Genomic DNA, 576716 nt, shown 5'->3' with positions numbered 1-576716 from the left:
CGGGTCCCTACACACTGGGCTGCTACTCTATCTTGCGCTGGAGAAAAATGTTCCCCTGAACAGATCAGTTCCTCTCTTTGGGGTTTATTTATTTATTTTATAACCATGCAGGCGCCTCTGTCAAGAGACTCCATCAGGTGACCAGTGTACCTACTAGGTGATTTCATTGCTACAATATTTATATTCCAATTGATTTTATTAATTTTATAATACTAATTATTTATTGCTACAGTGATCTGCCCAGAGTTCAGACTTGAAAGAATGGTTTGCCCTGAGCAGCAGCCATCTGTCATTTAGATGGACGGTCAAAGTTTAATTACTGTTAGGCTTTTGTCTTGGAATTTCAATCCAACATGGAGGCAACAGCACAAGAGACATGACAACTAGCCCCACATTCAAAATCGAGTTTGCAGCTTGGTAAAGATACAAAGAAAGCCAATCTCAGACAGAGTTAATAAATTGTAGAGATTCCTCAAATAGTCACAGGAGAAATATGCAGACATTTCCCTGCAGATCCCAGAAGCAAGTACAACTGTCAGTCGGAGGCAAGTGAATGGTGCAGAACTCACCCTTAACCTCTTGACCTTCTACAGCTAAAATTTTTGGCATCTTGACACAGTAACTATTTATATATGCTAGGCCCAAGAAATAGGGCTTATATTTGTATTTCTTTTTTGTCCAAATCAAAGACCAGAAAGTGGTTAGGTAAGAAACACAAAAATAGATGTGGAAATAAGACAGGAGGGTAAAACTGAACTAAAAGGAATAAAGCAGAACAATTAAGGGAGAAGGCAAGTTAAAAAGAGTTACTGTAGGGCAGATCTTCCTGCCAAAGATGGCAATGGCTTAATTTATAATGGCTAATTAACTTGTAACTTGGCCATTTTAGATATTTATTCTCATGCTATAAATGATTTCTAAGCTCTGGGTGTAGTAGATCTGGAAGAACTTGTGCTGATGTCCTCTTGCATTGGTATCATGCAGACTCTTCCAGCTGTAGTTCACCCACAGATGTGGGCATGTTCTATTCTCATTTATATGGGTGTAAACTAAACATGACTCCTTTGAAGCCAATTATTTACACAAGTATTAAATTAGAGCAAAATTTGACCTAGGGTCTGTGTGCATGCCTTCTTTGAATCTGTGGGGGGGGGGCGAAGGAGAATAGGGCACAGATTTCTGAACTGCCCAGATGTCTTAATGTATATTACGAGTGCTTAGTTTATTTCCAGAGAGTGTCTGGAGTGTCTTTTTTCTGTGTCCAGATAGAGAGCAGAAAGACGGAAGATCTCTACACTGAGTTCTACAGTAAACTGCATTGCTCCTCAGGATGAATTCTTCTATTGCCTTCCGTATTAAAAAATGCAATATGGTGATTCTGTAAATAAGCAACATGAAACTCTTGGCCCGCATTATAACCCTTTATCCTCTGCCACTACTATGAAATATTTTTTCAAGATTTGTACCCAAGATTGGTAGTTTCTGAATTCTGTAAATCACTTGTCTGTTTCTAAATTTGTGAACAGTGATGAGAATACTACAGATTAGATAGGACAGAATAAAATAGGGTTGGGCATTTGATTTACCCAAAAATAATTGTGGGACTGACCAGTCAAATATTGGTGAAATGTCAAATATTTTGAAACACTAATTTATTAGCTCAGTAACAAAAAAGAGGAAGACTTTACGATCTTCAATAGGCTCAGCTTTAGATACTTATGCCTAATTACAAAAAACAAGTTAACAAGTTGTTTTAACTTTGAAAAATGTAGCACATAATGAAATGAAATTCCTAAAAAAAAAAAACTTTTTAGCAATTTAAGTTAGCATTAAAATGTGAATGTTATTCGAGACTGAACGGTTGGTTACAAATGAAAAATGAAATTAATCAGAAATAGAACAAACAGTAGCTATAAAAAAAATTAATTGTAAATGCACTTATGCTAGTAGGTAGCAGGCCAGCTTTTCAAACTGCTCAATATCCGTGCACCTTGTGTGTGTATTTGGGGCAGAAGTTTAATGACTGAACCCTCCTCTCTCCCCCGCACTCCCTTCTGAGTTAATTTCTGTACGTTTGTCTAGTCAGTTTAGACTGTAAGCTTTTAAGGCAGGAAACGCATCTTTAAATCCGTTGAACATAGTTTGTATACCGCCATGTACAATGATGGCCTGGTTTACAAGTAAAGACATACACAGAGTGTTTGTTCTAGAAGATTCCTGCAAGTTAAGATGCTCAACTTTCGATTAAGTTCACCTTCTTCCTAACATGTGGCATTACCATGTAGTAAAGAGAGTGTTCAAGACATTTAAGCAGGTTTGCTAACAGATGGCGCCACAATGCAACAAAAAAGGTAGATCACTACCTACAATAGGACATTCTTGCAGGAATAGTTGTCCATGGTCAAACAGGCAGTCAAACTGACTGCCTTGCCAAACCTAGATTAGAAGCACCTTCCTTTCATAAAAAGAAAAGGAGTACTTGTGGCACCTTAGAGACTAACAAATTGATCTGTGTTCTATGTCTGCTTTAAAAGAGGTTCCTGCTTCTTTGCTTTAAGATTTCTTGTTGGTTATACTGCAAGGCTGCTCCAGACCCATGGTAACTCATCAGATAATTCTTGGAGGGAGTCTGAGCATCTGTGTTGGATTTTACTGAACTTAAAACCAGACAGGCCCTCCTTCTCCTGAGATCTGTCTTAAGGGTATGAAGATCTGACATGTTTATGCAGCTTAGACTTCTGTTTTCTAGACTTGTATTTTGTCTTCATGGAATTCTTTGGCCCCAGAGATAAACGAACTAGCTATCAATAAAAAACAGAAGTTCTAAAACTGCTATGAATAATTCCTAAAAAGGCAGGAACTTTTGACCAGAAATTTATGCAATAGGTTCTAAGAGAGTCACTATTCTTGAGAACTGTAACTTTAAATGCTGGGAAAGATACTAACCCTCAGAGTCCGCAGACACAGCTACTCATGAGAGAACTTAAACACTCAGTGGGGAGTTAACAGAGATATTAGGACATTGAAAATGTAGGAAAGAAGAACGTGGGAATCCGGGAAAAAAAAAAAAAGGAGATAAAGGTAATGCATGTAACTATATTTCGTACTTCAGTGTTTCCTCCACAATCCAAACCACTGCTCCCAACTTCATTTTTATTTGTTTGGCTACATGTCTAGCTATCTGAGCTTTTTGGGTCTGAAACCCACCAATATGAATTGGACCCAGGCTGCTACTTCCCGAAAGTACTCCTGGGAAAATTCTGCACCACTGCGCACATGCAGAATTCATATGCCCCACAGATTATTTTTTCTCCGCAGAAAATACATTCTCCTGGGGAGGCACTGCAGTTGCACCTTTCATCCACCAGGGGCTGCTGTTGTGCCAGAACAGAAGGCAGCCAGCTCATCTGCCGAAGCAGCCAGCCATAGAAAGGGAGAGGAGAGACTGCATTCCTCACAGAGCCCTGCCCATGGGATCAGATGAGGAGACATGGGGTATGGGGGGGACAGAGCGGCACACAGGGTTGCTAGGGGGTCACAGACTGGGGTTCAGAAGGGCTGGGGATAGACTGGGGCAGGGGCACAGGAGCTAGTGGGGTGACAGCATTGATCCAGGGGCTGAATGGAACTGCTGGTGCAGGGAAACATGGGGACAAGGAGATGGGGTGGCTGAGTGGGGTGTTCAGGGACACAGAGGGAGAGGGGCAGATGTGCCTGACTGAATGGGAGAGGCTAGAGATCAGCCGAAGTCTGCATGAGGAACAACGCCACCCCCCCTCACAAATTTTTTTTCCCATATTTTTCCTACCCCCACTCAACAACCCTTCAGGTTCACTCCCGGGCTCCTTCCCAGCAATTACTTCCTTCTCTCTGAGCTCCTCCATTACACTTTGCACAGCTTTGAGGAGTACACGAAACACATTTCTGTATTGTAATTTAAATGAATCATTACTCAAAATTCTATATTAATATACCTAGTAAGGGATTTATTTGTCAAAAAACATTTCCTGAACCTTTTGTTGTCTGTACTGTTATAAACATACTTGCTGACATGTATTTTAAAATAAAATCATCAAACTAATTGAAAACGGCATGATTATATTGTGTTATTTTGACATATATGCAGAATTTTGCAGAATTCTAAAATATTGTTCACAGAATTTAATTTTTTGGTGCAGAATTCCCCCAAAGTACTGAAAGGTAGTCAGACTCATAAGAGGAGTTTCTGAGGACCTGTAAAATTAGCTGGTTCTCACTCCAGGCCCTGGGGGGACATCGCTCTGCATTGAAAATGTCACCATCATAACTGACAATCTTGACAGAAGCCAACGATTAAATATGCAAGATGACTACATTACCCTTTCATCCTTGGAGCTAAGTGAGACTAAGTATATTTGGAGCAGTAACTTTCCCCTCTATTTCTCATGCTGTACAGGACCTTTAAGCAGGCCAAAACATTTAGCTACAGAGCCAGAAAATAAGACCCAAATCCCATGAGCTTCCAAAAACAGAGAAATGAAGACAAAGAAGAAAAGCCAGAAATCACAGCAGCAAAATGCAAATGGAAAAATCACATATTATTGCTCTCACTTTCTCATGTACTCCTGCTCCACATCCTTGCCATGTGTTTTTACTTAAAATGAGAAGTGAATGCTAGTATTGGAAAAGCCAACTCCAGATGCTTGTGCTCCCTCTCTATGTGCTTTCATTGCACTATCTGAATTAAAGCACACCACACAGGGAAGTTGTGAAGTTATCCATGTTTCCTCCACTGTGAGACATCTGACGTGGTATGGTCTGTAGGCTTTAATTTGACCAGTTCCGATGTCCTGCTTTCTGCAGATAAACAGGACTTCAGTCTGAAGGACGGAGTCTGGTACCTTTCAAGAGTTTTAAATTCAATTTAAGTCAATATATTGAAGGCAGCCAAAGCAATTTGGCCAAATAAAGTGTTCTACGATGTGACAGTTACAAAAGTTTATTTATAAAACCATATATTTTCATGATACAGTGTAAAAAGCTACTCAAGTTATAATTCTGTCATTCAAGTTTCATTAAAAAGTCAACCTAATTTTCTCAGTCTATAAAATTATATTTATATAGTGAAAATGGCCTCAGCATTATGGATTAGATGGACATTATGACCTCAATTACTGCAATGCATAAAGATGGGGAATCAGTGTCTCAGGAGAGCACCCCACTGGTGCAGTGTACAAGGAAAATCACTTTGTACATGATATATGTACAACTATATGTAGATCGGGCCCTTCATTTTCACTTTTTTTTTTATTTAATTTTTCCTGGGAACGTATCAGTGTTTCTTACCACAACAAAAAAAAACAGGTGAAAATCGGTATAAAAAACTATTTTTCTGAGTAAATATTGGGGTTATTTTGGTGACTGGAAAGACGGGGATTAATTAAAGTAGATTAATGTTTTGAATTCCATTCATCAATGTTGTTTGCTGCAGAACTAAAACCGAACTCAAAACACGCCACCTATGAGTTCAAGAAAACAACATCTCTCTAATACCCAAATAAAACTTTTCATTTGAATAAACAGCTTACTGTTGTAGTTTAGAACTATTAGTCTATAAATATTTATATTTAATAAATTGGGCCACACCATTTGCAGCATGTACATTCAACTTCAAAAGTTGAAAAAAAAAACCAGGAGAAAAGGATGAATACTTCCTTGTGCTCTGAAATGTATTCTGATTCAGATTTTTGTTTTCTTCCCATTTTAGTGCATCCAATTTTTAAATAGTTATCTGTTAACAGCTTGAAATGTGTATATGATGGGTGTGAGATTCATCAGTATGTTCAGATGCGCACGCACTTCAGATTCGACGTGCATGCCTGTTTGTTTATTGTGTATCTTCTCGACTAATACATAGCCTTACTTCAACAGGCAGCATTGCATATACACAGACTAATGTATTATCGTAATACATACATCTCATGCAATGTATTGTATTTTCCTAAAAGAGAATTATTTATATATTTGAATGATACAAAAGGAGGGTGAAAAATTGGGGGGGAAAAAAAGTAATACTTTTTTTTACAACCCCAGAATGTTTGGGTAAAAATCAGTTTAAAATGAAAATGAAGAGGCTTATATGTACACTTTATCGCAGGGAAACAACTGAAAAATATTTAGCCATTTAGCAGTGAGAACAGGATTCCCTCCACCTCCAACTCTTACATTGCCCTATAAGCACTCAGAATCAAAATCCTGGTTCCAAGTGTTTTGGTCCAATAATGGTTTTTGTTCATGACAAATGAGTTTAACAGAAGAGGTCATTTTTAATTTAAATAAAATATAGCAGACCAAAATAATTTATTCAGTAAAATACGTACCCATGAATACTGGTGGTTGGTATTTTTTCTTGACAAAGAAAGGTTGCAATGAAGTCTGCTTTTTTCTTTGTTTCCACAAACACCATAGTTCGTTCATCTCCTGCAACAGATTAAAGACACAATCTGGTAAAGGGGGAACATTACAAGCTTCCTACATCTCAAAAGCACAAATGTGTTTTTATCATTTCTACCATAAACATATTGCCATAATTTAAATAGATTCAGGGTTTAAGACCACAAGGAACCAGTCTGATCATCTTGTTTCATCTCCTACACAAAAGGCTACAGAATTTCACCCACTAGTTTCTGCATCAAGCCAATATCTTTGGGGTAAAACATTCTTTATAGCATTCACCAATTCCCTAAGCCTCATGATCCAACATCTGCAGCTTCTTTCCTAACACCCTAAACTTTGCTCACTAATAGCAAGAGAAATAATTAGGGCTGTCGATTAATCGCAATTAACTCACTCGATTAACTCAAATTAATTGCGATTCATTGAGGTTTTAATCACACTGTTAAAAGAATACCAACTGAAATTTATTAAATATTTTGGATGTTTTTCAACATTTTCATATATATTGTATTCTGTGCTGTAATTGAAATCGAAGTGTATATTATTTATTACAAATATCTGCACTGTAAAAATGATAAAAGAAATAGTATTTTTCAGTTCACCTCATACAAGTACTTTATGGCAATCTCTTTGTGAAAGTGCAATTTACAAATGTAGTTTGCACTCAAAAACAAAACAATGTAAAACTTGAGCACCTACAAGTCCACTCAGTGCTGTCTGCTACTTGTTCAGCCAATCGCTAAGACAAACAAGTTTGTTCACATTTACAGGAGATAATGCTGCCCTCTTATTTACAATATCACCAGAAAGTGAGAACAAACATTTGCCTGGCACTTTTGTAGACAGCACTGCAAGGTATTTACGTGCCAGATATGCTAAACATTCGTATGTCCCTTCATGCTTCAGCCACCATTCCAGAGGACATGCTTTCATGATGATGACGCATGTTAAAAAAATAACGTGTTAATTAAATATGTGACTGAACGCAAAGAAGGTACCAATGTGAGATTTCTAAAGACAGCTACAGCACTCGACCCAAGGTTTAAGAATCTGAAGTGCCTTCCAGAATCTGAGAGGGACGAGGTGTGGAGCATGCTTTCAGAAGTCTTAAAAGAGCAACACTGCAACGCAGAAACTACAGAACCCGAACCACCAAGAAAAGAAAGTCAACCTTCTGCTGGTTTTAGAGTAGCAGCTGTGTTAGTCTATCTGCAAAAAGAAAAGGAGGACTTGTGGCACCTTAGGGTATGTCTAGACTACGAAATTAGGTCGAATTTATAGAAGTCGGTTTTGTAGAAAGAATTTTTATACAGTTGAGTGTGTGTGTCCCCACACAAATGCTCTAAGTGCATGTAGTCAGCAGAGTGTGTCCACAGCACTGAGGCAACCATCGACTTCCGGAGCTTTGCACTGTAGGTAGCTATCCCACAGTTCCTGCAGTCTCCACCGCCCATTTGAATTCTGGGTAGAAATCCCAGTGCCTGATGGGGCTAAAACATTGTCGCGGGTGGTTCTGGGTACATATCATCAGGCCCCGCTTCCCTCCCTCCCTCCGTAAAAGCAAGGGCACACAATTGTTTTGCCCCTTTTTTGGGGAGTTACCTGTGCAGATGCCATACCACGACAAGCATGGAGCCCGCTCAGCTAACCGTCACCGTACGTCTCCTAGGTGTTGGCAGACATGGTACTGCATTGCTACACAGCAGCAGTTTATTGCCTTTTGGCAGCAGACAGTGCAGTATGACTGGTAGTCGACGTAGTCCTGGGTACTCTTTTAACCGGGCACCTGGGCAAACATGGGAGTGACTCAGCTAGGTCATTTCCCTTGTTTCATCTCATGGTGATTGAGTCCCACAGGCAGCGCATTGTCTTTTAATCTGCAGCCAGCAGAAGATGATGACCAGCAGTCATACTGCACCATCTTCTGCCGAGCACCCAGGAGGTGACGATGGCTAGCGGTCATACTGCACAGTCTGCTGCCAGCAAGATGTATAAAGATAGATGAAGTGGCTCAAAACAAGAAATAGACCAGATTTGTTTTGTATTCATTTTCTTCTCCCTCCCTCTGTGAAATCAACAGCCTGCTAAACCCAGTTTTGAGTTCTATCCTTGAGGCAGCCATTCAGTTTCTCACAAAGCCACCCCCTTTGTTGACTTTAATTCCCTGTAAGCCAACCCTGTAAGCCATGTCGTCAGTCACCCCTCCCTCCATCAGGGCAACAGCAGAGAATCGTTCAGCGCCTTTTTTCTGTGAAGACGCCATACCATGGCAAGCATGGAGCCCGCTCAGATCACTTTGGCAATTAGGAGCACATTAAACACCACACGCATTGTATATGCAGCACCAGAACCTTGCAAAGTGAAACCAGGCGAGTAGGCGACATCAGCTCGGTTACAAGAGTGATGAGGACATGGATACAGACTTCTCTCAAAGCACGTGCCCTGGCAATGTGGGCATTATGGTGCTAATAGGGCAGGCTCATGCGGTGGAACACCGATTCTGGGCTCAGGAAACAAGCACAGAATAGTGGGACCGCATAGTGTTGTGCGTCTGGGATGATTCCCAATGGCTGCAAAACTTTCGCATGCGTAAGGGCACTTTCATGGAACTTTGTGACTTGCTTTCCCCTGCCTTGAGGCGCAAGAATACCAAGATGAGAGCAGCCTTCACAGTTGAGAAGCGAGTGGCAATAGACCTGTGGAAGCTTGCAACGCCAGACAGCTACCGGTCAGTCGGGAATCAATTTGGAGTGGGCAAATCTACTTTGGGGGCTGCTGTGATGCAAGTAGCCAACGCAATCAAAGATCTGCTGATATCAAGGGTAGTGACCCTGGGAAATTTGCAGGTCATAGATGGCTTTGCTGCAATGGGATTCCCTAACTGTGGTGGGGCCATAGACAGAACCCATATCCCTATCTTGGCACTGGAGCATCAAGCCAGCAAGTACATAAACCAAAAGGGGTACTTTTCAATAGTGCTGCAAGCACTGGTGGATCACAAGGGACGTTTCACCAACATCAACGTGGGATGGCTGGGAAAGGTACATGACGCTTGCATCTTCAGGAACTCTGGTCTGTTTCAAAAGCTGCAGGAAGGGACTTTCTTCCCAGACCAAAAAATAACCATTGGGGATGTTGAAATGCCTATAGTTATCCTTGGGAACCCAGCCTACCCCTTAACGCCATGGCTCATGAAGCCATACATAGGCAGCCTAGAGAGTAGTCAGGAGCTGTTCAACTACAGGCTGAGCAAGTGCAGAATGGTGGTAGAATGTGCATTTGGACGTTTAAAAGCGCAATGGCGCAGTTTACTGACTCGGTTAGACCTCAGCGAAACCAATATTCCCACTGTTATTAGTGCTTGCTGTGTGCTCCACAGTATCTGTGAAAGTAAGGGAGATGTTTATGGTGGGGTGGGAGGTTGAGACAAATCGCCTGGCTGCTGGTTACGCACAACCAGACACCAGGACAGTTAGAAGAGCATAGGAGGGTACGGTGCGCATCAGAGAAGCTTTGAAAACCAGTTTCATGACTGGCCAGGCTATGGTGTGAAAGTTCTGTTTGTTTGTCCTTGATGAAACCCCCTGCCCCTTGATTCACTCTACTTCCCTGTAGGCTAACCACCCTCCCCACCTCCCTCGATCACCACTTGCAGAGGCAATAACGTCATTGTTGCTTCACATTCATGTATTCTTTATTAATTCATCACACAAATAGGGGGATAATTACCAGGGTAGCCCAGGAAGGGTGGTGGAGGAGGAAAGGACAAGGTCACACAGCACTTTAAAAGTTTAAAACTTTAAAACTTATTGAATGCCAACCTTCTGTTTCTTGGCCAATTCTCTGGGGTGGAGTGGCTGGGTGGCCAGAGGCTCCCCCACTGCGTTCTTGGGCGTCTGGGTGAGGAGGCTATGAAACTTGGGGAGGAGGGTGGTTGGTTACACAGGGGCCGTAGCGGTGGTCTGTGCTCCTGCTACCTTTCTTGCAGCTCAATCATACACTGGAATGTATTAGTTTGATCCTCCAGCAGCCTCAGCATTGAATCCTGCCTCCTCTCATCACGCTGCCGCCACCTTTCAACTTCGGCCCTCTCTTCAGCCCACCACCTCTCCTCCCGGTCATTTTGTGCTTTCCTACACTCTGACATTGTCTGCCTCCATGCATTTGTCTGTGCTCTGTCAGTGTGGGAGGACAGCATGAGCTCAGAGAACATTTCATCGCGAGTGTGTTTTTTTCGCCTTCTAATCTTCGCTAGCCTCTGGGAAGGAGAAGATCCTGTGATCCCTGAAACACATGCAGCTGGTGGAGGAAAAAAAAGGGACAGTGGTATTTAAAAAGAAAAATTTTATAGAACAATGGGTACTCTTTCATGGTAAACCTTGCTGTTAACGTTACATACATAGCACATGTGCTTTCGTTACAAGGTCACATTTTGCCTCCCCCCACCGCGTGGCTAACAGCGGGGAACATTTCTGTTCAGCCATAGGCGAACAGCCCAGCAGGAACGGGCACCTCTGAATGTCCCCTTAAGAAAAGCACCCTTTTTCAACCAGGTGACCATGAATGATATCACTCTCCTGAGGATAATACAGAGAGATAAAGAACGGATGTTGCTTGAATGCCAGCAAACATGCACTGCAATGCTTTGTTCTACAATGATTCCCGAGTACGTGCTACTGTCTTCGAGTGGTAAAGTGTCCTATCATGGTGGATGGAATAAGGCTGCCCTCCCAGACACCTTTTGCAAAAGCTTTGCGAGTATATCCAGGAGAGCCACGAATGCCAGGGCAAATCAATCATTAAACATGATGGCTTTTAAACTTTGTATAGTATTTTAAAAGGTACACTCACCAGAGGTCCCTTCTCCGCCTGGCGGGTCCGGGAGGCAGCCTTGGGTGGGTTCGGGGGGTACTGGCTCCAGGTCCAGGGTGAGAAACAGTTCCTGGCTGTCAGGAAAACCGCTTGTTTGCTGTGAGCTGCTATCTTCCTCATCCCCAAAACCTGCTTCTGTGTTGCCTCCCTCTCCATTGAAGGAGTCAAACAACACGGCTGGGGTAGTGGTGGCTGAAGCCCCTAGAATTGCATGCAGCTCATCATAGAAACGGCATGTTTGGGGCTCTGACCCGGAGCAGCCATTCACCGCTCTGATTTTTGAGTAGGCTTGCCTCTGTTCCGCAAGTTTCATGCAGCACTGCTTCGGGTCCCTGTTATGGCCTCTGTCCTTCATGCCCTGGGAGATTTTCACAAATGTTTTGGCATTTCAAAAACTGGAACTTAGTTCTGATAGCATGGATTCCTCTCCCCATACAGCGATCAGATCCCGTACCTCCCGTTCGGTCCATGCTGGAGCTCTGTTGCGATTCTGGGACTCCAACATGGTCACCTCTGCTGATGAGCTCTGCATGGTCACCTGCAGCTTGCCACATTGGCCAAACAGGAAAATGAAGTTCAAAAGTTCGCGGGCCTTTTCCTGTCTACCTGGTCAGTGCATCTGAGTTGAGAGTGCTGTCCAGAGTGGTCAAAATGGAGCACTATGGGATAGCTCCCAGAGGCCAATACCATCTAATTGCATCCACAGTACCCCAAATTCGACCCAGCAAAACAGATTTCAGCACTAATCCCCTTGTTGGGGGTAGAGTAAGGAAATCTATTTTAAGAGCCCTTTAAGTCGAAAAAAGGGCTTCGTCATGTAGACAGGTGCAGGGTTAAATCGATTTAACACAGCTAAATTCAACCTCAACCCCTAGTGTAGACCAGGGCACAGAGAGTAACAAATTTATTTGAGCATAAGCTTTCGTGAGCTACAGCTCACTTCATCGGATGCATTCAGTGGAAAATACAGTGGGGAGATTTATATACATAGAGAACATGAAACAATGGATGTTACCATACACACTCTAACAAGAGTGATCAGATAAGGTGAGCTATTACCAGCAGGAGAGCGGGAAGGGAAAAACCTTTTGTAGTGATAATCAAGGTGGGCCATTTCCAGCAGTTGACAAGAACGTCTGAGGAACAATGTGGGGGGGGATAAACATGGGGAAATAGTTTTAAATTTGTATAATGACCCATCCACTCCCAGTCTTTATCCAAACCTAAGTTAATTGTATCCAATTTTCAAATTAATTCCAATTCAGCAGTCTCTCGGAGCCTGTTTTTCAATTTTTTTTTGTTGAAGAATTGCCATTTTTAGGTCTGTAATCGAGTGACCAAAGAGATTGAAGTGTTCTTGACTGTTATTTGAGAGCTATAATTCTTGACGTCTGATTTGTGTCCATTTGTGTCCTTTACATAGAGACTGTCAAGTTTGGCCAATGTACATGGTTGTACAATGTACCTTCTCCTGGTGGCATGTGACTCAGATAATGAAAATGAACATGAGTTGGCCCGCACTGCTTTCGATCATTATCAAGCAGAACCCATCATCAGCATGGAAGCATGTCCTCTGGAATGGTGGTTGAAGCACAAGGGAAATATGAATCTTTAGCACATCTGGCACGTAAATATCTTGCGACGCTGGCTACAACAGTGCCATGAGAACACATGCCCTCACTTTCAGGTGACATTGTAAACAAGAAGCAGGTTGCATTATCTCCTGTAAATGTAAATAAACTTGTTTGTTTGAGTGACTGGCTGAACAAGGAGGACCACCAAGTGGAGTTGCAGGATCTAAAATTTTACATGGTTTTATTTTTGAACACAGTTACTTTTGTACATAATACTGCATTTGTAAGTTCAATTTTCCTGATAAAGAGATTGTACTACAGTACTTGTATTAGGTGAATTGAAAAATACTATTTGTTTTTTTTTTTTTTTACAGTGCCAATACTTATAATCAAAAATAAATATAAAGTGCGCATTGTACACTTTATATTCTATGTTGTAATTGAAATCAATATATTTGAAAACGTAAAAACCATCCAAAAATAGTTAAATAAATGAGATTCTATTATTGTTTAATTGCGCGATAAATCATGATTCATTTTTTTAACCGCTTGACAGCCCTAGTAATAATGGAGGTATGCTATTCTCTGGCACTAGAAGCACAACGCACCTAGTTTTTGAAACCTTTCTGAAGGCTTATTACTGAGCTTATTTTAAAATAAAGTACATGCAAAAAGATATTCTCAAAGCAAGATCAGGATTATTAAAAAAAACCCAACACATTCAAATACTATTCTGGTCGGTGGAGGTGAGTTCTGTGGAGTACCAAAACGGTCAAAGTAACTGAAGCTGATTTTGTCTGTCCAGCCAGCCATGAGGGCCTTCACAGATGGACAAAAAAATATCATACATATAGTCAAAGGTAGTCAGAGCTTAATACTAGAACATGTCATTAGTTAGCACACTTGACACCAGCAGGACAACAGTACCTCCCCACTTCTCAAAAAAGATTTAATAGGATGTGTGTTGAGGTCTAACATTAGTAAGAATTTATTACATTTACAAGATACAGAACACATTTAATAACGTGGTATGAAGTATCACATAACTTAACACCACCTATCAATTCTATAAAATCAATTTTGTGATAGAGGTATTGGATTATACCTGTACTTTGCATTTCTGCGAGTGGACCAATGAGCTGTAAACTGGGGTGTTCTTGCTTCAGATAGCTTTCCCAACCAATTGGCAGAAACCTTCGGTGCCTTTTTCCCCAACTAACAACTCGCCCTCACTAACTAGTGGTAAATATTTCCCCACAGAATTCCAGTTTCAAATAATAAACTAAAATTGGACCAGGGTACAAAGTAAGACTCGCAGGTGGAATTGTAGATTGTATAATTCCTTCACAGAAATGACCACAAATCCTTATTTTTGCTCTGCAGGGTGCCAGCAACCTGGGAAAATATTTTTCTTCTAGCAGTACCCAAAACTAGTAGATTATATATAGAACACCTATATACAACAAACATGTTTAAAACAAAAATTAATTAAGAAAGGCAGTGAAATTTGCTAAAGAAAGAAAATATTTTACTATATAAAACACTACAATGCCTAGAAAAGTGGGGCCCTGGACCTGGCTGAGTAGCAGAATCAAGTGCTAAAATAAATTCCTATTAACTTGATTTTCTCTCTCATTGGAAAAGGCAACTAAAAAGATAACAAAGAAAGTTACTTATGCTTTGTAGAATTTCAACCAGTTTTTCTCTCTTGGAATATTGGGAAACTTGAAGAATGGTCTGCTGAACATCACTGCAGGCTCCACCCACTTGTCCAACAGCAACAAATAAATATTCAGGTTTCAAAAATTCTCCAGCCAGCCTTCAAAAAGAACAAGGTTTACATTATTGTAGTGGTACTTAAACTACTTATTAGCACAATACAAATCAGGTAAGTTGCATAAAGCTTATTATATATAAACCCAATCACCACAACACAGCAAAAGAATATACATTTTGACTTAAAAATTAGACCTTTCAGGCCAAATTATATCCTGGGATATACAGTACTCCCATTAATGTTACAGGAATCCTGCATACATATTCCAGGGCAGAATTTTTGCCTTAAGTTTTTAAAATAATCAACACAATCTAATAAGAAAAATTTGAGAATGCAAAGCACTAACTGCTAATTGTAGGATTAGACGTCAGGATTCCTGAATCTCAGCAAGCTCAGCAGTTTAACAGTCCACCAGACCACACTGCTTCTAGCATAAGCCAGCATCTCCTCTGCTTACATGCCAAGGAGATACTGACTCATGCCGCAATAATTGAAGTTAACTCTTTTACATAGTGAACACAAACCACAGAAAATGACATGTTTCAGAGTAGCAGCCATGTTAGTCTGTATTCGCAAAAAGAAAAGGAGTACTTGTGGCACCTTAGAGACTAAAATTTATTTAAGCATAAGCTTTCGTGAGCTACAGCTCACTTCATCGGATGCATTTGATGGAATATACAATGGGGAGATTTATATACACACACAGATAACATGAAACAATGGGTTTTATCATACATACTATAAGGAGAGTGATCACTTAAGATGAGCCATCACCAGCAGTGGGGGGGGGGGAAGGAATTGGAATTAATTTGCAAACTGGATACAATTAATTTAGGCTTGAATAGAGACTGGGAATGGATGAATCATTACACAAAGTAAAACTATTTCCCCATGTTATTTCTCCACCCCACCCCAAACCCCACTGTTCCTCAGATGTTCTTGTTAACTGCTGGAAATGACCTACCTTGCTTGTCACCATGAAAGGTTTTCCTCCTTCCCCCTCCCCCGCTGCTGGTGATGGCTCATCTTAAGTGATCACTCTCCTTATAGTGTGTATGATAAAACCCATTGTTTCATGTACTCTGTGTGTATATATAAATCTCCCCACTATATTTTCCACCAAATGCATCCGATGAAGTGAGCTGCAGCTCACAAAAGCTTATGCTCAAATAAATTTGTTAGTCTCTAAGGTGCCACAAGTACTCCTTTTCTTTTCACAGAAAATGAGTTCAACTTGGGGTCTTTTCAATAATAAACTTAATATCCTATCAAGTTCGTTAAATATTAGTGCTCAATTTTTAAAAACAGTACTAAGTAGCAACTTCAAGCATTTTTATTTGATTGTTCAAATAAGCAAAGTCTGATCACAGATCTTAAAAACACATTTTTCTGCAACTACATTTCCAGCTTCACACAAATCACCACGCACCTTTGAATTTCTTCTGGGAAAGTGGCACTAAACATTAGTGTTTGACGCCTGTCTTTTGATGGCATGCCTGGGCAAGAGATTAATTTCTTCATCTCTGGACCAAAACCCATATCAAGCATACGGTCGGCTTCATCTAACACCAAATATCTCACTTCACGCAGTCCAATCTTTAGCGGATTTTTAAATAAATACAAGAATGAAAACAGCTTTAAAATATTTCAGTAAAGATACATTCAAAACAGAACAGGCTAAAAACAAACTTTTCTGCCAATGCCATTTTCTGTGACTATCTGTGATAATGGTAAGGTATTCCTCTTCTCAGAAAGCAGGTCAGTCGCATTTAAAATGCTTCCTGTTTTCCCCAGAATCCCCTTGTACCTGTTCATTTCTATCCAGTACACAACTTAAAGATCTTAACTTACTTTACCTCTGCACTAGCTATCTACTCTACAAAGTGTCAGGGAATTTCAGTACAAAAAAATAATTTCTGATATAGTTCAACATAGTTAAAAAAAATTTAGTCTAGTTGGAACGCATCCATTTTGTCGTAACCAGACCTCTGACGTTTATTAGTGACAGGCGCCCAACACACCCTTTGTTCCCTGACATGACCCCTTGGTGTCACTAATGCAGACCTCCATCAAGTCACAAAACAAATTAGTAGCTATAGACAAAAGTTTATTTTGTGACTATTGTCACCAATTAGGAGTGAGATTCTGACTAGCTGTCCTAGGAAAACGGATGGAAAACCAACACCAGATGCTTCCTTGGTAGCAAGAAACAATTCTGCAGGAAGCACTGAGGTATTTTCACCGGCCCAGGGCCTCATTTACTGAGCATTACTTTAACACTACACCATAGGTTTTGTGTTTTTCTGTCAACTTTCACCTAAGTGCAAATAATAGAATCACAAACTTACAAACTGATTAATGGGAAAAATAAGTTGTTTTCAAATATGTTAATTTAATTCATTTCAAATTAAGAAAATAGTTCACACAGACAATAAAAGCTGCTAATCCTAATACTAAAGATTTTACTACCAACGGAAGACTAAGACAGGGTAAATCAAATGGCGATTCGCCCTGAAGAGAGAGACCACTAGGGAGACCTGAATTCATGTCCCTGCGCCAAAGTTGTAATTTTCTAAAAATCAAAACAACAAAGACAACTGAGCCCATAAGTAAACAAGACTGTCAATATCTTTCACTTCTGTAATCCTTTTCTTGCCATGTAATCTTCCAAACACTTACCTGCCTCCCTGGCTGGTATTATGTCAGACTCCAGTTCCTCAGGGCAAGAATACTGTCACAACTAGAGGTCTTAAAGTGCTATGTATATTTATGGTGTTACAAGAGTACAAATATAAATCCTGCTAAGTGCTCTAGATATGCATCTATTTACAAACATATTTTACAGTGGCTAGTTATGCTACTGCAACAAGTTGAGCATTTTTTCAAAAAATGCTACCTAGTTAGGTCATGCAAATGGAATCACTGCAACCTCATTTGATTGCCAAATTCATCCATTCTAATCAATGGTGACAAGTTCGCAAATTTGCCTTTGCTTGCGTCAAGTTAGACTGACTAGCACTGATCTGTAATAAATCTGGTGCAATCTGTTTTCAAGGAATTCAAGGTAAATTACACTCTTAAATGTAATTGAAACTTTAGGTAAGATCTTACCTTTTCTTTTCCTATGATGTCCATAAGCCTTCCTGGGGTAGCACATAATATATTACAGCCTTGCATTATCTGACGAATTGAATGACCTGTTTGCGTACCTCCATATATCACAACTGGCCTTATGCAAGTTCTATTAAATTGGCAAGAAATTGTTATTACGTAATCAGAAGTCAATTCTTAGTTACACACCTTCATTTATAAACTCTCCTCCCCCTCATCCCAGGAATTACTGCACTGGTTCATAGTTACAGCATTTAAAGCTCTTCCTGCTTTTAAAACTGCTCAAATCAGGAACTTAAATAATGGGTGACTGTGGTTGATATTGAAAGAGGCAAGATTTTGTTTGAAGATGTAGTAGGACTAGCACTACCATTTAGTAATTCGGCATTCTCTCAGTTATTTGTTAATTAATCCTCCATACAATTTCTATAGAGCTAAGACTAACAGCTACTATTTTTAGAATCCTGATGCCAGTCCTCTGTATTTTGTTTGAGGCTTTTGTAAATTTCATATACTACAGAATTAAAACATGACAGCTAAAAAGTCACATTCAAAGTCAGAAAATGCCAATGTTAATTTTTCTTGCACAACTTATCTTTCCCCTTTGTGCATAAATATCATGACGACTGTCATGCATAGTTACATTACACCTTTTCCCACAGGATCTCTATCTCATGCAGTGGTTAAATCAGCAGTTCAATATCCATTTGCTACATTTTGGGCACTCGGTTCACCATGGGCTTGCACTTGTTTTCACTTACACCAGTGAGAACTGGGACTGAATCTGTTGACAGATTTACTCCAGGCCTATGCTATAATAATTGCAAGTGGAATTTACCCACAAAAACAGATACCATTCATTATGTCCTTGCTTTATTTAATAGGCACCATCATCCCACAAGTTGAATGAGTTAGGCCCTCTCCAAAATTTTACCCAGGACTCCTAAGTAACCTTGGAGCTAAAGTCCCACTGAATAAGTCACACATGCTTGAAAAATTGTACTCCCTTTGAACAACATCCAATATACAATCATTACAACTACACACAAAAGGACAAATTTAATGCTGTGCAAGCAACCTTAACTGAGGCACTGAGTGTCCATTTTAAGTGGTTTCCTTAAAAAGGACACAATAGAAACAAATTCTATAGTGTGGAACTTAAAAGCTACTGTACTTGATGAGCTGTTTTGTACAAGATGTATCTTTAATGAAGCAAAGGTAATAAGTACATCAAATGAGAGATTTGTTTAAAAAAAGGCATTTAAAACTCTATTTAACTGTTATGCACTCACACATTAGTGCCAACAGAACTCTGGAAGATTACAAAGTTAGAGTGGTTATGTGAAACATTTTTCCAGCTATTCCATTTGCCAAGGGATGGGCACAGATTTTTACGAAATGAAAAACAAACAAAGACGCTTATCCAACCTCAGGGCTCAGTGCTGAATTTCTATCCCTCTCCTTTGAGCCAACAGAACTGCTGTTAAGAAAAGACTGAAAACTTTTTTTAAAAATAGCAGCAAGAATGTTTTGCCTGAAAGGATTCAAACAAAAAACAACCCCCCCAAAAACTTACTATTTTTGCTCAGACTTTCAATAAGAACTCTTTGAACCTTAATTTAATTTAGAGTCTATTAGAAATACTGAACCGTAGCTACTTTATTTTTATTGTCAAGATGAGTGAATGCCAAAAAAATCTTACCATAAATTATGAAAGCAAACTAGATTAAATTAATTACTTCATTTTACTAACAAATTGGAACTCATTTCATAGGAAAACTCTTTGTGCTTCTATAAACATTTGTCACAAATCACCTTACAAACTCTTTTTGCCCATTCTAACTTCTTATCCATATATTAAATGTCAACTAGACTACAAAAACAGTCTTTTGTGGCCTAAATTCAATACCTTGTTGAAGTGAATGTAGACAAATTGAATTGGATGAAAGAAAGTGTGGTTTTTTTGTTTTTTTAAGGCAATGCCCTAGTAGCAATTCTTTCATTTTTACAGTCATTAAATTAAGCCTCATACTTTTGCAATGTAGACTGGTATTTTTTTAAAAGCTTACCCATATGAAAACTTTCTTGCTTCCAGAAAGATCTGGTTTATCAGTTCTCTAGTTGGGGCTACAATAATACATTCTGGTTCTTGCTGCTCTCTGAAGTGACTGGCAGTTACCCCATCTTTCATCATGTGAGCCAAAATTGGCAAAAGAAAAGCTGCCTGGAAAGCAAACATGAATGCTTTATTAGCATTGGGTTTAAAATGTTTGTTTCAGGAGCATGAGCAATTTGTGAAGCAATGAAGTTAAAGAAAATAACTATTTGAAGATTGAAAAGTTATAATAAACCTAGCAAGTTCTACAGAAATTCAGAGACGGGAGGGCTGCAGGTAATCAGGAGTGCTATCTGGGGGGAGGGGGCAAGCACAGATGGGAATAGCCTGGAGCACACACTGGTGCTGGGAGTTGGCGGGGCTGGCAGGCTCCCTACCCGGCTTCTCGGAAACGGCGACATGTCCCTCCCTAAGCTCCTAATTCCATGTGCTGCCAGCTCCACAGCTCCCATTGGCTGGGAACTGCGGGGTCAGTGCCTGCAGCTAGGAGTGAGAGGGACATATTGCCGCTTGCAGGGAGCCACCTTCAAGGTAAGCAGCATCCAGAGCCCTCATCCCTTCCCACGCCTGAAGCCCCAGATCTGAGCCTCCTCCCACACCCCAAACTCCTCCTGCTGCTGCTGGAAGGGATGTGGCCTGAGACTGGCACAGCAGTGGCCGGTGTGACTGACCCAGGGGCTGCCTGAGCTGCTTGGGCAGCTCCAGAGCCCACCGTTGCAGAAGTCACTGCGGTCACGGAAAGTCACAGAATGCAGGACCTCCATGACAAACTCTCAGCCTTACTTGTGTGGTATCTGTTGAAAACTAAACTCACTGATCAATAATATTCTTGAAAGATGTATGCATGCAGTGGGTTTTAAGAGTTATGGGACATATGCTGGAATGATAACTAAAACGTGTTGAAGCCAGGCATGTCGGGGAGTTAGTAAACAGGCCTGCTGAGACAAAGGAATTCGTATTTGAGTCTCTGACCAGCCCAATCTTCAGCCAAAGACACAGAAAATCCATATTTACATACAAGCAGAAACAGGACCATCAATACAGCATGGGAAGGAACCTAAACAATTTGCATTTCAGTGAACACAAATGGGGGAAGAAAGAGTACGGAGCTTCCTTCACTACCAGATTTCATGTCGCCTTCCTCACAGCTTAAAGTTCTTTGAGCAGTAGTAGTCAGAAAAATCCATTTTAAAGGTTTACTGGTCTATAAAGACAGTGGGTATGAATCTCAACTGAGTCAACTTATTGTATACAATATTACTATATTAATCAGTGTACAGAGTGAGGTCTTTTCTTAAAGCTAATGACGCTGATTTGTATCATTGTTAAATATATGTATTAACACTATGTAAGGAATTATGGATACTCATTGATATTAGGCTGTATAGTCTGCTCTGACAGGAAGGAATGTCACACCTATCTACCTGTCTCCTGTGTAAATTAAGCATGGGAGAAATCAGAAACAATGAAGCCCCCTTTATACAGAACTTACCGTTTTTCCAGATCCTGTCTGGGCACATGCCATTAAATCTCTCCCTGCAAGTATAATAGGAATACTATACTTCTGCACTGGCGTAAGTTTCAAATATCCAGCTTTAGCAATGTTCTTGTTTAATGTCTGACAAAGATTAGCTTCTTCAAAAGTCTAGAAAAAAAAGAAAAAAAAAGTCTATACTGTTGTATATCACCATATTAAAATGATCCAAATTCAGAAGTTGAGAAATGCTGGTAGTAAGTGGTATAGAAGCTTGAAACACCAGAACTACTCCACTGCTCCTCAGGATTCAGAACTTTTCATGTCTACGGGTACTTGAATGTGTCCCATTACCTATTTAATTCCCCTCAACAATATCCTGCAACTGCTGCTGTGACCTTTCCTTTATACGCGTGCCATTCAGAAAAAGTTAAAAGGATTGCCAGAGTAACATGGAGAGCTTCAATGGCTGAACAGTTAGGGATTTCAGGACAAGATTCAGATGCCATTTTGGTTCTCTGAATAGGTGGAAGCTCAACTGCTGTATCTGGCTTCAGAAATCTACAGACAGATCTGAAAGCAATTTCTTCGGGTTGCAGCACTGTACTGAACTGACAAATTTCCCACAATGCAAGTTTCACTGCCCCAAGTCCAAGTAAATTTATGCTGATTCTGCCTTTGAAATCTCATCAACATTCCCCAGACTGATAAGTTGCCCAGGTGCTCCAGAGATTGGCTTCCCTGAGATTGGCTTCTGTAGTGTAATATCAAAGTAGTTTCTAGGACAACATATAGGAGAATAGAAATTTCCATACTAGATCAGGCCAGGGGTCCTCAAGTCCAATATCCTATCATCAACTGTAGGTAGTAAAAATATTTTAGAAGAGGTGCAAGAAACTCTGAAGTAAGCAGTTATGGGATAACCTGGCTTCAGGAAAAGTTTCCTCCTATCTCATCCACACCAATAGTCAGAAGACAGGTTTCAGAGTAGCAGCCGTGTTAGTCTGTATTCGCAAAAAGAAAAGGAGTACTTGTGGCACCTTAAAGACTAACAAATTTATTAGAGCATAAGCTTTCGTGAGCTACAGCTCACTTCATCGGATGCATTTCATCCGATGAAGTGAGCTGTAGCTCACGAAAGCTTATGCTCTAAGGTGCCACAAGTACTCCTTTTCTTTTTGCGAATAGTCAGAAGCAGGCTTTAAACCTGAAGCATGAGGGTTTATATTTCTTCCGAACCTTATTTAATATTTATAACAATTCTGGATTATTCTGGTTATCCCCATCAATGTCTAATCCCTTTCTGAACCCTGCTAAACTTCTGAAGCTCTTGGCCTCTATATTATCTTGTGGAAACAGTAGACCTGGTGTCTTAGCTGGTCTAGAACCTTGTCTGTTCTAGACTTAAACAGCCCTTTACCATCAAGTGGAGTCTTACCTGCATTCTTGTTTCGAGAGGAAGTCCTGACAAACATAGCCACAAGTGGTACTTCAAATTAAATCACAGCTGCTACAATTCTAGAAGCCTCATCAGAAGCACCGAATGATGTTCTAAAGGCATCTTTAGCAACTGACTGACTGACCTTCAGAAATGAAAGGTTTGGCTAGTCTTGAATTGTCTTTCAGCAGTGACTGGAGCACACACTGGTGCTAGGAGTTGGCGGGGCTGGCAGGCTCCCTACCCGGCTTCTCGGAAACGGCGACATGTCCCTCCCTAAGCTCCTAACTCCATGTGCTGCCAGCTCCACAGCTCCCATTGGCTGGGAACTGCGGGGTCAGTGCCTGCAGCTAGGAGCTGAGAGAGAGACATATTGCTGCATCCAGGGAGCCCCCCACAAGGTAAGCAGCACCCAGAGTCCTCATCTCCTCCCATGCCCGAACCCCCAGACCTGAGCCTCCTCCCACAGCCCAAACTCCTCCTGCTGCTGCTGGAGGGGTGGTGACCTCTTTTTCCTCCCAGAAGTGGCCTCTTTTTCTCCCATTTGCATATAAATCATCTTACAGTTTATCATTCTAATGCCCAGACTGAGAGGAGAACATATTTCTGCCTAAGTTTCTTATCTTCTCTATCGAAGTATCAGAGTGGATTTGGTCTGGCTTTAGCACTTGGAACTGCAGTCATATCATTACCAATGAGGCAAGAAGCAGCCAATATAATGGTAGGTTTCATAGTAGCAGCCATGTTAGTCTGTATTCGCAAAAAGAAAAGGTGCACTTGTGGCACCTTAGAGACTAACAAATTTATTAGAGCATAAGCTTTCGTGAGCATCTGATGAAGTGAGCTGTAGCTCACGAAAGCTTATGCTCTAATAAATTTGTTAGTCTCTAAGGTGCCACAAGTACTCCTTTTCTTTTTGCGAATATAATGGTAGTAATGAATGACTAACTACCTTGACATCTATTAGAAAAGTAGTACAGCAAAACACAAAATTTCCAACCACCATTCCAAAAGACGTGTGTCCATGCTGATGATGGGTTTTGCTCGATAACTATCTAAAAAGGAGCAGACCGACACCTGTTCATTTTCATCATCTGAGTCAGGTGCCACCTGAAGGTTGATTTTCTTTTTTGGTGGTTCGGGTTCTGTAGTTTCGCATCAGAGTGTTGCTGTTAAGACATCTGAAAGCATTCTCCACACCTTGTCCCTCTCAGATTTTGGAAGGCACTTCAGATTCTTAAACCTTGGGTCGAATACTGTATCTATCTTTAGAAATCTCACATTGGTACCTTCTTTGAGTTTTGTCAAATCTGCCGTGAAAGCGTTCGCTAAAACTAACATGTGCTGGGTCATTATCCAAGACTGCCATACCATGAAATATGGCAGAAAGTTGGTAAAACATAACTGGAGATATACAAATCTCCCCCAAAGAGTTCAGTCACAAATTTAATTAATGCATCATTTTTTTTTTTTTTTTAACAAGCATCAACATGGAAGCATGTCCTCTGGAATGGTGGCCAAAGAATGAGAGAGCATATGAATGTTTAGCATATCTGGAACGTAAATACCTTGCAATGCCGGCTCCAAAAGTGCCATGCGAATGTCTGTCTCACTTTCAGGTGACAATGTAAATAAGAAGCAGTCAACAGTATGTCCCGTAAATGTAAACAAACTTGTTTGTCTTAGCAATTGGCTGAACAAGAAGTAGGATTGAGTGAACTTGTAGACTCTAAAGTTTTACATTGTTTTGCTTTTGAGTGCAGTTATGTAACAAAAAGCTACATTTGTAAGTGACACTTTCACGATAAATAGATTGCACTACAGTACTTTATGGGGTGAACTGAAAAATACAATTTTTGTTTATCATTTTTAAAGTGCAAATATTTGTAATAAAAAATATAAAGTTAGCACTGTACATGTTGTATTCTGTGTTATAATAGAAATCAATGGGTATTCTATTGTTTAACAATGCAATTAATTACAATTAATTTTTTTAATAGCAGTTAATTTTTGAGTTAATCACGTGAGTTAACTGTGATTGATCAACAGCCCTATTAGAAATGTATAACTTAAAAGGGGAGATCTAATGGAATGCTAAACTGTATTATACTGTTCAGTCACTAGGTGGTGTTGAGTGTAAAATACCTTTTAAAGCTAAACTCAGCCATACATGGGAGACCGCTAAAGGATCTTATGAACACATCTGGTGCGTATAAGAAAACTCTGAAGCCACTCCATATCTGGTAAAGTAGTACATGACTGGAAAGTTACTATTGTATGTCCATGAAAAATTAGGAAGAGCATTGGAAAAGTTCCATGAGATGCTCTCTCTTTTGGAGGCTTTCTTTCAGCAGATGCATCCTTGTAAAGGGAGAGGTTTCCTTGTTGGAATTGACTCTGAACTATCTAATAACTGCAGGGGAGAAAACTGGATGATATTGCTTAAGAAGAACACAGGATAAACCTGTCACAATGAAAACAATTTGGTGTTTAAATAAATTTGGCATCTGACCCTTCTGCTGGCATAGCTACCTTTAACGAGTTTCATTTCTGACATGTTTGTATGGGAGCCCTATTTAAGGCTAAGCTGTTGTCCAACCTGCTTAAACAGTTGAAGAGTTTCTTGCAGAGGGCGCTCACACTGCTAGTTTGTTAACTGAGGCAACTTCTCAGCAATATCGTCAAATCCAACTACAGACTAAAATGCCAGTTTTAATTTTAGAAGTGTGTTTAAACATTTATTAATAGTGAGGACTGTAACCTAGAACTCTCTTGTGGCTAGCCTGAGCAAAATGGGTTCAATCTTTTTTCTTAACCTAGTGAAAAGTTGCTCAGAGGAGTAGTTTACTAAATATATTTATCCAAAACATCTTCACATTTTTTTCAGCTCTTTTCAAGCTTCCCAGCACAGTTCATAATTTGGGTTATAAGAATATCTTCCAAGGACACCTGGGCCTTAAAGTAGAAATTTTTTTTCTTTAAGCTATTTTAAAATCAAATTCTTTATGCAATTATGAACTGCATGCAACATTAAAACCAGAAGAGAACAAGACTGCAATAAATACCAAAACAAATTGTTATGTAAGTGTTGCCACATTTATTGACCGAAATATGAATTTTCAAAAAGTCAAGAGTTCCAGTGGTGTCACTTGGAGCTGTGCTGACTTATTTTAAAATAAACAATGTAAAATAAAATAAGGTATATTAATTGGTTCCACTACAGGGAGCGGGGGAAAAAACCCCAAAAACACAACAACGAATAGCCGTAAAGTTTTTGGCTAAAATGTTGTGAGCTGTACTACACTAGCAAGGTCTGGACCTGGCTCTCAGTTCTGTCTTTGGTATTCTACATCATCCTCAAGTTTTATAGTTTTCTTTCTTTCAATTTAAACATACACCTGTGACATAGCCAGATTATACCAGTCTTGAGTATCAGCCATCAGTAACCAATTACAAACACCTATTTCATTAACTTCTTACCTAACAACATGTATTTACACATTTAGTTTGCATATTATTTCAAGCTCAGCAGAGAAAAAACGGACTCCAAGGAGAAACTGCTAAGCTTCAATTAATATGTAAACTATTTACCATTAACTTGGGTTTGAATAGAGACTGGGAGTGGCTGGGTCATTACACACTGAATCTATTTCCCCATGTTAAGAATCTTCACATCTTCTTGTTAACTGTCTAAATGGGCCATCTTGATTATCACTACAAAAGTTTTTTTCTCCTGCTGATAATAGCTCATCTTAATTAATTAGCCTCTTACAGTTTGTATGGCAACTTCCACCTTCTCTGTATGTGTACATATATCTTATTACACATTCTGTTCTATGCATCTGATGAAGTGGGCTGTAGCCCACGAAAGCTTATGCTCAAATAAATGTGTTAGTCTCTAAGGTGCCACAAGTACTCCTGTTCTTTTTGCAGATACAGACTAACATGGCTGCTACTCTGAAACCAGTTTAATTATTTACTGTTTCCAATTTTCTGTAAAAAACTCTCTTTTCTGAACACAAATAACTGTTATGCTGACTATTTCCATTCCTCAGTGTTGCAGCTTTTTATATATGGTATCGATGGGAAAAAAAAGCAGATCTCCTCAGGCAGCATATTGCAAGTATTTGATTTAGAGAGAAATCAGAGTGTGTATTTCTGCAGAGCAAAAAAAATAAAACAAATTTTAAATTTGTATAATCTGGAACATTAAAATCATTTTAGATTTCTAATACTGACAACTGTACATCTTTACTTTCTCAAAACATGCCATTTTAGTTTTTGTGTTCCTCTCATTACGGACAACGGAAACAGACTATCAAAGGTGGAAAAATACAAAGTTTACTCTAATTAAGGATTCTCATTTGCTTTAAAATGAACAGATTTCAAAATACGCTTTTACTAAAATGTTCCTAATGATTTTCTAGGTTAGTATTTTATTTTATTTTTTAAGAAAAAAATTATTGCTGAGGGGAAAAAATGGGTGTGTACCTTTTGCTTCTTTGTAGTGTCTAAAGAAGGCACCAAAAGTTGCTTTGTTTTTTTATTTTAAAAATTTTAGTCCTATTAAACCTGGAAGAATATTATGGAGGAGGTTGTGAAACTTCACTCAGACACAAAGCAGAGCAATTGAGAGGTGAAAGGATTTTTTTTTAGTCAGGCTTTGATGCGTTTCACACCTATTTAATTTCAACAGTAATTTGGAAAAAAATTAAGATTCCACACTTACATTTCTGCCACCCTTCAAAGTTGTGAGAGCTAACAAAATAAGTCCCTGAAACTGTCCCTCAAAAGAGATCTTCCAACAAAAAATTCAGAGTTCTGTTTTGCCATGCATTTATTCATTATATTTTTATCAAAAGAAAAAACTTTTTTTATACATCAAAGCAGCAGAAAAGGGCACAAACTCATTTTTAAAATACCCTTTGCCAGTAACTAAGTAATAGAGGACAAGAGATCACTAACCAGTATTGCTGGTGGAGGATCAAGTCCTGATACTTCCACAAGAATTGTGTCATATTTGTCAAAATTAATTCCTGTCTGGTAGTGTGCAAAAATGGCTTCTTCATTGTCAGGTGGAGGTGGCGGCACATAGGTCACCTTTGGACCTTCAGAATACAAAAGAAAACCAATAGTTCAGATACATGATCAATAATTTGAGGGAAAATTTTATTTGAAGTAATTTGTTCCTTGTGGAGCAGCCAACAATTCAGTAGAATTTCATTAACCTGCACTTGATAATTCATGTAGGAAAAAATCCCTTCCCATTTCTCAAAGATTCAGTAGTGTGCTGCACTGAGGTTACTGAATACTACAACTTACAAAATATACTAGTGTACCTTTATAGCACATCAAACATTTCAATGTTTAAAAAGCTTACCTGCAGTTGTCAAAGTCAAAGTTTTTGTGAAACATTCTACTTGCTTAGCATTTGTTCACTTTTTCACAAATGGCTCTTCCAGTCAATAGAGAGAATTAGTGAAGTTTTACTGGGTAACTAAAAAACCAGAAGCTGAATTTTACACCTTTAAAGTCTGGTTTACTCTACAAAGTTTACATTCTGCTGAAATAGAGTCTAGCTCAAACTTTATTTGGTACATGAGTAAGCCATATGGAGCACTTACATGTGGATGCGAGGTGTTCTACAAGTGAATTAGGAAGACTGAACTGTTCAGAAAAGTACATTTTAGAATTAAAAAGTTCTTGAAAATACTGAACAAATTTGGAGCCTGGAAGAATTTTTTGAAGACTCATTTGAAAGCTGTCTGGTACACTGGTAAGAGAAGTAGCTGTTGAGGGACTTTCAATATTGACCATGAACAAATTTTATTCACAAAGTATGCCAAACAATAATTTTAACTGTTGATTATAATTTTGAAATTCTAAATAAAGAGAAAATGCAAAATAATGCATGCATTACTGTCTTTTTTAAAAAATAAAGACATTGTTCAGTAAAACATAATAGATTTTAAGGCCAAAAAGGATCATCTAGTCTGAACTCCTATATGTCATAAGTACTTAAATTTCACCCATTATCCCTGTATTAGGCACAATAACTTGTGCTTCTCTAAAGCGTATCTTCCAGAAGAGCTCCAGTCTTGAAGACTTCATGGAATGGAGAATCCATCATTTTGCTTTGGTAGGCTATGCCAATCATTAGTCACCCTTTCAATAACGTGTCTTATTTGCAATATGAAGTTGTCTGGCTTCAGCTTCCACCCACTGGGTTCTTGTTATCCGCTAGATTAAATCACCCTTAATTACCCAGTATTTTCTCCCTATGAAGGTAATTATACACCATAATCAAGTCTGCTTTTTATCTTTTTGATAAGCTTGCATCATTTGCGGCTCTCTCCAATTTCTCAATATCATTTTTAAAATATAGACACTAAAACTATCTGAAGTATGCCAGTATGTATCTCATCAATGGCATACACCTCCCTACGCCCTGTGTATTACATCAAAAGGCTGCCCTTTTTGCCACAATCGCACTGGGAGTTCATGTTGAGATGTTTGTCCACTCAAGTCTTTTTCAGAGTCATGGCTTTCCAGGATACAGTCCCCATTCTGTAGAACAGACTCCTCTTCCATGATAGAAGGAAGGCATCCCCCTGAAGAGGTGACCTAAAACCCACCCTGGAACAGAAGAGAGGACACTTCCTATTCTTGGAGGTGGTGAAAAGATTAAATCTCTGGCTGTCCCCATCTCTGGAATAGGTCTTGGAAGACCCAAGCATTCAACTTCCATTTGTAGTAATGGAAAAAGTGTCTGGGTGGAAGAAGAGAACACCTACATATATGGAATTGCTCCTTTCACAAGTTTAAGGAGTTCTTTACATACAAAAGGACCATATCTGCCTGTCCAAGGCATCCTTATTTGGAGGACAAATTCCAGCCTTGGAAGGAGCAAAGGCACCGCCTTGCATGACTGGTCACAAACATTCACACTACCATATGGCCAAGGAGTTGAAGACAATTCCTTACTGATGTCGGAGAGCATCCTTGAATCATCCCTACTACACCAGACAATCACAAATCTGTGTAACAGGAGGAATGCTCTGGCTATCACTGAGTCCAAGTATGCCCCTATAAACTATCCTTTGTACCAGTACTAATGTGGATTTCTTTGCATTCAGGGGTAGGCCCAACTCCCAGAACAAAGCAAAGGCCTTCTGGATGGATGACAACACTGCCTGGAAAGATCGGCGTTTGAGAAGCCTGTTGCTGGAGTACTGGAAGACTAAAATTACTTCCTGCCAAAGGTAAGCCACCACTACCACTTTCAAAAAGACTCTTGGGACCGAATGGAAGCACTCTGTACTGGAAGTGATCTTGAACCACAGTGAATCATAATTATGTCCTGTGCAATGGAGGTATAGTTATATGGAAGTAGGCATCTTGTAGGTTGAGGGATGAAAACCAATTGCGTAGAATAAACATAAAATTTAAGTTATTTTAAGTTGGCTAAGGAAATGTACATATATATTGAAAAGAAATGCACTGACTAGCAAGTAGAAGTAAGGCCTAGAAAATAAAAAGTGATGTGGCCAGAAGGAATAAAGTAGGAAGGATGTCTGGTTCAAAGAATAACCATGAGATAAGAGAAAGTTTCTAAAAAAAGGCCTCTGACAGGTGCGACAGCAGATGGTTTTAAATCAAACAGAGACTATCTTAAAATGAGCCAACACAGCTCTTCCCACCCCACAGTCCAATATTAAAGCCTATGTGAACCCAGGGGTAATGGGAAAACTGTTGGACAGCAAGGAGATGGGAAGAAAAGGCCTGGGGGGGGGGAGGGAAAAGGAGATTGTAAATCTTATCTGGACTAACACTGGAAATAAGGGTGAACTGTCTCCAATTGGTTTTTAGCTAAAGTCAGTAATTGGCAGTGACATCACTTGTTTGTTAAAGGATATAAAAAGCAAACTCTTAAAAAGGGAAGGAGTACTTGTGGCACCTTAGAGACTAACAAATTTATTAGAGCATAAGCTTTCGTGAGCTACAGCTCACGAAAGCTTATGCTCTAATAAATTTGTTAGTCTCTAAGGTGCCACAAGTACTCCTTTTTGCAAATACAGACTAACACGGCTGCTACTCTGAAACCTCTTAAAAAGGGTTCATTGCTGATACCTGCCTGACCATGTTTGAGCTGACCAATATGGGTCTAAGCACCCCTGCGTTTAGCTCATTTGTAAGTATACTGATCAAATACTTATAAATGTTTTACTACTATTTCAATGTAGTAAATTGCTTATTATTTAGAGTTTTTAAGCATGTTTAGAGCAATTGTACAAGTATCATTTGGCCTTTGCATTTAATAAAGGAATTTAGGGTTAAATCTATCAACTTCATGAAAAAACTCATACAGATACAGACAGACATCTTCCTTTCCAAATGCAAACAGATGGACATCATACCAAAAGGACTCAAGGTAAAAAATCCGTTACAATCTACATACCACACAGACTATGCTGACAGCTTGTGCCACACACTGTCAAAGAAACTGCGGAACCACCTGATCAACATCCTCTACAGCAAACAGGGAAAGATTAAGAATGAGCTCTCAAAACTAGATACTCTCATAAAGAACCAACCTTCCACACAAACTTCCTCGTGGCTGGACTTTACAAAAACTAGACAAACCATCTACAACACATACTTGGCTTCTCTACAAAAGAAAAAGGACACTAAACTATCTAAATTACTACATGCCACAAGGGGCCACAACAGTGGTTCCCTTAACCCACCCAGCGATATTGTTGATCTATCCAACTATACTCTTAGTCCAGCAGAAGAATCTGTCCTATCTCGGGGCCTCTCCTTTTGCCCCTGCACCCCCACAAACATGATACAGTTCTGTGGTGACCTAGAATTCTATTTTCGACATCTCCAACTCAAGGAATATTTCCAACACACCTCTGACCAGCATATTAACCCACAGAGACCTTCCTACCAACACTAGAAAAAGGATTCTGGGTGGACTCCTCCTGAAGGTCGAAACAGCAGAGTGGACTTCTACATAGAGTGCTTCCGCCGACGTGCATGGGCTGAAATTGTGGAAAAGCAGCATCACTTGCCCCATAACCTCAGCCGTGCAGAACACAATGCCATCCACAGCCTCAGAAACAACTCTGACATCATAATCAAAAAGGCTGACAAAGGAGATGCTGTCATCATGAATAGGTCGGAATACGAACAAGAGGCTACTAGGCAGCTCTCCAACACCACTTTCTACAAGCCATTACCCTCTGATCCCACTGAGAGTTACCAAAAGAAACTACACCATTTGCTCAAGAAACTCCCTGAAGAAGCACAAGAACAAATCCATACAGACACACCTCTAGAACCCCGACCTGGAGTATTCTATCTGCTACCCAAGATCCATAAACCTGGAAATCCTGGATGCCCCATCATCTCAGGCATTGGCACCCTGACAGCAGGATTGTCTGGCTATGTAGACTCCCTCCTCAGGCCCTTCGTTACCAGCACTCATAGCTATCTTCGAGACACCACTGACTTCCTGAGGAAACTACAATCCATTGGTGATCTTCCTAAAAACACCATCCTAACCACTATGGATATAGAAGCCCTCTACACCAACATTCCACACAAAGATGGACTACAAGCCGTCAGGAACACTATCCCCGATAATGTCACGGCTAACCTGGTGGCTGAACTTTGTGACTTTGTCCTCCCCCATAACTATTTCACATTTGGGGACAATGTATACCTTCAAGTCAGCAGCACTGAGATGGGTACCCGCATGGCCCCACAGTATGCCAACGTTTTTATGGCTGACTTAGAACAATGCTTCCTCAGCTCTCATCCCCTGATGCCCCTACTCTACTTGCGCTACATTGATATCTTCATCATCTGGACCCATGGAAAAGAAGCCCTTGAGGAATTCCACCAGGATTTCAACAATTTCCATCCCACCATCAACCTCAGCCTGGACCAGTCCACATAAGAGATCCACTTCCTGGACACTACAGTGCTAATAAGCGATGGTCACATAAACACCACCCTGTATCGGAAACCTACTGACCGCTATTCCTACCTACATGCCTCTAGCTTTCATCCAGATCATACCACACAATCCATAGTCTACAGCCAAGCTCTACAATATAACCACATTTGCTCCAACCCCTCAGACAGAGACAAACACCTACAAGAGCTCTATCATGCATTCTTACAAATACAATACCCACCTGCTGAAGTGAAGACACAGATTGACAGAGCCAGAAGAGTACCCAGAAGTCACCTACTACAGGACAGGCCCAACAAAGAAAATAACAGAATGCCACTAGCCATCACCTTCAGCCCCCAACTGAAACCTCTCCAACGCATCAAGGATCTACAACCTATCCTGAAGGACGACCCATCACTCTCACAGATCTTGGGAGACAAGCCAGTCCTTGCTTACAGACAGCCCCCCAACCTGAAGCAAATACTCACCAGCAACCACACACCACACAACAGAACCACTAACCCTATCCTTGCAACAAAACCCGTTGTCAAGTCTGTCCACATATCTATTCAGGGGACACCATCAGAGGGCCTAATCACATCAGCCACTCTATCAGAGGCTCGTTCACCTGCGCATCTACCAATGTGATATATGCCATCATGTGCCAGCAATGCCCCTCTGCCATGTACATTAGTCAAACTGGACAGTCTCTACGTAAAAGAATAAATGGACACAAATCAGACCTCAAGAATTATAACATTCAAAAACCAGTCGGAGAACACTTCAATCTCTCCGGTCACTTGATTATAGACCCGAGGGTGGCCATCCTTCAACAAAAAACCTTCAAAAACAGACTCCAGCGAGAGACTGCTGAATTGGAATTAATTTGCAAACTGGGTACAATTCACTTAGGCTTGAATAGAGACTGGGAATGGATGAGTCATTACACAAAGTAAAACCATTTCCCCATGGTATTTCTCCCCCCCACCCCACCGCCCACTGTTCCTCTGATATTCTTGTTAACTGCTGGAATTAGCCTACCTTGCTTGTCACCATGAAAGGTTTTCCTCCTTCCCCCCCCCCCCGCTGCTGGTGATGGCTTATCTTAAGTGATCACTCTCCTTACAGTGTGTATGATAAACCCATTGTTTCATGTTCTCTCTGTGTGTATATAAATTTCCCCACTGTATTTTCCACCAAATGCATCCGATGAAGTGAGCTGTAGCTCACGAAAGCTTATGCTCAAGTAAATTTGTTAGTCTCTAAGGTGCCACAAGTACTCCTTTTCTTTTTTTAATTTACCTTGATTATCACCACTTGCTGTTTCGCCATGCAATTTCCAAGAACCTTAAGTAGAAAAGAAATTGATTAAGAAAGAAAGAAAGAAAAGTCAGGCAATAAAAGAAAAAAAAAACTGAATTCTTGACAAGTTACCTTATAGCAAATCTACTTACTTCTTCCCGAACCTGCAATTACTTCTTCATTGTAACCTCTGTATCCTCCTGTTAAAATGTGTCAAGTTTTATTTTGATTTCCAAAATAAAACAGTTCTCTCAGGCTCTACTGCTTTTCAAAAATTAAAAGTACAGTCACACAGATAAACATGCATGAGGGACAGAATGGAAGGTGCTTAGGTCCTTGTAGAAGTAAATAAATGGGTGACAGAGCTGGACAGTTGGCAAAGTAAATGGGATGGGATCACTGCACAGTGACCTAAGATATTGAAGACAAGGACCAAAAGTTTGTATTTAACACAGTGAATAAGGGAGAGTGACCTGACCAAAGCAGTGAGCTGAGAAAAAGGATTCTGGCAGCAGCATTCTGACTGGACCGGAAGGAGCAATGTTGAAGTGATGATTACCAGAGAAGAGATGGATGCAGTAATCAGGAAGCAACATGAGGGCATGAATGATAGCTTGGCAGTATGGTCAGAAAAGAGACCAGATGTTGATCCTCTGACCAGAGGATCCTTTGACCCACGTAGTCCAGAATAGGGAGTCAAACCAGAGAAAGCAAAATTCTATCTTAGGATACCTCAAGGCAACTATTACCTATATTCTTAGAAATATTAGTTTAATTATCTGCTTTTTTCTTATGGTCTCCAAGGCGAGGAGCTCAAAAACTTACCTGCCAGAACACTTACGTTGCTTACAGTAAAACTCGGGACTCCTCCCAAGAAACTATCACAATCCAAGTGAACTTTGAGATTTAAAAAAATAGAACACACTGACCTACAAGTCCATATTTTTTCAACTGAACATTTTAAAAAAGGGAAACTATGATGTCCAGTTTGGCACAAATTTAGAATTTGTAGAAAAAGCTTTTATTTGTACAAGCCATAAAAAATTGTTAGTAATCTTTCCTAACTGTTGTTCTTTGAGATGTGTTGCTCATGTCCATTCCAATTTAGGTGAGAGTGCACGCATCACGTTCACCATCGCTGGAAGACTTTTTCCCCCTACTGGTATCCGTCAGGTCGGCTCTGGTGCCCCCTGGAGAGGCAACTCCCGGCACAGTATATAGGCACGTACCAGCCCACCACATTTTCAGTTCTTTCTTGCTGGCAACTCCGACTGAGGCAGGAGGACAGGTTGTAGAATGGACATGAGGAAACATCTCGACAAAACAGTTACAGAAAGGTTAGTAAGCGTTTGAGCGCTTTGAACGCTTGCTCACGTCCATTCCAATAGAGGTGACTCCCAAGCAAACACTCACGTGGCGGGATCAGCGTTCCTACGAGACATGGATTGGAGGATCACAGCGCCGAAGGCTGCATCATTTCTTGCCTGCTGAGTTAGGATGTAATGCCTGTAAACGTATGGATAGACGACGAGGTGACCGCCCTGCAGACGTCTACAATTGGAACATGGACCATGAATGCCGCTGATGAGGCTTGTGACCACGTGGAGTGCGCCATTAAATGTGGGGGAGGCACTTTTGCCAGGTCATAGCACATGCTGATGCAGGACTTTATCCAGAAAGAAAGCCTTTGAGCCAAGACTGGGCTGGCCTTCATCCTTTCTGCAACGGCCACAAACAATAATAATATTGGATTTTTGAAAGGGTTTGGTCCTTTCTATGTTAAAAGCCAAAGCACCTCTAACATCCAAAGAGTGCAGCCTCTGTTCGTTTTTAGCTATATGGGCCTTAGGATACAAGACAGGGAGAAAGATGTCCTGACTGTTGTGGAAATGGGAGACCACGTTCAGAAGGAATGAGGAACACAGCCGCAACTGCGCTTTGTCCTCAAGGACCGTGTAGGGCGGCTCAGAGGTGAGGGCTCGGATCTCCGACACCCTTCTGAGGTAATGACCACCAGAAAGGTGATCTTCCAGGACAAATAAATCAAGGGACATGTTGCAAGCAACATGAACAGTGGCCTTGTCAGTTGTGATACAACCAAGTTGAGATCCCAGAGGGGGGCAGAGGTTGGCATAGCTGTGGATACAGGCACTCCAAGCCCTGTAAGAACTGAGAGCTGATTAGATTGGAGAAAAAGTGATCTGCCATTCACCGGAGGGTGGCATGCTGATATTGCTGCCAAGTGGACCCTAACAGCAGACACGGCTAGACCTTGCCCTTTCAGATGGAGCAGATAGACCAAGATAAACGAAGAGAGTTGCTTCCAGAGGAAAGAACCCCTTCTGAAGTGACCAGAGCGAGAACTCTTCCATTTCATTAGGCAGACCATTCTAGTTGACTGCTTTCTGCTGCCCATAAGTACCTCTTGGACCAATGCCCAACAGGCTAGTTCCATTTCGTTCAAGCACAAAGGTGGTAAGTCATCAAAAGCAGAGATTCCAAGTTCGGGTGAAGCACGTGGCTGTGGCTCTGAGAGATCAAGTCTGGCCACACTGGGATGTCTATGGAGAGGTTCCACAGGATTGTGAACCAGTGTTGGCGCAGCCATGCCAGCACTACGAGAATTATGTGTACCTTGTCTCTTTTGATGTGGAGGAGTACTCTGTGGATGAGAAGTGGGGCAGAAGGCAGGGAGAAAGGAAGTATACAGGCATCTGCGCCCCCCTCCCTGCCCCCACAGCAGTTGGAAGGCATCTGAGAGAGAACCCAGACTGTACCCCAGGTATGAGCAAAACTGGAGACATTTCCTGTTGCTCGTGATTGCAAACAGGTCCACCTGGAGAAACCCCCACCTCCCAAAAATAGCCTCCAGGATGTCTGGTCGAAGAGACCACTCACCATGACTGATGAAGGACCTGCTCAGGTGATTCGCTAGTTTGTTCTGCAAACGCGGTAGATAAGCAGCCTCCAGATGAATGGAGTGGGCTAAGCAGTAGTCCCAAAGTTTCAATGCCTTGAGGCATAGGGGAGATGATTGGGCTCCCCCACCTTGCTTGTTTATACAGAACATTGCTGTGGTATTGTCTGTGAGGACCGATACAGACTTGCCCCGGAGCTTGCGGCAGAACACCTGGCAGGCAAGGCGCACTGCCCTTAGTTCCCTGACATTGATATGCAGATTAACCTCCTCTGGTGCCCACAGACCTTGTGTCCTGAGGGGTCCAAAGTGGGCTCCCCACCCCATAGCCAAGGTATCCATGACCAACTCTACTGACAGCACAGGCCTTGTAGACGGAACACCTGCACATACTATATCTTCATTTAGCCACCACTGCAGGGCGTTGAGCATCCCTTGGGGAACAGTAACCACTCTGTCTAGCAGGTGACGCCCCAGTATGTACACCGAGGGTGGAATCTGAGGCATGCATGCTGCACTACATAGGTGCAAGAGCCCATATGACCAAGGAGTTTTAGGCAGTTTCTTGCCGTGATGGTGGGCATGCTAGCAGGTCTCGAATGAGAATTGAGATGACCCTGAAGCGCCCTTCTGTCAAGGAGGCTCTTGCCTGGTTCGCATCCAGGATAGCCTCTGGATGGGCATGAGCGTGGACTTCTGCTCGTTGATCAGGAGGCCCAGGTTCTCGAAAGTGGACTGTACGATCTGCACATGCTGTTCCACTAACTCCCTGGATCCACCAACCAGTCATTGAATTAGGGGTAGACCTACACCCCTCTCCTTCTGATGAAGGCCGCTATCACCGGCACACATTTTGTTAAGGCTCTCCGGCCACCAACAGGCGAAAGGGCAGAACCGTGAACTGCATGGTCCTGATTTACTACAAACCGAAAGTATCTTCTGTGCCACTGGAAGATGGCTATATAAAAATACGCGTCTTTCAAGTCAAGTGTGGCATACCAGTCCCCTGGATCTAGGGAAGGAATAATCAAGGCCAGAGAGACCAAGGGGAACTTCAGCTTCTTCAGAACTTGTTGAGGTTCCTGAGGTTTAGGATAGGTCTGAGATCCCTACTGGATTTTGGGATCAGGAAATAGCAGGAATAAAACCCCTTGCCTCTTAGCACTGTGGGAACCTCCTCTACTGCTCCCGCCCTTAGGAGTAACTGCACCTCCTGAGCCAGGAGATTTTCTGTGAGAAGGGTCCCTGAAAAGGGATGAGGAGGGGGAGTGGGAAGGAGGGAAGAAAAAACTAAGGTGTATCCCAGTTCTACCATGAGGACCACCCATCAGCAGGGGCAGCAGGTTTGTATAATTTTTGGTGGTGCCCAGAACCCACCCCTGCCCAAACTCCACCCCCCCCCCCACCTGCCCACGGCTCTGGAAAGGAGTTTGGGTGATGGAGGAGGTCTGGGGTGCAGGCCGTAGGCTGGGGCAGGGGATTGGGGTGCAGACTCTGGGAGGGAGTTTGGGGATGGGAGGGGGTGCAGGTGTGAGGGCTATGTGGTGTGGGCTGAGGGTTGTGGCTCCAGATGAGGAGTTTGGGGTATAGGAGGGGCTCAAGGCGAGAGTAGGAGTGTAGGGGGTGAGGGTTTTGTCTAGGGCTGGGAAGATGGGTTTGGGGTGTGGGAGGGGCTCAGGGTGAGAGTAGGAGTGTGGGGGGTAAGGGCTCTGGCTGGGGGGTTTGGGGTGTTAGAGAGGCTCAGGGCTGGGGCAGCGGGTTGGAGTGCAGGTGGATGAGGGCTCTGGATGGGACTGGAGATGAGGGGTTTGTGGTGTTAGAGGAGGCTCAAGGCTCAGGCAGAGGGTTGGGGTGCGGGGGGGATGAAGGCTCTGGCTGGGACTAGGGATAAGGTGTTTGGGATGCTGAAGGAGCTCAGGGATGGGGTAGAGGGTGTGTGGGGGGTGAAAGCTCTAGCTGGGGGTGTGGGCTCTAGGGTGGGGCAGGGCTGGGGATGACTTTGGGGTCAAGGCAGGCTGTTCCGGGACAGGGGCCAGAGAGAACTCCCCCCCCAGCCCTTTCCCTGCCAGCAGCAGCGAGCTCTGGGGGAAGAGCCCCCCCTTTCCTGCCCCCCCATCAGCACACTCACCCCCACTGTCACGGCATGTGCTCCTAGGGCCTCTCTCAGGTCCAGGAATCTCCCTCACCTCCCCCATGGTGGGTGTTGGGGGGTGCTGTGTGTGCCTCCTCCCCTGCTGTTGCCTCACTGGGGGTGAGGGATGGGGCTGCCTCCTTGTCCAGCGTGGGGCAGGAGCAGTGACTGCGGGGACGGGGGCTCCCCCTGTGCTGCTGGAGGGTCCCACCGGAAAAGAGAAAGGTCTGAGGGGGAAGGGCAGGCTCAGAGTCAGTCTGCCCTGGCAGTCGAGATGGGGGCACTAGGACCTTGCAGCAGCAGTTGCTGCAGGAAGGTAGCATGGAGCTGTGCAGCAGAGGCAGGGATGCTCTGCTCTGTGTGCGTGGGGGAGCAGCAGGTGGGGCCGGGGAGGACACCCGGCCCCAAATATTGGTGGAGCTGGGCCCCAGGGCTCTGAATATTGCTGGTACCGAGGCACCACATGGAGATATAACTCGCCGCCTATACCCATCAGTCAGACGTGATGTCGGCCCACGGCCAGTTAAAAAGGAACTAACAGACTAAAAACATATGGGTAAGATCTAGATTGTGGACTGGTGCATCATCCTCGGGCGCATCCTCAAAAGTTTTGTGTTGCGCGATGATTGTCTTGTAGGCACAGATGTCGAGTCTTTGAGGAGTCTGTCTCTTTCTGAAACCCCTATTCCTCCTTCGCCCAAAATCCTGCCTCTGGTAGGGCTGGTAGAAACAGCCCATAGGCTGTGGCTTAAAATGTTTCCGGGATAGGTTGGGGAGGCCCAATGACTTCTAAGTTGCCCTTGAATCCTTGAGGCTGTGGAGCTGGCCATTGGTTGTTCCAAAAACAAGGACTGCCCTTCAAATGGGAGGTCCTGAACCATTTGTTGGACCTCATGGGGGAGGCTCAACAATTACAGCCAGAAGCTCCTCCTCATTACCATGCCCATGCCCCTCGCCCAGGCCGCCGCATCCGTGGCATCTAGAGCCACCTAAAGGGATGCCTTGGTTATTGCTCTGCCTTCTTCAACCAAGGCCCCAAATTCGTCCTTATAGTAAGCTGGCAGGAGCTCTTTGAACTTCTGGATTGCTGACCAGAAATTAAAATCATAAAGGCTAAACAGGGCCTGGTGGTTAGCAATTCTAAGATGAAGGCCGCCTGTGGAGTAGACTTTTCTCCCCAGGGACTGATCCTCTTTCAGAAGGGGACAGAAGGGGCGCCCTCACCTCCACGGGTGCTGAAAGAGAACATCCCCCCGTGGGAGCCCGGGACCACTTGCCTCCCCAGTGGTCAGTGTGGATCCCTTCACTGCATCTGCCGTTGGCCAGAACCCCACCCTGTTGGGACAAGCCTCTGGGTCTTGCCCTCAGGACACCTGTGATCCACTCTGGATACAGTTCCTCACAAGGCATATGACTGCCTGCAATTCTGAGCCAGAAGACCCACTCTTAGGCGACCAAAGCGGTGCCGTGCTCAGTGGTGCTGAGCAGCTTTACCTAGGTGGGGAGCGGCATTTTCAAGGAGAGCGGTACTGCAACGAATAACGTTGCCACCCTGGGGAGTGTTGCAGTGATGGAGAGCCACGTCTCAAAGACGAGCGATGCAGAGATTGCAAGCAGTGCCATGGCAGGGAGCAGCATGGAGACTGATCAGTGCCAGGAGTACAACCAGCATCTAGGTGGGGTGTCATGTCACTGCAGTGACTGTGGTCTCTGTGCCGGGTCTCGCGACGACGAGCGGGATGGACAGTGGTGCCTTGCCATCATTGCAGGCTTGCTCAGGGCTGGTGCCTGCCCTTTTGTGGCTGGAACCTGTGGTGACTGGTTTATTTCCTGCAGGCCTCAGCTTGGGGACAGTGGTGCCGAGCAAGTGAACAGGTTCTGTTCCTTCTCAAATGCCTCTGGCATCGAAGGTGCTGCCAGGTCGTGTCCCCTTCTTGGCTCACCCAATGTGGGGAGCCTCTCAGTGCCATACTCAACCGTGCCGGTTGAGCTATCTCCAAATAGAGAGTGGTCTGCCACAGATCGCACTCTCTCAAGAGTCTCTCTCAAGGGGGAACGTCCCGATCAGATTTTTTTGACCTCTTCTTCAGAACTGGTGATGGGGATTGGTGCCAAGTCATCGGCACCAAAAAGCATGCCAGTGCCGGAAGGATAGTGCTGGGGAGCCCAAGTCATGCTGGTGTTCTGAACATACAACGGCACACTCCTGGTAGAGGAGGTGTTTGGTATCGGGTCAAGTTGCTGCTCTGAAATGGGACGTAGTGCCGCCTCCATAAGTAGGAACTTCAGACCAAGGACCAAAAAAAGAGAGAGATGATCAACTGAAGTTCCTACAGATCTGGCACTTAAATACGACCCTCTCCCAAGCACTTTAAACAGCTCTTGTGAGGGTCACTGACTGGCACCACCGCACGCTGTTTGAAGCCCTGGAACCAAGGCACGCCCCGGGCCCGGACGGGAGAGCCCCGCAGGGTGGGTGCTTACCAACTAACTATCACTCTACTTATGCTAACAAACTATTTACACTTATCTACTATCTATTTACAGGAAGACCACCACTACAGGAATCAGTTGCTGAGCAAGAGATAGGAGAGTTCCAGTGACTGTCACGAACGGAAAAAGAACTGAGGAGGGGGCAACCTGGCAGGTGCCTATATACTGCACCATGGAGGCATCACTCCAGGGGGCACCAGAGCTGACCCGACAGATACCACTCGCAGAAAAAAAAGTCTTCTGGCGACAGTGTACGCAACGTGCACACATCAATATTGGAATGGACATGATCAAACACTCAAAGAAAAGCCATTAGAAACCTCTTTTCTTAAAATGTAAATAAAGGTATTCCAGCAAGTTCTAAAAACAAAAGACAAAACAGTGCTCCATAGTTGCTAGTGACAAAATGAACTGGCATGCTTGGGATACTAAAACTATCCTACGCCTGTCCGGAAAGTGGTCTATATTTCTTTGTCAATGGGATTAGTGACTGTCTAAAAAGTTGAATTGTGAAGGAATCTTTATGGACAGAACTAAACAACATTGGAGAACTAAGAATCATACCTTTCTTTCTTAATGGCATACAGCAGCTAATCCTAATGGTTTGATGGAAGGAAAAAGATGAATGACAGCCAGGACTAGAGATTAAGCATATGCACAGTACTCTGTACTTTTAGTGTGGCATCTTAATATAACAAACAGCTAGTTTGCCCTGCCTGCAGCCACATTGCGAACACTGGTCTAGTGTTTGAAAACCTAAAACAGAAATGCACTGAACGGATTAGAAATCAAACTGGCTACTATAATTTCATCATCCAAGATGAGAGAAATGCAATAGTAAATAAGTACGTTTCAGTTTTAACAAAGTTATTGGGTACATAGTGGACAAGGAAATTTAAGACGCCAGTGAAATTTAACCTGACAATGTCACTTTCAGATGCTTCTGCTAAATTCTAGCAAATGAAACTTAATATTTTTGTTTTTCTGCATTTAAGGCAGTCACAAGCACTTTCCAAAAATTAATAAAATCAATCTCAGTCTCTCAAGGTAGGTATTATCCCATTTATAAACAGGGAAAATGAGGCATGGAGTGACATAGGATTTGCCCAAGTTGTCAAAGAAAAGAAAATAAGAAAATACAAGACCCAAACCTCCTGACTCCCTCCCTTCCTTTCAATCATTATTAAACATACACAATCTTTGTATAACCCTAATACATAAGAACCCGACCTTTGCTTCCAAATCCTCGGTTTCTGTTACTATCATTATCACCTAAAAAAAAAAAAAGGCAGAATTTACATGTAATTGCATATAATAGTGCTTCACAAATCTTAATACAATATCTTAAAGCTGTTATGACTACAGATAGCAGAAAGCAGGATTCCTTCCCAGTAAAAAAAATGTGGCAGTGGTTTTGTCAGCCCTTCATTATCCATCCACCCAGTAATTCTTTATGTAAGAACATTAACTCCTCCTTTCAAGCAGCAAAAGATTTAAATCAAATCAATCAATCAGTAACAGCCAGTTCATAAACTCATTCCTTGCCTTCTCTATTGTAGAGACTTAAGTCATATACAGTTATGGGACAACAGGATTTAGGGCTTGTCTACACTAGGAAGCCCTTCACAACAGTTATTCCAGCAGAGCTCTGTAGAAGACTGGAGTTGTTCTTCTGCTGGCATAGCTACACCATGTGCCAGACTAACACCAGCTAAGCCAAAAGAAGCACACTGTCGATGCTGTGGTGTCTACACTGATGTTTTTGCCAACATAGCTATGTAATTTTTTCCACACTACTAGCAGACATAGCTGTGCTGGCAAAACTTTGTAGACTAAGTCTGAGTGGAAAGGAAGGACAATAATAAAGGTACTTGCAATTCTTTGTCTCCAGTTATCCCATCCTATAAGGAATACCTCAGCTCATGTGATAAAACAGCAACTCCCACCCAAAAAGCCACCCTGCATTTAATTATGGCACATTTTTTCATTTTGTTCACTAACATTTTTCATCCCAAAATGTCACTGAAGAGAACCAAAGGCCCATGCAATGTTAAACGTCTGGCAAATACCATGAGGGTCTCTTACTGAGAATGGAAGATACAATATAACAATCATTAACCTGAACACCTACTAGAATAGACCTCTCACCATTCTGTATCTACTACATTAAAAACTACTTTGATTATCCAAAGCATTTCAGATTACTGAATGTCAAACTCCCCCAAGACATATGAACAAACAACTCTGACCTGGGCAGTGGGTATTTTAAGCTGCCAGACTCCCGACTGCAGGGTTCTGGAGGGAAGTTTGTGTTTTATTATGCCCCATGCAGGTTCCTGGGCAGCTGAGGAGGGCTTATGTGCTATTCAGCTTCCCCAGTTTTTATTTTTCTTTCCTTTTCTCTTCCTGTTTCCATCCTAGGATGCTGATGTTTTGTGTGTCATGGTACACCAAGTCATCTTCTTGAAATGTGAACTAATCACTTCAGATGTGGTAGAAACCCCCCTAACCTACTAGGCTATCCAGCCTCACAATTGCAAAGTCTCTGCTGCTTCTACAGCAGCTACAGTTTTGTTGCTGTTGCAGTCTATGACTCGCCCCTTGAAGACACAAAGGAATGCCTCTTTATTTTAATTATATGTATAGACATAGGGGTGATACTGAAAGAGGGTGGGAGGGGAGAAGAGCAGATCAGGGCTAACCATAAACACTCATATTTGAAACCACTTGCTCATAATGCTGTGAGCTTAAAAAGCCTTACTGAAGTAGCACACTTGTACCACAAAATGATATATTCTCCTCCCTTAATGGCGGGACTGATATGCTGCAGTGTTTTCTCCTAGAACATAGGTTTCCTACAAGCTTCTGTCCTCCAAAACTCTTCTCCTTACTGGTTAGGCACCATGAAGAGGGATAAAAATTAAAAGTGCAATGGAAAAAAAAGGAGAGGACCAGAGGAACCTCATTGCTTCAAGTGGAGGCAAGATACCAGGGGGTTAGTGAGGCAGTCAGATCTCTGAACAGCTCCATCAGCTGGCAGCAAATTGAGACACTAAAGGGATATTTAAAAAAGGAAGAGAGGAGATTGAGGAGTAACCCAGTTTCAATGGCTCAGAGGAGCACTAAAAAAGAAATCACAGGCCTAAAAAAAACAAGTCTCACCCAAACTGTGTTGGCTTGCGTATTTTTAAATTATTAGAATCTCGCAGCACAGTGACCTTTTCCTTGGCAAATTGTTCTATGATGCTCTTCAGCTCCAATTTTGCTGTTTCATCTTTCTTGGTTGCAAGGAAAGCAAGGTCACTCAGTTGTGTCTGACAGTGCTGAATGCATGTAGTTTGACACATCAATGTACTTACTGGTAAGAGTCAACACAACATTTCCGGAAAAGCATCAAGAGAACTTGACACTATGAAATTCAAGTAGCTCTGGACTCCAAATGACAAACTGAACACCTACATGACCTTTGCAAAGTAAGACATCTTGAAAGACTCGTGAACCAAGTCTAAAGAAAAATATGAGTGTTTTCCCAGGAGTTTAAGAATTTCCTCCTTTGACTCTTCTAAAGCTGTATTTTGACGTTGCCCGGGATGGAGGAACCAAATAGCGTAGCTACCTGTTGAAATCCCTCAGACTGAAACATTAGTTCCCAGATCATATTGCCAAAACCTTGAAAATATTTCCTTTGATGGTTATACTTGACTTAACACACAATCATGTAAAAAATCTGTCATCCGTGAAGCATACGTCTATTCCTGTGGCTTAGATAGACTGCATTTTCAAAACCGATAGCTTCCCATCTGTTCTGACATTCTTTAACAATTTCCTTATAATTTTCTTCAGATCTGAGTTTGCTGAACTCATTCACCATGTTCTCAAATATCTTTAAGACGTGGAAAAGGTAAATTTTCTTTGAAGTATTCCATCGACTGCAGTCCTGATAACTAAGCAATCCCCCCATGACCATAACACTAGCCATCACATCCCTGGCCAGACATGTATTTGGTGTTTAATCCACACTTGCCAAATAAAACAGTTAACTGATCATACAAGGATTCAGCATCTGCCTCACTTACTGCTATAAAGCTTACAAAATGTTTTTATATCCACTTTTCCTTTGATTCAATCAATATTAATAAAGTTAAGCAAAATGGCCATTTGATCAACATGGCTAATATCCATGATTGCATCTGCAATGACAGTAACCCCCCCCCCAAAAAAACCCACCACTTAGCTTCTTTGCAAATAATAAGTATGTCTCCTAGTATCTGATGTTAAGACACTTAATTCACCATTAACTGTCTTGTTCAAGTACTTGATTCTCTTGGCATCACTGATACGATGGGCAAAAGTTTTATTAGGTCTAGCAAGTAGCTTAAGGATGCTCAAGTAAACATCACAATTGCTCTCCAGCACTTCACGGTGTCTGCAGAAGAACTAAAATTTTGATGGTATCAAGCAATATTTTAAGTATTTCTTGCTATTTCCTAATATTTTCAGATTTGTTTATCAAAACATGCATTGAACAATATACTAAGCCACTGGATATGCAAATCTTCAAGCAGTACATTTTTCATTCTGACAGGTTTCAGACTAGCAGCAGTGTTAGTCTGTATTTGCAAAAAGAAAAGGAGTACTTGTGGCACCTTAGAGACTATCAAATTTATTTGAGCATAAGCTTTTGTGAGCTACAGCTCACTTTCATTCTGTAAATGAAAATGAAAAATGGCAGTTTGTTCATTTGGGCTGGCAAGGACCAATCATACAAGGATACACAATTGTTTAGGTTATAAAGCTGAATCTTGAAAGTAACTATCAGATGGGGACTTGAAACCTATTTCAGCACAAGACTGGTTTGTCCTGTTTCATTGTTGACTTGCTCATCTACAAGGCCTTTGGTTTTGTTCTCTTCAAGTTGGTCTACAGGTTTTAAACAATTAGCCTGTCAATCAGCTTTCAAATCTCACACATGAGGCTTCAAATTCTGTAACAGGAATGTACAAAGACACAGGGAAATACGACACTTCCTTGAGAATCAACTCCAACATCGGAAAATTACCAAAAATTGCCAATTCAAGATGAGAATGGGGGAGAAAACTTTTTAGAAAAAGAATGTAGGGACTGAAAGAAAAAAGAAAAAAAACAAGTTTGTAGGCTCCAGACATCAAACCTGTGAAGTTCAGCCTTGGAACAGTAGCTAAAGAGTAGGGCTGCCAATTAATCACAGTTAACTCAAAACAAATTAACTTGATTAAAACATTCATCGCAATTAAATTGCAGTTTTAATCACACAGTTGAACAGTAATAGAATACCAACTGAAATTTATTATAAAGTATTTTTGGATGTTTTTCTACATTTTCAAATATATTGATTTCTATTACAACAGAGAATACAAAGCATACAGTGCTCACTTTATATTATTTTTTATTACCAATATCTATACTATAAAAAAGATAAACAAAAGAAATAGTATTTTTCAATTCAACTCATACAAAGTACTGTAGTGCAATCCCTCTTATGCAAATGCAATTTACAAATATAGATATTTTTTGTTACACAACTGCACTCAAAAATAAAACAATGTAAAACTTTAGAGCCTGCAAGTCCCCTCAGTCCTACTACTTCTTCAGCCAACCGCTAAGACAAAGAAGTTTGTTTACATTTATGGGAGATAATGCTGCCCGCTTCTTATTTATAATGTCATCTGAAAGCGAGAACAGGAGTTCACATGGTACTTTTGTAGCCAGCATTCCAAGGTATTTACATGCCAGATATGCTTCACATTTGTATGCCCTTTCATGTTTTGACTTTTTAATCTTGTTACAGTGCAAATATTTGTAATAAAAAAAATAAAGTGACCACTGTATACTTTGTATTCTGTGCTACAATTTAAATCAATATATTTGAATATGTAGAAAACACCCAAAAATATTTAAATAAATGGTATCTATTCTTGTTTAACAGGGCGAATATAACTGCAATTAGTCGTGATTTTTTTAATCATTTGACAGCCCTACTCAACAGCCATGCTAGTAATAGTTCTATTGCCTCATAATAAAGAATCAGACCACCAGCTCAGATAGCCACCACAACCAACTGCATCGCACTGCTGGACAAACATTCTGAAAAACTGACTAAGCTAGCTGCCACCTACAATTTAAAGACCTGAAACACTGATTCTCGGAGGACCCATAAATTTAAAGTACTAATTCTAAACCAGTGATCAGGAAGGAGATGTTTCAATCCTTAGAAAATGTTGAATAGTTAAAGGAATCCACCCTGTTTTTTTGAGAGGGTAGACGTAAAGGACATCATTCCAATGAGTGATTTATGTATGCTAATAAATAGAAACCAGGAGGGCCAGGAGTATACATATAGTTGTGCCAACGTATTCAATGTCAGTATACATAAAATAATTCTATAATCTGGCTCCTGCATGTGATACCCCAGTTACAGACACCCTGCTTTTCTCTTTAAAGAGAGGCAAGACTAAAAGCTTTGCAGACCCCTCCCATGTCTTAATTTATTTCTACACTCAAAACACAGAAGAAACCCAAGTTAATACGGTGCTTAGGGTTAGTGAAGAGGAAGAGAATGAGCCCAGGAGCAAGCAGCTCCAAATAAATCACAAAAAAAAAAAAAAAAAAAAAAAAAAAAAAAAAAAAAAAAAAGATTTAAATAACTTTACAGAAAGTATCATACCTGTAGGACCTCCAAACTCTCCTCTTCTAGAGATAAAGGCGCTACCAGACTGCTGTCCTTGTTGCTCATTTTCATTATCTGTAGTAATTCATATCCAAAGTAATCAGAAAGTAATTATAAAAAGCGTAAGTGTTCAAGCCTGAATTAGCAATTTCAACTCAATGAGTTTAAAAGAAGTGGCAATCCCATCAGTTTATCAAACTATATTATTTCTAAAAAACTCCCACTCTGCAATACCGGAAGTGAACCTGTTCATGTACATTTTAAGTTTCCATATATTTCTGAAGCACAAAGACCATTTCATAACTTGTACCTTCATGTATTTCTAAAACCAGGAAAGCCTTCTGTCTACTCAAGTAGTAATTGAATTGAATTTTTGCTCCATGATGAACACAACATGGAGCATGCAGCCCACCGCACCCACAGCTTCAGCCGATCGCAGCTCCCACTGACCGCAGTATTGGCTACTCCAAGCCAATAAGGGCTGCGGGAAGAGATGCGGGCCTAGGAATGGGCTGGCCGCCCTTCCCTCAGCCCCCATTGGCCTGGGATGGGGGACCGCAGCCAATGGGAGCTACGATCGGCCAAACCTGCAGATGCTGCAGGTAAACAAACCAGCCCGGCCCACCAACTGCTTACCCTAATGGGCCGCATGCCAAAGGCTGCCAATCTCTGCCATACAACTTACTTTGACTTTGTCCAAATCCTCCACGGCCACCTCTGAAACCCCCTGCAACACCTCTTCGTGTGCCAAGATTTTCTGAATAGCTTCCTTCTTGAAAACCTGCAATATAGAACAACAGCAATTTAGCACCTTAGTTTACACTATTATTTTGCATCTGCAGAATTCAAAGCACTTTTTAGAAAGGAAAATAAACATCATGATCCCAAATTTACAAGTGGGAAACCTTAGGTGCAGTGATTTTAAGTGACTTACTCACAGTCTCAAAGAATCAGGTCCTTTTCAGTATGCTACTCTTTACCTCCAAGTAAATTTACATAAAAGGTATTCTGAAGCAATTATTACAGTTCGCAAGACAACAAAAGTGAAAAGCTACCCTTTCTGTTGGTATTCCTTCTCGGTACTACACAGTGACAGATAATACAAGTGGAAGGAATTAAGGCCTTGGAGTATTCTTCCACAATGCACTTCTACATTTGTGGATTAAGAAACACAAAACTCCGCACCCTCCAAACTTCCATTTTGGTACAGATTCTCGAATAGTTAAACCAGAAGACTGAGTCAGATCAGGATGTTATACAGATCGCCATCACAGTAAATGACACTTCTAATGAATCACTTGTCTCAGTGCACCAATGAGGTAATGAAGTTCTCATTTTATTAGTGGCAAAGAGTCCTGTGACACCTTGTAGACTAACGGACGTATTGGAGCATAAGGTTTCGTGGGTGAATACCCACTTCGTCAGATGCATGTAGTGGAAATTCCCAGAGGCAGGTATAAATATGCAAGCAAGAATCAGGCTAGGGATAACGAGGTTAGTTCAATCAGGGAGGATGAGCAGTTTCGGTATTAATTGTCTAATCCTGTGTACCTGTACTTTTATTTGTAAAAACAGCTAAGAATATGCAAGAAAGTACAGCAGATAGTTTCAGATTTCTGAAACTTCTTGCCAAGTTAGGGTTTTGGATGACACCACCAAGCAAACCTTGCTCCACTTTGCAAGGTAAGTGTGTCTGTCTGGTAGTCCTTTCTGCTGTTCACTAGAAAATTCCAGATAGGTGAAGAGCAAAACTGCTCTGCATTCAACATTTATCCAGCAGATGAGCTATGGGAGGAAGGAATTTGAGATCCCTTCACTCTGTGACAGTATATATAAGAACACAGGCAAGGTCTTTGGCTAGTTCAAAACATCTGGGAATCAAAATGTCTGGATTACACAGAAGCTATCAATATCAGCTTGGTAGAGTCCTGTATAATCTTGCGGAGCACTCTAGAAATCAGAGGACCAGTGAGTAAGCATACATCAGAGAGGATCACATGATTAAGAAAGCATAAGACAAGAATTCTGGACTCAGACCTCTCCCTCAAGTCAAAAGCCTGACATTTGCTTTGCATTGCAAACTGGTCCACTCAAGAGTAGCCCACTCAAAGATGATGTCCTGGAGGATGGAGTCTGATCTCACACCTGTGACTGGAAACGAAGAGCCTGCTCAATTCGCCTGCTATACTGTCCTGCAGGCCAGTATGCATATCATCAAAAGGGAGATGTGGTATCTGATGCACTAGCTCCATAGTCTGATTGCTTCTTAACTTAGGGGGAAGATCTCACCCAGTGCTGCAGGTTGGCATAGACCATGGTACGCATATTGTCCATTGTTATCAGTATAGAACATCCTCTGATGTGATGGAAAAAAACTGAAAGCTTTGCACGCTGCTCTGAATTCCCACAGATTGATATGCGTCTGCATCTCTCATGCAGTTCGAAGGCCATGGACTTGATATTGAGGTAGGGAATTAACAGGGACGGTCTGCAAGGCATGATCACTAGATTCTTGGATGGAAGGGAGAGGTGCAAAGGAAACTCTTGGCAGACTTTTTGGGGTCTTTCTGCCATTTAAAGGAGAACTGTATTATTGGAGAACAGAGAGGGGCATATCGACATGATGCTTGGTGGGGGCATACATTGACCTCAGCCAGAGCTGCATGCATTCAAAGGTATAGTCTAGCACAGTGCTACTCAAAGTGGTGGTCTGCGGACCGGTGCCAGTCTGCGAGCCATCGGCTGCCAGTCTGCATGCACATTGGGGAAAAAAAATTGCCGGTCCCCTACATCAGATAGCTTGAGAAGCACTGGTCTAGCATATAGCACAACAAAGGGCACAAAGCCATGTGCCTAAGTAGCATGAGAAATCCTCACTGTCGATTCCGGGTTATATATCCCAGTTGTGCTAAGATGGTCAGGTTCTTGAACACATCTATAGGCAGGAAGGCTGTGGACTTGTTGAAATCCAGCACTGGAATCTTTGAGCAGTAGTTAGGTTGGACTTCTGCATGCTAACTTTCAAGGCCAGATGCACCATAATTGCTAACACCTTGGTGAATGCTGTCAATAGTCCAAAGGTAGCAACTCAATATTGAAAACGTTCATGACCTGCCACCAACCCTTAGGTACTTCCTGTATGATGGAACGAATATATGGAAGCATGCATTTTGGAGGTCAAGAGATGCAAGTCACTCCCCTGGATCCAGGGAGAGAATCAAAGCAAACAATCATCCTGAACTTCATTTTCAATCTATGAACATGTTAAGCGTCAAGTCCAAGATGGGATTGTCATCCCCTTTTCTTTTTTGTGATGAGAAAGGATTTGCTGTAGAATCCCCTCCTTCGGTATTGAGGTAGGATCCTTTCTTTCACTCTAAAAGTAGTAAGAGGACCTCTTGATGTAGCAGATCTTCATAAAACAGATCCCTGAAGAGGGTTGGGAGTAGGCTCAATATGAATCTGGACAGAGTATTCTGTTGTAATCATATCCATAACTCACTGATCTGAGGCAACACGGGAATGTGTGCCTGAGAAGGAGTAGATGGTCCCCAAAAGAATCTCAGTGGCTCTGGACCAATGGGAGTAAGTTTGAACCTTCTGACAGTCCCAGCAAAACAAATATAGATGTATAACATTGTGGGTTCTTGTCATAAATATACACAGGGCAGCTGTACTGAATTGCGTTACTTGTAACAAGTTCATCAGTTCAATTAACCTAGTTGGCATCTGATCAGAAGGACCAATGGGGAAAGAAAACTTTCAAATCTGGAGTGGAGGAGGTTTTGTTTGTGCTCTCTTTGTTTGTTGCCTCACTGGACGGAGAGGGACCAGGCAGGAAAAACATCTCCTAAAAACCTACCTGAAATGAGCATCTAAGATTACAAAAATGGTAAGTAAGGCACGGAAATACATTAGATTATGTTTTGGTTTAGCTTGTGAATTTTCCCTATGCTAAGAGGTCATTTCATTCCTGCTTTGTAACTGGAAAGCAGAGTCAGAGGGAAATCCTCTCTGTTTTAAATCTTTTTATTTACCCTGTAAAGTTACCTTCCATCCTGATTCTGCAGATGTTTTTTTGTTTTTTAATAAAATTCTTCTTTTAAGACCCTGATAAATTTTCAGTGTCTTAAAAATCCAGGGGGATGGTCTATGCTCACATTGTAACCAATTGGTTTGTACATTATTCTCAAGCCTCCCCAGGAAAGGGGGTGAAAAAACAGACTCCAAGTGGCCCTTTTTCCTGAATTTTTGGCTAAATCACTTGGTGGTGGCGGCAATACCGTCCAAGGACAAGGAAAGGATTTGTGCCTTGGGGACGTTTTAATCTAAACTGGTAGATATAATCTTAGGGAGTCTTTCACGTGGGTCCCCACATCTGTACCCCAGAGGTCAGAGTGGGGAAGGAACCCTGACAGTTCTATATTATGTTTTGCTGGGATGGAGACTGCAATGAGTGAGCTGTAAAGGTTGCCTGTGTCCTCTGGAAAGCTGCCTGTTTCTGGAAAGCTCAGCCAGTCTTCAGTGACAGGAAGAAGATGGAACTGATCTTTATGAGACATATAACTGTGGTCTGATGTGCTCTCTTTTAGGGACTACCATGAAGACCCTGAGGGATCTAAGTTGCCTTGGAGTGCTTCAGTGCGAAGGGTTTTATCAGTTTTAGAGCTGAACAACTGTGATCCTTCAAAGGGCAAGTCCTCCACTGTAAGTTGCACCTGCAGGTTAAGCCCCATCGTTGCAGCCACAAACCCACTTCCCAACTACACCTCTCATCACCGAGTAAGATACTGTATGCAACACACCCAGCACAGCTGAGAAGCTGGTCTTGGCAATTAGATAGCCTTGCTGACCACAGTAGCAAACGCCTCCCTTTGCATCTGCTAGTAGCTTGTTCATAAAAACACATGAATTTTTCAGTTCAATTCAGGAAGTCATACTTGCCCATCAGGCCTGGTAATTTTTAATACAGCATTGCAAACTAGTGTCCAAATAAACCATCTTTTAGGATCACAGTCTTTTGTTCTGATGTGTATGATGGGTTGATATATTGATCAATCAATCTTAGACTGCAGTGGTCAATAAAGGTAAACAATCCCACAAACAACAAAATACCCCAAGTATCAGTCATTACCTTCCTCATTGTCACATTCATTAGTCATCGTTACCATCTTCACCAGTTTTTGTCATGATAGCATCTCCGCAGGTGTTTCCCCACAGCAGAGAGGCCGGGCAACACATTTAATCCTGAGTTACTCTTACGCCTACCCTCTTTTTCTTATCTATACTTCCACATACCACTTGTTTAGGAGTGCCCCATTTTCATATGCTACCTTATGAGTTCCTTCTTTGCTCATTAACATTTACATCAAATAGTTATCATTCCAACTTGTGGTCAAGCTAAAATTCTCTAACATGTTACTACTGGTCATATTGGGATATTAACTAATACACATTCTCCAGTCTATTGTTGCACAGCTTCCAGAACTTCATCTTTCACTGTAATCTTATTTTATACGGGTACAGGGTTCTCTCTCGGTCAACTAGTCATGCCAACCTGTTTCAGCCATGAGGCCCTTCTATGGCCAAGCTACATATCTTACAGACCTAAAACCTGTAGACCTTGTGTTACAGCCTTGTATTACTTACAAACTTATTGGTCCTATACCCCTGTAGTGAAAGTCAAATCTAATCCATTACTCATACACTGCAGCTAAATATAATATGTAATCAGAGATGACTTTTCATTAGCAGCTATCACTACTACTAAGGACAGTGCTGCATAATTATAAAATAACTCAGCCCCTTCCTCTCAACATTTGATATTTTGTCTGCTTTGTTGGCAGCAGGGTCACTTTAAATGGTGTCAGCCAGATCACTTGTGCAGGGTCCATAATGGCCTCATTCATCAGAAAGGCTATCCTTCCCTAAAAAAACCAGACTGCTGAATATCTATTAGTTTATGAGTAGGTTCCTGGATCTCCTCCACTGGGATTTGTACGAAATCAGACTGAGTCCTGAGAACCCACAAAGTCATCCCACTGAGACATATTGGGGATGAAAAGGAGATCATAGTGATTCCCAATAGATCCACCAAGGAAGAAACTGTGTTTGGTACATCCTAACACTGGGAATAAGGCTGAGCAGGTGGAAGTTCAGAGGCAGACTGCATAGCCAGGGCCTTAGAAGGAATATTAGAAAAGACAGTTACCTTTTCCGTAACTGGTGTTCTTCGAGATGTGCTGCTCACGTCTATTCCACAATAGGTGTGCGTGCTCGCCACAGGCACCAGTGCTGGAAGCCTTTCCCCTAGAAGTACCCGTAGGGGGGCGCGCACTCCCGCGACCCCTGGAACGGCACCTGCCTGGCGCAGTATAATGGGGACTGCGCTCCCCCCATCCTCCGTTCCTTCTTGCTGGACAACCCAGATGGAGGGAAAGGAGGACGGGATATGGAATAGACATCAGCAACACATCTTGAACAGCAGCAGTTACGGAAAAGGTAACTGTCTTTTCTTCTTCGAGTTATTGCTCATGTATATTCCACAATAGGTGATTCCAAGCTATAGCTGTTGGAGGTGGGTAGGAGTTCACAAGTTCTCGGGACGGAGTGCCACCCTGCCGAACCCGGCATCATCCATGGCCTGGGAGACTATCGCATTGTGCAAGGTGAACGTGTAACCTGAAGACCACGTGGCGGCCCTACAAATGTCCTGGATGGGGACATGGGCCACAAAGGCAGCCAACAAGACCTGCGCCCGAGTCGAGCGTGCCCTCACAATGGGTGGCATGGAATCCCTGCCAGCTCATAACAGGAATGGATGCACGAAATGATCTGCTTAGAAAGCCGCTGAGCGGAAATCAGCTGACCCTTTGCATGCTCAGCCGAGGCGACGAACAGTTGAAGACTTTCTAAACGGCCTGGTCCACTCAAGGTAGAAAACCAGAGCTCACCTCACGTCGAGCGTGTGGAGACGGCATTCCTCACTAGTTGCGTGAGGCTTGGGGCAGAGGACTGGCAGAAAAATGTCCTGACCCAGGTGGTAGGCAGAGACCACCTTCTGAAGGAATGTGGGGTGTGGGCGGAGCTGGACCTTGTCCTTATGAAAAACCGTATACGGCAGTTCGGAGGTTAGGGCCCTGAGCTCTGAGACCCGCCTGGCCGACATGATAGCTACCAGGAAGGCCACCTTCCACAAGAGGTGAAACCAGGAACATGTAGCCAGTGGTTCAAACAGGGCCCCCGTGAGACGAGCCAGCACCAGGTTTAGGTCCCACTGTGGAACCAGGGGCTTGAAATATGGGTAGAGACGGTCCAAACTCTTAAGGAACTGGCCAGTCATAGCATGGGAAGACACGGGAGGATGAAAGGGCAATATGGCCACCAAGTGTACCCTGACTGACGGAGGCACCGATCCCTGGGCCCTCAGGTGGAAGAGGTAATCAAGGATAAACTGGATCGAGACGGCCGCCGGGGAAACACCCAGGCCTGCTGCCCACCTTGAAAACTGAGGTCACTTCACCACATAAGAGCAGTGAGCGGAGGGCCATCTACTTTTGAGGAGGACGTGCTGAACCTGTTCCGAGCATGTCCTTTCCTCACTACCTAGCCATTGAGCAGCCATGCCATGAGGTGAAGCGTTGCTAAGTTGGGACGGAGGAGGCGGCCCTGGTCCTGAGAGAGAGCAGGTCCAGGTGGAGCAGCAACTGCCATAGCCGAACTACCGCCAGCTCCGAGAGGGTCCCATACCAGTGCTGCCTGGGCCATGCTGGGGCAACGAGGACCCTGGCTTTGTCCATCTTTATTTTTTCCAGGGCCCTGCTGATCAGAAGGAACGGGGGAAAGGCATAGAGGAGCTGGCCTGACCAGGACAGGGTAAAGGCATTGGAGATAGCGCCCCTCCATAGAGCATCGTCAGTTCTGCCAGATCGCAAATAGGTCCACCTGGGGAGTACCCCACCTTCGGAAGAGCTCGTGAGCCACTTCCGGGTGTAGAGACCACTCATGCTGAGAGGAAAAATCCCTGCTCAAGCGATCCGCCCTCACATTCCAGGCACCCAGCAGATGGAAGGCTGTTCGGTAGATGTCATGGGCTATACAGAAGTCCCACAGACTGAGGGCTTTGTGGCAGAGGGCAGAGGATTGGGCCCTGCCTTGCTTGTTGATATAGAACATCGAGGCCGTGTTGTCCATAAGGACCCTGACTACCTGGCCCTCCAGGAGCAAGTGGAAGGCCATACACACCAGTCACATCGCCCTGAGATCCTTGACATTTATATGAAGGGGTAGGTCTTGTAGCGACCAGACCATGGGTCTGAAAATTCCCCAAATGGGCCCCCTAACCCTGGTCTGACGCATCAGACACCAGCTCCAGCGACGGAGCCCTGTCCCTGAATGGGACCCCATGGAGCATGTTTGGGGCAGACCACCACCGCAGGGAGGTGATCACCAAGTTGGGCACAGTGAGGACTTTGTCCACGGCCTGGGAGAACTGCGAGGCCAGCCAGAGCTGGAGGGGTCTCATTCTGAGTCTGTGCACGCAGACATGTGACCCAGCAGTTGCAGGCAAGCCCTGGTTGTCGTCACTGGGAACCTTGTGACTGAGTTGATGAGTCCTTTCAGGGTCTCAAACCTGTCTGGTGGGAGAGAGGCCCTGGCTGATGTTGCATCCAGTAGCACCCCGACAAACTATGCGTTGGACCGGGACTAACATGGACTTGGCGTTGTTTATCAACAGGCCCAGGGCAGTACATGTGGACAGGAGTGCCACATGATCCCTCGCCTGCGACCAGGAGGTGCCTTTGACTAGCAAGTCGTCCAGATATGGGAATATTTGGACCCCCTGGCACCTGGGCCTCTACCACCACCATACACTTTGTAAAGACCCTGGGGGCAGTGGACAGACCAAACGGTAGGACCGTGAATTGGTAATGACTCTGTCCCACCACAAAACGGAGAAAGTGTCCTTGCCCCTCGAATATATGGATGTGGAAGTATGCATCCTGTAGATTGAGGGCAGCGTACCAGGCCCCGGGATCCAGGGAGGGGACGATGGAGGCCAGGGAAACCATGCAGAACTTCAGCTTTACCATGTAGTGGTTCAGACCTCACAGGTCCAGGATGGGCCTGAGCCCCCCTTTGGCCTTCGGGATAAGGAAATACCGAGAGTAATACCCCTTGCCCAGGAACTCCTTGGGCACCGCCTCTATAGCTCCTAGGTCCAAGAGCCACCCCACCTCCTGCTCGAGCTGAACCTCGTGAGAGGGGTCCCCCAGGAGGGACGGGGACAAAGGGCAGTTGGGCAGGGAGGAAGTAAACTGAAGGGTGTAACCTCGGGAGATGGTGTTGAGGATCCATCGGTCCAAGACGAGCTGCAACCATTCCAGGAGGAAAGCGCACAACCGATCGGAAAAAGGGAGCTGTATTGGGGGTAGGTCCCTGCTGAGAACTGGTAGGGTACCCCCGAGCATCCAGTCAAAAACGCCTTTTGCCCACCTGCTTGACCTTAGAAGACCCAGGCTAGGGGCAGGCTGGGACTGCCGTTGTGGGCACTTTCTATAGTCCGGCTGCTTTTTGTGGGCAGCCTTGTACTTCAGGAGGGTGGCATGGGCGGGTGCCTACTGCGGCTTGAACTTGGGTTTTGCTGGAAGAGGGACAGAGGCCCAAGGTCTGGAAGGTTATGCAGGAGTCTTTCATGCCATGCAGCCTTGTGTCTCTTTCCTCATCAAACAGAGCCTTCCCATTGAAAGGGAGATCCTGCACTGATGACTGCTTCGCTGGAGAGCCCAGAGAGCAGAAACCATGATGCCCGACTCATGGACACTGATGAAGCCATGGACCATGCAGCCGTATCCGCTGCATCCAAAGCGGCCTGCAGGGATACCCTTGCGGCCACTGCCCCTTCCTCCATGAGCGTCTTAAACTCTTATCGCACTCCCGGAAGGAATCCTTAAACTTGAGGAGGGATTCCCAGAGGTTAAACTCAGCGACCCAGGAGAGCCTGATGGTTTGCTACTCGTAGCTGAAAGCTTAACAACAAATAAACTTTTCTCCCAAAAGTATCCAACCTCTGAGAGTCTTTGTTTTTGGGGGGCCGGGCTGGTTGCCCCTGCCGCTCCCTGTGGTTGACCGACTCGACCATCAAGGAGTTGGGAGCCGGGTGGGTATACAGAGACTTGTATCCCTTCATGGGTACAAAGTACTTGCGCTCCGCCTTTTTCGAGATGGGAGCCAACAAGGCTGTTTGCCACAGGGCATTTGAAATTCTTGCCACCCCTTCATGGAGCGGCAAGGCCACCCTGACCGGTACTGAAGGGGAAAGCACATTGAACACGAGTCTGAGGGCTCTTCCATCTCCTCAGCCTGGAGGTGGAGGCTCGCTGCCACCCTTTTTAGGAGGTCTTGGTGGGCGTGGTAGTCCTCCTGTGGGATAGAGGGGGGCGGGGCCACAATCAGCTCCTCCAGATGGGGCGAGGCTGGTGCGCTGCTTTGGGCGTCGTCCGGCACTGGAGGATCCAGCACCTGGTCGGACTCCGGGCACAGTACCAAGGACAGGTCCCACTGACCTTTTTTCTGGCCGTCTAAAGACAGATGCCAACGGTGCTTCCGATGCCCCGGCCACTGAGCAAGCCCCCACCGGGGACTGCGCCGGAGGCCACGGTGCCCACTGGGCCAGCCACAATGCTTGGTGCCATTGCACTTGCTGAGGCACCGGCGGGGCCGGCTGTTCAGGCTGGCTAGCTTGGCCTGTAGACCGGTAGCTATGAGGGGAGGCTGGGCTGGCGTATGATCCGCTGCTGCCTCTGGACCAGGAGTTGGTGCCAGGATCTATGTTGACCAAGGGACCACGATCTCAACACGGATGAGCGGCACCAACAGTAGTAGCTGCTCCGTGAACGGCCTCGACGGGCAGACCCGCGTCGGCGAGATGCCAGCAAGCAATGACCGGGGCTACAGTGCCTTGGCACAGGAGTCCGAGAGGGATTGTGCCACAACAGATTGCGGTATCTCCTGCAAGACGAGGACCGTTGGCAATGTCCGCCACGGTCCTGTTGATATTAGCTTCACGAAGATGAGCGGTGCCGGGAGTCCTGGTCAGAAGGCACCCATCTGGACAGTCTGGCCGACATCGAGGGCGATCTACATGGACTGAGCCCTGAACGGTCGCTGCACACTGAGCGGTGTTGGGAACATTCCCTCAACCAAGACTGGTACCGAGCCAGTGGCGACTGCGGTGATCCCAGTGGCGGCTTGCCTCTGGAACATAGGGCCGACATCGGCGGAGCTCCAGGCACCGGCATGGACATGACATCCCTGGCTGCCTGGAGGGCTTCGGGCACAGATGGCGTCCGGACATCCGGAGGGGCCTGCTCCGAAGGGGCCGGGCTACCAAGTTCAACGTAAGTCAGAGGCCTAGGGCCCCGATGAGGATTGAGGACTACCCGACATGGGCCTAGCCTCTGTCCCAGACTTCCCTCGGTGCCATTGTGAAGAGGGAGTCTTTCTGGTCCTCTTGGACGGGGAGCGGTGCCAACTGGACAATGGTACTGGAGGGTCTCCACGTACTGACGCTGCTGTGCTAGGTGCCGGTTCGGAGCGGCGTGCCCGAGTCGGGGCCAGTGCCGACTCCATCAGGATAGCCCAGAGCCTAATGTCCCTTTCTTTTTTATTCCGAGGCTTGAAAGACTTTTAGATCTTGCACCTTTCGCTGATATGGGTTTCTACCAAGCAGCACAGACAACCTGCGTGCTGTTCATTCCTTGGCATAGAGTGCCTACAAGAGCCACACGACTTAAAGCCTGGGGCGCGGGGCATGCCCCGGCCCGGGCTCAATGACTAACTAAACTAACTGAATTAGTTTCAGAGTAGCAGCCGTGTTAGTCTGTATTCGCAAAAAGAAAAGGAGTACTTGTGGCACCTTAGAGACTAACAAATTTATTAGAGCATAAGCTTTCGTGAGCTACAGCTCACTTCATGCATCCGATGAAGTGAGCTGTAGCTCACGAAAGCTTATGCTCTAATAAATTTGTTAGTCTCTAAGGTGCCACAAGTACTCCTTTTCTTTTAACTGAATTCGCTGACTACAGGTACTACTGAACAAATGAAGAGTTCTGGGGATGAGCTGCAGCAAAGCTGGAGCTGAGCAGTTCCAACACACCTTCACTGACGGCAAGAAGGAACTGAGGGGGGTGGGGCGCAGCCCCCCTTATACTGTGTCAGGCAGACACCGCTCCAGGGGTCGCGGCAGGGCACTCCCCCCCTACAGGTACTGCTAGTGGAAAAACTTCCGGCACCAGTGCACATGGCGAGCACGCACACCTATTGTGGAATACACATGAGCAATCACTCGAAGGAGAACTATCCAGACCAGCCTTTTGTTACCCTTTCTGCCAGAAAAAGATCAAGGCCTCCCAATATGGCATACTGACAGATGAATAAGGGCCTGGTGGATACAGTGTTAAACTACAGCCCACGTCCAGGACCTACCTGGTGCACAAGAGTATGTCTCTCACAATGAGTACTTAGATCCCTTACTCAAAACCAAATAAAGGTGGAGGAGAACTACTAGAAGAATACTTATGGGAGTTTTCCATTCCCTGCCTATTGTCTGACACCAGAGAGGAAGCCAACAAGAAGGAACATATCCACTCTAAGTAGGTACCACTGAAACGGGCACTGATGGCAGCACCATCAAGGCACTCTGGGCCACAGGTTGTGAAGTCTAAGAAAATAGTTCTGGCAGCAATGTAGATTCCGGCTCTTGCAGGACACCAAGGTCCATCTGCCATAAATGTCAGTGGTGCCCCATGGCACTGAGGCAGAGACAATGCCATGGTGTCCCCCTATGCCAGTATAGATGCTGAAGTCTGTGGCGCTGGAAGCAGTGGCATCAAAATAGCCTTTGGCCTCCAAACAGCCTCTATCAGAGCTGTTATTGAAGAGAAGAAGGTTGAAGGAGCCAAGCTCTTAGATGAAGCAGCTTTCAGCAGTGGCACTCAACAACTCATCCAAGTAGTCTGCTTGTGCCAAGGACTCCACACGGTCAAGCTTCAGTATAACTACGTAAGGCCATGAAGTCTCAGAATTGGAGGAAGAGGGTAAAGCTCTTCAAGCTCTGTTTGGAATCTACTCCTGGGACTCCTTGTGACCTATTCAATTTCTGAAAGTGTCGTCTTCTCAGATTTGGTTGATCTTGGAGCCGGGACTGAAGATGAAGCACAGAGTCAGCACCCACACTCTTCAGAGCCAAGAGATCATCGTTTCAGGGGTTGGAGGAGTTTTTTGTGGGGGAGGGGAGAGAAGGGGCCTCTTGTGACCTGGGGTTCGATGACAGTCTCATGGACTTGCCCATTAAGTGGATTTGTAGCTGGGTTGTAATGATTTTCCTTGTATCAGCTAGTCATCAAGATACAGGAACACTATTATTCCTTATTTTCTGAGATAAACCGCCACCACTACTAGGTATTTGTTGAAAACCCTTGTGAATGCAGACAAACTCAAGAGTCAGATCCTAAACTGATAGTGGTTTTATCCTTCTTGAAATCTTAAGTACTTTATACACAGGGTGTATGGTGATATGAAAGCAAACATGCAGGTCAAGGGGGGGCAGATGGCTCCACACACTGCCCCTCTCTACAAGCACCATCCCTGCAGCTCCCAGTGGCCACAACTCCTCATTCTTGGCCAATGGGAGCTGCAGGGGAGGTGCTTGCAGGCAGGAGCAGCGTGCAGAGGGAGACCCCTGCCCCCAGGGCCATGCTGGCCACTTCCAAGAGCAGCATGGGGCTGGGGCAGGCAGGGAGCCTGCCTTAGTAGCAGCCCCATTGCAACAACAAAGATAGCGATCAACTGGGAGATTCTCTAGGATTGATCAGTCGATTACAATCGACCAGTTGGTGACCACTATTGTAGAGCGCCTCTAGAGCAATCCGTCAAAGTGATCGCTTCAAAGTGGCTGCAGAACAGGATGTGGATGTTGAGGCCAAAGGACTCCTCTTTTGAAAGCACAATCTCCTTCCATGGAGGGTCAGCAGATAAAAGATACCAGGTAATAGCCTCTATGTGATGCATGGCAGCTTTCCCTGCTTCCCTCTAGGAGTTAGTGTATATATTCCAAGAGAACAAAATGCAGCCCAGGAGTCCTTGAACAAATTCAAGAGTCTCATTTTTTTTTCTCACTGAAAAGAGCAGGACTCAAAGAGAATAATGTTCCACCACTGATTATATCTCCCTTGTGATGCTGGAAAATACAAGTAGAGCTTCCCGGCTCCAAACAATTGAAATTTTCATGGAATGGAATGTGAAGTCAGAGGCATCCAGAGCTTCCTGAAGAAGTGTCCTGGTTATCCATGGTCTCTTGGAAATCAAAAATGTAAAGTCTGCCATGCCTCTTGCAGTAGTTTGTCAACAAAATCAGGAATTTATAATACCAGATTATGATTATATGAGCTAAAAACACTTGGCAGTTGGTGATCCTAAATATAGGCTTGCTAATGATTAACTCCTAACAAATAAAGCTGTTTTGGTTTTCTATCCCAGTGGTTCTCAACCTTTCCCAACTACTGTACCCCTTTCAGGAATCTGATTTGTTTTGTGTACACCAAGTTTCACCTCACTTAAGAGCTACTTGTTTACAAAATCAGATAGAAAAATACAAGTGTCACAGCACATCATTACTGAAAAATTGCTTATTTTCTTATTTTTACCATATAATTATAAAACAAAACTGGAATATAAATATTGTACTTACATTTCAGTGTACAGTATATAGAGTAGTATAAATGTCATTTTCTGTATGAAATTTTAGTTTGTACTGACTTTGCTAGTGATTTTTATGTAGCTTGTAAAATTAGGCATACATCTTAGAGGAGTTCAGGTACCCCCTGGAAGACCTCTGCAGACCCCAGGGGTATGTGTACCCAGAGTTGAAAACTACTGCCCTATCCCATCATTAAAAGGGATAGCCACCTTTAGGAGCGAGAGTTTTTAAATCCCAGGGATTTAGGATCAGACAGGGCTAAATCCTCAGGAAAAAAAAGTCTTCCTGTTAAAATAAAACCAAAAAGAGCTGAACTATAAAAAAAAAAAAATATTTAACAACTCATAAGCTATCCTAACTATGTTAAACCTAACCACACTATTATATACACATCTACCTACACTAAGATTAGAAAAAAGTACGTTGCGACATGGACACTGGAGTTCCATCTCACAGGCCTGGGTAGTAAGAAGGAACTGAGGGACGACTGGGCCCAGACTGCTCTACATGCCCTCAGTAGGAGAGCTTTCAGAGAACATGCGTGGCCTCAGACTCCAATAGTTGAAAGGCTGCAATCTCTAGCACATGGGAGCATGTGCACCAACAGTAGAATTTATAGGGACAGTCACTCGAAAAATGTTAGACTCCCTTGGAGATCGCAGATCCATTTGTTCTATCAGTGTCACTTCATCTTTGTTGCCTTACCTCCTCTCCTTGAAAGCATTCTTGATTGGCCATCTTCAGTAGATTCTTCAAGACAAATGCATTAAAATTAAAATTTTAACAAACTTGTCAGGTCTCTGTGCTGTGCTTAATTGTACACATCACTAAGGATTTTGGATCTTCAAAGTATTAAACTGGGCTGAAAGCTACACATTAACAGCTAGCATAATTGTATCAGACAAACAAATAGTACGTTATTTGCAACACACACATCACTTGCCACAGCACAGAAACCAACTTCCTACAGCCTTCCTGCATTAAGGTCCCACTATCAGAGGATGCAAGCAGCATTTATACAAGTGTTCCTGCAAAAACCTGACCGTTAAATTTAATTGTGCATGTTACAAGTTTGCAGAGTAGATGGGATGGACTGGAAATTAAGCCTGAAGGGGGTATAACCACTCCACCACTACAGTCAACCAGAACAACATAATTAGTGAAATCATTCTAAGAGACTCTCTTTTAAAGCTGGCTTTTAGTAAGTGAACCTTTATATCCTGCCTTTAAACACTAAGGAATATGCTTGATTCCTTCTTCCAATTAATAATTTAATTAAAAATAACTACCCACTTTTACAACGTTACTCTTTGGTTTAAACTGTTGTAGAATACATGCTTATGGTCGAAATAAGACTTGCCAAGTACATAAAAAAAAATTAAGCTCCCCATGTTAGTTTTTTCCCTTAATTTGAAATGGAAAATTAGTTACCTAATTTTTTTTTTTTAAATAGGACTGAGCTCTTACCTCAATATGAGAAATTGGGGCTGTACTTGTCTTCCTGAAAATCCTAAAGGCAGTTCAGACTCATCCATGAGGTTCTGTATCACATTCCTTTTGTTCTCACAGAGTATAATAGAATAATTTAGTAGAGATACCTACAGGACTTAGCTGGGATGGACGGTGGAAAGATCAGCCCCCAGAAAGAATAGGTAACACTTTCTTCTTTCTGGATCTTGAACTCTTCCCACTTCCAGGTGTCTGACTAACAAAATGCATAAGGCAGGAGAAAGAAACCCACACTCCCTCCTTTTCCCCCTAAAATCAGTAGTATTAAATCTGTACCTTATTCCCTGATAACCAGAAACTTCTATGCCTAAACTCTGTACAGTTTTCTTTTTACTTCAACATTATCTTAATGAAATTATTAATTCTATTTTGGGACCATCCTTTGAAGTGCCTTCCAGCTAAAGGATGCTTTCGCAAAGCAGTGATGACCAAGCCTGATGATCAGTTGAGAATGTTAGAGATTTCAACTCTGATGGCTGACAACTTTTCTACAGAGAATGCTAATGTGAAATATACTGAATGGGTTCTAATAGCTTCTGGAATTGGTTAATTAGGGGCTGCATATACTTGAGTGACAGCATTTAATTCTCTTAGTTTTGGAGGACTTGGATGCAGGCACTGATATTTAAGGTGGATGGAAACAAATAGAGGTGATGTTCTTGTGAATTGACTGGCTCTAATAAGGCACATTTCAACTTTTTACATAAAAGATGCTTTTTCTTTCAGGTATTGAAATTGTGGGTAACAATGAAAAGTAAAATGAATGAGATCAGAAGACCTAGGAACTTCAAATGAAAATGGATGGATACTCTCTTCCACAACACTTAAGTGATCAGTGATAGGATTTGGCAAATTTTACTTCTCAGGAAGATTGGCTCTTGCATCAACTCAGAAACAAGGTGCAATTATTTTTATTTATTTACAGTAGGGATAATTAGCCACTGGAATACCTTACCAAGGGATATGGTGGATTCTCCTTCCCTTTAATCTTTAAAGCAGGACTGGATGTTTTTAACTAAAAGATAAAAGCCTTTGATTCAAACAAGTTACTGGGTTTGATCCAGGAATTACTGCAAGAAATTATAGGACTTCTTTTTTGCATGATGTCACACTAGTCAGTGGTTCTCAACCAATTTACCATTGTGAGCCACATATGCAGTTCTCTGTGTGTAATGTGGGCTGCATCCACACAATATCATCATCACATACATACAGACACAGACACACTATATGGCCCTGAGGATGTCACATTGGCAGCAGCTGTGTGTTGATTGGGCCACAAGTGGCCTGAAGGTTGAGAACCACTGCACTAGATGATCACAATGGTCCCTTTTGGCCTTAAAATCTATTCTCCTAGGAATCAAGATACGTTGATAATCTTGAGAGGGGATCACAGAGCTATTTTAAATTAATCAACAAGCATGCATGCTCAAGTAAAGGTCACTTTCTGCAAGGTCCCTGGGGACAATGCCTCTGACTAATAAGTTGAAGAATATGTATAGATGATTCCCTAAAGTCCTAAGAATATCTTGTTTAAGATCCTGGGATTTGACAGGATCTTTTTCCTGTGAATAGTGGCAATTTTCACAAGTAAACTAGGCATAAGCAAACGATTTGAAAATTCCACATTAAATCTAAACTTCTACCAGATCCACCAATACCAGACAACCTCCCTGAGAAAGTGCAGAGAGAATGAAAGCTGGGGTCTCCATTGATCTATTTCACTTATTTTGGTCATAGGCAGCCAAAGGCATATCCTTTCCTTAAGGCCTATTTCTAGAGGGAGACAGACACAAATGGAGTTATATTGTTGGCAGGGTTTGAAAGTAGTATTGGATCCATTCTCTGATCTAAGTTTTCCCATACAGGTTTTATCCCAGACCTGATAGCTCTCTTGTGGGTATCTATTTAAGATACATATAAGGCCATTACTATGCCATTCAACTGCCACTATCTTTTTAACATATTTATCCTCAGCAATCTGTGAGATAGGGAAGAACTGTTGTTATGCCCATTTTTCAGATGGGGAACTGAAGGGCAAAGACAAAGTGATTTGCCCATGGTGGCATCAGAAGTCTGTGGCGGAACAAAGAATTGAACCTAGACCTGTGGTGTCCCAAGTTTGCACCTTAACCACTGGTCTATTCCCCTCTCGGAACAAAAAAGCAGCTTTAGCCCATATGAGCAATCCTAATCCTTGGATTTCATCAGAGGTGACAAAATGCTTGGGTCCTTGGTGGTGGTAGCTACCACCTTTAAGAAGCTTCTCTCAAGAGGATTTAACCTGAGAATTTTGAAGCAGAGGATTTGATGCGAACAATTATGTACTGTCCAGAGCGGCTATGGTCTTTGCTGCCAACCTCGAGTCTATGAACTCAGCAACTAGGCATATTTTCTCTAGTACTGACTTACATTTGTCTTGGTTCAGTAAATACAGGTTCTTGTCCAGGACAATGTGGTTCTAGTCCATCAGATGGTTGCCAATGAATCCCTGACGAAGCTCTGAAGTCCCTCAAAGGATGTCTATTTTTCTGTCTGCAAGGCTTTTTGCTGAGGGTGATATCTTCGCATGAAAAAGATTTTGCTTGCTGCTGCCTCAAAACCAGATTTAATAGCTAGACCAGCAATAGGTAAGCTGGAAGTGCTAAACAGTCACCGGCAGAATCTGGCATAAAGGTTGAAAGAACGGCTGTCTGAGCTACACTGTTATTTGCAGGAAAAGAGGTACTACCCGCACATCTGGAGGAGAGTCCAGGACCCATAAAAATGACTGGACAAATCCTGAAAATAATGGCATATTTAGGGAATCAATTAACTCTGCTAATTCAGTTACAGAAGGAAGCTACAACCATTTTGTGTTTGATTCAAAACAGGACAGACAAGACTATACTGGACTATCACAAGGAACTTCCTCTGAACCACAACCTCCAGAGTTCACTTTTAAAAGTTAGGAATATTCTTCTTTCTGATAAGCATTAGCTTAATTTTATGCTTTTCTCCAACCAACAATTAAGACATGTTTTTGTTAAAAGGTTACATTTTATTGCAGTGCGGAACAAGGAGTTCTCTAAGTTTACTGCTAAACTGCACCCTTAGCTCTGACCATATTAACCTTTTTTGTCCAGATTAAGAATAAAATTTTACATTTAAGATTGGTACTATGAAAAACTGCATTTTTAGCATGTCTAAAAATGTCCCAGTCTTTCAGTTTAAAGATTTCATAGACATGAAAACACTATCAAAGAAGTCTCAACATGAATGCTTTAAGAGGGAACACTGACGTACTTTCAATAGGAATTACAAAATACACTGTATAAAACAGCTCAACAATTGCCCTGCAAAATATTTAACATGTGATCATATCTACACACCAAAATAACGTCAGGCACAACCATATCAAACCACACTGGAAAGAGACTGACTGAAAGCTATTATAGTTCAACATGACATCTCTACAATATGTAGACATGTACTGATGGTGAATTATGCTACAAAAAACAGACTGGAAGAATCAAGCTCACCTCTCTCAAATCCAGAGCTGCTTCTTTCTTCAAATTTATTTCCTAGTGAAGCTATAGGGAATAAGACAAATAAGCTATAGCAGAAAAATCAACACAGGTATTCCCATAGATTCATACTCATAGTATTTTAAAAAGTCAGAAGGAACCATTATGAACTAGTCTGACTACACAGATAGTCCAGACCACAGAACCTCAACCAATAACCAGAATGGAATATTAGGATGAGAGTAACCTGAACTTGGAGGCCTTTTTCAAACCTTTCTACATCAGAGATACTGAAGGCAAATCAAACAGAATTTTGGCCTGGCAATCAAGATTACAGTCATCCCAACATCTTGTGAAAAAGTGATGAACATTTTCTTTTCTTTTTGGGGGTGATGGGTAGGGGCGGGTGGGAATAGACAAGTCTATGGCATGTCAACTCCATTTTTGGAGATAAACTCTAAAATCTTTGTCCTTCAGAGACCACTCCCGCAGCTACTACCTCAATTTACATACTCTAGCTCAGGGATCATCAAACTTTTTGGTCCGAGGGCCACATCTGGGTGGGGAAATTGCTTGCAGGGCCGGAACAGGGGGTTGGTGTGCGGAGGTGGAGTGCGGGGTGTGCAGGAAGGGACTCGGGGCAAGGAGGCAGAGGAGGAATGCGGGGCGTATGAGTGAGTTCAGGTCAGGGGGTTGAGATGCAAGAGGGGGCTCAGGGCAGAGAGGTGGGATGTATGGGAGGGTTCAGGGCAAGGAATTGGGGTGCAGGAGAGGGTTCAGGCTCCAGCCTGGCACCGCTTACCTAGAACGGCTCCGGGGTAGCAGCGGCACACACCAGGGCCAGGGCAGGCTCCCTGCATGCTGGCCCCGTGCCACTCCAGGAAAAGGCCAGCACCACATTCCTGCGTGGCCCCTGGGGGAGGGGGAGGGGGGGCTCACAGGACTCTGCGTGTTTCCCTCACCTGTGGGTACCTCCACCAAAGCTCCCGTTGGCTGCGGTAACCCATTCCTGGCCAACGGGAGCTTTGGAGAAGGTACCCACAGGCAAGAGCAGCATGTGGAGCTCTCTGCTGCCCCACCCCCACCAGCTGCAGGGATGTGGTGTGACCGCTTCCCAGAGCGGTGGGGAGCCTGCAGTGGTGGCAATCCTGTGGGCTGGATCCAAGGCTCTGAGGGGCTGGGCATAGTTTGCTCACCCCGGCTCTAACGTTATCCATGAAAACAGCAATAGTCTCCCTTAAGGCTTTTGCATCTAGTAACTTCCTGGCAATTGATGTATGCCATTACTGTTGTATTGGCCATTCTTAAGAATACATAACCTTTTTGCATGGGTGTTTCAGGGTAATCAGGGCTAATGACTGCTTAAATTATTTACCACAAGTTTCAGAGAGCGCGCTAAGGGGACCTAATTTCACAAATGAAACTAATATTTGTTTATTTCAATACCTCTCAGTTCAGCAGCAGTTGTGAAATTTAAAATTGTTAATTTCACACTGTTGCTTACAGCTTTGCCAAGACACAGCAATAGATGCAGCCACTGGATTTAAAGAACTGTTTATTCTTAAGATTTCAAAATATTATGAAAAAAGATAAAGGAGTATTTGTGGCACCTTAGAGACTAATGAATTTATTAGAGCATAAGCTTTCATGAGTTACAGCTCATTTCATCAGATGCATACAGTGGATAATATGGTGGGGAGATTTTATATACACAGAGAACATGAAACAATGGGTGTTACCATGCAGACTGTAACAAAAGTGATCATGAAAGGTGAGCTATTACAAGCAGGAGAGCAGGGGAAGGGAATCTTTTGTAATCAAGGTGGGTCAATTCCAGACTATTTCACATTTGGGGACAATGATATGCCTTCAAATCAACATGGTCCCACAATATGCCAACTTTTTTATGGCTGACTTAGAACAACGCTTCCTCAGCTCTCGTCCCCTAACGCCCCTACTCTACTTGCGCTACACTGATGACATCTTCATCTGGATCCATGGAAAAGAAGCCCTTGAGGAATTCCACCAGGATTTCAGTAATTTCCATTCCACCATCAACCTTAGCCTGGACCAGACCACACAAGAGATCCACTTCCTGGACACTACAGTGCTAATAAGCGATGGTCACAAACACCATACTATACCGGAAACCTACTGATCGCTATACTTACCTACATGCCTCCAGCTTTCATCCAGACCACATCACACAATCCATTGTCTACAGCCAAGCTCTAAGATACAACCGCATTTGCTCCAACTCCTCAGACAGAGACACGCCTACACCTACAAGATCTCTATCAAGCATTTTTACAACTACAATACCCACCTGCTGAGGTGAAGAAACAGATTGACAGAGCCAGAAGAGTACCCAGAAGTCACCTACTACAGGACAGGCCCAACAAAGAAAATAACAGAACGCCACTAGCCATCACCTTCAGCCCCCAACTAAAACCTCTCCAGCGCATCATCAAGGATCTACAACCTATCCTGAAGGACAGGTTTCAGAGTAGCAGCCGTGTTAGTCTGTATTCACAAAAAGAAAAGGTGTACTTGTGGCACCTTAGAGAGATCCCCACTGTATTTTCCACCAAATGTATCCGATGAAGTGAGCTGTAGCTCACAAAAGCTTATGCTCAAATAAATTTGTTAGTCTCTAAGGTGCCACAAGTACTCCTTTTCTTTATCCTGAAGGACGAACCCTCAGTCTCACAGATCTTGGGAGACAGGCCAGTCCTTGCTTACAGACAGCCCCCCAACCTGAAGCAAATACTCACTAGCCACCACACACCACACAACAAAAACACTAAGCCAGGAACCTATCCTTGCAACAAAACCTGTTGCCAACTCTGTCCATATATCTATTAAGAGGACACCATCATAGGGCCTAATCACATCAGCCACACTATCAGAGGCTCATTCACGTGCACATCTACCAATGTGATACATGCCATCATGTGCCAACAATGCCCCTCTGCCATGTACATTGGTCAAACTGGACAGTCTCCACATAAAAGAATGAATGGACACAAATCAGATATCAAGAATTATAACATTCAAAAACCAGTCGGAGAACACTTCAATCTCTTCGGTCACTCGATTACAGACCTAAAAGTTTCAATTCTTCAACAAAAAAACTTCAAAAACAGACTCCAACGAGAGACTGCTGAATTGGAATTAATTTTCAAGCTGGATACAATTAACTTAAGCTTGAATAAAGACAGGGAGTGGATGTGTCATTACACAAAGTAAAACTATTTCCCCTTGTTTATTTCCCCTCCTACTGTTCTTGTAAAGTGCTGGAAATGGCCCACCTTGATCATCACTACAAAAGGTTCCCCCCCACCCCACCTCTGCTCTCCTGCTGGAAATAGCTTACCTTTCCTGATCACTCTTGTTACAGTCTGTATGCTAACACCCATTGTTTCATGTTCTCTGTGTATATAACATCTCCCTACTATATTTTCCACTGCTTGCATCCGATGAAGTAAGCTGTAGCTCATGAAAGCTTAGGCTCTAATAAATTTGTTAGTCTCTTCGGTGCCACAAGTACTCCTTTTCTTTTTACGGATACAGACTAACATGGCTACTACTCTGAAATCTGTCAAAATATTATGAGGAATTCAAGTTGCAGTAAAATTGCAGCCACCATTAAAAGCCATAAATGTTGAATGAAAAGCATTCTAGAAAGCTCTCTTCACCCCCACTTTATATTTTACAAATTTCCATTAAGACCAAAGTTTCTTACTTAGTCTCAGTCCTAAAAGTCTTCGGAATAATTTCAACAAAAAGTCAGTCAAGCCATTTTGGTATTAGAGTGTGAGGGGAAAAAGCAGCATTTAAAAAAAAACAAAAAACAAAAAAAAAAAAAAACCACCTCATCCCCAATAGGGCTCCATCCTTGGTTCTCTTCTCTATCTAAACCATATACATCTTATCAACATAACTTGTTCTCTTTATACTGATCACTCAAATCTACCTCTACCCTGGAATCATCCTCCCTTTGGCCAAATTCACATCTTGGCCTGTCTTTCTGACATCTCCTTATGAGTCTTTCAACTCAGCCTCTACGTCACTATCACCCTCAATCCAGTCATCCAGGCCCACATTATGAGTGTCAACTTAATGTTGCATCCTCTCACCATACCTACACACCCAGGTGTTGTAAAAACCTTGTAACTCTCTCTTACAAAAGATCCAAGACTCTACATATAGCATTTAACACAGTTAGAACTCAATTGATGCTCATACACCTAATAAAAAGGAAACGCATCGAAGTACTTTCCTCTCTCCATACCACCAAAACTCTTGCCCATGTCTTCATCTTATGCCTTGACTCCTAATCTGTCCCCGAGTACTGCAACCTTGTCTCCACATTTTAAAAATTGCCATTAATCTCTTCCTGGCTATGCCACCCTCTTCTGAATCCTTCCACAGACTTCCCATCTCCTCCGCAGACACCAGTTTCCCTTCTTTCACCACTTAGTCCTATCCTAGCTAGCTATTCTGTTAGTTTATTGCTACTTCAAGCACATTTCTTCCACACTTAGATTCCCAGCTTTCACTAGACACCAGTTAGCACAAAAGCATTTGAGGGAGGAACTCTCTCCCATGTAGCCCCAATGCCTAGGTGATGCTCTGTACCTCGAAGTAGAACCCAGAACCCCCGTATTCACCACTATCATATAATTATGATCACTTTTGTATTAAGTATGCCATGTGAGGCATCATTTTAAAAGTTTTGATCTGTTGAACATTAGTATCTTGTTGGATTGCACGTGTCTTCATTATACATTAAGTTATAATGTCAAATTGCCATGTGTGTTACTGAAATATGTTGTCAGGTTGGGAGATGCCCACAGCCAACCAACCTTTAAATTGAAAAAAAAAAAAAAAAAAAAAAAAAAAAGCCAAAAAAATATGCTGATAGCCCATTAAAGGGAATCTACTCTCCCAACAGCCATTCCTGAGACTTCTCAGGGCTAATCTACACTGGCAGCGCTTTAACATGGCTTGTGTGGTCACGGCAGAGTGCTGGGAGATCTCCCAGTGCTCAATTTAAAAAAAACAAACAAAAAAAAACCCGACCACCTCAACGAGAGGCGTAGTTACCAGCGCTGGTGCACTGTCTACACTGGTGCTTTATAGCGCTGAAGCTTGCTAAGCTCAGGGTTTTTTTTTCACACCCACACGGAGGAGGGGAAGGGGAAATCAATCTAAGTTACGCAACTTCAGCTACGTGAATAATGTAGCGGAAGTCGACGTACTTAGATTAATTTACCGTGGTATCTTCACTGCGGTGAGTTGACTGCTGCCCTTCCCCGTCGACTCTGCCTGCGCATCTCGTGGCGCTGGAGTACAGGAGTCAAAGGGAGAGCACTCAGGGATAAATGTATCACTCCTAGACTAGACACGATAAATCGATCCCTGCTGGATCGATCGCTGCCCACCAATCCGGCAGGTAGGGAAGACATACCCCGAGACTCTATGCTGGTGCACAATTTACTTATTTCACTGAAACCTCATCCTCTTCCTTCACCCCACCACTTGTTTTGACCACCTGTTGCTTTATATTTTGTCATAAACCAAGACTGTAAGCTCTTTGAGGCAGGGACTGTCTAAATCTTGCCTGTACAGCACCAAGTACAACAGAGCTCTTATTCCCAACTAGGGCCTCTACGAACTACTATAATACAAATAACTAATTTTAGTTTTCCTGCATTAAATATTACAAATTTGATGTTTGTCCACTCTCCCAATCTTCCCCCTTCCCACCAGTAATTTGTTTCTACTGCAGCAAAGATAAGTTCATGAAAAAACGCTACACGGGAAAGGAAAACTCATACAACAGGAAGAAGCCACTTACATACTTCCCTGCATATGCATAATAGCACTTTTCCAGCAGTGCGATACTACAAACTATTACGCATTCATGATTTTTTGAGATGACAAAACTACTATTGTGAAGGGTGCAAATGTGATCACATTGATTAAAATGGACTCATTTATTTTGAGTCATACAGCACCTTTTAAAGGTACAGAGGAAATAAAGACACATTAGCTCCTAAAGTAATAAAACATACTGTTAGCAGTACCTTTCCATACAAAGTACAGTGAATGCCCGACATTGAAACCAACCAATTTTTAATAGCTACGAGTGTAAATGAAGTATCTGAGAGCTGTTACACTGACAGAAAAAAATATTAAATTAACCTAATTGAAAACAGAAGCAAACGAAGGAAGCAGATACCTTCATTTTGTCATAAGACAAAATGTAATTAAAGTTCTCAAATTGTTTTCACATTAAGCTACAACTATTCCACACAGACATCTGCAGCAACATTCAATGATAGATAGTACCAATAAGTTATCAGAGTTTACAAAATAAATTAAATTTCTTCTGCCCTCAGTAAACAAGGACCAATATATCTAAACAAGTATAAAATTAATTTGTAAAAGCAAAAGTTCTGGGGCACCAGTAAAAGGCCTTTGTTTTTCATTACAAATTAAAAATTTACATGAATACAGCAGGACTATAAATAAACATTAGATAATACATAGCTACCTCTGTTCCCAAAACTCCTTCCAGTACCAAACCCACCCCGCACGGGTTGACTTCTGTTAGGTCTCACACCAGCATCTGGGGAAAAAAACAAAGAATTATTGATTCAGATATCAATACATTAAGTTTTTCTATTCCAAAATATCCAAGTTAGGACTAGGCTATACCTACAGCCATTAGAGAGAAATCAACCCTCAACTCAAGAAATAATCTAGTTACTAGCTATGCTAAGAGGAAACTTTTCCCTTTGCTTGTGTCACAATATAGTAACGTATAATGGGCTAGGTGTCAGATTTTGGTTTTGTCAGGCATCAAACAGATCACTTTTGATAGAGAAAACCAGACTAGATGGACTCTCAGTCTGTTCTAATAAATGATTTTTTTTTCTGAACTACCAAACTCAAAGTTGTTTAATTAAAGTGGTCACTAGAGACATTTATTTTAAATTGCCATGTGTACGTTCCCAGGCAAGATATACGAGCAAATATGACTTCTGGGTAGAGTCATTTGTGCATGAAAGAGTGAAAGAAAATTTATCTTAATTTAGACAGATGCAAAATGCGCATAATCAAAAAACTGCATTCTGTTATGTGTTAAGCTGCCCTATCAACAGGTGTTTTGGTGCTTTTACTAATTACCTGAACACTGCTCCTATTATATATTGCCTTAGAGTTGGGATAAGGTGGATAATTTATGATAAAGTATAATGTTATTGGTGTAATTATTACAAAATATTTTCTAAAGAAATCTTGTATGGATCTGTACATAATTATTCAAAAGAAAAAAAATAAAGCAGAACTTGTTACTTCATTAATAGAATGGAGACTCACTGCATGCTTTAAACCGCAAGCAAGCTTAAAAAAAAAGCTAATGATTGCATTATAAAATATACTGTAAACCTAAACTACTACTGGAAAAAGTAAAGGCGTACATATGCAAAAAAAGAATCACTACATGCTGTGGAAGTAATGAAATCTTGGAATCTTCACTACAGATGCCACTATGGCAGCTGTTAGATTTTGTTTTGTCCAGGTTTCTCACTTCACTATTCTGAATTATAACATGGTTCTACTTATTAAATGGAATGCAACTTGAAAAATTGTTTTAGCTACATCTATTCCAATCTCTCTGAAGATGTTTTGGATAAGTTTCTATTCCCTGTGCTGTTTGAAAGAGACTCTGAAAACTGACTTAACTGCCATAAGAACAAGAACTTAAGAACGGCCATACCGGATCAGACCGAAGGTCCATCTAGCCAAGTAGCCTGTCTTCTGACAGTGGCCAATGCCAGGTGCCCCAGAGGGAACGAACAGAACAGGTAATCAAGTGATCTATTCCCTGTCACTCATTCCCAGCTTCTGGGAAACAGAAGCTAGGGACACCATCCCTGCCCATCCTGGCTAATAGCCATTGACGGACCTATCCTCCAAAAATGTATCTGTTTCTTTTTTAAACCCTGTTATAGTCTTGGCCTCCACAACATCCCCTGGCACAGAGTTCCACAAGTTGAGATAACAGCAAGGTGTACCCTGATGGATGACCCTGCCAGGCCCTGTTTCAGATGTAGGAAGTACTCCAGGACCAGTGGTATAGATGCCTGGAGTGGAGGTGCACAATGCTGAGCATAGCAGCAAGTGAACCTCTTCCACTTAGCTGGTAAGTGGCCCTGGTGGATGGCTTTCTGCTTCCAAGCAGAACCTCCCTTCCTGGTTCCAAGCACAGGAGCCCCAATGGGTTTAACCATGAAGCTTCCAAGCCACGAAATGGAGGGACTGGAGGTCTTCGTGGTGAAGGTGACCATGGCCCTGGGTGTTGAGATCTAGGCAAAGCGGTAGCAGGGGTGTCCACGGACATCTCCAGAAGCGTGCTGCACCAACTTTGGCGTGGTCATGCTAGGGCCAACGAGATTATCTCTGGTTTCAGAGTAGCAACCGTGTTAGTCTGTATTCGTAAAAAGAAAAGGAGTACTTGTGGCACCTTAGAGACTAATAAATTTATTCGAGCATAAGCTTTCGTGAGCTATAGCTCACTTCATCGGATGCATCCATATGAAAGCTTATGCTCAAATAAATTTGTTAGTCTCTAAGGTGCCACAAGTACTCCTTTTCTTTTTGGGATTATCTCTGCAGATCTTGAGCAGTACCTTGTGTACGAGTGGGACCAATGGAAAGACATACATGAGGCAGTCCCCCCAAGATAGCATGAACATGTTTGAGAACAAGCCTGGGTTTCCCCCACACCACCCAAAGGAGCAGAACATTGGACACTTTCTGTTGCAAAAAGATCTACCTGGGGAAATCCCCACCTTTGGAAGATGGAATGTATGACATCTGCTGAGGTGATCCGCTAGTTCATTCTGCACTCCCGGGAGATAAGATGCCTCCAGATGAATTGAGTGGGCTATGCAGAACTCCCATCGCTGACGGCTTCTTAACACAGGAGAGAAGAATGGGCTTCACCATGTTTATTGATGTAGAACATGGCAGTAGGGTTGTCGGTCATGATTACAAGGCTAGTGCGTGGCAGTCGTGACAGGAAGGTCTGGCAAGCTAGTCGCACCACTCAGAGTTCCTTGATATTGATATGGAGCGAGAGCTCGTCCTGCGACCATAGGCCTTGTGTTTGGAGATCTCCCAGGTGAGTCCCCCCAAACCAGAGCTGACACGTCCGTTACTGTGAACGGAGAGGGTTGGGGCTGTTGGAGAACTCCTTCGCAGACTATCCGAGGGTCGAGCCAACAGAGGGACTTGGGTATGTGCTCTGGCACTGACACCGAGTCCAGGCTGTCGCACCCTGGGCGATAAGTCAAAGTGAGCCACGTTTGGAGTGGTCTGGGTCTCAGTCTGACATGTCGGACCACGCAAGTGCATGCTTCCATATGGCCGAGGAGACTCATGCATGGGGAGTATCTTGCCTAAGGCTTTGGATCACGTCTGTTATTGCTTGGAATCGGGTCTCTGGCAGGATTGCCCTTGCTTGTGCTAAGTCCAACACCACCCTGATGAATTCTATTCTTTGGGTCGGTGACAAGGTCGACTTGTTCACACTGAGGAGGAGGAGTCCCAGTCTCTCGAAAGTAGCTCTCACTAGTCCAACTTGAGACTCCACCTGCTCCCTGTAGCGCCCTCGTAACAGCCAGTTGTCAAGACAGGAATAAACCTGTACCTGCCTCATGCGAAGAAAGGCTGCAACCACCGACATGCGCTTGGTGAACTCCTGCGGGCCCGTTGATAAACTGAATGGGAAGACCGTGAACTGATATTGTTTGTGGTCAACCACAAACCACAGGAATCATCTGTGTGCAGGCCGAATGGCTATGTGAAAATATGCATCCTTCATGTTGAGAGCAGTGTGCCAGTCTCCTGGATCCAAGTAGGGAATGATTGTGCTCAGGTAAACCATGTGGAACATCAGCTTGACCAAGAACTGGTTGAGTCCTCACAGATTTAAAATCGGTCTGAGACTCCCCTTTTGCTGTGGGGATTAGGAAATAATGGGAGTAGAATCCCCTGTTCCTTAGCTCCCGAGGAACCTCCTCCACTGCCCCTATAGTGAGAAGCAACCGACTGCACCTCCCAGATAAGGAGTTGCTTGTGAGAAGGGTACCTGAAGAGGAATAGGGAAGGGGGGTGGGAGGGAGAGGAGGAGCAGAATTGGAGAGAATATCCCACCTCTACTATGTGAAGGACTCAATGGTCCCATGTTATTTGGGACCAAGCACGAAAGAAGTGGGATAGCCAATTCATGAAGCCAAGGGAAGGATCTGGTGTAGTGACAGGTATGCTGTCCTTGAGTGCACCTTCAAAAGACCTACTTTGAGCCCGACAAAAGTTTGGTAGGGCCCTGGCCCTGACCTGACTGGGGGTGTGCCTGCCATTCCTACTTCTCCTTCTATAGAAGTCCTGTCTGGGTCGAGGAGGGTAGGAACTGCTGTTGAGGTTGCGGTTTGAAGTGTTTATGCTTGGTTGCAGGGGTGTGCATACCTAGCGACTTCATGGTCTCCCAGGAGTCCTTCAGGATGTGCAGCTTGGAGTTCGTCTGCTCTGAGAATAACCCTGTGCCCTCAAACAGCAGGTCCTGAAGGGTTTGCTGCACTTCCAGGGGCAGCCCATACACCTCCAGCCATGAACCCCTTCTCATGGGTAACCCTGATGAGAAGGTGTGGGCGACAGAGTCCATCGCATCAAGGGAGGCTTGAAGAGCAGTTCATCCCACAGCAGTTCATCCCTTCATCAATAATGGCCGTGAATTCAGCCCTGGAGTCTGATGGAATTAGCTCCTCCTTGAACTTCAACATGGAGGCCCACGATCTGAAGTTGTATCTGCGGAGGACAGCTTGTTGGGTAGCAATCCTCAGCTGCAGGTACCTCGTTGAGTAGACCTTTCTATCAAAAAGGGCTAATCTTTCAGACTCCTTGGATTTCGGAGTCGGTCCTTGTTGGCCCTGCCTCACCTTCTCATTGACCGTGGGTCACTACTTGGAAGCAGGGCTGCGGATGCGAGAACATGTCCCTTACATGGGACAAAGTACTTGCACGTCACGGCCCCTCAACGTAGGCAGGATCGATGCTGGGGTCTGCCACAGCACTTGGATATTATTCTGTATAGTTTTTAATTGGGGCAGAGCTACCCTGGAGGAACCTTCCAGCATTAGGATATCGACCATGGGGTCCTCTGGCTCAATAACCTGTTCCGCCTGCAATCCCATGTTGCAGGCAATTCTGTGCAAGAGGTCCTGGTGTGCGTGGTGGTCTATCAGGGGATGTCCCAAGGCCGAAGTCCCTGCAACCACCTTGTCCAGGGACAAAGATGAGCTCTCTAGCGTCCTCCTGGTCAGTGCCTATGGGCTCTGTGCTGACCGTTGTCATGGCAGTGGTAGTTTGGCCGGCTGTCAGGGATGTTGCCACGGTTGCTTCAACCGTGTCCTAGACAGGTTGTGGGGCCTGTGCTGGCATCGATTCCTATCCCTGAGGTGCCGGGCGATTTTTGTGTGGCTGGAGTGCTTGAGCTTCGAAGATTACTGACCAAGAGCCCCGGAAAGTGAGCCCTGGGCCTGGTGATAAGCCCAGGGAATCCAAAAGAGCCATCGAGGCTGTGGCTACCAATGTGGAGACATGCCATCGGTGCCTCATTTCTGTTCCAATCCAACCTGCACCTGCTGCAGCATGAATAAAATGAATTCCCGTCTGAGTCAGACGACACTGATCTAGTTTGTGATGATCATGGCGGTGCCAAGTGGTACTGAGCTAGGACCAGTGCCGCTCTGCCGGGACTGAGCACGAGGTCCTGAGCTGGAGAACGGTGCCTCCGTGATGGTGAACCTTAGCAGTGCCGAGGTGAACGGTGCCGTGTCAGAGAAGATGATCGCTGCATCATGGCCGGCTTGCCTCTAGATGGCACCACAAGCGACAGAACCAGAGGCTCATCCCCGATAGACAGAGGTTGAGGGGCCACCACTGTTATTCGGTCCCTGGTGGCTTCAAAAGTGTCTGGGATAGAAGAGGACTCCAACTTCTCCACCTGGCACTGTCTGTCCGGGAAGTTGCTAGGCGTCAGGCTCAACAGTCCCCCCGGGGGGAACCGAAGTCAACAGTGCCGGCTCCTGGTCCTTGGGCGCTGAGTGCTCCTTCATGGGACGTATTGCTGTTGCACCTGGCACTGCCTTCGGCACCCAGGAACAAGCCCTGTTCTTTTTCTTGTGCCGTTTGTATGGCACTGGTGAGTGCAAGCGGTGCCTGGTTATCTGTGCCGTTTGCAGTGCCAGTGCCGAGGGTCTCTTGAATCAGAGTCTTTCGTTGACGCCATGTTGCGCACCGAGGCCAGAGCGCTCTGCACTGACACACTCAGTGCCAGATCCCAGCGCTATGTGGCAGGCTATGGATGGAGAGCGGACTTCATCAGAAGTTGTTTCAGACAGAAATCCCTCTTTCTTCGTCCTAGGGTGGAAAGACCAGCAGATTTTGCACCTGTCTGTTTGGTGCTCTTCCCCCAGACGCTTCAGGCACATGTCGTGGGAGTCACCCATTGGCATGGGCTTACCATGGGTCCTTCAAGGTTTAAACCCTTGGCCCCGAGGCATGCCCCGGCGTCGAGGAGAGGTAAGGGATAGGGGAGGACCCTGTACCCTAACCTGAACTACTCTATAAACCATGTACACAAAACTAAAACTAACTACTAACTGAAACACAGACTAAGACTACAGACTAAAGAAGAAAGCTAAGGGATGCACTTGCTAAGCAAGCAAATGCAGTTCCATCGACCATCACAGAGAGTAAGAAGGAACCCAAGGGGGTCAAGTCGGCAGGGTCATATATCGAGTACCATGAAGGCGTGACTCCGGGAGGCTCCACAGCCAACCTGACGGGAGCTGGTAAGGGAAAAATTTCCCACGACCGTGCACGTGGCACGCACACACTTGATTGGAATGGACATGAACAAGCACTAGAAGTAGCAGCAGCTTTTCTCACTGATCCATCCCATCTTCCATTCCTTAGAGGCTTTCTGCTTTCTCTTAATCACCTGTTTGAGCTGCTTGCTTGTCTGCAGCCTTCCCTACAAATTTTTCCCCCTGCTTGAGATTAAGGCTTCAGATAATTTCTGCAACTTCGACTTCCAAGCCTCCTCCACATTCAGTTCTTTGAGTTCTTCAGTCCAGTCTCCTTCCCTAATGAAGTCCCTTAATTTTTTTTTTTTTTCCCAAGTTTGCCCTTTTGAAATCAAGGACCCTAGTTGCAGATCTATTGCCGTTTATCCTTCCATTTAGGACGTTGCCACCCCTCCAAGGGAATGCACTATAAGTCACTGTCTCCAGCTTTTAAATGAGGTCACAGCAGGACTGGATGCACACACAGCTTGAGGCTTTAGAAACTACAAATAACCTTTTTTAGATATCTGTTCAGTTTGTAGAGATTGAAAATAATGTGCAAGACTTTTATTCTTCAGAATAAGAAAAATACCAGGAACAAAACTTCATCCCCTTTGTATGGTTCTGGCACCACTGCTCTATCTCCTATATTTTAGCAGGACCATTTCCCATAAATCTCAAGAGAAGACACTAAAAAGAAAAGGATTTGGAAGATAACTGGGATCTGACACAACCTTGCCCTGAGGGGCATATCTTGTTCATTTCCTAACAGCCAGCAGCCAAAAGAAATAACCAAGAATGCTGTTGAAAACAGGGGAAGAGAACTTAACTGTCAATGAAAGTAGTGCCAGGCCTGGAGCGTATCTTTAGATATGCTGCCATGACAGCCCTGCTCTCCTTAAAAAACTTTCCTTTGCCATGATGCCTACAAAAATGTTAAGCCATTAGTGCACTGATGCCACTGCCTGCAATGCTGACTAATACCGTCTGATTATACTCCCCATTCTTTTACCATACTCCCATTAGCCTGTCTGTATCCATCTTTTGTTTTAGACTGTAAGTTCTACGGGGCAAGGACCATCTCCATTCTGTGGTTATCCACAGTAGAGTCTTGGTCTACAATTAGAACTTCTAGGTACTATGGTAATACAAATAATACAACCTCTGACCCCTTTAATGAGATCTGAACTAGAGCTGGGCAAATAATGGATTTTTCAGTTTGCTAACCATTTTGCAAAATTGAAAACATTTTGGGTTAAAACATGTTTTGAAATTTTTGGCAAATCAAGAAATGTAAAACATGTTGAGTCAAAAGGTTTAGTTTCTACTTTCAGGCATTTTGAAGAGGCAAGTGTTTACAAAATGAAGACAGAGGGGAGGTGATGGCTTTATAAGCTTTAGCCCTGTGGTTAGGACACTCACCATCATGGTGGGTCACTGAACTAGGGAAAGAATGAGAATGATTCTTACCGCCTAGTAATTAGTATGCTCACCCAGGATGTAGGAGACCTGGATTCAAATCCCTGCTCCGATGACTAAGTATTAGAAAAAAAAGAAGAACAGCTTCGAGATGAGAGACTGAGAAAGATCCATACTCAAATATTCCATAGCCCAGTGGCTAGGGCGCAATCCTACAATGGGGAAGACAAGTTCTAATCCCCTTTCCACATAATTAAGAGGAATTGAACCTGGATTTCCCTCATCCCAGGTGAGTGCCCTAATCACTGGGCTAAAGATTATAAAGGCAGTACCACCACTTGCTCCTGGTTTATGAATCCTTTGCTTTTGTTAAAACGACATTTTTCAGGTGAAAAAGTTTCATTTTGACATTACCTAAATGTTTTGACTTTTAGTTTGCTCAAAACATTTTGACAAACTACATGAAAACAAATTGTTCCACTTGACATGAAACAGCATTTTTTGGCAAATGAACTATTAAACTATTAATAGCAACAGTTCATTCATCTCTAGACTGGACTACTTCCCAGAGAAATTGAATCCTTTCTCCTTCCCCTCCAAAAGGTTACAGAGATCTGGACAAAACTGAAGGACAATTTCTTAGAAACTAAAGACTTACTCGGAGCTATGGTCCATCTAGATCAGGATACTTTTTTTTTTTTTTGCAATATTTACTATAACACGATCTTGTAATTTATTCAAAGAGGAAGTGGACCTTTGTATCCTACTATGTTCTTGGCTTCAATGACATCCTGTGACAATGAGTTCAATAGTCTACATGTATTATTAGTATTGTGTTTTATCTTTTTTGCCAGTTTCATCGAGTATCCCCTGTGCTCATACTGTACTATGAGACAAAGAAAAAGTGCCTGATCAGCCTTGTCAAAAATATTCATTACTTTGTACTCTTATCAAGCCCCTCTTATGTGTCTCTCTAAAGTAAACAAACTATCTTCTTAGTCTCTTTATAGGAGAGTTTTTCCACGGCCACAGATTGCCAACTCTGTTTGACTTACAACAGTCCCATACCTGCAAGGTAATCTTGAGTGCCTTCACATTCTTAGGATCTCAGCTCATCTTCACGTTGAATAGTTCAGATTCCTCCAACAAAGTTAAGCAGCTTTGCTTGAACTTCCTGAGACAAGCCACAAGTATGAAGCCCAACAGAGCTTTTCAGAATCATTGCAAAAATCAAACAATTGGGTTGCTTTGTCAAAAAATAGCAAAGATGCTCTCAAGGAATGCTCGAAAAGCTGCTGTCCCTCAGGACAGAGGTTAAGGAACTCCCTGTCATCTAACATGTGATTAGCTGACATGGATACCCTAGTACACAAGAATTTGTAGTGAGCCATGACAGCCTACTAGCTGGAAGCTATAGAAGCTGCTAATTAGCAAACCTTTCTGCACAAATCATTCAGCTATCAGAACTCCTTTCTATGTGTAGCAAAGATTATCAATGGTCAAGGAAATCATCAGTGAACCAACTGCTGAGTGTTAACATCAAACCTTTCTCTTGGAACCTAATGAATAAAGTTTCTGAGCAGTCCACAGAAGTAGGGTGCCTCCAAATATCCTTGCCCAGGTCCAGTAAGCCCTTCATGGGAAGGGCTGCTCTACCCTTTTCCTAAAATTTTAGGATGTCAGAGAGTTTATGGGCCTTCCTCCTTCAGTGATGTCAAAGGAATTTTCCAGAGTACCTGCCATCATGCACACCATTGCATGAGGGTGAAAAGGAAGCAATAATGACTTCATCTGGGAAACATTTAAGAGGCTGGCCTCAAAAGATTCTCCTCCCAATTCTAATCCCCTCCCAAAGAGTTATGGTGAGGAAGCATGGGTGATTCTGATGAATCATGTGGCTAGGTACTGCCGCAAAATCCTTCCAGAATTTGAAGAATTTGTCCTAATCCCAAACTTGCTGATTTGAAAGAAAAAATGTGGGATAAGCCCAAACAGTAGAGAGCAAGAGCCCAAGGAGTCTGGGCCTTCTAAGAATGGACAGCAAAAGAAACATCAAGACCTAATAGATATGTGCAAGGCTGACACTGAGACTCAGATAGATCTTTCCCACAAACAGCTCCCAGAAGTCACTGGTAACTGAGCAGAATTCCCTAGCTCTAAAGGAGATTAGATTTCAGGCCTCCAGCATTTTTTAAGAGGACTCTTTTCAGGGCATTTCCCCCCCTACAAGAATGACTTCTCGTTCCATACTGAAGAAAGCAGGCAAATCCCATTTGATTCTGAAGCAGTGCCCTTGTGCCTAGAGAATATTCTTTTCAAGATGTTCTCTCTGAAGCTATACTTCATAGTCACCCTCACGAGGAGAGTTTGGACATCTTTTTGCACCCTCCAAGGAGAGGCCATGCTTTTCCCTGCAGTTTGCTCTACTAGACAAAGAAGAAAGTGTTCATGGGCAAATAAAAAAAATTGGTTACCACAAGAGGCACGCTTCTTAAACCCCTTTCCTCAATACCAGGTTCTCCACAAGGTAGGAATTTAAAAAAAAAAAAACCTACTCAACTAATACCAATTTAATTAAAAAAAACCACTAACTATTCAAACTATTTAAAATGGAAAAGTGTTTGGCAACCTTGGATTATAGGTGTCAGCACTGCATAAAAGTTTTTAAGTAGTATAGGGTATTTCTAAACTGCTTCGTTTGAAAGAAAGGAACTACTAGTGGCCAACTGCAAACCCCTCTTTATATACTTAGCCCATGGTGGGTAAGAGCCTGCGGGTTACAACCACACCATGCACTCATTTCTCAAAGTTTCACAGCCATCTCCCTAAGCATGTAAATCCTAATGTAGCTCTGTGGAGGACAATGTACATAGTTAATTTTTTGGCACTTTATGTTAACTAGTGCAATCTGATTTAATGTTTCAGGCAAGTATTCTTATCCATACCACACACAAAAAAAGGAGAAAGAACAAGCATCCATATCTGCTGCGTTATATTTGCTTTTTTCATATCCAGATTTATGAACATTTACCATCTGTCACCCAGAATTCTAGATGCCTTAAGATTTTAAAAAACGAAAGTTATGATATACTACCACCAACCAGCAAATGCACTGTGCATGAACTACTTACCAGATACCAAAAATAACCTCAGAATGCCATCTGAGCAGTTCTCTAAGTAGCACTTTACAGCACTACGTATTGGGTCTTGCAGTCATCTGTTTTAAGATATGCTGGTACAACACAACCAATCTTCAAAGGTTTTTCTCTTGAAGAGGGCAACACCATTTTTGTAGCCACATTCACAAATAATTTGGTCTTATCCAACAACTATCTCAACATGTAAAATCACGTTAGTTTTAAGCAATTTTTAAACTCTGCTTAAATTTGCTTTTATAACTATTAAAATAAATGTTACAAAAAAAGATGTAGAGTGGTACAGGTGAAATTTTACTCCAGCACCAACTAGAAATGATCTTTCAAAATTCTGTCTTTTTAAAAATCTATTCTGCTACCAATGACAGGAAAAGAAGAAACTGACAACTAAGCACTACTCAGTACCTTATACCAAGAGAATAACCAGCAATTACATATCAGTATGGAATGAAGAGGACTGCTACAACAGAAGCAAGAAAGTTAAATTCACTTTAGAATTGTTTGCATGAATATTAAGTTCAAAGTCATGTCTTGCTTCAGTAAGATATAAGCCATACAAGCATAACTAGCATTATAGACCGCAGCACATTTCATAATGAAACAGAGTATTTTTCAAATGATGCATACAACAGCCACTTAAATCACTTTAATGCAACCAGCTTTTGTGATGAGCTAACAACTGGTACACGACATACTGTACAACTAGGTGAGAGGAAGTTGATCCAGCGAAGTTGTAACATGGGAAAATCTGGCCAGTTGAAAGCTGCAGAGAAGACAACTGCTGGAGGAAGCATGCCTCAATTTATATGGGAGTTTTTCTTTTTCATATGAAGTGTCTCATTCCCATACTTTGCGAGTTATCTACATCAAGTCATTCCGTTGTTAAAATGGCATAAGTAGACACCCTCAGGCCATGTCTACACTATGGGGACTAAATCAGCATAGCTACAGCACTGGAGCAATGCCGAACAACCCCATAATGTAGAAGTAGCAGATATAGATAAAGGGATTTTTCCCCATTGGCTTAGTGGCACCACTTCCCTGACCAACAGTAGCTAGGCTGACAGAATCATTCTTCTATCAGCCTAGCTGCATCTACACTTTATGCATAGATTGGCATAGCTACATCGTTCAGAAGTGTGGGTTTTTCAGCACTTTGTGCATAGCTAGTTTCTCTTTGAGGATATTTCACACATCAGCAAGAGAGAAACCACAATTACCATTAAAGACATTTTTTAAAAGGAACACTAATGTATTAAATGTCTAACAGCTCGCCTAAATATGGTTCCACTCAGATTCACCTCCACTAAAGTTTCACAGAAATATAAAAATCGTCACACCAGCTCTCAATCTAACTTTTTATCTTTTCTCTTTTTATGTCCAGTATCAGAAGCTTCAAAGGAGGATACAAAAAAATCATAATACCTGTCAACACTCGGACCTTATGGGCAAGAGTTTTCAAAAGCACCTAAAGATTAGGAGAATAAGTCACACTGACTATTTTAGGGATAGATTTTTCCATAATCTGGTTTCTCAGGGTATATCTACAATGCAATTGAAAACCCACTGCTGGCTTGTGCCAGCTGACTCTGGCTCAGGCTCACTGGGCTCAGGCTGCAGGGCTGTTTAATTGCAGTGTAGCTTTCCAGGCTCGGGCCGCAGCCCAGGCTCTGGGACTCTTATCTTACAGAGACTGGACCTGGGCTCCGAGGCCAAGTCCAGAAGTCTACACTGCAATTAAACAGCCCCACAACCTGAGCCTTGTGAGCCTGACTCAGCTGACATGGACCAGCCACAGGCATCTAATTGCAGTATAGATATACTCTAACGAGTCCTGACCTACATGTTACCCTCTGATATTCATTCTCTATACCTATTGCAATGCCTTGTCTGTTCAGTATTGTTGCATGCTAGTAAAATTTTCAGAAGTTTTTAAATCCTGTTGACTTTCAATGAGAACATTGGGATCCTAAGTTAGTCAAGTGCTTCTGAAAATTCCACATGTTAGGCACAAATTGACACAAGGCACAAACTGACACAATACTGAAAAATGGTTGAGACCTGTACAAGACCATACTAGCTTTTACTATCCAATTTTCAAAAAAAAATATACCATCAACTCTTCTTGTAGGGTTCAAATGAGATTTCTTGAATAATGATATAAAGTTTTTTAGGAAGTCAGGCAAGCACAATTAATGCTTAAGAAATGTTACTTCTGTTAAAGCATTTTAAGCTACTATGTACAGTGCCTTACAGACTTATGCACTTCAGACTAAGTTTATCTCTGAGCATACTTTTGCTATATGCTGTAGCTGATTAGGTGCTTAGTTGTTGCTTTGGGGAAAATTCTAAAATGGGAACTATGCATAAACTGAAAAAATAAATATTTTTCTCTACTCTTTCATTTAAAGATCTTAGACATTACTTGTTTTTATTGTCTAGTGTAACAGAGTGAAGAGCAATTTTTAAGTTGGTTTCTCTTTGCAATAGTGTTAAATATGTAAGTCCAAAAATGGAAAACTATGAATTTATGCTGGTTAATCCCAATATGTTACAACATTTACAAGCAGTTCTTTAAACTTCCAGAGTCATCCCCTATTTTATGTATTATAAAACAAACACTGACAAATATTGATTTTCCTTTAATTTCAGCCCTTAACAATATGAATCAAACCAACCTCACTGCATCTGTTTATATTCTTTAGAAAACGGATCATAATTTTGCAAAATTACAGAAAAATGGCTGGTTTATACTGAATGTTCTTTTATTATATTATCATGTATTGAAATACCCACATAGGATTGTATGACTGAAAACCTCCTGCATCTCTTAAGCCACTCAAGTGATCCAAAACACAAATGCTTACAATTAGAAATTCCGTAACACTTACCTGCTGAATTTATGCTCTGATTGCACCTAAATGAGGGGTCATTTGCTCGTCCAGAAAAATTATCCTAAAACAGCCAACAAGACACACAAGACCTATTATAATAGTTCCGGACCAAGTAAAGAAAAAACACTTCAGTTGCAAATGCACCTATCAATGTGGAAGTTGAACTTCTGATACACGAAGAATAAATATTATAAATGCTCTTTTAACAAAATCATGTTTCAAGTCTAAATATTCAAGTCTAAATATGTTTTGCATTAATGTTTTGCTAAATATATTAACATCTCTTTCAAAATCTTTATCGTCTACAGTTGCTAAATGATTAACTGAGCAACATTTTACTTTTCACACGCTTCCAGGACACTATGTGTAACACTTGAATTTTAGGGGCTCCCAAAATGCACATTTATTTTTAATATGTCCCTTTAAAACAGGAATACTGTCAATTCCCTGGAACAAGTACTAATTTTTTTTTTAAATGGGCCTTTAAATCTGTTTTTTGGATGCACAAGTTCTGAAAGTTGTTTGGGTTTTCTTTTTTTTAAAATGAACTGGAAGGAAGTTCCTACTTTTACTCTTTAGACAGATTAGGAAGGTTATGCATGATCTACTCTGGTTCTGCTGGTGGACATCATGGAGTATGTTTATTGTGAGCTTTAATAATTTAATTGAAACAGCAGAGCTGTTGAACATAACACATTTTTTAAATCCAAACTAAGTTAAATGTTTGCGAAAACAAACCAGTGTAAAAAGTCTAACCAAAAATCCAATTAATCCTTTAACATTCATTCTTGATTTCTGTGATGTCATCACTGGCTGCACCTCCACTAAGAATTCTCTAATTATACCACCTCTTATCAAGTACTGATGCAATTCCAACAACATTAATAGTGGCAGTGATCTGTAGCTCACGAAAGCTTATGCTCAAATAAATTTGTTAGTCTCTAAGGTGCCACAAGTACTCCTTTTCTTTTTTGTGAATACAGACTAACACGGCTGCTACTCTGAAACCAGTGATAGAATAGACTATTTGCAGAGTTGGGGTTTGTTTTTACAAGGTGTATTGATTTAAAATCAAAGCAATCTAAATTACAGATTTTAATGATTTATATCAGCAAGCAGGAAAACTTGATTTAAATCATCAATATTAATCTTGTTTCACCTCTGTATTTTTAGTTATTTTTCTAAAGAAAAGAACTGATTGGTCAATAACCATTTTAAACGTGTTGACTGTCAACTACATATAGCCTTTACACAAAATTTGTTATTTTTTGCTCACCAGAACAATACGTTAATATCTATACACATTTAATCACCTATATAGCTTAACATACATTTATTCAGAATCTTAGTTTTTATATCATGTTAAAAAATGGTGAATGATGCATTTCTTGTTTACATGATTAATTTTTCTATTTATGATTTGTGCTAAGCTGTATTTGGATGGAAACTGGAACCCAAACGGACAAACACAGCATTTTAATTTTTGTATTAAATAAAACTACCTTAAGTGTGCTGGATACCTAAGAGAAATTATCAAAATATACTTTGCATTTAAAGTTAACTAATTTATGAAAACAAGGAAGTATTAGCTGTAGTTAGTGAACTCAACTGTTTCTGTTCATCAAGTCCTTCAAGATTTTAGAGCTAGTAGATCTCATCCTCACACCTTGTTTTTAATCCATAGACTGAAAAAGGAAAACAAGCTTTTGTCCTTTTTTTTCCCCTTCAACTCCCAGTTTCTCAATGAATTCGTATTTGAACTGAACTAGTTGCATAAACTGAAATGAAGAAAATATCTCTGCACTTGCAGAAGAGACTACTGCTGTCAAAAGCTAGTTTAACACTTCACCAGCTTAGCGGCTTGGCCCTCTTTAAAACTTCAGCAGCAAATATGTTCTGCTTAATATATTTTTATTTCATTCAAATTATTTTGGGATTATAGTAAATTTAGGCCTTAACCCACATTACCATAATTTCAATTAAATTTTAAAATAATTTTTAAAAACAAAATTTAGTTTTAAAAATTTGACTATTTTCAACCACCATTTTATCCTCCCTGCTTTTCTACCATATCATCTAACCCTTCTCAAAGCAGACATACTGCTGACCACTAAAGCAAAACAAACTTGAGGTGTAACTGCTACTTTGAATGTCAAACTACTCCTTGGGGAAATCTGCACCACTGCACAATGCAGTTTTACAGAAATTAAAGTTGTGAGTGCAGAATTTCCTCCCCCGCCCCCAGAAATGGGTAGCAGAGCTGTTGGCCACCACGAGGTGGACCCGAAAGAGCCCAGCTTGCAAACAGAAAACAAGGCCAGGGGGAGTAGGAGGGGGAGGCATCTGGAGGGTTCCCAGCAGCTGCAGTTCCCAGCACACTCTGAAGGAAGGAGGCAGTGGTGGCACACAGGAAATTCCATGCAAGCCTGGGACCCACCATTAGGCTGTTTCTCCCTCTAGATCCCTGGGGAGGGGCATGTGCAAACTGGGCGCTGGGGGGAAGGAAGCATGTGTCTGGGCCTGGGGGTCCTGCAGCTAGCCCCCAGGGGATAGGAGACATGACAGTCTGGGCTGCGGGGTCCATGTCTGGGGAATAGGTGGTGTGAGTGTCTCGACCCCCAGCTGGGCTCTGGGGGAAGGGGGAAGGAGGAGGAGGTGGGGCAGAGAAACAGGAACTGGGGTGTCATAGGGTTTCTTTAACTCTCTATTTCTGGGGAAATTTGTGTATGTGTCTATATTGTTAGAGACAGAGTACTTGCTAACTGTTATTTTGAAATAAATTACCAAAATAATTAAGACTGGGGTGATTATATAGTGCTATTTTGACAAATAAAATTTGCAGAATTTTAAAATATTGTGCACAAAATTTTTAATGTTTTGGTGCAGAATTCCCCCAGGAGTAGAATGTGTATATAGAAATCAGTTTCTTTGCTAATCTTTGCTTTACCACACTTAAATGTATGAATTAATATTTTTCATGTAATCCTGATTAAAGAGAAGGCTGAATTTTTCAAATTTGCACATACTGCTGTTGCAGAGCCAGTATATGGTAAATTTTGTGCAATATTTTTTTTTGCTGAATACAGCAAGTGTTGAACAACACTTCTTATCTGCTGCCTTTAGCGGTTTATATTTTCACCTGTACAATGATTTACAGATCTAGAGAGAAAATACTGAAGTAAAATATTGAACAGATCAGTTAAGTGTTTCACTGCAAGCACAAATTTAAGCAAGTTAGAACAGCAAGGATATTGCATTTTGAGATCTGGGACCTTACTGAACGTAAAAGGAGATGTGCAAAGAGCCAGGCGAGTTGCTCCTAAACCTCTGAGATCCTTCCTTTCATAGTTTTAAAACATTCAACTTTCTGGCTAAAGTTATGCTCCCAGTGTCCTCTGGTAAAACCACATAAAACCATCACACTGTGCCAAGTCAAATGAGGAGAACCATGCTTTGATACCACATCCTTGAACACTCACAGCTCTAAGCTGGAGAAGGTTGATGTGCATCTTTCTTTCGGGTCTGGACCATTTCCCATGAAATAGGAGTTGTTCCTTCACCACAAAAATCCCCAATATTGTTCACATTGGAGTTCTTACAATGGCACACTTTTCAATAAATTCTCTGGAAGTTCTCACCAGAGGTACTGCCTGACCACAGAACTGAAATAAATTAACACTTATAGCCCCTCTAACTGGAAGCTGTACAGGCAGGGGACATGTTTAACCCAAAGCACTAATTTTATGAAGTGAGAAGAGGTGCATTTGTGTAATTCATGAGGTCTGTCTTGCCCTGAGCATCATTCACTAGATTGCAAAAAGAAAAGGAGTGATGCATCTGATGAAGTAAGTTGTAGCTCATGAAAGCTTATGCTCAAATAAATTTGTTAGTCTCTAAGGTGCCACAAGTACTCCTTTTCTTTTTGTGGACATAGACTAACACAGCTAATACTCTGAAACCATTCACTAGATTGATGACTTTTTCCTCTGTCTCCTGAAAAGGGAAAACTGCTCTAATGGCAATGTCAAAGATCAATTCTAGAAAAACCATCTGTCAATTTGGAATTAACTCACTTGTCCTGATTGAAAGTTTAGGTGAGATAAGAGAGATACTACTCCTTAAACTGCTCAAAAGGCAGATTGTCAGTTTAGAGATTTTATGAGCGGCTCATTCAGGTAAAAAAATATATATATAATTTGTTTTTATTTTTTGTAACCAAGAGCGGCAGTCATACCCACCAGGATCTCGTGAGCAGTTAAGAGGTTCACATTACATTGCAGGGCAAAACATATTCTTGAACAAAAAGCCAAGTTTGTATACAAGTCAAGGTCCATGTCAGAAAAGTCTCCTTCTCCCTCTAAGCTGAAGATTTGGAGTCAGCAAGGTAGGGCCTTGGACAAGCCCCAGTGTATGGCACAGACAACTCCATGGAGGGTGAGACAAGTGGGGTTCACAACAGATGCGACCTCGAACCATGACATGGGAGATTTCTGCCTTCCAGCTCTCTGTCTCGAGGAGATATGAGACAAGGTAGCCACGATCACTCAAAAGACACACATCTCTCATCAGAGTGCATGAGAGCCTACCTACAGAGCCTCAAATGCCTCAAGTAAATGCAGATGGAGAAAAGAGATAGATACCTTCTGCTTTGACCTCTTAGAAGTTGAGCTGATAAGCCACACTATGTCAGGGCCCTGGGTCCTCCTGTGGTGCCCTACTCAGGGACAGGGGTATGGCCCTCAGGTTTCAGAGGGGTTCCAGGGAGAAGAGTAAAAGGGCCTACTACATCAGTACCATGACCACTCCACATGAGGACTCATAAGACAATCCTTTAGAGTCATTGCCACCTTGAGTCAGCAAGAAATGAACTGAAGAGTTTGATTCTGGGACCAGAGGCAGTGTTGCCAACTCTGATTTTGTCCCGAGTCTCATGATAATTATTGTTTTCCTTAAAACCCCAGTTCCTCCGGGGTCAAGTGGATGTGTGATTATTTCAGCCTTCTTTCTTAGAGAAGAAGTAAGTTTCTATCCCTTATGGATGTGGAGAAAGCTTCAAAAATGTGACCACAGTGCACCCAAAAGGCTCAAAAAGCAGAAGGCAAATAAACCCCAAATCTATTTTTACATAGTCCCATCATTTGAAAGCCAAACTCATGATTTTTGAGCATTTGGGGTTGACAATACTGAAGAGGACAGCCAAGCCCAAGGAGACTGTAGAGCATGCATGTCCATATTTTGAACATTGGCACCAACTACTGTGGGTGGCATCTTTGTGGGTGCAGTTTCATTTGTGGGCAGAAGCTGGAAGGGTACAAAGGTATTTCCCACTTATTCAACCCTGCTTATAAATAAAAGAGCTTTGTGAAGTAAGAAGTGCACATGTGCCCATTCGGCCTAAAATTCTAAATAAAACCTTCCCTGTGACAGACAGTATAAAGTTTCTCTAGCTCAGATCATGAGCCTCAACATGACCCATCCAAAGCCCAGTCAAGTCAAAACTAGGAGAATTGTAATCAAGGTCCTTCAGCTATTATCAAGCCATAGCAAAGGCTGAAGTTACTGAGCAATCAGGGCACAGCTCACACATCAGAATCATTTGGTAATTCCTGAGAAGTTCCTTCAATAACCAAAGTCCAAATGGAACAATCAGGGAAGAGCCCTCAAGATGCCTACAGGTGCTTCAGAGGGTCAAAAATAATAAGAGCTAAAAGATTTTCCTCAAAGACAACTGCTGGAGGCACAAAACTCTAAGGTAAATATCCTGCATACATTATCTTTAAAGAAAAATGCTCATTTGATATTTCTCCACTTCTGTAAAAATAACGTGCCCTGAAACAAAAACTTTTGATTACTTATAATCTGTTTATAAAACACCATAGGCAGAAATTATGCTTTACTGTCAAAAAAAATTCAAGTCCCTCCCTAAAATGTCGTATGTAAATAAAGCTTTATAGACCAACACATTTCCCTGTCTCAAATGTGAGACTTTACCCTACCAAATTCATGGACCATGAAATACGCGTCACGGACCATGAAATCTGGTCTTGTGTGCGCTTTTACCCTATACTATACAGATTTCACCAGGGAGACCAGCATTTCTCAAACTGGGGGTCCTGACCCAAAAAGGGAGTTGCAAGGTTATTGGGGGGGAGGTCATGATATTGGCACCCTTACTTCTGTGCTACCTTCGGAACTAGGCAGCTGGAGTGGCTGTTGGTCAGGTGCCCAGTTCTTAAGGCAACGCCCTGCCAGCAGCACCGCAGAAGTAAGGGTGGCAATACTATACCATGCCACCCATAATCCTGCGCTGCTTCCTTCAGAGCTGGGCAGCTGAAGAGTGGTGGCTGCTGACTAAGGACCCCTGTCTGCAGGCAGCAGTGCAAAAGTAAGGCAATACCATAGTCGCCAACTCCATAGGTGCTCCGGGGCTGGAGCACCCACAGGGAAAAATTAGTGGGTCCTCTGCACTCACCAGCAGCCAAGCTCCCCTCCTCACCCCACCTCACCTCTGCCTCCTCCCATAAGCGCACCACGTCCCCGCTTCTCCGCCTACCTCCCAGCGCTTGCTGCCACAATACAGCTGTTTCATGGCATAACAAGCTCCAGGAGAGAGGAGCAGGAACGCAACATGCTCAGTGGAAGAGGTGGGGCCGGGGCGCAGATTTGCAGAAGGGGTTGGAATGGGGACAGGGCTAGGCCAGGCCAGGGCAGAGGGCGGTTAAGCACCCACTGGCATCAGCAGAAGTCAGTGCCTATGGGCAATACCATACCATAGAATATCAGGGTTGGAAGGAAAAATTTTCTGAGAAAAATGGGTTTAAGACAAAGAAAGAAGACACTTGTTGTGGATGGATCTAGACTGTTCTCAGTGGAAGCAGATGACAGAATAATGAGTAATGGTCTCAAGTTGCAGTGGGAGAGGTTTAGGTTGGATAGTAGGAAAAAACCTTTTCACTAGGAGAGTGGTGAAACACTAGAATGCGTTACCTAGGGAGGTGGTGGAATCTCCTTCCTTAGAAGTTTTTAAGGTCAGGCTTGACAAAGCCCTGGCTGGGATGATTTAATTGGGGATTGGTCCTGCTTTGAGCAGGGGGTTGGACTAGATGACCTCCTCAGGTCCCTTCCAACCCTGATATTGTATGATTCTATGATAAAGAAACTGTTCCAAGTATGGAAGTAAATATCCCTAGAGAAAAAGCTGAAAATCAGAAATGAAGGGAACAGTAAACTGGTATTATTGGGAAGGACATAGAAAGAAAGAACAGAGGCATTAAAACAAAAGATTGAGGGAGCAGGATTGGGTAGGTACCCTTCTTATAGGTGAAATCAAGTTGTTAAAGAGACAGGACTCCAACAGAGATCATGGGGAAGGAACTTGACCTGCTCAGCAGGAACATTTTCTGATAGACTGGAAGGATAAGAGTATTTTATTTACAGAAGTCATGGCAAACAGTAAAGATTAGAAACAGTCTCTCCCTATTATCGAACACTTAGGAAATCTAGATAAATACTACTTTGTCGTTCCATAAAACCTTCGCCTCTAAAAACATAGTCGTCTACCAACAGTCTATCACTCCAATGCAAGGCAAGAGAGGCATATGGGATCCTGCTCGTCTTCCCCCCGGCCAGAGTCTAGGTTAAAAAGAGGTTGTGCAGGGCATGCTGAAGTGTAACCGGGCCCCAGCCTCCCTTTGCCCCAATTTCACAGTCTCATAGAATCATAGAATCATAGAATATCAGGGTTGGAAGGGACCCCAGAAGGTCATCTAGTCCAACCCCCTGCTCAAAGCAGGACCAAGTCCCAGTTAAATCATCCCAGCTAGGGCTTTGTCAAGCCTGACCTTAAAAACCTCTAAGGAAGGAGATTCTACCACCTCCCTAGGTAACGCATTCCAGTGTTTCACCACCCTCTTAGTGAAAAAGTTTTTCCTAATATCCAATCTAAACCTCCCCCATTGCAACTTGAGACCATTACTCCTCGTTCTGTCATCTGCTACCATTGAGAACAGTCTAGAGCCATCCTCTTTGAAACCCCCTTTCAGGTAGTAAAGTCTCGTACCAGCTGCTGGAAGTCTGGTACGAAGGATGCCACGCGGTCCTGGATCTCGGTGTCCCAGTCCTCATCTCCCATGGTGCAGGCTCTCAACCTGTGCGGAGAGGGCAAGACCTTGTTACATGTGGCCACGGGAAGCTGCCGCGGCCCGGCAAAGCCGACAGACAAGGCGGCCGCGAGGTCCCTGATCCGAATCAGGACTGGAGGAGCTTGTAAAGCCCAGACCCACCAGCACCCGCAGCACCAAACGAGTCCCGCACCTTCTCCAACCCGGAGCTGCCCTTCCCGGCCGCCCAAGCGCCCCCAACAAGCTCTTCCCCGCGGTGCCCCACGCTTTCCACGCTCTCCCTCCTGACTTCCCACTGGTTGCTGGCCCAGGCGGGCCGCCGCCCAGCTCCCTTCCGCGGGGCTTCCCACCCAAACGCCGCCCGCTCCCTTAGGCCAGCGCTGCCTAGGGAAGCCATCGACCCCACCCCGGCGTGGCGGGAGAGCAGGCGGCAACCGCCCCACTCCCTCTCACCACCTCCGCACCAGCCGCCACGCGCCCCAAAGGCTGCGCGCGCCCCTACAACGAGGAGCCGTCCACTCAGCAGGCGCAGCACGTGCCGCTACCTACCAACCGCCGCGCAGCGCCCCGTCTTTGTGTCACGTGCCACCCACCAATGGGGACGCCGCAGCCGTAGCGCTCTGGGCGCGGAGCGCTGCTAGAGGGTGTGAGTCATGCTCAGCCGTGAGTTTGAGCTTGTGCACGTGGTGCTGGCTCTGCGCGCGCGCGCGCGTGTGTGTGTGTGTGTGTGTGTGTGTGTGTGAGAGAGGCTGAGCCGCTGGCTGCGCGGGCTCCAGGGGCTCTGGGGCTGTGTGACGCTAGGCACAACGCTAGGTGTGACGCTAGTGCTTGGCGAGGCGTTCGGGGGCGGTGGACAAGCAGAGCTGTGTATGTTTCTGTGTAATGGGCTGCGGGTCGCCGTATAGTCTTATTTGTATTACCATCGAGCCTAATAGCCCCAGTCAGGGACCAGGACCTCCACTGTGCTAGGTGCTCTTCAAAGCAAAGAGAAAGCCCCTGGCCTGTGTGTCACTGTACTGGTGGTCTGGAGAAGGTCATTATACAGTTTGCTTTGTGAGAGAAAGGGAGAGACTGTGCAAATACAGTGCTTCTGGATGTATGTGTCAGGGTACAAGAGGTTTCTCCCACTAAAAGTAGGAAAGTCACTGCAAATAGCTGTGAATGGATTACTGTACATACGTTGTGGGGGGCGGGAATCATTGTCCAAGGAGGATGCATTATGTGTGACAGTGTCAGTGCACAAGTGATGCAGGGGATCACTGGTCAGCTCTGTATATGTGTGTGGTGCAGAGCATGTACAACATACTGGAAAGATTACTGCAACTATACACTTTCGAAGCTCTGTCACTGTGCAAGGGGCTGTTACTGTGCAAGGAGTCCTCTGTATCACTGTGCAAGAAGTGGTAGGGAGCTCACTATTTAAGGAACTGTAGCCCTGATTCACAGAGATGCCTAAACCTCAGACTTAGGCATCTGAACCCCAGTTTTAGGCTCCCCTGCCATCCACAAAACCCCCACCAAACCTTCTAAACATCTAAACTCTCTCAGTGCCTACATTTTCAGGGTGAATTTCCCACAGCACCCGTGCTTTTGCCTCTAGGTATGCATTGTAGGCCCTCGGATGCCTAGCTCCTGCCTAAGCCCCAGAGATATCCACAAATTGGGGGAATGTTGGCAGACTAACCCCTGTCTCGCATATGGGGTTGATCTAGTGGAAGTTGTCTCAGAGGCCACCTACCAAATTAGGTCCCATTCAATATCTGGGGTGAGGTAGCAGAGCTTATGAGGTAATTGTTAGCTCAATGGTTAGAGCACTCACCTTGGATGTGCAAGATGGAGATTCAGTTCCCTCCTCTGCATAAGATAGAGAAAGAATTTACACCAGGGTTTCCCACATCTCTGAAGAGACGTGTACTAACCACTGAACTATTGGATGTTCTAACGTGAGGTTACCTCAGTCTCTCCCTAACCAGCAAGCTTCACAGTCATTGCCCTTTCGCTCTTTCTAACCCCATACCTATTTAAGTATCCACAATGGAACAGTCATTGGGCAAGAGAAAGGGGGAATGATTCTTTAGCCTGCTGGTTAGGACATCCACCTAGATGGTAGAAGACTCAGGATTCCTCCCCCCTGTTCTAATCACTTTTTTGTTAGTTATCCACAGTGGAATAGCTTCAACAAAATATCCAAAACCTGGATGGTTAGCATATGCTCCTGAGAGATAGGAGAACTCTATTTAAATCCTTTTTCCCCATCAGGCAGGAGAAGAATTGAACCTGGGTCTCTGACATCCCATGTAAGTGCCCTAACTACTGGGCTAAAGTTTACAAGATGGGTGCTTCATTCTCCAGCCATTTTGCATCAAGTAAAGCAGGTGCCTAATTCATTCCCACAAGAAATGATTTAGACACCTGACTCCAGGAGATGGATTCTTGTTTGTGACTCAGTAAACAGAGCTAGTCGCCTCCCTGAATCCTGGGTTTAGGCACCAATCTCCCATAGACTAATTTAGGCAGCTCCCTGTCTAGCATGCTAGCTGTTGTGGATTCCATTCTAAGGTGCATATCTGTCCCCATTCATTGTATTAGGAGCCGGTTTCAGAGTAGCAGCCGTGTTAGTCTGTATTCGCAAAAAAGAAAAGGAGTACTTGTGGCACCTTGGAGACTAACAAATTTATTTGAGCATAAGCTTTTGTGAGCTACAGCTCACTTCATAGGATGCATTTGGTGGAAAAAACAGCGGAGATTGATATACACACACACAGAGAACATGAAACAATGGGTTTATCATACACACTGTAAGGAGAGTGATCACTTAAGATAAGCCATCACCAGCAGCAGGGGGGGGGGAAAGGAGGAAAACCTTTCATGGTGACAAGTAAGGTAGGCTATTTCCAGCAGTTAACAAGAATATCTGAGGAACAGTGCGGGGTGGGGTGGGGTAGGGGGGAGAAATAACATGGGGAAATAGTTTTACTTTGTGTAATGACTCATCCATTCCTAGTCTCTATTCAAGCCTAAGTGAATTGTATCCAGTTTGCAAATTAATTCCAATTCAGCAGTCTTTCGTTGGAGTCTGTTTTTGAAGGTTTTTTGTTGAAGGATAGCCACTCTCAGGTCTGTAATCTAGTGACCGGAGAGATTGAAGTGTTCTCCGACTGGTTTTTGAATGTTATAATTCTTGACGTCTGATTTGGGTCCATTTATTCTTTTACGTAGAGACTGTCCAGTTTGACCAATGTACATGGCAGAGGGGAATTGCTGGCACATGATGGCATATATCACATTGGTAGATGCACAGGTGAACGAGCCTCTGATGTGATTAGCGCTCTGATGGTGTCACCTGAATAGATATGTGGACAGAGTTGGCAACGGGCTTTGTTGCAAGGATAGGTTCCTGGGTTAGTGGTTCTGTTGTGTGGTGTGTGGTTGCTGTGAGTATTTGCTTCAGGTTGGGGAGCTGTCTGTAAGCAAGGACTGGCCTGTCTCCCAAGATCTGTGAGAGTGAGGGATCATCCTTCAGGATAGATTGTAGATCCCTGATGATGCATTGGAGAGGTTTTAGTTGAGGGCTGAAGGTGATGGCTAGTGGCGTTCTGTTATTTTCTTTGTTGGGCCTGTCCTGTAGTAGGTGACTTCTGGGTACTCTTCTGGCTCTGTCAATCTGTTTCTTCACTTCAGCAGGTGGGTATTGTAGTTCTAAGAATGCATGATAGAGATCTTGTAGGTGTTTGTCTCTGTCTGAGGGGTTGGAGCAAATGCGTTTATATCGTAGAGCTTGGCTGTAGACAATGGATCGTGTGGTGTGATCTGGATGAAAGCTAGAGGCATGTAAGTAGGAATAGCGGTCAGTAGGTTTCCGGTATAGGGTGGTGTTTATGTGACCATCGCTTATTAGCACCGTAGTGTCCAGGAAGTGGATCTCTTGTGTGGACTGGTCCAGGCTGAGGTTGATGGTGGGATGGAAATTGTTGAAATCATGGTGGAATTCCTCAAGGGCTTCTTTTCCATGGGTCCAGATGATGAAGATACCATCAATGTAGCGCAAGTAGAGTAGGGGCATTAGGGGACGAGAGCTGAGGAAGCGTTGTTCTAAGTCAGCCATAAAAATGTTGGTATACTGTGGGGCCATGCGGGTACCCATCACAGTGCCGCTGATTTGAAGGTATATATTGTCCCCAAATGTGAAATAGTTATGGGTGAGGACAAAGTCACAAAGTTCAGCCACCAGGTTAGCTGTGACATTATCGGGGATAGTGTTCCTGACGGCTTGTAGCCCATCTTTGTGTGGAATGTTGGTGTAGAGGGCTTCTACATCCATAGTGGCTAGGATGGTGTTTTTAGGAAGATCACCAATGGATTGTAGTTTCCTCAGGAAGTCAGTGGTGTCTTGAATATAGCTAGGAGTGCTGGTAACGTAGGGCCTGAGGAGGGAGTCTACATAACCAGACAATCCTGCTGTCAGGGTGCCAATGCCTGAGATGATGGGGCGTCCAGGATTTCCAGGTTTATGGATCTTGGGTAGCAGATAGAATACCCCAGGTCGGGGTTCTAGGGGTGTGTCTGTGCGGATTTGTTCTTGTGCTTTTTCAGGGAGTTTCTTGAGCAAATGGTGTAGTTTCTTTTGGTAACTCTCAATGGGATCAGAGGGTAATGGCTTGTAGAAAGTGGTGTTGGAGAGCTGCCTAGTAGCCTCTTGTTCATATTCCGACCTATTCATGATGACGACAGCACCTCATATAATGTCACGGCTAACCTGGTGGCTGAATTTTGTGACTTTGGAACTTTGTGACTTCCATTGGTGATCTTCCTAAAAACACCATCCAATGAGAGACTGCTGAATTGGAATTAATTTGCAAACTGGATACAATTAACTTAGGCTTGAATAGAGACTGGGAGTGGATGGGTCATTACACAAAGTAAAACTATTTCCACATGTTATTTCTCCCCCCCCACCCCACACCCCACTGTTCCTCAGACGTTCTTGTTAACTGCTGGAAATGGCCCACCTTGATTATCACCATAAAAGGTTTTCCTCCTTCCCCCCCACTTCCTGCTGGTAATAGCTCATCTTAAGAGATCACTCTCCTTATAGTGTGTATGATAAAACCCATTGTTTCATGTTCTGTGTGTGTGTATATAAATCTCCCCACTGTATTTTCCACCAAATGCATCCGATGAAGTGAGCTGTAGCTCACGAAAGCTTATGCTCTAATAAATTTGTTAGTCTCTAAGGTGCCACAAGTACTCCTTTTCTTTTTGCGAATACAGACTAACACGGCTGCTACTCTGAAATCTGTCAAATTATTAACTACAACTTGCCTTGTCTACAGTAGGATTTTACAACATTACCTGTCTCCTTTTAGAAAGAAAAAATACTTTAAAACTCTAGTGTAGTTATAGCATCTGAGTGTAGTGATGTGGAGGAGTATGGGTTTGTCAGAAGAAATTCCCTTCTTCCCAACCCCGCCACCAGCCTTCTGTTGTGAGACACTGCTGTGATTAATGGAGATGGAGTTTATATTGAATTCTGTTGCAATTTCCCCCTTTTTATTTATTCTGTTTTCTGACTTGTACAAATAAATATATTATATGTATTGCATATGTCTTTAGTTTCATGTGTAAAATATAGTATATTACAATGCGCTACTTAATTCTAGCTGCCACTTCAAGTCTTTAGTATGGGTTTCTATCTCTTCCATTCATAGGAATTTTACAAATATACAAGATATTTAAAATATACATACATGTGTGTCTTCTGTCTGTTATTAGCGCAATCAAGTCTTCTCCTCAGTGATTTATTTGTAGGAAAGTAAGTCAGCAAAATCTTTCACATACCTCAAAATATCTTTTCCCTATACCTATAATGTTAAATAACATACCCAAGGAATGTATTTCCTCCCCCATATTCTGTGCATTCATTTGCATTTGAATTTTATGAATACATTAGAACATAATGTTTATCTCGGCACATAGTTTCAAAAGCTTTGTATGCCTACCATGATAAAGAAATGTATAAAATAAATCAGAGTTAAGTCATGTTTCTCATTCCCTTTTGACATAATAAATATATTTACACTTTATATTCAGAAGGTTTTTTCTGTGCTCCTTAATTTGATTTATATCTGACTGTAAAAAGAAAAGGAGTACTTGTGGCACCTTGGAGACTAACAAATTTATTTGAGCATAAGCTTTTGTTAGCTACAGCTCACTTCATCGGATGCATTTGGTGGAAAAAACAGAGCAGAGATTGATATACACACACAGAGAACATGAAACAATGGGTTTATCATACACACTGTAAGGAGAGTGATCACTTAAGATAAGCCATCACCAGCAGCAGGGGGGGAAAGGAGGAAAACCTTTCATGGTGACAAGGAAGGTAGGCTATTTCCAGCAGTTAACAGGAATATCTGAGGAACAGTGGGGGGTGGGGTAGGGGGGAGAAATAACATGGGGAAATAGTTTTACTTTGTGTAATGACTCATCCATTCCCAGTCTCTATTCAAGCCTAAGTGAATTGTATCCAGTTTGCAAATTAATTCCAATTCAGCAGTCTCTCATTGGAGTCTGTTTTTGAAGCTTTTTTGTTGAAGTATAGCCACTCTTAGGTCTGTGATCGAGTGACCGGAGAGATTGAAGTGTTCTCTGACTGGTTTTTGAATGTTATAATTCTTGACATCTGATTTGTGTCCATTCATTCTTTTACATAGAGATTGTCCAGTTTGACCAATGTACATGGCAGAGGGGCATTGCTGGCACATGATGGCATATATCACATTGGTAGATGTGCAGGTGAACGAGCCTCTGAGAGTGTGGCTGATGTGATTAGGCCCTATGATGGTGTCCCCTGAATAGATATGTGGACAGAGTTGGCAACGGGCTTTATTGCAAGGATAGGTTCCTGGGTTGGTGGTTCTGTTGTGTGGTGTGTGGTTGCTGGTGAGTATTTGCTTCAGGTTGGGGGGCTGTCTGTAAGCAAGGACTGGCCTGTCTCCCAAGGTCTGTGAGAGTGATGGGTCGTCCTTCAGGATAGGTTGTAGATCCCTGATGATGTGTTGGAGAGGTTTTAGTTGAGGGCTGAAGGTGATGGCTAGTGGCGTTCTGTTATTTTCTTTGTTGGGCCTGTCCTGTAGTAGGTGACTTCTGGGTACTCTTCTGGCTCTGTCAATCTGTTTCTTCACTTCAGCAGGTGGGTATTGTAGTTCTAAGAATGCATGATAGAGATCTTGCAGGTGTTTGTCTCTGTCTGAGGGGTTGGAGCAAATGCGGTTATACCGTAGAGCTTGGCTGTAGACAATGGATCGTGTAGTATGATCTGGATGAAAGCTAGAGGCATGTAGATAGGAATAGTAGTCAGTAGGTTTCCGATTTAGGGTGGTGTTTGTGACCATCGCTTATTAGCACCGTAGTGTCCAGGAAGTGGATCTCTTGTGTGGACTGGTCCAGGCTGAGGTTGATGGTGGGAAGGAAATTGTTGAAATCATGATGGAATTCCTCAAGGGCTTCTTTTCCATGGGTCCAGATGATGAAGATGTCATCAATGTAGCGCAAGTAGAGTAGGGGCATTAGGAGTCGAGAGCTGAGGAAGCGATGTTCTAAGTCAGCCATAAAAATGTTGGCATACTGTGGGGCCATGCGGGTACCCATAGCAGTGCCGCTGACTTGAAGGTATACATTGTCCCCAAATGTGAAATAGTTATGGGTGAGGACAAAGTCACAAAGTTCAGCCACCAGGTTAGCCGTGACATTATCGGGGATACTGTTCCTGATGGCTTGTAGTCCATCTTTGTGTGGAATGTTGGTGTAGAGGGCTTCTACATCCATAGTGGCTAGGATGGTGTTTTTAGGAAGATCACCAATGGATTGTAGTTTCCTCAGGAAGTCAGTGGTGTCTCGAATATAGCTAGGAGTGCTGGTAACGTAGGGCCTGAGGAGGGAGTCTACATAGCCAGACAATCCTGCTGTCAGGGTGCCAATGCCTGAGATGATGGGGCGTCCATATTTCCAGGTTTATGGATCTTGGGTAGCAGATAGAATACCCCAGGTCGGGGTTCTAGGGGTGTGTCTGTGCGGATTTGTTCTTGTGCTTTTTCAGGGAGTTTCTTGAGCAAATGGTGTAGTTTCTTTTGGTAACTCTCAGTGGGATCAGAGGGTAATGGCTTGTAGAAAGTGGTGTTGGAGAGCTGCCTAGTAGCCTCTTGTTCATACTCCGACCTATTCATGATGACGACAGCACCTCCTTTGTCAGCCTTTTTTGATTATGATGTCAGAGTTGTTTCTGAGGCTGTGGATGGCATTGTGTTCTGCATGGCTGAGGTTATGGGGCAAGCGATGCTGCTTTTCCACAATTTCAGCTCGTGCACGTTGGCGGAAGCACTCTATGTAGAAGTCCAGGCTGTTGTTTCGACCTTCAGGAGGAGTCCACCCAGAATCCTTCTTTTCGTAGTGTTGGTAGGACTAGTCTGTGGGTTAATACGTTGGTCAGAGGTGTGTTGGAAATATTCCTTGAGTCGGAGACGTCGAAAATAGGATTCTAGGTCACCACAGAAGTGTATCATGTTCGTGGGGGTGGAGGGGCAAAAGGAGAGGCCCCGAAATAGGACAGATTCTTCTGCTGTTCTAAGAGTACATTTGGATAGATTAACAATATTGCTGGGTGGGTTACGGGAACCACTGTTGTGGCCCTTGTGGCATGTAGTAGTTTAGATAGCTTAGTGTCCTTTTTCTTTTGTAGAGAAGCAAAGTGTGTGTTGTAAATGGCTTGTCTAGTTTTTGTAAAGTCCAGCCACGAGGAAGTTTGTGTGGAAGGTTGGTTCTTTATGAGATTATCCAGTTTTGAGAGCTCATTCTTAATCTTTCCCTGTTTGCTGTAGAGGATGTTGATCAGGTGGTTCTGCAGTTTCTTTGAGAGTGTGTGGCACAAGCTGTCAGCATAGTCTGTGTGGTATGTCCGATGAAGTGAGCTGTAGCTCACGAAAGCTTATGCTCTAATAAATTTGTTAGTCTCTAAGGTGCCACAAGTACTCCTTTTCTTTTTGCGGATACAGACTAACACGGCTGCTACTCTGAAACATATCTTACTGTGAATAACTTTTGTAAAACAAGACCTTTATATAAATGTAAGAAAATATGCATGTGCTTCTTGTGCACGTAAGAGCAATGAATGGGCAGTATGCTGGAATCCTAAGCAGTTTACTTTACTCCCCCCTATGAAATGCACCATTACAGGAGCTTACAGCATGAGGTTCTAAGACCCTGCATCAGAATGCAAGAGTATTAATATTATTTATTTACTCACTCTAATGTCAGGATTTATAATAGAGACACATATTTAGTGTTATTGACTCACCCTGATGTCAGGTTTGGTGGGTCTTGTTACCTCCAATCCAAGTTGGAGTAACTTCCTCAACTAAGTGTGGGTGGAAGGGAACATCAGAAGACCAGCACTTCATCCTAGGGACAGCTAAGCTCTGAAGAGAAGTTTTGTTCTGTTTTTTATGTTAACAGTAAAGGCAAGCCCTAGAAAGGGAGCAACTTTGGACCATATTCACTGGGTTTATACTTGATTTGGAAGTGGGTGGGAGGGAGCTACCGCTGCTTATAATCACTTGTACTGACTGAAAAAAACCTTGGCTTTGTGTTCTTTTTATAGCTGTATGATGTATAAAAACATTTTGAAATGTTTTCTTAAACTTTAATACTTTTGATGTTAACCTTACACATGTGAGGAATATCAAGTCTGGTCTTCCTTTGCTGGAAGATTTCTTGGGACATCAGAAATGATTATTCTAATCTTAAAAGAAAGGGTGAGGCCTGGTCTACACTAGAAAATTAGGTCAGTTTAACTATGTTGATCAAGGATGTGAAAAATCCACACCCCTGAGCAGTGTACTTAAGCCAACCTAAGTCCCTTTCTTCCGCTGAATTCTTCCATTGACCTAGCTACTGCCTCTCAGGGAAGTAGATTACCTACACTGAAGAACGCCAAAGTAGAGGGGAGGAGGGTGGGTTGTGGAGCACCCATAGTGACACACATCTCGAAGAACCATTGTTACTGCACAAGGTGAGTAACTTCCTCTTCTTCTTTGAGTAGTGTCCCTATGTGTGTTCCACTTTAGGTGACTCCAGAGCAATACCCACTACTGGAGGCTGGGACTTCGGAGTGGAGTATTTTACTACAGAGAGTACTTTGGAGTCGAAGATGGTGTCAGCGGCCAAATCTTCAGTGATCGCATAATGATCTGTGAAAGTATGGACAGAGGCCCCAATCATTGCTCTATGGATTGGGGAGATAGGGGTATCCCTATGGAATGTGATTGAGGTAGAAACTGATCTCATGGAGTGCCTATGGACGGAAGCAAGTTGCGCCCTTGCTAAGTGATTGATGCAACTATAGACCCATTTGGATAGTCTTCGAGAGATACCACACAGCTTTTGGATCTTTCTGTGGACAAAAGGAAGAGTTTAGGGGATTTCCTGAAGTCCTTAGTCCTGTCCAAGTAGAATGCTAATGTCGTTCTAATATCTAGCATATGCACAATTGTCTCCCAGTTGTCCCAATGTGGTTTTGGGGAAAAACAGGGAGATGGATCTGTTGATTCATATAGAAAATGCAGAAAAAGTAGGGAGAAACTTGGGATATGGCCTTAGTTACTATTTTTTTTTTTTTTTTAAGACAAAGGCCGTGAATGATGGGTGTGCCATCAGGGTTGCTATTTCTCCTATGTGCCTAGCTGAGGTGATGGCAATTAGAAATGCTGTCGACATGGACAGGTGTAAGAGAGAACAAGTTGCCCTGGACTCGGAGGGAGGTCTAGTCCAAGCCCTGAGAACTAGATTAAAGTCACAGGCTGGAGCGGGTGGTGTCACATGGGGGAAGAGAGTCCCAATGCCCTTAAAGAATCTACGCATTAGTGGTTGAGCAAACTCCAAGTGGGAAGCCATTTTCGCCATGAAATGTACCTTAAGGAAGCTGAGTGAGAATTTAAAATGTAGTGCAAAATCAGAGGGAGGAAAGATGGGGTTGGGTCTGTCCATTTAGAATGGTACAAACTTGGAGTCGTTTCCATTTTGTAGATAGATATGTGGAGTGGTCAACTTGTGATTGTGTTGCAACATGTGTTTCAGCTTGTCAGAGCATTCTTCTTCTAAGCCTTGGAACAAAGAAAGATCCAAGCCTGGAGGCGGAGGACCCATGGGTTGGGGTGAAGGGTCAGCCCATTGTTTTGAGAGAGCAGGTGAGGAATGGGCTGATGTCAGAAGAACAGGAGGGCATATTGCCATCTGCGTCAGGTAAGGGAGCCAGACTTGTCATAGTCAAGAGGGGCAATCACAGTAACTCTCGCTTTGTTTTGCTGAATTTTCAACAGAATCTTGGATAGAATGGGAAACTGGGAAAAGACATACAAGTGGGCCCTGTCCGCTGGGAAGATGCGGGCAACTGCCAGTGAATGTTTCCCCAAGCCGGCCCTGGAGCAGTAACAAGGACCTTTCTTGTTCCGATAAGTAGCGAAGAGATCCATACGCCAGGGGTTCCCCAAAGGGTGGCTATATCTTGAAGCACCTCTGAATTGAGTATACATTCATTGTCGTGAGAAAATTCCAACTGAGACTGTTGGTTGTCCCGTTCTGTATCCCTTGTAGACAGACGGCTGAGATGAGCACATTGTGATGGGTGCATCAATTCCAAAATTTGAATGCTGTCTTTCAGAGGGAGGGAGATCTGGCAGCTCCTTGGCAGTTTATAATAAACATACAGGTCAGATTAAGTCCATCATAACCTTTGTGTGTTGTTTTTGATGAAAGGCAAAGTTTGTGCACAGGCACTCCTGACAGCCCTTAGCCCCAAAAGAGTGATATGGAAGGTCATTTCTATGGAAGGCCATTTGTCCTGAATCTTGTTGTTATATAGGTGAGCTCCCCAGTATATTAGGGAGACATATGTCCCAGGGTGGTGAATGTGGGTAGCGAGAGGAACGCTCTCACTCATACTGCATCAGGTTTGTGCTGATAAAGTCCAGTCACTGTACTGGGGTTAGTATGCCACTACAATGAAGTGAACCTTGGAGAATACCTGTGTGGAGCAGTCTGTACCTATAGTGATCCTGCCCCAAAGGTAAGCAGTAGGAAATCTCCTGTACGATGGTTGTATTGAGATATGGAAGTAGGCACCCTGTAGGTTCAGGGCTAGAAATCAATCTCTTTTCTCTAGAGCTGGTCCTAACTGCTATGAATCATAGAGGAATCATAGAATATCAGGGTTGGAAGGGACCTCTGGAGATCATCTAGTCCAACCCCCTGCTCAAAGCAGGACCAATCCCCAATTTTTGCCCCAAATGGCCCCCCTGGGTTTAGCAAGCTAATGCTCAAATGATGAAATAAGGTAAGGTGATTTCTGAGTGGCGTGACAGGTGTATAGATGGCAACTGATGCTGTAAGGTATAATTGTTCAGGCCCCCGACCAACTCATCAAAGTGCTTATAAGAGGCAGTTTGAGAGGTCATGGACTGGGGTGCAGACTGTTCTCACTTTTGAGCCCTGGGCCTCTTACGCTGTGGCTCATAACAGCACAGGTGAGTATTGAGAAGACTGTGATCTGTGGTGTGGTTGAGAGGTATATCTTCTCTTCTGTTCCACAGTGTAGATTCCTGTCATAAATATAAAGGGAAGGGTAAACACCTTTAAATCCCTCCTGGCCAGAGGGAAAACCCTTTCATCTGTAAAGGGTTAAGAAGCTAGGATAACCTCACCGACCAATGAGGGACAAGATACTTGACCAATGAGGGACAAGATACTTTCAAAGATGGAGGGAGGGAGAAACAAAGGTTCTCTCGTTCTGTGTGGCGTTTGCCGGGACCAGAGAAGGAATGCAGATCAGAACGCCTGTAAAGGGCTAATAAGCAATCTAGTTAGATATGCGTTAGATTCTGTTTTGTTTAAATGGTGGATAAAATAAGTTGTGCTGAATGGAATGTATATTCCTGGTTTTGTGTCTTTTTGTAACTTAAGGTTTTGCCTACAGGGATTCTCTATGTTTTAAATCTGATTACCCTATAAGGTATTTACCATCCTGATTTTACACAGGTGATTCTTTTACTTTTTTCTTTAATTAAAATTCTTCTTTTAAGAACCTGATTGCTTTTTCATTGTTCTTAAGATCCAAGGGTTTGGGTCTGTGTTCACCTATGCAAATTGGTGAGGATTTTTATCGAGCCTTCCCCAGGAAAGGGGGTGTAGGGTTTGGGAGGATTTTGGGGGGGAAAGATGTTTCCAAGCGGGCTCTTTCCCTGTTATATATTTGTTACACACTTGGTGGTGGCAGCAATAAAGTCCAGGGCCAAAAGGTAAAATAGTTTGTACCTTGGGGAAATTTTAACCTAAGCTGGTAAAAATAAGCTTAAGGGATTTTTCATGCAGGTCCCCATATCTGTACCCTAGAGTTCAGAGTGGGGAAAGAACCTTGACAATTCCTAAGGAGTGTAGTGTGGTCTGAGAATCCTTCAGGATGTGGAGAGAAAATCTGTCTTCTCCACAAAGAGTCTGGCCCTTCAAATTGGAAGTCTGTAGCTCTTTGGACAATCTAGAGAGGTGTAGGGAACAAAAAAAACCCCACAAACCACCTCAGTACCACTGTCATGGAGACTGGGTAGGCAGCTGTAACAGCTACATCCAGTGGTGTCTCTAGGACCGGTCTGGCTATTAACTGACCTTCTCTAAGAATGGTCTGAATCTGTTCTTTTTGTGTTTCCAGTAATGTTTCGGAAACATCTGGATTTCCCAAGATTAACAAAATTGTTTTGGCCATGACAGTTTGGTAATTTGTGACTGTAAACAGTAATGTTATCAATGAATAAGCCATCTTGTGAAGCTTAATCATATGTAGTTGACTTGGCATTATCTTGCTTGCTTCATACATTCACCACATCCATTATGAGGGAGTTGGGTTGGGGATGTTGAAAACAAAGTCTGCCTCTTTGGGTAGAGATGTGGGGTTGTTTTTGTTTACACTCTCTTGCTGGTTGGTGAGATGGAGGCTGGTGCTGCCAGATGATTTTGGCAGGATCTAGAATCCTCTCATTAATTGGGAGGACAGTTCTAGATGAAAAGATAATGTGCAGAATTTCCACCAGCTTGTGATGTGTATCTGCCACCTCCTATGAGGCAATCTGCAGCTCATCTGCCATCCTATTGGTAAGATCCAGAAAGTTCTTAAATCTTCACCTAGTGATGAGGGGTGGGCAGCACAGTCTTATCTGGGAGATATGAGGAGAAGTGTGCTGAAGAGGTAGCTTCCTCTTCAGGTGTTTCCCCCCCCCCCCCTTTCCTTTCTGAAAAAGTTTTCTCCTGTCCTGGCTCAGGTGATCTCCTGCCCTGGCTCAGGTGCCAGGCTGTAGCAAACCATCTGGTGGACTCTCCCTGAGAGACACCAGAGACGGTAGCACCGTGTGTGTGTATATGCCCAAAGACTTACAACATGGTCTTGGGAGAGAGACAGGAAGGCAGGCACAGGCGGTTGGCGTGATGGAATTGGGGATGACCCTTGTAGTGTGGTGGTGGGCCACCTTGAGGGGCCAAGGAATGAACTCCTCCTGGCCAGTGTCAGATTCGTCAGTGGGTAAGGGTGCTGCTGACTGGGGTATTGGCAGTATACGGCCCAGTGCTAAGAGCGATTCTGGGTGCTGAGATATGCTCGATACTGGGGTCCTGGTACCAAGTAATGGGGATTGTTGTTCTACCCCAGTCATCAGGTCTCCAGGGTACCAGAGCTCATACAGTACCATGGGTTCATTTGGTACCACAGAGGAGGGTCCGTGGAACGTTGTCAGTACCGATAGTTGGGCAAAGCACTCCCTAAATGAGAGTTTTGCCCAGTACAAAAAGTTTGTTGGTGCCACTTTTTTAGAGACGGTATGATAATTGTCTCTTCCTGGGTACTGAGGCCACAGGTCTCCGGAATATCAGAGCACCTGTGTTACCATGGGCTCATTCAGAACCCCAGAGGAGTGTCTGTAGTTGGTATCGATGTTTGGGAAGGTGCAGAACACTTCCTAGATGGGAGTTTTGTTGCATCTGGTACCAAAAGGTTTCTCTATGCTGCTCTTTTAGAGATGGTACACAAAAAAGAAAAGGAGTACTTATGGCACCTTAGAGACTAACAAATTTATTTTTCTTTACTTTTCTTTTTTGCGAATACAAACTAACACGGCTGCTACTCTGAAACCTGTTATTATGCAAGAGATGGTACGGTAACTGTCCCCTTTCCTTAGGGGACAGTACAGTTGCCTCGGAGCATGAGGATGGAAGCCTCTGGTGTCTCGGTGCAGAAGCAGAGCTGACAGCAGGGCTGCTCTTTGCCACTCTTTTAGGGATGGTACGGTAACTGTCCCCTCTCGGTGCAGTAGTTGCCCAGAGTAGAGCTCAGAGCAGCACAGGGGCTTACAGAAGCCACTTGTCCATGTGGAGAGCAGAGCTCGGAGCAGGGCAGAGCTCACAGCAGGAAGCCCCTTCTCAGGTTTCAGCTCCCAACCGTGTGGCAGCTGAGCTCACAGCAGGAGGTTCTTGACGGAGGTGGCCGTTCTGGGGAGTCCCACTGGCTGGCCAGCTCCCCGATTGGTGCAGAGAAGGCTGCACTGGGGAACACCTCTAGCTGGCCAGTTGCTCGGAGGAGCCTTTCCAGGGGGAGTCTGCTGGTGGCTGCTTCTTTTTTTTCTTCTCCCCCCCCGCCCTTCTCTTCACCACTCAACCCCTTTTGAAGTGAAGGCTCCGGGGATGATCCGGGGTCAGCACCCACCAGAGTGCCTTGCAGACTGAAGAGTTTTCTCCATAGGGAAGAATTTTTACTTCAGCTCATAGCTCCTGTGAGGCTGAAGTTTTAGCTATGGCAGGTAAAGCACTTCTGTGATGGTCTCCCAGGCACAGTGAGTGTCTGGCCATTACATAATGCACCTGCCAGGAGTCAGTTCCTGAAATTATTGGGGGCCTTTGTAAGCAATATGTCCAAACTGTCTTGGTGCTATACAAGCTATAGCACTGATAGTCCCATTTTGTGCCTACCCAAGGAAGTAAGTATAATATGTCAACCAAAAAGGCTGCTAGGCCCGCAGCATCAGTTATGCTATTTCCTGGGCATTTATAAAAGCTAGCCAAGTAAAGTACATGTCATATGCATTTTCAAAGAAGCTGTTTCCAGTCTACCTGCATATCTATTTTTGTCCTCATTACATTAACAGAGACAAGTCTCACACTTTAACTACTGCTTCAGCAGAAGCCAGATGGTGACTGAATGTCATTAATACCAAAACACTCAAGTGTAGACATCGCTAGAGAGTTCAGCCACCAGACAGGGGACAGGATTTTTCTAAGGGTATGTGTAAACTATGGAGACTATAGCTATTTCTGCAAAGCATAATTATGCTGGCATAGCCCCATAGTGTATACACAGCCTACTCCAACAGAGGGAGTTTTTCCATCACTATAGGAACACCACCTCCCTCAACGACATTAGCTATGTTGATGGAAGCAATCTTCTGGCAACATAGCTTCATTTACACTGGAGGGTTATGTCTGCATAACTAAGTTGTTCGGGGGGGGGTGTTTTTGTCACATCCCTGACCGACATAGCTCTGCCAATATAACTTTCATGTGTAGACAAAACCTAATACCACTCACCTAATATAAGCAGTGGAATCAGAGCACAGGTTCCAGGAGATGTTTTCTGGGAGTGAAGCTTCCTGAAGCTCCGAAATAAGATCTATTCTTGGGTAAAGATTTATACTAAATTGTGATTTTTAAAATAAAAATATGAGGCTAAACTATCTTTTATAATCAGCAGTGCTCAAGTCCTAAAAAAAAAAAGAGTGCCAGAACTCCGCAGACCCATCTCCTTGCTCCTGAAGGAAAGATGGGTCCAAACTCTGAGGGGCACCCCCTGGACATAGCTACCTGCTCAGGAAGGAGAGATTGTTACTGAGCGACAATCTCTTCTTCTGGAGCAGACCTGGAAGTAGAAGAGGTGGAGGAAGAAGTGTGATGAAATGCTGCTCTTGCCTCTTCCACTTTTCTCCTTCAGGAACAGGGAGGCAGGTCAGAAGTACAAGAATGCCATGTTGCCACTCAAAAAAGTGCTGGAATGCCATTCCAATGTTCTGGCATGACTCGGTCACTGATGATCAGGTTAAATAGCACCAATCAAGCAGTGCAGAGGAGACAAAATCTGTAACTGTCCAGCTGGGATGTCCACCAGCTGCCCTTAGGCTACTTTAATTCATGCCAGTGGTTTGAACAGCTGTGAACTAAGAAGCATGGTCCCCTTTACCTCCTAACAATTGCACCAAGTGGATCTTGGTCCATAAGAAAATGTGACCCATGAAAAGCAGCTTTTCCCTAAATAATGTATTACAAAAATATGGAAAATTAGCATGCTTTAGGAAAAAAAATATAGATATTGTAACACTGAAAAGGCACTGCAAGTTTTGTATGTACTGGAATACAAATTCAAACTGACTTATTTCATAATAATTGAGATAGTGAGATACAATTTATATGTGATCAAAAGTGAACTTCGTTCTCAGTTTTCTTTTTTGCATGTCAGTCTTTTTTTTTTTTTTTTGGCATCTGCAAACATCCTTGATCCTTTCACAGGCTCTAGTCTAGAATAACTCCTACAGCCTCTATCCCACATCTCTCTTCCGACCACAGCACTGAGTATACAAGAATTGATTATTCAGTCCAACTTCTCTTTTTCTTTTGTACCACCAAAAGTTAAAGTAGTAACAGTCACTGAAAAAAAATGGGGTCAGTTATTACATTTCCTTGGGGGCACTAGATTCAGCCCAGGTTTGAAGTGAACTGGATCAACCTGGAACTTCTTTCTAACACTTTTCTGGTAGTACCTGGAGTTTCAGTTTCTCTTATTGTTGCAAAGAAAAATCTTCTTAGTGCTCTAATGTAATGTTGAAACATCCAAGGCACTAGCCTCATTACAATAAGATGGTTAAGTCCTGTCCACACTAAAAAAGTTAATCATGTTGTAAATGAGACCTGATTTCATTATATTTGTAGCGTAGCCTAGGCCTTCTTCAGTCTGCAGAGAAATACCCAAAAATAATAGCTCTATAAAAGGTTTATTATTATTTATTATTTGTCCAACCTACTCCTTTCCCTCCCTGTTACATGTAGAATGTGTGAAGGGGCAGAGTGTAAGGGGCCAAGACATAGGTGGTCTGACCTAGTCACAGCTGGGTGGAGGTTTGCCCACCAGAGACAGTAGTCATCAGGCAGGAGTTGGAGGAATTGCAAGAGCCAGGTTCTCTAAGCAAGAGTCAGGCCAGGGTTGGAGACCGGAGATACTACCAGGTTGGAATCAGGATGCAAGGATCAGAGTCAGTCTGGAGTTAGAGGTCAGAGTCAGAGACTAGAAACCAGGAGATCAAGTAAAGTCTGACATGGCAGCAGATCAAAATCAGTGTGGTTGCCCAGACAACTTCCTGGGCCAACCCCTGAAGTTAAATAGGGCACATAGCCAATCAGAGAGCTGCAGAGCACCATCACTCTGGCTCTCTTGAGTGGTGCTTACTCTCCATAGTGCTCTCTGGGTATGCCTCCTGGTGGCACCATGGGAGATCGGCAGTCTCACGAAAGCTTGTGCTCAAATAAATCTGTTAGTCTCTAAAGTGCCACAAGTACTCCTTTTCTTTTTCGGATACAGACTAACATGGCTGCTACTCTGAAACTGGCATTCTCAACCTCTTGCAGTCCTGAGTTTTAGTCCCAGGGTCCTTACACAGAGTACACTCAGCACACATAAAAAGAAAAGGAGGACTTGTGGCACCTTAGAGACTAACAAAGGTGCCACAAGTCCTCCTTTTCTTTTTGTGGATACAGACTAACACGGCTGCTGCTCTGAAATCAGCGCACACAGAGGCCTACACTACAGATCCTTTGCCAATATTGCTATAATGGTATAGCTTTACCGACAGGACCCCCTCCCCAGTGGAGATGCATCTTATGCCAGCAGAAGGAGTTTTTCTGTCAGTATGGTAAACCGCCCCCCCCCAAAGAAAAAACAATATTATCTATGCTGCTAGAAGCACTCTGTCAGCACATCTGCATCTAGGCTGGTGGTGGGGGAGGAATATTTGTTTCAAACCCTGAGCAACATATCTGTGCTAACAAAATTGTGTAGTGTAGACCTGGATGGAATCACTGGATATTTTAGGTGCTAAACTAGAAGTCTCTACTGAGCATGTGAAACTGAGACTTTTTTCAAAGGTTTATAGCTTGTTCAAATCTGGGTGGATTTTCGAAAGAACAGCAAAAGATGCTTCTCTGACAAAAAGGCCAAATTTTGAGTCTTTGTTTCAAAGCATAGGAATGCTGGAGTATCTCAAATAAAAGTTTACCAGAATTTTTATATGGAAAAACAACATATTATTCCCTAAACTCATTTTCAGAAATGGCTGAACTGTTTTGGCTGAAACATTAAAAAATGTTAGCCTGAGGCAGACAACTGTCATGGAAAACTTCAGCCCAAACAGTTGAAGTTTGGCAAAGTTATAAGAAACTGAAAACAGGTTCTTATCATGGGAAATACAAGGCAATACTCATAATAGATGGTGATAACAGCTTCTCCTATAACATTAATAAGATTTTTAAATACCTCATTGGAACACACACAGAATTTGTTTTTAACCTAAAGAAGAATTAGACACTACTTTAAAGTTAATTTATAATGAGGGAGTATTTACACACACTCATCCAAGACAATGATATTTGGTAGCAGGTCTGCCTGCATCCTCAAGGAACAATAATTAGGCAGGACTGAAGACTTTGGCAGTATGTCTCCAGCTCACAGTGGACATATCACAGTTTGTAACACAGAGACCTTTATTGGTCTTCTCATAAGTGGACTTTGATGGATTAGATTTTTATCAGTAGAATGATGGGGTTAGAAAAGACTGCAAGGGTTATCTAGTCTAAACCCCTGCCAAGATGCAGGATTTGTTGCATCTAAACCAGTAGTTCCCAAACTGAGGTTTGCGAAATGTTACAGGGGGTTCTCGGAAAAAAATTCCCTAATGGCGGCCAGAGCTGTTCCTAGGAACCCCGGGCAGCACAGGGCCAGCAGCCTGGCGCCCCTGGACTTCTAAGCAGATCAAAGCAAGCATATCTCACATTGAGGAGATTTAAAGTTCAAGAGTCCTTACACGAAATGGAAAGGGAGATGGATATTTTTTGCTGTTTTTAAAATTAAATAGGCAGCTAGTATTGCTTTTAAAATTATTATGAAGAATAAGTTTAAGCTTTGTTGTAATGTGCGTTGTTTGCCTGGACTGCTCAAGACCTGAATGCTTGTGTAGGAGGAACTGTTTGAGTTGGCTTCTTAAATACCTTCATGCTGTTTCACATCTGATACTCCTTGATGAAACATAGGAGCCTTGTCTTTTATAACTGGCTTATTCAAAGTGATACAGACTATGAAAGTGAGATCTTGGAAGAGTGTTGCTGTTTTCATAATGTAATAAAAATACTGTAATGATAAATAATAATAAATAGTGTGTAATAAGCATGTCATAAAAATAAATTTTATATTTCCAAGATCACTGCTTTTATAATTTATACTCAGGTAAAGGAGAAAATCCCTGGAAATATTCATTTTTAGGAGAGGGTTCGTGAGACTTGATATTTTACTGAAAGGGGTTCACAGGTGGTTAAAGTTTGGGAACCACTGGTCTAAACCATGCAAGACAGATAGCTATCTAGCCTCCTTTTGAAAACCACTAGTGACGGAACCCCCCATAGCAGTCTGTTCCATTGGCCTACTGTTCTTATAGTTAGGAAGTTTTTCCTGATCTAAATCTGCTATGCTGTATTTTGAACCCATTGCCTCTTGTTCTGCCCTCTGTAGCAAAAGAGAATAACTTTTCTCCATCTTTTTTATGGCACCCTTTCAAGTATTTGAAGACCACTATCGTGCCCCCTTAATCTCCTCTTTTCCCAATTAAACATACCCAGTTCCTTCAGCCTTTGCTCAAATGGCTTACATTCCATCCCTTTGATCTTCTTTGTTGCTCACCTCTGGATACTTTCCAGTTTCTCCACATCCTTTCCTTTCTATACATTGGTGACCAAAATTGGACACAATACTCCAGCTGAGGCCTAACTAGCACTGACTAGTGTGACACTGTTACCTTCTGTGACTTTCATGCTATGCCTCTGTTAATGCAATCTTAAATGCATTTGCTTTTTAAATTTTTTTAAATTGCATTTGCCCATTCTGTATTTGTGCATTTATTTATTCTTCCCTAAGTGTAGCACCTTATATTTGTCTTTGTTGAATTTCATTTTGTTGTCTATAGCCCAGTTCTCCAATTTATCAAGATCCCTCTGAAGTTTAGCTCTATCCTCCAAAGTATTCACAATCCTCCTCCAGCTTTGTGTCATCTGCAAATGTAGTCAATGTCAGTAAACATCAATTCACCTTACCCACACAAACCAAGGAAAAAATATTGCCATTGCTAATAACAGAAATTTACAGATCGACTTAGTAAGGAAATGTTTCTTGCGAACCTTAATTAGAGTTTGATTTAAGGATATTTATTTAATATATTTTGACATGTGATGTTGACAATTTGTGTTTTAACAGTTATAAAGCTTTAACTTTTTAAATCTCAGCATCTATTGTCATTAAGTAATTAATGGCTGATCCACCCATGATTTCCCATAGCTGTGCAAATTTAAATCAATAAAAATTAAAAAATGCTTCAAATCCAGACTTTTGTAAAACTGTAAAAATTTAAATAGATAATTTTAAAATGCTTAAAAATAAACATTGATATAATCTGTTGAAATTATTTAAAAAATTAATTTCTGCCAAACCTACTCATGAGAAAGACCCAGCCTGCACAGACATAGTTATTAACATCCCCTTCTTTCAGCCTCCAGCCTATTATACACTAGAATATGTTGTACCTGTTTTCCAACCACAATGCATCTGAACTAGTGCTAGCAATAGTCTTTGGCATTTTTATTACTCTATCTTGAAAACCTGCAGATACTCCCTCATGGTTGAGGCACATTTGTGAATGTGGAGAATCTTGCACCCACTGACTATGCCATGGATGCTCTTCTATGGATAGGTAAAAGTAACTTCACTTCCACAGCTATGCATTGAGCACATCTCACTGTCTCTAAAGTCACATGAAAACATTAAAAAAAAGTTTCTAAGTGGCCCTTTCCCCACTAATCCACTCAAAGATTATCTTCTCTGCATGAAAATGCCAGTCACAAGGGGAATTATTGAGTTTTCCATCATGTGTTGTTTTTACTATTATTGCTGCTGCCACCCGACCATGGGACTCAACAACTGCCCCACACGCTTACTAATTAGATTTGCCAACCCTCCAGGATTGTCAGCTTAATTTTGAATGAAAGATTATGTCAAGTGATGTCAGGAATAGGTCCAACTAAAATTGGCAACCCTATTGCTAATACTATAATTAATGGCCTCTAGAGGTATATCTTGGCTAGGGCCTTGTCTTCACTATGAAATAAGGAATGTTCTAACGTGCCTTATCTAACAGCTTTTTTTGTCATGGTGAAAACAATGCCTAGGATAAAAAACTGGGCTTTTGTGTGTTAACTAGTTCATCCTAACGTATTCTAGAACTCTAGTGTAACCAAGGAAAGTTTTACTTTAGCATAGAGTGAGCCGAGGCTTCCTGGGCTGATCTTAGAGGGGGGCAGGCTGGGCCCCCGCCGAGGGTATGATATTCAAGGGGGCACTGCCCATGTTGGTACCTCCCACCCACCTGACCTGCCAACAGTCAATGGGACTTAGAAGCAACCAGGCAGGTGCAGCAGCATCTGAAGAGGGCGGATGGACCAGTCAGGTGACTCCTCCGACGCAAGGGTGCCCCTCCTCCCCTGCTCTATTGCCATCTGTATCTGCTGCTGCTCCTGTCCCCCTCCCCCTGCCCATGGAGCCATCCCTGGTCAATCTGCTCAGGAGCGGGAACCTGGTTCCTGTCTGCTGCAGAGAGAGAGAGAGAGAGTGAGTGAGTGTGTGTGTGGGGGGGGGGGGAGTGTCTCCCTCCCTTCACCTGTATACCCAATTTCCGCTGAGCTGGGGTGGGGGATAGGGAGAGTGTGTTTGTGTTGGTGTCTCTGGATCCGAAGTGGAAGAGGCCGGCATTGCTGTTCAGGCTCCCTGATCATGCTGACGTGATCACTCAGGCACACACTCTCTTCCCCCCCCCAACACACACACAGTCACACACATTCTCTCTCTCATGCACATTCCCCCCAACACATATATTCTTTCTCTCTCACACACACATTCCCCCAAAACTCAGTGCTGGGCACCCAGCCACTGCAAATTAAGCAGGGGGGGAGGGGAACAGCAGGGCTTAGAGGTGATGGGGGGAGCTGTATGGGTTGGGGCAATGGAGGGAGGAGCCATGGAGGTTGGGGCAATGGGGGAGTGGGGTGCCGGCAGGGGCCAGGGGCATAGTTGCTAGAACCAGGGGTGCTGCCACACACCCGTGGCTTGGTTTCCATTGTATATGAGGTTTATGGTTTGGTTAGATGGCTTTTAGCACCCCCACTATAAACATTTTTCTAGCACCCTGGCCAGGGGCACCAAAATACATGTTTGCCCAGGGTACCCTTTTCACTAGGGCCAACCCGGTTCAGCTCTACCAGCTACCTTGTGCTTAAGTATACTTTACCTGTAGGTTTAAAAAAAAAGAAGACAGGGCATAAAGTATGTGTGTAGGAAGGAGATCAAGGAACCTTTAAGAATCAAGCTGGGCTATGGAGCAGCACACTTTATATACTGTTTCAAAACGACTGCTAACAGAATAAGACAGATCTTCCCCCCTTTTTTTCCAGACCATTAAGCAAAAGCTGCTTTTTTTCAGGCAAGTTAGCTCATTTCCGCTAATTTATCTTGTTGAAAACACCATGGTAGAGAGTTTAATGCCTTCAGCTTGACTTTAGCCCAGCTAAAATTCAACCTTTATACAATCGAGCTATGGGTGTCAAACTGCATCTACACTGGCCGTAAGCATGGAGTGGGGTCCATCAAATTAAACAGTGGCTTGAGCTAACCCGATCGAAATAAAACACCCTTCTCCCTAGTCTGCAGGATGCAACAGAAAACAGGCGTTACGGTAGACACAACCCGTGTGCGAGCCTGGACGTAGCCTGGGGACGCTGGGATTGGTAAAAGGTCTCCCCGCGGATGGGGGAGAAGAGGGTTTACTGCGCAAGTCACTCTGGGAGATACAGGCAGCCTCTCTATGCTGCTATTTACCCTCCCCGGGGAAGAACCTGACGCAAGGCTCTCTGGGAGTTGTAGTCCGCAGCAGGCAAACGTTCCCTTCGCTCGCCTGAGACTCCCCTGCTTCGGAAAACTTCCGAGCCCATGAGCCCTATAGGCTCTAGCCCCGCTCCCCAGCAGCCGTCCCGCCCTTCCTGTTTGTGGCGGCGAAGCACGGGGTTCAGGCGGCCTGCCGGGCGCGAGGGAGCTGCGGCGGAGGCTAGGTCCCGGCTGCTGAAGGTACAGCTCTGTGCTGGGCCGGGCGCTGCCGGTCACGGGGAGGTCAGCCAGCCCTGGATCTGGGGCTCCCGCCGTTGGGGTGAGAAGAGCGCTGTAGACACGAACATCCTGTTAATGCTGCCCCCGGCCCTCCCCATGGCTGCAATGTTGTGTTACAATCCGATCTCGGGGGCCAGGGGAGATAGCTTTAAGGAGCATACCAGGTAGCTGTTTCCATATGCAGAGGAAAGGCAGAGATTTCCGTAAAACACGAGGGGTGAATTCCGAGCCCCACTAATGTTAATGGGAGTTTTGCTATTGCGTTCAGTGGGGCCACGCTTTCATCCTAGCTCTTTATTTCTCTGTCTTGGCTGCTGCGATCCAAGTGACAGCCACCTTTAATATTCAGAGTGAATATCTTACCCTTATAGGTAAGAGATTATATCTTGTTTCAAATAGAAATGACAGCTGTGGCATAAAGCCTGGAAACTTAAGTATTTATAAAAGTAGTACTCCACCTGAAGCCTTTTTAATCTGGAATGAACTAGGATATAGCCACAAAGTTGTGGAGAGTTATATTTTTTATTATTGTATGGTTTATAACTGACCAATTGTAGAAAATGATAGGTCTATCTGCATTGATGATCAGTACAGCATATATTGGGATTGTTATAAAGTGTTGCACTGCTTTGTCCTGACTGATTTACACCATCTGAAACATCTGTTACAGAACTGCCGCATTTTTCACATAGCCCTTTTTTGTGACAGCGTTGTAGAAATCATGTGCTGTTGTAAAGAAAATGAATGTAATTGTCCTCTTTATCACATCATAATAAAACTAATTCTAAATATAACTGGTACAGCCAGCTTAAAGTGATTGATAACATCCTCTACTTCTTGTGCAAGAACTAGATTGGAAAGTTTAAAGGAAGTGTGCTGTTCCGGAGCCCCCAGCTTGTGGCTAGCGTATGACTCTGTCTCACCTCAGACCCTAAAACAGAACACACATTGATGAGTTTAAGTCAACCTTAGAATCCAGCTGTTCCCCGTTCTAGTATTCCCCTTCATCCTAATAAAGAAGTTGGTACAACTTTGAGTTAGTCCCTGGACAAGATAATTGTTTTTAATTGAGTATAATTTGCAAAAAATATTTGAAGATACTGTCCAGTAATATTTGGAAAAGCTTGAACTGTTCTTTGTAAATATTAAGTCATTTCCACATTCAAATTTTATTTTAGGTTAAGATATATTGGTTGACAACTACCATGTCTACTCATTTGTTTCAGATACACTTACTTGGAGTCTGCACTGCCTTCATGTACTATTGTCTTTCCCCAATCCAGTATATTTTAGCAAGATAGTCAGTTTCTGTTTTGTGGTCAGTGAGATGACATGAAGTGGTTTAGTTAAGAGTAGGAAAGATTCATCATTTTGTTGTTAGTTCAGTTTCCTTTGAGTAGATTGTGCTAATTTCAAATAAATATGGTCATTAACATTTAAAAACTACAGTTTTTCATTATAAAAAGTTTAAATAAGTTTTATTTATGCAGGCTAGACAGTCTATGGTTTGCAGTCAAATGAAAATACTGGTTAAAGAACTGAGTTTAGTGTGCTTAAACTGGTTTCCTAGCTAAATTGTTAAAATCCAACCAAACAAACATTCTAGGGCCAAAGTATCAAGTCACGCTTGCACTGTGTTAAAAAGACATGCCTTAAATAGGTTTTTAAAATGTAGTTCTGATATTTTAGCTTTGTTCATAATGGCTGGACAAACCATAGTGAGCCTTTTTACATTAGGGAGTGTTACAAAACTGTTGCTAACAAACACAGTTGCAAGAGCTTTTGTAACAGTGGAAACGCTAATGAAGACACCTCTCTGGCTCCAGCAGCTGTTTTTCAACACCAGTTACTCCTGGGGGAATTCTGTGCCAAATTTTTTTTAAAAAGAACAAGAGTACTTGTGGCACCTTTATGCCACAAGTACTCCTGTTCTTTTTGTGGCTACAGACTAACAGCTGCTACTCTGAAAAAAAAAATTAAAACTCTGTAAATTTTATTTGTCAAAACACTACATAATCACACCAGTTTCAATTATTTTGGTAATTTATTTCAAAATAGCTGTCAGCAAGTATGTTGGTAACAATACAGACACACAAAAATTCCCCACAGGAATAGAAAGTTAAAGAAATCCCTACAACAGTCCAGTTCCCACTTCTTCCCCTGCCCCCCTCTAGCCCAGACACTAACCTCCCCCACAATCCATAAGAACGGCCATACTGGGTCAGACTGAAGGTCCATCTAGCCCAGTATCCCGTCTTCTGACAGTGACCAATGCTAGGTGCTCCAGAGGGAATGGACAGAACAGATAATCATCAAGTGATCCATCCCCTGTCGCTCATTCCCAGCTTCTGGCAAACAGGCTAGGGACACCATCCCTGACCATCCTGGCTAATAGCCATTGATGGACCTATCCTCCATGAATTAATCTGGTTCTTTTTTGAACCCTGTTATAGTCTTGGCCTCTACAACATCATCTGACACAGAGTTCCAAAAGTTGACTGTGTTTTGTGAAAAAATACTTCCTTTTGTTTGTTTTAAACCTGATTAATTTCGTTTAGTGACTAGTAGTTCTTGTGTTATGAGAAGTAGCACTTCCTTATTTACTTTCTCTACACCAATCATGATATTGTAGACCTCTGTCAAGGTTCCTTCCCCACTCTGAACTCTAGGGTACAGATGTGGGGACCTGCATGAAAGACCCCCTAAGCTTACTCTTACCAGCTTAGGTTAAAAACTTCCCCAAGGTACAAACTTTGCCTTGTCCTTGAACAGTATGCTGCCACCACCAAGCGTTTTAAACAAAGAACAGGGAAAGAGACCACTTGGAGATGTCTTCCCTCAAAACATCCCTCCAAGCCCTACACCCCCTTTCCTGGGGAAGGCTTGATAAGAATCCTCACCAATTGGTACAGGTGAACACAGAACCAAACCCTTGGATCTTAAGAACAATGAAAAATCAATCAGGTTCTTAAAAGAAGAATTTTAATTAAAATAATAGAATCACCTCTGTAAAATCAGGATGGTAAATACCTTACAGGGTAAACAGATTCAAAAACAGAGAATCCCTCTAGGCAAAACCTTAAGTTACAAAAAGGCACAAAAACAGGAATATACATTCCCTCCAGCACAGTTTATTTTACCAGCCGTTAAAAGGAAATCTAACGCATTTCTAGCTAGATTACTTGCAGATCAGGAATGCAGCCTTACAACTCCTGTAAAGCTGCATTCCTGATCTGTTCCCCCGCAAAAGCATCACACAGGCAATCAAACCCTTTGTTTTGTTTGTGCATTACTTTGCATTTATCAACATTAAATTTCATCTGCCATTTATTGCCCAGTCACCCAGACGCTCACATCCCCTTCCCAGCCCAGACTTTCACATGCTCCCCTCCAGAGATCAGCCCAGACTTTCACAGACCCTACTCTCCTAGAGCCCAGGGATCCAAAGGGAAAAAGCCTAATGCCGAGTCCTGGGCTTGCACGGAGGTTCCTGCACGCTGCCTCTGTCCTTCAGGGCATGCTGGGAACTGCAGCTGCTGGGAACCTTCCAGTTCCCTCCCCCAACCTTGTCTTCTATATGCAAGCTGGGCTCTGCTAGGCCCAGAGGCCCCTAGTGGTGGGCAACAGTTCTGCAGACCATTTCTGGGGCAGGCAGCAGGGAGGAAATTCTGCAGGCCCAATAGTAATTTTTGCAAAATTGTGCAGAATTCCCTCAGGAGTAACCCAGTATTAATGTAATTTTGCTGTTAGAATTCTCCAGGGAAGACAGGGCCTTTAAGTCTAATGTTCCAATGTGTGGTTGTATGACAGGTTGGATGTCTATGTTCTAACAGTTGTGTCTGCTGTGGATAACATCTTAGGGAACAATATTACATGGTGTAGAGCAAGGCTGTAACTCTAGAAACCTGTAATCCTAGAAACAGTTCTTTAAAATGGTTGTCCCAGCCCTGCTACAAATAAAAAATTAGAACACAGACCTCTAACTGTGTCCCATGGCTGATATGGCTAAACTCATAATATAGATAGACAAATCTCATGGTTCTGCCATTCATTGTGGAGAAGGCCAAACCATGTTAGAACTGTGTTCACATACAGAATTCAAGGGTTTAGGGGTTTTTTTTTGTTTTTTTTTTAAAGCAGCTAGGTTTTTAAAAAGACACCAATATATGATCACTATTCTAGCATGACTTGGGTATTTCTAACAGTCTGGTCGTGTCCACATTGTTAGAAACCAGTTTAGCTGGAACTGTATTTAAAATTTATTTGAAGACATAGGCCCATCCACCCCACCCATGTTGTGTGAGTGAAAAAGCTTGACTTCCTACACCTCAAGGAAATAAAGCACAATTGTATGACGAATATAGGACAACTAGCAACTTCACCCCATGTTATATTCATGGTAGAGAGTTATACATTTGCATTACATTGTATGATTCTTTACATGAATCTCACTGGAGACCTTTTACCTGGTCAAGTGCTCCTTATTCATATATTCTAAGGCTTGAAAGGACCATTTTGATTATCTAATCTCAATTCCTATATAGCACAGGTATAAAATTTCCCCAAAATAATTCCCCGAGCAGATCTTTAAGAAGATCTAATCAGTGACTGAGAATACACCACAACCCTTGGGAAATTGTTCAAATGGTAAATTACCCTCGCTGTCAAAAATTGATGCCTTATTTTCAGTTTGAATTTGTCTAACAAACTTCCAGCTGTTGGATTGTGTTGTACCTTTCTCTGCTAAATTGAAGAGTCCATTATTAAATATTTGTTTCCCCAAGTAGATACTTACAGACTGTCATCAAGTTACCTCTTAATCTTCTCTTTGTTAAGATAAATAGATTGAGCTGCTTGAGTGTCATGTTTTCTAATCCTTTAATACTTCTCTGAGCTCTTCTCTGAAACTTCTTATTTATCAACATCCTTTTTGAACGGAACACCAGACCTAGACACTGTATTTTGGCAGCAGTTTCTCAAGTGCCAAATACAGAGGTAAAATAACCTCTCTCCTCCTGCTCGAGATTCCCCTGTTCATGCATCCCAGGACAGTATTAGCTTATTTGCCACAGCATCACACTGGAAAATCATGTTCAGCTGAATGACTGTCTACCACAACCTGTAAATCTTTTTCAGAGTCAGTGCTTCCCAGGATAGAGTCCCCTGTCCTGTAAGCAGGGCCTATATTCTTTGTTCCTAGATGTATATATTTACATTTAGCTCCTTATTGGATATGGACCAGAGAATTTCAGGGTGGGATTTTTCAACAGCAGTCAGTGTTCGCCTAACTTTATTGTAAAACTCTGACTTCAATGGGAGTAGACTTCATTGGAAGAAGTTAGGCAGGTGTGATTACTTTTCAAAATCCCAACCTTAAGTATCAAGTAAAGGGACATCCGTTAACTATAGTACTGGAATTACCCTCTGGGGAGACCAACATTTCCATCCAAATATTAACTTCATATTAGAGGGAAAGTTCAACCTGTGGGTGAGGGAGCTTTAGCCAGCCACTCCACCAACACTGCCTGCTGCAGGGAAGATAGAAAGCAATGAACTGAACCCAGGTGCAGTGCTTCTTCCCTCAGCCCTCCAAGTAACATTGTAGGCTAAGGAGAATGCTTATTGCAGCCTTCCTCTCCCAGCCCCTTTCCTCTCCCAGTTCCTACCAGTGGCTGCAGTGACATGCCAGAAGAGAGAAGGGATGGCAGAAAACAAATCCCTGGGGATAAGAGGATAGAGAATAGAAGACCTAGAAAGAAGGGCAGAATATGGATGGTGGGCAAATAGAGGACCTGGGGAGTAGAGTGATTTTTGAAGGAGGGGAAGAACTCAAGATACCAGGGCTGGGGGAGAAGATAGATACAGTGATTATAATTAAGTGTTCAGATTATGGACATAAACACACACCCCCCCTTTGTTAAAAGATTAAGGTACTTAAAAGCACTTAAAAGTTAGAAGTCTCTCCCTTTCCCCCAGCCAACCCCCTCTGCTCACAGTCCCCATGTTCAATGGCTCCTAGGCTCCCTCCTTGGTCTTCTTGTTGAATCTCACTGTGGCTCCCTGCAAGCTCCTTGTCCCAATGTATTCTCCCTGCTTCCACCCCTTTAGTCCAACTCTTAACCTGACTGCATTTGAATCAGGCACCCTCCTCCAGACTGCCTGTGCCCTGCAATGGGAGGAGGGAAGACATCAAAAGCACAGAAGACACGAGCTCCCTGCTCTCGGTGCCAGAGCCTGGCCTCAACATGGCCCATAGCAGCATGGATCTGCAGTTACATGGGAAGTCCTGCTCAGCCTCAGGCTGGACCATGCCCACTACAGGCAGACCCTTCAGGGAATTTACTTGTGAAGCTTTAACAAGTCTCTGCTCATGAGATTTTTTTTTTCCCCTAAGGCTTGTAACTTGGCTAAACTTGTATGAATTTTCACAGGGATGGCAAGAGGTACATCTCTGAAATACAGACCATTCTCCTCCCCTCCCCTGCCAAATGTCAAGTCCCTGCTCTAAAGCATGGGGTGTAGAGCTTGTATAAAAAGTAACACATTTTCCCTTAGCTTCATTTTTGAAAACAGCTGAACTGTTTGTGAATTTCAGTCAAAAACCTTCAGTCTGAGAAGGCAGACACTCCACATGGGAAATTTCAGTCTGAACAATTAAAGTCTGGATGTTATAAGCAACTGAAAATAGGGTCTTATAAGAGGAAGAGTGGGGCAACCTTAATAGATGGTGCTACCAGCCCATCTATTATATAGTGATTATAAAGGACCCAGCAGAGGTGGGGATGGCATTGGAGGGGGTGACTAGCAAGGACCTAGGGGGAGCAGTAGATCTTGATGGGGAAACAATCAAGGACCTTGGCAAGGAAGATACAGAGGGATAACCAGGAACCCAGAGCATACTGCTGGCAGCAGAGGAGTGAGGAAGTGGGAGGGGGGATCCAGAGGAACATGACCAAAGACCTGGGTGGGGGGGGGGGCAGTTTTTGATGGGCACCAAATATTCAGAAAATGAGAGGAGAGATTGTAAATATGAGGCTGTGGGAAATAAGACTAGAGAGAAATGGTTGAAGGTGAGAGAGACAGACAAAATAGAGGAGAGAAAATAGGGACATGGAAAGGTGTTTTTATTTATAGAAACTTTGCTTTTAAGTGTTAGGATAAACTTATCCTTCAAACGGCCTGGATAACTCCACCTCTTCCTGCTTATCTGTCTCTTAGCATATCATTCCTGTCCACTTTACCAATTACAGTAGTTTTGATGCTGTTTGTCCCACTTGTCCCTTAAGTGCATTCAAGCCATACTGTCTCCTGAAGACCAGATGTGTGGAATGCCTACATGAAGCTTGCCAGTTAGATCTTCTAATTTACTTGATTTATTTTTCCAATAAAAAAAAGCTAGCTTTGTGTAAGTTCACTGATATTCCCCAGTCTTTCCTCCTCTTTGTTACTGCTTGTTTGCAGTCATAGCACCTTGTCTGTGAACTTACTGGGGTAGGGAAACAGGTCTTCTCTGTACTGGCAGGTGCCGAGCATGCTTGTGAGTGCTATTAAAATAAGTTTCTTTATCAAATGTAAAGGTGGCTTGGCTGTTTTCAGCAGCTTTCAAGATTCTGGTCTTTCGTCCATTGTTTGCTCTGATGGATGGTAAATGTATCAACTTCTCCTTATTATGGCAAGAGGGAACAGATTTTATGCTTGTATTGAGATTTTCTTGACAATTTTGCTTTACCAGTTTCCCAGCCTTAGGCCTGATTTGTTGGGGGGCAGGAGACAACTTCACACCTTCTGTGGGCACTACATATCACCTTCATTTAGTTATCAAGTGTTAATACATACTGTTTCTAGTCTTTGTTCTTAGCCCAGTGCAGATGTGACCTACAGAAAACTAACAGTAGTTAGCTAGAGAAATTGCAGACAACCCATTTCACCTTGGTTAGCTATTAACCTGAAAGCTGTGGGAGAATGGCTTTTGTGCCTTCTCAGCTGGTTTAGGATGCCTCAAGATGGCCTAAAAGGGTTGTGTTTTCTGTATGTTTTGTTTTCATTACAAATATAATGTTGAAAAGTCACAAGTCAGGTCCTTGAATTATGGGTTGGAGAGGATGTTGAGTTCAATCCCCACCTCTGTTCACCGTACCTAATCTAAGCCTGGGAAGCTATGTGGTCTGAGACTTTGGCTTGGCTAGGAAAAGTGGTCAAGTTTAGGTTCTTAGCCAACACATACTACCAAACCCCAAACTTTTTCTTACTGTAGATGGAGGGTAATACCTTTGTAGCACAGTTGAACTGGTTAATGCTTTTGGAGCTCATCCTTGGCATTGTGAGATTTAGGAAATTAACTTCAAATATTTAAGATTACTCCTCCATTTTGAAAGGCAGTCCTTGGATACTTTAGATTGTAAACTTTCTCAGTAGTTCTGTGGCGTATAATTCTCACAGCCATTATAAGCACAACAATTAGAGATTTTACTGTATCCTGAGACAATCCAACAGGTTTTATCATTTGCAACATCCACCTCCAACCATAAGTTCACACATCGTACACTTTTGCCATGTACCCTTCCTGAAGTGAGATTTTCACAATATAGCAAGTTTTCTATAAATTGCTAGCTTCTCGACAGCTAAACTTGGGTTATCTACACTAGCACTTTTGTTGGTAAAACATAAGTTGCTCAGCGGTGTGAAAAAACTACACCTCTGACTGACATAAGTTACACTGAAAGAAGTGCCAGTGTGGACAGCACTATGTCAGTGACAGACGCTCTCCTGCCAACATAGCTACTGCCACTTGTTGGGGATGGTTTAATTATGCTGATGGAAGAGCTCTCTCCTGTTAGCATAGAGCAACTACATGGGAGATCTTACATGCTGCAAGGTCTCTAGTGTAGATTTAGCCTTAGATTAGATTGAAGGTCAGGGAGGAGACAAATACTGGACACTCAGAGAATGACTAATGTTTTTTTTTAAGTGCCTTGCCTGTTCATGGGAACTAAAAAAAACAAAAAAGGATTTGCAACATGCTTTGAGATTCCTGGCTGGAAGGCCCTAAATAGAGGGCTGTGCTGCACCAGGATTTCTGATCTTTATTTTGGGAAATATACAAAAAAAATCTTTGTGCAACCTTTAAGATGTATTTTCTGGAAAGTTTGCAATAGAGGAATGAAAAAAAAGCATTTAGTCCACTGCATGGGATAAACTGTTCTCAATTTCACAGTTGCAAACTGGAAGTAATTTCATTGAAATCAGTGAATTTACTTCAGTTACACCAGTGTAAGCTTGAGAACAGAAGTTAGTCCCATGTTATGAAGGTTTAAACATGACAAAAGCTTAGAAGGAAGTCATCCTTTAACATTAATTTGAATGCTGTGGGCCCGATTTTCATTTGTGATCAGCATAGCCTGGGAAAGATGAGGAACGGTGGCTGTGGCCCCTGGATTCTGAGGCCAGCTAGGGAGGGACCTGTCTAGTCCTCCACAAGGGTGCTTTAATTTATGCATGGCTGTTCCAGCAGCTGGAGAATAAAGGTATTCTGGCTGCATCCCTACACTGGAAGCAGTAGCATGCTGTAGAGACACTATGCCCGCTATCCACCACCAACCAAGTTCCTTTTATGAAAGGGGAATTTCCAGGTAGCTTGTTAAGTTGGCTTTCTGGCTGCCTTGTACCACCTGGACTCTATATGCATGTAAGCTTCTGCCCATGCCAAAGTTGTAACAGGATCAGGACATTAATTACTAATTACAATTGTCTTGTTTCACTTGTTTAGGTCAGAATAATTTACAGGATCTAGAAGAAATGCATTCTTCAAATATGGAAGAGGATACCAAACCTCTCCTGATCCCTGTTGGAGGTGATGAAAAAGATTATGGAATCATGAACATTCAGTTTGATCCAGCAGACTTAAAATGCAAGAGGTATGGGGCACTCTAATCTTTTAGAGGGATCATGATAATGACTTATCTTTAAAAGAATTCAATAAAGATAGGTTTCAGAGTAGCAGCCGTGTTAGTGTGTATTCGCAAAAAGAAAAGGAGTACTTGTGGCACCTTAGAGACTAACAAATTTATTTGAGCATAAGCTTTCATGAGCTACAGCTCACTTCATCGGATGCATTGAGCTGTAGCTCACGAAAGCTTATGCTCTAATAAATTTGTTAGTCTCTAAGGTGCCACAAGTACTCCTGTTCTTTTTTCAATAAAGATAGAAGCCAAACCTTTTTGGTCTGGTTATTTTAATAACTAAAAATCCTACTGTGTGTCATTGGTGTTATTTTTAAATACCTCCTGAGTTAAGTTATAACTATATCCTTTTCTATTCTATTCTTTTCTAGGAAGAGACATCTATTAAGTTGGCTGAAAAACTTGACAATTCAGGGAGGGTAGTGCAGGATTCCTGTCTTTTTATATGTGAGAACTTGTTAGAAAGGATATTGGTAGCTTTCCAAATCTATCTTAAACTGAATAGATCTAGTGAGTACATACTGATTCCCATGTCTATTAAGATTTTTAACCTTATAAAATTTAAGACCTCAGACTTAAATGGTGGAAGTATGCAAGAGATTGCATGGCTGTGTGCATACAGGTATATAAATAAATGCTGTGTGTATATATTAATTCATAGGCACATAAGAGTTTAAAAATGCATGAGTGCGCCTATAGGAAGGGAAACCCACTGACAGGCTGCTTGGAGGGCCTCCAAAAATCATTATGCTTCAGAAACAGGCAATCCTGCAGCATTCTTAGGGAAGTGATGGCAGCATGTCAGCTATATTTAGTACAATTATAGGTGGAGTTTGTAACATTAAGGCTGTCTGACATGTCCCCATTTTAAGATTTTTCAGTTGTTTATAATTTTGCCAAACAAGTCAGGCTGAAATTTTCCATGCTGGGTGTCCAATTGCCTCTGGCTGAATTTTTTGGAAAATAAAAATGTTGACACTTGAGTTGGAGATGTGGGGGGAAAGAGACGTCTGACAAAGAGCTGGAGTGTAGAGGGAGAACAGACTGGCTGGGCAAGTGGACTGGAACTAAGCTGTGGGGACAATTGTCATGACTGGAGCTTGGGTGGTCATATCCATTGGTCAGAACAATAGCAGTCAGAGGGTGGGAACCACATCAAAGGTTGGAGCCAAGGGTCAGGGACCAGGAGTTTGCTCTTGGACTCCTGACCCCAGCTCTATCCAAGAGGCAGGTCCATCACTATGGCTGGCAGGGGAGTCCACATTATTGTGCACACACTTCCTGGAATTCCTCCTGGGCTAAAATAAGGCACCTGGACCCATCAGAAGCCACAAGGGAAGCCTTCCAAGGTGTTTATCACCATAGGGTCTAAGTGATGATGCATACTTCCCTATCATGGCTGCCAGGTAGTGGCATAGAGGTGTTGGCAATCCTGCAGACACCAGCATCTAGCCCCTATAGAACCTAACAATGCCACTGGAGTTTGGAGAAGCAGCCCAGGAAGAGACATTGGGACTAGTTATCTGTGTGGACAAGGAATATGGGTAGAGGGGGTATGTGATGTGAGGTCAGGGGGAAGATGGGATGTCAGTGGGGGGGCAAGAGACATCAGATGGGAACTAAGGGCAGGGAGAACTGGAACTGGCTGGTCAAGGAGATTGGGACTGGAAATGTGTGGAGTCGGACTTTGACAGGGAGCCTGAAGGGGTGAGATTAGTACAATCAAGGAGACCAGGATGAGAAGCCTGGGGCAGGGATCCTATGGAGGGAGTCAGGGGGGAGTATGTGATCATGTAATTAAAAACCATCATAATCCATACACACAAGTGGGGCTGAATTAAGGATGCACAGACAGCATTAATTCTGGCATTTCCTAACTTTTGAATGCTTAACTTTGCAATCTTAGTAATGTTCTTTTAGCATAGTTTGTGTATAATTTCTTATGTCCTTAAAAGTGCAAGCTAAAAACAAATTGCATTATATGGCATCATATTCACACTCACATGGTCAGCAGCAGGGTCAGAATCTTTAGATCCACCACACAGACCTCTGCCACTTGGGCTAACAGAGTAACTGATAGCAGTAATAGGTTGTCATCCTCTAATGGAGCAGCATTAGAGGATGGAACACTACCAGTTTTACAGATATTTGCTGACAGCAGAGGGATGGTGAGACTCAAGAATCTTGGGTTCCGTTCCAGGCTATGGAGAGGAGCATGTTCTAGTTGGCTCAGACTCTTCTGCCAACTTCCTCCCCAGCCTTGATCCCTTTTGCCTATTCCCCTCCAACCTCTCCTTGTCTCAGTCCTATCACTTCTTTACCCTAGGCTTATTCCAGTTTCAGTCTCCTCACTTAGAAATTCCTGGTCTTTATTCCTCAGGTTTCACATCCTAGTCTCCTTGTACAGGAAGTTCTCATCTCCCACTCCAGACATCAAGTTCCAGTCCCACCCTCACACCCAGTCTACACCTGCTCCCAGTTTCCTTGTCCAGCCATTCCTAGTTCCCTTCCAACCCTCCCCACCTCCTTGCCCCAGTCTTTGTCCAGCCAGGCCCAGTTCCTCCCTCCCAACTCATCATCTAAGCCAGTGGTTTTCAAACTGCAGGTCATGACACAGTAGTGGGTCACACTAGGTGGCAGCAGCCCCAGTCAGCACTGCCAACCAGAACATTAAAAGTCCCATTGACAGTGCTGCCCGGCTAAGGCAGGCTAGTCCTATTCTGACACCACGCTGTGCCCTGGAAGCGGCCAGTAGCAAGTCTGGCTCCTAGGCCAGGTGGGGCCACAGGGCTCCACATGCAGTCCCCATCCCAAGTACCAGCTCTGCACTCCCATTGTTCGGTTTGGGCAGTGCCAGGAGAGAGCTGTGGAGAGCCACTTGTGTACCTCCACCTAGGAGGTAGACCTTCTACTGGTCATTTCTGGGGCACAGCATGGTCTGTGGTGCCAGGACAGGCAGGAAGCCTGCCTCTGCACCTCAGCTACACCACTGGCAGGGAGCCATCACAGGTAAGCCTGTGCCCCACACCTCCCAAACCCAGACCACCCTCCTGCACCCCAAAGCAATCATCCTTAGCCCCACCCCAGAGCCTGCACCCACAGCCCACAGACCTGATCCCCTCATGTACTCAAACCCCCTGCCCTAGCCCAGAACCCCTCCCAGACCCTGAACCCCTCATTCCAAGCCCCACCCTGCAGCCCTCACCCTCCGCCCCAAGCTCCTCCCACACTCCAAACCCCTCAACCCCAGCTCTTGGGTTGCAGAGATCAACAATTTTCTTCAACTGGGTCACCAGAAAAAAAAAGTTTGAAAACCCCTGATCTAAGCTGTCTCTCTCCTTCCCTACTGGCCTCCATTTTTCTCCCCCTACCCCCATATTCCCTATCCTCCCTGGTTCCCAGTGCCAGTCTGCCTTCCTCATCCAGACTCCTGCCCCAGGCTCCTTGTCCAGCCTGTTTCAGTTCTACAGCCACCCACACTGTCTCCTCAGCAAGTATTTCTCCCCTTCTCTACCTCCACCTCACCAATTCCTAGTCCCAGTCCTTGCCCACCAAGTCCTAATCACCCCCCTCTTCCTTATTTTAGCTAAGTCTGCTCCCCCAGCCACCAGTTCATACCTGCCTGTTTCCATCCCCATTTCCCAGTCTCATTCTCTATCTTCATCACAACTCCCATTTCAAATTTCTGTCATCCCTGGCAGCCTCCAGGATCTCACTCACTTGCCCTGTTCTCCCTTCTACCTCACCCACCCCAATTCTGGTACTTTGCCCTGTGCACTCAGTTAAAACTTTTTTCTCTGCTGCTCGGGCCCAGCAGGGGGTTGGTGGGGTGTCATTGAGGGCACAGGAGAGACAGGCTCCCATTCTCAGCTATGGTGCCTGGCCCACAGCAGCCCAGAGCTGTGATGGCAAGGGAAATCTTGCTCATCCCCAAGCATACATTTCAAGTTCATGCTCCAATGCATGGGGCAGTAGAGGGTCTCAAAGTAAAGGTCACCAGAATTTAGTATGGTCAAAACAGCATGCTTTTCTTTGGCCTCATTCTTGGAAATGGCTTAACCACTTTGCCTCAAACTGAACTTTTTTTGGAAAATTTCAGCCAGACACCCAACATGAAAACAGAGCCCAAACTGCTGGCAACATTATAATCAACTGACAACAATGTCTTATGAGAGGTCCTGGGAAACCTTAATGTTAGATGGTACTGCTAGCCCCACCTATAACTTATGTTCTTAAAACTCAAAATTATCCTGCAGTTGAAAATAGAGTAATAGAATACAACATGTCAGGTATCACTGCATTCTTTTAATAAATACTAATTGTAAGACAGCAATATTTAGTAAGTGGGAGGGAAAAGCCTGTCTCACCATTAATGGAGCATCTAACCTACTTTTCAGGTAGAGGGAACAGCACCATGCTTCCTCTTGGACATTACTCATTGATCTATTTGGCTCTGCTACTTTGTCTTTTCACCAAGCACTGCATCTCTGGGATGCTGTATGCACAAAAGAGATGTAGATAGCAAGGTCTTCTCCAAAAAGCCTCACTTCTCTGGCAGGGAAACAAGATCTGCATAAAAGAGCCCCCCCAACATGGGCATGGGCTAGGGTGACCAGATGTCCTGATTTTATAGGGTAGCCCCAAATATTTGGGTCTTTTTCTTATATAGGCACCTATTACACCCCCGCCCCTCCATCCTTCACACTTTAACTGGTCATCCTACCATGGACACTAATGCAGGAGCACATCCCTGTGGGCTGATTTCCTGCCATCCACTTTTGCTGAGTCTCTAATGACTGAAAGTCTTCAAGCTTACATGCAAGTCAAGGGCAGTGAGCCTCCAAGACATGGGTCTCTGCATTCCTGTTTTGTTTCCTTCTCATTGTCTGTGCAGACCTGCTATTTTCTGCTTCGTGCTTGGCCTCTTGGAGCAGCATTTTTTTCCCCATACAGCTGGGCCTATAGTAATGGCAGGCTTGCTCCCTCCTTAACTTGTGAGCAGACCCATGACTAGCCAACTGGCTGGGAGGTGAGATGCTCAGGACAGGTAGACAAACTCACACTAGCTCAGCTTGAGCTAGTATGCAAAAAAAATAGCAATGTGGATGTTATTGCATGAGTTGCAGCTGAGGCTAGCTGCTGGATTCTAAGGCCACCTGACTGCTGGTCCAAGCTTAGGTGGCTAGCCTGAACCACTGCCCGAGCTGCAATGTCCATGCTGCCATTTTTAACTAGTCAGTCTACCTGTGCCATGAATCACACTTACCAGCTGCAGCAGAGACATATCCTGTATGTCATTGTCGTTAGGGCTGTCCCCAATCTTCCTAGCTGGCCTCAGCCCAGGGGTGCTGGAACAACTTTTATTGTGGGGATGCTGAAAGCAGAAATCATGCATTTGGGTTATTACTACAAGCCGGGGGTGTAGCAGGATCCCCAGCACCTATACCTAAGCTGGTTCTCTTGATTACTTGTCCTTCCTTGAGTCTAATCTGTAAGCAGCAGCTGCAGCAAAGAAAAGGATTTTGGTTAGAGAGTTACAGAAAAGTGCTAGGAGCAGACACTCAGCATCTCTCAGAACTAGCTGCTTTCACCTTGAAGTAGATCAGGGTGGCCAACCTGAGCAGGAGCCAGAATTTACTAGTGTACATTGCCGAAGAGCCACAGTAATACATCAGCAGCCCCATTCCCCCTTCTCCCCAATACCCCTTCCCCATACCTCCCACCCACCAGCAGCCCCACCGATCAGCACCTCCCCCTCTCCCTGCACCTGTTTTGTGGTGTGCAGGAGGGTCTGGACAAGAGGAACAAGGACATAGCAGGCTCAGGGGAGGGGCAGGGCCTGGGCCTGTGGAAGAGCCTGGGGTTGAGCAGTGAGCACCCCCTGGCACATTGGAAAGTTGGCACCTGTAGCACCAGCGTTGGTGCCTATACAAGGAGCAGCTCTTTAGAAGTTAATATGCAGCATGTGGCTCCAGAGCCACAGGTTGGCCATCTCTGAAACAGATGGGGCTCTTACAGGTAGCCTAATCTAGTGATATCTGCTTCCATTACAAGGCTCACTTTTTCTTGCCTTCATCTGCAGCAGTGGCCAGTGTTGCTAGAGCAGAAGGGAAGAGCGAGGCCAGCTGCTCTGATGTGCCTCAGCTAAAAGCAATTTTGAGAGAAGTGGAGTCAGTGCCCCTGCTGCCTCTCAATCACCCAGATCTAGCTTCTCAGCTCTGCTGCCTTTCTGAGTACCAAGCTGTCTGTGAGGTGCAGTTTGCATAAGAGACCCAAAGATGGCACTGTTATCTTTGGAAAGACTTTCCTCTCCACCATAAACTTAAGATTGCTGAATAGCAGCATAGCCACCAGTAGGGATGCACACCTCGCATAGTCTTCTTTGTCCGAGTCTCCAGTCCCTGGAAAGGGTTTGCGATGGGGTGCTCCACTCACCACTAGCATGGCACCTCCTCCTAGTCACTTTGGCAATTAGCTCTCAAAGTCAATGCTCCTTCCTGTGGTTGCACACCATCACCCTCTCTCTCAGGTCTCTAGGGTTGCCAACTTTCTACTTGCACAAAACCAAATGCCCTTACCCCATCCCCACTCCCTCCATCTGTTGCTCACTTGCCTGTCCCACCCTCACTCACATGCTCATTGTCACCAGGCTGGAGCAAGGGGAGGTGTGAGGATTCTGGCTGGGGGCAGGGATGAAGGAAGGTGCCCCAGGCTGGGAGCAAGAGGTTCAGAGAGCAGGAGGGGGCTGCAGGTTAGGACTAAGGGGGTTAGAGTGCAGGGGGTGTGAGGGCTCTGGCTGCAGGCTCTAGGGTACAGTTTAGGATAAAGGGTTTGGAGTGCATGCCAGACTGGAATTGAGGGGTTCAGAGGGCAGGAGGGGGAATCAGGGGCAGGGGAGACAAGGGTGCATGCTCTAGGCAGTGATTACCTCAGGCCACTCCCAGAAACAGTGGCATATTCCCCCTCTGGCACCAACACAGAGGCATAGCCAGGCAACTACACAATGCCCTATCCACTGCCCACAGTTCCCGGCCAATGGGACCCACAGAGCTAGTGCTTGGGGTGGGGCAGCATGCGGAGACCCCCCCTGGCTGCCCCTATGCGTAGGGGCCAGAGGGCTATGCTGCTGCTTCCCAGAGCCTCAGCAGGCAAGGAGCCTGCCTTAGCCTTGCCAGCAACCAGTCCTGTAACAGCCAGTCAGCAGTGCTGACCAGAGCCACCAGGGTCCCTTTTTGACTAAGCATTCTGGTTGAAATTTCAACACCTGGCAACCCCACCTGAGTGAGGTCTAGAGGGCCTCATCCTAGGGAGCACAGTGTCCTCTTCATGACCTAGCCACACAGACATGTCACTTACCATTTCCCCCACTTCCAGGGCATATCAAAGTCCTTTCTTCATTAGTTGTAAGCAGTCTTCCTATTCTTTGCCTGAAGTACTACATCCTTGGTATCTGGCAGGAAACCCCAGGCCTACCCTCTACTCCAGGTTCCAGTTCAGAGACCCTTGACCCATCAGTTCTGCCTCTTCCATAGGCTGCTTCCTACAACTTCTAGTGTCCCTCCTTGTTCTGGGCTGGCTGTAAGCCCCCTTGCCAGGGAGCAGTTATAGCTTTTCTTCGGACCTCTTGTCTACTGCCAGTTTCCTGGCTTTATAGGCTCCACCTATTCTTGCCCAGCTGAGCCTGCTTTCAGGCTTCCCTGCTTCTTGGCTCCCCCTCCAGGTGCAGCCTGTGGAGTTAATTGGCCTGCCTGGCCAAGTTAACCTCTTCTAGTTGTGTGTGGGTGGTGTATTGACTCGCACAAAGTGGGCTGTCTGGTTTTAGGAGCTATAGGTAGGAGAGGAAAGATTTGCCTTATGCTAAGAGTAGAAGATGAGAGAGAGCAGCGCAGGTGTACTAACAGAAGGCTTTTTTTTTTAATCCTGTTCTGTGGCTACCATGATCAGAAACAGGTTTGTGGTGTTTATCCGCTGTTGGTTGGTTCTAGAATATTCTTTCCTTTTTGTGTGTATGTCTTCCTGTGATTAGTTTAATGTTGTTGTATTTTTAAAGGTTTTTATGTTTAGTATTTGTCTATTGTTGTATGTTATGAGATGTTATTGTTTGTTTTCATAGTTGACTCTTTGCCCAGTTAATAGGTCTTGTTAATTATTCTGAGTAGTCTTAGATAATTTTTTAAAAACTGTAAGGTGGTCAATTGGATTTATTGGTTTAAAATGTGTTGTTGAATTGTACAAAAAGTAGTTTTTTACTGGTATATAACTATGTCTCTTAAAGAAAAAATCATTTACAATTCTAGTATTTTTTTTGTTAATCCAGTACAGATTTTTTTAAATAACAATACAAATGTATTAAAGTTGACACTGTTGCTTTTTTATTTCTTTAGTATTTCTAATTATTCCATATGAATGATTTGCTAACTATGTAATTCTCAGGTTGCTGGTATATCTTAGTATAGTAAGTTTGTAGAGACCTTAATTTTGGGATGTCACCATACAGCTGCAGCAGCAGTACCTATTGAGTTAAAGTTAGGGTGAGGTTTTTGCCTTTCAAACTCTTTGATTATAACATACTTATGTAAATAAATTCTGTAACTGTCTTAAGGAGTGTTTGGAGTTGTGAGGATGATACTTGAAGGCAATTGTGTTAGAAGTAATCCTCCAACATAAAAGTGCTTGAAAACCACTGTAGTGGATGTTTCTGGCCTTCTGCTACACGGGAAACTAATGGGAGAAAAAGGCAGGGGGTTTAAAAAGAATGAAAGGGTGGAAGTTAAGATGAAAGAAGATGCAGGAGCAGTCAGTATGAAAAATAAACCTGTCTAAATTTCACTGGTGAAAAGCGTATTAGCATGGGGGGAGGGAGTCAAGGAGTTTCTTTTCTTCAGAAGTGGTTCTCTTTTCCCTTTTTAAAGTTTTCTTGTATATAGAGATAGACATATTTGAAGACTAAAATCTTCTGACCACAGAAGAGGTGTAGCTAAGTGCATAGTGTAAAGAAATAATAGACTATGTAATTGAGCAAAAAGGTTCTTCTCTGTGTTTTTTCTTTTTGCAGGAAGGGATTTGTTATTTCCACAGCTGAGTTAATATCCAGAGTATTTAATGATGAAATTATTACAAAACTCAAATGTTGGTGCAAGGGGATTCCTAGCATTCTGGTCACTTTTTGACTGCTACTGTATATTGTGGATAGTTCTCTGAAAACATCCACTCAGTTACTCCAAGATCTTTCTTGAGTGGTAACAGCTAATTTAGACCCCATCATTTTATCTGTATAGTTGGAATTATGTTTTCCAATGTGCATTACTTTGCATTTATCAACATTAAATTTCATCTGCCATTTTGTTGCCCAGTCACCCAGTTTTGAGAGATCCTTTTGTAGTTCTTCACAGTCTGCCTGGGTCTTAAATATCTTCAGTAATTTTGTATCATTTGCAAATTTTGCCACATGCCCAGGTTTGCTCTGGACTCTATCTTCAGATTGGGTTTGGATGTAGAGAACACAAAAATCACTTTCCTGTCCTGAACAGATTGGGGACTTCTCCGCTTGGAGAAAGTGGCACTGTAGGTCTGCCCACGTAAGCTCATGGATCCAGTTGGTGTCCTCAGAGAATCCCACCCAACCAACAGGCCAATGATTGCTAGCCACAACCACATGTTGAGCAAGACCATAGACCAGGGGTGGGCAAACTTTTTGGCCCGAGGGCCACATCTGGGAATAGAAATTGTGGGGTGGCCCATGGATGCTCACAAAATTGGGATTAGGGTATGGGAGGGGATGAGGGCTATGGTTGGGGGTATGGGCTCCAGGGTAGTGCCAGAAATGAGTTCAGGGTGCGGGAGGGGGCTCCGGGCTGGGGCAAGGTTCCGGCTGGGGGTGTGGGCTCGGGGTGGGGCTGGAGATGAGGATTTTGGGGTGTAGGAGGGTTCTCTGAGCTGGGATCAAGGGATTTGGAGGGCAGGAGGGGGCTCTGAGCTGGGGCAGGGGATGGGGTGTGGGAAGGGGTGCAGGCTCTGCCTGGGGGTGTGGGCTCTGGGGTGGGGCTGGGGTTGAGGGGGTTGGGGTGCAGGAGGTTGCGCCAGGCTGGGATCGAGGGGTTTGGAGGGTGGGAGGGGGATCAGGGCTGGGGCTTGGGGCACAGGGAGAGGCTTAGGGGTGCAGGCTCCAGGCAGCGCTTTCCTCTGGTAGGTCCCAGCCAATGGGAGTTTCTGGGGTGGTGCTTGGGGCAGAGTGCAGCGTGGAGCCTCCTGGCTGCCCCTAGGCATAGGAGCCAGAGGGGGGCCATGCCACTGCTTCTGGGAACTGCATGGAGTGGCCCCTGACCCTGCTCCCTGGCTGGAGCGCCAGAGCGTGGCAAGCCCGAGACCCCGCTCCCTAGCAGGAGCCCAAGGGCCAGATTTGGCCTGCGGGCTGTAGTTTGCCCACCCCTGCCATAGACACACTGGTGACTAAACCAATGTCCTGCGCTCATTTCTCTCTTCTTTCCAATTGCTCCCTGAGATCATCATGATTCCTTGATGTGACAGAATGGAGTGGGAGTGAAGGAATCCCGAATACATTGACACAAAACAAGAGGAAGAAAAAGCAGACCTCAAGAAATTCCTGAAATACTCCTCTACAACCATAGTTTTTTTCTCAACTGCTACTAAATCACTGGACTATCTCTTCATCAATCCAGGCTACTTTCATACTCATTGTGAAAAACTTTTTGCTTATAATAGTTATGAAGATTGCTCACACCCCTCTCTTGGTGACATGAACTATACGGTGGTCACTATCAAAAGCACATTTCCCTGATGCCCTGCTCTCTGTAGAATACTTGTTCAAATTAATGATCTCTGGTCTCCATCTGTAAGGTGCTCTACGGTATGGGCCCACGCTGCTGAAAAGAATGTCTCAGAACCTGATCTCCCTCAACAGCTTAGTGCTACATAACAAAGGGGAGAGCTTTCATGGCAGCTGGTCCAAGATTATTGAGCGCCACTCCAGAAGAGGCAATAACTGCCACAGCTCTTACCCACATGGAAGTGGGGTATAAGCCTCACCTCTTTAGTGTAGCTGTCCCACAGGAACAACAGAGGCAATGTGCCAACAATATTAATTCCAGGTGGGGAAGAAGAAGCTAGACCTCACTGGATCTTTATACTGTGTATTCAGTCTGAGTAAGGTATAAATAGATGTACACCTCTCATGCTACCATGTCCCATATATGGAAAGTAGCATGTGACCAAAAACCCAAATAAGAAAGAAAGACAAATTATTCATGCAGATCATTTAAAAAATACTGTGGGTTTCATCCCTTTACTATGAATAACTTTAACCTTAGTTTCATAAATCTTGCTTTTGTTGTTGAAAGTTATTGACATTAGAATTGGCAGGGGGGGGAGACCAAATGTAGAGACTATCAATAAGGTCTCAACTAAAATGAGTGCGCCTTGAAATGAGATCTGTGCATAGATGTGTCCTTTCTGTACCTATGTTGAACTAGTTAACCCTTCATTTTCCACACTTAACTAAATTCAGCAACAGTTTTACTTTGTGATTGTGTTCTAATATATTTAGTTAGGACTTATTTTTTCTTAATCAATAGAGGTTCACCTCCATGTCTCAGGTCTAGATAAAAATAAAACCAGTATTTTCCCCCTTCATATCTTTACAGTCCAAAAAAAAATCTTGATTGGGAATACTTAAAAATGGGGGGGGGGGAATTAAGAAGTGATAAGATGTGGGAAAGGATCTAGTGTATTAAACAATTTTTTCAAGAGGGAGGGAGTATGAACAAAATATAACATAAAGTATAGACTATAGAAGTTCATCTAGAAATAATGTCTTACTTTCCATTTAATACTTCCAGATGGACAAACTATTTGCGACTTTTACAAAGTACCATGCTTTTCCTATCTGCTTACATCAGCTCAGATAAAAACATGCATTTCTGTCTTGTGCTGTTAAGAGTGGGGAGCATTACTGAAATGATTCTCTCAGCATTCAGGGCTTGGGCAGCAAGTTCCATCTCTCTCAGGCATCTCCTAGCAGCCAGTCACAGAGATGCATTGTAGTTCCAGATCAGGCTTTATTTACCTCCTGATGCAAGTTTGTGCTGTGATATAGATGCTTAATTTTGTAGCTGGGAGGAAGTTGGGAACTTGGTCAGGGAAAATGGTGTGAGGCGGAGTTGAAAACCATGCAGCCCTTTAGAGATCATCCTATTATTGGGAGCTGCTGTAAAAGGGAACTGGCCACCATCTTTTTATGTGTCTTGGCTCAGACTCTACACGTTCAAATAGACCTGGTTCCTACTGCAGGAAAAATATTTTCTTCCTGACTCAGTTTTTACTGCTGCTGTTATCTGTAATAGCTGTGGGTTTGGTTGTTAGCTGTAATTTGCTGCGGTTTACTTTTTTTTTTTCCTTTGAGTGTGTGTAAGGTGAATGAACAAGTCTGCATGTTGTTGTGTTTGTAAATCTTAGTGAATTTAGCCAATAAAAGCGCAGGTGAAGGGAAGCAATACAAGTTTAGAAAGATTTGCAAGCAAGTAATACAACTTTTATTTATATTATCTTGAGGAATAAACCTCATGTGACTTTGGCTAATATCTTACTAAGCCACTAGAGTCCTATACCTACGTAGAAATAAAGGGTTCTTGACAAAGCATTCAGACTCTGTCTATATATTGCTTTGGTTCAGAAGTGGTAAAGAAAAATGATACTTTCCATAATTGGGGTAAGATTCTGTCTGTCTCTGGTCAATCTAGCCCTGTATTAAGGACAGTGCAGAAGCAGTCCAGGGAAGGAACTGAGCCCACTACCTACCCCTCTCCACCCACTCCCTACATGCCTGTGTTTGAGGAACTACTGGGTATGGAACCTCTACATCCGATGCTAGAAGGAGAGGTGGAGATATTATTCTGTGTTGTGTATGCTGCCGCACGACTGCTTAGGGATAGGCCATAATTTGTCCCTTGAGATTTTTTTTGTTCCTGAGAATCATGATTCTAGTGATTAATCAAATGCCATTCAAAGGGAAACAGTGAGGTAAATGAGGATTAAAAATCGACTTTTTAAAAATATACTGGGCCAAATTCTGGTATAAAGCTAGAATAACTATTAACTTAATTGAGTTTTGGATTTATGCTAATGTAACACAATGCAATTTGGCCCATTATTTTTTTAATTAGATACTGGTCACCATTCCGCTCTCAATTAGGTGCAACCCAACACATCAGAATGTGGCCCAATTCCCTTTTAATATGGATTATATAAGGAGATAAATATTGCATTCGTGGTATGCTCCTTCTCTTCTTTCAGCTGGAAGGCAGTGCATTAGGCAGTTGCAATGTGTTAATGGATGGCAGTCTATTCCTGAGTGATACAAAATCATTTTCTGAATATCTGATGTATTTCTCTTCTGTTAACAATTTCATAAAGATTGTTTGTTATGCCTTTTCCCTTTAGGCCATTCCACGTAGAGCCTTCAAATATTGTCAGTGTGAATGATGACACACAAAGAGTTACAGATGAAGCCTCAGCAATGAATAAGCGGATTCATTACTATAGCAAGCTCACTTCACCTTCAGATAGGGCACTGGTAAGGAAAAGATGGGTTAAAGGTGCCATTAATTAACGGGCATGACATGCAGGGTATAGCGGGTATTGTAAGTGCCTGACTTCTGCAATTTACAGCTGAAAAATAAAAAGGAAAAACCCCAGTTAAAACAAACCTTGAGGATTGCTTTTAAATGAGGTCTTATTGGCTGAGCATGCTTGAGTTTACATAGAACCACAAGTCACAACTGCCTGCTTAGGTGGAGAAAAATATGACTAAGAGATGCAAACAATCCTGAGTCTTACAATATTTGCCTAGTCTTAATACTTTGTCACTAGAACTTTAATAAATACATATTAAAGTTGTCAACATAGAAATCTAGGCACCTAAATTTAGGTATCCAAACCTGATTAGGGCATTTTCTGTGTATAGCCTGTCACAGAAAAAATATTTTCATAAAGTAACTGGTGGATTATGATGTGGATGGGAGCAATTGCTGTATTCTTCTACAGAAGAATAATTCAGCCATTAATTTTTCTTTAAAAATAGAACGGATTTGCTTGAAAATATACTTTTCATTAAAAGTTTCATGTTTTGCTTATAGTAAGTAGTCGACTTAGTATAATTGAAGCATCAGAAATTCTTTGTTACTAATGCATCTTGTTTTATCCATCTATTAGATTGCTCCTGATCATGTACTTCCAGCTCCAGAAGAAATGTATGTGTACAGTCCATTAGGAACTGCTTTCAAAATCGATGGTTGCACGGATGGTTATGGCAAAAACTCCAGCATAGTGACAATGTATGTTAAGTACTTTCTTGTATGGTAGCCCAAAATTGCATTATATTGGAAGTTGTCTATTGTAAATTTAACAACTTTTACATTGTTATTAAAAAGGTGGCATGAAATAACAATGCTCCTTAATTCTCTGTGTTCTTCAGATTTATGATCTGGAATACAATGATGGGCACATCTATACTAAGTATGCCCTGGGGTATAAAACAGGTAAGATCAATGTGTATTCAAAAAAATATTTGCATGGAAAAAATTTGCAGTGTTCTTTTGTTCTATTTGCATCAACATTTATTGTTAACGCACAAAAATATAAATGTATTTCTCCTCTTAAACAGGCGGGATTTACCACTGGAATCTGTTTGATCTTGTTAATGGGCAGCTTGACACTTTATTGCTGTTACAGAGTTGTGAAATCACGGACAATGATACGTAAGACTCTGTTACGTTACACAAAGTCGTTTTATGTGAGATCTCGAGATCCTGAATGATGATGATTTTTATTATTACTGTTGTTTTTGTTTGTGCTTCTGCCAATGTTTGTCTGAATATATCGTTGATTTACTGTTAATTAGATATGGGACCCAAACAAAAATGCCTCATTTGTCTGCCCCTGAACTTTGGGGAAGTTTTGGGTTCTGGATTGAGACTTTGTGGCTTGGGGCCCATCTCCACCTGTCATATTACTGCTTTAATTTATAAGGACCTGTTTCTTCTTAAGCAAATTTAACCACATCTGAACTCCTTCAGTCAAACTTCACCAACCATCTGATGTAATAGAAATCAAATTATGGAACAAAATGTTGTCCCCTGACAAGTGTTTGTATTTTAAGTTGGTGGCATTTATCTAGCAATAAAAGGAGACTTATTTTACTTTGAGTCAGAATTCTTTGTAAACAGCACAATCTCTCTTAGTCAGAGAATTCTCATGTTTTATCACCTGTTTCATTTTTGTGTGTGTATTTTTGTCTTTATTCAGCTTTAATAGATACCTCAAACTGGGAATTCCCAGATGTTTGCAAGTACTATTTTGGATCCTTTGGTCAATGGTCCAGTCTTTTATTTTCAATGGTGTCTCTTGTTGGAGCCATGGTTATTTACTGGGTACTTATGTCCAACTTCCTGTTCAACACAGGAAAATTTATATACAGTAAGTACCAGTGTTTAAGTCTTCAGTTTGGTTTGAATCAAAATTCTAGGGACTGAAAAATGGGGACAAATTATCAAAGTCAGCTTTTTTGTAGCACTGGAGAAATTTAATTTGGGCACCAATTTATAACCTCTCTAAAAGTTCTACAATTCTCCAGATGCATGCTTTTCTTTGAGTGATTTTCAGTTAGACTTTCTTTAAAGAGCATCACAAAGCAAGGATGACTTTTGTTACATCTTCTGCTTGCTGTAGTGTGTGTGTGTGTGTGTGTGTGTGTGTGTGTGTGTGTGTTACTTTTCCATGCTGATGGACCTGTGTGTGTTTAGTGTATTGATATACATACACACAACAGATTTGGTCCTACAGACTTCTTTAATTCAGTGAATGAGTGAATTTTTCACAGAAGTAAAGCAAGGTGTCTTATACAAAGAAGATAATGATATGTTTATCATGGATTGTAATGCCCTGAATCACTGAAGAGTCTCTCATAGCTATGAGAGAAATTCAATGGATACATGGGAACTGACACCAGGAAATGACCCATGTAATCTAAAACTGCTTTTAGTATTGTGGAGATAAAGACAATCAAGCTGTAAGTGAAATAATCGGGTGTCTTTTAGATACGATTGAGACTATTCATTTGGGAGTTAGTGAGAAACTGCAGAACTCTATTCTGCCTCTCTCATTTCAGTCCTAAAAATTTACAGAAAGAAGGAACAGGATAACAGCAGGAGTAGAGCAATCATAGTAAAATTCTTTTTCTTATTTTCAGATTATGTGCATGACATTAACGTAACAGATCTTGTTCCTGGTACTAACGGGAGTAATAGAGGTAAGAAAAGCAAAATAATACTGTGTTCCACAATAAAATAACTCTAAAGGATATTACATGCAGTGATGTAGCCATGTCGGTCCAAAAATATTAGAGAGACTAGGTGGGTGAGGTACAGTAGAACCTCAGAATTACGAACACTTCGGGAATGAAGGTTCTTCGTAACTCTAAACAGAATGTTATGGTTGCTCCTTTCAAAAGTTTACAACTGAACATTGACTTAATACAGCTTTGAAACTTTACTATGCAGGAGAAAAAATGCTGCTTTCTCTTTAGTTATGTTTTTTTTTATTATTTTTTTTAGTAGTTTACCTTTAACACAGTGCTGTATTGTATTTACTTTTTTCCATCTCTGCTGCTGCCCAGTTGTGAACTTGTGCTTCCAAATGAGGTGTGCAGTTGACTGGTGTGTTTGTAACTCGGCTGTTCATAACTCTTAAGTTCTAGTGCAGTGGTTCTCAACCCAAGGGCCACTTGCGGCCCAATCAGCACCCAGCTGCTGCCCATGTGACATCCTCAGGGCCACACACGTAGTATTGAATGCGGCCCACAATGATAACCGTAATATCTTTTATTGGACCAACTTTTGTTGGTGAGAGAGACAAGCTTTTGAGCTTACATAAAGCTCTTCTTCAGACCTGAAGGGTGAAAATTCCGACCTGAAGAATTCTCTATAAGCTTGAAGGCGTAGCTCTCTCACTATCAGTTAAGGAGGGAAATCCTTAAGGACCGGAGAGGCTGAGGGAACACTCAGCCCAGCTCTGGGAGCCTTGCATCATAAAACCCAAACTTATCTTGAATTTGAATGGGTTTTTGTACTTTGCAATATTTTATACAACCCTACACTAAAAAGCCACATTAATTCTGGCTATGTCTACACTGGCAGAGTTGCATCCCTGGCAGTTACAGTACTGCTCAGAGTGCTGAAGGGAAACCGCTGTTGTGTGTTCACACTGTCAGCTGCCCGCACAATTGTGTGTTCACACTTGCAGCACTTGCAGCGCAGAGCATCTCTTCCTCTTCTGCCACTAAGAGTTGTGGGAAGGCAGAGGGGATTGCAGGGCATTCTGGGTCCTGTCCCAATGCCCCATGATGCATTGCTTTGCATCCTAGCAATCCCTGTGCTGCCATTTGCATTTGGCGCCATCTTTCAACAGTTTGTGTACTACGCACTCTGCCTCTCTGGTCTGCAGGAATGGATCCCGAACTGCTGACCAATATGCTGCTCGCTCTCACTAACATATCACAAGTGGCAGTGGAGTTATTCCTTAAATTACAAAGGCAAGAGGAGTGCAACTTTGATCTTGCCATGCGTAGTAACTACGACCCAAGATTGCTTGTGGCGTTCATGGAGGTGCTGACCACAATGGAACACCTTTTGGCTCAGGAAACAAGCACTGAGTGGTGGGATCACATCATAATGCATTCTGGGATGATGAGCAGTGGCTGCAGAATTTTCAGATGAGGAAAGCCACATTCATAGGACTGTGTGATGAGCTCGCCTCAGCCCTGCGGTGCAAGGACACGAGAATGAGAGCTACCCTGTTGGAGCAGTACGTGGTGATTGCACTGTGGAAGCTGGCTACTCCAGACTGCTACCATTCGCTAACCAGTTTGGAATGGGAAAGTTGACCGTTGGACTCTTGTTGACAGAAGTGCACAGGGCCATTAATCACATCCTGCTCCGAAAGACCAAGACTCTGGGCAACATGAGTGACATTGTGGATGGCTTTGCACAAATGGGGTTCCCTAACAGCGGAGGGGCAATAGATGGCACGCATATTCCAGTCCTTGCACTAGACCACCTAGCCATCAAATACATTAATCGGAAGGCGTATTTCTCAATGATTCTCCAGACACTTGTGGATCACCATGGGCGTTTCACGGACATTAATGCAGGCTGGTCCAGAAAGGTGCATGATGCACACATCTTTCAGAACACTGCAAGCAGGGACTTTCTTCCCGGACCAGAAGATCACCATAAGGGAAGTCGAAATGCCCATTGTGATCCTGGGAGACCCCGCCTGCCCCTTAAAGCCGTGGCTTATGAAGCCATACATGGGGCAACTTAACAGCAGCAAGGAGCAGTTCAACAACAGGCTGAGCAAGTGCAGAATGACTGAGTGTTCTTTTGGCTGTTTAAAGGCCCTCTAGCCCTGCCTATATGGGAGGCTGGACCCAACCGATGACATTAGACTTATGCTTATAGCCGTGTACTGCATGCTCCATAATATTTGTGAAGGGAAGGGTGAAAGCTTCACTCAGGGCTGGACCGCTGAGGCTGAGCACCTGGAGACTGAATTTGAACAGCCAGAGACTAGAGCTATTAGAGGGGCACAGCGTGGGGTCATAAGGATCAGGGATACCTTGAGGCAGCAATTTGAAGCTGAAAGCCGGTAATATTTGTTGCTATGCTCAGGAGTGCAGTGCTTGTAATGCTAGGAGGTGATTTGTGATTGGTGCAGACAACTCACCAATGAACACTATGAACATGTAAGAAAATTTCCTGTTGCTTTTCAGGGCTCTGTTTGCTTTCAATTAATGGAATAAAGATTGCTTTCAATTCAAAACAATTCTTTCATTAAAAAACAACATCCAGAGGAGAGAGACCAATCTTTAACCGTCCTGGTATCCCACCTCCTCCTGGGACCCTCCTTTTCCCCCAACCCTTTCAGTGCTTGTGTGTGTGTGTGTGTGTGTGTGTGTGTGTGTGTGTGTGTGTTTGTTTGTGTATGTCCAGATATCATATGCAACCTTGTCCTTTGGAGTACAGTGCAGTGGGTACTTCAGAAGGGCTAAACTGCAGAGGGAGGGGTGTTGAGTGCAATGGGTACTGGGAGTCCGCAGGGCTGGACTGTGACACAGCAGGAGTGGAATGCAGTGGGTAGAGACTGGAGCCAGGAGGTTTATAAGAGTGTGTTGGCCGTGTCTGGGGGAGGTGCCCAGGAAAGAGTTTTGTGACAGTGGCTGCAGGGGAGGGCAGGCACGGAGCTATTCTGTTTGCAATGCTAGTAGCCCCTGGAGTGTGTCTGCTTGGAGCTCCATAACATTTAAGAGCCACTCTGTGGCTTCGTTCTGGCATACCGCATTCTCCTTTTGGTCCCTTTTCTCACTATCCCACCACTCCTTCAGTTCTTACTTTTTGGCCGCGGAGTGCATCATGATCTCACGCAGAAATTCCTCTTTAGTTCTTCATGGCAGCTTTCTAATTCTGCACGGCCGTTCTGCCAGTGATAACAAAGAGGGAGGCTGGGTTCCCAAGGTCATATCTGTGAAGCCAAAATGCAACATTTTACAGAAGCAGTATTGTTTGCAACACACAGACGACTGATTTAAAACACAGCCACTATTCACATACCTGTCGCTAACTGGCTGACACCAAGCAAGCATACATGAGCCACAAGACCCCCAAAATGGTGATTAACCGCAGGGAAAATCAGTGTTCCCGGACCGTACTGTACACTGGGCACGTGGCTCTTGGGGAGAGCCAGCACTGTATGGGGGGCCTTATAATCATTCCTGTCCCCACATTTTCCACAGGCTGTGTTCATTTATGGAAGATATCTCACTCCTGAGGATGAGCAGGGAATGAAGGGAGGGTCTTCTTCAAGACTGAGGCTTCTGCCCTGGCCCTTATGCAACTCGTCTGTGTGCAGCAATGGTTTTCCCCCCTTCTCCCCTCCCCGCCCCAGTGATGGCAGAGTGGCGCAGGAAAGTTACCCTTAATGGGGCAAGAAATGAAGCAGCTCTGCCAAAGAACCTGCAGCAGCAGATTGCCCAGTATCTCCATGAGAGTTTCCTGGAGATCTTTGAGGCAGATTCCTGTGAAGTGAGGGAGTCAATCAACACCCTGTTCTGCCATTCAGATTAGGCATGTAGTGGTATGCGCATCATACAGACACAAGCCTGCCTCCTGCTCCCAACAACTCGCTTCAGTGATTCCCAAAATCAAATCCACTCACCAGGGGCTTCCTCTCCTGTTTGTGCTTCACCAAGCTCTGACAGCTGTGACTGGCTAGCCTCCTCCGGGATAGAGAAGAGCTCTGGGCTGCATGCATCTCTGAGTCATCCTCTCCTTCTGGGTCCCCCTCCACATCCAAGATTTCCTCCTCCTGGCTTGGTCCACTCTCGATTGACATGCGAGCCACTGAAGTATCCACAGTGGCCTTCGCAGTGGAGGTGGGGCCACCACCAAGTATCACATCCAGCTCTTTGTAGAACCGGCAGCTCGTGGGCGCAGCACCGGAGCAGTAGTTTGACTCCCGTGCCTTGTGGTAGGCGTTCCACAGCTCCTTCACTTTGACCCTGCACTGCAGTGTGTCCCAGTCATGGCCCCTTTCTGTCATGCATTGTGAAATCTGTCTGTAGGTATCATAATTCCTACGGCTGGAGTGCAGCTGGGACTGGACAGCCTCCTCTTCCCCAAATGCTGATGAGATCCAGCAGCTCTGCATTTCTCCAAGCAGGGGATCAGCTGGTGTGTGGAGCAGGCATGGTCACCTGGAAAGATGCATTGAGACCACTGCATGCGTCACTAAGTAAACAGGAAGGGGACTTTCAAAATTCCCAAGGAATTTAAGGGGTGGGGATGACAGTTGATCACCTGAGGGCAGGGCAATAGAGTTTAAACCAATGACCAGAGGGGTGAGAACAGGCATTGTGGGACACCTCTCGGAGGCTAATCGCAGCACTGTAATTGACCAGGGTGTCTACACTGGCACTGTGGCGACGTACCCCCTTGTTGGGGTGGGGTTTTTTTGCTTTGGTTGGTATTTTTACAGTGCTGCAATGGCGCAGTTTCTGCGCACGAAGTGGCTTGGCCATGTGTACACCTTGGGAGTTACAACGCAGAAAGTTCTTTACTGCGCAGAAACTTGCCAGTGTAGACAAGGTCTTCAACTCTTCGCTAAACAAGGGGCAAAAATTCTCAGAGCTACCAAGTTTTGCATAGTTCCATGTGTGATGTGTTGTGCACATTACTTAATGAGCTAATTTGCATTTTTTAAAATAATTTGTGTATAATATAATCATAAACTTCCTCTTTTATGGTCAATATACCGTTCCCCAACAAGTGTCAGGAAGAGGCGATGGAGCTGCATAGAACTTGTGGGGAGAATGGGCAATGGATGTCTTGTGGTGCTGGGGAGGGTGAGGGTCTGGTTAAGCTGGTGGGTTCTGAATGTGGAGGTAAACCCATCCCTCGGCAGTTTAGCCCTGCTGAAGTACAGTACCCACTGCACTGTACTCCAAAGAACAAGGTTGTACCTGATACCTGGACATACACAAATCTTTAACTGTCCTGGGACCCCCACCTCCTCCTGGTACCCTCCTTTCCCCCAATCCCCTCAGCGCTGATGTGTTGTTTTTTTTTTTGTGGTCTACGGGTTTCTGGGATAAGTGGGTGGAATGATGCATGTTGTTGGGGTTGAGTGGGTACTGGGATGTTTGGGAATGCTGGGGTGGGTGGCAAGGGAACTGGGGTCTCTCTCTGGGGGATTGGTGACTGGAGTGTCTCTGGAGAAGAGGGTCTTGGGGAGTCAATCTGGGAAGTGGCTGAGGCACTCAGAGGCTCTGTCACCTACTGTTTCCACCAGCCAGGTTACTCACTGCTACTGTTGCCACCCCTCGTGCTCCTGCACTCTTCTCTCACTATTGCTGCACCTTCCCCCATTCAGATCCCGCAGGAGGTGCAGCCAGAGGAGAGGCAGACATTTTATCAGGCTGCCTGAAGCCATGTGCCACAGTCTTCTCCAGTGACCAAAAGGTGCAATGCAGCTTCTGCAGGCAGGCAGGACAGGGCTGTCAGATGCTTGAATGTCACTTGGCAGCCCTGGATATTTCTCTGCTAAACAGAAAGGGATCAAATCAGTAGGGACAAAAGCATTTTTTTTTTCAAGGGTTTGTGAAACAATGGAGAGAAAACCAATTAGAAAATAGTAATTACTCTGTCGCTTTAAATTTCAGCAAAGTCAAAATACTATCTAGAGTTTTGTCTTTAGGTTATTGTAACCTGGCAGGCATGCTGCCAGTGTGGGAGGAAGAGATTAACAGGGTACAAAGAATTATGAAGTACAAAGGTATAAATGAAGACTAGGAGAACATTAGGACAGGTTCATATTTCAACATACAAGACAGGAATTGCTGTTTACATTTTTCCACAAGAAGCCAAGTACACTCCATAAGTTAAACTGTAAACATTTTACGGGTCTCCTATTCTAGGTGTCTCATCTTCCATAATGTTTGGTGGCTGTGGTTGGTATACCAGCAATATGACACTGTAACTTGTGTTAATTCAAGAGTTTTAGAACAGCCACTGATTGTATTTGCTCTTTTGAGATGTGCACAAAACCATGTGTCCGCTACTGTTAATGCAGGCACTCAGCTTACACGCACAGCCAGATATGTTCACTTACACACTCAGACATGCATTCAGCCATGTATTTGCTTATATGCACAGAGGCAGCTTTGCAGACACTGCTATGTGTGCATCCACTGCAGCACAGGCAAGCTGCTCAGACATACACACACTCACACACAGGCACACATAGCAGTGTACACACCGCTACACGCACACATGTCTGCAGTCATGCATGCATGCCCCTGGATGTTGATCCTGTGCAGCAGTCAGCTCAGACTGCAGGCCTAGTTGGTATTGCTTGTCCTCACATTCAGCTGTTAAGTTGTGATAACTCAGTGCTGAGGTGAAGAAGCTACCAGCTGAGAGTGCAGGGAGAACAGGGTATTGCCCAGCAGTGAAAACGTAGGCTATGTCTGCGCTTGGAGCTGGGGGAGTGATTCCCAGCTCACACACATGCTCACGCTAGTTCTCATCAAGCTAGTATGCTAAAAATAGTAGTGTAGCCATAATACCATGGGCAGTGGCGGCACAGGCCAGCTGCTCCAAGTACACCCCTACAAAGTCTAGCGGGTTTAGGCTCAGGGCAGTTAGCCTGTGCCACTGCTTGCCTCTGCACGTGCTGTAGGGGCTACACTACTGTTTTTAGTGCCCTAGCACAAATATGTTCTGTTCAAGCTGGGAATCACACCTCCAGCTCCAAGCATAGATGTAGCCTTAGTGGTGGGCCCTAATGGATGGAGGCAAGCAGAGGAGCAGCAGCTGTGCTGCCAGAGTACTGCTTCTGAGTGCTCCTAGGCTCCCAGTGGTAGAACTGTTTCAGAGTAGCAGCCGTGTTAGTCTGTATTCGCAAAAAGAAAAGGAGTACTTGTGGCACCTTAGAGACTAACAAATCTCCCTTGGAGATTCAGGTACTGAATTTGTTGACTCGTATATCTTTTGTGTAAACAAAGTCCTGTTCTTTGTTTTGTTCTTTCAGTCATCTGTCCAGGTACTGCCAATAAGGACCAACCGGGCAACAAAAGTGGGATGTTTGCTTCTGTCAACAACACAAGCTTTGAGCTGTTTGAGGAGTGGTGGAGCAAATCACGAACTGTACCATTTTATCTGATTGTTGTTGTTCTGCCCCTTCTAAATCTTAAGTCTCCCTCTTTCTTTGCGAAGTTTAACATTCTTGGTAGGTAATAACATTCCTGGATTGTTGGTTTATTATTGGTAAAATACATAGCAAATACAGTGAAACCTGTAATAATGACCACCTCCAGTGGCCAGCTCCTTGTCTTTCAAAGTCTTTGAAATATCTCCAAGGTTTCCAGCACTGTTTTGTTTGACCTTTAGTGAATGATCAGCCTCTGCAAGGGAGTTGGGTACTGCTGCTCCCGTGGGTAACCCTTTAAATAGGTTTCATTGTATTTAGAGTAAATATTAAGTGATTAAATATACACTGTTCTTATTAGCTTTTTACATATAAAATAATATCAGCACAACAGCATTCAGCAGAATCTCTACCCTCCTTTGTGTTCATGCTTGGAAATAGTCTCCCATTGTCTCATTGTTAATTATTTAACAATTCAAAACTAATACAATCTAGAATACTAAAAACTGAAATTGCTTATAAAACATTACATATAATAATTCACGGTGCAGTGCATCTGCCTTTCAGTGTTGGCTTTTTTTTTTTTTTTAAGCCCCAAGGAGAGCTAAAAGTTAAGATTTGAAGAAAATTGTTACTGTGGATTTAAATTTTTGAAGATTTAAGTCAGCAAATTGACATTTTTTTTTTATTAATTTGTCTTTAGACCTACAGAAACCTAGTCCAGGTTAGAACATTAGGAGATTGTGCAGTATGTGAGCTTTAAAGTGATCTTCATGTTCAGAACTTTTTCTTATTTCATTCCTTAACTTGTTCTTTATATTCAGTGAATGAGTAATTCCCTTAATTTATTTTGTTACCTTGAAGATAGTTCTCAACTGAAATCCTGTCTTCCCCCCAGCCTGTTTTCCGAACTGTATAAATCCTGCACTTTCCCCCACCACATATATTTATAAGCTTTTCTCTGATGCTCATCACTGTAGCATGAGGGTACATCCCAATTTTATAGCATTAAAATAAATGGACAGATTATCTTTCAGTCTCTGAATAATTATTATTGCTCTTCTTTATAATTTTCTGCATTTCCTTCTCTCTGTTCTTAAAATGTGGGGGCCAGAACTGCCCACTTTCATGCAGTTCTAGTCACACTAAGGCTGTAGACTTGGTATTGTTGCCCATCTCTGTTTTTATATGTGATCCTCTATGTGTCCATGGGAGAATAATTGTGGGTGTTTTATGACTCACGGGAATGATATAATAAAATGTGGCTACTGTCATGTCTAGGTTGCTAGATCAGATAAGGTGTAAGTCCGAAGTGACCAAAGGTCACTGCAGCTAGTGTCAGTCCTGGTCTTACTGGAGAGTTGACAGTTGCAGTTTGCACTAATTGGCATCTTGGTGAATTATTTCACCCAAAAGGCCAACAAGTAAATGGGTATAGAGAAAGCTACTTTGCACTACTATTGAGAGTCCCTGCAGGTACACTTGAGGAGGTTGGTTGGGAATCTCATTCTGCTGCTGCCCATGCTCAACCAGTGCTATGGATAATTGGGGACATTAATTTCCTGGGTTATTAATCCAGCACCTATCAAAGGCACTAGACTCACTTAAAATTTAAATAAATGGATGTAAAGCAGGAGCTATCTCTCTCTCTTTACAGGGGTGGGGAGGGAGGGAATCTGGGATCACAGAATTAGTGTTTAAAAATTGGGATTGTCCTGCAGTTCAGGATGACTAGCACCCCAATTTCTTTGGGCTGGTGGCAACTAACTAGATGGAGGGCCAATATAGAATGGAGCATAAATAATTTTCTATCATGATTTATCCTGATGATGTTGATGATTGTCTCTCTTTTTTCTTTGTGTGTGTGTGTGTGTGTGTGTGTGTGTGTGTAGGTACCGTTTCAGTTGTCTACTTAGTTTTTCTTGTTACTCTGAAGGCTGCACATCTGGGATTCCATTTAGAATTCAACTGGTTTACAGCTAATGAATTTTTTGTACCAGGTAAAATAGCTAAAATTATACACAATTAATTTTAAGCACGTCTATTGTGCTTAAAATCTTTAAAGCACTTTTATAAACCTTCATTATTATCCTCACAACATCCCTGTGAGCTACAATAGGTAAGTAAATGTTGTTGTCTGCTAATGCCTCCAGAGGATTTAGGGAAGACTGTGCTTATTAGTGCCTCCTGAAGGTTGAGTGACAAAGGTACAGGGAACCACTTTCTTCCTCCTTCCCAGTTCTCCTGCACAGGAGATAGTAATAACATTGCTCTCGGGGGTCCAGAAACACAGGGGTTGAAGGCTAGTCATTGCCTAGTACCTCCATTATGCACTAGCTCAGAGAAAACTTGTCCATGGATAGGCAAGGTGAGGCCATCATTCCATCCCTCCTATGTGCTGGCACCTTTTTCCAGGTTTCATTATTAAAGTAGTGCTCATAATAGACAAACCTAAACGAGATTGATTGATAAAGTATAGCAAGTACTCCACTAAGTTCTTATATGTTACCCATCACCATGTGTCCAAGTGCACCTCACACCAACTCCCCACTTCTCATGGTCCTCAACCCATAATTTAGCCCTGTATTTTTAAATGCCCATTAACTGTCCTATATCTTTCTCTGTCTCTTCCTGGCAGCATTGGTTACCAATTGTTTAAGGGATATTAAAGCTCAATATATGAGGTGTCATAAACACAAGAACTTATCACCACTGCATGAATGGAGTAGGAGGCTAATCATAAAAGAGAAGATTCTAGTGGAGAAAAACAACTTCTGTTTCTTTTCTTTCTTGTGGAAGGCTTGGGAAGAGACACTAAGGTCATCCCCCTCTTTACAAGAGGCAGCATTACATTGGTGCTCTGTATGCCTATAGTATCTAATTGGATCATTCTACTGGGAATGGGGGAGTAATTTTACTCTTCATTAATATTTAATTATTGATTCAAGCATAATGTGAAGCTTGGAGACGTTCATCCATCTGGTACATTTGGTTTCCCTTGTGGGTTTCCATCTTCCTTCCATGTACTGCTTTTCAAAAGAGAAGACGAATATGTACATTTCCCAGTCATGATACAAGTTACAACAACAACTTAACAAATGCAACACTGGCTGTTGTTACAACTAAGAACAATGACCTGAAGAGGACAACTAGGATAATCAAATATATGAAGAAATTTTAATTGGATATAGTAAAATAAAAGAGGATTAGAAGGTGGATGGTTCCACAAATGATGGGCAGTGGTGGAATCTGTCTAATCAGTGAAATTAAATGGCCACCACTGCCACAGTGTCACTCACTTCCTCCGTTAGGACATTGATTAGGATCAGTTTGTGGCTTTTTGACTGATCACTATCAAAGAAGAAGACCATATTTGGTTTAAAAAGAACACACCTGGTTTAGAGGGGAAGTGAGGGCAGCTACCAAAGTATAGAACAAATGGAAGAAAGGGAAAGCTGATAGTAATGAATATAAACTAGAAGCTAGGAATTGTAGAAAATTGATAAGGGAAACCAAGAGACACAAGGAGAAATCTATGGCCAGCAGAGTTATGGACAATAAGAAGTGTTTTTTTTTTTTTTAAATATGTTAGGAACAAAAAGAATTTTAACAATGTTATTGGTCCATTACTAGATGGAAATTACAATATCAATAATATTTCAGAAAAGGCAGAAGTGTTCAATAAATATTTCTGTTCTGTATTTGGAAAATCAACAGATGATGTAGACATGTCATATATGATGATTATACTCTTTTCATTCCACTAGTTTCTCAGGAGAATGTTAAACAGCAGCTATTGAAGTTAGACATTTTTAAATCAGCAGGTCCAGAGAATTTGTGTCCAAAGGTTTTAAAAAAGCTGCTGAAGATCTCTGGACCATTAATGTTGATAGTCAATAAGTCTTGGGACATTGGGGAGTTCCAGAAGTCTGTTAGAAAGCTAATATTCAAAAAGCATAAATGGGATGACCTGATTAGTTATAGGCCTGACAGTCTTGCATAGATCCATGGCAAGATAATAGAACGGTTGATAAAGGACTCGATTAATAAATTAAAGTAGGGTAATGTAATTGATGCCAATTACCATGACTTTGTGGAAAACGGATCAAGTTAGTTTGACAGGATCTCTTTTTTTTGATGAGATTACAAGTTTCACTGATAAAGCTAACAGTGTTGATGTAATATACTTAGACTTCTACAAGGCGTATGACTTGGTAACACATGACATTTTGATTTAAAAAAAAAAAGAGAGAGAGAGAACAGTATAAAACTAGCCTGGCATATATTAAATGGATTAAAAGTTGGCTGATAGGTCTCAAAATGTAATTGCAACTGGGGAATCATCCTCCAACAGGTGTGTTTCTAGTAGTGTCCCACAGGGGTATGTTCTTATCCCTATGCTATTTAACATTTTTATCAATGACCTGGAACAAAACATGAAAATATCACTGATAAAGTTTTCACTTGACACATAAATTGGGGAAGTGGTAAATAATGAAGAGGACAGGTCACTAATACAGAGCGATCTGGATCGCTTCATAAGCTGAGCGCAAGTAAACATGTATACATTTAGCTATCTTAAATGCATAATCTGGAGGAAAAAAAAATGTAGGCCATATTTACAGAATGGGGGACTCTCTCCTGGAAAGCAGTGACATTGAACAAGATTTTGAGGTTGTGGTGGATAGTCAGCTGAACATGAGCTCCCACTGCAATGCTGTGGCCAAAAGGGCTAATGCAATCAGGGCTGCATAAAACAGGGGAATCCCAGGTAGCAGTAGTTAGAGGTTATTTTTTCTCTGTATTTAGCATTGAGACTGTTTAGCATTGTATTCAGCATTGAGACTGCTGCTGAAATACTGTGTCCTGTTCAGGTGTCCTCTGAAACCTCTCCAATTTAACAACCTTCTTCTTGATTTTAAGAAGAGCCACGAGAATAATTAAAGGATTAGAAAACATTTCTTATAGTGAAAGACTCCAGGTGCTCAATCTCTTTAATTTAACAAAGAGAAGGTGTGACTTGATTACAGTTTATAAGTACCTACAATGGGAACAAATATTTGCTACTGAGGCTTTCAGACTAGCAGAGAAAGGTATAATATGATCCAATTGCTGGAAGTTGAAACATGACAGTTCAAACTGGAAATAAGGTATACGTTTTTAACAGTGAGTAATTTAATCCATTGGAACAATTTACCAGCAGTTGTGGTTGATTCTCCATCATTGTCAGTTTTTAAATCATGATAGAATATTTTTTACTAAAAGATTCTCTAGAAGTTATTTGGGGCAAGTATGGCCTGTGCAATTTGTATGTGTGTAGGCTAGGCCTATCTGTGGTGGGTGGGGTGAGATTTCCTGGGCAGCTACAGGTGGAAATGGGAGTCTTTCGTAGCTCTAAATTATTGAGCATGTAGCACCCAACAGGCCCTGAGCCAGTGAACCAATTTATCAATCTGTGGAGAGAAACTCTGCATAGATGGGGATTAATGAATAGGCAAATGCTTCTAAAAATCCATATGTGTCAGTAAAAGCCAAATAAAATCACTGCATTAATTTTATTGTAACATAAGGAAATAAATGTTTGACATTACGCTGAAGGACAGCTTGACGCCACAGGCTGTATTTCCATGAAATCTGCTACAAACTCCTCTGGAATGTTTGTACAGCTACGTTAGCTGATTCATTGCAAGACTCCTCACCTCCAGCAAAGAAAGCTGAAATAAGATAGAGACATTATCTAAATATACTTCTCTACCACAGCACAGTATTATGCAAGTATTACACAGCTACAGTTGTGTGGTGGTGTTTTGGGGTTGGGGAGGACAGAGGGTTGTATGTGGATTTAGTTAAACTCAAATTGAACTCGTTTCAGAGTAGCAGCCGTGTTAGTCTGTATTCGCAAAAAGAAAAGGAGTACTTGTGGCACCTTAGAGACTAACAAATTTATTAGAGCATAAGCTTTCGTGAGCTACAGCTCACTTCATCGGAATCCGATGAAGTGAGCTGTAGCTCACGAAAGCTTATGCTCTAATAAATTTGTTAGTCTCTAAGGTGCCACAAGTACTCCTTTTCAAATTGAACTGTTGTAGAAGGTGAGAAACTAGACAGCCTGGCTAATGTGTTCTGTGTATTCCTGGCTAAGAATACTGTTTGAAAATCATTTTTCTAGCTAGTACCTAGCCTCTGATATTTATTCTTTAATGTTTTCATGCATGGAGGCCAATGGTGCCTATTCTTGGAAAGAGGACCTCAGTACTAGGCAACAAGGGGGAACATGGATAAAGTAGTTCCTTTATCTCAGCCAAAATAATTTTCCTTTCTGATTGCAACACTGCTCTCAGAGCCAGTAAATTCTTGCTGGGTACAGCTGTACCCAGCACCAGAACATATCCCTTTAGGGCAGGGGTGGGCAAACTTTTTTTTTTTTTTGGCCTGAGGGCCACAGCAGGGTTGCAAAACTGTATGGAGGGCCTGGTAGGGAAGGCTGTGCCTCCCCAAACAGCATGTTCCCCGCCCTCTTTCTGACCCCTTCCACTTCCTGCCCCCTGACTGCTCCCCTCAGAACTCCTGACCCATCCAACCCCCCCTGCTCTTTGTCCCCTGACCACCTCCCCCGGGACCCCACCCCCTATCTAACTCCCCCTGACAGGCCCCCAGGGACTCCCATGCTTATCCAAGGTTCCCTGTCCCCTGATTGCTCCCCCATCACCACCAGAATCTCCGCCCCATCCAACCGCTCCCTGTCACCTGACTGCCCTCCAGGACCCTTGGCTCCGGCCCCCTTATCATGCCACTCAGAGCAGCATGTCCGGCAGCCGCGCCACCCGGCAGGAGCCAGACACGCTGCCAGGCTGCCCTGCAGGAGCGCGCAGCCCCGCTGCCCAGAGTGCTGGTGGCGCAGCTGTGGGGGAGGGAGGACCGCAGGGAAGGGGCCGGTGACTAGCCTCCCCAGCCGGGAGCTCAAGGGCCGGGCAGGACGGTCCTGTGGGCCAGAGGTGGCCCACGGGCGTAGTTTTGCCCACCTCTGCTTTAGGGTGTACAAGGTGCAAGAAAGTGGTTGGTAAGTCCCTAAGGATCTTACTGGGCTACTGATCTCAAGATTCTGAGATCATCAACACACAAAGCGTCATGTCAGTGCTATCTAACCTTCTCTCTAAATGCAGCAGAGGGAGAGGACTGGGAATGAAGAGGAGTATTTTAGGGACAAGCCAGTTAATTTAATTTGGTGTAACAATTTCCACTCAAAGCATTTGATGCCTGACCTCCTATATTAATGACGCGACTTCTATAATAATGACATACCTCTGATGGTATGGCATTATTTCCACTGACAGATGGAATTCAGAGTAACTTGCTAGCCTGGGCCACTCAGAGTCAGCTAATGAGACAAAAGGTTATGTCTTTGCTTAGATAGGGTGGACTGCTATCCAGACATTCAGAAGCTAGGACTTGGAGCCTGGGAGCTTTTCCCTTGCCAAAATCCTATAGTAATATGTGTGATTAAAATGAGTCCTAAAATAATTGGTTTCCAGCTAATGGTTGGTTGGTTGCCAGCAATAGTTAGTTTCCAGCTAGATCATGAAATTAAGAATGATGAAGTGCGACGGTTGGCTGCTGCTTGACAGTCTCAAACACAGAAGCTAGGGTTAAAAATGTATATGGTGTATCCAATAGTATTGGGGAGCTCAGCTAAAATCTAGCCTCCTGCCCCCTCTCTCTGAGAAACCCCAAACTGAACTTTGTCTGAAAATGTTCTTTGATTTTTGCATTGCACCAGCAAGCAGTCTCAGAATGTTCAGCGTATTCATGAATATCCAAACAGGTCAAAAAAAGTTCATCTCCAAGCTTGCTGAATACTCTGGATGTAAACAAAATTCAAGCCAGTTTACTCCAGAGTTGCTAACCAGCAGTAATGTGAGACTAGACTGGTTTCAGGTTCAGACCCAATGCTCTATTGAGCAGCCTTGTCATAGATTGATTTATAGCAATGCATAGTGCTGTATGTCAACATAAGATGTTGAGTGTACAGCTGTTATAATTATGTCTGAAAGATTACCAGTGTGCCAAAGATATAGCCAGACTTGTGTACGTAGAACATGCATCTATGATATATACAGCATAGCTTCAGCTGATGTCACTATGGTGGGAAGGATACAATACAGAGTAATGAGCGATTTTGAATCTGACAGTGTGATTTGTTGTTAGGATTAAAGTAGTGGGGAATTAAGCCTAAAGTGAGATACTTTTTTCTCTTTCAGTTAGCACTGGTACAGCATCAGTGCTCTATTATCTTGAACCAGCCATCTCTTTGCTAGTACTTTGGTACTACCTGCCAAAATGGTGCTTAATGATGTTCTAGCATAAGTGAATTAGCACTCCTGGCCTAGTAGCAGCATTCCCAGAAGTACTGTCTGACTGTCATCACATTAAGCAGTTGTATATCCAGAGGAGGAATATGGATGTGCCCCTCTCCTATGACTATGGAGGAGCAGGATCAATGGCCTATTGAAAGGGGGGGGGCATTTAGGGGTAATGTATATGGGGTACAGTGTATTCTGTTGGGAATGTATGCAATCCTGCAATATCACACTAGGAGGCAAAATCCTTCCAGTGTATCACCAAATTATGAACTTCTATGCACTGCCACCTGGACTATGATGCACTAGTGGATCAGTAGATTTAATCGTTGTAAACAATCGAACCGGCACCTACTACCCCATACCGTACCAAGTAGTTGAATTGGTTTGGACAATACCAAATTTCACTATGGATATTCAATGGACACACAATATGGACAAAAGTACACAAAGATTACAAGAGCAACTTGCTGCAAGCACCAACAGTTGGACACACTTACAATACACTACAGGATGGCACTGACAAAATTTTAATCTTATCAAAGGAGGAGAAGTAGTGTTTTTGGTGATGGCCAGGATGTTGGACCATACTGCAGTGATCAGGACTCTGTGTTGCTGTGGATTATCATAGCAGCTGGTGTATTGTTAACTATATGTGTGTTACATTGCATATGGAAACGATCAAGAAGGGCACAACCCCCTAGAGAACAGCCACTAATTTTAAGTTTACACCCAAAATTAATTTTATATTAATTAAGTACTATAAGTAATATAGTAAGCTCCTGCTGCCCACCAGTGTACTAGACTACCCAGACCAACCTTCTCAGGCCTACTATATTGGGAAGTCTGGAACATTAATTGGAATAGGTGTAGTATGCCCGTATGAGAGAAGGTGCAGGGCATGGTACTACACAAGGGGCAATGGGACAGATGGAGCATCGACACCTTCCACCTTGATGCCTGGCCCTATCAGAAAGTGTGTCACCATATGTCCTATGCTTTTCCAAGGATCCCAAAAGGAAAAAAAAAAAAAAAGGGTGGAGTGTTAGGATGTAGATATTCAGGCCTGTCTGTAAAGGCCTATACTCTAAGAATCTGTGTAAGGGCCTTCTCTCACTGTGACAGTCTGAGGCCCTGTTCTTAGGCCAATGCCTTTGGCTAAGCAGCAGAGGCAGCCATAAGCTGGGAAGCGACCAGTCACATCCTCGCATTCCAAACTAGTCAATCTGGGGCTGTTAGGAAGGTGATCCCTTTCTCTGGAGGTGATAGATCGGAAGAGCCTAGAAGATGTAAAAGGAAATTTAGGTTGATAGTTTTCTGTCTGGTAAGAACTCGCTTATCAATAGACACAGCTGGGAAACCCTTATGTCTTTATAGATGTAGTTGTGAAATCCTCACTTCTGTATTGTTTTGTCATTATAGTTTCCACTTTGCTATTGTTTATTGGCATGGTCTCTGTATGGTTCTGTGATTGTTTCTGTCTGCTGTATAATTAATTTTGGGTGTAAACTAATTAAGGTGGTGGGATATAATTGGTTAGCTAATCATGTTACAATATGTTAGGATTGGTTAGTTAAATTTCAGTAGAATGATTGGCTAAGGTATAGCTAAGAATATTACTATATAAATTAGGGGCAAACAGGAAGTAAGTTGGGATTCGAAAATAAGGAAAAAGAAACTTGAATTTAAGCTTGTTGGAAGTTCACCCCAATAAGCATTGAATTGTTTGCATCTTCGGACTTCGGGTATTGTTGCTCTCTGTTCATGCAAGAAGGACCAGGGAAGTGGGAGAGTGAAGGAATAAGCTCTCTAACAGATAGAACACTTCTGAGAATGACACTAAAGGCTGCAGTGCTGTTTTCAGGGGGGTAAAGGTATTGGTTGGCTGGTGGCCCTTATATTCTCCCATTTAAAGGGCAGTCAAGATGGTATCTTGAGGCTTTCCTAATCCTTTTATTTTGTAAGCAATGATTTGAATCCCCTCTCTTGTAAACAGCAACACATACGTCCCTTTTCGTCCTAAAGTGATGGTCAGCAGCCTTCTCCGAGTTCTATTCTGGTGATGCTCTCTGGATTGATTAACAAGAGTCTAACTGGTTCCCCCATCAAGGCATTGGGATGTCCATGAACTGCAGTGTTGAGAAGCAGAAAAGTTTATATTGTTCAAATCATGGAATAACAAGACTTCTAAGTCCTGGGAGTTAGTAAGAAACTTTCCCTAAGAGCAGGTTTTTGCTCCTTTCTTTTGAAGCATCTGGAACTGGTTGCTGTCAGAGACAAGATACTGAACAAAATGGACTGGCCTGATCCAGAATAGCAATTCCTATCATCTAGAAATAAACTTTGAGTGTCACTTTGGCAACTGTTTGTTGTTTGTTTCACTGATGCAAATATAAAAACTAATCTTAATTTTCTTTTTGTTTTCTTAGAGTTTAGAATTCAGTTTCCTCAGCTCACAGGGGTCCTGACACTTGCTTTCTTCATTCATAACTGTGTTATCACTCTCCTTAAGAATAACAAGAACCAGGAAAACAATGTAAGTAACTTCATGAGAAATTGTCAGTTTAGATTTAAAGATGATAGCCCACACTAATGTTTTCCTGGATGGATATCTCTCAAAATTGATCCAGAGGCTGTAACAGGTGCAGAACACAGATCTCTCTTGCTTTTTCAGACAAGCGTGAGGGAGTCATTTATGCTGGCTTTCTGCTGGCTGCTGGCACACCAAAAGTGCATATAAATTTACACTACAGTTTCCCATTCCAATAGCTATTTATCCAAAAATTGTAGTTATTGGAATCCACAGTATGCCCCCCTTTAGCCCTGTGTTAGTTAACTTCTCAATTATCGTCTTAGCATTAGTGCTTATTAATACAAAGCGGTTTATTAGTGCTAACAGACTGAGAGGTTTGTTAATTGAGAAGCTATTAGCAAGTAATTAACTAATATAGAGCCATCTGGGGGGACACTGGATTCGGATGACTAGGATTTCTATATCCGTGAAACTGCAGATCAAAATAGCACTTCTATATATCCAAATGCCTGATTATCCAAATACTTTGGCTGTCCCCCAGGCCATTTGGATAAATGGAAGTGTACTGTAACTCACATGTAACCAGACTTTTCAAACTTATTTGCTGTCAAATTGACAAGAAACGTGCCAAATTTCAGCCAAGAAGGTGCAAGTTTGAAGCTGTAAAGGCTCTGAAAATGACCATTTAAAGTGAAAACACTTGAGCAGCCTTAACTAGAATTATCGCTATGGCTGGGGGATGAACTATAATATTCAGATCTAGATCTAACTTTTGCCAGAGTTTAGGTGTGTTCAAATTCAGGGGTCCAGTCCAGGCTTATCAAGATCTTAAATGAAAATGTAATTCGCCTTACATCACAAAGTAGATAAATGTTCAACTGTGGTTGAAGCTCTGACTTGATAGCTCAAAAATGAGGCTCAACTTGTCCCTAGATGTGTATGATAACGGTCAGTAACTTCTTAGGCACGTTGTAGTAAGTCAAGGATGGATGGCCAAAAAGTGAACCCCTTTAGGCAGGGACCATGCCTTCTTTTCTGTTTGGAAAGCATCTTGTATGTTATGGGTGCTACTGAAAATAAATTAATAGGGCTGTCAAGCGATTAAAAAAAATTAATCGCAATTAATTGCACTGTTAAACAATAATAGAAGACCATTTATTTAAATATTTTTGGATGTTTTCTACATTTTCAAATATATTGATTTCAGTTACAACACAGAATACTATGTGTACAGTGCTCACTTTATATTTTTGAATACAAGTATTTGCACTGTAAAAAAAAAATAGCATTTTTAAATTCATCTAATACAAGTAGTGTAGTGCAATCTCTTAACATGAAATTGAACTTACAAATGTAAAATAATGTACAAAAACTGCATTCAAAACTAAAACAATATAAAACTTTAGAGCCTATAAAGTCCACTCAGTCCTACTTCTTCAGCCAATCATGCAGACAAACAAGTTTGTTTACATTTGCAGGAGATAATGCTGGCTGCTTGTTCACAATGTCACCTGAAAGTGAGAACAGGTGTTCTCATGGCACTGTTGTAGGTGGTGTCACAAGATATTTATGTGCCAGATGCACTAAATATTCAGATGTTTCTTCATGCTTCAACCACCATTCGAGGGAACATACGTCCATGCTGATGACGGGGTTCTGCTCAATAACAATCCAAAGCAGTGTGGACTGACACACACTCATTTTCATTATCTGAGTCAGATGCCAACAGCAGAAGGTTGATTTTCTTTTTTGCTGGTTCAGGTTCTGTAGTTTCCACATCAGAGTGTTGCTCTTTTAAGACATCTGAAAGCATGCTCCACCCCTCCTCCGTCTCAGATTTTGGAAGGCACTTCAGATTCTTAAACCTTGAGTCAAGTGCTATAGCTAACTTTAGAAATCTCACATTGGTACTTTCTTCGCGTTTTTGTCAATCTGGGTAAAACAGAGCAGGGGACATACAATTCTCCCCCAAGGAGTTCAGTCACAAACTTAATTAACCCCCTTTTTTTTTTAAATGGGCATTATCAGCATGGAAGCATGTCCTCTGGAATGGTGGCCGAAGCATGAAGGGGCATACGAATATTTAGCATATCTGGCAAATAAATACCTTGCAATGCTGGCTACAAAAGTGCCATGCGAACACCTGTTCTCACTTTCTGGTGACATTTTAAACAAGCAGCCAGCATTATCTCCTGCAAACGTAAACAACTTGTTTGTCTTAGCGATTGGCTGAACAAGAAGTAGGACTGAGTGGACTTGTAGATGCTGAAGTTTTACATTGTTTTGTTTGCGTGCAGTTATGTTACAAAAAAAAAATCTACATCTGTAAGTTGCACTCTCACAACAAAGATTGCACTATAGTACTTGTATGAGGTGAACCAAAAATACTATTTCTTTTGTTTATCATTTTTATATTGCAAATATTGGTAATAAAAAATATACACTCTGATTTCAGTTACAGCACAGAATACAATATATATGAAAATGTAGAAAAACATCCAAAATATTTAATAAATTTCAATTGGTATTCTAATGTTGAACAGTGGGATTAAAACTGCGATTAATCGCAATTAATTTTTTTGAGTTAATTGCGTATGTTAACTGCAATTAATTGACAGCCCTATAAATTAATTAAGGGTGGGGCCCTGGAGAAGGAAACTTGCTGAGCTTTTTCACATTCTTCTGTTATGGAAAGAGGCAGGATTTTCCCTCCCATCACCAAGAGAAATACTGTAATTTTCACCAGCCAATACTGTAGATCCCTCAGGAAATGAGAGTCGTCTGTGTGGAGGAGGCCTGATGCCTTCACATCAGCTTCAAGGCCTCTTCTGTAGTTTTCTCCCACTCACTCTGCTGAGAGCAGCATCTGGAATCCCTTCTTTAACTGTATAAAAAAGCAGGGACTGTATTAACTTTTCTGAAGTTTTCTCCATGGGGTTTAAGGAGGAGAAAGAGGTGTGGGGGAAGGGAAGGGTGTGTATACAGACCCCCTCCCCCAGGGCTGTTACAGGGCTCCTGGGAAGTGGTGAAACAGCACAATAGTGGAGGTGACTGATGCCCTTCCTTTCATGTGTGTTGGGGAGGATGTGCAGTTGGAACCCATCGCTGTGCTTGGATTTCAGGGGCATGATCTGGCCCAGAATCTCTCCCTAGGTTAAAAATTTCCTTGCTTGTATAAGATCAGATAATATCTTTAACATGTCAAGTCTGTATTTTTAATTTCCTTTCTGATATAATACTTTCTAGTTCTACAGCACTTTCTCATCCAAAGATCTCAAAGCACATTTTAGACATTTATTTAAACCCAAACACTTCTGTATAGCTGATGCATCATTTAATCCAGTAAGTGGTCAACAAGCAGAAAGTATGTATCTGTTAACAAGTGCTAGCCTGTATTAGATGCTCCTGGATGCAGTGGTAATTTACATTTGCACATTTGCACTGAAGAGATTTTCCAAGTTATCATAGAGTTTCCACTCTAATCTGTTTTTGAGACCAAAATTTTATGGGCTCATGTGGAGAGTTCATTTTTTAACACAGCCAAAAATCAGTTTTTGTTCTTCAGTCAGTCATCTTTTAATGAGGAGTCTGTGGAAAAGGCACAGAAGTGCACAAAACTGAAAGTATATTACAGCCTCATTAAATCAGAGAAATGTAGGGTTGGACTGACCTCAAGAGGTTGTCCAGTCCATTCCCCCTTTGCTGTATCAGAACCAAGTAAACCTAGACCCTCCTGACAGATATTTGTCTAACCTGTTTTTAAAAACCTGCCATGATAGAGGTTCCACAGCCTATCTTAGTAACATGTTACGGTGCTTTGCTAAACTTACAGTTAGCAAGTTTTCCATAATAATTAGCCTAAATCTCCCTTGTTGTAGATTAAGCCCCATTACTTCTTGTCCCACCAGCAGTGCACATGGAGAATAATTGGTCACCACCTTTTTTATAACAGCCCTTAACATATTTGAAGAATCTTACCAGGTCCCCTGAGTTGTCTTTTCTCAAGATGAAATATGCCCAGTGTTTTAAACCTTTTTGTTGCTCATTTTATTGCTCTCCTTTTAACTGTTTCCAGTTTATCCACATCTTTCTTAAAGCATGGTGCCCAGAACTGAAGCTTCACCTGTGCCAAATAGGGTGGGACAATTATCTCCTGTGTCTTAAATACGGCACTCCTGTTAATACTCCCCAGAATTTTTTTTTTTTTTTTTTTTGAAACTGCATCACATTATTGGCTCATGTTCAATTTATGATCCATTATAACCCTCAGATCTTTTTTCAGGAGTACTACTGCCCAGCCAGTTATTCCCCATTTTGTATTTGTACTTTTGAGGGTTTTTTTTCTTTTCCTTCCCAAATGTAGTGGTTTGCACTTATCTTTATTGAATTTCTTGTTGTTCATTGCGGACAAATTCTCCAATTTATGAAGGTCATTTTGAATTCTGATCCTGTTCTCTAAAACATTTGCGAATGACACCAAGCTCAGAGGGATGGCAAATTTTATAGGGATGCCGTCCATTCCATTGTCCAAGTCATTAATGAAAATGTTGCCTAGTACCAGACGCAGGACAGACTCCAGCAGGACCCCACTAGATACACTCTCCCAATTGGACAGTGAACCATTGATCACAGCTCTTTGAGTGTGTGGGGTTTTTTTCCAACCAGTTTTGCGTCCAATTTATAGTAACTGCATCTAAATCACATTTCCCTCAAAGAGAATGTTTTCTTCTGATTAGACATGATTATTACTATTCATACATAAATCAGAATCTGGAAGGTTCCTTTTAAAATGGGAAGCAGAGACATGTCTGTATTTTGAGTCAGATTCTGTTTATATGCAGAACACTTGAACAATCTGAAGTCACGTTGATCAAAAGCTATTTCTTCTAATATGGTAATACTAAATACCTGCACTTATGTAGTGCCTTCAATCCGAGAACTGATGAGCGCTTTACAAATGCTAATTAAATCTCACTGTACCCCTGAAAGGTGTAGAGCTATTGGCCGAGATCCTCAAAAGTATTTAGGCACCTAATTCCCATTGATTTTGATGCAAGTTAGGAACCTAAATGGCTTTGAGGATCTGGTCCTATTATCTCCATTTGACTGATGGCAAAACCAAGGCACAGAAATTAAGTGGTTTGGTTTTGTGTTGTTTTAAATCTCGCATTACACAAGAAAGTTCTGCAAAGCCAGGCATAGAACCCATGTTACCAGGCTCCCAGTCCTGTGCCTCTTAGACCACAAGTCATCTTAGGGTAATTGGCACTAAAGTGGTTGATTTTACATTTGTGATTTTATGTAAGCAATTGATGCAATTTTAAATTTGTGAATAGTTTCTTGTACTTTCAAATCTCTCCTTAATTTAACCCCACCCAACCAGTAAGGATAGGCAGGTGGCAAGCTGTAACCACTTCTACTGACCAGCTATGAATTGTGCTCGTCCTGTTATATTTATTTATTACCACATCTTCTCCAGCCTGCTTGTTTGTCTCATGCATCTGCCAGTCTTGTCTTTTAGACTGTAAACTCCATTGAGGCAGGGACTGTCAATTAATAGTTGTACAGTGCTTAGTACAATGGGGACTAACCTATTTGAGGGTTTTTTTAGGCAGCACTGCAACAGAAATATTTAAAAATAATGCAACTGTGTGTCCATATATCTAGATTTACTCATAATCCCTTATTAATTTTATCTGGAATCATTCTAAAAGTTGTTCATACTTAAGCTTTCAGAGACTGTTCTGAGGCTGGCTTAACAATAATCAAAAAATTTTCATTGTTTGCAAATAATGACCATATGTTGTTCAAATGTAATTGTCCCAGCTTGCTTTTCCTGACTCAGATAGTAACAAGGGAACTAGTGGATATTCCTAGAAGGTAAAATTCAGTTTGTATGTGCAGCCCATACCACCAAATGAACCCCTTTTTTGGCTTGCAGAAAGTATTTAGAGCTAAGAGTTTGCTTTCTTGATCTCCCTATTATTTTTATTGTTTGGTGGGTTTTTTTGTTTTTGTTTTTTTTTTTTTGTATTGCAGTAACACCTATAGGTCAGGGTCCATTGTGGTAGGCACTGTAGAAACATATAACAAAGAGTGTCCCTGCCCCAATCTTAGCACAGGATAAGAGACAACAGGCGGTATGATATATAGCTGGAGGGAGTATAAAGGGAACAATTAGATAGATTATATTGATTGGCATAAGCAGTGGTCCCAGCACAACAGCTGTCTAACCATTGTCGAGTCTAGCTGTAATAGTCCTCTGTATCAAGGACAGTCATGTTAGAGTCATTCTCTTTCAGGACATTTTCCCTCATAACTACATAACTACAAACAGTAGTCACAAGAAAGAGTCTGTTAAATCTAACATTTACTGACTACAGACTAAATATAAAAGAGAGAGAGAGAGAGAATGCAGGAGAGGAATTATACATAATTTTCAGAAATAATACATTATTTATATATAGGAAAATCACTTGAAATAATTCTTCTTAAACTAGAGTGAGCACAGGTGCTTACGTTTCTATAGAAGATCTAGAATAAAATTTTAAAAGTTTTCAATTTCGTTTTCAAGTGTCACTTAGGAGCCTCAGTCCCACTGACTTAGTGCCAAAGTCACTTTTTAAAAATGGGACTGGGGCTCCTAAATCACTTACGCGCTTATGAAAATGTTATTCCTACTCTCCTACCGCTTCTCTGATCACTGAAGAAACATCTTCTGGTTGTCAGTTCAAGGAATTTTGAGAAAATTCCAATGCTCAACCCTTTCTTCAACCATGTAGCATCAGGAAGGCCGTTCCAGCTTTAAGACTCCACCCTTATTTAAAGTTTATCTGGCTGTCCTACTGTTTAAAGAAACCCCTTCTAGCATACAGCCTGTCAGTTACACCTTCTCCCAACTGGTGGCTCGCCCTCAAAGGACCCCGGAGAGAGGTGCATAGAATGAATACATATCTAGACCTTAGAACAGAAGTCTTCAATCAGTGGTGTGTGCCCCCTTAAGGGGACATGGAGTAACGTTTAGAGGGGGGTGCAGCTGGGACCTGGACCAGCCCTCACAGAGGGCAGGGAGGGAACTCCACTCCTGGCTCCAGTGGGTGAGGTAATATCTCTTACTGAACCAACTTCTGTTGGTGAGAGAGACAAGTTTTCGAGCTTACACAGCTTTTCTTCAGATCACCACTACTGCATAACATTTATACCATCCACTCAGACGAACTGGTCAGGCAGTATGCTTTGTCCTACCACTTCCTCATTTGCTTCCTGACTAGGTAGCAGTGCATGTATACTGACAACATTTTCCAGCAGCAGGGCATAAGTTTCACACTCAAAATATACATGAACAAAGCATACAGTTAAAAGAAAAGGAGTACTTGTGGCACCTTAGAGACTAACAAATTTATTAGAGCATAAGCTTTCGTGAGCTACAGCTCACTTCATCGGATGCATTTGGTGGAAAAAACAGAGGGGAGATTGATATACACACACAGAGAACATGAAACAATGGGTTTATCATACACACTGTAAGGAGAGTGATCACTTAAGATAAGCCATCACCAGCAGCGTGGGGGGGGAAGGAGGAAAACCTTTCATGGTGACAAGCAAGGTAGGCTAATTCCAGCAGTTAACAAGAATATCAGAGGAACAGTGGGGGGTGGGGTAGGGGGGAGAAATACCATGGGGAAATAGTTTTACTTTGTGTAATGACTCATCCATTCCCAGTCTCTATTCAAGCCTAAGTTAATTGTATCCAGTTTGCAAATTAATTCCAATTCAGCAGTCTCTCGTTGGAGTCTGTTTTTGAAGCTTTTTTGTTGAAGGATAGCCACTCTTAGGTCTGTGATCGAGTGACCAGAGAGATTGAAGTGTTCTCCAACTGGTTTTTGAACGTTATAATTCTTGACGTCTGATTTGTGTCCATTCATTCTTTTACGTAGAGACTGTCCAGTTTGGCCAATGTACATGGCAGAGGGGCATTGCTGGCACATGATGGCATATATCACATTGGTAGATGCGCAGGTGAACGAGCCTCTGATAGTGTGGCTGATGTGATTAGGCCCTATGATGGTATCCCCTGAATAGATATGTGGACAGAGTTGGCAACGGGCTTTGTTGCAAGGATAGGTTCCTGGGTTAGTGGTTCTGTTGTGTGGTGTGTGGTTGCTGGTGAGTATTTGCTTCAGATTGGGGGGTTGTCTGTAAACAAGGACTAGCCTGTCTCCCAAGATCTGTGAGAGTGATGGGTCGTCCTTCAGGATAGGTTGTAGATCCTTGATGATGCGTTGGAGAGGTTTTAGTTGGGGGCTGAAGGTGATGGCTAGTGGCGTTCTGTTATTTTCTTTGTTGGGCCTGTCCTGTAGTAGGTGACTTCTGGGTACTCTTCGGGCTCTGTCAATCTGTTTCTTCACTTCAGCAGGTGGGTATTGTAGTTGTAGGAATGCATGATTGAGATCTTGTAGGTGTTTGTCTCTGTCTGAGGGGTTGGAGCAAATGCGGTTATATCGTAGCGTTTGGCTGTAGACAATGGATCGAGTGGTATGATCTGGATGAAAGCTAGAGGCATGTAGGTAGGAATAGCGGTCAGTAGGTTTCCGATATAGGGTGGTGTTTATGTGACCATCGCTTATTAGCACCGTAGTGTCCAGGAAGTGGATCTCTTGTGTGGACTGGTCCAGGCTGAGGTTGATGGTGGGATGGAAATTGTTGAAATCATGGTGGAATTCCTCAAGAGCTTCTTTTTCCATGGGTCCAGATGATGAAGATGTCATCAAAGTAGCGCAAGTAGAGTAGGGGCATTAGGGGACGAGAGCTGAGGAAGCGTTGTTCTAAGTCAGCCATAAAAAGGTTGGCATACTGTGGGGCCATGCGGGTACCCATCACAGTGCCGCTGATTTGAAGGTATACATTGTCCCCAATGTGAAATAGTTATGGGTGAGGACAAAGTCACAAAGTTCAGCCACCAGGTTAGCCGTGACAGTATCGGGGATACTGTTCCTGACGGCTTGTAGTCCATCTTTGTGTGGAATGTTGGTGTAGAGGGCTTCTACATCCATAGTGGCTAGGATGGTGTTTTTAGGAAGATCACCAATGGATTGTAGTTTCCTCAGGAAGTCAGTGGTGTCTCGAAGATAGCTGGGAGTGCTGGTAACGAAGGGCCTGAGGAGGGAGTCTACATAGCCAGACAATCCTGCCGTCAGGGTGCCAATGCCTGAGATGATGGGGCGTCCAGGATTTCCAGGTTTATGGATCTTGGGTAGCAGATAGAATACCCCAGGTCGGGGTTCTAGGGGTGTGTCTGTGCGGATTTGTTCTTGTGCTTTTTCAGGGAGTTTCTTGAGCAAATGCTGTAGTTTCTTTTGGTAACTCTCAATGGGATCAGAGGGTAATGGCTTGTAGAAAGTGGTGTTGGAGAGCTGCCTAGTAGCCTCTTGTTCATACTCCGACCTATTCATGATGACGACAGCACCTCCTTTGTCAGCCTTTTTGATTATGTCGTCAGAGTTGTTTCTGAGGCTGTGGATGGCACTGTGTTCTGCATGGCTGAGGTTATGGGGTAAGCAATGCTGCTTTTCCACAATTTCAGCTTGTGCACATCGGCGGAAGCACTCTATGTAGAAATCCAGGCTGCTGTTTCGACCTTCAGGAGGAGTCCACCCAGAATCCTTCTTTTTGTAGTGTTGGCAGGAAGGTCTCTGTGGGTTAATATGTTGGTCAGAGGTGTGTTGGAAATATTCCTTGAGTCTGAGACGTCGAAAATAGGATTCTAGATCACCACAGAACTGTATCATGTTCGTGGGGGTGGCGGGGCAAAAGGAGAGGCCCCGAGATAGGACAGATTCTTCTGCTGGGCTAAGAGTATAGTTGGATAGATTAACAATATTGCTGGGTGGGTTACGGGAACCATTGTTGTGGCCCCTTGTGGCCACAACAAGAGTACCCAGAAGTCACCTACTACAGGACAGGCCCAACAAAGAAAATAACAGAATGCCACTAGCCATCACCTTCAGCCCCCAACTAAAACCTCTCCAATGCATCATCAAGGATCTACAACCTATCCTGAAGGACGACCCATCACTCTCACAGATCTTGGGAGACAGGCCAGTCCTTGCTTACAGACAGCCCCCCAATCTGAAGCAAATACTCACCAGCAACCACACACCACACAACAGAACCACTAACCCAGGAACCTATCCTTGCAACAAAGCCCGTTTGCAGCTCTGTCCACATATCTATTCAGGGGACACCATCAGAGGGCCTAATCACATCAGCCACACTATCAGAGGCTCGTTCACCTGCGCATCTACCAATGTGATATATTCCATCATGTGCCAGCAATGCCCCTCTGCCATGTACATTGGCCAAACTGGACAGTCTCTACGTAAAAGAATGAATGGACACAAATCAGACGTCAAGAATTATAACGTTCAAAAACCAGTTGGAGAACACTTCAATCTCTCTGGTCACTCGATCACAGACCTAAGAGTGGCTATCCTTCAACAAAAAAGCTTCAAAAACAGACTCCAACGAGAGACTGCTGAATTGGAATTAATTTGCAAACTGGATACAATTAACTTAGGCTTGAATAGAGACTGGGAATGGATGAGTCATTACACAAAGTAAAACTATTTCCCCATGGTATTTCTCCCCCCCCACCCCACTGCCCACTGTTCCTCTGATATTCTTGTTAACTGCTGGAATTAGCCTACCTTGCTTGTCACCATGAAAGGTTTTCCTCCTTTCCCCCCCCCTGCTGCTGGTGATGGCTTATCTTAAGTGATCACTCTCCTTACAGTGTGTATGATAAACCCATTGTTTCATGTTCTCTGTGTGTGTATAAAAATCTCTCCTCTGGTTTTTCCACCAAATGCATCTGATGAAGTGAGCTGTAGCTCACGAAAGCTTATGCTCTAATAAATTTGTTAGTCTCTAAGGTGCCACAAGTACTCCTTTTCTTTTTGCGAATACAGACTAACACGGCTGCTACTCTGAAACAAAGCATACAGTTGTCATTGTATATCTATCTAATGTATTTATAGAGCACCAATCACAGTATCTAGGCATTGTTATGGGTGTTGGTATTTTTGCTTAGAGTACCCATTCTGCATGCACATGATTGTTCTGTGTGCAAACATTTTGTAGAGTCAGCTTACATGGTTGTGTTTGAAAATTTAACCCCTAGAGATATTTTTCTAAATGTGATGTGAACAATCACTGAAGGTCGCAGTTCTTATTTTGAATATGTTGGCTGAGTTTGTAGTGGCTGCATTGGGAATCTAACACAGCTGCAAGCCTAGAAATTAGATCATTATGTGCTGGTTACAGAAATGTAGTCAGCAGAAGTAGGTGCTCTGTTAATGCATCCTATTGGGGAAAAAAATTTTGAAAACGAGAGAGAGAGAGAGGATCTTCCAGGTACATTACTAAATAGGATTCTACTGGTGTCATGCACACTGGCTTGATTTTCCTTGAATGCTCAGTTGGTAGTGTGTTGATTTTTATTAAGAAAAAGACATTAGACTATTTGATTAGAACAAAAATGTGTACATATATGGACTTTGTGAACAGATATAAGTGGGGAAAAGTAGGACAAATTTGGAGGCCTACTGATCCTGATCATGTCACTATAAGTCCTAGTAAAATAAGGTCATGTCAAAAGTGTTACCTGTAATCCTTTAAGAAGCTGATCACTAGCATCATCTGAACAATTTGTTTGGCAAGTGGTAGTGAATGTCCTGGAGAAAGCATGCAGACAAATAATACAGAATCTAGCTAGTTAATAACCAAAAACAAATGGTGTCATAATGCAGTTCCAAAAGAGTGATTGATGTAGGAAATTAGTTGCTATTAGGCTGTTTTAATGTACTTAAAAGGTTACTGTGTCAGTGAGTTCTGCAGCTTGGAAAATTATTTCAAAAGAGGATGTGATTGCTTTTTCACTAATTAATTAATATCCTTTGTTATGTGAAATTTACTAGTAAATTTCACAACGGTAATCCACACAAATTTTACATATATTAAATGTATATACATTTAGGTCAAGGTTTTCAAAAGTCGTTGCCTAAAGTTAGATTCTTAAATCTGTATTTAGGTACCTAAATTAGTAATTTTCACAGGGGCTGTGTCCCCAGCAATTCTCTTTGACTTCATTGGAAGCTATTGGGTCCTTGGCACATTTGGAAATTTCATCACTTATAATTAGCCACATACATATGGATTTAGGAGCCTAACTTTAGACACCCACTTTTGAAAATTTTGGCCATAATTTAATGTACAATGCTTATACAGAACACTATAGTGAAGGCAAATAATTATAGTGAAAAGATTTACTATAAAAAATACGGTTCTAAAAGCATATAATACCTCTTGGAGGAAGGGAGTGATTGAAATGGAAAATAAATGGTTATTCTGAATTCTGTATCTGGCCTTTAAAAATAAGTGTACACACATGCACTCTCTCTCTCTGACCGGCAGTCTTCCAATTGTAAGGGGACTGTTGCCCCCTTTCCCCAGGAACAAGGGGGAGAGGGCAGTACTCCAGGTCATCCTGAATGACAGGGCGGGCAGGCTAATCAGGGAGTCAGGAGGCCAGGGAGGTCCTGTCCTCCATGTGAGCTAGAATTGCCTGGGTCAGACAGAGTGGGGCTGAGCTAAAGAGAAAGCAGGAGTGCAAGCTGAGCTGGGGAGCAGAGCTGTGCCAGATCCCGAGAGAACAGCCCCTGTCCTGGGAGCAGAGCTGCAGCCCCAAAGCCAGAGGCACAGACCAGTGAGAGCAGACTTGCCCTGGGAGGAGAGCTGCAGCAACCAGAGCCAGAGGGGCCAGAAAAGCAGCCCACGAAGCAGGTCAGTGCTGGGAGCAGAGTCACAGAAGCAGCCTGCAGAGCAGACCTGTCCTGGGAGCAGAGCTGTAGCAACCAGAGGCAGAAGGGCCAAAGAAGGAGCCCAGGGAGCTGGAGGCAGAGCAGCAGCAGTGCTGAGACAGAGTGGTGGAGCTAGGGCTGAAGCAATCTGAAGCTGGGTGCTGTGAGCAGCTGGAGAGAGCCAGGGGGACCCTGGGCAGCGGGTCTAGCACAGGGAGACACCTCAGCTAAGAGGCTCTGCAGGCCAGACTTGGATCGTAACCCCGATAGGGCGGGGGCCACACTGTGAAGAAGGATCCTGCCACTTAGAGCCTGAGAGCATGTGGCCACCACCAGAGCAAGTGTCCAACCCACAGCATCCCTGCAGCACAGCCAGGACCTGAGCAGGAGGCCTGGGACTTGCAAGGAACAGACTGAACTGCCCTGACGTTCCAGAGACGCTGTGTGTGATGTTCCCTGCCACAGATCAGGGTGACGTGTTTGCTTTAACCTTTCCCATTTTTCCTTATTCTTTTAAAAATTAATTGTTCATTAAATAACTTGCATTTGCGTTAAATAGTATGTAATGGTCAGTGGGTCAGAGAAGTGCAGAGTACCCCGGAGTGGGGACATTCTAGCCCCTGTCCTAGGTGACCACAGCAGGTTGGGGGTTGAGCCCCCCAGGAATCCTGGGCCCAGCCTTGTTGGGGTTACGAGGACTCTGCCAGACAGGAGAGTGGAAGGGGAGCCCTCAAGGGCAGGGAGGCCACTGGGTAAAGAAAGTGGGAGCGAGGACTCGGATCGTTTCCTGGGGTGAACCCTATAACTCAGTGGTTTGAGTACTGGCCTGCTAAACCCAGGGTTGTGAGTTCAATCCCTGAGGGCGCCATTTAGGGATATGGATGTTTAATTGGGGATTGGTCCTGCTTTGAGCAGGGGGTTAGACTAGATGATCTCCTGAGGTCCCTTCTAACCCTGATATTCTATGATTCTTAGCCCACTTCACCGAGGTAGTGCAGAAGCCAGGAAAGTTCCCCACAATAGCGGAACTATTCCCCCACTTACACCATGTTGTGTTCTTTCAGCGTGTGGGTTTTTTTCATATTACATTATAAGATGTTAGATTATGCTCTTTAGTTACATCCATAGGAACTAACATGATAAATGTGTGCATTCTGAAAATTTCTCTGTAGACCATATTCTTGGGTTTCAAAGCACTTTGTTAAAAAAAGATCATTTTCATTATAGCTTGAATCTGGCCTGCTGATGTGTGTTAGCTGCCAGTTTTTAGTCCTGACAACAGACTTGACATATGGTATCAATGGACTCTTTTTGGCTATCCCTGCTAGTTGTGCTGAATGTGTCCTGAGACTTGTTAGTGAGTGGGTGTATATGAGAAGGCTGAAGAGGCTCTATTTAGCCTTTGTATTCTTTGCGTGATTGTGGCGTTTAGCAGTAACACCCTACATCTGTCGAGGAAGCTGTTCCTGCGATCCATTTGTTGATGTCGGATTTAATATATCTATAATACCTGCCTGGTGACTGCTTTTGTGTACCTTCTTCCTGCTTAAAGGGACAAATTTGCCTTCACTCAGGCAGATCGCCCATTTAACCCCATAAAAATTTAAGAGCGTAAGGACTGCAAGATTTGGCTCACATTGAAGGTACTAGACTTCATATTTTTGCACAAGAGGGGAGCATACTTCAAAAATCTGTGCATGGAGTCCAAATCCCAATGATGTCAATGGGACTCTTTTTCCTTTGACTTCAATTGGATCAGACTCCAAAGCTAACTTTTGTCATTGTCTAAGATAAGATTGTCTGTCTCTCTTTATTGCTGTCTTGTTCAGAATCTTGCAATGCATTATTTTCATGTAGTTGCATTAATGGTCCACATTTTATCAAATAACTTGCTTTACAAAGAAACTAACTTAGTATGGTATATCTAGTATATTGTTAACCAGTAAGTTCATCAAATTTGTTTTTTGCTGTGTATGTTAATGCCAGAATAAAAAGAGAATTTTATTTTTGCAGGTGAGAGATCTTTCCATTGCTTATTTTCTGGTGGGATTAACATATCTCTATGTTGGACTGTTAATTTTTGCTGCATTTCCCTCTCCGCCGTTGTCCAAAGAGTGCATTGAACAGGTAGGGAAAGACACTTTACTGCACTGTTTCCATCTCTTCTAATTACTGTGTGTAAAAATCCATACTTGTTCCTCATCCACTCGTTCTGTCTGTCTCTATCCGTGTGACTGGTAGCTCTTTGGGGCAGGGACTGTCTGTTCTTAAATCACTGGCCTTTCATATTACAAACCTTAAGTTATATTTAGTTGCACAAGAGAGAGTTCAATTTTATGTCTTTGATTTGAGAAGCACTATTCAGGCTTCATTTTTTCCACTCAAAACACTTGTTAGGAATCTAATACAACTGTTGTCAATCCTGCCTAATTAGCCTTTCTTATCTTAGAATTTTTTAGACAATTTTCCCAGCAATGACATCATGTCATTTGTTGCAAGATTGTTCCTGCTATTCCAGATGATAACTGTGTACCCGCTGCTTGGCTATTTGGCACGAGTTCAGCTATTAGGACACGTCTTTGGCAACGTTTACCCGAGGTAAGGACTCTACCCTGTGTCAAGGGGTTGACATACAATGCTTCACTGGTTTCCTATTGTGCCAGATATTCCACTAAGGTTGTGGAGTTTTGCAGTGGGGGAAACGTATGTGTTTCAAAAACTACCCCTGCAGTTTTGTAGTGACATATTTGATGGCCAAGTTTGTGAAGGCTAAAGATTGGATGAGCATGGAAAAATAAGCTATGCTCTTGCCTTCAGAAGTGGGCTCTGCAAGTCAGGGCAGTGACACATTTGTTGGGGCAGGATGAGAAATCTTGCATTTCAGCTGCCTGTTCTATGGACCCCTTAGGCTGGGGGAGTGGACTTTAGATTAACTGGGATTGTGCCCACCCCACCCCAGGAACTCAATAGGTGCCTCTCCAACTGAGTGGATACTATCTGGGGTTCTCTGTTTGGTGTCACCCTCTGATTTTGACCCTCTGACCCTCCTTCCCATCCCTGTGTTCTCATTTGTTGTCCCCTGTATTTGCTTGAGCCCTGGGTTCAGTAGTTCCTCCCTTTAGGCTAGGGGAAGAGCCTTTAGATGTGGGCAGGTTTGCACACTGCCCCACCTCTCCCTGGAACTCCATAGGTGCCTGTTCTGTGGATAAACAGTCAAAGCCAGAAGTCTGAAGCCAGGGGGGAGCAGAGATAGGAGCAAGGGCAAGCACAGCTGCAGGCATGGTATGCACTGAACATCCACTAAACTGCAGTGGGGGCCAGGCTTATGAGCAGGAATCCTAAACTAGCAGCCCACTGGGCTGTGGCCACTCTGACAGTGATAAGGCAGTGCAGCTGGGTTTATTAGTTGCCTAGTAGCTAGGGTTGCCAGTATTGGTTGGACGTATTCCTGGAGATTTAATCACATGGTGTAATCTTTAATTAAAAAATAATCTTTAATTCTTGGAGACTCCAGGCCAATCCTTGAGGCTTGGCAACCCTATTAGCAGCACAGTTAGTCAGGGAGCAGACCAGCAGCTGTTCTTAGCTGGTTTGGTCCCTGACACGATATAACTATTTCTTCCCATTTGCAATCAGGAACTGAGTTTAGACAAAGGATAAGCATCCCTCTCTGGGCAGAATGTTCTCTCATGTGTTGACTCCACAACTCAAATTGGTTGAAGGGGAACTTTTTGCCAGTTTACATTCCAGCAGATTCACTTAGGCAAACCAATGCTAGACAATTAAACAGTTATAGCTTACTTGACCCAATAAGGAAACAAAGAGCTCCAGGAGTTCTACATAGGCAAGTCTGCTAATTCTTCATGGCGGAAGGAAGGGAATGCCTCATTGCTCTAAGATCTATCTCTCAGATGCTCCAAGGAAAAACTTGATCTTTTGAAGAAAAGGTTCTCCTCCCTGCCATGTTCCAGTTCCTGGCAAATAAATAAAGGATCTCTAGCAGACCTATACCTGGTGATGTGGGGAGTGTCCATCTCCAGAACTTTATTCCAAATACATTAGTCCTCTGGCAGGGGCACAATTCATTGTGCTAACATCTTTTTGCACATATTTGCCCCACTGTTTTTCTTCACAGGTAGTTGAAGGAATTAAGTCAAAAGGGCAGATAATTTTCTCGTGGTCTTCTCATGGCCAAGATGTGTCCTGAGTTTGTAAATCACTAGCATAGGCATTGCCACACTGGGTCAGATCCAAAGTCCATCTAGTCCAGTATCCTGTCTGCAACAGTGGCCAGTACCAGATGCTTTAGAAGATCAAAAAATCTTGTAGTGGAACTATGGAAAAATTGGACCATTGGAAGGAAGCATCTTCTTAATCACCAGTATTTAATGGTTGGTTTATGCTCTGGGGCATGAGTGTTTTATGTCCTATCTACTGTAATTATGCATGTTCTCTTTGCCTAGATAAATGGCTAATCCTTTTTGCATCTTGCTAAGCTCTTGGCTCTCATGATATTTTGTGGCAGTGAGTTCCCCTGGTTAATTATGTGTTTCATTCTGTGAGTTTTTTAAATTCATTGCCTCTTGTATTGAGAGGATAAATAGGTTGATGCAAAGAAATCACTGAGCATCTCTGCAATATCTTTCCTCCTTAATTGCTCCATTTTCTGCCTGGTAACCCAGCCGACCCATCCATTCTCTCACAGGCTTGCTGCTTCTGCTATAGTTAAACTCTTAGCGCTCAATAGTTAACTATATTATAGCTCTCTATAGTCCTCTACAGTTAACGCTTGTTGTTTGTATTTGAATTGATTATTTGCTCTTCAAATTCCATTTTAGCTGTCTTAATATCCATCATACATTTTACCTGCCATGTTTTATGCTCCTTTCAACTGGCGTCACTGAGGCTGGATTTCCAATTTGGAAGAATATCTATCTTTGCCTTCAATGACCTCTTGAATTTTGCCATTTAATGATACTGGTTTGTTTTTGTTGGTTTGTTTATTTGTTTGTTTGTTTTTTTTTTCCCCCTTGCTTTCCTACTTTTTGTTTAGTGATCTGTGTGCCTCCTTGTGACTCAAGCACAGTGGGCTTAAGTAGCCACCATGCTGAGTGTAATGTTTTTAATTTCCTTTCTTTTCAGGCTGTTTAATCATTTTCTTCACTTTTTAAATTAAAAAAAAAAAGTTTTTGGCATGATTCCTCTTCTAAGGATACTGAATTTCATTATATTGTAGTCACTATTGCTTAGTTGCTCAACTGTAGTTACTGCTTCGATAAAAAGCAGGTTCTTTCTAGCTCAGGTTCCCCAACCTTCTTTCAGAGAGTCGGACCTTCCCCCCCGATCCTGGCAGCCTGAGCAACAAAATGGCAGATGAAATTCAATGTTGGTAAGTGCAAAATAATGCACATTGGAAAACCTAATCCCAACTATACATACAAATCGATAGGATCTAAATTAGCTGTTACCACTCAAGAAAGCGATCTTAGAGTCATCATGAATAATTCTCTGAAACATCCACTTAATGTGCAACAGCAGTCAAAAAAGCTAACAATGTTAGGAACCATTAAGAATGGATGATATTTTCTGTCTTGTTCTCTATTACGCCACTATATAGATTCATGGTACACCTCCACCTTGAATACTGCATGCAGTTCTGATCGCCCCATCTCAAAAAAGATATATTAGAATTGGAAAAGGTACAGAGAATGCAACAAAAATGATTAGGGGTTTGGAACAGCTTCCATATGAGGAGAGATTTAAAACGACTGGGGCTGTTCAGATTAGAAAAGAGATGACTGGGGGAGGATGTGATAGAGATCTATAAAATCACGAATGGTGTGGAGAAAGTGAATAGGGAAGTGTTATTACCCCTTCACGTAACACAAGAACCAGGGTCACCTAAAGAAATTAATAGGTAACAGGTTTAAAACAAACAAAAGGAAGTACTTTTTCACACAATACAGTCAACCTGTGGAACTTGTTGCCTGGGGTTGTTGTGAAGGCCAAAAGTATAAATAGGTTAAAAAAGAATTGGAGAAGTTCATGGAGGATAGGTCTATCAATGGCTATTAGCTAAGATGGTCAGGGATGCAACTCCATGCTCTGGGTGTCCCTAAGCCTCTGATTGTGAGAAGCTGGGACAGGATGACAGGGGATGGATCACTAACAAATTGCCATGTTCTGTTTGTTCTCTCTGAAGCATCTGGCATTGGCTGCTGTCGGAAGGCAGGGTAGATGGATCATTGGTTTGACCCAATATGGCCATTCCAATGTTCTTTGAGATTAATCCTCCAATATGAAACATCATTGAGACTTTATTAAGATCCCAACCCTCCTGTTTCCTGTTGCTGTTAGAATAAAGGGGCTAGAATTGCTGTTCTGTATAAGTTCCACTCAATGCAAGGATGGAGTTGGGGGTCAAACATAGATGGCTTTCAGCTATCTTTGCTGCATCCAAATTGTGGGACCATCTGGGAGCCTGACTGGCCTCCAGTGTAAATTAGAACTCTCCTGAAGCTACTCCAACTTATGCTTCGCTGCAGCAGCTCTAAGAGGCTGTTCTGGAAACTGAATATAGCTAGTGGGCCATGCACCCATCTAATCCTACAGGCTACCTGCACTACTTTCTCTATGGTGGGGGCTGTGAGGGTGAGTGGTACAACCACTGAGTCAGCTATGTCCCACCAGGGGAATTCCCCAGTAGGCTGGCTAGGGGTAAAGAGGCTGATACAGAATCAGATTTAAGGTTTCTGAAATCTTGTAAATATATTCTCAGTAAAGTAAAATTCTAGACTTTTCCAGAGAGGGTAGCACCATCAAGACTCTGCTTTTGCAGTGATTATGGTTGTCAGGTGTCCGGTTTTCGACCAAAATGCCTGATTGGAAAAGGACCCTGGTGGCTCTGGTCACCACAGCTGATTAAGCCACTAAAAGTCTTGTTGGCCACAGCGGCCAGCTCCACACGGCTCCTGGAAGCGGCTGGCTGCTGCTTCTGGCTCCTAGGTGCAGGGGTGGCCAGGGGGCTCCACACGCTGCCTCTGCCCCTGCCCCCCGAGCGCCGGCTCCTCAGCTCCCATTGGCTGGAAACGGGGATGGAGCCTGTGGGCAGGGGCAGCACGCACAGTCCACTGGCTATCCCTGAGCCTAGGAGCCAGAGGGACATGCCAACTGCTTCCAGGAGCCGCCTGAGGTAAGCGGCCACCCAGAGCCCGCACCCCGAACTCCCTCCTGTACCCCATCCCTGAGCCCCATCCCACACCCAAACTCCCTCCCAGAGCCCACATTACAAACCCCTCGGCCCCAGCCTGGAGCCCCTCTTGCACTCCAAACTCCTTATCCCTTGCCCCACCGCAGAGCCACACCCCCTGTCAGAGCTCTGATCCCTTCCTGCACCCCTGCCCCAGCCTGGAGAAAATGAACAAGGGTGGGGGAGAGCGAGCGATGTAGGGATGGGGGACGGAGTGAGCAGGGGATGGGACCTTGGGGAAGGGGCAGGGCAAGGGTGTTCGGTTTTCTGCAATCAAAAAGTTGGCAACTCTAATGGTGATCATTCAGGGGTTCACCATATGACAGCACCCCCTCTAGTCAGATTATACCTGGACAAATTGTACCTACCATAATGTTGAAGGTTCTGTGTAATAACCATCCTCTTGTAAGATGTCTCCTGCCCCCACCCCCAAGAAAAATTCATAACATTTGAGGGCCTGTTTCTAGCAGCTGTTGTGTCTGACTCTGGTTTGCTTGAGGTAACAGCCCTGCCTTACAGATGTCCTTTCTTATCCTTACAAATAGCTAACTTTGTTATAGGGATTTTGTTTTCATTTGTTCGCACGTGTCCTCCTGAATTACATAATAACTAGGGAAATTGTTGTCCTTCCTTGTGCCCTTCTCCTTAGAGTGAGGATGAGGTATCTCTATAGCCTGAAGGTCAGATGGGCTATGAATTTTACTTAAACAGAAGAAGGGACTTGCGAGTTAGAAACATAGCAATTGCCATATCAGATCAGACAAGTAGTCCATCTGGTTCAGTAACCCTAGCCAATAACCGATATCTCAGAGGAAGGGGCAAGTGGGGATATAAGAGAGAATCTGCCTGTAGGGAAAGTTTCTTGCCCTGAAGCAGGAGGGTTTATATCTTTCATTGTAGTTGTTGTTTAATCCTAACAAATATGACTGCTCAGCTCTTGACTTCAGTGATATCTTCTGGCAGTGAGTTTCACAGGCTAATAGTGTTTCCTTTTATTAGCTTTAAATTTGCTGCCTTTCTATATGAATTGAAGGTTCCCTTGTTCTTGTATTAGGAAAAGGTAAACAACAGTGTGCAATTTACCTTCTGAATGCCATCACCAGCGTTGCCAGCTCTTGCGATTTTTATCTCAAGTCTCGCAATATCTGGTGATTTTTCTCTGGTCCTGCACATCACCAAGAAAGGAATTGTGGAAAAGCAGCATCACTTGCCCCATAACCTCAGCCATGCAGAACACAATGCCATCCACAGCTTTAGAAACAACTCTGACATCATAATCAAAAAGGCTGACAAAGGAGGTGCAGTCGTCATCATGAATAGGTCGGAATATGAACAAGAGGCTACTAGGCAGCTCTCCAACACCACTTTCTACAAGCCATTACCCTCTGATCCCACTGAGAGTTACCAAAAGAAACTACAGCATTTGCTCAAGAAACTCCCTGAAAAAGCACAAGAACAAATCCGCACAGACACACCCCTAGAACCCCGACCTGGGGTATTCTATCTGCTACCCAAGATCCATAAACCTGGAAATCCTGGATGCCCCATCATCTCAGGCATTGGCACCCTGACGGCAGGATTGTCTGGCTATGTAGACTCCCTCCTCAGGCCCTACATTACCAGCACTCCCAGCTATCTTCGAGACACCACTGACTTCCTGAGGAAACTACAATCCATTGGTGATCTTCCTAAAAACACCATCCTAGCCACTATGGATGTAGAAGCCCTCTACACCAACATTCCACACAAAGATGGACTACAAGCCATCAGGAACAGTATCCCCGATAATGTCACGGCTAACCTGGTGGCTGAACTTTGTGACTTTGTCCTCACCCATAACTATTTCACATTTGGTAACAATGTATACCTTCAAATCAATGGCACTGCGATGGGTACCCGCATGGCCCCACAGTATGCCAACATTTTTATGGCTGACTTAGAACAACGCTTCCTCAGCTCTCGTCCCCTAATGCCCCTACTCTACTTGCGCTACATTGATGACATCTTCATCATCTGGACCCATGGAAAAGAAGCCCTTGAGGAATTCCACCATGATTTCAACAATTTCCATCCCACCATCAACCTCAGCCTGGACCAGTCCACATAAGAGATCCACTTCCTGGACACTACGGTGCTAATACGCGATGGTCTCATAAACACCACCCTATATCGGAAACCTACTGACCGCTATTCCTACCTACATGCCTCTAGCTTTCATCCAGATCACACCACACGATCCATTGTCTACAACCAAGCTCTACGATATAACCGCATTTGCTCCAACCCCTCAGACAGAGACAAACACCTACAAGATCTCTATTATGCATTCTTACAACTACAATACCCACCTGCTGAAGTGAAGAAACAGATTGAGAGAGCCAGAAGAGTACCCAGAAGTCACCTACTACAGGACAGGCCCAACAAAGAAAATAACAGAACGCCACTAGCCATCACCTTCAGCCCCCAACTAAAACCTCTCCAACGCATCATCAAGGATCTATAACCTATCCTGAAGGATGACCCATCACTCTCACAGATCTTGGGAGACAGGCCAGTCCTTGCTTACAGACAGCCCCCCAACCTGAAGCAAATACTCACTAGCAACCACACACCATACAACAGAACCATTAACCCAGGAACCTATCCTTGCAACAAAGCCCGTTGCCAACTCTGTCCACATATCTATTCAGGGGACACCATCATAGGGCCTAATCACATCAGCCACACTATCAGAGGCTCGTTCACCTGCGCATCTACCAATGTGATATATGCCATGTATATTGGTCAAACTGGACAGTCTCTACATAAAAGAATAAATGGACACAAATCAGACGTCAAGAATTATAACATTCAAAAACCAGTCGGAGAACAATTCAGTCTCTCCGGTCACTCGATTTATAGACCTGAGGGTGGCTATCCTTCAACAAAAAAACTTCAAAAACAGACTCCAACGAGAGACTGCTGAATTGGAATTATTCAAGCCTAAATTAATTGTATCCAGTTTGCAAATTAGAGACTAGGAATGGATGAGTCATTAAACAAAGTAAAACTATTTCCCCCCCACCTCCCACCCCACCCCCCACTGTTCCTCAGATGTTCTTGTTAACTGCTGGAAATAGCCTACCTTGCTTGTCACCATGAAAGGTTTTCTTCCTTTCCCCCTCCCGCTGCTGGTGATGGCTCATCTTAAGTGATCACTCTTCTTACAGTGTGTATGATAAAACCCATTGTTTCATGTTCTCTGTGTGTGTATATAAATCTCCCCACTGTATTTTCCACCAAATGCATCCGATGAAGTGAGCTGTAGCTCACGGAAACTTATGTTCTAATAAATTTGTTAGTCTCTAAGGTGCCACAAGTACTCCTTTTCTTTTTGCGAATACAGACTAACACAGCTGCTACTCTGAAATCTGGGAATCAATGAGGTCAAAGAGAGCCAGAACAGCTCAAAAAGATATGTCACCAAGATGAAAGGAAAGACACAACAGCAGAAGAAACAGTCCAAATCTAGAAGAACAAGATTATTGTATGGGGTAAGATATCACGGCAAATAATGGATATTACATTCATATGGTTTTAATGGTGTTGGGATATAGTTAAATGAAAACTGGGCTGTGTAGAACCCAGGTATTTTAGGACATGTCTACGCTGCTGTGTAGTCCAGACTATGGGGTGTGAGTAGCAGCATGCACCAAGGTGCTGAACTGAAACTCCCCCGTTAACACTGCAGGCACACACTTAAAGGTCCCCAGTTCACACTGATGTAGACTTCTTCAAACAGGACTACATTAGTGTGAACTATGGATTTTAAGTTCGTGCCTGCAGTATCCCCAGAAGGGATTTACAATGCAGCACTTTGGTACACACAGCTATTCACGTCCCCGTAGCCCAAACTACAGGGCAGTGTAGACATGCCCTAAAATATCCTGGGTTCTGTACAGCCCGGTTTTCATTTAAATCTATCTTTTTATCATTATAACCACATGGATGTAATATCCATCATTTAGTGTAATGTCTTAGCCTATATACTATTTGCCCAAATTAGAAAATGAGGATCTGGTGGATGTCTAGTGGGAGATGCATAGTCTCTGACATCCAGATTCATATTGTTCCGCTAATCATGGGTCTTACACCAGGATTGATCTGATTCCTGTTTCTTGGCTAATTTTGGTTAAAAGGATAGTCTGGGAGATGTAACTTGGTCTGATCATTCCCCTGCATATATTAGATTAAAAGACTGGGACTCAGTGGAAAAACAAAGGGCCTGGTGGCTGAATAGAGCTTTGTTATATGACCCCCTTAGAATTGAAGACCTGGAAGAAAATGTCTCAAAAGATATAGAAGAAAACGATAAGGATGCACTCAGTAAGTGCTCGTTGGGATGCTAGAAAGACCGTAATTAGGGGAACTCTCATAATTAAAGCCTCATACCTCAAAAATATGAGAGTCTGGTAGAAGAGTTCAATTAAAAGAACTTTCTGATTTTGAAGGTAGACATAAATCTACAGGATCTAAAAGAGTATATAAGAAAATAATTGAGATGAGGAAAAATTAACCTGTTACAAACAGGTAAGGCTAAGCAAACCGTTAGATGTATTAAATAGAAATATTATGAAACAGGCAATAAAACTGATAGGCTTTTAGCCAGAAAGTTTAAAAAGAAACAGGATAAATCAGATATCCCTCTGATTAGAAATAAAACGGGAGATTTAGTAACTGGCATCGCACAGATCTCTGAAATGTTTGCTAACTTTTTCCATACTTTATACACTTCAGAACAGCCAAATTCTGAACTCATAAATATTTGAGAAATGTGAAACTACCTCAGCTCTGAGGATAATGTGGCAGCTCTTGATAGGCAAATCGCTGCACAGGAAGTTGAAGATGTAGTTAAGAACTTAAAATCCAATAAAGCTCCAAGTCCCAAGGGGTTTTCTGGGAAGCATTACAGAGCTCTAAAGCAAGTGTTGGCCCTATTTTGACTGGATTATTTAATGGTATATTGCAGGGGAATGAGATTCCAGATTCATGGAAAGAAGCAGAAATTGTGATCATTCCTAAAAAAGGAAAAGATCTTTCCAATTGTGCCTCATACAGACCTATTTCTTTAATTAATGTGGATGCTAACATTTATGTCAAGGTGCTAGCAAACAATTGTGTCCATTTTGCCCAAATGTATTCACCTAGACCAATCTGGATTTATTGCTGGCAGGCACCTATCTGATATATCAGAATTACCTATCTGAATTTGATCCATAATGTTAATTCTTATAATTCTTCCTGTATGCTGCCTTCACTCAACACTGAGAGTGACTTTGACAGGCTTGAATTGGGAGTACCTCAGCCAGATTTTTAGTAAGGTTTGGTTTTGAAAATCCGTTTTATAGGGGCATATCAGACCTATGTATTCATCCTCAAGCATCTTCTTTGGTTAATGTTCATCAATCCTCTCCTTTTACTTTGTCCAGGAGTAGAAGTGCAGGGTTGCCAGTTTGTTTGCTTTGGCTATGGAGCCATTTGCCATCAATGTGAGAAATAGCCCCTTGATAAGCATCTCATTTAGAACACAAAATAGCTTTGTATGCTTACAATGTCCTGTTATATTTGCAGGATCTAGAAGCCTCGTTAAAAATGATAGAACAATTGACTTTAGAATTCAGGCAGGTATCGAGCTTCAAAATAAACTACGATAAATCTGAAATTCTGGGAATTAATATTCCTGAAAGGATCAAAACCAATTGCTGCCAGCTACATAAATTTAAATGGGTAAGGGAATCTTGAAAATATTTTAGAAATAAATATTGTGGAGAAACATAAAAATCTTTTTAAAGGAAATTACCCTCCAATGTGGAATAAAATAACAAAACAAATAGAAAATGTCTTGGCTAGGTAGGTTAGCCTCGGTAAAGATGAATGTCCTCACAAAGTTATTAGCGTAGTTGCCGCTTATTAGCAACCGCTTGGTTCCCAGCAAAAAGTTACTAATAACGGAGAGTTGCCAATAAACAAAAGGCGGGCTTGCAGGGCAGCAGCCAGGGAAGTAAATGCTGGGACACATGGAGCCCAGGCTCTGGTGCTAGAGCAGGGCACAGCCTGGAGAATGCAGGGAGAGGTACCATGCAGTCCCACCACATCCCCACTCTCCCTGAAGAGCCCTGGCATCCAGGTTGCAGCCTCCCTCCTTTTTGCTGCCTTGCCCACACTCCCCTGTCCAGCCCACAGCACTGGGACTCCAGCCGTGGCTCTGCTGCTGGGCAGGATTGCAGGTCCTTTACCTCCTGTGTGGCAGTGGGTCTCCAGCTGCAGGCAGCTTTGCAAGGTTGCAACCAGGAAAGGAAGTGCTAGGATGTGCTGAGCCCAGACCCCTGGTGCCAGGGGAGGACACAGCCCAAGAACACAGGGAGAGGTACCGGAAGCCCCATGTGCTTCCTTCCCTGGCTGCACCCCCACAAACCTGCTTGTGGTGGGGGCCTTTCTTCCCAAGACAGTTGTTAATAAGTTTCAGAGTAGCAGCCGTGTTAGTCTGTATCTGTAAAAAGAAAAGGAGTACTTGTGGCACCTTAGAAATTAACATTTATTAGAGGATAAGCTTTCGTGAGCTACAGCTCACTTGAAGTGAGCTGTAGCTCACAAAAGCTTATCCTCTAATAAATTTGTTAGTCTCTAAGGTGCCACAAGTACTCCTTTTGTTAATAAGTGGTATGCATATTGCCACTATCCAAATCCCATTAACAATGAATTCAGTGTTGCTATTAACCAAAAGTTATTAATATTGGGAGCGCTGTTAACGGGCATCCACTGTATTTTTGTTTGTTTCTTTCTTTCACTGCATCCCTGTTTTATCCCTGACATTAAAAACATGGCAGGATACAATATTAAAACCATATGTAAACATAAAAGACAAAGGGTGAGTTCTAAGTTCTGTCTAAGGCTACAAAGTAAGGTGGACTAGCTTTCCCTAATTTAGTTTATTATTATTAAGTATCACAATTAAAACGTCAACTCAATTGAGTTAACCATAGACCATCCAAACACTAGATAAAACTTGAACAAGACTAGAGCCCAGATATAGCTATTCATAGTAATTGTTAGATTAAAAAGAAATTTAGATCACCAAAAATAAAAAATCGCCCATTCATCCAGACCACCTTAGTAGCTTTGGACCAATTTTTAAAATTCCTGTCACCGAGGCCCTTTCCCTTAGCTAGTTTCATTAAAGATCAGGAATTTATCCTTAGGAAGTATGTGATTATTTCTTGTGCATTAGAGCGGAGATTAGTGAATTGGGACAGCTGTTCCTGGGTTCTGATCTGAAATCATATCAATAGGTATGTGATAATGTAAAGGTCCCATATTTTCAATATTTACAATCAAACACTGTATTGTGAAATCTGGATCTGAGGTGTCTCTAACTGGACCTTTAACAACATTTCAGGAGTTAACCCAGAAGCAAGCTGGAACAAAAGGTTTAATTTCTAAGATCCATAAAATTTAGAATGAAAAAGATTTTAAGAAAACAACCCAGATGAAAAGAATGGGAGGGGGATTTGGACAAAGAAATTGATCTGGATAAGTGCATCTCTTTATGGCAAAAGAGATATATATCTTCAATTTGTGCAGCTCATAAAGAACATTTTTATAAATTACTGCATAGATAGCATTTGACTCTAATTAATATCCTCCATATTTTTGCTATTAGGGAGGTGCTCTGTTGGAGAGGCTGCAGGAGAAGGCAACGTACTTGTACACGTGTTGGGTTGTGTTCAAGAATTAGATGATTTGGGGAGGAAATTATTTAAAAGATTCATCTTATGACAAAATGCTGGCTTCCGAGAGATCCCCTGACTTGCTTGCTTAATGCTCCAGTAAAGGATCTCCATTTAAGTAGAATGACAAATAACAATGACAAATTGTTTGCAATAAGACTCTATATATTGCACATTATTGGAAATACGTGACCCCCTCCTCCTGTGGAATTGTGGTAGTAAAATATGGACTGTCCTTGTAATGGAAAAGCTTTCACACCAAGTATGTACACAAGAGAAGTGCTGGAAAAAAAAAGGGGGGGGGTAGAAATTTGGTCACCCTTCCTAGTGTATTCCGAGAAGGCGCGCTTCCCAGCCAGCAAGGTGGTATCTTTAACCAGGTTCTCTGAATACTAACTAGATAATGAATAAGTCATAGATGATGTAGTATGTTCATGTAACTTTGCCTTTATATATCAGATAGTCAGTGTTTTTCTTAAAGCCCCATCTGGTGTTTCTCCAATGGACAACTTAAATCTAATGCCCACCCTTTCTTGTTTTGCTATTAAAATGCTAGTTGTGTAATTAAGGGTATTCATTTTACTCTCCTTCTGAAATGTCCCTTTAAGAACAGTTGTTAGTGCTGTCTATCTTAGTTTATTCTTTTATGGTTAAAATATCCATTCTTCCCCTAAACTTTTATAAGATCCCTTTATTCCATACATTTTATTAATTTCACTGCCTACCTTGTAAATTAGCACTTCACATTTCAGCCCTTAAATTGTTCACTCATGCCAGTTCAAGTGTGACATAGTTAGTTCATCTATTTAAAGACTGACCTTTTCCATCAGAAAAATACCGTTGTTGGGTAAGAAAAAAATGGTGACTTCAGTCAAAATTAAATGAACACAACAGAAGAGTAGGTAAACAAAAGCCATAAGTATTTGTGTCTTGACTGTGTTTGGTATTTTTCATTCCCAGATGAACATCTGTGTGGCTAAGTCAGATCCTGCCTGATATTTAGATATAAAAATGTTTACAGACCCTAAAGGCAGGTTACATTCGGGTATTTTCTGAGTTGACAGTTCATGCACAGCCCTATCACTAGTATCTAAACAACATTAATGCTTTTTGTGCATTAGAAGGTTCATTCAGAAAGCAAAACCTGTTCAAGTTTACTCACTAAATATAAAAGAGTAGAAAATACATTGTTTATCCAAAAGAAACCAGTCTAATGTAAATTTTAGGTCATGCATTAAGTGAAGTTCAGAAACCTAAACATTTGTCTTATTCATCAATCAAAATGTGACAAGCAGGGTATTAAGATTTGTTTTTATGAATTCTATATAATGCTTTCCATTCTGTGATGCATCTTTCTCTAGTATCCATTAGTTCACTAATCTAGCTCAGTTCATTCTCTGATCCAAGCACTTCTTTCATGTGGGAATTCAGTTATACAGTATTGTTTCTTTGTCTTCAGATGTTTCAGATGGATTTTCATATGCTAGAGTATTAAGTATGTTTTAAGAAGAAATGCCAAATTATACATAATCTCTGCTGAAGAATTATTTGAGTCTAAACATTTAATTCTGTTTAGAATCTGGCACTTGCAGTATTCTGTAGATGTCAGGTTAATTGTGAAATTAATTAGCTCTAATAGGATGAGTCATACTAGTAGAAACACTCCTACTGGATATACATTTAAATTGTAATACAATAAGTGAAAGATGTTCTTATTACACAGTGGTATTAACTGTTTTTTCTCCGTTCTCTCTAGTATTTTCCATGTGTTGGTTCTAAACATAGCAATTGTAGGACTTGGAGTGACAATGGCCATGTTCTATCCAAATATAGGAGGTATCATAAGGTAGGTACCCTCTGCACTCTGAACTAGTCCTGAATATTAATGAAATTTACTTTTTGGTGCCAGACAAATTCTCAGAGATCAATCTGTTGTATTTTTATTATTGTTTATAGTAAGTATACAAAAAATTAGAGTGTTATCAGATGTTAACATATGGAGCTTTGTTTAATCCTTGTTCTTGGAAAGGGTCATTCAGAGGGTTGAGGTGATTGCCAGACAGATGTGAATTTGGAATAAGTTTCCTTCAGATCTCATCCAGGGTCTCCATAATTTACCAGCTTATTCTGAATCAGATGCATGATTTTTCAGCATAAAGTCACTAAGTTACTGTGTGGCCCTATTTGTATGTTACCACAAGTGGTTTCTGTGGAGTTTTTTTGGTTGTTTTTAAATCTTTAAAGACAATTTAAAAATTGATTTAAAAGAGACTGATTAAAAACAGCAAAAATGAATAAATAAAAAATCTGAGACAGAAGGAAGGCCAAAATAAAAATCACACTTCTGACTGATTTTTATTTTAAACCTACTATTGTTGCAATTAACTCCTATGATTTCTGTAATTGACAGAGATTGAGAAAATATGTCAATGTTTTCTAGAGGGTTTACTTTCTGCATTTGGAAATGCTTTGGGAATAGTCAGTTTCCCCTGTTGTTAGTCTGGGTTTTTACACAACAACCAGGAAAAGAAGGCATTTAAAAAAATAAAACAAAAAACAGGAATATGTGATTATAAAACCACAGCAATTGGCACTGGGGCCAGTTTAGTCATTGTAGCCACTCTTCACTCATTTTCTGAAACTGGTGGACTCAGATTTTTTTATTTTTATTTTATTTTTTTAACTTCTTATGTCTTTTTTTTATTTTTTATAATCTCTATTTAATTTATTTTTAGGGAAAACTTCTATCCTCCGATAAATAGATTAGTTACTGAACATAAATTACATGGTGTGTTCAGCATGTTTTTCTGTTTGCGAATTGATCCTGATTTTTGCTAATGTGTTCATTACTGATAGTTGCCAAACAGTTTGGACAAACAATTTTCATCCTGTGGGTGGTTCATGAACTGTGTAGTTCAACTACTTGCTATTCTTAGGCATGCGATTGGTCACCTAAGTAATATGTTGTTGTTTCTGCTCCCTGATTGGACAACTGAAACTTGTTGAATAGGAAAAAAAATGCCTGTGAATAATGAATGCTGGGTTGCACCAGGGGTTTAATAGCTGTCAAAAAGCCAGACTGGCATTGGGAGAGGGTAGCGAGAGGGCTTCGATAGGAGAGTCAGGCTGGAGTCATCACTGGAAGAAGGAGTTGGAAAGGGTTTCAATAGCTACGGGTTGGTCCTTGCTGGTTCTGGTCTCACTTCATGTTCTTGCAGTCCCAGAGAAATGCTTTTTAGGAGCTCATACACATTTTGTTTAAGCCCCTGGGATGTTACCAGGTTCATATCCTTTGATAATTACATTAAACAGTAACAAAAGATATTATCTGGCCTTGTTCTGACCTATGTAAACAGATTCCTCAAACGAAAGCAAATTACATCAAGATCAAAGTTAGGAAGTCTGTCTCCAGAAGCAAACTGTCTCATTTGACAGTAGGATTACTCTGGGGAGAAATGCTTTATCAAGTAATTAAATGCCATCGGAGGAGGAGGCAGATAACGAGGAACAGAAAACAATGTTTTTTTGGCAAATAATCATTATTCAGTAAGACTGTTTTAGGAAAAACCCCAAGGAACAAGAGTTAACACAAAGCACTTTCATTTTTTTGCAGATATTCTGGAGCAACATGTGGTCTGGCGTTTGTATTTGTGTATCCATCCCTCATCTACATGATCTCCCTGCATCAGTCAGGGCAGCTGACGTGGTCAACACTCATCATTCACATCTTTATACTCATCCTAGGACTGGCTAATTTGATCGCACAGTTCTTGCTGTGAAAATGCTCCTGCTGGCTTTCACAAGTAGTATTTTGAGGTTTGACAACCGACTTTAGCAGCTCTATCGTACAAGCTGAGAACCTCCTGTCTGTCAATATCTTCCTGAGAAAATCTGCATCTTTGAAAGCAAAGGACAACTGTGTCTTAGTAACAGTTTTCAGGGGTTTGTAGGGAAACGCAACTTTGGAAATACTACATTACAATAGATAAAACGGGCCAAATTTTGTAAATGGCACAACTCCACTGACTTCATTGACAGTACATCAGGGATGATTTTGGCCCAAATGTTTTTATTTTGTAGAGATAAATATTTCCACATGGATAAAACATGCCACCCTTCCCTTTTAGAAATAGTTACTTTTCAGCTTTACGCTACAGAATTCTTTTCTTCCAAAATCATGGTTCTTGCCCTTATTAGCAAACAAACCCTCGCAATATTCTACAGTGACAGTTGCACTAATTTTCCTGTGCTGTTTGAGACTGTTACTGACAAAAGGGTTGTGTTTGTAAAGCTAATTTATAGCCAATCAGATGACAGCACACTGTTAATATAACTTGGTGTAACCTTTTAAAAAATATATATATGCAAGAAACCTCAGGTACAGAAACAACGTAAGAAATCAATACCGTTTCTACCTGCAACCAGAATGCTGCATGCACACTGTCTGGCCTTTGAGAATAGGTCGAGTAATGAGGGGTGTCCAAAGTTACAGAGTAAGTTGATGGTTCAACTTGAAGTAGGACCAGGATTCTTCTCGTTCCAAGTCCTATACCTGTTACCATTAGAATAGTATGTGTTGTGTATTCTCGTGAGCAGGTTTACTCCATATATATACGTTGGACGCAAATGTTCAGAGCATTCCTGTATGTCCAGTGTAGTTCTTGTGCCCCTGCAGGATTTCAGACTGTGCAAATTCCTTGCTGTAGGAAAACTGTGCTTTTCAAACATCCATTCTAAACAGGTTATATGATAGTATAGCCAGAGAGATGTACAATGCACACAACTGACAAAAATAACAAATTAAGATTGTGTGGGAATTTTAAAATCTTATTTCAATGTAGCTGCCAAATATTCGGTATTAAAATGTACTATAATCTAATGTACAGAATACACGTGCTGTATATTCTATGCAATATGATGCAGTTTCAGAATCACTAGTGCAAAATTGCAAATGCATCATCTGTATATGCAATCACCATGCACAACTGTGCCTGCAGATGCTCCGCTAGATGACTAGTTCACATATGCAACTCTGAAAATCTGTGTCTGGCAATGTGCAGTGGGTAATAGCAAGGCACTACCTTGTAGGGATGCCCTTAGGACTTTATGAAAGTATGCATATAATTGGAAATGCACAGATATAAACCACAAAGACTGAGATTGTTATAAAGTCCACAAAGGGTCCATTTCTGCTCCCATTGAAGTCAGTGGCAAAACTCCTATTGTCTTCATTGGGAGGAAGCTCTGGATGAATAATCCGTGTTTTGGTGGGAGAAGAGTCCCTCTGAAAAGCTGTTGCTCCGTAGCCAGCACCTGTTAAATACCACACGATGCAGGTGTAATGCTGGTTTCTGAGTGATGGAACATTAACTTCTCTGAGAGAGCATCTAATGGAATCACAATCTCACACCTGGTGTGTGCACACACAAATGTGAATGCACATATTCAAAGAGGGAATTGTTGGTGTGATGTTTCTATATCAGACAATCATAGCGCTCCATCAGACTCGTGATGGAATTAAACAAATGTCAGATTTCATTGCCTCTTGCCAAAATGGAAAATGAATTTAGAGATGCTTTTGGTTAGACGTATCAGAGTGTGAAAGATTGATGAGGAAATAGGAGTCTGGGTTGGTGAAAGAGAACTTGGAAACTGTAAAGTCTGTGGGTGAGGTTTGGGCCATTGTGGAACCAGCCCAATAATGGATAGACAATCAATGCTGTGAAAATAGTATTATTGTACCCTCTTATTGTGAGGGCAGAATATGCCCCATCCCCAACATTTCTCTGCCCAGATGATTCTTGTCAGATGGGCTTGTACATATGCACACATCTGACCCAGAGCACTTTGTCGTGACTCCTGTTGCAGGGTGGCTGGGGAATGTTTTCTTCAGGTTTTGGGGGAAGCAGCAAGCTCCCTCCTTGTGCTCACTCTCTGCCCAGAGCTTTCCTGGCATCTGCCTATGTGCACCTAGTAGCCAAATTTTGGGGCTGTAATAAAAAATTGGCAGGTTTAAATTGAGTGGAATGGTCTTCTGAGAAACTGAATTCTAGAATAATTAAGGGGAGAAAAGTTGAATAATGTTCCAATAGTAGTAATGATGTGGGGGATTGAGAGAAGCTGAGAACTGGGAAAAGAGAATTTAATTGGGGGTAAGAATTTTTGTTGTTTTTATCTGAAAGTAGAATGGAAGGCATAGTCTAGAATAATGTTATTGTATTTCTCTAATAAATAACCTGAAATATTTAGAAGTGATCAGGGTCTTGTTAATGTCATGGCCAGAGGTCCTCAAGCTGTAGCGGGCCCAGGCCTTCAATAGTATTGCTTAATAGGCAAGAAATATAAAAAAGAGTAGGTCAGGAGTAGTCACTGTGGAGTGAAAGAACTGCTTCAAAGCAACTATTTTTCTTTTTACCTTGCACAACTCTTTGTGCCTTTCAAGCAGGACTACTGTGTACATGTACCATATGTCCTATGCCAGAGAGAAATGCTTGCCCCATGCTTGTCATTCTCCTGTGTGCCCTTATCTTCCAGTCTTTGGTATTTCTTAGTTCTCTGCAGCATATTTTACCCACCCTTTTCTTGTTTCCTCACAATGATCTTGATCCTGCAGTATTTTATGCAGTCAGCAAGGGTGTTTGACTACAGGATTGTTTGCATGTTTACTGCAATATTGGGCCCAATCTTGCCAAGTTACAGACTGGGAAAACCTTCTTATTTTGGTATTTATCTTCATGTGTTTTGGTAGCCATCGTATGTAATCTGGCTGCTTTATTCTTTCATCATTTTAATAGTGTGTTTCATAATCTGCCCTTCCTGGGTCCTCTTCTAGTCTCCTCTTTATTCTTTCCTTTTTTGACTTACCAGTTTCTCTCCTTCCCAACTAAATCCATACTATTTTCCCACAGACGGAGTCCCTTCCACAGCTGTAATGTAGCAAAGCCTTAACTGCTTGTTTGTTTGCTGTATCTAAGACTCTGTACACACTACCACTTACTGTTGTATGACTTACATCGCTCACGTGTGAATAAGCCATCCCCCTGAGCAATGTAAGTTACGTCAACCTAAGTGCCAATGTCGACAGCGCTGTGTCAGTGGCAGAGCTTCTCCTACTGATACAGCTACCGCTGCTCAAGGAGCTGGAGTAATTAAGTCAACAGGAGAGCTCTCTCTCGTCTGCTTAGAGCATCCGCACTAGCAGCGTTACAGTTAATGATCTGGAGGATGGCGTGGATTGCAGCAAGTTTGCATGACACTAAACTGGGAGGAGAGGTAGATACGCTGGAGGGTAGGGATAGGATACCGAGGGACCTACAAAAATTAGAGGATTGGGCCAAAAGAAATCTGAGATTCAACAAGGACACGTGCAGAGTCCTGTACTTAGGACAGAAGAATCCCATGCACTGCAACAGACTAGGGACCGAGTGGCTAGGCAGGAGTTCTGCAGAAAAGGACCTAGAGGTTACATTTGACAAGAAGCTGGATATGAGTCAACAGTTTGCCCTTGATGCTAACGGCATTTTGGACTGTATAAGTAGGAGCACTGCCTGCAGATCGAGGGATGTGATCATTCCCCTCTATTCGGCATTGGTGAGGCCTCAGATGGAGTACTGTGTCCAGTTTTGGGCCCCACACTGCAAGAAGGATGTGGAAAAATTGGAAAGAGTCCAGCGGAGGGCAACAAAACTGATTAGGAGACTGGAGCACATGATTTATGAGGAGAGGCTGAAGGAACCAGGATTATTTAGTCTTCAGAAAAGAATGAGGGGGGATTTGATAGCTGCTTTCAACTACCTGAAGGGGGGTTTCAAAGAAAATGGATCTAGACTGTTCTTAGTGGTAGGAGATAACAGAACAAGAAGTAATGGTCTCAGGTTGGAGTGGGGGAGATTTAGTTTGAGGAAAAACTTTTTCACTAGGAGGGTGGTGAAGCACTGGAACGGGTTACCTACGGAGGTGGTGGAATCTCCTTTCTTAGAGCTTTTTAAGGTCAGGCTTGACAGAGCCTTGGCTGGGATGATTTAGTTCAGGGATATCAAACTTGAATCACCAGGAGGGCCACATGAGGACTAGTACATTGGCCCGAGGGCTGCATCACTGACACCCCCTGCCCCTGCTACCCTGGCTCTGCCCCCACTCCACCCCTTCCATGAGGCCCCGCCCCTGCCTCTTCCCACCCCTCCCCAAAGTCTCTACCCCAACTCCGCCCCCTCTCTGCCCATATTCCAACCCCTTCCCCAAATCCCTGCACTGCCCCGCCTCTTCTCCATCTCCTCCCCTGAGCACAGGATTCCCTGCTCGTCCCCCCTTCCTCCTGGAAAGCGCTAAGTGCCACCAAACAGCTGTTTGGTGGCGGGAAACACCTGGAGGTAGGCAGAGGAGCGGGGACATGGGGAGCTTGGTGGGCTGCAGGAAATAATCCTGCAGGCCATGTGTTTGAGATCCCTGATTTAGTTAGTGTTGGTCCTGCTTTGAGCAGGGGGTTGGATTAGATGATCTCCTGAGGTCCCTTCAAACCCTCATATTATATGATTCTGCACCGCTGTAAGCTCTGTGCTGTAGCCTTAGCCTAAGTATTTGAGGACTTCTCGTCTAAAAGGACAGAGAGTCTGATGCGGGAAGATGCCTTCATCTAAGTACTGAGAGCCTAAAATTAATTGCAGTTGCAGATGCTCTTTACCACTCAGGCTTAGGTTGCTAGTGAGCCATATTCAAAGCTGGGGTATATGGAGACTTCAGTGTTAATGGTATTGGAGTTGGTGTAGGCAGGTCTGAATTTGACCCAGTAGGTGAGATCCTGGCTCCATTGAAGTCAATAGCAAAACTCTCATTGACTTCAATATGGCCAGAATTTCACCCAGTGTGATTTACCTTTCTGAAGAATATTGGTGTTTTTAAACACTTTGAGTATAGACGGTTCTTTCTGCAATTATTAAAAAACCTATTTAAATTGGTTTGATTCTGTACAAGTTATGATAAGCAAGTTAAAGCAATTATTTCTAGCATATTGAGGGTGCATTATCAGAAAAAGGGAAGTAGCTTAACAAAATATATTTAAAGGTCAACATACCACCTTGTTTTCTTGCTGTAGAAGTTCTTGGGGAAACCAAATGATTGCTTCGAGTATATACTTTCAAACATAGCTCCAGTTTTTTAAATCTAGAGACCTCCCATTTAAAAGGAGACTGTCTGGGAGGTCAGGTACATGCTACAGCTGATTTTGCTGTTGTGTATAAAGAAAGATGGGAGCTGGGGTAGGCCTTAGAAAAATTGATGACCCTGACATAGATATGGCTTCTTACCTGTATCTGTTTTCCCAAGAATTAGCAAAATGCCTGTAATCTTTTGACTGAAACTTCTAGTAACTTGGCTCATAAGAAGTATTTAAATGTTGCCATTCAACAAAAAACTCCTGAAAGAGACCGGAATCTATGGCAAAGCATCTGTCTGCATCTCTAATCTATTTCTTCTTCTACCTAAGTTTTTAAAAAAGCACTGTGGCCTAAGATGGGTTGTTAATAATTGGTAAATGATTGTATAGTGCATTTAAAACAAAACCAAACAAAAAAAGCCCAGCTTAGGTCAGTATTACAAAGATTTTGTGATGTTTGTTTAAATCCCTTTGCTGAGCAGTTTAATTATTTGGGCATAATGGTATCAATGGGCATTATGAAGTTGATTTTAGTATTAAATGGAGGTGGTGATTTTAAATACCTTCTAGCAGTACCTCCACCTAAAATATGTTCACGCAATAGAAACGGAAGCCTAATTTTTAGAACATTCTAAAAGTTGGATTTTCAGAAGTGCCTAAGTGACTTAGAAGCACAAGTTTCCTTGACAGCCAATGGGGCTTGTGCTCCTAACTCACCTAGGTGCTTTTGAAAATCTCACTCGACTTTTTTTTGGCCGCTGTTTTAAACACAGCTTAAATGGCGAGGGTCATGTGCAAAGTTAGCCAAAAAATAGATAGATTCATCCTGGCACAGACAAATATAAAAAATTCCCCCACACATGCACACACTTAATACTAGTGTTGACCCATTTTGGAATTTACTGTATGTAAATGTGGCCAGATAAATCTGACTCTCTACACTGTGTAATCACATATTTTAACGGAAGAGCGAAAAGAACATCCTGACCTAACCACTGTTTTGTGAAATGTAATTTATTGTCTCTTTATAGGAAAAAAAATTAAATTTGACTGGAAAAAACAAACCTGTGTGTTTCTTAGCTTTTGGCTGATAGGTCTGGTACAAGCCAAGCACTGAGTAACAGTGCAAGCTTTCCCACAGTTTTGCCAGGCGCGCGCTCGCTCATTCTCTCTCTCTCTCTCTCTCTCTCTCTCTCACTGCAGAATTCCCAGCTCCTTGCAGTCTGGGAATTCAACTCTTCATATTATGTGGTAGTTTTGTGATGCAAACTAAAATACCTATTGCACAAGCTTAAAGCCACTGTAATCGGTCTCTCTCACGATACAACTCGCATTGGATTCCAGGTCTTTGGCTGTGAAGAACATTAACCTAGACTACCACTTTGGCCCAGCAATAGCAACATCATTACTAGTGCTGTACTGGGGCTGCCCAGTGCTTTAGAATGGGAGGGGTGGAGAAAAGATGGATCAGGCTCCCACCCCCACATGTTTCACAGGGGCCAGAAGGTTCCTCACCTCCCAGAAAGAGAGAGACAGACTTGCAAAGCTCCCATTCCAACTATCTGTTTCCACCCACTGGACTCAGTACATTACCCCCGCAGCATTTCACCCCGCCCATCTCACATAGGAGATCCTCCCTCCCTGGAATCTGTGAGGGGTGCGTGTTGTGGGGGGCGGGAAGCTCTGAGCAGCCCTGATCACCACTCTATCTCCAGCATCTGTCCCTACTGGTTCACCCCTTTTCCCTATTTGGAATAACAGTCTTTGGCTGCTATCAGATAATGTGGTTAGTCTTGTAGCTCAAGTGGTTGAAACCTGAACCTTCAGCTCTGCAGCACAGGGTTCTAACACTTGAGCTACAAAACTAACTACATTACCTGATAGCCAGGGAAAGGCTGTTATAGATTCATAGATACTAAGGTCAGAAGGGACCATTCTGATCATCTAGTCCGACCTCCTGCACAACGCAGGCCACAGAATCTCACCCACCCACTATGAAAAACCTCACCTATGTCTGAGCTATTGAAGTCCTCAAATCGAGGTTTAAAGACTTCAAGGAGCAGAGAAGCCTCCCTCAAGTGACCCGTGCCCCATGCTACAGAGGAAGGCGAAAAACCTCCAGGGCCTCTCCAATCTGCCCTGAAGGAAAATTCCTTCCCGACCCCAAATAGGGCGATCAGCTAAACCCTGAGCATATGGGCAAGATTCACCAGCCAGATACTACAGAAAATTCTTTCCTGGGTAACTGAGATCCCATCCATCTAATATCCCATCTCAGGGGATTAGGCCTATTTATCCTGAATATTTGAAGATCAATTAATTACCAAAATCACATTATCCCATCATACCATCTCCTCCATAAACTTATCGAGTAGAATCTTAAAGCCAGATAGATCTTTTGCCCCCACTGCTTTCCTTGGAAGGCTATTCCAAAACTTCACTCCTCTGATGGTTAGAAACCTTCGTCTAATTTCAAGTTCCAAATAGGAAAAGGGGGTGATCCAGTAGGGACAGATGCAACATCGACTCTTCCCCTTTACTTAATATTTTGTAACTGTCCTTCGGGTTTATAAATGAAGCTCAGTTTCTGATTCGGTTGAGGAATGGTGATCCAGAATCCTTTCATTGTGGAGATGAGCCAGAACAAGTATGATTTAACCAGACCTTCTCCACTTCTCATACTTTAGGTTTTGAGTTAAATGGAACCCAGATTTCTTCATATGACAATTGTTTTACAGTTTGTGTTTCAAAACACCAACTGATCTGAGGTTTTGTTAAAACTCATCCTGTAGTAGCTTTGCCCCTATCTTTCTGTAATCTAAAGTAGATTACACAGTCTGAATGAAAAATGCAGTACTGTCTGAAACATTTTTCAATCTTTCTTTCCTGTGTTTGTTCACCAGCTTGGCTAAAGCATATTGAAATGTGTCCAATAGTCCCAAAGAATATTTAAAAATTGCTGCCCACGTGTTTCTTTTCATCTTTATTTGAATAGTGTTGTTTTTCAAGTCCACGAAATTTGTACATGTTTGACATTTAGTTAAAATGTTAAGAGGAAACTGAGATTAATCAGGTCATTTCAAATCAGCACAGCAGAATCATTCAGCCACGATGTGTGGGGAGGAGAAATGTCTTCACATTACATTGCAGATACTCAATGCCACACAAAATAGAAACATTGTCACTGCTGCACAGCTGGTTTGATCACAAAACAAACTAAGTGTAAATAACAAAATTAACACAAGGGAATCAAAATATAGACCAAGTTTAAGGGTTTGGGATTTATGACTTTTAAAAAAAAAATTTATGATAGCTTTTTGATGAATATTCAACTGTTTGCATAGAGTAATAACAATAGTCCAGCTTCTGTTCTGTGTCCCCTGGGGGCAGATTCTGAACTGAAAGTTGGTATAACTGGACACAAGAGGCTCACCCCAGTATAGAAGGATAGTCTGATGTCAGAGCCAGGGGACTAGACCAGCACAGGATTGGGGAAGTGGGAAGGACACTTTTGTGCCCAGTTTCCCTGATCTTCCCCCACCCACAGGCTGCTCTGTGTCGTCCTCAGCAATAGAGGAGGATCTGGGCCAATCGCTTTCATTTATATAACACTTTTCTTTCTGAAAGAGCACCAAGTTCTTTACAAACTATGGGCTGGATCTGGGAAACCCTTGCTTGCATGAGTAGTCTATTTGACTTCAATGGGGGAGCTTGCCTGAGTAGGGATTTCAGGATTAGCTTTGCATTCCAATCTTCGCTGGTTATTGAAATGCAGCTACATCTTGGAGAGGGTGGCAGCCAAGCTGATAAATACCACATTGCAAGCTTCATAACAGTGGGAACTGGAGGGGCACTTTTGGCCACAGACATGGGAAAGTTGTTGCGGGAGCTTTACTCTTGTCATGGACACCACCCCTTTCTTATAGGTGAAACTAATGCTAATGCCCAATGGATGTAACTTACATTTGTTTATGATGCCACCTAACTGAAAGACTATGGACTATTTCAGGAAGTGAGTGGTTACAGAGATTCCTTCTGAGATGTGTTCTCCAGCTGACAGGTTATGTCCTCACTGCTAAACATAGAGGTGCTATTGCTGTATGTAACTTTCAGTAACTTTTAAATAGGGATAAAATGCTATAGAGAGAAGGGATTTACTGAGGCACGTCACAACATCTCATGTTCTTCAGGAGCGTTGACCTTGTCATGAGCAACTTCAGGAGTGCAGTTTCTCCCTCTGATTCCCAAGCAGGTATAGCTCTCCTTCTCCATGACTCTGGGAAGCTACCCACTGAGGTAGACCAAAGCTATATTAAAAAAACCTAGGAAATTAGCAAATCAAAACTATATTTAATGACAAAGTCAGACAAATGCCATGCGCCTAAAAAGCATGGAAATAAGGCATTAAGGGGAAATACTTGTGCATTCTTTTTCATCTCCATATTGCCTACAACACTGTTGATAGCACAGTCCAATGTGCCAGAAGGCTTTCACTTCCATCTCCAATGGATACCCATATGTAATACAAACCCCAGCCTCATCAAACTGGCACTCAAAATGCAAAACCTTGACAGTGACCTCACCAGTGTTAAGGCAGAATACCGTCCCAACTGCATGGAATGAGCAACAGTCAGAGTGCCGATCTGTTGATTATAATTGATATAAAACCATCTGAGGTCACTGTTAATGTTTTGTGTTTGAGTGCATTATCTAGCTATAGTATTGCAGCCAATACGAAGGTAGAGAGCAATGCACAAGTCTTTCTCTTTACAGCTTCTTTATATCTATGCTTTTAAGCTTTTGGTGGCTGGAGTGTGTCCTGCTGCAGCAGGTAATTTTTGTTTGCTGATTTAAAATTAGTCTTGGAGCAGGGGAAAATTTCCTGTCACACACCATCTCAAAAATCCTCAGGCTGACCCTGCATTAAACAAATTAGACAACTAGACCTTCACATGATTTTTTTCTGTTGTGAAACAACTACTATTATAGACATGGCATTTAGAGCTTTTTCTTTAAGTTTCAAGATGACCAAATTATTCCAATAATTTCTGAGCTCACTGCCAGTTTATTATTAGTGCAGCTGGCTATAAACATGTTGACTGATGTCAGTTTCATAACACAGAATGACCATGCTGGACAAGGGGTCCATGAGAAATAGAAGGAGTTGGATCAAACAATTTAAAATCTGACTATGAGGCTACAGGTTCTTTGGCGAGATGATTTTCTGCTTTTTATAGCAATAATTATCCAAGAGGTTTGTTTTTTTCTTGTCAGGCATATGTCTGTGCATTTTTCATTCTCTCTGTCCTTATTTCAATAGAGTACATGAATATGCTTATTTAGCATTACCAAATAATACACTTTTTAGCATGACACAAGAAAAGATTCCTCGAGATAAATTATCAGTGGAATTACTAGCTACGCTGCCAATTGGTATCTCAGATTTGCTCCTTGTTGTTACATAAATTAATATTAATTGTGAAATAATCCTTGTTGTCATCCAAGACTTCAACTGCAGTCGATTCAGCTGTCCTGTGCACAGCCACAGCCTTGCACCCACACAGAGACCTGTTGACTTCACTGGGGTTCAATGGGTAAAGTCATTTGCCAAGTCATCACTCTGGGAGCCCCCGTTGTCTTTCTCTCCCAGTTTTCAGTTAGTTCTGTTCTCCCATTATACCCTGCCCTGTCTGTCACTAAAACCTTTTTTAATAAGAGCCTTTTCCAATTAATGTCCTTGCTAGCAGGGTGCTACTATAGTTTTCCTGGTCAGTGCAGACAGCAATGAACAATATTCCAAATTACTTTACATAGACTGGTCAGTACTTATAGATAAAAGTTACAGTACCAGTAGACAGGGCTTTAGGCCTTAGGTCCTGATCTGTCAAACATGTGCTTGCTTAACTTAATTCAGCCTTAGTGAGACTTGACCTCAGCTGCACTGCTCAAAGGCTTAAAGTTAAATACATGCGTAAGTATTTACAGGATTGGGTCCTTAGGGATAACTGTTGCTGTAATGTCTTTGCACTCTGTGTCATGGTACTAACAAAGCCATACTGTTAGTTATTTTTGAAGTGAGGTACATTTGGAATGTACCTTGATGTTGAACATTTCAATAAAAAGTTTATGGATAAATACACAGCACAACAAAACAATTCTTATTCATCACAGTATACTGAAGTATTTTTATTTTAATTCAGTTCAGAGCCCAGCTCCAAGAGAATAGTGTTGTGATAACTGGCCTACAAATTTGCTGTAATTGTGAGCTCAACTGTGAAAAGTGAGTGAAAGTTCATAAAACACCACAATAACAATAAATGTTAATGGAAAAAGATGCAAAAGGGAGACAAAAAGACTAAATTAATCTAAACAAAAAAGACCTGCTGCTGTAACTCAAGGACTGTGTTAGAGTCATGTCTTGTAAACAAGAAATGTATGGGATTGGAAATCAATGAACCAAAATTGGTGTGTCGGAAATTAGCCCTACTTCGTGGACAAAATAATGAAAGGATGGGCTATTCTGCCCATCACTCACTTTTGGGATTCTCAAAAAGAATGGGGGAAAATGCTGGCTACCACAACACTGGCTCCTGGCTGACTGAAAGAAGGGACAGGAGCCAGCTGTACCATCATGGCTGTCAACCCACACAATCTCCTGGGACCCCAGACCATCTTTGTCCTAATTCTGAGAGATGTCCTGACCAGGCCAGGCCAAAGAGAGGGACACAGATGACACTGCCATCGGCTCAATCCCGAACATCACTTGGAATGTGCTATTTTGTCTCCTGCAGGGTTTGTCCTTTCCCTTCCCTACCTTATTTCTTCTCTTTCCTATTTCTCTCTTTGTTCCTTCTTCCTAATGAAGGTCTGGGTTAGCTGGCCAAGACTGCATATTTGCCACACTGCTCCAAGCCTGTGACCAGAAAGGCAACTAAAAGCAAAACCCTAAACAGCAGAATGCTGATACAAGTTTGACAGGTTTCAGAATGGCTGATCATGTGCTGGACCTATGTTTTCCAGGGGCAAGGCTGCAAGTGAGAGTCAACAACAGAGACAGGTTTCAGAGTAGCAGCCGTGTTAGTCTGTATTCGCAAAAAAGAAAAGGAGTACTTGTGGCACCTTAGAGACTAACAAATTTATTTGAGCATAAGTTTCGTGAGCTAAAGCTCACTTCATCAGATGCATTCAGTGGAACATACAGTGGGGAGATTTATATACACAGAGAACATGAAACAATGGGTGTTATCATACACATTGTAAGGAGAGTGATCACTTAAGATGAGCTATTACCAGCAGGAGAGCGGAGTGGGGGAGGAGAAAATCTTTTGTAATAATAATCAAGGTGGGCCATTTCCAGCAGTTGACAAGAACATCTGAGGAACAGTGGGGGGTGGGAGGGGGGAATAACATGGGGGAATTAGTTTTACTTTGTGTAATGACCCATCCATTCCCAGTCTCTATTCAAGCCTAAGTTAATTGTATCCAGTTTGCAAATTAATTCCAATTCAGCAGTCTCTCGTTGGAGTCTGTTTTTGAAGTTTTTTTGTTGAAATATTGCCACTTTTTTAGGTCTGTAATTGAGTGACCAGAGAGATTGAAGTGTTCTCCGACTGGTTTTTGAATGTTATAATTCTTGACATCTGATTTGTGTCCATTTATTCATTTACGTAGAGACTGTCCAGTTTGACCAATGTACATGGCATAGGGGCATTGCTGGCACATGATGGCCCTCTGCCATGTACATTGATCAAACTGGACAGTCTCTACGTAAAAGAATAAATGGACACAAATCAGACGTCAAGAATTATAACATTCAAAAACCAGTCAGATAACACTTCTATCTCTCTGGTCACTCGATTAAAGACCTAAGAGGGGCTATTCTTCAACAAAAAAAACTTCAAGAACAGACTCCAACGAGTGACTGCTGAATTGGAATTTATTTGCAAACTGGATACAATTAACTTAGGCTTGAATAGAGACTGGGAGTGGATGGGTCATTACACAAAGTAAAACTGCTTCCCCCATGTTATTCCCCCCTCCCACCCCCCACTGTTCCTCAGACGTTCTTGTCAACTGCTGGAAATGGCCCACCTTGATTATCACTACTAAAAGTTTTCTTCCTCCCTCCCCCCCCCCCGCTGGTAATAGCTCATCTTAAGTGATCACTCTCCTTACAATGTGTGTAATAACACCCATTGTTTCATGTTCTCTGTGTATATAAATCTCCCCACTGTATTTTCCACTGAATGCATCCGATGAAGTGAGCTGTAGCTCACAAAAGCTTATGCTCAAATAAATTTGTTAGTCTCTAAGGTGCCACAAGTACTCCTTTTCTTTTAACAACAGAGACAGAAGCTGAATTTCCATCTTTGCTGTTCCTGTCTTTCCCCTTTTGTGTGTTTGCCTTGTTTTGTCTTTCAGGAAACAGGAACAAGCTTTAACAGCATCGGCAGTGACAGCTCCAGTCCATTCCAGTAACTACTTCTCTTTTCCTCAAAAGCACAGTTATGACCATCTTTAATACTGTCTAAGAGACAGTCAAACAAGGGGGGTTTTTCTTCTAAAAGTGCTCTACAGTTAAAGTAAAGGGAACAAGAAATGCTGTTAACACGAAAATCATATTTCATAATTTACATTTCAAATGCTTTAATCTTTATTTCCCCTTCTTTTCTGTGTCATTAATAAAAGTTCAACAAAAACGAATGATGTGTTTGCCATGGTACTAAGCAGGCTGGGGTCTCTATATGCCAAACCTTGTTTAATGCTGGATAGGGACTGGGTCATGTTAACACCTTTGACTTTTTGGGCCAATTTATTTAATCTAAATTAGTACAATAGCATCAGAAAGAAGCAAAGTTGCCTAGAAGGAACGATGAGGTGAGGTGAAGGGATCCCCTGCTGTCGCTGGAGACCAGATGAGCAAAGAACCAGGTTGATTTCTGTCTAGCAGGGCTGCCAGCGGTCTTGCACTCACCATCCTGCTGTCTCTAAAGAGGGGGAATAGGACACCAGTGGTATTATCCCATAAGCCAACTTTCTCCTGAACCTTGACAGCAAGGACCCCCACGCGAACCCTGCTGTCTCTAGGGGAAGAGGGGAGCTGGGGACCTCTGAAGAGCCTGATAGAAGAGGTCACTAAGCACACTTTTTTCCTTGCAATAGTGTAGACTGTCATAGTGACTCTGATATATTTATCGTAGCACCTCCTAAATATGTATGTAAGTATGTAGCTAATCATCTTATTCTCCCTTTCCAGACTGCCTAGACATAATCTGTGAAAGCTTATGCTCAAATAAATTTGTTAGTCTCTAAGGTGCCACAAGTCCTCCTTTTCTTTTAGAGATTAAACAGTGTTCATGAGCTTACTCTGCAGCTGCTTTCAGTGAAAAGAAGGAGGGAGAATAGTTTGAGTTCAGTAATGATAGTACAGTACTGTACTTTCAATAATATTTTACATTTGTACAGCTCCTTTCCTCTTGTAGATTGCATTATTATTCGGGTAAAGGGAAAGCATAAAGGAAGATGACAAAGATGGATTATAGTGGTCCACTGTTAATATGCTGGATAAACTAACTTTGCAAACAACCTTTTATGCTTTCCAAATTAATTACACATCAGTGTATCTAGAACAAATATATGCAGAAAAGGGTCACAAATTCCAGAAGGGTCAAATGAAGTGACTCATGTATTTCCAAAACTGTTAACAGTATTATAACAAATTACTGTCCAGATTTTCCACTGTGCTATATCTGATGCACAAACCATGCTGTACTGGCACTTTTCCCTCTGAGTCAGTAATGAACCGATGGCCCAGCTCAGTGTTAGAGTTCATGCTGGAGTCTCTGTTTTGTGAAAAGGATGAAAAAGAAATGTCTTGATCACCTGGGCTCATTAATATTCCACGGCCCATTTTACAAAAGTAGGAGTGCTAACTATCCCCTCAGTTATATGTACAGAGAACCTACACAAGCAGCAATTCACAAGGGGTCATGCGGCACTGTATGTGGTAGTGTCCTCATTTGGATGGCCTTAAATCCATAAAAACATTAGGGGATCCACAGATTCCAAGGACCAAATTACTTGTTCATTCTACAAACACAGGCACCTGAGATGATACTCTGTGGGTACCTTGCAGCGTTTCCCTCTTCTCTAACCCCCTTTCCCAAGTTTTACTATTGGAAGAGGTGCTCTGGAATTCCTGCACTCCATACATTTAATCTGAAGGATCAGAGAAGTTAATTACTACTACTGGATGATCTGGAGAACATAGTTATAACATGGAATTGGAAGTGAAGGGTCTTAACTGGAATACCAGAGCTTAGAGTAATGGCAGAGTGACTAATGGGAACCAGGATATGGAGGTGGAAATTTCCACAATCAAAGTAGAAGTTACTCTCAAACAGTTTAATGGGACTGCATCGGAGGGAGAGGGGAGAGGTAATCTCCATCCAAGAATATTAAAGGAACTGGCACATAAAATTGCAAGACCAATAGCAAGGATTTTTTAATGAATCTATAAATTCGGGGGTCAGACCATATGATTGAAGAATTGTTAATATAGTATCTATTTTTAAGAAAGGGAAATAAAGTTATCTGGGAACTACAGGCCTGTTAGTTTGGTCTCAATTGTACAGGAGGTCTTGGAACAAATTTTGAAAGAGAAAGTAGTTAAGGATATAGAGATGAATGGTCACAGGGATAAAACATAACTTTTTTTTTTTTAACAAAAAGTGGATTGTGCCAGCCCACCCTGATCTCCTTCTTTAAGAAGATAACTCATTTTTTAGACAAAGGAAATACAGTAGATCTAATCTATCTGGATTTCAATATGGTATTTGATACAATTCCACATGGGAAATTATTAGTTAAATTGGAGAAGATGGGGATTAATATGAGAATTGAAAGGTGAATAAGAATTTGGTTGAAGTGGAGACTAAAACGGGTCATACTGAAAGGTGAACTGTCAGGCTGGAGGGAGGTTACTAATGGAGCTCCTCAGGGATCGGTTCTGGGACCAATCTTATTTAACATTTTTATTACTGACCGTGGCATAAAAAGTGGGAGTGGGCTAATAAAATTCATGGATGACACAAAGTTGGGAGGTATTGCCAATATGGAAGAGGACTAGAATATCATTCAAGATCTGGATGAACTTGTAAACTGGAGTAACAGAAATGGGATGAAATGTAATAGTGCAAAGTGCATTTAGGGACTATCAACAAGAATTTGTGCTATAAACTGGTGATGTATCCATTGGAAGTGACAAAGGAGGAGAAAGATCTGGGTGTATTGGTTGATCACAGGATGACTATGAACTGCCTTTTTGCTGCAGCTGTGAAAAAGGCTAATGCAGACCTAGGATGCATCAGGCAACATATTTCCAGTAGGGATAGGGAAGTGTTACTACCATTATACAAGGCACTGGTGAGACCTCATCTGGAATACTGTGAAAAATTTTGGTCTGACATGTTTAAGAAAGATTAATTCAAACTGGAACAAATAGAATCTTGGTAGAAGTGGGGAGACCACGAGGGCCCACCTCTCTCCATGGCCCCACCCTGCTCTTCCTCTTCCCCCAGGGCCCTGCCCCCTCTGTGGTCCCACCCCTTCTCCTCTTCTTCCCCATGGTCCCCTCCCCTTGCCAGGCTGGCCTGGAAGCTAGAGCTGGGCCATGGTTAGAGAGCACCCAGGAATCCTAGACTGCTCTCGGGAGCCCCACACCCTCCACCAGCCCTGGGCAGCACATCCCGGGGGATGGGACTACGGGCCAGGGGCTGCTCTGGGGCAGTCTATGAGTCTATTGAAGTTGGAGGAAGTAAGAATCCAGGCGCAGTTCCAAACGTTGTGGTTTGGCCCATCTCTAATTATTGGAATCTTCCACAAATAATATGAATGAATCTCTTTTCTTTTCTGAATGAATTGACAATTTACTTGTATTAGAGACTTCCCAAGGACTTACATGGCTTCTCTTAGAAAACATTAGCCTTTTGTAAGCAGAATTATCCTGCTTTTCCCAGAATTGTTTGATAACATGTAGAACTCTGGAAACCAAGTTGAACTCTTAGAGCCACTAGTGGAACTGCAAGTTTACTCTTTGACGATTCAAGGCTTGATTTTTCCCAGATTGCACTATTTGTCTCTTGAAAAGGGGGAAGTTTTGCAAAGGTTAGGTGTTGCCTCAGGTGCATTAGGAAATTACCTTTGCAGCTTTGGCCCGTACTAGGATGACACTTGCATTGTTGGAAAGATTTACATATTTATATTGCCCAAATGTTTGGAAACTATTTATCACTAGCAAAGCACCATAGATCACAGAAAATATTCAGAAGTCCAGGCAAAGAAAACATCAAGTGAGGACACTGATTGTGACTGAATTTTATTTTATGTTATTTTCAAAAAACAAAGGGCCAGATCCTCAGCTGACTTCAGTGGAACTGCACTGATTTACACCAGTTGAAAATTTTGACATAATATATTGAAGCAATGAGGATCCCTTGCCTGCCAGAACAGATCTCTGTTCTTAATAGGATTCTTCATATTTTTTAGAGCATACACATAGCTGATGCTAGTCTCATCTGGCTTCTTGCTGGAATATAATGTTCAATAAGAAGTTAGGATATAGGGCTTGATTCATGCCTGTGCGAGGCCACTGAAGTCAATGGAGTTACACTACTGTAAAACTGGAGTAATGCAGTGAAGAACCAAGCTTTGTGGTCTTTAATTGATATTTAAGCTGATTAATAGGTCTGTACTCAAGAACTGGTTCAGTTGCAATGTATGCTGGGGATCTATTCCAAAGTGCACTTTGATAGGGCAGCTCTAATTTATATTTATTTGTCAAATCTCTCTAGGGGCTGAGATGCGAACCGGGGATCATGCTCTGGACCTTCATGTTGGGGGAATCCTCAGCTGGCTGTTTTGACCCTTTCATGGCTATAGTGATGCAAAAGGCTTGTAGTGTGGGCCAGAATTTGGCCCATTAATTTGTATGGGACTCTAGGATTAGGGTCTGCATACTTGGTCCCAGAAACCCAGTACCTCAGAACAATCTGAAACATGCCAACTGCTAAGTGCAAAAAGTGCCAGCTGCTAATTATAGCACTAGCACAGATCTATATCAACATTCCTTGTTTTAATATCCTTACAAAGGGGTTCCTACAAGTCTCCCTCTATACGGGAAATCATGACAGCTCTTCATTATTGATATTGCTACAATGTAGAGGTACGGGCAATCCAATGAAAATGGTTCAGATTCTTTATCTGAAATGTAGAGACAGTGTTTATCCAAGGGAAGAGTCTGACCTAAAACCCATTTCTAAAACCCCACAGTTAATGGGTGTTTGGAATTGCCATACTATTAATAATAATTTTAAATAATAACAACATTTCCAAACCCCCCTTAATTCTGGAGGGGTTAAATACTAATTCTAAATTTGAGGCTTGATCCCATTTTAGTTCATTCCTTTCCTCAGCAGCACCAATATTTATTAGACTACTTTATACATACAATGTGTTTCTGTTCTCTTCTGTAATCACAGAACAACATTTTTAAAAGCTGTAAAGTTAAAAAGACCAGAGAGTGGTTTTACAACACTACATCACACATTGTTTATATCGTGAGAACTGCTTAGCTGTAGTCAATTTCAGAAGCACAAGTTATTGCAAACTTTGGAAGTAATTTTAGGAGCCCAAGGACCTTGTGGACCATGGACTCACTCCCTGCAAACTTGCCAGATGTGGAGCCACTAGGCAGATGGCAGGAAATGTGTTTTTACATATTAATCTGTTAATACAAAGGTCCCAGTGCAGACATTAACACTAAAAAGCATTATGTGGAGTTGGAACAATCCCTGGAAGAGTTGGGTTCCATAAAAAATGATTCTGACAGTCTGTGACAGAGATAATCCTGCCCTATTTCCATGCCAAAAGCCTGGCTTCCAATCAAGAAACAGACTTAATGAGCCAGACTCACTCCTGTACCCACACCAGTACTGGTGTGCTGCTTCCACCACTCCAGCCACTCTTTACAGCAGTACCCCAGCCCAGTGATGACATTATTACTATTCTTTTAATTTTTGTTCATTATTATTTTAGGTCAGAAAGAAGCAGCAGCAATGAAGGGAATGATAAAGTAATAGAAACAAATCTTGTATTTTTTCAGTTGCAGAGATGAATGATGATGATATATTTGTATTACAGTAATGCTTAGAAGCGCCATCTGAGATCATAGCCTCATTGTGCTAGGTACTGTGCAAACATAGTAAGAGAAGTTCTGTGCCCTTAAGTCTAAATACAAAGCAGATAAAGGGTGGGGGGGAAAAACAGAGGTGATTAATCCACCCCACTCTATGGGTGAGCCAGGAATAAAGCTCACATTTCCTAACTTCCAGCCAGGTGTCTAGTCACTGGACCACACTGGCCAGACACAGTTTACAATATTTTATAAGTTTTCTCAAACTATGACAATTTAAAAAGTATAAAGAAGGCCTGACGTTTTTTCTTTAAAGGGAGGAGGAGAAGAAAGGGAGAGAAGAAAGGTTTAGGGAGGGAGGGATAGCTCAGTGGTTTGAGCATTGGCTTGCTAAACCCAGGGTTGTGAGTTCAATCCTTGAGGGGTCATTTGGGATCTGGAGCAAAAATTGGGGATTGGTCCTGCTTTGAGCAGGGGGTTGGACTAGATGACCCCCTGAGGTCCCTTCCAACCCTGATATTCTATGATTCTGAGGTTCTGCTTGCTTTCATTATTAGAGATTCAGGTCTAGCCTACATAGTTCTTTTTCAGAAAGACTCTACAACAATTCGAGAACTAATAGGCTTATGGTAATGATACCAGAAACACCAAATGTGTAAAATTTGGATCCTCCAGATTTAGAGGCACACCCATGTGTCATTACACAGAAGACAAATCCTGTTTCTATGATAGAATGATGTAGGAGAAATTTGGTATTGGGATCTTTTCAGAGCTTTCCTTCCCATTAATCTCCTCTTGCAGTTATTACTGCACTAGTGGGTGTTCTGACTCAAAGGATCTAATTTCTGAGTAAGGGAGGTACAAAGGGTGACAGAATCAGGCTCTGAGTGCACCAAAAGTCCTAATTAATTTTAATTTTGCATGTCTAGTATAATTGCTGACTAGCCTTCCACTAAAGCTAAATCCTGAAATGGGTGTTTCATCTGTAAGCTTGGGAAAATCTCGTCACACACTGAATTCAGAGTAGCAGCCGTGTTAGTCTGTATTCGCAAAAAGAAAAGGAGTAATTGTGGCACCTTAGAGACTAACAAATTTATTAGAGCATAAGCTTTCGTGAGCTACAGCTCACTTCATCGGATGCATTTGGTGGAAAAAACAGAGGAGAGATTTATATACACACACACAGAGAACATGAAACAATGGGTTTATCATACACACTGTAAGGAGAGTGATCACTTAAGATAAGCCATCACACTTTGATTCTCTACAAAAGAAAAAGGACACTAAGCTATCTAAACTACTATATGCCACAAGGGGCCACAACAATGGTTCCCGTAACCCACCCAGCAATATTGTTAATCTATCCAACTATACTCTTAGCCCAGCGGAAGAATCTGTCCTATCTCGGGGCCTCTCCTTTTGCCCCTCCACCCCCACGAACATGATACAGTTCTGTGGTGACCTAGAATCCTATTTTCGACGTCTCAGACTCAAGGAATATTTCCAACACACCTCTGACCAACATATTAACCCACAGAGACCTTCCTGCCAACACTACAAAAAGAAGGATTCTGGGTGGACTCCTCCTGAAGGTCGAAACAGCAGCCTGGATTTCTACATAGACTGCTTCCGCCGACGTGCACGAGCTGAAATTGTGGAAAAGCAGCATCGCTTACCCCATAACCTCAGCCATGCAGAACACAGTGCCATCCACAGCCTCAGAAACAACTCTGACATCATAATCAAAAAGGCTGACAAAGGAGGTGCTGTCGTCATCATGAATAGGTCGGAGTATGAACAAGAGGCTACTAGGCAGCTCTCCAACACCACTTTCTACAAACCATTACCCTCTGATCCCACTGAGAGTTACCAAAAGAAACTACAGCATTTGCTCAAGAAACTCCCTGAAAAAGCACAAGAACAAATCCGCACAGACACACCCCTGGAGCCCCGACCTGGGGTATTCTATCTGCTACCCAAGATCCATAAACCTGGAAATCCTGGATGCCCCATCATCTCAGGCATTGGCACCCTGACAGCAGGATTGTCTGGCTATGTAGACTCCCTCCTCAGGCCCTTCGTTACCAGTTACCAGCACTCCCAGCTATCTTCGAGACACCACCGATTTCCTGAGGAAACTACAGTCCATTGGTGATCTTCCTAAAAACACCATCCTAGCCACTATGGATGTAGAAGCCCTCTACACCAACATTCCACACAAAGATGGACTACAAGCCATCAGGAACAGTATCCCCGATACTGTCACGGCTAACCTGGTGGCAGAACTTTGTGACTTTGTCCTGACCCATAACTCTTTCACATTTGGTGACAATGTATACCTTCAAATCAGCGGCACTGCGATGGGTACCCGCATGGCCCCACAGTATGCCAACATTTTTATGGCTGACTTAGAACAACGCTTCCTCAGCTCTCGTCCCCTAATGCCCCTACTCCACTTGCGCTACATTGATGACATCTTCATCATCTGGACCCATGGAAAAGAAGCTCTTGAGGAATTCCACCATGATTTCAACAATTTCCATCCCACCATCAACCTCAGCCTGGACCAGTCCACACAAGAGATCCACTTCCTGGACACTACGGTGCTAATAAGCGATGGTCACATAAACACCACCCTATATCGGAAACCTACTGACCGCTATTCCTACCTACATGCCTCTAGCTTTCATCCAGATCATACCACTCGATCCATTGTCTACAGCCAAGCGCTACGATATAACCGCATTTGCTCCAACCCCTCAGACAGAGACAAACACCTACAAGATCTCTATCATGCATTCCTACAACTACAATACCCACCTGCTGAAGTGAAGAAACAGATTGACAGAGCCAGAAGAGTACCCAGAAGTCACCTACTACAGGACAGGCCCAACAAAGAAAACAACAGAACGCCACTAGCCATCACCTTCAGCCCCCAACTAAAACCTCTCCAACGCATCATCAAGGATCTACAACCTATCCTGAAGGACGAGCCATCGCTCTCTCAGATCTTGGGAGACAGACCAGTCCTTGCTTACAGACAGCCTCCCAATCTGAAGCAAATACTCACCAGCAACCACACACCACACAACAGAACCACTAACCCAGGAACCTATCCTTGCAACAAAGCCCGTTGCCAACTCTGTCCACATATCTATTCAGGGGATACCATCAGAGGGCCTAATCACATCAGTCACACTATCAGAGGCTCGTTCACCTGCGCATCTACCAATGTGATATATGCCATCATGTGCCAGCAATGCCCCTCTGCCATGTACATTGGCCAAACTGGACAGTCTCTACGTAAAAGAATGAATGGACACAAATCAGACGTCAAGAATTATAACATTCAAAAACCAGTTGGAGAACACTTCAATCTCTCTGGTCACTCGATCACAGACCTAAGAGTGGCTATACTTCAACAAAAAAGCTTCAAAAACAGACTCCAACGAGAGACTGCTGAATTGGAATTAATTTGCAAACTGGATACAATTAACTTAGGCTTGAATAGAGACTGGGAATGGATGAGTCATTACACAAAGTAAAACTATTTCCCCATGGTATTTCTCCCTCCCACCCCCCACTGTTCCTCTGATATTCTTGTTAACTGCTGGAATTAGCCTACCTGCTTGTCACCATGAAAGGTTTTCCTCCTTCCCCCCCCCCCCCCCCCCCCCCCCCGCTGTTGGTGATGGCTTATCTTAAGTGATCACTCTCCTTACAGTGTGTATGATAAACCCATTGTTTCATGTTCTCTGTGTGTGTGTATATAAATCTCTCCTCTGTTTTTTCCACCAAATGCATCCGATGAAGTGAGCTGTAGCTCACGAAAGCTTATGCTCTAATAAATTTGTTAGTCTCTAAGGTGCCACAAGTACTCCTTTTCTTTTTGTCACACACTGAAGTCACTGGTCTATTTGATTGCTAATTGCCTTTAAGAGTCCTGTTTGGCTAGTTCTACTTAGCAAGTAAGTATCACCAGAGAAAGTCAGTAGATTTCCTAAGACGTGGACAATAGCATAAACAAAGCTATTAAGGAGGATGAGGAAAACATTATTGACAATTTCTGGGGTAACCAGTAGAGGCAAAACAAATTCAGAGGACATTAACTTGGTCATAAACATCCTTTATTGCTCAACTGCTCCACAAGAAAATACAGGGGGGATGGAGAAAAGAAAAGAAATAAAGAAAGGAGGAAGGAGAAGGTATTTTACGGTGTCTGGACAAATTACATTATCAAGCTTGGATGTATTTTAATTAAAGGACAATATGTCCTGCCTTCTTCCAACCTTCCACTCCAAGAGGAGATGCATAGATGTTGAGGTCAGAAGAGACCATTCTGATCATCTAGTCTGACCTATATACTATAGACATGAAAACATGAGATGAATTTGAACATAATGTGATTTTGCTGCTTTACTGGAGATTCTTAAGAGGCAGATAAAGTCAAAGACAACCAATGCACACTGGATGGACTGAATATTTCAGCCACACTCTGTGGCCACAGTTCAGCAAGGCACTTTAGCATGTACCTAACTTTAAGCAGGTGGATAGTCCCATTGATTTAAATGGGATTAATTCTGTGCTTAAGTTAGGCATGTGCTTAAGTACCTTGGTGAATCAGAACCTGGACAAGAAAGTGTCTCTTTTTTTTTGTAGTCAGGGACCCAATTCATGGTTGTGTTGCTCTATGACCCTTAACACCAGTTCTGCCAGTGTAAATGAGACAAAGTCACTGTAACTGATCACTACAGAATGTTCCTGGCATAGGGAAAATTGGATTGAGATTTGGGAGTTCTGATGTTTATTCTGTATGTATTAAATGTTTAAAAAACCAACCTTGACGTTCAGCATGATTTCTGCTTCTGCCAGACATCTCCACTACAAGCTACATATCCAATGATATAGCTCAACAACAGGGATATTCAAAGAATAGTTAATGGCGATAATATAATTATTATGATCACAAATTACAAAAATGATCATATTGGTCTTTATACAGGTGTATGAGGAAGCAAAATTCCTTCCTGAGCACTCCTAAAGGCAGGGCAGAGAAAAATCACCCACAATATGAACTATAACTAAATGGTCATGGTTCACCCCCTACCTTCTGTGGGCTGGCCTTTGGACTGGGGCCTGCATAATGGTACAAATAAGCCACTCCCACAAAGACATGTACCAGTGGGAAGTGCTCCACCAATACACTGGAAAGCTTGGAGCTTTCAGAGACTGATTTCTGACCCAAAGGCTCTTGAGACAGTGCAGAGCTTCCTCCCCACCCCAGTGCAGGTTTTACCTAACTGGCACAAATGGCTTCTAAGTCAAATGACTTAATTTGAGTAATTGACACAAGGATTTCAAGGTAACAAAGTACAATTAATTTCTCCTGTGCATTAGACTGCTAAATTCCCATTTTTAAGTGTTTTGTACTAGAATGCCACCACTATTGCTGATGACATTCATCTCGATAACTTTTTTCCATTTAAACTAGATAGTTCCATCCTTTCCTATGGCTTTCCCATTACTTGACTGAGCAGGAGTGTGGATGAGAGGAGCTGTCCGAAGTTTGATCTGGACAAGACAATGTCGGGTAAAAGGAAACAGGCACAGTACTTGTGGGGGTATCGGTTTCCCTCTTCTCTTGGTCAAATAGTTTTGCAACTTAAAAGTTCTTTTGGCCATTGTCTTCTGGATTACAGGGTAGAAGTAGTGGCCATAACACCAGTTAGCAAAGTGACTGCAAACTTTCCTTTCAGAAACGGACCTCACTATGAATAAAGTCTTTGTAACTTCCTGGTTGTACTACTGTGATTCACTCTACTTGGAGATATGCGTGAAGACCACTCTGAAGTGTTACTTAGCATAGAATATGTAAGACCAGTTGCTTAGAGTTGTGATCTCTGCAAAGCACATTACACCCGTGCTCTGTATGTGGTCTTGACTTCATATTTGCTTTTGAGTACAATTCAAGGTGTTTGTGTAGGCCTCGTCTACACTTAAAAATTAGGTCGACCTAGCTACATGGCTCAGGGCTGTGAAAAATGTCATGCTCTGAATGCTGTAGTTATGTTGACCTAACCCCATGTAAATGCAGCGAGGTCAATGGATGAATTCTTCAGTCAACTTAGTGATCATCTCTCTCAGAGGTGGATAAACTACATTGATGGAAAAAAACCCTTGCATTGATGTAGGAAGCGTCTATGTTACAAGGGCATAACTTCAGAGATGCTGCTGTAGCGCTTGTAACGTAGACATAGCCTCAATCTTTAAAGTCAGATTGGCCTTTAACAACTGCTAGCTGTTCAAGACACCTGCCCGTATTTACTACCTTGACAGATGAGATCAGCTAAGTCACTCATTGACAGTCTCTAAATCTGAACTCTAAAGGTTGGGAGATACAGCATCTTTAGAGGAGCATCTTCAATCCTGGAACTTGTTTCCCTTGTTGATCTGCCAGAGCCCGTTTTTCAACCTTTCAGGCATAGCACGAAGCCCATCTGTTTACTGACAGATGTATTAGAAGGTAGGTAGGATACATGGGAAATCTCAGAATAGTTTGGATCTAGTGTTTCTGTATGTGGTGTCAGTAAATCTGCCTGCAATTTTATGTTTCTTATAAATATGTAGATATGTTCAAGGGTTTGAATGATGGATTTTTGCTTTATATCAGTATTAAGCTGATGATTTTTCTATCAGCATTTTGGTGGAAAAAGCCATATCAACCAAAACAAAAATGTTCATAAAAGGTTTTCATTTGGGTGGAAAATGTTAATTTTTCAATTAAAAGTTTCTAAATTAAAAATTCTTTCTATTTTGCTGAGGGGAAAAAAGAGTTTCTCTGACTTTTTTTACTTTCCAGTCCCTTGGCCAGCGGTGGTGGTGGTGGTGGAGAAAAAAGTAAACAGTGTTTTTAAAAATTGCACTGGCAACCTTAATTCTCCAGTTTCCTGGTGTTTTCGTACTTGACTTTGCCACATTAATATTCTTTTAATCCAGTTTTGGAGGCAATTTCCTAATGAAGAAAAAAGAAACCCTGGAAAACGGAAATTCAATCCTGTGGAACCACATATCTTGACCCCCTCCCAACTTGGGTCATCAGCAGGGGCTTGGACAGCTAGAGCCACAGCACAGGCTGCTAGGGTTTGCGCTAGGAGAGTGACTGATAGAAGTAGTAGGCTGTTACCCTTAACGTGGTTCACAGCTACTGGCTGCCAGCAGAGGACTCCAGAGACCTGGACTCCTGGGTTCAAGAGGGGAGCAGTGTCTGGGGTTACAGGCCATTCTGCCCCCTCTCCCCCGGGGTGACCACGCAGCCAGCTCGGGCAGTACCCTCACCCCAGGGTCTCCAGGGCCTAGCCCAGCTGGGCGCTCGCGCTCGCGCTCTCACCGCACGGCGGGAACTGAGGGATCACAGCCAACTCCCGCCTTCTCTCCTGGCCGCCAGAGGGCGGGGCTGCCGCGGAAGGTGAGGGCGGCTCCCTCCCAGGGGGCGGGCCATGAATCTCGGTGGCCAGGGCGGGGACACGTAGCGCGCTGCGGAGCGCGGCGATTGGCCGGCCGTTGCGCGGTGCCGGAATGGAACGTTTGCACAGGGACGGCCGCACGCGCGCCGCAGCCCGACCCGGGACCGCCCCTTCCTTAAAGCCGCAGCCCGGCTAGGAGCCGCAGTGGCGGCGGTCGCAGCGGCTAGTGCCAGGCGCCATTGGCTGCAGCGCTTCGTCCCGGGGCGCTGACTGGATGTGGCAGAGCCCCTCCCGCTACCCCCTGGCACCAAGCCCCGCCGGAGCCCGCGCCCCTCGCAGCGCAGCAGCCTTCGCCGGCGCCCCGGGCTGGCAGGATGTTTGACAAGGCGCGGCTGCCCTTCGTGCTCCTGGATGTCGTCTGCGTGGTGCTGGGTACGTCTCCGGCTGCTTCGGTGCCTTGCTCTGCCTCGCTTGCTGTCCCCCGGGCTGCGCGGGGCTTCGCACCCTCCCTGCCGCGGTGTGGGCTGCGCGGCTGGCTGCCGCAGGGCTCCGCTCGGCTCGCGGTGCGGGCCACACGCTAATCGCGGGCTGCCGGTCCTCCCCTGGGAAGGAGGCTGCTCCAGCTGCCAGCACGGGGGCAGCCCTCTCTGGCGATCTGCTCCCACTGCTCTCCCGTCCCCTTTGATCCCTTCCCCGCCCGCTGTCTTCTCCCTCCGCCCCAGAGCGACTGGGCGCCTCTCGCCCTGCTCTCCCCTCCCCTCCACCTGGAGAAACCTGGTCGCTGTGACTGCCTCAAATCAGGATGGTCAGTAGCTGGCTAACCCCGTTAATGGCTTTAAACCAGAAGCACGTAGTGTGTATAGTCCCACCGCGGTTCGTTACCAGCCGAAGTGAAGCATTGGAGGGGGTTGTCCTAGCAGTCCGTTCCCCCTGAAAGTAGATGACTTGGGCTATTTTTCTGTAGGTTTTTGAAGTTCACTAGGATTTTGTTCCTTTCTTTGCCTAGGTATGTTAACTAGCTTGAGACAGTGGAGATAAATAGGAAAAGAGCGTTTATTTCTAGAAGGCTAAGCCTTACTAATTTTGTCTTGTGTAATGTGATGCAAATCTGCTCTCTCAACCTCTTCCAGGTCTCTAACCTTTTTCAGATTTTTATTTTCCATCTGCTTTGACAGTCAATGAGTAGCAAACCTTTTCTGGTTACAGCACAGGGAACTTCTGTATTTCCTAGGCTTTGTCTTTTGGAGGTTTTTTTTTTTTTTTTTCTTTTCTCCTTGTTTTAGGTAGCCCACTTTCTTCTGCAGAAAAATCAACAAGAGGGCTAGTTGGAAAATGTGTTTTGTTCTTTGTTTTTGTGGCATGAAGGATGGTGCATAGTAATAATGAGGCAGTAGATGAAATATACAATAAATCCTTTCCTGCTTAAAATGTATTTGTTCCCATTTTAATAGGAATATGTTGTACTATAACCCTGGTCTAACAAATTCGTGATGATTAGAGCATCTGGTTGTTGTCCATGTCCTCCACTCTCCAACCCTAGGCACTTGTAAAGGTAACCCCCAATTTACATAGCTAGTAATGGGAAAGTTATTAATTAGTAAAAGCTGATGCAAGTAAATGGATGGAATTCTAAGTATAACTCGTAATCTCAGCAGCATGCTGGTGCTGATGTAGCATCTTCTTCCATAAGCAGATGTCAGTATTGGACTTGGTGGAGACTAATAGGAATGTTTAAGGGTTTACAAGTTCTTTCACTACAATTTAGTAATGTCTGCTGTCTAGCATGCCCGTGCCCCGCTAAAACTGTTAATGGCATTTAGTGTGACTTTCCTGGCGTTAGTATCCATCTTTCAATAATGATGCAGCTGCACTGTTGGTATAAATTGGTATAAAGGCTAATGGATGGTTTTAGTGTCATGTCATCAAAACCTTACTATCCTGCTCAGAGGATCACATATCTGGTCTTTGGGCTGTAGGTGAAAACATCCTTCAGTTGATCCAAAAGACAAATCCCCCCCCCCCCCCACTCCCCGTGGACCTTAAAAAGGAAGCATAGGTGTGATCTTGCTGAAGAATCAATTTCATTTTAACAAAAATAATAAATGCAGTAGAATATTTTAATGTCAATTTGGAACAGCCCCTCCTTTCATCATTTATATCTAGATCTGCATCTAATGAGCGCTCACTTAAAAAAAAACAAAAAAACAAAAGTACATATGCATGCACTGAAGACATTTCCAAAATGGCCACAAGCATGCAACCATCTTATCAGTATATAGTGATATGCTGCCAAAGCAGTTGAGTCAGATTATAATTTGGTCCTGACTGGCCAATTTGGAACTGTAGCATTCCCTACCTGTAGCCAGAGGCGACTCGAAGGAGTGAAATACTGCCTTTTTTTTAAAGATAAACCACAAAAATTAAATTAAATTCTATTCTGAAATGCTCTGTTAGTCATCATAATACATCAACATCAATAGGACGCTATTGGAAAGCAGATTTGGCTCCATGTAGCCAAATGACTGCAAGTTGTGATCAGTTACAGAATTTAGCAGAATATTTTTAACAGCCTCGCTATATAAATTTGATACCTTTTTTGTGGCCTTTCAAGCAGTTAAGTCTTCATTTTATATTGGAATTTTTAAATGCCTTTTTAATGGGTCAAGTATTTAGCATTACACTTACATTTTAAATTCAAGACAGAGTAAAATTTTCTTTAATTTAAAATATGTAAAATATATAAGCACTCACAGCAAGTTTAAAATTAAGGGAAAGTGACCAAAAAAATTACATGAACTTTAAATTTTCAATGATGGGTACTATTAAAATCTGAGCCCGTTTCTCTGACATCCCCTTATGGATAGATGTCTGTCAGCTCAAACTTAACATAGACTAAAAGTTCTGTTTTAGCCTTCTGCTCCCCAATATCTCCTTTCTTGATCACTGTGGACAGTGCTACCATTCTGCCTGGTACTCGGGCCTGGGCTTCCTCTCTGACTCAGACATCTCTCTAGGCTCTCTCACTGAGGTTATATCAAAGTCTTGCAGATATTTGTGAATAACATCCCTAAAATATGGCCATTTGAATATACCCACATAGATAAACGTCTTGTCTAGGCTTTCCTCACACTGATTACTGCAGTGTCTTTCTCTGGCTTTGGTAAATCAATTTTCTGTGCTCGTTTCCATTCAGAATGTTGCTGCAAAGATCATTTTCCTACCCTGTTATTTTGACTGTCATTCTTCTCTAAGAAAAGGAGTACTTGTGGCACCTTAGAGACTAACAAATTTATTTGAGCATAAGCTCACTTCATCGGATGCATTCACAAAAGCTTGTGCTCAAATAAATTTGTTAGTCTTTAAGGTGCCACAAGTACTCCATTTCTTTTTGTGAATACAGACTAACATGGCTGCTACTCTGAAACCATTCTTCTCTTTGAATCCCTCCACTGGCTCACCTTTTGATTTAAAAACAGATTTAAAATTTTTAGTAAAGCTAATGTTAAAAAAATTATGCAATACATAGGTTGAGAAAAGAGTGTCTGTACATTTGAGTATAGTGCTTAGACTATTCACAAATACAATTTGTTTTTAAGTCAATGATACATAGAGTACATAATCAGCAATAACCCAAATTTAGGTGAACACATTTAAGAATACAGTTTAGATATTAGCATCCAAGTATTTGGGTACATCACTCATGAGAAACTGTACAGAGATTTGGTTGTGGAAAGCAAAATATATCAATGAGTGGAAATTGTCCCTCCAGTAATTGAGAACTAGGCTAGGTTGTCCATTTAAGGAATACAATCTGTCAGGGAAGTCTTTCAGTTACTTTCCTTATTGTGCTTCTCATCGCATCAAACATAAGCTACTTGTCTTCACTTTTCAAGGTCCTTCACAATCTAGCCTCACCCTACCTATTCTCTCTCGTTCAATATCTAATCAAAAGGTTGGCATCTACCTCTGGCTCACATCACCTTCATGCTTTCTCCCATGCTGCCCTTCATATTTGGGAGAAGCTTCTTGTAAACATCTTCAAAACTAACTCATTATTTTCTTTTAAAATTCTCCTTCGCCATGAAGCTTACAGAAAACTTGACAACAGCTAGGCTGTCGATGTGCTGACACTATAGCCTAATCTAGCTGACCAATGCTGTCTCATTGTTTCCTTGTACTTTCTCCCATCTGTCTGCATGCATCTGTTTTAGTTGGACTGTAAGCTCTTTGGGGTAGTCACTGCCGTTGTTTTATGTGCAGTAGTTAGCACAGTAGGGTCACAGTCCATGACTGAGGCTCCTAGGCAATACTAATTATTATTTAATCGAATGAGTTCCTGTGTGGCCCATGAATGAGAAAAGAACACATTTAGGTGCCTTCCTGAATTGGAGTCTCTTCTACAAATGCATCTTTCTTAGCCTAAGCTAGTTAACAAGATTGGGGTGTGGGGGGAATGTGACTAGTGTGTCACATGAAGAGAATTGTTCCACACCTGCAGGCTTAAATGCATTGACAAAACCTGACAGATGAGGTGGGGGACGTGATTTTTTTTATTGGATTGTCTTCTGTTAGCGTGAAAGCTTGTATCTCTCACCTACACAGAGCTCTTCTTCAGGTCATTTCTAATTTGTTCAGACATGTGGGCTGTACTATTTGTAAAAGTAGGGAATGGCTTAGTATATACAAGAAGGGTGTAAGACGTGAATAGACTTTGGTGCTAGAAGGTCTGTCTTGAGTGAGTCCCTGGGAAGAGCACCGGATTTTAGTTCAGTGTATTATGGAGACTGTGGCTTTAGCCCCAGGTCTTCATGAAAGATATTTACTCTTCTGAGGGAAAACTCCTGTCTGATATCAAATGCTTCTAGTTCTCCAAATATCCCTGAGTCTCACTCTGCTACTCAAATGATCTGTGTGCCTATGGGACTAAAGAGATCCATAAGTCCCTACTGGAGATTGAGCTTAATATTTCATGAATGTGACCACTGAGGAGTGTCTGATGTAGCAGGGGAAACCCTCCTTAGCAGTGTCATTCAAAACACTTCTAGCTTGATAGATCAGCCAGAGTCTGGGACCAACCTCAAATTTTGATATGCTCTCATAAAGAAGGTTGTTGCTGTATTGCGGGGGTGGGGTCTGCTAAGATTTTTCATATATAAACTTTTTTTCTTTTTGGAGTCTTCTACAAAATGATTAGATTAGAATTTCACTGTATCTTGAGTGTGTGTCTTTTTTCCTGTAGTGTTTTTTCTATACTGGTCTGCAAGACTGTTGGCAATAGCCTATTTTCAAGGTAACTGTACTGTATATGTCTGCTTACCATGAAATTATTTTTTTTCTTCTAGAAAATACAGGTGGTCTGAACTACAGACTACTTCCCCTTCCTGCACAGTCAAGAAAATCCTCTTTTCTAACTTAGAAATGTGTGTATATAGGTTGTCAGGGTATCTTGCAGTTGAGCCCTCACTTGTATATTAAGATTACAGCTGAGGAACACAATGCTTACAAGATAGTAAGATGCAGTCCTTGCCCCAAAGAATATACCGTCTAATACAAAAAAGACAGTGAAAATGCAACACCCTTACAAGTAACACCGGGTGTCAAAGTCCCGTAGAAACTGATTTCAAGAATTATAACATTCAAAAACCAGTCGGAGAACACTTCAGTCTCTCCAGTCACTTGATTACAGACCTGAGAGTGGCTATCTTTAAACAGAAAAACTTCAAAAACAGACTCCGAGTGACTGCTGAATTGGAATTTAATTTACAAACTGGATACAATTAACTTAGGCTTGAATAGAGACTGGGAGTGGATGGGTCGTTACACAAAGTAAAACTAATTCCCCCATGTTTCAGAGTAGCAGCCGTGTTAGTCTGTATTCGCAAAAAGAAAAGGAGTACTTGTGGCACCTTAGAGACTAACAAATTTATTAGAGCATAAGCTTTCGTGAGCTACAGCTCACTTCATCGGATGCATTTGGTGGAAAAAACAGAGGAGAGATTTATATACACACACACAGAGAACATGAAACAATGGGTTTATCATACACACTGTAAGGAGAGTGATCACTTAAGATAAGCCATCACCAGCAGCAGGGGGGGAAAGGAGGAAAACCTTTCATGGTGACAAGCAGGTAGGCTAATTCCAGCAGTTAACAAGAATATCAGAGGAACAGTGGGGGGTGGGGTGGGAGGGAGAAATACCATGGGGAAATAGTTTTACTTTGTGTAATGACTCATCCATTCCCAGTCTCTATTCAAGCCTAAGTTAATTGTATCCAGTTTGCAAATTAATTCCAATTCAGCAGTCTCTCGTTGGAGTCTGTTTTTGAAGCTTTTTTGTTGAAGGATAGCCACTCTTAGGTCTGTGATCGAGTGACCAGAGAGATTGAAGTGTTCTCCAACTGGTTTTTGAATGTTATAATTCCTGACGTCTGATTTGTGTCCATTCATTCTTTTACGTAGAGACTGTCCAGTTTGGCCAATGTACATGGCAGAGGGGCATTGCTGGCACATGATGGCATATATCACATTGGTAGATGCGCAGGTGAACGAGCCTCTGATAGTGTGACTGATGTGATTAGGCCCTCTGATGGTATCCCCTGAATAGATATGTGGACAGAGTTGGCAACGGGCTTTGTTGCAAGGATAGGTTCCTGGGTTAGTGGTTCTGTTGTGTGGTGTGTGGTTGCTGGTGAGTATTTGCTTCAGATTGGGGGGCTGTCTGTAAGCAAGGACTGGTCTGTCTCCCAAGATCTGAGAGAGCGATGGCTCGTCCTTCAGGATAGGTTGTAGATCCTTGATGATGCGTTGGAGGGGTTTTAGTTGGGGGCTGAAGGTGATGGCTAGTGGCGTTCTGTTGTTTTCTTTGTTGGGCCTGTCCTGTAGTAGGTGACTTCTGGGTACTCTTCTGGCTCTGTCAATCTGTTTCTTCACTTCAGCAGGTGGGTACTGTAGTTGTAGGAATGCATGATAGAGATCTTGTAGGTGTTTGTCTCTGTCTGAGGGGTTGGAGCAAATGCGGTTATATCGTAGCGCTTGGCTGTAGACAATGGATCGAGTGGTATGATCTGGATGAAAGCTAGAGGCATGTAGGTAGGAATAGCGGTCAGTAGGTTTCCGATATAGGGTGGTGTTTATGTGACCATCGCTTATTAGCACCGTAGTGTCCAGGAAGTGGATCTCTTGTGTGGACTGGTCCAGGCTGAGGTTGATGGTGGGATGGAAATTGTTGAAATCATGGTGGAATTCCTCAAGAGCTTCTTTTCCATGGGTCCAGATGATGAAGATGTCATCAATGTAGCGCAAGTAGAGTAGGGGCATTAGGGAACGAGAGCTGAGGAAGCGTTGTTCTAAGTCAGCCATAAAAATGTTGGCATACTGTGGGGCCATGCGGGTACCCATCGCAGTGCCGCTGATTTGAAGGTATACATTGTCACCAAATGTGAAATAGTTATGGGTCAGGACAAAGTCACAAAGTTCTGCCACCAGGTTAGCCGTGACAATATCGGGGATACTGTTCCTGACGGCTTGTAGTCCATCTTTGTGTGGAATGTTGGTGTAGAGGGCTTCTACATCCATAGTGGCTAGGATGGTGTTTTTAGGAAGATCACCAATGGACTGTAGTTTCCTCAGGAAATCGGTGGTGTCTCGAAGATAGCTGGGAGTGCTGGTAACGAAGGGCCTGAGGAGGGAGTCTACATAGCCAGACAATCCTGCTGTCAGGGTGCCAATGCCTGAGATGATGGGGCGTCCAGGATTTCCAGGTTTATGGATCTTGGGTAGCAGATAGAATACCCCAGGTCCTGGCTCCAGGGGTGTGTCTGTGCGGATTTGTTCTGCATTCCTACAACTACAGTACCCACCTGCTGAAGTGAAGAAACAGATTGACAGAGCCAGAAGAGTACCCAGAAGTCACCTACTACAGGACAGGCCCAACAAAGAAAACAACAGAACGCCACTAGCCATCACCTTCAGCCCCCAACTAAAACCCCTCCAACGCATCATCAAGGATCTACAACCTATCCTGAAGGACGAGCCATCGCTCTCTCAGATCTTGGGAGACAGACCAGTCCTTGCTTACAGACAGCCCCCCAATCTGAAGCAAATACTCACCAGCAACCACACACCACACAACAGAACCACTAACCCAGGAACCTATCCTTGCAACAAAGCCCGTTGCCAACTCTGTCCACATATCTATTCAGGGGATACCATCAGAGGGCCTAATCACATCAGCCACACTATCAGAGGCTTGTTCACCTGCGCATCTACCAATGTGATATATGCCATCATGTGCCAGCAATGCCCCTCTGCCATGTACATTGGCCAAACTGGACAGTCTCTACGTAAAAGAATGAATGGACACAAATCAGACGTCAAGAATTATAACATTCAAAAACCAGTTGGAGAACACTTCAATCTCTCTGGTCACTCGATCACAGACCTAAGAGTGGCTATCCTTCAACAAAAAAGCTTCAAAAACAGACTCCAACGAGAGACTGCTGAATTGGAATTAATTTGCAAACTGGATACAATTAACTTAAGCTTGAATAGAGACTGGGAATGGATGAGTCATTACACAAAGTAAAACTATTTCCCCATGGTATTTCTCCCTCCCACCCCACCCCCCACTGTTCCTCTGATATTCTTGTTAACTGCTGGAATTAGCCTACCTGCTTGTCACCATGAAAGGTTTTCCTCCTTCCCCCCCCTGCTGTTGGTGATGGCTTATCTTAAGTGATCACTCTCCTTACAGTGTGTATGATAAACCCATTGTTTCATGTTCTCTGTGTGTGTGTATATAAATCTCTCCTCTGTTTTTTCCACCAAATGCATCCGATGAAGTGAGCTGTAGCTCACGAAAGCTTATGCTCAAATAAATTTGTTAGTCTCTAAGGTGCCACAAGTACTCCTTTTTCTTCTTATAGTGCAGATCATCTTGTCCACTTCCCATAAAGCTGGTGCAGTGTGGCTGAAGCAATAACATAGAAATATCAATTAGTCACTATTGATTAATGGGGTTGGGGGAAAAAGCTCTTGTCTTCCAAAGAGAACATGACTGACTATAATTATGCTTTTGTTTAAATTTAGTCAATACTTCCGGTAAGGTAAGAGAGTGCTGACTTTTTGTTAGATTTAAAACAGTTTCATTATTAAGATATTGAAAGTGATGGATGGAATTGCGAAACTTTTCAGAAGAGTATTGGATCACATAGAGCGTTGTTTATAATTTTGTCTGGAACAAATGTGGACCAGTATCTCTCCAACTCTGGGAGGGGCAGAGGTAGGCAAACTATGGCCCGCAGGCCCCTCCTGCCTGGTCCTTGAGCTCTTGGCAGGGGAAGCTAGCCCCTGACCCCTCCCCTGCTGTCTCCCTTCCCCCACAGCCACGCCACTGCATGGGCAGCACTCTGGGCAGTAGGGTTGCATGCTCCTGCCGAGCAGAGTGGCAGTGTATCTGGCTCTGGCCAGGCGACGCAGCTGCCAGACATGCCGTTCTGAACGGCGTGGTAAGGCGGTTGGGGCCAGGGGGTTGATAAGGGGCGGGGGGTAATCAGGGGGCATTGGATGGGACAGAGCTTCTGTGGGGGGTGGTAGGCATGGGGCCCGGGGGGCCTGTCAGGGGGCGGGGTGTGGATGTGGATGGGGTCAGGAGACTGGGAGCAGGGGGGTTGGATAGGGGGTGGGATCCCGGGGGGTGTTTAGGGGCAGGGGTCCCAGGAGGGGGTGATGAGGGGACAAGGAGCGAGGGGGTTGGATGGGGCAAGGGTTCTGAGGGGGCGGTCAGGGGGCAGGAAATGGGAGGGGGTGGATAGGAGGTCGGGGGGCCAGGCTGTTTGGGGAGGCACAGCCTTCCCTACCTGGCCCTCTATACAGTTTTGCAACCCCAGTGTGGCCCTCGGGCCAAAAAGTTTGCCCACCCCTGCCCTAGACACTTTCTGCTATCCCAAGCATTGCTTTCTGTCTACGCTATTTTTAGCAGCATAGCGTCCTTCTGCTCCTGTGCTGCTGGAGCCTTTTCCCTTCTGCAGAAAGACTCCCCCAGTGCGGGGGGAGGGTCTGGAAATGGGGAGGTTGCAGGGAAAGGCTCCAGCAGCTCCCTGCTGCTGGAGCCTTTCCCTGCTGTAGAGAGAGTCTCCAGTAGCAGCAAGCTGCTGCTCTATTTTTGTTTTGTTTTGTTTTTTGTTTCCCGCCCCGCTCAGTCTCCTCCCACAGCACTGAAATATTTCACTGATGTGTAGCTACACCAGGGGTGGGCAAACTTTTTGGTCCGAGGGCCACATCTGGGAATAGAAATTGTATGATGGGCCATGAATACTCACAAAATTGGGGTTGGGGTGTGGGAGGGGTTGAGGAGTCTGGTTGGGAGTGCAGGCTCTGGGATGTGGCCAGAAATGAGGAGTTCAGGGTGCGGGAGGGGGCTCCGGGCTGAGGTGGAGGTATGGGGTGGGGCTGGGGGTGAGGGGTTTGGGATGCAAGAGGGTGCTCTGGGCTGGGATCGAGGGGTTTGGAGGGTGGGAAAGGGATCAGGGCTGGGACAGGGGGTTGGGGTGCAGGAGGAGGCTCAGGGGTGCAGGTTCTGGGCAGTGCGTATCAAGTGGCTCCCAAAAGCAGTGGTATGTCCCTTCTCCACCTCCTACACTCTGCACACTGCCCTGTGTGCAGTCGCCGCCCCTGCAGCTCCCATTGGCCGCGGATCCTGGCCAATGAGAGCTGTGGGGGCAGTGCTTGGGACAGGGGCAGCATGCAGAGTAGAGCCCCCTGCCTGCCCCATGCATAGATGCTAGAGGGGGCCATGCCGCTTCTTCCGGGAACCGCCTGGAGTGGCCCCCAACGCTGCTCCCTGGCTGGAAGCTTGAGGGCCAGATTAAAACTGCTGGCAGGCCAAATCCGGCCTGCGGGCTATAATTTGTCCACCCCTGAGCTACATGCTGCAGTGTGGACACAGTTGTGGCGTGTAACTACACATGCCCTACATGCAGCTGCCAGTGTGTGTATTGTAGATATAGCTTCAATGAAGGCAAAGCTTAAATGACAGTTGAGGTGTCAGTGCTGATCAAACAATGCTTATTTCTGTGTGGTTTTGCAGTTCCTGAATATGTAGTTCACCAGCCTTGCCACCTCTACCTTGACTTCTTGTGACTCAGACATACTGATGGTACCACTTCCAACTTTTTCATCATGTGGATGTTAAATTTCTAGAATACAAATTGTTGTTGAACCTTCAGAGTCAGCTGAAAGGGGCAATTTATCTTCAAATTAGCTACAGCGCACGTGAGAGAAGCATTCTCTTCTAAGATCTTCTGTGAGTACAGGTGACTGACCAAAACGGCAAGACTTTTTCCTCACCCTGTTTTTGTTTTTCTAATCCCCGAATGCTTTTACTGCCAAGAACAGCAACCAAAAAACTTCCCTTCACTTTGTATAATGTCACATGATCCACTCAACGCAGAAGCTATCACTTCTGCCATATTAGGAAGCAAAAATCCAGAGTTAGTCTTAATCTAGCCTTTACTAGTTAGTAGCCATTGTCTTAAGCTACTGGTCTGGTGCTTATGTTTTAGATGGAAGCAACTGGGTTTTAGTAGCTTCAGTTCAAACTGTATTCAGTGTATTTGCTATACTTGTTTGCCTGCAGGGAAAACTTTTATTTTCTCTGCACTACCTATATTTTAGGTAGTTCTCCATATTCCCTATGGCTCCTGATGGATTAAATTTTAAAACCTTATCATTCTGTCCCTGGCACAATGTATGAAGATGCAGGTGAACAGTTCAATTGATCAGTAAACATCTGTACCTATATTAGGTGGTTGCAGGGGGGAGGGGAAGGATGGAGATCAAATGAGATAGTCAAAGGAAAGTGAAAGAGGTTCTCTTACACAATCAGTTACGGAGGAACTGACTAAGGAGACCCTTTACATTGGGCAAACAACATGGAGGGTTTTAGCTGTCCTCCCCCCAGCCCTCCAAGCACATGACTGTTGGCAGCACTTACCGGTGGAGGTGGGAAGAATGTCTGCAGGTTTAGTTCAGCTGGACCAAATATGTGAAACCAACTATCAAAAGTGTGTGACTGGAAGAACACAATATATAGCTACAAAAATCTGAAAATTCCCTACTAGTCACAAAGGATTGTTAACTTCACAAAAGTCTCAATAAAAAGTAATCAATTAGCAGGGTATGTTAGAATTCTAGACTCTACTTACAGAAGTCAGAGATGGTAAAGACCCGTAAGTACAAGCAGTCCATCCTCTTGGTCTGCCAGTGTGGTTTGTTCCCTTCCATATGGTCTTGAGTGCTCCGTCCAACCTGCTTTTAATTGTCCATTTATTTTTTTTTAAAAAGGGGGGGCTTCCCCCTCTTTGCTGGGAGTCTGCTTCAATAAAGTAAGTTTGGGCCTCATCCAAAGCCTGTTGAAGTCAGTGGAAAATATTGACTTCAGTAGACTTTTAAACAGTAATTGTCTGGATGTCAGGCGTCAGTGTAAGATTAAAAGAGAACTCCCAGTTTTGCCAATTCTGTACAGTCTATTTAGAGTCTGTCACGAATCACAGAAATCCTAATGTAAACTTTTTCACCATCACCTGTCCTACTCCTGCTGACATCAATGGCAAATCTCCTGCTTGACTTCAGAGGGAGCAAGACTGCGCCATGTGAGATTAACATGAAGATATCACAGTGCTGCTGTGTGAGAGAAACCGGACTCTCTTAAAATATACTTTAACTTCTTGGGATGCATTGTTACATGACCACAGCATTGCAACTACTATGTATTAACTGATGTGTGGCTGCAGTTCTAACCACAGAATAAACTTGCAGCATAAAACCAAAACATAACTGGAAAGATCCTGAACAGGGGGAGATGTTTGTAAATTGTAATAAGAGGATATAGAAACCCCCTATAGCAGGGGTGGGCAAACTATGGCCCAGGTATCGCATCTGGCCCTCAAGATGTTTTAATCCGGCCCTCGAGCTCCTGCCAAGGAGCAAGGTCAGGGGCTTGCCCCGCTCCCTGCATGCTGTGGCTCTGCACGGCTCCTGGAAGCAGCAGCACGTCTCCCCTCCAGCTCCTACTCTTGGGGGCAGCTGGGGGGGGGGGGCTCTGCATGCTGCCCCCACTGCAAGTGCTGCCCTCATAGCTCCCATTGGTCAGGAACCTCGGCCAATGGGAGCTCTGGGGGCTGTGCCTGTGCATGGGGCAGTGCGCAGAGCTGCCTGGCCACACCTCTACATAGGAGCCGGAGGAGGGACATGCCACTACTTCCAGGAGCTGCTTGAGGTAAGTGCTGCCTGGAGCCTGTGCCCTGATCCCCCTCCTGCCTTCTGAACCCCTTAGTCCCAGCCTGGAGAACCCTCCTGTACCTCAAACCCCTCATCCCTAGCCCCACGCCAGAGCTCACACCCCCAGCCAAAGCCCTCACACCCTCCTGCAGCCAACCCCCAATTTTGTGAGCATTCATGATCTGCCATACAAATTCCATACCCAGATGTGGCCCTTGGGTCAAAAAGTTTGCTTACCCCTGCCCTATGGGATATTATTTTTGTGCCCCTTTTTTTAGGGGGGGTGAAGGCTGGCTCTTCGAGCTAGTTTTTATTCTGTCTGTCTAGGTGGGGAACTTGGCAGCAGTTCTTTCATCTTCTTCTTTTTGGTCTAAATATGAAAACTTTTGACAGTTAATGATCTAAAGCAGGAAAACCCCTTAAGGATTTGGGGCGTGCTTATGCTCCCAGTGTCTGCATATGTTCTAAGTGATAAGGGTGTGTGTGTGTGTGTGTGTGTGTGTGTGTGTGTGTGCGCAGTGCTAGTGCAGAAATTGGCCCCTTTTCATTAATTGTGGCTATGCTGTTTCCTCCTACTGCAGACTTACTCATGGGAGACCTAGCCATTCTTCCAGGATGATAGGGAATGAGCTCACCATTTGATTATAACTGCTTTCCAATCTGAATGCTGAATTGCTTTATTACCATTGCTTGGGTTCCACTCTGGTTAAGTTCTCTAATATTTATCTGAAAACTAGTTAAATGCTGTCACTTATATTTAACTTTTTTTTAAATATTAAACTTTTGAGCTGTGTAAGTCATTGAAGAGATTTAGCTTTTGAATCAAGATACTTTTAAAAGTGACCTACAAAAGATGTAGAAAAATTAAGTTTTGTGCCCCTTGTGCTGCTTTATCATATAGATAGTCATCTTTTTGACATAGAAAAATCAGCAAAGGTTTGTTCTTTTGTAGGTTTTTCTTGAAGATGTGGGCCTCCAACCTTCACTGTACCCCTCCAGTTAAGCTGTAAGAGTTTAATGTCAGCTTTTTTACTGACATCCTTTCTATCAAGTGACAGCAGGTATTGGCATCAAATGGATATTAATTTAAAATGTTTTAGACAGGTTGAGTAAAAATGTTTCCCCTTTTTTTCTTTGGCTTAGCTTTCAGCCTCCTGTGATGTCATTTCATGAGGTTCCCCAGTTACCACAGAATCTAAAAAAAAGACCTGATTTTTTTCCCTTTTTCTAGTTAAAATTAACCTTTCAGACTTCTTGTATATATAGAAGCACCCACAAAATAGGCAGTAGTCCACTTCTTCTCCTTCCATCCTCCCCAATACACACATTTGCTTTCACCTTTACAGGTCTTTCTGTGACCTGTATTAAAATCAGAATTTCATTCAGACTCAGGACTTTGTAACCTCTTATTCTCTTCTTAGATCTGTGGTCACATCAGCTTTGGAAATGGAACTTTCTTCCCAAAGTGAAAGGTCTTAATTATAGACACCTAAAATGCATGGCAAGGCAGTTGTTGATTTGTATATTGCTAATGGTTCTATTATAATCTTCAACAGGGCATAATACTTCTACACACATGAAATATTTTGGTATCTAAGCACTTACTTCCCTATATCACCTAGCTTCCTTCTTATTCATGCAGATACAAGTTGAGAAGAGTTAGATAAGCGATGTATCTGAACGTATCATAGAACCATTTTGTGTACTCAAATGTGACAGTGTTAAATAAAAGGCTTATTACTTTTAAACTAACTATGAACAAACTTGTCTGGATTCAAAAGTAGAAATATTTTTTTTCAAAAACAAATACTGTTTAATTACTTAAACTGCATTTTAATGCACATTTATTTTCAAACAGTATAATAATGACCGTTTAAAGACACTACTGGTGTGCTCTGGAAACAGTTATAAGTTATGAAAACTCCAGTTTGCCAAGAGAAGGCCTGGCCCTGATTATTAAAATAATTCTCTTATTCATATTCTGATGCATGCTATTGTGATACAGTATGGAAAAATGGCATGGTCTTAGGGAATGTTTAGTGTATTATGAAAACCTGGAGTTTCTCTAACACTGCCATCATATAACCTGGATCTGTTAATAACCTTGTTTGTTTAAGTAGAACACTGCTGTGCTACATTCTTACTAAGCTGCACAGGAAAGGAGAACCTTTGCATCTTTCCATAGTTAAAAATCAGTCATGTGTAGAGAGTTCATGGTCATTGACTTGAAATGACTTTCAGCAGTTGCAGTCTAATGTATACTAGCTTGGGGTGGGGAAATGGTCAAATCATCTAACCTGACAAGCTTTGAATAAAACCTGAATCAATAAATTAATTTTACACATAGACTTTTAAACAGAAAATCTGATTGTAGCTGCAGAATTTTTCCATCTGTTTGACAGCCTTTCCTTTTTGGAAATAGGGATGGCAAGGTATGAGTGGGCTGGACAGCTACAAAATCTGAAATGACAAGGTTGATTTCCTTTTTAATTTTTTAAATTTTGAAGTGATCACACTAGTGCAGCCAGATTCAAATTCACTGTATATTCCTATCTGTACTTCTGTGGTAAAATACATTAGAGTAATTGATGTGCTGAATATTTGCAGCAGAATATACAGTTGGAGGTCAGTAGTATTTACAGGTACTCAGCAACTCTGAAAATCAGGCCACAGACCTGTCACTGCTTCTGTTTTCTCTATCTGTAAATCTCAAATTGTACTTGTTTGCATACTTAAAACAGGGGTGGTTAAGATTTAGCTCTTGTTTATAAGACAATTCAAAAATATTGTGTAATTGGTTTTTAAGTGGGGTGGGTAATCTCATATCCCATAGAGCTAACCTTAATTGGCAGTGAGATGATAGCTTTAGTTCTTACAATAAATGATTTAAACAGAAATCCACCCCCCAGCACCAAGAACATCTATGTACAAGCCAGAGGACAAATCGTTTCCCCTTCTCCCCCTTCTCACTTCTGCACTCCTGAGCAGCCACAGCCATCCTTATCCAGCAGGAATGGCACAGTAAATGACATCCTTTTTAAGGTGCCATCAGTATCACACCAGGCTGGGCCAGCGGGGTGGCTATTAAAGAGCATTGTGGTTCTTACCCTTCTTAATCTTATTCCTCCTCAGCCACCCAACAAGTTACTAGCATGTTCTCGCGGATAAAAAAAGGAAGTTGCAAACAGTATGAAAGGAACAGGAAGAAATGTTAGCTCAGTTTTATTATAGTTTTTAATCAAATGTGTACCCACTGTTTGCCAGAAGGCTTTTTAAAATTACAGTATTGGAACCATTAGGTTGGTATAAACATGATGATATTAAAAAATGCTTCAGCTAACAATCTTAGACATTTACAGTCGGGGCAGGAAAGATCTACTAGCCAGGTATAAATATGAAAGACAAGGGTAAAGGGAACCTGCCAGTGAGGTCCAGGGGCAGCCTTTTGGCAAGCAGCCCAGTTTTTTCTCCCTTTGCTCACTCCTGGCTGCTGGGAATAGAGAGAGTGCATTGATCTCCACCTTCTGTATCTGCCTCTGTTTAGCTACTAGGTGTTTTGACAAATTCTAAGCACCTCTTTCCCCCTTCTGTTTCAAGGAGCATTCTGTCTCTTCTCTCTTCCAGTCATTGCAGAACCTCCTAGCTGTTCTGTCTGCCCTCTCTCTCTATTGGTCTATGCTTTATGTCAGCCTCCTGGCTGCTCTGGGTAAGGGGGGAGGGAAGAGGGTTCTGCTACCTCTACTCTTTCAACTGTGTGGTGTTTTTGAGGTGGTCTTCCCCAAAGTGAATAGTCGCAGCACCTTTCTTGGTGGCAGCTGCCCACTGACTTTCCTCAGCAATGTGAATCTGACTTGACTTAGTTTCTTTGCTGGCCATAGGATTCTGATTAGCTGTGGCAAAACTCCCACTGTTTGTCAAATTGAATTTTTAATAGTCCTGGGCGCGCTCTTCCCACAGAATGCATCTTTTCATTATCTTGTAGGAATGTTTGTACAGCACTTACATATTTGCATAGTTTATAGGGAAAACTCCATTTCCCCTATAGCTTGAATCCATATATGCCATTATGTGACAGCAGTGCCCCTCTGCCATGTACATTGGCCAAACCGGACAGTCTCTACGTAAAAGAATAAATGGACCCAAATCAGACGTCAAGAATTGAAACATTTCACTTCAGTCTCTCTGGTCTCTCGATTACAGATCTAAGTCTCAATATTACAACAAAAAAACCTTCAAAAACAGACTCCAACGAGAGACTGCTGAATTGGAATTATTTGCAAACTGGGCACCATTAACATGGGCTTGAATAAAGACTGGGAGTGGATGTGTCATTACACAAAGTAAAACTATTTCCCCATGTTTATTCCCCCCCTCGCCCCCCACTGTTCCTCACACGTTCTTGTCAACTGCTGGAAATGGCCCATCTTGATCATCACCACAAAAGGTTTTTTTTTTTTTTTTTTTTTTTTCTCGGCTGCTGGTAATTCACCTTAACTGATCACTCTCGTTATAGTGTGCATGGTAAGACGCATTGTTGCATGTTCTGTGTATATAAAATCTTCCTACTGTATTTTCCACTGCATGCATCCAATAAAGTGGGCTGTAGCCCACAGAAGCTTATGCTCAAATAAATTTGTTAGGCTCTAAGGTGCCACGAGTACTCCTGTTCTTTTTATGGTTATACAGTCTGTGATGGAATGTTAGCTGAGTGCTGGGATAGGTCACAGTATAATTCTAGGAATTAAGAATGTGACCTGTAAAAGGACTAAGCTTTGCTAATGAGTAGCATTCTGTTGGAGATGCCTTGTGTAAAGAGGTGTGACCTGCCTGAGTGATAGTGACATGATTTTTTCGAAGCAAGAATACCAGCACTCCAGCATAACTCTAGGAATTGGCATGTGTGGCATTTTTAGTTTGGCAAACCAGTTCTGACTACATTTAAAGACAAGTTGAAGGAAGATAGTGGTGTGGATTTAACAAATTGGCAATCCACTTACATTACGCAGACTGGATAAAAATGAATATTTTTTTATATTAGGATTTTAAATACATAAACCTATTTGAAATTATGGCAACCTCTGAGGCCAAAATTTACTCTAAACTATTAATTGCTTTGCTTAAGTTTTTTGAATTTTTTAATTTGTATGTTTACTGCCAACTTTTTAAAAAAGAAATTAAGATCAATAAACTTCTGGAAGCCACTGGCTAGGGACCTGGAACTAGAGTTTGTTGAAGTGCTAAAACAGCTTTTTTTCAATAGCCTTTTTGCAAGTGCAGAGAGAATACTTTCTTCATTTCAGTTTATTTAGCTAGTTTAGTCAATGATTCATTCATTCAAAGTTGAAAAACTGTAAAGTTTCCTCATCCTGTCTAAGAATAAAATATGTTTGAGAGGATGAGATCTACTAATTCCAAGACTTTGAGAGGGTGACAATCCAATTCATGACTTGCTGATAATACTTGTATTGGTTAATAAATGACAATCGTGATTTGATAAACTTTTTGATGCATTTTTTCCTTGCATATCCAGCAGATTTAAGGTAGCCTTATTTAACTAATCAAAAGAAAACAAACAACTTTTAAAATGCTGTTTTAGTGCATTTTAATTCCCTCCCAAATAGAGCTAGAGACAAATCACAAGTAAAAAAAACTTAATCCTCTTTTAAATAGAAAATGATGAATAATGCATTTTTTTACATAGCAACACAAAAGCTAAGAATTGGAATAAATGTAGGGTAATCTATATAATTCCTTGAATAACTATGTATAGATATAGCATTTCCTCCTGGTTTTGAGGAAAGAAGCATCAAAGACGGTTTCTGAAGTCTATACTTGGTTGCAAATAATAAACTAGAAAAAAAAATCCTGTCTCTGGGGTCCCGCCCATGATGCTCTTAAAGAATTGGAACTTTCCCCCCCTTATTGAGCAACAAAAATGCTTTTGAAATAGAAGAACGTTGTATCTTTTATGTATTAAAATCTAATTACAAAAGAAACCTTCGAATTTGTAAGCATAATGAAGGGGTTGTAAAAAGAGCTGATTGGAAATCCTCCAGTAAAATGAAGTTTTGTTGGAAAATGCTGATGTGGTAGAACAAAATGTTTCAGGGAATCTTGTACAGGTTCCACTAAACTTTTGTTGAAACACAGCAGGGTGCTCTGGCTCTGCTTCCCCCAGCTCCTGAGAAGTGCGGGGCAGAGTAGCTGAGTTCTCTAGCAGCTGGCCTGAAAGCACAAGTGAAATTGACAAAACCCCGAGGGCAGCTGGAAAACCGTAAAATTTAGTTTTTCTGCAGTGAAATCTTCCTTGAAATGTGAAAATTTTCACTTTTGATCTTGCATTTCAGGATGAAACTTTCTCCAAAAACACAAGTTTTTTGTAGAAAGGGTTTCCTCCTTTTAGGTCAGCTCTAGTTTTGAACACTGGTGGAGCCTAATGCTGTTTCCTGTCAAATTTCTTTTCTATGGGGAGTACTATTGCATTTCAGCCAGCTATAACATATTTCTGAGTAAAAGCAGATTTTAATCCTAAATGGCAAATCACTATAGTTAGTAAAACTGTATTCTGGGTATCCCTTTGAAGCCCCATATTCACTTCCGTGTCGGAATGACTTCCCAGAGACTCTCAGACAATCTTCCAGAGTTAATAATCTTGTGGTATAAGAAGCTAGTTTAGAGAGCTTTTTCCTGGACCTGACCTCTGTTGCCTCTTCTGCTGGCTAGCTTGGAGGGGAGCAAAGGGTGAGTCATGGGGTTTAGGAGATGGTGTCAGAGGCTGGCTTCCAGCCTCACCCTCCAGTCACTACCTGCCTTTCTCCACATTGCACAAAGGTAGGGTTGCCAGGTGTCCAGTTTTCAACCAGAACACAGAGTGGAAGCACCGCTGACTGGGCCGTTAAGTCCGGTTGGCGGTGCAGTGGGGCTACGGCAGGCTCCCTTTCCTACCTTGGCTCTGCATGACTCCCAGAAGCAGCAGCCTGTCCATGCTCTGGCTCCTAGGCATAGGCACAGCCAGGGAGCTCCATGCACTGTCCCCACCCCAAGTGTCAGCTTCGCGGCTCCCATTGGCCAGGAACCACAGTCAATGGGAGATGTGGGGGTGGTGCCTATGGACAGGACAGCGTGCAGAGCTGCCTGGCTGCACCTTTGCATAGGAGCCAGAAGGGGGGATCATCTGCTGCTGGTGCTGCTGCTGCTCCTGCTTCCAGGAGCTGTCTGAGGAAATAGCTGCCCAGAACTTGCATCCCCTCCAATGCCCCAGCCCTGATCTCCCTCCTGCCCTCTGACCCCTCGATCCTAGCCCAGAGCCCCCTCCTATACCTCAAACCCCTCACCTCCCAGCTGGAGCCCTAACACCCCTTGTACCCCAACCCCATGCCCCACCCCAGAGTCTGCACTCCAAATCCCTCATCCTTGGCCCCAGCCCAGAGTTCCCCTCTACACCCCGGAGCCTGCCAAATATTACTCTGACTTCTCATATTCAGGTTCTCCATTCCCAAGTTTTGTTTAACTTAAAATATTTCATTAGGTCCCTACAAAGTTTTCAGTTTTGAAGTTAAAATAAACTCTGTTTTTTAGTTTTCCCTTAAATTTGTGGGGCCTATGCCATTTTTGGTTGCAGCCAATTTCTTTTTTCTGTTAGACAAGAAGAGTAAGAGTTTCAGGAACATACTTGCATGCTTAACTTTTATGCTGTGGTGCTGTGAGTAGTGTGCATATGCATAACTTTATTTTTGGGAATAAAACAAGTGCACATGAGTATATGACTGCGGCCCAGATATGAAACTTGTGTGCCTAAAACTACTTTTGTTTCAGGTTCAGTTAAACAAAGTGTGTGTGTTTGTGTGTGTCCAGAACATTCCCCTACAACGTTTGCAAGCCAAATTCTATAGCGTGTCTAGTATGTGAAAACCGAGAAGTGAAATCAGTGATGGCTAAGACTGAAAAGAGCTACAGTAGTTTTCTGACTACTCAAACTGAGGAAAGGGGAGAGAGTAACAGCATAATTAAAGTAAACTAGACTCTTAACATAGTCTATGTTAATATTGGCAACATGAGTAAGGAAATTAGACTTAAAATCTGAGATGTTAAATTCTTGATGTTGCCTCTTCAAAGATACAAGTGTCACCAAACCAAAAGAGTAACTCGTAGTTTTGTTTTTAAATAAAGTGAGGGAAAAAAACCTTTTTTTTTCCCTTATCCTGAACTGTGACTATTCTTAGAACAGTACAGTAATGCCTTTGTCCTTTACCCCCAGTTCAGGGTCCATTACGTAACTGCTACTACAGTAATAATCGCTTTGGCTTATCTTACCGAAACTACGTTGAACAAAGTTAGTGCCTGTATTTAACTTTGTTCTTCCTTACTTTAGAGAGGTTATGACAGAATATAATCAGTTAACAGAAGTTATGTAATGTTAGGCTGCAATAAGAGACAGCTGCAGCCTATTCCTTTTGTTTTAGATGGGTAATACAAGATACTCGTGTTGCATAGCCAGGAAACTTGAAGATGGCAGCTGTACATGGAGTAAAGACTTTTCCAAGAAACTTCTAATTCTCATGTAGCCCAAGGGGCTACATAGGACTGAAATATGGAGCATTGCCACAGTGCCAGTGTAGTGTGGGCAGCATGCATCTAACCTAGGGTTTCCAATTTTGGTTGGACATATTCTTGGAGGCTTCATCGCATGTCATCTTCAATTCAAGATTAACCTTTAATTCCTTGAGACTCCAGGACAATCCTGGAGAATTGGCAACCCAAATCTGAGCCCACTCTAGTTGGGGATGCCTTAGTGGGCTTTATTAGGAATTGATTAACACTTCTTTTTTTCTGAATGAACATTATTTGTCGAACTGTTTTTTCCTGGCTGGAGGGAAACGGAGATTGGATAAACTGGTGTACTCTTCAGGGCAGAAACTATCTGCCTCTGCAGGTGTGTGCAGCTAGTTTACTCTTGGTGCTGCTGGAATACAAGTAATACAACACTATATAAAGAGCAAGAGGAGGAGAAAAGACAGGCTTTTCTTGTAGCAGCAAAAGAGGCTTATTTTAGCAGATGCCATCTTACTGGGTGTATGCTCCACTACTTTTTGTGAACTAAACTTTTCTAAAGATAGAACTGGGTATTTAATAACTAAACTGTTGTTGAAGTTGACCTCTGTTGGAATTAAGGTCCCCTGTGATTTGGTCTAGACTTGAGGGGGCTTGAAATAGCTGGAGATGGGGCGGGAGATGAACAAAAACTGTCTGACTTGCCTCCCATTCCAGTTCTTCAAGGCCAGACCTGATGCCCCTTTCTCAGTATCTCCTATAGAAGGAGACTTGAAACTTTGCATTTTTCTTAAGGAAGCTCTCTAGTTGTCTGGATATACCTAATAAATAGGCTTGGCTGAAATTGATTTTTAAAATACAGTAATTTACATGGATACTATCCATGTTTGTTCTTATGCATTTTTTTATTGTATCATTCACTTTGGAAATGTTTAGTTGCAAAAATTTGGGACAATGTGTGGGTCAGACAATTTATTTAATGACAGATGTTGAGATTCAATAAATGAAAGCTTTATAACCATCAAAACGCAAATTGTCAATATCACATGCCAAAATAAATGTAGTAAATATCCAGAAATCAAACTCTAAATTCTCAAGCAGCATTTTTCTTACTCTGCCTGTCTCTAAATTTTTATCTATAGAAATAGGTTGTGTGTGTGGTGAAATTGATGCTCACTGACACAGATAAAAATCTAATCCTTCCAAATCCAATCTATTTGTAAACACTTGCTATGTTATATAACACATATCAGAAGTCTGTCGTGTGTTGCGTACCATTTTGTAATTCTGCTAGATGAGGGGCTCTACAAGGATACAGAAAAGAAGGGGGCTTGTCTCTGAAAGTTGAAGGTGTCTGGAAGAGAATTACAACACTCCCAGAACTCTAGATCAAAACTTTGAAACTGGAGCCGTCTTGCAGATGAAAGGGATCACAAAGAGATGAGTGACTAACAGGCAACTTAACATGGGGAATACCAATTATATTTGTATATTGATAAGGTGACTAGTGGATTATTGAATAGAATGTTAGCTGCTTTAGAATCTGGAAAAAGAGTTCTGTGAGAATTGTTTTAATTATATGAATTGCACAATGCGGAGATACTAGAGAAACTCAAGAAATTAGTTGGTAGAAAAGAAATAGAAACTTAAAAAAATAAAGAAGTTTGGGAGATATCTGTATAAATATAGTTTAAAGTATCTGTGTATATGCTCACCACAAACAATCTTAATGAATGAATACAGGAAGATGTGGGTTTTCAAAGTGTTGAACTCTGAAGTGTTGTGAAAGTCAAATGAACTGGAATTTGGGGTCTGTTGCATGAATTCGCAAACATTGATGTCAAGGTTGTACACTCTCACCACACTGACTTATCTTCCCCTATTTCAGGTTGCAAAAGCCTCTGAATATCGCAACCTTTCTGTGCCATTTGTCTGACTATTCCTCTGCTCCTACTTATTAATCTGTGTCTTAGAGTTGCCTTTTATCCTGTTTCTTTTCCTTCAAAATTTTTTTAAAAAAATCAGGCCCTTTTCTGTGAAGCTTGGTGGTGGTAATGGGCACATGCCTCTTTGACTTTGTTCAATACTGTCCTCTTCAATATTTTGAATTGTAAATTCTCTAGGCCTAAGATTTTTGAACCCATTCTGAGTTCGAGTATTTTACTTATTGGCAAGAGTTGAATTTCCTTTTGCTGCTATATAAACAAAAATATGGAAGACTGGACTTCTTAGATTAGAAAGGAGTTCTGGGTCCCTCTGAGCTTTAAAAGACCCGTGCAAAGGCTTTTGAAGGAAATGCACTGCTTAACTTGAGGAGAGATGTCCTTCAGAGATGAATCAATGAGGTGGTGCTTTGGACCTGAAATAGGATTAAACTTAGTCTGAAGGTGCTGAACTCTGGTGAGCTGCCTTCACAAGAGTTGGGTCTTTTCCATACTAAAACATCGGTCCCATCAGGTTTTGGCTGTGACACGGAACCAAAACTGCAGGGCTGGTTTGGATTTGGACCTTTGAGACTCTTATTAGTAGAGATTTCTATTCCAGTGTGTAGCTTTTGCCCATCTCCATCTTCGGTCTCTGAATTATTCAGTCTGACATTTAGGGGTGGAGAGCACTTGACAGGATACCTTGAAACTTTACAAATTTATTAATTGAAGAGGATGGAAGAAAATCAAATTAGTCATTAAGGAATGGACACAGGTTAAGAAAAAACTATTGATATGAATCTTCAGTGGGAATTAATATCTCTACAAATTTGTGTCCGTTAGCACAGCTAACGTTCAGTAACACTTCTGGAGTAGTTCGTTATCTCTGATTCAAATGGCTCTTTAGCCAGTAGAGGCATGTCTTTTGTTCTTTCTGTTCTGCTTTATGTAAAAGTTGTATCCAGACTTGTAGATACTGCAGAGAAATTGTGAATCTTTCAGTAGAAATCCATTTTTTGTAAACAAGCTCTCGGTTAAGCCAGCCCTGAAAGTCCCGATGGTAAGGGGATTAATGTAAATATTCTCTTCACATAAAAAGATTATCAGTATTTGGCTATTGGGCTCACAGCTACCTTTTAGAAATTATATATTAAATTGATGAGATGACTACTGGAAGAGTTCTAAATATAAAGGGCCATAACCTATTCACTTTCTGCATGTCCTATTTAAAGCCCACAATAATTATATAAAATGAGGCAAGCAAGTTTTTTGTCACAATATTTTAAAAAAAAATTATAAACTAGCTTATTCCATTCAGGATGTCCAGTTTCCTGATGGTGTCTTTGAAAATTCCTCTCCTCTTCCCATTTCAGAACTGTGGTGTGTGTTTTTTTTTTTTGTTTTTGTTTTTTTTTTGAGACTGGTCCCTTCTTACTTTTTCCTTTCTCCAAAAAGAAGTTTGAAAGGTTCTCCTTCCTTTTGGCTTCAGAACTCAAATTTTTAATGAGATATTTAAATGTTCTACACACGGTTAATTCAATGAAAGGTCAATGCTATTTCAAAGAATAATAGGGCCATATTCTGCCCTCCAGTATTCTTGTTAACTAAAATTTGGAGTTGAGTGGCATATCAGTTTCATAGACTAGAACTTGGCTCAGTGCCTGGCAATGTTTTCATCAATTTAAAAAAACCAAGACTTTGAACTCCTTTTACCTCCCTCCAATTTCTGCAGTTGTTGGCAGGTGACATTATGTATTGTCCTTAACTAAGAGGCAGCCTTTATGTTGGCTATAGCAAGGGTTGGGCAAGTGTGTGCATTGCATGATATTAATATCCTGCACTGACTCAAGGGAAACTTAAGTTTTGCATGTCGTTCTGAAGCTTTTTCCATGCTTGATAAAGTGAATTTTAATTTAACCATCTGTGTCTTTTTTTTTTCCCCCCCCCCCTTCCCCCAACAGCTGGCTTACCCCTTGGTGTTCTAAACTTGGCCAAAATAAAGCCATATCAGAGAGGCTTTTTCTGTAATGATGACAGCATCAAGTATCCATTCCATGACAGTACCGTCACATCCACTATCCTCTATGCAGTGGGGTTCACCCTGCCCATTTTCTCTGTAAGTAGCTGAATTTCTAGCCATCTGTGTGCAGGGGGGGAAGACTTAAGAGGGTTCCAATAGGTCATCCTTGTGACACTGATTTGGACTTAGAGGGAGAATAATCATATCGGAGAAATTTAAATATTTATATAGCCCTATATTTTAGTTGATTGCTGTGTAACCAAAATAACTTCCAGATTTCACTTCAGCTTAGTGACTCCATGACCTTTTCTTGAAGTTATTGAAACCTGTAGGTGGCCGATAACTTCTGATTGTTACTCATCAGAAGTAAACTAAAGTTTGGCTTATGTATGTTAATGTAAAGTATTTTGCAGTGCTTCTGGAAATTCTCTTTGTACATCTGTTCTGAACAGACTGCAATGTCAGTTGTAAATACTTGAAATGCTATATGTCTCATTATAGAAACCTCAGTTTGTGAGGGGCTCTGCTTATACTGTATATTGTCTGCAGAGGTTAACTTTTTTTTCATAGGCCAAAAGATACATGTGATGAATTCTTGGATCCTTCAGAGTCTGACTGCAGTGAGACTTAGATGCTTAGAAGCAGATGTCTTGCAGAAAAGGGGTTGGGTGCTGTGATACCACACGAGTTGGTATCCACAACAAGGAACAATTTGACTCTGAACTGGGTTTTTAACTATACACCTCTGCCCTGATGTAACGCGATCCGATATAATACAAATTCGGATATTGCGCGGTAAAGCAGCACTCTGGGGGTGGGGCTGCATGCTCCAGCAGATCAGCGTGTCTGGCTCTGACACGCCGCTCTGAGCGGCGTGCTAAGGGTGCTGGGCTGGGGCCGAGGGGTTGGATAAGGGGCAGAGGGTCTTGGGGGTGTGGTTGGGTAGAGGGTGGGGTCCTGGGGGTGATTAGGGACAGGGGAGTCTCTGGAGGGGGCAGTCGGGATAAGCAAGGAGCAGAGGGACTTAAATAGGGGATGGGGTCTTGGGAGGGTCTCTGGAGGGGTAGTCAGGAGACAAAGAGGGGGACAAGGAGCAGCAGGGGATACTGCATACAGTGTTAGTTCCAACAAAAATGATTTGCTGACTATTAATAATGGAAATGCTCGAGGCCAAAGCAAGTTCGATAAAACGCGGTTTCACCTATAATGCAGTAAGTTTTTTTTTTTTGTTTTGTTTTGTTTTTTTTCTTCTCCCAAGGACTGTTATATTGGGGTGGAGGTGTATTTAATCTTGGCCCTAGCCAAGACTGTGTACAAGACAGCATGCCCAAAACATGCCTAGTTTGGAGTAGACTTTGGCTTGAAAATGTTTTGGTGCTGACCAAATCGTGTTAGAAACAGTCTTGTGTTTAATCATGTAGCAACTTGCTAAGACTCCAGGTGCCAAATTAGTCAGTTAGTCCCTTAAGAATTTCAGGGAGGGAGGTAACCATTTAAAGCAAATGTCAGAAACCTATAAATCCATGCAACCTGTGTATGTTTTGAATGCATAACAGATACTGTTTATGCATGATCATTCTTTTAGCAGCACTATATTGCATATTGTACACAGAAAGCTAGACCTTATGACTGCCTTCTGAAAATAGATAAAAATGCCATAAAAATGGTTAAACAAAAGCTCTACAAATGTTTCAGGGTGGGAACTACTAACATAAAGCTCCAAAAACAGCAAATTAATATATTGGTTTTTGTCTTACTCTATGAATTCCAAATTTTCATATTTTAAACTGAATTTCCATCTCAGTCATAAAGGTGAAACTTGATATTGTATACTTTCATCATGCTTTTTTGCAAAGAAAAGTGTAACATTTCGGGACTCTCACAAAGATGCAGGCTTTATCAAGTTTTAAGGAAGCCTACAGCAAACTGATCAATAAATATTATGTTTTTTCAGGCACAGCTGTGAAATCATCCACTGGGCATTGGCACAGGTGAACATGGTAATTACATATCTCTGTGCAATTTCAGACATGTATATTAGATTACTTGCTCATTTTTAAGTGCATCAAAAGAGAACATCTGAAAAATGTAAAATATACACAATAATATAAAACATCTCCTTATCTTTTAGACTTCAACTTAAAAAAACCGCAATAAACTAAAAATGGTCTCTCCATCCCAAGCTTATTTAGGCATAAACTTTTTTGCCTTTCAGATAGGCGGAGCCATATTTGAGCCTCCTGTGACAGCTAGGTTATATAGGACTTTTTATAACTTTTAATTAAGGAGAAATGTATACACCCATGTACTGCTTTTTAGATTGAGTGCCTGAAATATCCTTAACTGCGAAGTTTTTGTTGACTTATTACAAACCTGCTTCCTGAAACCAATACTCTGATCAGCTTCAGAGGACTTTGTGCAAGCTCCCTAATTTTTGGCTTTCAGTGCTCGTGTGTTTTTTTTTTTTTTTTTTTTTTTTGTTGTTGTTTGTTGTTTCAAGGGCACATAACATTGCTATGTTAATACTCCAGCTCTCTGATGAGGCAAACAGAAAGCCTGACCTTCAGGTTTGTATATGCTGCCTGACACCTTCTACACACATAATTTAACTAGCATAAGGAATTGTGCCCAAAAAAAGCACAATAGTATTGTATTTGAACAACTCAAATGAAGATTCTCAGGATTTTTCAGTAAAAGTGTGGACTTAAAGCCAGAACTTCAGACTGAGAGCATACACTATGCTGACTGAGAGCATACGCTATGTTCCTTTGTAGGATATGCAAGGGAAAACCTTTCTGAACACGCCTTACTTGCTTCATATCAGATTAAGGTCACTAAATCTGTTTACAAATTTCCAACTGAGTCACTGGATTTATTTGTTTGTGAAGTCAACCGATTGATTCTTCTGTATAATTAGTTTGGCACTTTATAGAATGCCACTGATGTGGATAATTAGTCCACACACCATGAGGTGCAACCAAGTGGCCTTAGTAAACCTTAATCTTTTTTCTATCTGAAAGTTTTGTGCTAATATATGATGCATTCAGATTGCAGGCAAAACCAATATTATATATTGGCTGGTGTGTGTGTGTGTGTGTGTGTGTGTGTGTGTGTGTGTGTGTGTGGCTCATGCATCTAGGAATTGAGAATATAGGCTTTGCTTATAGGACGGGTACTGCTTTAAAAAGTAGAGACACAGTTCGGAGTTTATGGTGGATAACCAACTCCACTTGAGCTCATAGTGTGATGTGGTGGCTGAGATCAAATCGAATCCTTGGATGTGTCGGCAGGGGGAATATCAAGTAGAAGCAGAAAGGTTGTGACACAGCTGTATATGACAGTGTTCTTCAATTGCAAGTCTTACCCTGGGCCTATTGGGCATCAGCTGTTCCCATCCTGCTTCCCTCTGGAGGCTCTGCTGTAAGGGCAGCATCACCTAGCTGGCTCCAGCTCTGCTCTGGGGCTCCTGACAGCTCTGACCCATGCACTGCCCTACTGGTCCTGGCTGTAGCATCCCTGTGCTGATCTGCTGTTGAGACACTCACCCCAGCCTCTGCCCAGGCCAGCACCTGTCAGCTCAGAGGACGCCCTGCAGCTGGGGAAGGAAAGGGACCAGAGCTGCTGAGATCTCAGGGTGAGCTGAAGCTGGATAGCAGGGAGGAGGGGACAGCAGAGAGTAGGATGGAACAGCGGATGCCCAGTGGGCCAAATGGAAGGCCCTCATGGGCTGCTCCTAGCAGGGAACCACAAGGGCTGGTGGCACTTTTCCCTCCCCAGCCGCAGAGTATCCTGCAGGGGAGGGAGGGCACAGAGGCCGGTCAGCATGGGGATGCTGCAGCCAAGACTGGCAGGGATTGGAGCTGCCAGGACCCCAGCATGCAGCCTGAGCTGATTGGCAAGGCCATCCTTGGTTGGAGCTGGAGCCAGGTATCAGGGCCATCCTTACAGCAGGGTCCCCAGGTGCTGGGTAGGCACCTCATGAACATGAGCTGGGCACAGGCAGCAGGAAGCAGATGTGGGATGGGTTCTGAGGGGAACCACACCTGCTCCTTGGGGTCTTTCCCCACTTACCCCATTCTCCCCCTCTTCCTCCTACCTTTCCTCAAGGAGTACTAAGGAGGCTCCTGCCGCCCACAGCAATCTCTGTCCCTCCTTCTACTCTCAGGACTGTAAATCCTGATTACCCCAATGAGCATTGGGGATGCACTGCTCATTCGGATAACCAAGGTTTTCGATCAGTTGAAATTCAGATAAACTGACTTATGTATACCTGGCATGATGGTGAAAAGAGGAGAAACAAACTGAAATGCATCCCCAGCTGTGCACTTGGTTGGACTAATAGTCTGCATGCCATTCAAAAATCAACCAGTGTGCCATCTTTGGCATGCCTGCCATAAATTCTCAATTCCTGCCAACTAGGCAAAGAATTGATTTGGTTTCACTAGAGAGCACACACCTGAAGAGCCCTTTGGCTTGCCAAAATTTGGACATTGCCTTATATGGCACCCCAGAAAATCTTGTTTAATGCTATTGGTATTTTGTATTATTGAGATGGCTACTGTAGCCAGTTCTGGTACTACTTCAAAAAAGGATTTTGTGAAATTGGAAAGGGTTCAGAAAAGAATGACTTGAGGTCTAGAATACCTGACTCGCAGCAAGAGACAGATATTTTTGTTTAATCTATTTGCCCAAGAGAGGGTGAAAAGGTAGAAGATAAGTGATGACTTGACTGCCTATTAACTTCTACATGGGGATGAAGGCTTTTTAATTTAGCAGACAAGGGCATAACGTCCAATGGCTGGAACTGAAGGTAGACAAATTTATACTAGAAATAAGATGCAAAATTTTTAGTGAGGGTAATTTAACCACTGGAACAACTTACTAGGATATGGTGGACTGTATACTGAGTTATTTGTTGATGCAGGAATTGCTTGGTGAAGTCCTATATCAGTGTTGATATAATCTGACTCCCTAGAATATCATAATGGTCCCTTCTGCCCTCAAAGTAAGTGTGTATGAAATTTTAGTTTGTACTGACATTGTCAGTGCTTTTTATGTAGTCTGTTGTAAAACTAGGCAATTAGATGAGTTGATGTACCCTCTGGAACACTTCTGCATACCCCTGGTTGAGAACCACTGAGCTACAAGATCTTGAGGCTTAGGGCCATGCAAACAGGCCCTTATAGGATCCTGTAGGAGTAAGTCACTTCAGACGGCCAGTTCCAATAATCTGAGCCAGGGCTGTCCCTAGCTATTTTGGTGCCTAGCAGTCTTCCTCCCACCTCCCCAAGCGGGGGGCTGTGTGGGGCCCTAGGCCTCTGCAGGCGGGGGCTGGCCACTTCCTGCGGGAAGTGGCATGACCTGGCCCCAGCCTGCTCTGTTCTGCTCCCCTGGCTCCCAGCCACGCCGCCGGCAAGTGCTGGGGGGCGGTTCCCCCCTGCTTCCAAGCCTGAGAGCTGGGGAGTGGAGCAGGCTAGGGCTGGGTCACTCCACTTCCTGCAGGAAGTGGCCAGCCTCCCCTGTCCCTCCCTCGCCGAGGCCTGGGACCCCACACAGCCCCCACTCGTGGAGGCCTGGGGCCCCAGGCTGCTCTGCTCCCCTGGCTCCCAGGCTTGGGGGGAGGAGGGAACTCAACGCTCGCCGGCAGCGTGGCTGGGTGCCAGGGGAGCGGAGCAGGTTGTGGCTAGGTCGTTCCACTTACCATGTCATGAGTGCAGAGTTGGGCCTGGCTGCAATCTTCAGGGGGGTGGGGGTGGGGCTGGGGTTGGGGCAGAGCAGGGATGGGAAGAGGTGGGGCTGGGGCAGAGCAGGGGGGAGCTGGAGCAGCATGCAGCTGTGCAGGGCTCCAGGAAATTTGGGGCACCGAATTTCCTGGTGCCCTGCAGAGCCGCATGCTTTGCATATGGGTAAGGATGGCCCTGATCTGAGCAGCTTATGTCCATGAGGTGCCTGCTATCATGTATCCAAGAGGAGCCTTTGACACACCCATCCGTCATGTAAAGATTTATAGTTCTGCAAATGATGTCTGGCTCCATATTATCTAATGTCTTTTTATGTCTGTCAGTATTCTTGTAACTTCTAGTAATAGAACAAATACACAGTAAAACAGCATCGCTGATGGCTTTCAAAATCATTTTAAATATTGAAAGGTAACATTAATAACAGTTTCTTGTTTGTAAACAGTGGAAGTGTGAACCATTTTTGAACAGTTAGGTATTTCAAAAGTGACAACTCTTTGATGTGGTTGTTTCTCCCTTTTTTTTTTTCTCCGTTTTTTTTTTTTTCTCTTTTTTCTCTTCTCCTTTGGATTTGGGCAGGTGGGTCTATTAAAGGTCTTGTAGTAGTTTAAAATTCTCCTTTGATTTGAAGGCACATAGAATGACATGTTGAAAATTATGTAAAGTTTGGGTAGTCATGTAGCTTTTTGTCTGCTGCTCTTAAATTAAGACTTAGAGACCAGTTTTGCCAAGTCAAATAAGTGGCATGTAGCCTGTCTAAAGGGCATCTACTACCTTTGCCAACTTTAACATGCTAGGTATGAAGCTTAATGATACATGTGGTAAGAGAGAACTTAATCAAAACACCTAAAGGGAACTTTCTGAAAATTATACTCTGACTCAACTCTTTTTTTTCCCAGCGAACTGTTGTGGTGCATGATTTGGAGGCCTCTTTGTCAAGATCTGTGGGGAGATGCCTTCCTAGGCAAAGGCTCGTTATTCTATAATGTGGAACACTAAAAGTACATTGTATTTCTGCAAAATTAATATAAAACAGGTTTTCACACACACATGCCTACTTACACACATGCTTACATACATGCCTACTTTTTTTTATTGTAAAACTGATTAACTTTCAAATAAAATCTAGCTGTCGCCCCACTACTTGGAAAAGACTTGATAGCAATGTGCTGTAGTGAAGCCTCTTACTATCTAAATTTTCATTATATTGGCAGAACATGCCATTGCCACTGTACACACTTTGTCTATCAATATTTTTATAGCTAGTTTAAACATGTTACAAATACCTTTAATGCTGTATCCTTTATCTTTGTGAGTGAACAAACTTGGTAACGTGCAGAAGGTCAAGTATTAGTTCAAATAGCAGTATTCTGTTAGGGACTTACAATACACTCACAGCATCCCGTCCCGCAGGAAAACTTTTGTAAAAGAGTAACGAGCTTTCGTATCTTACAGAACTTTGGTTGTGTGTCCTGTTCTTCCCCCCTCCCCCGCACAGTTCACTATCTCCTGGGAAGCTTTCTGGGCAATGCTAGCGAATTTCATAACCTAACAATTTGAGCACATATCTCAAAACAATCATATAGACTCCATTACATTTCAGATGAGAATGCTTTATCAAAGTGTTTGAACTGTTGCACTTGTTAGCTGTTTTCTCAGAATGGGAAATCATGCCTTTACTATACTCTGCCTAATGCAAGTGAGATACTATAATATATTATCTCAAGTGCACTGACTCAATTGTTTTGATTAAGGGGTGATTAGAGTTTGTAAGAGGTAACTAAGTTTAGAGAAATAGTGGTGTTTGGGTGGGTTGGCTTTTTTTAATGTGCTTTACAATTGACGACGGTGGCTGGAGCAATGAGGGTAGTTTGTAGTACTAAATCTTGTAAATACCATGATTATACCTTTTTGCTTGAAGGTCAGGTATTATGGAGACTTATTCTCTCCATAGTTAAGGTTGCAGCCCACTTCCATTATAGATGTAACTGAGGAAGAGAACTTAAATACCTTTTCAAAGTCTACATATCTATTCACTTATATAGCACATTGGCATTGCCATATTGATCAGCTCAAAGGTCCATTTAATTAATTATATTGGCTCCAACAATGGCCAGAGCCTGATGAAGATGTTTGGAAACCTTATAGTACACATATTAGGAAGAACTTTGCATAACTTGTCAGTTACTAGTTATTTTATGCCTTGAAGGTTGAGGATTAATACCAGTCTACACTGATGATCTCATCTGTATCTAGTTATATGCGGCCTCGTTACATTGTGATAATGAATTCAGTAGCCTAATGTATTATGCACTTAGTTTTGTTTTTATCAGGCCATGTCTGTCTACACTACAAAATTGTTGACCTAACTTGTATCTGCCAACAACCACCACAGTTATTAAATTGCTTGTGTGGACACTTTGGCTCCTTGTGTCAGTGGCGAGTGTCCTCATTAGGAGTGCATGCATAGATTGTGTTGTCAGTGTGGGGCGTTGCGGGGAGGCTCCTGAAAGGCAGTAACAGTAGGATGTATGCAATGCAACATCTACACAGATGATGTGTTGACCTAATACATTGACTGACTGATGGGTATGCTGCTTGGGGAGGTGTTGTTACTAAATTGCCATAGAGGGGCACTTACTTTGGTGGGAGCCAAATTTAAGTGAATGAAGATACTTCCATAGATAGGTTTACATAAGCTATCTTGCATTGACCTAACTGTTTAGTGTAGACCAGGCCTTATGCCTGGTCTACACTGGAGGCAGGAGGGATCGATCTAAGTTAAGCAACTTGAGCTATGTTGTTCACGTAGCTGAAGTCAACGTCCTTAGATCTACTCACCATAGTGTCTTCACTGCAGTGAGTTGACTGATGCTCCCCTGTCGACTCCACCTGCACCTCTCACTCTGGTGGAGTACAGGAGTAAATGGGAGAGCACTCGGGAGTTTATTTATCACATCCGATCCAGCCAGGAGTATAGACATACCCTGAGTCTTTTTTTTTAAATATTTCCCTCTTTGACTGTCTGTCTGTATCCCTTTTTTTCTTAGCTCTATGGGAGAGGTAAATTGGTGATCCTGTTTACTTCTTTAAACATGAATTATTTATATACCTGTCATAGTCCCCTTATTTGTTGTTTCTTCTACTGTGTCTTCAGTTTCCCTTTTGTATGGCAGTTCACCTCTCCCCCCGCCTTACCTCTAGTAATTTGCATCACTCTAATTTAAGACTAACACAGACAGTAATGTGTTACAAGATTAAATAATTTTGCCACCTCACTGCTTGCTTCACCCTAGCCCTTCCTCCCGCACTGGTCCTAGTATGGAGTATTGGGGCACCCTACCCTTTTAACTTATTTTGTAATAATGAAAATTTACTGCATATTTTTAGTCTATCTTCGACTCTGCTAAAGGAATACTTGTGGCAACTTAGAGACTAACAAATTTATTTGAGCATAAACTTTTGTGAGCTACAGCTCACTTCATCGGATGTGTTCAGTGGAAAATACAGTGGGGAGATTTATATGTACACACACACAGAGAACATGAAACAATGGGTTTTATTATACACACTGTAAGGAGAGTGATCACTTAAGATGAGCTATTACCAGCGGGGGAAGGAGGAAAACCTTTTGTGGTGGTGATCAAGGTGGGCCATTTCTAGCAGTTGACAAGAATGTCTGAGGAACAGTGGGGGGTGGGGTGGGGGGGAGAAATAACATGGGGAAATAGTTTTACTTTGTATAATGACCCATCCACTCCCAGTCTCTATTCAAGCCTAAGTTAGTTGTATCCAGTCTGCAAATTAATTCCATTTCAGCAGTCTCTCGTTGGAGTCTGTTTTTGAAGTTTTTTTTGTTGAAGGATAGCTACTCTCAGGTCTGTAATCGAGTGACTGGAGAGATTGAAGTGTTCTCCGACTGGTTTTTGAATGTTATAATTCTTGACGTCTGATTTGTGTCCATTCATTCTTTTACGTAGAGACTGTCCAGTTTGACCAATGTACATGGCAGAGGGGCATTGCTGGCACATGATGGCATATATCACATTGATAGATGCGCAGGTGAACGAGCCTCTGATAGTGTGGCTGATGTGATTAGGCCCTATGATGGTGTCCCCTGAATAGATATGTGGACAGAGTTGGCAACAGGCTTTGTTGCAAGGATAGGTTCCTGGGTTAGCGATTCTGGTGTGTGGTTGCTGGTGAATATTTGCTTCAGGTTGGGGGGCTGTCTGTAAGCAAGGACTGGCCTGTCTCCCAAGATCTGTGAGAGTGATGTCGCTAAGGTGCCACAAGTACTCCTTTTCTTTTTGCGAATACAGACTAACACGGCTGCTACTCTGAAATTTGACACTGTTAGTTATGTTAGGCTTCTCAAAGAGTGGAGGAAATCTTGGTACAAATTCTTCAATTCTGTTTTCATTCCTAACACTTGCTCTAACTAAATCTTATTTAAGTAGGTGTCTCTTATATCCTGCAACATGTATTTTAAAACAGGGCTTTTAGTCAGTGAAAGAATTCTTTACATGCAGTAGGCTAGGAAAGTTTGAAGGGGATGTGTTCACAGTAGCTGAATGCAACTTTCTGTAGTTTCTGGTGGAGAATGCACTTAGGTTTTGTCAAAGGAATATTTTTTTTAATTTAAATTTTCATAATGGGGAATCTTCTCGAAGAGTAGAGAGTCCATATGTACTGTTAGGAGTGACTCTTATTTTTATTTTCAAAAAAAAGAGTACTTGTGGCACCTTGGAGACTAACACATTTATTTGAGCATAAGTTTTCATGAGCTACAGTTCCCTTCATCGGATGCATTCAGTGGAATGTATGTATTTTCCACTGAATGCATCCGATGAAGTGAGCTGTAGCTCATGAAAGCTTATGCTCAAATAAATTTGTTAGTCTCCAAGGTGCCACAAGTACTATTCTTTTTGCGAATACAAACTAACACAGCTGCTACTCTGAAATGTGTCATTTTTATTTTTTTTAATTAGTAGGTACAGTATATATTGGCTGCTTCACAGTACTTCTGATTCTCATATGCACTGTAATATTTCATTCAGTTCTCGGCACCTAAAATGATTGATACCATAGTGATGGGTTTGTGGTACAAGAACCTGAATAGAATGATCAGGTTGGATTGAACAGAGTGGAAGGAAATCAGGAAGAGCAAGACCCAAAAATACACGTCATTTATCTCCCTGCTTCTCCTACCTCCGGAACCTTCAGAGAGACCTTTTTAAAATATCAAGTAAAGCTTGGTAGTAATCAAAAGAAGTTGAAATCATATAGCAGCTTGATTCCTGTCTATTGTATATGCTTGGATGGCTCTTCCAATGGAAGTGATGGGAGACCCATCCATAGACAGAGTGCTTTGTTGAAATTGTTCTTGAAGCTGATAGCACACACTGCAGGGAACATATGTAGTATAGCAACAGGAGGATGGATTAATGTCCTAGACTCTTCCCTTTCTAAATTTGTATAAATCATAAAATGAGTTACTTGATCACTAAATTCAAGTGGAATGAGCTGAACATCTTAAAATTAAAAATATGAAATACTGACTTGCATACTGCAAGCTGGTATAGTGTGAAGGGGTCTGAGTCAGTCCTGTTCTATAAAATGCTTTGGGGTACACACTTTCACCCACCTGAATTCTTTATTGTTGCTACACATAGTGTATGTAATAGCTAGAAAGAAACATGATTTCTTTGCCTCCCTACAGCTGCACATCGGAAGCAAGAGTGAATTCCCAGTACAGTCCTGTTTCATTGTTTGTTTATTTACAAACTAATTTTTCTTGAAAGGAACATGTGGGGGAGCTCTTTCTTTGTTGTGTATTACTTTACTTATGGGATTAGGTTGTTCTCTTCCTACATTTCCAATTGTTCTTGCCTCAGCATCTCTTTCAGATCCTAACTGTAGGCTTGCCACTTGTCACTGCAGTCTACTCTGCAAGCCACACTTTCCAGACTTTTGGTCTGTAGGACTTGAGGGTTTCTGAAGCACTGCAAAACATCCAACTTTGCATATTGAGGTAATGTCACTTAGTAGAGCTTCTGTGATGAGTGTAGTTACAAGCAGAACATAAGGTTTGGGCTGAGGCTGAAGACTAAGCAGAAACTAGAGGTCGAGAGAGATTCGGGAATGTCCAGGGCGTAACATGTACAGCAGTAGCTAGCATAGATTTTAAATCTTAGAACAAAGTGACTTCAGGCCTGATCAGCACTAAAGTAAAAGTTGGCCATCCTCATGGAAGGGAAAGGTGGATTGTGAGGGACTGGGAGGAGGATGATATGATCTGTTGGAAGCGGAGCATTTTAAATTATAAATAGTCTTTACTCACATTGCAGACCCAAAGCAAAGTGGCAGCATTACGAGGTGTGAATATCTCATTTTGATACCCTAGTTTAGTAAAACTGCCATCGGTGACCTGTAAGTAATCTAAATGACTGGCCAGAGATTCTCTGAAAGGAAAAGATTTTTATTGGGGAGCAGGGGGGATTGGGGATGGAGGAGAGCAGAACAAGTGAGTAAAATCTACAGCATTTAGCTAGGAGCAGGAGAAAGTGGAGGATGAACAAATCCTCCTTCTGCTCCTTATCGACAAATGTCCCATACCTCATCACTCATCTTAGGGCATGGCTACACTTGGGAGTTAGAGCACACTGAAGCAGCCCAATGCGCTCTAACTCACGACGCGTCCACACTGGCAAGGCATGTAGAGCGTTCTGACTCTGTGGCTAAGCGCTTCTGGTACTCCACCTCAGCGAGTGGAATGATGTTTGATGCGCCACCGCTGGAGCACCACGGCGCCAGCGTGGATGCCCTGGTCTGTTAATGCGCTCTGATCGGCCTCCAGAAGTGTCCCACAATGCTTGTTCTAGCCACTTTGGTCATCACTTTGAACTCTGCTGCCCTGCCCTCAGGTGACCAACCTTCAGACTTGCCCTTTAAATTCTCTGGGAATTTTTGAAAATCCCCTTCCTGCTTGCTCAGCCAGGCATGGTGTGCTCTCAGCGAATCTTTTTCCAGGTGACCATGCCTCCATGCTCCAGGCAATCTCCAGTATGGAGTAATGGCGAAGTGCTGAATCTCATCAGTGTTGGGGGGGGGGGGGGGGAGGAAGCTGTCCGGCTCCAGCCATAGGAATTATGTTACCTTTGGGCAGATATCAAGGGACAAGATGGGAAGGGGCCATGACAGGGATGTACTGCAGTGCAGGGTTAAAGTGAAGGAGCTGCAGAATGCCTACCGCAAAGCCTGCGAGGCAAACAGCCATTCTGATGCTGCCCCACGACCTGCCGTTTTTACAAAGAGTTGGACACGGTACTTGGGGGTGACCCCACTTCCAGTCCAAGTACCACCATGGACACTTCAGAGCATAATCCAACAAGGCAGGAGAAGCAGGAGCAAAGTGAGACCGAGGGTGCTGAGGAGGAGGAAGACACCCTGGCATCCCTAGATGCATGCAGCCAGGAGCTGCTCTCAAGCTAGGAGGAAGGTAGCCAGTCATGGCAGGCGGTGCTTGGGGAAGGACAAACTCCAGAGGAGGCTCCCGGTAAGCAGCTTTTATTTTGGGAAAGAAGTCATTAGGTGCGGGCTCTTGGGACGAGGAGGGTTAGGGCTGCATGCATGCCTAGATGCAGAATAGGGTGTTGATGTGCTCTCTCATATGGCAGTAATCGGCCTCAGTGATCTCTTCAAAGGTCTCATTCAGAACTTGGGCAATGGGCTTGCGCAAGTTTTGTGAGAGAGCCACTATGGTCCTTGTCCCAGTCAGGCTAACATGTCCGTGCCAATGTGCCGTGAGGGGTGGGGGTACTATTGCTGCACCACCATGGACACTTCAGAGCACACAGGCAAGCTGCATATGGGCCAGGGTGGAAAACGCATTGTAGTAGAAGACCCTTGCTTCCCAAGTCACCCTCAGCAGTGAGATCTTCCAGGATGATCTCCTGTGGGAAAACGTTGGGACAGTGTTCAGTATAGGGGCCTCCTGCACCTGTTGGCTCTCTCCAAGGTACAGAAACCCAGAGGACAGTACAGCCATGAAAGAATCAGTCCCCCTTGACCCTGTGCTTACTCACCATTTTGGGGCTCCCGGGGGTTATGTGCGCTCGCTTTGTGACGGGCAAATTAGCTATTGTGTAGACTGAACTTGCCCTCCTTAAGTACAGGGCAGTCATTGCTCTATCTGGTGTGAACAACACTGCCTCTATTAAGTGTTGCATTTTGCCTTTACAGATGCAACCTTGAGATCTGTCATCTGTGTTATCACCGGCCGAGAGGTTGCAAAGAATCAGGAAGAGGCCACGTAGAAGCAGAGAAGACATGCTGCATGAAGTCATGCAGCACTTACTTAATGAAAATCAAAAAGTGCAGGAGTGGCGGGAGAGTGAGAGGAGGGTCCGCCAGCAGAATGCGGATCACTGGCACCAAAGCACAGAGCGGCTGATAAGCATCATGGAGCACCAGATGGACTCGTTCCAGACATTACTGGTGGCTTTCAGCCTCAAATTGCTCCCTCAAGGCATCCCTAATCCTTGCAGCCCTGCGCTGGGCCCCTCTAATAGCCCTGCTCTCTGGCTGTTCGGATTCAGCCTCCAAGTGTTGAACCTCCAAGTTCCATGCCTGAGTGAATCTTTCACCCTTCCCTTCACAAATGTTATAGAGGGTACAGCATGCGGATATAACGGCAGGAATGCTGTTATCAGCCAGGTCCAGCTTCCCATACAGAGAGTGCCAGCAGCCCTTTAATTGGCCAAAAGGACACTCCACAGTCCCGTTCTGCACCAGCACAGCCTGTCTTGCTGCTGTCAAGGCTCCCTGTGTAGGGTTTCATGAGCCACAGCATTAAAGGGTAAGCGGGGTCTCCAAGGCTCGCAATGGGCATTTCAACTTCCCCTACGGTGATCTTCTGGTCTGGGGGAAAAATTCCTGCTTGCAGGTTCCTGAACAGGCCAGTGTTCTGAAACGTATACATGTCATGCACCTTTCCGGGCCAGCCTGCGTTAATGTCAATGAAACGTCCACGGGATCCACAAGTGCCTGGAGAGCCATAGAAAAATACCCTTTCTGATTAATGTATTCAGATGCTAGGTGGGCTAGTGCCAGAATTGGAATATGCGTGCCATCTATTGCCCCTCTGCAGTTAGGGAAATCCATTTGTGCAAAGCTAGCCACAATGTCATGCATGTTACCCAGAGTCACGATTCTTCTGAGCAGGATGCAATTAATGGCCCTGCAAACTTGCATCAACATGATCCCAACGCTGACTTCCCCACTCCAAACTGGTTAGCGACCGATTGGTAGCTCTCTGGAGTTGCCAGCTTCCAGATTGCAATAGCCACCCACTTCTCTACCATCAGGGCAGCTCTCAATCTCGTGTCCTTGTGCCGAAGGGTGGAGCAAGCTCCTCACAGTCCCATGAAAGTGGCTTTTCTCATCTGAAAGTTCTGCAGCCACTGCTCATCATCCCAGACTTGCATGACAATGTGATTCCACCAGTCGGTGCTTGTTTCCTGAGCCCAAAAGCGCCATTCCCCGGTGGTGAGCATGTCCATGAATGCCACAAGCAATCTCGTGTCATATGTGTTAGTTGCATCATCATCTGAGTCTTCGCTGTCACTTGGGATCTTAAGGAGTAACTCAACTGCCAAATGTGATGTGCTGGTGAGACTCGTTAGCATATTTCTCAGCAGTTTGGGTTCCATTCCCGCAGATCGAAAGGGAAGACAGAGCGTGCAGTACAAAGAACTTTGAAAGATGGCGCCAATTGTGGATGGAAGCAGAGGGATTGCTGGGATGCAAACCCATCCCCATTAAATGGATCATGGGGCTTTGGGACAGGACCCAGAATGCCCCGCATCCCTTTCCCCCTTCCCACAAGCCACAGCGCCAGAATGGGAAGATGTGCTCTGTGGGATAGCTGCCCATAATGCACTGCTCCCAATGCCGCTGCAAGTGCCACAAATGTGGACACGCCAGTGCACTTGCAGCTGTCAGTGTGGACAGACTGCAGAGCTTTCCCTACTGCACTCTACAAAGGCAGGTTTAACTCAAAGCGCTCTACACTTGCAAGTGTAGCAATATCCTTAGCCAAGTCCATATGTCTTCTGTACCCAGTATTTCTCCTCCTTACGGTGCTACTAAGCAAGAACCTGAAGCAAACTGCCTAGTTAAATGTCTTTTTTTTTTCTACTCCTTGCTCTTAGAGAGTCTTAAATGACAAAATAATAAACAATAATAAACTTCAAGTAATGCAGATTTGTAAAGCTGCTATTTTTTGCTGGTGGGAGTTGCACATAGTGTGTGTGGTGGTGGTGGTTTTGGTCTCCCCCGCTCCTTCCTCCCTTCCACCCCCCCATCTAAGGACGGGTTTACACCACTACAACTGTGGGCCTGTAGACAGCACACTTTAAAACTCTAGTGTAGTTGTGGCAAGTTGTGCTTTTACTCTGTTAGCTGGATTGACGTGAATTCTATAACATGCCCTGTCTATGTTGTCATTTAAAATTGCACTTGTTAAAATGTTGACCAACACTTTTTTTAAAGTACACCTTTTTTCAAGTTAAATGGATGTCAATGATTGACATCAGCAAAACCAAAAGAGAACATTATTACAGAATTAACGTGTGTGTGTGTGTGTGTGTGTGTGTGTGAGAGAGAGAGAGGGAAAAATATATGCATATGCATCAGGTCTTTATTGTGGAAGTATAAAGAATCTTGAGTTTTGCCCCCTTTAATTCTTTTACAAGTTACTTTTCTGATAGCCCGTTTGGATAGCTGTTTCTCTTTATATCTTCTAAGTAGCCTAGGACCTACTGATTCTGGCTGCAAGCAGTCTGTCACTGAGAATCTCGTGATGAACTGAAGAAGAGCAGCAGCTGCTGCTGACAAGCACACATTGCCCTGTTGCTATATTGGGTACGTGCTTCAGACTTTCAGTGGGTTCAAGCCAAAGACTTCTGCCTGCCAGACTCAATACTGATCAGGCTTACGTCTTCTAGTCTCTTACTCTGGACCCTATCTCCTGACAAATATGACAGAAGCCTCTGGTTTAGTACCTTGAGAGCTGTGTGAGGCCTCTGTAGTAAAGTGCATTGGCCTCTAAAACACACAGTAAGGCTCTGGAGTACAGAAGGCCATGTTCAGGACTGTTTTTTTTTCTTTTTAAAATCTTTTATTCTTCAAGCACTATGTGAGTAACCGGGTTGGTTCATTATAGACATCACCTTGCAGCTATTCATGCTTTCGGTAGCCCCTTTGGTTGCTGTTGCCTTGGCACATTGAGTTGGAAAGCTGAACAATTTGATAGACAGTTAAATTATTTTTATATAGTGTGTTACTCAGCTATGGAGCTAATTTGCCTCTCTTGGGCAGAGAGGAGGCAGAATTTGAGTTACTCATTAGACATGAACTGGGCTCTTAAGTTTATGCAGGTTAGAGAAGGGCTTTCAGCTTAGTAAAACTTGTTTTTACTGTAGAAAGGCAGGTCATGAGAACTTTCCAGACGTGCAGACCAGTTTTCATATGAAAAGACTCCTTCAATCTTCTGGACTATATAATGGAATGACTCTTGTGATTGCTATAGTCCAGATGTAGCACTGTCAGCACTACAACCTTGATCAGGTTATTTTCTAGACCACAAAGTGGCTTTAAGAATCTTCCCAAGTGGAGACATGGAAGAGCAGCTCTCTGAAGCTTATAATGTCTATAAGGATGGTGATCAGAGAAATTAGAATCTCTTCTCGCTTCATTTAATAAGCACAAAAGGAAATTTTGGTACTTTGACTACTTACTTCCATGTGCACTCATATTTTGAAGAAGCGTTGCTCCCTGAGAACACATTCGGTATCTTGACAAATATCCTCAGTGATACAGAAGAGGAAGGCTATTCTTAGAGTTTTTCATTTGATAACTAAGTTTGACCTGTGGTGTGCTTTCCACAGGAGACTTTCCCAAAAATTATCTAGAGTGCTGATTTGTGACTGGATAGATTACCTGTAGGTGCATTCACATCTTCTGCTATTGCATGGTGGGTATATTTGAAGTAGATTGGCACTGTACTTTTAGTAATTCAACATCTCCTACTTTTTTTAAGACTTCAGATGGCTTCTTGTATGCATTAGATAAGATTGTTTGAGCATTTAGTAGTAATGTGACATTTTGAGCAATCACAGAGAGAGAGCTTGTATTCCCCTAACACTGTAATAGTGAATACATACATACCACAGAAAGTGAGTATTCATTGCTGTAATGATGATGAAGGCTTGTGGTCCTCCAGATGATTTGCCCTCTCCTACTAATTCCAATTTATGCTTGGATGGGTCTAGGTCTGCCAGCCATTTTATAAATTGCATTAAATAAAAATCTGTCTCCCAGTCTGGTTCTAAGCATTCATAGGAAATTATCAAAGTCCTAACGAGGCATTTTAGCGCCCGGGGCAAGCAAGCCTATTTGCACCCCCTAGAGGTGCTGTGGGGGAGGGGAGGAGAAGGTAGGTATGTGGGGTCATATGCCCCACCACCAGATTTCCACCTTCCATTTAGCATAGAGGTTTTCAACCATTGTCTCCTGCTAGGAGCCAGCGGATCGGAAGCTGGTGGCGGCTGCACAGGTCCCTGGCTCGCCACACTGTGTGGAAGCTGGGGCGCCGGCTGGCTGACCTGTAGCCCTCCCTACTCTGCTCCCCAAGCCAGGCCACCTCTCCCCAGGCAGGATGGGTGGCACAGTCAGCAGTGCCCCTGATCTTGCCTCTCCCCAAAGAAGCCCAGCATTGCCCACTGGAGCTGGCCTCTGTCCATGGAGCCTGGCTATCATGATGACCAAGGCAATCATTCACTGCTGCTCTGGGGCTCCTGGCTCTGCTGCTGCTTGGTCACCGGTGCCCTGGCACTCCTGGCTCTGCTGTCCGGAGCAGTGGTAGAGCCAGGAGTGCCAGGGCAGTGGCAAGTGAGCACATTGGGGAGCATCTCATGGCAGCCAGGCTCGGAGGCCAGCTCCAGTCAGCTTCTCCTCTGGGGAGAAGCAAGAGCCCATTAGCGTGCAGCTCGGAGCTGCCTGGGGAACGCTGAGCTGTGGAGAGGCGGCACAACTTGGGAAGCAGCACAGTCAGCCAGTCAGAGCCCCAGAGCCAGGGGCCCGAGCAGGCCAGGTGGCTCCCACCAGCTTCTGATCCACCGCCTCCTGGCAGGAGAGAAGTTTTCAAACCTGAGGGGCTTGCCACCCCATTTCCTCCTCCGCCCCCCCCCCCCCCCCGCTGTGTGCCCTGGGTAGCTGCCCTGCTTGCCCCATCCTGTTTACAGTCCTGGAAATTATGGTGATGGAGTATAATCAAGTCATGAAAAACTGATACCAGTAGCATAAACCATCTTGATAAGGAAGTATCTTTGTTTTGGTTAGCGTGACACTAAAGGGTGGAGAATTAACCAGAGGCAAATTCATAAAGCTAGGGCATCTAACTTGCAAGTACAATTTAATTACCCTTCTGCTGACTGTACGTCTCATCCAGAAACTAGACCTTTTATTCAGAGCATTACTAGAATGTCTCCTTTTGCTGGAACATGTTAAAGGCAGGAAACAGTCCATGGCAATTCTTACTTTTAATCTTTCTGTATGTTGGAGAAATTAGGTGTCTTGCAATAAATCATTGTATCTTTTTTGGTAAACACTGCTATAAGTGTATTTTAAAACTAAAAAGTAAAGTTGAAGTTTTCAAAATAAAATAAAACTGTAAATATTTAGAACTTCCTCCACCAAACTGCAACAATTTTAAGGTAGGATGAACCTAAAACTCCCTACCCATGAGACAAACGTCAGTTTTCTTATCTAACTGTTTTGAGATTGGTGCACTCAAGCTTGCATTTTTGGTTTCTACTGGGTGAGGTTGTACAGCACTAAATGTGACAAAATGTGGGAAGGCTATGGGACTGTACGATATACTAGTTGAGCCATTTTAACCATTTGACCATGAGGCAGAGGTAGAAGTGCTTAACTTTATTCAACTTTAGATGTTCATCCAGTATGGAAAATTAAAGTGAGGAAGAATGCATATGTCCTTTATGCTTGAAGACAGGGACCAATGTAAGAAAGTAGTGGTTACTGACCCATTAAATTTAATGTCGCATGAAGAAATGGCTGGAAAGAATTGAGAAAAAGCTTTGAGAGGAGCTGAAATATTAAATAAGTGACAGCCAATTCGGATTTCTGCCAGGAAGGCCAACAATGGATTAGTGTTTGCAGTCTGAATATTGCAGGAGAAGTACAAGGAGAATTGAAAGGAATTGCACTTAGTGTTTGTGGATTTAGAGAGAGCTTATGACAGGTTTGGGGTCGGGAAGGAATTTTCCTCCAGGCAGATTGGAAGAGGCCCTGGAGGTTTTTTGCCTCCTTCTGAAGCATGGGGCACCATGGGTCACTTGCTGGAGGATCTCTGCTCCCTTTGAAGTCTTTTTAAACCATGATTTGAGGACTTCAGTAGCTCAGACATAGGTGAGAGGTTTTTCACCAGAATGGATGGGTGAGATTCTGTGGCCTGCATTGTGCAGGAGGTCAGACTAGATCATAATGGTCCCTTCTGACCTTAATATCTATGAATCTAGATTTCCTAAGAAATTGTTATGGTGGTGCCTGTGGTGCAATCTGCCTGAGATGTGTTCAGGCAATCATGGACATATGTGAGGGTAGCACAATAGTAGGGAGAAACAGCTGTGGCTACAGTAAAGCCTGTGAAGACTGATCCTTTACATAGACCTACCCTAATTTGTGAAATAATGCCTGTTTAGGGGGCTTATTCCTTCACCCACTTACTTCCCTGGTCCTTCTCGCATGAACAGAGAGCAAAAATACCCGAAGTCCAAAGGTGCAAACAATTCGATGTTTGTTGGGGTGAATTTCCAGCAAGCATGAGTCCAGTTTCCTTCCTTAGTGTCCCCCTTCCTAGCTCTGACACCACAGAGCCTTACACCTGTGTCCCTGTTCCCATTCCTGCCCTTAGCCAAACATGGTTCCCATTTTCCCCCTTTAGCAAAACAGGATTCCAATTTCCCCACCCCCATTTCCTGTTCCCATTTGACCCCCCCCCATCCATTCACTCACTTCCTGGTTGACTGCAGACTATATAGTAAAACTTGAGTTCTGCTTTGCTATACCTTAACCAATCATTTTCCTGAAACTTAACTAACCAATCCTAACATATTGTAACATGATTATGTAACCAATTCTATCCCACCACCTTAAATAGTTTACACCTAGCAAAGTTTATTATACAGCAGACAGGAACAATCGCACAACCAGATAGAGATTATACAGACAAACAATAGGTAAATGGGGACTACTGTGATAGAACAAACACAGAAATGAGGATTTCACATCCCAGCTATTGATAAGTGAGTTCTTGCCAGACAGGATGCTAGCACACTAAGTTTCCTTTTACATCTTCTAGGCACTTGCCATCTCCTCCAGAGAAAGGGATTATCAGGACAGGACTGTATTCCTAACAGCCCAATAGCACCTTATTTCAATGTGACTAGGTTGGAATGTGAGGAGGTGACCGGTCGCTTCCCAGCTTATGGCTGCCTCTGCTGCTTAGCCAAAGGCCTTAGCCTAAGCACAGGGCCTCAGACTGTCACAGTGAGAGAAGGCCCTTACGCTGGCAGACAGTGATTTTGATTCTTTCTTTTATACCTCTATAACTAGCCAAGTGATAAGAATACACCTAAATTCTTAGAGTATAGGCCTTTACAGACAGGCCTGAATATCTATATCCTAACAATGCCTACCTTAACATATTTCAGAGTAGCAGCCGTGTTAGTCTGTATTCGCAAAAAGAAAAGGAGTACTTGTGGCACCTTAGAGACTAACAAATTTATTAGAGCATAAGCTTTCATGAGCTAGAAGTGAGCTGTAGCTCACGGAAGCTTATGCTCTAATAAATTGGTTAGTCTCTAAGGTGCCACAAGTACTCCTTTTCTTTTTACCTTAACATAGAAGTTTAGGGGACAGGCTCTATGGAGCATGCTTTTTGCTGATGACGTTGTGCTGTGAAGATAACTGGAAAGGGACCTAGAACTATGGAGGTCTGCATTAGAATGACTTACAAATCAGCTGACAAAAAACTGAATATATGCAATACTTCATTGAGAGGGACAATGAGGAACCAGTAAAACTAGATGATATAGTGTTAAAATCTGTACCACAATTTCAATACCTCAGTTCATTGTTGAGCCATGATGGGCATATGGATATTAGGAGCCTCATGGAGAGCACTTTAAGTAAATAGAGGGAGTCAACAGGAGTTTTGGGATAAGAATATGCTAAGCAAACTAGAGAGCAAAGTTAGAGATACAAGGTGGGTGAGGTAATATCTTTTATTGGATTAACTTCTGTTGGTGAGAGAGACTTTTGAGCTATGCAGAGCTTTCCTTCAGGTCAAGGAAACATGCTTAGCCTGGTCTACACTACGGAGTTAGGTTGAAGTAAGGCAGCTTATGTTGACCTAATCACGTCAGTGTACACACTACAGTCTTGCTCCTTTCAATGTATAAGCACCTTACTACACTGACATAATAACTCTACTCCATCAGAGGTGTAGGGCTTATGTCACTGTAGTTAGGGTGATGCAGTGTCTGCGTAGAGCGTTACTTACCTCCAGTGTTTGGATGTCATTCTTGTCAATTTCATGGTTTCCATGTTGGAGCTGTGAAATTGACAAGAAAGGCTGGTAGGCTCCCTTCTGTGAACCCTGCACCTGGCTCACAGCTCTGGCTGTCACCCCAGGGCGCATGTGTAGGGGCTCCCTGCTCTGAGCTAGGCTGCTGCCCGGAGCTCCATACTCAACATGTAGGGGTTCCTCTTAACAATACAAAACAGAATCATCTTGAACCCCCACCTAGTAACTGGGGAAAACTAAATACCAACCCATGATACTTCTAAAAGGCTTCCCCGCTCACCAGCACTAAATCTGTGTATAGCAAGGAAAACTTAAAAAGGGAAAAAGGAACCCAGCATTAATTTGGGAAAGCACCACAACAGTAGTTCGAAAGCATATGACCATGAGTATACATCCACCCACAGTATAGTGGGAAGTGTCCTGTTGGTCTCAGTTTCTCAGTGTGAAAGTCCAACACACCTCTCTCTCTCTCTCTCTCTCTCTCTCTCTCTCTCTCTCTCTCTCTCACTCTACCCTACTCACAGCTGCTATCCTTGATCAGCAAAGACCACTAACATCCCCCCCCCCAAAAATGATTGGAGAGATGTTAACGATCCACTTCACCTTGAATGGTTCCTTGAAATATGGGTTAACTAGTTATGCTAAACCAGTGGTTTTCAACCCCCCCACCCCCACCCCCCAGCTGCATGCAGCCCAGTTAGCACACTGCTGCAGCCTGGCTCAGCTGTATGCTAAAGGCCGCCTGCGTGGTGGGGGCCTGGCGTTCAGTGTTGGGGGCCGGGCTGCCACTGCCCTGCCACTGTGGCATAGGAAACACATTGTGGGCCGCATATGCAGCTTACAATGATAAATAAGTTTGAGAACACTGCGCTAAACAATCTTCTTACTGTGACACTGTGTAAGTTTCCCAGAGTTGAAGAAGAGTTCTATAGAGATTGCATAAGCTCAAAAGCTTGTCTCACCAATAAAAGTTGGTCCAATAAAAGATGTTGCCTTACCCACCTTGTATCTGTATCCTAGAACTGACACTGCTACAATGTTGCAAAAAGAGCAAAGTATAAGATGATTAGACCTGCTATAACATGTGGGTTGGAATGCTGGCCAACGAGGAAGAGAGAACTACTACTTCGTGTTGCCACAATGAGAGTGCGTAGGTGGATGCTGGGTAAGACCAACTCGTCAGCTAGGCAATGAAATGGTACGAGACATGATGCTGATACTCCCTCAGTTTTTCTGTGATTGGGTGGGGGGAAGTGTAGTATGTGAGATATGTGGTGGCCAGACAGGATGGAGACCACAAGGAAGATGTAGAAAAAAGTGCTTTGAGATGCTGAAGGAGGAAACAAAGAAAGCTGGTGTCCGCTTAGAAGCCACACTTGACAATATGTGGAGATGAACAAGAGCTACCAACTCTGATTTGATGCGACAAGGCAAAGAAGATTTGGATGAGTTTCTGCATGGGTTTTCTCTGTATCTGGAATAATTGCTTTTTAAAAATTAAATGACCTTCAGATACTGACAACTCTTGTTCCTTAGAACTCCTGTCTGGAACAGATTACTCCGTAGTTCATCTAACTTGGGTGTCGTAGCACTCCATTCATAGGCTTTGATACCACACAATACCACATGTGGTGGTTTGGTGCTTCATGTTTTCTCTATGGTGGCTTTTATGCCAAAGGATTTTAATTGTCTCAAAATGTTGATATAAACAGGAATTATTTCATTTGCCACTGCAGTGCAACTACTTCTGAGTTGAAATAGCAGCTGTTTGAGAGACAGCCATGCTGTGTTGTCTTTCCTGGACAAAAAGTGAATAGTTTTTAACAAATTACAGCTACATGGGAAATCTTAATCAGCCTCCACTCTCCTTGAAAAGTGCCATAACCCATGCAGTGTCCCCAGATAATAGTCAGGTCTAGGGCTTTCCCTCTCAGCTGAAAGGCAGCACCTTCAGTAGTGTTCTCCTAACACCCCCCCCATAACCTTTTACTGAAAGGGCAGAATACTAATTGAAGGTCCTCAATGGAGAATTGATCAGGCTTTATGCCACCTAAGGTCTGATGTATGTGCCTCCCACGATATGGCTTCAGACAATTAAAATTAAAGTACTCTTAACATGACTAGGATAAAAATACACTAACACTTAATATATTAACTTGCAGGACCTAGTCCTCATTATCTGCTTTTTATTTTAATAACACCCAAAAGTGTGCTTACATCTCCTAATATGGACAAGCTTACAAAGAAACGGCCATATCCTGGAGATACTTATGTACTTGAATAAATAGACATGCGCAAATCTTATGGGATTGTTGGTGTGACTAAAATAACTTTCATGCATATTCTATGTATGATCAGGGTGTAATTGCAGATAAGATATGAGAGGAGGGAGGTGTAAGGAAAAAGAGCAACATCCAGTAAGACTGTCTGGGTCCTCAGTTACTAGTGCACAGCATGATGAAGCAAAAAAAAAAAAAAGGCGCACAATGAATGAATGCCTACAGGAAACTTGCCTTGGCGAAGTGAGCTCTTGAGGAGGGAGTATAGCTTTGGAGACTGCCTCAAGGAGGGTGTTCATGCGTAGGCCGTGACAATGAAGAGAATGAAAATGACTCTGGGAGAAGTGGCCAAATGGTGCATTTTGACTGCCCTCCTAGATGGGATGTAGAGCGTGTGGGAGGGCATACAGAAAGACCAAAGCGCATCCGTAGAGAGATTTTGTTTCATAGGGACCCGAAAATGGTGACACGAAGCTTGCACGTAACACTTTGGAAAAGGGCGAGCCATTGCAGCAATTCAAAGGGATTTGTTTATGATGGTGATGGCAAATATAGTCTGTCTGCATTTGAGTTTGTAATTCCCTTAACTTGGAGCTGGGTTTTGTCTCCCTTCTCATTAACTCCTACAAATCATTCTGGGGGCAGGGATGTATTCTAATGAAGCTAAACAGGTAGTAAATTCCACTGAATCGTGTTGGATTTTGGTTGCTTCAAGAAAACTAGAGCATCTGTAACATGTTAATGTGAATTAAATGCCATGTTATAGCTGTATTTGTCCCAGGAGATGAGACAAGGTTGATGATGATGTAATATCTTTTACTGAATCAACTTGCATTGGTGGAATGGACAAATTTTTGAGCTCTTCCTCAGGTCTGGAGAAAGTTACTAGAGCCTCTGCTAATTAACTGCATGCTCATCCTGTTAAGTCTTACACCTGTGCTCTGTTACATTTTAACCTATGCTGTACCTTCTCTTAGGGTTTTTCATACTTGTCACTTTCAGCTGTTAGTCATTAACAAAACAATGAGGTCAACATGGCTCATAGCCCATAAGCAAGTTAGTTTTTTTGTGAAGGGTAGTGCATGGTGGAAAGTTCAAGACAATAGTGATAGAAAAATCTGACCTGAGACCGTTGAGTGGTGGTGGTTATGTATAGCAGTAGGTGCATATGATCTAAGCTTTTACCTTTTTGGAAGGCCTGGTTTGAAATATTAACCAATAGCTGATGCTTCAAAGACAAACCTTTCACCCTGGCAATACGGCTAGCCAAATGTGCAATTCTGTATGAAGGCCTGGAGATTAAGTTTTCCCCTGTGACCTCCAGGTTTATATCTTGAATTATGTGGAGAAGACCAAAAATAGATCTGCCTATAAGCAACCTGACTTGTACTTGTACTTGTACTTTTTTCTTTAGCTAATGAGATTGCTACTCTACTGCATCCTCATAAGTTTTTGTTTAGAGCAGCAAAGATTGGGGGGTGGTCCCTAGCTTGCATCCATACACTTGCTGTGCTGGTGATCTAGGCGATCCCAGGATAGCAGTTGGTTATAGACAAGAAAATATCTATCCTTCTAAAATGCAGCTCTTCACTAAATCTCTGGGATGCATAGAGAAGATGAAATGGCACAGTTATTTCTCTTTTGATTATATATCCTTATTTTAGACTTTGATCTAATTAAAGGTAAAGGGGGTGGTGTGGGGGGAGGGAAGAGCATGGTTTTGAATAATAATGATGTAGTTAGTGGGGAGGCAAGAGGCTTGGTCTTTGACAATGTTGGCTTACAGTTACTACTTGAGTGCTTGATTTAGTATTCATCTCAATGTCATTATTTGCTTGAATCTTGTGGGTGTTTCCTGTTGGCTGGAGTACTGATAAGAAGCTCAATGTTGTACAGAACATGCACTAGACAAGGTCCCATAGCTTTGTTAGGATGCTTGAATACCACTGTGATAAGCACAGAACTACTTAGCTAGGTAGATGGAAAGACATTATTTCAGACCTCTTTAAGGCGATACATTTTTTTAGCATCAACGTTCAGGAATATGTTCATTATCCGTATCCTTCCTTGTTAGTGTTTTTTTTATTTTATTTTATTTTTTTTTTGCTTGTCTGTTCTCGTAAACAGCACTTTCCTCTGTAACCTGCATGAGGGACTGTAGTTTGTTGCAGTGAGCAAAATCCTTAAATCAATATATTGGCCACCAGAAACAAATATTCTTCTTCACTGTGAACTTAATGACTTCTCTATGGGGCCTCTCTAGCACAAAGTAAAAGGGGGGGAAGGGGAGGCTTCCAAGCTTCCACCCTCAGCCACATAATGTTGCTCTCTGCCAGTTTTCTGTTGTCATGGTCTTCTTTTCCCATTCCTCTTCAGCCCCTCCTATGCCTACCTGCTGGTGATGTCAGGTTCCTCCTTCTGGGCCCTTACAGAGGGATTGGAGGTTCCTTCCCCCTCTCACAGAGGAGGGATGTTTCTCTTGGCAGGGGTAGCAAAGTTCTTCCTCCTCTGACTGGGAGATGTCTGACAGAAAATTCCCTCCACTTCTTCATTCCGCCATGGTGAGGGGACTGAAGGGCAGGATTGCTGCTGCCATGATCTGTTGTCTCATGCTAGATCAGAACATCTGTTGTAAGTGCTGCTTGGAGACTTAGTCACAGCTTTGTACTGAGAAACGTCCAAAATGGAGCATGGAATAAAGTGCTCTCACGGCACCAACTGGGGAGTCGCTAGGCCTTCACGTGAGACCGGGGAAGGGAGAGAATTAACTTCCCTCTATTTTTCATTTGTCCAGTTTTAGTTGGCTTTTTAATTTCCATCAGCTTAATCTCTTCTCTCTCCCGCCACTCCTGAACTCCAATACATCCAATTTTGGGGTTTATTTCACTACTTGCTATTTTACATACTGTAAGAAGAAATAGTTTATACCCCTAGACAGCTAAAGAGGGACTAACGTGACTTAGTATTCTTGAGTTTGAAGTACTCCTATTCTGAACCTCTGTAGAGCCAGCTGATCAAAGAACTAAACCTAGTAAAAATGCCATCCCGGGTTTTTGATGTGACTGCCTAAGCTTCTGCACACCTCTGACCGGCAATGTCTGTAGATCATATAGTGATTTAAGGTCATTTAAAGGTGGTTTTTTTTTTTTTTTTTTAAATGTGGGTGGGGAATAAATGTTGATTCCTGAAGGCTTACAGCACAGACAGTGACCATGTTTGTTCCAGGGCTCTATCCAGTATGCATGAATTGAGGAAAGCAAGTGTAAAAGCATTCTTCCCTTCTTCTTCCCCCCCCCCCCCCCCCAACTGCTTTACCTCCCCTCAACCTCCCTGCCTTGGTGAAAATGAAATGAAACAAAATTTGCACTTTCTGGAGTTGAGACCAGAGAATGGCCAGAGAATAAAGGCCAGAGAATAAAGGGTCAGTTGTGCCTTGCTTAAAAGTAGGATCTGGGCAGAAGAGGCACACTGGACAACTTAACAGATGTCTCAAAACAGTTTAAAGAGTCCTATTTTCGGTCTGTTTTATACTAGATATACAGCCAGTGCACAGCTTAGGGTGGAAGGAAATTCTGATTATTCAGTCCTTCTCTGCGCTTATGAACATGTACTGTGGCAATCTTCAGCTAAGGGCCCTGAAGCTAGAAAGCAGCCTGTGGTTAAACAATTTTAAAACAAACCTATAGCTTTCTGACTTGCTGCATGTTTGCTCTTTCCTTTTGAGCACTTATTTCTCTCTGATGGAAAATATTTATGGATAGTCTTTTTGATTTAAATTTCTGAATTTTCCTGTGTAATATTTGAATTTTATTCCTTTTGCTAGTGGGCCTGCCTTTTGCAATTCTCACTGCGAGGCATATCCCCTTCCAGAGAGGAGTTTTCTGTAATGATGAATCCATCCAGTACCCTATCAAAGATGACACCATTTCTTATCCATTGTTAGCAGGAATAATTGTTCCTTTCAATGTAATCGTTGTAAGTTAAACCTATTTTTCTCCATTACATTCAATTTAAGTAGGTGGGAGTGGGGGTGTATGAATGATTTACTAGATTAATACATTGGTAAAGCAGTGCATTCTTCTTAAAAACAAGGATAAACTGTACTGTCCTTACTCCAAGTGGAGTTAGAGTAACATAAGTGGTGGTTGAGTCAGGGTACCTAAAGGAATTTATTAAATGGGGGCCAATAAGAAACCTATCAGAGAGCGAACACCTTGGTATGACAGTGACATACATATTTTGATTATAGATGTCTTATTCACATTTCAGGCATTGCGGGACTAATGTCTCCTTTTCATAGTTGAAAATATACATGTTAAACCAGAAAGTAAAATGTACTGCAACCTTGTATGTTATCTGAGAGTGTCTCTAAATTATCAGAGCTTGAGACGACCGCTTCAATTTAAAGTAATTTGCCACCCAGTGGTCTGATACCTCTATATAGAGAAACAAAGCTGTAAATTCTGACTTCTGAAGAGTAAAACACAGTGGCTACCAGTCAGAATTGAGTGCAAACAATAGCTTGTAGAATAGGTATAACTTAATTTACACCAAATAAGCAGGATGGGTGAATAAGAGTGGGTTCTTCAAGTACTATTACGTTGGATATTTTGTTTACATCAAGGGTAAAATTGGGCTTGATTCAAAAGACTACTCTCAGCATAAATAGTTATAACCCTGGTTATAGTTAACGCTGCCTGCTCTAGAAGCAGTTCAAGGCTTTTAACAGTTTTAAAGCAAGGCTCATGGAACTCCCTTAAATTTTTTGTCCAGATTTAATGTGGCTGTGTAGTTGCAGCACCAGCTCTGGGAGAGGGGAGTAGCTCCCAGTGCTGAGAGCACTACCTACACTGCCACTTTACAGCGCTGAAACTTGCAGCACTCAGGGGTGGGGTTTTTTTTTCGCACCCCTGAGCGAGCAAGTTGCAACACTGTAAAGTGGCAGTGTAGACAAGGTCTTAGCAATTGGCTGAACAAGAAGTAGGATCGAGTGGACTTGTAGGCTCTAAAGTTCTACATTGTTTTGTTTTTGAGTGCAGTTATGTAACCAAAAATCTACATTTCTGAGTTACACTTTCACAATAAAGAGATTGCACTACAGAACTTGTATGAGGTGAATTGAAAAATACTATTTCTTTTATCATTTTTACAGTGCAAATATTTGTAATAAAAATAATATAAAGTGAGTACTGTACACATTGTATTCTGTGTTGTAATTGAAATCAATATATTTGAAAATGTAGAAAAACATCCAAAAATATTTAATTTCAACTGGTATTCTATTGTTTAACAGTGCGATTAATTGTGATTAATTTTTTTGAGTTAATCAGGTGAGTTAACTGTGATTGATTGACAGGCATAGCCTTTTGGTCCTCTGTAAAGCACAAGTATGTTCCTGAAATGCTTGAATTAAAAACTGCATATGTCTGAGGGTGCTCTAAGTTAAAATCTGAAAGGGTACAGATAAATATAAAGCTTAGAATTGTGAAACTCACTTTTTTTGAGTTGATCGTTAAAGGTAAAAGGGACCATTATGATCATTTAGTTTTATAGCGTACATAACACAGGCCATAGAGTTCACCTAGAGTCCCGCATAAAACTTTACTTTTAGTTGCACCAGCACTTTTTATTTATTTATTTATTTATTTTATTTATTTTGGTAGTATAAAGATCTCCTCCAATCTTCATCTTTTTAAGATAAGTGTCAGAGCTGGGACTAGTGGCCAGGTTTGCCATCTTCCAGTCCGGCACCTTATCACCTGGACCTTTCCTGCCGCTCTAGGAGCACACCTTTTGAGTATGGGACCACTCCACATTTAACATTAAGCATGTGCATTTGTAGGAGGTTTTGTGTGTGTGTGTGTGGGAGGTGGGGAGGAGCCCCTTGATGAGAAGGACTTATGGACACTGATAAAACATCATTTCTGAAAATGAAGTGCTCATAACTCCTTTTCAAATAACTAGGAAAACTCTATGCTAATAGTAAACTGGCAAACTTGTAAAGTATCAAGTTTTTTCTGATCCACTTTCTGGTGATGTCAGCAGTCCTCTTATCTTATAAGGGGGTGAACAACTTCCCACCAGATTTTTTTTTTTTTTTTTAAAACTGGCTTAGCAGGAGGAAGCACTAATGTTATAACCAAATTATGGTGTCTTGTTTTTTTTTCTGGTTCTGTTAATTTCTCCTCAGACTGTATACCATTTACTAAAGGAGGAAAGTGGTTCCAGGGCCCTGCTCTGATTTCTCTTTACACTGATGTAGCCCCGTTAACTTCAGTGGGGTTCTAGTTCTCAGCAGGATGAGATCAGAATCTAAGCCAGTGTCCACAATAAGATAACCTTTACTTGCTTTCACAAATAGTCACTTTTTGGAAGCCACTGCCACCAGCTGTTCAAGAACTGCTAATTGTAATTTAAATGACAGGTTTCAGAGTAGCAGCTGTTAGTCTGTATTCACAAAAAGAAAAGGAGTACTTGTGGCACCTTGGAGACTAACAAATTTATTTGAGCATAAACTTTCGTGAGCTACAGCATCCGACGAAGTGAGCTGTAGCTCACGAAAGCTTATGCTTAAATACATTTGTTAGTCTCTAAGGTGCCACAAGTACTCCTTTTCTTTTTGTAATTTAAATGTCCTCCCTCCCTCCCCCCCCATATACAACTTGTTGGCTATGTGAGGAGAAACTTTTCACTAAGAGCTTTCAAAACCCTGGACAAAACTCTGCTCTGTTTTGCTGGTGTAAATCGAAGTAACTCCTTTGATTTTTTTTTTTTTTTTTTAATGTCTTTTAGTGGCACAGGGAACAGAATTTGAGCTGCCAGCACAAAGCTAAAAGAGTACGGTTTTCATTAAATACAACCTTCATCTTTAATATTTAAGTCTTCAGAGGAGCTGTGTGTTTTATCCTAACTTAAATAAAAGGGGGTTGTAAACCTATAACTGGAGTGCCTTTGTGTGTTTGTATGTAATACACCCTGTACTTCGCTCCCTCTTCCCCATGGGCCCTCTGTGCCTCATGCTCACATACTTTGACACAAAGGCCCCCAGTCAGTCACCATCCTTCCAGATGAAGATGGGATCTCTGAGGGTCTGATCCAGCACCAATTTGAGTCAATGGAAAGGTTCCCAACTGACTTCAGTGGGCATTTGGATCAGGCCCCTAAACAGCACTACTGGGTCCCAGAATCAGTTGGATTCTCAAGTACGTGTCTGACTTCAGAAGTAGAACTACTTCTATGCTAGAAGTTAGACGCTTGCTTAAGTACATTGCTGAAGTGGGGCCTGTTGAGGGAAATGCTGCTTAGCATTTCCAGCCCAGGACAACAAGACACAAAGTCTGGGAATTGCAATAATACTTTACTTGTATTATAGCAATTTGAAATACATTTTCTTTTAAAGGGTGATACTACTACAATAGTAATGTAATTGGCTTCTGAAATATTGGGGCTACAATGCACAGATTGTAAAATGTGAGGGAAGAGACCGGTATGGCTTAGTACCTTTTAAACAGAGAATGGTCTTGCAACTGAACAATCTGTTTATAAAGAATTTTTTAAATTATGGATAGAGTAATGTGAGCCACAAGACTAAGGCCACTTACACCTTACTGAATACCTTCCACCCAGTTTTTTGATTTGGTGGTGTTGGGGAGGGTGGTATGTGACTGTGTGCACTGCCGCAAGATTGGTACAGACTCTTCTACCCCATCCATTTATCTCCCAGGCTGTTGACTATCTTGTTCTGCAGCAATGGTTAGCACCTGTCCTATGGGATAGATTGTAGGAAAGAGGTTTCTAACTTTTTTTTTGTTGTGCTAAAAGTAACCTTTCACATTCACTGAGTTCACTAAGGCTATGTCTACACTATGCACTCCTTAGCAACACAGCTGTGCTGCTGAAAGGCCCTCAGTGTAGCCACTGTTTGTCGGCAGGAGAGAGCTCTCCTGCTACAAAGCACCATTCATACTTGCACTTTTCATTGGCAACATTTTTATTGTTCGGGGGGGGTGTTTTTTCACACCTCTGACTGACGAAAGTTTTGTCAAAAGAATGAGTACTTGTGGCACCTTAGGGACTAACCAATTGATTTGAGCATAAGCTTTCATGGGCTAAAACCCACTTCATCGGATGCATGCAGTGGAAAATACAGTAGGCGCGCGTGTGCGCACACACACACACCATGAAAAAATGGGTGTTGCTGTACCCACTAAAATGAGAGTGATTAGTTAAGGTGAGCTTTATCAGCAGGAGGAAAAACCTTTTGTGGTGATAATCAGGATGGCCCGTTTCCATCAGTTGACAAGAAGGTGTGAGTAACAGTAGGGGAAAAAATTAGCATGGGGAATTAGTTTTACTTTTTGTAATGACCCATCCACTCCCAGTCTTTATTCAAGCCTAATTTAATGGTGTCCCATTTGCAAATTAATTCCAATTCAGCAGTTTCTTGTTGGAGTCTGTTTTTTGAAGGGTTTTTTTGTTGTTGTAGTGCCACTTTTAGGTCTCTAATTGAGTGACCAGAGAGATTGAAGTGTTCTCTACTGGTTTTTGAATGTTGTAATTCTTGACATTTATTCTTTTACATAGACTGTCCCTCTGCCATGTCCAATCAGATTTTTCCAATTTTTTCCTTCTACTGTTACTCACACCTTCTTGTCAACTGTTGGAAAGGGGCCATCCTGATTATCACTACAAAAGGTTTTGTTTTTGTTTTTTCTTCCTCCTGCTGATAAAGGTCACCTTAACTGATCACTCTCATTATAGTGAGTATGGCAACACCCATTTTTTCATGCGGGGTGTGTGTGTGTGTGTGTGTGTGTGTGTGTGTGTGTGTGTGTGTGTGTGTGATCTTCCTACTTTATTTTCCACTGCATGCATCTGATGAAGTGGCTTTTAGCCCACGAAAGCTTGTGCTCAAATAAATTGTTAGCCTCTAAGGTGCCACAGGTACTCCTCGTTCTTTTTACTGATGCAGACTAACACGACTACCGTTCTGAAACCTGTCAAAAGTTTTGTAGTTCAGGTTCCAGTGTTGACAAAGCCTAACTTACATCTTGCTCTGATGCTGAGTGTAAAAATTGTCCAGTCTTGTACACATAGTTGATCATCATTGCCTTGTATCTTGTAGCTACTTACATCTGTACAAAGTGGGTGTAAATCAGAGTGGCAGCATTTTAGTTATTTTGCACAGGTCTAAACAACTAAACAAAGTGCAAAGCAGTAGAGAATCAAGTCCTGCTTTTCTTAATCCTTAAAAGTGTGTCTTCAGAAATAGAACAATACTGTGTTTTTGTTAATTAGCATCATTCAGACTATTTTCAGTCATTTTCTAAACGGCTTTTCCATATGTGCATGGAAGGAAAAAGCTTCCCATTATGTTAGTTGCATTAGTAGGATGAGTCTCTTTTGTTCATGAGATTTTTTTCAGTAGGTTGACTAATGATTCAAATCCAACATTTCTGCTTCTTTCTCGCCAGTAACTGTGTAGATAGTGACATTGGATTAAATAGTTTTATATTTATAACAAAATAACTTTTTACCAATTTCCCACAAGAGACTGAAGTGCAGGGAGAAAACAATGAAAACCTCTTGGCTTTATGAACACATGAGAGAATAATCTTTGTTCTAAGACTATGATGCCAAAAATAGAAAAAATTCAGAAGCATGAAGCATTCTCCTCAATTATTTTTATTAAAACTTAACTTCCTAGAGGAAGCCTGTCTTTAACGATTCTGTTTAACTGAGGAATAGGAGGTTCCCATTTTACATAATTGGTGTTTAGCACCTCTGGCACCAGTATTCAGATTCAGCCTTTTCAAGTATGTTTGTGATGTCTGAAAACCGTGCTTCTGGCACAGCTGATAACTTCCATTCAGAAGAAGGCTAAGAATGAACAGAAAGTTTACTTAAAATTAAATGTCTCTTGGGAAGTGGCTACTCATCAAGTTGAGTATGAAGTAGTGTGGGAAAGGTGTGGTTTTTTTCTTTATTTTCTCTGAGAGAAAAAAAGACTCCAGTTTCCAGTTTTTCTATTAAAACCATCTCCATTACAACTGAATATATAAGGCAGAGAATGAGAACAAACTATCCTGTTTACATGAAAGTTGTTTAAAATTTCATTGGCTTAGCCTTTGGAATTTATACTTCTGAGTGATTCCCAGAAAATCTTTGCTGCTTCCCCCAGCTTAACAATTGTACAAGGTTTAAAACAGGAAATTACACAAATGTTGATTTAGTTGAGACTTATGACAACTGTTGATGATTTTTTTCTCTAAGGAGACATAGGTGTGTTTCTCTATTTATTTAACTTGTCTTTATCTCTGTTTTTCAGATAATCGTAGGAGAAGCCCTGTCTGTCTATTATAACCATTTGCACTCGAATTCGTTTGTCAGAAATAACTACATAGCCACTATTTACAAAGCCATTGGGACCTTCATTTTTGGTGCGGCGGCTAGCCAATCCCTGACGGACATTGCCAAGTACTCCATAGGTAGACTGCGTCCCCACTTCCTGGCTATATGCCAACCGGATTGGGCACAAGTTAACTGCAGTTTAGGTTACATTGAAAACTTCCCATGTCAAGGAGACAAAGTAAAAGTTAATGAGGGAAGGTGAGTAACCTACTGTACTTTGATCTTGATGTTATCTTGTATTGTAAATCCCTAGAGACAATGAGGGTTTGATGGGTTGATTTCTCCTATTACATGCTCCATGAGTCCATTGGAATGGATTTAGTGATCTAATAGACATACAGTGAACCTCAAGATACATGCTCAGGCACTAGACTGTCTTCCTTTTATCTCTCCTCCCCTAAACCCAGAGGTGAAAGGGGGTACGGGCTGGTACGGCATACTGGTAAAAGGTAGCTGCCAGGACTGGCCCGTACCGCTGACTTTAAAGCGCTGCCCCAGCAGCGCTTTAACATCACTGCCCCTTTTGCGCCCCCACTGGGTCCCTACCAGCAGGGTTGTCATTGTGGGGGCCCAAAAGGGGCAGCGATGACCCAGCTGGGGGGGCAAAAAGGGCAGCGATGTTAAAAAGCTGACGGTGGGGGGGCAAAAGAAATAGCTGCCCCGGGGCCACGATTTAAAAGGGCCCGGAGCTCCAGCAGCCTCTGCTGCTACTGCGGCTGCGCCGGCCAGAGTCCCGGGCCCTTTAAATCGCCGCTGGAGCCACGGGCAGCATGGGATGCTGACCCCCAACCCCATCCCTTCTGCCTGAGGGCTCGCTCCTTTCGGGGGGGCCAGAACGGTCCCGTACTGGTAAAATCTGCATTTTACTTTCACCCCTGCCTAAACCCATACATTTATTATTTCTAAGCTATAGGAACAGGACTTCAGTTTGCACACAAACTTCTGTCTTCAGTTGTGATTCCTTCATCAATTTTGGGTGACCAGAGATGTGCACCTTTAAATTGGCAGTTTTGGGGGCAATCAAATAAGATACATTTGGAAAGGAAACCACTGTATATTCTTCCTGAGTGAATAACTAACTAAGTCTGAAAGCTGCCTTCCCAAGCTTTTTGGGGAGGTGGACTTTGAGAAAGGGAGAAAAATTGATTCATATTTAAAATAGAAGAATAAGTTAATCAAAAACAGGTTTATCTGTATAAAATATGTAGCAGTCAAGAGGATAGTGTTGTGCATTTTGTCCATTATCAAGCCCAAATAACTATTTTTAACAAACATTTAATATCCAGTGAAATTAAGGAGGTGAAAAGGGAAACAAATTAATAGAAACAGATGTGCTGTGACATGCTTCAAAAGTGACCTATATTTGTTCCCCCTCCTTCCAGTGTCCTGTTATGACATCTGTCTGAAGAATGTCCTCAAAAATAGCCAATAGTGTTAAGTGTTGAAATTTTAGACTTAGTTTGAAGTATTTTTCAGAATAAACAATCCTGGTATTAAAATGGCTTAAACTCCCAGCAAGTCCTTCTTGTTCTATATACTTGGAATGATTGCAGTTAGGGAACTTCACCAACTGACTTCTCTCTTTTTTTTTTTTTTTTTTTTTTTTTTAAAAAAACAAAAACCACAAAAAAACCTGGAAACTTTTAAGACGGGAGAATTTCTTCACAGATTAAAGAACTTCTACATCTCTTTAGTTCCATCATTCCACTTCTGCACTAGCTAGCTTTCCCAAAATCTCAGTCCCCTTCAGAGCTCTTATAATACCCATAGGGTCCGCTTACAACTGGGGAAAAGTGTAGTGACTTGAATACCTTTGGGACCAGGTTCTGCCCTTTGACACATGCACCACATTCATTAAAGTCCCTGGAAGCTGTAAGTATGTTAGACAATAGTACTTGATCCCTGACTTGGAAAATCGTTTTTGTCTATAATTTTTGTTTGTAATAGTATGAACAGCACTTCATTAAATACATACTCTATAGATAAACTGCAGCTTACTCTGTTGAGTGAGTTGTAGAGTGGCTGACTTTTTTTACTTTATGTTCAGGGTTGGGTTTTTTTTTTTTTTTTTTGATTGATTGTCTTTGGCCACAATATAATCAATCTTTGTTCCATTTGCTTGAGCTCATTTGGGCCATAATTCTTGGACAGGCTTATCTCCTGTAGGTAGTTGTGTTTAGTCCTAATACCCATTCTTAAATGATCACCCCAATATCTCCTTCCAGAAAGGTTGGTCTGTCTGTCTACGTCATCCATGACTGCCTATTTCAGGCAGGGAAAAGGCATCAAAATCCCATTTTCATGAAAATCTTTCTCTTTGAAACTCTTTAAGGCATTGGCTTCTTTTCCAGGAACTGGAACTGACTAGACAACTTTTCCAAAGAACTCTGACTTACAGTAGAAGAAGCTTAAACAGCAGGAATAATTTAAAAGGAATTGCCTTTTTCTTTAATTTTCTGCCCAAGGGTAGTTTTTGCGTGTGTGTGTATTTGTACTTAACTTTGTTACAAAGCTCAATAAAACGGAGGAATAGAAGTGTCTTGAGGTTAAATGGGAGCAGAAGCAAGATTTTTGGCAGTATGGTATCTTGTCAGCTTTGCTTTAGTTAAATACAAAACCAAAAAATTGCAACAGCCAAAAACTAAGTCTCAAGTTCATATCAAGCAAGGGAATGGAAGTCATATGTATGTAATGTGTGGGCTCTGCAAGCTCACATTTCTCTAGTCATACGAAGGACAAAACTGGTCCTTCCTCAACTTGAGCTATTTGTGTCTATAGTTGTAACATTTGACCATTTGTTGCTCGAAATAAGATTTTACAAGGAACACTTACTTTTGATTTCTACATCTACACAGAAAAATAGATGGTTTGTGTTTGAAACTTAGACTTTAGAGCTCTGGTGTCTTTCCAAGCAGAATGGGGCGTGGGGGTGGAGGGGAAGCTGCACAGACGCTGCCTATTGAAGGAGAATGTACTAAGGGTTTAGTTGCATTTAGCACAGACCAGGGTCTAAATGCAACTTTGGTCTAACTCCCTTGACTACTTCAGTGGGATTTGCTCAGACAGTGACTGAACTGGCCTCTCCTTTTAGAAATTGCACAAATGGTCAGTCTTGCACCTAGGCATAGGCATTTGTGGGGGCCAATAACCTGAAAATCAGATCCTAACAAGTCACTAAAGCATACAAGTCTGTGCTATAGCAGCTCAGCTATGGGGCTGCAGGTGCGCCACTAACACCATAGTGAAGATGCTTCCACCCATATGGTTAATCCACCTCTCGAGCAATGGTAGCTAGATTGACAGAACAATTCTTCTGCCATCGACCTACTCATGTCTACACAAGTGTAGACCAGACCTAAAACTTTAGGAAGCAGACTGCAGTTACAAAATCCTGACTTGCACCCACATCTGGGGTGGTTAGACACACACACATAGCCATTCAGTTTAACAGTGGAAATTTGCTACTGTATGATCTAGCTAAGTGAATGACTGAAATATCAAGTCTTGGGGCTGTCTGTGCTTGTGAAGTTTGTGGTTGTGGTGTGGGTGGAACCTGAAAGCCTTGGTGTGTGCAAAGGCCAGATACTTCAGACAGTTGAACTGAAAAATCTGTTTTCTTTTGGAGCCCAAAATATACTCCACCTGACGTATATATTTAGTGAGACGCTCATTTTAAGCATTTTCCATTTCCAAGTATTCATAACTAACTTGTTGAAAGATAATGGAAAATAGAGAAGACTAAAAGATTTTAATAGTGTAATCCATTCAGTATTCCAAGTACTAAGTCTTAGTGACGGTCATAAACGTACATAATATCAGAATCCAATATATTTCTTTTGGACCTCTAGCTGTGTGAGGACATTAGATGTAGTATGTGGATGCAACCTATTGCATCTGCCTTGGTACCTCATACTGTTGATCTAACGATGCTCATTAAGTGGAGTTTTAAAGACAGCATAGTTTTAGGAAGTTTTCCGTAACTGCCATTTATTTTATTGCCATATTTTATTAGGCATAAGGGCCCAGTGGGGTTAGAAATATTGTAAAATGTATAATTTCTCTTTGGGGGGAGAAGGGGAGAGAATAATCTCTGTAGACAAAAACCCATTTATCAAATAATCTGAATGTCCTTTCACTGACTTTGGATTGTGCCTTTCCAGGACTGAAAAAAGATGCAACTGCATATTGAAATCTTGTCCGTACTTGCGGGTCTCTAGAGTTAAAAGTTTAAAAGAATTTAAAACCACATGGAGTCCCACATCTCCCCTTGGCTTAAACATCCGTTTGTTCTAAAACTCTATTTGAATGCAAACCTTTCCAGGAAGCTAATATAGTATACAAGTATAATGATACTATCCAATGGAGTCTTTACAAGGTATGTGTGTATTTTTAGCAAATTTAAAACAATATTGTTTCTCTTGCATAGAAAACTGAGTACTTTTTTTTTTTTTAAAAGTAGAAGAGCTACAGAAATCGTAGCCTTTTTTTAGTGTTTTACAGTTCTGACATTCAATAAATAGAATTAGTAAAACAAAAAGTTGCACTTGGTCCCCTTCTAGTTACAAAAACTTAAAAAAAAAAAAAAAAAAAAAAAAAAAAAGGCAGCATTTTTGACTGAAGTGTCTAATGTGCAAACTTTTCACAACATACACAAATTATACATGTGTACGTATGCACATCGTCTTCATGCTTGTATGTGTCTAGATACTGTACTGACATAGGAATAAGGAAATAAGAGTAGAAACTCTTCTTTGGACTATAATTTTCTTAGTCGCTTACTTTTGGTGTAAAATGTTGATGGTTTCACTAGAGTGAAAAAGGCATAATGGAGTGATCATTTATAGCTTACATTCTGCTCTGTGCAACCTCAAAATCAGCAGCAAAATTCCCATTGAACTCCAGTTGGGTCAGGATTTTATCCATGATGTCTTGCCAGGTTTTGCTCAGCCCTGTATTGGATTCCCAGCTACTATTTCTTTTCCATATTTGATTGATTTAATGGTCTCAGTCTTCAAAAATACGTAAGGCATTGTTCTCTCCTTTGGTTAAGGAGCACCCTGATGGGAGGGGTACAAGGTTGCTGTAAATCTCATGTTTGTGCTCCTCACTCCCTCCCCATCCTGATCTTGGGGCTGCCAGGTGCACTGCTGGTCCTTGGGTGCAAGTTAGAGGCAGTAGTGTAAATTGGATTGCTTTAAATGCAGATGAAGTCCTGGTCAGGTGTCAGTTGTGTGTGGGCTGGGATTGCCCCCTGGCCTTCTGATACTGGCAGAAAAGTGAGGGTTATCATAGGAACCTCTCTGCCACCAAAAAGACCCTCTTAGCCAGCAGAAGTACTCATAGAGCTGGTTTCAGAGCTGGATTCTACTTGGAGCGTGGGCACCCTGCACCTGTGAATCTGCCACAAGGCTGTTACAGGACTGTGCGAATTTCACACTGCCTGCCTGTTTCTAAATGCATACTGTCAAAGCTAGTGGGCCTGAAATAATGTAACTTTTTATATTATAAAGGACCCTCCTTGCCCTCCTGCTGAGGAAGCAGTGCAAAGAGATAACATAGGGAAAAATAAATACTGATTTAGAAACTTGGCCAATGCAAATATAAAAAGGTGAAAAGGATTTGGAGGATGTGGTAACAAATAAGCAACTGCTGATGTTTTCCAAAAACATGTAAAGGTGGAGAGAATTGGCTGGCAGGGCGTATTGCAGTAGAGGAGAGTGTGCTGCTGTTTGACAAGACATGACTGAGATTATTAAAAGGTGGGTGACCGCTAAGAGACGGCTCAAGGAGTTTTTGAATGTAGCTTAATCCTATCCCATGTAGTCCTCAAATTAAGTGGCAGCCTAGTCAGTCCATCCGTTTTATAGCAGGGATCCTTATCTTGTGTGACTTACAGGATGGGGATTTTGCCAAAAAAAATCCTCCTGTTATTATGTCAGTCATACCAGGCATACCTAAATCATCCCTGACCGGTGTTTTTTCTAACCAGTTCTTAATCTCTCATCATGTGGGTTCCACAACCTCCCTTGGAAACTTATTCCATAGCGAACTATCATTATAGTTAAGTGTATCTCCTCCAGCCCCCAAATATCTAACCTAAATCTCTTACTGAAGATTAAGTCCATTACATCTTGTCCTACCTTCAGTGGACATGGAGAACAAATGATTACTGTCCACTTTATAACAGCCCTTCACTCAGTCCTCTTTTCTCAAAGCTAAATATGCCGGTTTTTTTTTTTTTAACCTTTCCTCATAGGTCAGGTTTTCTATCTCTCTAATAATTTTTGTTGCTCTCCTCTGGACTTTCTGCAGCTTGTCCACATCTTTCTTTAGGGTGGTGCCCAAAACTCTGTGATCTCACCAGTGATGAGTAGAGAGGCCTAATTACCTCCTGTGTCTTACATATGACACTACTGTTATTACATCCCAGAATATTAGCTCTTTTCACAGCTGTACCACATTGTTGGCTCATGTTCAATTTGTGATCAACTGCAACACCCAGATCCTTTTCTGTACTACTAGTGCCTAGTCAGTTATTCCCCATTTTGTGTTTGTGCGTTTTTAAAAAAAAATTTCCTTCCCAAGTGTAGTTTTTGTAGCCATTTTAATTTAAAAAAAAAGCCTTATTGCTACTTGAACTTTCTCATCTCAACACTTAACTAGAAAACTATATATAAAAATGTGCAACTAATTTTAAACCAACTTTATTTTAGCAAAAGAAAGGAAACTAGATACCTCTGAGTAAAATAAGGAAATGCTTCGAAGCAAACGACAGTCATTTTCCTAAAGATAGAAAAGTCACCTTTTTGTAAACTAATCTAGAGAGAAAATTTGTCTTTTGGGTGGTGGTTCTGTATATAAAAATGTTATAATTGTAGTTTGCTTGATATAGAGAGTGTTTTTAAAATGATGTTTTGCTTACTTTTGACTATCCTAGTTAAAGATAAATCATTAGAACCGAAAGAAACCCTCAGTTAAGGAGTCAATTCAGCTTGTGACAAACATTGGTCCTTTTTAACAAACACTGTGTCTACATGGATGAGCACGGATGGAGGCAGATTGAGGCTTGGTAATGGATCATAGATTTTTTTGCAATGGGATGGGATGAGTACACAAAGAAGCAATATTATGTAAATTGACTGCATCTCTGTTGGGGGGAATCTATTGCAGGATACCACATTTCATATACAGAGGTAACCTTTAAGATCCTATTTGCAGATTGTCAGTCTTTATTCACAAACACTAAAGCTAATCCAATCCAATGGTGCAGTTTTAGTATTAATACTTTGTTCTTACAGAGCACTTTTCTTCAGTAGATCTCGGAGTGCTTTCTATAAAGGGTTAGCATCACTACCTCTGTTTTACAGACTGGAAAACAGGCACAGAGAGGTGAATGACTTGTCCAAAGTCTCAATGTGTTGCTTTTCAGGTAGGCAAGAATAGCTGTTGGAATATGTGGTGGGGACCAGATGGTATTCACCTAGGAGTTCAAATTAAATATGAATTTGCAGAACTACTAATTGTGTGGTATGCAACTTATGCCTTAAAGCAGCCTCTGCACTAGATGACTGGAGGTTAGGTAATATATAGGGCCCTACCAAATTCATGGAAAAACACATCATGGACCGTGAAATCTGTCTTTTTGTGTGCTTTTACCCCATACTATACCAATTTCATAGGGGAGACCAGAGATTTTTTTAAATTGGGATCCTGACCCAACATGGAGTTGCAGGGGGGTTGCAAGGTTATTTTAGGGGGGACTGTGGTATTGCCACCCTTATTTCTGTGCTGCTGCCTTCAAAGCTGAGTGGCCAGAGACTGGCAGCTTCTGACTGAGGGCTCAGTTCTGTAGGCAGCAGCACAAAAGTAAAGGGTGGCAATACAATACCGTACCAGGCCATTCTTACTTCTGCACTGCTGCTGGTCAGCAGCCGCTGCTCTGCAGCTGCACAGCTCTGAAGGCAGTGCTGCTGCCTGGTGCAATGCAGAAGTAAGGGTAGTATTACCACAACCCCCCTCCCCCATCACAATAACCTTGTGGACCCACCCAACCCCCAATTCCTTTTTGGGTCAGGACTTTTACAATTACAACACTGTGAAATTTCAGATTTAATTAGCTGAAATCAGGAAATTTACTATTTTAAAAATCCTATGACCGTGAAATTGACCAAAATGGACTGAATTTGGTAGGGCCCTAGTAAAATAACACCAATTTTAAAAAAGGCTCCAGAGGTGATCCTGGTAACTACAGGCTTGTGAGCCTAACTTCAGTACCAGGCAAATTGGTTGCAACTATAGTAAAGAACAGAATTGTCAAACACCTAGATGAACATATATTACGGAAGAGTCAATATCCCTTTGGTGAGGCATAATTTCCCTTTACAAATCTATTAGAGTTCTTTGAGGAGGTCAACAGGCATGTGGACAAGGGTGATCTAGTTGATCTAGCATACTTGGACTTTCAGAAAACCTTTGACAAGGCCTCTTACCAAAGGCTCTCAATGTGAGTAAGCAGTCATGGGATTAGAGGGATGTTCGTCTCTAGGATCAGTAACTGGTTAAAAGATAGGAAACAGAGGGTAGGAATAAATGGTTTGCTTTCAGAGTGGAGCGAGGTAAATAGTGGGATCCCCCAAGGATCTGTACTAGGATCTGTGCTGTTCAGCATGTTCATAAATGATTTGGAAAAGGGGGTAACCAGTGGAGTGGCCAAGTTTTTTCAGATGATACAAAACTCAAGATAGTTAAATCCAAAGCTGACTATGAAGAGTTAAAAGGGATCTCCCAAAACTGGGTGATGGAGCAACTAAATGGCAGATGAAATTCAATTATAAGTGCCAAGTAATACATGCTGGGAAAACTATGCTAACTATACGTTCAAAATGATGGGGTCTAAATAGCTGTTTTCACTCAAGAAAGAAAACTTGGAGTCCATTGTGGATAGTTCTTTGGAAACATCGGCTCAATGTGCAGCGGCAGTCAAAAAAGCTAACAATGTTGGGAACCATTAGGAAGAGAATCGCTAATAAGACAGAAAATATCATAATGATATTTTGATTTAGATAATAGCATAGAGAGTACATTTATAAAGTTTGTGGATGATACCAAGCTGGAAGGAGTTACAAGTGCTTTGGAGAACAAGATTAAAATTCAAAATGATCAAACCATTTCTCCAGTTGGTCCAGAAGTAAATAAGATGAAATTCAGTAATTACAATTGCAAAGTACTCCACTTAGGAAGGAACAGTCAGTTGCACATCTACAAAATGGGAAATGACTGCTTAGGAAGGAGTACCATGGGATCTGGGTGTCATAGTGAATCACAAGTTAAATGTGAGTCAATAGTGTAACACTGTTGCAAAATGAACAAACATCCTTCTGGGATGTATTAGCGGGAGTGTTGTATGTAAGACAAGAGAAGTAATTCTTCTGCTCTACTCTGCGCTGATTAAATCTCAACTGGAGCATTGTGTCCAGTTCTGGGCTCCATATTTCAGGAAAGATGTGGACAAATTAGAGAGAGAGTCTGGAGAACAGCTACAAAAATGATTAAATATCTAGAAAACATAACATATGAGGGAAGATTGAAAAAATTAAGCTTGTTAGTCTGGAGAAGAGAAGACTGAGGGGAGACGTAAACAGTTTTCAAGTACATAAAAGGTTGTTACAAGGAGGGGGGTGAAAAATTGTTCTTCTTAACCTCTAAGGATAGGACAAGAAGCAATGGGCTTAAATGGGGGGGGGGGCGGTTTTAGGTTGGACATTAGGAAAAACTTCCTAACTGTCTAACCTGCTCTTAAAAACCTCCAAGGATGGAGATTCCACAACCTTCCTAGGCAGTTTATTCCAGTGCTCAACTTCCCTGACAATCACCTGTCAGGGATGGTCTAGATCAGTGGTTCTCAAACTATGGAAGGAGGTGCAGGAATGTGTCGAGGGAGGTACGAGTTGTGTGTCTGTGTTTTTATTTTATGTATTTATTTGTGTTTGTGTTTTTGTTTTTGGTGGCTGGGTTTTTTTTAGTTTTTATAGAGCTCTGGCTGCTAGGGGCTCGTGCAGAAGGTCCCTGTGCACCCTGGAGGCTGGGATAAAGGAGACAGCCACAGTCTCGCTGCCCTGGGGCTGACAGCTTGAGCCCTGCCACTGGGCTCCCCCACAAAAAAATTCCTCACTGGGAGGCAGTGGGGCTCTGGTGGTCAATGGGGCACAAGTCTGCAGTGAAAAGTGATGATAGATATCACTTTTCACATTGCCACCCTTACTTTTGTGCTGCTGCTGTTACTGCACTGCCTTCAGAGTTGGGTGGCCAGCCAGCAGCCACTGCTCTCCCTTCTGCCTTCTGAGTTGGGTGGCAGCATATGTATTTGTGAGGGGTGGGTGATAAATGACTACAGACACACAAAGGGGGAGATCAAGTAAGTTTGAAAACCACTGGTCTGGATAAGTCTTAGTCCTGCCTTGAGTGCAGGGGACTGGACTAGAAGACTGAAAATATTCACCAGTCAAAAATAAACACCAGTCAAAAAAGCTAATGTTGGGAATCATTAGGAAAGGGATAGATAAGACAAAAATGTCGTTGCCTCTTCAGAAATCCATGGTACAGCCACATCTTGAGTATTGTGTGCCAATCTGGTCACTCCATTTCAAAAAAGATATGAGGGTCAGGGTGGCAAAAGGTACAATGGACTGGTGGGGGGAGATGGAGTGGACTGTGTGTGTGTGTGTCCACACACTGTTCTTCTTAACATTTTCCTCATATCTGAGAGAATAAGCGAGCCAAGGCTTACCAGCAGGAGCTATGCGAGTGGGAGTCTTTATTCCTCTTTTCTCTGGGCCCAGTGGAGGGAGTGTTGCTAGAATTTCTTATAAAACCTCCCATCTGTGTGTACTCTGCTGTACTAACTGGTTAAATGTGCCTTTGAATACGTTTTCTTTTCACTAACTTGAGAGTTCATTTAGTAATGAAGAAATAACATGAAACATAACACAATTGAAAGAGTTCATATTTTTCATATACATAGCTTGTATTCAAAACATAATGGGATTGTATAGCTAAGATCAAGGTCTGAGCTTGTATTCAAAACACAACAGGGATTACATAACAGATCAGAATCTGACCCTGAATCTAAATCATTGTGCATATTTCGTTGATTTAGACTGGATTTTTGAGGCCATTTATTTTTTATTTTAAAAAGGCAAAAAAACCCCACCCCAACTATGGATAAGCACCTCTTCATAATGCCCATTTATATGGAAAAAAAACAAACTCTGCCTGGAGTGAGTGCTGCCTGAGCTATGTATCATAATTACAACATGGCAGCAGCATTCCTTTGACCCATCCTGTTAGCAAATGTTGGTGCCCTCTGAGGAGATAGTAATTGATTCCTGCTGATTCACTTTGTGTGGTTGCAAAAAGAAAAGGAGTACTTGTGGCACCTTGGAGACTAACAAATTTATTAGAGCATAAGCTTTCGTGAGCTACAGCTCACTTCATCGGATGCATCTGATGAAGTGAGCTGTAGCTCACGAAAGCTTATGCTCAAATAAATTTGTTAGTCTCTAAGGTGCCACAAGTACTCCTTTTCTTTTTGCGAATACAGACTAACATGGCTGCTACTCTGGAACTTTGTGTGGTGTTCTTCTGTACATAAGTTTGGGTAGGGATAGGCAGAGAGAATTGGAACCAGGCAGAGAGGCTTCACCTGAGGAACCTCAGGAACTGGTTAAGTGATATTTTGTATTTTTGTTGTTGGGAACTCAAGCAAACCCCAGGAAGGGAGTAAATTTGGATTAAATACAGAGTTTGTAGATTCATTTCAGAGCAGGCTAAGAATTCCAACTGCTTAGACTATCATTTTATTTATTTCACAAAAACAAAAGCACTCTTCAAGAAGGTAGAACAGCTTAAAGTGCATCTAGGTTTGTTGAAGAAATTTTTATTTCCAGCTGAAAAGAGCATTAGAGTAGAAGTTAAAACTACACTGTAACTCTATAACATGTGCTATATGCAGGTTATAATATTTTTAGAATTTAATTTAGGACTTGTGCTGCCAATTTTATGTTATGTATTATAAACTTGGCATTGCAAACATTGCATTAAAGTTTTTTTTTGTTTAAAGATCAGGTATACTGAGACTGCCATTATTAAATGTACTGTTACCATTTTTATACAATAAACACTTGCAATTCCTAGAAATGTGCAGTATTGTTACTTGATCTGCCCTGAATAGATTCACTTTGAATTTAAAGGAACAGTAACTTAAATCAAACTTTTCTCTGAATGCTTAGTGCAGGTGATTCCTTTGATACTACAATTAAAAATTACAGGAATTCTTAATTTTACTTCTCACTTAATCCGTGTCACTATTGCCTGTTATGGTTGCACAGTCAATTTGCTCTTCTGTTTTTGTGGCCCTTTCCCATACTGAGGAGGAGGTGAAGCTTGTTTGTTTGTGTTTTTTTTTTAACACACACAAAGGCAAATGTGATTGAAACCACAAAAATTGGGGACTTAGTGGCAGGTGTACCTGGAATTGCTTTTAATAAGCTCTTTCATATTGCTTGGATTTCCAGTTGTCTCCCTAATGTGAATTGTAATTGGGGCATCTCATTGTATCCAACTCCCTTCCTTTAGCACATTGGTTGTGAATTGAGTCTTCATCTACCAGGCCAAGCAGCCCATGATCGTAAATAGTTTTGGGTACAAGAACTGATGTGTATATATATATTTTTTTTTCCCCTCTCAGATTATCTAGGAGTTGGTTGTCTTTTTCCCAGTCCTATAAACGATGGTGCTGGCACACTTCATTTTACTGCAGTTGACTCTGCTCTTCTGTTCCAAATCTTCAAGGAAAATATTAGCATTTATTATCTGCATTGTTGAAACAGCTGGACTACCTGACTTGTGCTAGTGACTTTTTACACATATCTCCTCAATAATTTCCCTGGCCATTCATTGCAGGCAAATCTCAAATGTATTCAAACTCCCACGTTCCTTCCTCTTCGGTGAAATTGCACTGAATCCTTCCTTTGACTTTTAGCTACTGTATTGATTTGATAATTTCTTTGTGCCGTGTATCATAAACAGGGTGTGTCTGGGGTCTTCACAAGTGTCTAATGAACATGCTTAAGAACTCTTGTCTTGATCAGATTGGGTCTTAATATGAAGCTAGGCAGTGTGGATGGAGACAGGCCGTACTAGACTAATTCATACTCTAGCTTGTTTTCTAGGTAGACACTAGGTCCCAAATCCTCAGAGGCATTTAGGTGCTTAGCTCCCATTGATTTCTGTGGGAGTTAACTGCCTAAATATCTTTTGAGCATCTAGGCCAAAGATCCTCAGCTGTGGAGAGCACAGCGTAGGAGTGGTGGTGGTGGTGGTCAGGTTGGTCCCCTTGTACAACCTAGAGCATCCCAGAGGCTACTCTTTGGCCAGGTCTAAACTAAAAAGTTAAGTCGACCTAGCAGCGTTGCTCAAGGGTGGAAAAATCCATACCTCTGACTTACATAGTTATGAAAGCCTAGCACCTGGTAGAGACTGCCTTAAGTCCAGGGAATAATTCTTCCATTGACCTAGCTACTGCATCTCAGGGAAAGGGATTAACTACTATGATGGGAGAACTCCTCCTGTAGTAAGTGTCTACATTGAAGTGCTACAGCGGTTCAGTTGCAGCACTAACACTGTGCTGTTGTAGCAGTTTCAGTGTAGGTGTAGTGTAGCTTAAGCTATCTGTCAATGGCTCCAAGAGCCTATAAAGCCATAAGGTATCAGGTGAGTATGAGGAAGTCCTGGTCATGTTCTCTTACCCCTAGCTATGCCCATATCCTGGCAGCAGAGAGAGATGGTGGTGTGTGTAGAAGCTACTACATAGGCTTGGCTAAACTGCAGCAACTATCTTGTAGCTTGCTTCAGATTCAGAATAAGCAGGTAGTGTGGCCTACAGCTCCCACACTGCATCCCAGGGTCTGGCTGGAGGCTAGAACATGTCTGAATATAGTCAAACGTGGAGTCTAGCCACAATAAGAATATAAACTCTGCTTCATGCACATTCCCTATAATACTTGTAAAACCTGTCCTATGTAGACTAAGGAGGGGCAGTGTCTTGGTGTCCGCCTCTGACTTAATTTTCAAGATATAGTTGAGGTAGAAGATATAAAATCATCAATGGTAACTAGCAGTCAATAGAATAGTTATTTTAACTGAGGTATTGTGAAGGCTGGTTTTACTCTTTGACAGAATAACTGGACATACTTGCTGTGCAAATCAGTGTGACCAAGCAAAATGAACTCTCCGTTAAACTGCCATTAACTTCAAGCTGTCAAAGGTAGTTTCTACATTTTTTTTTTTCTTTGCTAGGTGTGGGGCTAATAACACTTAGCACTTTTAATCACTGGACTCTCATTAGTTAATCCCCTTACATCCCCACAAGGTGAGTACTATCATTTTAGAGATTGGGAGGAACAAAGGCTGAGAGAATAAATGGCTTGTCCAAGGCCTTAGTGGGTGGCTATTCTCAGTGTTGGCATCAAAATGTGGGAGCTCCTGGCCTCGAGTCATGTGCTTGGATCACCACACCATGCTGCTCTAAGGGTATGTAGTCCTGGTAAGCCCAGCCCTTTGTTCTGTAACTTGTTGTTCCTCCCTAATTTCTATTCTTTCATCTGACTGCTATTGTAGTGCCTTTCTTCCTAAAACTGACAAACAGTCTTTTGTGCCACTGGCATTCATCTGCTCTTTATCTGCCAATCAGTGGAGCAAGAAAGTATTGGGGTCAGCACATCCTCTCCTAATGTTCAATCTTGTCAGTCCTATTACGTCGCTCTTGGTAGCAAGGATCCTGAAGTCCTAAAAAAAAAAAAGTGTTCTGCTCCATAGCAGAGTCAGATGCTGCTAACATTTTACCAGGCTGGCAACAAGTAGTGCTAAATACTTTTAAAACAATAGATTACTTTTGGTCCACTTCCTCTATTCTGTGTAAAAGTTTTAGCATGCAGAAAACTTTTTTTTTCCTTCCCCCTGCCCTGCTTTGTAATTTCCCATTGACCTCAGCTCTTCAGGTTTCCAGCTAAGAAACAACTGAAGCCTGGTTTAACCACCATTTTTTGTACAAGTATAACTCTTTGGTTTTGTGTTTGGTTTTTGTTATGGGTGTGGTTCATTTTTATACCAGTATAGTTATATTGGCACAACCCCTAATATGGATGCAGTTGTATCAATATAAAGGTGCTTTATACAGGTGGAGCTTGTTCCCCGTGCTGTGTGTGAATAACTCCCGGTTTAAGCATCTTTATACTGTAGAACTTTGCCCACACTAAGAGGGTTGTATTGTTTTAACACTGGTACAGTTTTAACTGTGCCAGTGTTAAAACAAAAAGAAAAGGAGTACTTGTAGCACCTTAGAGACTAACAAATTTTAAAACAATACAACTTCTTGTATGTAGATGAGCCATAAATCTCCTTTCTTCTGTGCATGGATGATTTTTCTTTCACATTGACACTTGCGCTCCATCCTCTGCTGTCCTGAATAGAGAAGAATCAGAGTGGGTGGGTGGGAAGGGACCTGGGGTAGAAGGAGTTGGTTTTGTGGCATTGCTCCTCATCCCCTATAGTCCATCAGCCTTTTCCTGGAGGGCTTGAGTTCATCCCTGTAAATCTGACCAACCTGAGATCGGTACAGGGCTAAGTCAGAATTGCCATGTTTTCTCCCTCCTTCTCCCCCCAACCCCCACGCAATGGAAATTAGCTTATCCAGAGGATGATATCAGCATCAAGATGTAAGCCTGGTTCCCGTTTTTGTAAAAACTAATTCAAAAGATTTTCCTGAATGCATTTTAAAAGTGCCTGCAGGAACACACACTCTCCTGAATATTTTTTTTAACTTGTGGAAAGTGACATACAACTAATTCCTCAACTAAAGTGTGGGTGAATAGGGGCAGAGGGAAGAGTAACTTTTTAAAAAATAAGATAAAGAGCTAGTTTGTGAATAAGCTCAACTAATCAATGAATATTTTTCTCATATTTTAGTATATAAGGAAACGTACACATAATAAAGCTGTTTTGCATTTAAAATTTGATACAGTACATTAAACTAGCAGATGCAGCTATAGTTTATATATGTGCTTCTGATTATAACTTATAAACATTTTGTAGAGACATAGTGCTTTTCGTCTCAGGACCTTTATAAACACTAACTCTTGCTATCCTTTTGGGATAGGTAGGTGTTATTTCCAGTGTACAAATGAGTAAAACTTGAGGCACAGACTTCCTCTGGGATTTCCCTCCCCCCCTGTTTTGTTAACACATTGGGTTGGGGCAAAGCTGGGAGTTCAGAATCCAGACCTCTTGGTTTCCAAGGAGGATGTAATCATGAAATTCCAAATGTGGCACTTGTGAGGAAGCACTGGCTTTGTGACAAGCCCATCATTGCCATAGCTAAAACTAAGTTAATTATATATTGAAAGCAGAGCATGGAGGGAAGGGTTGTGAGTTGAAATGCAGATGACCTGCCAATTAGTGCAATAGTTGACACACAAGGTACCGAATGTTTGTTTCAGCCCTTTGTACGAGCATGAACCAAGTCAGAATACTTGAACTGGTTAATTTATCTTTGTCTGCTCTGGGAATGCAAAATGTACTACTTTATGGAGAAGCTGTTGTGGTTCCATAGTTTCTTTTGCTCTTGAATTGGGGCATAGGTACTCCAATTTAAGCCTAATTCACAAAAATCCATCTCAAACATAGACTATTTCAAGGGCACAATTTAGTTTTTTGAATACTTCCTCATTAGGGCTACCCTTTCAGAGTATTTAAGACTTTTAAATTGCTACTTTTATACCCTTCCACAGGGATACTAAAGTTTTTCAGGTCCCTATATACACAACTACTCAGTTTGCACTCATGAGCTTTTCTATAGTATGAAATTCCAACATAAAGAAACTTTTTTTTAAATAAAATTCAAAATACAGCTTAGCTTCTTCACTGCAACTTGTATATAAAGCTGGAATGCTGGATCTTAGCAGCAGTTTTATGTTCTCTGATGCTACCTCTGGCTCTATAGCCCTGGACTTGTGCTACCTGGCTTACACACAGCTTCCTTTAATGGGGAGGGTATGGATGTTGGAAAGGAGACTGAGAAACAGAGCATTCATCTGTCTGCTGGCTCTGACTTGTCCCAGTCCTGTTCCAGAGCCTTGTTCCGTGGTCACAGGGGACCTCACCACTACAGTTGTGTTTAGCTACTGTATCACCATCAAGGAATTAACAATTTGTTCATTGGCATGTGATTGCCAGGAATTGGTTGTGTGCCTTGCTGGTGGTTCTGTGTTAAAATTTAAAGTAGAATTGTGCAACTTCAGTCAGAGTATTAAGGCTTGTGAGCAGAAGGGTGTATGTGTGTGAAACTAATGCATTAATAAAGGCATCTGATCATACTTGCCTCTAAGTCGTGAAGGCTTCTGGGTGTGTACCTCTTACCTCCAGTGTTAGTATCAGGCATTTGTGCAAATTAAAAGCAGGAACCGTCTTTTAGTTCTGTTTGTACAGTGTCCTAGCATGATGGGCTTCCAGGCACTACAGAAATGTACAGATTAATATCCCAACTCATAAATGCTATGTGGGGAAATGGAATAAGAGTTCAAATATATCATGTTTTAATACATTTTACCCCTTTAGTAATCTTGTTCATAAATACTTGTATCTGAACACGAACAAAATTCTCAACTTACAAAAAAAGTGGTAGAGTAGTCCACAGAGAATAGCATTTTACATATTACTGACTTTGATAGTGTGTGTTTGAAATGAGATGTTATCCTTTGCTGTACACTTGCCAGGAGTTTAATGTTTCAACTTTTGTCATGAACCTGTTTTGGCACATCTGTAGGTGTTTCAACACATGGCCAAACTTTGCCCACTGTTTTGCACGTACACAACACCCATAAGTTTTATCAGAGCTGTGCATGTGTATCAGAAAGCTGATTTTGGTCTATTAGATTGGAAGAACGCCTGTTAACCCATCTACATAGGTTCCTTTAAGTTGGAAATCCTTTTGAACTTTTTTTAAGTTGTATTTAACTAGTACTTAGTATTATGGCTTATGGGGGAATTTTGAGTGTCTAATGGTACAGATATTCAGCCCTGATGTATGTGTATGAGAGTTATACAGGATCTGATTACTTTTCTGTTGTGTAGTGTTAATGGTCTTCTGTCTCAAATATCTTTGCTACTGAGGCAGTATTCTCTCTCTGTTTTGGAAACTGTTTCATGCAGAAGCCAGGAGAGGATAGAATTTCATTTAATACAGAGCAGAGTTTGGCGTTCTGAATTATCAGTGAGTGGAAAATAGGTCTCTATTTAAAGGTAGAATATGGTTTATCAAAAGACAAACAACTTAGTAGCAATATACTTATTCATCAACTTAGTTTAGTTTTTGAAATTTAGTTTTGCAATTCTGTCTGAGTTCGGACTGCACTTAATCATTTGAGCATAACAAAATAGTTTACTTATCCAATCTGGCAGCCTCTAACTGCATCATGCATCAAAAATGTCTCCAGAGAGATTTCTACAGCATTGTTTAACTAAATGGTGTGCCAAATCTGACTGGGAAGATGGAGTGCTGTGTTGCTTATGGCATTTGTGACCAGTTCAGCTTCCTAAAGACGCACAGTGTAGGAACAATGCCTTCAGAAAGCGCAGGAATGTGGTAGTCTTAGTCATCTCTGTGATCCCAAAGATTACAAGTCAAACACAACAATGAGTGATTTAGGTGGAAAAACTCAAACTTAACTATAGAATAATGACCAGTGTCTCAATTTAAACAGAACAAAATTAACTGGCTGTTCCTAATATGCTGTGGCTCAGACTAACCAGGGCATAACAGGTGGTAATTGCTCAGCTGAGAATGTAGGTGTGCGTGCAAAAGGCTCTGTGGACTCTTCTTGAAAAGCATTAGAGAGCTTTAGCTTTACCCACAGCTCTAAACTGAGAAAAGTAACCAGGCTGTAGAGCTGGCACCACTTGTGTTACTGGTGGAAGCATTGCACTGTTTTGTTGCCAAACATCAAACTTTGCCATTAAAAATCAGATTTTGGATCCAATTTTAGGAGGTGTAGAATGGACATTTTGCCAACTCCCTGACGATCAGAAAAGTATGGAAAACTTTTTAAAATAAAATAAAATAATAAATGCTTTCTTAATGTTCACTATTTCTCTCCTCTGGAGCCTGTCTTCTTAAAATAACTCAGATCATTTGATCAGCTCTGCTACATACAGGTTCTTACACAGCACTTGGCATAAAAACTGAGACTGCCAATAAGATGAGAAATATGTTGTAATAGTGGTTGAGTGGAAGGTTTAATTACCTAGCATACTGCAATTATAGGTAGATGCTGAAATCAGTCATTAAAACTATTGATGAACTACCTATGTTGACTGGACCTGGTATAATAACTTGGAAGAGTTTAGGTGTCAATGTGAAATAGCCTTCTGTTAAGGCGCATGGTGCAGCTTAAGTGTAGATGACATATGCATCTACCATATGCATAATCACGAAATACAGATCAAGGAACTATGTATTCACCATCACTGTCAGCTTTATAAGCATGTAACCTTTCTGTTACCATGAAGTTTTGCCAGTGTTGAAATTTATGTGGGGGTGGAATAGCAGTCAGTTACTACTTCTTTGGTAGTTGAGGAGGCTAAGTTGCAGTCAAGCCCTCTCAACTGAGAGAACTGCTTTGATTGTGGTCCCGAGCACTGCTTGATTTTAATAACGTGCAAAAGAATGGTCACTAACATGGTATGTGATTTGTTCAAGTGGCACTTGTGCTCTAGTGAAGGATGAGGAACATGATGAAAAAGCAGTGAGGCTGAGATTAGAGAAACCAAACCCAAGTGGCATGTTGCGCAGAACAGCCTTTTCCTGTTGTTGTATCTTAATGCTAGCAGAACGCTTTATGATCATGTAAAATGAGCTTTATGTAATGTTGCATGTCTGAGCAGTCTTGGTAAGTTGGTGAAATTTTTAGGTATTGTAAGTAGTCATTACTTGGCAATTTCTTTTCCTTTCACCTGTGTTCTTCAGCCTTCTTCTTTATCCTCCTTCATATAACTGGAATATAAAAAGCATCTGTATCTGCAGAGTTTACAGGTTGTAGGTTGCATGTTGGTAATATAACATTGCTGCCTCCAAAGTTACAACCCAGTCCTTAACAATAAGGTGAGGAAGTGTCTCAAACAATAGCTGCACTTATAAATCTAATGCAAAATTTTCTTGAGTTCTTGTGAAACTTTCTGGGGTAGATGATAAATTGAGCAATGATGAAAACTGTGCACTCTAAAATCCTGTAGCTTTTTACAGTCCTAGATTGCAGATAACGGGGTCTGAAGCAATAATCTGGAACTAGTTTTTAATTAGTTCATCCATTAGACATGGCAAAGGCACTCACACACAGGCTCTTCAGGAGCTGAGGAACAGGCTGTGGAAGGAATAAAATGTTTTACGAAATGGTGGTGGTTTTTTTTTTTTTTTTTATTAGCCCCGCACAAGAGACTGGTGGGGGGAGAGAGCTAACTCTCTCTTCTGCTTTTCTCTCTTATTCAAGGTGTAACTTCATTTGTTAGGAACTTTTTCAATCCTATGGATTCTTCCTGTGGACTTAAGTGATGAACAGGTTATATAGGTGGTGATGTTGCTGGTCTTGGACACACATACGTAATGTTTGAAAGCAGTGAGTTTGGAAGGAAGAAGTAACATGTAGCAGTGACCCAGCCCCTTATTAAAATTTTCCTACCTAGGTTGTAATGGATCATGGCACCAAGCCATATGAATCCATGAGTGTTAATTTTTACTGCTGAAACAGTGATTCACTAGCAGCAAATGGAAATGGGAACACACGTTAACATTTGTTAATCTATAACAAATCAAGATCCAGTTTTGAAATCTGGAGCCAGACCATCCCTGATATAAATGCCTCCACTGATTTAATTTTCACGACTAAGGACCAAATAACTTTATGTCCAGCAGCACTTTGTGAACAGTTTAGTTCAGAGACTCAGAACAGCCTCTTGAGGAATGCTGCTGCTTGCAGTCATTTGGCCTTTGGTTTGGGGCTGTCTTTGATGTAATCCGGGCTCCAGTGTCGAACTGTGTAGGTATATGCTAAGCTTTATAATATCTTCACTATATGAAAAAGTTTAACTGTCATATGCCATTTATGTCAGTTAGCCTGGTCATTTGCTATTCTGGTGTAACTAAAGAGTTGCAGTGCAACTAAAAGGCATCTATATCTTCTTATAAACATATTTCTGCCTTTATAAGTACAGATAAATGTCAGGCTTACTAGAAAATGTGAAAACTGGTTTATGCTATGGTTGTTTAACAGGTTAACATGTTCAGTCCATTAGAACTCGGCACAATTACCATTTGCATTCAGAGGCCCCCTGAAAACCGTTTGGAAACAACTTATGGATGCAGTTGGTGAAGCTAGTCTTCAACAGCAGGCATTCTTGCTAGAATTTTCTTAATTAGCAGAAGCAGGGGAAATGTTCTGCAGCTAAAATCTGGGAATCTGCACACATTGTGTGTTCCCCAAACAAAGGTTGGAAATGCTGTGTCAAAACATTGACTATAAAATGGCCATCCCCACACTAATCTGATTGGTGACTGAAATTCCATGTAATGCTGATACAACCCAGTCTTTGGACTGCTGAATCAGAAGAATATATTTTGATTTTGTCCTCTACTAACGTTGTTACTAGCTCTTTGACACTTAAAGTGTGGTCTGAGCATGGGATTGGCCCACGAGAGCTTCTGAGTGCTAGTCTTTGCTCTAACATGGACGCTCTGATCATAGTCAAGTCAACCTTTTGATCCCCTTTTCCTAATCTGTAATATGGGGATAATACTTACCTAACTCATAAGGGTGTTGTGAAGACTAAATTTAACTAATCTGAGACATGAAAGGGCTTAGCATTTGGTCTCTTCTGGAGTTTGATATTTTTTTAAATGCTTGGCTTATCAAATTTACTGGTGCTTAATTGCTAGAGAAAAGATGGATAAGACAGGACATGATCAAATATACCAAAGGACAAATGGTATAGAGAGGATAGACCTGGAACTTCTAATTCACCCTCATAATACAAGAAAAAGGGGATATTTAATTAATTTGAAACCTGGCAAATTCAAAACTGACAAATGAAAATACATTATCACACCACTCACATTTAGCCTGAGGAATTCATTGCACATTGATATCACTGAGACCAAGAGCTAAATATGTTGCAATGTTCAAAAAAGTATTAGACGTGTGTGGATAACTAGAATATCCAGAGTTGTGGAAGTGAAGATTAAATACACACAGCTGAAGTTTTGAAGGGATATAAACTCTTAAGCTTGGGGCACAACTCAGCCTCTAACTATGGCAGGAGTGGTTTGGATGAATTTATTCTTCCTGATGCAGCTGGTACTGGCCAGTATTAATGAGACAACACTGGACTAGATGGATTGATCATCTAAGCCAGTCTGGCAGTTTCTTTAGTTTAAAAAAACAAAAAACAAGATGCCCCCCCCCCCCCAATAACCCCAAAACAAATAAAAAAACCAATGTATTTGTTTAACAATGTTGTGGTGGTGGCAGCTTTTTGTTTTGTTTTTGTTTTTGTTTTGTTTTTTGTTTTTTTGATTGTTGAAGGGCTAAGTGATTCTTTTTCTGGAGCTGTTTGTCCTGATGCCTGACACTTAACTGTTGCTTCATAACCCTTGGATGTGTAGACCCACCATTCACCTCAGAGTGGGAGAACCAGGACAAGGAGAAGCTGTTTCTGTAGTTCAGTATCTACCATGAAATGACAGGTTGGAGCTGCTGCACTGTGGGGGCAACTGTTAGCTATTCCTAATGGTGCATCTGCACTGCACACGCCTTTTGGTGTCATGTAGAGTACGTGCACTACACGCCCCTCTAGCACATGTATACCCTCTAACGTATAGCTGGTAAGGCATTGCTGAAGAGAGTAAAGGAAAGATGCACCTGAACTCTGTGGGTGTACATAGCTCTCTGCTCCCCACAAGCAGTGCCTTCCCTGTCTGCGCTGCTATTTGTAGCAGTATTGTGTCCTTCCCTCTGTTGCCGCCTCCCGCCATAACCTTTCACTACCTATGTAGCTACACACCACTGTGTGGTCACAGTCCGTTTTTTCACTGTGACATGTAGCTACGTGTATGCTGCTGCAACTGGTGTGCAGTATAGCTGTGGCATAAGGATATGTTTTCAGTGCAGAGGTAACTCGAGTGATAGTTGCCCCAGTGTGGGCAGCCATGCTTGAGTGATTCCACTCAATTGTATCCATACTTGTGCTGTACTCTCTCTCGTGTCAGAAGCTATGACTTTTGGGGGTCACGTTCCATGGTCATTAGTGCTGCAGAAAGCTGAGCCAGTGAATTGTGGGAGAACTTTTGGACACATGGGACATTTGGAAGACTGTCAGCACTTAGGTGGTATAGCCTGCATCCTTGCTGAAAAGTGGGCATGTTTACCAGCCTGAGTGTAAACAGCATACTGGCTGTATCCTAGCCCGAGGATTGGCTGGCTAGCCCACATGTAAATCATCACCAGACTCAGATCAGAGGCTCTTGTGTGTGGATGAGAGCTATGTTGGGGCAACACCTGAGTAAGATTTCAGAGTAGCAGCCATGTTAGTCTGTTTTCGCAAAAAGAAAAGGAGTCTCTAAGGTGCCACAAGTACTCCTTTTCTTTCTACCTGAGTAAGAGTTATTTCTACAGTGAGGACAAGCCCTATAGCACTCATTATTGTGATACTTAGCAGCAATTCATGTCCTCTGTGACACTGGAGAAGGGTTCCATCAGACTCCCCACATTCTGAGCCTGGCTGCTTGGGCTTGGCAGGGAACACTGAGGGGAAGAGAAAGCTAATCAAAATGCAGCATCTTTTCTATTTCATAATTACCTGACTCACTAGAATGTACAGTCTCTGTCCTTTAAGTGAGTTAGCAGGAAATGACCTGTCTGTCTGTCTTAATAAACTTGGGGGGGGGGGGGGAGAAAGAGAATTTTATAGTAGCTCTTCAAATATGTAGATACCATATTTATGTTGTCAGATATCTTGACACTTGAAAAGATCCCTGCTATCTGCCAAGCTTCCTAAAACAGAGCCATGTTCAATTTTGTAGGAGAAAAGATTACTAGTGACAAACCTTCCCTAAAACCCCTCTGCAAAACTGCAGCTTACTGAGTAGAGGTGCTTCTGGCATTGTCTGCTCTTTTTAATCTTATTTATATGGCTCTGGTCTTGATTTACAGTTTGTTTTTGGCTGCCTCTTTTTTGGATCTTTTTTTTTTTTTTTTTCAAAATTGATGCTTTTTCAGAACTCTTCCACGCTTTTCTGAATAGTTGCAGATAACTGCTAAGCAGATGGTCTCTTTTCTGTATGCGATTAGGAATGATTTATAAAACTCTTCACACTTGACCTTATTACAACATATATTTTATAATAATTATATATAGTATATTTTAACACATTTTCTACATGTAGTCTGAAATCTTTGAGAATTAGTGAAAAAATAATCCTCTATCCAGCAGCAGTGTGCTGGTTAGAATAGCATTTGTATCAGTTGCTCAATGCCTAGATTTTTAACTGAAAGCATCTATATCTTGGTTACTCTTCAAACTATGTTTGTAACAGGTCTGAACTCTTTGTCTGGAGGAGATTGATTAAGCCCTATTGAAAGAACACATTGGCTCCAGTCTAACTGCCACTACTGTGTTTCCTTTTAAAACCTGAAATCCTTTCTGGAGTGCAGGGTTGTTTAAAACTTAACAGAAATATTAATGTTGCTCAACGTCCTGTCAGAGGGGAAGGGAGGAAAAGGGGTCCGTGTCTAGATCAGTGGTTTTTAACCCTTTTACACTTGTGGGCCTTTTTTAAATTTAAAAAAAATTCAAAATGGAGGTGCGGACCCCATTGGAAATCATACATAGTAAATTTCAAGTTTATTAAGGGGAAGCTCTTAGAGTTTTTCAAAATATGGACTGTATTTTAGCAGCTGTTGAGGAGTCTGTCTCTATCCCTATTTGTCTTTGAATTCTTTTAAAAGAAATCTTTCTACAGATGGGGAGGAGTAAAGGTTATGTTTCTTGTGTCCCTCCTACTCTGTGTATATAAAAATGCACAAGCCTTGAATTCCCATTTATGTTCTTAAACTTATACATGGTATATCAATAGAGAATAGACTTCTATAAAATAGATCTAGATATTTGTTGCTGGATGATAGTTTGCCTGTTTCTTTCTAGTTTCAAAAAAATGGGATATTCTACACATTGAAGTATATAATTTTGTTAGATCATATCCTGACAATTTGAAAATGTTAGGGATAATTTCCTGCTTAGTGTACAGAACTCTTTGGCTTTTTTTTTTTTTTACATACTTGATTAAAACAACAATGCATAGCTTGTCTTGTCTAAATTTATTTCCATTCTGTGCTCATCTGGTCTTTTTCCCTACTATTGTGGGGTTGTTCCCTGTTGTAGATTTGCTACTGTGTTTGACTGGACTAGGTTTAATTTTTCCAAGTGATGGGGCTTCCATCAGTTTCCTTAAATTGGTCTAATACACCTCTAGATCAGGAAGGTTGCCTAGTATTTAGCCTCCATTTTCCCTTCAGTTCAGCCCTTGTCTCCTAGATGTAACCTCTTGTGCCACACTAAACTCTGCTCCTCCTTATTTATGCCCTTTTGACATGTTTAGACTTTCTCCCCATTACTCATTGTTTAGCCAACTTATACAGATCTGGCTCTTTAACCTCTCCTTCCTTAAATCAGTCCATTTGGTCATCTGTTTAATCTTTTTTTCCAGAGTTGTCTTTGGGCTCCTCTCCTGCCGTGCAATATCTTTCCAGTGATGGGATCCTAGGAAATATAGTTGTAATGCAGGTGCAAGTGTACCAGAGTCATATAGTTTCCCCCTATGTGAAATTTTGCATATTTAACCCAGAGTTGCTTTTGTCTTGTTTATGGCCAATATATTTTGACAAATTCAAATTTAGCATGCAGTCCATTATTATCTTTCATCTTAGCATTACAGCTCTTTGTATTATGTAGTCTTGTTTAGTGTGTGCTAGATAATTTTTCCTAGATCTATTGGTTTTCCTCCCCCCCTTCACCCCCTCCCCCAAGCTGAATCTTCTGTTTTCAGCCCATATCTTTTTACTCTCTGTGTTCACTTGTATGGTTTCTCTGCCCTCACTTGGGTTAGCAATTCCTCCTTTGGTATTGTGTGCAAATTTTATAACACTTGAATTAGACTAGCTCTATTGCTGATCTTGGCAGTACCCTACTAGCTTAACTTCACACAACTTGCTCTGGTTTAACTAAAATCTATTTTAATCAAACAGGTTTATATTGGATTAGCTTAATTTGGTAAGGAATCAATTTAAATATAAGACATTAAGTTAAATTAAGAATTGTCCACGTGAATTTCCAGTTTAGTTGGTGATTTTTAACTTTTTTTTAATTAAATAAAAAGCAATTGAGTGTGCTGGAGTACAGGAGTCGACAGGAGAGCGCTCGATTTATCACATCTAGACTAGACGCGATAAATTGATCCCTGTTGGATCGATTGTGGCCTGTCGATCTGGTGGGTAGACATAACCTCAGAGAATGAATGTGTCAAGCTAGAAACTAAGCATTTTGAAGGGATTTGATTATCGTGAATAAGCGAAGTCTTGTTAAATGTATTTAAAATAGCTCCTTACAAAAGTCTCCTATATTTGGAAGAACAATTCTGTGAAATGTGAGTTTGTATTAACAGGCTGAAGTAGTTTATTGTAACTTGGTTGCACTGTTAACTTGGAAAATATAGCTGTCAAATTTACTCTGACTTTTTTACATGTGAGACTAATGGCACAGTTATTGTGATGGCATTATGAAAACGCTGTACAGCTGATTAAAGGTTATGGATCGCTTACAAAAACTACCTTGTCTGACTGTACTTGCACAGTGTGTTCTAAAATCTTACTTCTGACATAATTAGCAATTAGAGTAAAATTGACTTTGCTTTTTTTGAGGGGTTTTTCAAATGGGTAGAAATGGATAAGTTACATTGAGACTGCATTGCCCAATTGAAAAGAATTAATGTTACATTCTATCCTGGTTAAGTGAAGCATTACAATGTGTTTTGTTGGAAGTGATCCATTAATAGGTGGCCTTCTGTGGACTAAACAGCTTATTGCAAAAAAAAGGATGTTAGCATTACACTCAGCGGCCAGAGTGGAAAGAGTCAAAATAAGAAATGTCATGTGTTTGTATTATCAGATTTATTGAAATAAATCTCTAGCAAAAATATATAAAGCCAGTTGTCATGAAACAATAACACACATCCTGACAGCTACTATGCCTGATGCATGAGTTGTTACTGGAGTGACTTACGTTTAGTTTAAACTGTTTTTAAAAAAAGAAAAACAACAAAGACTGATATTTCAGGTATGAGGTGCTGCTGTTGCATGTGTGAATACTTGTCAGTGGTGAGCTAGCACTCATAGCTAGCATCGTGAAGAAGCCTGGAATGTTCAACCACTTGGCTGGCTTGACAGACAGAATGTTCTGATGGCTTCTTTTGGAAGAGAGAGAGAGAGGTTGTGCGCAGGAAGATGTTGGCTAGACCTTTTAGTATTTAATGGTCTCAGTTAAAACATGGCAAAGGCTTTAGAAGGAAGAAAAACCTTCAGTTGGGTGCCTGTTCTGTTTAGAGACAAAATTCTACCTAGACTCATCAGTGATGTTGCCCAAAGTGCTTCATTGAGCTTACACAGGGTATAAGTCGGTGTGTGGTTTGGCCCCAGACATATGTCTGGAAATATTTTAAAATAGCGAGCATGAAAAAGAACCTATAGAAGATATTTCTGACATGAAGAATGCAATTCTTTGACATGGTCTGCGGTAATGAAGTAGTAGTAATATCTTGTGATACAATCTTATCTTGAGACAAAATAGAAATGTGCAATATCTCTTCAGAGCAAAAAAGCATTCTGGAGTGTGATACTGGACTAATGCATGCATTTAACTATGGAATATCTAATGCAAAAGACTACAGACTATCAATTCTACATAAAACCACAATATACTGTGGGGTAGAAAGTGTCTAAGAAAACTAGGGCTCTTTACAGTTTCTCTTCCATCCCCCAACTTGAGAAGACAGTAGCCTCTTTCTCAGCTTGGTTTCTTCATTCTGTATGTACTGCATGCAGGAGCCACTGGTCATTACCTTAGAGCAGGGGTGGGCAAACTACGGCCCGAGGGCTGCATCTGGCCCTCCAGGCATTTTAATCCAGCCCTCGAGCTCTTGCTGGTGAGCGGGGTCTGGGGCTTGCCCATCTTCAGACAGGGACAGGGTCAGGGGCTTGCTCCGCTCCGTGCGGCTCTCAGAAACAGTGGCAAGTCCCCCCCACTGGCTCCTATGTGTAGGGGCATCCAAGGGGCTCCACACACTGCTCCCCGCCCCTAGTTGCCACCCCTGCAGCTCCCATTGGCTGGGAACCGCAGCCAATGGGAGCTGCCAGGCGCAGCACCTGTGGACAGCGGTGTGCAGAGCTGCCTGTCCGCGCCTCCATGTAGGAGGGGAGGTGACATGCTGCTGCTTCTTGGAGCTGCTTGAGGTAAGCGCTGCCTGGAACCGGCACCCCTGACCCCCTCCCATCCTCTGAACCGATCAGTCCCAGTCCAAAGCGCCCTCCTGCACCCTCAATCCCTCATTCCCAGTCCCACTCCAGAGTGCTCACCCCAGCCGGAGCCCTCACCTCCTGCCCCAGCCCAGAGCGCCCTCCGGCACCCTGAACTTCTCTTTTTTTCTCAGCCTACCCCAGAGCCCACACCCCTAGCCGGAGCCCTTACCCCCTCCCATACACCAACCCCCAATTTTGTGAGCATTCATGGCCTGCAATACAGTTTCCATACCCAAATGTGGCCATCAGGCCAAAAAGTTTGCCCACCCTTGCTTTAGAGGTAGTATACTCAGTGGATTGTGCCGTGGCCTGGGTTCTATTTTCATCTCTGCTACTGACCTGCTGTTCTTTGTGTGTCCCTTATCCCCATTTTTCAGCTGAGGGACAAGGATACTTGCCCTTCTTTGTAAAGCTCTGAGCTTTTCATCCTCCAATTTCCAGTGTACAAGGTAAGAATGGGTCTGTCTACACTGGAATAAAAGACCCATGGTTGGTCTAGGTCAGCTGACTCGGGCTCATGGGGCTCAGGCTGCGGAGCTGTAAAATTGCTGTGTAGACATTCGGGCTCAGGCAGGAGCCCAATCTCTGGGAGGGTGGGGCTCTGGGACACTCACCCCTTGCAGTGCAGTAGTCTGAGCCCCATGATCCTTAGTCAACTGACCTGGACCAGCTGTGGGTGTTTCATTGCTGCATAGACACATCCAATATGTTTACGCTATGGGGACTACGCTGATGCATCTATGGTGCTATAAATATACTTGCATAAACACAGCCTTCACCGATAAAAGGGTTTTTTTTCCAGCAGTATAGGAACATCTCCCAAGCAACAGTAGTAGTAGTAGAAGCATTCTTCCAACAACTTAGCTATGACTACACTGGGGGGTAAAGTTGCATAATTGTCGCTCAGGTTGTGGACTTTTCATGCTTCTGAGGCTCATAGCTATGTTGACCTAAATTTTTTAATGTCGACAGGGCCTAAGTATAAGCTGTGATAGGCAAAGAAACATAAAAGGAGTGCTTTCTCTATCTGAGAGGAAAAAATGATCTGGTTAGTAATGAGTGGAACTAATTTTGAAACCCTTCACTAATGCATGGATTGGATGTGATAAAACCTCCTAAATTGGTAACCTAACACATTCTAGATAGTTGCCTCCTTTTTTTTTTTTCTATCTGAAATTTTAAAAGAATCAATGATATGTCATTTTCCCTCCTCCCCACCAGGAAAAAAAACTCTATTCCCCTACTATTTTCAATGTTACAACTACTACCATTCAATAATATCCCTCCAAGAACTGGAAAATACTGACAATGCCATGAATCATCTCTATTCTGAAAACTAAGTAAATGAGAAATGAGCTCCACCCCTTACAGGACACTTTGCATATACTAAATACATGCTGACTGATTCAGGATGCCCCTGATATCTGGAGTCAGGTCTTTCCTCTTTCTTTCAGATTATATTGTATATTCTTTAGATTCTGTCACTTTCTTCACAGGATTGGATTTTAACTTTGTTAATAACATGCAAATGAGAGTGATGATGGCTCTTTCATATTAATCTGGGAGATTGCTTTAAAAACCCACCTGAAATATTTACATTTCAGGAGGTACTCCTTTTCCACTTATACTTTAATCAGTGGATTGTCATTGATAATTACTGCCTAAGTAGCTGTCTTGGTTTGGGATCTAATCTACGAAAGATAACCCAGTGTAGTCATTAGATAATTAAATCCATTCTGTAGTTATAGATCCTAATTTAGAAATTTGCATTGAATGAACACCTTTCTGTGTATGGGGTACAACTCCTTGCAAAGCTCCTCCGTGCTTTTGAATAAAAGTGAGGACATCTGCATTTTACCTGCTCGCTTTCTAGAGATGCTGTAAATTATCCTGCAACATGTTGTTTTGTAAGTGAAAAGTGATTAATATATCTATCTATTTTTTTTCCCTCTTCCAGACTGTCATTTTACTCTGGGCATTCTTCATTCTCCATGTACTGCATGCTGTTCCTAGCAGTAAGTATATTCTGCCCATCTAAACCGGTTTATGTTGCAAAGCATGAAGTTGAAACACACTTTCTGCATCAGTATTTTCCTTTGGCCTGTTTTATGTGAGATGCATTAAATCATAATGCTTGTGGAGGGGGTGGGATGCATCCGATGAAGTGAGCTGTAGCTCACGAAAGCTTATGCTCTAATAAATTTGTTAGTCTCTAAGGTGCCACAAGTACTCCTTTTCTTTTTGCGAATACAGACTAACACGGCTGCTACTCTGAAACCTATTCAAGGTTCAGTAGGGATAAAAGGCATTTCACAAGGTAGCTGGCTTTTATGTCCTTTCTCTCTATTGAACCAAATGACAGTGGGTTTAGAAAATATGTAGTTACTTAAGTTGGTGGTTAAAATATTGCAAGACATTAAAAACAGAAAACCTCTTTCCATAGGATATGCCTCGTATGGGATAGGAAATATCTGCTTTCATAATGCATGCAAAGCCTGTAAGGAAACTAAATTAACCTTAACCGAGCATTGGCAGGTCTGTAAATACTGTGCAAGAGAAACACCTAAATGTAAATTGTTCTTAAAACTACCCATCTGCAGAAAAGCTCAGTGGTGAGAAAAGCATTATGTGCATACACAAATTGTTTACAAAAATATTCTAAAATCTGGCTATATAAAATGCACCCAATCAGACTGAAGACCGTGATTGGCCACTTACGAGGGCAACACTTAAATTACTTTTTTATATATTTTAAAATAAAAAGTGAATGCTCACAGCCACGAAATGGGCTTGAGCTTGCATCGTCCTTTGCAGATGAATAAAGGATTGAACTCCCCATTTTAAAAACCTGCAGTTTGACTAGCTTTGCCCGCTTGCCCTGTAGTTATAGGAAGGTTGCAAGCTGCCATGGATTCTTTGAGCTGTATTTTGGGCACCCCCGCCCTTGATTTATACTGAAAAAAGGGGGAAAAGAGTTAAATGGTTTGTTTTTTTGTTTGTTTTTTTTTTACTTACTTACAGCCAAATTTTATAACTCCAAGTAAGAGATTAGGTTAGATAAACCTCTTCATCTTTTGTAGTTGCTGATTTAGAACTATGGTAGTGTTACTCTTAATGGAGTATACGTCTTTTTTGTTTCTGTTCACTACAGGTAGATCTGTGTAAGTGGATAAATTTCTTGAGCCATCAAACAAGGCATCAGCAAATCTGAAAATAATTTATTAGAAAAACTCTGCAGGATAGGGTAGTTTTTTTTTCGGTCAAATCCAGTGAACAAATAAAGTTGCCCAATTAACTGCTTCATATCTTGCAGTATATGGGGCCAATGAGGCCATGTCACAAGATATGTAACTGACAGGGTGGCTAGCCCAAGTCCCAGGCACCTTTTTGATAAGTACCTAAGAGCACATCTAAACATTAAAAACAAGCTCAGCAGCAACCTCCACCATATTCAACAGTAGGCAAAGTCTATCAGACCTTTTAGCAAAGAAGAAAGTGGGTAAAAATGACCATACCCAGTCTACAATATGCACCCCCCATTTCTGCCCCTGCATGTACAATGTGCTTCTCTCCTAAAGCCTCCATGAAAAGATGACCCTGAAAGCCCGCAAATGTGGACTGTTTCTGATTGAGTTCCAAAGCTGAGGGACCCTCACGAACTCAGTGTGCCCTGCCATCAGCCCCCTTGCTTCTATACTGAGGGGGTTGCAGCTCGAGCACATGTACTGATTTTAACTACAGCAATGGGACAAGGTGGGGAGAGGTGAGTGCCAGAGTTCACTGCCACAAGAATTGAGGGAATACAACTTGCATATTTAGACCAGTAATCTTACACATTGGCATCAAACCCTCATGGCAACAGAACTACTAAACTGTTAATGTAATAGGATTTTCATGGGTTTAGGAAGCATCTAGACACCTCATCTGTGGCCATCTCCACACTGGGACCAGAACCATGGCAGCTATAGCCATGTTTAAAGATGCTGGTTGGTGGGAAGATCCTACCGTGGTTTCCAGAATGGGCCAGAAATTTTTGTTAGGATATTCTTTGTGACATAGACTGTTTAAGGAGACAGACCCATTTTAAGGGTTATCCAATCAATCTTCCCACCACAAAATGATTGCTCCTTACAGCAAAACTGAGTGCTTTTCCAAGTCTATTTTGGAATTGATCCAGTTGGTCTAATCCAGTTGGTTTGGAGTTAATCCAAACGAGGAGCCCTTGATCAAAATCCAAATGGCTAAATGTTGGATCTGTACTACTGTGGGTTGGCTTCCTTTTCTCTCCTTTCTCCTACTACAAAGCATTGATGCTTTTTAGCAATGGGTGTCTTAATTTTTTGTCATTAAGTACTAATGCAAAAGGGATTAAAACAGCTTGTTTTAGAGTCTTGTTGACCCACCCAATGGAAGGCTTCAATCTTGGGTGTAAATTTATGCATTTGCAAAATCTTGATTTGCTACACAGTATTTGAAGTTCAGGATTACAGTTTTGCAATTCTGATGAAATTCACTTCTCCATTTTGTCTGTATACCCTAAGATTTTCATCTTGTTACTTTTCTTTTGGCACCATAATAACCTCTGCAGCAGTTGGATAGTCTATTCAAAATGGAGGCTTGAGATGCTTTTTTTTTTTTTTTAAATCTTTGTAAAAACTAAAATAATGGGAGCACGCTTTTCAATGAGGCATAAAGAGCAAGTTTTCAAAACATGTCTGCAGCATGGCTTTCTGGACACTTGAAAAGCTTAATAAAGCACCAGAAGCTCCCATTCCACAGACACAGTTCCAGCCTCCAGGTCAGGATTGCTCTGTGGAGGAAGACTGTCTTTTTTTAAGAGTTGTTTTTCATTTTTATTCCCCTCCCCACCAATGTACCCAGTCACTACCTATCTGTATGTGCAGGTTACTCTTTACCATCATGTAAATCCAATAGTGGTGTGAAGGGGGTGGGGGGTGGGTTTTTTGTTTTTTGTTTTTTTTAATGTTCAAGTTGACGCCAACAAAAAGACTGCTTCCTCCATATATCAGCTTACAACAACAGAGGTTAAGTTCCTTTTTTTTGTTTGCTCCACACCAGGACTGAGTCAGACTGTATTGATAGTATATGATCACTTCTTAGAATTTTTTTTGAGTCATTTTGAGTCATTTTTAAAAATCACCATTTCTGTAGTGGAATGAAGTAATTGAAACAATAGATAATCTTCTCACTGAATATTTGAGCTACTTTGCCTGTTCTGTACTATGAACAGAAGTTAACAGAAAATGTCTATGCCTAGCCTATTTATCCGTAAGCTATGCAAGAAAAAGTGATGCTAGATGTGCCTCATCGCCTGACCTAACCAAGACCGTATCCCTAACTGAGTTCTAATATGGTGTGCTTGCACAGTTGTACAACCATATTAACTAGAGGGAAGGGAAAGGCCTCCTGTTAGGTGATATGGTCCCTCAGCCTGCCAATAGGGCGTGCATAGATATGTACTTATGTGCCTGTATAAAACTTCTTCTGTTCTTATGCATTGCTGTCTCACTTAAAATTTAAATTGGATGGAGTCCGAAGAATTACATTACTTCAAATCAGTATGAGACTCTGTACTTAGGGTCTGTTGTGGCTTTGGATGTGACCCACCAAAGAACACCACACTCCCCCAAAATGTCCTTTTGCACATCTGATAACCGTAACTGTACTTCAGAAGATCATGGTGCTTTATCAGGATTTGTAGGAGGGTCCAGAAGAACATGTTGCCTTGTGTCTTTTTTTCTTCAAAAATAAATGGAAAATTACATTACAAGTGGATTCATGTGGTATGCTGCAGTAGGGCATTCCAGCACCTCTTCCATGCTGCTGCCTCGTTCTCTATGTAAGCAGACTTTTCTTTTTAAAATGAAAGTCTCCAGCTGTAGTGGTTACTGAGATTCTTCTCATGCTGGAAAAACTGGCAGAATTTATATCTGTATACACCAGTTACAATTGGGTGTGGTGGTAGATCCTGGGTTGCTGCTGGATGCCTAAAAGTGGCTCTGGCCAGTAGCATTTTCTCAACCTGTGCTTGGTGAGGAATTCAGCCTTTTTTCTCTTTGACGTGAGCCTGGCTTTTGTTAACCACACCTTGTGTCATCTTGAGATTCGCTTGCTGTAATGTAGTTCCCCACTGGAGCACACCTTGAGACTGCTCAGAAACTGAAGCTAGTGCAGAATTCACTGGGTAAGCTTTGGAACTCGCCCTGCCCAACTTGTTCTATCAGATGCTAGGTTTGTTGACATTCCAGGGCCTCTGGGAAGCCCATCTTTACTCCCAGCTTTTGGTGAGGGAGTGGGCTGAGGTTGAAGGGATTTGTTGGTTCATTTGTCCAGGTAGGATGAGCAATCCTTTATTTGTATGATGTATTCATGAACATTATGAAATGAGCTCCCACAGGATCAAATGAGCAACAACAAAAGTATTTATTTTGTATAGTATGAGAGAGATTTTGAGAACCATGACCACATTCTGTACAATAAAATATACAAACAGTGTACATTCTTAGATGCACATGTCTAACATTTTGAAGAAATGATGCATTTAATTGTGACAGATATGGTAGTTGTCAAATAGCTATAGCATGATTAATTTCTTTGTAGAAGTATACAACTAAAATGTGTACCAGTTTGTAGCCCCATCATTTAAAAGGGTATAAGAAAAATTAGTTTCATACTACTACTGAAATTTTGTAGCAGAGTATTACACTGTTATAAAAATGAAAGTTTTCAGAGTAGCAGCCGTGCTAGTCTGTATTCGCAAAAAGAAAAGCAGTACTTGTGGCACCTTAGAGACTAACAAATTTATTAGAGCATAAGCTTTCGTGAGCTACAGCTCACTTCATCGGATCTCCCCTCTGTTTTTTCCACCAAAGGCATCCGATGAAGTGAGCTGTAGCTCACGAAAGCTTATGCTCTAATAAATTTGTTAGTCTCTAAGGTGCCAAAAATGAAAGTGTGTGTCCTAACCTGTAGAGCAGTTTAAGACGCACTGGATGGTATGTTTCATTCATTTTTAGTATCAAGTGACTATTTTAATATCTGTGTGAATATATTAGTAAGCTGTAAATAGTTAAGAGCTGGAAAGGGATGCATCTTATATTTCCTTGTCAAATTGGAGCTGAATTAACATGTAACCTTTAACATTATTTTTAATGTTTTTTTAGTAATAGCAGTCAGTAATTTCATACTATTTAAGTAACTATTACACTATTTTTAAATAAACATCAAGATTGTGCTAGTAGTTTAGCAATGTAGTGGAATATAGTTTTACTGATAAGTACATTTTGGAAGAGTTTGATTTTTAAAATTTTCTATTTCGTTTTAGGAATGGATACAGTTAACGGTATCACTTGCTGCAGAAATACCTTTTGGGTATTTAAACATTAATCAGTAAGGGTACCTCCCTCTAATATGCTTGTAGTTCTTTTTTACATATAGTTTAGTACAGGGGCAAGAAACATGTTATAATATATTGCACGTATGCATCAATTGCTGTAGAAGCTGTATGATGATGATTAATTGGAGAAACAACATGGCCATGAAAGAGAACACGAACTCATAATTCACATTCAGGAGGATGGAGTTAAGATGAGTGAGCAACCATAGCTCTTCCCGGTGTGTGTGTGTGACTTTATAACCTTCAAGATAGCTTAATGTACAGCTCTAGATTGAAACTGAGGCAAACCCATTCTCTTTCTCCTCTCCTCCAACAACTGTGTTACAGTTCGAAGGGTGGATGCTGCTTGTCATGGAGCAGTTTTATAAATCTTAGCATGGCCATGGATAATTATACATGTCAACTGAGAAGTTCCAAACTGCTCCGGCATCACAGATTAACCAACTGTGGCTGAGGCACTTAAGATTTCCATCTTTGTTCCTAGTCTCCAGCGTGTATGTATAGGAGCACAGACAACAAATGTACAGGGAAGAACATTGTGATGGTGCATAAACATGACTTCAAGAGGGGTCTGACTGAAATGAGCTTTTTATTGGTCTCCTATCGTAGCTGACAGGCCTTCAGTGAAATTTAGTAATTAATAGGTATGTGGCCAAAATTCTGATGATTTTAATGTTAGCCAAATCAGTTTTTGCATACTTAACTAGAAGCTGATTAGTAGGGAAATGGCATCACTACACTTTCATCCTAGTACCTGCTGCATGGCTCACTTGTCTGCATTGTGCCTGTTCCTTGTGGTCCATTGTAATGGTGGCCTAGTACAGGTTTAGGAGGTTTTGAGAAAGCTCTACTTCCTTCTGGTCTCCATCTTCTTATGTTCTGGGATAAGTTTCGTGGTCCAGAAAGTACTGAGAGTATTTCAGAGGGATTTTTTTATAAAGGTTATTTACAACCTCTGTGCTGAATGCTCAGTCAGCAAGGGAATTCAGCACTGCAATCTATATTTACTGTGTATCAGGTCTTCCCTTGCATTTCATCTTTAAAAGAAGCAGATATTCATATCATGTAGACAGTCAAGACAATGGTACACAGTATAAGCAAAAGAACTTTCTAACCCTTTCCATGTGGCAATCCAGAGTGCTCCTGGCCCTGACCCAATCGTCCTGCGTGCGCTAACCTATTTAACTTTCAAACCTGGCTTCATCTTACTATGTGCACATTTATTCCAGATGCAGTTTGAGTCACAAGCAGCACACAGACTTTAACATGTGGCATTACTCAGTATTAATCATAACCAGACCCTTGAAATCTCCTGCTCCTCTGAAGGAGCAGAGGAATCTGCTGTGTATTACTGTGTTGGGGAACCTAGCACAAACTGCACAAAGCACGTAATAAATGCTGCCAGCTGAATATCTGTTACTAATCATGTCAAGGTATTTCAGAAGTAAATAAGCATTTGGTAGGTGTGGGGAAAGGTGCTAAAACCACTTTTTCTTCCCTGCTATTTCACCAAGCAGCTTAATCTTTCAAGCCAAACCTCTTACCTTCCCCCTCATTTTATGGGATATATTTCTTTCTAGGTGCAGTGTTTGCCCCATCCCACAGACAGTTGCCACAATTTGTCAGCAGAATCTCAAAATCAAGTTTGTAGCTGATATTGTGTGTGTAAGGGAAGTTTAATTTTGACAGTTAAACTGGCAGGAAATTGAGGGAAGTAATGTAAATACTCTTTTCTGCCTCTGTTCATGAATTGCTTAAAATATAAAGCAATTTGGTCTGTGACCAAGTCTGTAGTAGGAGGCTCTATATGTTCATAAATCATACGTGGCTGATGCTGGCTCTGACTGGAGCACTAAGTATTGTTTAGCAAAATCTAAGCTTGAGAAATGACTCAGTTTTTGTTCAGAGATTATGAAGAGTAGCTACATGACTTTCTCCACTGGCATAGCAACTCCCTTACACTCCTGACCTGCTTCTGGGAGGGACCATCTTGGTGATCAACTTCACGCTGTATCTCGCTAGTCTGCCCTTTTGCTTTTTTGAGTCAGGCCATTCTTACCACAGCCTTCCTAGAATATGAACTATGACTGCTTGTCACTTCGTTTTGTTTTTATTTTATACACCCATAGCTATGGAACCTGCACTGGCCAGACCCTCACAGTGCCCTTATCAATGGCAAAGCAGCCATTGAGGGGGAGAAAACAAACATTTTTGTCATGAGTTTTCCCTGGATATTGTTAGTCTGAGTCCTTCCTTAAAAAACCTCAACATTGTGGTAAGGTGGAGGCAGTATCTGAGGACTGAGCGGGAATCTGAAAAAGCTTTTCAGGGAGATAGTTGCAGTGGCAAATGACAGTATGGAAAAAGACGGGAGATGCAGAGGCAAATCCTGGAGGCAATACAAAGCAAAAATGTCCTGTTGCAGCTCCTGTTACTATGAAGGCATTGGGCAATGCAGAACTGCAAATCAGCACTTAGCTATGTTATACAGCCTCTGGATAATACAGGCTCCTGGGAACAATAACAATTCCTTGCTGTACTGATATAGCACTATTCCCAGAAGTTACTCCCCTCAAGAATCCAGATCATGGCACTGAAAATACTGACACTTGGGATCCTACCTCTTTTGAGTCCTGCTAACTGAGTGAGCACTCCGTGCCAGAAGTTCCATGAACCAGAAGAGGGAAAGCCCAGATGCAGACTGGCCTGTGTCTTTGTCTTTAAGCCCCGCATCTCCTCGTGCTGTGCCCTGAACTGTTGCACTTTACTCTCCTACCCCCAGGAAATTTGAGCTTATGCCCAGAGTTTAAAAACTTGATTCTGCCCTTGATGTTTATCTCTTGCAGAAAAAGAGCAACACTGCCTGAGTGAGGCTCACATTTCTGCCAAGAGCACCATCTGCTAGTCTCTTCCCCTCAGAACTCATGGGGGTTGGGAGCATGTGATGGAGAAGGCAGTGAAGCCCAATTAGATTCAGGCATCACTACTCTAAGCAATAGCTTGGAAATGGGGGCTCACTGCTATGTCTAAGGAGAAGGCATCACATGAGTAAGGGGTACACTCAGACATAAAGACAAGCCGTCTTTTGTCTAAAACTATCCGGAAGAGAGAGGATCCTCCCCTGACCCAGTCAAAGTCAGGAGAGCCAACATACATGGGTACTAAGGACTTAGGCCTGAGTAAATCTTCTCAGGAGAAAGAGATGCTCACTGGTGTGGATCTGATGGATTGAACATAAGTCACAATAATGAAGACTTAGGATAAACGGCTCCTGGTGCTCCCATCCATTTCTAGAGCTGATGTGGTACTGGTAGTGACACAGCCCTGGAGGGAGCTGACCGCCACAGTGACCAGGGAAGCTCTAGCTCTGTTAATGGAATTTTCTTTATACCCCAGGCGCTCAGAGACTTGCATCTCCCTGAAGGACACCTTTGCTCTTCCCTATCTACATTCAGCCCTGCTATCAGGATTGCCTCTGTTCCAGCCCATTGTTGCACTAGAGGAACAGACTATCCTGAGGATGCAGAGTTGTTCATCCATCCCACTTGCCAGCCTGGAGGCACAACAGTCAGTTCCCCCACAAGTATGAGATCTTGCTCTCTGACAGGAGTCTCTGTGGCATCAGGTGGACCGGACAGGAGTCCTAGACGGATTAGAGTTCTGATCTCTAACCAGCCACGATTAGCCAAGAGACAAGTGGTACCTTGTGCCACGGGGTTCTCATCCGCTGGTTAATCCATTGTACCGACAATATTGGGGACTGTGGGACCCCTACTCTAGACACTCAGGATTGGTTCAGGAGTCCGATTTGCTATCACCTGACTATCCACAACTGACCCCACCAGAGTATTCAGAGAAGGCAGGCGAACCATTTTGATGAGTCCAAGAACAATATTATCATCCGCACCAGATGAGACTGTTACTCCATCTTCTCGTTCTCCGCCAGCTGACTTAAAGCAATATCAGGAGCTCATGTACGGGGTGGCAGCACAGCTACAGATTCAGCTTGAAGTCCAGGAGCACTTCAACACAGTTTACTAGACATTCTTCAGCCTGCTGCTCCCAGTTGAGTGGCCTTGCCTGTCATCAGAGCCATCATGGACCATGCAAAGATGGCTTGGTGAACACCTGCTTCTTGGCTTCTACCCATAAGAGGATCAAGAAGTGTTTACTTTCTCCCATCTAGGGAGGGAGAGTTTTTGTTCTCTCATTCGTTGCCTAACCCTTTGGTGCAGGCAGCTACAGAGTGGTCCAAACAACACCCAAAAGCAACCCTTTCTGATAAGGAACATAAGCAACTAGACTTTCTAGGGAGAGAGGTCTTCTCTTCCACCTCCCTCCAATTCAAATTATTGAACTATCAGGTCCTCTTGGCCAAATCTGATTTTACCAATTATGCTAAGTTTATGGACTCTAAGGACAAGCTCCCTGAGGATAGAGCCTGCTTCCAGGCTTTAGTGGATGAGGGCAGAATGGTAGCCAAAACTTCTCTGCAGACTGTGACAGATTGGGTCACAAACTCCCTCAAGACTGTTACTAGATGTGCTGGGATACCCCTGAGAACAAACCCCTCTGCCAGAAAAGGCTTCCCTCCGCTCCTGTCTTGCTGAGCTAGACACACCAGTCGGCTCCAGCACAGACCAAGAGGTTGGGCCATGCTCCCGTGCAGTTCACAGAAACTAAGATTTACTTGGCCCAGGAGCTTCTCAGTTAACAGGGACTTTCCCAGCACCCAGTATTCTGTCTTTCTGGGAGCCTAAACCCTGAATACATCCGTTTTTACTCTGTATAGAGCTTTATACAGGCTAAACTCATAAATTGTCCGCCCTCTATAACACTAATAGAGAGGCACAGCTGTTTGCTCTCCCAGCTATTAATCACGTACTCTGGGTTAATTAATAAATGTGATTTTTATTAAATATAAAAAGTAGGATTTAAGTGGTTTCAAGTAATAACAAACAGAACAAAAAGCTTATGCTCAAATAAATTGGTTAGTCTCTAAAGTGCCACAAGTACTCTTTTTCTTTAAACAGAACAAAGTAAGCTACCAAGCAAAATAAAACAAAACACGCAAGTCTAAGCCTAATACATTAAGAAACTGAATACAGGTAAATCTCACCCTTAGATGTTCCAATAAGCTTCTTTCACAGACTAGACTCCTTCTTAGTCTGGGACCAATCCTTCCCCTAGTACAATTCTTGTTAGTTCCAGCTCAGCTGATAACAAAGGGGATTTCTCATAACTGCAGCCTCCTTTGATCTCCTTCACCCCCTTTTATAGCTTTGGCACAAGGTGGGAATCCTTTGTCTCCCTCTGGGTTCCCACCCTTCCTTCTAAATGGAAAAGCACCAGGTTAAAAATGGATTCCAGTTCAGGTGACATGATCACATGTTCTGTGAGACTTCATTACCCACTCACTGGCGCACACACATACAGGAAGTCTTGCAAGTAAACAGAGCCACTTCAACCAATTGTCCTGGTTAATGGGAGCCATCAAGATTCCAAACCACCATTAATTGCCCACAAGAGTTATATATCATATTCCTAGTTTTAGATACAAGAATGATACATTTCATACAAATAGGATGACCACACTCAGTAGATAAGCTTTGTAATGATATCTTACAAGAGACCTTTTGCATAAAGCGTATTCCAGTTATGTCATATCCACACTTATAAACATATTTTATAAAAATATGGAGTGCAACCTCACAAGTGGATGTGGCAGTTACTGTATCTATGGGGATCACTATGATCATTGTTATGAGAGACTTTGTTGCAATCCTCAGGTTTCCCTAGAGAGGTGCAAAGTACCATCCAAGATCATTCCTTCGATACAGTCAGCCTATTTGAGAAGACTGAAGCTCTCTATTCCCTCAAAGACTTAAGGCTTGGCTACGCTTACAGATGTAGAGCCATGGAAGTTAAACCAGCCTTCAGAGACCGCAGCAGGGAAAACGCTGACATGTATTTACACTGTCAGCTGCAAGCGCACTGGCGTGGTCACATTAGCTGCTCTTGCAATACCACAAAGAACAGTGCATTGTGGTAGCTATCCCAGTGTGCAAGTGGCTGCAACGGGCTTTTCAAATGGGAGGATGGACTGTGACAGGGAGTGTTTTGTGTGTATGTGGGGGAAGAGACGGTGTGTTTTGGGGGGTTGAGAGCATGTCTTGTAAGTTCAGACAGCAGCAGACTCCCCACCCCCTCTCACACACTCACAACAGCAGCATTCCACACTAATGGTTTGCTTTGTCCCAGAGCAGATAAGCATGCCAGTTGTCAGAAACAGAGCTTTGAAAGGGGATATCCACATACCTGCAGCTGATCTCAAAACAATGAGAAGAGTGGCCACTTGACTTCAGGGGATTATGGGACATTTCCAGAGGCCAGTCACAGCACAGTAATGCAACATCTCATCCATACAGATGCCTGGGCATTTCAGCCGGGGTGCAGCTAACTTTATGCTTCTCATGGAGGTGGATTACCAGGAGTGCTGCAGCTGCAGAGTCCAGGCGCTCTACGTGCCTTGCCAGTGTGGACCTCTCAGGAGTTAGGGTGCCCAGGGCTGCTTTAATGTGCTCTAACTTGTAAGTGTAGCCAAGCCCTTAGACAACGCTTTGCTCACTTGGCAGTTATACCCCTGCCCCCAAGAGAAAACACAGTAAACAGGAGTATATGGCAAGACTCCCTTCTCAGCCTTTTTTATTGCCAATGTCCTCAGGACCCACCATGCTAAAGACAGAGGGTTACAGACCCAGGAAATCAGCTTCTACCCCATCCACCATCACATTGTACTATAACCCCCAGGAGAAGTGTTTCTTTTGACGAGACTGTTGAGACCTGCATCCCTTTTATTGATGCCTCTTCGTTCCCTTCCTCTGATAATGGGAGGCTGCCTTACCCAATTTGCCAAAAACTTAGAGGGGCCTAACTACAGATAAATGTCTGAGAGATTAGCCGTGGTGGCTATCTGACTCAGTTATCAACTGAGGATACAGCTGTGGGGACATCAGAACTTTTGTCAGCTATCACTTCTTCTACATTCTCACACCCAGCCTGTTTTTGAATTAATGCTGGTTGTTAATCTCCCACATATGGAATAAACATAGGAACCATCACTTGGCAGGGGGAGGAAGTTACTTACCTGTAACTAGAAGTTCTTTAAGATGCGAGGTCCCTATCTGTATTCCACGATCCTCTCTGCTGGAGACTGGGCTGTGGTGAAAATGGAGAGATGTCTGCCTGCACCACCTTTTATACCCTTGATTCAGAGCATAAGGAGAGCTGTGCATGTGAGGGTCAATGGACACTGTTTTTTTTTTTTTAATCCGGACTCGGGCGCATGGTGCAAATGTGTATCCCACATGTGGAATACTGATTGGGACCACACAGCTCAAGGAACCTCAAGTTACAAGGAACTGACCTCTGGTTACTGGCCAGTCGAATGGTAGCAAGTGTTACTGGTCAGTAGCACATGTTACTGGCCTACAGGATGGAGAGAAGCAGTAGATGTGATATAACTTGATTTTAGTAAGGTTTTTTGACAAGTTCCACATGACCACATTCACATTCACATTCTCATAAGCAAACTAGGGAAATGCAGTCTAGATGAAGTTACTATAATGTGGGAGCACAACTGATTTGAAGACTGTACCCAAAAAGTAGTCATCAATGGTTTGCTGCCAAATTGGGAGGTCCTATCAAGTGAGACCCACAGATGTCATTCTTGGGTCCTGTATTAGTCAATATTTTAATGTAATGATTTGGATAATGTTGTGGAGTGTGCTTTATAAAATGTGCAGAAGGGGAGGAGCTGCTGGCACTTTGGAGGACAGGATTAGAATTCAAAATGACTGAAAAATTGGAGTATTGGTTTGAAATCAACATGATGAAGTTCAGTAAAGATAAGTGCACAGTACTACACTTAGAAGGAAAAATCAAATCCATGGTTAGAAAATAGAGAATCACTGGTGAGATGGTAGTACTGCTGGAAAGAATCTGGAAGTTACAGTGGATCAGAAATTGAATGAGTCAGGAAAGTGATGCAATTTCAAAAAGCTAATACCATTTTGGGATGTATTTATTGGAGCATTATATGTAATTGTCCCACTCTAATTGGCACTGGTGAGGACTTACCTGTAGTATTGTGTCCAGTTCTGAGGGCTACGCTCTAGGAAAGATGTGAACAAACTGGAGAGAATCCAGAAAAGAGCAACAAAAATAAGTTTAGAAAACCTGACCAATGAAGGAAAGGCGCTAAAAACTGGGCATGTTCAATCTTGAGAAAAGATGACTGAAGGTGGGGACCTGATATAAAGAGGATGTTAATCAGTTGTTCTCCACGTCCACTGAAGGTACAACAAGTAATGGACTTAATCTGCAGCAAGGGACATTTAGGTTAAATATTAGGAAAACCTTTCTAACTACTATAGAAAACTCTTTCCTGGGTATCTGGCTGGTGAATCTTGCCCATGTGCTCAGGGTTTGGCTGATAGCCATGTTTGGGGTCGGGAGGGAGTTTTCCTCCAGGGCAGATTGGAGAGGCCCTGGAGGTTTTTTTGCCTTCCTCTGTAGCATGGGGCATGGTTGACTGGAGGGAGGCTTCTCTGCTCCTTGAAGTTTTGAACCATGATTTGAGGACTTCAATAGCTCAGACATGGGTGAGGTTTTTCATAGGAGTGGTGGGTGACATTCTGTGGCCTGCGCTGTGCAGGAGGTCGGACTAGATGATCAGAGTGGTCCCTTCTGACCTTTAGTATCTATGAATCTATAAAGGTAGTTTAAGCTCTGGAATAGGCTTCCAAGGGAGGTTGTGGAATCAGTCATTGGAGGTTTTTAAGAATAGGTTGGATAAACATCTATCAGAGATAGTCTACGTTTACTTAGTCCTGCCTCAGCACAGGGGACTGGACTTGATATCCTCTTGAGGTCCCTTCCAACCCTACATTTCTACGAGTCTGTTCTAAACTTGCATGTTGTTTGGTCATATGGCATAGTGAGGGCAATGTACACAGAAATATATGCTGCAATTCAGTTTTTCATCTTTGCTTTATGTATTATATTCAAAGGGAGAGAATGTTTAATTTCCTAAACTGTATCTGCTAAGTAGTTTGCTAATTTTCCCATTGTGGTGCTTATTACTTTAATGTAAGAAAGACTCCGACTTCCTGAAGACCACAGGAAAAAAATGTTTTGACTGGGGGCCCTAATGATAGTACAGCTTGTCACACTTCCCTCAAACTACAGGAGCCTGCAGAGGGATTGCATGAGTTTCCAAGAAACTGAAGAAAGAGAACAATGTACAAGTATTCTGTATGAACAATTAAGGAGTATTAGAGTCCCCAAAGGAATCTAGTCTCTCATCTGTCAGGCAAGATAAAGGCATTGGTGTAGGGCTGAGAAACAGGGAATTTTATGAGTTCAGAAAGGGGAGTGGGAAGAGCTGGAGGATCTAAAGTTCTTATTGAAAAATATAAATTTTGTGCCTACGGAGGGCTTTAAATATATATCCTGAGGCCATCTAACCTACTCAAAATGAATAGGTTTGTTTGAAAGCATGCGTTTGGGAGCTTGAGGTCATTCTCCTTAGTTTAACTTCTGGTTAGTAGGACAGAATTGGGCAGCTGTGCTGAGTTTTACTTGCTTAGGAAAAGAAATATTTACTTTTGACATGTGAGTTGGACCTGTATGCCTGTGAATACACAGCTGTCCTCTTGCTCTCTAGCATTTTGTATTTATTCAAAATATTTTTCCATGAGAAAAAAATCAAGTACTATACAGATGACTCATTTCTTCTTAGAGTATCATGGGCAAGCAGTTCTCTGCCATCATCCATCTAATCACAAGTGTGGTGTGCAACAAACTGATACGTCACCAAAATGTAGGCACGTATCGGAGGGAATACTTTTTTCAGAGTGTCTCAAGCACCATGCTAACTTTTATATCTTTATAGCTGAAGCTGAAATTGCTGTTTCCTTGGAGTAAAGACTGCCTGCACCTTGCTCCAAAGCCCTTTGGGGTTTATACACAAACAAAATAGTTTCCTTACACTTTCTTATTATAAAGTAGATCACACAAGTAGAACCCTGCGTGGATACAAAATTTGTATCCGCTTCCAATCCACAAACGTGGTCTGCAGATACCTGCAGATTTGCAGGACTCTACACAGAAGTCAGACTTTAAAAACTAGTTTTGTGTCCAAGATTGTTGGGGTTTTAAAACCCATTAAGTACAGCAAATATTTCCTTGAACTCATGTAACTTCTAATATATCTGACAGGAGAACAAACCCGCTAGAAGAATGCAATTCACTGCAGATTGCTCCAGACCACCTGTTCAGGGAATCGATTTTCAGTTATCTCTAATCAAGGAGAAAATAGGTTAAGCAAATTTTACTATCATATATTCAATGTTAATGCATTAAGGAAGATCAAGTGCATTATTTGATAATGTTTCCTTGGTGGAAACAAAGACTTTGAAGAACCCTCAATAAACATTCAGTAAAATAGTTCATATAATCCTCCAACATAAACTGGGCAGAAAAACAGCTCTGGAGAGTATATTCTTATCTCATAAATATACAACTTCCTAACCATGAAGGAATAGAATAGAGAACACTGCTGTTTAGAACTGGAGTTTCTATTGCACGTATCTATCAGCCAGTGAGGCACAACATGCTGCATTCCAGGCATCAAATCTAGTTCTAGTGTTAGATTAGTTTGGTCTCTTTTTAGTGGACATTTGTTGTTCATATTGCTAAAGCAGTCACTGCTGGCTCTGCTCAATTGGTCGTGGGCCAGAATAGGTGCCTGAGTTTCATTGGTGGAGCTGTGTGCATAAGTTTGGCTCTAGCCAGCGGTACTAGTCCTTGAATTGAGCTATTATTTCATACTGGAACTCTTTTGCCAGCAGCAGAGTATGATGTGGACTCTTTAGGGAGTTGGAACAGCGGCAGAGTCCATGTGACCTGATGATGTAAGCAGGACCACAATAACTATTTTCCCAGGCTGTTTCTAGTCAGCAGGGATAATGGGCCTGTGTTGTTCTCCAGCAAAACTGGCTTTGCTCCTGCATGAGAGGAGGGGTGGAAAAGAGAGCCTCAGTTATCTTCTTTTTACCACCAATATCTGTTCTACTGAACCAGCACTTTTTCTTTCCGGTGTGAAACCTGGTGCAATGAACCATTCATTTTTATGAACTCCAAATTCAACCACAATGGTTTGGTTATCTTTAAGAGGAGTGGATCTGAAAATTAATGCAGATTCTTAAAGATTATGGGCTAGCCTCTGGCCCCTAATATGCCTGCTCTAGAAATCCAGTATAATCAGTTGTGTGGGGTTCCCCTTAAAGAGGGAACCCCTGAAGTAGTGAAGAGCCAATTTAGGGTGGTATGTCTCACTTTCTCCCCAGTCCTGACACAGTAGTGTGATAGGAGTGTCTTAAGAGCTCTGCTCTGCTCCAGCTGCCCCGGTGACCCTTTTTGGACTGTTGTAATTGGCAGAAATTAGAGCAGCCCTGAATCTGTTGTAATGTATCCTCAGGACCAGCCTGTGGTTTGAAGCTCAAAGAGTTATAAAAGGGCGTGTCTTCACTACAGAGTTACCCCGGATGATCAGCACCCATCTTAGCCTACCCCAGCCATATTCAAGTTATTGCCTCCTTACAGGTGCTGTACTTGCCTGTGTGTGTCACTAGGACTCCTAGGGACATATCCTATGGTTCTTTGTGCTGCAGTAAGATGAGATGCTCTGATTTTTCTCCCAGTGACTTGTGAGAGAACATGTTTGTCCTTTTGGGTATATAGGGGCAATGGTAGGAAGATGCTGGATGACTATCACCACTGGAGTGATGTGTTTTGTTTTGTTTTTTTTAGCCTGTGTCCTTGCTGCAAAGGGGGTGGGTTCCAGTCAGAGTGAAAGCAGAATCCATGCTCTAACCCATACCCCCAGCCATGCCAGCTAGCCCAGGTTGAAAGCCCCATTAAAATTGGTGGACAGTTTTTTGTGTGGATAGGGGACTAGAGGTACACCCAAGTAAGACCCCTGGTTTTCTCTAGTGATGACATACCCAAAGTGGTTTACAGCTCTGCTGCCCACCCCTGAATTTTGCTAGCTAGAGAAGGAAATGGTCCCCAGAATGTGGCCCTATGTCTGCACCATATTTGAGGACCTAGCTGTCCTTGGCAATGAATAAAGACATTTCTTGGTGCAGATAGCACAAAACAATATTGACTCCCAGCACCATGGACTGTGAAGGCATGTGGCACGGTTCTGGAGCACAGATGAAAATGTAAATATTTACATTGGAGAGGGAACCAACTATGTCAGGAGGCTAGGTTGACATTTGCCCCCACCAAATGGTAGTCATTAATATAGGTATGTTTAGATTCCTTATATTGGTTAAACCACTGCTGTCTTCATGTATCTGATCCAGATTAAATAGTTACTGCTCAGTAGCTGTCCTGATGTGACTAAAAGAGAAGTTATATGCAGGTCTTCTGGAATTATGGTTATCAGCAGGGGCGGGGATCTTGTGAAGTGACCTGTGGTGTTAAGGAATGCCTGCAGTGCACTCCTCCCTTTTATTTCAGGGCTCTGTGACCTGATGGACACAACAGAAGAGTTTATCTCCTTCAGCCATAAAGAGAATGTGGTGTTTATTTTCTGCTGTTAGGAAATGGCCAAACATTGCATTTGTAATTAACTAAGTAGCTCATGTCCATTGTATTGTTTAGAGAAGCAATTTCTGCTTTGCACAGACAGCTGAAAAAAATTTCAAGCATTTTCAGTTGGACTTCCCGTACGAAGCTATTTCACCTTTTATTGGTGGGGCTTTTTTAAATGAGTCCAGTCACTAACTTAGTAACAGAAGTGGTTTATGTGGATGATTTACACCTGTAAAGATGAGACAAATACTGGAATATGTTCCAGCATGTGTTGGCTGACACAAATCGATCATCTGGAGTCTGTCTCTTGCCTGTGTGGTCAGGATGACTTACTACTGCTCTGGTATGATAGGCTGATATACTTACTTTTTTTTTTTTTTAAAGCGGTTGCTTTACAGAGAGGACAAAAGCTGAGGCAAACTAATACTGAAGTGTTGCAATGCATAGTTGTATCCCCCACAAAAAAGATGACGCTAACACTGCAGACACCCAACAGTATTGTGAGCATGTAGCATTTCAGGAATGAAGGGTTTTTTTATGTAGAAAACCAGAAGATCTAGAGTTAACTGTCACATTGCACTTCTCAAATAGGGCACTGACTCACTCAGTCAGTCTTAACTCTGTCCTGTGTTTTTACAACATGGTGTAATGAAACCCTAATTCTTGAGCCTCTGTTTTTTGTACTTCCATTATGAGTGTGGTGTTAGTGAAATTATAGGGGGAACAGATGGTGATGTAGCAATGATTTTTAATTTCATTTTAATATGTCTTAGAGTTTAAAGAGGTGTCCAGGTGGTAAACTGCATACATCATTCTCTGCTAGAGCTGTATCATGGAAGTGGTATGTTGTGAATGTGCTCAGATCACTTGCCACAAGAAGGGGCGGTGAACAGGAAGAGGGCTGCTCCACCTCAGACAGCTGAGATAGTCTAAAATGGGGTCTACCTCCTGTCTCTCCTTGTGGAGCATACTGCTGAGGCTGGGTCATGCCACTTTAGGAGCGGTGAGGTCAGTTGCTGCTCAGCCTAAGTCCAAAGGGCTGACCCAGGAAGGCTGCCTGTTATACAGGTCACCCTTGTCTCTTTTTATTTTCCTATGGATGCCACTCTCCCATGAAAGAGGGGAAAGGACTCTTCTTTTGTTTGTTGCCCAACCCTGCTTGGGTGTCTGCCGGCAGGGGGAGAGAGACAGACATTACAGAGGACCAGAAGTTGGGTCTAGAGGGGACTTGAGGGAGCCCCTACCCCTGACAAATGGTGGAGAATGCAGGCATAACCACATTTGGTACAAGGGTTTGTTTTTTTTTTGTTTGTTTTTTTAAAAGGGGGGGGGAAGAAGAGGTAAACAATTGGGACCTGGAAACCCTCCTGCAGAGTGGGAATTTTGGGCAAGGACAGAGGAACCACCCTAACTTAGCCTTTGTTGGGTGAGCAGTATCTGCTCTTCATGCTCAAGAAGGAGTGCTTGTATCGAATTGAAAGGGGTAGGCAAGCTGGGGCGGGTGAGGGTCCAGCTGCTGGTGCCATGCAGGTACCACCAGGCGATGTTGCAGCTTGCACATGATATCCATGTGTTGGACACCTGGGGAGAGAGAAGACATTGTATTGGGTATTGGCCTGGTTCTACTGGCTAGGGGTGCATCATTAGGTGGGAATACTATTTCTCCTACCTGGAATGTCAGTGAGGCAGCCGCAAAGGTCCCTGACCTTGATCCGAGTCACTCTTTGAGAGAATCAGTGGACATGATTGGGTCCCTAGAAAAAATGGCCTTGGGGCATCAGTATATATTAGCGATAGACTATGCAACCAGGTGTCCAGAGGCTGTTCCTCCGCACTCCATGAAAGCTACAGCGATAGCTCCAGAAACTCTTGAAGCATTTCTCGCATGTGAGATTTTCCCCAGAAATATTAATAGCGAAGGGACTAACTTCACCTCCCAGCCAATGCGTGAATTATGTTCCCTTCTGAAGGTCACATCCTGGAAAACCTGGGTGTACCACCCACAGACTGATTGCCTAGTAGAGCAATTGAATAAGATGCTGAAGGGAATGGTGAAATACTTTTGTTGACTACAACACAAGCACTGGAACCAGCTGTTCCTATCGCTCCTGTTTCCCATAAGGAGGTCCTGCAAATATCTACAGGGTTCTCCTGATTGAGTTGCTTTGTGGTCGTCAACCATGAGGAATCTTGGACTTGTTATGAAAAGATTGGGAGGAACAAGACATAGGGGCCTTAAGCCTTACGATATGCCTTATAATGAAGGGAACAACTCAGAAACATAGGGGTTTTTGGTAGAGAGAATTTGAGAGAGGTCCAACTCATCAGGAAAGAAATTACAATAGAGGAGCATGACTACAAACTTTCCAACCGGGTGACCGTGTTCTCCTGCAGCAGAATCTAAATTAATGGCCCAATGGCAGGGTCTGTCTGAAGTGGTCCGGCAGGTCATAAGAAATAAGATTACCAGGGAGGAGAAAAGAAATCAAGATCTATCAAGTGAATCTTCTCAAACTTTGGAAGATGCAGGAGGCCCTGCTGATAACTCCCTCTCCAATGGAACCTGAATTAGGGTCCCAGGTACCCAGCAGCCAAGAACCGACAATAGTACGGGGCAGTGAGGGGCTTTGCCCTGCTCAAAGGAAGAAGCTCCTCCAATTTATCAGATTTCACAATGGTATTTTCCACCTGCCCTGGAGAATGCAGTTCATCCAACATCTATAGACCATGCCAGGCCAGCTGGTCGGGAGAGCTCTAGACGATTGCCATGGAGGTTGTGGGATATAGTCTGAGAGGAAGTGTGAACAATGCTGGAGATGAGGATAACTATGAAATCCAAAAGTGAATGGAAGAGCCCCACAGATCTCATTCCCAAACCAAACGCTTCGGTTTGGGTTTGCATTGACTTTAGACAGGTTAATTCCATTTCGAAATTCAACACCTACCCAATGCCAGGATAGATGAGTTACTACAGCAGCTGGGACTGGTGAAACACCTGAGCACTGTTGACTTAACAAAAGAGTATTGGCAGATCCCTTTATCCCCTTTCTCACAAGAGAAAAAACCTTTCTCCACTCCTTTGGGTACTTCCAGTTCAAGACTCTGCCTTTTGGCCCCCGTGGAGGTGCCTCAACTTTCCAGTGGCTTATGAACAGGATCCTCACCCCCTACATAGGCGACATTGTCTATAGTCCTATCTGGGAAGACCACCTACAGCACTTAAAAGCAATATTAAAAGCCCTACAGGATGCAGGACTTACTTTTCAGAGTTAGCCGTAAGTTAACCATAGATGAAGTAACCTATTTGGGGTACCGCGTTGGAGGCAGCCTTGTGAAGCCAGTGATCAACCAGGTACAGGCCCTAACAGCGTGTCGCATTCCCCAGACAGAGGCAAGTAAGGCATTTTCTTGACCAGGTTTATCCACGTTTTTGCCTCAATCACAGCCCTTCTTACAGACTTCATGAAAGGCAACAACTCTGAGATGACCCAGTGGGATGAGAAATGAGGATGCTTTTAGTGAACTGACAACATGACCATGCCAGGTGCCTGTGTTGTTCAGCCCTGATATTTTCTTGGGAGCTCAGACTGCACACCGATGTCTGACGTCGGGCTCGGCACTGTACTGTCATAAGGCTTTGGAGGAGAAGAGCAACCAGTCCTCTACCTGAGTAGGAAGCTTTTTCCTAGAGAAAAGGCTCACTCAAGATTAACTGGACCATGGATTCCCTGGGGTATTACCTGTTGGGTAGCCCCTTCTCTCTGGTAACAGATCATGCTCTCTTATGCTGGATTCACACAATTGAAGACCTAAATCCATATATAATGCTATTATACTTTGCACCACACCACCAGGTGGGAAAGGACCATGCCAACGCTACCCTAGAACAGCCTTTCCAGCTTGAGGGGTGGGGCATGTGAAGGGACACGCCCTCACACTGACAGTGAGGAGACTAACGAGCTCCTCTGGGCCTGCTCAAAATCCATGAGGCACATCTGCAAGGATTGTTCTGCCTGGAGGGTGAGGAAGCTTTAAAAGGGAAAATCTGCCACAGGAAGGAGTGATGAACAAGAAGAGGGCAGCCCCATCTTGGGCAGCAGAGACAGACCCATCAAGAGGGAGACAGTGGCAGGCCCCATTGCTCCCAGAGCTGTGTGACCTAGCCTCTTAAAGCAGTATGTCCCAAGAGGAGTGGCTGGAGGTAGACCCCATTTTAAACTAAGCTTAGAGGGCTGACCCAGGAAGATGGCCTGATATCCAGGTCACCCTTGTCTCTGTCTGCTTATGGACTTTTCTCTCAGATGAAGAAAGAGGGGAGAGAACTTTTCTTTTGTTTGAAGAACTTCCCATTGGGTGTCTCCTGGGTGAGGAGAAAGACAGACGTAAAAGACCAGAAGTGGGGACTTGTGGGAACTCCTGCCCCATGGCCAGAGCTTGCTGCCGCAGGCCTGAAGCCCAAAGCCTGAACCCACCACCCCGGGAAGGTGGGGAACTCACTGGCTGCCTGATCCCACAGCGTTGGTGACACCAGAGGGGGGCAGGGCCCAAACCCTGCTGCTCGCCCCAGCAACCAACAGCAGCCAGGAGCAACAGGGAGGGGGAGGTTTTAAGACAATATTTTGCAATAATGCCTACATCATCTAAGTACAGTAACTCCTCACTTAGTCATCCCAGTTAACTTTGTTACGTTGCTGATCAATTAGGGAACATGCTGGTTTAAAGTTGCGCAATGCTCCCTTATAACGTTGTTCAGCAGCCGCCTGCTTTGTCTACTGTTTGCAGGAAGAGCAGCCCGTTGGAACTAGCTGGTGGGGGCTTGGAGCCAGGGGGGACCGGCAGCCCCCCTAAGTTTCCTGTCAGGCAGCTGCCCAGTAGGCTATCAATTGCCAGCAGTTCAGCTGTCCCTCCCACCACTGCCATGTATTGCTGCTGCCCTCTGCCTTGGAGCTTCTCCCAGGAGCCTCCTGCTTTCTGTGCAGAGTGGTGGGTAGAGGGGGGCTAATGTCAGGGTGTCCCCCCTTCCCCTCTCCTTTACCCCATCTCCACAGAGCTAGGCGGGAGGGTGGGGGACAGGACAGGGCTCAGGATGGAGGGAGCTTGCTGGCAGCAGCAGCTGTCTCAACTTGCGGATCTACTTAAAAAGGCAGTGTACTTGGAGTAGGGTCAGTGTACTAAAAGGGGCAATGTGCATGTCTCTCTCTCTGCCATGCTGTCTCCCCTCCCTCCATTCGTGCTGTCTTGTAGAATGCAAGGCTACATTTACAACAATGGGTTAACCCTTGAGGGCTCAGCTGAGTGCTAGTTCATCATTTAGCAGTAAGGCATTCCCTGGGAAATAGCCCCCCCTCTGACTCCACCACCATATATAAATTTCCCTGGAACCTAACCCCCCCCCCCCACACACATTAATTCTTATGGGGAAAATTGGATTCGCTTAACATCGTTTTGCTTAAACGATTAAATTTTTCAGGACCATAACTACAACCTTAAGCGAGGAATTACTGTATTTCTAACTTCTATTATTTTTTTTAATTGATGCTGTTTCTGCAAAGTAGGGGAAAATCCAGAGATTCATTTCCCAGATTTCCTCTTTGGTGTAAATTTTGTATGGAAACAGTAAACCTCTTGAAGACTGACATCTGAAATACCTGAACTCTGCCATGTGAAATTCATGGTGTGACTTAGATTTTGTTTCAGAGCAGTGTTCAGTTGCAGAGTATCTGTTCTGTTCTGCAGATTCTTTAATGTTTGCAAAGGGCTTTGAGGAGTACTGTAGAAGCATGAAGTATTATAAGCTAGCTTTAAATACATGACCTGGATTTAGTAGAGTTAGCCTTAGTGGACAAGAAAGAACACTATGTCCTAAGGGCAGGATTATAAGGCAGCTGGGGGGATTGCATGGTTAATGATTTCAAATAATAATTGTATAGCAGAGTAGTTTTTATCATATTTTTCCTCTTTTTTTATTTTGGTTGTATGAAGTAACTGTACTTATGGCCTGAAAAAAGAACATTTCAGTCTTTTGAAAAGTGTTTTTCTCAAAAGGATTTCTGAATTTTCTTAGGTAGAGCTACAGAATTCCATCTCAGCAGTTTTTTCTCTCTGGGAAAACAGAAGTCGCATCTTAAAATAAACTTTATAAATACCTAATATTTTTAAAGTCCCCCCTCTTTTTAGGGGGGGCAGGACATTTTTTTTAACAGCAGTAAATAATTCTCTAGTTGCAAAAACCTTTCCATTTGTGTCTGTGGCTTCTTACAAAAACCTCAAAGTGGCTGTTTTTCAGCCCCTACGTAGTATTTTTAGAAATGGAGTATTAGACCATAGGCTGGGAGGAAATTTGTGTTCAGCATGTGTGTGGTATTTTCATTATAGGGTAAGCATTAAGTGAAAAATGGCTAAAAATTCTTTAATCATACTCTGTGAAAGCTTCTATAAAATACATCTGTGTGTGTGTGTCCAACTTAGTAAATTAAAAGCATGGTGGGGGAGCTGACCACTGTTAATGGCACCTACCATTTCTAAGGTAATTTAATAATGACCGTTTATATAGTGACAGAAGAGAGCAGGAGAGGGAGGATGGACAAATCAACACCTACACATGTGTTTGTGGAACTACTTAAGACATTGGATTGGCATCCTGTATTTAAGCATTAATTAGTATTTTTTCTCTTATACTGATCTCTCTCAGATGCAGTGACACCTCCCTAATAAATCACAAGTAAATCCTGTTGATCTAACATACTTTCTGCAGTAATGCTGTGTGAAATTTACTGACAAGTTCCACAGTTTCAGTGACAGAATGTTTAACTCTGAAATTGTCTGCTTCCAATTATGCAGGAAACTTTTCACTGCACTTTAATGAAAACACAGCAACGGGCGCAGGATTCAATCCTGTTCCCATTTGAAGTCAGTTTTGTCAGTGACTTCAAGTAGGAGCAGGATTGGGAGCTAAAGAAATCAAAAGGGGATGTGTCGTCTGGATGTACAGAAACACTCCACGTGTCGAGCCTGTATTTTATATACATAAACAATGAATGTAATAAAATGCACACCTATGGATGCATACAAGGATACATATTTTATGTGGCACTGGTATTAACTTTCATAGACCTGTATATTTATGGGACTACAGGGGAGAAGTTGTATTCCTTAATGTCTTGTGAGAGGATTATTTTAGTGCACTAAGCAATGTTGTTCATCTTTTTTTAAACTGTTCATGTCAACTCAGGTCTTGCTCCCATTGCTCAATTCAGTTTTTAAGAGTGATTGATTAGAAGGCAACCCTCCCTCCCCAAACCACTGGCTAAGTCTATTAAGTTTAAATTCAGTTAGAAGCACCCTGATAAAAAATAATGTGGAATTTGCCACTGCAACAGTAGGCTTATGAAAAATAACCATCGCAAGCACTTAATATCAGAAAATGCACTTGTGATAAACAGCAGCAGCTGTTACTCTCTGAAAGTAATTACAGCAGCAGATAGTCATTTCAGTGAAGTGACTGAAAAGAAAATGCTGTGTGGGATGACTTCTCCCTCCTTCCCAGGTTGTGAACCTACTCTTAGAAAAATGTGGGACTGTCTTGTTAGGCTATGGAGTGTGGAAGAGCTCAAGCGTTTCTTACACTTGCTGTAGGTGTCACTGTGCAGGCCTTCAGAAAGGCACTAGGATGGGTAAAATATACGTACCTAACTGTATGCCTCCTACGCATCGTTATAGGATACTTCCAAATCTTATAGATTCATAGATACTAAGGTCAGAAGGGACCATTCTGATCATCTAGTCCGACCTCCTGCACAGCGCAGGCCACAGAATCTTACCCACCCACTCTTATGAAAAACCTCACCCATGTCTGAGCTATTGAAGTCCTTAAATCATGGTTCAAAGACTTCAAGGAGCAGAGAAGCCTCCCTCAAGTCAACCATGCCCCATACTACAGAGGAAGGCGAAAAACCTCCAGGGCCTCTCCAATCTGCCCTGGAGGAAAATTCCTTCCCGACCCCAAATATGGCAATCAGCTAAACCCTGAGCATATGGGCAAGATTCACCAGCCAGATACCCAGGAAAGAATTTTCTATAGTAACTCAGATCCCATCCATCTAATATCCCATCTCAGGGGATTTGGCCTATTTACCCTGAATATTTAAAGATCAATTACTTACCAAAATCCCATTATCCCATCATACCATCTCCTCCATAAACTTATCAAGTAGAATCTTAAAGCCAGATAGATCTTTTGCCCCCACTGCTTCCCTTGGAAGGCTATTCCAAAACTTCACTCCTCTGATGCTTAAAAACCTTCGTCTGATTGGAAGTCTAAACTTCCTGGTGGCCAGTTTATACCCATTTGTTCTTGTGTCCACATTGGTGCTGAGCTGAAATAATTCCTCTCCCTCTCCTGTATTTATCCCTCTGATATATTTATAGAGAGCAATCATATCTCCCCTCAACCTTCTTTTAGTTAGGCTAAACAAGCCAAGCTCCTTAAGTCTCCTTTCATAAGACAAGTTTTCCATTCCTCGGATCATCCTAGTAGCCCTTCTCTGTACCTGCTCCAGTTTGAATTCATCCTTTTTAAACATGGGAGACCAGAACTGCACACAGTATTCTAGGTGAGGTCTCACCAGTGCCTTGTATAATGGTACTAAAACCTCCTTATCCCTACTGGAAATGCCTCTCCTGATGCATCCCAAAACCGCATTAGCTTTTTCACAGCCATATCACATTGGCAGCTCATAGTCATCCTATGATCAACCAATACTCCAAGGTCCTTCTCCTCTTCCGTTACTTCTAATTGATGCGTCCCCAACTTGTAGCTAAAATTCTTGTTATTAATCCCTAAATGCATAACCTTACACTTCTCACTATTAAATTTCATCCTATTACTAAAAAGAAAAGGAGTACTTGTGGCACCTTAGAGACTAACAAATTTATTAGAGCATAAGCTTTCGTGAGCTACAGCTGTAGCTCACGAAAGCTTATGCTCTAATAAATTTGTTAGTCTCTAAGGTGCCACAAGTACTCCTTTTCTTTTTGCGAATACAGACTAACACGGCTGCTACTCTGCATCCTATTACTATTAGTCCAGTTTACAAGGTAATCCAGATCCTCCTGTATAATCTTGAACCGCTGTGGCTAGTGGTTATTTTCTTAATGTGGAATTGACGTTTGTTTAAACATAAAACCTGGGCTTCCTGTTTGCCAGCTGTCTGTTACCCAGAAAAGGGCCAGAATTTTGCTTTGGGAGTACATTCTGCTTGAGGGAGATTCAAAGACATTTTACCATTAGCTCAGCTTTCTGTAGGCTGGCAATGAAAGCTCTTACCAGCTAATCTGCACCAGGGTGTCTCAAAATGTTGTTCTAGCATAGACCACATTTTTGAAGGACATGTAGCTGTCTTCAGGGGACTTCAGCAGCTGGAGGGGAAAAAGAGAGCTAGCACTGAATGACCAGCTAAAACTCTGTAGGCCACCATGTGCTGTATGGATCACCAGTGGCCCATGTAGAACCACTGAATCTACTGAAGTATGAAAGCTGAGATAACATAAAACACAGCTTTTCACCCTTCACATACTATATTGCTCTAAACTATACTGTCTGGCAGTTAATATACACAGTAGCAAAATAATGGCAACGTGGAATGAAGTCACACTTTGAAACCTATCTGCAGAATAAGCTGTGTCCTAAGAGGACCTGTCTGGCATTTACACTCTGATTAAACTTAGCTTATAGCTTCTTTTTCTGGGACTGATTTCACCCTGACCCTGCTGTGGGGGGGAGGGGAGGACAAGTTATTTCTGTCAAGGGTTGATCTTTAGACACACTGTTTATAGCAGACTGAAAATACCAATGTGATGATGTAATAGTTACTTTGAAAAACCAATGGAACATTCCCCAAATATTTACCTTTGGAAAGTAGCACCTTTAATGTACAGTGTAATACACCGTACAAGTATTTACACAATAAACTTAATGGTTATAATAGATGCACATAGTTTTTGAAGTTGGCTGTGGAAGCATTGACATTAGCTGGTTTGTCTATCATGGTAGCACATGAATCCTCTGTGGCAGGATTCAGTTGATAGCACTTCAGCTTCTGGACTGCAAGGTTATGAATTCAAGTTTTACACTAAGATTTAAGCTGTTGAACAGTGCTGCCGCTGCAATTTTGAGATACTGAGCACAAATCCCAGCTCCATTAGCAATTTCTTGTATAGCTCTTGTAGATGATAGGATAATACTAGTGTGCTTTTTTTCCTGTGACTAGATGGGTTTGTGTTGCAAAGTGAGTTATTGCTGAGCTCCCAAATGGCTGCTGTTTGCTAGCAGTCATTATTCAAGTTGTACCATGAAGCAAAATCAAAATTGTCCTTACTAAATATATTGTAAAGCATTTAGATTTCCTGCGTTTGGAAGAGGCTCTGGGTGTTTTTTTTTTTTTTTAAATCTTGTGAATACTAAAGTCACAAAACACAATACAGAATAGTTGGGGTAAAATAACAAGGAGTTTTGCTTAAAACAACATCACTAAAAAGTGACTCTAAACTTTTTGTGGTGTATATTAATTACTAATCTTTATAACCTGTTCAACTTCTTGCTTACATCTAGTACAAGATTTCTTAGGTGTGTCTAGGGTATTGGGATTCTTAATTGTGTATTGGATGGATTGAGGAAAAGCTCCTCTCAGCTGGAACATGCGTTCTCTAGCCTGTCTCTGTACTGGAGATAATGGAGTGTGATGGACAAAGGCAGTGTCTTGTGTGGATTATATGGGGAAGGTAACATATAAGATCTAGTGATCCGTGTTTTGTACTCGGAAGGGGGTTTGCAAGAGGGAGCGCAAAAGCTGTGATGGAAGGACAGGCTGATATGAAGTTAGAAAGTTGGGTTATGCTTAAAATACCTCTTGTCATATCTGAGTGCAATACATTTTAATATGAATCTGGAGAACCTCTTCCACTTGGGGCAATTTCCACTTTCTGTAGAAGAAAACATCAGCTGTTCAAAGGCAATAACTAGAGACAAGGCAGGTTAAAATGCATTTCAGTCTTACTGCTTGGACTTGGCTTTAGCTCACATCAGATGCATTTATTTATCATCACAGGCTCTGTGTGTTTGTGGTCTTTTAAAAACTTTTTAAAAGCAGCAGAATGCACAGCAAGGTAGCTGCTTTACTAAGAGGCAGGAAAGAAGGGGGAAAAATAAAACAAGCTAGTGGGGAAGGTTAGGAGGGGGAGGAGAAGGAAAAAATGGCCACAAGCTTTATTTAGTCCCTCCCACCCTACCCCCACTAAGAATCACTTTCCAATATTCCAGGACTTTTGGGGTGCAGTCTGTAGAGTAACAGTTTAGCTCCAGTGATGTAAATACACACACAGGTTGCCAAATTATTTAAACTTTGTCAAAACAACCTGAACACATTTGTAGTTTTGTGGTGACAGCTGATGAATGTTGGTATCCTTCGTTGTAATAGCTAAATTAGCTTTCTATTTGGCTATATTTTGCAATTAGAACCAGAATTTTATGCTGGATTTACAAAATTATTATATGGGCTTTATTTATGTCTATACTAGCTCTTATGTCAGCCAAACTTTTGTTACCCAGGGGGATGCTCTCCTGTGGACATGGTTGCTGCTGCTCATTGAGCTGGTTTTATTATGTCTATGGGAGAGCTCTCTCTCACTGGCATAACGCAGCTACATGAGCGCTCTTATAGCAATACAGCTGTAAGTGTAGACATGGCCTAAGGGACAGGTTGTATTTAGCACCATAGTTATTGCAATCATGTGTAGATAATTAAGGCCTGTATACTCCGGTTTAAATGATTATTGTAACTTATGTATTCTATATTCATGCTGTTGTCTTGTTGCTTTCTGTTTAGAGTAAGAAAAGTATTTTTTTGGAAACCCTGTAAATTACATCTGACACCCTAAGAAGATGGTTTAGCAATGAATGAAGAGCTGGGTAGCTTTAATCAGTAGAAATAGATTAAATCAATATCTCCACTGTTGACTGGGATCCTTCTTCCACTCCTTAAATGGCTTTAGTCTGGCACCAGAAGATTATAGTTCTGAAACAACTTAGCCCTTTGTCAAATCAGGGCTAATGCAGTGTATTCCTTTACACAACATAATAAACTAAGGGTGGGGAGTAGCATAACTATACAAAACATTAAGACTATAGTTGAATTAACACTGAAATCTCTGCATTCATATTGTACTGAGCTGTTGGGTATTTACACTAGAGTAACATAGCTTGGATTTGATATTCTGGAGCTACTATGCTGTTTCAAACTAAATATTCAGGGGTATGGATCATATTATACTTCTGAAATGTGAATACTGAATCATGTAACTTCTGATTTAAACTTGAGTAACCTGGTGTCATGATTTATCAGCTGAGCAGTTCTAGATTGAAAACTGCTTCGGAGGTGCTTCGTAACAACTTTTTCTTTCTTTCAGCTTTATCTTCAGGCCAGAATGAAAGGAGATTGGGCAAGACTTGTACGTCCCACAGCGCAATTTGGTCTCATTGCAGCATCTATCTACGTGGGTCTCTCCCGTGTTTCTGATTACAAACATCACTGGAGTGACGTGTTGACTGGACTCCTTCAGGGAGCGGTGGTAGCTGTGCTTATCGTAAGTTCATAAGTAGTTCACTAAGACAGAATCAAAGGTATTTTAAAAATAGGTTTTATGCCATGTGTGACAAGTAGAGGCTCTATTCAGGGGGAAATGTACAGACCTTCCACATGCTCTGAAAAGTAGGAGTTGGGGTAGGAAATAGAAGAAAAACTTGTACAGAATTAGATCACATTATTACCACCATAGACTGTAGAAGCCTCAGTAATGGACCAGGAATGCAACTGTGCTAGCCTCTGTGTTAATAAAAAAAAAAAAAAAAACAACAACAAAAAAAAAACCCCAGTGTAAGATCTTTGGGGTAGGAACAGTCTTTTTTGGTCTAAGACAGATGAATACAGACAGGGGAGTACCAGGAAACCATGAGAGAGTCCTGGCCAGTGATCTGAGCACACCAGCACTGTAACTGTCCCATTTTTTGTAGGCTTAATGGGAAAGGAGGTTTAAAAATTAATTTGAAAGAATTAGGTAGTTTTGTGGACTTTTTTTTTTATTCAGAGAGCTCCTCCCAAGTACAAGGGGAAGCATGGGAGAGAGCATGAAGGGGCCTGTTAGAAAATTTAACAAGCAAGCAATGGAGGATCACATCATGGATAGATCAGAGGCAAGAGTTGTCACCTCAGTCATGAATGAGAGATGACAGGTAGAGTGATAGGCAGTGAAGGGCTTTGAAAATGAGGACAAATAACTTGTTATGGGAAGTATGTAAAGAGGGGTGACAAGGCCAAAGTGACAGGCTAGGAAAATTTATTTTTGCAGTAGCATTCTGAATGGAGAGTGTGGAGCAAAGCTGCATTTGTCAAGACCAGAAAAAAGAATGTTCCTGTAATGGACATGAGATGAGTCTTAGCTGTACGGAGAGACAGGAAAGACTGTATCTTAGATGTTATGTAGAAAGAATCGGCAAGATTTAAACATAGCCTGGATATCGGAACCTAAAGAGAGAGCCAAGTTGAAGGGTCTGAGTGACAGACAGGACAGTGGTGGTGTCCTTTGCTGGGGTGAGGAGGGAAGCGTAGGAGAGGAGAGTCAGAGCTGTTAGTCATGTTGAGCTTGATCCACAAGGAGATGTCTGAGACAGGTAGACATTTTAGTATGGACGGAAGGCAGGCTTGAAAAAAGGGTAGATTACTCAGAAATATGGTGTAAAGACTGGGACCAAGGATAGAGCCCTGTGGAAATCCCACAGAAATCTGGGGGTAGGGGGAATGAGGAGGATCCCCAAAGGACATGTAGGGGACAAATAGTGGTCACCAAATGAAATTATTTGTTTCAAACCTGCTGCCTATTAAAGAAGTATTTATTCACACAATGCACAGTCAACCTGTGGAACTCCTTGCCAGAGGATGTTAAGGCCAAGACCATAACAAGGTTAAAAGAACTAGATAAATTCATGGAGGATAGGTGCATCAATGGCTATTAGCCAGGATGGGCAGGAATGGTGTCCCTCGCCTCTGTTTGCAGGAATGAGCAAACGGGATGGATCACTTGATAATTATCTGTTCTGTTCATTCCTTCCGGGCACCTGGCACTGGCCACTGTCGGAAGACAGGATACTGGGCTAGATGGGACCTTTGGTCTGACCCAGTAAGACCATTCTTATGACACACTGAGATACTTTTTGAGAGAGCAATTTGAGAGGTCAGAGGAGAAGCAGGAGGACATTCATAGATGCCAAGAGAGGGCAATATTTCAAGGAGTACAGTCAGTGTCAAAGGTGGTTGACAGGTCAAGGATGAGGATGGAGTACTGCTGCTGAGACTGACATGGCTAAGAAATGGTGCTTAAAGACTTAGCCCTGGTCTACACTGGGGGGGAGAGAATCGATCTAAGTTAAGCAATTTCAGCTAGTGCATAATGTAGCTGAAGTCGATGTACTTAGATCAAGTTATTGTGGTGTCTTCACCTTGGTGAGTCGACTACTTCCACTCCCCAGTCGACTCCACCTCTCGTGGAGCTGGAGTACAGGAGTCAACAGGAGAGTGCTCGGGGGTTGATTTATTGCATCTAGATTAGATTCGATAAATCTATCCCTGCTGGATCGATCATTGCCTGCTGATCCAGCGGGTAGTGTAGACATATCCTTAGAGTGGTTTCAGGGGAGTACATGGGGCAGAAGCTGTATTTCAGAGGGTCTAAGATTGAGTTGAAGGAGGAAAATGTTGACCGTGATTTTAACTGGTGTACTCAATAAGCTTAGAGATCAGAAGGAGAAGGGTTGGTAGCTGGAGAGGTAAGTGGGGTCAAGGGTGGGTTTAAGATAGAAAAGACTAAAGCAGGTTTCTTCTGTGATGGGAGAGAGCCAGAAAAGAGATGTTAAAAGTAAGGGAGGGGATGAGGGGTACAAAGGAGAGCAAGAGCTGACATTGGCTCAGCAGATAGAGGGATGTGATCATTCCCCTTATTCGGCATTGATGAGGCCTCATCTAGAGTACTGTGTCCAGTTTTGGCCCCCACACTACAAGGATGTGGGAAAAATTGGAGAGTCCAGTGGAGGGCAACAAAAATGATATGGGGGGCTGTAGTGCATGACTTATGAGGAGAGGCGGAGGGAACTGGGAATATTTAGTCTGCAGAAGAATGAGTGGGGGAATGGATAGCTGCTTTCAACTATCTAAAAGGGGGTTTGAAAGAGTGTTCTCAGTGGTAGCAGATAATGGAACAATGATCTCAAGTTGCAGTGGGGGAGGTTTAGGTTGGATATTAGGAAAAACTTTTTTTTACTAGGAGGGTGGTGAAGCTCTGGAATGGGTTATCTAGGGAGGTGGTGGAATCTCCTTCCTTAGAGGTTTTTAAGGTCAGGCTTGAAAAAGCCCTCCTGAGATCCCTTCCAACCATGATATTCTCGATCTCCTGACGTCCCTTCCAACCATGATACTCTATGATCTGGGACAAGTGCAGGGGTTAAGAGAAGGCAGGAAGATCAAGATTTTTAAAAAAAATTCTCTTGGTAGAAATCTGTAAGACCCTTTGAAGAGAGAGGAGGGGAAGGTTTGAGGAGTGAGTCAAAGGTGGTGAAAGTGTGGCTGGGATTGAGGACATGAGATTCAATTACGCTGAGAAGTTACTAGGAAGATGGCCAAGGTGAAGGAGTAGAAAAATTTGTAGAGGAGGAAGTAGGGATGGGGCAGATGTCAGAGGCCAGGAGATTTGTGCTGGTTGGGAATTGGTGAGGAGAGAGGGTAGAATGGATAATTTTAATTTTGTTTAAATTGTCAATTTTATGTTGAGGCCTAAATTTACTATAATTAGCATTACATTTAAATGGAAAACATTCAGGCATTACATGTGACGTTTTAAAGAAGGTCCAACCACTGAATTGCTGGAAGGCATTGGCGAAGCCCCTGGAAGCAGAGGGAGTGCTGAACTAGCTTTTTGATAACAGTAGCCTCTTCTGTATGGTCAGAGAATATTTCCTCTTCAGTTTATTCAAAGTTGAGAATCTCTGACCGGAAGTCAAACTTGCTTGTTTTCCCTTTTACATTTCATTCATAAAAGGAACAGAATGAGGCTTTCCAGTTTTAAAATCTTGGACATAGAATTATAGGACGGGAAGGGACCTTGAGAGTCCATCTAGTCCAGTCCCCTGCACTCAAGGCAAGACTAACCATTATCTAGACCATCCCTGACAAGTGTTTGTCCAACCTGCTCTTGAAAATCCCCAGTGATGGAGATTCCACCACCTCCCTAGGCAATTTATTCCAGTGCTTAACCACTCTGACAGTTAAGAAGTTTCCTAATGTCCAACTTAAACTGTCCTTTCTGCAATTTAAGCCCATTGCTGTTTGTCCTATCCTCAGAGGTTAAGAACAATAATTTTTCTTTCCTCCTTGTAGCAACCTTTTATGCACTTGCAAAAAAGAAAAGGAGTACTTGTGGCACCTTAGAGACTAACATTTATTTGAGCATAAGCTTTCGTGAGTTACAGTAGAGAGCTACAGTAGCTCACGAAAGCTTATGCTCAAATAAATGTGTTTAGTCTCTCAGGTGCCACAAGTACTATTCTTTTTTGCGAATACAGACTAACACAGCTGCTTACTCTGAAACCTGTTTTTATGTACTTAAACTGTTATCATGCCCCCTCTATCTTCTCTTCTCCAGACTAAACAAACCCAATTTTTTTCAATCTTCCCTCATAGGTAATGTTTTCTAGACCTTTAATGTTTGTTGGTGACCAGAAACATAGTTCAGTTCACTACTAGGGGTAATGTATTGTTTAATTCAGTTTTTAAATGATTTGTCAAGCCATCAGTAAAGTTAATTTTCCTCTAGAAAATAAGAAATAGTCACCATTTTCTAACATATGTAAAAATTAAGGATCTGAAATGCATGTTAAGCTATACTGGTTTTCCTGGCAGGATGATTTTCACTGGTTGCCTTCCTTTAGGAAAATAAAGTACAAATACAAAACAAGATTATCATCAAAATCATGATTTCCTACTTGATTTAAGTAGTCCACCCTGGGTCAGTATAATGAGGGGAAAGATGAAGACTACAGAAAAGAGGTGTGGTAAGAGCTATAAGTGAATGGCAGATTGACCAAAATTATAAAATTTGAAAAATGCTGTGAAGGGAATGCTGGAACCTGACTTGTTGCTAGGTAGCTAACGAGGGGAAAGGTGGTTGGCATGGGCAGTAGGAGGCTCTGGGCTGAGGTGGGGACCCTGGGACAGGAGCGTCTCTCCATGCTTGCAGCTGGTCATGCTAGTTCATAAAGATCAATGGTTCCTGTACCACTGCTATATTAGGCTACTCCAGTTGATTGCTGATGGGCAATTGATTGATTAAAATCACTTTGATTTAAATCAAGGTTTTCTGATTTAAATCTTCTTTTGCATTTTTAGTTGATTCTCCATTGGAACATTAAATGTGTTGATTTGCAACTAAATATATAGCCCTTTACACTAAATCTGGTACTGTTTGCTTACATAAGTGTGTGTGTAATATAATTCCCCTGCTTAGCAGTTATGTGAATAAATGTAAAAAAGCTAAGTTTAAATTAATGTGAAAGTGAATTATGCATGCATTTTTTTTACCTGTGATTTATTGCAATCTCTATTTAGATGAAAATGAAAACCTGGTTTTGTGCATTTAATTGCGTTTTTTTACTAAATGAAACTACCTTCCTTATGTGCTACTAACTGATGTATTAAATGAAAAGTATCTAGTTAGTGAATTGAACTGATCCTTCCACCTAGCTTTTCTTCATAGATTGGAAGAGGACAACAATCTTTCCTGGTTTCTCAACTTTGAACTAAAATGAAGAAAATACTCTGCACCTGCAGAAGAGGTTACGTTTGTCAAACACTAGGTTGAGCACTTCTTCATCAGCCTCTGGTTCCAAAGGCTTAGCTAGTGCCTTCCAGCAGTTCAGTGGTTTCACTGTTTTTAAAAACGAGCAGCAACCATCTGCTGCTTAATATTTTGTTCAGTAGATAAATTTTACTTTTAACAGAAGTTGTCAATTTCAAAGAGGTTTTGAGTGTGCTGATGGGCCTCTATGAATATTTTGTCCTGCTGGGGTTGAGTGCACAGCATTTAATACTCCTAATGAAACTTTTACATTTTAAAGCAGAATATGTATAGCAATCTGAAACTTATTTAAATATAAAATGATAGGAATGCTTTGAATCTGCTTCATCCTACAACTGTGACCTGGAAAGCAGTAACACCCACTGTGATGCATGCAACTTACACCTTCAGAACATCCACTAATAAGGAAGGTTTTAATGATTCTCCAGGAACTAGGGGGCAGCATTTGCTTGATTGTATGAAACAAACTTCAACTGAAGTCCCAGAAATTAGTAAGTAGACTTTATGGTGAAACTAAGTTTAGCTCAAATACATCCATTTTTCTGTTTCATCCCAAAATACTATAAGGGAAAATATTTAGATTTCCCAGATTTTCTGGTAGTTGATCAGAGCTTTAATGTAAATAGCTCTTGTAGTCATGATTCCTCTCGGAACCAGATACTTTAGTGCCCTGGCTCCATATACCACTACACAAGACCAATCCAAATGCATAAGAACTTGCACTGTAGGACTACCTCCTTAATGTGGATAGTTTTAGCTGACCGACTGAGTGTAAGGTGTTAGAATCCTGTATTTGGCATTTTTGTCTTAAGGGCTAACAGTGTATAATTTTGTTCACTTAGGTGGTGTACGTATCAGATTTTTTCAAAGTGAGGGGATGTACATTTAAACCCAATGAAGAAGATTCGCATACGACTCTACATGAGACACCAACAAATGGAAATCACTATGGCAGTAATCACCAACCATGATCCTGTGAAGGCTCCTGCTTTCTAAAAGAAAAATGATTTCATAAGTCTCCATATGTAAAATAAATGCCTTTAAGGGACTGCTGCTGCTATACCTCTTGGATGCTCATTTTATATGTATATAGTAACATAACAGCATTGTCTATATATCTAATAGGTTTAAAAATCTTAAATTCTATTTCAAGCTTACTGCTTATAAAAACCACAATTTTTTATTAAAATAACATGGTAACACTTATGTACAAACAGCATTGTGTATGTAATATGCTTTGTTAGAATGCTTCCTGTTTTAAATACATACACTATTAAATGCCTGTCTTGGGGGTAAAGATGGCAAACTAGGCTGATGCCACCAGTCTAGAATTATTCTGCTCAGTGAACAAGTTTTTTCAGATTGCTCCCAATCCATAATGGGCTTCCACAACATAGATTTTTATAGGTAGAGGCTTGCAGCAAACACAATGTCTCTCTTGATTTTGGTAATTCCTATCAAAAAGAAACAGATTAGTATTATTGTCAAAATATATAGGTAAGAGCTGAACCTTGTGCACTAGATTATATGGTACCTGTAATGGTCTGAGACTTGTGTATTCTATGTGCACAGTGTAAGTCATGACTTTAGACCCATGGATAAAGTACAGTGAAAATCTCCCTTGAAAGGGTACCTGCATTATCCTTTTAACAGTTTTTTTTTCCCCATAAATATTTAGTTGGTAGATTTATGCTTAACAGATAGCTTTTACTACTATTGCAAATAAACTCTTTAAAGCCCAGTCAGACTTTCCAGCACCGATGCCTCTCTATAGAAAGAATCAAGTTGACTGTGTTAAATTAAAATAGTGCTTTTCTCTCAGATAATGTAGCATTTTCAATAATAATTCAAAAGAACTTGGCTTGAATAATTTCTTTAGAAGCTGAAATAGATTTAGTTCGTAGGTACATGCTTTCACCCCTTCTATTTATAACCATATTCTAAATACATACCTTCGGCAAACTTATTTTCCAGCTCTGTGTTTCCTATGGCCTTTGCTGCTTGACACATCTGTCGAAGCAATTCTTCTAGCCGCCTCATACAACGAATTATGCTACCTAGATAAAAATGAAGCCTGTTTTTTTTAGCAGTCACTTCACTTAATGGCAACAAGAAAGTTGACTAAATTCATTACATGACATATTAATGTAAATTGAGCCTTGAGGATGTAACTTGAGCTTCTACAGGAAGGATATCCTTAAACAGTACAGCTTCAGGCCTACTTCCTTAAGTAACAGAATTCCATTTTAAAACCAGACTTCATTCCCATAGTCCAGCTTGCAATTTCTAGAAATTAAGTTTATTGGCCATGTTAAAACTCTTTGCTCCTGAAACTTTAGTTATTACCTATTTCAATCAGCTACTCAAGAGTTTTAGAATGCCTGAATATTGCACAAGAAATTTAGCCTGTACTGCAGGCACACTAGCCAGAGATGCTCCAAGTATCAAGACCTCCTCCTACCATAGCCATGCATTCCAAAAAAACCTCCAACCCCATCTAAAGTAACTTTTCTATGGAAAGGTGATTGTCACTTGCCCAGACAATTTTTGCCACTAGAGAAGTATAGAATAGAATAAAAGTCATGAACAGCTGAAATACAGATATGCCTTTGGGTTGTTTCTTTTAAGGCTTTTGCACATAATTAGCTCTTTTTCCAGAGCCTTTCCTTCATTATAAACTGAATACCTGAACTGACAGTAGCATTTGTTTTTTTGATACATGGATTCCCTTGTCCACTGTTCAAACTAAGGGACAATCTGATTCTAAAAGCAATGGGATATAAAGAAGGGAGATTACTGAGCAAATGGGCTTTGAACGTAGGTGAAGATGACTTTGTCCCATTGCCAGCTCACTTTCTCTGCTACAATGAATGGGGCTAGTGGAGACTACACTAGATTCTGGTGCATGACATGTTCCACATCCTGTAAAGGTGTGTAGCATAACTAAGTACATGTAAGCACAGTACTTGATATACCTAAAATAGAAGGGATGGTAAATACATAGTGTGCTATTATACAATTTTTGCTTCTTTGTTACAATCTAATTTAAAGCTAGACTATGGTGTGGAAATATCTGTCCAGTATAGATTTCACCTTTGAAGAGTTTGACTGTAAATGGCACTGAATTGATATCTATATGGAGAACAAGAAGCTTTAGTGTAATTTTTTACCTAAATTTCCAGCAGATAGTGCACTATCTGCTGTGGACAAGCATCTCTGATTAATTTTTAATTAATCAGGCAGAGTTGTGACTTCACAGATGACTGATACTACAAAGCACAAACTGGTCTGGAAGAAGACTGTAGAAGTGACAGTCCAGAGTAATTTATCTCTGCCACCCAGGCCTAAAGACACTCCTCTTTGAAAATAAAGCCCTAATTCCACAATTGTCTATATTCAGTGAAAGCCTGCACACATCTGTTTCGTTAAGGCATTCTTCATATGAGCACATTCATTGCTGCCATTATGTCATCTACTACAGCAGGAGTAACTCCTGCAAGGGGACAGTATGTGTAAAACCTCTTGCAGGTTAAAAGCCGTATGGCGTCAATTACTGAGACAAAGCACAAGTCCAAAATAAGTGAACCATCAGCAGTTCCCCTGAGCATAGCCACGCTGCATTTTGGCAACATCAACTCAGTTTTCTGGAAGTCCCTGCTAGAGTCTGTTTACAAGAATATAATTCCACCAAGCACCAGCTTACACAGAGAGGCTTCATTATAGCTGTTGCAGACAAAAACTTGTACACAACAACCAGTTATTCCTAAACCTACATTGACTTGGTTTTTGAAAAGGAAGATAATCTATAAATGTTTAAACCAATTATTGCTTGGCAGTTTTCTTTTTCAAAACTCTAAATCCCTTTTCTGTCCCTTATCCCCCCCCCCAACACTTCCACCCCACTATGGCTTGTAAGTATAAGACCCTGTCATGGCCACTTTACTTCCGATTGTTAGGGACTGGGTTGATTTCTATTCACAAATCAATGCTGCTGCTATTTAGCAAGAAACCTTTCTTTAGGAATGATGCACAACACTCCACCCCCATTTTGGAAACAGCTTCCTGCATTCAAAGGCTCAGTCTGCAACAGGAACATTAGGAGCTGCAGTTAGTGTAGCTCCACGGCTGAGGGCAGCTGTAATGTAGAAAGACAGAGCTGCTCAGAAATGTTTTGCCATATCTATTTTAGATTTGATAAAACTTGTTCAAACACCAGGCAGGTTTCCACTGGAAACCTGTGAATGTTCTAAGGTCTACAGCTTGTGGCAGGGAGCCTGCCAGCCACTGGAGCACTGGCAGGAGTCAGGCATTCAGTTTATAGTGAAGGAAAGGCTCTGGAATAAGAACTAACTGTTTGTAAAATGCCTATTGGTTGTTTCCTTCAAGGCTGTTCATGGCTTGTATTCCATTTTATACTTCTCTAGCTGTAAAAATTATTTGGACAAGCGACAATCACCTTTTCATAGAAAAGTTACTTTAGATGGGGTTCGAGTTTTTTTTTTGAATGCTTGTGATGGCTATGGTAGTATGAGAGAGTGATATTTTGAGGATTTCTAGCTAATGTGCCTGTAGTACAAGCTAGATTTCTTGTGGCTCAGGTCTCTGGTAGCCCTGGGGATTCCCAACCCCAGGACAGTCTGCATGGCAGGGCTGCCACAGACCCTGGGAGCCCTGGCAGCAGATCACTCAACTGACATTGTCAGTTTCATTTATTTTTCCCCCAGAAACACCATGTTTCACTATTTCCAAAATGACATTTTTGTCTTGCTGAAAAGTTTCTGCAAATTTGGTTTTATTCCAATGGGGAATTAACCCAGCTTCTGAAAATCCAAAATTTCTTACAGACCAAAAATCTTGAGTTTTGACCAGCTCCAAAAGGGGGGTATCAATTTGTTTGTTTGTACAACCGTCAGCATTAAAAATGTCCAATCCCCAGCTTCCCTCATTGCTACTGTTGGTGATGGAGCTACACTGCTCCTGAGTTACAAAGCCTAATTCTTCCACCAGAGATCCTGCCCTGGTGCCTGCTGGTCCAGATCACAAAAAACCTGGATCAGGATGTAACTGTCGCCCATGTAATAGTGAAGAACATACCTGCTAAGCAAGCCCTTGCTCTAGCCACTTGCTATGCAGAAAAAAAGGGAGGAAAAAACAGGGTTGTATCTAAATCATCATTTTAACTCAGTACAATTTGGTGTTTTTGTAATAATGAGGAACAAATTAAGTATGCAAATGTTTAAGCTCTCCCCTTCCCCCCAAAATGTCAGATCCTCACATCTACCCCTTTCCACAACACAAAGGGGAACAGACTATATTAATCTTGTCCTGGGGGCCAAAGGCTTCCACCCCTTCTCCTAGGTGCCAAATGCCTCCTACCACCATGCCAAAGTTTCTAGTTCTCACCCCATCCTATCCCCCCATACTACATGTTGCTTTCAGTGTGGAAGAGAATCTTGTAGTATGGGGGCAGTATTCCATTAGAAAGAGTTAGGGTTTGTCTGACAAAATAGTTAGTGAGAGACATGCCAGGGTGTAAATCTAGTGGGTCATGCTCTTAACTGTCTGTGTGGATTTTGTTAACATGCACTAAAAAGTTCCCTCGTAGACACTGACCTACTGCCAACATCTAGACAAGCCCTTCAATGGAGACTTGTATTTAATATAACAATAACCACAGTGTTCCTTATTTTATTACTCATTTTCATATTCAGTTCAATAAAAGCTTGTTTTTTTAATTTACTTGAAACCCCTATGTCAATGTACCACAGGATTCACTGTCACTATGTTGCAGAAACTCAGGTACTTTGATATAAAAATGTAGATGCAGTATGGTACAAAGTCCACAATGCTTCATCTGGGTAAATCTTCAGAGAGTCAGCATTTATTTTTGGACAATTCTGCAGGATTGTCCACTTTTACAAACCCCCTTAAGGGAAGAATCATGCATCTTCACCCTCACAAAAGATGAAAGATAGACACATAAGGTTAGAGGAAAGGTCTGATGGCTCCACCATTGCAAAGAGTGACCAGAAGGCTATGGGTAGCCAAAATGGCTAATAGCGAACAGCCTGGGGTGTGACTCTGTTCCCCATTTGCAGCCAGCAATCCTCTTATCCAGAACACAGGATGTATGTAACAAATGGGAAAGTTGTATTTTTAATTGCCTGTGTGTGGCCTATTCAGCCAAGAGTGAACTGGGAAACACAAGAACAGCAGCTAGCTGGGAGCAGCTCTTGATTTCCATCATCTGTTTCCCTCCTTATTCCTTTGGAGCGCATCTCCAAGGGATACAATTTCTTCCAGTGGCCAGAAAGGCAGCCTCTCTATAGGAGGAATCTGCTGAGTCCAGAAGTGCTGACTGCCAGGTTTTCGGTTGGTCGCAGGAACCCTAGCTTAGTAGGCTTTTGACACTAAACATCAGATTTCCAGCATAAATTAATGATGGCCAGGAATTCAGAATAAATGAGCAAGAATGTGTCAATTTCCTTATTTCAAAGATTACCGAAACTGCTCGAACACAGTAACATTATGTAGGGAAGAAAAGTGCTAGCCAACACAGTGATGGCCATAGCGCTGCTGGAAGGGCAGGCTAGGACATGTGTTAAGCATGTCACCTAATCATTATTAAAACACTGGTTCTTAAGATCAAAGGCAACACAAACTCGCCCTGTTTTTGATCTTTCGATGAAGAAATAGTAATTAAAAAATTGACATGATGCTGAGCACCATTCCGCCTGGACTGCAGCCTGTGATGTCGTAGTCATGCTGGCTAACTTGATTTTCCAAAACCACCTTCAAACACGGAGATTCTGCCATATAGACCAGCCCCTAGAGCAGGGAAAATTCTGTTTTTGTCCTTTAGCTTTGGAGGAACTTGCTGTCTCTTACATGTGTATGTAGGTGATGTAAGTCATAAAAGTGGAATCCTAGGGCAGGATAATGCAACTGTAGAAATTTCCCTTCTTCAAAGAAGAAAAGGGGAGGAGTGAGACAATTTTTGGTTTGAGGCCCAGTTTCTTGAGGAGCCTGGGGGTTGCCGTCTTCACTGAAAGTGTATTACACCATTTGAAAAGAGGCAAAGGAATTAGGTAAGGTTCATGCTGGAAGTTTTATATAACCATGAAGTCACATCAAGGACCTAATGGCTCACAACCCTCAACCTCAGTGGTATTAAGCATTAGGAATGATCTACTAACTCCTTATACTCCAGCTGCCCTTCAGACTCCTTGATAAACAAAGAACAAAAGCCACCAGCGCTAATGAATCAGCGGTGTTTTCATAAGGACATGATGTGGTAGTGGAGACACTACTTGCCTGGAGAGTATTGAGTATTATAGTAAAGCACTGGCTCTGCTGTAGTTAAGGTCAACTGAATAAAAAAAGAGCTACGTGAGTACAATTAGCATAAAAAGAGACTGCAAGTGTGGCCTGTTGGATGCTTATGCACACAGTGCACTAAACTGCCCAGAACAGCTATAAATGTGTATGTGAACTTTCCCTCCATTGTGCTGAATCCTTGAACTAACAAGAGACAAGAAGATTCCCTTCATTGACATACATGCTTCATATCACGAAATGACATGACCTATTGGTACTATGGGCAAGCAATCACCTTTCCTTGTGTTCTCCACAGCCCCAAAAGTTCAAAAATATCTACAGGCCTGTCTATGTGGAACAGAGCCTTAATAGGTAACCAAGCAAGGTTACAAAGCTCGTGAAGTATTTATACTTAGCACAAGACGTGAATCATATTTGCTCTCTCCTCATCAGTTACAGTCTAACAGTACGTCATTTAAGAATGTGCAGAACTTAAGTCTTAGACTTCTCAGCCCAACTATTATCACTGCTAATAGCTTTGTGAGTATCATAGGGCAGAGGATAGACCAAAGTGCAATGTTTTACTTTGCTAGTAACTATTTCTGCTGGCAAACCACAAACTGATGATGACAGTACTAACGGGAAGAAGCTTCTAAATCTCTGCCAGATCCACCAATGTTATTAGGCTTCATGCAGACATTTTGATAAGAGTATAAGCTAGTGTCTTCATCCCACTGTTCTGGCCTTCTTATGATCTCAAGGTGGCCTGACCTGCTCTCAGTCTTCTTATTATGAAGATCAAGGGTATAGAGTACTGAGAACCTGTCAAGGTTCCTTCTCCACTCTGAACTCTAGGATACAGATGTGGGGATCTGCATGAAAGACTCCCTAAGCTTATTCTTACCAGCTTAGGTTAAAAACTTCCCCAAGGTACAAACTTTGCCTTGTCCTTGAACAGTATGCTGCCACCATCAAGCGTTTTAAACAAAGAAAGAGACCACTTGGAGACGTCTTCCCACAAAATATCCTCCCAAGCCCTACACCCCCTTTCCTGGGGAAGGCTTGATAAGAATCCTCACCATTTGGTACAGGTGAACACAGAACCAAACCCTTGGATCTTAAGAACAATGAAAAATCAATTAGATTCTTAAAAGAATAATTTTAATTAAAGGTAAAAGAATCACCTCTGTAAAATCAGGATAGTAAATATCTTACAGGTTAATCAGATTCAAAACACAGAGAATCTCTCTAGGCAAAACCTTAAGTTACAAAAAGACACAAAAACAGGAATATACATTCCCTCCAGCACAGTCTATTTTACCAGCCATTAAACAAAAGAAAATCTAACGCATTTCTAGCTAGATTACTTACTAACTTAACAGGAGTTGGAAGGCTTGCATTTCTGATCTGTTCCCGGCAAAAGCATCACACAGACAGACAGACCCCTTTGTGTCCCGTCCCCCCCTCCAGATTTGAAAGTATCTTGTCGCCTCATTGGTCATTTTGGGTCAGGTGTCAGCGAGGTTACCGTAGCTTCTTAACCCTTTACAGGTGAAAGGGTTTTGCCTCTGGTCACGAGGGATTTTATAGAAAGGTGTATATATACAGAAAGGTGGTTACCCTTCCCTTTATATTTATGACAGCACCTTTCTTGAAACACAAGTTCTACTGCCAGAACTTTAGGAAGTGAGATATTGCAGCAAGTATTGTGCGTTTCTTGAGATCTGTGCTGCACTTTATACTGAAGTGGATTGATTCCCATGTGCTTGTGAAGAGTAATACTCTATCCTTATTTCTAGGAACCCTACTGCAGAACCCTACTACCTACATACCAATGGTTTGGAGCGGAAGGAGGGACTAGTCCCATTCTTGGGCCCATGCTTCCCCTTGGTGCTCCATACCTAGGTTTGCCCCTGGAGTCAGGAGTCTCTTCTCTGGTACCATTGCTGTGGATAAAACTAGGATGGCTTGTAGCCCTCTTTGGGTTTTGTTGTAGGGAGTGAAATCTTTGGCTACTGTCAAGCACCACTTAGCAAGCCTCTCCCCAAACAAGATTCTATCTGAGAATTTTAAGGCACAAAGAAGAAAAGGGGGAACAAAGAGCAAGAATGCAAAATCATGCAGCTGTTTTGAAGGGGGAAATCATTGGGAAAACAAATAGATGGGAGCAGGGGAAGGAATACATTCTCTGAAGTGGCTGCACCTAAAAAACTACCAACAGCCTAAGAGGGTCTTCTGAGGATTAATATTTGTATGGCACTTTGCAAAGTATTATTAATATTTAATTCTCACTCAGTTCTTTACTCATTTTTCCTCCCATAAATTAAAGCTTGGATCAAGGTGCATCACAAAAAAGTAATAAAATAATATTAATAGCCTTACAACGTTATTGAGGAAGAAGTCACTTGTAGCACTATAAAAGTGTACCATTTTGTACAGCACCAAACAGAGCTTAGTAAGCAAAAAGTAAACTAAAGAATCTTCTAGTATTCCATTTTTAAAGGAAAATAGTTTTTGATAACCCATGTAGTTTTCTGAGCTGGCAACAGAACAAACAAAACAATAAAATACAAAATAATATCAGTAGGGATCAGCTTTCTAATTGTTGACAGCTGAGACTCTGGCATCATGTTAAAAGGTTTGAAAGAATTCCCTACAAGACTTTACAAAAATACAAGTTTCACATTCTGTGCTCTCCACTAAATCAAACTGCATGCACAGTGTCCCTAAAGTATCTAACAGAGAAGAGCTAGAAAATCAGACCACCACATTTTTACTTGTAGTAAGCAATACACAAATATTCCTGAGTGCATTAGACACATAACTGAATCTAATGGATTGTCTCATCAGAATACAAAACAAGTCCCTTTGCATCTCATATTTTAAAAGAGAGATATGGGAAGTCAGACTGTCAGGAAAACAACTTTGTTCCTTTAGATGTCAAAATGAATCATCTTTGTTGAGTTTGTTATGGAAACAAAAAACTGATTTTACTATGGCAACTCAATGAATTCGGGGGAGAGGGGGGAACTTACCTTCTGTAATCACAGTTGAAATTAAATCAGGATGTATATTCATTAAAGCTGAATTAAAAATGTACTAGATAGGGAAGTGTTTTTACTTAAGACTCCCTCCTAGCTTCTTTCCAAAATATTTTCTCCTCTGACTTTATAATTAAGTGTGAAGTACTTAACTTCTACAAAACTGAAGTTATGAAGCAAAAATCTCCACTTTCCCTTGCATACTATTTTTATGGTCATCATTAGCTGATGTAACAAGAGTTATAGATTTGCTGAGGCAAACATTTCGGCTTTGAATAAGAAACTGAGCATTAAAATTCTTCTTGTAAGCACAATATACTGCAATGTTTAGGATTTCTGTGTTTTATAAATGCTACTCTTTTTGGTTAAATAAATTGGTTATTTATTATCGAGGGGTGAGTCAAACTCCATAAAATATTTTAGTTTCCAAATTACCAAAACAGTTAAGTAGACTTAAAATGATTTCTACAAAAAGTAGAAAAAGTTTGTGGTTTTCTACTACATAGAAAGCAAATACTTGAAAATATCTGGCTTGAGTAACTTTACAGTACTTTCAGAAGGATATTTAGAGCCAGCTTTGGGCCTTTCAGATTCCTAATTTTCTCCCAACAGAAGAATGCAAACTTTAACTACATCACAAAGAACAGAAGTCAATTACACAGAATTTGTGAACTGTACCACACTAACACTTCATAAAATGGAAGTTTTAAAGTAACATACCTTCAAAGACATCGGTCATTTTGCAGATATGAGCAAAAGTAGCTCCATTTGCCCATGTGTATACTACATCCATTAGGTTGGGTCTGAAGGAGTTTAGGTAATTTTCCTCATCGATTTCCAATTTAGCTTCTGCTGAAACTTTGGCAATTCTTTTAGCACATTCCTTTAATAAAAGGTTTAGTTTTAAAATCAAGTTGCAGTGTGACAAATTCTTCAAAACCAGAAACTAACTCATTGTTTACACTAGAATTTGAAATCTTATTAGAATAAATGTAACCAAGCAATTTATAGTGCAGTTATTAAACTATATGTAAAAATCTAAGAATGATACATGTTAACTGTCCAAGCTCATGAAGGCCTTACATGCAATTTGACAGCATTTCTCTGTTTATGTGTGTCTGAACATAACATGGTAACTTCTGAACTCTGATTCTGATCAATTGCAAAAATTTCAGGTAATGTGTTCTAGGCCATCAACAGCCAGAACCCTATTGATTTCGGAGAAAATTGGAAAACCAAGAAGGGGAAAACAAGGAACACAGGAAACCACTGCATTTGGTTAGAAGAGCCACAGTTTTAAGGATCTCTACAGCTGCCTATAGCAGTGGCTCTCAACCAGTGTATGTGTACCCCTGATGGTATGCAGAGGTCTTCCAGGGGTTACATCAATTCATCTAGATATTTGCCTAGTTTTACAACAGGCTACATAAAAAGCACTAATGAAGTTAATGCAAACTAAAATTTCATAGAGACAATGATTTGTTTATACTTCTCTAAATACTATACCCTGAAATGTAGGTATGTTTATACTCCAATTTATTTATTTTCTAATTATATGGTAAAAATGAGAAAGTCAGCAATTTTTCAGTAACAGTGTGCTGTGAAACTTGTGTATTTTTATGTCTGATTTTGTAAGTAAGTAGTTTTTAAGTGAGGTGAAACTTGGGGGTACACAAGACAAATTAAACTCCTGAAAGTAGTCTGGAAAGGTTGAGAGCCACTGGTCTATAAAGCAAACATGTCATTGAAGGCACCCTAATTAACGCCTTACTACACAACACCACCCAGTTCATTCTCCCAATAGAATTTAACATGTTGACACTCTGAATGACTTTTATCCCAGTCTAACAATAATTGGGTGGTGGAGGGTATGGGCACATGCATATAGCCCCTAGCATGGGGAGAGAAAAGGGGACCCTGTTATAGGGGAGGAGAGAATATGGGGCACAAAACTCCTGGTGGGGGGAAATAGGGAGCACAACCCCTAATGGGTGGGTGGGAGGGTAGATTATGGGATCCTGATATGGAGAAGGAAGCATACAGAGTCCCTGGCCAGGGGAAAGGGAGAATGGAGGGCTTCGGAATTCATAGCAAACCCCTGGCTGTAGGGAGTTGCAGGGAGTCCCAGAAATAGAAGGGGAAGGGAGGGTGGCACCCAGGGAGCCTTGAGCGGGTGGGAATGGAAGAATTCACAGGTCCCTTGTGTGTGCAATAAGCTTGAACTACAGAAGCGATGACCCTCTAATTTGCACAGGCCTCCAAAAAAAGAATGTATAACCAAGAATAACAAAATCCACTACTATGATGGCAAAGTCTTGTGCTACTATAATTAGACAAAGAATTCACCAATTTTACCAGAATTAAATCTCACTCCTGCACTTACACATATGCTTAACTTTATGCCGGTAAGCTGTCCCACTGAATTCAAAGAGATTTTCACTGGAAAATTACCTGCATTTGGCGAAGTGGTCCTGCCAATTGCTCTGTCAATTTGGGCATTTCACTGGACTGAAAAAGAAAACATTAAACAAACTCATGAGCTCCATATTCCCAATTTAAATCAAGTTAAGTGCAAAATCAAACCTGTAACATTACCAGATATGTTAGTGCCATATTAAACCTTTCTAATTCCCTCTCAAATCTGTTATCACAAATACTAAAATCTACTTCAAGTACGTTTATTTAAAAATAGAGCATCTATCAGTTTCTCCAGGTATCCTTAACATGAAAGTTAAAATATAAATTAACTGAACACAAAGACTTTCAATAAAGAAAACATGCTAATGGAAATAAAAGGCATCCTTTTTCTGTACTAGATACACTTAAGGCAGTCCCTCTGTTAAAACTTGTTTGAATTTTCAATATTATAAATTATTCTAGAATGTACCAATAACTTTATTACGAATTTGAAGCTTCACTTTTAATTAAGAATGTAAAAAAAATGTATAGGTGGAATTTTTATTTTTAAAAGAATGATGTGTAATGTGTCAATGGGGATGAATGAGAATCTCAAGGCCAATGGTTCCCAAACTTTAACTGCCTGCGGAACCCCTTTCCCTAAATTGTCAAATCTCGTGAACCTCCTCCTAAAAATGAATATTTCCAGGGATTTAACTTTAAATTTCCTCTGCACTCAGCATAGCTCCTGCTGCTGGACCCCGTTGACCGCCCTGGTCCACTGAGCTCGGGCTGCAGGTCCCGCTGACCACTGGGGCTTGGGCTGCCAGCCCCGTGCAGAGCGCTGGGGTTCGGGCGGCCAGCTCCCACACCATCTGCCCTGCAACTGGGTCCCACCTGCTGTCTCCAATGCCCAGGGTACTCTGGCCACCATTAGTGAAATTTTTCTGGCAAACCCCTTGTAATGTTTTGTGAACCCCCAGGGGTTCGTGAACCCCAGTTTGGGAACCACTGCTGTAGCTTAATCAAGAGCAAGAGTCTTCTGTGTCCTGCTTTGAGTCTGGATTCACTGCTGTAACTAACAGATTTTACGATCTATTATATGTTATCATGTGTTTTGTACTTAACTTTCTATTACACCTGAGCAATGGCTTACGTAGGCATCACTTCCATTACAGTAAATTATTAGCATCTGTGACTCTTCACTTCTTGAGTCAACATAGGTGCCACATTTTGCTATCCATCTGTAGCGATATCTTACATGAATGATTTTGTTAAAATATGTTCACAATACTAAGCATCACTACAGGAAAATACTTCAAATTTCTTCAAGTATCAGCTGCATATATAGTGAAGTATTTAGCACCCAGCATTAACAAACTGCACCACAGTTAAAGGAACTGGCTTTACTACTGTATGAATATTTATTTTGAATTTCAGAGGCCATAAGTCCTTGTCAACAATTCGTACTACGAAATGAATTAAAAATAACGTGTGATCTTGATACTTTTATGAAAGAGGCAATATTAAAATTCTAAGTCCATCCTATACAGTCATTACTATGACTTACCTCTAATCCTCCTAGTGAGGATTCCACCTCCCCATCCTCCCCCCAATACATAAAATTAGAGTAAAATTAGAAAACTTCTTTCAGTTCTAAATGGGGGAAGTCTTTTTGAAATTAGTATAATTTTATAAGCGAGTAAACACACAGATACTGTTTCTGACAAAAGTTATATTTACTCCTCTCTCATAAGAGATGTCTTCTTAAACACATCAAAAATCAAAATTTCCATGACTAGAACATTTTCTTTTATGTTGGAAAGCACAGAAACAGATGACTGAGCATTGCAGATTATGTCATTGACCTTTATTTATTTAATCAGAAGCTAGTATAATGGGGCATCCATGACATGCTGTGTGATTTAGAAAGTTTGGCAGGCAGAGGTTGGGTATTTCAAAGAGGTGACAAGATTCAGCTGTTATAAGAGGTGTATTTATATTTGAATCACATTTTAAAAGATGGCAAATGTGCCAGTACAAAAAGTTAAAAGGGTTAGGACCCTCCAGATTGCTATACATCTCAGGCTTTTAGATTTTATCTGAAAAACTTAATCTTTGTATTGTGTTTTCTGCAGCTCTATTGGTGTCCACAAGAGCGCAGATCAGGATTCTAGACTTATATGTAAAAGTCAGAAATACCCTGCAGTTTTCAGTAGTGGCCACCCTAATACAAGTTTTGCTGTAAATCTAAATTTTTTACCTATACTGGAACCACAGCAGTGTCTTGACAGTTTCCAATACAAGTATGATTTTTCCTCAAAACAGAGAGTACATGCTGATGTGCTGCTCCTCCATTGAACTCTTCACTCTAGCTTCTAGGGAGGGTGGATCGTACATGTGTGTCAGGCGTGAGGCTCTTCATTAACAGCCCCACTGCCTGGGGACCAGACAGCAACAGATTAGTCACCCCAAGGTGCTGAGAGTCCTGAATCGTCACGGTAATATTTTAATAAAATCATTCATATAAGACATGCTAACAGATATTTTCAATTCCAGTTTTTTCCAATTAAGGTGTTTTTTTTTTTTAATTATTTTTATTAAAGGAGTCCCTCTCCTGTGGGTTGAGATGTACAAGGGTAGAAGCTCTTTTCATGAGAGGGCCTGTAGACCTACTTGGAATTTTCTTGAGTACAGATCAAGTGCTTGGATTCTCAGTGTTAGCTAGGACCACATTAGGCATCTCCCTAAATGGACATACACCTGACAATTTTGAGGTATGTAGCACTGGCCTTATGGTTTATGTCAGTGTTTATGCCTCGCCAGTGAGCTTGCTGCCAGCCTCATGGAGTCCATGGATTCATCCTTGGCTTCAGTGGTGATGGTGGATATTTCCTTTACTATCAACTTGAATTTACCATGGTTCTAAAAGTTAAGGCTTTTTAGGTCACTGCACCAGAACATTATAGTTCTAGCAAAGTCTATGGCTGCCAATGAGTCTACAAGGGCTGCTGAAGACGTTTAAAAGTCCTACTTAGGGTGGCTTCTTTTAGACATTGTGGAGAGATCAGCCTTCCTGTGTGGTGTTCTAAGAAAAGCAGAAATTAAAACAGAGAAGCAAAGCAGGGAGCCCTAGAGAGTGGGAAAACCTTGGATGTGAGTAGTCATCATTCTGCATGTCTGAGTGAGTGAGAAGGAGGAGTTTTGCATGTATGCTGTCCCAGAAATTATCTTCATTAAAAAAACAACAAACAAACAACACACACACCAAGTCTCCCCCAAAATGAGCCACTTCCACAGAAACTCAGTTTATGTCATCCAGCATTCTTATTGGCTGATAACTGCCATCACCCCTGTCTCCATTGACACTGAAGTTGTAAGAACCTTCAGTATTCCTCGTGATACTCACAGAGATTAGACATAGGCAAAACCAATTGTAATTTGTATTCCAAATGCATGGTCTACCCACTTCCTTTATACTACTTGTTCCTATGTAATTCGAAATAGATTGTTATACTTTCCAGCCACACTCTGGGAGAAGCAGTAGTTCCTAAAATATAGTTTAAACCTTGTCCTGTAGCTTCAAATCATGACCAGGTACAATAACTCTGCCAGTATATTTCACCTCAGAGTCTTGTCTTTTTCAGATACGGTACCCATGGCGATAGGAACCTTGGAAGTACCCAAGTTAGATTTTGTCAAGGAATTGAAGCTGTTGCTCACGAAGAGTAAGCGAGTGTGTTAGTTAAAGCACTGCCATTCTAGGAGAGGGACGGAAGTGCTATTGTCAGAGAGAAGAGGGATTGGGGTGGATAATCAGCATGCCAAATTTTAGCAAAATTTGATTTTATCACAACTTGCCAAATACTTTTTTCTTTAGTTATAACAAAATTACCACCACAAGATGGTCCAAGAACCTTCCTGTACTTTCCTCTCATTCATTAATATCCTTTTAAAGACTGATTTATGCAAACAAAACAGACCACAATATTCCAGATGCAGCCTGACACTTTCCATAGGAGATACCATTATTTCTTTTCTTTGAAACTTATTTTCCTTTTCATACAACCTAATATGCTGCTAGACTCAGTTTGTGGAGCTGGGTTCTGCAATCATCATGGTATGGCTCATCACACAACTCAAAAACATTTAGTTGATTTTTTTTCAGTTGTATTTCACCATATTTATAATTGCCTAATTTTCTGGCAGTAAAAATTTACTTGATATTCCTCTCCTCGAGGATTTACTGTTATTAACTTCATGCCAATCAGCTTTGCATTTATCCTGCTGGGTTGATAATGATGCTTATGGTTTCAAAATTCACAATTGTCTTTGTAGTACCTTTAAGACTTTACCAGAAATGCAGGAAAGACAGTCTACTCCTAGTGAATACTGTGGCAGCTGTAGCAGAGGCAGGAGACTAGTCAATGCTTGACCTATAATTGGACCACGCAGCAACCCTCACTGATCTGTACTTCAGTAAAGTAGAAACCTGGAAATCTGATTTCAGTGTGGGTCTGGGGTTTATTGGAACATGAATTTAGTTGTTCTACTATAGCTTTGACAGAAACTATACTATAGCTTTTAGAGAAACAAACAAATTATGATTTCTGAAAAGTAACTCACATTCTCTTGAAATACAAAGCAGCTTAGTAATGCAGTTGCTTGTTCTGCAGATAAGTCATTGAAGAGCCCATTAAACATCATTTCTGTCAGGAGCAGTTCATCAGCACTATAAACGGAGAAAAACGAGAAGGAAGCTTAAGTAACAGACCTCTTAAAAGGAGTATTTCTAATTATATACATTTTGCATTATAAAGTACATTGTGTGCACAAGAGAATAGCTTTTTATTTTGACAGTTTACTGGAAAACTGAAAATTAATTTTGATTTGTGTGGGAATGGAAAGGAGAAGTGAGAAAAGAGGTTTCTGAAAAAAATCAAGTCCTTCTAAACCAAAAAAGCTTTATTTCAACCACAAAGAATCTCTTGCCAGTTTACAAGTGAATTGTTACAGCAGCAATGCCCAGTTTTAGTTATGACTTTGACAGCTAGACATAAAGGAGATTATACAGATCCAGAGAAAGGACAACAGAATAATAAAAGGGTTAGAACATTTGGTTTGTGATAAAGCCTTGAGAAACTGGGATTGCAGTTGTTGGAGAAGAGATGGTTAACAAGATACAATTTACATTTTCAAGATATTATAAGATATAGCAAACAGGTCAGCGTGCTTATAAAATCTAAAGCAAACCTGGTCATGAGCTATATAAAAAACTGATTTGCAGACAAATCATGAGTTTTCTTTGATTGGGCATCAGCTAAAATACTGCTGCACTTTTACTTCAGGCTTTTTCTAGGCAAAACTCAAATGAAGATCAAAAGATAAAAGCTCAATACAGAAAAGTAGACAATTAGCAAACAATTCCTAAATTACATGGAAGTATGGAGTTTCGTAAATTACTGACCAACTCTTGTTATGTACTGCTTAATTCTACTGTGTTATTTGATGTAATAAGATGCATCAGAATAGCAAGAAAGAATTAAGGCAACAATTTCATGGAGCAGACACAAAAACAGCATCTACTGTGGTGTTAAGTTTAAAAAAAAGAGAAGAATTACAACTTATTAGTGGTTATAGCCACTTGTACAAAACAAATCTGACAAATTTTCTGAGATATTGAAGTTTGATTTAATTGATACAGTTCCCATCTGAAGCTTTTTTGAAATACCAGTTCTAACATGGTACATGCCTAGTAAATGTATTACCTTATTATAAATTAAATTTATTGTTTTTCACACATATATTCCTGCAGCCTTTTGGCACCAATTAAATTATACTCTTCAGTAGCAACAATGAATGGACATTAGAATAACTGTTGCTATACCTAAGAGTTTATGGGCAATCTGGATTAATGAAATACAACTGGGCTACAGAAATTTAGGGGGCCCTAGTTGTCATGGCATAATGTATGATATTTGATACACTAAATATTACAGGAGACTAAGGTCCAGCCTTTGTAAAGACAAGCCATTGTCCTGACCTTTTAACAGATCATTTTCTTATCAGTTAAAATTTCCATTACATTTTATCTTTAGTTGTATTAGAATCTTATTGCTTTAACTATTATTCCTTTTTCTTTGGAAGGGATTAGAGAGAGTCACTGTTCTTTATAATACTCAGAAAATGTATTTTTAACATGTGCATTCCTATTAAAAGGTTTTTAAAAGTGGCCTCTATCACGCTGTAACTAGGATTAGAAATATAATATGTTATGCATCAGTTGGGCTCAGCAAGGCATATGTATGCATAACACTTCCATAGAAATCCTCAGTTACCTGCTGATTTCACAGGCAACTCGTCCTTTCATCTCTATGACATCAGAAGATGTGGCAAAACCCAATCTTCTCAATACACGTTTGCGGCACTTGAGCTCATCCATTTGTAAGACAGTTCTGGCTTTCTTTAGTTCTCGCTTTGCTGTTCTAATATCCACTGCAATCTGTGAACCCAAAAGTGTACATAAATGTTCAGACCCTGCATTCTTAACACAGACACTTAAGACAACTTCAGCAGAATACAAAGATAGAGATAGTTATATTTTAAAATGTGTACTTGCAATATGGCCTTCATCATCATAGTATATCTATATCTTTCCATAAAAGGATGGTAAATATTATCCCAATTTTACACATAGGGAATTGATGGACACACACACACACAAGGCAAATAACCTGGTGAAAGTCACACAAGAGTCTGTGGAAGAGCTGGGAATTCTGAGTCCCAGGCTAGGGCCTTCACCACAAGACCATCCAACAATAATCAAATACAAATAAACTAAGTCATAAAACTTGTAATTAACTGCTCCAATAGGATGACAGATGCCTTCTTGATGATAATTGTAGGGTAGGATAATCAGTTTCAAAACGAATCAATTAAAATCCTTTGATTCCAAGAGCTTTCCAACACTGCTGTCTCCAGCCCTCTTAGCACCACACAGTTAAGGAAGTCTAGACTGGAGGCCTAATTCTAGGCTAATTTACAATCAGAGCCAGACTCCGATATCCTAACTGGAGCTAAGCAGCACTTTAGTCCAACAGTCCTATTCATTTTAATGAGTATACTTACAGAAAAAGGGTGCTATTTCAGTATGAATAAGAATGGAAGAATTGGTCACTGAGTGACTTCTGTGGGATTACAATGAATATAAGGCAGAAGAGAATTTGTCCCAGTGTATGATTTCACTTATTTTGATGATCAAATATTTTATATGGATCAGTTTTTAAGCAGTCTTTTACACCATGCCTATCAATCTTTCTGGAATTGTTTTGGGAATAGTCTGAAAGTGTAGAAAAACTGGTCACTTTTAAGTATATCTGGCATATGTGAAAATGCATATTACTACTTAATTTTTCTTAATGACCAGGATTAGTGACAACTGAGCAGCCTTCTGGTCCATGTCAATTTTTCTTGAAAAAGGATTTATCTGATCAGCTTTGCTTACTTTCTATTAAATACTTCAAAAAGAGTAAAGCTTACTCCATGAAAACTCAGCCAGAGCTACTGAGATTCTGCAATATTGCTTTTTGGGCGGAGGGAGACTAACATTTCGTTTTCCAGATAAAATGCAATCAATGAGAGGTGCACAGTTATTGGCTGTGCCTTCAGCTAATTGCTGATATAGTCCATCCCTCACCTGTGCTTTTCTTTCACAAAGCTTATATACAGTCTCCAAACTGGAATCATTGTGAAGTGGATGTGAATACATCCTATGTTCAAAAGCCTCTATTTTTTGGATGACTTTTTTCAGTCCTTGGTCTTTGATGCCCATGTCATCAATGGGGTCCAATAATGGTACTCCATCAGGGAACCGCTTCTGTACTTCCTTCAACAAAAAGATTTAAAAATGCACTTTTTGGAATGCAGACATTAGTAGCAACATGAGATTTTATAGATTAAAATGTACATTTAAAGGACAGATTGAAAAACAAAAAAAATGGCACAAGCAGACTATTTAAGGCCGGGGTCTCAAACTCAATTTACCTTAGGGCCAGTGCCAGTCCTCAAATCCTCCCAGAGGGACAATAATGTCACTCATGCCGCCCAGAACCCGCCTCCCCAAACTCCACCCCCACCTATCTAAGGCTCTGGGAGGGAGCTTGGGTGAGGGAGGAGGTCTGGGGTAGGGGATTGGGGTACAGGCTCTGGGAGGGAGTTTCAGTGCAGAAGGGCTGAGAGGTTGAGCTCTTGGAGGTTTGGATGGGGGAGGGGATCTGGTGTGCAGGCTCTGGGCTGGGACTGGGGTGGGGGGTGCAGGAGGAGGGTGGGGTTGCAGGCTCTGGGAGGAAGTGGGGGGAGCGGTGAGGCTCTGGGAGGGAGTTTGGGGGCTGGGGTGTTGTGGGGAGACAGTGCAGGCCTGGGAGGCAGGTTAGGATGGGAGGGGGGTGTGGGTCGGGGGGGCAGAGCTTACCTGGGGCTCCAAGGTGGGGTGGGCTGGGGGGCCTCCGCGAGCTGCTGCCCCCAGGCACCATCCCCGCAGCTTCCCATTGGTCACAGGGGCGCTTGGGGTGGGGGCAGCCTTCAGAGGCACAGGGAGGGTATGGCAGACACACAGAGCGAGCAGGCAGAAGCTGCTCAACATCGCTGCGCTGCTGATGGTGGGCGGGGCCTCGGGCCATTGTAAATCGCCCAGGGAAAGCATGCGTTGGGGGACCACCCAGGGGCGGCAGGTGGGGCCACGGGAGAGACCCGACCCCAAAATTGCTGGAGCTCCAAGAGCCACATTGGGGAGGTTCTCGGGCTGCGGATGGCCTGCAGGCTGGGAGTTTGAGATTGCTAATTTAAGGGCTATAAGAAACTTGAATAAAACTTTCTTCTATGCTGAAACTAGGCACATTAGATTTCAGTTTTTAAAATAAATCAGGTAAGACATTTTGCTTGAAGGCAACCAATGTTTTACATGTATTCAGTTTCTAAAACACTAAATCTCAGATGACTGAAGACATGAAGCAAACCTGAATGTGAATGTAAGAAACAGTGTTCTCATGCCCTATTGTGTCTGGCTGTTTAGAGTATACTGCTTGTTTTGTTTTTTAAAATTCTTGTGGAAGTTATATACCTGTATAGATTTTAACACACTTTGCCTATTGTCGATGGGCCTCAGGTCTTTGGGTATGTAAAGTCGGACACTGCTGATAGCTGAGAGAAGATGAACCAAAACAGGAACCACCTGACAACAACAACAACAGAGTGTGGTAAATGATAAAGTAACAATACTGGAGATTTTTAGTGATGCCTTTCAATCATTGTAAAATTCATTTTTCATTAATTTCTAACTTATTAGCAGAAAGCAAGTTGTGATTTCTTTTGCAGATTACTCCAGAGCTGTAATAACTGTACATTGTACCTGGAACAGAATTAATAACGCATTTTAAAATGTTGACTAAAGAATTCTTCCTACCTGATTTTGTAACAGATTCTCTGACCACATGAAACTAACTGAACTGTTGTAGCATGCTCAAATTATAATTAACTGCATGATACCTCAGTGTTATGTCAGTTATTATTTTAGCAATAGTAGAAAAAGGCCCAGATTTTTAAAAAGTATTTAGGCTTGGCTTTGCTCAGCGTTGCAAGGCCTAACTGATTTAGGTGCCTAACTGATTTTCAAAAGGGTTTTAGGCACTTGGAATTTAGGCTAAATGGTTAAATCCCTTTTAAAAAAAGATTTATGCTCCTAAATCAGTTAGACATTGCAATGCTGAGCACAGCAAAGCCTGTGCACCTTTAAAAATCTGAACCAAAGTCCCTTATGAAAAACTGTACATAAAATAAAGCCTACTTAAAATTCAATCTGTTCCTATTTTGGAGTCTTGACTTTTAAACTTGCAAAACACTATATTCTATCATACAAATATGAATGTGTGCTATTTTACCTTTTTGAAACAAATGTTCTAAATATGCAAGTAAGATGAGAAATGTCTTGCTTACATAATAATTGAAAAGATCCAGCCCCTTTTTTCAAGGCTCAGTACCAAAAGTTAAAAGTATTAGTTGCTTGCATGTTTTTAGTCTTCTCTCTGTTTAGCACACCTTGCTTCATTCTATTTTAAATAGTTCAACCAACGTCTTTATAAATAACTTTCTTCTGGATCACTACTAAGCTTGAAAGGATTGGCTTTTTAATCAGTAAATGTCAGTAAATGCCAGTTTCACCACACACATGGATGAAAAATAACAAACAACAACAATTTAAAATGTACAAATAGGCAAGGAAAGAAAAAATGCTGCTTGAGAACTTATTAGAATTTGATTTAAGGATATATACTCTGTATTTTGACATGTGACATTGACAATGTGTGTTTTTATGGTTATAAAAAGCTTTTAAGTTTTTGAATCTCAACTTCTACCATCATTAAATAATTGCCTGACCCCTCCCCTATTATCTGACCCTCTCCATAATTTCCTGCAACTATGAAAATTTAAATATCAATAAAATTTGGAAAAAAGCTTAAAAATAATCAGATATTATCCACTGAAATTATAAAATAAAAATCAAAAATTCTGCCAAGCCTAATTAAATAGTGCTTTAAAAAACAGAGGTTAATATGTCCTTGAAAGTTTATAAAAAATAAACAGCACACTATACTGAACTGTAACCAAGTCCAGTTAGTCAGTAGTCTCATGCATTTGCAAAACTTCTTTCAAATTCTTCATACGTGATGTACAAGTACAACTACCAACATGCCTTGCTGAGTTAGTCTTCTAAGTCAACCCTGTTAATAGCTATCTTTTGTATAACATGATTTAAGATGGTTGTGCAGCATGAGGTGACAAACATCCATCTTTCACATTACTGTAAACACTTGTGATTGTTTTCAATGCAATACCTGAGAAAAGGGCATCCATATTTTAGCGTGTATATTCTCAACTTCTTTCATTACTTCTTTATACTCTGTTGCAATTTCCACTGCAATGTTTTTTAGTAATTCACTGATCAGAGAACTTTGAAGGCATGTCTATTAAGCAGTTAGAAATAATCTTACCATCATGCAAGTGACAAAGTTCAATGGGTATGACAGAAGCATGAAATATCATTAAGAAGTTATTATGAAGTATGTCTCATACACGTAATGGACATTATGCCTACTATTCAAAAGTTACTAGATATTAAGTAACCAAATCTTCAGAGAGTTTTGTGAGGCTGTTTCTGTTTCTGAAATCTGAATGCAACGATACCAGAGTGAGACATACTGTACACAAACTTTAGAAAAGTAACTTTAATACCTAAAATTCAGCAAACCTCTTGAACACATGCTTTGCTGAGCTGGGGCCTAAATTTGCATTATTCTCATCAGCAAGCACCAATAATTCCCAATCTAGAAGTGTGAAAATGTTGTTAATAAGCTAACTCTGAACATCGTACATCTGCATGCCATAATTCTATTTAGCAAATTGTGATATGCTTTTGTATTTCAGGGAAGAGTCTGTTATAGCAAAGTAGCAGCATAAAATTTTATTATGTAGAAAAATCATTAGAATTTGGCTTTATGGATTTTGAAGAAATTAGTTTACCAAAGCAATTTCTACAATGTCCATTACAATAGCTTTAAGGGCAAATAAGTAGGGATTCTATGTTTTACCACATAAGAAAAAAATGTTTTCTGTGTGCAACCAGATAGTTAAACCTAACATTCTACAAAACTCATTTACTCGTAATTTAATAAACGTCTCTGCAACTATTGGATTATTTTCCACAGTACATAGTAGTTTTTTTTAATATAAAAGGGCAAAAGTTAAAAAGTACTTCTTTTAAGTACATCAAATATAAAGCATGCAATGCAAGCTTAATTGGAAAAGGACTGAATCCTTGCACTTCAAAATAGGGTTGTGGCAGAACAACACAAAACAGATTTTGCAGGTTTTCAGATAGTTTTCAATATACAAACAACTATGATACTGCAGTCTTTTAAAATATCTTTCAAATTTCAGACTTAATTTCATATTAAAGTGAAGAACAGTTTGTGGGCAGATGCAGTCCCAATTTCCCCATAGTTTTCCCTCATGTTTTCTATCTGCCAGTGCACCTCAATGTTGAACTATAACTCCACTGAAACCCAAAAAAACTGAAGAGCAAAAAACAAACAAAACCCCTGCAAGAGTAAAATAACGCAGGCAGAAGTCCATCAGCAGAATGGGGGCTATCAAGTTTATTTCACTGAAAGCACCATGTATGATTACCTGCCTTCTGGGCAGGTGGCATATGCATGCATTTAGTGCAAGCCACTCATGTCCCTCAGAGACCAGGTATAGGCTTTTGAGCCAGAGTGGCTGAACTGGAGGAGCTAAGGGAGACAGAGAGGTCAACGGACGAGATTTTCCAGGGACACAGAGCTGTCCCTCTCCCAGTCTGAAAGCCCCTGTGCTGCTGAGGACGACGAAAGTTGTGGAGAAAGAGGACATCATAGCGTAGTGAAAGGAAACAATCCTATTATCCCTTCCAGATATCACGGTATTCTCTCATACTGAGGATACCCCTCCAGTGGAGGGACCCAAGTTATTTAAGAGAGACATTATAATAATGGGGGATTCGATTATTAGAAATATAGATAGTTGGGTTTGTGATGACCAGAAGAACCACAAAGTGAATTGTCTGCTGGGTGTGAAGGTTGTGAACCACTCAAATCATCTATTTAGATGTATGTGCAGAAGTCTAAAATCACAGAAACTGGTTGTAGAGGACGACTTTGGTTCGAGCGATCATAAGTTAATTTAGTTCAAACTAAATGGAAGGATAAGCAAAAATAGGTATGCAACTAGAGTCCATGATTTCAAAAGGGCAAACTTGAAAAAGTTAAGGGAATTAATTAGGGAAGGGGACTGGACTGAGGACCTCAAGGATCTGAATGTGGAGGAGGATTGGAATTACTTTAAGTCAAAGTTGCAGAAACTATCTGGAGCCTACATTCCAAGCAACAGGAAAAAATTGTAGGGAAGGGTTACAGACAAAACTGGATGAACAAGCATCTCAAACAGGGTATTAAGAGAGAGCAAAGAGCATTCAAGGAACAGAAGATGACCACCTTGCAGGATCTTAGAGCCCCAGGCTCCAGCCCAAGCTTGAATATCTATATTGTAATTAAACAGCCCTGCAATCCGAGCTTTACGAGCACAAGTCAGCTGGCATGGACTAATTGCATTGTAGACATACTCAAAAAACGCTGTCTTTGTAGACACACACAGATGTCCTATTACCCAACTGAGGAGTTGTAACATATCAGACTAATATTTATATTCTAATCTATTAGAATATACTGAATAAATTTTAAAAAATCTTGTCAAGAAGTCTGACACCAACACAACTGTCCCAACACCTTTGGAAGGAGACTTGTGATTCAGTAACTATTGTTGCCTTTAAAACAGGATTTCTATCACTTTTTAAAGTTTCTTGCTTAACTACCTCTTCCCAAGAGCTAACAGAAAGATAACTTTCAGAGTGGTAGCCGTGTTAGTCTGTGTCAGCAAAAAGAACAAGGAGTACTTGTGGCACCTTAGAGGCTAACAAATTAGTCAAATTAGAGACAAAACTGTTAATGATGCAGTAGTAAGAATTGCTGTTGATGTAAAAGATCCTGGTCTGGCAATCAAATAAGCACATGAGCATTCCTGAATACTAACAAGACAAACATGGAGGAATCAGAGTTAAATCTTCAGTTTAATCAGAATTTGTAGAATAAGGAGTCAACGACATAAAACATACAACAGGCTGAACTCTCACTTCTCCAACCTTGAGATTAAATGGTTGATATCATTTTATGGGGTTAAAAACTGCCAAGTCTGCTTGAAGCGTCATGTTTTCTATACAAATTTGCTACTATTTTCCTGAGTTGTGATTTTTATCTCAATCAGGCACTGCTTTTTATTATATTACAAAATGGAAAATGGCTATAAGTGTAAGTGTTTTAGACTGAAATGCTAAGTTAAAGTGAACTGGCAAGGCTCAGAGGCTCATAGAAAGAAGAAGAAAAATCATATTTAAATAAAAAAAAATATATGAGAAGATCATGATATTCAAAGATGAACAAGACCCACAAGATGAAATCAGTATGTGTAGAACTGTATGATCAAGTTAACTACAGTGCTTGTGATTTTCAAAGCAGTGTAGGGAGTTCAGTCACACATCTTTCATTACATTTAAAGGAAGATGTGCAGCTGCCCTTGAAAATTTCAACTAGATATCCTAGAGAAAGCAATGATACTTGTGCACCTAGAGGTGATATAATTCTTAGCACACTTCTAAAAATTATAAAGTACTTTGAAGAAGATTTAAGAGTCTTTCATCCAGGGATTTCAAAGCACTTACGACACATTAGCTACATCACACAACACTCCTTTGAGTTAAGTAACAGATATAGAGGAACCACTTTCTTCACCAATGAAAAGCAGCCTCCTAGCAGCTGTTTAAGAATGCAAAGCTACGTCAATCAATGCATGTCCCTTCACTTTCTTAGAGAATAATATTCCCCTCTTTTCTTAAGATTTGCAAAGGCTTTTATGATATACCCTGAAAGATGCTATATATCTTGGTAATCAATTATTTTTTGTCAACGTCTACATTTCTTGGTCAAGGTCCAGACTCCAGAGAAAAAAATATAATAATAATAAACAATAATACAAATATTCATACATACACACAGACAAAGATTTTGGGGTCTATTCAAAAACATCAGGCAAACCATGGGCCAAACCTGGACTGTCAATTGACTACCCCTGCTACATAGAATATGTTTTAACACTACTGATATTTGACAATGAAACTGAACTACAAACCTGCATCTCTCCTTTCTCATCAGGCTTTGCTGGCTTTGCAGCCTCAGTAGCAGAATTCTTCAAACTCTCTTTGCTGCAATGTAATAGGACTTCAACTACATATAATGGGTCCAGTTCACCAGAGTTAGGCTATTGTGGATAGAGACAGAAAAAGTCATCAATAGTAAATATCAATTCTTCAAATACTGGTAACAACAGAAAGGAAAATGGGAGTTCAATTGACATACAAAAATGTTGAGAGATACTGCCCCTAAACTTTAATAGTTCAGTACTTCGGTCCTGAAATCAATACTATAAATTAAGTATATTTTCATATACATGTCTCCCATGTGCACACACACATTATATAAAGGTTTTGCAATTTAATTACATCCACCAACCAAAACCTTTAGCCCCAACCAAAACCTGCCCTAGATGAAATTGCTTTCAAAGGAATGTTTTAGCAATGTCATCATTTCTCTACAGTGCAAGAACTACTAGTTGTTCCAAATACATATAGCCTTCTATAGTTCCTGACAGAAGGGGCTGAGAGTGGGAAGGGGCTCTTGACATCCATTTTGGAATCCAGATCTCCCAAATTCTTTACTTTCCCAAGCTTCTGCATCCCTTCTTCTGGTAGAGAACTGAACCCCATCTGATCCAGTCAATAATGGCACTCAGTTAGTCAGGAAGTGTCTGTTGCTCCACATGTGATGCACACACTCACCACTGGGTGAGAACACTACTATCTGAGAACTCCTAACTCTTGTTAGTCTGGGCATTGAGAGACCAGGCTTAGTCAACAAACCAGCATCACTCAGACTACAGCACAGAACACTTGATTGATACTACCAAGCAGCATTTATATTTAACGTTGCCGAGGGTTTTAACAAGAAAGTTATCTACAGGTTTGCAAGTCAGTATTTTCCCCCACCACAACAGAGGTCATTCAACAACAAATCTTTGCAGCATAAGAGCATTTATTTTGGGAGAGGGGACAAGGAAGGGAAATGATATCTTGTGCGCCGAGACTTCATGTGATTGTGTAAGTGGCACAAATATCTAGCTTATATTTGCACAGGACACAAGTCTGGTGTTTCAACAAAGTAAACATTCTTTAAACAGTGATAATCTTAATGCTCTAGTTTTCTTAAAAAATAATTACAACTTGTCTGGAACAATCTGCAGCAGTGTTGTTTGCTTGTAGTAGCACCGCACTGAAACATTTCCTTTTATTTGGCAGGAGAACCAAAGTATAGAATCACAGTAGAAGCTCCATTTTAAACTATAACGTACAACCTTTTTAAAGTACTAATCACAGACTAACATAAGATTTTACAAAAAACAATGTAATCAAGATCAGCTTTAAAAGAGTTTTGTATTGCTGTGATGAAAAGAAAAAAACATCAAGGGATTTCATTTTATAGGTACCTGAAGCAGAATGTAGGCAAATAACATTCTGTAAGAGATTTAGTGCTTTGTACACAATTTAATTGTAAACATAAAATATCAGGTTGCCCTGTCCCACAACTAAGTTGTTTCCCAATAATTTAAGTCTTCATTTGTGAAAAGATTGTTGCTCTTATATCTGTCCTATTTTGTGGCAGCTGTTTTAATTTAGATATACAAACCCCTTGTGACCACTGCCATCATCTGAACAATATTTGAAAATGAAATCCATGTGTGGTAAAGCAGAGTCTAGCCAAAACTTTTCAAAAGTGTGGTGCTTATTTGAACCTAGAACACACTAACATACATCAAGGAGATAAAATACATAACCTGGCCAGAGGGCTGAGTCACAGGACAGACCGACCACCACCAGACCAGAGTGGTTGTCAACCCGGGTACCAGGAAAAGAATGAAGCCCTGCCATTCCCTGCCTGGCCACTGGGTGACACCTGCAGTGAGCGATCCCCAATCTGAAGGCATTGCACAGTGTACTGGAAATAAAGCTTCTTAGCCAAAAATAACTACACTTTGATTTTATGAGCTCCAAAGCAAATTTCTACAGTTTGCTATATATTTATATTCTACAGCACATGGCATGCATAATTTTAGACAAATTCTTCTTGATATAGTAATTCATTAAAAAGATTATTTGAGCAAGAATAATTTGAACCTTGATTTTTAATGGAAACTTTAATCTGAAATTATACTGATATGATTGGGAAGTGAATATGAATTAAGAAAATTGACGACAACAAATTAAGCACCTGACTAATTATACCAGAAGGTGACTAGTATAATTAAACAAGTCAGATGCTTAATTTTCACATCAATTTGATAAATTAATAACAGTATACTCTTTATAGCTATTTTGCTATATTCCTGTTATAAAATTTGTATTTCATCTGCATGACATTTTATAGGATATTTCCAACAGTTCTCAGTGGCTGAGTATAACAATGTGCTACTTGGAACATCTATGAAGTGCTATGGAGGTGATTCCAATAGTTAGATGCAGGAAGGAAAGTGTAATAGATAAACACACAATGCTTCTGTAATGGAGACAGTCAAGAACAAAGTTCAGTTTGAAAGAAAAGTTTCAGCTTTTCAGGTCAAAGAAAAAAGACATGTCAGAGATTTGTGTTTGTATGCTGGAATCTTTAAGTTTTATGTTAGACCCCTAGGTTTCCCCTACTCCGCAGGAAATCACACAGAAGCCAAAATCATAAGGGGGTAACAGAGATCAAATAAGCCTCTCAATTAAACCCATTCCCCAAATCTTTGTTTTAGGATTTAGAGTAGAGTCTCTATATTCACTAATGAAGTACATTAAATCTAACACAATACTTATCTAGAATAAGAACATCAATCAACTTTCATACAGGGAGGAAACTGACTACTGAAGAAGCTGGTAGTATTAATGGTATTCATCAAGGATATTATTGTGGAAACAAACAGAAAGAACTGTTCCAGCTGAATTCTTATGACACAAGTGGAGGAAGGAGTTAGAACAAAACTTAAAGAAAATATCACTGTTGAAGAAACTGAGTATATATTAAAATGACAAATCTGTGAAAATTATTAGATGGATCAACATCTATATCCCAGAACAAACTCATAAGACAAGAGGCACAGTGGTTTTCACTACTATGTGTATTAAAGCAGTTGTTAATTATCTATTTCTAAAAGATCATTTGTCTTGCACTGGCCCACAGATAAAAAAAAATGGTCAAAGAAACTAGCTTTTCCATATGAATGCTAGGGGAGGAATAGTTCTAAGTCTATTCCATAATTTTCAGTATCTGTTATACTTTCCATTGAAGGATAAAATTAGCAGCTGTCACAATGGCTGAACTAAAAGTTGCTGTTCCAAGTGGAATTACCCTCTCCAGCACAGATCATTATTTCAATAGTAATATTAAAACCTAAAAGACTTGTAAAAGATTGAGATGGGCCAAATAGGAGGATTTTAAAAAATTACACACACACACACACACACACACACACACACACACACGACAGAGGTGGAAAGAAACACCTCAGAGTGACACAGAAGTTGGAAACATTAAAAAGAATGAGTGAAAAAAAAAATCTGTTTTACTGCTTGTCAAATGGTTCATAAAAAAGCAGTTTAAGAAACAGCATTTTAGTGTACAAAGGCTATTTTCCAGTCCACTTTCCTAACTCGAATGAGAATGGAATAAAAAAAATAAATACAAAAGGCAATGTTCAAAAGGACAAATAAAAGCTCCTCAAAGTTTTGTTTCTGCATCTACAAACTGCTGTCTTTTCTCTATTATTATTAAATATTTATATTATAGTAGCAACAAAAGGCCTCAGTAACAACTGAGACCACACTGTGCTGTGCAAAAAGAGAATCTTCCATACAAGTACAGTAGTTGGATCCTGATACTCATCCACCATAATTACAGCATCTCTATATTATATGGCCATTCCCATACTCAGCTACAGAAAATATTTTGAAACCTATTTTGAATGCAAAGATTAGAAATATCTCAGTGTCAAAAGTTTCTGAAATGAAGGTCCAAATATAAGACTGAGCTGTGCAAACACCATCTGCAAAAACAGATTTCCAAAGAGGTTACTTACCCTGCACAGGTTTCAGAGTAGCAGCCGTATTAGTCTGTATTCGCAAAAAGAAAAGGAGTACTTGTGGCACCTTAGAGACTAACAAATTTATTAGAGCGTAAGCTTTCGTGAGCTACAGTTCACTTCATCAGATGCATCCGATGAAGTGAGCTGTAGCTCACGAAAGCTTATGCTCTAATAAATTTGTTAGTCTCTAAGGTGCCACAAGTACTCCTTTTCTTTTTACCCTGCACAGTAATTGGAGTTCTTCGAGATGCATGTCCCCATGGAGGCTCCACTTGAGGCTAATATGCGCTCTATGTGCCTTCAATTGGAGATTTTAGGTAGCAGTGCTCAGTCTGTGCACATGCCCTAGCTATCCTGTGCCCTGTACTATGGATATATGGAGCTAAGATAGACGGACTGCCCTCAGATCCTTCTCCATCACAAAGCCCTAAAAAAATGAGGCTCCAAAGCAGAGGGAAAGGAGGGTAGGTAGTGGAAACTCATAGGGACATTTCAAAGAACTCCAGTTACTGTACAAGCTAAGTAGCCTCTCTTTCGAGTAGCGTTCTTACGGGTGCTCCTCTAGAGGTGACTGCCCAGCAATATCATCTGAAGACAGTGGGAGTGTCAGAGCTTGATGTAGGACTGACTCTAAACTGCAGAACCATAAGGTAGCATCTGCCCGAGAATCATTAACTATGGCATAGTGTTTTCAAGAAAGTGTGGACCAAAGCCCATGTAGCAGCCTTGTAAATCTCTACAATAGGAATATCCCTCAGCAAGGCAATGAACAGACTTTGATTTGGAAGAATGGGCTATAGCACTAGGCATGGTATACTAGCAGCTATATACCAAGAGTGGATATCCACTTAAAAAGTCTCTGTGCAAACACTTGGAACTCCTCTAGCTCCCTCCACAATAGGAACAAAAAAAGTGTCTCAGAGGCTCAAAAAGGTCTAGTCATGTCGAAATAGGTCAGTCCTCTCCTAACATCCCAAGTGTGAAGGGCAGCTTTCTTCCTAGGCAGATTGGGTGCAGGATAGAAAACTGAAGATGAACTGATGGGTTTATGTCAAAGTCTGATGTAACTTTGGGCAAGAAACACAGGTGTGTTTAAAGAGATCCCTTTTCTCTGAAAACAGTGTTGGGAGGGAGAGCCAGCCATGAAAGCAGTTAGCTCACCAATTCTTCAGTCAGAGATAATAGCCACTAATTAGGAGAGTTCAGAAGCAAGCAATTAGCTAGCAGTTGAAATGGAAGCTTCACCTGAATACTGAGAACTAAGTTTAAGCCCCAGGTAGCTGAGGGGTATCTAACACTCAGGAAGAGATTTGCTAACCCTTCAATGAATCTGGAAGTTGCAGGATGAGCATATACAGAGAAACCTCTACCAGAGAATGAAACACTTATGGCTGCTAGATGAAATTTAATGGTTCTTCAGAGGCAGAAGATATTCCAGAACCTCCAAGATGGAGGAATCAACAGAAATTAGGTGACAGTAGGTACACCAGTGATCAAAGCTTTTCCATGTCTGAAAGTATGTCTTCCTGGTGGAATGTTTGCTACTAATAGGCAGGATTTTCTGAACCTCTCCTGAACAGGAGAGTTCTAACCCTGAGAGCTATTTAAGTACCAAGTCTTGAGCTGTAGAGAGTTCAGGAGGGAGTGAAGAATGGTCCCTGAGTCTTGACTGAGAAGACTGGGCATTCACTGAACACTGACAGCTGGATGGGAGGAGAGGCAGAGGAACCAAACTTGTCTTGGCCAGGTTGGTGCAATCATGATGAATGGCCTTGTTTCATCTGATTTTGTTTGAGACTCTCTGGATGAGTAGCTTTGGGGGAAAGGTGTAAAGTAGACCCCTGACCATGAGAAGAAAAAGGTGTCTCCCACAAAATGATGACCCAGACCTCCTCTTGAGCAGAACTTCATACTCCTCTGGTTGCTGTGCAGCGAATACCACCAGAACTTTTGTGAACAGCACGAGGGGTAGTAGACAGCCCAAAGGGAAGGACTCGATCTTAGTAATATTCCTGATCTATCATGGACTTTAGGAATCTCCTGGAGAAGGGTATATCCTGATATGAAAGCACACATCCTGAAGAGATCAAATGATAGCTGCATCTTGAATTTCTGTATCTTGACAAAGGTATTCAGCATCTTTAGATCTAGAATAAGTCTCCACCCTCCCTTTCCTTCCTTTTAGGAACCAAGAAGTATTTGAATAAAATCCTCTTCCCTTGTACTGAGTGGGAACTGGTTCAATGGCTCCTATGCAAATAAGGGATAGAACATCTTGTTTTAGAAGAGGTTTGTGAGAAGAGTCCCTGAAAAGGGAGGGAAAAGCGCAGAGGAAGTGGGTGGAATACCCAACATTATACCCTCCAAAACCTCTGTTGGAGGTAATTTGCCCCCATAAGGTGTAAAAGTGAGAGAGACAATTCCAAAAAGGTGGGAGACAGGATGGTGCAGCATCAGATCTCGATTAAAGGAGATCCACCTCAACCACTGCATCAAAAACATTTTGTAGACAATGATTGCTATGTCAAGGTAGCAGGAACAGTTGAGAACTTTCCCTCTTGCATCCTGGGTTTTTTCTTAGGTGGCTCCGATGACCTGCAGTACATGAAGAAACGGGATGTATGGGATCTCTGTGTTGTCAGAGACCAACTAAATTTGTTCTTATTCACAGGCTTATATATGCCCAAAGAATAAAGAGCCGCACTGGAATCTCTCAGAGAGACATTTGTGTTCTGTAGCGCATTGTCTCTGGAGTCACTAAACAATTTCAAATCATGAAAGGGAAGTTCCTCTACTGTGCTGTGGAGTGTCTGAAGCGATGAAGCTCTACATGTAAATACAACTGTCGAGATGGCGCAAGCTTCCCATATCAGATGCATCATGAGAAGCTTGCAGGTTGTTCTCACCAAAAGCTGCCCCTCAGCAATAACTGCTTGAAATTGCTCTCTATGCTCACAATCAAAGAACTAAACATTGTGTAATTGATGTGATTATATTTTTACTCCTGGGGGAATTCTGTGCCACTGCACAGTGCAGAATTTACATAGATATTGATGTTCTGCACAGAATTTCCTTCTCCCCCGACAGAAATGGGCTGCAGAGCTGCTGGCCACCACTAGGGTCTGCTGGATCCAGCAAAGACCAGCTTCCACATAGAAGACACTGCTAATGGAAGGGAGAGAGATTTGGAGGGTTCCCAGCTGCTGCAGTTCCCGGCAGATCCAGAAGGAAGGCGGCGGCATGCAGGAAACTCCACACAAGCCCGGGACCCACCATCAGGCTGTTACTCCCTCTGGATCCCTGGGCTGTAGGGGGGCAGAGCGTGCAAGTGAGAGTCTGGGTTGGTGGAGAAGACTCCCCGCAGCTGGGTTCTGGGAGGTAGGGAGTGTGGGTTTCTGGCCGCCCAGCTAAGGTCGGGGAAAGTAGGGGGGGAAGAGGGACAGAGAAACACAAACTGGCTTGTCATAGGGGTTTCTTTAATTCTGTCTCTCTCTCTTCCCCTTTCCCCCACCCCCTCTCTCTCCCCGACAGCTATTTTGAAATAAATTACCAAAATAATTGAAACTGGTTCAGTGTTAATTTGACAAATAAAATTTGCAGAATTTTAAAATATTGTGCACAGAATTTTTAATTTTTTGCCACAGAAGTCCCCCAGGAGGATATTTTGCCAGAGTTACCTGATAATTAGCAATCCAGAATTGCAGGACTGAAGACAAAATAACTCTTGTAACCAAAAAGGTCTAAGCACTTGTGGTGTTTATAATGTGGAGTCACCTTTGAATGGTGTTGCCTATTACATTCACTCACTGCATCCATGACCAGTGAACTAGAGGCAGGATGAGAATGCAAGAATTCTGAACCCCTAGCTGGGACATAATATTCTTTATCTGCTCTCTTAGTTGTTGAGGATGGGGAGAGTGAGGCCAAGGAGTGCGCAAAGGCAGTAGCCTGTCAGATCATCTGACAAGTTCTATAGTTCCTTATTTATAGGCAAAGCTACCTGTGCTGATGATGGTAAAGTATCAATCAATTTACGCTGGATCTCTTGAACTACTTCTAATGGAATCTGGAGAGTGTCTACTACTCTCTTCATCAAATCCTGGAATTGCTTGATGTCATTTACATGAGTTGGTGAGGGTATCACAGCCTCATCTGGGGAGGATGAGGATATATTAGTCTGTGGAGTTTCACCCAGAAGCTGATGAGGAGGCCATCTGTGCCGTCTCCTGATGAGTCCTGGACGTTTAAACTTGCAGTACCAAGATGTGTATAGGACACACTAACTCTGGCTGTACTGGCACTCTTGGTACCAATGAAACAACTTTCAAATCAACTGCACAGACCCAGAAGCACCTCATTCAGGCTCTAATGGTACCAAAAACTTGTGTACCGAACTGTGGGTATTGCGTGTCTTTAACATGAAGGGAACCTCAGTACTGAATTTGTTTGAAGCCTCCTCAGAAGCCTTTAAGGAGTACAGGGTCTCCAGTACAGCAGGCCTTGTAGGAATATGGTCTCTCTGAGGAGATCTAGCACTCCTCTTGGATGAGGCTTACTCCATTTCACTCAAAGGTCTGTCTTTCAAAGATCTAGAAAGAGACTAAACAGTTGAGACTAATTGGGCACCGTGGGAGCTTGGAGGCTGGTGTCTGGAGCAGGGAGGTGAGTCTCTGGGTCTTTGATCTGAAGCCAGACAAAGTGAACATTCCATTCTGAGGAGCTGAAGTTTTATTTCTGTCCCTCTTGGAGCGACTCTTGAAGTTCATGCAGATCTTGCACTTTGAAGGCATATGCATGTCCCCAAGGCAATGGATACAGTGCAACTGGTCATTACTAACTGGGAAGGATTCCCAGCAAGTGAGGCAATGTTTGAAGCCTGGGGACTTAGGCACACCCCACAGGGAAAAAAGAAAAACAAACAAAACAAAACCAAGCTTCAAGAGGACCTCCCCCTATAATGGAAGAGGGGGAGGCAAAGCCTCAATCAAATGAGAGAAAAGAACTCTCAAAAACAACAAAGCAAACAGTAACTACAAGAGCTACAAAGAATAAAACTGGAATACAAGAAATTTAATATAAAGAACTCAAACTTGACAAAGTGAGAAGCTGCACAGGCAAGCACTACCAACTGCTCCATCTCAGGCTGAGGGTGGTCTGTCTGTCACAATCCTACGTAGCCTCAGCACAGAGCACAAGGATAGTTACAACATTTGTGCAGACCGAATGCACACTGCTGCCAAAAATCTGATTGAATGTTCATGTAGACCTCAAGTGGAGAATCCCCAGGGACAGTATTCAAAGAAGAACTAACTTTGCATTTACTGCTTCACAGTAATTTATGAGTTGCAGAAATGGTGAAAATTTGCACCCAACATGGTGGAAAAGTGTTTGCAAGAATCTTCTCTATCTGGCCCTTTTGGTATGTCTTCTCTTTCCTTGCCTCCCCTTCTCCTATCAAACTCTATGGTGAGCTATTAAAGAAGAATGTTCCTGTGGTTAGGGCACTAGCCTAGCACCTGGGCCAATTCCCTGCTCCACTAGACCTGCTGTGTGACCTTAGGCAAGTCACTGACCCTCTCTGTGCTTCAATAACCCATCTGTAGAATGGAGATATTTACCTTCAAAGGGCAGTTGTGAGGATAAATATGAGAGTATCTATATCTTTAATGTATATCAAAGCATCCTTCCTGACCATGGATTGCTTAGGATGGAGCTGTAGTGCACCATGGCTTTCAGCAGCCAATTCGAGTAGCCTGAAAGGTCTGGTGTTGTTCAATACATTGTCATAGTGTCCTGGATAGACTCTTAAACAGGACACCACAGATAATTCTATCAGTTAACAGGGGACTATCAAAAATAAAAAGATAGGACTCGGGGTGAAGGTCTATTTCCCAACTTCCAAGAACCTTTTTCTTTCCTCTTTCACTGTGAATAAGTCTACAAAGGACTCTCTGCCTTTTGTAGCTTTTCTAGCAAGGTGACAGACTTTTTTTTTTTTTTGGCCTGTGAAAACACAACTAAAAATGCAGATTTTTACACCTCCATTTCATCTTTCTACACATTTAGTGAAAATATGCATCTTTTGTCAGTGAAGGGAAAAGTGTATTATTTTACCTTAACATTTGATTTCTTGGAAAAGTTAACCACCACTCCCCAACCAAAATCATCATCTTCATTTTTTACCTGAAAAGATGAAAGCATGTTATAAAAATAACCTCTAGAAAAAAAGCACAATGACAAGAATACTTTATGGACTGCTGTTTGCAGTGTTGTAGTCATGCTGGTACCAGACTATTACAGAGACAAGGTGGGTGAGGTAATATCTTTTCTTGAACCAACTTCTGTTGGTGAGAGACAAAAGCTTTTTAGCTACACAGATCTCTTCTTCAGTCTGTTTATGGGTTGCTGTGATTTATAACAAAGCTGACTTTGAAGCAAACCTTATTAAACAGTCAACCCTAAAGGAAGGTTAAAGAACTACAATTAAAGTCAAATTTACTATTCAGCTGGGATAAATAACATTTTGCCAGAGAATCAACTGGCAAGTAGACACAAGCCTTGGAAGTTTGACGGGCCGGGGAAGATAAGAGAGAAGCAATTTACCTTTACCAGCCTGCCTGGCTGTAAAAACGGCAAGCAGTATTTTGGCTTGTGAACATATTCCTCAATTTCTTTACCCAGTTTAGCAAGCTGCTGTCGGATTTTGTAGTAGATAACCACGCTTTCCTCATTTGGAATTTCTATTTTGTTGTACTGGTCATCCAATTTATTTACCTCTGCAAATAAAACAAACAATCTTGTGTAAACGTACAGAGTCACACATTATCTTAAACAATATTATAGCAAAGATGCATTCACAAAAATATGTAGTTAAATAGTATTTGAATAATCACTTTCAATACAAGTTTTCTGACTATTTAAAACAAACCAAACTAAAATATAACCCCTTTTCGGAAAGCTTGATATCTACAAGTTTGTCCTTTAATATTTATCTACAAATACAATGAAAGTTATAGACCAAGAGGTCATATTTAAAACACATTCACCATTATGAACTAGCTTTGTAGAAATGAGGGGATTTTGGATATTATTTTCCCAGAAATCCCTGGCTAATGGCTGCACAACAGTCCCATTAGAACCTGAGATTGCCAAATTCATTTGCAAGAGGGATCGCTGTTCAGCAACACAAAACACTCCCTTCTACATCTCACCTATACATGGAAGGCAGCTGCAAGGTCAGCTGCATAGTGCTGACAGCAAAACACAGGACCAGGAGTCAAAAGCCTGAGTTTGCTTCCCATTTCTACTAGCCTGTTGTGACCTAGTAATACCCTCTCTCTCTGCCTCACTCCCCTCCCTGCTCTCAGTCTGTAAAATTTGGGGGGGAGGGGGGGAGGGATGATGATACTCTGTCTTTGTAAAGTACTTTGAGATTTACAAGCCTCAGCTGGCTGGGCTGAAGAATATTGAAGAGGTTGTGGGACTACAGTGAGTTCTAGGTCCAAGCCCTAAATTCGTGGTGCCAACAGGTTCATGGAAGGCCTACATGCCACCAAAGGAGGAAGCAGCTGGTGAGGTGCTCACAGACTCATCTGGTGCAGATGAGGATGAAGGTGTCCTCTATGGCTCACCAGTCACTCATCTTCCTCTATTACTGAAGCCTCAGACTGAAACAACAGCTATGGGGAACCCAAGTTGTTTCCAGTGGGACGCCAGTAGTACACAATGATCTCCATGAGATCCCAGGGATAGGGTACAAGTTAAGCAGATGCCAGTCCAAGATAAGCCTACCCCAGGACGAGTGCAAGTCCTAAATGGGTCACAGAAAAACGTGGCATGAGCCTTAAGCTCCATTTTTGATGGCACTGGGACAGTGACTGGGCCTCAGGGAACCAAGGTATAACCATTTCTAGGGAACATTCACTCTGTCATTGACATCTATAGCAAAGTAACACAGAGAAGGTGACACGGATATCAACGGAGACACAACCAGCATAGATTCCCTACTCTTCCCGGTGTCAGAGGGAGCATCGGCAGAAGTTGATGTCAAAGGAACAAATGTTGACAGTTTGAGAGCACAGAAAACTGCTGCTGTGCCTCCTCGGCTTCCTCTCCTAGCCAAGGGATAAAGAACCCTGATGTGAAGAAGCCAAAGCTCAGTGAGAGTATGGCCTGTAATATACCTCCATAGAATGGACTGCATCTCCAGCCTTAGTAAACCCTACTCCACTTCATAAAAGTTCATTGCAGTTGAGGTGCCTACAAAATTCTAAAGCACAGTATGGTTTCTGGTATAATAATTTCCAGGAAATACCCAGATTGCTCTCTGGCATAGTTTTCTGAAGCAATGCTGGACTCTACATTATGGGAACAAAGGGTTGGGCATGTCTATGGGTATGAACTGTTCTCTGAGAAATGCACGTCATAAGTAAGTACTGTCTTAAATGCCACCCCTGCCATCCAACACATACACAGAACAATGGGGTGCCAAAAACAAATTCCAAACCTGGTGTGGATCTATTATTTTCCCCACTAAATGGCATCGAAGAGGTGAATTGCTCATTCTTCACTGGCAGATGAAGTAGATACATCTGCTGTGATTTTTGGGATTCCACTGAGTAAAGCTCCTGGAGGAGTTTGAACTGTCAAAAACTGATTAAGAAGCACTTTGGAAATTCATCTTGGCTCATGGAAATACTGTTTAAAGCAGGAAGAGTATGGCTCACAAGGCTAGCCACTCGAAGGAGTAGAAAACAAAAGCATTGTTTCCTTCAGAATTTTGCTTCACTGTTGATCAATTTTCCAGACTATTTACAAAGCCTTACTAGAGTATCTTTTTTTTCTGGTGGTTTGGACACCAGAGGCCTTAATTCTTTTTTAGATACTGAAATATGCTATTAGGATTAATTCAATTTGATTTATCTGTGTTTTGAACAGAACAGAAACCTTGTCTGCATCTTCCATGACACTTCAAAGACACTTTTTTGCTCCTCTTCTTCTCCTCGTACACATTTGCAATGTGATGATCATCCTTGTCTTACCCAGTAGAACAGGTTGTCTCGTTAAATTCTGTTCCCAAAAAAGGTCCAGGTGCTATTACAGACCAACAGAAGATGGCTTCCCTCCCTGAAAACCCTCTCCCGCCCACAACCATAACAGCAAGTGCACTAAGCATTCTGCTGCCAGGAAAGGAGAGGCTGTACAGTCTAGAATCTCTGGGTGGATTCTCATTATAAAACGTAACACCTGATCTTAGCTATCCAATCCCACAGTTAAAGTATCTTTGACACGGTCTCTCACCTGGTTAAGTATGTGATACACATAATACTTACTTTCTGCTACTCCTGGAATAGCTCTGTAGTGTTGAAACTGGTAGAAGGATTTTTCTAACATGTATTCAGGGTTAATTTCCTCTACTCGGAGCAAGTTCAACACCATGTTGTATGTCAAGTGAAAAGCACTGTTTAGAGGATCAGCTGAGCCCTTTTAAAAAAAAAAAAAAAGACGCCCCCCCAAGATTAATTACAGCACAAGCAAAGCAATACACAATATATTTGACGCAGTGTCTTATATAAAAAATTATTAAACTGATGCTTTGTATATCTTTGGATAAAGGCTTTACAAACACCATAATATTTTTCTAGATCTCACATCAGATCCTAAATAGCTGTATGATGAACATCCAAGAAACATAGCAGTGCTTTACATAAAAACTGTTAGTCAGGTAAGTTTGTCAAGTCAGTGCAACTAGAACCTTTTATATAAATTGATCCTAATAAACTCAGGAGAATGATTTTTATAAAATATAATCTAGCGTCTCCTTTAACTTCTTTAAAAAAAATTATATACATACACACAGTGTTTTCCCTCCCTACCACATCTTTGTAACTATTTAGATACAAACAAAACTTTATCACAGCATACCACCTTAGAAAGCGTTTTTCCTCTTCACGTACCAAAAAAATCTAACAAGATAAAGCCTTCAGGATTGGTCCCCGCATTACACACAGGCAGCTATGATAGTGGTTGCTCTGTTATGCTGTTAGGGATTAACTTCTATAGTAAAGGATAGGACCCTTTTAGATGAAAGGTACTTCTGTGCCACATGGAATGCCTATGTTCTGGAAAAAGAACGCTGAGTACTTGTGGCACCTTAGAGACTAACAAATTTATTTGAGCATAAGCTTTCATGGGCTAAAGCCCACTAGGCCAGTGAAGTATGGGTGTGTTATATCAGTAATTCACTTGTTTGTCAGGCAGGTCCAGTGAGGCGTGCTTGACCCAAAAGCTGAAATTCACAGAAAGCCATCTTGGTAGCGGGGCTTCCCTCTTAGGAATACCCCATTTCCCCCTGAAATTGATATGAAGCCTATCAACCATTAAAATAACGTAATACTTTAAAGACATTTTGCATTTTAATCTGTTAAGAAGGAGCGCACAACTGATGGCTCTGCAGCACTTGACAGGTGTCTTTCTCAATTTGTAAAAGACTGAACAGAAATTCCATATGCATACACACACACACTTCATGAAAGTGAAATATGAGGTCATCTCATTTGATGAAAAATATTCAATGGCTAAAAACAGACTGGCAATGACAAAAATAATTTTTTTGTAAATGGAAAATGAAATGAAATCAAAAACTAGTAGACCACTACATTTGCCTTAATACCATGGTATCAAGATTTAAGGGAGAATTATGTTTCCTCCAAAAGTATTAACTGAACATTATACCACTGTAAATTGCTACCGATTGGCTTTCCATAGCTTAATTCTGGAAGCTGCAACTAGAAAATTCACATAGGAGTCTGATTTTTGCATTCATCCTTTGAAGATTTAACATTTCCTGCCACCTGGTATCAGTATCTATTCTGAATTTGTTAAATAGCAGTAAAGTTGCTGTGGGAGCTCTGAAACAGGCCACCTGAGTATGTCCAGCCCCATTCTAACTAACCATTTCTCATAACACTCTTTTAATTCAAACTCCTTATACATTTTAAGAAGAATTTGAGCATCAATGAGTAAATCACAATACTTATTAGAATTGACAAAAATATTTATCATATTAGTGAAAAAATAATTTCAATAATTAGAATCTAAAACAGTGTTGCACATTTGTGCAAACCTCTATCTCCTAAAAAAATGCTGTCTATATCTCCTCAGAAACTTCACTGCCATAAAAAAAGTATAGGTTGGTCAAGAAGGATAAAGGAGTTGGAGGCGCAAGTGGTGTTCTCGTCCATCCTCCCCGTGGAAGGAAAAGGCCTGGGTAGGGACCGTCGAATCGTGGAGGTCAACGAATGGCTACGCAGGTGGTGTCGGAGAGAAGGCTTTGGATTCTTTGACCATGGGATGGTGTTCCATGAAGGAGGAGTGCTGGGCAGAGACGGGCTCCATCTTACGAAGAGAGGGAAGAACATCTTTGCCAGCAGGCTGGCTAACCTAGTGAGGAGGGCTTTAAACTAGGTTCACCGGGGGAAGGAGACCAAAGCCCTGAGGTAAGTGGGAAAGCGGGATACCGGGAGGAAGCACAGGCAGGAATGTCTGTGAGGGGAGGGCTCCTGCCTCATACTGGGAATGAGGGGCGATCAACAGGTTATCTCAAGTGCTTATATACAAATGCACAAAGCCTTGGAAACAAGCAGGGAGAACTGGAGGTCCTGGTGATGTCAAGGAATTATGACGTGATTGGAATAACAGAGACTTGGTGGGATAACTCACATGACTGGAGTACAGTCATGGATGGTTATAAACTGTTCAGGAAGGACAGGCAGGGCAGAAAAGGTGGGGGAGTAGCACTGTATGTAAGGGAGCAGTATGACTGCTCAGAGCTCCGGTACGAAACTGTGGAAAAACCTGAGTGTCTCTGGATTAAGTTTAGAAGTGTGTGCAACAAGAGTGATGTCATGGTGGGAGTCTGCTATAGACCACCGGACCAGGGGGATGAGGTGGATGAGGCTTTCTTCCGGCAACTCACGGAAGCTACTAGATCGCATGCCCTGATTCTCATGGGTGACTTTAATTTTCCTGATATCTGCTGGGAGAGCAATACAGCGGTGCATAGACAATCCAGGAAGTTTTTGGAAAGCGTAGGGGACAATTTCCTGGTGCAAGTGCTAGGGGAGCCAACTAGGGGGAGCGCTTTTCTTGACCTGCTGCTCACAAACCGGGTAGAATTAGTGGGGGAAGCAAAAGTGGATGGGAATCTGGGAGGCAGTGACCATGAGTTGGTTGAGTTCAGGATCCTGACGCAGGGAAGAAAGGTAAGCAGCAGGATACGGACCCTGGACTTCAGGAAAGCAGACTTTGACTCCCTCAGGGAACAGATGGCCAGGATCCCCTGGGGGACTAACATGAAAGGGAAGGGAGTCCAGGAGAGCTGGCTGTATTTCAAGGAATCCCTGTTGAGGTTACAGGGACAAACCATCCCGATGAGTCGGAAGAATAGTAAATATGGCAGGCGACCAGCTTGGCTTAATGGTGAAATCCTAGCGGATCTTAAACATAAAAAAGAAGCTTACAAGAAGTGGAAGGTTGGACATATGACCAGGGAAGAGTATAAAAATATTGCTCGGGCATGTAGGAAAGATATCAGGAGGGCCAAATCGCACCTGGAGCTGCAGCTAGCAAGAGATGTCAAGAGTAACAAGAAGGGTTTCTTCAGGTATGTTGGCAACAAGAAGAAAGCCAAGGAAAGTGTGGGCCCCTTACTGAATGAGGGAGGCAAGCTAGTGACAGAGGATGTGGAAAAAGCTAATGTACTCAATGCTTTTTTTGCCTCTGTTTTCACTAACAAGGTCAGCTCCCAGACTGCTGTGCTGGGCATCACAAAAGGGGGAAGAGATGGCCAGCCCTCTGTAGAGATAGAGGTGGTTAGGGACTATTTAGAAAAGCTGGACGTGCACAAGTCCATGGGGCCGGACGAATTGCATCCGAGAGTGCTGAGGGAATTGGCGGCTGTGATTGCAGAGCCCTTGGCCATTATCTTTGAAAACTCGTGGCGAACGGGGGAAGTCCCGGATGACTGGAAAAAGGCTAATGTAGTGCCCATCTTTAAAAAAGGGAAGAAGGAGGATCCTGGGAACTACAGGCCGGTCAGCCTCACCTCAGTCCCTGGAAAAATCATGGAGCAGGTCCTCAAAGAATCAATCCTGAAGCATTTAGAGGAGAGGAAAGTGATCAGGAACAGTCAGCATGGATTCACCAAGGGAAGGTCATGCCTGACTAATCTAATCGCCTTTTATGATGAGATTACTGGTTCTGTGGATGAAGGGAAAGCAGTGGATGTATTGTTTCTTGACTTTAGCAAAGCTTTTGACACGGTCTCCCACAGCATTCTTGTCAGCAAGTTAAGGAAGTATGGGCTGGATGAATGCACTATAAGGTGGGTAGAAAGCTGGCTAGATTGTCGGGCTCAACGGGTAGTGATCAATGGCTCCATGTCTAGTTGGCAGCCGGTGTCAAGTGGAGTGCCCCAGGGGTCGGTCCTGGGGCCCGTTTTGTTCAATATCTTCATAAATGATCTGGAAGATGGTGTGGATTGCACTCTCAGCAAATTTGCGGATGATACTAAACTGGGAGGAGTGGTAGATACGCTGGAGGGGAGGGATAGGATACAGAAGGACCTAGACAAATTGGAAGATTGGGCCAAAGAAATCTAATGAGGTTCAATAAGGATAAGTGCAGGGTCCTGCACTTAGGATGGAAGAATCCAATGCACCGCTACAGACTAGGGACCGAATGGCTCGGCAGCAGTTCTGCGGAAAAGGACCTAGGGGTGACAGTGGACGAGAAGCTGGATATGAGTCAGCAGTGTGCCCTTGTTGCCAAGAAGGCCAATGGCATTTTGGGATGTATAAGTAGGGGCATAGCGAGCAGATTGAGGGACGTGATCGTTCCCCTCTATTCGACACTGGTGAGGCCTCATCTGGAGTACTGTGTCCAGTTTTGGGCCCCACACTACAAGAAGGATGTGGATAAATTGGAAAGAGTACAGCGAAGGGCAACAAAAATGATTAGGGGTCTAGAGCACATGACTTATGAGGAGAGGCTGAGGGAGCTGGGATTGTTTAGTCTGCAGAAGAGAAGAATGAGGGGGGATTTGATAGCTGCTTTCAACTACCTGAAAGGGGGTTTCAAAGAGGATGGCTCTAGACTGTTCTCAATGGTAGCAGATGACAGAACGAGGAGTAATGGTCTCAAGTTGCAATGGGGGAGGTTTAGATTGGATATTAGGAAAAACTTTTTCACTAAGAGGGTGGTGAAACACTGGAATGCGTTACCTAGGGAGGTGGTAGAATCTCCTTCCTTAGAGGTTTTAAGGTCAGGCTTGACAAAGCCCTGGCTAGGATGATTTAACTGGGACTTGGTCCTGCTTTGAGCAGGGGGTTGGACTAGATGACCTTCTGGGGTCCCTTCCAACCCTGATATTCTATGATTCTATGATTCTAAGTAATTCCTATCAACAAAGTAAACATTTAGGGAGTCAATAGTTAAACCAACGTCCACATCCACAGCATCCTCAAATGATATGCTTTTTACCTCTGAATCATCATCAATACACATTCACAGACTCCTTTACTCCATAAACCCTTTTCAATTCCAACATGTTGCCCATAATGCATGTATCCATTTCCTTACGATCACAAAAAATACACAATTTTAATTTAGGTAGGTTAAAATATTTTCTTTATAGATGTAGAGTCTATAAAAAGTCAGCGTACATAAAGTATGGGGATGGAATTAAGGTTGTACATTGATATTTGATTGTGACAAATTACATGCATGCACTATGGTAGGTTACATCTTGGAATTAAAAAGGAAATTCGTTGTGCAGGTGGGGAATTTCTGGTTGCCATCTCCCAACCACTTCCTGCCCCGCCCTAAAATAAAAGGAACAGAGAGAGGGAGAATGTATGAAATTGGTTTTAACAAAGTAAATATTCACTTTTCTACTTTAAAAAGATAGGGGCAAGTGTAATTTACACTAATATTGTCTCCTTATACTCCCCCATCTGTTATTTCCTGTTTTTTACTCAGATTGTAAGCTCTTTGGGGCAGGGACTGTCTTTGTTCTGTGTTTATACAGTGCTTGGCACAAGGGGGTCCTAGACCATGACTAGGGCTCCTAGACTCTATGGTAACACAAACAAACTACTAATAGAAGAAACAGCCACTTTCAAATTTCCAACTTTATTTGGACCGACACTCATAGACTTTAAGGTCAGAAGGGACCACCGTGATCATCTAGTCTGACCTCCTGCACATTGCAGGCCACAGAACCTCACCCACACATTCTTATAATAGACCCCTTACCTCTGGCTGAGTTACTGACATCCTCAAATCATGGTTTAAAGACTTCAAGTTACAGAGAATTCATCATTTACCCTAGCTTAAATCTGCAAGTGACCCATGCCCCATGCTGCAGAGGAAGGTGAAAACTACCCAGAGTCTTTTCCAATCTTACTCAGGAGGAAAATTCCTTCCTGATCCCAAATATAGTGATCAGTTAGATCCTAAGAATGTGGGCAAGACCTACCAGACCGATACCAGAGAAAGAATTCTCTGTAGTAACTCAGAGCCCTCCCCATCTCGTGTCCCATCTCTGCCTGTTGGGGATTTTTGCTACTAGCAAGCCATTGTAGGCAGTCCCACCATACCATCAATCCATACACTTATCAGGACACGTAGATGAATGTATATTCATTTAGCAAGCTAGACAATATGAACTACCTTTTACATATGCTCTGTGCCTGCTCAGAGAAGTCATACTGGTGAAAAGGTTAATGGTTCTATTATTTCATTCTAATGGATACAAGCCACATTTAGGTAAACACTCACGATACATTGCCTATCTTACAAAATATAACAGGAGGAGTTAAGTCCTTCAAAACTGAGTGTTAAAAGATGCCTGGAAACCAAAAACTATTTTCTCACTCCCAAACAATTATTTAAATCAAATTTTATTTCTGGTTCTCTTAACATAACAAAACATCCTCTCAATATGATCATTTCCTTCCATTGTTCATCATAAAAGTCATAGCTATTCCCATAAGTCAATTCTGGCATGCTTCAAGAACATTCTCAGAGACCTTTTGCATTGAATTTTATATTAAATTTCCCCTGTAAAAGTTGCTAGTAAGTGAAATCATTTTTCAGAAACATACAGTGTAAAGTGTTAAATTTTACCTTGAGGGCCCAAATGGAAGTATATACTAGGAAGATTCAGTGCAATGCTTTAACATTTGCTGCTTGTTGTAGTATACACCTCTACCCCGATATAATGCGACCCGATATAACACGGGTTCGCATACAATGCGGTAAAGCAAGCCCGCTCCCGCAGGGTCTGGGAGGCAGCAGCTGGGGGGGTGGGGGACTTTTGGGGGCCCTGCAGGATTAGCGGAGTTCAGTCTATAATAGGGTGACCAGATCGCAAGAGTAAAATATCAGGACACTCTGGGTGAGCGGAGGGAGGAGCCACAGGTCGCTAGGAAACTGCAAGAGGGGTGTACGGCCCCTGCTGCAGCCTGCACCACAGGTTGTGTGTATATATACACACACACACACAGTATAAGTTTTATACAAACAATTTAATACTGGTACACAGTGATGTGAAGCTTGGTTGCGGTGGAGAAGTCAAAGGGTGGGATATTTCCCAGGAAATGCCTTACTGCTAAATGATGAACTAGCAATTGGCTTAGCTCTCAAGGGTTAACTCACACACTCTACAAGGCAGCAGGAAAGGAGGGAGGGCAGACACAGACTAGACAAATCTAATCCCTGTGTGTTTGAGAGACAGAGATGCACATTTCCCCTTTAAGTATGAAGAGTGGGGTCAGAAGTACACTGCCTTGTTAATTAGATCTGCACGCTGAGACCAGACCCTAGCTGTAGCTGCTCCCTAAAGCAGCAGCTCCCTCTGTCCTGTATCCCCCCTGCTCTTCCCCTTCCCCCTCAGCGGTAAGTGGGGTGCAGGAGCAGGGGGGGAGGGGGACACCCTGACATTAGCCCCCCTCTTCTTCCCCTTCCCCCTCATCCCCCCAGCAAGCAGGAGTCTCGGGGAGCAACTCCAAGGTGGACGGCAGGAGCAGCACATGGCAGTGGGGGGGAGGGATAGCTGAACTGCAGGCAAGTGTTAGCCTGCTGAGCAGCTGCTGCACAGGGACCTTAGGGGAGCAGGGAGCTGATAGGGGGGCTGCCGGTCCACCCTGGTTCCAACCACCCACCAGCTAGCTCCATTGGGCTGCTCTTCCTACAAGCAGTGGACAAAGCAGGCGGCTGCCAAACAAGGTTAGAAGGGAGCATTGCACAACTTTAAACGAGCATGTTCCCTAATTGATCAGCAATGTAACAACGAAACAACGTTAACCGGGATGACTTTAAGTGAGGAGTTCCTGTACACAGAGAATGGAAAGGCTGGAGAACCCCAAAGGACAGGCCAATAAATCTGAAACAAAACAGTCTTTAACTAAGAGTTTGTTTACACTTGAAACACCACAGCCACCCACAGCTGCAACTGAGCTGCTGTAGCACTTCAGTGTAGACACTTCCTACGCCGACAGGAGGGGTTCTCCCATCAGCAAGGATATCCATCTCTCCAAGAGATGGTTTCTTCCATCCACTTAGCGCTGTCTACACAGGGGCTAGGTCAGCCTAACTATGCTGCTCGGGGTGTGGATATTTCACACGCCTGCTTGACGTAGCTAGGTCAATCTAACTTTTTGGTGTAGACCAGGCCTAATTAGACCAGGCCTAATCAGCATAGCCATGTACCTCAGGCATGTGAAAAATAAACACCCCTGAGAAGCATAGCTATGTCAACCTAACCCCCAGTGTAGACACTGCTAGGTCTTCCATCAACCTAGCTATCTACTGCCCCTCGGGCAGGTGGATTACCTACAACAGTGAGAGAACCCCTCCTGTCAGCACAGGCAGTGTTTTCACTTAAACCTCTACAGCAGCACAGCTGCAGTCTTAGTTAAGACTTAGTTAAAGCTGCAGCTGTGCTGCTGTAGTGGCTGAACTGTACACGTACTGTGAGTAATGAAACAAGGAGATTACACCAATATTAAATGCAACCCAGGGCCAGATTCTATCCTGTAGTGAAATTCCCTGTTCTGGCATTCACATAAGTTAGAGAAGTCTAGGGACTTACACCTGCAGGCTGTGGGTCCCTAACGGTACAGCTACATTGCAATTCAAAAACCCGCAGCTAGCCTGAGCTCATGCTCACGTGGCTTGGGTTAAGGGTTGTTTAACTGCAGTGTAGACATCTGGGTTCAGGCTGGAGCCAAGGCTCTAGGTCTCTCCAACATGAGAAAGTCCCAGAGCTCGGGCTGCTGCTAGGGTTGCCAACACTTCAGGATTGGCCTGGAGTCTCTAGGAATTAAAGATTATGTCATGTGATGAAATCTCCAAGAATACATCCAACCAAAATTGGCAACCCTAGCTGCAGCCTTGAGCCAGAACATCTACACCACAATTAAAGAGCTACGCAGCCAGAGCCCGAATCAGGAGGCATGGGCCAGCCACAGGTGTCTAACTGCAGTGTAGACCATAACTTGTGGGACTCGTAAGCCATCTGAAAATTAAACAGAGCTTTACTGTGCTCTACCCTGCCCTCAACATGCCTTCTCCTGCCCCTCTCCCACAATGCGGGGCAGGAGTGTTGAGGATGGGATAGAGGCTGGCTCTGTTATTATCTCAGCTTGTTGCTCACCCACCTTAGGGGAATTGTCAGCTTGGCAACTATAGCCAGAATAAATCTACAGATTACAAGAAACAAGTCAACCAACAGCACTGCTGGATTTACTGCCCTGCTCAAAAAAACTGCCCTTAATATAGTACAGCCTTTGTCTTACACTGTGTAAAACTTAACTTGTCCTAACTTGGTGAACACTCGCCATCTAAAAGGAATAAGCTCAGCACTATCAAATAAACTTACTTTTTTTTTTAAAAAAAAAGGAAATGGCAGGAAAACAAACCAAGATGGTTTGCTACCACAATACAGTATTAGTATAAGTGTCAGAACATACCAATATATACCCAACATCTGTATATTTACTTGAAAGGCTTTTTTTTTTTTTTTTCAAATTAGCAAATTTTTTCAAAACACAACTCTTTGTACAGAAATATAAAGCAGAGTGGAATTTGATCTACACCTTTTCAACCAAAATCTAAAACAGCAATACATTGATCTTTATGATTAAAGACTAGTGTTAAATCTTTAAATAAGGTCATGCCATTTAATTCATACATTGCTTATGAATGAAGAGAAAGAATGAATCATTCTGGGATAAGAAATTTCTTTTCTACTCTCTTACAAATGTATCTATCAACAAATTATAAAAATCTTTGGTTTCTCTATATTGTGAGATTTAGCCTTGTACTAAGTGATGATAGAGCTTTCTGTTTCTGTCTAACTAAAGCTGCCACTTCTTAAACCGGAACATATAACTGTAGCAAATTTAATATTTTTCATCCATGCTAAATTAAACTGAATGATTATGATGCAGTGTTTAAGTAATCCAGAAATTTTAATAAAAATAATTTTAAGAGCACAAAGTATTTATTTTAAAAAAAAATACATTTTTACAGTACCATTTATAATAATCTCTTGAAAAAAAAAAACCTGAATTAGTTAGTTTTACCCTACGTTGTAGTTGTAGACATCTCATGAGAGATTGGCTGGGGCACAAATTTGTTTTGTGTAACTTTTAAATTTTTTTAGAATAGTTTTTGCACTCAAACATGTGGATTAAATTTCAGGCCTACCTAACCTTGCTAACACAGCTTTGCTGCCCTTTTTACACACACACACACACACACACACACACACACACACACACACACACACACACACACACACACACACACACACACACACACACACACACACACACACACACACACACACTTTCAGATAAAAGGGCCATGAAGATATCACAGCTGCTGGAAGTTGAAAAGAAGCTGCAGCAATAAGACTATCCGGAAAGAAGCATCTACAAGTTGTTTCCAAACCTCTGCCCTAGGCATAGGAAAACAGTTTCTGGAAAATCACTAGGCACTATTTCCCTTTTACTGGTCACAGACACACACAAACAGTATCAAAAAACTGACTTCAATGGACACCGAACACCTTCAGGAAAATACAGTCTTCCAAAAACACACTTGCAATATCTGAGAATAGCTTCTCAGAAATTAACAACCTACTTGAACTGACTTAAAAATTCTTAAGACAAAAGCAGTTGCCAATATCAGTAAGACCTAATATCAGTTAAAGTCATTATGTTCATGTATTCCTGATAAAGAATGCTAAAAGCCCAGAACATAGCAGCATACAAGATTTTCTGCAGGAACAATGCAGTCAAGAATTATCTGAAAATGAGATCAGCTATCTGTTGTACTGCTACTATGCATCTTAGGGTTTTGAACTGGTGTTCATCTGAGCACTAAATAGGATGTTAAGCATTTATTGTTAATAAAATATAATTAACTTGGTTGTGTTTTTACTGGCAAAAAAAATGTAAACCAAAAGCCAAGTTAAATAAAACTACAACCTTTCAGGGTGAGGGAGTTCTCACCATCTAGATTGAAATGGGAAAGGACTCCCAGTTTTCATCTCTTGGAGTGATCCCTTATTTTCAGTGCTTTTTTATTTTAGAGCTTTTGTTTGTTTTAAAAACTGGAGCCTTGCCTGAGCTACAATGTGAGAACTGTTGTTCTTGCATTATAGCACTAAAGATTGATCAAAAGCCTATATTTGCAGCTCTGCCAGATCTCCAAGGCTCATAGTTACTGGACTAGTTTTCTCTGTCATATATCCGTCAGTGAGGAAAAGGGCGAAACAGAAGCAAGTCACCAAATTTCCCCCATTTGACCATGTGACAGAAGAGTAAGAACTCAGCAGGCAGCTTCCCTGCAAATTATCCCTAGCAAATTATCTTTTACAATGCTTTCATGGGGAACATAAGATATTATCTGGAACCAGCTTACATACTAAGAGCTATTCAAGAGTAAAATGAAGTCGGTCTGATTTTTTGACTAAATACACTTACATTCACAAAGATATGCCAAATATTTAACAAATATTTAATTAACATGCCAGGATGCTACTACTTCACACTGTTGATTTTATTTGACTTCCCAGTTTCTAGACATAAGCTAGATAAGTGAGCTTCCAAAAGTGAAGTGAGCAACAGCACTATAAGAAAAGAACACTTTCAGGAAGTTTAAGACTATTCGTCATTTTCATCATGAGGGGACACAGGTATGCAATCCCATGTCCTAAGTATCCCTAAGCCTCTGACTGCCAGACTGGGACTGGATGACAGGGGGTGAATCGCTTGATGATTGCCCTGTTCTGTTCATTCCCTTTGAAGCATCTGGCACTGGCCATTGTCAGAAGACAGGATACCGGGCTAGATGGACCATTAGTCTGATCCAGTCATTCTTATGTTCTAAGTATGATGTACGTTTCATTGCGTGCAACAAAGTCATCATTCTGGGTTACTAATTTGTACGCAATGGAGGAGAAAAATACTTTCATCTTATGAAAAATGATGAATGGCCCCTATGAAAACACAAACTAAAATCACTAACCATAATACATTCACAAAAAGATAGAAATCCCAAAAATAAAGTGTGTCAACATGAAATCCAGCAGTCAGTTTCCCTACACATGAGCTATATTCTGTTATGACACTAAGAACAAGATCTTAGGAGAATTCAAAAAGAATTGTTCATTTATATGGATAACAGGGACACCCTGAGTTGCATTAGCAAGGATTACAATCCCTTCCTTCCCACCCATCCCCAAAGAACACAACAAAAAAACCCTCCATGATCACTAAAAACAAAAACCCTAAAGCAAACCTCTAAGGGGGGAGTGAAAGTAATAAAAGAATTTCCATATGGGCAAGTTCAAGGTTTCTTACTCCTTCTTCTGAAGCATCCCGGTTCCAGCTACCCTCAGGATACTAGACTAGAAGGACTAATAGTCCAGTCTGGTATATCAATTTGTATGTTCCTATGGAAGATGTTAAACTTCTTAGGTTTAACCTTTAAATTGTCCCCTGTGAGTGAGGTTAAGTTATGATCAACAGACTAGAACCTTCTTAAAATGAACAGAAGTCTCTCTCTCTTTTTTATATATACACACACTCCCCATCAGAAATTAATTTTTATTAGAAAATTATGATTGGACAGGTTTGCCAACAGGTTTGCCAACCAGCACATAGCTCAGAAAAACAGGTTTAATTAGAGCAGCAACATAACAGTTAACCATCCAAATTCCACCTAAAATGTGTTATCTGCTGTCCCTGCTGTCTTCCAGCAACTTGAGTGCAAGTACAAGACACAGAAACTGCATCACTAGCTTTTGCTTGTCTTCCTATTTCCCCACTGCATATGCATTTGTTTTGCTTTGTCTTAAAAAAAAAAAAAAAAAAAAATTGAACTTCAATTACAAATAACCCTGAGAACTAAAATCTATCATTTAACTGACTTTCTTCACAGACAAGAACGCCATTTAATAAAAAACTATGAGGCAATAATTTTTTTTTAAAAATCCCCTTAAACATTAAAGGTTTTTCTTCCCCCCTTATTTATTGTGCTTAATTGTTTAACAAAACAAAACGCTTGTTTTGTGACAGACAATGAGCAAAACAAAGATCCTAGCAACAGAATTTCAAACTCAAATTTGTTGTAGCTTTGGCAGTAAAAACAAGTTAATATGGTAACTTTAAAATTAAGGCTTTGATTTAGAAAGGTACTTAAACATGTGCCTAACTACTTTAGGCAATTGAGCAGTGCCACTTAAGTCAGCGGGACTACTCAGATACTTAAATGCGCTTATGCAGTTTCCTGAATTGGGGCCTATAACATTCTCCCTATCTAATGAGCATAGTGGACATAAGCTCAACACAGTACTGCAAATAAGCTCAGTAGTATTTCATCACAATAAAAATACAAGAAAAATTACAAATTAAAATTTTTGAAGAGTGAGTAAGAATTTGTTATTTTACCAAGAATTGTGTCCTTGTCATCCGGCTTTGGCAAATTTTTGAACAACACCCAAAGCAATGGAGATGTTACCCCTTAACTACTCCAGTGGGCCTGCCACCATGTAATTCATGTCAGCCTCTGGCTGGCAGGTCAAGTCCTGGAGCAAATTAGGGTATGGTACATTTTACAAATTGTGCCATCACAAGTGGTTTATAGCTGAATGAGCTTCATATCAAACCAGACTTCAAGGCTGCAATTAAGTTGGTGTGCTAGGCTGATGTTTATAAATGGACAGTGTGCAGTTGGAATGGTTCTGCTCTGGCAGCTTATGCCTAACTTGAAGTCTCTTGGTCTCTCATATGGCTGCATCACAAGCAGCGAGATCAAACACAGAAAATTCATAAAAAGAAAAGGAGTACTTGTGGCACCTTAGAGACTAACAAATTTATTAGAGCATAAGCTTTCGTGAGCTACAGCTCACTTCATCGGATGCATTTGGTGGAAAAAACAGAGGAGAGATTTATATACACACACACAGAGAACATGAAACAATGGGTTTATCATACACACTGTAAGGAGAGTGATCACTTAAGATAAGCCATCACCAACAGCAGGGGGGGGGAAGGAGGAAAACCTTTCATGGTGACAAGCAGGTAGGCTAATTCCAGCAGTTAACAAGAATATCAGAGGAACAGTGGGGGGTGGGGTGGGAGGGAGAAATACCATGGGGAAATAGTTTTACTTTGTGTAGAAAATTCATATTTATCACTCAAAATCAGGAGTAAGGAGAAATGAAGTACAAATGCTATTCCTCTGTAAACACCCTTAAAAATATTAGAATAAAAAAAAAAATAGAAGCGTACTGTTTAGATGGGAAGGAAAACCAAGGACATTGAAGACTCCACAACATTTTCATAAGAGTAAAGATGTTGACCATAATGTTCTATCCAAAGTCCAATTCAGGTAATTACATTTTGTCTCAGAAAATTCACTACACATTCCAAACAAATATCTTTCCCTTCCTGGATTACACTGCCACATAGTATTGCTGTATGCTGTTAAACAATTACCACATACCATCCGAGAATCGGCTATACCCCACTATCACTGATTAAGGGAATGGGAAGGAGAACAACACTGTCCTCACCTTCAGTGGCAGCCGTGTACAGTAAGGAGGCACACTAACTCCCCACTTCAGACAAAACCATCTGTTTTGTGTTTTGTACTGGAGCTATAATCCCAGGTTTTAATCCTTGCCAGTCAGCAAAGACTGCAGTACAAATTCCTGAGCCATTAGATAGAACAGATATTGGGAAATACTATACTGGAAGCAAAGAACAGGAGAAACCTCAGTATAATTACATGAGCCCCCAAGCCCCAAAATTGGGAAACCCATTCATTTTTGGAGTTTTCCCTTTATGTTGCTACAATTACTACAGAGATGTCACAATAAAACCAAATTGTTTTGATACCCAGACCAGATATTTTAAGAAGGAAATAACCAAGATAACAACCAATCATCACTTAGGAGTCTCCCAGATTTACTTAGTACCCTGGATAATCAATCATACTTGACCAATAGGGTTATCAAATAAAAAACCAGAAACCATATCCTGCTCTAATTCATGAGAGAACATTTACAAGTTTTTTTGTTTATGATTTAATCCAATTTAAAATTATATATGTGAGGAAACATGCTTACGAATAAAAAGTGCCATATGGGATCAGACCAGTGGTCCAGCTAGTCAGTTTTCTATCTCTGACAATGACTCATACCAGATTTTTCAGAGGAAGGAACAACAACAAAAAAAAACCCATAGGGAGAAATTAAGGAATAATCTGTCCATAAGGGAAGAATTTTTCCTAACCCTAGTTTGTTTGAACCTTCATGATTCAGGGGCATACAGACATATTTTTTCTTAGCTAATGTAATTACAGATAATCTCAGTATACACACCATTTTATTAAAAATAACACTTCCTCTCTCCAGTCACTCGATTACAGACCTGAGAGTGGCTATCCTTCAACAAAAAAATTTCAAAAACAAACTCCAACGAGAGACTGCTGAATTGGAATTAATTTGCAAACTGGATACAATTAACTTAGGCTTGAATAGAGACTGGGAGTGGATGGGTTATTACACAAAGTAAAACTATTTCCCCTTGTTATTTCTCCCCCCACCCCACTCCCCACTGTTCCTCAGACATTCTTGTTAACTGCTGGAAATGGCCCACCTTGATTATCACCGTAAAAGGTTTTCCTCCTCCCCCCGCTTCCTGCTGGTAATAGCTCATCTTAAGCGATCACTCTCCTTACAGTTTTCATAGTAGCAGCCATGTTAGTCTGTATTCGCAAAAAGAAAAGGAGTACTTGTGGCACCTTAGAGACTAACAAATTTATTAGAGCATAAGCTTTCGTGAGCTACAGCTTACTTCATCAGATGCATTTGGTGGAAAAAACAGAGGGGAGATTTATATACACACACAGAGAACATGAAACTATGGGTTCATCATACACACTGTAAGGAGAGTGATCACTTAAGATAAGCCATCACCAGCAGCAGGGGGGGGAAAAGGAGGAAAACCTTTCATGGAGACAAGCAAGGTAGACTAATTCCAGCAGTTAACAAGAATATCAGAGGAACAGTGGGGGGTGGGGTGGGGGGTATTCCTCAGACGTTCTTGTTAACTGCTGGAATTAGCCTACCTTGCTTGTCACCATGAAAGGTTTTCCTCCTTTCCACCCCCTGCTGCTGGTGATGGCTTATCTTAAGTGATCACGCTCCTTACAGTGTGTATGATAAACCCATTGTTTCATGTTCTCTGTGTGTATATATAAATCTCTCTGTTTTTTCCACCAAATGCATCCGATGAAGTGAGCTGTAGCTCACGAAAGCTTATGCTCTAATAAATTTGTTAGTCTCTAAGGTGCCACAAGTACTCCTTTTCTCCTTACAGTGTGTATGATAAAACCCATTGTTTCATGTTCTCTGTGTGTGTATATAAATCTCCCCACTGTATTTTCTTATGCTCAAATAAATTTCTTAGTCTCTAAGGTGCCACAAGTACTCCTTTTCTTTTTTGCGAATACAGACTAACATGGCTGCTACTCTGAAACCTGTCATTATTCAAGGCACTGAATTTAGCCGTAAGGAGTGGAAATCTATCAACATCATGAAAAAACTCATACAGATACAGACAGACATCATCTTCCTCTCCAAATGGACAAACAGATGGACATCATACCAAAAGGACTGAAGGTACAAAAGCCATTACAATCTACATACCACAGACTATGCTGACAGCTTGTGCCACACGCTCTCAAAGAAACTGCGGAACCACCTGATCAACATCCTCTACAGCAAACAGGGAAAGATTAAGAATGAGCTCTCAAAACTAGATACTCTCATAAAGAACCAACCTTCCACACAAACTTCCTCGTGGCTGGACTTTACAAAAACTAGACAAGCCATCTACAACACACATTTTGCTTCTCTACAAAAGAAAAAGGACACTAAACTATCTAAACTACTACATGCCACAAGGGGCCACAACAGTGGTTCCCTTAACCCACCCAGTAATATTGTTAATCTATCCAACTATACTCTTAGTCCAGCAGAAGAATCTGTCCTATCTCAGGGCCTCTCCTTTTGCCCCTGCACCCCCACGAACATGATACAGTTCTGTGGTGACCTAGAATCCTATTTTCGACGTCTCCAACTCAAGGAATATTTCCAACACACCTCTGACCAGCATATTAACCCACAGAGACCTTCCTACCAACACTAGAAAAAGGATTCTGGGTGGACTCCTCCTGAAGGTCAAAACAACAGACTGGACTTCTACATAGAGTGCTTCCACCAACGTGCACGGGCTGAAATTGTGGAAAAGCAGCATCACTTGCCCCATAACCTCAGCTGTACAGAACACAATGCCATCCACAGCCTCAGAAACAACTCTGACATCATAATCAAAAAGGCTGACAAAGGAGGTCCTGTCGTCATCACGAATAGGTTGAAATATGAACAAGAGACTACTAGGCAGCTCTCCAACACCACTTTCTACAAGCCATTACCCTCTGATCCCACTGAGGGTTACCAAAAGAAACTACACCATTTGCTCAAGAAACTCCCTGAAAAAGCACAAGAACAAATCCACACAGACACACCCCTAGAACCCTGACCTGGGGTATTCTATCTGCTACCCAAGATCCATAAACCTGGAAATCCTGGACGCCCCATCATCTCAGGCATTGGCACCCTGACAGCAGGATTGTCTGGCTATGTAGACTCCCTCCTCAGGCCCTACATTATCAGCACTCCCAGCTATCTTCGAGACACCAATGACTTCCTGAGGAAACTACAATATATCGGTGATCTTCCTAAAAACACCATCCTAGCCACTATGGATGTAGAAGCCCTCTACACCAACATTCCACACAAAGATGGACTACAAGCCATCAGGAACAGTATCCCCGATACTGTCACGGCTAACCTGGTGGCTGAACTTTGTGACTTTGTTCTCACCCATAACTATTTCACATTTGGTGACAATGTATACCTTCAAATCAGCGGCACTGCGATGGGTACCCGCATGGCCCCACAGTATGCCAACATTTTTATGGCTGATTTAGAACAACGCTTCCCCAGCTCCCGTCCCCTAAGGCCCCTACTCTACTTGCGCTACATTGATGACATCTTCATCATCTGGACCCATGGAAAAGAAGCCCTTGAGGAATTCCACCAGGATTTCAACAATTTCCATCCCACCATCAACCTCAGCCTGGACCAGTCCACACAAGAGATCCACTTCCTGGACACTACAGTGCTAATAAGCGATGGTCACATAAACACCACCCTATATCGGAAACCTACTGACCGCTATTCCCACCTACATGCCTCTAGCTTTCATCCAGATCACACCACACGATCCATTGTCTACAGCCAAGCTCTACGATATAACCGCATTTGCTCCAACCCCTCAGACAGAGACAAATACCTACAAGATCTCTATCATGCATTCTTACAACTACAATACCCACCTGTTGAAGTGAAGAAACAGACAGAGAGCCAGAAGAGTACCCAGAAGTCACCTACTACAGGACGGGCCCAACAAAGAAAATAACAGAACGCCACTAGTCATCACCTTCAGTCCCCAACTGAAACCTCTCCAACGCATCATCAAGGATCTACAACCTGTCCTGAAGGACGACCATCACTCTCACAGATCTTGGGAGACAAGCCAGTCCTTGCTTACAGACAGCCCCTCAACCTGAAGCAAATACTCACCAGCAACCACACACCACACAACAGAACCACTAACCCAGGAACCTATCCTTACAACAAAGCCCGTTGCCAACTCTGTCCACATATCTATTCAGGGGACACCATCATAGGGCCTAATCACATCAGCCACACTATCAGAGGCTCGTTCACCTGCGCATCTACCAATGTGATATATGCCATCATGTGCCAGCAATGCCCCTCTGCCATGTACATTGGTCAAACTGGACAATCTCTATGTAAAAGAATGAATGGACACAAATCAGACGTCAAGAATTATAACATTCAAAAACCAGTCGGAGAACACTTCAATCTCTCTGGTCACTCGATTACAGACCTGAGAGTGGCTATCCTTCAACAAAAAAACTTCAAAAACAGACTCCAACGAGAGACTGCTGAATTGGAATTAATTTGCAAACTGGATACAATTAACTTAAGCTTGAATAGAGACTGGGAGTGGATGGGTCATTACACAAAGTAAAATTATTTCCCCATGTTATTTCTCCCCCCTACCCCACCCAGCCCCCACTGTTCCTCAGATGTTCTTGTTAACTGCTGGAAATGGCCCACCTTGATTATCACCATAAAAGGTTTTCCTCCTTCCCTCCTCCCCCTCCTGCTGGTAATAGCTCATCTTAAGTGATCACTCTCCTTACAGCATGTATGATAAATCCCATTGTTTCATGTTCTCTGTGTGTATATAAATCTCCCCACTGTATTTTCCACCGAATGCATCTGATGAAGTGAGCTGTAGCTCACGAAAGCTTATGCTCAAATAAATTTGTTAGTCTCTGAGGTGCCACAAGTACTCCTTTTCTTTTTACTTCCTCCCTTAGTAACCTCTTGGCCCAATGACATTTTGTATCAATCTGTTCTGCAGATATGCTTTATGCAAAGAAAAAGTATTTCCTTTTGTCAGTTTTAAATTTGCTGCCATTCAATTCAATTGAATGTCTGTTTGTTCCTTCCATTACTGAAAAGAAGAGATAGGAATATCTCAATTACCTTTTTTGTACCACTCATTTTATATACCCCCATTAATTCCCGTCTAAACTAATCATTGCCAATTTTTTAATTCGAAGACAATAATCAACTCAGAAAACAAAGTGCTTGTGTTCACCTGCTTCGCTATAAACAAAAAAAATAAAATAAAATAAAGTTTTAAGTGTAATTGCTCCTTCTCAAATCACAGATCTGTATCATTTGTAGTGATCCATAAAGTGGTTTGTAAACATTGCCTCAGGTTATGTAGGAAGAATGAATTGGGCCCCTTTAATTAAAGTGCACAGAGATACCACAAAAGAACTGTGTGTGTGGTGGATAGAGGGATAGAGAAAAATATGTGATTGTGCAAGGCTTCTGTCCTGGACATTTTGCTAGAGTAACAATATGTGAATTAAAATAAAATTAAACAAAAGAAGACTAGACAGATTTCTCAGCTGCCTGCAGGGCAAACAAGCCCTGAGCTGCCAATTGAATAAATAAAGATTCTGCCAAGGAGCCAGATGCAGCCAATGGTATATTGCATACAGCTTGGCATTACAGCTCTGAACATTCCATACACAAACAACAAAGGAAGCAAAACACTGGATATTTTATCTGGCTAGATTTTAAAAGAATGTTTTCTTTCAATTTTTCAATCTGTGTAATTTTTCCCACAAATAAGTAGATGCTAAACACTGATCCACTCAAGTTTGAGTCTTTGTAGTATACTTACATAAACACATTCTTTTTATTATAAAATTAATCATTTTCCTTTTATAATTATGCTAGGATTTTCAACTTTCATGAGACATAAAACAGAAGTCCTGATTGCTTGAGTTCATTAAACACCACGATGCTCTTTGTGAGAATACGTGGTAATACTGGTGCTTTAGCTAAATTCCAGCTATGGTAATTCCATCCTGCCTTCAACTGCAATTTAATTTGGAAGAAACATTCTTCAGTTCCTGCTTAAATTAATGCTGCAGTTCGCTGTTAAACAATTGCTGTAGTTCACCCAAGAATGGCTTTATTTTTATGGTGGATGAAGCAATTTCTATGCAGCTGGTGTATAACAGTTTGAGTTTATAAAACTTTCTGGAATTTTTTGGGATGAGATGCCATATATAAATACATGATTATTATTTAATTTATACTACCTAGAAATTCTCCAACGGCACTGTGCACATTTAGTTTTATTAAAACATGTTTCTTTCAAATTGATCAACTATCCACTGGTCAAACATGCTCTGGATAAACAACATTAACTATATTACAGCTGACACATTCTCATGCTACTGAGTTTAAGAAATAAACTTGACAAATGTTTATCATAAGAATATGCTCAAAGATCTGGACTGGTTTTGAAAAAAAAGTCATTCAAAAAGTTTATGGCTTCTTTTTAAAAACAGCAAGAAAAATATTTTACACAATATTTACTCCTGACAGAATTCTGCGCCCATGTTGGGGCGCAGAATTCATATGGCCCACATATTTCTGTGCCCTCTGTGCAGAAAAACGCAAAAGAAATCTGCGGGGAGGGGACACACACGCAGCTCTTCCCTGGCAGCCCAGGCAGCGCGTCTGTTCCAGCGTGCCTGGAGCAGCTTCAGAGATGCAGATCACTGCGGGGGGGAATGGGTCTTGGTGTGTGTGCCTATGGTGGAGAGGTGGATCGCTGAGGCAGCGCTTTAACATAGTTTGTGTGGTCACGGCACAGCGCCGGGAGAGAGTTCTCACAGCGCTCTAAAAAAACCCACCTTCACGAGGGGCACAGCTCCCAGCGCTGGGGCACTGTCTAGACTGCTGCTTTACAGCACTGCAACTTGCTGCGCTCAGGGGGGGTGTTTTTTAACCCCCCTAAGCAAGAAACTTGCTGTGCTATAAATTGCCAATGTAGACAAGCCTTCAGTTCCTCTCTCTTGATACTGTGGCTGGAGGGGTATGGAGGAGGGTAGGTCTTTTTGTTTTGCAGGAGGAAGACTCTGTCCCCGAGGCAGAAGTGTAACAGCCTGCCTGCCTAATGAAATGTAACTTTTTGAGAATTTAAAAGACACTTAATTAAATATTAGTATCATGTTACTGAATATCGTTTGTTTTTAAGTTAAAGAAAATAGCTTTTGTAAAAAAAAAATTGATTTTGTGTTGCTGTTGATGGTTAATTGATCTCATTCTCTGAGGCAAAAATGTAGCAGTCTGTCTGCACAGTAACATTGTTAATTATTCGCAAAAAGAAAAGGAGTACTTGTGGCAACTTAGAGACTAACAAATTTATTAGAGCATAAGCTTTCGTGAGCTACAGCTCACTTCATCAGATGCATCCGATGAAGTGAGCCGAAGCTCACGAAAGCTTATGCTCAAATAAATTTGTTAGTCTCTAAGGTGCCACAAGTACTCCTTTTCTTTTTGCGAATACAGACTAACATGGCTGCTACTCTGAAACCTGTCATTGTTAATTATTCTATTCTTAGTTAACTGTTCTCATTCTCAGTCAATTCCCCCAGGAGCATAAAAACCTGTAAAAGTTTTAAGGTCCTTACATTGCCATACCACTCGATCTATTGTCTACAGCCAAGCGCTACGATATAACCGCATTTGCTCCAACCCCTCAGACAAAGACAAACACCTACAAGATCTCTATCATGCATTCCTACAACTACAATACCCACCTGCTGAAGTGAAGAAACAGATTGACAGAGCCAGAAGAGTACCCAGAAGTCACCTACTACAGGACAGGCTCAACAAAGAAAACAACAGAACGCCACTAGCCATCACCTTCAGCCCCCAACTAAAACCTCTCCAACGCATCATCAAGGATCTACAACCTATCCTGAAGGACGAGCCATCACTCTCACAGATCTTGGGAGACAGACCAGTCCTTGCTTACAGACAGCCCCCCAATCTGAAACAAATACTGACCAGCAACCACACACCACACAACAGAACCACTAACCCAGGAACCTATCCTTGCAACAAAGCCCGTTGCCAACTCTGTCCACATATCTATTCAGGGGATACCATCATAGGGCCTAATCACATCAGCCACACTATCAGAGGCTCGTTCACCTGCGCATCTACCAATGTGATATATGCCATCATGTGCCAGCAATGCCCCTCTGCCATGTACATTGGCCAAACTGGACAGTCTCTACGTAAAGAATGAATGGACACAAATCAGACGTCAAGAATTATAACATTCAAAAACCAGTTGGAGAACACTTCAATCTCTCTGGTCACTCGATCACAGACCTAAGAGTGGCTATCCTTCAACAAAAAAGCTTCAAAAACAGACTCCAACGAGAGACTGCTGAATTGGAATTAATTTGCAAACTGGATACAATTAACTTAGGCTTGAATAGAGACTGGGAATGGATGAGTCATTACACAAAGTAAAACTATTTCCCCATGGTATTTCTCCCTCCCACCCCACCCCCCACTGTTCCTCTGATATTCTTGTTAACTGCTGGAATTAGCCTACCTTGCTTGTCACCATGAAAGGTTTTCCTCCTTTCTCCCCCCTGCTGCTGGTGATGGCTTATCTTAAGTGATCACTCTCCTTACAGTGTGTATGATAAACCCATTGTTTCATGTTCTCTGTGTGTGTGTATATAAATCTATCCTCTGTTTTTTCCACCAAATGCATCCGATGAAGTGAGCTGTAGCTCACGAAAGCTTATGCTCTAATAAATTTCATAGAATCATAGAATCATAGAATATCAGGGTTGGAAGGGACCCCAGAAGGTCATCTAGTCCAACCCCCTGCTCAAAGCAGGACCAAGTCCTAGTTAAATCATCCCAGCCAGGGCTTTGTCAAGCCTGACCTTAAAAACCTCTAAGGAAGGAGATTCTACCACCTCCCTAGGTAACGCATTCCAGTGTTTCACCACCCTCTTAGTGAAAAAGTTTTTCCTAATATCCAATCTAAACCTCCCCCATTGCAACTTGAGACCATTACTCCTCGTTCTGTCATCTGCTACCATTGAGAACAGTCTAGAGCCATCCTCTTTGAAACCCCCTTTCAGGTAGTTGAAAGCAGCTATCAAATCCCCCCTCATTCTTCTCTTCTGCAGACTAAACAATCCCAGCTCCCTCAGCCTCTCCTCATAAGTCATGTGCTCTAGACCCCTAATCATTTTTGTTGCCCTTCGTTGTACTCTTTCCAATTTATCCACATCCTTCCTGTAGTGTGGGGCCCAAAACTGGACACAGTACTCCAGATGAGGCCTCACCAGTGTCGAATAGAGGGGAACGATCACGTCCCTCGATCTGCTCGCTATGCCCCTACTTATACAACCCAAAATGCCATTGGCCTTCTTGGCAAGAAGGGCACACTGCTGACTCATATCCAGCTTCTCGTCCACTGTCACCCCTAGGTCCTTTTCCGCAGAACTGCTGCCGAGCCATTCGGTCCCTAGTCTGTAGCGGTGCATTGGATTCTTCCATCCTAAGTGCAGGACCCTGCATTTATCCTTATTGAACCTCATTAGATTTCTTTTGGCCCAATCCTCCAATTTGTCTAGGTCCTTCTGTATCCTATCCCTCCCCTCCAGCGTATCTACCACTCCTCCCAGTTTAGTATCATCCGCAAATTTGCTGAGAGTGCAATCCACACCATCCTCCAGATCATTTATGAAGATATTGAACAAAACGGGCCCCAGGACCGACCCCTGGGGCACTCCACTTGACAAATTTGTTAGTCTCTAAGGTGCCACAAGTACTCCTTTTCTTTTTACATTGCCAGAGTGATGTAAAGCCTTATAAATGACAGTAAGGGAATCAGCTAGGAAGATTTATATGCTTTCTCACTTTCTTTTTGTACCAAAGTGACATAGTGGGGTTAGATTTTTACTTATCCATTTTTTTTTTTTTTAAAAAAAAGAAGATTTTTGAGGGCAAATAAAACATTTACCAAGCAGTCAATAAAATGTCAGGACAATCAGAACCACACACTTCCCAAACTATCCAGCTAAGTCCAAGACAATGATTAGCAAAACTGTACGACTTTCGTGTGTGAAAGCCTGAGCAATTTAAAATGACATTTCCCCCCCCTCCATTTGGTGTTCTGTAATGTAATTTAAATGAAAATTCAGGATTATAACTGGAATGCAGGGTATTACTTACTATCTGTAACTTAACTTTCATGTGTTTAGAAAATACTGAATAGTTATTGTGATTTTTTTCTGTATTGCAGTTTAAATAACTTACCAAAACAATTGAAACTGGTGTCATTATACTGAATTATTTTGACAAATAACATCTGCAGAATTTTGCAGACTTTTTAACTTTTTAGTAAAGGATTTTTAATTTTTTGGTGCAGAATCCCCCCAGGAGTAAATATTAAAATGAATAATGTTTTAGTCAAATGTGACTTCTGCAATATTGAACTTATTCCTGTCATACTCCCAAATGCAGTCACACAAAACACTTCCCTCACAAACCAATCACTTCTTGTATTATCTATCTGGGATTAGGTGCTCCAGGGTTCCTCTGTGCCACCAGTGCATTTGAAGAGTTAAAGTGAAAATTTCATGAAGAAAACTTTTCAAATACATCAGATTTAATTCCATTCACCTTTCACATTTCTTGTATTTAAATAATCATATTCTTCAGCATACCTTAAGAAGCTGTTTGCCAATTGTTGGGCTCATCTTCTCATCCACCATAAGAATCACTATTCCTCTGTCATCCATACCTCGACGTCCTGCACGACCAGACATCTGAATATATTCACCTGAGGAGATCTAGAAGTAGAACAAAAAACTTTTGCTGTAACTTAAGCGACAGAGGCACATTGATCCCATTGAATGTTACAGTGACTGAGAATTGCATTAAAAAATACCAAAGGGTGGTATAACAGATGTGACCTTTTCATGGAGTTAAAGTAACCATACAATTCACAAAGCCACATGTCCATGACTAAGGGCTTGGTCTATACAGCCCCACAGTACAGACTCTCAGGGGAGAGGGATGTGAGCTGCAGTGTGCAGTAAAGTGGCACGCTGTAAATGCAGCTCAATATTTTACTGCATACTGCAATTGACCCCTCCTACAGTCCACACTGTGAGGCCCTGTACACAAGCACTAAAGGCTTATCTATACTGGGAAACTCAGGTAAATTTTCCAAATTAACCGAAGGTGTGAACTAAAAGTGGATTAGATAAACTGTATTAAACCTCTGTGTGGATGCTCTCATTCAGAATTAAAGTGGCCTTAATTTGGTTTATTTTAAATGAAATAAAATTAAGACCACTTTAATTCTGAATGAGAGCGTCCACACAGAGGTTTAATACAGTTTATCTAATCAACTTTTAATTAACACCTTTAGTTAATTTGGAAAAACCTTCTTGAGTGTCCTCACATTGGCAAGTCCTTAGACATCACTGGGGTTTGTTTGTTAGGGGCGGGGAGCTGCATCTAATGTATCATGAGATTGCTGGGGGAGGAAGAGGTTAGTGAAAAAGTATGAATTCCAGTGTCCTCTGTATGCTGGTAACAGCAAGCGCTTTATTTCCATCTCGATCAACTCAGTCATTGTAGTGGAGTGTATCTCCTAGTGAGCATTGGGTTTTGTACTAGGCACTGGAAAACTACTTTCCCAGGTTTTTCATATGAAAGGGGAACCATAAATGGTTTGTTGGGAAAGATTCTGACAGGAAACATGGTTTCAAAATTGCGAAGAGGTTGTGTAGAATCTTTCAAATTTTTTAGACATACAGATCTAGCCTGTGTTTGGGTGTCCTTTTACTATTTTTATTAAAATAAAGTGAGTCTTTATGCATACTGTATAATGAACCTAGAATTTTAAAAGAGGGCAGTTGTAGATTTGAACATTTTAATATGAATTACACATTATTTAAAAATTACATTGATTTTGAACGAAGAGCTTTGAAGTAAATATTTTTACTGCAGTGGATAAAGTGTCTCTAAAACAAATTCATTTCTCAGAACTATCTTCTATATGAATTTGAACAACTAAACTCAAAATTATTCATCCCTGCATATTGAATTGCACTTACCCATCTGAAATCTTTCCCATCAAATTTACGGGCACTTGTGAACAGCACTGTCCTGGCTGGCATATTTATTCCCATAGCAAAGGTCTCAGTTGCAAATAAGGCCTAAATAAATAGACAACAGTATTAGACAACAAAATAAGAATTTGTAACTTTATAACATTTAAACTATTAGAAGCAGCTACTTAAGACTTTTCCACATTTTAAATCAGATTTAAATGTACAATACATGTCTGAAACTGCAAACACTTATTTACCTGAACTGTGCATTACATTAGATAAAATGTTGCCACTTATAATACTTCTACCCCCCAACATGGGTACACCCCAAACACTAAAAACTGGAACAAGAACAATCTCTCCCTACTATTTCCTCCAATAGAAGAAACGTATTAACTAGTTTTTAGTTATACGTTTATGTGGGCATGTGAAAAATGGATAGATAGCAAAAATCTAAGAGATGAATTTTGCATTAAATACTGAATACAGTGAAGTTAGTGGTCATTTTAAACTATTTTGATAGTGAGCCTTATAGTTTTGACCCAGATTCTGCGATCATTTTGTCACCTGAGCTCAAACGTTTTTTTGTTTAGATTAATGCATCAGGAAGGTCTCTTTAAATTCTCAGCTTGATCAGGAGATGAAATATAAATATACAGGGAAGGAGCTCATAAAAAGACAAATTGTGGGGGAAAAAAGGGAAAGACATACAACTATAAAGAATAGAGCACAGACAATTTTTTCTTCCACCTTTCTCATAAAAATATATTTTTTTGTTATCTTTAGAACTCTATCACATCAAAGACCGTAAGCCAAAATTATTGCAGATCAAGCAAATTCTATGAAAAAATTATTTGAGTTCTAAAACACTATTTGCCCCCTCCTACAAAGTCAGCAATGTTATTTTAGCAATGAAAAATAAAGCGTGTTAGTGAATTACAAGCAATCCTGCAACCAGCTTTCAGGACAGTGTTCTCATAAAAACAACAAATTACATTACGTGGGTATATGGTTGTGTGTCCTGCTGGGAATGTTTCAACTCCCTACCCCACTGTAACAGCAACTGATTTCATTTCTTGACTGATAATTTTTAAGGCTTTTATTTTAACTAAATCGCAATACTGAGACCAGAACTCTGCCTAGGATAAACCTAGGATGTGTGGAGTATATAGATTAGCATCTACAAAGGTGTTAAATAATTTTTTTGCAATGTTGTTGTAGATGTGTTGGTCCCAGGATATGAGAGTCTAGGAAACTAGAGTGTGTAAGCTAAATACAAGATGGGACAGATTGTTAAGCATAAGGGATTCAAACATGTAGGAGACCACTTAAAATGAAGTGGGCAATTAATACTTCTCCAGTTGTAGGACAATGGAGGGTTAGTAGGAAGCAAGGTGTGTGTGGTGGGGCACCGGCCCCTCCCCGTCAGAAAGAGGGCTGGAACAGGACAGAGAGGCTGCACAGACCAGCAGCCAATTAGCAAAGGCCTGCGGAGAGCCAATCAGGGCAAAGGAAGAGGCAGCTAAGCAGGGCAGGGCTGGGCCCTATATAAGGGCTGCCTAGCAGAGGAGAAGGCGGTCTCTCCCTGACTAAAAGAAAAGGAGTACTTGTGGCACCTTAGAGACTAACGAATTTATTTGAGCATAAGCTTTCGTGAGCTACAGCTCACTTCATCAGATGCATTTGGTGGACTAGCGAGGGAGGAGGACTGGCTCCTGAAGTAAGGAGATAGCACCTTGGACAGAGCAGTGTTGGGCAGCCTCGGGGGAGCAGAGGAGAGTTCTGGCCCAGTTACCTGCCAGGGTGCAGCCCCTGCTAAAAAGGGTCGAGAAGTTGCACAGGGCCAAAGAGGAAGTGGCCCAGGGAAGATAGGCGGACAAGAGGGGAGAGAAGGAGGGCAGCGAGAGGCTGCCACTAGAGGGTCTCTGGGCCAGGATCCAGAGTAGTGGGTGGGCCTGGGTCCCCCCCCTTTCCCCCTTGCACTGCACCTGGCCACAGAGGAGTGTGGCTAAGACAGACTGCAACTTGCCCCTGAGATGAGGGGCTAGACTTTGCGGTTGTGATTGGCCACTGAGGCAGGTGCTAGCCAAAGGACTGTTGTCATCTGCCCCCTCCCCCCAGAAGGGGGTAAGAACGGAGTATGGGGCACTACCGGAGCGCAGTGTCCTGAAGCGGCTACCGCCGAGCGGGGAACAAGGCAGTTCCCAAATCAACAGAGCAGACAATGGGTGAGACACCAGGCCCAGAGGGTGCTCTGCAGGGGACAAGAGCTAATTCCCAGAGCAACCAGCAGAGAGGCACCAGCGGTGGTGAGTCGTGACCCCTTCACAGTGTGTTACAAGTTGTTGAAATGGGCCATAAAACCAGTCTCTATTAAGTCCATGGTTTTTAGTGTCCAGCAGAGTTATGAATACAAGTTCCCAGCTTGTCTTTTGAAGATATTATGCAGTTTTCCTTTGAGAACAATCTATCCCTTCTTATATTTAGCTTCACTCTACTTTCCTTCTCCAGATCTGGAAAAAGAGTTCTGTGAAGTATGAAAGTTTGTCCCTTCCACCAACAGAAGTTGGTCCAATAAAAGATATTTCTTCACCCACCTTGTCTCTCTTAGGTAATTTGAGTTAATTGGCAATCAATCAATTCAAATTCCAAGAGGAGCAAGAACTCTAGTCTAGACATACCCTTAGTCATTCTAGAACAGAAGCCCCAAGCCACAGCGGTGGCAGACCCAACTCCCCAGTTACTGAAGCCCCGATGCAGTACAGTATTTGGGTTTTTTTGGTTGGTTTGCAGTGCTGCCTGATTGAGGACTTCCAGTTTCACAGGGTGTTGGTTAGACCGGTAAGTCCATAACTCTAGTGTTCATATTTTTGAGGTTCTACTGCCCCACAATGTACTACTGTACATTTCCAAGGTAGTCAAAGCTAAAATAATGATTATGAAAAATACAGACTTGTGCCTAAATACAGAGGTATGAACTACATACCTTTATCAATCCTTCAGAAAAAAGAATTTCAATGGTTTCCTTTAAAATAGGAAGCAAACCACCATGATGGATGCCAATTCCTCGCTTCAAAAGAGGAAGCACATGCTCAACCTGTGAATACAGAGGGTAAGTGAATATGTCTATTTTGATATACTTTTAAACAAAAAGATAACAATTATATGTAAAACATTTAACAGCTTGCTCTTATAGTTTTCACGTTATCCAACGATTTACATGCAAACAGATAAACAGACTTTTGACTGATCAAAGATTCACCCCCAACAAAAAGTGGTAAAAGACAGAAGTTAGTTTTGGCTACTTGTTCTAGCACCTCAGATCACATACAAGAGGAATCTCTGATCCACAAGATGTAGTAGCATCTAAAAGTTCTATTCAAGCATTCAAAGTTAAACAGGAAAATTTCCAAATGCACTGTGAAAGAGCATATAAGAAGTGACAGTGGAAAGAAACAGAAATCTCTACTTTCTTGTGACCCTTGAGCACTCCGTGGAAAGTGATGCATTTATCTATGAAAGTAGAATGAGAAAATATGAGATGTTTTGATTATTTCCTCTCCCAGCCAGGGGAAACAGATATTCCCAAAGCCAGTGAAGCAAACCTGACCTTGCTATTATGCCCAAGCAGCACTTTACCTGTTGCTTCCAAAGGAGAAGGTAAATAGAACTGCTGACTTGATGAACATATATATCCAGACTTGCAAATAAAACAAATTTGAAGACCATAATCATTGCATCAATTTCAGCCAATCATATCCCTTAGTTTGTCAACATTCCAAACACTCATAGCTTTGTTCAATATTCATAAGAACTCAGATTTTCTTACTGCTAAGTATGGTCTAAGTCATTTTAAAAATGAGAATATTTAAATTTGTAAGTTTACTTAAGAGTTTCTCTTACCCACATAGGGCATTTTTGGAAAACCAGTATCTTCATACACATAAAGTGGTTTTGTTTGGCTGCAATTTGATCATAAATTTATAGTCTTGGATTATCTTGTTCTGTGAAAGCAGAATGTTCTGTTTGCAAACACTATATAGTTCAAATTCTGAACACTTTAAATTCTTCTAATCAAATCTAAAAGTCCAAAATTATTTTATATAAACATATACTCACTTGGTTAGCTTTGTTAATTAGAACTTGTTTTGTTCAGTTTCAGTGTTAAAACTGATCCAAGTATTCTTTCAGGATTAGATTTAATTAACCATAACGGGCAAAATATCAACCTATCCCATATACTATGAATAGGAGTCCATTGTTAAAAACTTCATACATCTATATCTATGTGTGTATATCTAGTCTATATATTATACACCAGACTGCAAAATAGTTTCCATTTTTTTTCATTCTGAATCCTGATTTTCAACTACTCTGAACATTTACAAAGGCTGAAGTTTCCATGGCTTGTCTGAGAACAAGTAATTTTTTTTTTTTTTTTTTTTTTTTTAAAAAAAAGACCTGGGTAAACTGCATTAAGTTAAAGGGAATGAAAAAAAAAATCAGTTCTTCTGTCAGCTGTTTTCATGCAGTTAACTCCAAAATGGCTCCACTTTGAAAGCTGCAACTTTGCATGCTAATAGTCCTTAATGGAGAGTTATCAGCGTAGTCAGGTTTTGATGAAGTATAAGTGACTGAAAAATAATTTCTGAGCACACTTACTGGTTATCTACCAAGATTTTTTTTTAACAGAGCCTCATGAAGTGACATGATAAAGTGAGGCTGGCAGAACTTAAAAGCTCCCTGTTTTGCCTCAATGGCCTCGTCTATGCTAGGGACTTTTCGGAGAGATTTCTGCAATCAGTGAAGCTGAACCGGCGGTAGCATCGGTGAGTTTTTTTCCCCCAACACAGGTATGGCCAAAAGCACAAGGGGCTGCTACTCCTGTGGCAATTTCCATCTTTCATTGAATCACAACAAAACTCTCCAAAAGACTAATCAATAACAGGATGAGAAAAAAGTTGTACATATAGAGCAAAATAAAAAAAATTAAATCCATAATTTTAGTAACTTAAATTTGTTGCATTTTCAGTATTCTGCAAACTATTTTTTTATATATTTCTATTTTTTCCATTGTAAAGATGCAACCATTCTCCTATAAATTGGTATACAGCTGCTCCATTAACTTGACTTTACAAAAAAAAATGACAAGGCAAAATTTGATAAAGAATCAATATCACTCAGTACATTTGAGCAACCTTCAATCAAAAGAAGTTTCCACCTATTTGGAGATGTACACTTTATTAAAAAAATAAGTCATTCAAAGTTACCCAGAAAATTGAGTAGAGCTATGGTTCAAAACAGTAGTAAAGTATCTATACCCTCTATGTTTTAATTTAGCTCTCACTTTCAATCAAAACAAGCTACTGACATTATTCACAACACGATTAATAAACAATCCATCATATATTTACTTAAAATACACTGTAACACATCAGATATTCATTTTAGTATATGTTAACTGAAATTTTTCTTAAGCACACTTACCTGAGGAAGTTTCTTGTCTTCATCAGACAGACAATCAATTGCATTATTAAATACTTCTTCAACCATCTTTTTTTCTTCATCTAAAAAAGGAAACATCTACACATAAGCAAAATTTTTCCGGCAAATACCAGCGTGTTGGTTTTGTAAACCATGTCAAATAAAACTGATAACTATTTTAAAGGTTACATTATAAAAAGTAATGCTGAAAGTTAGGAAGTCAGCATATATTACTCAACTAGTTAAAGAAAGTGACCTCCTAAAGTTACCTTACTCGTACAATCGAAACACAGGTATGAGGTACCAAGATAAAGGGTATAATTATGCAGCTGTACACTTAAACTAATTAAAAAATGATTTACATGTAGAGGAGAGAATTTTTAATTGCAATTACAGTCTGATGGTTGTACATGTGGATTATGGGAACAAATATCCCGCTGCATGTGACAGTGAATGCTACAATTACACTGCCAGCATTGTGCAAAGACATTACGTTGGCAAGTAGACAAGGTCCGTCCTGAAGAGTTCACAATCTACGATGACTTCTATTACAACTCTCTCTATACAGTTATTCCTAAAATTCTCAAAGACTTAAATTAATCTTATTCTTTTCCCAAGTTAAGATGAAATGTTGGAGGGCTTTTTCTTTTTTTGGGAGGGGGGTGAAGAGGGGAGGGAGAACTGTTGAGCAGCGAGGAAAATCAGTTTAGTTATGTTATATGAGCAAAACACACATTTTTCTACTTCTGAGAAATTACTCAGATGCCAAACTCACAACTCAAACGCCAAACTCACAACTCAAACAACAGGGAAGGGAGGTGGGGAACCAGTTGGCATGTGGCCAATCCTTTCTCAACTTGTGCAATTGTTTCTGAAAGTAGCTGTACTATTATTGCTTTTCCAAGATGCACTGCAGGTAAAACTAAGGGCATGTCTACACAAACTCTTACTTCATGGCAAACTGGGATGTAAATCTTGAGCGCTCCAGTGTGTCACATACTAACTGTCTGGGTAGGCCTTGCTCTAATGGGCACTAAAAGTTCCCTAGCTCACACTGATGTACTGCTCATTCAAACCACAGAACATCAGTGTGCACTAGGAAACAGAACACAGTAGCAGAGTCTACACAGTTAGTGCACTAGAGTACTATAGAATTACCGTGTGGCAAGCATGTGATTACATACCTATGTCCTATCTAAGGTTCAGAATGAAAAGCCATCTCAACATTGTACACTCATTAGATCCTCTAGTGATGCCAGCAATTTCCAACTACAATTAGCTTAATTTATTAAGACCATATATAACTGAAAAGTTCTGCATTTCTATATCTATGTATTGTAGGTCTACTTTTTTCATATTAGATATAAAAGTCTGAAATAAAGTAGAGACCTGACTAGAAAGGCCTCTCACATAATTTATGCAAACCTGCATTTAGAAATAAAACCACACTACAACTTATTTATCTGTACCTGTGTTGAAGTCTAATTTTGTCATCTGAAGTGCATAGGCTTCACAGTCTTTCTTACTGAAACTGAATATAATTACAGGCTGGAAATTCCTTTCCATGATCATCTTCACTATTTTAAATACATTTGATGGTCCTGCAAAGACAAAACATTATTTTAGAAATTACATTAGGAGAAAAAGTCTCTTAATCTAGATCAGTGGTTCCCAAACTTGTTCTGCTGCTTGTGCAGGGAAAGCCCCTGGCGGGCCGGGCTGGTTTGTTTACCTGCCAGGTAGGCAGGTTTGGCCAATCGTGGCTCCCAGTGGCTGTGGTTCACTGCTCCAGGCAAATGGGAGCTGCTGGAAGCGGCGGCACAAGTTTGGGAACCACTGATCTAGACACATGCACTAACAGCATTCTTGTTTGCAGTTTTAAAATAACTTAATTCATCTTTGTATTATACAAGAACCATTTTAAAAATATACGGTTTCAAACTCACCTTTTGTTCCTCCTTTCCTGCCCTTCTGATCTCCTTTTGCTAAGTCACCTGCATCTCTAAGTACTTGCATCGCTGTGTTAAAATTATCTTCTCTGAAATCACCCTAGAAATTAATGTGACTTTTGTAAGCAATTTGATTTCCCCAATTAAAACTTTAGAATGGGTCAGAAATAAGACATTTTAAGTCAGAATAAAAAGCAACAAAATTTGAAATTATTTATAAAAAATAAAGTACTTACACTACCATAAGTTAGCCTGTGACCCCTTTTATTGGGGGAATGTAGAAGCACATCTGCATGCAAGGATATGAATTTAGAGAGAAATTAACAAAGCAGCAGCATACTATGCTGCCTCTATTTGGCTCTGTATTATGATACTGACATAACTGCTGGACCTTGAATTATGAGTAGCCTGATTTGAGTCTAGTCCTTCTCCCAGTGACAATAGTTGTTATGAGTAGGGTCCTACCAAATTCACGGCCATGAAATCTGATCTCCACTGAAATCTGGCTCGTGTAGAGAAGACCAGATTTCACAGAGCTGAGTGGCCAGAGAGTGGCGGCTGCTGGCTGGAAGTCCAGCTCTGAAGGCAGCACCTCCGACAGCAGCAGCACACAAATGAGGGTGGAATGACATGGTATTGCTACACCCTTACTTCTGCACTGCTGCTGGAGGCAGCACTACCTTCAGAGCTGGGTACCCAGCCAGCAGCTGTCCTCCAGCTGCGCCCAGCTCTGAAGGCAGCAATGCAGAAGTAAGGATGGCAATACCGCAACCCCCCTACAATAGCCTTGTTACACAGCTCCATAACCCCTTTTTGGTTCGCTACCCCGCCCCTCCAATTACACCACCATGAAATTTACAATTTAAATATCTGAAACTGTGAAATTTATAGTTTTTAAATCCTATGACTGTGAAATTGACCAAAATGGACTGTGAATTTGGTAGGGCCCTAGTTATGAGATGTGTATTTTAAGATTTTGTATTTCTGGATCACGAGTTCTTTTTATTTTTATTTTTTCACATGCAGGGGAGAAACAGTGTTGAGAAAATAAGGAAACACTGTGGAGATAATCAAGTCTGCACCTTATGAGGGGGAAGTTCCTACTCAAACTCTTGAGCTCCTCAATGTGGCACATCATACCCACCTGAATTTTGGGACACTAAATAAAATAATTGCTGTGTTCCATACCACTGTAATGTTTAACAGCAATCAGAGCACCACGGTCAGAAGGTTTTTTTTGTTTTTGTTTTTTTAAATGAAATGAAAAAAAGGGGGGGGGTCATTCCACATAGAGCTATTTTGTCTGTCAAGCAGGGTAGGATAGGTTGAATTAGTGGTCACAATTTTTGCCACAAGTTAATGGGAGGGAGGAAATTCAAAGCCAAATTTTAAAAAGGACAGTCTCATAATTATTGAAACCACAGACAATCTTTCAAACAAACTGAATAGGTCTTACATTTTCATCAACCACAAGGTGGAGTCCATCCCCTCCTGCTGGGAAAATATAATGTTGCAGAGGAGTAGGTCGATAATCTGTGTAAATCACGTGGCAAGGCTAGGAGGGGAGAAACAAAACAATTTACTTCATTGCTACTATAAATATTCAAACAATAATTATACCCCCAAGATCATGGTCTGGTCAAGCACTTCCCAGAGAAAAATAAAAAATATTTTAAATCCCAAAACAATAAGAGATTGTGATCAGTCACACTTCTCTTATTAGAGCACAATCAGGAATGCAAATCCATGTTTGCTTTAGAGGCTCATACATTACTGTCTGCATTGAGAGTTGTTGTGTGGCAGGCTAGGTTGTTAGGTGCTATCGTCATCATGAATAGGTCGGAATATGAACAAGAGACTAATAGGCAGCTCTCCAACACCACTTTCTACAAGCCATTACCCTCTGATCCCACTGAGGGTTACCAAAAGAAACTACACCATTTGCTCAAGAAACTCCCTGAAAAAGCACAAGAACAAATCTGCACAGACACACCTCTAGAACCCTAACCTGGGATATTCTATCTGCTACCCAAGATCCATAATCCTGGACGCCCCATCATCTCAGGCATTGGCACCCTGACAGCAGGATTGTCTGGCTATGTAGACTCCCTCCTCAGGCCCTACATTACCAGCACTCCCAGCTATCTTCGAGACACCAATGACTTCCTGAGGAAACTACAATCCATTGGTGATCTTCCTAAAAACACCATCCTAGCCACTATGGATGTAGAAGCCCTCTACACCAACATTCCACACAAAGATGGACTACAAGCCGTCAGGAACACTATCCCCGATAATGTCACAGCTAACCTGGTGGCTGAACTTTGTGACTTTGTTCTCACCCATAACTATTTCACATTTGGGAACAATGTATACCTTCAAATCAGCGGCACTGCGATGGGTACTCACATGGCCCCACAGTATGCCAACATTTTTATGGCTGACTTAGAACAACGCTTCCTCAGCTCTTGTCCCCTAATGCCCCTACTCTACTTGCACTAATTGATGACATCTTCATCATCTGGACCCATGGAAAAGAAGCCCTTGAGGAATTCCACCAGGATTTCAACAATTTCCATCCCACCATCAACCTCAGCCTGGACCAGTCCACACAAGAGATCCACTTCCTGGACACTACAGTGCTAATAAGCAATGGTCACATAAACACCACCCTATATCGGAAACCTACTGACCGCTATTCCTACCTACATGCCTCTAGCTTTCATCCAAACCATACCACACGATCCATTGTCTACAGCCAAGCTCTACGATATAACCGCATTTGCTCCAACCCCTCAGACAGAGACAAATACCTACAAGATCTCTATCATGCATTCTTACAACTACAATACCCACCTGATAAAGTGTAGAAACAGATTGACAGAGCCAGAAGAGTACCCAGAAGTCACCTACTACAGGACAGGCCCAACAAAGAAAATAACAGAACGCCACTAGCCATCGCCTTCAGCCCTCAACTAAAACCTCTCCAACACATCATCAAGGATCTACAACCTGTCCTGAAGGACGAGCCATCACTCTCACAGATCTTGGGAGACAGGCCAGTCCTTGCTTACAGACAGCCCCCCAACCTGAAGCAAATACTCATCAGCAACCACACACCACACAACAGAACCACTAACCCAGGAATCTATCCTTGCAACAAAGCCCGTTGCCAACTCTGTCCACATATCTATTCAGGGGACACCATCATAGGGCCTAATCACATCAGCCACACTCTCAGAGGCTCGTTCACCTGCACATCTACCAATGTGATATATGCCATCATGTGCCAGGAATGCCCCTCTGCCATGTACATTGGTCAAACTGGACAGTCTCTACGTAAAAGAATAAATGGACACAAATCAGACGTCAAGAATTATAACATTCAAAAACCAGTCGGAGAACACTTCAATCTCTCCGGTCACTCGATTATAGACCTGAGGGTGGCTATCCTTCAACAAAAAAACTTCAAAAACAGACTCCAACGAGAGACTGCTGAATTGGAATTAATTTGCAAACTGGATACAATTCACTTAGGCTTGAATAGAGACTGGGAATGGATGAGTCATTACAGAAAGTAAAACTATTTCCCCATGTTATTTCTCCCCTCCACCCCACCCCCCACCGTTCCTCAGATGTTCTTGTTAACTGCTGGAAATGGCCTACCTTGCTTGTCACCATGAAAGGTTTTCCTCCTTTCCCCCCCACCCCGCTGCTGGTGATGGCTCATCTTAAGTGATCACTCTCCTTACAGTGTGTATGATAAAACCCATTGTTTCATGTTCTCTCTGTGTGTATATAAATCTCCCCACTGTATTTTCCACCAAATGCATCCGATGAAGTGAGCTGTAGCTCACGAAAGCTTATGCTCTAATAAATTTGTTAGTCTCTAAGGTGCCACAAGTACTCCTTTTCTTTTTGCGAATACACACTAACATGGCTGCTACTTTGAAACCTGAGGCCAGGTTGTGACTCTACAGTGCACCAGCTTGTATATGGACACTGCTACAGTGCAGTCAAAGTCCCAGAGTAAGCTCTGCGTACTATGCTTTCAAACAGCATTATTCTAAGGGCAAGTCTACACCGGCAACGCTAATGCGCTGTCACGCTTTAACATGGCTTGTGTGGCCACGGCAGAGCGCTCTGAGCGATGTCTCCCGGTGCTCTAGAAAAACCACCTCCGCGAGGGCCATAGCTCCCAGCGCTGGTGCACTGTCTACACTGGCGCTTTATAGCGCTGAAACTTTCTGTGCTCGGGGTGTTTTTTCACACCCCTGAGCAAGAAAGTTGCAGTGCTGTAAATTGCCAGCGTAGGCAAGCCCAGAGTGAGTCTGTCTCACTCATTCGCATGCAGGCACACACTCACATCCACCCCCTTAACATCTCTCCATGGACACATGCACGCCCAGTCTCTATTCCCCCTGGCGGTGATCTGCTCTCTGCTGCCAGCTGCTCCAAGCAGACGTGCCCAGGTTGCCCCGGAAGGGGCATGTGTTCCCCACAGATTTCTTTGCTCCCCCATTTTTCTGCAGGGTGCAGAATTCCCCCAGGATTAAGATTCAAATTCTGGCTTGCCATGTAGACATGCCCTGATGGAAAGTTAGGCCTCAAACATATTATCCAAAAGAAGCTTTATATTTTACTACCCCAGTGTCTCTTGGGGAAGAAAAAAAAATATATAAATACTTTGCAGAAACACACAATTACAAGCTCAGTGTAAAAGCCTCAATTATTGGAGGGATACAGCAGTAAATAAGTCTCCCTCCAATTTAATGGTTACAAAGAAACCCTATGACTTGATTTAAATGCTGAGATTTACCAGAATACAAAAATCGAAACAAAGATTAAAAACTCTTAATTTCATTTCCACTTACTGTTACACATTGCAAAGAAGCTTATATTGTACCCCCCCGCACCCACACCAAAAAGCACAAAAAGTATTCCTTTTACAAAAGATTAAAAGGTCACTGTGAACTTAAAAATTGTATTTTACACCAGTTTCCTTTCCTAGGTTACTATAACTGGATTATTGAAACTGAAAGTGTTTTTAAATTCAACTCATGTTTCACGATTTATGCTTTTCACATTTTTGTCCTTTAGACAAATAAAAAAAAAATCAGTAATTTTCTATTTTCTCTCATACACCCCCCAACACGCACACACACACACACAGTGTCTTTTTGTTCATGTTCTCTGGGATGCATTGTCTGGGATGCAAACACTACAGGGGAATGTTTATTTGTTTAAAACAACTCATGCCATTAGGATTTTAAATATATAAACATTTATAATGTTTTACAAAACAGTAAATTTGTTTTTAGATAAGTCAAAATTTTCTGCCAATTTTGAGTTGACAACATTCTTTAATTTAAGCTGTAAAAGTACCACAATCTATCTAGGAATACAGTTCCCATACGCTTGTCAGATAGTCCACTTTTTAAGATAGAGATCTTGTGGATCACACCCCACTCAACAATGACTCCATACCTGTTTATGAAGATGGCAAATCCATTCAGCAAACTGGCGGGCATTCGGAATAGTGGCAGAAAGAAACACATAGTGAACATTGTCAGGCAGCAAAATAATGGTCTCCTCCCAAACCACACCACGTTCTGAAAACAGAAGATGCACATGGCAAATTATATGAAGGCCTCACAAACTCCTTCCATCCCCCCACTCCTCTGAGCTCAGAAGCTGGAGTACAGAAACAGTACACAAAAATCAAAAGGAGGCTTCTTCCTTGCCAAAAGGAATACAGACAGTTATGTGCAAGTTTTATTACACACACACTAAACTAGTAGAAATCAAACCAAAGAACGCATGAAGAAAGATGACAGCTTAGCAGCAGCAAAGATCAAAAAAATCAGATTTTTTTCCAAAGAAATGGTGAAGCAGACAGCAATATATCCCTACACAGTCTTTTCAATAGGCCCACTCCTGGAGGAATGGGGATGAAAAGAAAGTTAATTTTCCATGCTCATTCAAACCATGACCTGAGCTGATGGAAATGCCAACATCTGTTTCTGTTCTATTTACAACTTTTACGTATTTGAAGAACTCTTGCACACAGCAAAAAAGTAGATAACAATGTTATAGGAATGTGGAACAGTGTGACAAAGTGCTGGGCAACAGCACCTATTGAGTTCCTGGGGCAAGCACTCTGGTCACTGCAGCTCTAATCAATTATTCCAAGAGGAGACCTTATTAAGAAGAGCTGTGCCTAACTGATGGGCTGAGGAGGCTAATTAGGCAGATGATACAAAAGGCACAGCAAGGCAGTAGGCTGGGGGGAACCAGACAGTCAGACAGACAGACATACTGCTCTTCCCTGAGGACTCCTCAGGACTGTAGGCGTAAGACTGTCTAGCATACAAGATGGTGGGAACCAACATTGTAAATAAACCTTATAGGTTGTTTTACCAACAAAAAGGTCTCTGAGCTGTTTGTGAACTTGAGCAGAGGCAGGAGTGAGGCGGCCATGCCACAGATGGGGAAAAGAATATACTATTTATTTCATAGCAAAATTGTAAATACACCGTACCTGAGTCTCTCATATAATGTATTTCATCAAATATAACCCAGGCAACTTCTCGCATAACCTCAGAACCTCTGTAGAGCATACTTCTCAAAATCTGAAGAAAATAAAAGAGCGTGAGTGATGCATATAGCACTTAAGTAACATTAATTACTACTACTGAATGTATTCTGTTTTCAAGGATCTCCTTAAGAAAGTTTCACATAGAGATGTTTGGCTCATATTCATATAGTAATCATAGAATCATAGTACTGGAAAAAGACCTTGAGAGGTCATCTAATCCAGTCCCCTGCACTCAAGGCAGGACTAAGTATTATCTTGACCAGTGGCTCTCAAACCTTTTTTAACTGGTAACTGCTTTCACCATAGCAAGCCTTTGAGTGCGAGCCCCCTTGTAAATTAAGAACACTTTTTTATATATTTAACACCATTATAAACGCTGGAGGCAAAGCGGGGTTTGGGGTGGAGGTTGACAGCTCTTGACCCCCCATGAAATAACCTGATGAGCCCCTGAGCAGTAGCAACCCTCAGTTTGAGAACCCCTGATCTAGACCATTCCTGACAGGTGTTTGTCCAACCTGCTCTTAAAAATCTCCAATGATGGAGATTCCACAACCTCCCTAGACAATTTATTCCAATGCTTAACCACTCTGACATTTAGGAAGCTTTTCCTAATGTCCAACCTAAACGGCCCTTGCTGCAATTTAAGTCCATTGCTTCTTGTCCTATCCTCAGAGTTTAAGAACAACAATTTTTCTCCCTCCTTCTTGTAACAATCTTTTATGTACTTGAAAACTGTTATGTCCCTTCTCAGTCTTCTCTTCTCTAGACTAAACAAACCCAATTTTTTCAATCTTTCCTCACTCAGAGATTATGTTTTCTAGACCTTTAATCATTTTTGTTACTCTTCTCTGAACTTTCTCCAATTTGTCCACATCTTTCCTGAAATGTGGTGCCCAAAACTGGACACAATGCTCCAGTTGAGGCCTAATCAGCGCAGAGTAGAATGGAAGAATTACTTCTCGTGTCTTGCTCACAATACTCCTGCTAATACATACCAAAATGATACTTGCTTTTTTTGAAATAGCTTTACACTGTTGACTCATGTTTAGCTTGTGATCCACTATGGCCCCCAGATCCCTTTCCGCAGTACTCTGTCCTAAGCAGTCATTTCCCATTTTGTATGTGTGCAACTGATTGTTCCTTCCTAAGTGGAGTACTTTGCATTTGTCCTTATTGAATTTCATCCTATTTACTGCAGACCATTTCTTCAGCTTGTCCAGACCATTTTGAATTTTAATCCTATCCTCCAAAGCGCTTGCAACCCCTCCCAGCTTGGTATCGTCCGCAAACTTTATAAGTGTACTCTCTCTGCCATTATCTAAATCATTGATGAAGATACTGAACAGAACCAGACCCAGAACCGATCCCTGCAGGACCCCACTTGTTATGCCCTTCCAGCATGACTGTGAACCACTGATGATTACTCTCAGGGAATGATTTTCCAACCAGCTTTGCACTCACCTTATAGTAGCTCCATCTAGGTTGTATTTTCCTAGTTTGTTTATGAGAAGTTCATGCGAGACAGTATCAAAAGCCTTACTAAAGTAAAGATATACCACATCTACCAATTCCCCCCTATCTATAAGGCTTGTTACCTGGTGAAAGAAAGCTATTGGGTTGGTTTGACATGATTTGCTCTTGACAAATCTATGCTGACTGTTATTTATCACCTTATCATCTTCTAGGTGTTTGCAAATTGATCGCTTAATTATTTGCTCCATTATCTTTCTGGGTACAGAAGTTAAGCTGACTGGTCTGTAATTCCCCAAGTTGTTCTCACTTCCCTTTTTATAGATGGGCCCTTTTCCAGGCTTCTGAAAGTCTCCCGTCTTCCATGACTTTTCAAAGATAATTGCTAATGGCTCAGATATCTCCTCAGTCAGCAACTTGAGTATTCTAGGATGCATTTCATCAGGCCCTGGGATTTGGAAGATTTGAAGTAATTTTTGACTTGTTCTTTCCCTATTTTAGACTCTGATCCTACCTAATTTTCACTGGCATTCACTGTTAGACATCCACTCACCACCAACCTTTTTGGTGAAAACCGAAACAAAGTAGTAATTGAGCACCTCTGCCATTACATAGATACTAAGGTCAGAAGGGACCATTATGCTCTAGTCCAACCTCCTACACAACGCAGGCCACAGAATCTCACCCACCCACTCCTGCGAAAAACCTCTCACTTATGTCTGAGTTATTGAAGTCCTCAAATCATGGTTTAAAGACTTCAAAGAGCAGAGAATCCTCCAGCAAGTGCCCCATGTTACAGAGGAAGGCAAAAAACCTGCAGGGCCTCTTCCAATCTGCCCTGGAGGAAAATTCCTTCCCGACCCCAAATATGGGGATCAGCTGAACCCTGAGCATCTGGGAAAGATTCACCAGCCAGGAAAGAATTTTCTGTAGTAACTCAGATCCCACCCCATCTAACATCCCATCACAGGCCATTAGGCCTATTTACCATGAATATTTAAAGACCAATTAATTACCAAAATCATGTTATCCCATCATACCATCTCCTCCATAAACTTATCGAGTTTCACATTTTCTGTTATTGTCTCATTGAGTAACGGGCCTACTCTGTCCTTGGTCTTCCTCTTGCTTCGAGTGTATTTGTAGAATGTTTTCTTGTTTCCTTTTATGTCCTGTGACAACGCTCTGTCCTTGCCTCCGTGGGTCCCGCGTTTCCTGGCAGATTTCGCTAGCCTCAGAGGCTCACTGTGACCCTCCACGTAACCCTTCTTTCTCTAGAGACAAGGGTCACAGTCTACTGAGCCATTTTCATCATAAGCCAGAGAGGGAGGTGAGGAGAAGTTATCCTTCCTTGCACAGTCTTTGTTGTCTCCCAGTCTCAGTGATTAATCAGGGGGCAAAGGTGGGGGGGAGGGGGAGCCCGGGCCCACCCTCTACTCCAGGCTCCAGTCCAGGGACCCTAATAGTATCAGCTATGGTAGCTGACCTTTTAGAAACATGACATGTACAATTCCCTGGGCTACTTCCCCCACAGCAGCCCTCACTTCCTCAAGCTCCACTTCACCCTTATCTCAGAGCCTCCTTCCTTGTGCCCGATATGGTGTGTACTACTCAGCCTCTCCAACAGCACAACTTCCTCCCACAGCTCCTGACATGCACACCCACCTGACTGACTGGGAGGCTTTTAACTAGTTTCAGCCAGCCCCTGATTGGGTTCAGGTGCCCCAATCAACCTAGCCTTCTCCCTGCCTTCTGGAAAGTTCTTAATTGGCCCCAGGTGTCTTAATTGACCTGGAGCAGCTTCCATTTCACTTAACCTGGTACCAGGGATTTGTTTAGCCTGGAGCTAATATATCTATCTCCCACTACTTTTCGATAGCCATCTGGCCTTGCCCCATCACAGTCCCTAGCTAGTTTGTTCTTGTTCTGTGCTTGTGCTTTTCTAATTTTGTCCCTACATACTTGTGTTACTGGTTTATATTCATCCTTTGTAATTTGACCGAGTTTCCACTTTTTGTAGGACTCTGAGTTTTAGATCATTGAAGATCTCCTGGTTAAGCCAGGGTGGACTCCTCCACACTTCCTATCTTTCCCACACAATGGGATAGTTTGCTCTTGTGCCTTTAATAATGTCTCCTTGAAAAACTGCCAACTGTCTTCAATTGTTTTTCCCCTGAAACTTGCTTCCCATGGGATTTTACCTACAACTCCCTGAGTTTGCTAAAGTCTGCCTTCTTGAAATCCATTGTCTTTATTGTGCTGTTCTCCCTCCTGCCATTCCTTAGAATTGTAAACTCTACCATTTCATGATCACTTTCACCCAAGTTGCCATCCACTTCCAAATTCTCAACCAGTTCCTCCCAATTTGTCAAAATCAAATCTAGAACAGTCTCCCCCCAAGTAGGTTTCTCCACCTTCTGAAATAAAAAATTGTCTCCAATACCTTCCAAGAACTTGTTGGATAATCTGTGCCCTGCTGTGTTATTTTCCTAACAGATGTTAGGGTAGTTGAAGTCCCCCATCACCACCAAGTCCTGTGCTTTGGATGATTTTGTTAGCTGTTTAAAAAAAGCCTCATCCACCTCTTCTTCCTGGTTTGGTGGTCTGTAGTAGACCCCTAACCAGGATATCACCCTTGGTTTTACCCCTTTTATCATTACCCAGAGACTTTCAACAAGTCTGTCTCTTATTTCTATCTCAACCTCAGTCCAAGTATATACATTTTTAATATATAAGGGAACACCTCCTCACTTTTTCCCCTGCTTGTCCTTCCTGAGCAAGCTGCAACCTTCTATACCAATATTCCAATCATCCGTATTATCCCACCAAGTCTCCGTGATGCCAACTAGGTCATACTTGTGTTTATTTACTAGCATTTCAAGTCCTTCCTGCTTATTCCCCATACTTCTTGTATTAGTATACAGACATCTAAGATACTGATTTGATTTCCGCTCCCCTCAGTTCTGTCTTGTCTCTCCCTTATTTCTGCTGTAACAACCCATGCCTACCCACAAATTCCAACCCTTCTCCCAGGTCTCCATGTTTTTGACTTACCTGTGGGCTTTGGTCACCTGCCCCCATTGAACCTAGTTTAAAGCCCTCCTCATAAATTAAGGTAATATGAAACTTTAATTTGCAATTAAAAAAAACTACACATTTAGAGGTAGGTTATTAAGAAGAATATCAAATCTGTAGCAAGCTGCTCCTAGAAATAATTATAAAATACTCCTCACAATACACTCTAATCATCAAACTCAGCAACATGATTTGAACCTGTTCCCCGAGATATAGCGAAGGAACAAGGAGCTAAATTTATTGCCATTACTCAGATTCTCCATTTGATAGCATGTTACCATTAAATTTCAGAACCAGTTCAGCTTAATGTTCTTTTAAACCTTCACTCACCCAAAAGATGCCACACAGGTAATTACTACGTTAAGGGGAAATCCTTTAAAGTCTAAGAGTTCTTCCCACTCAAGTTTCTCTCCTGAAAACTATTTACTTCTTTGAAGTGACTTCTGCTTATTCCCTGAGTAAATGTGTACAGTGAACTGCAGGTCTGTGTTCCACAGACTTCTAAGACGGAAACATTACAAAGACTTGCTATCAATGCTGCCTTAGCCATAGTGGGGTGAGTCATAAGGTCCTGAGGAACTGACACCCAAGCTAATGTAATATGTCAAAGCACTCAATCTAATCTACTGATGCAGAGGATGAATGGAAGTAGCATTCCTTTTAAAAACTGATCCCCAAAAGCTATAAAAAAAAATCTTGCTAACTTTAAGTGCCTCAGTTCTACCCAAATAAAAACTTAAAGCCCTCAACATCTAGGACAGTGTTTCCCAAACTGTAGATTGTGACCAATGAAAGGGTGCCATAGGAGGTCTTGAGACTCTTGCAGCTCCTGTCCCTTGGGGCTGCCCGGGGTTGGCTCTCTACTGCAGGTGTTGCAACCTGGCCTCTGGCATATGGTGGCGCAACTCCACTCACTCAAATCTGGCCTGGCCACCCCATTGGGGACAGGGCCAAACCTGAGCAGCACTGCAACGTGACCCCATGCGCCAGAGGCCTGGTCGCAACACCCAAGTGGGAAACTGAGCCCAATCAGCTCCGCGGGACAGGAGCCACAGGAACTGCTACTGCAGGATCAGTGCAGGGTAAGCTTGCTCTACAGCTCCCCCACTTGGGCCTCCTATCCCCCAGGGTCAGGAGCTGACCTGCTTTAGCCACTTAACATATTGAGACTCCCCAACAGGTCCCTGGGGATGCATTAACAGAGGTAAGCCAAAAGGGGGTCATGGCATAAAAAAGTTTGGGAACTACTGATCTAGGATATGGACTCCTAATTTTCCCCAGGTGATATGAAATTTTGGAAAGACCATCCGGAGAGCAATAATCTAAGTCAGGTGGAAATCAAGACACCACCATTTTTTATATAAGCCTGGACTACTTTATCGCTGTGAAACATGGTGACAAGAAATAAGCTATTATCATATGCAACACTCACTATTCTTACAGATGTAACTTATTGAAAATACTGTCTTTAATAACAGGTGGAATCTTCAAAGGTCTCAAAAAGAGAGTCCATCAACCCTGTCAGCACCAGGTTGAAGTACCATTTTGCAATGGCTTTTCTGACCTGTGGGAATATTGATATTTCAGGAGTCTTGTGACTTGACTGAAAACAATACAACTGTTAACTGACAGATATGGTGAGCGTACACACAATTGCACCTTTAGAGAAAAACAGGAGAGGATGAGAGGCCACGTTTAATAAATAACCTAAAAGAGAATATGGATACAGATTAGCTGCTCAGAGAAAGAAATTTCAGAGCAGAGGGCTTTTTGGACTACAATAAAATCTCTTGCACTTCCACAGAGCATGTCAGGGCAAAATTAGTTAGCCGCCTGTGAACAAACAAGGTCAACTGAGATGTTCAGATATTCCTGAAAGAGCTGGTCTGACGACACCACTAACAGAAACAGAAGCTTTCCTAAAAGATCCATTCATCAGCACAGTCTAGACCAGTGTTTCAACCTTTTTGCGTGGGTGATGCTTTTTTTTTTTAAAGTCCAAAAAGACCCCCTCTTCCCCAATCTACTTCAAAAAAAAAATTGCAAAAAAAAACAACCAGATCTTACCCAGAGCTGAAGCATTTTACATCGCTGTCCATTACTAAACAAAGTTTGAAGACAGACAGTTCCATTTCTTGAGTCAGATCTACCACAGTCTAATTAAAGGACCATGCACATCATCTCAAACCTGAAAAAGTCAGGCACCAGCCCCACAAAGACATTGTCTTCTCATAGAGTTGTTGGGAATGAAAAACCCCTTAATTGCTGAGGAAGACATGGAAGCTCTGCTGCCTACTGGTGCAAGCTTGAGATGTGAAGCCCTTACACAAAAAGTGATCTAGACTTCTCCGGCAGAGGAAACAACGGGTATGTGAATCCACAGGGAAGCATAAGACATACTACTGAAGTAAATCCTTAGTGACTTGATTGGCCATGAGAAAAAAAGGTTGAAGGATCATACATTTAAAATAAAAAAGTAATGTGCAATGGGGCACTCTATCTAATATTTACTAACTAGCTAAACTACAATTTAGCAGTAAATATGGAAGCATTACCATTCACCTGCAGCTAGCTAAGAAAAGGAAGAAACTGCAATGTTTGGGGCCACAATGCCCTTTTACAATCTGGTTCCAAAAATTCAGTACTTAGAAAGGGAAAACATGCAGCCCTAACAGGCACTTCTTTCCAGAAGGTTCCTGAGGCACCAGAGAATCTGGGACACATCTCAAAAATGTGAACACGCAGCGGTCATTTCAAAATAGTTCATTTTCCCCCCTCCCAATAATCAGAGTCTAAATTGAAGGCTGTGAGGGCAGAGGGAACTTAAAATGTTGTGGTATTTTTAACGTAATTCACCCAGTATAGTCTTTGTTGGAAACCTTTCTGTTTCAGCCATTCTCAACAGCATTGGCCAAAAGTACTCCATCAGAGACAAAAAGAAACAGCAAAAGGACTAAGTACTATGTACTTAAACATACCTCTGTTGTCATTACAAGACAAGAAGCTGTAGGATTAATGGTGACATCCCCAGTCATCAAACCAACATCCTGAAATTCTTCATACATCTCACGATACTTCTGGTTACTCAGAGCTTTAATGGGACTAGTAAATATCACACGCTGTTTCTCCCTCAAAGCCAAGGCAATTGCATACCTACAATATAATATTAAATACATGTGAGACATTTACACCTTTCTGTCCTTCCACGAAAAGTAAAAATCTAACACAGAAGACTGGTAACAAAATAGGAAGCCTTTCATCTGTTGGTTACCAGCTTCAATTTAATCCAAGCTGGTAGAGCTTATATATCATTGCACAGAGACTCTAAGTTACACTTGGCAAATTAGATTTGTTAAATAAATTACAGTAGTGACTGTGACAGGTTATCGCCCATTCCGGAGTGCCACCTGATATACTGGGGTACCACTGAGATCGCCTGTTCCACCAGTCTGGGCTCCCTTACACCGACCTGCTGAGCCAGGCCCTCAAGCCTCCTCCAGCACACACAGGTAGGGACACACCCAGCTGTAGAAAGACACAGACACCGAGATCAACTCTGCATGGAAAGACTCAGGTAGGGAATTGTCCAGCACTCAAGTGCATACCTCCTCCAGAATGTAAACCCAAAATTCTATTGTCTTGCGCTGCACAGGGAACTGTACAGCGTAAGCTAATTGAAATTTGCCTCCTCCCTCAGTGCGGAAGAAGATATGCACAGCTTTTTGCCCCCCCACCCCCACCCCCGTTATGAATTTGACAAAATTGTTTCATAGAAAACAAAGCCAAGTTTATTAACTACAATGGTAGATTTTAAGCGATTAAAAGGAATAGCAAACAGATCAAAGCAGATTACTGAACAAATAAAACACACACCAAAACTAAGCTTAATACACTTAAGAAACTGGTTACAAGCTGTGTTCCCTGTAAGCTGCATGCTTGGGCGGTCACCCAGCTCATTAGCAGAGCGCACACAACCAGCAGCATGTGCTCCGTCCTACAGCTGTTCCCGGGCCCCTCCTGCCGGCTGTGCAGAGTGGGGGGCAGGGGGGAGAAGAGGGAAGGGGAGGAGGGTGCTGATCTGAGGATGTCGATCTGAGGGTGTCCCCCTCCCCCCCACCCCTGTACCCCATCTCCACAGAGCAGGGGAGAGGGGACACAGCCTGGCTCAGGACTGAGTCAGGACTCAGAGCTGCTGCGAGAATGGTGAGTGACTGAGTGCCTTTCTTAAAAAGACAGTGCACGTTTCTGAGATTTCCCCAGCAGCCAGTTCAGCATCTCTCTCACACACACGGTTTCTGCCACACACATGCATGCACACGCTGTCTCTTTCACACTCATCTCCCAACCCATATTTGTATTATTGTTGTTACTTCTTGGTACTTCTTTGCAATGCACACATATTGTCTGTAATTTTATTCTTTCAAACTGTGTTATTTTAGCGTTTTGGCTGATCTATGCACTTCATAATTTTTACTTCTCTTACACTTAAATTTAATTCTTTGAGTAGTGAGTCCTAAAATGCCTCACCTGTCCGGGCTGAAATAATTATCCCTATGGTAACTTTTTAAAAATATATATTATATCTAGGTTTTGTGCTTCTACTGTGTGGCATACGTTTCTCGGTGCACATAACTAAATTTATTCCACACATGGATGGAAAAAATTAGAGGGAACATTTGTTACGAGCAGTAATTCACCCTAAATGTTGTTTCAGGCACTTCTTTCACAGGCCAGCCATCTTTTCCAGCCTGGGCTCAGCTCTTCTCCCACCCTTTTGTCTTTGTTTCTTCGGCCTTGTCTACACTGGCAAGTTTCTGTGCAGTAAAGCAGCTTTCTGCATTGTAACTCCCGAGGAATACACACAGCCAAGCCACTTAGTGCGCAGAAAATGTGAAGTTGCAACGCTATTTAAAAAAACAAAAACAAAAAAAAAACACCCAAAAACCCCACACCACCCTGACAAGAGGCGCACAGCTTTCTGCACCTGGGCTACAGCGCTGTGGTGCCCGTGTAGACACCCTGGTCAATTACAGTGCTACAACTGGCCTCTGGTAGGTGTTCCACAATGTCTGTTCTTGCCTCTCTAGTCATCAGTTTGAACTCTACTGTCCTGCCCTGAGGTGACCAACCATCATCCCCACCACGTAAATTCCTTTGGAATTTTGAAAGTCCCCTTCCTGTTTGCTTGGTGATGCGTGCAGCGATCTCAGCGCATCTTTCCAGGTGAACATGCCTGCTCCACGTACCAGGCAATCCCCAGCTTGGAGCAATGCCAAGCTGCTGGACCTCATCAGCATTTGGGGAGAAGAGGTTGTCCAGTCCTAGCTGCGCTCCAGCCGTAGGAATTACGATACCTACGGACAGATTTCACGATGCTTGACAGAAAGGGGCCATGACCAGGACACACTGCAGTGCAGGGTCAAAGTGAAGAAGCTGTGGAACTCCTACCACAAGGCGCGGGAGGCAAACCACTGCTCTGGTGCTGCGCCCACAAGCTGCTGGCTCTACAAAGAGCTGGACACGATACTCGGTGGTGACCCCACCTCCACTGCGAAGACCATTGTCTCACGTGTCAGTCGAAAGTGGACCGAGCCAGAAGGAAATCTTGATGAGGATGTGAAGGGGGACCCAGAGGCAGAGGACAACTTGGAGCTCAGAGATGCATGCAGCCAGGAGCTCTTTTCTACCCCGGAGGAGACTAGCCAGTCATAGCTGTTGGCTCATGGCAAAGCACAAACAAGAAAGGAAGCCCCTGGTAAGTGGATTTGACTTTGGGAATCGCTGAAGCGAGATTTTGGGGGCAGGAGGGTTGCAGAAAGGAGGCTTGTGTCCGCATGATGCGTGTATCACCACATGCCTTGTCTAAGCGGTGGAACAGACTGTTGATTGACTCTCTCACTTCACGTGAATCTGCCTCAGATCTCCAGCAAACTCTCACAGAGATACTGGGCAATCTGCTGCTGCAGGTTCTTTGGCAGAGCTGCTTTGTTTCTTGCCCCACTAACGGTAACTTTCCCACACCACTCTGCCATCACTGGGGGTAGGAAGACGGATGGACAGACCATTGCTGCACACAGGCAAGCCGCATAAGGGCCAGAGCAGAAGCCACAGTCTTGGAGAAGACCCTCCCTTGATTTCCTGTTCACCCTCAGCAGCGAGAGATCTTCCATAATGAACGAAGCCTGTGGAAAATGTGGAGACAGGATTGATTATAGGACCTCCCTACAGAGCTGGCTCTCCCCAAGAGCCATGTGCCCAATGAACAGTAGGGTCTGGGAATAATGATTTACCCTGCCCCTGTGGCTACTCACCATTTTAGGGAATCTTGTGGCTCATGTGTGATTGCCTGGTGTCAGCCAATAGCTGTTTCCAGCAGTCATCCCGGTGAGGATTTAGTGAAGAACGAACCCAGATTAACGCATTTCTCTGTTTTAAATAGGATTTACATATGGCAGTAATCCTTTGTTTCCCAGATTGATCCCCACCCCCTATTAGTAGAAAAATTCTAGTAGTCCAAGATGAAGTTCAAAGCCAGGTGACATGATCACATGACCCTGTAAATGTCACAGCAACCTGAGTCAAAGACCATTTGAAGCATCCCAGGAAAATGGGAGATTAGCATCTTCAAAGCCAGACTGATTGCATTTTGTCTGGTGAGCGTTCCCCAAGTGCAAACGCTTTTGTAACTGATACATAGTCAATATTCCTAACTGTAGTTACAAAAATGGTACATGCATACAAATAGGATAATCACATTCAGCAAATCATAACCTTTTCAATGATACCTCACATGACTTATCTTGCACAAAAAACGTTAGTTATGCCATATTCATATCATAACAATACATAACAATACAAAATAAAAATCAACTATTTGACTATGAATTACAGCCTAGAGACAGAAAACATAACATGGTGATTTTCTAAAATCAGTCAACCTGTGGAACTTGTTGTCAGGGAATGTTATGCAGGCCAAAACTCTAATAGGGTTCAAAAAAGAATTAGGTAAGTTCATGGAGGATAGGTTCATCTATGGCTATTAGCCAAGATGGTCAGGTATGCAACTCCATGGTCCGGGCGTCCCTAGCCTCTGACTGCCAGAAGCTGGGAGTGGACAACATGGGATGGATCAATCAATGATTGCCAGTTCTGTTCCCTCTGAAGCACCTGGCATTGACCACCATGGGAAGACAGGATAGGATATTGAGCTAGACGAATCATTGGTCTGACACAGTATGGCTGTTCTTATGTTCATTCTACATAAAAAACATCAACAGAAGCAGACTGTTTCAAAAATAAAAAATAAATTTAAAAAATCAAGTCTAAAAGCAGAGAAATCCTCCACCGTCACTTGCTAAGCACAATAAAAAAGTAACTTTTGTTTTAAATTTTAACACACACTTGAGTGCTCAAAATATTTTTAAGTCATTAAGTCACACTTTACTCCTGGCAACAGACTACTTTAGAAAGTGTGACTGATGCTACAGAACCTTTAAAAGTTTTCCTCCCGAATCTGATATATAATTCAGCAGAACTAACAGGGGAAACGCCACACAATTCACTCTTACAAAAATCTATCACAAAATTACTTACTCTGCACACACAGTTTTGCCAGCTGATGTATGAGCTGACACTAAAACAGACTGATTGTTATCCACACAAAGTATGGCTTCTCTTTGAAAAGCATCAAGAATGAATGGATATTCCTAGAAAGAAAAAAAAATGCACTTAAAAGCAACATACTTTATAGTTTAAATTTTGTTGTTTTCCAGACTGACCAAAATGAGCAAATTTCAGCCTCGAGCGAAATTTATAACTAGTTACTATACTATTTTCAAGTGGAATGAGATTTTATAATAGTTTTTTTTATTTAGATTTTGGATTAACTTACTCTGAGAGTTAAGTTTGCGAGTCTCAGCCAGATCCGTAACTGATGTAAAATGGCAAATCTAGGTCTTTATATGTTTAGATTTTGTATGGCGTCTATTACAAAAATAAAAGAAGAACAAACCCACAGTTTATACCACTGGAGCCACTGAATGATGCTGCCAAATGGGTGATGGAAACCAAACCAGAGCAATCTCTCCATCTAGCTCTAACCAAAATTACATTAAAGACAAACATTAATCTACTCATTCAGTGCAGAGACCACTTTTTAAAGGTTTCCCTTTACTTCACTGCTGCTGATAGGGCCCATTTATCTACTTATAGCCTACAGGCTATAAATCTGTATTTTTTTTTCTTTTAAATCTATCACACACCTTTGAAGCTTTTCCAGTTCTTGGCTTGAGGGCTACGAAGTCTTCATTTGCAGGAAGTGCAACCTGATAATACATATTTTAAACAAAAACAGAAAAAAACACCAAGTTTTAGAATGTTTTGTGTTCAAGGTGATTCTCAATTACAATGCAGCCACTCTGACTCAAACTACTATTCAATTAGTACTATCAAGCTAAACAGAGTGGGTCAGGACTCAGGAGACAAACAAAATACAGGAATTTACTTTTGACTTTTCAGCTTCTATAACACTGCTTCTTATGTTTTGACATGTCAAATGTTCCCTCTTCTTCAAACCCATCTTTTCAAGCAATCACTAATAAATTCCATTCCCTCCTTTTCGTGGTGCATTATCTACCGTCTTGTCTCGTCTTAGATAGTTAGCAATTCAGAATAAGGAATGTTGCAATATATGACTGTAAGCTACTGTTTACTACTCCTAGGGAAATTCTGCATCAAAAAATTTAAAATTCTGCACACAGTATTTTAAAATTATGCACATTATTAGTCAAAATAACACAATATAATCACAACCGTTTCAATTATTTTGGCAGTGTATTTCAAAACACCTGTCAACAAGTATGTCTGTAACAATACAACAAGAAAAGGAGTACTTGTGGCACCTTAGAGACTAACATATTTATTAGAGCATAAGCTTTCGTGAGCTACAGCTCAGTTCATCGGATGCATTTATGCTCTAATAAATTTGTTACTCTCTAAGGTGCCACAAGTACTCCTTTTCTTTTTGCGAATACAGACTAACACGGCTGCTACTCTGAAACTTGTAACAATACAGACAACAAAAAAGATTCAGAAAATGTTTTTTGATAAATAGATTCCTTACTAGACATATTAATACAGAACTTGATGTGTCGTCTTTGACAGTTATTTTCTGTTTCAGTGAAATTAAATATTTCATTTAAACAAAGTCATTATACGAAAGTATTGTAACGACCTGACCCAGAGAGCGCTAGAATCTGTCATGTCTTGTCCAAGTTCAAGCTTCTGTGTGTATTGTAAGATTTTTGGGTCACACCACTGTAGTGGGAGGGGGGATTGGTGAGTTAGCAGTAGTTTAATCGTAGGATAGGAGTTGATTAGCATGGGGAAGAGAGACCCCCAGGTATAGACCCCTCTCACACTCTCCAAAGTTACATATTCTTTGTAACAAATGTCCTGTCTTTGAGTAGTAACTCATTTAAACTACAATACAGAAAAAAGTCCCAATAACTATTCAACATTTCCTAAACACATGAAAGTCAAGTCACCAATACGTGGTAACCAATACCTTGCATTTCAGTTATAATCCTGGATGTTCATTTAAAAATTACATTACAGAAGACCAAACAGCAAAATATAATAAAATAGAATGTCATTTTAAGCCATGTTAGTCTGTATTTTCCACTGCACACATCCAATGAAGTGAGTTGTAACTCACGAAAGCTTATACTCAAATGTTAGTCTCTAAGGTGCCACAAGTACTCCTTTTCCTATCTCATTGATAGGTTCAATTATCATTACAGCAACAACTATAATCTATGAAGCACTTTCCAGACACAGGAAATGAATGGTATATATATAATAGGCTAGAGAGACTTAAGAGTTTCTATGGTCAGCTGCTTTCTTACAAGTTTAACAGCAGAAGTGGGTTGAGTAAGCTCTATATCACTGAAATGGGTGTTGAGAAGCTTAATTGGTGATATCAGAATGCAAGTCCAAAAGATACAGCCTAATTTTGAATTTTAAGCCCTTTATAAGGCCATTTGCTCTATCTTTTACAGAAAATCAAAAACATTGAGTATTCTGTAAGTAACATAAAATGCTTTGAGATGCGCAGATGAAAGGCAGTGTAGAAATGTAGAGAGTACACAAACCCCAAACCAAAAATTAAGATAGTAATGACTATAGTGAAAAGATTAAAGAGCTTCACTGGAAAGCTGTAACTCAAAAAGGTAAAAGACAAGACATTCATATAAAACAAAATTCTACACACAATAAAATAAATGCTTTTATGGTGCTCACCTCATGTGTACATCCTTCAACAGTCTCAACAGCTTGCACCTTTACTTTCGGCATCAGGTCTGCCAGACTAAATAAAGAAATGTTAACTAGCACTATCAAAATATACTGAGGGCATATTTCTACATCTCATTCTTACATCAGTAAATTAAACATTTAAAAAGATGACATTATGACAGAGGGAACTGGTACCAAAACTACTACGGGGTATCAAAAATTGCTAACAAATATACTTTAACCACCATTTTTGGATCTGCAACACAATTTTTAAAATTAATTATATAAATCACAAAAATTACCTTATTCTATCAATGCCACCTTCACAGCTGTCAGCATATGCTGAAAGCCTCTTGAGCCAAACAAACAGTCTTCAAAACTGATCAAAGCAAAGTATAGGCATGGTGTGTATGCTATTGTTTTCAGATCCCCCCTCGCAAAACTCCCCTCTTGATTTCTGAAAGTGCCTGTACCTCAGAAATTAGACTGCTCCTCAGGCAGCAGCCTGAACTGAAACTGTAAGCTCCTTTGCCGAGCAGACAGTCCCACTTACGACAACAAGGAGAGGACACCTCAACAATGTGACAGGTAACGTAGCCTAATAGAAAAGGCACAAGACTAAGAACAGAGAACTCCTACATTCTCCGAGCTCCAACATAGACTTTTTGCTCTTGGTCAAATCACAGGCTTTCTGCCTTAGTTTCTCATCTGTAAAATGCAGGACTCATTATCTCCCTGTGACGCTGCAACATTTAATTAATTTTTGCAAAGAATAAAAGTTCAAGAATTCCCCAAAATGAATGCAAAACCCTCCATTGACTTAGTCCACTGGAAAAAAATTAAAATGTACATAGACCATAGCACAGGGATTCTCAAACTGGAGGTCAGGACCCTTCAGGGGGTCGTGAGGTTATTACATGGGGGGTTGCAAGCTGTCAGCCTCCACCCCAATATATAAAAAGTGTTTTTAATGTATAAGGGGGGTTGCTATGTGAAAGGGGTCACCAATACAAAACTCCGAGAACCCCCGCCATAGCACAAATGGCTAGGTGGTTCTTTCCCTGAAGCAACAGACTACAGGGATCAGAATCACCCCCCATGTTATTATATATAAAATGTATTAGTAAAATTAGTATGCACCCCCACAAAACAAAACCCTTCTCTACGTTTCTGAGGCCAGCACTATACATAGTGGTTTGATCACTGTGGGCAAGAATCCATTACACTTACAAATTCTAGTCTGTTTGGAACGCTTTGACTAATCTTACCCCAGCAAGCACAAAGAAAATTCAATCTTAAAAGACCTCTATCCACTTCTAGAGCCACCACAAGATCACAGGTCTACAGCACTCTTCATGACCGAACCCCATCCACTATCTTGTCTCTATATATTCCCACTGCTCTTTCCTCAGTACGCCATTTTCCACTGACCATCATTCAAAGACAATGGTTTGTTTCAGTAAGCTGACCAGCAGCTGCCTCCTTGTGCATCTCTCATTTTCCCATCCCTTTCTATAAAACACAAGCTACAAGTTCATCACTTTTAAGGTGGCTTCAACCAATAACCTGTTGACCAAATTCCAATGGCAACACTTATTAGTAGCCATTCAAACTTCAGCCGCCATTTTTGTTTGTTGTAATCACCACCTTTACAGTTCTTTAAGATCTCCAATATTGTAACTGCTCTTCCCTGAGAAAAGTTTGACTTAATAACTTCCCAAAGCTTTCTCATTCATTTAAATAATCCTGACTCTAGAGCTTCAACTTGTGATATAATTCAGACCACCTTCACAGCAAACACTCTGCTATACCAGATAGCAAACAAAGTCTTACTTCATATCTTCTGAAACATCCTCTATCTTCGATTTCTTTCCAAAAATGGCATAATCTGTGCTATCAACCTCTGCCTCTCTTTTGTTTTTTCCTGGGATGTTCGTAGACCCTGCCGGAGATTTGCCGTCTGAGCATTTCCTGTAATGCAAACAAACATTAGATTTCAGATTTGCCTTTAAAATACCTCTAATGGGGGGGGGGGAAGTGGGGGAAGGAGAAAGGCTCCGCTATCTACGGTGGGGTATAGCTTGTGAACCCGTGTTTGTAGAAAATGTTGTTTCCAAACCATAAAAAAAAAAAAAAAAAATCTCCCCAATGGCCAAACTCACCTAAGCCTCAAGCTCTTGGTGGAGATCACAAACTGTCTGGGGGAGAGACCGTGTGTATGTACCGCACTGAGCGTACTGGGGCCAAAGTCCAACACGGATACAAATCCCCACTAACCCCGCAACGGCAAGGGGCCGCCTCTGCCCCAACCGGATATAAACATGGCCTGTGGCCAACACTCCCCAGTACCGCCTAAGCGGGGGGGATCGGGCTGCACCCGCCAACCCAGGGGGCCAACCCCCCCCCGTGGGGAAAGCAGCGCTGCATCCCGGGAGCCGGACTCTCCCTTCGGCCCCGCCGTGGTGACGAGCGCAACCCCGGCCCCAACGCGTGCGAGCCGGCGCTGGACGAGGAAAGGGGGAGGGTTATACCGAGGGCAGAGCCACGGCCGCGCCGACTAGCCTCTCACCCGGCCTTGCTGGCAGCCTCGGCCGCGGCCGCTTTGCCCTTCTTGGCCGCAGAGGCGGCGGAATCGTCCTCGAACACGCTGAACAGATCGTCTCCAAAGGCGTCCGCCATCGCTCCAGCCGGTCCCACAGCGCCCCGCGCGCACCACAGAGCTCCTCCCCTCACCCTGCACCGCGCCGGAAGGGGAAGGGGCGCGCGCGGCACGAGCCGGGCTGCGCCGGGGAGGGAATCCCGCAGGCGCCCTGCCCACGGCTGGAGATAGAAGAGATGTTCTCCCACAATACCGCGCGCTCCCAGACGCAGGCATTCCCACAATGCATCGCGGCGGCATCAGCCTCCTGACGTGGCCTTTGGCCGGAAGTGGCGGCAAAGACCATAGAGTCCGGATTTCCAGCAAGCAAGCGCGGGTGCCGGCCAATCAGAATATAGCTCCTAGGGCGGGGTGAGGCTCTGTGGTACCCGGATGTAAAAAGTCCGGCGCTGCGTCTGCGGGGCCAGCCGGCCGCGTTGCTGCGGGCGCGATGGGCGGCAAGAACAAGAAGCACAAAGGGGGCGGCGCGGGGGCCGGGGCCGTTCACGCCGCTGTGTCCGCGGCCACCGCCGCTGCCAGGGCTAAAGCCGCTGCCGAGTCTGGAGCCGCCGGGGAGGCTGCAGGCAAGAGACCCGCCGTGAGGCCGGGCCTGGTATCCAAGGAGCCCCGCGTCAAGCAAGGTAGCGCCGGCGAGAGACTCTCTCTTCCCATCTGTCTCCCCGGCGCACGCGGCCGGCCGGCGCCTCTTGCCTGCCCCCTCGGCGCGCGGTTCCTTGCCCCACAGGCCGCTGCGCTCAGGGGGAGGCTCCGGCGCGGGTTCCCAGCTGCAGCGGCCGGGGACTGGTCTGGCCCCTGGGGCGCTATCCGTCCCGCACTTTCCCCTGCGCTAAACCCCCCTTCAGCCGCGGAGACGGGCGCGGTCACCCTTCGGTCAGGGGCATGGCGGCGCAGTCGGGGCACGCGGTAGGACGGGTTTAGTCGGGCTGCTGCTGGGAACTCCCTGGGCACTGAAAGCTGGCCTGGGCTCCTGCTGTTTTTCTGCCTCGTTGCAGTACGGGCAGCCCCAAGGCCTCCAAAGTCATGAGCTGGACCCACGCGGATCAGGTGATTGGCTGAAAAATCAGGATACTTTAAATAAAAAAACAAATCATGAAGATGAGAGTTGCCTTTACGATTCAGATTTCCACCCACAACCATGAAGGCTCAACACTGTTGTTAAATGAAAGTTGAGTTTTGAGTTATAATCAAAGGAGCTGGAGCTTTAGGAAGAGCAAGAGCTTCTCATACCATATAAATTGCCAAGTGTCAGGGCGTAGCCCTGTTAGTCTGTATCCACAAAACCAACAAGGAGTCTGGTGGCACCTTAAAGACTAACAGATTTATTTGGGCATAAGCTTTCATGGGTAAAACACCACTACTTCAGATGCATATGAATTGCCAACACTGTGATTACCAGTAATGGGCGTTCTGCAGTCAGCATCACACTCAGTGATACCTCTGCAGCATTACACAAGTGTTGCTGTGGGCAGAATTTGGTACTGAAGTAAACATTTCTGATAAAACATGAGAGAATAGTATCCAGCTCACTTCCACCAACTGTGCTTGCTTTCCAGGGCTCATAGGAATAAAAAGCAGTAAACACATATTTTATTCAGTAAAATCTGCAGATCTATTGAGCTGGATAGTTATAGGGCTTCTATTGCACCTTCCAGTTAAAAATATAAACAATAACTTGTGGTTTTTTTCCAAGCCACTGAGAGGTTAATTTTTTTAAGAGCTTTCTGCGAATAGGAGTATTGTATGTCTTTATACATATGAAGAATATGATAGAAAACTAACGAATTGGACCGTATATGGTTAGCTCTGAGGTCATTCTTAGCCCTTTAGGAAGTGCATTCCAATCAAGTTCCGCTACTTGTGAAAGTTTTGTAACCTACACACATGAGCCTTGCTTTATTGGTCGATGTGGAACATCACAGAAGCAAACTCCAGTAGAGCTAGGGCTAATTCCATAGATGGCTGTGGTTAACAAACATCCATATTTTAAACATGGACTCTGTTCAATAGGGAGCCAAGTTTAGAGAGCACAGCATTGGAATGGTGATCCTAGTAGCTTGGTAGACTGCTGGTTTTTGCATTTGTAACAGAAGATCTACAGGGAGCAGATCTGAGTAAGATGTCTGAGATTACGTAGTCCATATGTACGGGGCCAGATTCACGGTCCATTTTGGTCAATTTCACGGTCATAGGATTTTTAAAATCATAAATTTTATGATTTCAGCTATTTAAATGTAAAATTTCATGTGTTGTAATTGTAGGGGTCCTGCCCTAAAAAGGAATGGGGGGGCATCGGGGTTGCAGTATTGCTGCCCTTCTATTTTGCTGCTGCTAGAGGCAGCATTGCCTTCAGAGCTGGGCAGCTGCAGAGGATAGCTGCTGGCCAGGAGTCCAGCTCTGAAGGCAGAGCTGCCACCAGCAGCACTGCAGAAGTAAGGATAGCTTAGTATGGTATTGCCACCCTTACTGCTGCTTGCCACTGTCCAGCTATCCAGGTCTGAAGGCAGGAACACATAAGTAGGGGTGACATGGTATGGTATTGCCACGCCTCTGTGCTGCTGCTGACAGGGCGCTGCCTTCAGAGCTGGGTGCTCGGCCAACAGCTATCAGTCTTCAGCTGCCCAGCTCTGAAGGCCGCCCAGCTCAGAACTAAGGGTGGCAGTACTGTGACCCCCCTGCAAACTCCCTTTTGGGTCAGGACCCCCAATTTGAGAAATGCTGGTCTCCCCTGTGAAATCTGTATAGTATAGGTTAAAAGTACACAAAAGACCAGATTCTTTGGAGGGGGGGTGGGGGGAGACCAGATTTCACAGTCCGTGATGAGTTTTTAGTGCCATGACTTTGGTATGGCCCTGTCTATATGTAAAATCAACTCTGGAATAGGGAAGCGAACAGAAAGTATAATCCAGAAGATTATAATACTAGAAAATTTTGCCAGAATTCATGTGTGTCTACCAAACCCTATGGAATCCCAGTCAAACCAGATGCTACAAGATGCTTCAAAATTTCAGTTGCAATAAATCCTCTACCTGAAAAATATATTAATTCACAAGCAACTCCTGAAATAAAGTAGTTAGTTAAGGGTTGGATATATCCATCTATTTATCAAAAAATGTTATATGCCTTCTCTTACACTATAGGCAGGCCATATGTTTCAGCTTTAGATGTTTAAATTGTATTCCTATCTGCTTTGCTCGTTTAAGTAATATTTCTTTGGAATTTGCAGGTCCAAAAACCTACAGTTTTGGTTCCACACCTGATTCTAGTGCTGCTGCAAATCTGGATAAATCTATCCTTAAAGTGAGTATCTCTTTCAAGAAAAAAAGGCTTCATTCTTCCTAGTACAGTAACTCCTCACTTAAAGTCATCCCAGTTAACGTTGTTTCGTTGCTGATCAATTAGGGAACATGCTCGTTTAAAGTTGCACAATGCTTCCTTATAACGCTGTTTGGCAGCCCCCTGCTTTGTCCACTGTTTGCAGGAAGAGCAGCCAGTTGCAGCTAGCTGGTGGGGGCTTGGAATCAGGGTGGACCAGCCCAGCAGACTATCAGTTGCCGGCAGTTCAGCTGTCCCTCCCCCCACTGCCATGTGCTGCTTCTGTCTTCTGCCTTGGAGCTGCTCCGGGAGCCTCCTGCTTGTTGTGGGGGGGCTAATGTCAGGGTGTCCCCCTCCCCCCTGCTCCTGCCCCTTGCTTACCCAATTTCCATAGAGCAGGGAGGGGGACCCGACAGGAGGAGAGAGGGAGCGTTCTGGCTGAAGGAGCTGTCTCAACTTGCTGATCTCCTTAAAAAGGCAGTGTACTTGGAGTGGAATCAGCGTACTTAAAGGGGCAATGCCCATCTCTCACATACAAACAGGGTGTGCATCTCTGTCTGCCATGCTGTCTCCCCTCCCTCTATTTGTGCTGTAGAGTGTGAGGCTACATTAACAACAATGTGTTAACTCTTGAGGGCTCAGCTGTGCTTCACAATCATCATTGGGGAGTGTATGTGTATATATATATATATATATATATATATATATATATATATATATATATATATATATATATATATATATATATATATATATATATATGTGTGTGTATATATATGTGTGTGTATATATAGGGTGGAGAGAGAGAGAGTCTTTGTGTGTCTTTTGTCTGGTGAAAAAAATGTCCCTGGAACCTAACATGAATTCTTATGGGGAAATTGGATTCGCTTAACATCGTTTTGCTTAAAGTCGCATTTTTCAGGAACATAACTACAGCGTTAAGGGAGTACCTAATTCTAACAGGAAAAAAATTCTTGTTGTTTAGTCTGTAGCACATGAAAGCGTACTGGACTCTAGAAATCTGCAGGCATATTTTTTTGTTGAGTTTTATGTGAAAGGTGGAGCAGCTTCAAGAAAACCATCAAGACATATTAGTATTTTCATAATGAGGAAACTTTGTCTGATTTGAAATATAATTCTGTGAACTTTAAATTATTTGATCTCTGAAATTAACTTTGGTGTATTGTAAAAATATATTGCTTGCCAAAGAGCTGTGCAAAACCAGTTTCTTTTGTTGGTGGTTTTTTTTGTAGGATTGTAGTCTTATTGACATAAAGTTTGTGATCATAACAGGATTTTGTTACCTATGTAAGATCTAATCCTTTACATAAGCAGCTTCAATAAGATTGACATGGGGATTAAGGGCAAGCAGGATTTGGTCGATAGTCTACAAACGACAGGTATTCAAAGGATGTTGAAAATAGCCAAATATTGTGGCCTGATCAAGTCGCTTGTTTCTGACAGTGTTTCTTTTTCAAATTAATGTTGTCATATGTCAAAGATCGAGTCACAACTTGTCTCTATACAAAATTAATATAATATGACTTGAGTGATCTAGTTGGTTCAGGACATTATTTCTTTAGGAAAGCCATGTTCTTGTTAGCTGAAACTGCTTCTGCTATTTTTTTGGAGTGAGAGTATAGTTTTCTACATCCTTTCAATTCTTTGAGTCTGCAGAGACCGCTAGCAAGAGTGCAAAGCAGGAACTGAACTGAGTCCATTTGCTTATTTCACAGAGCAAGTCACAAAGTAGTTACCTGCAATATTCAGTTGCTGACTGCCTGCTGTTTTGGATCTTAATATGTGTGTTTTTTGGTTTTAAACTAAAACCAAAACTTTAAATTTAAGCTGGAGGCCCAGGTCTCACTTAAAAGTTTCAGTGGTGCTCAAGCAGATCTGTATATTTATCTTGCTTAATCCTCTCTAAGAGCTACTGTATGTTTAGATAGCTGACAGTTTAAGTCCTAGTTCTTTGTCTTTGGGTTTGTTTGTTTTAGTTTTTCATCTGGTCAAAAAGATTTATTTGGCTCCCACTCGTGAACAAATCTAAAAGCAAAATAGGCCCCCTCTTTAATAAAGAAACCTGAATGTGGAGAAAGCTAAAAGAACATCATCTCTTTAATAAATGAAAAAAAGAGAGAGAACATTCACTCTTCTGCTAAAAGAAAAGGAGTACTTGTGGCACCTTAGAGACTAACAAATTTATTTGAGCATAAGCTTTCGTGAGCTACAGCTCGCTTCATCGGATGCATTCAGTGGAAAACTCTTCTGCTAGTATCTTGCCCAACAATACACATAAGGGAGGTTTCCAAAAGTAGGCGAGAATTGGAAAAACAAAGGGTTTTGCGGGTAAGGAGTCTTACCTTCCTGTCTTGTCTGTCTCTGATGTTGTTGTAGTGTATCTTAGTTTATATTTGTAAGATTTTATTTAATTTATAATGAATAGTATCTGTCTCCACAGGTAGTGATTAACAGTAACTTGGAAAAAAGGATTATTGGAGTCATCAATGAGCACAAAAAGCAAAGTGATGACAAGGGAATGATTTCTAGAAGACTTACTGCCAAAAAATTACAGGTGGAGTACAATTTTTTTTTTTTTTAATATCTAGATCAACATTTATTCAGTGATCGTAAATAGGTTACTTTTCTGTCACTTTTTACTTTAGTATTTGGTGTAAACCAAGTTTTCTCATTTTACAATACAACATAATTTTGTTAAAAATTCTTTAAAATCTCAGATACCAAATGTAATTGGCCAGTTGAATGTCCTTGCCAGTGTAAGTCAATAGTTGAAGATGCTTGGGTCTGAGGTGAAATAAGTAATTTGAGTGGAACATAAGAGGGTTTGAAAACTCCAGTGGTGAGTGAGAAGCTCTTCTTGGCAAGTATGACTGTAGACCACCTATTTTTTCAGTATTTTAAGATTTCATTTTAAGAAGTTCTAATTCTAATGGTGACAAAGAACCTTCCAAACTTTAATAGCTGCAGTGTTTTCCTGAGCATGCATATGGCCAAGTGCCTTTGTTGCTGCAATTCAAATCCCTATGGGGAGTCATAAAACTGTCAAGTAATGTCAGTTTCATGCTTGGGAAGGCAATTAGCACATTTAAGCTTACTCTGGAGAAGAGGACTGGCATTGAGGCTGAGGGGAAGGGCAGATTACTGGAGACTGTTCCTCCATAGCAGCCAGGAGACTGGAGAAAGAATAGAGTAGTTGTTTCCTCCCCCTCGTGCTAACCAAGAAGCCCTGATGTGAGTGAAGAAACACAAACTCCTGTTCCCTTCTAGCAGGTTGATGGAAGTGATGCTCCACTCCCATCAGATACCCAATAACAAAAAGCTGGAGTCCCCATGCAGGATCTAGGGACAGAACTTTCCCCTTTCCAAAAGCTGGGGGTGGCTTGGAACTATGCTCATCACAGCACTGTCTTTGGATCATTGATGGAGATTTCCACCCTTGTCTTTCTGGTTGATTAAGGGTGTGAAACTATTTTTTTTTAATTTTAAATGGGGTTTAACGATAATCTTAAATAGTGAATTTTGTTTATTCTTTAGTATGCTTTCTGATGTCTGTACCTTTGCAGTTTGCATCTTTTTAATACCAAATTTCTTATCTTTTCAGAATTTTACAAACTTTTTTCTAAATTGGCGTTATTTCGACAACTTAAATCAATGTCCTTCTTAAAACGTACTAATTATCTTTATTTGTAGGATGTATATATGGCTTTGCAAGGATTTTCTTTTAAGACCGAGGACATTGAGGAAGCTATGAAAAATACAATTTTGTATGGTGGTGATCTTCACTCTGCACTTGACTGGCTTTGTTTAAACCTTTCTGATGGTAAGCATCATGCCTGAGAAGTGACTTTTTGGTACCAAAGTTTTTTGCCTTTTTTGTAACTGATTTCTATTGAGTGAGTTTTTGTCTTGCTTTTAGTGACTGACAGCAAATGGTACCACTTATTCTTAAGAGCAGGGATTTCCCTTTTTCCATTTTCTTTCACTAGCAGTACCATTAGGTATACTCTAGAAAAAGCATTTCCATAAAAATATGGTACAGAAAAAGACAAAGTGGGTGAGGTAATATCTTTTATTGGACCGACATCTGCTTGTGAAAGAGAAGCTGGTCCAGTAAAAGATATTACCTCATGTGTCTCATATCCTGGAAGCAACAAGGCTATGACAACACTGCAGATAGCATGGAAGTATGTTCTTATTGTAGACTGAAGAAGCACTCTGCAGCAGAGAAATCTTAGCACCACAGTGTCCCTTAGAAGACTAAAAGGAAATTCATTAAATCATAAATATAGATAGAAAATCCCCAAGAGGGCCTCGTATTTTACAGTTGCCTTTAAAGATGGTTTGTTTTAATTTGACCCTATTGTACAAGAGCAATAGCAATCACTGTGATATGGGAGTGCAACATTGTAGTAACAGTTTATTTCAGTAGGATTAGTAGTAATTAGAACCAGGTGCTCCAGAGTTGCTACTTTTTCTAGCTGTGCTTCAGACTTTCTGCCTAACTTTGGGCACGTCATTTAATCTCTCTTTACCTCCATTTATGCATCTACAAAATAGGTATAATAAGCAGAAATCAGTATCTGCTCAGGTGAATATTAAGACCTGGGTTTGATTCAGTCCTACGTGATGTTTATTTCTTATTTTTTGTTTGCACCCAGTGCCATTGAAAGTATCTCCAGTTGTTTTTTTTTTCTGTTACTTGAAATTGCATTTTATTTTAAAGATGCATTACCTGAAGGATTCAGTCAGCAGTTTGAAGAAGAGCAACACAAACCTAGAGCAAAATTTCGTTCTCCTGTGCCATGGAGTGAAACTCCTCAGTTACCAAACAACAAAAAGAAGGAGGATGGCCCTGAAATAAAGGTAATTTAGAGGAATTATGGGAAGGAGTTTTCAATGATTAAACTCCCACTGACTTTAGTAGGAGCAGAGTTATGTCAACATAGAACATTATCAAAAATCCCATCCTGTGTGATCAGTAATTTAAAGTACATAAAAGGATTTCTATTCTCTAGAGTGGAGTGGTTGTAAAGATGTAACTTGAAGTTCAAAAAATGAAAGGTTTATGAAGTTTTGGTGGTAATATTTGACTTGCTGGAAAAAATACAAAGTCCCAATACCACTAAATCTCCTACTCTCCAGCCCCCACAACCCATTAATTCCATTTACCACTGCTGTATTCTATAGAACAACACATACACTGGACATAATTTTTATTGATTTGTGCCTAATAAGTTTGCTTCTGGTTGGAGTCCAGTACCTCAAGTTATTAAATCTTAATCAAGATTCCTCACATAACCCTCTCTCCCTTCGTTCCCTGTTCCCTCATAGTAGTTGTAAAACATTTATCTCGCCATCAAAAAGGCATGTATGTATGTGTGTGTATGCGTATGTATATGTATATGTGTGTGTGTGTATGTATGTATATGTGTGTGTGTGTGTGTGTGTGTATATATATATATATAGTGTGGTGTTTTGCAAGATCCAAGAAGCGTCTTCATTTTTTTAATTGTTTTGAATTTCAAGCAACATTTCTCAAATATTGACCAAAACAGCGATTAAATCTTTTTAGTTTCCATTACAATTATCTTTTTAATTGTGGCTGTTCTTTCTAATAGAGAGATACTGGGAAAGACAAACAGATGAGTATGAAGGAATGGATTCTACAGTATGCTGAGCAACAGAGTGATGATGAGAAAAGCGAGTCTGTGAAAAAATCAGAAGATGAGGAAAAGTTTGACCCTGTAAGACCGAGAGCAATTTGCATAGGAAGTCTTTCTTTCAAATGGCAGTTTTTATGTGCTATTTATCTGTAAACTCTGGCTCTATTGTATGTGTGTATTTCTTGAAAATCAAGGGCTGAATAACTGATTTAATCATTGTCTTAGTTTTTGTAGATTTGAGAGCATTGCATGCAGAAGGAGGAGGGTTTAAAAAAAACTTTCTAGAAGTAATGCTTCCTAAGTCATTCTTCCTTTTGTTTTTGTGTTGAATGCAAAACTTTCGGTGCATAGTGCTAGAAAGAGAGACTTAAACAAGTGGGATAACTGTTGTTTTCCATTCCCACCCTTAGCCTTTTATTTTTATTCATGAAATTAGAATTGTTCATTCTCTCGCAAAAGGATTTATTTTATATAAATATTGTGTTGGTGTGGACAGGGGTTTGGGAGGGAATATGCTTTATTATGTAGTGTGTAATTAATTTCACTTGCAAAATATCCGGGACATAACTAATGATCTTGTTTGGAACAGAATGAAAGATACTTGCATTTGGCTACAAAGCTTTTGGAAGCAAAGGAACAGGCAAGTTCCTCCAAGCAAGATAAAGACAAGCAAAGCCAGAAGGTGGCACAAGAAAAAATAAGAAGAATTCAGAATGGTATGGACATTCAAATTATCTGTACCTTTTAATAAACTTAAATTTTTAATTGTTCAGTCACAGATTTACCAGCAAAAGTATCAACTATTAGGAAAAATCTCCTTAAGATGATACCTTAAGTACCTTTTATCTGGTTTCACATCTCTGCATGAATTGCAGACCTTCATGAATTTCTTTTTGGTGTGATCCAAGATATCAAAAAATAATTGATTTTACTGGGTGCATTTCTGGCTGTCCAACCTGTCACGTTTTCAAAGGGTCAGTGATAAGCACATAAGAAAAAACAGTACCCGTTTCCTTTTGCAGAAATGGCAGCACTAGAAGAACATCCTGTGTTTAATCCAGCTATAAAAATTTCAAACCAACAACAAAATGAAAAGAAAAAATCTCCTTTGCCTCCTGAAGCTAATTTGAACCTGAACTTGCTTGAAAAATCTGGAGCTGCTGCAGAGGAAGAGAAGGGTATGTTTGAAATTAAGAACAATACAAACTTCATTTACTGTACTCCAATTAACTAAAGATTTGTAATGGCCCCTGTAATCTGTAATTGTGCATTCTTCTGTGTGGTCTGGGACACCAAACTCTGGATTACAGTGAAGATAGGATGAGCCAATTTAACTTTCCCGTTGGCTTTAAAAGCAATATATTTATTAATTTTAGCACAGCAGCTTTAAAGTTTTTTTTGTTTGTTTTGCCACTAATTGTCACTTATTAGTCATATTTGATTTGAATACATCTTTCTGCAGATGGAAAGCTAATGTGCTGATTCACTGCATCACCAAGTCAGACGTTGAAACTTTTGACTATTGTTTAAATATAGCAAGAAGAATGAGTGGTATCCTATACTGCTCCTGAACCACCAAAATCAAATCTAGTATTCTTTTTAAGAATTCTAGCAGTGTGCCAGATTTTCTATAATTAAGATTAAGTATAGATGTCGCCATACTGAACCAGTATTCTCTGTCTGATGGTAGCTAGTATCAGTACTTACTAAATATAAATGCAAATATAAATATAAAAAAAACTTTACTTTCTACTAAAAATGCCCAGGTCAAGAGGAAAATTACTTTGAGTTCATTCAAGAATTAAAGTTTGGAGCCTCCATGTGAACATCTGAAATAATGTAAATTTTGTTTTACCATTTCAGTGAAAAAGAGGGAGCCTCGAGATGTAAGGAATTTTGACTACACTGCTCGAAGTTGGACTGGTAAATCTCCTAAACAGTTTTTGATCGATTGGTGCAGGAAAAATTTCCCCAAGAGTCCAAATCCTTCTTTTGAAAAAGTTCCGGTGGGTAGATATTGGAAATGTAGGTATGTACTTCTAATAAAGCTGAATTTTCTACTGTTTCATTTAACTATTTAAATGGTAGCTGCTTCCATTTAATTGAATGACTCTAAACATACAAATTTAGAATTTGCTTTTTTGGGAATTTTTTTGACTGACGCAATTTTAATGAATTTTACACAAATCGGTGTCCCTGAATATGCATTTTTCACTGAAAAAAGTGTTGGTTGAAAAATTTTACCCAGCTTTAGATATGGTTAGCTTTCAGACAATATTTTGCAAGAATGCCCACGTTATCTAAGTACAGTAACTCCTCACTTAAAGTCGTCCAAGTTAATGTTGTTGCGTTGCCGATCAATTAGGGAACGTGTTCATTTAAAGTTGCGCAATGCTCCCTTATAATGTTGTTCGGCAGCTGCCTTGTCCACTGCTTGCAGAAAGAGCAGCCTGTTGGAGCTAACTGGTGGGGGCTTGGAACCAGGGAGGACCGGCAGCCCCCCATCAGCTCCCCGCTTCCCTAAGTTCCCTGTGTGGCAGCCACCCAACAGGCTGTCAATTGCCAGGCAGTTCAGCTGTCCTTTTTCCCCCCCCCCCCCCCTTACCTTCCCCCTGCTCCTTTACCCCATCAGGCCATCTCCTCTGTAGGGACATGACAGGGCTCAGGATGGAGGGAGCTTGCTGGCAGCAGCTGCTGTCTCAACTTGCTGATCTACTTAAGGCAGTGTGCTTAGATTGGTGTCACATACTTAAAGGGGCAATGCTGTCTCTCTCTCTCTCTCGCGCGCGCGCACATGGTGTGTATCTATGTTTGCCATGCTGTCTCCCCTCCCTCCATTCCTGCTGCCTTGTAGAGTGTGAGGCTACATTAACAACAATATGTTAACCCTCGAGCGCTCAACCAAGTGCTAGTTCATCATTTAGCAGTAAGGCATAACCTGTGAAATATCCCATACTCTTCCACCCTCTGACTTCACCACCTCAACCAAGCTTCTCAGTCATCATTGCTGTGTACAGTATTAAATTGTTTAAAACTTATAGTGAGGACAGGAGGGGTAGTCTTTTGTCTGGCGAAAAAAATGTCCCTGGAACCTAACCCCTCCTATTTACATTAATTCTTATGGGGAAATTGGATTAGCTGAACATAATTTTGCTTAAAGTAGCATTTTTCAGGAACATAACTACAATGTGAAGCCAGGAGTTGCTGTAAATGTTTGTTTCCAGAAGTAGGTCACTTTAAGTTTTTTATCAAAGATGCTTTGGGTCTACTTTGTTTTTTGAAAAAGCAAAACCAACAACCCTACAGGTCATTGCAATCTACTCTAGAGATCAGTTCCATAAAACAGTTACTACACTTTTCTTTGTTTTATGTTGAACCCTTAACTGTTAATGATTTTGTGTAATGTTCTCTGTCTGATAACTTTCAGTTTCCACTTATTTGAATGTTACATATAAAACAAAAATTGTAGGTTTAGTGCTGCATCTGACTAGTAAATAGAAATGTCTGTCTGAAATATGATTTTATAGAACTGTTTTTTTTCTATCTTTGAAGGGTTAGGGTTACCAAGTCAGTTGATGTAATGGCAGTGTGTCCTACAATTGTGACAGAGGATAGTATGCAAGCTCAGCATCTGGCTGCTACATTGGCTCTCTATCATTTAGTAAAAGGACAGGTAAGGTTTTCACTACACTAGATGCTTAGGATGGAATGTGTTTTCACATTAAGATTTTATTTTCTGACATGATATCCATATTCATCTTTTAAAAATCTGAATCAGTAAAGATTTTCTAAGCTCGAATTCTCCCTGTAAATTACACGTTCACTTGTCCTTACTGAAGGTGCCAAACATAATCATGTGAGGCCGTAACGTGTGGCAAGATTTCATGGTGTGTAATAGTTAAATATTGTAAAAAGTTAAAAACATTTTCTACCAGTTGCAGTACCCAGAGGTAGAAACAGATGCTCAACATGGTTACAAATATATAAACTTTCTCCCCCTCTTTACTTGTTGGACTTGCTCATTTAGAAAGAATTAGTGAGCTCTGGTATTTAAGTTGTTCTTTGGAATAGTTTTTGATAATGTGAGAAATTATCTTCTGTCTACTGTTCAGTAGTATTGTTGTCGAATAATAAAACAGCAATACTTCTGCATCAGAGTATAGAAGACTTAATATTTTCACTTAATCAAACAGTCAATTAGTTGACATATAATCCTTCTGACAATGTAAAAGCAAAAGGCGTTTAAATGTCCCTATTGTACATTTTTTAATATGGTCAGTTCAAAACTGATATTCCTTAAGTTTCATATATACTTTTTCCTTGTTTTTGTTTTTTATATATATCTTTATCCTAAATGTAGGATTTGGGAAAACTAATCATTCCTTAGCTGCAATCAAATACTAGCAACATATTTAAAGGAAGATTTTGAGGTCTCAAATAAAGTACCCAAACAGACTCTGTCTGTCATAAAAACTACCCAAACAGACTCTGAAGATAAGTGATTAAAATCTGCATCTATAGAGGAAGTTTTTAAGTATTTGGATCAGTGGTATAGTCTTTCATTTCTTAAAGATTTTTTTTAAGGTAACTTCTAGAATTTTTAAATTGATTTATAGGTGAAATGTCAGTTAAACCACAAAATAATACATATGGTCACTTTTTCTGATTTCTCTAAAGTCTGTCCATCAGTTGCTGCCTCCCCCATATCGAGATATTTGGTTAGAATGGAGTGAAACTGAAAAGAAAAAGGAAGAAGAAAGCAAGTTGGAAACTAACAAACCTCGTGATAATTTTATTTCTAAGTTATTAAACAAACTCAAACAGCAGCAGCAACAGCAGCAACCTGAAAACAAACCCAAAGTATCAGAAGATCCTGAGGACTCCTGGGAAAACTTAGTTTCCGAAGAGGACTTCAACAGACTCTCTCTTGAAACCACAAGCACAGATGATTTGGAACCTGTGAGGATCCTATTTAAAAAATTTCAAAGTTCCTGCAGATACCAGAGACTTTTAAAGGAGAGACAACAGTTACCTGTGTTTAAACACAGACATTCAATCATAGAAACTCTTAAAAAGCATAGAGTAGTTGTTGTAGCTGGAGAAACAGGCAGTGGCAAAAGTACCCAAGTGCCCCATTTCTTGTTGGAGGATTTGCTGCTAAATGTGGGGGGATCAAGTAAATGTAATATTGTCTGCACACAACCCCGAAGGATCTCAGCAGTGAGTCTGGCTACCAGAGTTTGTGAAGAAATGGGCTGTGAAACTGGACCTGGAGGAAGAGTAAGCTACTACTTGATTCATGGCTAACAGCTTAGACAACTGGTTTTATAGGAAATTTATTTTTCTGTACATATTGGAAGCAACATAATGTTTAGCATGATTTTACTTGGACCTCTTTCCTTTGCCTTAAAATGCATTTTCCTTTGCTTTTTGTTAAACACTGGATTACTAACAGGGCTGTCAAGCGATGAAAAAAATTAATTGCGATTAATCACGCTGTTCAACAATAATAGAAGACCATTTATTTAAATATTTTTGGATGTTTTCTACATTTTCAAATATATTGATTTCAATTACAACACAGAATACAATGCTCATTTTATATTTTTTATTACAAATATTTACACTGTAAAAAACAAAAGAAATAATAATTTTCAGTTCACTTAAAGTGAAGTATATAAGTACTGTAGTGCAATCTCTTTATCATGAAAGTTGAACTTACAAATGTAACATTATGTACAAAAAAAAACTGCATTTAAACATAAAACCATGTAAAACTTATAGCCTACAAGTCCAATCAGTCCGTTTCTTGTTCAGCCAATTGCTCAGACAAACAAGTTTGTTTACGTTTGCAGGAGATAATGTTGCCCGCTTCTTGTTCACAATGTCACATGGAAGTGAGAACAGGTGTTCTCATGGCACTGTTGTAGCTGGCATCGCAAGATATTTACATGCCAGATGCGCTGAAGATTCATACTTCATGCTTCAGCCACCATTCCAGAGGACATGCGTCTGTGCTGATGATGGTTTCTGCTTGATAATAATGTAAAGCAGTGCGGACTGATGCATGTTCAGTTTCATCATCCGATGCCACCAGCAGAAGGTTGACTTTCTTTTTTGGTGGTTCGGGTTCTATAGTTTCCTCATTGGAGTGTTGCTCTTTTAAGACTTCTGAAAGCATGTTCCACACCTCATCCCTCTCAGATTTTGGAAGGCACTTCAGATTCTTGAACCTTGGATATTGTGCTGTAGCTATCTTTAGAAATCTCAGAGTAATAACCTTCTTTGCGTTTTGTCAAATCTGCAGTGAAAGTGTACTTAAAAAGATAGTAATCATCCAAGACTACTATAACATGAAGTATAAGGAAAAATGCGTGTAAAATAGAGCCAGAGACGTACAATTCTCCCCCAAGGAGTTGTCACAAATTTAATTAATACATTTATTTTTTTAACGAGCATCAGCATGGAAGCATGTCCTCTGGAATGGTGGCCAAAGCGTGAAGGGGCATATGAATGTTTAGCATATCTGGCACATAAATAACTTGCAATGCCGGTTACAAAAGTGCCATGCAAATGTCTGTTCTCACTTTCTGGTGACACTGTAAATAAGAAGTGGACAGCATTATCTCCTGTAAATGTAAACAAACTTCTTTGTCTTAGCGATTTGCTGAATGAGTAGTAGGACTGAGTGGAGTTGTAGCTCTGAAGTTTTGCATTGTTTTTGAGTGCAGTTATGTAACAAAAAAATCGACATTTCTAAGTTACACTTTCCTGATAAAGAGATTGCATTACACTGCTTGTATGAGGTGAGCTGAAAAATACTGTTTCCTTGTTGTTTTTTACAGTGGAAATATTTCTAATAAAAAATAATATAAAGTGAGCAGTGTACACTTTGTATTCGGTGTTGTAATTGAAATCAATATATTTAAAAATGTAGAAAAAATCCCAAAATTTAATAAATTTCAATTGTATTATATTTAACAATGCAATGAAAACTGCAGTTAACCACGATTAATTTTTTAATCGTGTTTAATTTTTTTAGTTAATCGTGCAAGTTAGCTGCAATTAATCGAGAGCCCTACTAACTAATAATGAGCATATGTGAATTCTCTAAACACACTCCTGAACAAATGTTGGGGCACATATTCAAAACATGTACAAAATATAAAGTAGTCATATTATTTTGAAAGTAAATTTATTTACCCTTTCTGCATAGCTTGTTGACAAATTTTTGATTTTCACAATGAACAATGCCAAGACGACTACATTAACTCTGTTAATAGGGAAGAAGACAAATTTTAAAAATTGTTTTAACTTCAGAGTAAAGTTTGTTTTATGTACAGTACTTCTTTCTTACTATTTTTAGAACAAATGCAATACTCAAAGATAGAAATTTCTATCGGAAACAAAACTTTACACAATATCAATTTTCCTACAGAAATTATATTTTCAAGAAATTTCAGCATTCGTTATATGAGATGCAGGGAATAGCTTTCACAAGTGAATACTAATTATGGTTTTCTCAAATATTCTAATTTGTCCTGGAGTTAACCTGAGCCTTCCTTTGGATTTTATCTTCGTATCCTGGAATTTTTAATAACACAGCAGAAGTTACTCCATCCTTCTTCCAATAAGCTGCTTTTAAAAATTTACTTACCAAGGTCAAGTTAAAGTCTGTAACAGTCATTTATCAATTTGATTTGTATCAAAATACATCGGCAGTACTTTTAATTGAAGAATTTATTATTCTTATGGGACTATAACTTCAAACTTCAGACCTTTTGAAAGGCCCATTTAAACTATTGTTCTGGTTAAAATAAGCTTGTGGTCTTACATTCTGAATTCTATATCTTAAAAGTACTGGAAAACAAAGTAGAACTTTTTACAGTGGCTGTAGAAAATGAATGGCTATCATAAGTGAATAGATACCATGATAGGAATACAGTTTTTTATTTGTGAGGTAATTAATATGAAATGGATTTTTGAGGAGCTGTACCCCTTTTTGTTCTTTTGTATTTTTAATTGTGTACAGCCGAAATGCAAAATACTTGCCTGGATTAGCATCCTGTAACTTAGGTACTAATCTGAATCTCTTTTACTTCTTGGTTTTGGCTGTTTTGGAAATACCATCTATAGTATCACTGTTCTTCCACATTTTCGGTTTGGCTCAAATCATGTAATACTGAGAGGCAAGGCAAGATTAATGCAGGGGCTTTAAGGGTTGCAGCCCAAGGTCTTGGGCTAAGGGGGTCCCTGCAAAAATAAATCCATAATTTTATGAGATTCAGTGGTCACCAACCCTCGATTGACTGACTGATTCTGGAGCCTCTGCCAGTTGATTGTGATCTCCAGGCTGTGGCGCAGCAGGGCTCAGGTAGGCTGCCTGTATGCCATGCCCCACGCCACTCCTCTCTGCACACTGACCCACCCCCAGCACCGTCCCTGCAGCTCCCATTGGCCAGCTCCCAGCCAATGGGAGCATGGGGGTAGCACTTGCAGGCGCAGGCAGCGCACAGAGACACGCTGTCCCCTTCCCCCCAGGGCTGTGCAGAGACAAGGCCAGCTGCTTCCGGGAGTAGCGTGGGGATATGGCAGGCAGCCTGCCTGAGCCCTGCTGCCTGGCTGCCCGAAAGCCGCCTGTGGTAAGTGCCTCCTGGCCGGAACCTGCACCTCACACCTCCTGCCCCGGGTCAGAATCATCTGCACCAAGCTCCCTCCCAGAGCCGACCCCCCTCCTGCACCCAAACTCCCTCCCAGAAAGAAACTAATATAACAGCTGTTCTGAGGTAAGAAGTAGGCTCTTTTGAATTAACTATATTCTACATGTTTTAAGACTGAAATGTAACCACAGAATGACTTTGTTAATTAAAAGCAAGTTTAGTATAGGTTAATAGCCTCAATAGCATAATTGTGATCATTTTGTTTTAAATTAGGAAAAAGATATGTATACAGGGGCCCCACAAAATCTAATACCCCTGAGCCCACAGGAGAGTTAATTCAGCCCTGCTGAGAGGGTATCATGTTAGTGTGTGTGACGCTGATACAGTTGCACTGAAAAAATCATTGCCTTAGTTTCCCAATATGTGGGCTTTGTGAGGATTTATTAATTTGTCATAGTAAACTTTAAATATGAGCTATACACATGCTATTCTAATTGGCTTATTGGTAACTGTCAATGTACTTAACTTTCTAGTCCAGATCTCCCTTAATTTATACCAAGTAGAACTAATAATTGTGTCCAATTTTGTTTGGATTTGAAAAAAATCCACCATGCTATTTTACTAGTAGTTTATGCAGTGCCTGAAACCAGTGTTTAATTTTCATTTTAATCTTCATGTATCTGTGGTATATCTAGTATTTTAAACCACTATACACTTTTTAAATACTATCCTATAAATTGTTTTGTAGAATTCCTTGTGCGGATATCAAATCCGTATGGAATCCCGAACGGGAGAAGCTACTAGATTATTATACTGTACAACAGGAGTTCTGCTTCGGAAACTGCAGGATGACAGTCTTCTTTCAAATGTATCTCATGTTGTTGTAGATGAGGTTAGCATTCTCTTATTTCTATTTTGCTTTTGCACAATTGTATCTTTCATAGGAATTATTTTTATTTATACCTCCAGATTAATTCACTCTCTACATCTTTTTAATTCAAGGTTCATGAAAGAAGTGTCCAGTCTGATTTCTTGCTAATCATTCTGAAGGAGATCTTGCATAAACGTTCAGATCTGCATTTGATTTTAATGAGTGCTACTGTAGACAGTGAAAAGTTTTCCAGCTATTTCACCCACTGTCCCATTCTAAGGATTTCAGGAAGGAGTTACCCAGTTGAGGTAGGTAAATGTTTCTTTATATCTACCCACACAAATAAGCTCCAGTAATATGTCATCCAGTTGTATCTGCTACAGCAGCAAGAGAAGGTAGTCTTTCATCTGAATTTAAAACCATTTTAGCCCTTTTTATCTTTAAAAATCCTAAAATAGCTTCAGTGGTCCTAAGAACAGAACTCTGTACTTGGATTTACATCATTTTTCCCCTCTGACAATTCAGACCATCCACAGAAATTCTAAAACACCATTTTTATTGTTGTACATTATTTTTTTTAAAATGAAAATCAATTTTAAGTTGCTTCTGTTTCTGTGGCCCCGAGGCTTACCATTTTTCTTTGATGTGTTCTGTTGCGTTAGGCTCTGATTATGAGGAAAATGTGAGCATTTCAAAATCTCTCCTCTTACTATTCATCTTTCACCTTATAATTTTTTATCGAATACTTAGTAACTTTGAGATGCCAAGTAATGTTAAAGTGTGTGTGTGTGTGTGTGTGTGTGTGTGTGTGTGTGTGTGTGTGTGTGTGTAAAAAAATATGGAGTATTCTATGCACATCAATACTGACTGATATAGCTCTGTTGCTGAATTAAGTGGACCAGTCATCTAGTATTAAATGACCAACTAAATTTATCGGTTACTTGTTACTGTCTTCATTTTTATTTGTGGAAAAAAAAAAAGGTAAAATAACTAAAATGCTGCTTACAGGGTTTCTAATATACCACATACAGTACACTAAATGCACAGTCCATCACAATTTATTTTTGTGATCCAGCATTGTTAATGCTGTGATATGCAAGCACAAAGCTCTAATGCATCCTTTATGCTGCTTTGTTAATTTGGTTTACTGACTTGCTTGGTTTTTTAATACGCTCCTAAAGTAGTAGTAATGTGATTAACTTTCTGTTTTCATATAAATAATAAGAAAATAAGTGAAATGGGAAAGATCTCCTTGTGATTTTTTTTTTTTTTTCCACCCCACCTCACAGACCTTTGTGCTGCTGTTTGGGTCTGGGTGCAGAAGGGGGTTCCTTAGCACTGGTATAGATACTTAACAGCTGTATATTGCTGTATATTGCTTTGCCCTTTCAAAGGAAGGAGCAGAAAAAGGGAGTGGCATTATTTGCTCCTCAACATATAGTGCTACTCCATTTTTCTGCTGTTGAGCAACATATGGTTTACTGTAGAAGTTTGGATCTTCTTTCTTAGCTAGTGTTGTAGGAAATTCCCCTTTCAATCCTAAGAGTGTGTGCTTTAGAAAGACAAAAAGGATGTAGCTTTATTTTTTGTATTTATCCCTCTCAAAATAATTCTGTAGGTTTTCCACGTGGAAAATGTTATTGAGGAAATCGGTTATGTTCTGGAGAAGGACTCTGAATATTGTCAGAAGTTCATGGAGGAGGAGGAAGAAGAAATAACAATAAATGTTACTAGCAAAGGAGGAGGAATCACAAAGCATCAGGTAAAACAAGTATTTTCTGTTTGGACAGTCTTGTTTAAGAATGGCCATGCTGAGTCAGACCAACGGTCCATCAAGCCCAGTATACCTATCTTCCAACAGTGGCCAGTGCCAGATGCTTAAGGGAGCATGAACGGAACAGAGGAACTTATCAAGTGATCCATTCTCTGATGTCCAGACCCAGCTTCTGACAGTTGGAATTTTAGGGACATCCAGAGCATAGCGTTGTGTCCCTGCCCATCTTGGCTAATAGACACTGATGGACCTATCCTCCATGAACTTATCTAATCTTTTGTTGAACCCAGTTATGTTTTTGGCCTTCACAACACCCCATGGCAACGAGTTCCACATGTTGACTGCATTAGGTGAAGAAGTACTTTCTTTTAAACCTGCTGCCTATTAATTCCTTAGGATGATCCCCAGTTCTTGTATTATGTGACTAGGTAAATAACCCTTGCTGAGTCACCTTTCTCCACAACATTCATGATTTTATAGACCTCTATCGTATCCCTCCTCAGTCAACTCTTCTCTAAGTCCCAACGTTTTTAATCTCTCTTTGTATAGAAGCTGTTCCATATCCCTGATGATTTTTGTTACCCTTCTCTGCACCTTTTCCTATTCTAATATATCTTTTTGAGATGAGGTGTCCAGAACTGTGCACAGTATTCAAGGTTTGGTATACCATGAATTTGTGGAAGTAGTAGTATATTTTCAGTACTTTCTCTTTTTTTTTTTTTTTTTTCCCCTTTTTGACAGCAGATCCATTTTCACAATGGTATCAAATCGTTATCACAATTAATACAATACTAATTTAGCTATATACAATTATATTTCCAATGGTTATGCAACCATATATTCAGCAACTTACTGAGTCATCAACTGTGTGTGTTCTGGTGGCTTCATCAACAATTATTTGTGGCTGCCCTGCTGTTACTACATTTTTTAATTTTGATTCCCAGTTAAATTGTACCTTCAATATCTTGTGCACACTCCCAACTCTTGATGCATTTAAGGAAAGACTGGGCAAGCTCTTAAATATACTCAGGAACAATTCTGCTTAGTTATGAAGATAAACTAAGGAGAGGGGACAGAGGAAAAGTGGTGTCCCTCTTCCAAGCTGCTTCCTGCCATTTGGGATCCCAAAATAAGACACCTGCTTAGTGGACTATCTAAATGTAAAAAATATTATATCACATGTTCTGCTCCCCACTCCAAGATTGGCTCTCCCTAACTGTGACTCGTATGTCTTGCAGGTCTCTGTGGAACTAGTTTCCCTTGATGGGGCTTAGATGCCCTTCTGGGCTTCACTCCTCCCCACTGGCTAGTTGGCTGTATATTGTATGAGAAAGGGAGGCGAATAAGTGGTAGCACTCTCCTGAGCACCACCCAGTCACTGCCCAAAATGAGACACTGCAGTAGGTAGGAAGATTTTCATATATTATGATTGTCCCTCTCCTTTCTGAATGCTTTGATTAGGAGTTAAATAGTTGACATTTGGTGGCACTTAAATTATCATTAGACTTAAGAATTCTCACGTTATTGAGATAGGTAGGGGCAGCTCACATTTCCAAGCCCTAAGTCAGGGCTTGTCTACGCTTTAAAATGCTACAGCGGCTGTGGTGTTTATAGTGCTACTACCTACACTGATGGGAGGGGTTCTCTGTTGATGTAGATAATCCATCTCCCCAAGAGATGGTAGGTAAATTGATGGAAGAATTCTTCTGTCAACCTAGCACTGTTTACACTGGGACTTAGGTTGGCTTAACAACACCACTCGGAGTGTGGCTTTTTCACACCCTGACCGACATAGCTGAACCAATCTAATTTTCTAGTGTAGACCAGAGCTCAGACAAGCATGACTGCCTCAGTTTACATTCAGTTCACATTTTAATGGTTTCTCTTGCAGCCATATGGGCTAGAGACTTGCTTGTTACTTTTTTAAATTTAAAGCACAGGTTCTGGACCACAGGTTAACAGCCTCAAAAACAAAAAATACCAGCTTGCCAGGCCTTTGTGAGATCGTCCAGTATGAGCAGCAGGGATGGACAAGATGGAACTAGTGGAACTTTTTTTATTATTATAAAATGGACTATATGATGTCCATTTTGTACATATTTTGCCTTACAAGACAATGAAGCTAAAACACTTAAAGGGCATAAATGTCTACGTTCTCCTCTCTTGCCTTCCTCTTGCATAGAGTTAATGTTACCAAATTCTTTCCCTTTTAGGAATATGTCCCACTTCAGTCTGGTTCAGGTGTTGATTTGGATCCTTACTATCAGACGTATAGCAATCGTACACGGCAAGCAATCTTCTACATGAATCCCTACAAGATCAACCTTGACCTTCTCTTGGAATTGCTTGCCTTCTTAGGTACTTTATCACTTCCTAAAATGTTTGTGGATTTTTAAAAATTCTTTCAATGATAACTTTCCTCAGATTTTGGGACTCTGCTTTCATGGATTTCTTATTGTTTACTAATGATGCTTAGTACTATAAAGATATTTGATTTCATTCCTATTCATGATGCTTCCCAGAAAGGGACCAGCTCAGCAATCATAGAATAGTATCTCCTATTTCAAACAGGGAAAGGTTGAATAGGATTTTTTTCTAGCTTTTTAACCAGGTTTCTATATTGTATCCCTACAGATAAAAGTCCACAGTTCAGAAACATAGATGGTGCTGTATTGATCTTTTTACCAGGGCTTGCTCACATCCAGCAGTTATATGATCTCATTTCATCTGACCGAAGGTTTACAAGGGACAGGTAATGAAACCATTCTCATTTGAGAAATGTGTAGTGTTCTCATCTTAGTTTTTAAGTCTGGCTGTTTCTCTTACAGGAAAAGAGAATTGTATTTAGTATATAACTTACTTTTTTGCTCAGAATACATTTTCTCAATCCATCTTCATTTTTTTTTCTATTTCTCTTTCAAATCTGAGCGTAAGTGATAAATATTTCGATCCTTCTGCAATCAAAATTTCCTTATTTTTTTTCCTCCAAATGAACTTATTTGCTTTAACAGTAAACAGCTTCTGGATATTTTCATTCTGAAATAAAAACTGACACTTTCTTCCTTTTTGCTGCAGTTGTCAAAATATTGTCTTTCTAGTTTGAGTCAATATAAAATTGCATAACAATGGTAGAAACTCTTCTTTTACCCATCTCCACCAAACTGGAGAATGACCATATCAAGTATTATCATTCACATGTTTTTTTCCTTTCACATTTTACTGGCATTTAGTTTTAGTATTATGTAATTAGTAATACAGAGTTTTACTATTTATGTATATTCTCTTTCCTTCCTCCAACCCACCAGCATTACCTCAGGCTTATTTAAACATTTGTTGAATCTTGTAACTTAATTGTTGAATAATGTCTCCTTCTTTCAGGTATAGGTTAATAGCTCTGCATTCTATTCTTTCAACTCATGATCAAGCAGCTGCATTTACATTGCCCCCTTCTGGAGTTAGAAAGGTATGGTATGTTTTAAACATGTAAAAGTCACTATTGTAATATAAATCATCTTCTTGCTCCCTCTACTTTATATACTTTTTGTGTACATGAATTCTCTAATAAACTTACAAAGTTATACAACTGTGAGTTGTCTGAAATTCTCTTGCTGAAAGCAGAGCATTGTACTCTAACAAGGAGTTCAGGGCCAGATATAAGTTAACTTCAAAAGATTGTCAAGTCATCATACTAAATCTTTTAAATACAACAGAAAAACATTTAGTTTTTAGTAATTTTTGTTTTACTGTAACTTTCTGTTGTATAAAAAATGGATCCCTGTCACTTTCTAAAACAATCTTTTTTAGGAATCTTTTCTCTAAGTATTTTTTGTACACCTTTATACACACAAGCTTGTGAAAGACTATTTTACTTAATGATAAATTGTTCAGTGGAAAGCCAAGCAACCTTTGCAAGTGCAAGCAGCAGTTTAAACCAATTATACAATGAAAAAACTAGTACAAAAACATGTAAAGATCCCCTTTATCTCTTTAGTCCTCCCAGACATTTCTGTAGGGATCACTTTTTATCAAGTTCTCTCCAAATCTGAGTTTAAAGGAATGAAACTTATAGAAGGACTATTTCCTTAATTCATTTATCTGAAGGTATGGCTATTTCATTTGCAGATTGTTTTGGCAACCAATATAGCTGAGACAGGTATTACAATACCAGATGTTGTCTTTGTAATTGACACTGGGAGAACAAAAGAAAACAGGTAAGGGTTGATCTTCCTAAGTCTTTGTGTTGTGTACATTTTTGGAAATAGATTCCATAGGCATTTTCCACTAGGTTTGTACCTCTTCAGATCTTTAAATTCAGGCTTTGGGCAAAAAAGTAAGTTGATTGGTCTGATAATGGCTTTTTGTCCAAATCACAAAACCATCCTACAGTTTGGTACAAGTCTGCTGATTTCCAAATGGTGGTGTTGTCATGATCAGTGCTGTGCTCCTAGCTTTGGAACTGTCTCTTGGAGGGGATCCCTTTGGTGTGCCAGACCCCTAAGGGGTCACACTCTTCCTTCAGGGTAGGCCAACATTGTCACCTCTTGAGACAGAACCTTTGGGCTTTAATCCTCCTGCTTCTTACCGTGAGTTCTGTTCAGAGAGTCCAAGTGAGCCAGACTCCTGATAGAGACTTGTACGCTCTACAGGGATTAATGCACCTCACCAAATATTACAGTAACACTCAAATAGCTTTTCAAAATGGTAGGGTTTATTAGTCAACTGGAACACAGTATAAGGGTATTCTTAGCTATGGCTGAAGGTATGGCTATTTCATTTGCAGATTGAACATAGAGAAATGAAGGTTAAAGCATAGTCTGTTCTGATCAGCCCAGAGCCCCAGTCAAGATTTAGTGAAACTCTATTTTCAGGCTCTGTCTCTCTCTTTCTACGTCTGGCCTCCTTAATCGGCTCCTAGGGGAGAGAGTTCACAAGCCTCTGCCAGTGCTCACACTTATCCCCCCCACCTCCTATCTCTCAATCTTTTTTTCTGGAGATGGAAACTAAGCAAAAGTTCCCCTGCTGAGAGGCAGGGAAATCGGTGAGTCACTGGAGCTTGTATTATGTCTTTGGCCCCCTCATTTACCTAAGACAGTTTCAACCAGTTCCTTAAGAATTCTTCATTCCACCAAGACAGGGAGGTGACACCCACTTATGTATCTTAGTTTGTCCTGAGAGCAAACTTAGTCCTTTTTTCACCCCCACTTGGTAACAATACATCAAATAGGGGAAACTGAGGCACGCATAGGATTCATAAAAATATTACAAAAATTCCCACTTTGTGACAGTTATGAACAAGGATGGGAATTATTTAGAGGTGATGGAATGCACAACTAGAAGTAATGGGATGACATTTTAGGTAGATCACCTTTTCCGTAACTTCCTGACACTGAGCTGTTGGCTTTGGTCTACTTCAAATGTACAAAGTACTAGAAAAAGCATGGTTAAAAAACAATTCAGCATTGGCAGGAAGATGGACTTGATAGAGGTGAAAGAGACCTACTGTATTAGTTTATCATCTACATTTGATTAATAACCTAATCAATCATGTGTAAGGCTTACAAAATAAGGCTTTCAAAACTAAGTTTTATAACTATTTACAATGAGTGATTTTATTTTTAAAAATCAATTTTAAATTGAGAATTTGAATCTGACAGTAGTCCTTATCTAAGCATTCTGTGCAAATGCTTTTTCAGGTACCATGAAAGCAGCCAAATGAGTTCTTTGGAAGAGACCTTTGTCAGTAAAGCAAGTGCTTTGCAGCGTCAAGGGAGAGCTGGACGTGTCAGGGATGGATTCTGCTTCCGAATGTACACAAGAGACAGGTATTGTAGCTTTAATGAGCAAGATTTTGTAAGTCGGGCAACTGTTACAGTATTAATTGCAAAAGCCTGTGCTAAAATGCAGTGTAGTGGTTGCAAATTAAACTGAAGTGAGGAAATACAAAAGTTCAGGTTCTCATAAAAGTACGTACTTGATGTGTGTAATATGGATGATTTTGTGCTGTATAATCCTTAACTTTTGCAGTTCCTGGCCTTTTTTTTTTTTTTTTTTCAAATTGAATGTATAGCCTTAATGTTTCTTTAACAGAGGTGACTCAAATTTTTCATTTCCTGTTTTAAAAAAAAAAAAATTGTGGGGGGGAAAGAATCATAACTGAAGCATTATTAAATTGTAAAATTCTGTTTTAAACATCACCATAAATTTGCCCCAGTGTCCAATATAAACAAATCCCACCTCTGGAATCTTGAGGTTTAACTCCTTATCTTCCAAATCCATAGATTTAAAGTGGGCTATCTATGGATGCAGGGCAGGGGAACTACTTTTGACGTTATACTGCTCCATAGTACGGAGAGCAACAACATAACTAGAAAAACCTAGAATTCCTTTTTTATTACATCTGATTGAAAATGATTTGGCCCTTAACTATGTTTCAGTTAAAAATGCGTGTGTGTGTGTGTGAATATATATATATTTATTAAGTAACCTTTACTTTGAGGGTTTAGCCACATGTAAAGTTTGAAGTTCCACTTATTTGAATTAACCATGAGCAAAAACATATTAGAAATTATTTCAAAATAGTGTCCCATTGTCCATCACTATCCTTTACCTTCACCCTGCCCTTCCATGACGTGTGCACATGCTTAGCTAACAAAGGGGAAATATATTCTTCTCACTCTTTACTTTAAAACCCATGCATGTACACCCAAAAAGAATGTCTATCTGAAAAACAAGCAAATGAAAATGGGGGGTTGTAATTTAAGATGACTTGTAACCTTAAATCAAGGCTCGTTACACTGAAATTTGTAATACTGTGCGTCTTTATTATTGTGGTGTTGCAGGTTTGAAAGTTTCATGGAATATTCCCTTCCAGAAATATTGCGTGTGCCTTTAGAAGAGTTATGCCTTCATATTATGGTACAGTCTTGTTTCTTGAATTTTTCTTACCTTTTGTTCCTTTAGAATCAGCCAGAAAGGGGTGTGTGTCCTGCTCTACTGCTACTATTTGGGTTGTGTGGGTCTGTGGAGACATCTGTTTCCTCTCTTAGTGGAAAATCCACTATATATATTCACTTTAAAAAATCCAGAGCATGTTGCTGAGGGGCAGAAGGGTGTAAACTCATCTATTAGTGTATATAATACTATCTAATCTGCAGAATGGAATTGTTGTTTGCATTTCTGCCAAACATCAATCTGAAGGAAATCTTTTATGAAGAAAGATCCCTGTTAAAGGGCTAAATCCCAGTCCCTGTCCATATTACCAAGTATATGGATTGTGCATGAGGGAACTAAGCAGAGGGATGGAATCCTTCTTTCCCAACCAAGGAATGTGGGGTGCAAGGCACGTGCATACCTTCTACATATAAATTTGGACTAATAGATTCATGGAGTTCCAGACTACCGGCCGTGCCAATGCATCACCACTACTGTAGCGCTGCAAAAAAAAGGCCAGATTGAAGCTGTGCGTGATGGGTGCATAATCCCTTGTTCACTTTCTATGCACTCTGGCCCTCCCTCTACAGTGGAGCCATCCTAATGTCACTGTGTGGGCCTGCTGCAGTCCTGCATCAGGGAAGACTTGGCACATATGTGGAAGATGAATGAGTGGGGTGGGGGAAGAGCAGGATGGTTGATCTCAGAATGACTGAATAGGCAACATGCCTTCTAGATATCTTTGCAGCCCATCGTTTTAAAAATATCTGTTTTTGTTGTTATATTTTGGTTAACATTTGCTAGATAGTTTAAATTGAATTGTCTATCATTTAATCCACAGAAATGCAATCTTGGTTCTCCTGAGGATTTCCTCTCCAGAGCATTAGACCCTCCACAGCCTCAAGTAATCAGCAATGCAATGAACCTGCTACGGAAAATTGGGGCTTGTGAATTAAGTGAGCCCAAACTGACTCCATTGGGCCAGCACCTTGCAGCATTACCTGTCAATGTAAAAATTGGCAAAATGCTTATATTTGGTGCTATATTTGGTTGCTTGGATCCTGTGGTAAGTTGACAGGTATTGCAGTTTTCATCTAGATGGTTATGATAAAAACAATGCTAAAAACCTTGAGATAGTGAATTTTTATGGGTGAATTTCTGTTAAATTTGCTTTCTTACAAAAACTCTTGGAATAAAATATAGGAAATGGGGACACAACACATTTAAAAAAATATATCACTTGGGTGCAATTTTTGGTTGGTGCTCTTGTTTCTATGCTTATTTTTAAGAAAGCTGACTGGTATTTTTATTTATCAATATTCTCTCACGTCCTGTCCCCACGCACACAAAAGAAAGTGGCCAGACTCAGTGCTCTAGTCACTCTTTCAATTCTGTCTACTAGTGAGCCTATGAAGTGCAGTGTTAACATAAACTATCTTCTTCACGATTTTAAAGGGACAATGACAATTGAAGTCACATCTATCGGAAACTTTAACCTACTGTTGTTACAAGCAGTACTTAAGATGGTTATTCTTCAGTTTGTTTTACTTGTGTGTACTCATTTTCAGTCTCTCCTGTTTTGTTGTTTCACAGAGCAACAGGGGAGAGAAAATACTTTCAAAATCTTAAACACCTTATGATTTTTGTTGCATTCAGGTGCTAATGTGGGACATGAAACTGCTTTTAATTCATTTTTTTAAGTTGACAGACTTCCGATTAGTGTCCTCTTTAAATTATTTGACACTACCATGAACTGTTTATTTTTAATCTGCAGCACACATTCTTCCCTTCAAAAGCACTCATTTCACCCATTTTCACCATATCCAACTAGTCAGTGCTAGAAACTGTCCCTTTCCCCCCAGCAAATATAGCAATAGCTCAAATGCAATTTAGGTCCTTTGCACCATATACAACTTAATCTGATTCCCCTGTGTAAAACAGAATCCCACTAGTTGCCAAAAAAATAGTTAGCAAAAACCAACAAATGGTTGTGTATAGGTTTTGTGTTTAGGGAAACTTTTATATAAATGAAATACTCAGGATGCAACTATTCAATATTTATTTCACTATAAGAGCCTGTATTCCCATCAAAGACGCAGGAGTGAATCTAGCTTATTTTGCAATCCATTTATCAAAATGCCTCTCTTCACTACTGAAATAGTATTTCAATAATTTTCAAGTATCATCACTCCGATATCACTGTACTTGATATAGAAACAGTGTGAGAGAAACAGCACTATTACAAAATCCTCCTAAATCAAGGAACTACTGTGAAGTGCAGATCTGAGACAAGGATTTGCATTTCATTCTACTACTACATCTGATCAGGTCTTGTTACATGACTCAGTTCAACCTTAAAATTATCATTATACAATAGACTGTCTTTACACTTTTCATATAATCCTAGCTGACTGTACATAGTAAGAGGAAGTGTGATCCCTTGGTTAAAAAAGGGAACTAGGAGTTCAGATTCTATGGTCCTAGTCCCATTTGTACCACTGAGTTGGTTTGATCGGGGGCAGGTCACTTATTTTCTGTGTACTTCATTTTACCTATCTATGAAAAGGTATAAAAATACTTACCTGCCTCACACACAAGTGTTGAGATTTAATAAACTAATGGTGGTAAAGTACTTTTTAAAATATTTCAAGGTGCTCTGTTAGTACAATGTCTTCAGTGAATCTTGCACTGTAACATACTATATAAAATGCAATCACTCTGTCCTTGTGACTTAGTGTGAAGCAAGACAAGGAATCTGATAAGTCTAGTTGAAACAGGAAATCTAGATTGATTTTTATTTATTTTTAGTGTGGTGAAAGCCTGAAGCCTAATAATTTAAATTTTATTTATATGATGTTTATACTACTTAATATGTTGCTATTGATTACAGGCAACTTTAGCTGCTGTAATGACAGAAAAATCCCCTTTTACTACACCAATTGGTAGAAAAGATGAAGCAGATCTTGCAAAATCTTCCCTGGCACTGGCAAACTCAGATCATCTGACAATTTACAGTGCATATCTAGGGTAAATAATCTTTTCTAAAATATTAAAACTTAAAGCAAATAGAACCTTTGATTGACTGTCAGTAATGTTGTATCCTTTAAATATTGCTATTAAATACATGATCCTAAATGGTTTTGTAAATTTCCTTTTATAATAGCAGAAATGTGTGATAAGTACTATGCTACTTGAGCATTAATAAATGGCCTAGTTGGTTAGTCACTTGGCCTTCTAACGCCACTTACGGCAAGCAATGCAGAAGCATACTGCTTGTGGTGTCTTGATGCTTCAGGTATTCTGTAGCTGTTTTGTAGTGAGCTACACTTTAAAACAAACGCGCAAAAAAAACCCAACAACTACCCATTAAGGTTACGTTCTTCATGACTTTCAGCCAGGAACATTGCTATTCTGTGAGAACATACAATCATCTGTAAGTTTATAGAAGAAACACCGTTGTTTATTCATGGGCATTTAATTTTACATGCTGTGAAATACTTGTCCTCTCCTGATATCTGGTAGACATACGTTGTTGATCCAGATGATACCAATTAGTGTTTTATCATTAAGTCAGTGGAGGATCCTTTGTAAGTGTCATTATCACTTTTTTATGTATTTGAATTTGGATTCCTCCTCTCTTTGTGATAGCCATCAGTGTTACTTTTGTAATTGTAGTAAACCAAGACTTTTTGTCTAGGTGGAAAAAGGCTCGTCAAGAAGGAGGCTATCGCACTGAAATGGCTTACTGCAGAAGGAATTTTCTTAACAGAACCTCACTGTTAACTCTGGAGGTATATCAAGATACAAGCCATGTGATTCTGCCCAGGAAGGATGACTGTTAATTTCCCTCAGAAAATTCAGCATATAACTTTAAAGCAGTGATATACAGTACTCATGTTAGTATACAGACAAGATAACAAATATGGGCAAATAGAATGTTGAGAGTGGGTGAATAGCTTAGATTCTTATTCAGACTGGCTAAATCTATCCTTTACGCTTTTTGAGGTGCAAGGCCCATTGATATACATCTTTGCATAGAGTTGCTCTGATGAAGTTCATACTATAGTACTTTACACAAAATAAAACTTGTAAGGTAAAATATTACTTAATAAGGGTAAATAAAATAACACATTCCTTATATTTACTAAGTACTTGTATTTCACTGTCAAGCTTGGAAGATGATAGGTATTAGAATAGATTACCAAGAAGGGTTGTAGAATCCCCATAATTGGTGGTTTTTAAAAACCGGTTAGACCAACACCTGTCTGGGATAGTCTAGGTATATATGGTCCTGCTTCAGCATGCAGGACTGGACTAGATGACTTCTCAAGGTCCCTTCCAGCCCTGAATTTCTGATTCTGTGATGCCAAATCCTGACTTTTCTAAATGCATTTTTGCCTCCAAAATTAAGGCTCCAATAGTCTTTTCCGGGACAGAGCCTCAGGAAATAGGAGAAGGGTGCATAACATAAATGTGTGCATTTTTTGCTGTCTATTTGTCTTCTAAATAGCTGGGAGAACAGAAACATACTTGCATCACTTTCAGCCCCACATTCTCCGTGTCTGAATCCTAAAAGCCTGATTTTGTTTTGGTTACTCGTCCAAGCAGCCAGGATTCCAAGGCCTCTGCAGATATGACTAATTTTTTTCTAGATAAATCTCTGAGTCTCTTCACTGTTAGTTGGGAATATTGGGGAGGAGTCTGAGTGTGCTGGTGGCTTGATAGTGTCCCTTTTTTATAATCATTATTTTACTATTAAGTTATTAATTTACCTGTTTTGATCAAAACTAATTTCAGGATGTGAAACAAGAACTAACAAAGGTGGTCAGAGCAGCAGGATTTGCAGCACCTGCAACTCATCATAGGTGGGAAGGAAATGGACCCACACAATCCCTTTCTCTTCAGGAAATAGCCCTTCTTAAAGCGGTGCTGACTGCCGGGCTGTATGACAACTTGGGGAAGATAATGTACACGAAATCTGTAGATATCACAGAGAAATTGGCATGCATGGTGGAAACTGCTCAAGGTAAAGCACAAGTGCATCCCTCCTCTGTAAACAGAGATTTGCAGACATATGGATGGCTGCTCTACCAAGAGAAGGTAAGGATCTTGTATTTATATCACTATCTTATTAATTAGAGGCAATTCTGTGATCTTGAAAGCAGTTGCACATTGGTGTAAACCCCATTAGACCAGGACTTATCAATTTGCAAACACCTTACATGCCTGTAGTGCTATATAAATGGAACATTATGTGAAATATACTTGGATGTCCAGTTCATCGTAAGAGCCATCAATGCCTTGTCCCTGAAATCAGTGTGCTTTAAAAAAAAGCACCAGGTCCTAAATAAGGCACACACAAATGTGTCTAGAAATGTAGGCCAATAAATCTAATATTGACTAAACTGACAAGCTTACAAATGAAAGTATCCTACTCTTTATCAGTCAACTTTTCATAAAGGGTTAATGTATTGTGTATAGTACTGTTTGTTTAAAAAAAAAATTGATCACTTTTTTTTTTTTTCTGTTTGGTGACATAGTTAGAAAGAAGTGTCAAAAATATGTAGTCAAAGTAACACAGTCGTACTTTGACCTGTACTATGCTATCTGTCCCTACTCACCTCTAAGTCCTTAAAACATGCTTCAGCAGGGCCTTTTTAAACCCTTGCATGCCCTCACTCAGGCCTGAAGAAATACTAACTAGCTTAACTTTAAACATATTCACAAAAATTGTGAAATCCAAGACATGCTGAACTTCACAACTGAGCTGCATTTTGTCGTTCACCTTTTCCCACCTACTCACACAGCTTATCTGTTTGGTGTCTCTTTAGACTGTCAACTCTTTGGGGAAGATGTATGTTTTATCTCAGTGTTTTTATAAAAAAAAAAAAAAAAAATACATATACAGCAATTCTTTTCAAGTGTTTGTTGTCGTACCAATGGACATTTTATTATAAGGCAGTATTAAGCTATCTCTTGATATTTAATGCAGTACATATACATGGCTCTTTCCAAATAGAGCAGACAACATTCCCTGCCCCAGGAGCTTGCAGTATAAAGCAAGATGTAGGACAACAGCTAAAGTTAGAAAGGGAATTGACAGACTGCTGAGAACAAGTTAGGAATAGTTACTGAAAGTAATAGATTTCAAGAAAAGGGGGGGAAATGTAAGATTTGCCAAGCCTAAAACCACAGGTGAACAGAAGAGACAAAAGGAGCAAATCTCAGGGAGGGAGAAGTGGGGGGGACGGGGCAGGCATGCCAGTGGGAATGGGATTATCAAGGGAAGAAACCTTGTTCAGTACATGTTGTTTGACAAATTTTATGCAAACAAAATACTGTTAATCAGTGTTAATACATTTCAGACCTATTAATATATGTATAGTCTCAGTTGCTCAGAGAGTAAAACAATCTACATTGACTGCTTTTATAAACATTCTAAAAGAAACTTAATTTTTGATTTGTATATTTTGAGACTTTCAGTATAAAACCCCTTGTTGCATTAATTCTAATTGGGGTTTTTTTGCATTGAAAATGTTCACTGGGTCAGGAAACAATTTCTGGCGAGCAATATTGATCCTGGCTTGACTGAAAAAAACAGTAGTGCAGTGCATATAGACTGCATGCATCTCTAAGTATATATGGATTAAACTAATTTTCTGACTGTACCCGCTTACATTTTCAAATTCCAATAAATGTTGTTTCCCTTTCAAGCACTGCACGTTCAGCTGTATATTCATAGCCTTTGTACATTCTGCTGTAGGCTACCATTATCTTTTGTTTACAATCTTAACTACATAATTGTTGTCTTCCTATTCATCCAGTGCTCTTTAAATTTCACCTCTGAAGGATCACGAAAGAAAAATTTCTCCCAGTGGCACAAGCCTTTTTCACTTCCTTAAAGACTAACAGATACCACACAAAGTATAGGGCAAATAATTGGGCATAGCCTACTTTGTTTCACTGTTTACTAACATAAGTAGCGTATGTAATGATGTCTCAGAGGGGAAAAAATTGACAACTTGCTTCATGAAAGTAGCATTCCAGTTCGGTGTTGTAGTTTTTAAATGCTTTTGTTCGTGTGTGTTTATATGCAGATAAGATATGCCAAGGTGTACTTGAGAGAGACTACTTTAATTTCCCCCTTTCCAGTTTTACTTTTTGGTGGAGACATAGAAGTTCAGCACCGTGAACGCCTCCTGTCTGTTGATGGCTGGATCCATTTTCAGGTACACACATGTTCTAGTTATTTCTTCTGCCTTTAAATGGCTATGCATTTTGTACCTGAAACATATTGTTGAAATGTGAGTTTAAGATAGTTAAGCGAAATAATGGGAATTTTGTTACATATGTAATAAGGTCATTTAATTCCAAGAAATAGTACGAGTAATTTAATAGTATGCTATTTTTAAAAAAGAATGTTTGCCTTTGTTCATGAAGAAAGATTGAGGTATTATAAGAATAGATACTATTGGAAACGCACACATTTACCTGATTTGGGGGAAGAGGAAATGCTTGCTTTCAGTAAGTGTCATAACTGAAAATGTATTAAATTGGAACATTCTGAAGCCCTAGGTCCCAATCCTATAAACATGTAGGCAGCTGCTTAACTTTAAACCCTTGAGTAATCTCATTGATTGATTTACATCTCAGATGAGATTAGTCTTGCGAGTGAAAGCTATGAGAAACATCTAAGATTTAAAACAAACACTCTTGTGCTCTCTCTTTCGAAACAGAAGACATTCTACATGTGTTTTTTGAATGCACTTAATCTGAGGCTGAAAGTGAAAACTGGCCACCTGAAGAAATATGAGAGTTGCGCACCTGCTGTCAAATTGGTTACATTTTTTCTTCTAGCTCTGTTCATTTGCACCTCATGCTACACCCTAGGAAGAGTGCATGTTGCTAACTTTATGTAAGCATTCTCTGAAACTCGGAATGAGATACAAATGTTGTTACAAGGAAACACCAGTTAATGACTGAATGCACTTGTTACTCAACACACACAGAATGTTTAAGATCAGCTTTTCTTTGAGGGAAGGACAGGTAACACAACCAGAAAGCTGTATGACTGAAATGAGAGAGAACCATATGTTCTTATTAGCCCATTCAATTTGAGATCCACATTTTTCCTGGGCAAATCAATATAAGTTTTTTAAAGCCTGCAGGCAGGTGATAGTTTGAGTACAGGGGGTATCAGATATCTACCATGTCTGTTATGTCTGTAATTTTTTTTTCCTCACTCCCCCTGCCTACTATGTATATTTACACTGTTGGCTTGTAATATACAGGCAGTGATATTAAATCCCAGGTCAGCACTTAGTCACTTTAGGCCTTGCTCCTAATGAAATCAGTGGGACTGCTCATGTGCTTAACTTAAAATACATGCTTAGTCCCACTGACCTCATTAGGAATACACAAAAATTAAGCACGTGCATAATTGTTTACAGGATTGGGTCCTTAGCCTCTTGTATGATGGCTAAGCTTTAATCTTGGGTTTCCTCAATAAGAAACTGCTTTGAGAAAAATGCAAATATATTAATATTCTCTTCTTTCTACAGGCCCCTGTAAAGATTGCAGTAATTTTCAAACAACTGAGGGTTCTCATTGAGTCTGTTTTAAAGAAAAAACTTGAAAATCCTAAAATGTCACTTGAAGGTAATTGTATTGCTGTACTATCAACATAAAAAAGTGAGATAAATCTACATTGTGTATGTACAATGTGTGTATAGTTCTTTAAACAAATATACTAATACACTTCATCCTTGCTCAGGAGACCACTTTGTAGCCATGGTGTGCCTAATTCAACTCTCATAAGAAACGGAAACCCAAAAGGTCATTACTGAACCTAGGTCTCTTTTACGGCATCACCCCAAAAATCTGGGGCTATATGTAATTGTCTCTTTTTAAAAATGTCTCTGACATAGACTGACTCTCTACAATGATGATGTTAATGGTGGTAGTAATAGTGGTTAGTTTCCATTTGTCAGGGTGTTCTCATGGGCATGGATGAATTCCAACATACAACTGTGGCCCAGCTATGGGGGTAGGGAGTAAGACAATGTGCAATGGACTGATAAACTTATAGGTAAATAGTGTGGGGGGGACTACATGACAACACCAAAAGTAAGGGATAAATGGACATAATCCATGCTTCTAAAGCTTCAGAGAAATGTCAAGAAATTAAAATCCCAACTGGAGTGAAATGTATCTGTGAAAGTCCTTCTCTTCTTTCTCCAGCCCCCTTAGGGAATGCACTGTTGCCTCACTACTGAGTCTGACACAGCCTAGCTAATTAAAGCTTTCCTTGTTAAATTGCTGAGAGTTACATACCCATCTCTCTCCTTTTGTTAAATTTAGGGGTTTTCCCACTAACTTCTGTGTTTTTTCTCCCTAGATGACAAGATTTTACACATCATCAAAGAACTGATAAAAACGGAGAATATGAGCTGAAACTGGAGTTCATTAACAACAAACTATAAATCTTCAATAGTGGCAGGAAAACAATTATGCTTAAAGACTTCAGCTAAAGTATTTCAACATTTAAAATGTGGTTGATACCAGCCATAACTTGGAAATACTGCATGAACTTGACATAAGTAATTTTGTAGGTCATTTTTAATTATGATCATAAATGTATTATGTTTACAATAAATTTTGGTGCCATTTGTTTGAAAGTATAAATGATGGTAGTAATTCAGACCTTTTCAACATAAAAAATGAATGTGACCAATTCAAATTTGCTTTGTTTCAGTTTAAGGTATTTATTAGTAATGTACGAGAAATTCATGATCAGGTTCTGAAACTGTATGGAATAGCTTTTAACTGCTATACAAAATAGCTGGTCCTGTTTAGATATGTAAAAATTGAAAACAAAACAGATTTTTGCCAAAAATTTGCCAAAACATTACTTCACTGCTTTGTACCTTAAGCTGTAGACTTTTATTCCATAGCAGATTTAAGCATTACATTTTAAGAACATAGTCATTTTTCTATATGGCTCACTATGATGGGATGAAAACCTGGGAACACAAACTGCAGATCAGCAGTCTTTAGCTTGGAAATTTCATTGGGATTTCAAAATCCCTTCTCCTATTAATCTAACACCGTTGGGCCTGAACACAATATTTACAGACCGAAGACTAATGCTGAAGTTTTCTTCATTTAATAAATAATTATTCCTATTTCCAGGGGCTTAATAGTGGTTTTTTCCACCGGAGAAAGACAGGGCAAGGAGGAAAACGCAACGTGCTCTTGAAAGATTACACTATACAAAATAGACCAGAATATATTGAGCCATCTAACAGACATTCAGTGGTAGTAACAGTACAAATTTGCAAAGCCATGCTATAAGAAGGAAAAAAAATGCAGCAGTTAAAGACCACTAAAAGAGGAAAGGTGATCAGCCAAGTGTGACTTAATAAGAATTCTATAAAAGTAGCCAAATTCTCCTCCCAGCTACACTTCCCTAGGTTGTGAAAAGGTTATTAGTGTTCTAAGCTTCTAGGGAAGTGGGCCAGTGCTGCTTTTTTTTTTTTTTTTTTTTACTTTCACCACTATCAAGTGTACTGAGTTGCCTTTTATGAAAAGCAATGGCTTATTCAAGGTCCCACAATGAAAATATCACTTCTAACCCTTTAATTTGGAGCCAGAATCATTTTTTTGTTTTCTAGGTGTATTCATACTTTTATCATCAGAGGGGTTTTTCAAACCTCTAGGCAAATCACTATTTATGCATAACACCACCTTTAAATAAAAAAAATTAAATGTGCAATCCTACTGATCAAAGTTCAAGACCATAAACCATTCACCTTAATTGTTCCTATTGATTGCTTTGGTACGTCTTGCCTTTTACATCTTGTTTTTCCTGTTGAAATGCAAATAAGAAATTTATTTCAGTAGTCTGATTACAGAAAAGATGTCTTTTCTCACATGTGTCTATAATGTGGCATGTTAAATGTAAATTAGTCTTATTTCTGAAGAATAAAAGTTTGCCATTTATATCTGCAAAAGTTGGTGGGATTAAAAATTCCACAGCAGTGAGTGGAGAAAGGTCCTCATCCATTGGTTTATTTACCTTGGTATGTTTGAGATACAAGGGGGGTGAGGTAATATCTTTCATTGGACCAACTTATGTTGGTGACTGATAAGCTTTAGAGCTTACACAGAGCTCTTCTCCACCTGTATAAGCTCTAAAGTTTGTGTGTATCAACAGACTTTGGGCTAATAAAATACATTACCTCACCCACTTTGTTTCTCTGACAGCCTGGGAGGAACACTGCACCAACAACATTATATATAAAATGTGTTGTCCTCTTTAACCAAGGATGCAGTCTTTGTATTTTTTTTTTTTTTCAATGGGGCTACTGAAATTCCTAGTAAGGAATCTTACCCATGAAAGCTATTGGAAACTATCTACTAAAGAGAGGTTTCAGAGTAGCAGCTGTGTTAGTCTGTATTCGCAAAAAGAAAAGGAGTACTTGTGGCACCTTAGAGACTAACAAATTTATTAGAGCATAAGCTTTCGTGCTGTAACTCACAAAAGCTTATGCTCTAATAAATTTGTTAGTCTCTAAGGTGCCACAAGTACTCCTTTTCTATCTACTAAAGAAGAGGTCAGCGGGCTACATGGAAGAGCATAGGTACAGAAACTACAAATGATTAGTCACCTTCAGCTTCTATAATGCAGTGTCACTCAGTTCTGATCGTTGCTCCCTGTGTAGAGAACCCGCCATTGTTTGATAAACAGTCTATTTCAGCCCTTTGGCAGCAACTTTGATGTACATAAAGCATTTTGCAGACATAAACAAGTATAATAAAGATTGTGATCTCAAACAGAAGTCTCTGTGCAGCTCTTTGGAGAATGTATTTATTGTAAAGGTAGTGCTGTACTTTGTTCTCCAGGAGAATTACTGGCCTCATGGCTCAATGTGGAGGGCCGGCCTACCTCCTCTCCTCGCTGCTTCTGCACCCATTCGTTGGCCAAACTGGACAGTCTCTACGTAAAAGAATGAATGGACACAAATCAGACGTCAAGAATTATAACATTCAAAAACCAGTTGGAGAACGCTTCAATCTCTCTGGTCACTCGATCACAGACCTAAGAGTGGCTATACTTCAACAAAAAAGCTTCAAAAACAGACTCCAACGAGAGACTGCTGAATTGGAATTAATTTGCAAACTGGATACAATTAACTTAGGCTTGAATAGAGACTGGGAATGGATGAGTCATTACACAAAGTAAAACTATTTCCCCATGGTATTTCTCCCTCCCACCCTCCCCCCCCACTGTTCCTCTGATATTCTTGTTAACTGCTGGAATTAGCCTACCTTGCTTGTCACCATGAAAGGTTTTCCTCCTTTCCCCCCCCTGCTGCTGGTGATGGCTTATCTTAAGTGATCACTCTCCTTACAGTGTGTATGATAAACCCATTGTTTCATGTTCTCTGTGTGTGTGTGTGTGTGTATAAATCTCTCCTCTGCTTTTTCCACCAAATGCATCCGATGAAGTGAGCTGTAGCTCACGAAAGCTTATGCTCTAATAAATTTGTTAGTCTCTAAGGTGCCACGGGTACTCCTTTTCTTTCTCCATTCGTTGGAGTTATTCATTCACTCCACAGGGGAGCCCTCCTTGCGCGCCTTTCCAGGCCCACAGCAGGCCTGCTCAAATCCCATCAGCCGGGTACCATTGATAGAGCAGCTGCTTGGCATACAAGCCTTAGTCCTGGCTCTCGTTTCAGTTGGTCCCCAAAGAAAGATGCTGCCGTTTCCCTGCTCTGCCCATGGCTCTAATTTGGGAATAACGCGATCCAGCCGGTGTCAGTAAAAAGTAACACCGGTGATATGGAAGATTTTTTCTGGAGATGTGTGTGTCCTGGATATTGCTTCTGTATGGCCTGCAATACGAAGTAACTGAAATATATGAGATCCCCTCGTGCAAATTGGCAACATGCGAACCTGAAAAACGGCCCGACAGAAAGGTGGTAGGCAGAAGACATTTGCCTTAAATCTCTCTATAAGGTAACGCCCTCACATAATTCCACCACTTCCATTCCCCAGTGTTACAACATTTAAATGGGGTTCTCTGGCCAATAAAAGGTTGAATGAAATAGCCAGTGGGTTTTAATCAAAAATGCAGAAAATGTGAAGAAACGTTATTTCTGATTATTCAGATTACTACAATTGTAACGGATAGTTGATCGCTTTTATATGTATACAAATGGGATCACCTGGAAATCTGGAATAAAGCTGCTAAGTCGTACAGAGCAAGCCTGGTTGGGTTCCCAGCTGTTAAATTCCCAGGAGTTTTTGTTTGTTTGTTAAAAGAACAGGAGCACTTGGGGCACCTTAGAGACTAACCAATTTATTTGAGCATAAGCTTTCCTGAGCTACAGCTCGCTGCATCAATCATTCCCTTCCGCAACAACACAGCTGGAGAAGTCCACCAACTTCAGCCGCGGGGGTTCAGCAGCCGCTGGCTCTATTTCCCCGCCACTCACGCGCCCGGCCTCGCCACCGCAGGGCGCTGAGGTTTTGCGGAGAGGTCCCGCCGACGCTCTCGATTCCTAAAGCGAGACAAACCCCAGGTCTCGTAACAAATCCCTCCCGGGGCTGCCTGCCCGCGTCTTACAGCTGGGGCAGGGGGGTCATGACTAGGCGGAGCGGGACAGGGGAAAGCTCCTCACTCTCATCTAACTCATTCGATAGTTGGCGCCGTCCTTGGCGACTCGTTGTCGCCGATCCCACCGTGCCCACGGAAGTCACGGGCAAAACTCACGGACTTCAGTGGGCGCAGGCCCGCCGTGGTAAACCCAGCCCCAGCAGCCGTAGTCCTGCGTCCAGCCGGCTGCACAGCGTTTGTCACCCAGAACGGTCACTGCCGTCCTGGCCCCATCGTCAGTGCCACAGCCTGGCCCACTCGTTGCCCAGGGGATTTAGGCGCTTCGATCGCGGAGGGCTGAGACGTGTCCTCGCCAGGCCTTTCCCCCCCGTAGGCTGCAAGCGAACCGCGGCGGGCTGGTTCCTAGCGCCCAGTGGCGCTGCCGGCGAGGCCGCTCGCTCGGCCTGGTGCCGGCACCCTCGCGCTGCTGGCGGGGGGGCAGCGCTGCCCCGTTGCCCCAGCGCCTGGCCCCGCCTCGGCTTGCGGGGCGATGGGGCGCAGCGGCGCCGGCGGCCGAGCGGGTCTTTAGCCGGGAAAGCTCCGCGGGTGATGTCAGCAGCAGGGGCTGGGCGGCTGCTAAATAGGCGGGCGCGGCGGCAGCCGCCTCACACGGGCCGGGCGGCGCCATGGTCACGCACCCGCTGAGCCGCGAGCGCCCCGGCCGGCCGCGCAGCCCCCGCAGCAAACGGCGGCGGCAGGCGGGCGCGACCCCCGGGGAGCGGGCTCAGCCCCTCCGCCGCGACCTCGGCCTCCGGGCGCCGGTGAAGAAGAGCAAGTGCCCGAGCTGCCCGCGGGAGCTGCCGCTGCAGGGCGGCGCCGCGGGGCTCAGCCCCCCCGGCAGCCCCGAGCCCGCCGCCCGGCTAGAGCTGCAGGCCTTCCGCGACTACGGGGCCAGCTGGTACCGCTTCCGCAAGGGGCTGGAGGGCAAGTTCCACCCGCGCGAGCCTCTGGCCCAGCAGCCGCAGGTAGGACAGCGCAGCCCGCGGCTCCCCAGGGGCCCCGCCCGGCCCGGCCCGGGACACCCCACGGGCCCCCCCCCCGCCGCCCGGCCCGGCCCGGGACACCCCCCGCCGCCCGGCCCGGCCCGGGACACCCCCCGCCGGCCCGGCCCGGCCCGGGCCCCCCCCCGCCACCCCCCGCCGCCCGGCCCGGCCCGGCCCGGGACACCCCACGGGCCCCCCCCCGCCGCCCGGCCCGGCCCGGCCCGGGACACCCCCGGGCCCCCCCGCCGCCCGGCCCGGCCCGGCCCGGGACACCCCACGGGCCCCCCCCCGCCGCCCGGCCCGGCCCCCGGCCCGGGACACCCCACGGCCCCCCCCCGCCGCCCGGCCCGGCCCCGGCCCGGGACACCCCCGCCACCCCCCCGCCGCCCGGCCCGGCCCGGCCCGGGACACCCCCGCCCGCCCGGCCCGGCCGGCCCGGGACACCCCCCGCCGCCCGGCCCGGCCGGCCCGGGACACCCCCCGCCGCCCGGCCCGGCCCGGCCCGGGACACCCCCCGCCGCCGGCCCGGCCCGGCCCGGCCCGGCCCGGGACACCCCCCGCCGCCCGGCCCGGCCCGGCCCGGCCCGCCCGGGACCCCCCGCCCTCCCCGCCGGCCCGGCCCGGCCCGGCCCGGCCCGGGACCCCCCCCGCCGCGCCGGCCCGGCCCGGCCGGGCCCCACCCCCCGCCGCCCGCCGGCCGGCCGCGGCCGGGACCCCCCGCCGCCCGGCCCGGCCCGGCCGGCCCGGGCCCCCCCCGCCCCGCCCGGCCCGGCCGGCCCGGCCCGGCCCGGGCCCCACCCCCCCCCCCGCCCGGCCCGGCCCGGCCCGGCCGGGACCCCACGGGCCCCCCCCCGCCGCCCGGCGCCGGCCCGGCCCGGCCGGACACCCACGGGCCCCCCCCCGCCGCCCGCCCGGCCCGGCCCGGCCCGGGACACCCCACGGCCCCCCCCGCCGCCCGGCCCCGGCCGGCCCGGCCCGGGACCCCACGGCCCCCCCCGCAGCCCGGCCCGGCCGGCCCGGCCCGGGGACACCCCACGGCCCCCCCCCCGCCCGGCCCGGCCCGCCCGGCCCGGGACACCCCACGGGCCCCCCCCGCCGCCCCCGGCCCGGCCCGGCCCGGCCCGGGACACCCCACGGCCCCCCCCCCGCCGCCGCCCGGCCGGCCCGGCCCGGGACACCCCACGGGCCCCCCCCCCCCGCCGCCCGCCCGGCCGGCCCGGCACCCACGGCCCCCCCCCGCCCCCCGCCCGGCCCGGCCCGGCCCGGACACCCCACGGCCCCCCCGCCGCCCCCGGCCCGGCCCGGGACACCCCACGGGCCCCCCCCCGCCCGCCCGGCCCGGCCCGGCCCGGGACACCCCACGGGCCCCCCCCCCGCCCGCCCGGCCCGGGCCACCCCACGGGCCCCCCCCCGCCGCCCGGCCCGGCCCGGCCCGGCCCGGGACACCCCACGGGCCCCCCCCCGCCGCCCGGCCCGGCCCGGCCCGGCCCGGGACACCCCACGGGCCCCCCCCCGCCGCCCGGCCCGGCCCGGCCCGGCCCGGGACACCCCACGGGCCCCCCCCGCCGCCCGGCCCGGCCCGGCCCGGCCCGGGACACCCCACGGCCCCCCCCCCGCCGCCCGGCCCGGCCCGGCCCGGCCCGGGACACCCCACGGCCCCCCCCGCCGCCCGGCCCGGCCCGGCCCGGCCCGGGACACCCCACGGGCCCCCCCCCGCCGCCCGGCCCGGCCCGGCCCGGGACACCCCACGGGCCCCCCCCGCCGCCCGGCCCGGGCCACCCCACGGGCTGTGCTCTCCGCGTTCCGCAGAGCCCGGTCTGAAGCAGGCCGATCCGGGGCATTCATGCCGCGTGCTGTACGCAACACAGGACTCCCCACAGCCACGTCCAGGCCATATCACCGCACCCCCCCCCGCCGTCGCTCTCTCCGCACACGCGGAAACGCTCACGGACACCAGCCGTCGCCTCTCTTGTCCTCCCCCCGCGTGCTGTCGGTCACGTGCCCCGGGATCCCTCGCTGTGCCCTACGCGCGTCCCTCCGGCTCTGGGCGCAGCACCGACTCCTGCTGCCCCCGGGACACGCTCCTGTGGCGCTGCACCGTCCCGCGTGCCCTGCCCTCCTCTCCTTCCAGTCTCCCGCACCTGCATCGCACGAGCCCGCGGGCACACGCCTGCCAGTGTCCCTTCCTCGCACGCGCTCTCTCCGAGCTCCGCACGCGCGTCCTTGTTTAGCCTGGACAGTATATACCCGGCCAGGCGGCGCTGGCTTTTGCCTACGTCCCGCTCCCCGGCTCGCTTCAGTGCACATTGTATGTTGCCTCGTGATCTATTGCATGTGCCCAGATCCTTATCCTGACTAAACAGTCAGGCTATAGCAGTACAATGAAGAGCCCTGCTCGTGGCCACGGGGAGGAAGAGGGAGTAATAACGCCTCATAGCACTGTCTGGCCACTTGAAATCCTTCAGCGTTATGGCTTAGCTGTCCGGACGGTATGCAGGACCATCGTAGCCTAGTCTGCGGCCATTCCCACCTGGCAGAGGTGTCATGTGGCCCTACTGAGCTCTTCTCTTTCCTGCAGCTGACGGCGGAGGCCCGGTGTAAGTTGATCAGCTGGCTGATCCCGGTGCACCGGCACTTCGGCTTCTCCTTCGAGTCCCTGTGCCTGGCAGTGAATACCCTGGACCGATTCCTCACCACCACCCCAGTGGCTGCCGACTGCTTCCAGCTGCTGGGAGTCACTGCCCTCTTCATCGCGTGCAAACAGGTACTAGGCATGACCCGCGGGCGGCGGGGGCCCCTTTCTCTTGGGTGCACATGACGGGCACGTCAGGCCCGGTCGGGGAAGAGAGGAGGAGCGCAGGACAAACGCTTCCCTTGTCCTAACTCGAGAGGTGAGCTGAGCTCTGTGAACAAGGCTGATGCCACAAGAGATCTCTGGGGAAACCGCTCAGGCGCGTAACCCTGCTGGAGTCGCGCAAGTGCCTCTGCTTTTGAAGAAGGCTTCACGCCCACAGCGCTGGGTTTGTGTCATTGCACTGCGCGGGGAAGCGCGGCGCTTGGGCAGTGGCAGTTTAGCTCTCTGATGCTGTGGCCTGCCTGCAGCTGATGCTCTGCAAGGCCGGCCTCGTGCTCAGAGCCGCCTTCTGCCTGTGTGGAGCGGGTTGCTCCCTGCCTGTGTAGCAATGGTGTATTTGTTGCCCGGGCTCTGCTTGCACTGCAGGGATGTTTCTGCTGGCGTGTCTTGCAGGTGGAAGTGCATCCGCCCAGAGTGAAGCAGCTCCTCGCTCTTTGCTGCGACGTCTTCTCCCGTCAGCAGCTCTGCAACCTGGAATGCATCATCCTAAGCAAACTACACTTCAACCTGGGGGCACCGACCATCAACTTCTTCTTGGAGCACTTCACCCACATGCGTGTGGAGTCCTGCCAGGCAGATGCCAGGGAGGCAAACAATGCCAAAGCTCTGGCCAAAGGGATGGCCGAACTTAGCATGGCCGACTATGCTTTTAACAAATATACCCCCTCCCTTCTGGCCATTTGCTCCCTGGGACTGGCAGACCAGATGTTGCACCACCAAAACCCACTGGACTTGCATATAAGTGGCTACCCGGGGCGGATTTTACAGGACTGCACGGACAAACTGCATTTACTGGTGTCTTTAAACGGAGATTCTTTACCACAGGTACTACCCCTGGAGATTTCTGAAAAGTGCCTGCAGCTGGGAAGTTAAGCTAACTGAGCCAACACACTTGAAATCCTTTTATGGCATCTGAAGCAGCTGTGAATTTTCAGAGCAATGTGGTTCCTTTTCATCAATGCATTGTATTTTTATAAACTATGAATTACTATACCTCTAAAGATGACAGTATTGGCCTCATTCTCTTGCTTAGTTGACTAATCAATGTATTATATTTGTATTTGAACTCTACAGTGTTGGTTTAGAGTTTTGATGTATGACAGTTACATCACAATTTGCACATTTCATTACTGTACGTTAATTGCACTGACATATCTACATTCATTGTATAAATAGTGTATATAATCCAAGTACTGTACAGTTTAATTATTTAGAAAATGGCTCCCTAAGCACACCTTAACAGCAGCCAGGGGAAGAATAAAAGTACTGTATAAGCATTTCTTAATAAACGTTTCGTCACTGTTTGATGATGGTCTGTTTCTTTCCGATTTTGTACATATTCCACAGAGGAAATTAATTGCTAAAGAATTAACAACTATGACAGGTCTTAAAAAATACCAACCGGTAGAAAATAATGGTGCATTATTGTATTATTTTTCCATTAAAAATACATTTGCATCTTCTTGCTTATATTCCACATCTGAAAAATTAGATGATGTAGCACAATGAATGAGCCCCATCCTCACGCCCCACAAGTACGTTCATAGGGGTACCATTCCCCCCTTTTTCCCTGGGCGGTGCAAGTTCATAATATGGGAGCACAAAGTATCCCTGACTCTCTTATTGCCTGGGTACATCCAGCTCCAGGTATGCTAGGGGCACTTTCTGGCTGAGGGTACCAATTCAGCAGCCTCTCACTGCCATAGGTCCATTGGGGGAAATGGCTCACTTCTGGCTCCACAGAGATTGTGAAAAGAACAGCAAGACACAGCGATGTGGACCGTATTAATGACACTGCCATCTAAATGGGTTGTAGATATCTCCAATGGGCTTTCAATCTGCCAAAGCACATTCAACAACCATTCTACACTGTCTGGGAGTGTAATTAAACAGTCTTTTGTCAGGGCCTCTGAAATCATGGTACTGTTTGATAAGCCAAGACAAAAGGGGAAATGCAGGGTTCCCAAGAATAATGGTGGGGATAGTAACTCAATTTATGACAATGTCATTTGGTGGGACTAGTGACCAAACCTGTCCATGGATGTAGGTGCCCGATCAGCAAAAAATAATTGCATTGTGAACTTTTCCAGTGTATCCCACACCGACACTCATAAATTGACCTCTGTGGTCCACAAGGGCTTGTATAACAATGGAATATTACCCTTTGCGGGTACTCGTGCTCATTGAGGAGGGCAAACTATGGGCACCCGAGTCCCATCAAGGGCCCTGGTGCAGTTTGGAAATCCCATTCTCTGACAGTCAGCACACCAAACTGGTTTGCAGTAGACCTGTTGCAGTCTGGGGTAGCCAGCTTTCAGACAGCAACAACAATCTGCTTCAGGACAGGCAAGGCACATGTATCTTTACTCTGTAGGGTTGGGGCATGCTGCTCACAAAGCTCCAGAAATGTAGCTTTCTTTGTGCAAAAAAATTCTGGATCCACTGTTGATCATCCCAGGTCTGCATGACTGTGTGATCCCACCAATCTGTGCTTGTGGCCTTGCATCAGAAGCACCAGTCTGTGGGGGGGTGAGAGAGGGGCATCAGCAGCTATATTGAGTGTCATAAGCAGCATCAGCCAGTTCAAGTCTGCCATGCCTGTGTTCTCCTCCTCCTGCTCCATTATAAGCTCTGTCAGGTGCCTTAGGTGGGTCAGAAAATGCCCTCAGAATGTCCACCAGCGCTCATGGAAGCTCTGCCCATTTCCTGACACAGGAGGGAAAGCGCTGTGCAAGCAAGAGATGTTCTTGAAAAGGTGCCTCCCCCGTGTCACTGCCTCTGGTAGCTGGGAGTACGCAGACCAAAATGACTCCTTGGCAGGCTGTGTTGGTGGGCTGTTCAAACATCCCGAAACCTGCACCATGGACAGACAAATTTCCCCACTGTGCACCACAGTCCAAGGGTGAGAGTGGTCACATTGTGCAAAGGAGTCTGTGCTACAGCTGGTTTGACTCAGGTCTGTGTGCCGCAATGTACATAGTAGAGCCCCGGGTTCAAACCCTGGGGTTAGAAAAATCTTAATTTAGGATTAATCAGTGTGGATGCTCAAGCTCTGGGTTCTCTAACCCATGGTCGGTTGACTCATGTCCCACTAACCCTGGGTTTACGTTGCAGTGTAGACATTACCCTCAGACATCATTGTTTCTCCTTCTTTATTCTGCTGTCACCCTAGTTTTAAAAAATGTTTTTGATTGGTCCTGACCCTAAAATGTCATGAATGTACTGAAGCATAAATGGACAAAAACAGGGCCCAGCAAAGTCAAACCTATAGCTTGATTTTGGAAATGCAGTATCCAGCAGATACAGTTTTAGATAAGGACCTAAAATGCTACTAGGAGAGATCCAAATGTTTCAGTCTCTTAAGGCACCCTTATCTGATGCACTTGTAATGTTAGGAGACTAGAAAGACCACCTTTGTAGAGTGCAAGGCATTTAAATGTGTCACAGTCATTTTAAAACGTATATTAACACACCCAAACAGGCTTGTTTGCATTTATTTCTCACTGTAATGTACAGTGTTCTCAAGTAACAGATGGTTTGAAAAACCTCACCACCTGCTTTTTTCTAGGGCCTGCTCCTATTCTGTAGGTCATTGTGGGGGGCACTAGTTATTCATTATTATTATTATAATATGGTCTTAGGAATCTCTGTCATGGACCAGGACCCCATTGTGCTAGGCCCTGTACAAACACAGTTGCTACCTGTCTTCTCTTTAAACTGTGAGCCACCCGCTAGCAGGTCCAGATTGTGCGTTTTGCAAGACATCATATGCCTATCCATCATTACAGCTAGTTGTGCTGATCTCTTTGTACACAGGGTATTGCTGAAGTTTGTGCTACAGCTTTCAGAAAACACGGTCTTTTACAGATACTGGTGATTAGTGTTAGCACTTACACACAAGCATGTATGTACACAGCACTCTGCAGACCAGAAAAAAAAAAAACAGTCAGGTGGATACAATCTACATGAGGGGGATAATGCAAAGAATAGAGACTAGGAGCCTTGGATTTAAAATGCCTCTGGACCACGCACTAGACAATGTAATATAGGGGGGTATCCTGCTTTGGTAGAGGGATCGTCTGGAGGAACTAACGAGGTTTCACCTCTGATGTTCATGATTCTGGAGTAGTTACATCTTTTTGCTCCTTTTCCTCAGAGTCATGTTTTTAATAACTGCACCTATTGCATGCTGGTGTCCTGCATGGGGAGGTCTCTAGCTATGGCCCCGGCGAGTTCTCCTATCGCCCATCACCGTGCTGTTTGAGCCCTAAGCCCGTGACTCCCCAGCTCTTTGCTGCACCGCGGGGCTGTGCGCCCCGACAGAGCCCTGGCGCGCTGGAGCCAGAGAGTCCAGCCGAACAGGTTCTGGGTCGGGGCTGGGCTAAGCCGGTTGGATACGACCCTGTGCCGGCGCCAATGTGCGCTGCAAGGGCGCAAAGCGGCCGCTGCTGCAGGAGCCGGGCCATGCCCTGTTGCCAGGTCGACTGTTAGCGCCTCTGCAGGGCGCAGATTGTGCCAAGGCGAAGGCGCCACCTCTGGCGCTCACTCCGCAGCCAGCCCCGCCCCCGCTCTCCAGTCACCCCCCTCTCCGCTCCCCCTGGACCCGCTGCCCTGGAGACCGGTCGGGGCCCCTCCAACGGTGTCAAAACCCGCCCCGTAACGGCCATGTGCAGCCGCTGGGCCGGGCGCTGGACGGGCTCGCCGGCAGAGAGCGGGGCGGAGAGAGCCGCTGGGTCCCAAAAGCCAGAGCTCAGCTAAGACCCCGGGTCCAGCCTGCGCCATGCGGAACCGCAGCGGCCGGAAAGCCTTCGACAGCATCTGTCCCAACAGGGTGGGTGACCTGGGCAGCCGGCTCGGCAAGAAGGCAGCCAAACTCGAGAGGAAGGTGCGTCTGGGAGACGCTCCCGCGCCGCGGAACAGCTTTGCCAGCGCCGCTCCGGTGGCAGTTCACAGCGACCAGCCGCCCGACACGGTAGAGCTCGGTGAGTTGTGGGGACTGTGAATGTGAACTGGTCGAAACCCCTTCCCGCTTTGTCTGAAAGCAGGAGTCCCCGGGCTTGCTCCTAGCCTCTCCTGGCCACCCGTCTGGGCAAGAGCCAGGGCAAGGGCGGAAAGTGAGCGACGAAGGGGCTGCTGCGCTCCCCTGCACCTGTCACCTCCAACGAGCATTGTTGTAAATGTCTGTTTCTCTCTCCCGCCCTCAGCATTTGCCACCTTCAACGAACATTGCTATAAATGTCTGTTTCTCTCTCCCCCCCAGCACTTGTCACCTCCAACGAGCATTGTTGTAAATGTCTGTTTCTCTCTCTCCCCCCAGCACTTGTCACCTCCAACGAGCATTGTTGTAAATGTCTGTTTCTCTCTCCCCCCCAGCACTTGCCACCTCCAACGAGCATTGTTGTAAATGTCTGTTTCTCTCTCCCGCCCTCAGCATTTGCCACCTCCAACGAACATTGTTGTAAATGTCTGTTTCTCTCTCTCCCCAGCACTTGCCACCTCCAACGAGCATTGTTGTAAATGTCTGTTTCTCTCTCCCGCCCTCAGCATTTGCCACCTACAACGAACATTGCTATAAATGTCTGTTTCTCTCTCCCCCAGCACTTGCCACTTACAATGAGCATTGTTGTAAATGTCTGTTTCTCTCTCCCCCCCAGCACTTGTCACCTCCAACGAGCATTGTTGTAAATGTCTGTTTCTCTCCCCCCCCCCAGCACTTGCCACTTACAACGAGCATTGTTATAAATATCTGTTTCTCTCCCCCCCAGCACTTGTCACCTACAACGAGCATTGTTGTAAATGTCTGTTTCTCTCTCCCGCCCTCAGCATTTGCCACCTCCAACGAACATTGTTGTAAATGTCTGTTTCTCTCTCTCCCCCCAGCACTTGCCACCTCCAACGAGCATTGTTGTAAATGTCTGTTTCTCTCTCCCGCCCTCAGCATTTGCCACCTACAACGAACATTGCTATAAATGTCTGTTTCTCTCTCCCCCCCAGCACTTGTCACCTCCAACGAGCATTGTTGTAAATGTCTGTTTCTGTCTCCCCCCCAAGCACTTGCCACTTACAATGAGCATTGTTGTAAACGTCTGTTTCTTTCTCCCACCCCCACCCCCGCCCCTCAGCATTTGCCACCTACAACTAGCATTGTTGTAAATGTCTGTTTCTCTTCCCCCCGCCCCAGCACTTGCTGCTATCGACTGGCAAGATTTAGCAGACTGCACCTCGGTCTTTCAGCAGGAGACTTCTAGTGTTGCAGCTGCCCCGCAGGTAACTGAGTCTTCCGCTCCCCAACTGACACCCTCTCGCCTCCCCGGACACCCCCCCACGAGGCTGTCTCTGAGTCTCCCCGCGTTAATTCAGATGCACTTGTTCCTCAACTTCATCTGACGCACGGGCGTTCGCAATGGAAGAAGAGGCATTTCCACGCACGTTCGAGCCGCTTCTCTTACCTCCTTCTTCGCCCTTCTCAGGCAAGCTGCGGTTAACCAGCCTTTAAATGAACGGGCAGGTAGCCTGCTACTTGCTATATCCAATCCGTTCAGAAATACGTGATGGGTGGGGTTTGTAAACTCCAGTTGAGAAAAGCTCAAGGCGCCCTGGCATTCTGGTAGATATCAGTGCAAGCGGTGGATGAGTCTCTGAATATACTGAAGTGCTTGCCCTTTAATAGCGCTCCCTTTGGCAGTTCTCCTGCTGACTTCTGGGGCAGTTCATAAGGGTTCAGACGTAGCCATCTTCCCAAAGCACCCCAAGGAGTCCTTGATTCCCTGGCTGCTGCAAAGAGAGGGGAGCTGCTTAATGAGCTCGCTGTGCGTTCCGTTTGGAAGTATCACCTGCAGGTCAGACTTGCCCCGAACAGCAGGCTCTGCACGTACAGCAAGGCGATCCTATGGACAAGCCAACAGGGATCAAGCGATTGCTGCTTTGCAAAGCCAGAGTCAGACAGGACCATCTTCCCCCTGGTTCCAGCTCGGAGCAGGTGCTGCCGGCTTCAGGCTGGGCGTTGGCTCAACTTCATCCCCGGGCTCTCCCATCTGTCCCACCCTCTCCCGTTGTAGCAGGTATGGGCTGATTTAGGGACGACTAGCAGCTGTAGGCTGTGTGGCGAAGACAAAGGACCCAGTGCGGGAACTGGAGAAGGGGGCACTCAGTGCCTGTGTTCTGGAAACAGCTAGCTACTACAGACAGACATTGGTCTCTTTCTTACTCATCCTGGTGCGAATATGCAACAGGCTTTGGAGTATGCTCCAATCAGTGGAAATACTCCCAGTGACACCAGTGAGCATTGGATCTGGCCCCTTCAGGCCCTCTAGAGAGTAAGGCAGAAACCTCTAACACAGCGGTTCTCAAACTTCATTGCGTCGGGACCACCTTCTGACAACAAAAATTACTACACCAACCCACAGCGGGGCCTGAAGTCCGAGCGCACCCGAGCCCCACTGCCCTGGCCGGAGAAGTAAAGCTGAAGCCCAAAGGCTTCTGCCCTGGGTGGGGGCCATGTGACCTTAGCCCCAGGGCCTGGGGCTTGGGGTTCAGGGCCAACACCAGCCTTGGTGACCCCATTAAAATGGGGTTGTGACCCACAGTTTGAGAACCCCTGCTCTAAAAGTAAATGAACCGCCTTGGGTTTCAAAAGGGTCAGCAATCAGCCACTCCTAAGGCTGAGCTGAGACTCTTCCTGAAATGGGATAAGAAATGTATAAATCAGAACAAATACTGACCAGCATTTTGGAAGCAATCCACAGACAGGGCTAGGAGGAACCTCTGCTCTCTATTGTATCTGTTTATTTGTCTTAGAGTTTCTATTTTTAAGTTTACTCCAAGCCATTTAGCCCTGCTAGTTTATGCCACCATCTCCTTCCTCACCTGATTGTCGTGCAGGGTAGGGGGAGGCCCTGTCTCTTGCAATGTTTGTACTACTCCTAGCACAATGGGGATTTGATTGTGATTGGGGCCTCTGGATGCTATTGGAATAATATAATCACACCTAGCTCTTCTAGGGGAGTTTTCATCAGTAGAGCTCAGAGTGTGTTACAGAGGAAGTCAGTAACATTATCCCCATTTTACAGATGGGGAAACCGAGGCACAGGGCAGGGACATGACTTTCCCAAGGTCACCCAGCAGGCCAATAGCAAAGCAAGGAATAGAACCTGGGTCTCCTGAGTCCCAGTCCAGTGCTCTATCTACTAGGCACTAATAAAATGAATGAAAAATCCTACACTACTGTTTCAAAGCTCCCTGCATTACTACACCATTTGAAAAGTTTTGCAGCATGCTCTTTTTTCAAGCTGAGCTGAATTACAGAGCCTGTGTGACTAGGCATTTGGCTCAATAGCGCTTTGCCCCTTTCCTTGTCAAAACACTCCCTTTTGGGGGATTGAAATAAAGATAAAATTACTGGGGTTCACTCCAAAAGTGCGGGAGATCAGAAAAAGATAACTGGTACAGATGTAGGAAAATGGGTTATTGATAGCAGTGCTTGCTCACTGAGAGGGTGAGGGGTGCTGTAGTTATAGTACAGAACCACTAGGAGACAGGAGATGTGAGTTCTAGTCTGTCATTCCCAACTGTGACACAGACGTCTCTTTGCAGGTCACTTACCCTCACTGAGTTGCAGTTCCCCCATCTGTAAAATGGGCACAATTTCTGTCCAAGGCCCACTATATCTCATCTCTCCTTCCTTATGTTGCTCTCTTGAGTGGGGTTATTCTTTATTGTGTATCTTGTGTGAACGGGGCTATTCTGCAGCCGTCATTGTCGGGGCAAAGCTTGCTGAAAGAGAGACACTTTTGCACTGCACCTTAAAAGTGACACATATTGCTTTCATCCTGATCTCCATTTCTAAGGAGGGTCTCCTACCACAAGAGTCTTGTCCCGAGGTCATGTCTTTCTATGTATTTATGATACACCCAATGACTTTGATGTCCAGACCAATAAAGCTAGGCTCTGAGCTTCATTAATAGTAGCATCCCTGTTGATCACAGCTGATGGGTGATGGAAAGGGAGATGGCTTCAAAGATAGCTAGACCCAACCCCATGAAAGATTAGGATGAGGACCTTTACCTGGATCCAGAATCTGAGAATGAGAGCGGAGTGGTATGTCCTGGTTGCTCCGTTTTAGCTAGGAGTCTGGCTGCTGCATGTTTAAAAGATTAATACATAAGATCTGAAACAAAAATGGGAAATGTATACATGAAAGACACATATACAGCTAGCTGTGTCCTCTGCAGTACCAGCTGAATCTGCGAGGGAGGATGCCCCAGAGCACAGGTGGGGCTTGTGTTGTGTCTGGAGCTTTACGTTGTGTAGTGGAGCTGACAAATAGATGGCAGATGGAATGTAGCAAGAAGAAATTTTAAAAAGGTGTAACCACACTGCACACAACCCTCTCTGCCATACCGTTTTGAAAAAAGAAAAGGAGTACTTGTGGCACCTTAGAGACTAACAAATATATTTGAGCATAGGCTTTCCTGAGCTACAGCTCACTTCATCGGATGCATCCGACTAACACGGCTGCTACTCTGAAACAGTTTTGAAAGAACTCGATAGGGAAATTCTCCATATAACATGAGCAGAATGACGGTACACATTTTTTTGCACAATTTTCTTTCCCCTCGGTGTAGACAATACCGGCGTGCAATTGCACACAAGCTAAATTCATGTTTTAAAGGACTGTTATTTGCCAGGATGCTCTTTGTCCACACTGTGCTTCTGTCCACGATCACAGATGTACTGTTCATACAGAATGCTATATGGGGTGCACAAGACAGTGCGTTTTCCTCCATCCGTCCAAAATCGGGAGAAAGAGAGAGAGAAAGAGACTGGAAGAGAGGAGAAGAACTGTGCAGGAATGAAGCGATCCGTAGGAAGGCAGGAGGCTCTCTGTGGACAGACACCTGCCTAGGCGCACAATATCCAAGAGCGAGGTGTGGGAGAAATGCTGTTGTAGCAGAAGTGCCCGGGTTAATCTTTCACTGACTCTGGAGGAATGCCCAGGCTGGCCGAATACAGTTGGCTCGTGTTGCTAACCAATGAGAATAGAATAAGCACCCTATATGGGGGGCCCCGGGGCAGGCAGGCTGTAGCACAACGCGTGCCATCGGGGTTGGCCGCATCCGAGGGACTCGGCAGAGTTGGCCAAAGCCTCTAACGTGGTTAACGGATCAGAGATTTCTCAATTACTAGTCACCTGCCACATTTACCTTTATACTGGTAGAGACACTAAGCGCTGCGCATCAGCTATTACACTGACCATGGCCGTACGAGCTTGCCCTTTCCAGTGTCCAGCTTGGGGGCTAGAGTTCCAGGTATGTGAGTGTGCACACAACAGAGCGTGTGCACACCGACAAGCAAATCGAAGCAGTGCTGGAGACCCGTCATTAGTGTGTGGGCAGATCTGATTGACGAATCTGAATGCACTGATTAACTTGTATGTTTCCTTTACCTGTTTCAGAGCCACTACTTGCAACCTGAACCTGAGTTCGACTTCCAGGAGTTCAGAGATGCTGTCGATAGTTTTATATGTGGCAAGTACTTTTCTTATTGAATATTAACACAATTATTCAGACAGAGCACCGGCTGCCTATGGTCCCCTGGCTTCAAACACTGCATTTTGGTCCCCTCAGGTGCTTTTGTCTTTTTGGGTACCAGTTTAATTTGCTATCAGTTTAGTCATTGGCCATTACATAACTGAATGCACCAGTCTAGCATTCATTAAGACAAGTTTGCACTGACATATTGTTTTTTTTAAAATGTTGTTCCTCCCCACCCCCCAAGAAGATGCAAACGAAATATGCGTGTTTGGTGCATACCAATGGTGTGGTACGTTAGTAGGATGTCCAGACTTGCACGACTGAATTAAATACCAGTTCAGATCTTTACGATTCACTGTAGTAGCAGCAAGAACTTGAGTGTCGGTGTCAGGTCTAGCAACGAACGCGTAAAGAGATATGATCTCACCCTTGTGATTTCCTCCATAGATCCATCCTCCTTAATGCCACCTCCACTGGACACGGCGGATTTCACTTTCCCTCTAGGCGACGGATCAGCCTTTAGCCCTTGTATGCAACGGTCACAAAACAATCCTCTTCCGCACATGAACTTGCAAAACTCCGCGGAACAGTACTGGAAAAATGTGGCAGACCAAAACCAGAAAGCGTTAGGGGATGCACTGGTGGAAAATAATCAGGTATGAAGGTAGAACGAATCATCCTGCTCAGGTATTGCAGAGATTACTCAGACGGGGTTGCCTACGTCCTATATTCCTTCCAAACTAACTGGTGCTGGCTCGATAGCTGAGTAATTCCAGTGTCACATATTGCATACCACTGGCTAGCTCTGTTGGGCAAAGTCGTCTCCTGAACGTTCCCTGGTAACTGATCGATATTGTTTGCAAAGGTAAAGAGGCTAAATCGGTTTGCGTACGGTGTGTGCACACTACAGCTTGTGTGAGCACGCGTGCGAGCTGTAACCTGACTTTCTACGGTAGAGGAAATGTTTGATTTCAAACTGACACCTTGTCGTTCAACAGCTGCACGTGACATTAACCCAAAAGCAGGAAGAGATCACTTCCCTGAAGGAACGAAACGTGCAGCTGAAGGAGCTAGCCAGCCAGGCGAAGCAGCTGGCCTGTGTGCTCGATGTAAGTGCTCCTCCAGGTTTCTTCCCCAAAGCACCGTCCTCGGGGTACAAAAGTGATAACGGCATGAAGCGATTCCTTTCACTGCTCGAGGCTTGCAGCCCTGGGACCCCAAGGGGGCGCCCTGAGGCCGGAAACGCGGAGCCAGAGCCAAAGCTAAGCTCCCATGCGGGTGTATTGCAACTCCCCGGCCCAGGCGATGCGCCCAGTGGGAGCCACGGCGATCGGTTTAAAGCAGCCAGTTGCATTTTGTTTTACCCACAGAAACTGATGATCCACCAGTCCAAGGAGGGGGCCGACGCTTTCCTTCCCAGGAGCTCAGCTAAGAGAAGCCTGGAGCAGCTGTACGCTGCCAGGCAGGAGGACTGCGCAGAAGTGGATGAAATCCTGCGGGAAATCTCCGACACCTGTAACGCGGCGCTGCAGACTATTGATGAGAACAGAGAGGCGAAGCGCCCTCGGCTGCAGGCGGAGGCAGCGGGAGCCCCGGGCAGCCAGAGCCAGGCTATTCACATGTACGGGGCGTTCAGCGGACTGCAGACGTGCAGCAGCCGCAGCGCGGTGGATCTGAGTAACAGCGAGCTGGAGGCAGAAGGTGTGTCTTTCAGGACCTCCATCACAGATCACGGCACGATCCGGACACTAGCTTTCCCCCAGGGAAATGCTTTCACCATCAGGACAGCCACCGGGGGCTACAAGTTTAGATGGGTTCCCAGCTGAGCCAGGAAACGATCAGCTAACTACACTGGCCAAGGTCCCCAATGAAAACTTCGCACTGCCGGCACCTGAACTTAGCACTGTTCCGCCGACCCTAGTCCCCCAAGGTGACTTCCACTTACAGGACGTTGTCTGTCGCAAAAACTGGAAGCACTTTTTTTTAAAAAAGGAAAAGAAGCATTTACCACAATACAGTTGTGGTGTGTTTTTTCTTTTTAAGCCATTGTTGTGACCCTGTCAACTTTTGAGCAGGCTCAGAGAGATACTCTAGATACTTAAAAAGAAAAGGAGGACTTGTGGCACCTTAGAGACTAACCAATTTATTTGAGCATAAGCTTTCGTGAGTGATGCATCCGATGAAGTGAGCTGTAGCTCACGAAAGCTTATGCTCAAATACATTAGTTAGTCTCTAAGGAGCCACAAGTCCTCTTTTTCTTTTTGCGGATACAGATTACCACGGCTGCTGCTCTGAAACCTGTTATTATGCTAGATACTTACAGGGACACTATCCATTTGGATTTTTTAAAAACTCTGTAAATAGTGTGTCCCTTGAAACTTTAAAAAAAATCAAATGTGAATAAGGGGTTCTTTGCTCCCCTGTTGATGGTTACGAGGGTCTTTTCAGCCACCAACTAACTACACAGGGGAAACAGCAAAACTGACTGTACACACAACTAGTCAAATACACCCCTCAAACGAACTGGGGGGGGGAGGGATTTGCCTCAGCAACTTCCGTCAGTTCTAGTGATCGTGGTAGAGCAGGCAGAATATTTTCACACAGAAATGTGACTTCAAGTTGTTGGTGTCCCTTCAAAGACATTATTTATTAGCAGTAGTATTACTGTTGTTGAGATATCTTTGAAAGAAAGATGTTGCCTGGTTTCTCTCGCAGCAATTTTGTTAGAACGAATGTGAGGTTATAAAATAATGATTTTCGATAGCGTCTTTGGAAAGGCACACACTCTTGGAAGATTATTAAGCATACTACACTTTACTATTACTGGAATTTTAAATCCGGGAAGTTTACAAGATCACATTTTAGAGACTGTCTTGTATCCAATTATAGCTCACGAAAGCTTATGCTCTAATAAATTTGTTAGTCTCTAAGATGCCACAAGTACTCCTTTTCTTTTTGCGAATACAGACTAACACGGCTGCTACTCTGAATCTTGTATCCAATTGTAAATGTATTTTTACACCTACTGTGAGCACTAAATGGTTTTGTACATTAAATTACAATGGATTTTTAAAAATAATTTCAAGTAAACATTGTTTTGCCTGAGGCATGTTCATTTACTTTGGTCTGTGAAAAAATAACAGCGTGTTCAATAACCGTAGAAGAAGAATATCTTTCTTACCGGAACTTGTTCTGATAAAGCAGACAGCCTTAGGAAAAAGAGACACTGCCTGTGAACATGCAATAGAAATTCTGTCTGGTAAAGAGAAGTGCAAATAGCAAAGTCAAAGGTTGAACTGATACCTTTAAATTGCAGGTACCTGTTGAAAGTTGTGTGGTTAGCTTGTGAACCGAACATTATAATTAATATGTCATATAAGAAGTTTCCATTTCTATGGTACATAAGAGAATGAAGATCACAAACAGGGACTCCTTTGCACATTCACTGGTCCCTCTACAGCATGGCTTAGCTGAGATTTTAAAGGCTCAAAGTCGGGAACTTCTCAGAATAGGTTACAGTATCTGCCTGTTCACAGGGCCATGCACACCGACAGAACTTTATAAATACATAGCACGATGATGAAGGTGTGACTTGCAGACAGTACAGTTTCCTGTGAGCAATGCTTCATCTGATCTGAGTGGCAGACTGCTTGGTAAAGTTGCTATCTTGCATCCAGAGACCTGTGGTCTTTGCAAACCACATTGTTGTCCTAAAAATTAGAGTAGATGTGGTCTCCTGCATTTAATGCAAAGGAATCGCTAATGTGACCCTAGGACGGTTACTCTCATCTTGGGTACTGCGGTTTTTCAGGCACCTCTAGAACTATGGGGGCTCAGCGCTGGCACAATTCCAATCCGGTTCCCTCCTCAACGGAAGCACTTTGCCATGCGAACTGGGAACAGTGATGGCTCTGCTTTGGGCAGCAGAGGCAGAACCTGCTACACCTGTTTGCAATGTGTTTAGACATCACTGTTACCATAATTCAGCAGGGAATACATTGATAAAACACACCAAATTGCATCAAAATCTCCAGCCTCCTCCCTCCAAGTTTTTATTAAAATAAACACAAAGCATACCAGGTAAATACATAATTTCACACTCAATATTTATTCCTAAAAGATAAGAAGGGCCAAATGAAAAGCTTTTAATTCTATAAATAAGACACAACAATATAATAATAAACTCCCCCAGACTACAAGCTAGTGATGTTTATTGCTCTTTTGAATTGGCCCAGAGATACCAACATTCTTTTACCCACTTATTTTGTTTTTTAATACTTGTTACAGAGTTTCCATCAAACCAGTCCAAATGTGATGAGGTGGCTGGGCAGATATGAAGGTCTTTTAAGCATTGTCAATATTTTGAATTCAACTGCTTTGTCTTCCATGACTTTATTTCCACCTGCTCCTACCATTCTGATACAGTGCATTGTGACATCGTCTTCTTCTCAAACAGGTTTAAAAGTAGAAGTGTAGGTCTTCAACTGGCAATGCTACAAGAGAAGGCAGGAACTCAACTCCTTTCCCTCAGCTTCCCTGTTTTGGGCTCAGTCTATTAATTTCCTATTTGGGGTCAGCCATGCTGTCTGTCTAATGGAAAAGTTCCCCAGCTCTCTGAATCATTTTTCCATTTTGTCCTTCTGGTGGTTCCAGGTCTTTGCGGTTAATTAGATCAAGCCAGATTCCCACTAAGATTATGTCAGTAGCATCATCAGGCCCCGATTCTCTGGTGTGGCTGAAGGGCACTTGATACAAATCTACAGGGGTATGTGTTTGCATAGGTACTTTAAAGCCACCTTTCTACCCTCTGCTCCCATACAGGGATTATCCAGGAACTGGGCCAGTCCCTAGCACAAATGGGAACTGCTTGAAAGCAATTCTCACCTATACCAGCTGCCAGCAGCCCTCCCATGCTCATTCTGGCAGTGAGTGATTGTTGAGGCATCAGGGAGCCAACCCAACCAGCACCTGGATGTGGGGTGGGGGTGGTTGAGAAGTCATTACAGTGGGTCTACATCATCAAGGATTCCTATATATGTTGCAAAAAGAAAAGGAGTACTTGTGGCACCTTAGAGACTAACAAATTTATTAGAGCATAAGCTTTCGTGAGCTACAGCTCACTTCATCGGATGCATTACCAAATGCATCCGATGAAGTGAGCTGTAGCTCACGAAAGCTTATGCTCTAATAAATTTGTTAGTCTCTAAGGTGCCACAAGTACTCCTTTTCTTTTTGCGAGTACAGACTAACACGGCTGCTACTCTGAAACCTATATATGTTGGGAATCCTCCTGTATCCAGGTAGATTGCTCTTTGGGCTGTGCTGGCGCACAGGGCAGGATCTAGTCCATAATGCCCCTGAGAGTTGCACCAAGAGTCAGGGAGAAGTTGATGCATCTACTTTCTTTTTTAAATTAACCAACCATCAGGTTGATGGTGGATGCAGAGGAATTTTTGAACTTCTGCAAGGAGTGTTAGGACTTTGGTAGGTGTTATTTCTTTCTCAGTCAGCTTTAAATAGTTTGCCCCTCTGTCAGAAGTTTATTACGAATGCATCCAGGAAGTAGCTTTATCTTTTTCATTTTATTTTTGTTATTTGAGCAAAAGACTATCTTGTCCTACTTTTCCTGTTTATTCTTGGATGGCATCTTCAGAAACTTAGACACTATATTAGGAAGTTTCCTTTTCAGATATAGCATTAAGTAAGAATATATTTTTTCCTGCATGGATGTTTGTAGCCATTAGTGGGTCTTTTCTCACATTCAGCCAAACATTTTGCATTAGTGTCAATGTGGATTTTTCAATTTTTTCCTTTAAATTGCCCTGTTTATTAACCTGCAACATCAAATGAATTTAAATCTGCCTGGAGGAGTAAACCCAAGGTGAAATGCTGCACTCCTTTGTTTGGATTCTTCATTTTGTGCTACACTGAAAATGATGGCATAAGCCCGGTGGCCTGAAGGCCCACAGAATCGAGAGCTCGCTATTGTTTTTAATTATGGGTGAAATGAGAGAAGAAGGAGCAGTGCAGAGCTGCTTAAGATTTGCAGATGGGCAGGGGCTCCATTGGCAAGGGAGCCCTTCTGCTAGCACTTGTTGGAGAGCAAGGGGAATGAACAGAGTGGGCCGGGCCTCATTTGCATTTCAGTTTTGTGTGATGGTTTGAGGCATTTTGCTTAAAATACAAATACATGTTGAATTTGAGGGGGAATAAAATTCAAGTGACCCTGTTGGGATATGAAAGGGCAAAGGATCTACAGCACAGATGACTGTGGTCAGCCTGACCGACACTACAGTCAGGCAGAGCTGGGTAAGGGAGGCTGAACAGGTTTAAAAGAAAGAGGAAAAAACTTCTATTTGCTGGGGATGATGACCTTTCTGGGAGGATTCTATTATGGGTTCTTGATCCTAGTGGTGGCAGGTGACTTTTGACAGGTGAAGTACAAACCATAACATAGTTATCTTTAGCCCTAGCCCCACCCAATGTAGTTTAATAGCTATTAAAAACGTACCTTATTTATCATGAAGAAACAGCAGGTGGGCCCTAGAGCTGCCATTGTTGGCTCCTTGTGTGCATGCACAGGGCCTGCACAAGGTGCAGGCTCCATCCTGGCCCCCTACAAACACCCTGCAGCCCAGGCTTACCTGTTACAATCCTGCCATAGCCTCACTAAGCAGTGATTACCACAGTGATACCCCTATAAAGCGACTCTTGGGTATGGTAAATTGCCAAGGCAGCTCTGTCAGGCACTTTAGCTATACCAAGATTTCAGCCTCAGCAGCACCATGTTCTTCAAAGTTTCTGGCTGGTGTTGAGCTTTGCTACTAGAGAGAGTGAGTTGTGACACTTTGATCAAATCACCATTTGTCCTCAAATTTGTATATATTTATGAATTAAATAAAAAAAATATGTACAATGTATTTTGTAGCTTTTGGGAATTCTTGGTTAGGTTCTGCCTCACTTGCCTAGCTGACGAGCTGCCCCTGCTTGGTACCATTGATCTTTCTCTAAAAAGATGAACAGCAGCAGTCGTGAGACAATGGAGAGTGCAGAGTGGTGGCAGCTTGGGGAGAAGCTGCAGAGAGAGCAGCAGCCTACCTAAGGCACTCTGGTGTAGGCCTCTCTACCCAGCAGTTACAGCTGAAGTAACTAGAGCCCAGACAGCACTGACATTGGACTTCTCCAACCCTAGACAGCAAACTATGAGTGGGGAGCTGGGGAGGAGGGAAGCAGCTAGAAGATACTTAGTGATTGTATCTACGTAGATGGCCAAGTCAAACATGTTAGTCTATCTAATCTAATCTAGTCTGTCTATCTAAATTCCTGATAGGACTAAAGAAGGGAGTGTATTATTCTAGGTGTGGTTTCTCCAGAGAGACTTTCTATAAAGTCAGTGAACATCTAAAAAATGTCATTGCACTTCTGGGATCACTGCACTTTCAAGCTCTGAAGTGTGCTGGTGTAACCCATGTGCCTAATAGGGAGATATCTCTTTAAGAGACCCATTTGGGGGAGATAGGAGTGAGTTGTGTCTGGGTCATTGTTGCTAGGCAGATTTAGCACTCCACATCCCAAAGCTTCTAGAATTGGGTGTGGTAGTTTTGGGTCTGCTCCAACAGGTTCCCTATTGGGGTCAGATTCCGTGAGGGCAAGCAGTCAGGGCAGCTGCTTTACTAAGAGCCATGTTTCCTGTGTGAGTTGTGAGAAGCTGAGCCCAGGAGCAGAAAATAGGCTGTTGTCCCTAACTCAGAAGCGTTTTGCAGCAGGGTTTTCTTTAAATCTATACACTTGTGACTTAACTGAGTGGTTGGTTAATCAGTTAGCTGACTGGCTAGCAGTGATTTCAGTAGAGGAAGCGTCTGCACGGATTCCAACTGAAGATTCCTATGAGCAAGTGGAGGGAAGAGGTTGTTTTAGACTCAGCAAACTGTATAGATTTGGTGATCAAAGACTCTAACTGAGACTTAGGGTACATCTTCGCTACCCGCCGGATCGGCAGGTAGCAATCGATATGTCAGGGATTGATTTATCACATCTGGTCTAGATGCGATAAATCGATCCCCGAATTGACACCGGTACTCCACCTCGGTAGGAGGAGTAAGCGGAGTTGATGGACGAGCCGCTGCAGTTGATTTGCCACCATGAGGACGGCCAGGTAAGTCGAACTAAGATATTTCAACTTCAGCTATGTGAATAGCATAGCTGAAGTTGCGTATCTTAGTTCGAACCCCCTCCCCGCCCCACTGTAGCCCAGGCCTAAGGTGAACTAAACCTAAGCATTTGGGAACTCTTAGTTTCTTCTCACTGTGTTTTTGTGGGGACTGAACTGTTCAGGTTTTAATTTGTTTTCTTTATTTATGTTTAAGTATAACTGTGAAGATAATGGCTGTGGGTTATAACAGCCATAATATGCTGTAAAATTAGATTATTGTTTGTTTCTTTATCATAAGATTTTATAAAGTTATTTAATTAAATTCATTTCTTTAGTTCCTTTTGGGACTTGAATGTGAGGAGGTTGACCCTGTGCAATCCTTGCTGAGAATCCTTAGAGACTGAACTCTGGGTCTCCAGCTACTTTTCTATGGGAGTTGGGTTTTGTTTTGTTTTTTTTTAGGCACTGGAGAAGGGCAATGAAGTGAACTCTAGCCCACCCAAAGGTTGCACTGGGAGGCACTGCTAAGGGACATGGCTGGAGGCATTTTTTGAACTATTACCTCTTTCCTCTCAGAATTGTTGTCCATCTCCCAGTGGCTTGGGGTAGCAGTGCTTTACACACAGTCTGCTCTATCCTCCTCTGTTGTCTTCTCTTTCTACTGCAATGAATGGGGGCGGGGGGAGTTCTGCATACAGAGCATTCATTCTCTATTCCAATGTTAAATACGTTGGGACAGGTTCTTAGGTCTTTTCCTCAGGAAAAACTCTCGTTGACTTCACTGGAAATTTTGCCTGAATATGGACTAAAGCCATTTCTACACTACAAACTTTGGTCAACGCAAGTTACGTTGGCATAAAGCTGTTGCAATTAGTACATTGCTTGTGTATGTGCAAACTTGGCTTCTGCGTCAGCACTGCTCATACTCACCAGGAGTATTTGTGTAAATGCACAGGGTGGTGCACCATGGATAGGTATTCCAGTGTGCAACCCGCCACTGTCAGGAGCAATGTCTTTTGGGAAGTTTTGGCAATGTATGGTGGGGCAGAAATGAGTTGCACAGGGGTGACAGGGAGCAAGGGCTCAATGTCCCAGCATGCAACTGTCTCCATCCCATAATGTCATCTATAGCCCATAATTTTTGTGCCTTTAAAAAAATCTCATGTACCTGCACAGCCCTTCTCACTGTCCACTATCTCTGACAGAAGCAAGGAGCCTGCACAACTCTGTGCTATTGTCATGTATGTTGCAAGCACAGGACACATAAGAACGGCCATACTGGGTCAGACCAAAGGTCCATCCAGCCCAGTATCTTGTCTACCGACAGTGGCCAATGCCAGGTGCCCCAGAGGGAGTGAACCTAACAGGTAATGATCAAGTGATCTCTCTCCTGCCATCCATCTCCACCCTCTGACAAACAGAGGCTAGAGACACCATTCCTTCCCCATCCTGGCTAATAGCCATTAATGGACTTAATCTCCATGAATTTATCCAGTTCTCTTTTAAACCCTGTTTTAAACATGATCTTCTGGTATTTGCAGACCCATAAGAAGAACTGAATCAGTGGGGATCACAATGATTTCTTGGAGGACAGACTGCTGTGGGACATAGTGAGACCCAATTCAAGGTTGTTGCTGGAATTCAGGTTGCAGCTGTGGATGGTGGAGTGCCACCTCTGGGCCTGAGAAATAAGCAGTGACTGGTGGAATCACATCATAATACAGGCTTGGGATGATGAGCAGTGGGTGCAGAACTTTCGGATGCACAAGGCCACATTCCTGGATCTGTGTGCTGATCTCCTCCCAGCCCTCCAGCACAGAGACACCAGAATGTGAACAGCACTGATAGTGGAGAAGCGAGTGGTGATCGTAGTGTGGAATTCTGCAATGTCAGATTGCTACTGGTCAGTGGGACATCATTTTGGAGATGGAAAATCCACTGCAGGAGCTGTTGTTATGCACATGCACAGGACCATTAAACATTTCCTGCTACCAAGAACTGTGACTTTTAGCAATGTGCAGGACATAGTGGATGGATTTGCAGCAATGGGGTTCCCGAACTGTGGTGGAGCAATAGATGGTATGCATATCCCTATTTTGGTAGGGAAGTGCTGTAATGGAGTTCTCCATGGACTGCAAAGGGAGGCGAGCCCATGACTGTTGAACCTGTAGGTCTACAAGTCTTCAGCATCTATGTTTGCTGCCAGAGATGCCCCATTATGCCCTGGTGCACCTCCCTCTCCTTTTCCTGCTGGGACTCCTGGGCCTTTCGTCTGTCCACTCTTTCCTTACCTAGGCTGTCTCCAGTGTTAACCTTCCAGGCCCTTTGCTCATGGTCTGATGCAGCACTGGCTTGCAGGATCTCACTGAACACGTCATCCCGAGTCCTCTTCTTTCTCCTCCTCATCTGGCTCAGGTGTTCTCCAAGTGCGGAGGGGGAACCTCTCAAGGCCGCAATGGCAGCAGCTGGAGATAAAATACATTGTCAGTATAGTCATAATGGAAAATGAACATTACGATTCAGAACGTCTGTCCCTGGCTCTCCTAAAGTTTTAAACAAGGCGTGCTTATTGATGCTTCAGCTTCAAAATGCTTGAGCCTGATGCCACTCATGACACCAGCCATGGTGAGTGTAGCCTGTCAGGGGAGAAGCAAATGAGGAACAAATTGCTCGGTTGCATGAAATATGAGTCTAGGGCACTGGCACTGAATACTGGTACCATTTTCCATAGGCGGTGGGGATTTTAGCTGATATATCACTCCTGAAGGTAAAAAAGACAAAGAGCACAGATGCAGGTGGTGTCTCTAAGCTGCCTGGGCCCATATGCTGCTAGCCTGCTTAGTGCAATGGTGCCTGCCAAAGTTATAGTTGACTGGCGTGGGAAAGTATCCCACCTCAGAGAAAGAAATAAGGCTACCATCTCCATGAACGGTTCATTGAAATCTCTCAGGAAGATTCAAGGGACATCCCTGTGTGTATATAAACAAACTACTTCCCTTCCCCACCTTGCCTCTCTCTACAGGGCAATGAAAAGCAGCTAATAACACAACCTCTTTGTTTCATGGCTCCCTCTTCTAGTATGAGTAAATGAATGGTAAGTCGACAGCTGTGTCCTGTTAAGTTGGGGGTGCCATCAGTACATCATTGTAATGGAAAATACAATTACACACTTACCCAGGGTTCCTTCCCTGCATTAGCTTCGCCTGTTGGGATTGAGTGGACTGCGGTGGAATCTCAGAGGTCCTGGCTTGCAGCATATCTGAATCCCCCTCCAATCACATGTCCCCATTCTCTTCCTCCATCTCCTGGTTCTTACTGTTCATGCCAGGGGCCTGTGGCTTGGGCTCTTTGAAGGTATCCAGGGTGGTGTTCAGAGTGGTGGTGGGGTCTTCACCAAGTATGCCAGGCAGATCTTTGTAGAAAGGGCAGGTCTGCAGCTTGGCACCAGATCAACTGTTGGACTACCTGACCTTCGATATGCTTTCATGTGGCAATTCTGCTGGTCCTAGTTGTATCCCTTCTCCTGCATCGCCCGTGGAATCTGCTTACAGACATCTTGTTTCTATGGCTGGTCCATAGCTGTGCTTGCACAGTCCCTTCTCCACACAGGCCCAGGAGATCCAAGATCTCCTGTCTACTCCAAGGAAGAACATGTCCAGAGGTGAAAGTAAGCCGGTATGTCCCGGTACGGCAAGAGCTGGTGCGCTGTACCGGGGTGGATCAGCTTCCCCAGGTGCAATTTAAAGGGCCTGCAGCTCCCAGCAGTGGCTAGAGCCCACAGCCCTTTAAATTGCTGCCAGAGCCCCACTGCCGGAGCCCTGGGATACTGGCGGCGGGTCTGGGACAGCGATTTAAAGGGCCCAGGGCGGTAGTGGCAGCTGAGCCCTGGGCCCTTTAAATTGTCCCCAGAGCCCATCGCCGCTTCCCCAGGGCTCCAGCAGGCTCTGGGGACAATTTAAAGGGTCCAGGGTGGTAGTGGCAGCCGGAGCCCTGGGGAAGCGGCGGCGGGGCTCTGGGGACGATTTAAAGGGCCCAGGGCTCCAGCCGCCGCTACTTTAAACCAGGGCCCTTTAAACCGGCTGCTGCTGTTACCCCGGGGAGGGGGAAGGAGGCACTTGCCAGTATAGGGTGGGCCGGGGCTTGCTCTGACCTCCCACAGCCCTGCCCCTTCCACCCGAGGCCCCGCCCCTTCCGGGACCCAGAGCCGGCCCCAGCCCAGCCCCGTACCAGTAAGTCCCTAGATTTACTTTCACCCCTGAACATGTCTGGAACATGTAGCTGGGGTGGTCAGCTGACAGTTGCACACAACAATGAAGAGCTGATAGGTGTGCTCGCCAAGCTGGACAATCAGGAAAAGGAATTTTAAAAACCAGTAGGGTATTAAAGAAGAGGGGAACCCTCTGGTCTCCATGACCCCTGGGCAATAGAGTTCACAACTGAGACCAGAGCAGTTAGGGTTGGGCACTGTGAGACAGCTGCTGGAGGACTGTGAGACAAAGTAGCAGAGCGTCTACACTCACGCTGTGTCAACCTCAGTACTATGGGTCAATGCTGCTTGGGGAGGTTGTGTTAATGTGTCGCTGTAATGAAGCATTTACATGGGTGGGAGACAAATTTAAGTGTAGACACATGTTACAACTAAGTTGACACAAAGCAGCTTACGTTGACCTAACTTTGTAGTGTAGACCAGGCCTAAGCCTAAAGCCCAAAGCCCAAATCCTCAAAGGTATTTAGGCTCCTAATTTTCACTGAAATATCTAAACACCTTTCAAGATCTGAGCCTAAGTGAAAAAAGGACTTACTCTTAGTAGGTGTGTGTGTGTGGGATCAGGGGCCTAAGCCTCCCTCAAGGTGCCAGAACAAGCAGGGGAATTGAGAGGATGTGGTTAGGTGAGGGGTACAACATTATGGCATAACAACAACTTGTGGATGCTTCCTTTATATGCAGTAATACAGTAACTGTATCTTGAACTAGTGACATATTGGCCTTTGCGGTTGGAGTTCTCTCATCCAGGATACATTTATAGCCTCACAAAGAGGAAACACCTTCAATTTAAGTAATCTAATTAGTTGTTACATATGAGTCTTTGTCTCAAATAGAAAAACAAGGTGGGGTTTTTTTATTCCATTTAGCTGTATGACAGCATTTAGCTTTACCATTATTATCCAACATTTACCAACTCATATACCATAGAACCTCAGAGTTACAAACACCGTGGAAATGGAGGTTGTTCATAACTCTGAAATGTTCGTAATGCTGTTATGTTCATAAAACATAACATGTTATGGTTGTTCTTTCAAAAGTTTACTACTGAACATTGACTAAATGGCTTTGAAAATTGACTATGCAGAGGAAAAATGCTGCTTTTAACCATCTTAATTTAAATGAAACAAGCACAGGAATAGTTTCCTTACCTAGTCAAATCTTTTTTTTAAGCTTCCCTTTTTCTTTTATATATACTAGTTTACGTTTATCACTGTAGTGTACAGTATTTGTTGGGTTTTTTTTTTTTGGTCTTTGCTGCCTGATTGTGTACTTCTAATTCTAGATGAGGTGTGTAGTTGGCCAGTCAGTTTGTAACTCTGTTGTTTGTAATGGAGGTTCTACTGTAACTACCTTTTGTAATAGTATGAGGTTTCTTTCTATTAAAAAATATTCTCCCTCCACCCTCAAATCAACTGGATTGCTGTAAGGCCTCATATTGTGACAATTAGGCAGGGCCCTCCCTAGCTATTCTGGGGACCTACGCAGCCCCGCGGGGGTGTGTGTGTGTGGGGCCCCAGGCCTCTGCAGGGGCGAAGGGAGAGCGGGGGGGGGGGGTTAGCCCCAGACCTCCGGGTGTGTGGGGGGCTCTGTGGGGGAGGAGCGGGGGGACTGGCCCCAGGCCTCTGCGGGGGGGCAGACCCTAGGTCTCCGCAGGGGTGGGCTGGCTTCGGGGACAGCAGGAACCATCCTCCAGCACTCACCAGCGGTGAGTGCAGGCCCAGCCCTGCTGGCTGCTGCAGTGCTCAGGGAACTGGGGGCATGGCTGGGGTGGAGCAGGGGCAGGAAGAGGCGGGGATGGGGTGGAGCAGGGGCAGGGACCCTGGGGAAGAGCCGGAGCAGGGGCTGGAGCGGCACACAGCTGCGCAGGGCACCAGGAAATGAGGGGCCACAAATTTCCTGGTGCCCTACGCAGTTGCGTGCTTTGCGTATGGGTAAGGACGGCCCTGAATTAGGCCCTACTGTGGCCTTGATGCATGCATATGGAGGCCTGTTTACAGCGCAGTGAGTTGTTCTGTATAAAGCAGCTGTTGTTGGTTTTGGCTCTTCTCTTTATCATGACTGCAGAGAAATGGAATGTTTTGACTTCCCCCCCTTGTTTTCCTGAACATTTTTATGAAGTAAAATCGCACATAGTGGGAGTGGAGAAAAACAAACATTTTACAGACAGTTTAATATGACAGCAGCAGCCCTCTTCATCTTTTCTAAACATTGACTTACTCCTGGTCAGTGGCCGTTATTTACATTTTGCATTGTACGTTTTGACAAAAAGCTAAAGCTAGTGAGGTCAAAAGAGGTAATAGTTTACTTTGGCAGAAGTGTTTCAGAGGTGTACTAGAAATAGCCTTAAAGTCTCCCTTGCACCTAGCACCTGTTCAAACTCTTACAGTTAACAACTATTTATTTTCAATATTTACTTTATACTTTGCAACAAAACAGTAGGGAAATCAGAATTAGTAAATGTCCTCAAGTTTATTCACATGGCTTGAGCTATTTTAGTAAAGAATCAGGATTGTTTAGTAGGGATTGGCATGGGCAATGCAGTTATAATTAGAAATCACTTGTTTTAAATAACAGCGTTTGGAAGTTTCGAAGCTGACTCTCTCTCTCAGTCCAGGAAGCTGTCACTGCAAAGGTGTGAGCCTTTACTCCCTAGAGTATATAGGAGACCTGTGGTGTAAGTCTCTTTAAAGAAAGAACAGATGCATTTTGCCAGATGTGATCTCACCTTTTTTCCTGGTGACTGAAGGCACCAATTATGACTGAGGGTACAATCCAAAGGCAGGGGAGTAGCCAAATGGAAATGGAGGCAGGATCTGAAGGCAATGGGACTGCACAGAAATAACTGAAAGCAGAATTTAACCTGCAGAATCTTTATTACTGGTGATGAGGCACAAGTCAGAAAAACTCAGTTTGACTTTCCAATCACAGACAGAATTTGCAGGGCTAGCAATTAATACACGCGTGTGCACACACACACAGATATAATTTAGAAAGTCACTTTTCAGAGCCTCACTCTAAACATCTATTATCTACATTCACATGAGAATGAAGTCTTCCTACTCTTGCAGGAACTGAAGGACACAACATGGATGTAATATGCTTGTTTCCTGGGAAATTGTACACAGCATATAGGATCTCACATGTACTTGAGTTTTTTAGACTATGGAATGATTATATAAAGGTCATTGTCTAGAACATCTTACTTGAAATACTAGAAATAAATTAACAATAATCCTGCCATGTCCACTTAAAGTGGAGGGAAACTTGTATGTTTGCCATGGATATAGATTCCATGTGGGATTATAAAGGAGTACCAGCTCTGCTACAGTTAAGGCTGAGCATCGCTTCTTTTGTAGAGGTGGACTAATCTAAAAACCATATGCTCTCTCATTGTCTTGAATCTGCGTGCCTCATGGGGATGCTGGGCAGTGTTAGTGAACCAGATTTGGGATCAAGGAATAATACGGTCCTGAGATACAGCTCCCTAAACAGCATTTTAAAAATAATTTGTTCTTTGAACTTTTTTGCACAAACCTGGGGATCAAACTATTTTCTGATTCTCCCCAGACTTCAGTTGCTCAGGATTTATCTCAGCTAGTGTCTAGCACCCTTGTCCCTTTGGAGAAACAATTTTGTAAAAGATAATCAGATAAAGTTTAGAACTTCAAGTCAGCATGTGCTAAACAGAAATGTTTAAAATAGGGAAATGCATATTTATATCCAAGACTAGGGCTCTGTTGAAGCAAGAGGGTTTCTTGGCAGTCTGTTGTCATAATAATGGGGTGGCTCAAGGTGACAGGCTGTGGTCAGTAAACCTGCGCTACACCCAAGAACTGTGAGTTTGAGCCCATTAGCAGTTTTCAGAAAAAGTGTGTTGTGCACATTCCTTGCATTTTACAGGGACTCCTTGTGGAAGCTTTGTCCTGAGACCCAAATTTCTGGTTTAAAAATGATATTTAAAGTGCTCTAAAACCCACAGACAGACTCTTATTTTATTTGGGAAGTATTGTCAAGGAAATTAGCATTGATTAAACAGAGGGAAGATGAAAGACTAATAAGTAGTTAGAATAATATAATCATGTTTCCTGAGCAATGGAACTGAATGTGATCAAAGGGAAGCAAGTCTGGGTCATTTTATCAAGGGGTTCCTGATACACAGACCCCCTATCAGGAGGTCATAGAACATTTTCAGATTCTTACAAATTTTTTGGTGCAGAGCTAAAGAATAAGAACATAAGAATGGCCCTACTGGGTCAGACCAAAGGTTCATCTAGCCCAGTATCCTGTCTTCTGAAGTGGCCAGTGCCAGGTGCCCCAGAAGGAATGAACAGACAGGAATTATCCAGTAGTCCATTCCCTGTCGCCCAATTCCCAGCTTCTGACAAACAGAGGATAAGGACACCATCCCTGCCCATCCTGGCTAATAGCCATTGATGGACCCATTCTCCATGAATCTGTTTAGTTCTCCTTTGAACCTTTTGATCACAGGACCCTGCTCAGGAACAGTGAAGTAACAAGTTCTGATAGGAAGCAACTTCTGATACAAGGGCAGCTCCTCTTCCTCTTCCCCTCCCGTGGGGATGAGCAGCCCTCCCCAACTGCCTCTCTGCCCCGGCCTCCTTCCCCCCATTGCTTCCTTCAGCCTTCCCCACTGTTCCCTTCCCCCCACTGCCCTGGTCACATTCAGCCCCCTCATTGCCCTCTTCAGCTTCCCCCAACTTCCCCCCATCACTCCCTTCAGCCTCCCCCCAACTGCCCCTGGTCCCCTTCCCCTCATTGCCCCCCTCAACCTTCCCTCTGCCCCCCTTGGCTCCTCCCTAGCTGTCCTTTCAGTTTTCCTCCCCTACACCCAACTGTCCTAGATTCATAGATACTAAGGTCAGAAGGGACCATTCTGATCATCTAGTCTGACCTCCTGCACAGCGCAGGCCACAGAATCTCACCCACCCTCTCCTATGACAAACCTCACCTATGTCTGAGCTATTGAAGTCCTCAAATCATGGTTTAAAGACTTCAAGGAGCAGAGAAGCCTCCCTCAAGTCACCCATGCCCCATGCTACAGAGGAAGGCGAAAAACCTCCAGGGCCTCTCCAATCTGCCCTGGAGGAAAATTCCTTCCCGACCCCAAATATGGCAATCAGCTAAACTCTGAGCATATGGGCAAGATTCACCAGCCAGATACTACAGAAAATTCTTTCCTGGGTAACTCAGATCCTATCCATCTAAAATCCAATCTCAGGGGATTTGTCCTGTTTATCCTGAATATTTAAAGATCAATTACTTACCAAAATCACATTATCCCATCATACCATCTCCTCCATAAACTTATTGAGTTTAATCTTAAAGCCAGATAGATCTTTTGCCCCCACTGCTTCCCTTGGAAGGCTATTCAAAACTTCACTCCTCTGATGGTTAGAAACCTTCGTCTAATTTCAAGTCTAAACTTCCTGGTGGCCAGTTTATACCCATTTGTTCTTGTGTCCACATTGGTGCTGAGCTTAAATAATCCCTCTCCCTCTCCTGTGTTTATCCCTCTGATATATTTATAGAGAGCAATCATATCTCCCCTCAACCTTCTTTTAGTTAGGCTAAACAAGCCAAGCTCCTTAAGTCTCCTTTCATAAGACAAGTTTTCCATTTCTCGGATCATCCTAGTAGCCCTTCTCTGTACCTGCTCCAGTTTGAATTCATCCTTTTTAAACATGGGAGACCAGAACTGCACACAGTATTCTAGGTGAGGTCTCACCAGTGCCTTGTATAATGGTACTAAAACCTCCTTATCCCTACTGGAAATGCCTCTCCTGATGCATCCCAAAACCGCATTAGCTTTTTTCACAGCCATATCACATTGGCAGCTCATAGTCATCCTATGATCAACCAATACTCCAGCGTCCTTCTCCTCTTCTGTTACTTCTAATTGATGCGTACCCAACTTATAACTAAAATTCTTGTTATTAATCCCTAAATGCATAACCTTACACTTCTCACTATTAAATTTCATCCTATTACTATTACTCCAGTTTACAAGGTCATCCAGATCTTCCTGTATAATATCCCGATCCTTCTCCGAATTGGCAATACCTCCCAGCTTTGTATCATCTGCAAACTTTATTAGCACACTCCCACTTTTTGTGCCAAGGTCAGTAATAAAAAGATTGGTCCCAAAACCGATCCCTGAGGAACTCCACTGGTAACCTCCCTCCAGCCTGACAGTTCGCCTTTCAGTAGGACCCGTTGCAGTCTCCCCTTTAACGAATTCCTTATCCACCTTTTGATGTTCATATTGATCCCCATCTTCTCCAATTTAACTAATAATTCCCCATGTGGCACGGTATCAAATGCCTTACTGAAATCTAGGTAAATTAGAACCACTGCGTTTCCTTTATCTAAAAAATCTGTTACTTTTTCAAAAAAGGAGATTAGGTTGGTTTGGCACGATCTACCTTTTGTAAAACCATGTTGTATTTTGTCCTATTTACCATTGACTTCAATGCCCTTAACTAATTTCTCCTTCAAAATTTTTTCCAGGACCTTGCATACTACAGATGTCAAACTCACTGGCCTGTAGTTACCCGGATCACTTTTTTTCCCTTTCTTAAAAATAGGAACTATATTAGCAATTCTCCAATCATTCGGTACTACTCCTGAGTTTACAGATTCATTAAAAATTCTTGCTAATGGGCTTGCAATTTCAGGTGCCAATTCCTTTAATATTCTTGGATGAAGATTATCTGGGCCCCCCAATTTAGTCCCATTAAGCTGTTTCAGTTTTGCTTCTACCTCAGATATGGTAATATCTACCTCCATATCCTCATTCCCATTTGTCATGCTACCATTATCCCTAAGATCCTCTTTAGCCTTATTAAAGACTGAGGCAAAGTATTTGTTTAGATATTGGGCCATGCCTAGATTATCTTTAACCTCCACTCCATCCTCAGTGTTTAGCGGCCCCACTTCTTCTTTCTTAGTTTTCTTCTTATTTATATGGCTATAGAACCTTTTACTATTGGTTTTAATTCCATTTGCAAGGTCCAACTCAACTCGACTTTTAGCCTGTCTCACTTTATCCCTACATGTTCTGACCTCCTTCAACCTTCCCCCTGAATCCCTCACCCAGCTGCCCCACCTGACCCCCTTTAGCCTCCTTTCCCCCTGCCAAATGCCCCTTCACCCCCTCTCATACTCCCTTCCCCTCTGCCTCTCCCCAAGTTCCTGTGTCCACCACTCTCATGTTCCCTTCCCCACAACCATCTGCTTCCTTACCATGGGGAACAGGGGCAGGAAATGCTTTTTAAAAAACCTTTTGCAAAGTAAAATGTAAAACAAGCCAAGCAACCCCTTCCCTTGCTTTGTGCTGCTGACCCTTTCCCTCCCCCAATCCTGTTGTCCTGATCAGCTAGTGGTGGGAGATGCCTCCCATTCAAAGTCCCATCTCTTCAGTGAAAGGCAGGAGTGGTTCAAGCCTCACACAAAGAGGGAAGAGGAGGAATGGAGTAGCAGCAACACCTATCCTTGGGGATGGCAGAGACCTCCCCCATGTGTGAAAGAGGTTCTGGTGGTCCCTGCCTGTGCGAGGAGGTAGGAAAAAACCCATTAAGAAGAATGGAGTAGTTCGCACCTCTTAGAGCTGTTGTTTCAGGCTGTATTCATCTAAATGGGGTGGTCTCATTCAATTGAGATCACATTGAGTTGCAGGGCCACTTCACACCCCTCTGAGCCTCCTATGGATGTATACAGCCCCTTCCCCATATATTAGGTCCAGATTAGGGGCAGGCTGGGACTCTGCATCTCCACTCTCCAGTACCTTTCTACCTCCAGCTGGCACATGCACTCCTCAAAGCCCCGCCACCTTTCCACAGCCAGTCCAGGCTTAGCAGAGGCATAGAGTAGCAAGAAAGAGGGTGGAGGAGGTGGGGGACTTGAAGAAATGGGGATGTTGGGACAGTCAGAGCAATGGCCAAGATGGAGGGAATATTGGAGGAGTTGGAGCAGTATCAGGGCATGGAGGGGAAGGCGTGGGAGAATGTGGGCAGTTAGAGGGAAAATGGTGGGGTTGGAGCAGTGAGGAACAATATGGGGGAGTGTTGGAACAATGCAGGGAAGAATGGGGTGGAAAGCAGGGATGGAGGCAGAGTTGCACAATGGGGGATATTGGGGCAGCTTCATCTCTTAAAGTCCCCCATGTCTCTCCATGTCTGGATCCCCCTCCCCAAATATCCCCACTCCATGGTAGTCACTGCACTGTTCCTGTGCCCTCTCTAGCTCCTCAGTCTGTGGGTCCCATGCCAATGCCTGTCTCTCCATGGAGAGGAGGGAGAACCAGGCTGTGCTGGACAGGTGGAGAAATAGGCATTGAGGAGATGATGCTGTGGCAGTGAAGGGCCTCACATACACCCAGTACATTCTGTGTCTAGGCTAATCAGTGTCAGTGATCCAGATGCAGTAGAAGGGCTGGACTGTGATACATAAAGGTGCAGAATATAAGAACATCAGAATGGCCATACTTGGTCAGAACAATGGTCCATCCACCCCAGTATCTTGTCTTCTGACAGTGGCCAATGCCAGAAGCTTCAGAGGGAATGAACAGAAGCAATGATTATGGAGTGATCCATCCCCTGTTGTCCACTCCCAGCTTCTGGCAATCAGAGGGTAAGGACACCTAGAGCATGGGAGCGCATCCATTACTAGCTTGGATAATAGCCATTGATGGACCTATCCTCCATGAACGTATCTAATTCTTTTATGAACCCCATTATAGTTTTGGGCTTCACAACAACCCTTGGCAACGAGTTCCACAGGTTGACTGTGCATTGTGTGAAGTACTTCCTTTTGTTTGCTTTAAACGTGCTGCCTACTAATTTCATTAGGTGACCCCTGGTTCTTATGGGAAAGAGTAAATAACACTTCCTTATTCACTTTCTCCATACCAGTCACGATTTTATAGACCTCTATCACATCTCCTCTTAGTCATCTCTTTTCCAAAAGTCCAGTCTTTTTAACCTCTCCTCACATGGAAACTGTTTCATACCCTTACTCATTTTTGTTGCCCTTCTTTGTACCTTTTCCAATTCTAATATATATCTTTTTTGAGATGGGGTGACTAGAACTGCATGCAGTATTCAAGGTGTGGGTGCACAAAGGATTTACATAGTGGCAGTATGATATTTTCTGTCTCAATATCTCTCTCTTTCCTAACAATGTTCCCTCTAATTTTTGACAGACCCTGTGTGCAAAAAATTTCTTTTGTGCAATTTTTTGAAGCAGAGTTCAAATTTGTGCACCATGAGGCAAATGCACCCAAACGAGTAAAATGCTTATAAATTTAAAAAGTTTTAATTTTCAATTTGTGATAATAGTTTTACACCATATTATTTTATAAATGTCATTTTTAAATACTTAGAAAAAGGAAATTTAACCTCCTTTCCCTTCCCCCCCGCCCTTACCAGCTAGTAGAATCTGGCTGTATTGATAGATGGCAGGCGAACAATGTCAAAAGTCACCCGTAAATGATATTTCGGCCTAGCTCCGCTGTAGTATTTCATTTGTTGTGCGTGCGGTGTTTCGCAGTGTGTGTGGGGTTTAGGATCTGTGTGTGTGTGTGCACATATCTTAGAGGGAACAGTGTTTCCTAATGGTTCCTAACATTGTTAGCTTTTTTGACTACTGCTGCACATTGAGAAGATGTTTTCAGAGAGCTATCCACAATGACTCCAAGATCGCTTTCTTGAGTGATAACAGCTAATTTAGACCCCATCATTGTATATGTATAGTTGGGATTATGTTTTCCAATGTGCATTACTTTGCACTCATCAACATTGACTTTTATCTGCCATTTTGTTGCCCAGTCATCAGTTTTTTGAGGTCCCTCTGTAACTCTTCACAGTCTGCATTGGACTTAACTATTTTCACTAATTTTGTATCATCTCTGAATTTTGCCATCTCACTGTTTACCCCTCTTTCCAGATCATTTATGAATATGCTGAACAGATACAGATCCCTGGGGAACATAACTGTTTACCTCTCTCCATTCTGAAAACTGACCACTTATTTCTACTCTTTGTTTTCTGTCTTAACCAGTTACTGATCCATGAGAGGACCTTCCCTCTTATCCCATGATAGCTTACTTTGCACAAGAGCCTTTGGTGAGATACCTTGTCAAAGGCTTTGTGAAATTCAAAGTACACTGTATACATTGGATCATCCTTGTCCAAATGTTTGTTGACCCCCCTCAAAGAATTCTAATAGATTGGTGAGGTATGAGTTTCCTTACAAAAGCCATGTTGACTCTTCCCCAACAAATCATGTTCATCTAGGTGTCTGATAATTCTGTTACTTACTATAGTTTCAATCAATTTAGATTAAAAAAAGGAAATTAAATGCCCCAAAACTTTGTTAATGCAGAGTTAAGATTGCCTCATGCCATTCCAAAATGTGGAGAGTGGCTGAACTTAAACCTCTATGGAAATATAAAGGAAATATAAAGTTAAGGTACGTGGCATTGCCATGACCCAACGGTAACTCTGTTCTCTTTGAGCGATGCCTCAGCATACCAACAACACTCAGATTAGCACACCTCTAGCAAAGATGCTAGACTTTGGCAATAGAGCACATGAGCACCGTAGGACAAAGTCTAACACCTTCTCTTTGCTAAGGCAGAGCTTGGTTTTCGGTCAGGGGTATCAAACAGGAGCTACCTACACCTCAGACACTGAGCCTACTCCACACAAACCATCCCAGGCTTGCTAACTGTTACCACTCCTTCACCCTTGTCCAGAGGATTCCTTTTAAGATTCTGCCTTTACTTACCTCTTACTAAGGCCTGAAGGCTAATGCCATATATGCCACCAAACTGCTGACAATCCTTTGTGCACCTCAACTGATACAACCTACAACATTCAGCACTGAAATGAGGCATGCTTTAACTTTGAGGGTACACATGCACCTCTCTTCATATCACGGCCACATGACAGATCACAATCCATCTACCATTCAGTTATAGTTACACCTAGCACAGTCAATGGAGATGTAGTGAATGCAGATATATGCTGCAATTCCAATCTCTGAAACAGAACACAAACAACGGCATGTTCTTTTAACACTTCCTCATGTCTACTTACTATAGATACCTAGATTTTAAGGCCAGAAAGGAGAATTAAATCATCTAGTCTGATGAACCTCCTGTATCACATAAGCCATAGCATTTCATCCATTAACTCCTGGTTTGAGCCTATAATTTGTGTTTGGCTAAGGCATACCTTCCAGAAAGGCATCCGGTCTTAATCTGAAGCCGTTAAAAGATATAGAATCCATCACTTTCCTTTGCAGTTTGTTTACCTTTGCACCCCCTTACTGAACCATTGCCAGGGGTACAGAATTAAGGCTGTGTTGTGGGGGTGGTGTATACCTTAACTTAGTACTTCCTGGATTTCAGTGGTTTAACTTTAGCCACTCTCCACATTCTGGAAGAGCATGAGGCACCATGGGGCACCTTAACTCAATAAACCAAAATTATGGACCGTTGTGCTAGGTACTGTGCATGCACACTGTAGAGGACAATCCTGAAGCTGACTGCAAACAGACATGACAAGCAAGGGAGCACTACTATACCCATTATACAAATGTAAAACAGAGGCACAGAAGTGTGAAGTGACTCACCCAATGTCACATAGTATGTCTGACAAAACTAGGAACAGAACCCAGATCTTCTAAGTCCTGTCAAATGCCTTAATCACAAGATCAGACTTCCTCTCAACCCCTCCATCAATACATAGCTGTTCTGGACAATGTTCCCCGTTGCCCCATGGGCTTTAACTCCTTCATTTAGCTGGGGTAAGTTTGGGGCACGTGTGTGTGTGTGTGTGTGTGTGTGTGTGTAAGTAAAAGAGCAGGCAGGGAGGGAATCAGATTGTACATAAAATTGTGTGGGTTGTAGCGGGTGACCGAACAAATAACTTTGGAGAACTCTAGACAAGTTTGAACTGTCTCTGCATATGAGATACCTAGTCTAAAGTCAATTTAAAAATTATTTCTGGAAAGTTTTCATATTTATCCTTCTAGTCACAAATCAAATTTGCCTAGATTCCCTGATTTTTTTTCATATTCCTGTGTTATATTCCAAACTAGTTCTAATTGTTAGTTCATGTTCATAAAGATACTACTAATAATTAAAACAGCATTTAGAAAAACAGAACATATTACTTTCTTTTAATAGACAGAATATTTTTGAAAAGGGCTACTTTTTTCTTTACTCTATGCACAATATTTATTTGTCTGATGTAACCTATGGAAAACAATTCCTAAGACACTTTAATTTTGTTCTTTTCAACAGCATTATTAAAATGACTAAACAGAGGAATTGTTAATGGCTGCAGTTGCTTTTGTGCAGCATTACAGAACATGCAACTGCTGGGGAAGGATATATGAAATAGCTTTATTTGTGAACAATGTACCCTTGTCTGTCACACTTTCAGGAAAAAGAGATTATATGGGAGGTCACAAGGGCAAAGCAGACAGTATCCTCCTCTTGAACTTCACTGGCATTTCAGTTTAGCTTCACCAGAGATTAAAGTGAATATGTAGAGCAGAAAATAGAAGTGAGTGGGAGGAGAAGTCTTCTTATAACCCAGCTGTATCAAAGGAACTTTCCCCCCAAAAGTGGGGAGGGGGAACAACCATGAACAAATGAGTTAAAACATATCAATAGGTTGCTTGCTTTACTCAGTCTAGACTGGATTCTGTTGCATCAAGGTTTTAGTGTACATTTTTAAAAGCTGCAGAACACTATATAGTAAAAACATTAATGAACTGTAAATTTGACACTAAAAATGTATTTGCTTTTCATGCTGCATCATGAGGGGCCTCTGAGCAGCTGGACGGGGGAAGGATAAAGGCACTTTGCTCTTGTAGAGATGTACAAAGTCTGCTCACAATGGGCTGAACCTGCATCACTGATTTAAATAGGAGCAAGATCAAGCCCAGTAGAAGTTGCTGTTCTCTGGGGAGCACAGGGGCTGCTCACTCCAGCGCTCCCCTGAGGCATAAGACTCCAAAATGGGGTTGGTGGGTAAGACCAGGCAATGGCCTTGTTCCCCTCACTGGCCTATGAAGTGGGACTGATGAACTACGGAGCATTGTGCTGCATCTTAATGCTCCAACTACCATACATAAGAAACAGTCTCAACAGAAAGAAAAGGAGTACTTGTGGCACCTTAGAGACTAACAAATTTATTAGAGCATAAGCTTTCGTGAGCTACAGCTCACTTCATCGGATGCATTTGGTGGAAAAAACAGAGGAGAAATTTATGTGATATATGCCATCATGTGCCAGCAATGCCCCTCTGCCATGTACATTGGCCAAACTGGACAGTCTCTACGTAAAAGAATGAATGGACACAAATCAGACGTCAAGAATTATAACATTCAAAAACCAGTTGGAGAACACTTCAATCTCTCTGGTCACTCGATTACAGACCTAAGAGTGGCTATCCTTCAACAAAAAAGCTTCAAAAACAGACTCCAACGAGAGACTGCTGAATTGGAATTAATTTGCAAACTGGATACAATTAACTTAGGCTTGAATAGAGACTGGGAATGGATGAGTCATTACACAAAGTAAAACTATTTCCCCATGGTATTTCTCCCCCCCACCCCACCCCCCCACTGTTCCTCTGATATTCTTGTTAACTGCTGGAATTAGCCTACCTTGCTTGTCACCATGAAAGGTTTTCCTCCTTTCCCCCCCCGCTGCTGGTGATGGCTTATCTTAAGTGATCACTCTCCTTACAGTGTGTATGATAAACCCAATGTTTCATGTTCTCTGTGTGTGTACATAAATTTCTCCTCTGTTTTTTCCACCAAATGCATCCGATGAAGTGAGCTGTAGCTCACGAAAGCTTATGCTCTAATAAATTTGTTAGTCTCTAAGGTGCAACAAGTACTCTTTCTTTTTGTGATTACAGACTAACACGGCTGCTACTCTGAAACCAGTCTCAACAGAGGCTGAGAGCCTGCCTCCTTGTGGGGTGAAATGGCTTTACACTGCCTCCTCTTCTCAGGGCACTTGCCTAAATACCACACTCTGGCCCTATATTTGTAAGCCACATTGTTCTGGGAAAAACAGAACAAAATAACTACAGGTATTTTGCTTCATCTCCCTTATTTTTCATGGTGTTTTAAAAGAATGATGCAAATATTTTCTTTCATAATCATTAAAACTAGAATCAGCCTTTGAACAATGTCTTTCTCAGCTTTTCTGGGGTCAGGTTCTGGCTCTGTTCACACCATGCTGGTGAATATGCCTGGGGAGGAATACTGGCTCCATTGAAATCAATAGCAAAACTCCCATTCACGTGGGGCAAGTCTTTAACCCGTGGTGTCTAGACATTATGGTGATAGCTAGACATTTCTAATGCATCTATCTCCATTCTCTTATACTGTATAGGCCCACTTCTGTAGGCCTTACAGAGGTAAAACTCCTATTGACCCTCAGGAGGAATTTTACCAGAGTACGGACTTCAGGATTGTGCCCATTACATGTACAAGAATATATTATCTATATAGTATTCAAAGGTAGCCTACTCAGAATTTACATCTTTGACCATGTAGTTGAGGAAGGTCAAGGATCTTGGTTTATGGTTTACTAAATATTTGGCCATGCTTACATTAGTGAGCTTACAGAGGCACTACTGTACTGAAGCAGCTACGTCACTGTAAGATCGCTCGTGTAACCACTCTATGCCAATGGGAGAGAGTTCCCCTGTCAAAATAATAAAATCAGAGTGGCGGTAGCTATACAGGTAGGACATAGTGCTGTGTACATGACCATTTATGCCAGCAAAATTTATGTTGCTTGGGGTGTGTTTTTTTCACACCTCCGCCTGACAAAAATTTTGTCGATGTAAGTGGTAGTGTAGACATGGTCTTAGTCATATAGCTTTGGTTTTGCAAGGCCAATAACAAGCAGTAAAAGATCCCAGACCCCACTAGATATCCAAGAAGCACTATTATTTTCTTATATTGTGGAAGATTCCACATCTAGGTGTTATACAGACCCAGAGGGAGATGCAGTCACTTCCCTGAAGAGTTTATAATCTAAAAGACAAAGAAACACACCAGCAGTGAAAGTGATGCAATGTTTTGATTTATCAAGAGAATCCCACTGGTCATTGTGCATTCTATGTCTCTTTCTTGCCTGATCCAAAGCAGATGAATCTGCTAAAGCTGCCAATGAAAGGACTTGGGTACATATTAAAATACCTTGCTGAAGTAGGGCCTACCTTAAAAGCACAGGAATTGCCCCAATGACTTCAATAGGCTTTAATACCTGGGGTCTAAGTCCCTGAGCTCGTATTTTTGGCTGCGGTTTAATTGTTGGGGATGACCAAGATGGTCATTATATAACTATATGACTGTTCCCAACTGCCTCTCCATGCACCCATGATTAGTAAATATGGGAATGTGATTCAGTGTAGGGTTAAAGAGAGTAAAATTACAGCCTGAGAAGAGAGGAGTATATAGAAAGAACAGAATAGAAGTTAGCCCTATGAAAGCCGCATGACATACATAAATGCTGCATTCAGCCAGAGTCTAGGGCTCTATTGTCTCCTGAAATTTCTAGGAGGATTAGGCAGCTGCATGTTGTCATCTTTAATATCAAAACTAGAGACTGCTTATGGAAAAAAAAAAAACCACCAACATTTTCAGAGTAAAGAATATAGGATAAGTGAATTTACAGCATTGCTAACAACAATTCATGGTAAATGCTATTTGCTGATTGCTGGAATTTCGTAACGAATCATTTACATTTATTTCTAGGACTTTGGGTCCTTTTTCTTTAATGACCTCTGCCTAGAATAGCAAACTCTGCTGGTTCTTTACTAAGGTCTCATCTTGTACTGCATACAATGAGATTTGTTGGGCAAGAGTCAACAAGGCTTTTGTAAAGGGAAATCATGGTTCACCAATCTATTAGAATTCTTTGAGGGGGTCAAATATGTGGACAAGGATGATTCAGTGGATATTGTGTACCTGGACTTTCAGAAAGCCTTTGACAATGTCCCTCACCAAAGGCTCTTAGGCAAAGTAAGTAGTCATGGATAAGAGGGAAGGTCCTCTCATATATCACTAACTGGTTAAAAGACAGGAAACAGAGTAGGAATAAGTGGTCAATTTTCAATATGGAGAGAGGTAAATAGTGGTTTCCCTCAGGGATCTGTACTGGGACCGGTTCAACATATTCATAAATGATCTGGAAACAGGGATAAACAGTAAGGTTGCAAAACTTGCAGATGATACAAAATTACTTAAGATTGTAGCCTGATTTGGACTTAACTAAGAGTTACAAAGAAAACTCACAAAACTGGGTGACTGGGCAACAAAATTGCATTTATCAAAATTGAATTTCATCTGCCAAGAAATGCACAATGGAAAACAATCCCAACTATACATACAAAATGATGGGGTCTAACTTAGTTGTTACCACTGAAGAAAGATCTTGGAGTCACTGTGGATAGCTTCCTGAAGGCATCTGCTCAGTGTGGAGCAGCAGTCAAAACAGTTAACAGAATGTTAGGCACCATTAGGAAACGGATAGATAAAAAGACAGAAAATATCATTATGCCTCTATATAAATCCATTACATGCCCACACCTTGAATATTGCATGTAGTTCTGGTCTCCTCATCTCACAAAAGGTGTATGTTAGAACTGGAAAAGGTACAAAGAAAGGCAACAAAAATGATTAATGGTATGGAACAGCTTCCATATGAGGAGAGGTTAAAAAACTTGACTTTTCATCTTGGAAAAGAGATAACTAAGAGGGGATGTGAGAGATATCTATAAAATTGTGACTGGGATGGAGAAAGTGAATAAGAAAGTGGTATTTTCACATAAGAACCAGGGGTCACCCAATGAAATTAATAGGCAGCATTTTTAAAGGAAACAAAAGGAAGTACTTCACACAATGAACAGTTGTAGTCTGTTGGGGGCAGTGGCTCCTCCCCCTTCGGGTCTGTTGGCAGCCAATCCGCCTCACTACATCTCTGGGAGGTCTCCAGACATGGGGAATCTGCAGAGCGACGGGAGACATGAGCGCGGGTCTGTGATCAGGGCGGAATGACAAACACAGTTACAGAGCCCAGCCCCTGGTCAGGGTGGGGCCGCAAAGTGTCTCTGGCTCAGGCCCGCAGTCAGGCTGAGCAGCAAACAGTCGGGCCTCCTAGCTCTAGCAGAGGGCTGACAAGCACAGGCTTTTTGCCTAAGAGAGGGGGAAACTGCCACCCACGGATTGGGATGGCAGGGGGATGCAGGCCCACCCACTCCACTGCATCCCGGCCCAGGGCCTAGCAGTGGCAGAGCAATCTGCCACTGGAGCGGGGATTCTGGCTGCAGCACGCTGTCTCACTCGCTGGCAGCGTTGCAGCCAGAGTGCTGTCGGCTACCCCTGGGCCACTTCCTAACTCCCCCTCAGGGTGTACCTGGCTCTGTAGAGGGTTGTCCTGGTCGTCAGGGAAGAGGTCCTCTGTCAGGGCTTACAGCTCCTTCATGTTTGGGTCTGTAAATGATCCTGGCCAGTCCTCAGCTTCCTCAGGATCTGCGGCAGCCTCCCAGCTTGGGAGCTCACAGGAGGCATCTGGCTCCTCTGGTGGCTTGGCTCCAAATGAGTTCTCCAGCCCACCTTTTGTACTTGCTCAACCCTCCCACTGGAAGTCAGTGGGCAGGAAAGGGTGGCATGGCTCCACCCACCAGGGTTCAATGAGTGGCCCCTCCCCTTCTGGGTCTGTGGGCAGCCAGTCCGCCTAGGTACAACAGTCAATCTGTGGAACTCATTGCCAGGGGATGTTGCGAAGGCCAAAACTATAATGGGGTTAATAAAATAATTAGATAAGTTCATGGAGGATAGATTCATCAATGGCTATTATCTAAGATGGTAAGGGATGCACCCCCATGCTCTGGACATCCTTAACCTGTGATTGCCAGAAGCTGGGAGAGGATGACAGGGGATGGATCATTCAATGATTGCCTGTTCAGTTCATTCCCTCTGAAGCACCTGGCATTGGCCTCTGTTGGAAGACAGGATACTGGGCTAGATGGACCATTGATCTGACCCACTGTGACATTATCTGATTAAAATATGACCATATAGAGCATTGTTGCAACCACTGTTATATATATACACAGCAAACCTTGTACAAAGGTTGTCAAGTGAGGTGCCTATGAAAAGATTATGATTGATTATGCTATCTGTATGCATGGATCATTTTTGTATATGAAGTTATGAATATACCTCTATACCTGGATTTCAAATGTTTGCTCCTGGGATAACATCTATGAAGAAGATGGCCAGAACATCTTGGAGGGACTACTCAAATTGAGTGGCCCATCAAAAGGACACTTAACTCACAATGGACCATGGGAGATGCCCATCTATACTGAGTGGACTGTCATGTAAACGTGCTGTCTGGAGTATAGATAATGGCTTCCTGCAATGACTAAGTGAGATTGGGCATGAACATGTGACTTGCCCATGTGACTCCAAATATTATCTGGTCACCTGTGATTCTCCACTAGCTGTGCTGAGGTTTTTGTTTGAAACAATAGGTTTCCCGCCACATGGCAGAGGATATAAATGGCCCTGTAAACCCCTCCATTTTGCCTCTATCCTGCTCCAGCCTTGGGATTATGGTCTTATACTAATGGGAGCATTTCAACCAAGGGGTTGAGGTCCTTCCAATGATTTGGAAGCAACCAGAGACTTATTAAGCCAGCAGTTTATTCCCTCACTGCTACAAGCCTGAACCAAGAACTTTGCAATTACTGTATGTATTTGATTTCTTTAACCAATTTTAACTCTCACCTTTCTTTCTTTTTATGAATAAACCTTTAGATTTTAGATACTAAAGGATTAGCATCAGCGTGATTTTTGCGTAAGAGCTAATTTACATATTGACCTGGGTGTGTGGCTGGTCCTCTGGGATCAGAAGGCCCTTTTATTTGATGAGCCTGGTTGTAATGAAACACTCACCTTTAAATCCAGTGTTTTTGGTGGTGATACAAAGACTAGAATACCTCAGGAAACTGCTTTTATGACTTCTTGTTAGCCAGTATGCTGAAACAGAAGTTTATTTTGTTGATGGTTTGGAATATCCTATGGGGAATCCTATGGCCACCAGTCTTGGGGTGTATCTGCCCTATTTCTCAGCAGTTTGTCCTGAATTTGGCATCTTCACTTGTGATCCACTGAGGTATGGTTACACGCACTAAGTCCATCCTTATGTTCCTCTTAATATTTGTATGGTGGTAACACTTAGAGGCCCCAGTCAGGAATTGGAGCCCCTATGGGCTAGGTGCTGTACATAATAAGAAAGACAGTCGTTGCCACAAAGATCTTACAATCGTTGTGTGAAATGAGAGACAAGAGGTGATAAAAAAATGAGGATGAGAAGAAACAAGTGAAACAATTTTGAAGCATACTGGATTTCTAACACACAACAGAAATAATCAGTACTTTCATTGGGGATTGCGATGCACTGAAATTGGAGGAAAGTATAATTGTAATGTTAGTTACATTGTTAGTTTTAATTCCTGAAGTATTCAACTGCCTTCTGAAATGATTAAATAGAACAATATTTCTATTAACAATTAATGGTTAATTGTTAAACAATTAACAAAAAATATAACAACTAATTTCAAGTTCTTCATATAAACACAAATTCCCTTTTAAATTATGAATACATCTCAGAGCAGGTGGAATCTCAAATTCAGGACCAGCAGCTAAGTATTTGTTTTACATTAAATATTTGCCATAAGTAGAATTCACGCCCAACTGTGGACACAACTACTTCAGAAATTCTACATTTTTTACACCTCATTTTGGGATTTTGGGCCCAGGCCAAAGTAAATCCTGGTATCAAGAACAGTGGAAGTGCAGTGTGTATTTATAAGTACTGTGCTGTTCTTTTTACGTGAACTGTTTAACTCCTACACAATATGGACTTAGAAAAAATTGTTGAGCGTAGCAGTACATCAGAAATAAAGGATGTAGAAATGAAGGTTATCTATGTGAAAAAGGAGAGCTGTCAGTTGCAAAAAGTGACAATATGAAAGGCACGACAGCAAATTATCCAGATGCAGAGGAAAAACAGGAGGAATAATAAGAGACCAATATGGTGGCAACAGGAGCTCTTTTAGGACTTGATAATCAAAAAGGAATCATACAAAAAATGGAAACCAGGACAAATTGTTAAGGATGCATATAAAACAATAGCACAAGAATGTAGGGACAAAATCAGAAAGGGTAAGGCATAAAATGAGCTATACTTAGCAAGGGTCATAAAAGGCAATTAGAAGAGGTTATATTAGAAGTAAGAGAATGTCAAAAGAAAGTGTAGGTCCATTACTTAATGGGGAAGGAGAGCAAATGACAGATGACAGAGAAGACTGATTTCAGAGTAGCAGCCATGTTAGTCTGTATTCGCAAAAAGAAAAGGAGTACTTGTGGCACCTTAGAGACTAACAAATTTATTTGAGCATAAGCTTTCGTGAGCTACAGCTCACTTCATCGGATGCATTTGGAAGCGCTAAATACCTTTTTTGATTCAGTCTTCACTAAAAAGATTAATTGTGACCAGATGCTTAACACAGTTAATATTAACAAGGGGGGGAAGGAGGATCTTGGACCAGAATGGAAAATGAACAAGTTAAAGAATATTTAGATAAGATAGAGATAATCTTAGATAAGATTAGATAAGGTAGTCAAGTTGACAGGACTTGATTCACTTGATTCACTATCATTCACCCCAGAGTACTAAAGGAACTAGCCAAAATAATCTCTGAACCATTAGCAATTATTTTGAAGAACTCATGGAGGATGGGTGAGGTCCCAGAGGACTGGAGAAGGGCAAACATTGCACCTGTCTTCAAAAAGGGGAAAATCCAGAGATTCCGAGGCCAGAAGGGAACATTGTGGTAATCTAGTCTGATCTCCTGTGTAATAGAATTTATACCTCAGCATAAATTATAAAAGCAGTGATCTTGGAAATATAAAATTTGTTTTTATGACGATTACACACTATTTATTAATTATTTATCATTACAGTACTTTTATTACATTATGAAAATGGAAACACTCTTCCAAGATCTCACTTTTGTAGCTTGTATCACTTTTGATTAAGCCTGTTATAAGACAAGGCTCCTATGAGAGGTTCCAGTAGAAAAAGAGGTGTGGGGGGTAAAGCCTGTGGGGTCACTTCTGGAAAAGGGGGGGGGGGCACAGGGGCTGCCAGAAAAAAAAAGGGAAGGGACCAGCAGGGGAGCGCGCCGACGCAGGGGCAGCATGTGACCCTCATCGCCCCTCCGTACTGGTGCCTCTGGCTCCTAGGTTTCATCAAGGAGTATCAGATGTGAAACAGCATGAAGGTATTCAAGAAGCCAACTCAAAGAGTTCCTCCTACACAAGCATTCAGGTCTTGAGCAGTCCACGCAAACAATGCACATTACAACAAAGCTTAAATTTGTTCTTTAAAATAATTTAAAAACACTAGCAGCTGTAACAATTCTGCCTCTGGCAGGACACAACTGAGAGTATCAATTCAGGATAAATTGCTTAGAGCATGGCAGTTACAGCCCAAGGCTGAGTTTTCTTTACTATTAAGGCACACCAAACCAGCCAAACAGAGAGGACTTCGGTCTCACCCCACTGGCTAACCATAAGTCATACAAGCAATTCCCTTAGACATTCCAGTTTCCCAGTATCACCACCAGTGCCACTTGTTATGGGGACGAATGGTTATGAAAACCAACACTGAAGTAAAAGAAAAAAGGTTCTCCTGATCCCAAAGGACCAAGCCCCAGACCCAGATCAATAAACAAGTCAGATCTTACACACAAATCATGCTGATACCGATCCTTTAGAATCTAAAATCTCAAGGTTTATTCATAAAAGAAAGAAATATAGATGAGAGTTGAAATTGGTTAAATGGAATCAATTACATACAGTAATGGCAAAGTTCTTGGTTCAGGCTTGTAGCAGTGATGGAATAAACTGCAGGTTCAAATCAAGTCTTTGGAGTATATCCACAGCTTGGATGGGTCATTCAGTCCTTTGTTCAGAGCTTCAGTGTAGCAAAGTCCCTCCAGAGGTAAGAAGCAGGATTGAAGACAAGATGGAGGGGTTTCTAATGCCTTTTATATTCTCTGCCATGTGGAAGGACACCCCTCTGTTCTTACTTTGGAAAAATCACAGCAGCAAGGTGGAGTCTGCAGTTACATGGGCAAGTCACATGTCCATGCATGACTCAGTTCTTTTACAGGGAGAGCAGCCATTGTTCACATGCTACCTTGAATGTTCCCAGGAAGTCTTCTCATGTGGATTGAGGTATCCCAAGGTCCATTGTCAGTTAAGTGTTTCTTGATTGGGCACTTAATCTGCAAATTCCTTTCTCAAGAAACTGACCAAATGCTTTACTAATGCTACTTAGAATCAAACACATTGAGATACAAGTACATAGCCAATATTCATAACTTCAACTACAAAAATGATACTCACATACAGATAGTATAATCATAACCAGCAAATCATAACCTTTTTATAGACACCTCACACGATAACCTTTGTACAGCATTTGCTGCAAATATATTACAATGGTTGCCACAATGATCTATATGGTCACAGTTTGTGTCAGTAATGTCACAGCAAAAAATATTCACCTCCCTTTCTATTTCATATAAAGAGTCTTGAAGTTTAAATCTCCTCAGTGTGATAGATATGCTTGCTTTGATCTGCTTAGCTCTTGGAAGTCCCAAAGACTCTGGTCTGCTGGCCCAATGCTGTCCAGGGCCTTTGTGGACAGCTGTCCACTACTAGGGATTTTTTCCCCTGAGAACCCCCTGTAACATTTGTGAACCCCCAGGGTTCATGAACCCCAGTTTGGGAACCACTGGTCTAGGTGAAATTACTATAAAGTGGGTGCACAACTGGTTGAAAGACTGTATTCAAAGAGTGTTATCAAAGGTTTCCTGTCAAATTGGGAGGATGTATCTAGTGAGGTCCTGCAGGGCTCTATCCTGGGCCTGGTACTAGTCAATACTTTCATTAATGCCTTGAATAAAGGGGTGGAGAATATGCTTATAAAACTTGCCGATGACCCCAAGCTGGGAAGGGTTGCTAGCACTTTGGACAACAGGATTAGAATTCAGAATGATCTTGATAAATTGGAGAATTGGTCTGATATCAACAAGATGAAATTCACTAAAGACAAATGCAAAGTACTGCACTTAGGAAGGAAAAATCAACAGCACAAATACAAAATGGGGCATAATTATGACCACTCAGAATGATGGTAGTGGGATTGAAGACAGAGCCTCCTGGATCCCTCCCACTTGAGCTAGAGGGATGAAATATGGAGAGTGAAGCAGTATTGCAGAGAAAGATCTGGGGGTAATAATGGTAAATTGAATAGGAGCAATCACTGATGCTGTTAAAAAACCCAAATGTAATTCTGGGATGAATTAACAATAGTGTTGTATGTTAGATGTGAGAGGTAATTGCTCACCCTACTCGGCACTAGGGAAGGCTCAGCTGGAGTAAGGTGTCCAACTTTGGGCATCACACTTTAAGAAAGATGTGGACTGTAATGGGGTATAAACCCTACACTGGGCTGGAAGGGGTTAAAGGCCTGTACTGGGCCCTGATAGACTCATCCCTCCAGAACATGTTCCAGCTGGAGTCAGGGTTGAAAAGGGAGCAATCCAGCTCAGAAGGAAGAAGGCTGGGGAGGAAAACAGACCTACACGGAAGGCTCCTGATAAAGGTATCAGAGAAGTCTCCCTGAGGGAATAGGACTATATGCTGAGCCTGGCTGGGACTGATTGTTTGGTTCACTTTTTTTTTCCCCTTTGTACCTTATCCGGGACTGGAAGCTGAAGGAGGAAAGCAGCGGTAGGAAGTGACCCAAGGAGTGTAGCTCAGGGGGCCAAATGCTGTTGACCCTTCTAAGGCCTTGGGTCAGAGTGGGTGGGCCTGGGCTCCCCCACTACTGGGTGCATGCTAACCACTAGATCATCCAGTCTGCCAAGGACCCTATTACATGGATGAATTAGAGAGTCTGCAGGAGACCCTCCCCCCCAAAATGATAAAACATTTAGAAAACCTGTGAGGAAAGGTTGAAAGAACTGGGCATGTTTAGCTTAGAGACAACAAGGCTGAGGGGCAGACATTATAATAGTCCTCAACCATGTAAAAGGTTTATAAAGAAGGCAGTGATCAATGGTCCTTTGTGTCCACTGAAGATAGGACAATATGTAATTGGCTTAGTCTGTACAAAGGGCAATTTAGGGTTAGATGTTATGAAAATCTTTCTAACTATAAGGATAGTTAAGCACTGAAACAGGTTACTCAGGGAGGTTGTGGAATCCCTGCCACTGGAAGTTTTTAAGAACAGACTAGAGATAAAGACCTGTCATGGATGGTCTAAGTATACTTAACCCTGCCTAAGCAGTGGGGGAAGAGAGAGAGATGACATAGATTATCTCTTGGAATCCTTTCCAGTCTTACATTTCAATGATTTTATGTGGAGAGCAATTAGGCAAATGTCTATAATTTTAAGAAAAAAGAAAAGGAGTACTTGTGGCACCTTAGAGACTAACAAATTTATTTGAGCATAAGCTTTCGTGAGCCACAGCTCACTTCATCGGATGCTTATATGTATTCATTTAAAAAGTACTCTGAAATATTGTAAGCTCTGATCCCACTGAGAGTTACCAAAAGAAACTACACCATTTGCTCAAGAAACTCCCTGAAAAAGCACAAGAACAAATCCGCACAGACACACCCCTAGAACCCCGACCTGGGGTATTCTATCTGCTACCCAAGATCCATAAACCTGGAAATCCTGGATGCCCCATTATCTCAGGCATTGGCACCCTGACAGCAGGATTGTCTGGCTATGTAGACTCCCTCCTCAGGCCCTTCGTTACCAGCACTCCCAGCTATCTTCGAGACACCACTGACTTCCTGAGGAAACTACAGTCCATTGGTGATCTTCCTAAAAACATCATCCTAGCCACTATGGATGTAGAAGCCCTCTACACCAACATTCCACACAAAGATGGTCTACAAGCCGTCAGGAACAGTATCTCCGATACTGTCACAGCTAACCTGGTGGCTGAACTTTGTGACTTTGTCCTCACCCATAACTATTTCACATTTGGTGACAATGTATACCTTCAAATCAGCGGCACTGCGATGGGTATCCGCATGGCCCCACAGTATGCCAACATTTTTATGGCTGACTTTGAACAACGCTTCCTCAGCTCTCGTCCCCTAATGCCCCTACTCTACTTGCGCTACATTGATGACATCTTCATCATCTGGACCCATGGAAAAGAAGCTCTTGAGGAATTCCACCATGATTTCAACAATTTCCATCCCACCATCAACCTCAGCCTGGACCAGTCCACACAAGAGATCCACTTCCTGGACACTACGGTGCTAATAAGCGATGGTCACATAAACACCACCCTATATCGGAAACCTACTGACCGCTATTCCTACCTACATGCCTCTAGCTTTCATCCAGATCATACCACTCGATCCATTGTCTACAGCCAAGCGCTACGATATAACCGCATTTGCTCCAACCCCCTCAGACAGAGACAAACACCTACAAGATCTCTATCATGCATTCCTACAACTACAATACCCATCTGCTGAAGTGAAGAAACAGATTGACAGAGCCAGAAGAGTACCCCGAAGTCACCTACTACAGGACAGGCCCAACAAAGAAAATAACAGAACGCCACTAGCCATCACCTTCAGCCCCCAACTAAAACCTCTCCAACGCATCATCAAGGATCTACAACCTATCCTGAAGGACGACCCATCACTCTCACAGATCTTGGGAGACAGGCCAGTCCTTGCTTACAGACAGCCCCCCAATCTGAAGCAAATACTCACCAGCAACCACACACCACACAACAGAACCACTAACCCAGGAACCTATCCTTGCAACAAAGCCCGTTGCCAACTCTGTCCACATATCTATTCAGGGGATACTATCATAGGGCCTAATCACATCAGCCACACTATCAGAGGCTCGTTCACCTGCGCATCTACCAATGTGATATATGCCATCATGTGCCAGCAATGCCCCTCTGCCATGTACATTGGCCAAACTGGACAGTCTCTAAGTAAAAGAATGAATGGACACAAATCAGACGTCAAGAATTATAATATTCAAAAACCAGTTGGAGAACACTTCAATCTCTCTTGTCACTCGATCACAGACCTAAGAGCGGCTATCCTTCAACAAAAAAGCTTCAAAAACAGACTCCAACGAGAGACTGCTGAATTAGAATTAATTTGCAAACTGGATACAATTAATTTAGGCTTGAATAGAGACTGGGAATGGATGAGTCATTACACAAAGTAAAACTATTTCCCCATGGTATTTCTCCCCCCCACTCCACCCCCCACTGTTCCTCTGATATTCTTGTTAACTGCTGGAATTAGCCTACCTTGCTTGTCACCATGAAAGGTTTTCCTCCTTTCCCCCCCCTGCTGCTAGTGATGGCTTATCTTAAGTGATCACTCTCCTTACAGTGTGTATGATAAACCCATTGTTTCATGTTCTCTGTGTGTGTGTATATAAATCTCTCCTCTGTTTTTTCCACCAAATGCATCCGATGAAGTGAGCTGTAGCTCACGAAAGCTTATGCTCTAATAAATTTGTTAGTCTCTAAGGTGCCACAAGTACTCCTTTTCTTTTTGCGAATACAGACTAACACGGCTGCTACTCTGAAACCTATTTTAAAACTAGTTTACTATGCACTAGCAGATACTTTCCATGGTTCCTTAGTGTTATTCCCTCTAGCTCAGGTGGGAGGGATGCAGGAGGCTCTGTCTTTAATCCCCACTACCATCATGTCATTCTGAATGGTCACAGTGCGCAGAAGAGTGATAATTGTAAAGTCCTAGGCAGTCATGGATTTGCCAAGATATTCTATTCATGATCACTTTAAGGTTATGTAAATCATAAACCTGAATTACAATGATAGGTTAGGCATGTTTAAATTAAGCTTAATCAAAAATATTCCTTACAATTTATTGAACATTAATATAACTGTTTATTTAAAGCAATAAAAATAAGGATAGAGCCTTAAACTCTTCTATATACAAGAGAAATTCAGACAAGTTTTACCTGTTTACTGTACCAGAGAATCACCTAGAGTAGATTGTTACACTGTTTTCAGTCAACAATTACAACATAAATCCTGAAAGCTTATGAATGCATTTGAATGACATTCAACATACAACAATAGATGTATGTTTAACCAAAATGCTGAAGCTTAAATTGCAGGTTCTGGAATGCATGAAGTTATTAAATAAAGTTCATGTATTTTGTATTTACTTTTCTTCCTGGATGTAATATAAATACCTATAAAAGTTCAAAGGAAGACTACATTCAAATAGCAGATTTGCTCTATATTTTTGTTTGACACCATTGTCACAGTTCAGGGCAACTTCCCCTGTATTCTCTGTCTGTGGTCCAGCAAAGGTTTCCTAGGCTCCGGGCTCTTCAACCATCAATTTTTTTTAGGTCGAGACCCATGTCTCTCTCCTTCTGACTGGGATTTTTCCAGGCTGCACAGTTCCCTGTGAATTCTGTAAATTCCCAAGCAAGTCAGACTTCCTAAGCAAGCCTGTTTTGCTTTCTCCTCAGAGGCTATAAACAGTATAATTGCTCACAGTTAAGTTACCACACAGCCCTTCCTAAGCAAGCAGATTTATTTTTCAAGTGAAAGCATTAGAAAAATAAAAATAATAACCCTCCCCCTCCCCACTTTATAATAAGCTTACCAGAGATCATCCCCAACTCCAACAAGGGTTCTGGTAGGAGTCAGTCCTTCAAAGGGGTTTTCTGTGGATACATAACCACTTTTGCTCAGAACAAGAAGCCTTGTGACTCTGTGTGTCACTCCTTTATACAATTTGTGACTTTGATCTTAGGACCAGGCAAACAGCAGACAAAGGTCCATTTCTCAGGGCGAAGTGTCAAAAGGCTAAATTATTGCATAATTGGAGGGGGCACTTTTGCACCTCCCCTACAGATTTCCTGAGAAACCCACCTTACATTGTTTGTCCCATAAATTCATCCTTGTCTGGAACATTTTTTCAGATAGTCCTTTGAAGCTCAGAACGCTTCCCAGTGTTTATAGTGGTCATGTCTCCCCCTATGGAAATTCCATATAATTCCACAGTAATACCATAAACTTTGCATTTTTAATACAATTGACTCCAATGCTATTTGAAATTAATTCAGTAAGGTTTTATGAGGACATTGTAAGAAATTGCCATATCTGTCACAATAATCAAATAGCTAGCCAAATTTAAAGCAAGGAGATCTTAAAAGGATCAACTTCATCACTGACATAAGAACATAAGAATGGCCAGACTGGGTCAGACCAAAGGTCCATCCAGCCCAGTATCCTGTCGACCAACAGTGGCCAATGCCAGGTGCCCCAGAGGGAGTGAACCTAACAGGTAATGATCAAGTGATCTCTCTCCTGCCATCCATCTTCACCCTCTGACAAACAGAGGTTAGGGACACCATTCCTTACCCATCCTGGATAATAGCCATTAATGGACTTAACCTCCATGAATTTATCCAGTTCTCTTTTAAACCCTGTTATAGTCCTAGCCTTCACAACCTCCTCAGGTCAGGAGTTCCACAGGATGACTGTGTGCAGAGTGAAGAAGAACTTCCTTTCACTTGTTTTAAACCTGCTGCCCATTAATTTCATTTGGTGGCCCCTAGTTCTTATATTATGGGAACAAGTAAGTATCTTTTCCTTATTCACTTTCTCCACACCACTCATGATTTTATATACCTCTATCATATTCCCCCTTAGTCTCCTCTTTTCCAAACTGAAAAGTCCTAGCCTCTTTAATCTCTCCTCATATGGGACCTGTTCCAAACCCCTAATCATTTTAGTTGCCCTTTTCTGAATCTTTTCTAATGCCAGTATATCTTTTTGGAGATGAGAAGACCACATCTGTACACAGTATTCAAGATGTGGGCGTACCATGGATTTATATAAGGGCAATAAGATATTCTCAGTTTTATTATGTATTCCTTTTTTAATGATTCCTAACATCCCGTTTGATTTTTTGACTGCCGCTGCACACTGCGTGGACTTCTTCAGAGAACTATCCATGATGACTCCAAGATCTTTCTCCTGCTTAATTGTAGCTAAATTATCCCCCATCATATTGTATGTATAACTGGGGTTATTTTTTCCAATGTGCATTACTTTACATTTATCCACATTAAATTTCATTTGCCATTTTGTTGCCCAATCACTTAGTTTTGTGAGATCTTTTTGAAGTTCTTCACAGTCTGCTTTGGTCTTAACTATCTTGAGCAGTTTAGTATCATCTGCAAACTTTGCCACCTTGCTGTTTATCCCTTTCTCCAGATCATTTATGAATAAGTTGAATAGGATTGGACCTAGGACTGACCCCTGGGGAACACCACTAGTTACCCCTCTCCATTCTGAAAATTTACCATTTATTCCTACCTTTTGTTCCCTGTCTTTTAACTAGTTCTCAGTCCATGAAAGGATCCTCCCTCTTATCCCATGATAACTTAATTTATGTAAGAGCCTTTGGTGAGGGGCCTTGTCAAAGGCTTTCTGGAAATCTAAATACACTATGTCCACTGGATCCCCCTTGTCCACATGTTTATTGACCCCTTCAAAGAACTCTAATACATTAGTAAGACATGATCTCCCTTTACAGAAACCATGCTGACTTTTGTGCAACAATTTATGTTCATCTATGTGTCTGACAATTTTATTCTTTACTATTGTTTCAACTAATTTGCTCGGTATTGATGTTAGACTTACTGGTCTGTAATTGCCAAGATCACCTCTAGAGCCTTTCTTAAATATTCACTTTACATTAGCTATCTTCCAGTCATTGGGTACAGTAGATGATTTAAAGGACAGATTACAAACCATAGTTAATAGTTCCCCAATTTCACATTTGAGTTCTTTCAGAACTCTTGGGCGAATGCCATCTGGTCCAGGTGACTTGTTACTGTTAAGTTTCTCAATTAATTCCAAAACCTCCTCCAGTGACACTTCAATCTGTGTCAATTCCTCAGATCTGTCACCTACAAAAGATGGCTTAGGTTTGGGAATCTCCCTAACATCCTCAGCTGTGAAGACTGAAGCAAAGAATTCATTTAGTTTCTCTGCAATGATTTTTTTACATGGTGGGAAGAGAGAATAACTCTCATCCTCCATAACCAGCTTCATCCATTATCAGCATCTGCCATCAGATTGTTAAACTGGCCTGCAGCTTCATGATCCTGCTAGACTTTATACTGCCCTTGAAAACCCAATAGGCATGGCGGCAAAAAAATTCACTAGAATCTGCAGCTAGTTAGGAGGTTATGCCCAGTCCCATCAAACTCAGATCTGGCCAAGCATTTGTAACATCTGGGCTCAACTACTGCAGTTCCCTGAAAGCTCCAGCTTTTGTAGAACACAGCAGATCACCTGGTCAATGGCACAGGGCTCCAGGAACAAATCTTATTAATTTAAGAACATAAAAACACAAGTGGCCATGAGTGGTTCATCTTGCCCAGTATCTTGTCTTCTGACAGTGATCAGTGCCAGATGCTTCAGAGGGAATGAACAGAACAGGGGAATTTCTCTCTGCGCAGGCTTCCCATTGAATGCAGAGTCCATTGCAAGGTCTGTGTCCTGATTTTCAAAGCCCTGCATTGAACTATTCTTACCTATTTGAGAGACTGTTCCTCTCTCTCCACGACTATGACCTCTCATGACCAGCTTCATTCCACTGGAACAAAGAACAGTCTACAATTGAGGAGGCTCATGACCTTTACCAACAGAACCTTCATATGAGGCAAACCCAGACTATGGAATCAGTAGGCAAATGAGAATGATCACTCCCCTCATAGTATTCAAAATAAAATGCAAAACCCACCTCTTCGCCCAAGTTTCCCCGCAACAATACCTTCACAAGAGTTAAAACCCAATAAAAACTCTGCACTCACCTTTTCCATCAGGGAAGAAAGGAATATAATTATTGCCATTCTTACTCTTAGGCAGAGTTCAATTACCATGGTGAGATGTACCAATAAAAGAACTGAGTGATAGATCTTTACTTGCACAAATTGAATCAGATAATCATAGTAACAGAATCTAAGAGCATAACAGAATATAATAAACTGACTAATTTTCATGCTGAAGAGTGAGACTTTTTAGTTTTAGTACTTTTTCTTGACAGCCATATCCTGGATATAAGACAGGATGTTATGGCTGTCATGATACCCTACATGGCTATATCTCACCATCCAATGCAAAGGTCAAAGTAATTATTAGTCTCTCTCTTCTATAAGAAATAATATGCAATGCCATCTGAAAGTGGAGGTGATTGTCATGGAAATCATTCCACACCCCACTCCCATTCAGTATGGTGAGTGAATTTTAACAGAGAGCTCCTAAGAGTTGTCTCCAACTTATCTTTGGAAAATATACTAATGACCTTTTACTGGCCTACTGTGAAACATTATCTATAATTCAGACTAAATAATGCTTTCCAAATAAATAAAGTACATTTTGCAATGTATTATCTTTACTTTTAAAAAAAGTCTGTTTGCTTACCGGCCAATTATTATGTTGGTTATGTTTCAAAAGTGCCCAGAGACACTAGTCAAATCTGAGTCCCATTGTACTCAGTGCTATACATAGTTTAAGTCTGTGCCCTGAAGAGTTTACAATCTAATTTAAACCAGTATGCAACATATGGACGTAACAATCAAATGGCTAGTGAGGAAATTTGGAGAGTTTAACACATTTCAGTGGTTCTCCCAATTATTTGTGCAAATTAGCAAGTTCTACTCTAGTGCACAAATTTTTAACAAACTCCTGTTAGTCAAAAGTGAGAATTATGAACTATTGAATACAACAGTGACAACTGAGGAAATCAAACAAACAATTAGAACATTAATAACTTGGAAATCTTCTGGTGATGGGTCCCTGTCTAAGTTCTATAATATTCTTTTTGCTTTGCTCATAGTGAGCTCAGTCTAATGCCCATTTAGCTCAATAGAAAAACTGTCATTGATTACAGTGAGCTTTGGATCAGATTGTGGGGGGGAGGGCAAAGCTCCCTAGATTCCCCAGGTCCCACTGACCATCATTACCCTCTCTTTTCCCCCAATTGGCAACCACAATCAGGGGGCTGACTCCTTTTCTTCCTTTCCCCTTGCAAGAGAGAAGGATCTGGCTGGAAGAAAGACCAACCTCTCAGCAGTCTCTAGTGAATCAACTCTAAGGGCTCAGTCTCTCAGAGTTTATTGCCCCTTCATGGGGTTTACTTTCTACCTCTCTTCCCATGGTGTATTGCTTTACTGTCAGTCAGGGTGGCTTTGGGAGCAGTGTGTCTCACAGCTGTCTTTTGAGATGGAAGACCTCTGTTACCAGCCATCTCTGGGTGGAGCAGCCTTCTTCCTGTTCATCCCTTTTAAGCTCCTCCCACTCCTACCCGAATAAGCCTTGCAGATGCATCTCATTAGCATGGAACAGGCCCAGAGGAGCTAGTTAGCCTCCTCTATACCACGGTGAGGGCATGTCCCTTTACAAAAGCCCACTGCCAGCTGCTGAGTTAAACTCTCAATGGCTGGTGGCAGAACATCCTCATTGGGGGCCTGGGCTTCTGGTACTCTGACAGGTTTTTGGTGGTACATTGATAAAACAAGTTCCTTATGATGCTGGAGACAGCTATATTTAATTCTGATCTCACTGTCACTGATATAAATCAGGAGTAACTCCACTTAAGTCCACTGAGTTATACTGATATTAATGAGATCAGAATTAGGCCCACTGAGGCAGATTCTTTACTCTTCCTGAGCGCCACTTGTATGAAGTGTTTCAAGCAGTTAGTGCAGCTCTCTGAGCCTCAGCCACCTAGCCTTAGTACAAGCTAGAGCTGTACAGGAGCCATTCTAATTTATAGCAGAAAATTGGGTGTAATGGAACTAAGCACTTCCATGCCTCCTCTGCTCCCTGTTCCACCCCATAACAGGACTCCCATAACATGCACCTCTCCTGCCCTTTCACCCATGCAAGGGGGATAGCTATACAGGAGAAAGCAGAGCCACCTCCGACAGAGAGTTCTCCACTGGCCATGTCTGGTTGCTTTAAAGCCACTTTATGCCACTTACATGGAGCAAAGTGGCCTGAGTGGCCTGGAGAATCTGGCCCAGTGTGTTTAATTTATAGTGACATTGCCTACGGCCATGTTAGTGCAATCATAAGGCAATTCCAGAAAATGATTGTTATATGAGTGAGCTGAACACTGGCAGGGGGCTGTGATAAGAAAAGAAGAGTACCTAAGTATCCAGTGAATTTTTCAGCAGGGAGATGCAAACACGCAGAATGACTAATATAGTTATCTTCAGTGCCATGAGAACCAGCCTAAAAATAAGATGAATGCATCATTTCAATACTATTGCACTTATAGATGAGCCTGTTAAAGGACAGCAACTCTGAACTACCTGAATGTTGGGAAATTTGGATCTGATTCAGCAAATATCTACTATTGTTTAACATCATTAGCCTGCCTTTCTCATCCATTCTGTACCAGTGCATGTGCAAGCATGCACACACATGCAGAGGACACACACACACTCTCTGGCTCTTCAGGATTATTTTAATAACGCAAGAAAAAGCAAATATATGTATATTAGATCTGAGATGTTGTTGCCAACTAGAAGGATTAGCTAAGAGATGCTTAGAACTGTTATTAAGTCTTGTAGATTCTTTAAAAAGAAAAGGAGTACTGTGGCACCTTAGAGACTAACAAATTTATTTGAGCATAAGCTTTCGTGAGCTACAGCTCACTTCATCGGATGCATTCAGTGGAAAATACAGTGGGGAGATTTATATACATAGGGTATGTCTACACTACGAAATTAGGTCGAATTTATAGAAGTCGGTTTTGTAGAAAGCGTTTTTATACAGTCGAGTGTGTGTGTCCCCACACAAATGCTTTAAGTGCATGTAGTCGGCGGACTGTGTCCACAGTACTGAGGCAACAGTTGACTTCCGGAGCTTTGCACTGTGGGTAGCTATCCCACAGTTCCCGCAGTCTCCACCGCCCATTTGAATTCTGGGTAGAAATCCCAGTGCCTGATGTGGCTAAAACATTGTCGCGGGTGGTTCTGGGTATATCGTCAGGCCCCTGTTCCCTCCCTCCCTTCAAAAAAGCAAGGGCAGATAATCGTTTTGCACCTTTTTTCTTGAGTTACCTGTGCAGACACCATACCACGGCAAGCATGGAGCTAACCGTCACCGTATGTCTCCTGGGTGCTGGCGGACATGGTACTGAATTGCTACACAGTAGCAGTTTATTGCCTTTTGGCAGCAGACAGTGCAGTATGACTGGTAGCCGTCGTCGACGTAGTCCTGGGTGCTCTTTTAACCGGGTGCCTGGCTGGGAGTGACTCAGCCAGGTCATTTCCCTTGTTTCGTCTCATGGCGATTGAGTCCTATCGGCAGTGCACTGTCTTTTAATTTGCAGCCAGCAGAAGACGATGGCCAGTAGTCATACTGCACCGTCTTCTGCCGAGCACCCAGGAGTTGACGATGGCTAACGGTCATACTGCACAGTCTGCTGCCAGCATGATGTATAAAGATAGATGAAGTGGCTCAAAACAAGAAATAGACCAGATTTGTTTTGTATTCACTTTCTCCTCCCCCCTCTGTGAAATCGACAGCCTGCTAAACCCAGTTTTGAGTTCTATCCTTGAGGTTTTGAGTTCTATCCTTGAGACGGCCATTCAGTTTCATGCAAAGCCACCCCCTTTGTTGATTTTAATTCCCTGTAAGCCAACCCTGTAAGCCATGTCGTCAGTCGCCCCTCCCTCCATCAGGGCAACAGCCGACAATCGTTCCGCGCCTTTTTTCTGTGCAGACGCCATACCACGGCAAGCATGGAGCCTGCTCAGATCATTTTGGCAATTAGGAACACATTAAACACCACACGCATTATCCAGCAGTATATGCAGCACCAGAACCTGGCAAAGCGAAACTGGGCGAGTAGGCGACATCAGCGCAGTAAAGAAAGCGATAAGGACATGGACACAGACTTCTCTCAAAGCACCGTTGGTTAATTAATGAGAGGGAAACATGCGGTTGCAGGAAGAGGGCCTTAGATGTGGGCATCATGGTGTTAATGGGGCAGGTTCATGCGGTGAAACACCGATTCTGGGCTCGGGAAACAAGCACAGACTGGTGGGACTGCATAGTGTTGCAGGTCTGGGACGATTCCCAGTGGCTGCGAAACTTTCGCATGCGTAAGGGCACTTTCATGGAACTTTGTGACTTGCTTTCCCCTGCCCTGAGGCGCAAGAATACTAATATGAGAGCAGCCCTCACAGTTGAGAAGTGAGTGGCAATAGCCCTGTGGAAGCTTGCAAAGCCAGACAGCTACCGGTCAGTCGGGAATCAATTTGGAGTGGGCAAATCTACTGTGGGGGCTGCTGTGATGCAAGTAGCCAATGCAATCAAAGATCTGCAGATATCAAGGGTAGTGACCCTGGGAAATGTGCAGGTCATAGTAGATGGCTTTGCTGCAATGGGATTCCCTAACTGTGCTGGGGCCATAGACGGAACCCATATCCCTATCTTGGCACCGGAGCACCAAGCCAGCGAGTACATAAACCGCAAGGGGTAATTTTCAATAGTGCTGCAAGCACTGGTGGATCACAAGGGACGTTTCACCAACATCAACATGGGATGGCCAGGAAAGGTACATGACGCTTGCATCTTCAGGAACTCTGGTCTGTTTCAAAAGCTGCAGGAAGGGACTTTCTTCCCAGACCAGAAAATAACCGTTGGGGATGTTGAAATGCCTATAGTTATCCTTGGGGACCCAGCCTACCCCTTAATGCCATGGCTCATGAAGCCATACATAGGCAGCCTGGAGAGTAGTCAGGAGCTGTTCAACTACAGGCTGAGCAAGTGCAGAATGGTGGTAGAATGTGCATTTGGACGTTTAAAAGTGCACTGGCGCAGTTTACTGACTCGGTTAGACCTCAGCGAAACCAATATTCCCACTGTTATTACTGCTTGCTGTGCACTCCACAATATCTGTGAGAGTAAGGGGGAGACGTTTATGGTGGGGTGGGAGGTTGAGGCAAATTTCCTGGCAGCTGGTTAAGCACTGCCAGACACCAGGACGGTTAGAAGAGCACAGGAGGGTGCGGTGCGCATCAGAGAAGCTTTGAAAACCAGTTTCATGACTGGCCAGGCTACGGTGTGAAAGTGCTGTTTGTTTCTCCTTGATGAAATCCCCCGCTCCTTGGTTCACTCTACTTCCCTGTAAGCTAACCACCCTCCCCACCTCCCTTCGATCACTGCTTGCAGAGGCAATAAAGTCATTGTTGCTTCATATTCATGCATTATTTATTAATTCATCACACAAATAAGGGGATAATTACCAAGGTAGCCCAGGAGGGGTGGTGGAGGAGGGAAGGACAAGGCCACACAGCACTTTAAAAGTTTAAAACTTATTGAATGCCAGCCTTCTGTTGTTTGGGCAATCCTCTGGAGTGGAGTGGCTGGGTGGCCGGAGGCCCCCGCAACACGTTCTTGGGCGTCTGGGTGAGGAGACTATGGAACTTGGGGAGGAGGGTGGTTGGTTACACAGGGGCTGTAGCGGCAGTCTGTGCTCCTGCTGCCTTTTCTGCAGCTCAGTCATATGCTGGAGCATATTAGTTTGATCCTCCAGCAGCCTGAGCATTGAATCCTGCCTCCTCTCATCACGCTGCCACCACCTTTCAGCTTCAGCCCTCTCTTCAGGCAGCCACTTACTCTCTTCAGCCCGCCACCTCTCCTCCCGGTCATTTTGTGCTTTCCTGCACTGTGATATTGTCTGCCTCCATGCATTCGTCTGTGCTCTGTCAGTGTGGGAGGAGGGCATGAGCTCAGAGAACATTTCATCGCGAGTGCATTTTTTTCGCCTTCTAATCTTCGCTAGCCTCTGGGAAGGAGAAGATCCTGTGATCCTTGAAACACATGCAGCTGGTGGAGAGAAAAAAAGGGACAGTGGTATTTGAAAAGACACATTTTATAGAACAATGGGTACACTCTTTCTCTTTAAACCTTGCTGTTAACATTACATACATAGTACATGGGCTTTTGTTACAAAGTCGCATTTTGCCTCCCCCCCGCGTGGCTAACAGCGGGGAACATTTCTGTTCAGACATAGGCAAACAGCCCAGCAGGAACGGGCACCTCTGAATGTCCCCTTAAGAAAAGCATCCTTTTTCAACCAGGTGACCATGAATGATATCACTCTCCTGAGGATAACACAGAGAGATAAAGAATGGATGTTGTTTGAACACCAGCAAACATACACTGCAATGCTTTGTTCTACAATGATTCCCGAGTACGTGCTACTGGCCTGGAGTGGTAAAGTGTCCTACCATGGTGGATGGAATAAGGCTGCCCTCCCCAGAAACCTTTTGCAAAGGCTTTGGGAGTATATCCAGGAGAGCCACGAATGCCAGGGCAAATTAATCATTAAACATGCTGGCTTTTAAACCTTATATAGTATTTTAAAAGGTACACTCACCAGAGGTCCCTTCTCTGCCTGGTGGGTCTGGGAGGCAGCCTTGGGTGGGTTCAGGGGGTACTGGCTCCAGGTCCAGGGTGAGAAATAGTTCCTGGCTGTCGGGAAAACCAGTTTCTCCGCTTGTTTGCTGTGAGCTATCTACAGCCTCCTCATCATCGTCTTCCTTGTCCCCAAAACCTGCTTCCGTGTTGCCTCCATCTCCATTGAAGGAGTCAAACAATACGGCTGGGATAGTGGTGGCTGAACCCCTTAAAATGGCATGCAGCTCATCATAGAAGCGGCATGTTTGGGGCTGTGACCTGGAGCCGCCATTCGCCTCTCTGGTTTTCTGGTAGGCTTGCCTCAGCTCCTTAAGTTTCACACGGCACTGCTTCGGGTCCCTGTTATGGCCTCTGTCCTTCATGCCCTGGGAGATTTTCACAAATATTTTGGCATTTCGAAAACTGGAACGTAGTTCTGATAGCACGGATTCCTCTCCCCATACAGCGATCAGATCCCGTACCTCCCGTTCGGTCCATGCTGGAGCTCTTTTGCGATTCTGGGACTCCATCATGGTCACCTCTGCTGATGAGCTCTGCATGGTCACCTCTGCTGATGAGCTCTGCATGGTCACCTGCAGCTTGCCACACTGGCCAAACAGGAAATTGAAATTCAAAAGTTCGCGGGCCTTTTCCTGTCTACCTGGTCAGTGCATCTGAGTTGAGAGTGCTGTCCAGAGCGGTCACAATGGAGCAATCTGGGATAGCTCCCGGAGGCCAATACCGTCTAATACCGTCCACAGTACCCCAAATTCGACCCAGAAAATCCGATTTCAGCGCTAATCCCCTTGTCGGGGGTGGAGTAAGGAAATCGATTTTAAGAGCCCTTTAAGTAAAAGAAAAAAGGGCTTCATCATGTGGATGGGTGCAGGGTTACATCAATTTAACGCTACTAAATTCGACCTCAATGCCTAGTGTAGACCAGGGCATAGAGAACATGAAACAATGGGTGTTACCATACACACTGTAAGGAGAGTGATCACTTAAGATGAGCTATTACCAGCAGGAGAGTGGGGGATGAGGGGGGAGAAGAAAACCTTTTGTAGTGATAATCAAGACGGACCATTTCCAGCAGTTAACAAGAACGTCTGAGGAACAGTGGGGGGTGGGGTGGGGGGGAGAAATAACATGAGGAAATAGTTTTACTTTGTGTAATGACCCATCCACTCCCAGTCTCTATTCAAGCCTAGGTTAATTGTATCCAGTTTGCACATTAATTCCAATTCAGCAGTCTCTTGTTGGAGTCTGTTTTTAAAGTTTTTTGTTGAAGAATTGCCACTTTTAGGTCTGTAATCAAGTGACCAGAGAGATTGAAGTGTTCTCTGACTGGTTTTTGAATGTTATAATTCTTGACGTCTGATTTGTGTCCATTTATTCTTTTATGTAGAGACTGTCCAGTTTGACCAATGTACATGGCAGAGGGGCATTGCTGGCACATGATGGCATATATGACATTGGCAGATGTGCAGGTGAACGAGCCTCTGATAGTGTGGCTGATGTGATTAGGCCCTGTGATGGTGTCCCCTGAATAGATATGTGGACACAATTGGCAATGGGCCAACTGTCGTAAGTGATCACTGTCCTTACAGTGTGTATGGTAACACCCATTGTTTCATGTTCTCTATGTATATAAATCTCCCCACTGTATTTTCCACTGAATGCATCCGATGAAGTGAGCTGTAGCTCACAAAAGCTTATGCTCAAATAAATTTGTTAGTCTCTAAGGTGCCACAAGTCCTCCTTTTCTTTTTGTGAATACAGACTAACACGGCTGCTACTCTGAAACCTATAGATTCTTTATACTCTCTGATCATCAGCCCAAGTCTCCACTACTTTGGAGAGTGAGTCTCCCCTCCCATTTTCTACCACATTAGGAGTCTATTGTCCTCTTGCTTGCATCGATTTTACAAGTCTGAAAGTCCATTGACTTTGACAGACTCAGGCCCGTCGACAGCAATTCCGGGCCCTAGAGCAGAACAGTCAATGCCCAAGCTGCTTCTGGCTGTACTGCTGGTGCCCAGCGAGCTACTGGCTGAGCTGCTGGGCGCGCTCTTCTGGCATAGCCAGGGCTTCCACATGCCCGCCCCCAGGTGCCCCCGGGCCCTTTTAAATGGCCCCTCCCCTGAGCAATTTCCCCTTTTGCCCCCTGTCCTCCCCCCCCCCCCCGGTCGGTGGACCTGGACAGACTTACTCATTTTCTATGCCAAGATCAGTAAGAGGAGAATCAGGCCCTACATCTCACAATGTGCTGCTTCTCCCAGTCTTTCAGTATGGTGTGGCAGGAGTGAGTGAACTGACACAATCTTACAATGGCAAATGCTTTTCAAAACTAGTTCATAATCTAATCAAATCACCTTTTTTAAATGAAACACGTCCAAGTCTACTTTATCTAAAAGCAAACATACCTGTGTAAATAAGGGGCATTTTGCTAACATTCAGTACAGTACAAATTAGCAAGTGGGTCATAATTTCAACATAATGGATATTTGTCAATTATGTTTGCATTACAGTAATACACAAAGGCTAGAATTAGGAGTGAATACAACAGCAAATAAAAGCTCTTAAGTAAAACCCAAGGACGGGAGACAAAGCATCACGCAAAGAAAAATATTGAGGAATCACCATTGATTTTTTAAAAAAATGTGTTCAATTCTCTGCAAAGATAAAACCGTAAAATAAGACAAAGAAGAAACAGTGCAGGAGACAATACCCAGTAACCACAGAAATATAGCAGGATTACTTGTCATCATGGCAAACCAAATGAAAGCAGAAAAAGTTAGAGACAAATGGGAGGTCCACCGGTATGTCAGGAGAAGAATGCACTTGTATGTATTATAAGAAAGAGAAAACAATAATCTTTATCCAGGCTATAGGCTTGTTTAGAAGGATTATTGTACACCACATGCCATTAAAGGGGCATGCCATGTTGCAAGGAGACTGTGGTTAGAAGCGTAAATCCCCTGACCACTTGTGCTGGGAACAGATTCCATGGAACTGTTGGCAAGAGTCGAGAGTTGGAAGGGTTTGACTTTGTTTTGCATTTCTGTAGTCCGTTATTATATGAAATTCTAATTGCAAAAGGCATGATAAATGGAAACATGCTGTAGATACCAAAACATCCATCCTTGCTGAAGGTCAACAGGTAATTTCGTTGCTTAAAGGTATTTGAATTACTATCTGGGGTTGCTAACTTTAAATGAATCCTAGAATGTATACATACATGGGAGGATTGGTTTGCTTTTAGATAACATACTGCAACAAAAAATCTACTATGGTCTTGATCTGCAAAAATGTGTAGATGTCAATGGCATTATACCTGGGATTAGTGTGGCCCTATTTCTGTTCAATTCAGACTGGTTTTGGAAGAGATTTCTAGCGTCAAAGCAAGAAATTGATTGGATTAGATAGAGTTTGTCTGCGAACATCTCTCTCTTAAAGCCAGTCCATATTGTTACATGTTCTTGGGGCAAACTGACTATAGTATGTGGCAACAGGGAAGCAAATTCAGAATTCACTAACTCACATAGGTGGCTTTTTTGAGGCTTGCCAGTTTTTCATGACCAGAATGTTCAAACTTGTAACTTTCCATCTGATTGGTGATGGTAGATCTGGACTGCTTCATTCTTCCCCATTGACAGTTCTGGTGTAAGTGGAAGCTGCTCCAGTAATTTTTCTTATGGGTCATTTTCCTCCTTGTAGTTACAGTGAAGTTTAATTTTTCCCTCTTCTGGCCTCTAACTCTTTTGTAGTCCCTCTCACCTGGCCTCTTCCAGTAAGTTTTTTAACTCCCCATCACAGTGGCTTTATCTCACACCTTTTCATTCCATTGCTGTGCCTCTTATGAATCAGACAAACAAAGACAAGCTGTACCTGGTCTCACGTTTACATTGCTATACGGGCTCACTGATGCCTTTTCCCTATCCAGAAGTTACTCCCTGTACATGCAATATTGTCATTTTCAGCAGAAGTAGAACATATTAACTCTGTGTAACTTCATTCATAGTTCACAATACTTTCAAAAGGAAGAACTTGGTTTTCATTTTTGCAAAGGTTAGATAAATGTGAAGGTTATTCAGGCCTATCCCTCCCACCCTCTGCACTCCTCTTATAGATCCTCTTAGAGACCTCGCTCATCATTTATTCCTCTTCTTTCTCCCCAGGCTTCCCCACACTCAGCCTTGATCTCCATTGCTTGTGTATATGGACTATGATTCAAGCCACTTAATTTGGAGCATTTACTCTTATAACCTGATATCTTTAGAACCTTCCAATCTTAAATGCAAATCTGTCTTGCTTTCAGTTTAGGGACAAAGGAGGGTTCACTCCTCTTCTAATTATTGAATTAGATGAACCTGCCAGTTCTTTAGTTTTCTATATTTCTCCAGAATTCTCAAGCATGTATTTTTATATTTTGGAAGCTGCAAAGTTTATTCTGAGGACACAGATGTGACCTGTTCACTTTTAAAAGTGATTTTCTGAAATCTAGTTTATTTATATAGACCATGACTTTCATAAATGGGCACATCAGTCTAAAAAACAAACAAGCAAAAACCAAAACCAAAACCTCACTACGTAAAATGCCCAAACTAAAGTATTGCTTTAAAATAACTCATTATAGATGGCACATATGGAGAGTGGTAGTGCTGTGTCACGGTTATAGCAGGAAACTAGAAGTCTGTTCGCACCTCTGCCACTGATTCATTTTGTGACCTCAAGCAAAGCACAGGCAGCTACATATTCACGAGTGGCCACTGACGTTGGGTGCCTCAACTTTCAGGTGCCCAACTTTAGATAAATTGGCTTGCTATTTTTGAAATATAAGATATGGATCTAAGTTTTCTTTGTGTTTCTCATTCCTGTCCTCCACATTCTGTCCTTCCTCTGTTTCTATAAAATCTGATCATAACAGTAATTAACACAACGAATGAGTGCTGTTAATTAATATCTAAAACTAAATCCAGCATGAAAAATGCCACTTATTTCACTATGGTGCCTGTTCTTCACGTTGTTATGATCTATAACAGTGGTTCTCAGACTGGAGGTACCAACCCAAAAGGGGGTCACGAGACTATTGTGGGTGCAGGGGTCATAAGAGTGGTGGCTGCTGGCTGGGGGCCCAGCTCTGAAGGCAGCGCCACCACCAGCAGTAGTGCAGAAGTATGGTATGGTGGTGGTGGTGGGGGGGCGGTCATCACAGCCTGAAATATTTTCAAAGAGGGTCCCAGCAAAAAAAGTTTGAGAACCCCTGATCTATAAATTGGGAGGACATGACTTTCCCAAATTCACCCCTCCATTGAGAAGAGGAAGAAGAGGCGGAGGGGGCCTTGACTGTAGGATCATTTCTGCCTTTCTCTCACCAGGATTAAAGAAGGTAATAGCTGCTGTGATCATAAAATATTTTCATAAAATTAACACAACTACTGTCAGAAACAGACGTGGCCTAAGTGGGACCAGTTCCTTTGAAATCAATGTTCCAGAGTCCTCAGTGCTCCATTTAAGCAATCTGTGAAGGCAAACATCCATGAAAATTGAAGTGGAAAGGCATTCCTTTCTCACCATATATTCTGTCACATGTAGCAGAATAAGGTACAGCACACATTCCACAGGTAGGCAATCTGTAGGACGAGGGTGGGTGTGCACAAAAGAACAGAAAAGAAAACTCTGGCTTCAATTCAAAAATTGCAGTCCTGTGTGCTGTTACTCTAAAACCAGCCCACCAATAGATTCTGGTGCTGGAAGAACCTCAGCAATGTTGCCTGGAGTTACACCAGGGCAGAATCAAGCCTTTATTTTATATTGGCATTCCTGGGCCAAATTTTGCCCCCATTTCCTCTTTGTTGTTGTTGTTGTTGAACTTTTACTTCAGGAATAAAGTGTAATGGAGAGAACAATCATGTACAATATGCATCATCATACTATACAATTGCACCATCAGGAGAGCTGTGCAAATAATTTTTTGGCTTGCTGGCCAAACTAGAGAAAAAAAATTGGATTAACCTGAAACAAACATGTTTTGGTTTTCTCAGTGAAAAAAAGGGGGGAAAAGTAGGTTGGACAAAATGTTTTCTTTAGATTTCAGGCATTTTTAACCTTTTATTTTTACTAAAAGCAAAGGAAATTTGGAAAAGCCATTTACAAAAGGGCCAGAGGAAGAGGTGGTGGTTCATTGAGCCTGAGAAATGAAGTGAGAATGACTCTGTAACTTGGTGGTCTGGGGACTCACCTAGAAGGTGAGATACTCACATTCTAATGTCTGCTCCAATGATAAGCTAATTATTTATCCAAAGTGGAATAGCTTCAACAGGAAAGACTGAGAGAGACCCACCCGCGACAACCCAATAACCCATTAGGGCACTTACCTGCAATATGGGAGACCCAGGGCTTGTCTACATGGTGACTTCAGGTATGTCTACGCTGCAATTAGACACTCGTGGCTGGCTCATGGCAGATGACTTGGGGTTGTGGGGCTCAGGCCCACAGCTGTTTAATTGCGGTGCAGATGTTTTGGCTTGGGCTACAGCCCAAGTTCTGGGACTCTCCCACCTTGCAGGGTCCTAGAGCCCGGGCTCTAGCCGGAACTCGGACACCTACACTGCAATTAAACAGCCCCTTAGCCCAAGCCCTGTGAGCCTGAGTCAGCTGTTATGGGCCAGCTGTGGATTTTTAATTGCAGTGTAGACATACCCATAGGGGGCAGCAAGCCAGGGTGTGAAAGGACAGTGCACTAGCCTACTCTGCAGTAGATTGCTCTGTGGACCCTGCTACAGCATACTAAAAGGTCCATAGTGAGTTTTGATGCATTGGCATTTCAAATAACTGTACGTCAAAGTGCACTATGGAACTTTTGTCATGCAGTAGCGTAGCAGGGTCCACACAATCACTTAGTGTGCAGCAGGCTAGTGCACTGTCCATTCACACCCTGTCTTGCTGGATATTAAGTCACCATGGACACCAGCCCACCAGGTCAAATCTATGCACCAAATCAGAGTGGGGACTTGAACAAGACTCTCTCACATCCCAGGTGAGTGCTCTGACCACAGGGTGTAACGGGTCGGAGGGGGGAGGGAAGTGAAGACACTTCCTCCTCCAGTAGTTTTGTGAATGGTTCCTAAGTCCCTTTGTGACTCGAGCCTGCAAAATATTTTTTGGCTGGAGTTACTTGGTGAATTCTCAAATAGTTTCAATCAACCTGAAATGACATTTTTCAGCAAATAAACTATTTGTCCAAATTTTTGTGCCCAAGAGTTGATCCTGCAAAAGCCTGAGCACCCACTGGAATTTGAAGGTGGGTAGTACTGTACTGAATCAGACTCTAAGGGCCAGATTCCAAGCCCTATTACAATTGCTGCAGTGGTGTGGATGTGAAAAGGGCAGTGAGCATGGATCTCCAGATGCTGGAATGACCCGAGAGGCCAGAATCAGCCATATGTTATATAGAGCAGCTCTGCGGCTGCTGTATATCATGCTGGGGACCAGCCTGGGGGACAACCGTTACACATGGCAATTGACCCTCTCCCAACCTCTCCAAAAATGCATTTACTCTGAGCCATACCCTGCTATCCTACTGCCTTACTCGGGCAAAATACTCATTGATGGCATTGGCATAGCACCAATGCAATTTCCCCTAGGAGCTATAATATAAGATAATGTGTATAGATGAAATTTAACTTGGGATCAATTATATGACAAAATGATCTGTCACACAAAGAGCTTCTAATTGTGTGGAGCGTTCCTGTGAAATAGTTGCTTACACTGATGGTGTGCAAACAGTGAAAGGTTTAAAGCACACATGCTATCACTGCACTCTCTCTCTCTCTCTTTAAAGTACCCTATCAATTGGGCATGAAGTGCTGTTAACATACTGAACACATTTTACTTGTAGATAGAAATACGATAACCAGATTACCGTATCTGTATGACACAATCCATGGAACTGACCACTCCAAGTCTTTTCTTTTACAGTAGAGTGAAAGAAGGAAGATTCCATCACAAATAAGTATGTGTCTATAAAAGTTCTTAAGGTACTGAATTAATTGTGACCTTCAAGAGAAAGCTCAATGTTTCTTGAAACAGCTAGAACCTTTGAATCTTTAAAATAGAAGTCAATGGGAGTTTTGCTTGCATAGGTGCAGTGCTTCCCTGGGAGACGATGAAGTGAGCTGTAGCTCACGAAAGCTTATGCTCTAATAAATTTGTTAGTCTCTAAGGTGCCACAAGTACTCTTTTTCTTTTTGCGAATACAGACTAACACGGCTGCTACTCTGAAACCTGTTAACTAATGAGAGTTAGATCTGTATGTCAAAGCACAAATATTTTAAAACAGATTCGAGATTTTAAGGCCAGAAGGGACCATTATGATAACATAGTCTGACTATCTACATAAAACAGGCCATAGAAACTTAGTCCAATAATTTTTGCATCAAGTCATAACTTCTTGTTGAGCAACAGCATAGCTTATAGAAAGAAATCCAGCCCTGATTTAAAGACTTCAAGACTTTGTATCCCCTCTGGCAAATGTCACCTCACAAACCTCAGCATTAGGTCTTTTCATGAAGTCAGGATCAGATTACAAGGAAACAAATTGAAAGTGAAGTGAGGTGAGGAGCCATTAGTGGCCTCTCTCACCAGCTGCTCATGTGATGGATGGGACTGAACTGCAGTAAACCAGACACTACCATACATTCCCTCCTCATGCAAAAAAGGGATTTCTAGTGAGGGGAATTCCTATTTTTCAGTAAAATATAGAATTTTTTTTTACTATCCTAATACTTCTCCTAGTTCAAGGGATTTCAGTGAAGTTTCCCCCCCACTAATTTTCCTATCTATTTATATCTTTCTAGTATTGGTAGATATAAATGAACTATTTTACCAATGGAAGGTTTTTTGGGGGGCACTTATTGCTGTAAAGGCCCTGATCCTGCAACTGCATATCTGCGAGTGGACTCCATTTGAAGTCAGTGGGAGTTTTGCTTGCATAGATGCAGTGTCTATATGGGAGAACCCTTGGTTAATTAATGAGAGGGAAACATGCAGTTGCAGGAAGAGGGCCTTAGAACTAATAACCTTTGGCTATTTGAAAGATATTTTTCTTTGTTAGAAGGAATTAGTTTTCACTGCTGAATATGGTGCTTTGAATATGCAAAGAACTATATGGGTCTCTCAACTGCTCTTGGGGCAGTCTCCCTGAGGTCTCAGATTTTTTCCTAACTGGCCTCCTTCTGTTCACCTCCAATTAGCCCTGTCCATCAACTTGACCTAAAATGAGTCTGATGGTTTCTGACCATCAGAGGAGTGAAGTTTTAGAATAGCCTTCCAAGGGAAGCAGTGGGGGCAAAAGATTTATCTGGCTTTAAGATTCTACTCAATAAGTTTATGGAGGAGATGGTATGATGGGATAATGTGATTTTGGTAAGTAATTGATCTTTAAATATTCAGGGTAAATAGGACTAATCCCCTGAGATTGGATTTTAGATGGATGGGATCTGAGTTATTTAGGAAAGAATTTTCTGTAGTATCTGGCTGGTGAATCTTGCCCATATGCTCAGGGTTTAGCTGATCGCCATATTTGGGGTCGGGAAGGAATTTTCCTCCAGGGCAGATTGGAGAGGCCTTGGAGGTTTTTCGCCTTCCTCTGTAGCATGGGGCACGGGTCACTTGAGGGAGGCTTCTCTGCTCCTTGAAGTCTTTAAACCACGATTTGAGGACTTCAATAGCTCAGACATAGGTGAGGTTTTTCGGAGGAGTGGGTGGGTGAGATTCTGTGGCCTGTGTTGTGCAGGAGGTCAGACTAGATGATCAGAATGGTCCCTTCTGACCTTAGTATCTATGAATCTATGAGTCAATCAGCCCTTAAACTCTAAGGCTTACAGTTGTTCTTTACCTCCTTGCCAGTTTCTTAGGGTATGTCTACACTGAAATAAAACACCTGTGGCTGGCCCATGTCAGCTGACTTGGGCTAGAAGGGCTCAGGCTGCAGGGCTATAAAATTACAGCATAGACATTCAAGCTCAGCTTTGGAGCTCAACAAGGGGGCAGAGTAGAACACAGAATATTGCACATTCCAGATCAGTGTTTCTGGATCAGTTACATACTATTTTATAGAGAGAACATAAATACCAACAGAACTGCTTTTTTTGGAAAAATTTTATACTCATAGATTTCTTTTCTGATTGTGTACTATACTAAAGTTTGTGAATTAATGGCAAATAGTTACAAATACAAATAGAAATTGGTGATAAGATGTTTCCTTATACAAATTTCAACCTGCCTTCCCACAGCTCTTTGTACCCTTAAGGCATTTTATATCATTTTGAATGGTGGGAGGTTAACACAGAGCTATGATGAAAATCTCTAAACCGTGACACATCAGAGCTTGTCTTTTAAATACCCTGATGCAGTTCTTTCTACTTTGGGATACTCCTTCCTACCATTCACATTGCAATTAGTTGGCTTTCCAGGCATGACTGCATATCTGAGGGAGAATTATACTTGGTATATGTGCAATAGATTCTTCTAGAACGTTTTAAGCAAAATGTTCAAATATGCACTCAGTTTAGATTATTATGGTCATATCTTATGTGTACTCAAGTAATGCACACAATGCACTGTACAAACACACACAGCAAGTCCCAGCTACAAAGAGTTTACAATCTAACGACTCTAGCAAAATGTGAAGGGGGAGGGAGACAATCAAAATATATAACTATTTTACATACATTTTAATTGTATTAATCTCTCTGGCCCTTCGTATATTGCTTGTCTTCTTAGGTTCTCACCCCACAATCCACTTCATGCAGAGCCCCATTTACTTCAGTATGTCTCTGAGTGTGCAGAGATTCACTCATGCACAGGACATTGCTGGTTTGGAGTCTCAGACTGTAAACTCTTCAGGGCAGGGACTGGGGTGAAAGTAACATTAAGCACTTACTGGTACTGCGGGGCCTGGCTCCATGCTCCAGAAAGGGGCGGGGCCTAGGGTGCAGGGGTGGGGCTAGGTCAACCTGGGGCTCCGGTGGCACTTTAAAGAACCCAGGGCTTCAGTTGCTGCTGTGGTAGCAGTGGTGGCGGCTGGGAGCCCTGGGCCCTTTTAAATCGCCGGCCCCAAGGCAGCTGCCCCTTTTGCCTCCCTCGCTGCAATAGGGCTTTAATGTCGGCTGCGTATGGGCTGGTACCGGCGGCCACTTCTTACTGGTCCATACTGGCCCATACTAGCCCACTTTCACTCCTGGCAGGGACCAAAGGTGCTAATATTTTCCTGTGTGTGTGTGTAGAGTATTTAGCACATTGTGGATGAATACAAGTAATTTAATATAGTGCAGTGTATGGAATATTATGGAGGGATTATTAGAAGCACTAAAAACTGTAAAATAGAAGTATATCTATTCCATAGTTAAATTTGAGTTATGTGCTATAACTATGCTACTAACTAAATGTGACACCTGATATTTAAATGCGAATCTAATGTATTGTTTCCATTTATAAGATTCACCTGTCATTGACTTCTAAGTGTATTTACAATAAAACACCACCACAATACATCAGCTAACTAATGTTACTTAATGTCACCTAATACTAACCACATAGCTCCTTTACCAAGCCAAATCAAAAATCCCCACTCAAGCCACGCTCCCCCACCAGAAAAATCTTGGGTTGTTAATCAGGCCTTGTAGTTCTGAAAGTCAATAAACTTCAGATTTGTTGGATCTGTGGCCAGCTGAATGCCAGGAATATAAGATTTATGGAAAATTAAATAAGTACCATTTGATTATTGAAGTTCTCAGACAAGGTTGAAGAATGGTGTATTTGAGAGGAAAGCATTGTGCAGTTGTTTAACTTCAGTCTAGCTATTTTACAGGCACTATTTTTAAATTTGTCCCAAACTTTCATAATTAAACTATAGTTTCAGGCCTGATCTTGTAAGCCTCCTGTTTGCAAGACGATGTGCAAGTTAATGAAAGTTCTTATAGTAAAATCCAGATTCACCAAAATCTAGTCCTGTGATTCCAGCTTGAGTGTGCAGGCCTGGTTAGAAAAAATTTACCTGTAAACAGAGAAAATCTGATATAGAGTCCCTGAAACAGTAAACCCTACCATGCAATATTTTTTTACATTGCTGTGGCAGTTAAACCCCTGAATTGGCCAGGGGAGAATTCCCTCTGGTGAAGATTTTGCATGCAACTCTTCTGCCAGACACTGTCAGCAGCAATAAGGCCTGGATTCAAATGTTTAAGGGGTTACTCTTAAAATTAATAATCACCACTGGCTTGAACCCCAACCTAGAAACCTAGGAAAAACTAAATACCTTCCTTCAGTGTTCTTAACACAGTATTGCCCATTCTCAGGATTTTAGGGCTCGAGCCAGCCTTATATGGCGTGCCAAGCTCTAGCCCCCAAGAGAATTTGAGCCATGCCTTGGGGAAGACCCCTCTGATTGGCTGCCTTCCTCATTTGCCTATCTGCTGGGGAAGAGAAACCAGTGAGAGCTGCTACAGGAAGAAATCTCTCATCATCCCCTTTCCCTCAGCCATTCTCACAGGATGGGAGGGAGAGGAGGTCAGGGAGCAGGAAGAGCCCTGCATCTCAGGGCAGCTCTGTTTCTCCTCCTCTCCATCTCCTGCCCTTCTATAAGCAATGGGGTTGGTTCCTCTTCTCCTTCCCCTTTCTTTCCCTCCCTGCAGCATCTGGCCTAGGAAGGGGCAGAGAAGGGTGAAGAACCCCTAGAACTGCTCCCTCCCCCCAGCCTGGAAGCGGGAGAGGTGACACTGTTACACTCTCTCCAGCCTGGAAAGGGTGCAACAGTATAATCCTTTTAAAAAGTCTCCTGATTTTTGATGTCTTGAGGTTGGCAATACTGTTAGAGGGCAATCCCTTCTAGCTCACAAGCACTGATTATTAAATAAGGAAAGATGTGTGTGAGTGTGTGATAAACAAAGGTCTCTAACACATCCCTCTTCACCCTCTGTTACACCCCACTCATGGTTTGATGTCAGTGGGTAGTGTAGTCCCAGAGTCCAGGAGTCCATTTTTGAAAGCCTGTGTGATGGGGTGTCCACTCTACACAAGGCCTGAAGGGGTTAAGGTATCTAGGTGTGCCAATTAACTGCCCAGGCTGCACCTGGAGGAGGAGCCAGGTAGCAGGGATTAATTAAATGAGGCTCAACTGGACAGGTGGGGCCTGTATAAAGCCCTGGAGATGAGAACAGAAACAGGCTGTAGGGAAGTAGTCTGCAGTCACTTTCTTGGAGAAGGGAGGTGTGTTTGGGGTTATAGAGAAAAGTAGCTTACAGTTACTCCCTGGGAGGAGGGGGTTGTGGTAGGCTGGCAAACTTGGGGGGCTGGGTGAGTTGGAAAGGTAGGAAAGGCTCAGGGGAGAAACAGCAAGGAATAGGATAGGATAGTGCTGACCTTGGCTGCTGAAGAGAGGGCCCCTGAGCTGGAACCTGGAATAGAGGGCAGGTCTGGGTTCCTCTACCAGCCATTGGGGAAGTGGCATGGAACAGGCAGTGGAGAGTAGACTGTCTGGACCATTTGCCCTGAAAGACTTTGATACTCTGGAAGGAGAGGACCATAGTGAACTGACTAGAGGGCCAAGTCATGAAGAGGAAGCTGCAGCTCCTGAAGCAACAGGATCCACTGGGTGAGAGAGGATGATGGATGGAGAGACTGCAGAGGAGTGCGCAGCATCTGAAAAGAATTAATCTCCAGAATGGCCAGGAGGAGGTGATGCTAATGGTGAGTGCACCCTGTGACAGCCTGTCTCCAGCCCTCTGGGGAAGTGCTGCCTGCTGTGGTCCTCAGACTCCATCGTGTAACCCAGCTATAGTGATTCCAGCTTTATTGGTGCCTCTTTACCAGGACCCTCACCAGAACTCATGTCTTTTGCTACTGCAAGTAGAAGGGTTTCACCACCAGCGTGTACCTGTTTGCAATTAACATGGTTGAAACATAAGATACTTCTGAGGCTTTTTGAGGAACAGTTGCTTCTTTAGACACAACTCCCCCTCCCCCCTGCTTTCCTTTTTTCTAAAAGAAAAAAAACACAGCTCTTGTTTACAAATTCTGGGTGGTTGGTTTCTAAATGTTTCCCTTGCCTCATACTTTCATTTACTAGCACTTGAAAACAAATAAGCTGTGGCTGTAGATTTTCTCCAGTGATATGGATACACAACAATCCAAGCCTAATGTAACTATCATCATCATCATTGTCTGCTTTTCTTCCTTTATTTAAATCTCCTTCTTCAGCCAAACATTTGCTACTTGCTTAGCACTTAGTTCCATTTAAAAGTAAAGATAAGCCTTCTCCTGTCTCTCTCTCAGTCCTCTTCCCTTATCTGCTAGAGCTGGTATGGATGCCGTGGCTGGAGCAGAGGCTTCTATTTGCCCTTGGATCCTGGGCAGGGGGAGTGGGGTGGGGGGAAGCATTCAGAGGGAAGTCTCTCCTCTGAAAGCTCCCCAAAACACTTATGGTTCCCAAGGAAGACACACCTCATGTTTTGGCAATCATTGCTCTGTAGCATCAGGCCATGCACAAGGAAGGTTATGCTACCCTACAAGGTTCCTCTGTGAGCCCTGCCATAAGGGGGCATGTTGGGGGTGAGGCCTGGCATGGGAAGGGCATGTTGGGAGGGAGGCATAGGGCCACAGTACATGGTGCCAGGGCGTCCCTTAGGGTGTCAAACAGGGGGCATGAAGTCTAAAATATTTACTGAACATTTCCCAAAATTTTACCCAATAGAATCAGCGGTGGAGGGAGGAGATTGGGGTAGAAACCCCCAGGGGGCAGAAGGATTTAGGGCCTGGAGTTTAGTGGGTCAAGAAGGGCAGGGGACAGGCCTTACTATGCCTGCGCCACAAAGTTGAATTGCTGGGTGGAGCTGGTGCCCTTCTATGCCTCCCCTCAACACTGCACTGGTGCTCTTCTATGCCTCCCCTCGACACTGGGCCCTTCACTCCAGCCAGATGCCTGAAACTCAGGCAGCCTAGCCCTGCCCTGCACTGGGCCCACCTTAGGTGTTACTGGGAGACGGTGGCAGAGTTTGGGCTCATGGGTGGGGCCTGAGCAGGCTGCACCATAGAAAAGGCCTAGCAGTGGCAACACTGAAGGTCACCACTTTGATTTCCCCAGAACCAGCTCGGAGTCCTTGGCACCTCTCCACCCACATGGGCACCATGGGGGGAGCTCCAGAGAGGCAGCACTGCCCCAGCCAGCAGCAGTCGCAGCTGAACTGTGGTCCATGGGCGGTGAGAGGAGACCGGCCGGCTTGGGACCATGCTGCCTCTGAGGCTGCAGCACCAGCACTAGTGGGGATGGGAGGGATGCAATTTTACTGAATGCGTCAGCAGCAGGTGTGGAGGCCTTGGCTACTCTCGGTCCCTTCCCCCCCCCCTTTTTGGCACCCCCTGTGTAGTGCCATGCTGCCACTCATTGCAGCCTGTCCCCAGCTGCCCATAATTTAGTCAGCAGCTCAGAACTGGGAAGGCTCGGAGATCACTTAAAGCCACGTTAGGCCTGCCCACCCTCTGGGTTGTATGTTTTGTGGCCTTTAAGGAGCGCAATACAAAGTTGCATCCTAGATATGTGCTTTAAGCTTCCTCCCTTCAGAAGTGTGTAAAGGTATGTTCTGAGGAATAATAATGGCTCAGAGTTCAATTTTTTGGCAATTTATTTTGTGGTGTGTAACGATGATGATGATGATCTGTCCCAGGATGCTCCACACATTAGAAAATGCATCCAGTGAACGGTTGAAACTGTATTTCCTCATAACTTTTCAGTGGCCATAGTTTTTAACTGTCATAAAATACTGTACCAATGGGTCATACCTTATTTGAAATCACATGAGCGCACATGAACAATTTAGGATAACAAGTACACGCAGGAAAAAATACTCCCCTTCAAAAGTGAAGGATAAACATTAATGTTGTTAATCTGTAATAAGCTATTTTGACCTCTGACTTTCCACACTCCAACTTGACCTCCTCAGCTCAGTCATGAGTGCAAAAGTGGCCATTAAACACTCACTTTAGATATACAGATCTTTACTTGGAGTTGATTTTTGGTAGTGATTAAGTGATTTAATCCAATTTGATATGAGAGCTAAATATTAACTATAAACTGGATACTTTTTTTAAATTACCTTGCTTTTTAAATTTGTACAGGCCCAATACAATGTGGGCTCTGATCTCAATTAGGGCCCCTGGATGTTACTATAATACAAATAATAGGTTTCAGAGTAGCAGCTGTGTTGGTCTGAATCCTTAAAAAGAAAAGGAATACTTGTGGCACCTTAGACTATAAAATTTATTTGAGTATAAGCTTTCGTGAGCTACAGTTCACTTCATCGGTCTGATGAAGTGAGCTGTAGCTCACGAAAGCTTATGCTCAAATTTTAGTCTCTAAGGTGCCACAAGTATTCCTTTTCTTTTTAAAAATAAGTTATAATACAGACTACAAAGGGAAAATCCCTTGTACAATTCCCTTCCACTGACAAAAGCAGTCTGGTACAAGAAATCTGATTCACAAATTGATGATTTCATGCAGCTGTGGAGGAAGGGAGATACCTAAAGGTGGAGCTTTATGTACCCACTTACCTCTCTCTCCTAATCAGCACCACCATGTTTGGCAGGAGCTCAGCATAATATTTATCTGTTTTATTCATAGATACTAAGGTCAGAAGGGACCATTCTGATCATCTAGTCCAACCTCCTGCACAGCGCAGGCCACAGAATTTCACCCACTCACTCCTACGAAAACCCTCACCTATGTCTGAGTTATTGAAGTCCTCAAATCGTGGTTTAAAGACTTCAAGGAGCAGAGAAGCCTCCCTCAAGTCACCCATGCCCCATCCTACAGAGGAAGGCGAAAAACCTCCAAGGCCTCTTCAATCTGCCCTGGAGGAAAATTCCTTCCCGACCCCAAATATGGCGATCAGCTAAACCCTGAGCATATGGGCAAGATTCACCAGCCAGATACTACAGAAAATTCTTTTCTGGGTAACTCAGATCCCATCCATTTAATATCCCATCTCAGGGGATTAGTCCTATTTACCCTGAATATTTAAAGATCAATTACTTACCAAAATCACATTATCCCATCATACCATCTCCTCCATAAACTTATCGAGTAGAATCTTAAAACCAGATAGATCTTTTGCCCCCACTGCTTCCCTGGGAAGGATATTCCAAAACTTCACTCCTCTGATGGTTAGAAACCTTCGTCTGATTGGAAGTCTAAACTTCCTGGTGGCCAGTTTATACCCATTTGTTCTTGTGTCCACATTGGTGCTGAGCTTAAATAATTCCTCTCCCTCTCCTGTATTTATCCCTCTGATATATTTATAGAGAGCAATCGTATCTCCCCTCAACCTTCTTGTAACTCACATTCTATAATGCCCACCCTCTGATGCTGATTATGTACCATCAAAAGTAGTGTGTGCTATCAATAATAATTTGTTTAAAGAGAGAGAGTATAGGGGTGCTGTATGGATTCCTGCACATGGAGTACATGCAGGCAGTGCTCTCCTAATGCACACAGTCTGATGCTCAGGAACAAATACCATAAGAGAGTAGTATTAGAATGTGTGGAATATCAGTCATAAACGGCTAAGTTTTCAAAAACTGGTGTTTGTTGCGTCTCCAATGGCTTCTGCATATTTGCAATCAGTGGATACTGATCAAAGCTGTGGACTGGGGTCAAACCTTGGTGGGTTTGAGGCCATGAGCTGGGAGGAATGTGATGGGTGGGCTGAGGGAACCCCCTGTTTATGTGGGGCCCCATGAGCTGGGCCCTCTGAGCTATGGGATGTGGAGGGGAGGGAATTAAATTGTGAAAGGTCCATATGTAGTAGTAGGATTTTGTTTGTATTTTGTATAATTTAGATTGAAGGCTAAAGGATAATACTGTAGCATGTATTAAATGTACTGGTGTATGATTTGATCATATCCTGCCAGCCACCCTTTCTGAATAGCAGAAAGGAATGGCCTAATGGGCCATTGCTAGAGATGTATCAGCCAGAATCTGTCTGAGCTGATTTTCAAGGCAGCAGCAGACCTTTTAGGGTCACCACTTTGTAGGTTTAGCATTTTAAAATAAATAAAAGAATGCAGTGATTGCTTTTCTTTTGCATTGAAACTTGATATTCCAGTTCAAATATTCTGTGTAAATGAATTCTGTTTTGTGAGTGAATGAGGAATGTGTGTGTTAGAAGACAAGTGTGAAGGCCATCACTGAACCAAATGTTCTAGGGAGGAACCTAGGACAGAAGCAAGGGTGCCAGAAGAATACAACACGCCCCTTCTGAAATGTTAGAAGAGGGCAGATTGACTAAAGATGAGACAGACACCTGACAATGGGGACAAGATAGCTGTGATCAAAACCAGCATGGGGTAACTCCCTGAGAAACTTAATGAAAGAACAAGATGAAGGATGAGAAGGACAAGTTAAGAAAACACTTGTCAAACAACAATTGATTACAGCATGATGGTACAAAACTCATTGGTCCCAATGAAGGAGAATCCCTCTATAAACAGGGTGCCTTGCCATGAAACTTTGGGTTCGTCCTGCCAAGACTTCCCCAGAGCATCGTGTCACAACTGACAGAACCCGGTTCCTCCCTACCAGTGATCAACCTAGCTGGCCACTAGATTGATCTGATAACTATAACATAACATCGACTGCGGGACTGTGTACGTATGATTGAATGCATATGCTAATTGTTGTATCTTCAATAAATGTGGCGTATTGCCTTTTCCCCTGAAAAAGATCCCATGTGCTTCTTATAAGCATAACACATATGGTCTTTCTATGGAAGCATTTGGTCTGTGGCCTCCTGAGCTGCAGACCATAAATGGGTGGGTGTGTGGGGGGGGGGGGGGTGCGCGCGCGCCCTGAGCCAAGGGGAGTGTTTTTGGTGGGACCCTGAGCCATAGTTTCCTGAACTGGTTGGCTGTGAAAGCATGTCTTGAGACAGTAGGATGTGGCATCCTCTGAGTGTATGCCATTGGGAGACCTCCTGAACCACAGTGTATATAGTCTGCTGTGCCAGGTCCCCCAAACTGAAGCTCATGGGGGGAGGGGGCAGGGCATGTGCCATGTTGAATGAGCCAATCGGCTGTATTCTAATGGGTTGCACAGTGTGGACAGTACCTTCAGCAAAGGGCCATGTGATCTCCAGCACTGTGGTTTTTTTTTTTTTTTTTTTTTTTTTTTAAAACAAACAAACAAAAAAACCACCTCCCACAGGGGATTAGCTACCAGCACTGCTCGGGGGGAGGAGGGAGTGTCCTCACACCCCTGAGTGAGGAAGTTTCAGCACTCTAAAGTGGCAGTATAGACAAGGCCTTAGAGTTTATACATTTTTGTCATTAGTGTAGCCTGATGAGACGCATCTTGTTTCTGTGTAGCTCTCAGTGTGACAGCAGTCATACCAACTCTTCTGTATATTACAACAGCACACTTGACCTGAAATGGCAGATGACATGCAAGTGACTAATTCAGTTTTTTCATGGGCAAGGCTGCTTAAGAAAAGTGATTAAAAGGGATGCAGCCTCAAATGCCAGCCTCCGTGAATCAGTTTTGGCTCTAGACTGTTTATTGTTCATACACTCATATGAGTGAAAGGAATATTTTCAGTCTTCATCAATATCTATCTATCCCCCCACACAATACACCTTTCAAGATCCATGCATCCCACACGTACCTATCACTAAATGCTCCACTAACAATTATTCTGGTGAAATCAGACTATCGCTACACTTCTGAATGAACTTGCA

The 576716-nt window shown here is 42.4% G+C and overlaps 7 protein-coding genes and 2 long non-coding RNA genes across 42 annotated transcripts in view; 6 read left to right on the top strand and 3 right to left on the bottom strand.

The window, feature by feature from the left end:
* DDX4 (DEAD-box helicase 4) overlaps positions 1–97268 on the bottom strand; it is a 108282-nt gene extending 11014 nt beyond the window's left edge. The window contains exons 1-18 of one of the 25 annotated variants that reach the window (XM_038403228.2): positions 97147–97268; positions 96537–96624; positions 88475–88538; positions 74649–74723; positions 68102–68152; positions 63777–63821; positions 48999–49094; positions 48311–48388; positions 42838–42879; positions 34219–34266; positions 34067–34111; positions 27763–27905; positions 21378–21530; positions 19839–19993; positions 17770–17899; positions 16088–16254; positions 14555–14700; positions 6360–6459 (exon numbers count right to left, since the gene is read on the bottom strand). In XM_038403228.2, coding sequence (XP_038259156.1) covers positions 6360–6459; positions 14555–14700; positions 16088–16254; positions 17770–17899; positions 19839–19993; positions 21378–21530; positions 27763–27905; positions 34067–34111; positions 34219–34266; positions 42838–42879; positions 48311–48388; positions 48999–49094; positions 63777–63821; positions 68102–68152; positions 74649–74723; positions 88475–88538; positions 96537–96608 — 1610 coding nt within the window. In that variant the 5' untranslated portion in view covers positions 96609–96624; positions 97147–97268. The other 24 variants (XM_043514775.1, XM_038403240.2, XM_038403222.2 and 21 more) reach the window with 24 other exon arrangements.
* Positions 85555–109566, top strand: LOC122460264. Its single transcript, XR_006281468.1, has 2 exons — positions 85555–85596; positions 109368–109566. It is a non-coding gene; the product is annotated as an uncharacterized LOC122460264 (long non-coding RNA).
* Positions 109567–120968: 11402 nt separating this feature from the next.
* SLC38A9 (solute carrier family 38 member 9) lies at positions 120969–199939 on the top strand. Of its 6 annotated transcripts, XM_043514772.1 has the most exons (16): positions 120969–121238; positions 130965–131112; positions 144613–144745; positions 145384–145505; positions 145646–145709; positions 145835–145928; positions 146476–146646; positions 147419–147478; positions 154813–155010; positions 156822–156929; positions 165716–165822; positions 180690–180803; positions 181126–181274; positions 195448–195537; positions 196427–196479; positions 197305–199939. In XM_043514772.1, the coding sequence occupies exons 1-16, from the start codon at positions 121025–121027 to the stop codon at positions 197364–197366; spliced, it is 1887 nt and encodes a 628-aa protein (XP_043370707.1). In that variant the 5' UTR covers positions 120969–121024; the 3' UTR covers positions 197367–199939. The 6 variants fall into 6 exon arrangements, with proteins under 6 accessions (XP_043370707.1, XP_038258709.1, XP_043370708.1 ...); XM_038402781.2 differs by lacking the exon at positions 196427–196479; XM_038402784.2 differs by lacking the exon at positions 196427–196479 and having other exon boundaries at positions 121030–121159.
* A 24624-nt stretch (positions 199940–224563) lies between these two features.
* On the top strand, positions 224564–355922 carry PLPP1 (phospholipid phosphatase 1). 3 transcript variants are annotated; one of them, XM_038401268.2, is made up of 7 exons: positions 224608–224928; positions 250213–250367; positions 252226–252271; positions 285288–285568; positions 316055–316112; positions 346643–346819; positions 352978–355922. In XM_038401268.2, the coding sequence occupies exons 2-7, from the start codon at positions 250279–250281 to the stop codon at positions 353104–353106; spliced, it is 780 nt and encodes a 259-aa protein (XP_038257196.1). In that variant the 5' UTR covers positions 224608–224928; positions 250213–250278; the 3' UTR covers positions 353107–355922. The 3 variants fall into 3 exon arrangements, with proteins under 3 accessions (XP_038257193.1, XP_038257200.1, XP_038257196.1); XM_038401265.2 differs by lacking the exons at positions 250213–250367; positions 252226–252271 and adding an exon at positions 278784–278935 and having other exon boundaries at positions 224564–224928; XM_038401272.2 differs by lacking the exons at positions 250213–250367; positions 252226–252271 and having other exon boundaries at positions 224564–224928.
* On the bottom strand, positions 353294–451679 carry MTREX (Mtr4 exosome RNA helicase). Its single transcript, XM_038401264.2, has 27 exons — positions 451478–451679; positions 450742–450879; positions 448915–448981; positions 446877–446939; positions 446209–446321; positions 441594–441768; positions 434014–434104; positions 432960–433084; positions 428929–429027; positions 427470–427572; positions 426993–427124; positions 425527–425606; positions 423026–423136; positions 420043–420144; positions 418642–418767; positions 393093–393243; positions 390364–390536; positions 389875–389943; positions 379720–379848; positions 374009–374119; positions 372587–372775; positions 371229–371392; positions 369517–369622; positions 364945–365001; positions 363214–363376; positions 354088–354192; positions 353294–353589 (listed from the first exon to the last, which is right to left on the bottom strand). The coding sequence occupies exons 1-27, from the start codon at positions 451585–451587 to the stop codon at positions 353537–353539; spliced, it is 3105 nt and encodes a 1034-aa protein (XP_038257192.1). The 5' UTR covers positions 451588–451679; the 3' UTR covers positions 353294–353536.
* A 92-nt stretch (positions 451680–451771) lies between these two features.
* DHX29 (DExH-box helicase 29) lies at positions 451772–488991 on the top strand. 3 transcript variants are annotated; one of them, XM_038402021.2, is made up of 27 exons: positions 451772–452187; positions 454791–454864; positions 457341–457454; positions 458591–458720; positions 459624–459763; positions 460519–460644; positions 461153–461279; positions 461586–461741; positions 462427–462592; positions 464116–464236; positions 465241–465843; positions 469972–470115; positions 470226–470402; positions 471713–471856; positions 474082–474226; positions 474503–474620; positions 475247–475331; positions 475991–476079; positions 477562–477690; positions 478708–478783; positions 479640–479864; positions 481689–481825; positions 482496–482589; positions 483596–483898; positions 485896–486027; positions 487360–487456; positions 488196–488991. In XM_038402021.2, exons 1-27 carry the CDS (start codon positions 451998–452000, stop codon positions 488249–488251), a joined length of 4098 nt encoding a protein of 1365 aa, XP_038257949.1. In that variant the 5' UTR covers positions 451772–451997; the 3' UTR covers positions 488252–488991. The 3 variants fall into 3 exon arrangements, 2 of the variants coding, with proteins under 2 accessions (XP_038257949.1, XP_043370328.1); XR_005292984.2 differs by lacking the exons at positions 485896–486027; positions 487360–487456; positions 488196–488991 and having other exon boundaries at positions 482496–482694; positions 483596–483727; XM_043514393.1 differs by lacking the exons at positions 451772–452187; positions 454791–454864; positions 457341–457454; ... (3 more) ...; positions 461153–461279; positions 461586–461741 and having other exon boundaries at positions 462433–462569.
* On the bottom strand, positions 485961–490738 carry LOC119855629. The gene is made up of 3 exons (XR_005292985.2): positions 490468–490738; positions 489610–489665; positions 485961–486082 (listed from the first exon to the last, which is right to left on the bottom strand). It is a non-coding gene; the product is annotated as an uncharacterized LOC119855629 (long non-coding RNA).
* Positions 490739–493054: 2316 nt separating this feature from the next.
* On the top strand, positions 493055–497599 carry CCNO (cyclin O). Its single transcript, XM_038402024.2, has 3 exons — positions 493055–493423; positions 496020–496205; positions 496689–497599. Exons 1-3 carry the CDS (start codon positions 493085–493087, stop codon positions 497166–497168), a joined length of 1005 nt encoding a protein of 334 aa, XP_038257952.1. The 5' UTR covers positions 493055–493084; the 3' UTR covers positions 497169–497599.
* Positions 497600–501075: 3476 nt separating this feature from the next.
* MCIDAS (multiciliate differentiation and DNA synthesis associated cell cycle protein) lies at positions 501076–508944 on the top strand. The gene is made up of 6 exons (XM_038403326.2): positions 501076–501277; positions 502477–502562; positions 506749–506821; positions 507275–507483; positions 507826–507936; positions 508198–508944. Exons 1-6 carry the CDS (start codon positions 501076–501078, stop codon positions 508651–508653), a joined length of 1137 nt encoding a protein of 378 aa, XP_038259254.1. The 3' UTR covers positions 508654–508944.
* The last annotated feature ends 67772 nt before the right edge of the window (positions 508945–576716 follow it).

Source organism: Dermochelys coriacea, chromosome 5 (assembly GCF_009764565.3).
Source record: "Dermochelys coriacea isolate rDerCor1 chromosome 5, rDerCor1.pri.v4, whole genome shotgun sequence".
NCBI classification, from domain to species: domain Eukaryota; kingdom Metazoa; phylum Chordata; order Testudines; family Dermochelyidae; genus Dermochelys; species Dermochelys coriacea.
This window is presented reverse-complemented; position numbering and strand designations above follow the sequence as displayed.

Excerpts from the sequence above, each read along its gene's own strand:
- MCIDAS (XM_038403326.2), top strand. The coding sequence starts at position 501,076 with ATGCGGAACCGCAGCGGCCGGAAAGCCTTCGACAGCATCTGTCCCAAC. Across the intron at positions 501,278-502,476 it reads GCCCGACACGGTAGAGCTCG|CACTTGCTGCTATCGACTGG; the intron begins GTGAGTTGTGGG and ends CCCCCGCCCCAG. Across the intron at positions 506,822-507,274 it reads TGTCGATAGTTTTATATGTG|ATCCATCCTCCTTAATGCCA; the intron begins GCAAGTACTTTT and ends TTTCCTCCATAG.
- SLC38A9 (XM_038402781.2), top strand. The coding sequence starts at position 121,025 with ATGAGCCCTATAGGCTCTAGCCCCGCTCCCCAGCAGCCGTCCCGCCCT. Across the intron at positions 144,746-145,383 it reads CACCTTCAGATAGGGCACTG|ATTGCTCCTGATCATGTACT; the intron begins GTAAGGAAAAGA and ends TCCATCTATTAG. Across the intron at positions 156,930-165,715 it reads TAATGAATTTTTTGTACCAG|AGTTTAGAATTCAGTTTCCT; the intron begins GTAAAATAGCTA and ends TTGTTTTCTTAG.
- CCNO (XM_038402024.2), top strand. The coding sequence starts at position 493,085 with ATGGTCACGCACCCGCTGAGCCGCGAGCGCCCCGGCCGGCCGCGCAGC. Across the intron at positions 493,424-496,019 it reads CTCTGGCCCAGCAGCCGCAG|CTGACGGCGGAGGCCCGGTG; the intron begins GTAGGACAGCGC and ends TCTTTCCTGCAG. Across the intron at positions 496,206-496,688 it reads TCTTCATCGCGTGCAAACAG|GTGGAAGTGCATCCGCCCAG; the intron begins GTACTAGGCATG and ends CGTGTCTTGCAG.
- PLPP1 (XM_038401265.2), top strand. The coding sequence starts at position 224,871 with ATGTTTGACAAGGCGCGGCTGCCCTTCGTGCTCCTGGATGTCGTCTGC. Across the intron at positions 224,929-278,783 it reads TGTCGTCTGCGTGGTGCTGG|TGGGCCTGCCTTTTGCAATT; the intron begins GTACGTCTCCGG and ends TCCTTTTGCTAG. Across the intron at positions 278,936-285,287 it reads TTCCTTTCAATGTAATCGTT|ATAATCGTAGGAGAAGCCCT; the intron begins GTAAGTTAAACC and ends TCTGTTTTTCAG.
- MTREX (XM_038401264.2), bottom strand. The coding sequence starts at position 451,587 with ATGGCGGACGCCTTTGGAGACGATCTGTTCAGCGTGTTCGAGGACGAT. Across the intron at positions 427,573-428,928 it reads ACCTTGTGGTTGATGAAAAT|GGTGATTTCAGAGAAGATAA; the intron begins GTAAGACCTATT and ends ATTAATTTCTAG. Across the intron at positions 353,590-354,087 it reads GGAAAATAAGTTTGCCGAAG|GAATTACCAAAATCAAGAGA; the intron begins GTATGTATTTAG and ends TCTTTTTGATAG.
- DHX29 (XM_038402021.2), top strand. The coding sequence starts at position 451,998 with ATGGGCGGCAAGAACAAGAAGCACAAAGGGGGCGGCGCGGGGGCCGGG. Across the intron at positions 457,455-458,590 it reads TTACTGCCAAAAAATTACAG|GATGTATATATGGCTTTGCA; the intron begins GTGGAGTACAAT and ends CTTTATTTGTAG. Across the intron at positions 461,280-461,585 it reads AATAAGAAGAATTCAGAATG|AAATGGCAGCACTAGAAGAA; the intron begins GTATGGACATTC and ends TTCCTTTTGCAG.